This window comes from Leptinotarsa decemlineata, unplaced genomic scaffold (assembly GCF_025532065.1).
Source record: "Leptinotarsa decemlineata unplaced genomic scaffold, Ldec_3_MD MMD2_tig00026294_RagTag_RagTag, whole genome shotgun sequence".
Lineage (NCBI taxonomy): Eukaryota > Metazoa > Arthropoda > Insecta > Coleoptera > Chrysomelidae > Leptinotarsa > Leptinotarsa decemlineata.
In genome coordinates this window covers 3,179,053-3,755,768 of record NW_027412674.1, presented here as the reverse complement: position 1 = coordinate 3,755,768, position 576,716 = coordinate 3,179,053, and the positions used below count along the sequence as shown (strand labels likewise).

Sequence of the window (576,716 nt, the reverse complement as noted above, 5' to 3'; positions counted from 1 at the left end):
AATTCCAGAAATTCGTTGGTATCGAAGTGAAAGTATTTTAGTGTTTTTCGTCGATTTTCCAGACATCGAAGTTGTTCATCATATTGATGATTGTATTTTCAGCCTAGCATACGGACTTCTTTTTGATAAAATCCAGAAGCCAGAGAATATGATTCATGATTAATTTTTGAGAAAAATATCTTTCTGGCTTTCTACTTCTCTACCTTTATACAAAAAGTTGTTGAATTGAATTAAATAAGCGTAGGAATGTCTACATACTGTTATCGTGATCTGTCTCATCCGCGAAATGAAATTGTAATGTTATGAATGAAGAGACAGCAATATCTTACAATATTATTCAGAAATGTGCTGATTAGGTAATAAGTGTCTCATTTCAAAACCTGTCATTGAAGATGATAGTGCTTCACATAATTGACATTTTATATCGCAACTCTTCCATATAATATACTGCGTAGCGTTCCAATGATATCTGGCTCAATTCGACAACGAATGTTTGAAGTACAAAATGACTAGAAAATAGTTAATTTCAAATAATTTAATGTTCATATGAAAGTGGTTTATTCAACTATTTCTTTCGTGTAATTGAATGTTCATGTAGAAATAGTTATTTCGGGAGTGATTTTTCTTTTAGTTTGTATCTGAAAGTAATCTCTATGCATGATCTACACAAGTTTGCAGTGACTTCAATCCAAAAGAAGCACTGTTCTCGAACACCATAACAGTCTTGAGAAGTGTGCTGTACTCTTCTCAAGAGTGTTGCAGTTTTGGTGTTTGGGAACAGTACCCGTTTTTTAGTTCATTTGGAACTCAAAGTACCTACATTTTTTTGTATACTTTTTCCAAGTATTTGGGCGGCTGCTTCTGCTGTTTGGACAATATGCTCCAAAACATATTGCTATCGAATCTGTACCCAACATACTATTCATATCCTCCAAAGACGGTTGGTGCCTGAGGGAGCAGATGTCTGTCAACCCCAGCAAAACTGTGTCAATTCCCTAACCAAGAGAAAAAAATTGGACGATCTAACACCACTTTCCCTCAATGGTGAGGTCATTCCATTTGGAATCGAGGTGAAATATCTTGGCATTGTCCTTGATAAAAACCTCACCTGGAACACTCACTTGGAAAAAGTTTTACACAAAGCCAGACTGTCTCTATGGACATGTCAAAGGATTTGTGGTGAAACTTGGGGTTTCGGTCCCAAACAAATGGTGCAATTTTTGTGTGGCCGAAGGCTTTACAGAAAACGGCCCAGGCGAAGCTCTCTGGCTCACAGAGACAGGCTTGTCTGGCCATCAGTGGTACCATCAGTACCACACCGTCAGTGGCCATGGAGATCCTTCTATATCTAACTCCTCTCCACATTTTCCTGGTGAGTGAGGCTAGATGGACTGCATATAGATTTCTGTACATTGCCAATTGCAAAAATCAATCAATAGACTGTTGCCTTATGAACTGCCTTATGAAGTACTGTTTCCTAGTAGAGAGGACTGGATCCTCCGCCAGAAGGAAATATTAAGAGCAGATAGTTGTTGGTTCACAGATGGATCAAAAACATCGGTTTTGGTGCAGGTGTTTTCAGTCACAGACCCAGATATCAACAGAGATATCAACCTACCTAGGAATTAATGCGACTTCATTTTAAGCTGAAATTTACGATATTGAATTGTGTGCGGAGAGATTGGAAGAATCCAATCTCATGAACAAGTCAATAAAAATATTTTCGGACAGTCAAGCGGCGCTGGAAGCCTTTGGCTCCTATTGAGCAACGTCTAAATTGGTAGCAAATTGTCAAAAACGACTCTCATCCTTAGGAAGACTCGACAGATTGTCTCTGGTCTGGATTCCTGGCGATATTGGCCTGAAAGAAAATAAGGCTGCTGACTCCCTTGCAAGGCAGGGTGCTGCAATCAGCTTCATCAGACCAGAACCTAACATTGCCATCGCTTTAAGCTTTGCCAAACCAAGATTGAACACCTGGATGACAAGAAGATTTATAGACTTCTGGCAGAATCTATTGGCTCACTCCAAGGCGTTTATTCACCATTCGAAGCTTGATACTAAACAGTTGTTGGACTACAGTAGGGATGAACTATGATGTCTAACAGGTCTTCTTACAGGTCACTGTCATTCGAATCATTATATACAGAGACTTGGACTGTCACAAGATAGTGTGTGTCGCTTCTGTTTGAAAAATTATGAAACAGCAATGTACATATTTTGTGTCTGCCCCGCTGGTGACCAAAGATAGTATTACAGCTAGGTATTGAAAGCGCTCGCATATAATAAATAGAAGTTATAAAGCTTAAAATCCTTTTTGTGATATATATTAATAATAGTATATATATATGGGAAAGAAAGTTTTTGGCTTTCTACTACTCCATCTCGATACAAAAAAAAAGATGAGGGAGTCTTCCAAAGAAAGGAAGGAAGTAACTCTATACATGGATGTGTAGATCATGCATGTATAGAATTACTTCCTTCCTTTCTTTGGAAGACTCCCTCATCTTTCTTTTTTGTATCAAGATGGAGTAGAAGAAAGCCAAAAACTTTCTTTCCCAAAAATTATTTACTCAACTCAACGCACAGATAAAGATACATAAGGAAAATAAACCTATAAGACCGGTCATCAATTTCATCAGAGCACCTTCATACAAAATTTCTAAAATCATAGCTCACGAACTGAAAAACAAAATCAACAGGAACAACGACCACAGCATCAAAAATTCAATGGAACTCATAGACAGAATCTCTACGACAAATGTCAGTCCGAACACTAAACTGTACTCGTTCGACATAAAAAACATGTACTCCAACATACCAGTCAACGAAAGTATAAAAATCATATCTGAGAACCTAAAACAACAAAACATAGACAAAACCTACATTAAACAAATGGAACACAGTCTAAATACAATACCTAATCAAAATTATTTCGAATCTGAAGGGAAAATTTATAAACAAACAGATGGACTAGCGATGGGATCCCCACTATCTAGCATTATATCTGAAATATACCTGCAAACCATAGATGAGAAAATCTTAACAATAATAAGAACATACGATGAAAAAGGAGAATGGTTCAGATACGTTGACGATGGACTGTACATATCACAAAACAATGGAATAAGAATAGAACAAATAACAAAAGAAATTAACGAAATAAATCAAAAACTATGTTTCAGCATTAAGGAAGTACACAACTCAAAACCTAACTACCTGGACATAACCATAGGATATAACCACAACAAAACACAATTTCAAATGGCAATATACAGGAAACCTACACAAACAAGCTCCACCATACCCGCAAGTTCAAATCATCCACCATCACACAAAATGGCTGCCTATAACACATTCATATATAGAATGTTAAGGATTCCACTCAGCAATGAAACCCGAAACAAAGAACGGAAAATCATATAGCAAATAGCGAACGAAAACGGATACACCCAAAAGACAATAGATATACTAGAAAACAGAATCAAACAAAAAATACAGAACAAGGATCAAGCTACCCCAACAGACAAAACAACACAACGATGGACAGCATTTACGTACGTAGGACACCAAACCAAAAAACTAACAAACATCTTCAAACAACTGAACATCAACATCACATACAAGCCGAACACGAAGATAACACAAAAAATAAACAACTATGAAACAGAAGAAGACAAAGACCAAAACGAGATATACAGTATACAATGCTCGGACTGCAACAAATTCTATATCGGCCAAACCAAGAAAAAACTGATCCAAAGGTACAATGAGCACAAAAAGGCATACATAAATCCACCAGTATATAAATCAAACCTTGCAATACACGCCATACAAAACAAACATAATTTCCCCCCACCAGAGAACATAAAACTAATAAAACAAATCAACAAGGGAAACCGCATGGACATTTGGGAAAACTTGAACATCCATAAATTCAACAGTCATAAATCACTTATCGAGGAACAAGTACAAATCAAAACACAACAAGATCTCACATTCAATATATTAAACAAAACCATACACATTTCTAGAGAAGATCTAACACGAGGAAGAGTACCTGATGCAGAACAAATACAGGCAAATTTACCTAAAGTACCTGAAATACCTGAGTTAAGACGCTCTGACCGTATAAAGAGGCAGACAACAGGATGACCAGTTCAGTTTGAGGAGTGCTAGATGATGACAGTACTACCAACTGTCGAAAGCGCTCGCAGACAATTAATAGAAGATATAAAGCTTCAAATCCTTTTTGTAGAATTTAATATTGAAGTACTCAAAATAAAGGAAAATTAGTTGCATCAATCAAAATATATATATATATATATATATATATATATATATATATATATATATATATATATATATATATATATATATATATATATATATATATATATATATATATGATGAACTGTTTTTTCAGGTTTCGTTCTGTGTTCTGTGTACTTTATCCTCATAAGGATTATTTTCACAACGTTTCGGCAATGTCTAATTTGCCATCTTCTGGTGATGTCTGGAGTTTTCAACTAGTTGTGACGCTGTCTAATTGAAAAACTCCAGACATCATCAGAAGATGGCAAATGAGAATTTGCCGAAAAGTTGTGAAAATAATCCTCATGAGGATAAAATACACAGAACACGGAACGAAACCCGAAAAAACAGCTCATCATACTTTGTCCATGGGGACATGGGGATCCCGTAAACGATTAGAGAATGAGTGTCGGTTCAATTGTGGCAAAGTTGTGTATTTTAGAGAATTATTCAATGATGTGAAAAAATCGAATATAGATTGTATAAGATATACAGGAAAAACCAAAAAATCCCAAATTATTTTTTTGCCGATATCTTCTTTATTCGCAGACATATTGAAAATCTGTCTACATTCTGCTATTGGCACTTGATGTGAGCTATCAGAATATGTCCATGAATCTTTTATACAGGATGTTATCTGACTTGGGCTACCCCCATCTTTGAATTTTTAAATATGGACCTGTATTTTTTCAAAATTTTGTTTTGTTTTTATTCAACTCAGTCAATCAACATCCAGGGCCGTAATTTAAAAGGGAATAATTTACCCAATATTACCAAAACATCCCAAAAAATAAAATAAAATTTAATTTCTCAGTATGAAGCAAACGTCTACGATACAAAAACTACAACAAAAAATACAGGTCCGTATTTAAAAATTCAAAGATGGGAGTGGCCCAAATCAGGTGACACCCTGTATAAATGATTCATGGACATATTCTGATAGCCCACATCAAGTGCTGATAGCAAAATGTGGACAGATTTTCAATATGTCTGCGAATAAAGAAGATAATATAGGCAAAAAATAATTTGGAATTTTTTGGTTTTTGATGTATATTTTCAGAACCAAAAGAGCTTCATTCGATTTTTTTACATGATTGAATAGGTCTCTAAAATACGCAACTTTGCCACGATTTAACCGACACTCTATCTCCAGAAAGGAATTTGAATATTTATGTACTTCAATTATTGTAAAATATTGAACTTTCATGAATAAAAATTAATATTATTACTATCGTCATCATTGATTTGCTGACGACAGCACACTTGTCTCGTCATTACATTTGGATTCCAGGACAACAGCTGCGGATGCACATCATCACCTGCAGCAGGAGGTTGCTTATTTTAACGAAGATATAGGAGTGATTTCGAATTGGGGTTAAACTAACCAGGTGAGGAATTGTTGACGTCAACAGCTATCCAGAAACCAAAGTCAAATCGTCCCAATGGAAGAGTACAGGAATGCCAAGACCAAAAAATCACGCTAAGTTCAGTCAAATGTCGAAGTTTTGTTCACTATATGGCTTTTGCATTTACAATAATGTACCTGCTCACTCGTCATTACTTCTTCGTAATTTTTTGGCCAAAAACAACATCGTATTCACCAGATTTGGCCCCCTCTTCTTTGTGTGATTCTTTTCTATTTCCGAGATTGAAGGGACTCATGAAAGGACGGTGTTTTGCGATGATTGAGGAGATAAAATCCGAATCGATGAGAGAGCTCAAGGACATACCAAAAAGTTCATATCAGAACTGCTTCGATGATTGTAAAAAACCCTAGCACTGGTGTTGTATATCTGGGAGGGGCTTCGTGAAGGAAATACAATTCAAATTGATGAATAAATGAATATTTTTTGTGAAAAATTTAAGTGCACTTTATTTATTGAAGGGACCTCGTATATTTCTATCGACCACTTGACTCCTCACATGAAATTCTCCTGACACCAAATTCAGAACGCACTGCGCCTGAAATCATTATGCTTGTTTCCCAGCATATGTCTACATCCTTGTGAGTACTCTATTACCATTTCCAAAAATAATATGATATTGATACACGAGCATTTCTTTACATTGATAGGTTGTAAAATAGACAAATTCATAAATTAAATTTTTCAAATTGAGGTTCATTAATAATTTTAGGGAATTAGAGGAAATTTTCATAATTTTGACAGACCTCAACATTTGAATGTGTTATCAGAAAAATTTGAACATTTCCAAATCTTGATGTGTTAACAAAAAAATATTATTGTACGTGCGATATTAAAAAGAATATAATTTTCAGTAAACCCCATTAAGTTCTTATCGCTATTTTGCATAAATACATAAAGATATCCACCCACAACAGCATTAATAGGATCTTGGTTGAAACCATTAAATTATTTATAGCTGAGTTAGTTAGCACACTGAAAAGATTTAAAGCAATATGCATTATCATTGGCGAGACAAGCGCTAAAAAAACGAGGACAATTATGAACGGAATAAACAGAATAATAAATAGCTGTTTCAAAAATGAACGTCTTGCCTAACAAAGTAGTTGCATTACGTATTTGAAGAAAATCCACAAATGTATTTGATTTGGGTGCTCGACGATGATCATTAGTAGTTGCTAACGGAAAACAGAACTTGGTAGACCAAAGCGGTTTTGTGAATTCATGGGCGTATCAAAACAGAACGTTTTAGTGCAGGTACTGCAAGTAAATTTTCCTGTATTTTGGTTACATCAGGTACTGTCCTTTGTGTTGGGTTTTCTCTTGGTTCACTGTTTCTAGGAATGTGTGTTGTATTGTGTAGTATATTGAATGTTGGGTCTTGTTGTGTTTTGATTTGTAATTGTTCCTCAATAAGTGAATTATGACTTTTAAATTTATGGATGTTTAAGTTTCCTAGATATCCATAAGGTCTCCTTTATTGATTTGTTTTATAAGTTTTATGTTCTCTGGCGGGGGAAAGTAATATTTGTTTTGTATGGCGTGTGTTGCGAGGTTTGGTTTATATGTTATTGGGTTTATGTATGCCTTTTTGTGCTCGTCGTACCTTTAGATCAGTTTTTTTCTTGGTTTGGCCGATATAGAATTTGTGCAGTGCGAGCTTCGTATGCTGTACACCCTGTTTGGGTTTTTGTCTTCTTTTTTTTCTTAGCTGTCTATTTTTTGTGTTATTTTCGTGTTCGGCTTGTAAGTGATGTTCAGATGTTTGAAAATGTTTGATAGTTTTTTGGTTTGGTGACCTACGTATGTGAATGCCCATCGTTCTGTTGTTTTTAACTGTTGGAGTAGTTTGATTCTTTTTTTTTTTTTTTGTTTGATTCTATTTTCTAATTTATCTATAGTCTTTTGGGTGTATCCGTTCTCGTTTGCTATTTGGTATTTGGTATATGGTAACTTGCGGGTATAGTGGGGCTTGTTTGTATGGGTTTCCTGTATATTGCCATTTGAAATTCTGTTTTGTTGTAGTTAATATCCGATAGTTATGTCCAGGTAGTTGAGTTTCGAGTTGTTTTCTTCCTTTATGCTGAAATAACAAGCTTCACCATACCTGCAAGTTCAAACCACCCAAACTGGCTGCCTATAATGCACTCATATACAGAATGTTAAGGATACCACTTAGCAATGATGCACGGAACAAGGAAAAGAAAATCATATACCAAATAGCAAACGAGAACGGATACACCCAAAAGACAATAGATAAATTAGAAAATAGAATCAAACAAAAAATACAGAATATGAATTAAACTACTCCAACAGATAAAACAACACAACGATGGACATTCACATACATAGGTCACCAAACCTAAACACTAATAAACATCTCCAAACCCCTGAGCATCAACAGCACATACAAGCCAAACCCGAAAATGACACAAAAAAAAATAGCTACGAAAAAGAAGAAGACAAAAACCTAAATGGAGTGTACAGCATACGATGTTCGGACTGCAACAACAACATCAAAAGAAAATATTGTGATTTCACATTCACTTTAAACTGCCATACGTATACGACGTCTATGAAAGCAGGAGCTGCTGTCTTTCAGCAGTCTTTCTACCTAAACCGCGAGGCCCTCATTAAAATATGTAAATGCTACCCAGAAAATAAAGCATAAAGATCATGCGGGAATTTACATCAACAATTATCATTGAAAGTTTATTTACACAATTTAATAAATGTTCTTCCATTTGAATAAGTATTCATTTTTCATTAGAACTCGTGTGAAGAAGAATGGATTATTATCACCAGTGGATATTATTTCCCAAATCCATTTTACTTTATCTTCGATCGGAAATGGTGGTAAATCTCAAAATATTAAAGTAATTTCAGGCCTATTTCTATACTACGTACCCTTGCTAAAATCATTGAAAAACTTGTTAAATAAAGAATTATGATGTTCGTGAGTAGGCATAATATTATTAATAGCAGTCAGTTTGGGTTTCAGAGTTGGAAAAACACTAGAAAATGTTTATCCCAATTTAAATAATCGTGAAATGGCCGTCAATTGCGTGTATCATGAAATTCTGCTGCAAAAAATAAAAGTATATGGCTTTAGGGATATGTCTTTTAAACGGTTCAGATCGTACCACGACAACCCGAACAACATATCCCATCCCCAGACAATTACTTGTGGTGTCCCACAAGGACCGGTTCTAGGCCCAATCCTCTTCTTGTTATATATTAGCGAACTAGCCTGCATTAATATAGCTACAAAAATAACCCAATTCGCAGATGACACCACATTATTTTGACATTGCAAGAATGAAAGGGAACTGCATGATTTGATCAGCATGGATATTATAAAAATAAAAGTCTAGTGTGATGCTAATCTATTATCATTCAATATATTGAAAACTAGCATCATCACCCTCAAGTGCTCCACACTGGATATTCACCTGGGTACCCAATTAGTCAGTCGTAAACAAAATGTCAGCAAAATTTTTGGGTTTATAGATAGATGAAAATTTGGATTTTGAAGGTCACATAAATAAACTATGTTAAAAAAAATTTTCAGGATGCTTTGCAGTCAGAATATCAGCAAATGATCTGGGCACTGTCGTGGCAAAAAATGTTTACTTTGCTCTTATTGATTCCCTTCTGCGATACGGTATCTGTTTTTGGGGAACGTGTTGCCAATACATGTTTGATAGGGTGTTTGTACTACAAAAAAGAGCAGTTAGCAATATGTGTAAAGTTGGATTCAGGGATTCCTGTTGACCTTCATTCATAATGCATAAAATCTTGACCTTGCCTTCCGTACTTATCTTGGTATTGAGAGGTCTTTCATATATAATGGAAAAATTGTTTAACCATTTGCCAATTGAGATCAAAGGCATTACATGTTCCGCTAAATTTAGAAAATCCGTAAAAAGCTTCTGATCTCAAAGGCCTATTGAACTTTCGACGAGTTCTATTAAAACAGAAATTTAAATTGTATAAGCAATTAATTTTTATTTTTGGGTTTTAGTACCTACATGTATCTAAACTGTGTGACTATTTTTTTTTCTGCTTTGAGACCAATTTATTTGTGAAATTATGAAACAACGATAAAAATAAAAACAACAATGGAAATTAAATGGTGCTCCAGGGCGACTTCATTGAATCCAGTGGCGCATTTGCTTTTTCAGCTGCAGGAAAACTCGGAAAAACCTGCAGCACCACATCATCTGAAGATCTCAATCTACCAATGTCTTCTCTCTCATAAAACAAAATGAAGTCTCCAGAGGCTTCAATAGATTCAATACATCGCCAGAAAACTTCGTGACACGACAATCATCAAACTGAAACCAGTCCGTTTCGTTTTTGACCAAGGCGTAATAATAATGACCAAATTCAACGCCAGAACCACAGTGAACAATGACTGCATGAATATTATAATAGTGATCTGCTAGATTGAAATGTTCGAACCTTCCAAAGAGTTTCTTGCTTCCGTCAGAGGTTGAGTCTCGTTTGAAGATCATCAGTGTTATTATTAGATTGACTGGTGCCTCAGATATACTTGTTTCCTTATAACAGTCAGTTAGTTTGGCGCATGTTTGGCAATACAGTCAATCATCACCTGTTAAAAATTCCATTTTCAGATGATTCAACAATAAGCTTTGCTATTTTAACTTTTAGTTTGATGTACCTTCACATTTGGCTCTGAACTGTAAAGTTGGAAAATATTAACGAAGTGGGTACTTTTATTTTCTATGCATTAACTTTTTATATTTTTATGCTTTATAGTTTTTATATTCGTATATCTACATATTTCACTATTATTTCATTTCAGGTTATTTTGCTTAACATACCTAATTGTTTTTTTTTCTCAGCTATTCTTTTTTATTCTCCTTCATTAATTTTTAATTAATTCTTTTTAAGTTCTTTCAGGGATTTCAAATCATTTTATATAATATCAGACAATGGAAGTCTAAACTAATGAAATTCATCATGAAACATTGTCAATCATCTTTAAACAAATTTTGAATTTCTGTTTGGTAATATGTATGAATACGATTTTTCAGTGAACGAATATCAATTCCAGACTATCATTGATCCAATTGGAAGAACGCGGAAGGGACCGCCAGACTCATAAAAATGTATGGAAACAATAAAACAGACGAATCCATGAGTTTCGTCGATCCAAACAGTTAATTAATTTTTTAGATGAATCGTATTTGACTCGCAGATCCGTACTGGCAATTGAACTTGGAATTGATTCAAAAACCTTGTAATGATTAGTAAGAATGAACAATATAATCACTGACTTTTTCGTTATGTTTCAGAAAAAATAATATTATTATAAATAATATTATTTTTTGGAGGGAGTGACTTCGTTGAAAACAAACGAGAAGGTCGTAGCTTGGGAGCAAATTACGCTCCCGTTATCCTTATTTTGTATCTGAAGTTTTTCAAATACAGCAACTACCGTTGCACGAAGATTATCAAGGCTTTTGATTTTGAATTCGACTTGAAGTTTGATTTGACTTTGATATCGTCGGAAACACAGTCTCCAACAGAGAGACAATACAAGCTATTCGCCGTCGTTTACCACGAAGGCAAAAATGCCAACATTGGACACTACGTGACCGATGCCTTCCACGTCGGCTACAATTGCTGAATTAGGTACGACGATTCTTCGGTCAAGACCGTGCAAAATGAAGACGTATTAGGTTTATTCTGGTTCTAACATCCGAAACTGTTTGGAAACTGCGCAAGACATGATGCGTACAAGCTAAAAATCTCAGTAGTAGTAGAGAAAATATTCTTGTACTTTTAAACTTAAATAAAGTATACAAACCAAAAATAGGAAGAGGAGAAATAAAAACTGTAAAGAAAATGTGGGAAAAAATATCAATTGATTTATCCAATAGATTTAGAATCACCATAGATCCTATAAAAAAGTAGTAGACAATAATAACAGAACAGGAAGAGGTAGAAAGGATTTTCCAGATGAAAATGAATTCAATGAGATTTTTGGCGAAAAGTTGAATATAACACCAAAAATTGAGCGACAGCGAAAATGCACAAGAGTCATGGCTCACATATTTGAGGATGCATAACTCTAAGATTGTAGATAATTTCGTTGGCCAATTGAAATCCACGATGAAATGCACACACTGTGGATACTCTTCAGTAACATTTGATCCTTTCTGGGATTTCTCTCTCTCCATATCACAAAGAACCGACCAATTGAGTTTGTGGCAATGCTTAGATTATTTTACAAGAGAAGAAACTTTGGATGGAATTGAAAAACCGACGTGTTCGAAATGCAAGGAAAGAAGAAAATGCATAAAGTCCCTATCAATCCACAAGTTTCCCTATATTTTAGTAATACATTCAAAAAGATTCTCTCCAACGGAAAGTAGAGGCAAATTGAATGATGTCATCGAATTTCCTCTAGAAGGATTGGATATGGACAATTTTGCAGGAGAAAATGTGGCTACTTGTTATAATCCATATGCACTTTTAAATTACAGTGGGACTACTAACAGAGGACATTATACAGCATACTGCAGACACCCGTATACTAGCGCGTGGCCCAAATACAACGATTCACACGTGTCACCAATTTCACTTGTGAGTGGAGAAGCATACGTCCTCTTTTATGTAAAGGATGGAACAAAATCGCGCCTTTAAGATAACCGAGGGAAAGTTTCACTCTTAGTTTCTTCAATTTTGTAATTTTTTTCAACTTCTCATTTTTGTAATTTCTTATTCAATAAATGAGTTATTTCAAAAAAAAAAACACCAAAAATATTATTAACTTCATCTGAGATAATAGCTCCTTCTGGAATGATTGAAATCTCAGGTTTAACACAAGATCTGCAAAATGTACAAGATGTATCTTTTAAAAATATACCTTCAATATCTTTGAGTAATGAAGAAAATAATCGTCCTGTTTTAAGCATATCTGAAAGACCGGAAAAGCCAAAAAGAAAAAGGATACGCCCTACCCCATCCTACACAAAGAGAAATGAAATATTGATTTAAAAACATACTATGCTGAAAAACTAAGTTTACAAAAGCAGAAACTTGAAATTGAGAAAAAAAAGCTGGAAGACAGGAAAAAGAGAACCAAAATATTGGAACAGTATTTTGGTATTGATAATACTGTCGTCCCTCCATAGTTATTAGATACTGGTATTCTGATGAAACATTGTTTTTTTTTGGTGTTTTAATGGTGTAGCAGAGTTTATGATTTCTTTATTTATTGTTTATGTGATATATGAGTTTTGTTATATGTGATATATTTTTTTTAGTTCCAGATATGTTTGTTCATTTGTTAAAATAAACTTGTTTCAATATCTATTTTTCTTCAGAAATTCCCAATGATTTTTTCATTAATTTTTCAGAAATGAAAAATCTATTCTTAATTTAGAAACAGGAATATTTCATTTATTGCGATTATGGTTATACTTTAATACATCCTTTCTCTTGAGCAAATATATTATGATAATATTTTTTTTATGTACTGAAATTATAGGATCTTGAGTTTTAAATAATAGTTAGCTCATCACATGATTTGCCTTGTTATACACTTAGAAATGTCCAGTGAAAAAATTGTAATTTATGCTTTGAATTGATTCAAATTTGTATACAAATTTCTGATGATACAGAAGGATGAAATTGGTTCTAGAACACAAAATATTTATTGTTACCAGTTACTCATCTTTTAGTTAAAAGTGACAGGAGATACTGGGCTTATCAAAATATCAAATTTGATTCCAGAATAAGGTGCTATATGATTTATTGAAATTTGATATTTTAACAAGTATTTTGAAGCAATAAATGATATTTAATTTACTGAATACAGCTTTACATCATTAAAAATAATCTAAATTACACTTAATGTACATGAAAAATTAAAAAGTAATCTAAATATTTAAAATACTAGCTATGTAGTTTCGGAAAGCATGGCCTGGTTCGTTCTGACCTTCATTAGTTTCTTCATCATCTTCATCTTCTACTAAATTATCTGTTACGGTAGGTTCACTTGTCTGGTTCAAATTGATATCCTCATCAATAGTTAGATTGTGTAAAACACAGCAAGCCCTAATTAGATGGCAAATGTTTTCAATTTTTGTCAATTTGACATGGTACAACATCCTAAATCTTTGTTTGGTATACCAAATGCATGTTCAATTACCACTTTACTATGACTTAGTTTTCTGTTATACTCTTTCTCAGTTACACTTAAATTTTCTCTGAATTTATATGGTGTTAATAAATGTCTCAAGCATGGATAAGCACTGTCTCCTAGAAGGAAATTATCACCACATTTTTCTTCAAGAGATGATGCTAGAGATGAATTTCTAAAACTCTTGAATCATGTACTGATTCAGGAAATCCAATGAATATGTCTCTGAATCTTTTTTTATGGTCACATGCAGCTTGCATTTGTAAAGAAGTGTTTATTGAAGAAGTTTTTACACATGAAACCAAATACATTCACATAAAGAAATATTCAAAACATTATAACTTCAATAGAGAGAAAGTTATATTTCAAAAACCAAAATTTCATACATGGAAATATAGGTACATGTTTAAACATAATTTCTGAAAATTTGAAAATAATAAAGAAATATATAGGAATCTACGGAAATACATCATTTTTAGGTTAACAGGATATGAAAATATCTTTTGAATATTTCTAAAAATGTTCAACATTCTTGCTCACTTACATGAATAGAATAACATTTTTTTCTATTGAAATAGGATACAGGATCTTCAGAGGGGGTATCAATTTTGATGTGGCTGCTATCTATGACTCCCAAAACACGTGGAAACCCCATGGTCTTGAAATGTTCTAACAAACCAGAAATGAAGTATGATACTACTTCTATAATATTATGCAGTTTACTTATTGTAACATTGAACCAACATCTCGGAATCCAACAGCTTTATGTCCAATAAACCACAAAAATATCTGGATGCACTTATCAGGTGGGATAATTTCAAATCCAGTGCTACATTTAGGAAAACTTTCAGATTCTTTCAGTAGTAAGGCCAGTTGAGACACTACTTTTCTGGGCACTCTACAAAATAAATATTTTCATTATTGGCCATTCTCATTGAATATAATCTCAAATGAAACAGTGTATCTATCACTCATATAAATAAAATAAAATTTAACAAACGTTTGAGCATAACATTTTTTAAAACAATATTGATACATACCTAAAATGCTGTTTGAATTCCTCATCATTAAACAAGGCCACTGTAGTTTCACTAAATTGTTCGTTTTTTGGGCACTGTCTCAAAAGTTCCGCAGCACTTAGAAGTTGAAGAATTGGTTCATCATCGTCTGAAGATGAGGATGATGATGATGAAGACGAGGAAATACTTTTAATCATGTCCATTTTGTTATGTAGCGTATCCTTGTAGTCAGTTCAAATTTTATCTAACTAACCTCAAATCTCAAATAGCCCAAACAAACTTCCACATGAATGCGCATGAGCAACAGTTCTCAACAGTTCAGCCTCGAGAGCAAGAACGATTCGGAACGGTTCAAGACAGTTCAGGATCATTTCGCAGTCGAAACCAGAACAGACGATTCATCAGTCCGAAATTATCCTGAATGAACCAGAACGCTCTATATCAAATGCGCATGATCCTGACGGGAACTGAATTTCGAAGAACCAGAACAAACCTATTGAAACCTTAGGGAACGCGAGTTCCTTATTTGCTGTTCTACAGGAAAAGCGATATGATCCTATCTAAATAAGGTTGCTACTTTTACGTAGAGTTCAGCGTCTGGAATCTTACGGAATTTCTCTGATTATTTTTTATTGAATTTGATATTTTTTTTGGTTCCAATGATTTATTTTATTCTTTCATTAATGATAGGTATTGTTCAATTTTTAGTGATATATGTATTTCATTTATTTAAAAAATGTTCTTATTACAATTGAAAAAAAAATTATAATCGCTTAAATGAATCTTCGCTACAATGTTCATACGTGATGAATTTCACCAGTTCGAACTTCCATTGTCTACTATATAAAATGATTTGAAATCCCTGAAATAAGTAAAAAAGAATAATTAAAAAAGGATAGTAGAAAATAACAATTATATTAAGCAACACTAAGTGGGAAACATCTGTACACCGAAAACCCACTCATAAGGGACAGTATCTGAAACACGAATCCAATCACCATCAATCGACAAAAAGAGGAATCATCAAGACTCTATTAGACCGTGCTTTTGGGCTGTGTAATACAAAGGAAGGTCTCGAGAAGGAACTAGACATCATCAAAAATGATCTTCAGCGGAATGGATACTCCAAAGCGATGGTAGAAAAGACTTTGGCTAAAAGACAGCAGGAGCCTCGCAAGGAAGAGAAGCCGTCACAACCAGTGCTTGCACTTCCCTACATCAGAGGATTATCGGAGAGGATAAGAAGAATTGGTTCCAAGTACAACATCAGAACCTGTTTCAGATCCCGTAACACTATCCGTAGCAGCCTCACGAAAACCAGGCCCCCAAACGCGGACTGCGATTCCAAGAATTGCATTTACCGAATACCCTGTGAGTGCGGAAAATCCTATATTGGTGAAACTAAGAGGCCATTGAATGTTCGCATTGCCGAGCACAAGAAGCACACACAGCGAGGAGAAACCAGCAAATCAGGAATAGCAGACCATGTTTGGACCCATCAACACAACATCGAGTGGTCCCAAGCTGAGATTTTGCACAGAGAGGAACATTGGTTTAGGAGAAAATTTAAGGAAGCCGCATACATCTTGTCCAAAAACGTATTCAGCCAGGCCAGCGTAGAAATACGAAACATATGGAAACCCATCATCAAACGAAAAATGGCCAACTCCCGCCAAAACGGTCATCTCTCACGGAATCAGTGAAGCGGAAAATGGAAAGCAGAGAAAGTGAAAGTATTTCAACGACCTATAAATAGTCATCTCTCGGAGGAATCAGTTCAGTCATCACCCGTAGACGATTGTAGATACCAACAATCGAAACGTCGTGAACTAACGTGACTTGGAATCTCTACACTTTATTATTTTATTTTTTCATTCCTTTAATTTTTATTTATTCAATTATTATATTTTTACTTGTAGGTTTCTTCACTATCATTTCATTTCAGGTTTATTGTTGCTTAATATAATTGTTATTTTCAGCTATCCTTTTTTAATTATTCTTTTTTACTTGTTTTAGGGATTTCAAATCATTTCATATAGTAGACAATGGAAGTCCGAACTAGTGAAATTCATCACGAAACATTGTCAATCACCTTCAAACAAACGTTCATACGTGATGTTCCTAAATGAAAATCTCCTTGTTTGTTGTTCACTTGTTACATATTTCATATACCAATAACTATAGATTGAAATATCAATACAACTCTCTAGAAGATATGTGAGTTTTTTTTTCAGAACAGCAGCTGACTACCAGTGACATGAGAGTTCGAAACATGCGTGGCAGTTTGATAAGTTTTCCAGTTTTCTCATAATATTGTTTCCCATATCGATGGTTCTCACTCTAATACTTTCACCTATGAATTATTCCAACCACATAAATATCGTTGGTGTCGAGATCATCCAATTCAGGCCAAAAAAATTTGGTAACCATCGACCCATAGTATTCACAGTTAGTAGTGATGATGCCGCCAGCCCAAAATCCACACCAAACAGTGACTTTTTGGAATGCATTGGACGCTCTTGGATCTCATGTGGATTGATATCGTTCCAAATTTAACAATTTTGTTTGCTCACGTACCTATTCATCCAAAAATGGGCCTCATCCCTGAAGATGATTTTTCTATGAAAACTAGGGTCAATTGGTAACTGCTCCAGAGCACATTCGGCGTTCACTCGTCTTGGTCCATGGTCGGTTATCTTCAGTTCCTGGGTCTGTTGAATTTTGTACGGGTGTAAGGTATGGTCTGCCAAAAGCTGAGTTCTTGTGAGCGACGCGAACTCCACTGCTTCGGATTCTCCTTCACACTCTCACAGACATCTGCAGATCTTGCGTTTCGTCAATGTACGAGTGTTGGTCGATGGTTTACTCAACCAGTGAACTCAAATCTGTCCACCATATTGCGAAGAATCCTCTCGGTAGGACGATTATGGAGACCATTAAACGGGCGGAGCGCGCGGTACGTTCCCCGACCAGAACACCATTTTTGATATTTTTTTTATTATTTGCTCATATTGTTAAATGCTATATCCGTCCATGGTGATTTGGCAAAACAATGATTTGAAGGGTGATTACAGTCATCACACGAAGACGATTGTGGATACTAACAATCGAAACGTCGTGAAGTAACTGGGCTTGAACTCTTTCAATTTTTTAAGTTTAATTTCTTATTTCGTTTTATTTGTTCAATTTTCAGTTGTTGCTTTTGTTTATTTCATTGTAATTCCAGTTCAGGGTTTTTTGCTTAAGATATTTGTTATTTTCAGCTATTTTTTCCAATTTTATTGATTCTTCCAGGGATTTCAAATCATTTCATATCAAATTAGACAGTGGAAGTCTGAACTAATGAAATGTACTGCGACACATTCAGCAGATCCGTACTCTCACCATCTGACCTGAAACACCACTCACCATACAAACTAATCGGCTTCGTTAAGAAGCTGGGTTTATTTGGTCGAGTGTGAATAGGTGTGAGCCACAATAAACCCTTATGGGTTGCGGTGGAGGGTCGAATAAACCCACTCACTTTAGACCAACCTACCGCGAAACATTGTCAACTACTTTCAAACTAATGAAAGGAGTATTTGTGCCTAGCTGGAATGGCTAGTTTTCGATTTGCGGATGCCAGACTGCAGGCCAGTTCTTGATTTTACATAGAAATTGATTTTATAAGCGCTGAAAAGCGTTACCAAACTGAAAGCTCAACACTTGTTACTTTAGACCTTAGTTATACTGGATCAGGACACTTTAAGCACACCAATAATGAATATACCTAGTCTAAAAAACTAGAAAACACGCTTTGAAGAACACCGGACTGAAAAGTTGAAAATATTTTTTTTTAAACTCAGAACAATAACGAACGAAAAATACTAGTACTATTGTGAAAAAAATGACGGGCGCTTGATATACAAAAAATATGGCACAAAGTGCCCACGCTATTTTCACAGTGATACTAGTATTTTTCGTTCGTTATTGTCTTAAGCTTACTTGAAAAAAAAAATAACTTTTCAGTTCGATGTTCTTTGAAAGCGTGTTTTGTAGTTTCTTAAAGTATATTTACTTGTTACGGTTTTATTTTATTTTTTCTAGATATTAAGAATTTTGTACTAAAAAGGAAGGAAAGAAGGAGAAAATAAATAAAGGAATCGGATTGTCAACAAATCTATATTATATGTGGTCATGCCCTTACAGATAATCATTATTAATAAATATCATTTTTTTATTTCAATTCTTCTCAAACTTTCCTACTCTCACTATCTCTGGCAGTAGACTTGGTCTCTTTAGTCACTTAGATCATTAGAAATGTAGCAGTTATTACAAAATAAATAAAATTTCAAAACATAACCTATACTTGTCATCCATTCAGATTGATTTATGTCTGTATTGAAATTCTTCTCTATGATTGAAATTTCGTCTACATTTAGTACCACTGATTTGGAAAAAAGGTAACTAGAACTTGCACAGATGTGAAGGAAAAAAAAAACTGGAAAAAAATTGAAGTCCTTCATTTTGATGGTGATATTCAATTTACGCATTTTGCGGATTTATTCTGGAAATCTCGTTCAAAACCACCAGATTATTGATGAGTTGGGTAATCTTAACCACCTTCACTCATTTGTGGATATATTTTCTGGAGTACTGAACATTCCAACCTTATTCGACGTAAGTTCTACGTAATCACGTTCGAGGCCACACAACATCTAGGGTATGTTACCCTATTTGAACATTCACTACAATAGAATGTCATCAGTACTGAATGTATTTATTGTTTTCAGGCCTGTTTCCTTCTTTTATTATCCTTGATTTGTTCTGCTTTATATATCAAGAAGTAGAGTAGTGGAGTATAGTGCTAAACCTGGCTTCTCATTTCTTGCTGCTTAATAGTAGGGATTTGGAAGCTGTCATAAGGCTTCACTGGTTGAGGGATTTACTTCTGCTTCAATTGAACGAGTGATATTTAAACACCTCAACTCTTAGGATACTCTCATGAAGTAGATCAGGACTTGAAGGACTCACCGACGAAACAGATAAGCCTTTTTTTAACTGTGCTTTATTTCTATCATTTTATTGCTCAGCATGGTCGTTTTCACTGATTGTGCATGAATTACTACACAAATTGTTTTGTTTTCTTTCTTTATAGTTGTACAGTTATCAAGTTGTGCTAGACCATTAGTTCAGTCACATCCTCATTTCCTGTACAGAAAAAGCATATAAATAACAACTTTAAAATAACCTAATAGTGGGTCGAAATTGAACAACTTACCTCTAGCGCTAACAGTGTACACTTTCAGTATATATACTAAAAGGTTAAGGAATTTAGCGCATGTAACTAGTACATTTATGACGAATAATTGCCTCAAGAACATAATATTACCATACAATTTACAAGATTGCATTTTTGCATCTATTGCAATATTTACATGAAGATCGACCTTTGACCCCTGTTTACACCATAGCCCCTCTTTTCCTTTCTTTTCTTGTCACTTCTCTCACTCTTTTCCTTACTGAAATCAGGCTAGCCATCATTTATAATTGCGATTTCCCCAACGGTCAAACGTCTTTCATCGACGGACTCTTGTTTTGAGATATTTATCCAGCTCCGGTTCCACAACATTGTCACCCTGTCAATTGTCAACGACAAGCAATTAAGATTTATTTGATTTCATTGAGGATTATCAAACTTGATAGGTTGTTTAATTTAATAATATAGTTGGTATTTATTTATTTTTTTGTTCGATAAAGAACCCTACCCGTCTCCACTGATCAAGGGTATGTTCAGAAAGGATTGAATATTTTGCTGCTAACGGCCAACCAAGCATCGTAAAGCGTTGTATTCCTTGGTTCCGTAGGTCGGCAGTTGCATACTTTTCATTTTTTAGTTTCGTATGCTATAAAAGGGTGTTTTTTTTAGTATTTTTAAACTCTATTCATTTTATCTAAACTTTGGGATCAATCAGCCGTATATTGTTTAGAAAAATGACCATTAATATTTTCCGATTCCGGAGAGGGAGCTTGAAAATCATCTACCAAACCCAAGGCAGCAGGCGCGCAAGGGAGGGTTACAAATAAGGCAAGCAGGCACTTTTTTCAAGTGAAGAAATACATGTGAAGTGAGTTCGAATTATATCAAGGAGATTACGAACAGCGCCATCTGCAAACAGACAAACATACAAACATGTGTACATACAGGTGAACCTACTTTTACTTACCTACAGTTTACTTGAGAGTTTAATAGGGTTTTGTAACCCTAACCTTGATATGAATTAATGAATTGAAATAACAAATAGATAATATTGAATTTAAAATGTAACTGTAAAAAAATCAGTGTTCAAAGTTCGGAATGCACTTTACAATTCCAATTTCGTCGATTTTTTTTTGGTTTTTTGAATATCCTCGTTTTTTTCAATTCATTCTATTTCTTTGTTTTTTATTTTTTCTGTTTTGCCTTTTTTTCCTGGCAGAACTCAAATGTTGGAACTTATCCAGATGGATGATTCTCAAAAATTTCTATTTGAATCACCACGGTGTGTTCTTAGATGAAGCCATTTAAAATTATTCCGAATTGAGTTCGGGAAAAAATCTCACATACGAATAGTATTAGGTAACAAAATTTCACACTTGAAATAATAGCCTTAGAGATTAGGATACATCTGAAAAAAGTGTTTTAGACAAATTCAAATCAAACGGATGATAATAATAATATACTTTATTGTCATTAAGAATAAATCTTGTAGACAAAGCTTGTGAAAAATAAATACAAATGTAAATATAGAAACATAAAATGTGAATATAAAAACAAACAAAAATCTTATATAACCTAAATTCAAATATGCACATTTTGTCACGTTAATTTATCATTATAGAACTCTTGCAAATTATAATAGGGTCTATCAGCCAAAAATGTTTTTACTCTTATTCTTAACATTTTGTTGGTCAAATTTGCTTGTCTTATATCTGGTAACAAGTGATTGAACATCTTGATCACATTGTGATAAATAGAATTCCTGACCAAATTTGTTAAAGGAATTGGCAATTTCAAAGCGGTAACCAAACCGATTCCAAAATAAACAAAGCAATCACTGTTGAAATCTTTCGCTCATAAATTTGAGCTTATTGTCAATATGAATACCTGGAAATTCAATTGGGTCGCGTTTTTGATCACTAAGTTATCACCAAATGACAACTCATCAAGAGCACATTTGAATGATAAAATGTTTGTTTTAGTTATATCGAAGGATAGTAAATTAGCATCACTCCTTGATGTTTTCATATCAGTAGATAGTGCATTGTGTAAATCATTTGAGTTTGATCCACAATATCGTCATATCATCAGTGAAAAGAGTGAAATTTCCAGAAATGCTCAAATTTGCAATGTCATTGAAATATAAAAAAAATAAGATGCGTCCTAAAACTGATTCTTGAGGAACACCACACAAAATTTGCTTTTTTTTTTTCAGAAAGTCCTGTTGTTCTTTCCATTCGATTCTTTCCTGAAAGGTAAAATTCAAACCATGTCAGCGTCATTTCTACAGCCGTTTTGGTGAATTTTTCGTAGCAAGATTTTATGATCAACGCAATCAAATGCCTTAGAAAGACCGCAGCTGCTACATTACCAGAATTAAACTTGGAATAAATATCATAAAGGAATGTTCTATGTCGACCGTGTTAGGAATCACACGTTCAAAGGTAACACCTCGTTAGTCCTTAGCTCGCACAAGTTTCTCACCTTCTGAGAGTTGTCGTTCGTATGGGGGCGACAGCTGATTAACGGAAAAACAGATTTTGAAACAAAATTTTTTCTTAAACAGATATTAGTCAATTCAAAATCGATATCTTTGGGTTCATTCGTCGTTATTTTAGACTATTCAAACAAAAAATCAGTTCCCATAACATAGCGTCACACTTGTCAACCAGATACTCAGTCGTTTTTTTGTAATGCGACGAATGTTTGGCCTACCAAATTTGGAATAATATATACTCAGATTTCATTGAACTTTTTTTCTTGGGTGTCAACGGCGCCGACTGTTCGGCCAGTAGCGGTACTTATTGCATTCATTGAATGGTATGCTGAGTTACAGCTTATATTTTGTTTTTCATTACCAGTTTTTTGTTTGGGAAAACAGGATATAACCTTTTAATAATACAGCTCATAATATATGATGTAGTGCTGTAACATTTCATGTTAACAGTTTTCATTTTGTACTGTTTGCAAGGCAATCTGAACACAGAGAAACCCTTCTGTCAATTTCAACTTGTGAATTGTAACGAAGCAATTATTTAAATTTCTATTTTCACAGATCTGGGATTATTCTGTCTGCAGCAGTACTCCAAATAAATCATTAGGTACTTCCATCATGAAGTTCAATTGAAGTCATTGAAAGGCATGTCTAAATATTCCTTCGAATGAGAGTTTAGAGAGAGTTATAATTTTACCATCAGCAGATTTGCAATCAGTAACATCAGTTTAACAACAGTCCAAGCTGTGTCATAAAACTGTGTGATTTTGTGAAAAAATATTGGAATTTTAGCTACGTAGATTTCTTCATGTAGTTTCAAATTTACTAGAATTTTGATTTTACCGTCTTGGTTATTGGTAATTAAGGTTTCCCGTGAATACTGTTTGTTTTTAAGTCCTGAAAAACTAATAGAGTCGCCATGTTTTAAACTTAAGTGCATATTGGGGTATCTTTATTCAGGTGTACGGGGTTACTTCAATGAAACGATCAAAGTAACCCCGCATTTTGAAGAAACTGCGGTTTACGTTAAAATTTCACGAAATAGGTAGGTAGTGTTTCTGTACAGTATTACCTGGGTTGTTTTTGTTACAGAATGATGCCCAGGACTTATAGGAAGCCGCTTGGAAGTCGACAGTACAAAAATTATTCGGATGAAGTGATTGAAAATGCACAGCAATCTACAGGGTGTAACTGAATAAGTGTAAAACATTCAAGGAGGTGATTCCTCATCGAAAAAAAGATAGGATCTTTCATATAAAGAAACTTCATTGGAGCATCCCTTGTTAAGATACAGCCCCTTAAAGGGGGTACATAAAATTTGTATAATATTTTTTTTCACAAGCACTGAAAAAGTAATAATATTGAAATTAACCTGACGTTTTGTATTTAGCCAGTAATTTATTTGGTTTACCCCATTGTTGTAAGCGGTGGAAAACGCAACAACTGAAATTTATTTTTAATGTAACTTTTTCCATTTATTTACCATTTGAACATTCATTTCCTATAGCCTGTTTCATTCTTAACAAAAAATGTCTCTTGGGTTTTTTGCACAAAATAAACCAGTTCGCAGCAAAACATTATTTTACGAACAACTACAGAGATACATCGTCATAAATGCGAACTGGATTTATTGTTATTTTGTAGTTAGTACCTGCGTTCAATGATTAAAGGGTAATAAACAAAACAAATTTATTAATAACAAAACACACAACATGTAGAAATTATAGTAAATGTTCAATATGTCTACCTTCAGACATTACGCATGCGTCTAAGCGTCGGCGCATTGAGCCATGTATTCGCTCAAATATTCCTGGAGTCTCTCTGATTACCCTGCACGCATCGATGATGCGATTTCTTGAGTCCTCTACATCGCGAACAGGAGTACGATAAACCAAATGCTGTAAATGGCCCCAAATAGAGAAATCGAGAGGATTAAGATCCGGGGATCGAGCGGGCCAGTTCTGTGGTCCTCCTCGACTTATCCACTGATTTACATATGTTTCAGTTAAATGCTGACGTGCTACTTGACTAAAATGGGCGGGAGCCCCATCATGCATAAGAAACATATCCTTCCTGACGCCCAAAGGAACTTCCTCCAGCAGTACTGGATGCACTTCTCTTAACGTATGCCTCACCATTTAATCGAGGAGGTAGAAAATGAGATCCAATTGAATCATACCCAATAACTCCGAGCCACACGTTAAGAGAAAACTGTTCTTGATGGTTAGTTTTGACAATAGCGTGAGGGTTTTCATCACCCCATATGTGGTAATTATGAAAATTAATAATCTTGTCCCGAGAAAAACTACATTCGTCTGTGAATTCTATCGTTTTCAGAAAGTCACAATTTCTTCTAATCATTTCCAGCATCCAATTGCAAAATTCAAGACGGTTCGGAAAGTCTCGCGGTAACAGTGCCTGTACTCGTTGCAGATGGTAAGGGTTTAAGAGTTTTTCCTTTAAAATTCGAAATACCGTAATTTGATCAACATTTAGCTGGAAAGCAATCTTTCTAGTACTGGTAGTTGGTTGTTCTTCAATCAAATCAAGTACTGCTTCCTCAAGCTGTGGTGTTCGTACTTCTCGATGGCGACCACAATCCTGCGTTCTTTTGCCGAATGAACCATATTCTCGTAATCGTTGATGAAGTTGAGCAAATATTCTATGTGAAGGATGCTGCCGTTGATGATACATTTCAGCATATCTTCTAGAAGCTTCTAACCCATTCCCTTGCGACAGACCGTAAACGCAATGCATATCAGCCATTTCCTCATTTGTGTATGCCATTTTAATAACAAGTGAATTATTAAAGTAACAAATTAAGAACAAAACAACAACACACAATTAGTATTAATTCAATTTCGAAAATTCACAAACTGAATGCGTCATACCAATTTAATTGTCACTATCGCTGATGGCGACCTACTAGATAGATTAGTTTCGTATTTTCGCATTTATGACGATGTATCTCTGTAGTTGTTCCTAAAATAATTTTTTGCTGCGAACTGGTTTATTTTGGGCAAAAAACCCAGGTACACAAATTGTTGATGTTTGAGAGAGTTAGGGTTCCGCCAGCCGAAGAAAGTTAAGTCAACTCACATGGAATCCTGGACTTCTCTGGCTTCGGTGGTTTCCACCGCTCTTTCACACGTGATGCAAAATGAACTGTATTCTGGGTATGGACTTATCGAAAAGGAATGCACTTTTCCGGGTCACGTTTCTCGGGTTTTTCGAGATTGCGATACGACTTGGAGTTGCTATAACCAGCGCGAGCTTCTCGGTGAGAACTGACATACCATCTGGCGGCTGGCCAGAAATTATGATACAGCGGGAGCAAAAAGTGAGGGACAAATAATTTGATAGAGAATCTCAAATATTTCTGTTGAATGACCGAGTAATGGTTTTTGAGAATAAGTAACATAATATAAAATAATTAAATGCTTAACCTAAAAGGGAAGAAAAAATTTAACTAAACTAGGAAGGAACGAGGAGTGAACACAAATAATAAGACAAAAAGTTACATTGGAAATAAATTTTAGGGGTTGCGTTTTCCACCCCTTACAACCATGGGGTAAACCAAATAAATTCATGGCTAAGTGTCTTTTTGGTAGTACAAAACGTCAGGTAAATTTCAATATTGTAACTTTTTCAGTGCTTGTGAAAAAAATTGTTATACAAATTTTATGTACCCCCTTTAAGGGGATGTATCTCAACAAGGGATGCTCCAATGAATTTTTTTATATGAAAGATCCTTTTTTTTCGATGAGGAATCACCTCCTTGAATGTTCTACACTTATTTAGTTACACCCTGTATATTAGACGGACGTTTGACGATTCGTGGCGCTGCAAAAAAATTTAAAATCCCCTATGGAACTTTTTACAATAGGTATAATGAACAACACATAAATACACCTGGAGCCCAAATTGTGTTCACAGACGCTCAAGAAAATGCTATTCTTAAATCACCAGCAAAGTGTGTCGAATGTTTGATTTGCCTATGTTCGCTAAGGCTTGTTTAGATCGAACGGGACGAATAGTTGCAAAATTTTCCAATAATTTTTGTCTATATCAAAGTCACTCCAAGTGTTTTAAACAGATTTATTAAAAAAACTTGTTCTTTTTGGGGTTACTTCCATATGACATGAAAGTAAGCATGGTGAGCAAAGTACCCCCGATCAATGTATAATTTAGATCATGTGGTTCAATTTTCTTCTCAATGATTAAACAAATTAGGAGTTTTTCAAATTAATTATCGGGTAGAAGACAAAAAACCAACATAATGGTTTTTTACCAAAAACCGACATTATGGTTTTTTATCAAAAACCGACATTATGGTTTTTTATCATATTTTTTTGCCAGTTTATACAAAAGATACTGAGTTCTTACAACAAAAATTAATGAAAATAACCTCATTTTACGGTACTCTTAAAACCCCAATAAGGTATTCGAAAAGTCCGATTCTGTTATGTGCAATCCACCATCACCAGTCAATATTTAAATGTTTTTGTTTCATTTTATTGTTTGACGAATTCTGGGAAAAAACAAAAACAATTAACAATAGACCCTCATACCAGCATACATACAGTATTGGGATGATTTCCAATTTCTCAAATGAACTTTGTTATTCGTTTCTGCGGTTTTATAGTTGCATTTTCATTCGCATTTGTACAGTTTTAATGCGTTTTTGTGGCTGAAGGTGAATATGAGTGTTTCATTAAAAGTGCGGTTAGTCTGAAATTACAAATTTTGATTGACAAGCAGAAAAATTTGTTATCATGTCGATGATTTTTCGTCAAAATTGAACGGAAATTTGTTACCAATGATATTTGTCTCGCTTCCAGGTAAATATGATGGTAATATTCAATATTTGGTAAAACGTTCTCTACATGGCGCGTGATAAAAATTATGCCTGATACAAATATACTTCAACTGAATTAATATACAGTGCGTTTGTAAACTAATGCATATCTTCATTATTTTTTCCTCATCATATATCTTCATTATTACCTAAATGAACAATGTTTTCGAATATTCACGGAGAAAATAGCTTTATCATTTTGATTATTTGTTTTATCGAACAATAATTTTGAATACAGGGTGATATACCTTCGACTAATGACATCATCAATGGTTTTTGAAAGGACAACCTTTGTTTGAAAGTGGTTTATAATATTTATTGATGAAGGTTACAAGTTCACTACTTACTCACATATACAGAGTGACCCATTTGAAAGCGGGCCACCTCTCTAAAACTGTTATTTATTATCCGATTCAGAAGTTTTTTTTTTCAATAGATAGAGCGTCAATAGTTCTATTAGAGTGCTGTGAAGTCGAAATATAAATAAAATTTTCAAGGCCTACTTCGAATTTTTTTCAAGGTCAAAAATCCAAAAAACATACTAGCGATTTTTTTATATGAAATTTGACGACGCCACTGGATTTGTGATGCTTTCAAATGGTTGTGACTGAAATTTCAAGATAAAATAATGTTTTTTAACAGAAATATGGCATAAGTAAAATATACCAATCACTGTCAAAATAATTCAAATAGTTGTATATGAAATAACAATTTTGTAAATAATATGGTTTGAAATACTTCTTCAGAACATAACAACTTTATGTGCGATATAGTTATCTTTATTAGCACACTGCAGTTTGTTGTCAAAGAATAGAAATACACATCTTTATATCATAATATAATTATCAATATTAAAACCATAAATGAACCACTACAAAAGAATGTATTAACATGACAATGCCCACACATTAAATTTTGGACTGTTCCACCAAATCTCCATTCAATTCGATACATTTATCATATCGTTTTCTAATGTTAACCAAAACATTCAATAATTGATTTGGGGTGATATCTCTGCAAGCCTGTCTTATTCTTTCACGCAGTTCCTCTTTGCTCGTTGGGCGAGTTTTGTATACTTTTTCCTTAACGGTGCCCCATAAAAAAAAATCAAGTGGAGTCAAGTCCGGGGATCTGGGGGGAAACTCAATCAGTGAACTATTTCGCCCTATCCACCGATTAGGAAAATTTTCTTCCAGCCAATCTCTAACAATCCTGCTATTGTGGATGGAACAGCCATCTAATTGAAATAGAATATGGGCCTCTTCTGCTAGTGGAAGTTCATCCATAGCGTTGGAAAACTCGTTTTTCAAAAAATTCAAAAAAATTTGACCATTCAAATTGTTTTCAAAAAAAAAGGGGCCAATTATTCTGGTATGTAATATTCCGCACCAAACATTTATTTTTTGGGAGTACTGTCTTCTGCAATTTATTATCCAATGTGGATTTTCTTCCGTCCAGTACCTTGAATTTTGAGAATTAACTGTTCCATTGGTTGTGAATGTTGCCTCGTCACTGAACAAAATTTTTTTCAGAAAATTCCTGTTATTTAGATATTCTCCTTGAGCCCATAAACTATACTCCATCCTCTTTTCATTATCGCCTTCTTCTAAGGTGTGAAGAAACTTTGGTTTAAAGGGCTTCATATTATTATATTTCCTAAGATTTCTCCTTATTGTTTCACGCGGTAAGTTGATGTCCAAACTTGCAATTCTCACACTTGTTTTCGGATTATTATTAAAATAATTTCGAATTCGTTCAGAATTATTTCGTCTCTGCCTTTGTACAGTATTAATATTCTTCAGGATATGTTTACTAACAGCTCCATACTGATTGAAAATTTTGTTTACTCTTCCAACTGTAGCTCTGCTAATATTTCGACGCTCCGGATGCATGTTATTGAAAATTCTACATACTTCCCTTTCGGATCTGTCGTTGTTACCACGAAGTTTTACTATTTCAATTTTCTCCTGCAAAGTCAAATTATCTGCCATACTTCTTTATTAGTGTAGGTACTTGAAGAGTTATAAACTTCACTATTAATACTGACAAATTTGTGTCTTTTCGTCTTTTATTTTAATGACTTGTCATCTCCACGGCAACTTAACTTTCAAAGCCTTCTAATAAAAATAATATTTTCGAAATGTGGCATCCCAAACATGTTTGAATGAAACCAAGATATGTAGATATTCGGAATAACTGACAACCACCAAAGAGGAACTGCGTGAAAGAATAAGACCAGGCTTGCATAAATGTTACCCCAAACCAATGATCGAATTTTGATCGAATCTTATGATTAGTTAGCATTAGAAAATGGTAGAATAAACGTATCGAATTAAATCGGAAATTAGTTACAAAGTACGGAAATTAATGTCTGGGCACTCTCATCTCAATCCATTTTTTTGTTGTAGTTCATTTATTTCATCAGTATTGGTTATTATTGATTATTGAATATTGATTACTATTTGATGTAAAGATGTATATTTCATTTCTCTGATGACAAAAAAACTGCAGTGTTTTGATGGACATAACTATCTTCTATACTTTATGGAGTTCTGTTTGAAAGAAACATAATTTGACACCATTTTGAATAACTGCTGTTTACAAGCTCGACTGCTAACGACGTGAAAGAGCATTTTAAACGATATTATTAATAATATTGTGATTTAATATGACGACAATTCGAAATATTTAGATAAAGTGATAAAAATTTTACTTATGCTATATTTCTGTTAAAAAAACATATTTCATCTTGAAATTTCAGTCACAACCATTTGAAAGCATCACAAATCCAGTGGCGTCGTCAAATTTCATATAAAAAAATCGCTAGTATGTTTTTTGGATTTTTGACCTTGAAAAAAATTCGAAGTAGGCCTTGAAAATTTTATTTATATTTCGACTTCACAGCACTCTAATAGAACTATTGACGCTCTATCTATTGAAAAAAAAAACTTCTGAATCGGATAATAAATAACAGTTTTAGAGAGGTGGCCCGCTTTCAAATGGGTCACTCTGTATATATATATATATATATACAATCGATCGCTTCAAAAACACTTCACTAACTTTCTTCCGAAGCTTCTGATAATTCCTCTTCCATGTTATCTGTTTTACTATCAGTAGTAATCAAGCCAAGCGGTTCGACGTGGGTGCTTTGTTCACTCACTCGAATTGACTGCCGTGTTGGTCGGTGGTTCAAGCCCTAATCTGAACGATCGATCTTCACTTGCTACCGTCCAACCCGTGTTAGGAATCACACGTTAAAAGGTAAGACCTCGTTAATCCTTAGCTCGCACAAGTTTCGACTTCTGAGGGTTGTCGTTCGTAGGGGTGCGACAGCTGGTTAACGGAAAAACAGATTTTTTAAACAGATTTTAAACTATCACTATCGTCATTTAAATCAATAATGAATTTATTTTCACCATTGATATGGAAGTGTCCAATTTGCCTATAGTCTTTTTTAACTAAAATTACTTTTTTTATTCCTTTTCGATTTTCCACAAATCAACTCGATGGGATTGAAAACACGAAAATAGGGAGGAAGTCTTAGTATGGTGTGTCCATACTTTTCAGCGATACTCTCAAGGGAATACACTTTTTCAAATGTTTTTGTCTGTAAAACTTTGTATTTCATCTTTCCTTGAATTTTTATTCGTTACTTTGATGATAGGACGCGTTGTCAAGAACTATTACACTATTCACATCCAAATTTGGGATCAATGTGTTTTCAAACCATTCCTCGAACATATTAGCTTCCACTCTCTTATGATAGTGAACATTGCAGTCCTCAAGTTTTTTCCACATAATTTCAAATAATTCGGAACCCATTCTTTCTCCGCAATGCACAGTAATTAGTCGCGACCCTTTGTTTTCAGGCATGTTAGGCGTACACATTCTCGTACCGTCAGTCCACCCTTTCGTAACTGTGTCCTGAGTGTCAAACCAAGTTCTGTCCAAATAGAAAATTTGCCGTTGTTCTTGTCTATATAATTTGTTCCAAGAATTTGTTACGCAATTCCACTATTCTTCTGCTTTCCATAACTTGTTACGGTTTTATTTTGTCATTTGTTTTAATTTGAGGTCAACGACTATTTAAACCTGAAATTAATATTTCCATGAAAGTTTTGGGATATTTTAATACCTCGTCATTCGTTTAGCTCTCATTTACTGATTAACAACTATACAAGGATATATTCGAACGCATTAGTTATATTCGAACATATATTCGAATCCTCTAAGGGTTCTGTGCTCTGTACGGTGAATTGTGTAGTGAGGGTGTTCTGTGACTTTGGTTCCATGAATGTCTTGCCACCGGGATTCAAATTTTTTTGTGGTACTTTTGGTAGCCATTTTGCTAATTTTGGAATTTTTGTCCAAACTTCTCGATTTTTCGGATTAACAAATAAGATAATCTTCTATAAGAATAGGAAATCATTTTATTCTTGGCATTTGGATGCTGGTAAAACATTCAACTCACTTGTTGGATTCAATTTCTTACGGAGAACCGAATCTTACTGATTTAAATCTTGGCTTCTTGAAGCAAAAGTAAACCTATAGGCCACACGACATCAAAGGTGAGTTGGTATTTATCAACGAGACAACTCATACATTCAGAGAATGAGTTTGATCATTCTGTCCAGACGTATCGTCCTGGATATCACTTCCAGTGAACCGTTCCATCTAATATGAATTGTTTCATTTTAGGCCTTCTTTTATCTGGATACCATTTCCTCATGCTAGTATTTCTGTAAGACTAGACATCCTTGCATGAATGCTTAGTACAGTAGTAGCAGTAGTTAGTAATTATCCGCTGTTGAGCCGATCACAATTGTGGTACCGACAGAACACTGCAGACCTAAGTTCGGAATTCTAAGACCATTCTTGTTCTTCAAGCCACCTCGAGGGAGACGCACACAGCTAAGCTTAGTTATTAAGATAGGGACAAATAACTTATCAGTGACTAGGTTTTTGATGCTTGATTTATTATCTCAACAAAGATTTATGTTCCTCAAACCTGCCCAAAAGGGGAAAACATATTAGTGTAGGATATATGCTTTTATGCATATGTAGATGAATGCATTCCCTCATCCTACTGTAAGCTGGCGATATAGCTATATCTAAGGTAAAGTATAACTTCAAAACAGCAACGTCTCAAGTATTGAAGAGACATCCTCCTTTCTTCTTTGGGGAGCCTGGGTTTATTACAGCCCCCTTAGAATTGAAACATTGTGCTATAGGTGTAATATAATTTATATCTTATAAACATTTTGGTATTGTTTACAATTAGGAAAGTAATATCTTCTCATATTTGACACTTTGTGGCCGCAGGACCTCAAGGCTTCCTGCCAGTATTGTAGGGAGAGTCCTATAGTAACGGTTGATGAAAGGTTGATAAAATTTATGAACTGACAGGTAAACCAGGGGATTTGTTGACAAGTTTGCAACCAACCGAGAAAGATGTAGATGTTAGGGAAAGGAATTATAAATATTTTAACTGGGTTCGAGTTTGATTCAATTTGTTACCGTTTAGAATTTCCCGTTTTTTGTTTTGTATGCTATATAAGCTTCAGGGTTGATAAAGCGGGTGGCGTTCTACCCTCCATCTTACCCACGCCCTTCTTCACTGTTTAAAAGCTGGCGGCCTACCCTGGGAGCTATGCTCTTTCTCTAATCCCTAGTAGCCACCCTCACGCCAAGTTGTGGAACAACGAGAAATCGTTTACGAATTGACTTAAGTGGTCAACGATAAATAAAAGGCGTGACAAACTGCTTGACGTTTGTTTATTATTTCAAATCTAAATCTTAATCTCATTATGCAATTCTGAAGAATTTTGTCGCAGCAGCTAATATTATGGCCGGAAGTATTCAATTTCTTCCTTATGATTTCAGTTGTAGGAATCTCATTGCTTTTGTTTTTCAGATGAACATCTAAATGTTTTGGTAATCCTGTATCACATCGCGTCTTGCGTTCATAAGGTTTGTTTTTGACTATATTACATACAGTTGAGAAAGGAATTTCGGTCAAATCTGATGTTGCTTGTGATAGTTTGTTTCTCTCGAAACTAAACTGGAGATGTAGATTCTTATATCCATTGAAACATACTCTCTGTGTTTCAATATTCAAATGCCTCTGAATCTTATTCACTGGTATCTCTTTTTCACATTGTTCACCATCGCCATTGGAAAAATTCTACGTTGTTATCACACTCGTTATTACTATTAGTAGTTGTCCAAGGACGCCACTTTTTAAACAGATAACAAAAATTTTAAGTAATTATAACTGCACCAATATCGAATTTCAACACTCAAATCGCTATCAGTTCCTGAACTGAACACGACGGCGATAACCATCCCCGCATTCCCGATTTCTATTCGTCACCGTAACATGACTTCAAATTTAGTTTTATGACTCTTCAGCCAATCATGTTAGTAAAAATTCAGCCAATCAGTTAGTAAAAATTATCGTACAGTCCACCTGGACTAGTTCGCTGCCGGTTCATTTCTATGTATTGGTTTTTTTTTTGCTTTTGAGAGTGCTGCTAACTTTAAGAGTGCACAATATCGTTTACTTCGACTATACTTCACGATATTGTGATTGTTATTATCCACAATCGTCTTTTTTTGTAATACCGGTCTATTTCTGATATTTGAGACGGTTTGTAGGTTTCCCGTTCATTGCAATACAGACGGCTTGTTTGCTTGATCAGTGATTTCTTTAAGTGGCGTATCTCCACGCCGTTTTGGCTGAATACGTCGATATTCAACGTGTAGGCAGCTGCTTCAAACTTTCTCTTACATCAGTCTTTCTTTATGTGGATCATTTCAGCTTCCAACCACTTGATGTTATGGTGAATCCCCAAATACTCGACTATTCTCTTCGCTGGGTATTCTTTTAAATGTGTTATCATCAGTAACAGGCCAGTTATCACACGCATATGATTGTAGATACTATCAGGTTGTTTTAAAAGTTTGGTCCGCTTGTATATGTATCTACTTTGAATTGTTACATCCCATTCAATTTACTCGAAATGAGCGCATTTTGAATCATTGCACTTTTGCCAACGTAACACAAGTCGATTAATTCCGACAGCCTGAGAATTGGGTGCTCGAAATTCGATGAAGTCGACGAATGCCGTTTTTGCCTGGTCATGGTTGACCAAGATTCTACCGGTGAGAAACTTATGGACGCTGAACTCGTTAAACTTTTTTGGACGATAATTTGTGAAACGGGCGCTGTCATGAAACAGGATTGGACCTCTTCTGTTGAATAATGCCGGCTACTGCCGGCATTTTGATTGACTATATGGATAAGAATCCACACCGTGTAACCCTAGTAACAGAATTAGGTGCTTGATAGCTGCCACTATTGATACAGAGAATTCGCTTCATTCCATTCCGTTTAAATTTTTGAAAATGGTTCGTCCCAGATCTTCAGAGGAAATGCTCTTATTTTTTTTTTTTGGAATGACGGCTGAATTTATAAAAAAAGTGTGCTGGCAAGTTTGATAAATCTGAAATTTATTCACACCTAATATATTTTCTGGAAAAAGTCAGTGAATTTCTCTTTGTATTTGTTTCATTTTGAAGAGATTTTGATTTTAGGGACTGAATGCTACATTTTCAGTCTATAAACCGAAAAAGGTTTTTTCGTTAGGGAGAACAATCTTCAAAATCAAAAAGTCATCTGGCAAACATTACTAGATAGTCGAACGGTGAATAACTCTCAACCAGAGATGATTATTTTATCCGACTTGCGCTCCAATTTCCAATATACGCTGTCTGTTCAAGGTAAATTTTTATTTTCATCAATAAATATTTATTTATTAAATTTCCTCAATTTATTTAATTTGTCCCTTCCAAAGTTGTACAACTCAGACAAAATACACTTGTGCCAGTGTTATAACCAATACTCGAAGCAGTTCTGATACTACACTTTTGTATCTCCTCAATCGTCGCAGAACTCCGTCCTTTCATGGGTTTCTTCAATTTCGGAAACAAACAAAAGTAGCAGGGACCTAAGTCTGGTTACTACGGTGATTGAGGCATGACTACGGTATTGTTTCTGACTAAAAAATTGCGAACAAGCAATAACGAGTGAGAAGGTGGTCTTCGTTCTCCTGGGCTCTTCCATTGGGACGATGTGACTTTGTTTTGAATGCCATAACCATATAGATAACATGTATAGATAACAAAAAAACATTCAAAAAACTATTGAAAAAATACATACAAGAAATGGGCCATCCATAAATTACGTCACACGTTAATGGGGAGGGGTATCACCGTAATGTGATATAGTGTGACAAGGGACAGGGAGGTTAAAAGCTTTGTGACGTCACATGTTAAAATTCAGAATACCTAAACATGAAATTTATATGTGAATAAAGAAAATAAAAAATCTACGAACTTGATCTATACTTATTAATAATTCAGCACTCTCGCTATGAGATAATCTCTCACGCACCAAAATTTTACTTCTGAAGATTTTTATCTTTGATTGACATAATTAGTCGCTCATTGTTACATAAGTAATCGTTTGTTATTTCTGTTACCAGAAATATTTGATTTTAAGTTGATTTTATTGAAGATTATTCAATAAAAAAAAATTGAAAATTACTGTTTCATTTTGATTATTTCTAAATACATGCATGAGTGTCAAGAATGTTACATCAAGGGGGGTCTAAAGATGTGACAACCTGTGACAAGGACGGGGAGGGGCTAAAAGTTCTAAACTTCATCAGACGTAATTAATGGATGGCCTCAAAATTCGAAACATATGCTACATACGTGTTAGGAATCACACTTCAAAAGGATATACCTCGTTTATTCTTAGCTCGCACAAGTTTCAACTTCAGAGGGTTGTCGTTCGTAGAGTTGCGACAGCTGGTCGCTTTTTTCATTCTTTTTCTTTCTGCCATTGATTAAAAAACAGGCACCACCTTATCAGAATCAGAGATAAAGACATTCGTTTGTTTCATGTCATTTTATGTTGGTGTTGTCTCGAAAATTTGTTGTTTGCAATGTGTTTTTATTTTTATTTTTCAAATACGTATCTAATATGTCTGATGATTTTCAAAATAGTATTATCATCAACACGAAAAAACTGCTTTTCGGTGATTAATTTAAATGAGAACTCATTATTTCTTGTGAAATTGAAATAAGTTTCGTGAAAGGTATATTCATGAACATTCATTGTTACAGAGCCCTGAAGAAGAATTTAATTAAATTCGAAATGTTGGCAAGAATGAAATTGTTTTTTTTAAGGAAAAATTGATTCTGTTACCCAACCAACCCCCTTTTTCAGAAATATTATTATTATTTTTATTATTATTATTATCTGGACCACCATTGACGTCATTCAACAATTCCTGAGCGATACTCATGCGACACACGCTTTATGCTCAAAATTTTCGGAAAAATAGCATGAGATGAGCTACCCGATATGCCGACATCATCAGCAACAATTTTCTTCACTTTCACATTTTCGTCGGTTGTTGATATGTTGGGGCGTTCAAGGCGCGTCGTCATTGACATCTTTTCGACGTTCTGTGAGAGGCTTGTACTACTTGTAAACATTTTTTTGACTCAGTACAATCGCGTTATGCTCCTTTCAACATTTCAAGTGTTTTTGAGCCCTCAATTTTGTTTTATACCCGAAATTTGATGCAAATTCTTCGATCCAATTTTTTCGATAGCGAAAATCGCCTAACAAGCAAAACACTTCTAACTTTTATACCTCTCACCAACAATCTGAACATGATAAACAACTAAATTGTGAACATATGTTCGAGACGAGTGTACCTACATAAAAAATTAAAAATTCGCTCTTTGAATGTACGTAGCCGAATACAGTCCACGTATGCTTTTGTGTGCTTCTTTACATCACTCACTGACTTCTTCAGTTATTTCTCAAAATATTTTGTAAAATCACAAATAAAACTCCACAGAATTCCACAGAAGACTCCACAAATATCAATGATAAATGAAGCTTCGACATCTAGATCAAGTAAACTCGATCTTGGAATGCAACAAACTAATGTCAATTTCATCAGTTCAGACTTCCATTGTCTAATATAATATAAATTGATTTGAGAACCCTGAAAAAAAAATCAAAAAGATTAACCGAAAATAACAATTTTATCAAAACAAAAAACTGAAATTACAAAGAAATAACATACAACAACCAAACAAATAAAAATTGAAATAATAATAAAAGCTGAAAGAATTGGAAAATAAAAAATATTATCAACAAAAAATGAAAAAATTTAAATTAAAAGATTTCAAATCAAGTTGTCACAACGTTTCGATTGTTAGTATTCACAATCGTCTTCGGGTGATAACTGGACTTATTCCTCCGAGATCCCATTTATAGGTCACACGATGAGATTGGAACCTTTGGTGTGGAAGTTGAATAACTTTTTTCGAGATCAATATGAAGTTCAGGGAAGCATTTCGTAAATCTTCGACTTTTCAAAAAGAGGAGAGTAATAACAAGTTTATAGTAATCCCATATGAACCCCAATACACGAGAGGGCTTCAACAGATATTCGATAAAGTAAATATGAAACTTGCATATAAAACTTCTTATAAATTGCAACAGCTTTTTGGTAATCCAAAAAATAGACTAGAAAACAGAAAGGAAGATTGCAACAGCAAATACATCGGCTATGCTAGCTTGACTAAATGCGTTGTTGCACAACATATACGCGACTTCTTTGAATTTTCTCCTAAACCAGTGTTCTTCTTTGTGTATGATTTCAGCTTGAGCCCACTTGATGTTATGTTGATGAGTCCAAACATGCTCTTCTATTCCGGATTTGCTGGTTTCTCCTCGGTGTGTTCCTTGTGCTCAGCAATGCCAACTTTCAATGGCCTCTTGATTTCACTGACGTATAATTTCCAGATCTGAAAGGTCCTGATGTTATATTTGGACCCAATCCTTCTTATCTTTTCCGATAATCCTCTGATGTAGGGAAATACAACTACTGGTTGTGGCGGCTTCTCTTTCTTTTGGAGCTCTTGCTGTCTTCTAGCTAAAGCCTGTTCTACCATCACTATGAAGTAACCATTCCGTTGAAGGTCATTTTTGATGATGCCCAGTTCCTTTTCGAAACCTTCCTTTATATTATGTTAGACAATGGAAGTCCGAACTGATGAAATGAACTGGTTTTTTAGTTAGTATTTTTTTGTAATTTTGTAATTTATAAGGCCATATGGTATTATCAACTCTAGATGAGCATCATGGGGTTAGATGTAAGAGTAGCCAAAGGCTAAATTTTACCTCGTGATGTTCAAGCAAGAAAGAGATTTTCCTATATTATTTCTTCTAATTATGTAATAATTTGTAATCTCTGCATAATAAAGACGATATTAATATTTTTTTCACCGTAGTGTGTGCTGGTCAGGCCTTATCCTCCGAAGCCCCGATACATTCGGCAGGGCGCGCCAACATTATCAACCAATGACCAGTCCCCACACCGTGGGGTAAGTGATCATTGGGTCCGAGAATCATGTGCCCTGAGCAAACGCAGTGAGCCAAGAATGACAGCCTTCTGCATCTGTGCGGCTAAGATTTCTGCCCTATTATTATTATCCGTGTTATCAACAGAAGACTCGATCCACCAATTAGCTCGTACACCTTTTGACTTCTGAGGGTTGCTTACAACAGCTCAAAGGCTAGTTTACAGAAAACTGATTGTTGGTTTTCAAACGGATCAATGGTAAATGGGACTCTCAAGGGCGGTTCGTTACAAAGCCAAGCTTCGACATCAACCACCAAATAAAATTTGTGTTCTTTCTCACTCTACAGCTTTCACTACAAGGTAACTACAATAATTGTTTCAGAAGCCTTGTTTATCATAATAACGTATATTTGTCCTTCATAGACAGTCCATTTGTTGCAGCCTACTAGGTACCAGTAATGAAACCCATGTCAGACTCATACAGTGTTGTATTATGAATGTTTTGTTTTTGGACTCTGGTTCAAACCACCCATTAAACTGCTCCACATAAACTTCAATTACGAATTCAATATGTAAATATTATGGATCTACATAACAACGTGGTACACAGTGTGTCAATTTTAAAACTTACAATGGCCTATTATTCACGAACGAAAGCTGATATCGAAAAATGCTTGAAACTGTTTCTAGGATAGTAAGGGATAACTAAAGTGACATGAAAGAGAACTTACCCCCATCAACCCCCTAGGCTACACTCACCAAAACACAAAAAATTTAAATTGCAAACCCCTACTAGTGATACATCATTGAAAATACTATAAAAAATGCTATCCAATGATATAAATAATAATTGTACAGGGTGAAGTAATAACTGTGAAACTTTGGCCTGAATGGAATATTTATTGATGTTTTTGTTGAACTGCAAATTTATTAAATATGTCAATTAAGTAAAAGTTCGAAGTGGGTTCCGTTGTTTTGTAAACAATATTACAGTCTATTTTCCAATTCTGCACGAACTGTGGCAAATGTTGTTCTAGTAATGGCGCGACATGCTTGCGTAATTCTTTCAAACAATTCCCCAAGTGACGCAGGGTGAGTTTCATAAACAACTGACTTGAGGTGAATCAACAGAAAAAAGTTAAGTAGCGCCAAGTCTGGTGACCTCGGTGTCACTCAATGGGACCTCTCCTTTCAATCCATTTGTTCGGATGAATAGTATCCAACCAGTACCTAACTGGAGCTCCATAGTGGGGAGGTGCTCCATCTTGTTGGAAGTGCAGCAAATCTTTGTCTACAGCTAGGTTGCTTGGTTGGCCCCTATGGTTCTCTAATTCATGCACAGTTAAAGGTTCGATGGTGTTTTCCAGCATATCGAGATAAATGTCGCCATTTAAATTGCCTGGTACGAACAAGGGACCAATTATAACATCGCCTAAGATTCCTGCTCAAAAATTCAGGTTTTCAGGATATTGAGTGTGACTTTCTCTGAATCGATGCGGGTTCGCATCATTCCAGTACTGACAGTTTTGTTTAGTTACATCACCATTCAGCATAAAAGTTCATTCATCACTGAAACAAATATTTTTTAACATTCTCGCTTCAACGCGAATTCTTTCAGTCATGAGTTCACAAAACTCAATTCGATGGTCTGGATCATCATCGCCTAGTTCTTGGAGAATTTGTGTTTGTACGGGTGAAACTTATGTAATTTCAACAACGTTCTAACCGAGTCATTTGAAAGTCCTGTCACTGCAGATACTTGACGTGTTGATGCAGTAGGCTCCATTGCAAAATTTCCAAGGACTTCAATTTGGGTTGCTTCATTCAGTAATCTTGGGGCATTCCTTTTTTTATTTTGCACTGATTCCGTTTCTCTAAATTTTTTAACTAAATCGCGGACTTACACGTAAGTTACATTTTTGTCCGGATGTCTTTCATGAAATATTACTGGTTCTGGGAGGCAAATATGAAAATTATCTCTACGCGCTCAGGTATAGTGTGAACCATCGTGACAACTACAGCGGAATGACAGTACAGATCGTACAAATGATGAAAGCTAATGACATTTAAAAGTCTTAAACTTACCATAAATTATTGACTCTGACAGAACCCAAAAAACAGATCTTTTCAACTTGTTTTGCAAAAACGGCAAATTGAGTTTTTATTTAAAAGTATCGACGGACACTTATCATTTTAGTAAGCCGGCTGATATTGAAGTTTGTGCAGACATTGACAATAGGCTGTATTATTGTTTACAAAACAACGGACCTCACTTTGAACATGTACTTAATTGACATTTTTAATAAATTTGTAGTTACACAAAAACCTCATTAAATATTCCATCATTAGATAGCATTTTTTCTAGTCTTTTCAATGATGTATCACAAGTAGGGGTTTGCAATTCAAACTTTTTGAGTTTTAGTGGGTGGAGCCTAGGGGGTTGATGGGGGTAAGTTCTCTTTCATGTCACTTTAGTTATCCCTTACTATCCTAGAAACGATTTCAAGCATTTTTCGAAATCAGCTTTCGTTCGTGAGAAATAGCCTATTGTAAGTTTTAAAATTGACACACTGTATATCTTGAATTAAAACTTCATTCGAGGTGATCTAGACTTTTCTGAAAGTACGTGGAATTCATCATATTTTCAAGAGTTATTTTTTAAACACATTGTTAGTTTTCTTGAGAATACATTTCCATCGGAGGATATTCCATAACATTACAATCAGGAGATAACCACATTTTTCTGTATCAAGATGAAGTAGTAGAAAGCCAAAAACTTTCTTTCCCAAAAATTAGTTACTCCTGATGATATAACATTTTCAAAATAAATCAGGAGAACTTCCCTCGAAGTCTCAAAATCAGATAAAGAGTATCAGAAACAAATAGATTCGGAAATAGAATGTTGCAGTTTACACATTTTCAATAAAAAAAAAAAATTCTTCCATTGTTCTCCTGCATTTTCATCTTTTTATTCAAAAGGACATATTAGTTCACCAGAATTCAAAGTATTGAAACACTTCCATCAATTTAATTCAGATAATGTTGAATTACTAGAAACAACATCCGCTTATAAATCACAGTATGTTATGATTATTTGAATTCATTTCCATTATCTAATATAAAAAATATAATTGTAATTAGTAACATTAACATGCTAAGTACATGAATTAGTTTATATTAAATAATTTAAAGTTTCCAACAAACATCTAAGAATACAATCTTTCTAATTGGCTCAAGGGTTTTTACGAAATATTCTGATTTCAATCAGAATATTAATTTCATTCATTGAAATTATGTTCAATCATTAGCATTTCATTTAGTAATGAATTAACTCAATCAAGCAGTGATTTAGGTGACCATTTTTTTAGGAAAATGTACTACAAAGTACTTGTTATAATTGATAAGCGTTGAAAAAATGAAGGAAGGCGTTTACAGAAAAAGCTTGTTGATTATATTCAACTTTATTTTTTTTACTAATAATTACAAGTACTAGAAATGATATATGGCTATAATTTCCATATGCTGCAAACATTAAAACTCTTATCTTTCTACTCTATATGTAGATGCTATATGAAATGAAATAATTACTGTAATCATCAACTATCCACAATTATTTTGTGATAAATAATTTGCAGTGGCCGATAACTATAAAAAAACTCAGTAATATCTACATAAGATCTATTATGACATTTGCTGACAATTATTAAATAATTCATAAATCCATCAAGATTACACTTCAATCAGAAATTATTAGCTTTATGCATAAGTAATGATATTCATGAATCTCGAACAAAATTTATTTGCAATTCATTCAATATGAAAAAAAAATTGTCCTGAGATGAACTCTGACTGTTCAATTATTATAGAGCCCCCAATATGGAATCATCTTCAATATGTTCTATTACAATTTTTATGTTCTTTGTTACTTGGTCGGTAATCACGAAAATACTTAATATTTCATGGACAGTTTCAGGGTGAACAGTTTATCTCTAGCAGGTGTATTCTATTAAATTCAGCAGCCGCTTCACGATAAGACCTCACGCCTTCCCCAACAATGGGGAATGTTCCTCCCGACAAAAATCAAGTAGTTGTCATAAAAGAGCTCTAAAACAACGCATTTCAAACTTATCATTTCAACCTTTTTCTTTAAAAAAAATATTTAAATACTTAAAAAAGAGGAATGAAATAATGCATTCAACATTTATAGGGATTCGTTTCTATTTCACCATTTGGCACCATCGGTTATAGCTAATAAAGGACAATGAATCTGTTACCTGTATGAGGCAAACAAAGATGACATATTTCAGAGGCGTGCTGTTTTGTTTACTTATGTTCCGAGTTCCCAGACATTCTGTAACATATGACATTTTGTGCACCTAACCTAACTTCCTCTATATAAATAAATAACAAAATAACTGTTTATATGTGGCTTTTGGAGGTGGTATAGAACTATAATTTATATTTTGCCTTAATTGTTGATTTATAGAGATAATTTTCCTTTTTTAAAGTAGAATATCTAGGTACGTATAAATTATTTCTACTTGATATAGGCGCTGTTGCCAATATGTGAATTAGAAACAAATCCCTTTAAAAATCAAAACCCAACATTTGAAACATTATTTTGAATACTTTTCGAAGTGAATTTCAAAAACTCATGAATTGAAATCAACTTTATTTTGTTCAAACTTGCATTTGCTGTAATAACCCAAATTGAGGAACAATCCCCATTGAAACAATTTCAATTTTTCCTTGGAGTGACCGACGTTGAACTTTGTTCGCTGGAATTGCAAAGGCTGCTTCTCAAAAGCTTGAAACACTGTTCTGAACCAGAAAACTACATACCACAGCTACTTTTTATGCTTCCTAAAGCTAATATCAGACCTTCTTTGGAGTATTGTTCTCATGTCTGGAGCTCTGCCCCCAAAATACCCTAAAATTGCAGGATTCCATCCAGAAAAGAGTCATCCGTCTGATTTGAGAAGCGAACTTCACGTGCAACCTTGATAGCCTGGAACATCGAAGAAAGGTTAGGGATTTGTCTCTCTTCTATCGATACTTCTACGGGAGGTGTTCAAATGACTTGGCACATCTGATTCCACCAAGAGCGGTACATATCAAAAATACGAGACGAACTGTGGCTCCTCATCGTTTCCTGGGCGTAAGAGATATTATCATAATGAAAGACAAAACTTGAATGAATCTATTTCTGAGGACTTTCCAAGGTTAAATACTGTCAAGTTATACTTGTCGTCATGCAAAAGCTTTGTCGACCAAGCTAACAAAGGAAATGGACAATGATGTTTATGGATATCATATAGACTGGCCTGTTTCATCAAAAATAATTTTCGAATAGCAACAAATAGCATCTGTTTCCCGTAATCCTCGCAAATGTTTATGATTTTTTTTAAGACAAAACGAAAGCACTACAGGAAAATCCTTAAGGCGCTCTCACAGCGGTGCCTGTGCGAAAGTAGTGATTCACTGGCCAGTCTATATGATATCCATAAATAATGTAATTCATTTCCTTTATTAACTTGCTCGACAAAGTTTTTGCATGACGACAAGTATAACTTGACCTGAATTCTGCAGTATTTAACCTTGGAGAGTTCTCAGAAATAGATTCATTCAAGTGTTGTACTCCAGTATGATAATATCTCTTACTACTATGTTCAGGAAAGAGAAGGTGATGTGGATTCATAAATTGGGGTTTATGGATTGGTGGAAGAGTTGTAGTGAAGTTAGCAGCATATTATTGAATTTTTTTCTGTCCTACTCTCTCGTTTGATGAATAATGAGGTGTTGGAAAAACAAGTGAGCAGAAAAAAGAAAACACCTATCCTGTCTACCAAAATCAAGAATGTTGGTCCTGGTGGAAAAGATTGAAGATCACTTTGAAAATAATCCATAATGAAATCGGATTACAGAGCTATATGAGTGTAATCAACAAGCGACATATTTCTGGAAAAATGGTGAGAGGCAGGTTGAGAATCCAGTACTGGATGAAGTTATGAAGAGTTAAATGTCGAGTACCGCGCGCTTCGGTCATTTTATGGTCGCCGTAATCGTCCTTCCGAGAGGACTATTTGCCATTTGAGTTCACTGCCTCAGTAAACGATGGATCATCACCCATACGTCAGCGAAACGTAAGATCTGCCGAAAACATTGCCGATATCTGTGAGAGTGTGCAGGAGAATCCGAGGCAGTCGATTTCGCGTCACTCACAAGAACTCAGCCGTTCACAGACCACAACTTGGCGAATTCAACGTCGTGACTTGGGCCTGTACCCATACAAAATTTAACTGATCCAGGAACTAAACGTAAATTGGCATAGACAACGACGTGGATTCGCTGAATGGGCTCTGGAGCAGTTTGCAACTGACCCTAATTTTCATAGGAAAATCATCTTCAGCGGTGAGGCCCATTACTGGATGGAGGGTACGTCAACGAACAAACTTATCTTTGGGACGATTACAATTCATTTAAGATCCAAGAGTGTCCTATGTATGTGTTTTGAGAGCATGGTCACATCACGTTTAAGTGATGTGAACTGGCCACAGACATCGTGCGATTTGACCCCGTTAGACTTTTTCTTGTGGGGTTTTCTTGAGTCGCAGGTGTATGCGAATAAGCCACAAACCACAACGGTCCTCAAAGCCAACATAATCTATGCCATCGGTCAAATTCTGCCTAACTTTTGCGCCAGAGTCATGGAAAACTGGAGAGATGAATTCGACCCGCATCTGCCTAAATTAAATGGAGATGCACCTCCGATTGAAGGGTTGAAGATTTTTCATGGGTGATATTAACAAAATGGAAAGTTAAATGTTTTTTTTTAATTTCTGCCCAAATTTCTTTTCCTGGCTGTTCGGCAATGTTTTGACCCACGATGATTTCATCGTGAGTATGAATGCTTAATGCACACAAGAATTACATTGACTCTTCTGAAAAGATAGAATGAGAAAAATAACTGGCTAAATGTACTGTAGATGAGACAAGATTTGATTCTTACTGTTCTCTTACAAGGTTGAAAACGTAATGAATGATTTTACAAAATGCAATGTTTCACATCGGTAGTTAGAGAAGGGGTTTCAGATTCGTCATTGCAGGGATAGACAGAGGTTTGAATTGACATAGGTAGGGGAGGTCATAATAGCGGGTAATTCCCAAGATAAGGGATACGAGGAACAATTAAGTAATTAAAAATCTAGTTATTTGTAGCCTACAATATTTACGTGAAATAGATTTGAATGTACGGGTTGCTTGAGAGAAGATATTCGAGAATATTGAATTTAATGCGGATAAGTGGATTAGAAAAGACCCGTACATTAGAAGACCAACTGGAAAACCACGATTGGGAACATTGAAAAATTAAATAACTTCAACAAGATTAGTTAACAATACTGAAAGTAAGAATAATGCCATAAAACAACCTGTTTTGTTGTTCAAATTTCAGAGCTGGCAACTCTAGGCTGAATACTGAAAAATTAAGATTCACTTGAAACATATAATAATTTCGATAGCAAGATTTTGAGACCGAACATGCCACCACCCTTGAACTGTCCAAGTTCAATAAAATAAAGTAGAGCCGTTAATTGAAGGGTAGAGAGCAAAGTTTCTTAGTACAGCGCTTGTACTCGCCATTCTCAGTTTTTAGAGTCACTACACGAACAATGCCGTCTTCTCCTGGATGGATTGCGGTGATCCTTCCAATGGACCAAACGAGTGGGAGAAGATTGTCTTCATCGATCAGAACCAAATCTCCAACTTGAATCCTGCTAGTTAATTTAGAACGTTGATGCGAGCTAATAATGTTATTTAGATATTCTTCATGTCAGCGATCGCGAAAATGGTACTTTAATTTCTGCGCATGTTACCAGGCAGACAATTGGTTGGATGAAGTGTCAGTTAAGTCAACCTCTGGACAGCTTGTCAATGGAGCAGCAGTAAGGAAATGGCGGGCAGTCAAAAGCAGAAGGTCGTTGAGGTCCGAGGATAAAGGAGATAAAGGACGAGAGTTCATTATCGCTTCGATCTCAATTATATAGGTTTCCAATTGTTCATAGGTAAGCACTGTATCTCCGACAGTGCGGAGTGAATATTTTTTTAAATATTTGACCACAGCTTCCCAAAGTCCTCCACCTCTGGGTGGTATGAAATGCCAAGTGATTGTTTCATTATCAAAATGTTTGCGATTTGATGATCAGCTGAATTGAATAAGGCTTGCAACTCACGGTCAGCGCCGACAAAGTTAGTGCCGTTGTCAGAAAAGATTTCAAGAGACTTTTCTCTCCTAGCAAAAAAGCGTTTAATATCAGCCAAGAAAGCTTCCGTAGTAAAATCGGAAACAAGCTCTAAATGGATAGCTTTAGTGCTCGTGCGATTGTTTGGCAGTGACAGTGACAGTAGAAAATTTGAGAGGGAATTACTAGCTCATGCAAACATAAACTGCAACGTAGACCTTGAGTTTATTCCGATTACGGAATCGCTTCTCTTCAATGTACAATGGGCCGCAGTAGTCGACTCCCGTTTTCAAAAAAGGTCGCGAAGCATACCGCGGTAATCAGGTGGAAGACCTGGCTCATGATCAGCTAGACGAGATTTTGTAATCTGAGATAAGATGTTTAGTTTAGTGAGAGTTTTAAAAATAGTTGCATTAACTTTATAAAACAATAAATCAATCAGAGAGTTCCAGTGGATACCGATGATTTTGAGAGAAGATTCAGGATCGAGATCTATTCAGAATCGAGCCAGCTTCTGATATTCGCTTAAAAAGTCAGAGTATTTGCGTTGAAGTTCTCGATCCTTTTAGAATTGCCTTTCTAAGGCGTAGAAACGACGTAAAGCAGTTGAATAAGATTCTCCGAGATTTTTAATTTTATCATTAAAAGGAAGCCTAACGATGTATCGATCGGAATTATCTCGAGTAGTGTGAAGTGAATGATGCACTTCACATGCCTTTTCTACTGGGGATGAAGTTTTTGATGAGGGAATTTCCTCAATTTCCCAGAAGCGAGTAAGATCAGAATCGAATGCCGCTGCATGTAAGCCTAAGTGACAACTTATGCGTCTAGTGGCGACATGATTTTTTATTTCACCAGCTACGATCCAACGCAGTAGAGTTTTTTGAAGAACCGCATCTGGCTGGCCTATGCTAAGTGATTTGTAGAACAATTCTACCCCAATAAGAGTATCAATTCCAGAAGGATTGAAGAATTCTGGATCAGCTGAGGAAGTGTTTTTAGGAATCTCAAGTAGAGATTGATTAATAAGAAAGAACGGCATGAAAGTGCTTTTGCTAATTTATTGTGACGAGATTTGATTGTTGCATAAGTAGGTTGTTTTATGTTTGTTGAGATATCATCAAGACCGGAAACTGCGATGTCGATGTTAAAAAACTTGCAACGCTCTCTATAATGAAATGAGCCTGAGAGCCTGCGTCCAAGAATACTCTACAAGTTTTATAGATATTCCGTACTTATTGACGATATCCACGATTGCAGTAGCTAGAACTGCTTCAGAAGAAACCTGCACGTGCATAGTTATTATTATTATTAGAGTTAGCGTAGTTTTTGTTGCGATTATTATGATTAAATTCATCTGATGTGTTACAGTTATTAGTCGCGTTATTATTGTGGTTATGACTACTATTACCATTATAATTATGATTATTTTGGGATTGTTGTGAATATTTCTTTTATTTTTATTTCGTGATTCGAAATGCCAAAGAGTGTGGTGTTTTAGTTGACAGTTGTGACAACTAGTAGACGTGCACTGAGATGGACGATGCCCTTTGCGAAGGCAACTGATGCATCATCCTTCTTTTTTGGCAATTTCAAATCGCTGTGAAGTATTGAGCGCGAGAAATTTCGGACAAAGATTAGTGACGTGGTTCTCATTGCAATAGAGACACCGAATTGGCGATGTAGATGTTACATATGATTTTTGAGATTGATTATTGTGTCGAGAATTTGAGAAATTTTCGATGCCCCACTTGAGAGAAATGTGTGGTTTAATTTTCCTTACATAATTTATTAATCATCAAATTCATCAAAATATCACTCTATATGTGAAAATTATAACTATTTCTTTCATCCATCTCGAGAGATCCTACTTTGATTGGTAATTTTCTTGCGTGGGTTTTTTGTTCATCGTAAAGTGTGATGAGATCTCATATCGTAAATATATCCCTTCTGGTATAATTCCAAATGCTAGCGTGATGATATTATAACTACAAGAAAATTGAATATGCATGAGACAGTGAAGTGCACACGACCAACAATCATGAGAAATCATATAAATATAAATTCTTTCACAACTTGTGGGATCCTTTTAATCTTTCACCGCCCACTGTTTTATGAATTATTTGTTAGTGTTTTGTTTGAACTAATGAATTAAATTTAGGGGCCATTATAACGGAAGTGTTAGAATTGTATAATAGAAAAGGTGTTGAGCCGTATCTTGATGGGCATTAATTACTTTTGGATGTAGCGTTTCGTAAGAGTACTATTTAATGGTTTAATAATTCAACAGAGTGTGAATGGTATTTGAAAAATGGTCCAAACACGTATGCCTATGATTTCAACTATTCATTTCAACACTCAATGAGAGGGAGTGTGGTCTTCTAAACGGTTTTTTTTCAGATATGGGTATGTAAAAATCTGTTTAAAATCCGTTGAACTGCTGTCGCACCCCTACGAACGACAACCCTCAGAAGTCGAAACTTGTATGAGCTGAGGACTAATGAGGTCTTACCTTTTGACGTGTAATTCTTAACATGGATTGGACGATAGCAAGTGAAAATCGATTATTCAGCCTGGAGGTTGAACCAGCGATCAACACGGCGGTCAATTCTGTCTTTGGATAGAACACATTTCGGAAAAAGAATTTGAGAAATTTATAAGGTAGTATTTGAATGATCAGTCAGTATTGCGAAGAAAAATTTATCATTAACTGTGAGAATATTACAAATTCAAAATTTTTATATCTTATTCTTGGTTCAGTATGACTGGAAGGAGCCCGGTCAGTCACGAATGGTCTTCTTCCGGAACCTGCGATATAAAAGAAAAAAAAACTGATGCTGAAAATTACGGATTAGAAAGTCACAAAAAGTAATTATGTGATAATCTATAGAAAATTGAAAAGGAATAAAAAAATTAAATCAATGGTAATTACATGTAAGTACTTATATATTGCTGCATTGCTCATCGAAAAGTTTATTTTCTAGGTATTCACGAAACCTGGCCAACTGATATAGTTTTAAGATTTTCAGGAAATAGATTTTATGATTCAATTGAAGTGAACGAGAGTTCACTTCAATTGAATCATAATGATTACCCATACAGTCCATTAAAGACTAATTACATGGATAAACTGTTGGCAAATACACTACAATGATAGCTACTAAATATATATCTAGATTACTAAACTATCACTTACCAGACTTATAGGAAGTCGTCCATAACTGCACTGAGTGGATTCGTCAAATATATGTTTAGTTTGGCAGAGTTGAATTCAATATTTGTTCTAAAATTATTTTTCGAAAAACTGATAGAGGTAAGGTCCAATCTAAATCCATAAGTAGATTGAAATTGTTTGCTAATTTAATCATAGCTAAAAGAGGTGCTCTCGATGATGTACATATTGCAGAGATATTGAACATTGGTGCGGAACGTATACACCGTGGAGGTACATTAAATGGAAGCATATTGAGGATTTCTGGGGAATTTGTTGAATTGTTTATTGATTTATACAGGAATATCATTGATATTAAAGTTCGTCTCTGGTCTAAGGATAGTATCTTGAATTCCGATCTTAATTGATATATTCTGACGGTATTATAATTAAACCACACTTGGTACTTTTTAAAATAAAAATATCTCAACAGTTTGTTTTGTACTTTTTCCAAATTATTTAGATATGTTTGATATTCACTGGACCAAATAATTGAGGCAAATTCTAGTTTAGGCCTGACCAGGGAATAATATAATAATTTAATAGTGTTAATATTGGCAAAATTCGATGTTTGTTTGATAACAAAACCTAAAATACGATTAGCGGACTTAATAATGTTAATAATGTGAGTGGAAAAGTTAAATTGTGAATTATAGGTAACGCCAAGATCTTTTATTTCAGTTTTTTTCTCTAGGATCTCTCCCTTCATTTCATATTCAAACAGAATTGGCTCTTTAATACGGGTGATTGAGAGTACAGAACATTTTTTAAAATTGAAATATAATTTATTTCTTAGACTCCAATCCATGGTTTTATCAATATCTCTTTGCAGACCTATACAGTCTCGAACAGTTTGAATACGTTTGAAGAGTTTTAAGTCATCTGCAAAAAGTAAGTACTCCGAAAATTCAAGAGTTGAAGAAAAATCATTAATAAAAAGTAAAAACAGAAGAGGTCCTAGGTTCGAGTCTTGTGGAACTCCAGAATTAGCCAGTATCTCCATTATGTTTGACCCTGAATTATCGTTTTTGAAGATAATTTTTCATCAATTCAAGCAAATTTATGGACAATCCATAGCCACTAAGCTTTTCTAGGAGTAAGTCATGATGTGCCTGATCAAATGCCTTTCTGAAGTCCGTAAAATCAATATCCAACTGTGATTTAGTTTTTAACGTGTCAAAAACCTTATTACTTAATATAAATAGATTAGTACTGATTGTTTTTTGTCTCATGAATCCGTGTTGTTGTGGTACTATATATTTATGAGTGTAATTGCTGAGTTTGATAAAAATGATTTGCTCAAATAGTTTCGCTTGAGCACACATCATGGAAATTGCCCTATAATTTTCCACATCCATTTTGTTTTCCGACTTGTGTATTGGTATTGTTATAGAAGTTTTCCAAGCAGTTGGGAATGAACCAGTTTTAATGATCAAGTTGTAAATATAAATCAATGGAACTTTCAGCCATTTACTACAGCCTTTCAAAATATAAGGAGGAATACCATCTGTACCTTCTGCCTTCTTGGACTTCAGTTTTTTCATTGCTGCATTAAAGTCAGTCTCGCAAATAGAGTCAATGTTGAATGATTCATTACAAATTCCTATACCATTATGTGTATCTCTGAAATGCATGTTATAAGTTGCAGGTTCGGAGCAAAAGATTGACGAAAAGAATTTTGCAAAAACGTTGGCAGTTTTATCTTCATCCACAAACTCATTATTATGGACAAAATTTCCTAGATTTGTATTATTTGACTTTTTTTTATTTATAAAACTCCAAAATTCATTCACTTCGGTATGTATACTATCTTCGATTTTTTTGTAATAAATCCTCTCTTCTTTTCTAATTTTTTTTTTTTAATTTGCACCTCAACTCTTTGAATTTATTTTCATAATAAACTGATAACATTTTCAATTTCCTGTATCTCTCTTTTTCTCTCCTCAGATCCTTTATCTCTTTAGTAAACCAAATTGGATACGAATTGTTATTCTTACCAAAACTAATTTTAGGGACACACCTTGCTACCACGTCATTCCACAAACTATAAAATTTACCTAAAGCCACTTCAACATCGCTTTCATTAAGAACTGTATGCCACTCGATATCTCTGAAAGTGCGACTCAATTCAAGAAAATCGGCTTTTTAAAGTTATACCTCGTTTCTAATGGAATATTTGTAGATTCTTTCCTCCCTTCAGAATAAATAGTGACATTTAGAGGAGGATGGTAATCATCCTCCTTCACAAACGGCAGATCTATTTTATTTATAGTGCAGCTGGTAGAATTATTTTCTGAAGTAAATACTAAATCTAAGATACGGCCATAATTATTTTTAATATGATTGAGTTGGGAGGGAATTAAAATCAGTGAACCCGCATAATAAGTCTAATTTGATTATGAATATGATCATGGATATATATATTCTATACCTGATTTTTTCCGTGAGATAGGACGGGATATCATTCAATAATTACTTTATGCAGTAGCGATAGGTCACGAAGTTTTTACCGAATGCCAAAAATTAGTCTCAGACAGGAATTTTGCAGTATTTGAATCCTGGATGTATCTATTGCTGTCAAACAAGGCTTGTAAATGTAATCATCGCAGTAGCTGGCTTGAGATAGTACCAAGGAATTGCTTAAAAGAGTTTTTGTGACCCACTCATGATATGTCTAAGACCATATAACATATTGAGTTTTGCATAAGATTTCTTCTGTGATTTTTGCCTTTTCTGTTGTAGATTTCCTCGTAACTGAATGTTCATATCAGCTGGATTAAGAGGCCCAAATGATATGATAGATGACTTCGAAGGATTTATGACTGAATCATGCAGTCAAGCTGCTGGAAAATAAAATTCATTGGAAATCACAAAAAAAGTAGATAAGTACTACTTCGATCATTCCCATATTGATTTCAATTTGAGAGTCGATGTAGACAGCTGTTTCAGCCTATTTGGCATCGTCAGTACCAGGCAGGCGGTCCTCGATTGAAGACAAAATGTGCTTAACCAAGAAAAGTACTTATTGAAAATAACTGCGTAAACGCAAGTGAAACAAAAGTGGAACCACCGGTTGGTGGTTATAGAAAAATGGTTAGCCAAAGGCTATTTTCCACCCCACCCAAAATTATACAGTGAGTGTGAGAAAGTAATCAAAAAATTCTTATTTACTATCATAAGAATGATAGAGAAAAGAAAAAAATAATAGATCGTATAGTTGCTAGTAACTCTTAGTATTCTTAACATTATTTTGGCCAATTCAACAATTTCATGTCACTACAATACATTGAATTTTAAATTAGCTCTGAGCAGTAAGCATCTGTGATTTTATTCCTTTCCTAAATTGATGAATATTATGATTTGAAAGGGGTGAAATTTTATTCAGATAAGAAAGGGCTATATAAGAAAAATAACCTTGAAATTTGGAAGTACGGTGCCTAGGTATGTTGAATGAGTTAATTCTCAAATTGACCATGTATGTCAGAATTCATGCTTAATAAACTATATAAATAACTAGGTGTTTCAGTTTGAAGCAACTTAAACAAAAAAAAAATTATAAAATATTGGACTATGTACCTCACATTCATCTCCTTCATTTTTAACAAAAATGGTGTGACATGTTCACCGTATGGTATACAGCATACGAATCGAATGCAAGCAATGTGTATACGTTATACCTTCTGCTTATTATATTGCGGCAAAAAATTGTAATACACCGAACAACAATACTCGATATGGGGGTAAATAAAAGTTTTAACTAATCTGAGTTTCATTTCTTCTGATAACTGATACTTGAATTCATATAGCGATTTGAGTTTCAAGCTTGATACTTTGAAAATGTTTGCCACATGTTCATGTAAAGACAAACAATTATTTATGGTTACGCCAAGATTTTTAACACTGTCAAATGTGCAAATCTGTGTTTATATTGGCCACGCAACTCTCTGTATCAGTGTTATGAGAAGACAAATATAACTGTATATGAACAAAATGTGAATAACTAAGAAAAGTACTTGATAAAAATAACTGCCTGAACGCAAGCGAGGCATAAGTGGAACTACCTATTGGTGTGACACCCAAATCAACTTCCCAAGTTTTTATGTGAGTGTTGGTGGTTTGACCAATCAGCCCACAACTGCGGTTGTAGAAATTTGGGTAGCTAACCTGAAATGCCATCGGAAAGCGAATCCACGTTTCTGAAAATTATATGAAACCGAGAAAGGTTAATGCAGCCAAGCTGGTGGAAAATAATTCCATGAGAATCAAAAGATGAATAGATGAGTACTATTCTGATCATTTCCATATTGACTTCAATTTAATAGCCACCGGTAGACAGCTGTTTCAGCCTATCGGGCAGCGTCAGTACCGGGCAGGCGGTCTTCGATTGAAGACAAAATGTGAAACCACCTATTGGTGTGATACCCAAGTCAACTTGCCAAGTTTTTATGTCAGTGTTGGTGGTTTGAGCAATCAGCCGACAACTGCGGTTGCAGAAATTTGGGTAGCTAACCTGAAATGCCATCGGAGAGCGAATCCACATGTATCTAGAAATGATATGAAATCGAGAAAAGGTAATGCAGTGAAGCTGCTGGAAACTAATTGGCCAAACCACCAACACTGAAGTCAATATGGAAATGATCAGAATAGTACTTATCTATTTTTCTTTTGATTTTCATGGAATTATTTTCCAGCAGCTCGACTGCATTAACCTCTCTCGATTTCATATCATTTCTAGAAACATGTGGATTCGTTTTCCAGTGGCATTTCAGGTTATCTTCCAAATTTCTGCAACCGCAATTGTCGGTTGATTGGTAAAACCACCAACACTGGCATAAAAACTTGGCAGGTTGACTTGGTTATCACACCAATAGGTGGTTCCACTTATGTCTCGCTTGCGTTCACGCAGTTATTTTTATTGGGTACTTTTCTTAGTTATTCACATTTCGTCGTCAATCGAAGACTGCCTGTCCGGCACTGACGGTGCCCGATAGGCAGCTGTCTACCGATGGATGTATTATATAAGTCAAACTGGAAGAACATTCAAAACTCGCATAAAAGAACACAGAAATAGGGACATGAGATCAATCATGAATTCAAGTCCCTTCTTTTCCCGAAGGAAGGTTATTAAATCTGTTTATTTGCAGGTAAAAAAAGTTAAGTATGATTACAGTATTTTCGGAAATTAAATTTGTTCATATAGTTAATGAATTTATACCTGGCTTTTTTAGGTAGATTCATTCATTATAAAGTAGAAAACAAGTAGGTAATTATGTTAGAGTAGTAAATAGTCGTAAGTAATTTGGAAGTAACTTATTATTGATTTTTTTTAATGAGTCTGTGGTGTATGTGTTTTCATTTGGTTAGTCATCATTTTTATTTGTACCTATGTTGTCCGATACTTATATTTTGAACGTTTTTTGACATGGATAACTAATGTTTGAGCCCTGATGATGAATTAAATAAAGTCCGAAACGTTGGCATAAAACTTAATTGTTTATCTACGAATATTTTTGATCCCTTTCCCAACCAATCGAAAATACCGCATTTGAACTTATTATTAATGCTTGAAAAAGTATTGTATAGCGAAACACATGTCGCGGTTGTTGTAAAAACCTTTATAGTGAAAATCATACAATAATAGTTATTTATGTATCAAGGGAATTAGGAGGGCCTTAATTACCGATGGCAAAGTTTGCGTCCCGAGGGCCTCTGGCCCGAGGGACAGCAATTGCCTGAGGTTATTAAGGCTCATTAATTCCCGTGGTACATAGATAATTTTATTTCTGACCGATTTCAATAAAATTTTGTTCATTTTTGAAACGGAAAAATGTACCAATTCATTACCTTCCCGGTATATTTGAATCAGGTACCGTTGATTATAGTAGAGTTTTCTTGTTGCTAGGTTGTTGCTATGTTACTTGTTCATAAACAGAACTTTGTTATCAAGCTGTGTTTGCGGTGAAAACGTGTTTTCTACCCCAAATATAATGGAGGATATTTTGAAAAAAGCTGAACAAGCAAGAGAATCATTAATTCCATCGAAAAATGAAGCCGTATACCAAAAAGAATACAAGATATATCTGGACTGGCTGACACGGAAAAATGTTATGCCAAAAGATGTCACTGAAACTGTATTACTGGCATAGAGGGAATTATAAAATCTATAATGTCCCAAGGGAGTTATGACCCTCTTTATTGATAGCGTAACTATGACGATATAAGCTTATAATATCCCGGTCAGAAATAAACTGTATTAATGAGTTTGAGAAACGTATTTTATCTAAACAGGAATCAATTATCACAGGCCTTCGATAATTTTTGCATTGAACTGATTTCCATGTCGAAAAATCACTCCGATGTAGCTGTTGTGACAAAATATATAAAATATTGCATTTTGATTACTTTTGCTTCCCGATCTTGTATGGATTATCCATTCGATAAGACCCCTCAAAGTTATTGTAGTCAATCGATACACTCATCAACAGTCCACCAATGGTAAAAATTTTAATTATGAATTCGCACGTCGGAAACGTAAGTATTAAAGGGGTTCACCCCTTTTCAGCGGTCGAGTCATCCATCATGAAAGGACCCTTATACATATTCGGCAGCGGCAGAAAAAATTATAAAATTTAATTATATGCTACTTAAAATTAATGGGTGAGCAGAAGCTCTGGAAATTAACATAAGATGATTTGCATTTAAATTGCGTTTACACCATTATAATGAAAATAATTCATGAAGCATATTATGAGTAATGTGTATGTATAGAAACACATTTATCACGTAATTATTTATTTTTATATGTCGCTGATTGTGTTTCGGATTGTTGATAGTAATGAGTAAGATTTTTCTTTTTTTTTGGCTAGCAACGATTACGAGATCTCAGGATTGAACTTTCCTCAGTCTAACAAAATTACTTTTTCCACATGAAAGAGCTGTGGAAAAACATGTTTGATGTAAACTCCTCCGAACGATTTGCTTTATCTGGAAAAAATTTATGAATGATTTTCAATCCACTTTCGAGTGAAATGACGAATGTTCCATTATATGTGATGGAAGTGGTTGATACTTGATGAAAATCAATAACATATTCAAGTGACAGTTTATTGTGAACAATTTGTCACATTAAGTTTCGTGACAGACCGTTTTGAACAAATTCATATTTGTTCATATTGTCGCAAAACCAACACAATCGTCAACGACGGCTGCCCTCACGCGTCTGCCCGGGTTCGGGTCACGTACTCGGCGATGGCGCTTCATTGCTCAGACCGCCCCTCTAACCCCGCGCATCTTCCCCCGTCGTCTTACAGTAGACGCGACGCGCATGGCTTACTCCGTTCCATCAAGTTGATCTTATCGTGATAAGTTTTAAAAGATTCGTCCAAATTACTTAGTGTAAAAGACAAAGTTCATATACGTTAAGTACTTAAGAAGACAATTATATCAGTTTTTATGAGTATTTGACAGATATTCTGAAATGTGCATTGTAAAAAAGTATCTAATTAATTTGTATTCATGACTCAGAATTTTGTATACAGGATGGGGCACCGAAAACGAAACAGATCGAATATCATCAAAACACATGTGTTCTGAGAAAAATGCAAGAACACGTCGATTTGTAATCTAAGGGGGACATCTTTCTATCATAACCTCAACTGTCATACCTTTCCCCTCCCCTCGGTAACAATCACCCAAACAATTTGAATAGGGAAAGTAGTAAGTGTGGCACATCGTTAAAAAGGTAACTTCATAAGGAGTTTAGCCATGTCAATTTTAGATACCTTACTTTCGATTTTAGCGCCTTCTTGCGGGAAAAAAACTGTTCCGTATTCCAAATTATTATACTTCATTCGCAAGGTGATTTGACATAAATTTGGTGACAAAGGGTTTATTGTGGCTCAAACCTATTCACACTCGACCAAATAAACCCAGCTTCTTAACGAAGCCAATTAGTTTGTATGGTGAGTGGTCTTTCAGGTCAAATGGTAAGAGTATGGCTCTGCCGAACAAAAACCTGATTCAGTCTCCAGCAGGACTGCTGGCTAAAGCCTTTAATACTGTCAACTATCAAATTCTTCGGGGCCGTTTAGAAACTGTAGGAGTTAGAGGTATCACTTTAGAATTATTCGAAAACTATATATCTAATATGAATCAAAAGGTTGAAATAAACAGAACCCTCAGCGATCCACCACCTGTCAACATGGGCGTACCCCAGGGGACAGTGCTGGGTCACATTTTATGTTTGATCTTTAATGACAATTTTAATAAATTCTAATATCAATGGCAGAATAATATTTTACATAGACGATACAGCACTTTTATTTGAAGACGATTCCTGGGTTGAAACCCATGATAAAGCTGAAATATGTATCTACTCTTTTGGTTGAGTGTGAGCCTCCTGAGTCTGAATGTGGGAAAAACTGAGTTCATTGCATTCACCACAACAAAAAAGAACCAACTCTTAAATAACACTCACTGTTAATAAGTATCAATGCCGAACCCCAACGCAGTGTTTATGTCCAATAAATAAAAAAGTTGACAACATGAAATATTTAGGAGTACCTGGGGACCAACACTTGCGATGGGAAGAACACATTGACAACACAGTTAATATTCGAAAGATATTCATCAACATTCACTTGCAGGGAACGTTCTTTCAGGAAGCTGGAGAGCCATAAACAAAAATGACCCAACAGTGATCTCTCATAGTGATTTGATGATTCTCCATGACAATTTTCTCCACTTTCTCGTCATTTTCATCGGTTGTTGATGTGCTGGGGCGAGTGTCACTATTCACATCTTCTTGGCCTTCTTTGAAAAGCTTGCACCACTTGTAAAAATTTTTTTGACCCAGAGTAAAATTACCATATGCCATCGTCATTATTTGCACTTGATTCCATTTCTTACACAAAATTTTATGCAGATTTTTTGATCAATTTTTTTCGGTAGCGAAAATCACCAAACACGCAAAACAATTTCAATTTTTATGCCTCTCACCAACAAACTAAACATGCCTAACAGCTGAAATTGTAAACATATATTCGAGACGAGTGCACCAACATGAAAAAATTAAGAAATTGCTAATCGAACCTGGTATATTGAGGTTCACAAGGTCGAACTGTTATTATTAGTTTTTCACTTCAAATTTTGTATCATGAGTTCAAACTGAGGAAAAATTATTATTTTACACAACAAAATAACAGATTAAAGTCACTATACTAAATTTGATATCAGCCAAAACGTTCGAATTCTGAAAATTCAACTATTGGAACGACTCTTAAAGAGCAGTATGGTGGCAAGGAAATATATGTTGATAGAAAAGTGAAGACGTAGATATATTGAACTGAATAGAGAGCGGAGATTTTGCCAAGAAACGAAGCTTATACATCTGAAAACGTCCGGAATAAAATTATCCAGTTGACAAAAAACCTCCTTCATTATGATACCTGAAACTAGCAGTATCAGTTTTAACATGAATCAAGTGAAGAAATGCCGATGGACGCGTCGTCGTACATCAGTCTGGTCCGTGGGTTTAATTGCGAACTGTTATACCGGCCTTATAACTCAACCAGAGAAACTTTGATCTGCTTTATGTATATTTGCGGCCATTAATTGAAGTTTATAGGCTCCGCAATTATCATAAGATAATGCAAGGGAGTGACCGGCAGTCTCGTGATCTGCCTCTCTTGCCTCCGTTTTGCCTCTGTGAGAAATGTTACAGTGCAGGAAAATTTTCCATCTCTAACTCAAGGAGTCGATTCAATTCTTAGCGTAATTTTTTTTTTGAGGAAAAAGCACAAGCACTACAGGAAAAATCCTTAAGGGGCTCTAAGAGCATTGCCTGTGCAGAAGTAGCGATTTACACTGAATTGAATAGCTGGAGATTAAATCCGTTTGGAAAGACGTTCCAAGTAGGTTTATTCCACATAAAAAGCAGTTCTCCAGATGAAAGAGTTGTTAAACAGTGAAGTTCGAGGTGTATTGAGTTGAACCTCAAAACGATTAGCTATTGGTAGAATTAGATGTGCCAAGTCACTTGAACACCTCCTGTGAAAGTATCTATAAAAGAGAGACGAATCTCCAACCTTTCTTCGATGTCAAAGAATATCAAGGTTGCAAGTGATGTTCGTGTCTCCAATCAGGCGATGGGTCTTTTCTGGATGGAATCCAGCAGCTTCAGAGTATGCTTAGGAATGGATCTCTATAGATGTGAACAATACTCCAAAGAAGGCCTGATCTGAGCTTTATAAAGCATCAAAAGTTGCTGAGGTGTGTATAGTTTTCTGGTTCGGAACAGTGTTTCAAACTTTTGAGAAGCAACCTTCGCAATTCCAGAGACATAATTGTGCCAAGACATATTGGTGTTCACTTTAACTACCAACAATCTTATCGAAGCTGAAATCCGATTCGGAGACATTTATCTTTTTGGAACAGTGTTCCAAGCTCTTGAAAAGCAGCCTTTGCAATTCCAGCGACATGATTGTGCCAAGGCATAATGGTGTCTATTTACAACTCTCATCAAACTTATCGAAGCAAAAAGTGGAATTGTCTGTCCCGAAATTATTATATCCGGTTCGGAGACATTTATATTTCTGGAGAAAATTGAAGCAGCGAAGCAATTATTGTGTTCTTGTTTTTTTTTTCAATAAGTCGTTGATATACAATAAAGAGAGGGATGGAGACAATATAGATCCTTGAGAAACACAAGTTTTAACACACAGGTTTTAAAATAGATTTCAAATATGGGTGACATACGATATCTGGAAGATTCGAACTACGCTAGGGCTGGAGTTTCTAAGTTGAGTGACATACGGTAGAAGGTCACCTATTAATATTTGTTTCCGAAAGCCATATTGATGATCGCTCAAGATGTTGAAGCCTTCCAGATATTTAAGGATATGTTGGTTTACGGCTTTCTCCACTATATTTGATATCACTGAGAGCAAAGCGACTGGTTTACAGTTATTTGGAAGGATTTTCCTTCTTTTTTTAAAAAAATCTGGAAAATACTTTTTAAGTACGATGACTGGCACTTCATCAGGATCAGACACCTTGTTGATATTGAGCTGTTTCAAAAGTCGCCTGACTAGACGTTGTCTAAAAGTACTTTCCGGCATTGTGAATTCCAGATAATCGACTGTGGAGTGGAACGCAAATTGTTCAGCTAGTAGATTTGCTCTTCCTATGGCTGTTGTTGCAATTGTTGTGGTGGTAGAATTGTAGATTTTGTGAAGATTTGATTACCAGCTTCAGCTACCGACCAAAAGTATCTAGACCGTTGGGATTGGCAAGCAGTTTATCTCCAATTATCTGATTGTGAAGAGTTTTGCTTTCATTTATTCTAAGTTCACAGCTATTGCGAGCATTAACGAACCTAGTTTGGTTTTCGGCCCTGGGATTTTTGCGCCACTGTCGGTAGGCGACATTTTTGGAAGCAAGAGCTTGCTCGCAATCTTTGTTGAACCAAAGTTTGCATTTAGAAGATGATAGAATAACTTTCGTGACTTCAACATCACAAGTTGATTGATCATTTGAGCTGAAACAAACATTCAGCCAGGGTTCGGAAATGGTCTTGAAGATCCTCTCACTCAGCAGATCTGTAATGCCAAACTTTGCTCGGCTAAAATTGTTCCCCAGCATTTATCGGTAATTCACTCAACACTGAAATGAGTTTGTGGTCAGAAAATCCCAATGGAGACCTTATTCGTAGCTGTTTGTAGCTGATATTTGAAATTTTGAGCCATTCGATATTGTGGACATTGAAGTCACCGAATATGTAAATTTCGGAACTGGGATGATTGATTTGCAGAAAGTCAGTGGTGTTTGCAAGTGAAGAAAATAGCGCCCTTCATTATGTATCGCTTGGTGATCGATATGAATTTAGTGATCTTATGTGATATTATTTTGAACCACATAACACCAAAGTTTTGAAGTTCCAGCATTTCCTCTCGTTGACAGGAGAGACCGCTTCTGATAAAAAGAGATATTCCAAAGTTACCTCTGAATTGGGAGTGGAAATAAAAAATTGATGGGTTTTGTTGAATCACTGACGTTGATTTCTGTAAGTGCAAAAATATGAGGACTATTTCTTTGCAGATATTGGTGCACTGACTTTATACTTGTTTCGCAGAAATCGACTTTGAAGTTGCTAGTGGGCCTATTGACAACTGTAGTTATCTTGCTATTTCCTTGTGGATTGTGTATAAAACAATTACTTTCAAATATATGAACATTGACTTACGAACTGCGATAAAATTTCACATACATGCAAAAATATTATCCTCAGGAGTACCTCCAAAAGTTTAAGCCAAAACAATTGTTCCCAACTCCTTATAAGCATCTTTCTGGAAAACTTCCAAGTCGAAACATTTTTCGCCTAAGATTACGACTTTATGTTACCTGAAGGGCCAATTCTGCTTTTGACTCGATGACAGGTCGTAAACATATTCATACGGTTAGCAAAAGAGAAAATTTTCAGGAGAAATTAGTTTCTAGTAAAACAAACTTTTTCGCTTTCTACTTTTCTATCTTCATACACAAATCGTGGGGTATTTCAAAAGGAAGGAAAAAAGTAATTCACTTCAATTAACGATTCACAAAGATGTGTAGCTCATCATGCGCCAAAGTTTTTTTGTCAGATAAAATGTGTGAATAATGTGTTTCAATTCAATATGAATCTATAAAACATTGTATTCCTCAGGGCTCTGTCTTAGGTCCCCTTTTATTTAGAGTGTATATAAATGATGTTTCTTATAAATCATAAAGTGTATCAATTATGCCGATGACACCACAGGCATTAACCAACACAAACCTCAGAAGCCTCCTCAGAACAGACTGAACAGTGGTTCACCGTCTACAAATTGAAATAACATCGAGATGAAATACGAAGAATTATATTCTCCACAAATCAAGAGGTATATGAGAAAGAGAATGTGAAGCTTTTAGGTATAGTTCTAAAATTTTATTTAGAGTTTTCAGTTTCATTAAACAACGATAAAAATAAAATAAAAACAACAATAAAAATTAATTGGCGCTTCGGGGCGACTTCATTGATTCCAGTGGCGCATTTGCTTTTTCAGCTGCAGGAAAACCCATAAAAACCTGCAGCACCACATCATCTGAAGATCTTGATCTAACAATGTCCTCTCTCTTAAAAAACAAAATGTGGGGTGTCTCCAGAGGCTCCAAAAAATTCAATGCATCGCCAGAACACTTCGTGACACGACTATCGTCAAACTTAAACCAGTTCTAGATAGATAGACTTGTCATATTGACTCTCTCTGCAGCACTATCATTTGAGCTACGGTATTCTTCTGTGGGTAATACATCCCAGTCGCTTAGAATGTTTTGTGAAAGAACAAATGCTAAAAATATCACTATAGAGATAACTGTCGGCCCCTTTTCATGAAGAATAGTATTGTACGTTTGCGATGTTTGTACATATTTCACACATTTATTGGAATTCATAAAAACAAGGAGCATCATCATGTACATTCTGACGTTCATGATCATCTGACAAAAGAAGCTAAGCAGATCAGGCCACTTCGCTATAATACTATCTATTTCTCAAAGAAATCATTTTAACCTGAAATTATTTTATGAATACATACGGGTAGAAATTACTGCGCGTCGGTAGTAATTATTTCCGATGAAGTTAAGGTGTTAGCGAAATGAGTTTAGAATAAAAATTTCATTTGTGAAAATTGCTCAATAATTATCATGAATATTCAAAATAATATGACAAATCGCCGTACAAAATAAAGTATTTGAATAATAACCAATTCAAAGACAAACCGAAATATCCGCTACGATCATATTGTTTTTATAGCATTGTTGAATATATGAAGACATCACTTCCAACTTTCTACAAATATACTATAACTCTCAGTTTATCATAATGTTCATTATATCGATGTAAATTTTTCTTCAAATATTCACTACTGTTTGTACTTCTTCACTATCTTGTAGTAAATTTATTCTAACAATGTAAAATACAGATCTTGTTTACAAATGTTTATGAGATATTGTATTGATAGAAAATAAAGTTTCAATTCATATATTTTCTTCACCTTCAGAATATTGAGTATACATGGGCCCACCTTCTAAATAATCAATGAAACTTCTTCATGATATGTGTCGCCGATTCTGATTTGTGTTTCGTGAAGTCGTTCAGTAGAGGGAATTTATCAAAAGTAATTCATTTTTTAGTGTCGTCCATTTTGGCCGGTAAGGAAATAATAGGTCGAAGAATCTATTAGAACAAACTGGTAGAAAAATGATTACCTCCTTAGCCTGTTCTTTCTAGTACCAAAGCTTGAGAAGACTTCTGGTTCTTCTAGTTCTTGAACTTCTAGTTCATTTTCCACTTTCTTTCTCCAGCTTCTTCAGCAATATTGTCATCTTTAGGAAGCATATAGGATATTTGTCGTAGAGTTGAACCAGGGGCCACCGTCAAAGCTATTTTGTATGGCCTGTACATATCTGCATGTCTCTCATCGACGGAAGACAACAAACTCACGAAACATTTAAACTTCCAAATTAGACACCTTTGATATTTTTCAATCGCCTTCGAATCGACTATGCCAAATAACACGCTTGTGTACAAAAATCCTTTTTTCTGCGGAACAATCCGCGCAATCCGCATTGATTGAAACAATGGTATTAAATACGCTCTTAACTGGACCAGAACCGTGAATAGGTCAAGTAATTCGTGCCTTCAATTCGGCAGATCCACTTAAGCCTATATTGAAATTACGAGAGAAATGCAACTATCTTATTTCGAACATCAAAAAAATTAAAGATCCAACCAAACATGCCCTCAACAAACAATCAGACGAAACCTACAATCAACACCTCAAAAAATTTGTCACACTTGACACAGAATGTCGAATGAGACAACAACCACTCCAAAATAATCATCAATACTTCAACAAAAATTTCGCAAGATAAAAACCTCAACCCAATCAAAATTTTTCAAGACCAAACTTTCAATCAAACTCTCAAACTGGTCTCAGATCAATCAAAACCAAAGTTGACCTCAATCTTGAAACCAATTTAAACCACCCGTAATTCAAAGAAACCCGAATTACCCTGTCGATTTCAATCAAAACCAAAGAGCTCATTTCATGACATATGAATGTCAAAATTAGCATACTATCTGATAGCTATAACTATCAATCCAACGATTACTACCGATACTGCCTATAATTAATATACCTCTAGTGATCAAGATTACCATCACAATAAAATTTAAACACCGGAATACGAACCACCCACGTATTCAACCCCAGACAACCAACAACCAATCGATCAACCCTATATCAGAAATCCAATCCCAAATCCAGTTCCTGAATATACAAGACTCCAACCCAAATGTGAACTTCCCAGAACAAATTTTCATGTAAGCCCTATGCTTTCAATGAATTCGAAGAATCTGTATCACATCAAAGACTCTCTCCATACTTTTAAATCATCATCGATACAGGTGCAGGAATACCCATTTTGAAACCCGAAACTTGCGAGAAATATCCTTTTAAATTCCCTGAAAATATCACTATACAAGGTATCACTGACCAGAAAATTGTCGTGAATGAATCCACTCTAATAAATTTCACACAAAGTCTTCATCTATGACCTAAGGCGGTTTGTCTATCCTTGTTCATCTTCCACTGCCTGAACCACTGTGTATGCTGTTTTTGTCGAGTATATTGCTTGGGATGTGGGGTTGAGCAAACCGGCCATCGGATGCCTGTTTCTACGTAGCCTCGCTGAATACGGAAATGATTGAATCACTTGTAGTTCTGTCATTCCCTAACTGAATGGCATCCCAACTAAGGTGTGTGTATCCGTGCCAAGAGGATGAATGACACTGGGCCTATCAGCTGTCTCTACGGAACCTTTGACATACCGGGCGCCCTCTCTTCATAGCATCGCCTTGTCACGGTAATGCAGGGCTCTACCGTGATTGACCTTCTTTTCCTAGCTACTCATGGAACTTTTACGGTCAGATTTATCTTAAAAATTCTTTCTGACGCTGAGTCTACAGAGGAGATGGATGGTCGAGCTTTTGACTCCAACTGACTGACCTTCCTGTAAATTTAGATCAGGAGCGAGTCTACAGAGGAGATGTATGTCGAGCTTACGACTCCAACTGACCTCCCTGTAAATTTAGATCAGGAGAGACAGCTTCTCAACCATCCAACTCCTGATCCAATAACTAAACCTAAAAAAAAAGGTTTGGTGGCGCAGCCAGGAAACAACTGAGTCGTCTCCTCAAGTGCGTGGTTTAAAATCTGTTAAAAATCTGTTTTTCCGTCAATCAACGTCAAAAAAGAGAAATTTGTGTGGGGTGTTCCACAAGGATCGGTTTTGGCACCCATATTATTCTTATTATATGTCAATGACATTGCAAATCTGAGCATTACTGGAAATTTCACTCTTTCCGCTATTGACACGACATTATTGTACACAATACAATATTTACTGATATGACAAAAATCAAGGAGTGGTGTGATGCTAATTTGCTATCCTTCAATATCAGTAAAACAAACATTTTATTAATCAGATGTGCTCTTGATGACCTGTCATTCGGTGATAACTTAGTGATCAAGAACGATACTGAATCCAAATTTCTAGGTATTCACATTGACAACAAGCTCAAATTTATTGAGCATATTTAACAACTTAAAAGTAAAATTTGTTCTGGATGTTATGCAGTGAGAGTAACTTCAATAAATTTGAGAATCAAAACTGCCAGAACGGTGTATTACGCCCTCGTTGAATCCCACCTACGTTATGGAATACCGTTTAGTGGAGTATGCAATTCATCAGCACTTCTGTCTGTATTAGTACTGCAGAAACTGTCAGGTATATGTGTAAAATTAAACCTCGCGAATCATGCAGACAAAAATTCGCTGAGCAAAAGATTTTAACAGTGATTGCTTTGTTCATTTTGAAAACGGTTTGGCTCATTTACAAAAATATGTCCCTATTTGAAGCTTCATGCCATTCTTATAGCACCCGTTCCATCGCCTTGAAATTGCCAATTCCTTCAACAAATTTGGTCAGGAATTCTATTTATTATGATGGGGTCAAGATGTTCAATCACTTGCCCTCAGATATAAGACAGGCAAATTTGACCAACAAAATGTTTACAAAAAGAGTAAAAATATTTCTGGCTGATAGACCTATTATGATTTGTAAGAGTTCCATAATGATAAATTTACGTGACAAAATGTGCATATTTGAATTCAGGTTATATAAGATTTTTGTTTATATTCTTGTTTGGATATAAATGTTTGTTTGTCTGGTTCAATGGGTGTGTTTATTTATGTTATATTATATATAAGTATATATATATATATATATATATATATATATATATATATATATATATATATATATATATGTTTATAGGTTTAATACATAAGTGTTGATAATATTTTTAAATAAGACTGTAGACAAACATGTTGAGACAAAATTTCGATGTTGAAGTATAGTATATGTTCTAACTTTACTTTTTTGTAGGTGTTTTTATATTCACATTTTATATTTCTATACTTACTTTTGTACGTATTTTTCACAAGCTTTGTCCACAAGATTTATTCTTAATGACAATAAAGTATATTATTATTATGTTTCAGCCGTTCAGCAGCTGCATGATGTTCAAGAAAAAACTTAAAATCACCTGCAGCAAGTTTGACAGTTTCCTCTTTTGAAATCGGGACCGTAATAACAATAAACATACTCCAAGAATTCACTGAGCCTTCCATTTAAATATCTTTTGCCTTCCCACGTGTTTATTTCTTTCCATATTACGGGTATTTTGTGGGCAAACCATTTATTTTCCCACTCTGAACTTGATTTATTCACTTTCTGATGTGAAACATCTGTAGCCGCACGTATAACCGGTTGCTGCTGTGGTAACGGGTCGCCATACGCAAGCAACTGTGCGATCCTTTTCGCACTGGTTTGGCATTACGCTATCTCTCTCGCCACACTGAGCTCGAATACCTGTAGTGTATACAATTATGTTTACTACAGTATACATGACCTGTGTTTCAGTAAATGATTACTTTTTATAAAAAATTGAAAATAAAATATATCTGACGGTGATAATTTAGGAAATGAAAGTGAACAGTCTACTGCAAATGAAGTCACAACAGGAAAGTCACAAAATTAATTATTCAATTGATTTTCTAATGCTGGTAGAATTCATATTAAAACATTTATTGCTGATATTTACGATTTGAGATCTTAAGTTATATATTTCAATAACTAGCTGATATTCTTGAGTTTACTAGTATATTAAAGCCACATTAAAATTTTTTCATGTATATTTCAATCACAAATTCTTTATAAATATTTCAGTATCCAACAATCATCACAGGGGTCACAACATTTTTATTGACGTTTCCTATCTGCCAGGCGTCCCGTGATGGCTCCCAATTTTTTTTCATTGAAAATTCGGTAACTTTCCAATCAAATATTGGGTCACATGTAAGCATGGCTAAAGCTAAGGGTTTTTGCTTTCTACCAAATATGACATTTTCTTCAATTATGGTGACATCAATATAATAGGAAATTTTGAATTCAGAATGGTATCTTCAGACCTTGTTTGACGTTATGATTCTGTATATACAGTGCATTTTTTTAATGTCCCCCCCCTTTTATTTTTTGAACGGGTCAACTCCAAAAATTGAAATTTGGGATACCTGATGAAATTAATGCATAAATACTTTATTTTGAAGTGAAATTGACAGATGAAACTTTCAAGATGGAGACTGAGCGCCGATATTTCTAGAAATATTCCTTTTTTCTGCCATATGTCAATTCCAACAAACCGATAAGGTTTGTTTAGTTATTTTTCGTTTATAAAAATGACAAAAAATGTCAGTACGACAATGAACATCATTGTTCAGTTAGAATATTCTCATTTAGATTTCGGTTTTACCAGTAGTAAGATACCACGTCAAAAATCTCTAAAATGGTCAATTCGCGTCCATTGGAAGAAAAAATTTAAGCGATTTTGTGTGTACATAACAAAAAGCCCCCAGGTCATCCGTCCATTCCGGAAGAACAGCAAGTGCAAATAATTGGTGACATAGTAGTAAATCCTGAACAGTCTACTTATTCCGTCGCGAATGTTTGTGAGGTGTCTCCCTCTACTCTGTGGAGACTTTTGAAGAGGAATATGTATCATCCAAACAAAATCAAAATGATATACCAATTAACTGAAGATGACCTGATCGAGGAACAGAATTTTGCGAAATCATGACGGAAACCATTGGAAGGAATCCTACCTACAATATGGGAAACCATATCGTAGGACATCTATTTATTATTCAAAATTTAACAGGGGAACTGTATTTGAATATGCTGGAAACTACTGTTGACCCTCTCATCACTGAAATCGTCGAAGCGAATCCTAATGAATTCGATATGAATATTGTATTTCAACAAGAATAAGGAGCACCACCGCATTACTCCAGAAAAGTAAGAAACTATTTGGATACTAATATTCCAGGTGGTTGGATTGGCCGTCGTGGTCCTACAGAATGGCCAGCCTGCTCGCCTGATTTGACAGCTTTGGATGTGGGGCTATTTGAAGCGGAAGGTGTACGAAACTGAATCTGCTTCAATATTGGATATACGGCAGAGAATAATGAATATTTGTTGATTAACGCTGATTAACGGAAAAACAGATTTTTAACAGATTGTAGAGATATTGACGTTACTGTAGTCGAAAATATTCGGCGTGAAATATCGGAAAGGCTGTTCATATGAAAAGAAGTTCAAGGCAACCATTTAGAGCATCTTCTGAACGGACCTCGAGCTTATTACCTCATATTATGTTGTTAAACGTCAATGTACTCAAGCATTTGTCAGGAGCTTCGAAAAGATGTGTCACAAGACCCCCCTTTCGTTTTAATTTTTTTTCCAGTTTCATCTGTCAATTTCACTTCAAAATAAAGTATTCATGCATTATTTCATTATTCTAAATTTCAATTTTTTTTGTTGACCCATTCAAATAATAAAAGGGGGGAGAATTAAAGAAAAAATACGAGAAATAAAATAAAGAAAATAAAGTTACGTATTGACTTGCATTTGCATTTGGATTTGGAGTGCAAACCGAATAGGAAAAAGTGATGTTCGTGTTATTCATTGTTCATTATATTTGGAAGTGACTGTCTCGAAATGGCTTTCTGTTCAGTTCGTGAAAAAAACTTCCTGTATGATCGTTAGGTTTTTGTATTGAGAATTTTTTTCGAAGTTGAATACTCTTCTTTTCATTGGACGTTTCCGACATTTTTTGTATAAGGATGGAGGAGTATGTAGCCAAAAAGCCTTTATTTTTCGAAAATATCCTGAAAAAATATCCCCTTTTCAATTGAAGCCACGTATTACTTTCAACGAACTTCAAATACCTGCACTATGATAACATAGTGTGTGAGTGGAACTCATTTACGGTTGCTTATTCCAACTTCTTCCTACACTGGATTTCATTGTAATGTAGTCTCCAGTTCTATTCTATGTGTCGGCTTTTTCTAATGATAAAAAAATGAAATCACCTCGGTATGAGTTATTCACTATGGGTGTTAGTGTCTTCTAACGAATTTTATTGAGGTTTAATAGTATTTAAGTCTTCAGGGTGCTGTCATTTTAATCCGACGTCAATAAGTGAATATACGGGCAATCATCTTCAAATAAATCACAAAAATTTGTTAAAGCGATGAAAAATTGTAAAAAAAAAAATTAGTAGTAAAAACCTGATTCTGAAAGGTAGTTCATTGTCTTACTCCATAATTTCTTTCATGTGAAATGGCCACATATTTATGACAAGTTTTCAATAACGATACTAATGATCATTATTTTTTTATTGAAATAGAACAGCTGGAATGTGAAAGTTTTACAGCAATTCCGAAAACAAAAATGAGTTGAAAGGTGTATATTTTGAAAAAATATTTATTTTTGGGCAAGAAATTTATTGGTAAGTAAGTAGCAATCAATTTCAAAAACTTTAATTCATGTAAAGGTGTGTAGGATATGCAAAGAAGTAACTTTCAGACACAAACTGAAAAAAAAGCTATCTCAAAAGAGGTACTTTCATATAAGAATTGAATTTCATTATTTCAAATAATTTCATATGAACACTGAATTATACAAAAAACACTTTTCGTTTTTCAATTTGTATTACGAACATTCTTCATGGAATTGAATCAGATATTATTCAAAGGATTCCTACACAATATAATTATTGAAAGAAGTTAAATTTCACGTACATGGAACAATATCATCCTCACTGGTTGAATGGTTTCGGCGTAACACACTTGCTTTATTGCCTCTTCAGCTTCAAATCATCTTGTTAATAATATGAGAAGAATATGAGAAGAACAATATGACAATATGAGAATTGGTTTTCTACTTGGTTGTCTGCTTCTTGAACTATTTGTATGAAGATTGAGAATCCAGAGTGTTCCTTAAACACATGCTAATATTCAAGGAGGTAATTTTCAGACCCATTTTAAGGAAAAAACGTGCTATGGACGTATGTCCTAAACGCCTTAACTTTTGAGATACAGGGTGGAAAAGTTTTCAAAAATAATCAGTTTTTTAATAATAACTGAGATAATTTCGTAGACATCTTTGGCATATTTGGTACATATGTTCCATACCTCAAGGCGCATTTTCTGATGTACAATTTTTTTAATTTTCTCTGCCAGTGGCGTACGTACGAGTTTTAAAATGTATATTTTTGGCGAAAAAAATACTACGCCACTGCTTTATCTTGAATTAAAAATCATTTTTAAAATCTCCATACATTTTTTAGCACATTTGATTTGCTGGGTTTTCTTTGTCCGACGCATGGTTTTCGCTCAAAAAATTAAAAATCGCTTTACTTAAGGATAAATTCCTTAAAAATCTGCATAGACTGAAAGCAAACTAAGAGATTAGATTTGTTTGCAAAATAATTGAGGATCTAAAAGGTATTTGTTTGTTGTCAGATGCACTGTTCTCAATTAAAATTACGTCATAACGCAGCACCGCTTAATAATTTTTGAAAACATAAATTTAGTTATCCTGGAATAAATGACGTGTAGCAGAATTTATTTACTGCACCTCTTGGAAATATGGAGTTTGTCGATATGTGATTTCTTTTAAAGATTAAAAGCAGAAAAAACAGCGTACCCACCATAGCAATAAAAAACGAATTCTCTTTATGTACAAACGTCAGTAGCTAATATTGATGTTGGTTTAAAGTAAGGTGTTGGTGTTAAAAACTGTCACAGCGCGTTTTGATTGATTTTGAAGTGTTATTGAAGTTATTTTGGTAGTTCGCTGTTTTTCTGAATATCAGTAAATATAGTAAATTATATGAATGCGGAAATGGCGCAAATGCATTACGTATATGGCCTTGCCGATGGTAATGCAACAGAAGCCAGGCGCATTTATCAGGAAATATATCCTAATCGTGCCTTACCAGATAGCCAAACTTTTTCAAATATTCATCGTCGACTTGGGGAAACTGGTAATTTCAAGAAAGGGACTCCGGAAGGTAGACCTCGTGTAGTAAGAACTCCTGAAATTGAGGAAGCGGTGCTGCAAGAAATTGAGGAACATCCTGAGACGAGTACGAGGAAGATCGCTAGAACTCTGGATATTTGTCATCAAATTGTTTGGCGTATTTTGGTTGATATTTTGTTATACCCATACCATATTTCAAGAGTACAGGCATTACTCCCCAGAGATTTTCCACAGCGTGTGAAGTTCAGTCAGTGGTATCTACAAAGTATTGCACTAAATCCGCAGTTTGAGACACAAATTTTGTTCACAGACGAAGCAAATTTTTCTCGGAATGCCATTCAAAATTTCCATAACAATCATGTGTGGGCTGAAGAAAATCCCCATGCAATAACCGAAACCCATTTCCAACACCAATTTTCGGTTAATGTATGGGCAGGAATTGTAGGTGATCATCTAATAGGCCCATTTTTTCTACCAGGACGCCTTGATGGTCGTTCTTATTTACACTTTCTCGAAGAAGACTTACCTGGGTTATTGGAAGATGTGCCACTTGCGTTAAGGAATCGAATATAGTACATGCATGATGGCGCCCCTGCTCATTTCAGTGTAATTGTCCGAAACCATTTAAATACAGTTTATCCTAATCGTTGGATAGGTCGTGGAGGACCTCAGCAATGGCCAGCAAGATCCCCCGATCTCAACAGTTTAGATTTTTTTTATGAACTCTTGTGTATAAAACTCCCATTAATACTTTAGAAGATTTAAGAGAGCGAATAGTTGCCTCGTGTGAAACTATACGAAATACGCCGGAAATATTTGAACGGGTGCGTAATTCCATGCGTAGAAGGGCGGAAGCATGCATACCAAGTGCAGGTGGCCACTTCCAACAATTTTTATAATCAGTTTTGGTATTATTACTAATTAACAAATTTGGGCTATTCGTTTAGACTTACTGTCACAAAATAAAATAAAACTCGTTTTTGTGAAAAATTTATCATTTTGCAGATTATGTTTTCAAATATTATTAGGGAATTGGTAATGCGTTATGAAGCAATTTTCAGATTCTCATTCATTTTAGAATTGATCTAATTTCTTAATTTGCTTTCTGTCGATTTTTATTTTTCTGAGTGAAAATCATGCGTCGGACAAAGAAATACCAAGAGATCAAATTTTCTCAAAAATAAATGAGGATTTTAAAAATGATTTTATTGTGAAAAGAAAGCATTGGCGTAGTACTTTTTCCCCAAAAATATTCAATGCGAAACCCGTAGGGATGCCACTGTTTGAAAAAATACAAATTTGTGTACATCAGAAAATGCTTCTCGAGGCATGGAACATATGTACCAAATATGCCAAAGATGTCTACAAAATTATCTCAGTTATTATTAAAAAACTGATTATTTTTGAAAACTTTGCCACCCTGTATCTCAAAAGTTAAGGCGTTTAGGACATACGTCCATAGGAAGTTTTTTTCTTAAAATGGGTCTAAGAATTACCTCCTCAAATATTAGCATGTGTTTAAGTAACACCCTGTATAATGAAATCTCAGCCAAAGGAATCTCATTGGAATTGAAAGGGTTTAGGAGTGAATAATTTTTGGGAAGTAAGGTTTTAGGCTTTCTACTACCCAATTTTGAAACAAGAGAATGTGGGAATCTTCCAAAGAAAGGAAGGAAGCATTCAATTTCAAAAGAAGTAACTCTCTACATATATGTGTAAATCATACAAAGGAGTAACTTTCAGACACAAACTGGTGAAATGTCAATAATAATGGTTCCACTGATGTCTCACTTGCGTTCACGCAGTTATTTTCATCAAGTACTTTTCTTGGTTATTCACATTTTGTCTTCAATCGAGGACCGCCTGCCCGGTACTGACGGTGCCCAATAGGCTGAAACAACTGTCTGCCGGTGGCTCTTAAATTGAAATCAATATGGGAATGATCAGAATAGTACTTGTCCATTCATCTTTTGATTTTCATCGAATTATTTTCCAGCAGCTTAACTGCATTACCCTTTCTCGATGTCATATTATTTCTAGAAACATGTGGATTCGTTTTCCGATGGCATTTCAGGTTAGCTTCCCAAATTTCTGCTACCGCAGTTGGCGGTTGATTGGTCAAACCTGACATAAAAACTTGGCAAGTTGACTTGGGCCTTACACCAATAGGTGTAAGCTGAATTATACAAAAAACACTTTCCGTTTCTCAATTTGTATTACGAACATTCTTCATGGAATTGAATCAGATATTATTCAAAGATTCCTACACAATATAATTATTGTGTAGGAATCTTTGAAAGAAGTCAAATTTCACTTACATGGAACAATATCATCCTCACTGGTTGAATGGTTTTGGCGGAAGACACTTGCTTTATCGCCTCTTCAGCATCAAATCTGGATAACTCTATGAGAAGAATATGAGAAGAACAATATGACAATATGAGAAGAATCACTCAATTCATTCATGAAATCACGACTTTAGGTCACGAATGAGTAAAATCTACTCATGTCATCGATAACATTACGTGATGGCATTTATTAGACCATTTGAATAAATCCCAGCAATAGAAATCTGGTTTCAATTGAAAGGGATATATTTTCAGCAGACAATAATTTTTGTGAAAGAAAGATATTGGTTTTCTACTTCTTGAACTATTTGTATGAAGATTGAGAATCCAGTTTCATGTATAGAGATGGAGAATGTCATTATTATCATAGGAATTTATTCTTTTTAGAATTTCAAATCACTTACCGGTATTGTTCTATGTTCTTTTATATAAAATAGCCCCCACTATTTCATGTGCTTTCTGAAATGGCCATGTTTTTTTTAAGTCTAAGATTTCACAAATTATTCCATCGATTATTTTTGAAGTATTGAAAAAAAGTCTGTTTTTCATTCCATGTCCTGTAAATCTTTTTATGAACATATATCATCATCATCATATATCATCATCCTGAGCCACATCTTAAGTAATCTGTATAACATTATATGAAATAAACACAAAATTCATTCATAAATCACGACTTATATATAATGAAATCTCAGCCAAAGGAATCTTGTTTGAATTGAAAGGGTTTAGGAGTGAATAATTTTTGGGAAGTAAGGTTTTAGGCTTTCTACTACTCAATTTTGATTCAAGAGAATGTGGGAAAGGAAGGAAGCATTCAATTTCAAAAGAAGTAACTCTCTACATATATGTGTAATTCATACAAAGGAGTAACTTTCAGACACAAATTGGTAAAATGTGAATAATAATGAGTGGTTCCATTGATGTCTCACTTGCGTTTATGCAGTTATTTTTATCAAGTACTTTTCTTGGTTATTCACATTTTGTCTTCAATCGAGGACCGCCTGCCCGGTACTGACGGTGCCCAATAGGCTGAAACAACTGTCTGCCGGTGGCTCTTAAATTGAAATCAATATGGGAATTATCAGAATAGAACTTGTCCATTGATCTTTTGATTTTCATCGAATTATTTTCCAGCAGGTTAACTGCATTACCCTTTCTCGATGTCATATACTTTCTAGAAACATGTGGATTCGTTTTCCGATGGCATTTCAGGTTAGCTTCCCAAATTTCTGCTACCGCAGTTGGCGGTTGATTGGTCAAACCTGACATAAAAACTTGGCAAGTTGACTTGGGCCTTACACCAATAGGTGGTTCCACATATGTCTCACCTACGTTTATGCAGTTATTTTTATCAAGTACTTTTTTTAGTTATTCACATTTTGTCTTCAATCGAGGACCGCCTGCCCTGTACTGACGATGCCCAATAGGCTGAAACAGCTGTATATCGTTGGCTCTTAAATTGAAATGAATATGGGAATGATCAGAATAGCACTTATCTATTTATCGGGTTGAACCGCGTCTGGAGTTTTGTTCAATCTAAGGAGCGGGCAGATTGAGACCTTAGAGAGAACCTGGAGAGTAGGTAGATTGGGGCCCCGGCTTCAAGTCACATCAATATCTTGAAAATGGCTCCAAAACTCCTGGACGCGGTTCAACCCAAACTCCGCGGTCAGTAATATGTCATCGTTGAGTTCGGGCTGAACCGAGTTTTGTGTTCGACGTTTCGGTCCCGTGTTTTACATTTCTCTGGTATTCTCAACACCAAGGAAGTGGCAGGCAACAGCTAGTGACAGTTACAATTCAAAAATTTCAAGTGTCACAAAAATATATTCATTATCTTGAAGTCTCTACTAACACAATAACATCATCAGGCTTTTGAGAATCCTGGAAAACTTCTGGTAGAATACAGAATTTAAACAGAATTCACGACAGACCAGACCTAATTTTTTTACATTTTTCTGGTATTTCGTGATAAACTTCATAATACCTCATACTCCTTTGAAAATATAATGAACGCAATTTAATATTCATACTTCGATGTCGAAACAAAATATGCAATAAATGTATATATTACACCGAAACGCACACAGCATTCACATAAAAAACACAAAGCCCATCGGAAAGATTAAAAACGATCGCAGTTTTTTTTTTGTATTGATCGTAATTTAAATTAAAATATAACAAAAAAAGTTAAAACGAAAATAGCGAGCTCATTTCGATATGCATCATTTTATTACAAAAAAGTCAGTATTGCGTTAATAAATATTCATCTGCAAATACGTTGAATATAGCATGGCCAGTCATAACTACATATAACAATAAATCTGTGCATATTAAAAATAGAAAACCTGGAAAAAATGCAATCGACACTGAACAATATGTATTCTGGTCGATATTTGGGTGGAGATGATAAGTGGGTGGCATCATGGGAATGAGTTCCAGGATAATCCAGACACGTACTCTTTCACAAAGTTGCATGAGCTCTGCTTCATATGGGGATTGGAGTGCCAGGCAATTCGATTTTTGGAAGAATATTAGTTGTTGAAAGGACAAAATGTTACCAAAGAATTAGTTGTAAAAGATTGCTGTTATTTTCTTTAATACAGCTTCAATACGCTTACGAGTATTTTAAATAATTCATCGTAGGTAATGCGTTCAGAATAACCGTTACCACCTCTACTTTAATAATGTATACGGCAGTAGTAGACGAAAATCCAGTCATTCAAACCTGAAGATCACAGCCAAAAAACCTAAAAACCCGAAAAATAGCTTCAACACAATTATCTCTGGCTTGAAGTGTTCACATTCTTTGATCAACAACAAGTCCTACGAAAAAAAGGTAAATGGGAAAGTTGTAGGTAATGAGAAGATCTACAACTTTTGTATTTACAATTTATTCACATAACCTCAAAATTTCTAATAAATTTGGTGAAAACTTACTTCTTTATGTCCCGAATACACTGTAATTTATTTGACTTTTTATCTTATATGACTAGTTATTTTTTGACCTTCTTTGACTCAATATCAAAAAAACACCCTGATTTTCAATCGAAAATGTTTGCGTCAAAATATTAGTTTTTTTCAAAAAGTGGGTGTGCTTTTCGTTCGTTGAAATTTCTACTTTCATTATGTACAATTTTGAGCTATTTATTAAAACTTACACTTCAATCACTCAAAAACCGTAAGATTCTGTCACATTGACGAACGAAAAAACTGCTAATCGAAATATATTACTATAATTAACAAACAAATAAGTTGATGAATTAATATATAATAAGGCATCTACAATATTTTGAGAAGATTGTAGAATCCTCTTTGAATAATATTTGTAGATGCCTATTTATTGCTGTTTTGAAATAATTCATATACCTGAGTTACCTACGGAAAATTTTAGCCCATTGAAAGGTATTTCACAGAGAAGTGGGAAAGGAGCTAGGACGGTCTGGGTCTTATTAAATATCTGTAACTTCGAAGCAGATCATGAATAAATATTTGCGTTATGTAGAAAAACATCACGCAGCAAGCAGCTATATTGTCTTTGATGGGTACCCAGAAATTAAAACATCAGTTGTGGAATTGGCCGCGGTGGTAGTGCGCCCGACTCACGATCGAAAGGTAGTGGGTTCGATTCCTGCCTCGACCAGATATTTTTCTCGAGAGAATTTATCTGGTTGAAGCTGGGATGATTCTGCAACCGTGTTTAGGAATCACACGTTTAAAGGTAAGACCTCGTTAGTCCTTAGCTCGCACAAGTTTCTCAACTTCTGAGAGTTGTCGTTCGTATGGGGGCGACAGCTGATTAACGGAAAAACAGATTTCAAGACAGATTGTTTTAAGTTACTGTCACAACAGTACCAGCAGCTACTTCAACTAAAAGAGGAGAACGTAGTTGTTTCCTTGATAACTATCAAACTCGGTAATGACCAATAAATCCTACTTTAAGTCGGGATAAACTTTTAATGACTTTTCCTTTGACAAATTATCAGTAACTATCTAAAACATTTTGTTTTTTTATCTACAGGGTAGTATTTTCGATAAATAAAAGCAAACTAATAAAATGATGAACAAATCAATATAACATTCTCCCCCCGCTGAAGGAATTAGTTTTCCTTTAGCTCCAATCTGTAAATTTTCCTGACTGGGCGCCTATATTCCGAAGTTGAGTCGTCGACGACTCGAATTCTGCCATCAACTCCTGGATGAACAGCCGTTATTTTACCTAATTTCCACTTATAGCGTGGTGCTTGATCGTCGACCAGGATGACCAATTCATTGGGTGCTATGGGTTTGCAGACAATATTCCATACAAAAATACCATTTTTGCAAGAAAATACAAAAACAGAATAATGAAAACTTTGATGAAAAGATTACAGTCACAAGGGTTTTCCTATAAACAAGTAGAAGAAGAAGCTGATGCTGACATAATTAAGACCTCGATAGAAATTGTCAGAGATATTAAAACTGTCATTGTTATGGGTTGAAATATCGATATTTTGGTCGTTTTAAGTCAATTGAATTCAAATAATCATGCCATTTATTTACTCAAACCAGGTTCAGGAAATGTGAAGGATCTATTTTTCACGTCTAATAGTTTCAAACATGAATTCTTCAAAAATATTGTTGCATATCTGCATTGTTTTTCCGGTTGCGATACATCTGGATCTGTTGGAAAAGAAAAGTAAAATATCGTGAATTCATTTTTAGATGCTAACAATTTGTCAAAATTTGGCCAATGTTTCTTATAAGAAAGATGAAGTAAAGAAGATATAAAAAATGGATTACTGTAAAAGTAAAAAAATAACACTGAATCAATTGAGATATCAAAAATATCAATTGGCAAAAATTAAATCATCTTTCATGTTGGCAAACCTCCCACCCACAGAAGGATTAGCAGAACAACATTGTTACAGGGCATGTTACCATGGTTGGGTAACGAACTGACAGCAACAGATTGAGGCTGGAAGCAACATCAACATGGCATTATGCCCAATTTTACAGAAAAGGAATTAATTCCAGAAGTAATGTTTGAAACTATTTGCTGCAGCTGTGAAACTGGATGTAGCAGTTCAAAATGTGGCTGTCGAAAACATGGTTCAAAATGAACAAATTTATGCTCAAATTGTCAAGGTTCTGAAAAATGCTCCAATATGGAAGAAAAAATCTATGAGGAAGTTAATGATTCAGATGAACTACTGGATGGAGAACCAATGCAGACTAAAAATAATATTGAAGACGAAGAAGGTTATGGTCTTGAAGATTTCGAACTTCAACTGGAATTGGAAAGATTTGTCGAATCTAACGATGAAGAAGTGCCATCAAAGAGACGAAAACTAATCGATAAGTGATTGGGTAAATTTTCGTTATGTGGACACCCGGCGATTTTGAAAAAATGTTTGACTGTACTTACGTATTTTGATGCGTAGATTACGAATCCGAAAGAAAAAAGCGGCGCTCTCCCTTATTTAAAAAGTTACGGCCCTTCAAAGTTCAGAAAAGGGTAACTTTCCAGCCTTCTTTTTCACTAAATAAACTATTTAAAAACACAAGCATTTATTTACTAGGTCACCTTTACACCTTATTCCTCCTTCTTTAACACTTTTCACTTCAATAATCAACATTTTTCTTATAAAAATGTTAAAAAATGTACGGAGCTGCTTTTTGGTTACATATCACTGTATTTTACGTTTTTAAGGTTAATGATATGGTTGGTACGACTGATGCAGTCCATATTCCTGAAGTAATTCAAATGTTTTTTACCTTCATTCTTTAGATCGTAAGTTGGTTTTTGGTGGTACATTACGAATTTGAAATAGTAGGCGACGGCAAATACCAACCGCTTTTTTCTGAAATGTCACTAGTAACTAACCTAAAAATAGAATAATGTCACCAGGAGAAGCATTCGTTTTTAAATTAAGTTTTTCATTAGAAAAATGTTGATGATTGAAGTGAAAAGTGTTAAAGAAGGAGGAATAAGGTGTAAAGGTGACCTAGTGAATAAATGCTTGTGTTTTTGAATAGTTTATTTAGTGAAAAAGAAGGCTGAAAAGTTGCCCTTTTCTGAACTTTGAAGGGCCGTAACTTTTTAAATAAGGGAGAGCGCAGCTTTTTTCTTTCGGATTCGTAATCTACGCATCAAAATACGTAAGTACAGTCAAAAATTTTTTCAAAATCGCCGGGTGTCCACATAACGAAAATTTACCAGTGATTGAAATTCAAGATAAGGTATTTATGAATAACAAGAATAACGTTATTAAAAATATTATAATTAATAATGTAATCAGAATGAAGTATCTAAATTCAATGGTACGATTTATATGTATATTAATATTTCATGAGATTTTCTATGACATGAATGTAATTAGAATTGAATAAATAAACTTTTTAGCTGAATAAAATTGCAGCAATCACTTTTTTTTGATGAAATTGTACATAATGAGTAAAAAAAAATTCGAATTAGAGTTTTTTCGATTTTTTACATTTTCTGATAACATTTACTATAGTCATGTATATTTTTTTCACACCATCAGAAAGAGCAGATTCCAACGAACAGAAAGCACACCGACTTTTTGAAAAAAGCTGATATTTTAACGGGAGAATTTTTCGATTGAAAATTAGAGAGTCAAAATAAGGTGAAAAAATAAATATTTTGAATCAAATAAATTACAGTGTATGTATGATATGAGAAGCTAAATTTTCACCAATTTTTTTTTGGAAAAGATAAAAAAAAAACAAAAACTTGGAAATTTGAATTTTTCACATAAATTTTGAGGTTATGTAGAAAAAGTGTGAATGCAAACGTTTTAGATATCTTATTATCTACACCTTTGCATTTTATTTTTTTTTTCTATAGAACCATTATTACCCTTGAAAACTCATCCCCTCCCACTTTCCGAACTCAGATCGCCCATAATTTATTTTTTGTTTCATTTTCATCATATAACCCTCCTATTTTGATGGGTTTCATCCTACTGTTATTTTTTTTGGTTTCAAAAATTATCGACCCTGGTCTAAAAACAAATACCAGATACACTGATTGAGAACATAATTTGTTCAGTTTTTCCACGGCATTGAATTACGTAGAATTGAATGCATCCCTCATTTCACCTGCAGACATGGCCTTTTCAAACCTCAAACTATATGCTGGATCCTGGAAAGGTGTTTGGTGACGCGGTCCTTTCAAGAGTCCGACCAATAAGTGTCGCATTATAGGGGCGTCGGTAGCGGTTCAATGTTTCTGGTAGGATGAAGGGGTATACGTTAAATATTCAAGCATTACAGCTCTGCATAAATTCATTTCATTACGCCACCAAATATTGCTCCAGCATTCTACTTCGCTTCATGCATATGAATGAATTCATTATATTAAAGCCTTTTCAATGTATAATTTACTTTTGCGTGAGTCATTTCTGTTCGCGCCACGTGGCGTTCGCTGTTCTCGTTTCCTCGAATTGGGAATATTATAATTATATCATGGATTCTGATAGATGCTCCGAGCACTCGAACTGAATCCGGCGAGGGATTGTGCATAGTGGGAGTACGTTTATTTTGATCCTTTCTCGTCAGTCAGAGACCCTGAATGGTTGATGAATGAACTGGATAAGAAAAAAATATTTCCGTGTAACTCAACCTTACTAATCAAATAGTATTTGGACATTCGACGATACAAACAATCGCACCTAGCTCAAAGTTAGTAGGATTGTTCAAAACGCCACCATAAATGAAATTCACTCGCATTCAAAGGTCACGAAAACGGGTTTTTGGTGATTTTCAGCAAAACGGTTAGTTTTATCATGAAATTATTTCAGATGAAAATTGTAGATCAGATAATTATCTATATAAAATGTCTGAATACTTTTTTTCGTAGCTGTGCATGGTTAGAGTCGTATACCTATACTTTATCTTAAAATACCCAATACATGCAATACAATTATCTTTATCTTAGACTAGCTGACCCTGCGAACTTCGTTACGCCTTAGGGGCAATAAAAAAGCGCATTTTTGATTTTATTAATTTAATTTTTTTTATTAATCAAGTATTTCAATTATTCTTCATTAGGTTGCACTCTTCAGTTAAGCACCTTGTGATACACGACATTTTTTGTTTTATTATCAGGCGCAAGTATAAACAACGCAGATGGTCTTCTGACCCATGAACATGCCACAAATAATTGACCATGTGAAAAACATTAATTTTCCAGATTCAGACCACAAACTTTCAAGGATTGGCCTCGTGATTTGTTAATGGTCATGGCGAATGCAAGAAGAATTGGAAATTGAAGTCTTTTAAACTCAAACGGCATATCGGTTGGGATCATCGGGATCCTCAGAATGAGAACTGCCTCATCTTCGAATTTTCTTTTGAGTATCGTCGCGTAAATCACATTGTTCATCAATTTACTCACCACCAAACGTGTACCGTTGCAAAGTTTTGGTGGGTTTATGTTTCGAAGCATGATTACCACGGAGCCAACCTTCAGGCGTAAATTGTGAGGTGGGAAGCCAGGCACATCCAAGGAGTTTAAAAATTCAATTGGATAGTTGGTGGCTCCATCTTGATTTGTTACACAGTCAATTTATTTGAATGAATGTATTGTTCCAATATCATTTTGAATTATGTAGTTTAGGTCATCTACATCTTCACTCTTAGCCGTTGAAATTGCTTGCTCACTCAATCATTCTTTATTTTTGTAGTTAGTAATTATGTTTGAGATTACTTTTCTGATAAGTTCGTCTTTCGAAGAGACAAAGTCACAGAAATTCTGAGGAAATGATATCGATCCGCTCGATTCGTCGACCGCTACTCGACCATTGCCGATAGTCAGCGATTGCTCAGAGAAATCTTCTTAACCATTGACAAAATTATGTTTAGCTGTCATTCACCTTTTTTCATTATTCCATGTTAGATGCGTTTTTGCTATACCACGTTTTATAGTAACTTCACGGAAACGCGGTCAAACGGGATAAAAAGTATCCTTTGTCCCTCTCTTTGTTCTAAGCTACCTCTTCACCAATATTCAGCCAAATCGGTTCATCCATTCTTGAGTTATAGTGTTCATAATTGTCAAATTTTTCACCATACTTAACCATTGACAAAATTACGTTTAGCTGTCATTTACCTTTTTTTGTTATTCCATGTCAGAAGCGTTTTTGCTATACCACATTTTATAGCTTCTCTTGTCAAAGTTTTATAGTGACTTCTTGGTGACTTTATGGAAACGCGGTTAAACGGGATGAAAAGTATCCTATGTCCCTCTCCTTGTTCTAAGCTACCTCTCCACCAATTTTCAGCCAAATCGGTTCATCCGTTCTTGAGTTATAAATAGTGTAACTGTAAAAATTTTATTCAACGTGATTAAGCATCCTTACCGCCCTAGTTAGTGTTTATAAATAATCTGTAAATACTGAATATTGAAATTTTAATGTAATTTCAACTCAAGTAATTTTATTAATAGTTACTGCAGTTTTCGAGTTGTGTCTGCTTTTTCAAAATTGAAAGTACTGACGTTTCTTTAAGAAAATAGCCAAGTGATTGACACTATGCACCAGTCATGTTGAAATTTTTATAGCACATTTTTAATTTCCCTCTAAAAATGTCCGTATGAGTAAAAATTTATCAAAAAATTTAAACTCCATGATGGGTTTGTTATGTACACATGAATTGATGACAATTAACCGAACTTGTTTTTTGAAATAAAGGGGACATCTGTCAAAAATAAGCGAAACGTTAACTTTATCCTAGTTGCATAAAATTTGGCATATGGATATGAAATTGCCGTAGACACAACTTTTTCAAGTAACTTCTTATTAAATTCGATCTAGAAATGCACTTTTTCAAATTTTAAGTTAAATTTGAAACTTTTCGAAAAAAAAAGTTTCCCATATGGTGCGTACTTTAATGGTGATAATGGTAATATATATATATATATATATATATATATATATATATATATATATATATATATATATGTATATATATATATATATATATATATATATATATATATATATATATATATATATATATATATATAGGATTTGAAGCTTTATTTCTTCTATTAATTATCTGCGAGCGCTTTCGACAGTTGGTAGTACTGTCATCTTCTAGGCACCCCTCAAACTACAAACTGCAGTTTGTTTTCCAAGGAGCCATAAAAATAGAAGGGAAAGAAGAGAAGGAATGAAAAAGAGAGAAAAGATAGAAACCATTATTTGTAATCCAGTCATGACTTCACTGGGCATCAAATAAATATTGTTTTAATTTGAAACGAAATGCTGTTGGCGATAATTCTAAAAATGAACTGTTTAATTTGAAAATATTGTTGATACACATTGCGACATTGTAAGAGAAAGAACGTCTGTATATTTCTTTCGTGGGTCTAGGTATAGTAAGCAGTGTTTGACGGCGAATGTTCAGATTATGAAAGTCTGTCCTGTACTTCAATTTCTTATGAAGATAGGGTGGCGTGCTTGACTTAAATATGCTGTAAAACATACACGCCTATTGTTCATATTGAGTCACTTGAATTATTTAAGCTTTTCCGATATAGATATTCGACTGAATTTACGTATATCATATACAGAGTCTTTCACGACGAGCGTTCGTTAGGAATATATGGAGAACGATTCAAAATAAAAACTTGAAATTTTGTGGTAGTGGGTTTTACAAAATGGCCTTCTCAACTGAAATATTTTCAATTTCCGGTCTCTTTCCGTTATACCGAAAGTTGGGGACAACTTCCTTATTTCGAATTAAATATCCTGTATTTTATTACATTTTTGAATTTCTCAGCACATTTTAGGCCCACTTTGTATAACAATACCTATACCCAAATTTGTTAGTTTTCGAGATATTAATTTTTTTCTGAAAAATTTTACAGTTACAGCACCACTCCGAAAAAATCATAGCTCATAGACAGTAACAGTTGAAAATGTGAAATTTCACAGAATCACACCTTGAGCATCAAGTCATGAACAGGTCTATCGAATTTTCGAAAATGATTTACAGGGTGGTCGAAATTTCCACCTAAAACATAACATCGAGAAAACTGATGAAACACGATTCTATTATTTTTGGATACTACGAAAAAAAAGATATCAAATTCATGAAGAATGTCCTATAATACCTAAAATACAAAATATATCCGATTTTGGGAAATATTTGAAATGTAAATCATTCGAAGCAATACCAAACCAAGAAAGCTTTGAAAACAAATGAACTAATATTAACTCTGTCGTTGGTAAAAGGTACCTCAACATGAAAATGGATGGATTGAAATGAAATACTAGCAGAAAGATGAATTATATCTTTGTTCATTGATATCGAATACAGTAATTTTATTTCGTTTATATTTTTTAAGGTTAGATTTTACTTTAATTTCAGAATTTAACTTAATTTCTTCAAATACAAATAATATTGTGGTTCATTTCAACATATGTTCAAAGACATTGCCGCTTTGTTATAAACAAGAATATATTCTTTTTTGCATACCACTATTTGTAGCTTTCTGTATGGAGTCAGGAATCAAATGATTGAAAGCTCTCAAAACCCTTCTTTTCATGCTTTTTCATCACTAACAGGATCTGCATAAACATTTTCTTTGATATATCCCCAGATGAAGAAGTCCAGTGGCGTCAGGTCTGGAGAGCGAGGAGAAAATTTAAATGGCCCATTATAGCAAAGCCACTGATCTTCGAACATCCCATTCAACAACCCAGCAACGATATCAGTACTATGTGCAGGGGTTCCATCCATCTGATACCATAACTTGAAACGGTATTGTACAGAAACATGCATTCACCATAAATGATTATTAAATTCAGGAAATCTTCATTAGAATACCCTAAACGAGACATTTTGCACACAAATAGAAAACTACGAAATACACGTCAATTATATCGCATCAAATATTGACTTATTTGTTGTAACTTCATTTGTTTTCAAAGCTTTCTTGGTTTGGTATTGCTTCGAATGATTTACATTTCAAATATTTTCCAAAATCGGGTATATCTTACCAGGGGTGTATTTTAGGTATGGGACATTCTTCAAGAATTTGATACCTTTTTTTTTTTTTCATAGTATTTAAAAATAATAGAATAGTGTATGGTTTCCATTTGAAAAAATCGTTTTTCATCAGTTTTAGATGGAAATTTCGAACACCCTGTAAGTAAATTATTTTCTAAAATCTGATGGACCTGTTCATGTCTTGATGCTTAAGGTGTGATTCTGTGAAATTTCACATTTCCAACTGTTACTGTCTATGAGTTATAATTTTTTCGGAGTGGTGATGTAACTGTCAAATTTTTCAGAAAAAAATTAATATCTCGAAATCTTACAAATTTGGGTATATGTATTGTTATACAATGTGGGTCTAAAATATGCTAAGAAATTCAAAAATGTAATAAAATACACGGTGTTCTATTTGAAACAAGGAAGTTGCCCTGAACTTCCGGTATAACGGAAAGAGACCGGAAGTTGAAAATATTTTAATTGAGAAGGCCATTTTTTTGAACCCACTACCACAAAATTTCAAGTTTGTATTTTGAATCGTTCTCCATATATTCCTAACGAACGCTCGTCGTGAAAGACCCTGTATAAGTCGAGCACATGAATTTTACACTTTCTCTATTCGAAGAGCATCTACTCCATTGAAGCAAGGACTGTATACTTCATCGTAGTGGTTAAAGTGTGAGAGTACCAAGGAGTCACAGATCATTTTTAGTTACCCCCACTGACAAGAACTGTCTTTGCATGTAAATCAACTTGAGAGATGAATATTGTTTATTAAATTTATTCGTAATATGTTTTCTGAAACTAATAGATGTGTCTATTGTCAGTCCTAAATTTTTATGCGAAGATTTTAGAGGTATTTCCGTATAACCTATTTTCAAGACGACTTGATTAGTAAATGAGTGTGATATATTTTCTTTGTCAAATATAATGGCCACAAATTTTTTTAGATTGACTTTCAGAACATGATCGTTTGATAATTTCTGTTAGGAATCAAGATCGAAGTTGATAAAATTCATGGCTATTGCCAGATCCGAAAAATTAAGTGAAAAATATATCTGGGTATCATCAGCTTGAATATAGTTATTACAGACAGTATTTCAAAACGTTAATAAAATCAGAAGTATATGTATGAATAATAGAAGACCAAGAATGCTACCCTGAGGTACTCCACGACGCACCTTCATGGACGTGGATTTCTCATAATTGATTTTTACTTTTTGTGTTCTATTGTGCAGATACGAAGCCATTAGAGAGCGAGAAGCCATCGTGATCTATCAAATCAAATGCCTTCGAATAGTCAAGTAGAATTAGTATGTTCATTTGATTTCTATCAGATGCCTCTAATATGTCGTTCAAAACATCTGCAAGGCAGTTGCGTAACTATACCATTTTCTGAATCACGATTGTTTGTGTAGTAGGATACTGGTTTAGACAAAAAACTATGGATTGATGTTTCCATTATTCCTTCGATAATTACTGAAATTAATTCTCTTTGCTGACTCACTTTATGCTTTTCAGTACATCAGCTCAATACCCTTCAAGGAAAGCTTTTTTAGAAAATATTTTTTTATCATTATTTCATTGTTTGTGCAATCTTCACTTTGATTTTCCTAGAAACTTCATGCAATTCATGAACCTACAGAATGTCGCTTCTATTGAAGAATATTCCCAAGTCCAGTGGCGTTTTGCTGTCACAGGGCGACAATCGCCCAAAGCTTATTCGAGGTGTCCACGTATTCGGCGTCCCTGGCGTCCAAACGACACCTCATTCCAGCTACTCTTCCTCCTGCTTTCTCTCTCGGCATTCGGCCATTAATACTCCGATATTGAATGATGTATCATTGCGCTATAAAAAAGCAGGAAATGTGATATGGGAACGGCGTGCATACACTACACAAACTAAATTACTGGATTTTTCGAAATGAAAAATAACAAATAGCCCGGCTTACTCCCTCCACGGCCGATATGACGGCCATAATTTATAAACGCCCGGCCACCGTTCTACATGCCGCCATGCCGCCGATGAACATTTATTTTCATTTTTATTATCAGGAGATTAAAATTGTTGCAGTACATGGAGGCATTTGAATATTCGGGAGGATTTGCTATCGGCTACTGCCGTTTTCTACCTCCTCAGGTGAGTGACGCGTCCAGTTCCCGCGTATATTAGATCTCAGGGATCGCAGAACTCCGTTCGTTTTACGTGAACTGTTTTCAGAAATATACTGAATTGACAATTTATACCTGCATGATGAAACTAACGGGTAGGTTAAGTTATGTCTCTTGAGTACCCACCGCAATGTGTGGGTACTCAAGAGGGATAGAAGTAAATGATTTTAAACTATTTGCAAATCAAGGCGAAGGGTCAAATTCCAAATACGACAACAAAAAAAGGTCGTTCCTTTTGCATTGTTGGAAAAAACATTAGCTATTTCAATAAATACGTTGCATTACACCCTTCTGTTATCAATCACCAACGTTTTTTTTCTGAAATACTCAAATTATAAATGCAGTGCCACGTATGGGAAAATGCCCTCTACCGTTGCTGAATTTCTGAATCTCCCGGAACCAAAGGAATATACAGGTCATTGTTTCAGAAGATCTTTTGCTTTTTTGCTAGCAGAATCAGGAGCAAATATAACGGATATTAAGAAGCACGGAGGATGGAAGTCTACAACGGTAGCTTACGGTTACATCGATCAATCTATTTCTTATAAAAAGGCTATTGCTGAATGAATAATCCCAACAAGTAGTTCCAGCGTTACAGCATCGTCCTCTTCACTTCAAGAATTAAATATTAATGCCTATGGAATTGTCAACTCAGCTAATTCAAATATATTACAAGGCTCTTCAACATCGTAAGCTATGAATGTCAGCAGTTGTTCTAATTGTACTTTCCATAGTAATGTTCATAAATAATAATAATGTAATTAATGCATACATGTGTAAGATAATTTAATTGTATCTATATCTATTGTTTATAATAAAACTTCCTTGAAAATTGAATGATTATGTTTTGTTTATTGTTATTTGGTCGCAAAAATCGTGTTGAAGATACTTTTAACACTAGTGTTAAGAATATTTTTTTAACACGCTATTTGTTAACATCATCTTTTAATACTTTTGACAACCATTAAAAATGACACATTTAGTGACAGTTGTACAAAAAAGTGTTTTTTGAATACGTTATGGATGAAATGTTCTTGTCCCCGGATACATGAGATGTTTTATATCACTCATGTTTAATAAATAATAGCTTATCGTGCAGATTTATGGTTAGTAAATGTTTGATTGTCAATGAAAAACGTTTGATCCAATAATCAAGCAATAACGTAGAATAGGGACGAAGAATGCGATATTCTGCCCAGTTAACGCTTGTCGATAATAGTTAAATTTTATTTCAGGTTAGAATTCTAAAAATTACAATACTATGATGTTTACCTTATTCTTGCTCAGTTAATAAAATTATAAAAGAATTTTACTACTTATATTTGATTTGTTTACATCCAGTATGCTCTCACAAAAATACATGATTTGATTGACGCATTAAACTCGCACAACGTTGGCATTATTGTTCTTGGTGACGTTGGTGACAACATTTAGGATTACGATAAGTGCGTCCATATATGAAGTAATTCTGAATTTAAGAATAGAAAAAGAATTATCAAAAAATATAACGAAACTATTTTGTATTTCACAAATACAATACAAACTGAAATCTCTTCGAAACAATCCGAGATATGTGGATATTCATCAGTATCCTATCAAGGTTAATTCAAAAGTGATTGATCCACCTTCTTTTTTTTCAGAGCGGTCAATGGACTTAGGTCATTCTTGCCCCCCAAATATGAGTTGCAGTCCTCGTAGTTCTGATTCCTTTTAAGTGGAAGAGCTTCACTAGGAAGGATCGATCACAGCTTGAGATATGGTTCTCATGGAGGTTCTGTGAAACATGTTATTCCTCACGAATTGGTAGAGAGTTGTCCTGAAAATCTAGAGAAGAAAATTGGATTGGATAATTGCGGAAACACTTGTTAACTGACTAGCATTTTATGAGTGTTGTTCATGACGAAGAATTTTAAGAACGAGGTTTTAATGATGAACGAGAACCGGAATGTTTCCTACCTATTCATCAAACTCAAACAACTGTTCGTGCAGCTGCAGTTTCGTAAGAATTAATCATCTTTCCCTCCAACCGATTTCCTGGAGTCTTTGAAGTCCACCAGATATTCGTTAGGACAACAAGAGGATTGTTCCGAATTCTTGGGGTTCTTGTTGAATACTCTTCGTGAGCAAAACAATAGCAAAATCAATAATCCTGACCGTTCTAGATGGAATGATTCCGTACAGTTCATCTCGTCTTGTGTTTGTAAATCTTCTGCTAGAAATATCCTCACTTGCTCACTTTGTAGTAAATGTTCCAAGAGGTAGCGAAAACTTTTGTGAATTTCTGGAACTTCATCTAGCTTTTCCTAATATGACCAATAACCAGTCCGTGCAAAGCTTATTGTTAAATCATCTGAAAATGAAATTTTCAATAGGTGATGATCGACTGTATTGCCAAATATGCGCCAAACCAACTGACTGTTATAAGGAAACAAGTATATCTGAGGCACCAGTCAGTCTGATAATAACACTGATGATCTTCAAACAAGACTCAATCTCTGACGGAAGCAAGAAACTCTTTCGAAGGTTCGAAATAGATGAACATTAGAATCTAGCAGACCACTATTACAATATTTATGCAGTCATTGTTCACTGTTGTTCTAGCGTTGAATTTGGTCATTATTGCGCCTTGGTCAAAGATGAAACGGACTGGCTTAAGTTTGACGATAGTCGTGTCAAGAATTGACACGACTATCGTCAAACTTTGTTTTATGAGAGAGAGGAAAATGTATTTGCATTTGAAATACATATATTTCAAATAAGTCACATATCTGACCGTTAGAGATATTGTTCTTTGAAGAACCCAATTGGATCAATCCAATTGTGGTTCTGTTTTCTGTTGCTTTGAAAACTTCTCTTCGCAATTTATATCTGATGAAAAAAAATTGTATATCGTATAATAATAATACGTTTCTAATTCGTCATAAATTCACAAATAATCTTCAATATCTATTCTAACGAATCAGGTAAACAAAAGGTGAAAGTTCAGTTTTTTTTCAAACAGAGAAACTGGTCTTTCACTCAAACTTTTACTACAAACTAATATAATAGAATTACTGACTAGTACACGAAGAACGAGAAGGCGAGAGAAAAAAAGAAAAGAGAGAAAAGATGGGAAACATTTTCATATTTTATTTTCACTTCACTAGGGAAGTGATTCTTTAGATCATGAAACGACTAGGTTGCAAGACGCCTCGGTTTTTTTTTACTCCGAGTTGAAAAATATCTTTAATTATTTTTCATTTCTGTACTTCACGCAAATATTCAGTCTTGCATTTTTTCAAAGAGAAACACAACCTTCTGTAGTAGGTTATCTAGAACGTATTCATGTTACTTGAGATATTATATGGAAAACTTTCCTTTCTATGTTGTTCTATGTTTATGGGAAATTCCCTGCCTGCTTTTTATGCCAAGAATAGGTCTCAAACAGTAGTTCTAGATTTTCTGAATACGCTGACTATTCACACCATCTAAACCTGGCTTATGAACAATATCGCAAAAGTTGAATTGGAAAAGCACTAATAAATCACACGGCTCTACATCTTGGCGTAAATAGTGTATATGTGGGTAAATCATCTGCAAGCAAGTGTAACTTGTTTTCAACATAATATCGACCTGTACTTTGAACCTCAATTTTTGATCTAGTATCAAATCCAAATTCTTTACTCTCTCACTGAAAGTTATTTTGTCATTTCCCATTACAGAAAAAGTATCACATACCTTTTAAGGATTCATTTTGAGTAGATATTTATCATATATGTCTTTCACAGATTGTCGATATCAATTCCTCTGTTAGTTTGTATGATATTATCGGGTTCAATAAAGATTCGTATTTGTATTTCCATAACTTTTTCTTGTACTTTGGACAAACCAGGAAAAATACTGATTGATCTGAGATGATTGAAGTCTTTTTGTCGGTTTACCTTCGGCAAAGGAACTATGTTGACCATTTTCCAGGCAGAGGGAAAATTCATTTATTATACAGTGTGTGAAAGGCAAATGGAATAAATTAATTATTTCTGTTACTGTACATATTTAAAAAAAAAACAGAAACATTGTAATTTGACATTCCCCAACGTAAAAATGCACCTGCAACCCCCTTCGAATGACAGGTACAATCCCCAATTCTTTGAATGGGAAGTATAGGTATGTGGTAATCGCAAAACGTGATGAAATGTAGAATACGAAAGAGAACTATGGATGTAAACGAAGTAGATGTTCAAAATGATCACCGCAAACGTCTTGGCAACATCCTAATCTCAAATAAAACTGTTTTCCAACATTATTTAACATATCAGGCGTGACCGACCTAATCGCAAGCGCTATTGAAAGTTTAGTTTTGAACACATTGCTCTTTACATATCCCCATAAAAAGAAATATAATGCTGAAAGATCCGGTAATCGCACTGGCCATTCAATCAATCCTCGCCTTCCAATTCACCGATTGTGAAATGTTTCATCGAGGTATTACCATGTTAATGTGATGGTGATCCATCCTGCTGAAACCATATCGTATTCACTGAAACTTGAGGGTTTCCTGGATCAGGATATAAATTTGCTAATCTTGAAATATCATTTTGAAGTAGTGCCAAATAATTATCGCCATTCAATTTGCCCTCAATAAAAAAAGGACCAATGATATGGTTTCCTACAATCCCTGGATGATATTATATCCAATATGTCCATCATTTGCTCACAAAAATAAGATCTTCAATCAAAATCTTCCATGAGCTCCTGAGGAGGTATCATATTATAGGGATGCATTTTCTTTTCTTTCAATATGTTAATTATCAATGTATGGCTAACATTGAATGTAGTGGATGCCTGTTTACTCGATGTATGTGTGTTTTTCTCAAATTCAAGCATCACATCCAATTTGAGTTCATCACTCATTGCATTGGCAGCTGCTTTTTTTACCTTCCCCATATGACCAAGCTCGCGCAACCGCTTCTCTATTTTGCCTATTGTTTCTTGAAATATGGGCGGTAAATTAGGAAATTTCTCATGAAATAGGCGAGCTACTCTCTGTTGTGTTCGGGTTTTATCTCCGTAATAAATCATTTGTAAAACTATTATCTTATGCATTTCGTTAATATAACCATTTGTCAGACTTGAAGTTAACGAACTTTGAACTCAAATTGAAATACTAACAACTAATGTTGTAATATACAAAACAAGTTGACAAGGCGCTGGAGCTGATATTGTAAATCACTTTCGAAACTGTTATTTCGCTAATGTGTTCAAACGAGAAGTAGCCATTGATGTCATTCATGTCAGTATTTTGGAAAAGCCTGTCGGTGTTATATTTTATAACACAAGGGAAACCTCCGTGAAAACAAATTGAGATTTGATGAAGTGCGGAAATTGAAAGTATCGGAGCCAACTTCAAATAAATCACGTCACGTTGAAACAGTAACTTATTTTTTATGCCTGAGACTCTAAATTGAGACACGGTGTAGGGTAATACCAATAGATCTAGTGAGCATTCACTGTATACATAATGATAATAATCAAGTTAAGTGTTCTGGATGTGACTTTGTTCATGAGCGAACAAGGTTAGTGTAGTGAATAATTGCCACAAAATTTCAGCCGAGTGGATAGTCAAGGAAAGATAGAGAAAGGGTTAGGGACTGTCGCGGGGAGACGTCAACTTTTAACTAACTTTCCAATAATACCGTTTATGTGCAAGTCAAATACAAGTTTAAATTAGCTTTTCGAATAAATTAGCGAGTTTTGTGCGGCCTATCTCGGCAATTATCGCGCGACGCCTCTTTTGTAATTATTGTTATTCAAAATTATGGAATTTTAGATGTTTTATTATGCTGATTTCATAGCTCACAGCTTCGGGTTACGGACCTTCTATTCTCTTTCGTTATTCCTTTAATAACTTGTACGGTCTTAATTGTGCTTAATTTCGTAATCGGTATTCAAATTTCAGCGAAAAACTTTGTCGCTTCTGGATAGTACTCCAAACTCTTAATTCACTTAGGAGTAAATAGTTGGTAATCAAATATTCCATTTCAGAGTTACAAACAAGAACTAATGGAAACTCCTTATTCATATTTTTGAGAAAGCATGACAAACTGAATGATTGAATTTTGTTCAACAAACTCGAATCTTAAAGTATTTTTTTCGACAACCCCGAACGCCAAGGAAGCGACTGGATTAGGAATTTTAGGACCCAGTGGCACCTACGGCCTGATGATTTCGACAATTGCGGAAGTAGCCAAACGTCACAGCCATGCTCAATTCCTAAAGAGATGGGATGAAATCGAAGGATGCAATTTCGCCAGTATCACCGTTGGCGACAACAACAACAACAGCAATAGAAAAAACAAATGTATTTCCTGAACAATTTGCATCCAGCTCCTCAAGCATCACCGGATATCACTTTCCTGTTGCGTATTGTTAGACGAATACTGAAAGTGCTCAACGTCAGTCAAGCTTCTAGTTATGGTAAATTACCGGTACTCTGTATATTCTTCAACCTGTCTTACAAAAAGAAAAGTTAATTCTTGTTAGAAAACCGTTGAAGTTGAAACTATACCCAAAGAGGGCAAGACAAATATTTCAAACCCTCCAACATCTCAAGCGTTAAACAGGCATTCGTTCTTATTACATTCAGCGACCTTATCAAACATAATATTCAAAACCACACAATTGAGAAACCTGGAAAGTCTTAAGCAGTTCTGAAGCCTCTGATCGTGTCTGGCATGAAATTTTACTGAATTTTGATGTTATGGCTCATCAGTTCATCTTACAAGTAGCCATCATTGGTTCTCCTCCAGATACCTCTGCCATCAACGCTGGTGTTCCACAGAGATCTATAATATCTCCAACACTTTTTTTATTATTCATCAGCGATATGAAAAAGACAAATATTTTGCTTTACTGGACAACACCACACTTGTCTCTTTCTTTTCCATTTGCATGATTGAAGATTAGCTGCCGATGCACATCATCGACGAAAACCAAGAAGTTTGATGTCTCAATGAGAATCTGAAAAAAATTTAGACAGCAACCAGGTAGGATTGAATGCTACGAAAATCCAAGCATCAGTTTCCGCTGAGAAAGTGAACCGTACATGATAATGTCAGGCCACACAATTTTGCCAGATGCATCGATTAATTTGTTGGGTGTCAAATTGGGTACAAATATATCTTGGCATACTCATCTTACTGACAACAAAATCAGTTTCTCAGAAGTTTGAAACTTTAATCCGAACCAGAGATTTGTACGCATGTCAACAACTTTTAATGCTATAAAAAGTTAATATTGTACTTGCTTTGGAATTTTGCTCACAGATATGTAACTCCGCACTAAGCTGACCCTGAACCTACTAGCTCCTATTCAGAAAAGAGCCATCCGCCTAATTGGTACCCAAATACAAAAAACAACCCCGATAGCCGGAAACATCGAAAAGAAGTTGGAGACTTGTACCATTTTCATAGATGCTTTCACAGAACTATGTTAGTCCGCATGATTCCATCTAGGGCGGTACATATCCGAAATATGCGGCAAAATTCTGCTGCTCATTGCTTCAAACTTCAATTTGAAACACATTTTTTAGCCAATCTTTATTTTGGAAAATGACTTTCTAATGGAATGAACTTGGAAAACCTGGGACGGTTTTCCCAAATGAATATAATGTTAAGCAATTAAAATCCAAGGTTAATCGCGCAGGCACCGCCACTGGAGTACATTGAGGATTTTACTGGAATGATTGTGCGATTTGTGCATGCCATGAAAAAAATTGTTGCGTACTGGAGTGTCTCACATCTTCAGATTAACGAGTATCATGATATCTTCATGACGAGGCCAATACACCACCAAATATCATCAAAAGCGTTACGAACCTGTAGCAACTCCCGGTTGTACCCAAATACGAGCTGGGCCTCGAAATCTCCGAGGCTCAAGTCTGGAAGGTCTGGGGTGGTACGAAGATGATCCAACACAAAACTTACCTTTTTGGAAGAGCAATTTCAGAACATCAACTACCAGAAAATTGCCGACTTTAGGCATTGAATTTTCTACACTACTTCTGTTATTTGCGACGGATCAACATCGCAAATAACATAAGTATCTGTAAATTTCGCCAAATATCTGAGAAAGGGTGCTGTAAACACCAACTTATTTGAATATGTTTTGAACCCCGCATATTGAATATCATTATTAGCATCAATTTTGAATTAAAATTGTCTAACAAAGATGCATTCAGTGAGTTCCACTCAATACTGAACCGATATTTAGGCATATTCCAAAACGGTATATTCATAATCCAAATTCGATTACGAATTACTTCAATTAGTCAATGAAATGAGTGTATGCAATAAAAATAATTATGTATTTAATAAACTCTTACGTGAGTGAATTAAAAATTTGACACGAATTTCTCAATAATGATTCTCCATTTGCATGTTATTATATAATTTTAATTCAACGTTATGCAGTGTGCCGTATCTAATTTAACAAAATTTTAGGTTCTCAGGTCACTAACTCAGCTTGTCGAAAACACCGAATAATTGTATGGTTGTTAATTAATTTCATATATATCATAATCTTAATTATGTGAAATTTTTCTAGACAGCAGAGAAATATTTTTCTAGACACCAGAGAAATATTTTTCATTGCACTATTCACTAAGTAATAGGATAATAGTAAAAATATAAATCGCTTCAGTGGTTTATAGACCAGTCAACTCTAGCCTCTAGCCGTATAATTTTTTCATACAGTAAAAATGTTGATTTAGTTTCTATATAGATACCACCTACTTCAAAGTTGTCTCTGAACTAGGGCTAGCTTTTACCCAGGGGCTGGATGTCAGATCTTTCAATGGATGGAATATATTCAATTGAAAATTAGCCCAAAAATAAATAGATTGACAATTCTAGGCAAGTGTTGTTTGCTGAAGTTTTTTCTGAAAGTCGGTACTTTTTGCCTCATTTGCAAGTGGAAGTGTTAATTTTTCCAGCGATAAATCTTAGTTTTTTGATGGTTCGTAGCCAATAAGTCAAAAAGTAAGTATTTTATCGAAAAACCTATGCCAGTGAAAATGAGGCTTATGAAAAACAAAACAAATAGTTGGTTTACAGTGTTTGTAGACCCAATACAAACAAAGAGTTTGATCCAAAATTGTGAGTTCACACATGAAATAACTGAAAAAAAAATGCATTTTTCTAGGGAAACCTCAATTGAAAATGGAATGAGTTAAAACATTTTATATGTTGAACAGTTTTATTGAAAAAAAGATATTAATTAATTGAGATAATGAACTAAAAACTAATTCGGAAGGTCCTAGGTAGCAGTCATCACACCACTCTCCTCAGCTATCTACGGTATTGATTAGATAAAAAAATAATAGAATCGGTTGGCGTAGCGTAACCTGAGTATAAATATAAATACTCGGCCATCGTAGCGTAACCTAAGTAAATATATACATACTATATATGTCCAACTATTTTACTATTTTTTTATCTGATCAATACCATAGATTTCTGAGAATATAGTGGTGTGATGGCTGCAACCTAGGACTTTTCGAATTGTTTTTCAATTTTTAGTACATTATCTACATCATTGTATATTTTGTTCAATACAAACGTTTTTCTTACTTATTTTATTTTCAAGTTTTTAGTTTCTAATTTTCATCCACCTTAATTCATACACCAATAAATCGGCAACCAGTTGTCTCACTATTCGCTTCTTCAATCAAAAAGTACAGCAACAAAGTCTAGGTTAGTAAGCCGTTGTCGAATGGAGTACCAGTCACTTCGTCTGCTACTGCGGTAGACATCATCAGTGTTAACTGCGAGGAGGAAAGTCTCTGCCGAGGACATAAAGTCGTATTCTATGCAAAAATCCGTGTATTTTATCTTTGAAAATTCGAAGAGATGCCGATGGAGACGTTGATGATAACTATTTTCAACCCGAAACTTCGAAAAGTACTCTTCAAGGATGATTTATTTTCATTTAAGTGAATTTTTTTATCAATGCTCTTTCATATATTATGTTGTGTAGTGTTTCTGTGAATGATATATGTTTCAATTTTATACCAAATGTTTAGAGTAGGTACAGAGTGTTCATATGAAACTAGTGGCTGGCCTAAGTTTCGAAAAGGAATATTTTATCGTGTTACTCACTGCTCGTGCGGAAATATTTCTTTTCAAGGGTTAGTTTTTTTCAGTTTGTACTCAGAAAAAACTAATGGGCATGATCTTCATTGTTTTTTTTCAATATTTTCTGAAGTTGCCACATTTTTTGATAGAAATGAAAAAAAAACAAACATTCAGAAAAAAAAACAGATTTCAACAAATCACATTTTTGTACGTAAAATAATAGAATAGTATTGAATTAAAGGTCAGTTTTCAGATAAGTAAAATGGTAGCTTAAGCAGTGCCAGTTAGGATGGCCCATCGCAACATGACGTGGCCTCACTTTTCTTCCGTCCATTCCGGAAGAACAGGAAGTGCAAATATTTGGTGAGATGGTAGTAAATCATGAACAGTCTACTTATTCCGTCGTGAATGTTTGTGAGGTGTCTCTTTCTACTGTGTGGAGACTTTTGAAGAGGAATAGGTATCATCCATACAAAATTGAAATGGTACACCAATTAACTAAACATGACCCTGATCGAAGAACAGAATTCTACGAAATCATGACGGAAACCATTACAAGGTATTCTACCTATCTCCACAATATTTGTTTCAGTGACGAATGTACATTTTTTCAAACAGCAATGTTCACAGACAAAATTGCCGTTATTGGAGTGACACCAACCCTCACGTTTTCCGGGGAACACATACCCAATATCCAGAAAAAATTAATATTTTGCAGGAATATGGGGAAACCATATTATAGGATCTCTATTTATTGATCAAAATCTAACAGGGAAACTATATTTGAATATGCTGGAAACTATTGTTGACCCTCTCATCACTGAAATCGTCGGAGAGAATCCTAATGGATTCTATATGGATATTGTATTCCAACAAAATGGTGCACCACCACATTACTTCAGACAAGTAAGAAACTATTTGGATACTAATTTTGCAGGTCGTTGGATTGGCCGTCGAGGCCCTACTGAATGACCAGGCCGCTCGCCATATTTGACACCTTTGGACTTTTTTTGTAGAGCTATTTGAAGCAAAAGGTGTATGAAACTGAACCTGCTTCAATATTGGATATATGGCAGAGAATAATAAATATTTCTAGAGATATTGACGTTACTGTGTTCTAAAATGTTCGGCGTGAAATATCGGATGGACTGTTCATATGTCAAGAAGTTCAAGGCAACCATTTCGACCATCTTCTTAACTGACCTCAAGCTAATTATCTCATATTATGTAGTGAAATTTCAATGTACTCAGGCAATTAATAAAAGTTTCGCCAATTTATATAGGGTTATGAAGCATTTGTCAGGAGCTTCAAAAAGATGTGTCACAAGACCTCATTTTCCATTTAATTTTTTCCCAGATGGCGCCCAGTCGCCATCTTCAAAGTTTCATCTGTCAATTTCACTTCAAAATGAAGTATTCATGCATTAATTTTATTATCCCAATTTTGAATTTTTTGATTTGACCCGTTCAAAAAATAAAAGGTTGGGAATTGAAGGAATGCACTGTATAGTTGAGTGTGGAAAGAGCCAACTTTGAAAGTATCATCAAAGAATGATATGCTATTCATCAGTAATTTGTCTTATATATTATATTTTTTTTCACCGTAGTGTGCGCTGGTCAGGCCCTATCCCCCGAAGCCCCGATACATTCGGGAGGGTGCGCCAGCATTATCAACCAATGGCCACTCCCCACACCGTGGGGTAAGTGATCATTGGGTCCGAGAATCATGTGCCCTGAGCAAGCGCAGTGAGCCCAGAATGACAGCCGTCTGCATCTGTGCGGCTTAGTGCGGCAAGCCGGTATGATTTTGAGATTCAAGAGTAGAGAGGACATCATTCCACCAAAGACTCCAATAATCAGAACAACAATCTTGACAGAGTGATCTGGATAGAGTCTGCGGAGTTCGAAGAGAAAATCTCGATATTTTATCCGTTTCTCCTCCTCTTTTCTGACGATATTCGTCTCGCCAGGAGCTGAAAAGTCCACGACGTTTTGCTCTGATGATCGAGAAGGACTACTTCTTCACTTCACGTTCCCCACAATGGATAGGGACGCGTTATGTCGATGGATATAGGCCGAGACCGCATATGCTGGACATGCTGATAGCAAGTGCATTAGGGTCTCGGGCGCCCTGCGGCAGGCCCTGCACCTTGTGTCAGGAACCTCTATACCCATCACGCGACTGCGGTAGACTAAGGTGTTGAAGACACAATCCTGGCAAATCATGATGAGCCCCTCAGTTTCCGACTTCAGCACACTCGACCTGATCAAAGCGAAAGTCAGGCGCTTCGATAAGCCAAGGTCTCCAATGTTATTGAAGAAGACCCCATGCAGTGGCTTATCCTTGTGTCTCCGCAGAAGTAAGGTGATCTCTGCAGTTTTTATCTGAGCTTTTTGCTTAACGGGTTCCAACTCGGTGACAGAGTAGTGGTCACCTCGTTCAGAGTCGAAAACTATATCGAGTTCATCAGCTACTCGGGCAGCTGCGCTAAGGAGAAACGCTCCAATTCCTGCTCTCTCATGGTCACAGACCAAGCAGAGAAGGGGATCCGAACTCCTGACGACTTTACAGGCTGTATCCAGTACCATTCTGTCATGTAGACACTCCAAACTCAAAAGTCCACAGCCTCCCTGTTGTCGGGGGAAATACAACTATAGAACGGACGATTTGGGATGCAAACTCTTATAGAGATGCATTATTTTTCGGATTTTCGCGTCGAGTTGATACAGCTCTTCCCGAGTCCACTTCACTACTCCAAACGAGTAGATTAATATTGGAACGGCAAGCATATTTGTTGCAGCAACTTTGATCTTTCCCGACAGTACTGATGACCAGATCTGTCGAAGTTTGTGCTGATACTTGCCGCGGAGAGAGTTTTTCACTGCTGTTACCTCTTGTGAGTGGCGTTGTTCCACCCCGAGGTGAGTATACGTCTCTCCGGCATCCAGATGGTGTAGGATGTTTCCATCTACGAGCTGCACATCCTCTCCGTAGTCCCCGCATCGTCTTCTTTTGAAATGGACCATTGCACATTTGTCTATCCTGAATTTTATTCCAATAGCATGCGTGTACTCTTCCACCACCCTCAAGGACTGATGGAGGTCCTTCTCTCTAGAGGCATGAAGTTTAAGATCATCCATATAAAACACATGGGTGACCTTGTGCCTCCAGTTTCCGGGGGTGCCACAGTTATACCCTCGAGTATTTCTGAGCGCAACGGATAATGGCAATAGTGAGATGCAGAAGAGAAGGGAACTGAGGGAATCACCCTGAAATACACCCCTTTTGAAAGTGACCCACACTGTTTGGACTCTTGCTTGACCAGATGTTATGGTGAAGCGAGTTCGCCAAAGTGGTATCAGTTGTTCAATGCATCTCACTATGTTATCGGGGACCGCAAGGCATCTGAGCAAATGCAATGCATGCGAAATTGTATCAAATGCCTTACGGTAATCGATTCAGGCCATGCAGAGGTTACGCTTATATTGTATCGAGTCCTGCATTACACATCTATCGATGATCAGGTTCTCTTTACATCCAGCGACTCCTATCTTCGACCGTCTCTGCTCATATATCCGTTCGAATACTCGGTCAACTGCGGTGAGTATTCGGGTGTATAAGATGCTTGTAAACATTTTATAACACGAATTCAAGCATGTTATCGGTCTGTAATTCTTAGGAATCGAGAAATCTCCGCTTTTGGGGATAAAAACGGTTCGCCCCTCGACAAACCAATCCGAAATCGGCTGCTCTCCATCCAGCCATGAGTTGAAAACTCTGGCCAGATGGCGGTGGGTACTTGGTAGTTTTTTCCACCAATAAGTGTTCAGCCCATCTGTGCCTGGAGCAGCAAAGTTCTTGGAACCAACAAGGGCCCTTCGAACGTCATCCGGGGTTATCGGGTTGCGCAGTTCATTGAGCTCAGGCTGTCGAAGCTTTCTGTTGAAAGCTAGGCGTTGAGTGGTTGCGGTTGTTCATAGATATCCTTCCAGAAGGATTTCACCTGATAAGCGGTCGGCGAATAATCTACAACACGTGGAGGCTCTTGGAATAAGCGAGAAGGTTTCTCGCGGAACCTAAGGTTTTCCGTGATACTTCTCGCTCGCCTCACTAGTGACTTCTTAGCAGCCACTAGCATTCGTATCCTATCAAGGCAGTTCTATTTGGTGGTTAGCAGCACGCCTTGGCTTAAAGTATGATGGATACGTCGTAGATTGGCGCTCGTCGCACTGCGGGCGTGAAAGGCATATTGGCCGCCCTATAATCCGCCACACATTGGATACGAGACGCGTATTGTCTCGCCGATTGGACGACGTTATACACGACGGTGTTGATTTGCCAGATGTCAGCCTCTTCTGTTAGAACAACATTAACCTCCGCATCCAAACGAGCCAGTTCTTGTGGCTTCAGAGGCTTAATCCTGTAGAGCACCCTGCGTGTTCTGATTGTCGCCTCTCTCCTCTCCAGCCGTGCCAACGGGTGGTTGAACCGTCACTTCTACCACTTCGTTAACAGGCTGGGAAGGAGCTGAATAGCCCTGCCGCAGAAGATAAGATACATAATCCCTAAGGTTTTGTGCGGAAAAGGCGGCATGCTCCGGATGTGTTTCACACCACAGAGCATGCAATCTCGCCATGTACCCTCTTCGAGCAGACTCACTACACTCGTAGCAATGCATAAGGCTATCTCTCAGCTCATGCGTCCACTCAGAGTGTCCGTTTTCATTGCCAAGATTGTCATTAGTAGGCAAATCATCGTTATGGGCCCCACCACCTTGCCTCTGACCCCTCCGAGCGGGTCGATTATGGGGGCCCCTTCCTTGATCACTGGGAACCAAGTGTTGGGTCCACCGGGTAGTTAGCCCTGTGGACCCACGGCCGGCACCGGAGGGAGAATAGAGTTCACCTTCCCGGGTGCGTCTGGGATGCCGGTCCGGTTTTGCACCAGTTGCTCGAGTAAGTGGTGTCGCAACTCACCAAAGGCCATGAGTGTTAGTGACCATCCCTGCTATTATTATTATTATTATTATTATTATTATATATGCTTATTTTGACTGTCAAAAAAGGGCTAGCGTTTTGAAGGCCAATCATGCAGTTTTTCCTTGGTTCGATTTACTGTCTCAACGTCCTCGATAAATCGATAAATGTCAGAAGTTTTTTATTGAAAAAAAACACAAGCATTACAGGAAAGGTAGAATATTTCAATTCTGTTGATTTACAAGATGATCTGTGATATGATATCCATATCTTTTTTCAAAACGGGTAGCCAAGATTGATGAAAACTCAATATCCTCCACAAAAAAATGACTTTCGGTCAATACCAAAATTATCATTTCCCATCAGAAATTGATAATTCAAATGATTTTGAACCTCAATAATTTAGATTAGCCTGTATATTTTCTTCTCTGCGATTTTTCCAACGTACTTATGGAATAGATATGATCATTTTCCTTGTTTTTTTCAGAAGCAGATTGGATTTGGAAAAATTAAACTATGACACAGGCTTTCATGAATATCTTGCAAACCATGAATTAACCTTTCACCATTAGACTTTCAAAATGTTCTTATGAAATACAAAAAATTTCAAAATAGTTTTCATCTGTACGTTTCTTGATGTTATTTTCATATTGTTTCATTTTCAAGATTTGTTTGTTTGATTTGATATTTTTTGTATATATCGTTTGCTACTCATTTTTTATGAAATCAAATAGTCTCAATTGACGAATATTTGTACTGTTATTTGGAAATCTGAGGTTGATATCTTACTCTGTAGTGTGCTGAAGATGATTTTCAGAACTCGAAATATTGGCAACGGAATAGTAGTCGTTTAAATTATTTGATCACATCTCAATTATTATTCAGCGCAATAACAAAAAACTTACTTTTGTATTTGGAAAACTAATAACATTTTATGAATCTGTTAGCCTATTTATATTTTCTGTCTTTTCATTTCCATTGTCTGACCTTAAACATTACAAAATGAGAGTGAACATAATTTTTCTTTCGTAGGTTACTAGTTTGTATCTGGGAATTCAATAGAAACAATGAATTTCCTCTTTCTTGTGTTAATTATATATTCAAAAATCAATAATAACTAGGTCGATAGTTCATACATAAATCGCTTATTTCGCTACTGCACTCAATCTTTTGTTTTATTTGTTTCTCCAGACGATTCGATATCGACTTAATACAGAATTAGGCATCGTTATGTATGTGTAATGGCATAATTAGTGAGAAAGTAACATGTAATTAGAGAAAATGTTACGGTTTAATTGCTAATTGAGTTTCTGGCCGATGCGATGCTAGTTCCAATTTTAATTACCTAATTACGTGACTACATCGATACAGGGGCGGCCAAGGACTGCGAGGATCTGGGTTAACTGAGGTGGCTCCTTGATTAGCGCCCACTCACCCCTTTGTATCGATACAAAGAACTTGACTGAAAGGCGTGAAGTTATTGTAAATTGTGCAGCGGTGAAATATTTTTACCTTTATAGGGCAAGGCTTTCACCGTTTACTTTCATTTGGAAGTTTTAAAATTACCAAACACAAGAATCAATTTATGATAAATCATAAAACTGTACATTCTAATTTTGAAAAATCATTCCCACTACATTCTGCCGCCAGAAAGGAGAAACTGAAACAGTTAAAAAAGGAGTTAATTGGACAACAATCAATATTTTTAGGAACAGTCGACAAAAATAAGGCTGCAACTGAAGCATCGTACCGTGTGTCCCAGATAATTGCACAAAAAAAGAAACCTTATGAAGACGGGGAAATGATAAAACAGGCGTTTTTAGAAGCTGCTGATTCGTTATTTGCCAACTTTAGAAATAGAGACGAGATAGTTTCAGCTATAAAATCTATGCAACTTTCTGCTAATACAGTGATGAGACGTGTAGAAGTAATGAGCAATGATATTTTTTTACAGTTAAGAACTGACTTAGATAACTGTGTTTATTTTTCACTTCAACTGGATGAATCAACAGATGTCGTTGACACTGCCCAGATGGCCGTATTCGTCAGGATGGTTTTTAGTGATTTTACGATTAAAGAAGATCTTTTGAAATTCATTCCACTGAAAGGACACACAACTGGACATGAGTTGTTTTCTCATTCAAAAAATATTATTTCTTCCGAGAAAATTCCAATATCGAAAATGGTAGGCTTGACAACCGATGGCGCTCCAGCTATGGTGGGTTGTGATAAGGGTCTGGTGGCGTTATGTCGTAAAGATGGTACTTCTCCGCAATTTCTCTGTTACCACTGCATTATCCATCAGCAAGTATTATGTGGAAATTCCCTGAAACTAAACAACGTTATGAAACTGGTGGTAAAAATTGTGAACAAGACTGGAGCTCAAGCGTTACAAAGATTATTCAGAACCTTGGCCGATGAAGTTGACTGATAGCAAAGCGACTGTCTATTGTCATTTGAAAGATTTCTCTTGCCCTTTTTGTGAGTAAGCTATATGCGAGCAATCTTCCAACAAGAGGGAAGAACGTCTTCCTCGTAAGACAGGTTGAAAAATCTGCAAAATACTAGTGTGGGTTCGTTGGCACACTTTTTAAGTACGATGACGGGCACTTCATCAGGACCAGACACCTTGTTGATATCTAGCTGTTTCAAAATTCGCCTGACTAGACGCTGTCGAAAAGTAATTTCCGGCTTTGTGGATTCTAGTGTGAGAATAGTGGGTGATGTCTTTCCGAGACTGTGGAGTGGGTTGCAAGTCTTTCAGCTAGTATATTTGTTTTTTAATAATGATAATAATAATCGTCTTTATTGTTACCCAGCTGTAGTTACATATAAATATTTAAATAAATTAGAGAGCTAGTTGGTGACATAACAAAAGGCGAAGTTCAACTTAGTTAGCAGAAGTGCTACTGAGTTGTTCTTCAACTCAACCTATAGCTGTTTTTACAATTGAACCATCTGCTTGTGTTAATAGCGAAATTGTGGATTTTGTTAAGTTTTGATTAACAGCTTTAGCCACCGAACAGAAGGATCTATACCCGTTGGGATTGGCAAGCAGTTTATTCCTAATTATCTGATTGTGAAGTTCTTTGCTTTCAACAATGAAGTGACCCATGAAAAGGCGGCGTTTTTCCATGAATCGCTAAGAGAGTTCAAGGACATACCAAAGATTGGAAAAACGCTCAGATATTATATCTGTAGGGCCTATTCTGAAGGGCAAAATAAAAATAGAATAGACAATGTATAGGCATTTTAATATAGCTCATATAGTTGACTTTTCTATCAAGCCATCTACTCACTTCAAATCGTATCATCCTAAAACACCTTTCAAAAAACTTATCTTACAGTTTATTAATTCATCAACAGAAAATCAAATTCATGTTTGTCCACTCAAATACGCAAAAGCGATTTGATGATATAAGCTACTAATTCAATCTGCAGTAAGTATGCTATGCATCAAAATTGATTGGCCAATATGGAACACAGGCATAAAGGAAATATAAATTCTGAAAATATAAATGTCGATTGAGTTGAAGTCTCTCATGTAGCGGTTTCTACCTATAGGGGTACGAAGCACGGGGAAGAGAGAAATTGCCGAGGGTGGAGAACTGGATGGAAATATCATTACATCGGGAGACCCCTCTAAAGCCATGTGCAAAAAAACTGACCGACCGAAAGGCAGAAAAATAGAGGGAATTTGACTGTGGAAAATAATAAAAATTGGAGATGGACTTTGAATTATGTAGCAGGAGATACGGTGGAAATCTATTCCACCATGGTTGGAATTCGAATTGGGAAGGGTGAGCTTTATTTTGATTACAGGGTTATTTCGACGGAATATCAGAATGAAAATCACATGACAGATACTAATGAATTTCGCAAATCAGTTTGAAAGGAATGTATGAAGTGAATTATTTTTACCTTCACAACATAAATTATCTGCATCACGAAACGTCAAAAAATTAAATTTACCCGTAGTAATTATAATCAGTTAGCATTATGATGATAAATCAATAATTTGTTTGATTATAATGTTTCTAAACATATTTTGAGTTTGTTTGAACGTGGAAGGTGGTGTATTTCATCAGTTCGAACTTCCATTCTCTAATATAATATAAATTGATTTGAAATCCCTGAAAAAAATAAAAAGATCAACCGAAAATAATAATTTTATTAAAAAAAAAACTGAAATTACAAGGAAATAACATACAAGCTACAACCAGAAAATAAAAAATTGAAATGATAATGGAAGCTGAAAATTAAAAAATATTAACAAAAAATGAAAAATAAAAATTAAAAGATTCCAAACCAAGTTACGTCACGACGTTTCGATTGTTAGTATCCACAATTGTCTTCGAGTGATAACTGATAACTGTTAACACCAAATATGGGGGTTTATTTGGAATAACGCGATAGAAAAACATGGAGAGTTGAGAGCTGTTGCGCTCAAAATTTCGAAGACCTTTGACTGTGTGTTGCATGAGAGTTTGTTCGCCAAACTTCGAAACTATGGCTTGTTGTTGTGTATGGCTTCTCAGCTTCCTGAAAAAACGTTTCTTGCAAGTGGCCGTCGACGGATATCTTTCGAATACTTCTACCATCACCGCTGGTGTTCCCTAGGAATATATATTATTTTCTCTTTCTATTGTACATCTCATTGGAAAAAAAACAAGAATCCAATATATTGCTTTGCCGACGATGGCATACTTGTTTCGTTATTCCAAATGGATTCCAGGACATCGGCTGTGGATGCACATCTTCACCGGCAACAGGAGGTTGCATATCTCAATGAGGATCTAGAAGTAATTTGGAATCGGGGTGAAAGTAACCAGATTCAGATCAATGCCAGAAAAACCTAGGCATACGTTTTTTCCAAAAAGATAGAAATCTCCGAACCAGATATAATAAAGTCAGGCCAGACAATTTCACTTTCTGCTTCGAAGAGTTTGTTGGGGGTTAAAATGAACATGAATAATGCCTTTGCCCTACGCTGGCCTGGCTCGGAAGCCAGGAAGGCATCTTCCCTCTATCCATCGTCACCACTGACAAGGGACCCGTGCTTATCCAAACCAGCGGTGGTCGAAGACCCAAAACTCCATTGATTCCCAAAATAAATTACAATTCATTACATGTTAAAATATTACATTACATAATTATGTTATTTGAACTCAAATAAACAATTCTAAATGAGGTGAAATGAAGATAATCACGAGCTAGTCCACAACAGAAAGAAATACTACCTTTTTTTATGCTCATCATAATTCAATTGTAGACAAATGTTTTTATTTTTCCTGTTTTTAACAATGACAATTCAGTAGTATTTGTTTTGTACATTCATTTTGCCAGAACCATCAGAGTTTTACAAATCAGTTTATGAGTACTCTGCCCAGATTGGGAAGATCGTTGTCATTCCAATTTTGGCAAACTGATTGCTTGTCTCTCACTCGTCCCGCTCATTCCTCACTACACTATCTGCCCATTCATTCGCAACGCGTATCCATTCATTTCTCCTTCCATTCCTGTCTCTCAACTGCATCACCCCCTTTTCTTGTTCCAGCTGTTCTTCACGCCACCCAACTCTATCTCCGTCCATACATCTCTTGATCACATGTTCTGCCGTTTCAGTCTCCCCCAATCACATGAGCAGGGCACCTCTGGTGCCAGGTTGAATCTGGCCAGGTAACTGTTTCTCGACAGATCCAGTGACTCATACCCGACTGCTTTACAGATTATGTAGAGCAGTCGCCCAGGCATGCCGTTATCCCACTCTCGCTTCCATTCTTCCGTAATCTATTCCTTCATCCTCTTTCTCTCGTCGCTCTTGCTACTCATTTTTTTTACATTCCAAGAAATGCTATCTCTTCTTATGCCTTTCGTGGCCTCCTCGTGGGCCTTTTCATTGACAAGATTATCGTTTTGATGTCCTTTTCGCCATATGATTTCGGTCCGCGCTCCCCTCACATACCTTGCTTCAATCATTCTCTGAATCACAGCCACCCTTTTATTCTTCACTCGTGCCACTTTCATCCTTTACACCGCTATGGCGGAGTCACTAATCACTCTAACATTCTCATTCATACCCCACATTGAAATAGACATCAAAATGTCTTGGCACAATCATGTCACTGGAATTGCAGATGCCGCTTCTAGAAAGTTTGGAGGACTGTTCCGAATAAAAAAACTGTACACACCTCAGCAACTTTTGATATTTTATAAAGCTCAGATCAGATCGTTAGAGTATTGTTCTCATATATGAAGCTCCGCCTCTAAGCATACCGTGAAGCTGCTGGATTCCATCCAGAAGAGATCCACCCTCCTAATTAGAGACGCAGACATCACTTGCAACCTTGATAGTCAGGAACATCGAAGAAAGGTTGGAGATTTGTCTCTCTTCTATATATACTTTCACGGGAAGTGATCAAGTGACTTGGTGCATTTCATTCCACCAAGAGCGGTGGAATTAATTGACGCCCAACGATTTTATAAGTTGTTCAACGGAGTCAATACAGAATTATTTTTTGGTATTCAGGACATTATCTACATCATTATTATTATTTTTTCATAAGATCGTTTGACATGAAAAATTTGTTTACTTATTTTATTTCCGAATTTTAGTTTCTAATTTTAATATTCAAAAAATGAAGAGTTAGAAGAAGAAAACTGTAAACTGAAGCAAAAGATCCAATCTCTGGAGAAAGGAAATACTAAAAATAATATTATCATCCATGGTATCCCCGAAAGTTCAACCCCTGTGTCTGACGTGGTCTCGAATATTATACGAGAAAAATTAGAAATAAAATTTTGTAATCAAGAGATAGCTGACATTTACAGAATTGGGAACAAATCGGACAACTCTACCAGACCGGTTGTTGTGAAACTATTGAGGTTTGCAGTTAAAACAGAAATTTTGTCCAAGTACAGGAACAACTATAAAAATTTTAAGGCCACGGAGTGTCGCTGAACGCTGAGCTCACGACAGAGGAATATAGCAAAAGGAAATTGTTATACAGAAATCTTCAACTAGCCAGAAGGCACTCTTTAAAGGCCAATATAAAGAAAAATATCCTGTACATTTGGGGTAAGGGATATACTTACGAAGTATTAATTGATGAATAGTGGAAAATCTGATAGTTAACTCTTCAGAAAATCTTCGTGAACCAGAAAAGAAGCACTGTACAAAAAACGTAAGTTGGATCTAAAACCTATAAAACCAACAGGACCAAGAACTAGGAGTAAATCTGTTAATAAACGTACGGAAATAACAAATAAGTGAACTGAATAAAAAAAAATCATTTGTTTTCACTATTTAATTTTTGAATTTTATAGTTCATTTATATTTTTTTATATAGTTTTCCTTCTTTCATTGTTTTTGCGTAATCTTGAATGTAATAGATATAAATAATTTAATATATATATATATATATATATATATATATATATATATATATATATATATATATATATATATATATATATATATATATATATATATGTATATATATATATATATATATATATATATATATATATATATACATATATATATATTAATAATTATACTTAGGCAATAAAACAAAAATGGATCAATTCATAAGAGATTTCCAGGAAGAGAAGATTGATACAACAGAATTTTACTCTATACAGGAATTGAATGATATGCTCGAAACTTTTTTCATGTGATAATTGATCCTTAGTAAAAAAAACAAATTGAGTTGACGCAATTAACACATATCTTAGATAGAACAGTGTTTCGAACTGATTATTGAAAATTCCATTTCTATGTATTTTATTTTATTTATATTTATAGTTTCTTTTTCTGTTGTATCTCTTTTCAAAATTTTATTCGCTAGCAGTATTCATTAATTAAATTATCTAATTATACTCGTTCTGCTTGTAAGTAGTTGTCATAGACAGGTTCGCCAGAACCTAAATGACTGAACTATTTTATTTGCAAATCTGTAAATGATTGAAATTTAGTACATGTATTTTGTTATTGTGATTAAAAATTATTATTATTGCAAATTACTAATTATTCTCATTCTATTCAGTTCATTTAGTGCCTCAGTATTACAAGGTAATATGTAATCCTCCATTTTATAGCTATGGCCATTTTAAATTTGAATCTTTCCAAAGTGTACTACTATTTTACTAGTCTAGCCCTATCGATTGATACCCACTTTAAGGTAGTTGTGTAAAATATGTAATCCGCCATTTTCTAGTTGCGGCCATTATGGATTTACAATGATACAGAATTCATTAAATTGCATTGTCATCATGAATGACACGAAATACAAAAATTGACTAAATTTGACCCAAACAAACAGGGCAAGCTAAATAAAACCATTTAAAAAGTAAAGAATCTGAAGTAAATACCAATTGTATATCCGGCCCTTGGTGGAAAATGGTGACCACCCGAAAGTGTGGAGCGAGAGAATATGAGAGTTGTATAAAGGACCGTGCTACCCGCTTATCATACATATGCAACGCGTATCTACATACGTACATACATTCACGATATAAAAATACAAGCAGGAGGAAAGAGCAACCCCCGCAATTCATCTCTCGCCATCGAGAATTCGCCCCCCTCCCTCACGCGTCTACCTAAATTGAATAATGTACTGGACCGGTCGAGAAGAATAAAGCCACATTAGGTTTAATGAAGTCTGTAAATAATAACGCTTCGTTTTTTTATTTTCCACGTGCAAGAATATCCCTTGACGTTCGATAAAGATCTATGGGCTGCCGATTCCCCTCGGCGTTATTTTAAAATACGGAACTTGTCAGGATGAATATTTTTGATATATTTTCAGAGTTAAATAGGACTACCGATAGATATTTTCATACGATTACAATGACAACATTATAGAGTGAACAATGTGGCCAGAATGCGCTTTTATGGGTTTCAATCAGTTCTCAATTTTAAAATGCAATCAACAACTAACCTGAAACATGCAGTCATGAGCCAATAGTTTGTTGAGCACAGTATAAAATACCGTGATTATAATATTACCAATAATAATGATGACCTGAGGTTCCGCGAGAGATCTTCTCGCTTGTTTCAAGAGCCTCCGCGTGTTGTAGATGATCCGCCAACCGCTGATCAAGTGGAATACTTCTGGAAGGATATCTATGAATACCCGCAGCTACCAACTCAGACACTCCAGCCCTGGCGCAGTTCAAAGCTTTCAGCTATCGTATGTCACCCATATTTGGAATAACGCAATCGAGAAACATGTAGAATCAAGAGCTGTTGCGCTTGATATTTCTGAGGCCTTTGACCGTGTGGCATAAGGGTTTACTGAACAAACTTCGATGCTATGGCTTGTCGGATCATTTTTCTGTATCCCTCTCCAGCTTCCTGAAAGAAAGTTCCCTGCAAGTGGCCGTCGATGGATATCTCTCGAATAGTTTGACCATTAACGCTGGTGTTCCCCAGCGAACCATATTGTCTCTAACCCTCTTTTTATTGTATATAGAAGACTAATTGGAAAAACCAAGATTCCAAAATATTGCTCTGCTGACGACAGCACACTTGTCTCCGCATTCCATTTGGATTCCAGGGCATTGGCTGCAGATGCACAACTTCACCGGCAGCAGGAGGTTGCATATCTTGATGGGGATCTAGAAGTGATTTCAAATTGGAGTGAAAGGGAATAGGTTCAATTCAATGCCACGAATACCCAAGTATGGGTTTTCTCCAAAACGATAAATGTCTCCCAACCGGATATAATAATGTCACGACAGACGTTTCCGCTTTCTGCTTCGATAATTTTGTTGGGGGTTGAAATGAACACCAACATGTCTTGGTACAATCATGTCGCTGGAATTGCAAAAGCCGCTTCTCAAAAGCTTGCAACACTGTTCCGAACAAGAAAACTGTACACTTCTCAGCAACTTCTAATGCACTATAAGGCTCAGATCAGACATTCTTTGAAATATTGTTCTCATGCATATCTAAGCATACCCTGAAGCTGCTGGATTCCATTCAGAAGAGAGCCACCCGCCTGATTGGAGACACGAACATCACTTACCATCTTGATTCTAGAACATCGAAGAAAGGTTAGAGATATGTCACACTTTCATAGTTACTTTCACGGGAGGTGTTCAAGTGACTTGGCACATTTGATTCCACCAAGAACGGTGTATATCAGCGACGGACTGTGGCTGCTCATCGTTTTGAGGTTCAACTCAGTACACCTCAGTACACCTCTCCAGAGATTCAAATCCAACGTAAATCGGTACTTCCGCACAGGCACCACTCTTAGAGCATCTTAAATATTTTCCTATAGTGCTTATGTGCTGTCCTTAAAAAATACAGAGAGCTTTGTCAGCCTGAGCTCAATGAACTGCGACACCCGGAAACATCGTTTGAAAAACCCTTGTAGGTTTCAAGAACATTGCTACTTCAGGTTCAGATGGTCCAAAGAATTACAGGCTGATAACATGCTGAATTTGTATTTTAAGTTGTTTACAAGCATCCTGTCTATACGAATACTCACCGCAAGTGAATGAAGGTTCGAACGTATATAAGAAGAATGGGTCGAAGAGAGCAGTCGCTAGATGAAAGAGTACCTGCTCATCGATACATGTATAACGCAGGAGTCGATCCAGTATAAGATTAACATCTCTATGGCCTGGATCGATTATAGCAAGGCATTTGATACAATATCGCATGAGCTCATTTTGCATTTGCTCAGATGCCTTGCTGTACTTGACAAAATAGTGAAATGACTTGAACAACTGATACCACTTTTGGGGACTCCAAACAGGGTGGGTCACCCTCAGAAGGGAGATCTTTCAAGGCGATTCCCTCAGTCCCCTGCTCTTCTGAATGAGGGTGGTAGAATAGTATACACATGCTATCGGTATGAAATTCGGGATTACCAAATGTGCAACAGTCCATCTCAAAAAAGAGCAATGCGGGAATTACGGATGTGCTGTTCGTAGATAGAAGCATCCTGCACCATCCCATCTGAATGCCGGAGAAACGTTTATTTACCACGGGGTGGAACAACACAACTCACAAGAGGAAACAGCAGTGAAGAACTCTCTACACGGCAAGTATCAGCACGAACTTCGATTGATTTGATCAACGGAACTGTCGGGGAAGAACAAAGTTGCTGCAATAAATATACTTGCCGTTCCATTCTCACTTTACTCCTTTGGAGTAGTGTAGTGGATTCGACATAAAAACCCGAAAAATGATATACACCAATAGGACTTCACATCCAAATCGTCTTTTTCACGGTTGTACTTCCACAGACAACAGGCTGAGGACTTTTGAGTTTGGAGTGAATGACACTGGATGGAGCCTGTGAAGTCGTCAGGAGTTCGAATTCCCTTCTCTGCATAGTAAGCGACTATTGGAATTTGAAGCGTTTCTCTTCAGGGCTGCCCTATCAGCTGGTGAACTTGATTTAATTTTCGTCACGAAACGAGGTGATCACAACTCTATCACCGACTTGGAACCCGTTCAGAAAAAATCCTATGTAAAAGCCGCAGTCGTGCGACAACACAAGAATAAACCAATGCATGGGGTCTCCTTTAACAACATTGATTAAAGCGTCTGACCTTCGCTTTCCTCAGGCCAAGTGGGCTGAAGTCGGAAACTAAAGAGTTTGTCATGGCCTGCCAGGATGGTGTCTTCAACACCTAAGTCTTACGCAGTCGTGTGATGTGTATATAGTTTCCAGACACAAAGCATAGGGCTTGCCGCGAGGCGTCTGATACACTAATGCACTTACTGTTATGATGTCCAGCATATGCGGTCTCAGCCTATATTTTTGGATATAACACGGCCCTAAAAGTGCTTTATTATCACCTACGGTATTTTTACGGTATTAACGAGACACCGGTGTTGTCTTATTTTTCATTGATGTCAATTTTGAATCTCCTGCAAGATTGAAATCGTTTCACATCTTTTGTGATTATCAAAATTTCAATTTTGGAATGACCAAAGTCTATTTTATTAGAAACTTACCTCTTTCCACAGTTTCCTTTTCACCAGATTGCATTGCGATCAGTAAACTCAAAATCTATTTCAGCTTTTTGGATATCTTTTCAAAAGATCATCTCAAAATGTTGTTCATTTCTAAAACGACAATTCACTTCTCCACTTCATTTCTCCTAAATCACTTTCAGTATTTCCTCAACTTTGGATGTATTTTCCTGACCTATAAAATGTATTTTCACAGAACACATTTTGAGAGATGTTTATGCAAATGAAAGTATTCCATTAGGAAGACCGCTAAAAAGGTTTAACAAACCTAAGTTTTGTCATCAGGCAAAAGCAAAAATAAATATTCCATGTTTCGTAATTGGAAAATTAATTTTGATCCAGCATTATTACAATGATGCTTTTCCTTCAGGTAATTTGTAGAAAAATATTGAACAAAAATTCTGAGATTGTATTCCTGTAGTATAGTCAAGTTTGAACATTCTAATCGTGGTTCATCCATGTGCCATGGTAAAAATTCATCTCATATCGAAATTATCAGTTACATAAGTAACTATGTTTGGGAAAGAGAGGTTGTGAGTTTCTACTTCTCTATCTTTATAAAATAATGTGGGGAAATCTTCCGAAGAAACATGGAAAGCAATCAATTTCAAAAAATTAACACTATTCATAAATGTGTAGATCATGCAAAGAAGTGACTTACGTACTGTCATCGAAGACGATTAGATTTAACTCATTCGTGACATGAAGTCGTATTTCATGAATGAATTGAGTGCTTCTTGTTATTGGTGCTGAAGAGACGAAATCCACCAGTGAGGATGACACTGTTCCATGTGAGTGAAATTTTACCTCTTTCATTTACTATATTGTGTATCAATCCTGTGAATGATATCTGATTCAATTCCATAACGAATATTTGGAATAAAAACAGAGAAAAGTGTTCATTTGTATAATTCAGTTTTCATATGAAAATAGTTGTTCCAAAAGTATTTTTTTGTGTAATTTAATGTTTATATGAAAATTTTTATCTGAAATTCACTTTTTTGGATGATCTACACATTTTTGTATAGAGTTAATTTTCTAGAATTGATTGCTTTTTTTTTCTTTGGAAGATTCCCCCATATGAAGAATGCCAAAGCCTGTCTTTTCCAAAAATTAATCTTCCCGAAAAATATCCCCCTTTCATTTTAAAGAAGTAACTACCTTTTCGAAACAAAAATTAAAAGGTAATAAATATTATATTCAATTATAATCAAACCTTTCTCCTTCTTCGGTATTTTTATCTCTCCCAAAATGCATCCAAGACCTAGCATTATCTCTGATATATATATATATATATATATATATATATATATATATATATATATATATATATATATATATATATATATATATATATATATACATCGGAAAAGTCTAGGGATATTTTTAAAAATAAAAAAAGTTGACGGGTGATTATTAAACGAATGTAACTTACAACAAAATTTATTAAATGGTCAAAAATACTGAGTGCGCATATAAGCAAAACTGAAAAAAAATATGGCTCTTCTTTGGCACCCCGAAAAAAAATCATAATACAAAAAAAATTGGAATCAGTACAAAGTATGGCCTCCACGCTGGTTTATTACGGCCCTACATCTATCGTGCATCGACAAAATGAGATTGTCGATTGTTAAAAGCTCTCTCAATTGAAACGTTGTGTGAATGTTCCCCATATGCGGAGTAATTCTTTGTCGAAGCATGTCCCACACATGCTCGATGGGATTCAGGTCCGGTGATTGTGCTGGCCATGGCAATACATCAACTCCTTCGTTGGTGAGCCAGTCAGTCACTAGACGCGCGACATGTGGACGAGCATTATCGTGCATTAGGTGGAAGTTTTCATCAACAGTACCAGCAAACGGACGGACGATAGGTAGAAGAATGGTGTCGAGGTACTGTCGAGCTGTGAGGGAGCGATTTGGAAAAACGAGATCGGTTCTGCCGCCGATCATGATTCTGCCCCATAGCATTACTGTACCACCTCTGTATGTGTGGACTTCCTGGACGTGTCTCAAACGTTCATTATTTCCAGGTCGTCTCCACAGTCTTACTCGACGAGAATCTGGATGAAATCCAAATCTGGATTCGTCTGTAAACAAAACTGTGGCCCAATCATTTGGATCCCAGTTTTGATGTTCTTGACACCACTCTAATCTTCTACCGCGATTGCCTCTCGACAAAGGTGGACATCTAAGTGGCCTTCTGTTATGGAGATCTGCTTCATGCAGTCGATTTCTAACAGTATCACGACCAATGGTTACCTGGTGCGTCTGCTGCAACACGTTAACCAATTCAGGTGCTGTGATTGTCGGTTGTCTTCTTGCGGTTAAGACCAAAAATCGGTCTTGAACTGCAGTTGTAGTGCGTCCTCGCCCTGGATGTTGTTCGACTGGACTGCCAGTTTCACGGAAACGCCGCCACAATCGACTGATAACACTTTGGGAGACCCCCAAACGAAGAGCTACATCATTTTGTTGCATGCCACCTTGAAGAAGCCCTACAGCTCTATTCATCTCAGCCAATGGTAAGTGATGGCGTTCCATGTTGAAGCACAATATTTCCAGTTTAATTGCTGAGCAAGAACTGCATAGAATGTACAAACTCGACACTTTCAGATTATTCAGGGTGGTCGAGTGTACCAATTTAATCGAAATTAAACGACCTAATGCATTTATTTTTATGATATTTAGTATGTTATATATATATATATATATATATATATATATATAACAGAATAATTAGTGACTGGATTAACTATAAATCGATTCAATTCGTGAGGTTGCAGTCAATAGCTGGGCTGTTACAAAGAAAACTCTTTGTTATATGTCAAGCTTTCGGTATATTTCACACCTTCGTCAGGACAACTACAATAATAAGATTATATATCTTGTAAAAAATATATAAATATGGAGAACTTACTAACGTGAGAATAAAATATAAAATGGTTCAAAAACAGATAGAAAAACATTAATAAATGACAGTTAATAAAAATTTTGGCTGACAATGTCAAGTGGGAAAATTCTGAATGATACTCGAATTACTAGATTTTTTATTTTCTTTATCATATTTCAGTAGGTACGTGTAAATTTTGCTGAGACTATCAATATCAGTTCGTTTATTCATTGAATGTTCTTCGTTATTAATATGTATCATTTCCAAAAATATTCTTTTCGTTGTATTGGTTTCTCTATCTAAAATATTTGGATTTTCAAAATTCATTTTATGATCCTCCGAATTAACATGTTCTGTTAATGCACAAGAATTAACATTTCGTCTACAGTCGCTCTTATGGGAAGTGATGCGACTACTTAGAGGTCTAGATGTTTGTCCTATATATGTTTTAGAACAATCCATACAAGAAATTTTGTATACTAAATTGGATTTTTGTTTATTTGAAATTGGAGCTTTTACTTTACTGTATAATTTAGATATAGAAGTGACATTTGTTTTAGATATTTTGAGGTTATTATTTCGGAATACATTAATTAATTTTGGTGTCAATTCTTGAATATATGGGAGTGATTTATATATGAATGAAGGTATAACGTTGTTATGTTCAACTTCTTCATTATTATTTTGAAAGTTTGTTCTTTCACAAAATAAAATTCTGTTTACTAAAGATTTAGGATAAGAATTTTGGATCAGAATTTTACTGAAATTAGACAAACTTTGGTTTCGTAAATCGGGATGGGTAATTTTGATGATTCTGTTTTTTAATGATTTTATTAAATTGATTTTCATTTTATTTGGATGATAGGAATGGTAATTAATAAATCTATTACTTGATGTTGGTTTTCTGTACCATTCAGTGATGATAATATTTTGTTCTGATCTCAATAACTTCATATCGAGGAAAGGAATTGAGTTGTTTATTTCCTCTTCAATAGTGAATTGGATATTGAGATCATATGAATTAAATACATTCAAAATTTCTTCTTTTCCATCTGTAGGTATGGTCAGAATCAAATCATCTACAAAACGTTTGATGAATGGAATAGGGAAAGATAATTTTTGAATACAGTCATCAATAAGCTCATCTAAAACAAAACTCGATAAAATTGGTGAAATGGTGGAACCCATAGGTGTGCCAAATATTTGTTTATAAAATTTGTCTTCAAATATAAAATATGTTGAATCAAAAATAAAATCTAAAATATTCATGAATGTAATTTTGTCTAATTCACAGTGTTCTTCAATGTTAGACCAATTTTTGTTCAAAGTTTGTTTCACTACTTTTAACGGTAGGTTTGTGAAAAGTGAAACAACATCTAGGCTTATCAAAACATAATTTTGAGGAAGCTGAAAATTATTTATAAATTCACTAAATGAAAAAGAATCTTTAATATAATAAGGATTGCCTGTTTTATAGGAAGTTGTTAAAATATTCGTTAGAAATTTACAAAGTTTTGAGTTAGGTGCATCGATGGAAGATACAATTGGTCGCATGGATAAGGTAGGTTTATGAACTTTAGGTAACGAATAAAAACGTGGTGCTATGGAATTGTATATCATTAATGATTTAGCTGTAATATTATCTATTTTGTGACAATTTTTTAATTTTGTAACAATTTTATTTGCTTTCTGTTGTAGTGTAGAAGTTGGGTCTGATTTTAAAATTTTATAGTACTTATAGTTTTCTAATAATATGTGATTTTCATTGATGTATTGGTCTCTACACATGGCGACTGTAACGTTACCTTTGTCACTATTCATGATAATAATCTCTGGATGTTCTTTCAGATATTTTCGGGTTTTATTATACAATTCATTCAAATAGTGTTCTTTGTCATGATTTTTGTGTAGAAAATTTGTTATTATATTCGTTACTTGTGTTCTATATAAATCTTTTTTAGTCTCATCGAAATTCTCCATTATATATTCCAAATCTGCTAATAGAGACGAAATGTTAATATTATGTTTATTTGGAGAAACACTGAATTTAGGGCCAAGGGATAGAAAATTCTGTATATCATTAGGAAAATTGATATTAGTTAAGTTTTTAAACCAATCTTTTTGAAATAATATTTCAGATAGAAAGTTATTTTTCAATGAATTGATTTTTTGAATGTTTTTATTTTTAATTTGATGGAAGTGGCGGTTATAATTTACACCTGACCTACGTTTAAATTCGACAAATATATGATTTGGTATTATTGTTAATACTTTCCTTTCTAGATCTGCTTGTTCGTTGTTCAGTTTGGATATATCACAAATAGTAATTTGAATTTCTAAATTCAGAATTTTCTTTCTCAACTTTAAATTGAAATTATTAATTTGACGTCCTGTTCGTCCTTCTTGATGATTCATTAAGTTGATGATGTTATGGATTCCATTGGAAATATGGTTGGGAAATAAACTCATTTGTCTGCACTTCAAAAGGAAAATTTTTCTATTCTGTAATGTTGCCAATTTGATGTTATCATTTGCCCAAGTCTTCAAGAATCTCACGCTCGTTGCTCCATAGCGTTGATGGATTTCTTGGTAAAACCCCATCCTTGTATAACAGAATAATTAGTGACTGGATTAACTATAAATCGATTCAATTCGTGAGGTTGCAGTCAATAGCTGGGCTGTTACAAAGAAAACTCTTTGTTATATGTCAAGCTTTCGGTATATTTCACACCTTCGTCAGGACAACTACAATAATAAGATTATATATCTTGTAAAAAATATATAAATATGGAGAACTTACTAACGTGAGAATAAAATATAAAATGGTTCAAAAACAGATAGAAAAACATTAATAAATGACAGTTAATAAAAATTTTGGCTGACAATGTCAAGTGGAAAAATTCTGAATGATACTCGAATTACTAGATTTTTTATTTTCTTTATCATATTTCAGTAGGTACGTGTAAATTTTGCTGAGACTATCAATATCAGTTCGTTTATTCATTGAATGTTCTTCGTTATTAATATGTATCATTTCCAAAAATATTCTTTTCGTTGTATTGGTTTCTCTATCTAAAATATTTGGATTTTCAAAATTCATTTTATGATCCTCCGAATTAACATGTTCTGTTAATGCACAAGAATTAACATTTCGTCTACAGTCGCTCTTATGGGAAGTGATGCGACTACTTAGAGGTCTAGATGTTTGTCCTATATATGTTTTAGAACAATCCATACAAGAAATTTTGTATACTAAATTGGATTTTTGTTTATTTGAAATTGGAGCTTTTACTTTACTGTATAATTTAGATATAGAAGTGACATTTGTTTTAGATATTTTGAGGTTATTATTTCGGAATACATTAATTAATTTTGGTGTCAATTCTTGAATATATGGGAGTGATTTATATATGAATGAAGGTATAACGTTGTTATGTTCAACTTCTTCATTATTATTTTGAAAGTTTGTTCTTTCACAAAATAAAATTCTGTTTACTAAAGATTTAGGATAAGAATTTTGGATCAGAATTTTACTGAAATTAGACAAACTTTGGTTTCGTAAATCGGGATGGGTAATTTTGATGATTCTGTTTTTTAATGATTTTATTAAATTGATTTTCATTTTATTTGGATGATAGGAATGGTAATTAATAAATCTATTACTTGATGTTGGTTTTCTGTACCATTCAGTGATGATAATATTTTGTTCTGATCTCAATAACTTCATATCGAGGAAAGGAATTGAGTTGTTTATTTCCTCACACTACAACAGAAAGCAAATAAAATTGTTACAAAATTAAAAAATTGTCACAAAATAGATAATATTACAGCTAAATCATTAATGATATACAATTCCATAGCACCACGTTTTTATTCGTTACCTAAAGTTCATAAACCTACCTTATCCATGCGACCAATTGTATCTTCCATCGATGCACCTAACTCAAAACTTTGTAAATTTCTAACGAATATTTTAACAACTTCCTATAAAACAGACAATCCTTATTATATTAAAGATTCTTTTTCATTTAGTGAATTTATAAATAATTTTCAGCTTCCTCAAAATTATGTTTTGATAAGCCTAGATGTTGTTTCACTTTTCACAAACCTACCGTTAAAAGTAGTGAAACAAACTTTGAACAAAAATTGGTCTAACATTGAAGAACACTGTGAATTAGACAAAATTACATTCATGAATATTTTAGATTTTATTTTTGATTCAACATATTTTATATTTGAAGACAAATTTTATAAACAAATATTTGGCACACCTATGGGTTCCACCATTTCACCAATTTTATCGAGTTTTGTTTTAGATGAGCTTATTGATGACTGTATTCAAAAATTATCTTTCCCTATTCCATTCATCAAACGTTTTGTAGATGATTTGATTCTGACCATACCTACAGATGGAAAAGAAGAAATTTTGAATGTATTTAATTCATATGATCTCAATATCCAATTCACTATTGAAGAGGAAATAAACAACTCAATTCCTTTCCTCGATATGAAGTTATTGAGATCAGAACAAAATATTATCATCACTGAATGGTACAGAAAACCAACATCAAGTAATAGATTTATTAATTACCATTCCTATCATCCAAATAAAATGAAAATCAATTTAATAAAATCATTAAAAAACAGAATCATCAAAATTACCCATCCCGATTTACGAAACCAAAGTTTGTCTAATTTCAGTAAAATTCTGATCCAAAATTCTTATCCTAAATCTTTAGTAAACAGAATTTTATTTTGTGAAAGAACAAACTTTCAAAATAATAATGAAGAAGTTGAACATAACAACGTTATACCTTCATTCATATATAAATCACTCCCATATATTCAAGAATTGACACCAAAATTAATTAATGTATTCCGAAATAATAACCTCAAAATATCTAAAACAAATGTCACTTCTATATCTAAATTATACAGTAAAGTAAAAGCTCCAATTTCAAATAAACAAAAATCCAATTTAGTATACAAAATTTCTTGTATGGATTGTTCTAAAACATATATAGGACAAACATCTAGACCTCTAAGTAGTCGCATCACTTCCCATAAGAGCGACTGTAGACGAAATGTTAATTCTTGTGCATTAACAGAACATGTTAATTCGGAGGATCATAAAATGAATTTTGAAAATCCAAATATTTTAGATAGAGAAACCAATACAACGAAAAGAATATTTTTGGAAATGATACATATTAATAACGAAGAACATTCAATGAATAAACGAACTGATATTGATAGTCTCAGCAAAATTTACACGTACCTACTGAAATATGATAAAGAAAATAAAAAATCTAGTAATTCGAGTATCATTCAGAATTTTCCCACTTGACATTGTCAGCCAAAATTTTTATTAACTGTCATTTATTAATGTTTTTCTATCTGTTTTTGAACCATTTTATATTTTATTCTCACGTTAGTAAGTTCTCCATATTTATATATTTTTTACAAGATATATAATCTTATTATTGTAGTTGTCCTGACGAAGGTGTGAAATATACCGAAAGCTTGACATATAACAAAGAGTTTTCTTTGTAACAGCCCAGCTATTGACTGCAACCTCACGAATTGAATCGATTTATATATATATATATATATATATATATATATATATATATATATATATATATATATATATATATATATATATATATATATATATATATTCCATGAAAATCAAAAAGTAAATAGATGAGTACTCCTTGATCATTCCCATATTGATTTCAATTTAAGAGCCACCGGTATACAGCTGTTTCAGCCTATTGGGCATCGTCAGTACCGGGCAGGCGGTCCTCGATTGAAGACAAAATGGGAAAAAACCAAGAAAGTACTTGATAAAAATAGCTGCGTAAATGCAAACGACAACTGCAGTTGATTGGTCAAACCACCAACACTGACATAAAAACTTGGCAAGTTGACTTGGGTATCACACCAATAGGTGGTTCCACTTATGTTTCGTTTGCATTTACGCAGCTATTTTTATCAAGTACTTTCTTGGTTTTTTCTCATTTTGTCTTCAATCGAGGACCGCCTGCCCGGTACTGACGATGCCCAATAGGCTGAAACAGCTGTATACCGGTGGCTCTTAAATTGAAATCAATATGGGAATGATCAAGGAGTACTTATCTATTTACTATATATATATATATATATATATATATATATATATATATATATATATATATATATATATATATATATATATATATATATTTTCCAAAACAAAAACATTGACTCGGCACTTCAGAGTTAACCGATTTGGATTGAGTCTAGCGTTATATGCAAGATTCACTCTAAGTTTGTTTCAAAATATTCAGCTTGGGAAACGTCCAGTCGTCTTCCAGAGCAGTTATCTGTTCCATTACTGCCCTATTGCAATTCAGGCACAGTCTTGTGAAGTGGAATTATCAAATGAACAGCGAAAAGATTCAACTTTAAAAAAATCTTTTATTTACCATGTATATGTCGAAGCCAACTAGTTAGAATAGTCGTTCAAACAGCTATCCCTTTGACTGAACAACGCCATTCAATCACACGGATATACCTCGTTTAGCCGACTTGTTGACTGCAACGTACAACATTACAGCTAGACGACGCTTAACCAACTGGTTAAATGGCAAATTAACTAAGGTGACTTGTTAAGCTCACAACATTTCATCTATTCTAGCTAAGGGGTGGTTAAAATCTTTAAGATATTTTTATCGTCATTTTGTAGTTGGCACAAATCCGAATGTCTTTACCATTTGTCTTCATAACAGGTACTTATGGCGTTCCCCAATTAGAATTGTCGACCTTCTCAATTGCACCTACTTTTTCAAATTTTTCAATTCTGTCTCCACCTTTTCCCGAAAAGCAAATGGAACCGGATGAGGCTTGTGGAAAATTGGTTTAACATTTTCTTCTAGCTCTAGGCTAATACGTCCATTGTTATATGTACCTACTAGCTCTTGAAAACAAAACGCACCTAACGCCGCGGTAGTGAGCACTGAACTAATTCAATTAGACGGCGGCTTTTGAATCAGCTGTAGTGTTGAATGTTTTGAGCGCCTCAAATATTCAATTAAAAAGCTAGTCGTGTGATTGAATGGCGTTGTTCTGTCAAAGAGCTAGCTGTTTGATTGAACGGCTATTTTAACCATTTGGCTGCGACATTTACATTACATGAGCACTAATGATATAACATGATGACAACTAATAGACAACTGGTAACTTGATCAAAAAAACGTGATACCGGTTGAAATATTAGTTAAGTAGCGGATGAAGTAGATAAAATTATGTGGCGATTAGAAGTTTGCATCATGATGAAGCGAAAAGAAACAGAACAGAAATTAAATCTGCTATTGAGGTTAGCGAAGCAAGACTTTTTATGAAAATTGAGGAGCTCAAACACAAAGTCATCTGCTTATAAAAAGAAAACATTTTTCTTGAAAATAAGGTGGAAATTATAGAAAGAACTGCAAAAAAAAATTATATAATAATATTCGGGTTGAATAACGTAGAAATATCTCCCAAATCTGTGAGTGAAAAACTACAAATCATCTAAAAGAACAATTCGTGCAGGCCAGTCTCAACACCCCACACAGTAGGTTAATGGACTGACACCTATCAGAAAACAACTACTCCCCTGGCTAATACCACGAAGGGCGTTGGATTATATCCGACAGGTGTCAGTGCAGGATTCTTCACTGAAGTTATTCCTGCATATGCTGTTGGCGATACAACTGCCGCAATAGATTTTCAATTATTGGAACACACTTGCAGACCGGTTTCGGGCTGTTTGGCCACTCGTCAGTGCAAGGTAGTGTATATCATCAACATAAAGTCGATGATTTCCGATAATTGAAAATCGAATTCCGTCAGAGTATCATTCCTCGAACTAAGCTGAAGACTACAACGAACAACAGGTTTGTCGTCGCTCCATCTGCCTGTGAACGAGGTAACCAACTGCATATCAAAATTTGCCCAATTCCTCGTAAAAGGAAAGAAATCTTTCACGTATAGTCAGTGGGCATACTTGAAGACTGGCTATAAATCAAATCATCTAAAAGAACAATTCGTTCAGGCCAGTCTCAACACCCTACACAGTAGGTTAATGGACTGACACCTATCAGAAAACAACTACTCCCCTGGCTAATACCACGAAGGGCGTTGGATTATATCCGACAGGTGTCAGTGCAGGATTCTTCACTGAAGTTATTCCTGCATATGCTGTTGCCGATACAACTGCTACATACACTCTTGGATGTTGATATTAAAGTATCGGATTTGAATAATCTATAACACCTCAATAAGGCAGAAAAGCCTCCTGTGAAGATTGAATTTAATTCCTATTCTAAAACGAATAAAATTCCAAAGGAGTGTAAAAAACTGAAAGATACAGGCATTGTGCCATGCAACTTCTACCGGTGACTGGTAAGCAGCAAAAAATTGTAAGACAGAATTCATTGCCGTCATCTCCTAGTCACTGCTAGTCACATGAAAGAAAAGATCTACCAATGAAGAAATTGAATATATTGAAGACCAAAACATTGGAAAAAGTGATAATATTTCTACACATAATGGAATCATGTAAATTACTCTCCAAGAGTAATTTACATCCCAGTGACAATGCTGTATAGCCCACGTATAGCTCAATTCCGATAATTCGTAGGAGTTTCTCTAGTATTTCTCCTCTCATGAAACTTTAAAAATAGCATAATTACTTTTCGACACATACATTCATCAAGTAGTAAGTATTTTTCTCCTTCATTTCCTGATTTTGAAGGATAATCGTACCTCTACTGGAAAGTGATACCTCCATTAAAATATTTCTTATATTAGCCGTAGTGGGCACACAATCAGCACACGTTCGTTAATAACGACTAAAGTATATTATTCACGTCAGCTATAGTAGCCGGTTAATTGCAACTCCGTCATTTCCAGCAACCTAATAAACATTAAACATGGCGTATAATTCAGTCTTACCCTGCCCAGTTCCAGTACTACCAACTGTCCTGGACGTGAATGCTGATTTCTGATTCAACCGATATTGGCATGATGAATGTCGGCAATACAATTTGAAATACGCCTAATTTATTTATGAATCTGTTGTCTCTTTCTTGTACGGTCAAGTGGCCTGCGATGTTCGATCTGAACGTGCATAATGGAGTCATACTCGTATTACCAGTCAGTTGCTCGCAAACTGACTCCGTAATGAACTCACTTTCGCGACTTCATTTCTCTATCTTCTTACCGAACATATTTCATCTGAGATTATATTTCCATGTGATATCTAGATTTCTTCGTCCAATGAATACAATTTTGTGAAGAATAAGATATATATTATTTATTTTGAAGAATATCTTTTTGATATTCGGTTTTTCTATTGGTTGGGAAAAGGATCAGAAATGTTCGTAGATAACCAATTTAGTTTTATGCCAACGTTTCGGACTTCAGTCCCCATTTCCGTTTGTATAGTCTATCCATTCCCAATTGGAACGGCAATAAAAATAAGAGCTCTACGAGGGGTGTTCATAATCACTGCCCGGCAAATGGGAAATGTATATACTACCAGTGCTTTTATGTTCAAAGCGTCCCTGGTACAGTCATAAACATTTCTTGCCTGTGGCCCCTAGTCGCTCAGATAGTTAGTAAATGTGCTATCAAATGTAGTTGAGGAATGAAGGCTTGGCTAGCTGGACTGGCTGAATACTAATTTTTTGTCCGTTTCACAATATTTCTTCATCAGTGCCGTGTGTTCGTGGGGTTGGGTGAGGTAGTGAGTGGTTTTGCAAACCGATTTTTGAAAACTTTTTCTAGAGATCAATTACCCTAACACCAAACTGCACTCGACGCGCGTTTCGCTAACAAGGTTAACATCTCCAGGAGAAGTAAATTGATACTGAATCTGAAGACACGGGTTAGCTGTTTATATACCTAAAGTTTTTTGGTCCGATGTGGACTTTGTTTGTTATATGATGATTTTCCTAATTGATTTTTCGGTAATTAACTAGTGGAACCACTACCTGCAAATGAATTTGTCAACAATAGATTAAAAAGCGGACAAATTAATTTGCAGGTAGTGGTTCCACTAGTTAATTATCGAAAAATCATTTAAGAAAATCATCATGTAACAAACAAAGTCCAAATCGGACCAAAAAAACTTTAGGTATATGAACAGCTAACCCTTGTCTTTAGATTGAGTATCAATTTGCTACTCCTGAAGATGCCAACCTTGTTAGCGAAACGCGCGTCGAGTGCAAAAATATCAGTTTGGTGTTAGGGTAATTGATCTCCTGAAAAAGTTTACAACTTCTACTCCAGAGGTTCCAATCTCATCGTTTAAACCGATTTTTGTGAAAATCTTAGTGTTTTTAGGTACTTTCATCAATATGACTCTCTGGAGACCTTTTGAAACAAATGATAACATTACATGTGAGGAATATGTGTCAATCGACACATCCGAATCCGGAATTTGAGAATAAAGACTTACATGTTCAAGTTCAGCGAGTAATTTTGAATATTTATGAATGCTTGAAGAAGGAAAACTGTCACACTTCACTGAATGCTATTGTGAATGGAATATTCGAGTTAACGAAACTATCTCGTTCGATAGTTCTTCGAGTCATTAAAATAGGGGATGTCATTGACCATGCAATGAAACGAAAACAAAAATTCGCAAACGTTGATGGTGCTACAAAAGATGTGATTCGGCGAACAAATTATGGTATATACCAAAAAAATGAAGTACCAACCTTGGAAATGATTTGGTATAAATTACTCGATTATCCCGATTACAATTACAAATCTTCAGATGGCCATAATGAAATCAACACGTATTGTTCAACTCCGACATAAATATTTTATGGGAATGGAAAGCTACCGAGAATTCAGCAGACATAATCTACCTCGACGAAACTTGGTTTGACACCCATGAAGTTGTCAAATATGGCTGGGTAGACGGAACCAAGTGTTGTGTTTTGAACACACCTACTTCAAGGGGAAAACGTGTTATAATCTTGCATGCCGGGAATGAAAGTGGTTTCGTACCTAACGCTTTGCTTCTGTCGGCCAAAAATATAAAAGATTCGTCTGCTGATTACCATGAAGATATGACTGCGGCCTTATTCAAAACTTGGTTCAGTGAGCAGCTTCTCCCAAATATTCCTCCAAACTCAGTTATTGTTATGGATAACGCTTCATATCATTCTCGGTTATTGACTACAATACCAAACAATAACACAAAAAAAGCCGATATTGTTGATTTCATGCGAAATCATGACATGGAAATACCCGAGAAGATTCCAACGAAAAAGTTATTAGTGGCGACCATAAAACAACGTAATTTCAAAAAAGAGTATATTATTGATTCGATGTGTGAAACACGTGGTCATATTCTCTTACGTTTGCCTCCATACTATTGTGTGTTCAATCCAATTGAAATTGTTTGGGCCACAATGAAAGAAAGCTTTCGGAAATGTAATCAGTCACCGACTTTGAATGCTGTGTTGCTTGACAATATAAGACGAGTGGTGAATGAAGTAGGTAATAGTGATGTGTGGAAGAATTGTGTGGCCTACGTTATAAAAGAGGAAAACAAATAATATGTGCAAAGTTCCATAAAACCGATCGTTATTCAACCCGACAATGATTCCACCTTATTCGAATATAGTGAAGAATAATTTTGATTTTTCTAGTAATTTTGATGGCCTCTATTATTTTGTAAATATATGTTTGACGAGAATTCAGTGTGATTATTTGTGTTTTCATTGAATTTTAGAGTTTTCGACTCGGAAATCAACTACCTTAAATTTCGAAATTTTTTATAATTACCATTAGTGGAGAAATTCAGTTGAGATAACTTTTTCATGGGGTGATCAATTGCTATGATTGTAATAATAAGTAACTGAAAAACTACCAATGAAAAATAATATGCCGACGCCTATGTCGAGGCGAGAATTCCTTCTCTGTGCTGTTCCAATTGGTATTGGAAACACTATACCTATGTTGTCTGACACATATATTTTAAACGTTCTTTTGACATGGATCACTAATGTGTGAGTGCTGATGATGGATTTAATGAAGTCCGAAACGTTGGCATAAAACTAAATTATTTATCTACGAACATTTTTTATCCCTTTCACAACCAATAGAAAAACCGCATTTGAAAATATTTTGGATCACCGCAAACCAGGCAAAGTTAATATCGTTTTGACTACTGAAAACTCTTAACAAGGATGTATAGATCTTGCACAGAAAGGACCACGCACAAACCATACGGAAAATGGCTTTCGCTGAATTCTGCTGATTTTTTGGTATGATGAACTTCTCAATGTCCTGATCAAAAGTCTCCACCGGTACAACGAAAAGTAAGGAAAAAAATTGCTCAAAATCGGGAACATGGGGAATTTAGTGGTAAAACGGAAGAAATAGGCGGTGTTAGTTTGCAACTTCATGCCTCCCGAAAATTGTAGCATACGCTTTAGCAATTCTTCAAAGTGTACTCTGTCTTTACAGCACCGTTTGCCAACGTATAAAGCCATAATCCGAGGAATGAAAAAATAATTTTTGTACAACTGTTTCATGTGCTACTCCCATTGGTCAGTGGAGTCGGTAGAAAAGTCCTTCTTCTTTCGTTTTCACTTCTAGTCCAATCAATTTCCATGAGTATGGGGCTCAGGGTCGCACACATACAGGGACCCCTTCCATAGATGTAGGACTAAATATTCTGAGAGGTCGCCCAGTATCTCAGAGTATCTGATGGTGGTACCTAATGAGACCAGACACGAGATTAGGCCTCTTTTAGTCATCTCCTACAACAGAAGAACTACCGCAGGGGAGTTACCCTTCTTTGTCTGACTTCTCTCCCTCGATCCGTATAACTTGGAAGACCATAACAGTAATAAAGCTACCACCGGCATGGCTTTTAGGATAATAGAAGTACAAAATCACCCCACTACGACAAGGTATTCTTGAACAGTTAATTTTGTTTTAGAAAGTTCAGGATTCACAAAGTTTCCCACACTGTTTCTGTATCATTGGTGTTTTGGTTATAATATACAGCACAGATATGTTCTATGCATTATTAATATCTGTCTACAGTCTATAGACTGTACTATCATTGAATATATTCAGTTTCTGGTACTTATCTCTCTTACTTCCAGTATAGACAAAATCCAAAACAACCACTCTTCCCAATCACCAGATATGCAATACTCTTTTCGACGCGTGTTTCACCAGGGTATTTTGTTATTACATTTGCTGAAATAATTTCTAGATATTCAGCTCCGTACATAAAAAGTAATCACTGCTGGGTCACATAAATACCCGGCGAATATCAAAAAAGTTTCATTCGTACAAGAACCAATTGAAGACGAATAATCGTTTTTAGCAATTTTGTGAACGAGCGATAGAAAATGGTAATTTTTTATTTGATGCGTGTTTTTCGAAGGAGTGTACTTTGTTTTTCAACACATAATTTCACGGATCAGTTATAATGAAAATGGTCTTGTACCACTCACCACATTGTTTCGAACCCATAAGAATGAGTAAGTTTACTGTTATTGAGGGTAACCTTTGAACGACAAAGACGTAAAGTTCAGTTCAACCAGACACTGTGATGTTAGAATTTGTGGATCAGTATTATGTTAATCCTACAAATTAAGCTCAAGTAAGACCATGAGTCACGATAGTAATGAACGTGATTCGATTGAAGCCCGTCTCTAATCGATACAATTACGTCAGCTATAATAATTGCCCATTCTTTGTTTATAGACTTGATAACAGTAACGCCGATCGATAGATACTGCAGGCATATTTACTTTTATTGTTTTCGATATGGGTTTAAATGGGGTTATATAGGTTGTTCCGTTATTCAGCTGTCGTCTCCATACAAATGATAATTATCAAAAGCCGAAATATAGTTGAGTTGAAAATTAACAATGTCTTACGTCTTTTCATTTATAATGACCGCATCAACCACAATGGGTTATTAGCGGCGGTACAGTACAAATCATACATCATTCAGAGAAGAAATAGTTCTCATCACATTTAAGGCACTTCTGAATCTCTACTGAGTTCTAAGAACTCCTCTTCAGTTGATATCCGGGGCAGTCAATAATTACGTGTTTAACACTGAAGATTTCATATAATGATAATGAACAGGATGTGCAGCTCGTGGATGGAAGTGTCCTACACCATTTGGATGCCGGGGAGACGTATATTCTAGGGGTGAAACAACGCCACTCACATGAGGTATTAACAGTGAAGAACTGCGGCAAATATCAGCACAAACTTCGACAGATCTAGTCATCGGATTGAATTATAAAGTTGCTGCAACAAATATGCTTGCCGTTCCAATTTTACTCTACTCGTTTGGAGTAGTGAAGTGGACTCGGGAGGAGCTGTATCAACTCGACGTAAAGACCCGAAAAATTATGAATTTCTATAGGAGTTTGCATCCCAAATCGTCCGTTCCACGGTTGTACTTCCGCCGACAACAGGGAGGCCGTGGACTTTTACGTTTGGAGTGTCTACATGGCAGAATGGTACTGGATATAGCCTGTAAAGTCGTCAGGATTTCGGATCCCCTTTTCTGCATGGTCTGTGACCTTTCTCTTCAAGGCAGCTGCCCGAGCAGCTGATGAACTCGGTTTAGTTTTCGACACTGAACGAGGTGACTACAACTCTGTCACCGAGTTGGAACCCGTTCAGCAAAAAGCTCATATAAAAGCCGCAGAGATCACCTCACTTCTGCGGAAACACAAGGATAAGTAAGCCAATGCATAGGGTCTTCTTTAATAACATTGGAGCTTATCAAAGCGCCTAGCTTTAGCTTTCCTCAGGTCGAGTGGGCTGAGGTCGGAAAGTGAGGGATTCATCATGGCTTGTCAGGATGGTATCTTCAACACCTTAGTCTCACAGTCGCGTGATGGGTATTTTGGTTCCTGACACAAGGCTCAGGGACTGCCGCGAGGCGCCCGAAACCCTAATGCTCTCGCTATCAGCATGTCCAGCATATGCGATCTCGGTCTATGTCCATCGACATAACGCGGCCCTAAGAGTGCTATATTAACATCTATGGTACTCTTACGGTATTGACGAGACACTGGTGTGGCCCCACGCTCCGGGGGATATTTAATCCGTTTTGGGAAACGAGAAGTGCCGAATTTATTGAAACTATTCGTTCCCCACCCTCAGGCTCATACGAGCTAATAAGCCTGATGTAGTCTTTCTCGACCACCAGAGCATGACGATATTTGTCGTGGAGTTTTCAGCTCCTATCAAGACGAATATCGTCCGAAAAGAGAAGAAAAAACGAATAAATATTTGCAGACTCTATCCAGACTACTCTGTCAGGATGGTTGTTCTGATTATTGGAGTCCTTGGTGGAATAATGCCCTGTCTACTCTCGAATCTCGAAATCATACCAGCTTGCCGCATTAAGGCAGAAAACTTAGCCAGAGCAATGCAGAAGGCTGTCATTTTTGGCTCACTGCGCTTGCTCAGGGTACATGATTCTCGGACCCAATGATCACATATCCCACGGTGACCGGAGTGGTCGCTGGTTGATAATGTTGGCGCGCCCTCTCGAATGTATTGGCGCTTCGGGGATAGGGCCTGACCAGTGCATACTTCGGTAAAAAAATAATAATATTATGCATAAAAAGTACACTTTATACATCAAAGGAAAAGGGTTAGCAATAGATTATATTTCACTTCTCCCAAAAATTATATAGTGTATGCAAGAAAATAATGATAAAAAAATATTTTATAACAAAACAATGATAGAGAAGAGAAGAAAAACAAAGAAAAAACTGTCCAGTCGATCTAGTCAACAGATATCGGAATCTATCAAAATCGTTTGGAGTTAACAGATAATTGTGAATGTCAAATAATAGACAAATAATTTTCAATAAAATAATTTTGCGACTATGAATTGAGATGTGAGCTATTCTATCTTTCAAGTTGGATCAAACTGCACACGGTTGATTAGTTTAGGAGTCCATCGCGGACAAACAACGTGACACGTAATTTATATACAGTGTGACCCATTTAATGGAACCACCCCTGTAGAATGTGCATTTTTCAATCAATCTCAATTTTTTTTTCATTGAAATATCAAGCCTGAAAAACTGTATCTTGACACTAACTTTCACAATTTTAGTTTCATTTCCAAGGCACTCTATGGTTTTTTTTGTTTGTCAAAAACGGCAAAAGTTTATTAGGCAATTTTTGTTTTCAAATTTGACTACACCACTGGATTCGTAGTCGTTATAAATCAAAACTGTCAAATTTTCATTAAAAAATATTTGTTAACAACGAAGTTACAACAACTTCAATTTTGGAAACAAAGTATTTGTTTGTAATTTTTATTCAGATTATAGACATATTTGAGATCTGACAACACTGTCATCACCAAGTACCAGTGAATTTGTACAGTGAAAATCCGAAGTCAACAGCTCAATGCGTTCTACAGTTATAACTCCTGAAAATATGGTAATGTGAGAGATTTGTGGTGCAAGCGTTTTGTAATAAAAATCTGACTACGCCACTGGATTTGTGGATAATATTCCCTTAAAATCATTCATTTGAGTGTAGGTTACGAGAAGTGTATTCTAGAATAACAGAAAATTAAAAATTCATTTTCAAGTTATGCAGTACTTAGTACATTCTTCCGCATAGCCGCTAAAATCAAATTGATTTAAAGCATGGAAATCATTTATTCAATAATAAAACAGAGAGCAGGACAAAAATTGTTCCCTGTAAATTCTTCATAACTCAGCTAAAACAATCTTTTAGAGGAGATATCAATAATTTGAGGAAGCTGAACTCATTATGCAAAGGTTTTATAATAAATCAACAGTAGGCTGTGATTTTGACAGTTAATCATAAATAAAATAATAGTTGTTAGTTACGTGCATTTAATAATGGCTTTGCAATTATCATTAGAAGAAAGAATTGAAATTGTGAGAATTTCTGGGGACAATTATTATCATAGTGAAAGAGAAGCAGCTAGGATATTTAATCACAGACATCCAAATCGACTTCCCATTGACAGAAGCACCGTCAGTAAAATTAACAAAACATTTAAAGAAACCGGTGCAGTCAGCAAACATATTTTAAAAAATAATCACCGAAGAAGAAATTTAAACGAAGGTGCTGTTTTAGATTATTTTAGAAACCACCCAAACAGAAGTTTACGAGTCGCCAGTTTGGATTTAAACTTACCGAGAGAGACTATTCGACGATGTCTTAAACAAAACAAAATGAGAGCATTTAAACCTAAATTTCTTCACTCTTTAAAGGTAGGTGATGAAGTGAAACGTATGGAATTTTGTTTGTGGGCACAAGGCGAGTACCTGAATACAAGAAATTTTTTAAACTGCATAATGTTTAGTGATGAAGCTTCTTTCAGCACCAATGGGGTAGTTTCATCGCAAAATGCTCGGTATTGGGCTACGGAAAATCCGCACTGGATCATAAATTGTAAAAGTCAATATTCCGAAAAAGTTAACGTTTGGTGTGGTATAGTACAAAATAGAATAATAGGTCCATATTTTTTTGATGGAAACATAAACGGGCAAAATTTTTTGGAATTTCTAAATAACCAATTATCGGACGAAATAGATGAAATGCCTCTTGCGGAACAAGTAAATTTATATTTTCAGCTCGACGGCTGTTCCGTGCACAATTCGAGGATTGTTAAAGAGTGGCTAAATAACCAGTTTCCAAATCATTGGATAGGACGAGGTAGTGACTTAATTGAATGGCCACCTAGATCGCCTGATCTAACAACATTAGACTTTTTTCTGTGGGGTATTCTGACACAAAAAGTATACAGAACAAGACCAACGAATCGAGCTGAACTCATGCAAAGGATACGACAAGCTTGTGCCGAAATTACAGTTCAACAAATAAGAAATAGTGTAAACAATATTCGGAAGAGATACGATAAATGTATTGAACTTAATGGAGGTTTGGTAGAAGCCACAAAAATTTGAATGTTTAGTTTTAAATCAATGTTTATTTTAGTATCAGTTTTTTCTTAATGGCAATTAATTGTTGAATAAATACTTTGAAACTTGTTTGTATACATTTTGTTTTCATCAGCTATAGAAGAAGGTAGAGTAAGTTCAGAATCTCATAAAATGTGATTTTCCAGGTGCGCTGTTACAAAAGTACTATTATTTATTATTGGGAAACTCCCAAAAAGCTTACAAGTATGACCATTAATACTTCAAGATTCTATCAAGATTTGATAAAAGCGCAATTGGGAGATCCCATAACATGAGATTCTGAACTTGGTCTACTACTGCGTAACTTGAAAATGAACTTTTAATTTTCTGTTATTCAATTATTCAATGTTTATTTTAATTTTCACTTCTCGTAACCTACACTCAAATGAATGATTTTAAGGGAATATTATCCACAAATCCAGTGGCGTAGTCAGATTTTTATTACAAAACGCTTGCACCACAAATCTCTCACATTACCATATTTTCAGGAGTTATAACTGTAGAACGCATTGAGCTGTTGACTTCGGATTTTCACTGTACAAATTCACTGGTACTTGGTGATGACAGTGTTGTCAGATCTCAAATATGTCTATAATCTGAATAAAAATTACAAACAAATACTTTGTTTCCAAAATTGAAGTTGTTGTAACTTCGTTGTTAACAAATATTTTTTAATGAAAATTTGACAGTTTTGATTTATAACGACTACGAATCCAGTGGTGTAGTCAAATTTGAAAACAAAAATTGCCTAATAAACTTTTGCCGTTTTTGACAAACAAAAAAAACCATAGAGTGCCTTGGAAATGAAACTAAAATTGTGAAAGTTAGTGTCAAGATACAGTTTTTCAGGCTTAATATTTCAATAAAAAAAAATTGAGATTGATTGAAAAATGCACATTGTATATGAGATTATCTTCATTTAAAACATGAGTTAAAGAACTTTCAAAAGGAAAATTGTTTTTATACTATATGAGTTTTGAAAAATTCATATGTGATTAACTATGTATGATACAAATTTCACTGTAAGTGTATTTCAACCTTTTTTTATGCAAATTTTTATTTTATTTCAATGTAACTATTCACCTGCCAATTGACAATTTCAATACATGTAATCCATGTTGAAAAATGGAAATGAATATTGATTAATTGATTGACTGATTGAACTAGAGGTTTTGAGCAACTCTTGCGAGCTAGAGTCTCAGTCCTTTCAATATTCACGATTCCTGTGTGGAAAGAAATCCAGATAATTCTGTTTGTCCATTTGCTTAAGACTTCTCAATCCAACTTCCATGCAAATTATAAGTTAATTTTTAGGGTAACAATGAATTGCACTTTCAGAGTCAGTTAAAGTAACAAAATATCTCTAATATGGTAGACTGCAATGTTCAATGGCTTTGTAAATCTCATGAAATTGATCTGTATGAATACTGGATTCCTCTGGGAGTCGATATCTGTACTTTGCATCGCCTATCATTATTTATAATAAAAATAATAATATTTATTCACATTTTTTGATACACTTGGGTATATAAGGTAAGTCAGTTGTACTACAAGCTAGTACAGATCAAGTTATTACTTTTCGTTTGTATTGATCAATTCTTTATATATGATCAATGGGATTGATGAGATAATGAAGAAAAAATTAACATCATATAATTCAGTTTCTCCAAAATTTTACTCGCTTCCCAAAATTCACAAACCTACATTATCTGGTAGATCAATAGTAGCCTCCATAAGAGCACCCACAGAATCCATCGCTTCCTTCCTTACTGATATTCTCACCAAAGCATATGATTAAAATAATGATTATTGCATTAAAGATTCCTTTGAAGTGAACAATATCTCCAATGGTATGACACTTCCAAATAACTTTGTATTAGCTAGTTTAGATGTAGTTTTCCTTTTCAGCAATGTATACTTAGACACCTGTCTGAGATCCTTAGAGAGAAAATGGGACGTGATCAGTGGTTTTTGCAGCTTGACTGAAGATACTTTTCTAAATTCAATCTCGTTCTTATTCAACAACACTTATTTCAAATATAACAGTAAATTTTATGAACAAACTTTTGGCACCCCAATGGGAGCCAAAATAAGCCCAATTTTGGCAGCTTACGTCATAGATGACTCGCTGGACATTGTCCTGGAAGTACTCCCTCACAAACCGTTTTTCCTCAAAAAATATGTAGACGATATCATCATATCCATCCCCAGAGAATTTCTTGATGAAACCCTGTCCATTTTCAACAGCTACGATCCATATATACAATTTACACTAGAAAAAGAAAATGAAGGAAACAGTTTTCCTTTCCTAGACACTCTCTTCATTAGATCACCGAATAACGTGTTATACATAGATTGGTATAGAAAACCGATGAGCTCGGGTCGCTATATCAACTATTGGTCATATCACAACCAAAACATGAAGACGAACGTAATAAAACAGATGAAAGAGAGGGTTTTCAAGATCTCTGACACGTCCTTCCACAAAAAAAACCTAGATCTCCTTTATAAACTTTTTTGGCAAAACTCATACCCTCCACAGTTCCTAACAAACATTATTGTACAGCACTTCATCCATAGATAACTCAAATACAAACAATATTAGATTATCAAATAATAACAATATTATCGAAACTTCAACCAATGTGAATAATCATTCACATGTTTCATTAAATGCAGAAACTGCAGGTCCCACTGAGTTGAGTCAAATTTCCAATTTTTATGCATCTCTTCCATACATTAAAGATATCAACCCAGGATTATCCAGAATCCTGAAGTCTGCCAATAATAATATCAAAATATCAAAATTGAAAGATAAAACTCCCTATAACAACTGTTCGGATGTAGTTTACTGTATACCATGTATGAACTGTGAGAAAGAATATATAGGACAGACATCTAGATTATTGAAAGATCGGATCACAGCACACAAAAGTGACAGTAGGTTACAACCGGAAAGATGTGCTTTGAGTGAACATGTCTCTAAACAAGGGCACTGTATGGATTATAATTCAATTAAAATTTTATCATCCGAAAAAAACACTACCAAGAGGCTTTTCCTAGAAATGGTACATATAGCACATTCACAAAACTCCATGAATAAAAAAACCGACTTGAATCGTCTAAGTGAAATTTACTCCTATTTAATTTGTATAGATAATCACAAAATGAGAAATCACCAAATTTCATCTAATGGTATTCTTCTCACAGATTGAATCTTCCAGATATAATACATCATCATCCTTTTTCATTATTTTTGTTTGATAGAAAATCCATTGGGATAAGTTTTCTCAAAAATTGTTCCAGATATTGTTTAAATACAAAATTACTTGGCTTCAAAGTGTAATGGAATCTAAACATGCGATGCCTACAGCCAGACATTGTCCAAAATCATTTGGCAACAGGGTTGAGGTTTTATGCCACAGATCAAACAATTTTGTTGATGTCGAATGTCAATTCGTTTTGAGCCCCGTAATTGGCTTATACAGCACATGCAAGTTTGGATTTCATGTCATATGTCTTTTTTAAATCATGCACGTGGTTTCCTCTTCAAGGAACATGTGGTTTTTAATTCGATAATACAATGATATATCATTGAATCTACTATATATTGTTTGTCTGTAACGTCCTGAGTCTCACCATATTAATTTTTCATATATGTTACGTCCATATTTCATTCAACCTGCCATATAACCTCACATACACTGTAGGTTGTTTTGAATTAGTATTTTATAAATATGACTGTCTTTTACCCTTATTGTAGCATCCCTGATGATGATGATAATAAAGATTATCGAAAGCTTGGAATCTGTGTTATAAGAGTACACTAAATTGTGGCCTGCTGCATACCCAAATATTGTTTCAGCAGCAGTCAGCAAAAAGTTATCTTTTTCTATATATATATATATATATATATATATATATATATATATATATATATATATATATATATATATACATATATTCACGTATACACATAATAAACATAGACATATACACACATATACAAATGAGCATATAAGTCCACAAATTAATGGAACATTTTACACCATTCACATAATTTAATCTAAATAAAATAACGTCCACTGTGAATTTGATTGTTTGTGAGATTGTCAATTAAAAAATCTTGGTAACTGTAATAGCATCTTTTCAAAAGCATAGTTCTAACTCAATCATTTGTCACTTCTGATTTTTTAATTACATTCAGCAGCTTATTGAAGCACGTAATGGCATTATACTGAGGGGATTTTTTATAGCTTGTCAAGAGATGCTATGGGATTTTTAGAAGATCATCGTTTCTTGTATTATGACGGTGTTCTGAAGCAGTCTTATCATATAATTTATGGTTTTCCCTAACAAATAAAATACATTTAAGAATGAAGATGGAGGGGGCTGTCCATATTTTTTGTCTATAAAAACGGGCCGGCAGCAATCCCGGAAATTCATATTGAAGATTAGCCTTATGATACGTTTCTGTGATATAAAGACTCTGTAAAAATCCCTTGCTCTGCCCCAAGCCATAATACTCAAACTTATATGAGGGTAGGCCATGGCATAATATATGTTGAGTAAGCCAGTTTCATCCAAACAGGATTTCAGCTATGACATAATATGCTCTATTTAGCTTAGCACATAGTCCACCTGCCTATCCCAATTTGGATTAGCGTCTAAGTAGGTCCTAAAAAATTTTATTTCTTCAGAAGTTTTAATATCACAGCATAAAAATCACCACGGAGGCAGTTGTATTTCTTTCTTCTGATGACCAAGTGTTGCCCATCCTTACACTTGGCTGCACCATACTGATGATGGGCCAAAGGCCCGAAACACGTGTGTATGGTTTGCCACTTTCTTGAGTACTATATTCGTTTTCTGATGGAATTTCAGGTTAGCTTCCCAAATTTCTGCTAAGGCAGTTGTCGGTTGATTGGTCAAACCACCAACACTGACATAAAAACTTGGCAAATTGACTTGGGTGTCACACCAAGTTGTATATATATATAATATTCCGGACACTTGCATGTGACATGCCTCATGTTCAGGTGAAAACATCTTACCTCTTGCCTCTACGACTTTGTAGGTACGTGTGGCAAACACCCAACGAAAAACAACTAACCCAGCTAATGCCACGCAGAGAGTTGAAGTAAAACCATCAAGTACCTGTGCAACGTCTTCGATTTGGAAGATTCGTCGCAAGTTAATTCCAACTATGAAATTGATTGCGTTTTTTCTTGGTCCTACCTGATAAAAATAATCAAATCATATGAGTTCAATAGAATATATTAATTTTAAAAATTATAATTTTAACGATCGATGATATCTGTAGCAATCAGTGTTTTTACCAAAGGTATCTTGTTCTATCCTCTTCCACCCAGATATCGAAAATATCCATTAAAAAAGTACCAATTATCAAAATAGTAATTCATACACCTCTGCCCCGAGAAAAGTTAAATATATTTTTGATATACAATCATACAATCTACTTTGGAAACAAATGTTCTGATAGCCAATCATTATATATTTGTATGCCAGCGACATATTTACTTCTTTTATTCCTAAGCGAATAGATTTGCTACTTTCTACATACTTGGTAGTGAGTACTTCGATTTGTTCTCTGTCACCTCTGAATGAAATTTTTTACTGTACTATTTCAGTATCTGTGATTCGTCCGCGGAATCCACAAGAACTGAAATTAATTGGACCATCAGGTAAAGATGAAATGCCGTATTTCAATGTATTGCAATTTTTACTCTGGTCACGTCAGTACTTGATGGATCAGATGGTTTCTCAATTTTAATTTCAAAACAATCACTTATTGAGTGAACGTTTGTATGAATTTTTTTATGTAGAATCTGAAAATTCAATCTGTTTTTTTTCTGCTGATGGTGAAGGGATTAGATATACAAGCAAAGTCCTTTGTCAACTTTGGCAAATATGTATTCATTATTACTGGAGTTCATTCAACGGTCATTGATTCCGATTTTTTTAATAACAATCACATGTTAAAAGGTAAGACCTCGTTAGTCCTTAGCTCGCACAAGTTTCTCAACTTCTGAGAGTTGTCGTTCGTATGGGGGCGACAGCTGATTAACGGAAAAACAGATTTTGAACAGACAGGTAAACTTAATTTTCGAATGTGTTTTGGTTTGACGATAGTAGTGTCACTAAGTGTTCTGGCGAGGTTTTGAATTTATTAGAGCCTCTGAAGATACCCTACATTTCGTTCTATGAAAGAGAGGACATTGGCAGATCAAGATCTTCAGATGATGTGGTGCTGCAGGTTTTTCCGGGTTTTTCTGCAGCGGAAAAAGCAAATGTGCCACTGGAATCAATCAAATCGTCCCAAATAATGTTTGTTGTTGTTTCATATTTTCAGAATTTGTATTACTTTATATTTAAATGTATTATTCATTAAGTTTTAAATGTACCTATGTATGTTTATATCGCTGGTCATTTTGACGTTTTCTATAGAAAAGACGGTCGAAAACTACTATTGAACTCGGAGAATCTAATGAAATCAGGAATAATGTGTGACGGGAAAAAATTTTGACATTTTATCTCTGATAACAAGTAAAAAAATGTCACTTTTTATGAAATTACTTTTTTCACGGATATATATATATATATAATAAAATATATATATATATATATATATATATATATATATATATATATATATATATATATATATAAATATATATATATATATATATATATATATATAAATATATATATATATATATATATATATATATATATATATATATATATATTATATATATATATATATATATATATATATATATATATATATATATATATATATATATAAGAGGAAGGGTAGTCGTTGCTGACTAGTTAAGAATAAAAACTATTGGATAGTGGGGTATTGCAGCAAGTGAATGAGTACTCTTTTAAGTTAGTCCAAGCTTTCGGAAAATTTTATTTCCATCATCAGGGAAACTACAATAATATAAGTTTTAAGGTAAGATCAAAAATATTAATTGTGAGGATGGTTACATTGATGTTGAAGAAAAAATGTTGATACATTTTACATTATACACTAGAGTACACTTGGTACTCCTAGTGAGAATATATAAGGTTTATCAATTGACAGATGTCACTCTGGCATTTTAACGTTCTATTCTCAGACTCGTTCATTTGAATCCTGCACGCATGATGTGAATAAGGGTCTGACGAATAACAATATTTTATAAAAAATAATCTCAAGCATTCAGAATTGTATATCAAGTTTCATCTTTTCCAATGTATCAACATTTTTTCTTCAACATCAATGTAACCATCCTCACATAAGATGTAAGTCATGAACAATTAATATTTTTGATCTAACCTTAAAACTTATATTATTGTAGTTTCCCTGATGATGGAAATAAAATTTTTCGAAAGCTTGGACTAACTTAAAAGAGTACTCATTTACTTGCTGCAATACCCCACTATCCAATAGTTTTTATTTTTTATATATGCATATATATATATATATATATATATATATATATATATATATATATATATATATATATATATATATATATATACATAAGTGAAGGTAGAAATTCAATTTAAGAATATTTTCTTATACAAAAGTTATATTCCTTTATATCAAAAGTACAATTATTAAATGTGCATTGCATGAATGATATGTTCCTTGAACTATTCGGTACAACAGTCGAATTTTCTTGTGTTGAAATTATATTTTTTTCTGCCATGGACACAACTGCCGCTGATGTGCCTGGTCGCAAATCGAGTGAGGGTGTTATTTCAGCACTGCCAAACGTTCTACACTTGAGATATTTATGTCCTGTGTGCTACCGATTCATCAACATAGCCTTCAGCGACCGTTGATGACTTCCAACCGCCATGTTTCTTAAGTGTTATCAAGTCTCCCAAAGATTCAACTAAAAGTGTAACAGACGATCTTCGAAATGAATGACCAGTACATGAATTGTCATTTTCAAGTTGGAGATAATTAGCCACTGCTTCAGGTACCTTATAAAACTGATTGCTACCCACAACCTGATTGATACATTTTCCCTTGCGATATACATAAAACAGGCGGCGATCCTTTGCTGCTCCTGGACGAAGGGATATGCACATTCGGTAAAATTTAATATATTTTTCAGTAACTACAAATCTCCTGTTTACATCATTCTTTGTTTGCTTGAGTTTCACAATTAATAACGTTGCCGAATCTTCAATATCATCTAATGTTACCTGGCTGATTTCACAAATTCGACAAGCTCCTGCAATCCCAAATACAACAACAACCTTGGCCATTAAATAAACTTCATCGGGAGCATTATTCAAAAAGTCACTAATATGTGTACTCGTAAATATCTACATTATTATTGGATTGTTACATACTTTCAATCATTGAATAATTCGATCACACTGTTGATGGCTTTTATTGTTGTGCCAGTTCCAAAAAATAAGCCAATAACAGCGTCTCCGGAAAGAACTGCATGTCTTTTTAATCTCCCATTCCATGAATCTTGAATACGCGGTTTCATAAATTTTCCGCGATTTAGCTGGCAATAATTTTTGTGACGCTACTTTCGCTGCTTCTACTAACTCCGGTGGAGTCAGAGAAAACTCGGAATTAGACATTTTTCCAAATAACTACCAACCACTAAGTTCGCAATTTTTAAATCACAGAATTAAATTGACAGATATTTGATTTTCAATTGATTGGTTTCCTAGCAACGCTATAAGTACAACAGCCTACCTGTTTGAAAATTCAAATTTCACATCGATAATTTTCTGACTTTAACATATTGTGATAATATGTTTTTTTCAATATCAAATCGTCGTTTTTCCCGTCACAGAAAAAAATTGTGTATTATACCCGGGAAAATAATAGATTTTAGCTCTCGGTTTTTTGTCAACACATCCTCTTTTTTTTCCCTTGTATAATGAATATCTATGAATATTAATTTTCGGCTTCGAAAAATATAAGACATTCTTTTATTTTGAATTCATAACATTTTGCTTTTTGGTAATTTATGACGAAGTGGATGAAGTTTCTTATCGGGGACAATAAAAATTAAGTTCAAATTGAAATAGATATATTTTTGGTAGAGATTGGTTTTTAGGGAAGAAAGGTTTTGGCTTTCTATATCTTCAACTTTATACAAAATAATGTGTGAATCTTTCAAAAAAAGGAAACAGACTCTTTACATAGATGTGTAGTTCATGCTGCCAAAAAGTAACTTTCATACACTAGTTGAAAGAAAAAAGTCCTCTCGAAACAACTACTTTCATATAAGCATTAAAAATCACGAAAGAAAAGAATACTTTTACATGAACATTGAATTATTCAAAAAACGCAATTTCCTATACAGTTTGTTATCCAAACGTATGTTATCAAATTGAATCAGATATTCATTTATTTATTTATGTATATGGGTAATTCCCATGAGAAAATATTGGTAATAACAATTACAGTATTTCCATAAAACTAACTTATTCTTAATATGTGTATAAACATAGACATATATCAATGTGAATATATAAAATTTGAATACTACAAACCTAAAATTACCACCCTTGCTGGTTATTCATTGAATTCAGTTGCTACACAGTTTCTCAGAAGTATTGAGTGAAATTCCTAATGTCACAATTAAGACGGTTGGCTACGAACAGAAAGGCTGTGAAGATTCGTAATATCAAGTATATCCGAATAATCATATTATTATTATTATTATTATTATTATTATTATTATTATTATTATTATTATTATGTACAGTATAATGAGAAGAACAGACTGGTGATGATACTCCAATATAGGCTAGGAAAAGAATTCTGGTGGCATTTACTGTCAGATCCTTACAATTTCGCATGAAAAAACCAAGAAGTTTAAGGGTTGATGTGGGTGATGAATGAAAGGTTCACATCAAATATTATATCCAAATCTCCTATTTCATTGAGCGCTTTCAGATTGACATCATCAAGACCATAGTTGAGGACGAATTTGTTATTCATTCTAGCAAACGTTATACAGAAGCATTTCCCTTGATTTAATGACATCCCATTGTTTTCAGAGAATTGATATCATTCTGAATCTTATGACATTCTTCAATACTTTCGATAGGCAAATATAGCTTCAGGTCATCAGCAAACAGCAAGAATTTATAGTAATGAATTGAATTTACAACATCATTTATATATAGATTAAACGGCAGGGGGCCAAATGAGAGCACTGTGGCACTCCAGAAGTTGCCAAGACTCATTCTGATTCGATGTTTTTGATTTGAATATCTGTGGGAAAACCCAACGAAACCAACTTCTATACCAATACCTATACTATGATTAACGCGATCAAACGCTTTACTAATGAATGCCATTACGAACTGTCATCGATTACATGAGTAGATTCAATTCATTCGTGACGTTGAAGTCATCTTGTAATATTGTACATATGGGTGCTCAAAAGCCAATAAGGCAAGTGTCTCATTTCGAAAAATCTAATGTCCGCCATTGAGGATGACGGTGTTCCATGTAAGTGGAATTTTATCTCCATCATTCACTATATTGGGTATCAATTCTGTGAATGATATCTGATTCGATTCAATAACAGTTGTTTGGCGTACAAACTGAATAGGAAAACGTGTTTGTTGTATAATTCAATGTTCATATAGAAGAAGTTGTTTCGAAACTATTTTTTCTTTCGTGTAATCGACGATCTTGCGAGATTCAGAAATCAATCAAAAGTCACCATTTTAGTACTGCTTGATCAAAGTGAAGCTTTCGATTTAGTTAATATCGATTTACTCATCAGCAAGCTTAAGTTTATAGGATTCGATGACATTTCTCTCAAATGGATGACAAGCTATCCCACAGGCCGATCACAGAGGGTCAAACTGGATGATTACTCATGGTCATCCCTAAAAGAAACAATCTCAGGTGTACCGCAGGAAAGTTTTTTAGGCCCTTGATGTTTTCAGTGTTTATTTTGAATCACCCCCACTTTCTTACCACACTGTCAAGTACATCTATACGCAGATGATATACAGTTATATTTGTCTTCTCATAACACCGATACAGAAAGTTGCGTGGCCAATATATGTACAGATTTGCACAAAACATTCCTATACTCGGAGAATCATGGACTAAAAATCAATCCAAATAAAACGTTGGCCTCATGCATAGGGTCTCAAAGACAAATAGTAGAAACTCAGTGGAACTTTAGGTTCACTCTCGATAACAAAGACATTGACTGGGTAGACAGTGCTATAAATCTTGGCGTAACCATAGATAGCTCTTTGTCTTTCCATGAACATGTGACAAACATTTTCAAATCGCTATAAATAAATTCAAGTATCAGTTATCAGAAGAAATGAAACTCAGGTTACTTAAAATTCTTATTTACCCCCATATCGAGTATTGCTGTTTGGTGTATTACAATTTTTTGCCGCAATATAACAAACAGAAGTTACAACGTATACAAAATTCTTGCATGCGATTCGTATGCAAGCATTTTGTATACGTTGTAACTTCTGTTTGTTATGTTCACCATATGGTGTGACATGTTCACTATATGGTGAACATATCACACCATTTTTGTTAAAAATTAAGGAGCTGAATGTGATGTAGAGAGTCCAATATTTGATGAAAATGTTTTTGTTTAAGTTGCTTCAAACTGAAACACCTAGTTATTTATATAGTTTATCAAGCAGGCATTCTGACAAATATATGGTCAATTTGAGAATTAACTCATTCAACATACTTAGGCACCGTACTTCCAAATTTCAAGGATGTATGGTAGTGAAATGAAATTGTTAAATTGACCAAAATAATGTCAAGAATATTAAGAGTTATTAGCAACTTTATGATGTATTATTTTTTTCTCTTTTCTATCATTGTTATGATAGTAAATAAGTATGTTTATACTCATTTTCTTATACTCACTTTATAATTTTTGGGAGGGGTGGAAGATATCCTTTGGCTAACCCTTTTCTTTTTATGTCTAAATGTATTTTTATGCATAATAAACGTAGTTATTATTATTATTATTTTCATTATTGTTTTTATGGAAGTAGTCGGTCGGTCGGTAGCCAAGCGGTTCGGCGTGGGTGCTTTGTTCACTCACTCGAATTGACTGCCGTGTTGGTCGGTGGTTCAAGCCCTAGTCTGAACGATCGATTTTCACTTGCTATCGTCCAACCCGTGTTAGGAATCACACGTTAAAAGGTAAGACCTCGTTAATCCTTAGCTCGCACAAGTTTCAACTTCTGAGGGTTGTCGTTCGTAGGGGTGCGACAGCTGGTTAACGGAAAAAACAGATTTAAAACAGAACAGTTGTTTCGAGTAGTTGTTCTACTTAGTATAAAAAGTTACTTCTTTGCATGAATTGCACATCGTTGTATAGAGTTCATTTTGCAATTAACACATGGTTTTGTATGAATATGGAGAAGAAGAAAGCCAAAACCGTTCTATTCTAAAAAGTAATGTGTTCTGACGGAAGTTTGGAGAAACTACTGAACAGAAAAAGTGGTTTTCGTATAATTCAAAATTCATAAGAAAGCAATTGTTTAGAAAGGGCTCTTCTTTTTTTAAATTTAACGTTCACGTGAAAACAATTGTTTCGAAAGGGCTGTTTTCGACTTTGTATCTGAAAGCAACTCTTGTACTTGATCTACACATATTTGTTGAGAGTTCATTCTGAAATTAAATGCTTTTCTCTTTTCTTCGGCACTTTTCAACTTTTTTTTGTATTAAGATTGGGAAGATAAAAAAAATCGTTTTTCCCATATAGTAATCATTCCTAATAATTATGTCCTTTTTCAATCATCTACTGAAAGAAAATGTTTCAAGAACTTATTCTTTGCAAATTCAGACATCACTCTGAGCGAGCATGAACAAGTTCGTAGAAGTTCCTCAAATTCCAACCATATTTGGTTCATGAAATTAAACCAGTTGGAAATTATGAAATTTATAAAAAAAGGAAACTGACGGCTCATTATCTTCAACTTTCGATCCGCGCGTGTACCTACCGTAGAGTTTTTAATGTCATGATTTATGAATGTATCATTTTTCATTAATCCACTGTGCCTAATGATCTCAAATTAAACCATTGAAAAATATCCTTGAACTCTTTCAAACTCCTAACATTACATCGAGTTTATTTCTAGAAGCTTAATTACACTAAAACCAAACCCACAACAATAAAAATGGCATTAAGAAAAACACAAGTCATAAATTATCATAATGATACTGCATTTGTTTCAAACTCGAATTAGCATAATATATTATGAATGAGGCAGGGCTATAATTAGTAGGATTGTGCTGACGCATCTTTGCGTGGGCGCAAATGACGCTTGTGTCAGCTTCGTTTTCCATCAAAATAGTCTCTGCATTATAGAATCGCCAGGCATTTGTTTCAGACTTCACCGTTACTTCTGATTTCTAAAGTGATTAAGGTCAATTCTCATTCGGAAACAGCGCAAATAAGTGAGAGAGGCCGGCAATCGATTATGTATACTATTCATTGTTTTTTGTATATACGAGCAAAAGTGAACAAGGTAAAACTTGTACAGGGTGGACCAAATTGAACAGTTTTAAAAGAAAACTCCTGTTTTAAAATTAGATACATGAAAACTGATGAATGCGCACAGTAAAAATAAAAATCTCAAAGTGAAGAACATTATCTCGATTTAAAGAAATCTTGCTCTCCTATATTCATGAAAAAATATTTTTTTAAACTGAGAAACATATTCTCTCAAGTTGAATTTAAATCATTATTTCAAATAGACTGAATATACGCTTCTTTTGAGTGAAAAAAATATTCCACTAAGATTGTGCATACATTTCAATAGAAATAATCACATTAGCTCAAGAGAAGTAAGTATGCATTCTTTAGTCTGAGCAAAATTAATCTCGAAGCAAAACTGTTTTGGGTTTTGAAAGAATGATATGTTTACTTGGAACATTATTTAAATGTCTCCGTATGAGAAATTAATTGTTTTCCTTTGAAGAGAAGCATTTTTCATTGAAACGCTTCTGTTTGTATAAATCAAATAAACTCATTTACTTCATCAAAGATGAACTTATGCTTCTGTTTATAAACTGTCCCTCTCATTTGGATGTATTTACTTTTTGAATCCAAAGTATCTCATCTGTAATATGAACAGCTATAAGTGGTGAGGAAAGAAACTAAATAATACATTACATATTATGATTGGTTCATTTGAAGCAATTGCAAATCATATATATTATAATGAAAAAGCATGTAATAAAAAACAAAACGTAAGAGAGAACTGAATTTTCTTTGCTAATCTTTGCTTAAATATCATATTCCAACCGCACACTTCTGAGAGATCATACAGTTATACAAATAACAGAAATAAATATTCAATAAGAAAACATTATAAAAAAGGGGCATATTCTTGACAAATTGCAAATTAACAAATGGAATAAAATCGAAGCCTATAAACAAAATTACAACTCAGACAAGAAAATGAATTAATTTATTAGTGATTTTACACAAATGAAATTTTTAAAACTAGATGCCATTCTGGTAAATAACATTAAAAAAATCACTATCGTCGATCAAGTTCTGCATTCTGCTTTTGTTTGTCCACAATTGCCGGAACATCACTTGGATTCTGAAACAAAAGAAGAAATCAGCACATCTTCCTTAGCCACTATTTCAAATATATAGAAAGGTAAAAATATGAAAACAGTAGCCACTTAATCAAAAAAATATATATTTTTTCAATAACACTGTTTAAGTGGGTTTATTCCGTTAACCAACACAATTGTTTTTTGCATGCGACTGACAACCCTCAAAATTTTAAACTTGTCTGAGGTCTTATTATTTAACATACGATTCCTAGCAAGTTAGGTGCTTTAACATTATTTGATCAGAAAAAATAATCAATTCAAAAGACGTACCTCAAATCCCTTCGAAGTGGACAGAAGTCTATACAGAAAAATTGCCTTCCAAAATAATTATTAGAAGATCAATGAAAAATATAAAATGTTCCAATAAAAAAATGTAACTCATGATCATACAAACATACTTGAAGGAATATGATTCGCTATTTAAATAACAGCATTCACTGTTTTCACGTTTTTGGAAATTCATATTTCATCTCTAGTGAGTTTAGTAATATTTCTACCTATTTCTCACATTTCTAAAGGAAATCTATTAAATAATTTTAAGCTGAGTAGGGTATATTCAATTTGTTCCCAATAAATAACATAAAAACATTTCTGAAGTGATTACAGAAAGCAAAGACGTTTCGGAATTCAACAAATATTTACATGTTGAAATCAGAAAGTGGCTGTCACATATAGAAGCTTTTTATACCTACTGGTGCCTATTTTGGTATTTTTTGTATTATAATTTATTGTCGAAACTATAAGTACCTCTATCTTTCAATAAAAAATGAATTCGGTCTAAGAGAAAATCAAATTTTATTCAGAGAAAATGCTCTTATTTGAAACAAGATGAAATGTATGTTCAAAACAAGAGATTGGCAAATTTGAATCAACGTGGAGGAATTTTCAGTTTAAATTAATATACACTTGCAAAGCTCGACAAATGTAATAATGCATGTGTGAAAAATTACGGAGCATTGGTATAATTTTCGCAAAATGAGGGCAAAATTAAGAGTTGCTGTCAAAGTTTACCACTTTCTCTTCGGTACTACGTATACAACGCGGTACTTACTGATACAGCGGAGTTGTATCCAATTATAATACTTACCCATGAAAATATCTTTCAACTGTAAAGTCCCCAGTCTTGTAAAATCTGTTCCATTATGGCAGATACAAAATAATCTGAAAGAAATTGCACTGCCCACAAACACAAAACACTTCCTCCTCAAAATCGTAACAACATCACTTTCCAACACATACTGGCGCGTACGCGATGCTCACAACGAAATTCCCCGCTCCCCTTAAGAGGGTCATAGAAAGACCAGAGCACCACAATTTTTTTCAAACTGAAATTCCTGTTATTTTCAGTCGATCATAATATAGTTTTGTATGTAGATTCACAAAACTCTTGTTATAAACGAATTGAGTTATTTGAAGGGATACAGTATTAAGTTCAAACAAACACTATGTGTTCAGATCAAGTTGATATTGCTCTCCATTTGAGATAGTTTATTTTACCCTTCAAAAATGTGGTGGATTTTGAGATGATATTATATTTTCTTGATTCAAAATAGTTCATTTTCACAATGATATAATCAAACAAATGATGTCGTTGAAAGGCCAAGAAATTTGATATCTTTGTTGAAAAAAGTGTGATTTTCTGGTGGAACATGGCGATGTTGGCATAAAGTAATAGTTTTTCCAATAGAGATAAAAACTCCAAAGCAACCTATTATCTTCTTTTAAAGAAATACTTTTTACTATGCGTCTGAGGGTTAAATTTCATGACAAACTCATTGGTGAAAACCGCATATCGATATCTATCATCGTTTCTGAGTAACAGCATGTTTTTCGAAAATGTCAGACAATTCCGCTTTCTGCTTCGATAAGTTTCCTGGGGGTTAGAATGGACACCAATATGTCTTGGCACAATCATGTTTATGGAATTGCAAAGGCTGCTTCTCAAAAGCTTGGAACACCCATGGAAAAAAAAATTTGTGAAAATTCCTACAATTGTAAACATTTTTGTTACAAATTATATCACATATAGGGACGACTCCAATTTGTAATATTATGTACTACAACATTGTGTACATACTTTTATACTAAATCATTCTACCATTCGATATATTTTGTTTTGGAAACTTGCATAACCTTGTGTTACCTGTAACTCTCAATAGTAACAGTTTCTCATTAAAATCTGTCGGGATTTTTCAAATAATTTTGTACTACATCTTGCTTCATTTTTTCACGGAATTACATAAAAATTTGTCAAAATATTCAAATGATTATTGTGTTAAAAAATTCTATAACTTTTATCACGAATTCTTAAAAATTGTACCCATCAACGCCAAACCACCAGTAAAAAATTCATACAGCACATAATAATAATTTACTGGAACTCTGCTAATAATTGCAATATATTGTAGTGAAAACTCAAACAAATTATATGAGTAATTACTATGCAATGATTAATGAATTTTTGAAACAGAGTGTTTTAATCATCACTAAACTTGTTTGCGAAAGAAAACATATTTGTGGAGGAAAATAATACAGGAAGTATCAATTCAACTTCATTTCACAGTAAACCAAAATATGTTTCTGATACCTACTTCTTGTTCAATAATCATTTATAAATTATAACAAAAATTGAATTCAAAAAGTTAAATGTAACATCAACATATCTTGATAAAGTGATTCGTCAAAAAAGTTGAGGAATGACAGGCATAGTTAGGAAGTTCAAAAATGGTAAAGGATTTCAAAATTCAAAACACAAATCATTGATCTAGTTTTTATTTTGAATAAAAAATCTGAAAGATGACAAACGACGTGAAATGAAACAAAAATGATTACCTACATTGAAAATATCTATCTAGTATAAGTAAGTAGTGAAATTTTCTAGGATCAAACTATAGATTTTTCTCACTTCAAGATTTTGCTATTAATTCAGGAAACTTCAAGAATAATTATTTTTAGTATTGCCAGTCCTTAAAAAAATGAGAATTTTACCAAAATACTCTTGAATAAATATAACTAGACCAAAGTTTACCCCTAGCGGCTTTGGAATTTCCTTTATTATTAACATAAGGTGTATATTGAACTTCTGGGTTTTCCTATGGAAAAATATCATAAATTTCTTGTGCCAATCTCTCACAGGATATTCTGAAAATAAATTAAAAATCGGCGAAGAAAGTGATATAAAATGTTATGATTATATACTTATGAACTTAACGAGAAAAGTTTTTGAATAAAAAAATTCAAAACTGATAATTTCATGATTTGTTCATATCTTTGTTACAAATTAGTTGTAATAGAAAACAATTTCCTTTGGTAAATTATTTTTACAATGAAATTGTGGCTTACCTTTCATTTTTGTCATCTTTCAATTCATTCTTAATCATTAAGGATGCTATCTCATTTTTTAAAAATACACTTCCTGGTTTATTAGTATCCATTATCAATTTACCATCCTCAGTGGTTTCCAAAAGTCTTTTTACAGTCGGAAATTTGTGAAAGGAATATTTGTTCATGTTAACCATAATACGCAACATATTTCGAAGGGTACATGATTCTGATATTCTCCTGAAAAATTTGCATGGAATATACTTGCATGAACATGAAAATCGAGGAAAAAACATTACCAAATTAAGAGTTATCCCTGCTGGAGCAATACCTAATATATGGTAACGCCATAGTATCATTTTCGCTGTAAGGTCTCACGTGTAGAGTTTCCTCGATATCCTCAGGATTGTATTCTTTCAAAGTGGTAGTAGTAGCGTCACCTCCCTAAGCCTGATATGTGTTAAGTTTTTCTCACAATTTAGTTCGTGGCCCAATTTTTGGAACCAGTTCTTTCATTCTTCAGAAATGTAGATATAAAAGAGCCTCATGGTCAATTTCATTCAAGTAGGAAAAAAAATTATTGGTTGAGCTACATAAAAAATATAACTTTCTGCAACAATGTAAATTGTGAAATTTAAAATAATCGGCAGTAAATTGACTAAACAACGAATTTGTACATTACTCGGAAAACAATAGTTTCCTTTTCTTATTTGGTTTATTCAATATCTCCATACGTAATCATTCTCACAAACAAAAGAAATATCTAATTAGAATAACTGAAAAATTTCGATACGAATAAGATATAGCACTAGTTCTCATAGAAATCGAACAAAATATAAAAGATCTACTACTACTTTGGTACTCACCTGCGAAAATTTCGGTAAGGTTTTCAAAACCCTATTTCTACAGCATATTTGCTATATCTGTTTCTGGATTCATTCTTACTGGTAATATTCGTATTCACTGCAATATGAATCGAGGAAAACGAATAGATATTCACAAATATATTTCAACTTTCCAGTTCAGAACTAACACCACTAAGATTTAGATTATCTCCTCTCACATCAATATCCAAAACAACATTAAATGGCTATTGCGTAAAATATTGTGTGGTCACCCTCTATTGACATATTGAACTTTCCCAAACGAGGTACTTTTTATATTTTCGCAAAATATGTTTCTTTCCTAACACAATATTTTATCATTCGTTCCAACAATTGTAGTGATATATGATATTAATTTTTGTAGTATTTAAAAAAACATGCTTATGACTTCATTGTTAAGTTCAGATGATTCTTGTGATAAATTGGAGAGGAATACACAATAAATTATAGTAGATTGTATTATGGAATATATTAAAATATTGAAACAATTTATTTCGTAAATTGCTGAAATGTTTTTTAACAAAACTGAAATAAATTGTTTTGATATGCTGTATATGTTATTTGATAACTTACTACAATCATTAACTACAATTTTATTTGAGATAACCTAATTCGAAAACTTAGTTTTTAATATAATTGTTGTATTCAGAACAACAATTTGTAGAAAATTATCGTAACACAATATTGTTTTTAAAATTATAGTGATTTTTTTTGTTCCGAACCAGAAAACTGTACACACCTCAATAACTTTTGATACTTTATAAAGCTCAGATCAGACCTTCTTTGGAGTATTGTTTTCATGTATGGAGCTCTGGCCCCAAAACATACCCTGAAGTTGCTGAATTCCATCTAGAAAAGAGTCATTCGCCAGATTGGAGACGCGAACATCACGTGCAACCTTGATAGCCTGGAACATCGAAGAAAGGTTGCAGATTAGTCTATTTTATATAATACCACTGTAATAATAGGTGTCTCTCTTCTATAGATACTTTCACGCAAAGTGTTCAAGTGATTTGGCACATTTGATTCCACCAAGAGCAGTACATATCAGAAATACGAGACGGACTACGAGACGGACTATGGCTGCTCATCTTTCAGAGGTTCAATTCAGTATATCTCGAACTTTCCTGTTTGAGAATTATTTCATCTGGATAACTGCGATTATGTGGAATAACCTTCCTGAGAATGTTTTTTCAAATGGATTCAATCTCCAGCGATTCAAATCCAATGTAAATCGCTACTTTCGCACAGGCACCGCAGTAGTTGTTTACAGCTGATTCTCGGCCTCCCCCCACCACTATGACGTATTAATTGCTTTTTTATTGGTTGTTGTTTAGTGAAGTCAAGGCGATGTGACCTTGAAGTGTCTGGTGTATGGATCGTTCAGAATTTTTTTTTTCGGTTCTGGGTCTTCCCCCACCACTATGACGTATTAATTGCTTTTTTGTTGTTGTTTAGTAACATCAAGGCGATGTGACCTTGAAGTGTCTGGTGCAGGGATCGTTCAGATTTTTTTTTTCATATGAAATTTTGTGTGTGTATGTGTGTGTGACATAGTAACGTAATTACATTTGGTTGGTGTGTGGGAATGCACGGTACGGGGTTAACATCCTTCATTTATGTTCATGACCTTGAACATGGAATTCAACTTTGAGATTGGGAAACTAGATTGCATACATTGTAAAGTCAGGGTTTGATATTGTCCTTCATGTGTACTCTGTACCTGTTTGTACTGAATAAACATACGTCTGAATACCACGAAGATCCATCGACTGATGAGCGGTCCTTCTTCACCAGTTTGGACGGTATCCATCGTGACAGAGAGCGTACACGTCTGCACTCCGTAAAGTTTCAACGACCACTGTTTGCTTGTATCGCCTTCTGTCAACACATCGAGTTGGAATTGGTTGTGGTGGTGGTGGTGGGGAGGGGGGGGGGCAGCGCCTGTGTTCGACGCATCGAGTTGGCTTCGACCTTGATCTACGTCACACCCTTAACGTACGTCACAAGGTAATAAGGATAAGGCGACTTTGGGGTAGTGTTTTAGATTTGACTTTGAATAACTTTCATTCACACTTCATATTTTCACAGCTATTTCGAACAATGTTCAAAGTCGCATAACCTTGGGGTTGACCTTGAGATTTTAGTCTGTCTCGGATCACATTAACATTGAAATGACCTCTACATACGTCACATGATCATGTGCTTGTCTATGTACAAACATACGTCTGCATACTTCGAAGATCCTCCATGTAATGAATGTTCCATCGGCGTGAGCTCGCCAAGTTAGTAGTGGTGTGACGTCACAGCAGCAGCAACCGTTCAACGGTAAGAGAGCGAGATGTTCACTCCACGACGTGCGGCTGAGTAATGCGTATTCATCGGTGTGCCCTTACCTCTATCGATGCAGTAAAGACTGACGTAACGCATCGCTCTAGCCTCGCTATCGATGGTGACACGCAGACGGCCGAGGACTGTGCTAACGTCTGCCCTCTCCGAGAGCGCAACGATCACAGCCTGTTGGTATCGACATCCAGTTGGGAGGTGGGCTTGGCTGTGACGTCAGGCATCTCTAGTGGGTAGCGAAGTAGGGTGAACTGAAGAGAGTCAAATAACGTGCATTTGTATAGATAATATTGAAGAATCTCGTGAAGTATTAATCTGAAAATTATCAACTTGAGCTGTACCAAGGTATGGTTAGGTGTGACGTCAGGCATCTCTAGTGGCTAGCGAAGTAAGGTGAACTGAAGAGAGTTAAATAACGTGCATTTTTATAGATAATATTGAAGAATCTCGTGAAGTATTAATCTGAAAATTATCAACTTGAGCTGTGCCAAGGTATGGTTAGGGCGAATTGGATAAATATAACAATTGACAGAAATTCTCCCTATTATAGCAAAATTTGATCTCACATTTTCGCTTTGAAACCTCATTGAACTATTGAGGCCCGCGTCGAACTGCAAAGTTAAAGGTTATAAAATAATTAGAGATAAGTAATGAGAAGAGTTCATTGCATGTATTCAAATGATTCAACATGAAACAAACCAATAAAGCACAAGTGATAAGAAATGAGAGTTCAGAGAGTGAATTCTTGTTGCTTGTAACTATCCAATGGAATTCAAGATCTGAATCTTGTGCAATGTTATATTCATGATGACGAATAAAAGAACGGTTATTATTTAGGTCTATTTTATGTACGGAAAACACTGAAGAGAGTGAAATTGAATTACAGAATACATATTCGGAAAAAAAATAAATATAGTAGGATTTGGAAAAATCTTGAGGTTTGGTTAGAATTTAAAAATTGTCGAAAGAGACAACTGCTCTGATGAGCCGATTTTCTATAGTTTGTGCCTGTATTTCTTGGTCCCGTATGACAAAAACTTGTCGATTTTGATATTGCACGTAGCTTTTGCATTCCGTTTCGACCTTCACAGCATATGACATCAGCGTAAATATAACTGAAAAGTAGGATGTGCCATCACTTTGATCGAAAATAAATTCATTCACCTGTCATTGCCAGATTTACCCGGCAAGTTTGGTTTGACTTTGAAATAAATGCAAGGTTATTATCTGCCCCAAAACAGATGCGTAGACTCAACACATAACATTTTACAGGAGAACAGACTGACATTTCTCACGCATATGCATGTCTAACATGAACTAGGTACCGCATACTTACTGATGATTCAAAATGCTACACTATATTTTTCCTTGAAATATGATTACATTACAATTTGAACCAAAATAGTGGATGATATTGACGTAACTTCATCTGAAACGTGGGTATCGCCTCACTTTGGTCTCTTTTTTTCCACACATTGGCAAATCTGATGGTGAAGTTTGGTTTAACCTTGAAACTAAATACTAGGATTTTCTCGAGGGTCGAGTTTTCATGTATGCCGATGACACAACATTGTGACGTCCCCAGATCTGAATGAAATTGAAAATGAAACGAAACTAGTAATCAATGAATTCGAATGTTGGTGTAGAAACAATCATTTAATAAATAATGGAAATAAAACAACATTTATCCAGTTCTCAAGTGAGTATCAACGCCCTTTCCAAATAAATCTAGGTTTCGAAACTGAATTGTCTTTCAATAATCACATCGAATACTTGTGCACTTCTCTGAAAAACGTATTTTGCCTTCCTAACAATGAAATTAAATTTTTTGAGACATAATCTCTTGGATATATACTATGGTCTAGTGTATTCTAAGCTTAATATAAATATTACCATTTGGGGACACTCATCAGAAATAAATAGAATCTTTATAAGGCAAAAACGCTTCATTAGACTAATTTTTGATCTCAAATACAGAGAATCTTGTAAGAAAACATTCCAAGACACAAATTTTTTCACATTACCATGCATTTATCTTTACAAAATATTAAGCTACGTTCATGTACATTCCCATTTGCTAACAAGAAATGAGGAAATTTACTGTCATTAAACGAGACGGAGAAACGATTTCCATCAGGAAAAAATGAACCATAATGAAAGAAATTTTCTCATATTCAAGAAAAAAGTCAAAGACTTTTTTGTAACAAGTTGTTTCTACTTCCTGATAGAGAATGAAAATAATATTTTTGTGTAACATGTGCTGTTATTGATATAAGTGCTATAAGATAAAATATCTTTTGTAAAATGTGACGTGTCATATATACATTCATGTATCAAAAATGATGACTAAAATTTGACATTGACTTCTCCGTCAATGTCATGCTAGACGGAGATTTGTAGACATGTAGTGTCAACACTTGACATTTTACAGGAGAACAGACTGATATTTCTCACACATATGCATGCCCTACATGAACTTCCGCATGCTTAAAAATGATGTAATAATTCAAAATGTCACACTACGTTTTTCTTTTCGAAACATTATTGATTACAAATCTGAAGCCATACAGTAGATGATTTTGATATGATTTCCACTGTAAAGCAGGTTTGTTCTCACTTTGGTCTGTTTCTCCCCCACCATGTCAAGATCTGACAGAGCAGTTTGGTTTGAGCTTGAAACTGAACGCCCAGGTTGTGCTAGACGGAGATTTGCGGAGTTTCCAAAAGAGATGCGTAGGGTCATGCCATTTTGCAGTAGAATAGATTGATATTTCTCACACATGCATTTGCTCGCCTAACAAGAACTTTCACGCGAAAATCATGCTAAACGGGGTTTGGAAGTTCTCCAAAACAATGTATACAGTCACAACACACCATTTTGCAGCGAAAAAGGCATATTTTTCACACCTAAATATATTCTCGACATGAACTTTTACATGTCGCAATACACATGTTTCAATTTGAAATGTATCACTATCTTCTTCTTAAAACCCAATATTATCCAAGATTCAAGCCAATATACCATATGACGTAAGCGTGTATTCAACTGAAAAGGAGATATTTCCACACTTCAACCTGAAAACTGATTCCTCCCTTCCACCATTTCATGATCTGACTTTGAAGTTGAGTTTGATCTTCAACTTGACTACGTGGTCATTTTCTGTCGATGTCCTGCTATACTGGTTTGTGAGTCCCCAAATATTACATAATGCACACATTTTTCGTACATACACACGCATGCTTCACACCATGCATGCTTATGTTTATGTTGTAGTATTTTTCTCGATAGAATTTTAATGGTTGAAGCTGCGATGATTCTGCAACCGTGTTAGGAATAACACGTTAAAAGGTAAGACCTCGTTAGTCCTTAGCTCGCAACATCTCAACTTCTGAGAGTTGTCGTTCGTAAGGGGGCGACAGCTGATTAACGGAAAAACAGATTTCAAACAGAAACAGAACATTTACTTGCTGCATGATACAGATACAGTAATGCAACTTGTCGCTATCGAATTGGGTACTGTAATAGCGTGATCAACATTTTTGTCAACATTTTTAGTGTTGTTCCTGTGAATATAGTGTTTCAGACTAATATATCATCATAGAAATTCAGTTTTCTGATATACTATGATTCCATAAGACATGTGTCTCAATAGCAGATTTTATCCATATTCATATTTGGTCACATTATTTCTAACGCAAAGTTTTCCCCGCTAGGTAGTGCTGTTTCTAATTTACTGTTCGAGGAATATTTTTCTGGCTCTCCATTTCGGTCAATCAGTTATTGTTGAACCTGCTTCTGCAATTTTGAAAAATGTTTGCTGATTTGATGAAATATATCGCATCTATCTTGAGCCTCATAATAGATGAATACAAGGAGAAAACAGTGTAGGATAGACTTGAACAGTGTTATAAGGCTTCTAAACGAATAATAAAAGATCTGAAAAATACTACTACTATGGGTGGGAAATAAAATCTACTAGCATTCTTAAACAGATGAAATTTGAGATGAAGAAAGGAGCAGGCCTGATTAGCCGGAAAGAGGCATCCTCTAATCGAGTACATTGGGATGATTCAGAATCGGCTTTTAATTCGCGTATCCGGACTGAAGTGATTACTAATCTCAAGCATAAGAACCTTACCCCATTTTTGATCGACTATAAGACCCTTTTTGTGACACTAATTCAAAATGCTTTGAAAAAAGATGCATTTTTAAAGGTTAATATGACATTCGGTGGAGAATTTGAGGTTGTCAAAGGCGATCGAATCTTCAACGAATATAAGTATTTCTCAATATCTAACGCATCCATCCATAGTAACACTGATATGAATATGTGGTTTGAGGATCATGTTATGGAGCCAATCATGATAAAGTTGGAAGAGTTTCAGGAACGTGACAGAGGTTAGACGTTGAAAGCAGTAGTGAATTTGGGGGTTACCGTAAACAAATTTGTGCCGCAGAGAGGTTCATCATACACTGAACTGCCTTCTCAAATCAAACGAAAAATCATGATAATGCCTGCTTCGCGTGTGCCAGTTCCCCATGGACAACATTCAGATCACATCCTATCTTATCCTGACTATTCAAAAGTTCTAAAGTTGTGAGGTATTCACTTTCCGATGAAAATTATTCAGATAAATAGTTTCGAAGAGCAGAATGATCTCTCAGTCGATGTTTAACGTTGAAACTTTTTAAATCCAAGTATACTGTAATACCGCTTAGATTAAGCATAGCAAAAAATAAAAGCAAACATCTGAATCTACTCATGATTCAAGACATGTATTACGATGAAAAATGTAAGGATTCAATAAATGTCTATGATGTTACGTCACCAACCAGAAAACACTTTGTTTGAATAAAAGAGCTATCTAGTTTGGTGAGTAATCAACTCGACAACCATAATAGAAAAAAATATTTTTGCCATAGGTGTTTTCACTGTTTTTCCACGCAAGCAATGTTAGATAAACACCTTGAAGACTGCTCGCAGACAAAAGAATGCCTACCAAAATCACCTATGGAGGGAAAATATATTTTTAGGTTCAAAAATTTCAAAAATAAAATTACATCGCCTTTCGTCATATATGCCGAGTGTATTGGTATCTGCACAAGATGGCAATAAATATCAACGACACATTCCGGCATCTATTGGATATTATGTGAAACGCTCTTATGATGATACACTAATTTTTGAACCTAAAATATATTTTTAGGTTCAAAAATTTCAAAAATAAAATTACATCGCCTTTCGTCATATATGCCGAGTGTATTGGTATCTGCACAAGATGGCAATAAATATCAACGACACATTCCGGCATCTATTGGATATTATGTGAAACGCTCTTATGATGATACACTACTATCATTTTATCGATCATTTCGTGATGAAAATTGTATGAAATGGTTTGCAGACGAGATAGGTCAGTTTGCTGAAGATGTTGCAACTGTGTTCCAGTGTCGATGTAAATATATCAGCCAGCCAGGAACCATTTCTTCAGGCAGCAACTCATTGTCATATATGTGACAAACCATTCAATATATCAGACAAAATAGTATGCGAGCATAATCGTCAAATACCTAAAAATAATTAATCGCCAACCATCACACCCAATGAGTGCATTTAAAACTATCAAGATGATCCAACAATTCCCATCGTGTTTCATAACTTATCAGGGTATGATGCACATTTTGTTATAGAAAATATTGCATTGGATCTCAATGGAAGTGTCGCCGTTAGGCCGATAACAAAGGAAAAGTATATCTCCTTTATTAAAAATATTTCTGGTAGCAAGATCCACTTCAGGTTTTTTAACTCATTCAGATTCATGAGTTTTTCGCTGGATACGTTAGTATCAAATCTATCAGATTTTCCAAATCTCATATCACAGTTCTCCAACCGCTCGAATGATGAAGAGTAGATTTTGACAAAAAAGGGTGTAATGCCCTTTGCCAAAAGATTGTTTACCCCCTATCGAAACCTTTTGCAACATATTGAAGGAAAAACCGTGTCCTAGGAGATCTTACTTACGTGCCAAGCTGATATGGGCTACTTTTAATATAAACACATCGGGAAAATATACGAATCTGTATTTGAAGACGGATGTTATGCTCCTGGTTATGTCTTCGAGCAGTTCCGCTCAAGTTGTCAAAAAACTTACGGTTTGGATCCTGCCCATTATATCACTCTGCCTGGCTATACATGGGATGCTATGTTATTCAAAACGAAACAGCAACTTGAACTTCTCACCGATGTAGATCAGTTGATGTTTTTCGAAAAGGGAACAAGAGGTGGACTGAGTCAAGTTTGATCCAAGCGAAGAGCCACAGCTAATAACAAATACATGGGTGATATCTTATGATAAAGCCAAAGCTGACTCATACCTAATGTATTTTGATGTTAATAATCAATATGGTTGGGCAATGTCTCAATATCTACCATACGGCTGGTTTAAATGGATGGACACCAACATTGATATCACAACTGTGCCTGATGATGCCTCGGAAGGTTATATACTAGAAGTTGATATGGAGTATCCAAACAACCTTCACGATATGCATAAGGATTTACCGTTTTGCCCCGATCATGTGGATCCTAAGACAAAAAAATCTCGAACCGAAAGTACATCGGATGTGAAACAATTTAAATTGATGGCTACTCTACAGTCGAAGAAATAGTATGTGAATCATTATAGAAATCTCAAGCAGGCCTTAGAAAATGGTCTCATTTTGAACAAGATTCATCGTGTTCTGAAGTTCAAGCAGTCTACATGGTTGAAGCCCTACAAAGGCTTGAACACACGTTTGCGAACTGCTGCCTCGAATGATATTGAAAAGAACCTATTCAAACTAATGCCGTATTTGATATGTACTGCTATCTTCAAAACTCAATTTTTGTCCCATATATATAAATATTTATTTCAGGGAAAACTATGGAAAATCTGAGAAAGCACTCTGATGTTCGCCTTGTAACGAGTTGGGATGGGCGATAAGGTGCCGAAGCCAGAATCTCCAATCCTCGGTTCAAGAGTTTGACTGTCTTCGATGAAAACTTGACTGCCATTGACTTGGGAAAATCCAAAATATTCTTCCACAAACCTATATATATGTTGGAATGGTAGTACTGGATTTGGCAAAGTTGACCACATATAATTTCCATTATGAATACATGGCTCCTAGGTATAGAGAAAATTTTTGCGCAGTTTATACTGACACGGACAGGAGATATACTTTTCCTTTGTTATCGGCCTAACGGCGACACTTCCATTGAGATCCAATGCAATATTTTCTATAACAAAATGTGCATCATACCCTGATAAGTTATGAAACACGATGGGAATTGTTGGATCATCTTGATAGTTTTAAATGCACTCATTGGGTGTGATGGTTGGCGATTAATTATTTTTAGGTATTTGACGATTATGCTCGCATACTATTTTGTCTGATATATTGAATGGTTTGTCACATATATGACAATGAGTTGCTGCCTGAAGAAATGGTTCCTGGCTGGCTGATATATTTACATCGACACTGGAACACAGTTGCAACATCTTCAGCAAACTGACCTATCTCGTCTGCAAACCATTTCATACAATTTTCATCACGAAATGATCGATAAAATGATAGTAGTGTATCATCATAAGAGCGTTTCACATAATATCCAATAGATGCCGGAATGTGTCGTTGATATTTATTGCCATCTTGTGCAGATACCAATACACTCGGCATATATGACGAAAGGCGATGTAATTTTATTTTTGAAATTTTTGAACCTAAAAATATATTTTCCCTCCATAGGTGATTTTGGTAGGCATTCTTTTGTCTGCGAGCAGTCTTCAAGGTGTTTATCTAACATTGCTTGCGTGGAAAAACAGTGAAAACACCTATGGCAAAAATATTTTTTTCTATTATGGTTGTCGAGTTGATTACTCACCAAACTAGATAGCTCTTTTATTCAAACAAAGTGTTTTCTGGTTGGTGACGTAACATCATAGACATTTATTGAATCCTTACATTTTTCATCGTAATACATGTCTTGAATCATGAGTAGATTCAGATGTTTGCTTTTATTTTTTGCTATGCTTAATCTAAGCGGTATTACAGTATACTTGGATTTAAAAAGTTTCAACGTTAAACATCGACTGAGAGATCATTCTGCTCTTCGAAACTATTTATCTGAATAATTTTCATCGGAAAGTGAATACCTCACAACTTCAGAACTTTTGAATAGTCAGGATAAGATAGGATGTGATCTGAATGTTGTCCATGGGGAACTGGCACACGCGAAGCAGGCATTATCATGATTTTTCGTTTGATTTGAGAAGGCAGTTCAGTGTATGATGAACCTCTCTGCGGCACAAATTTGTTTACGGTAACCCCCAAATTCACTACTGCTTTCAACGTCTAACCTCTGTCACGTTCCTGAAACTCTTCCAACTTTATCATGATTGGCTCCATAACATGATCCTCAAACCACATATTCATATCAGTGTTACTATGGATGGATGCGTTAGATATTGAGAAATACTTATATTCGTTGAAGATTCGATCGCCTTTGACAACCTCAAATTCTCCACCGAATGTCATATTAACCTTTAAAAATGCATCTTTTTTCAAAGCATTTTGAATTAGTGTCACAAAAAGGGTCTTATAGTCGATCAAAAATGGGGTAAGGTTCTTATGCTTGAGATTAGTAATCACTTCAGTCCGGATACGCGAATTAAAAGCCGATTCTGAATCATCCCAATGTACTCGATTAGAGGATGCCTCTTTCCGGCTAATCAGGCCTGCTCCTTTCTTCATCTCAAATTTCATCTGTTTAAGAATGCTAGTAGATTTTATTTCCCACCCATAGTAGTAGTATTTTTCAGATCTTTTATTATTCGTTTAGAAGCCTTATAACACTGTTCAAGTCTATCCTACACTGTTTTCTCCTTGTATTCATCTATTATGAGGCTCAAGATAGATGCGATATATTTCATCAAATCAGCAAACATTTTTCAAAATTGCAGAAGCAGGTTCAACAATAACTGATTGACCGAAATGGAGAGCCAGAAAAATATTCCTCGAACAGTAAATTAGAAACAGCACTACCTAGCGGGGAAAACTTTGCGTTAGAAATAATGTGACCAAATATGAATATGGATAAAATCTGCTATTGAGACACATGTCTTATGGAATCATAGTATATCAGAAAACTGAATTTCTATGATGATATATTAGTCTGAAACACTATATTCACAGGAACAACACTAAAAATGTTGACAAAAATGTTGATCACGCTATTACAGTACCCAATTCGATAGCGACAAGTTGCATTACTGTATCTGTATCATGCAGCAAGTAAATGTTCTGTTTCTGTTTGAAATCTGTTTTTCCGTTAATCAGCTGTCGCCCCCTTACGAACGACAACTCTCAGAAGTTGAGATGTTGCGAGCTAAGGACTAACGAGGTCTTACCTTTTAACGTGTTATTCCTAACACGGTTGCAGAATCATCGCAGCTTCAACCATTAAAATTCTATCGAGAAAAATACTACAACATAAACATAAGCATGCATGGTGTGAAGCATGCGTGTGTATGTACGAAAAATGTGTGCATTATGTAATATTTGGGGACTCACAAACCAGTATAGCAGGACATCGACAGAAAATGACCACGTAGTCAAGTTGAAGATCAAACTCAACTTCAAAGTCAGATCATGAAATGGTGGAAGGGAGGAATCAGTTTTCAGGTTGAAGTGTGGAAATATCTCCTTTTCAGTTGAATACACGCTTACGTCATATGGTATATTGGCTTGAATCTTGGATAATATTGGGTTTTAAGAAGAAGATAGTGATACATTTCAAATTGAAACATGTGTATTGCGACATGTAAAAGTTCATGTCGAGAATATATTTAGGTGTGAAAAATATGCCTTTTTCGCTGCAAAATGGTGTGTTGTGACTGTATACATTGTTTTGGAGAACTTCCAAACCCCGTTTAGCATGATTTTCGCTAAGAATGAACTTTGTATTCATTTTCACAGTCAAACCACACTCCACCGTCAGACACTGCAATATAGTGTTGAATTTCAAATGATTAGATTGTACTGCAATACGTGAAAGTTCTTGTTAGGCGAGCAAATGCATGTGTGAGAAATATCAATCTATTCTACTGCAAAATGGCATGACCCTACGCATCTCTTTTGGAAACTCCGCAAATCTCCGTCTAGCACAACCTGGGCGTTCAGTTTCAAGCTCAAACCAAACTGCTCTGTCAGATCTTGACATGGTGGGGGAGAAACAGACCAAAGTGAGAACAAACCTGCTTTTCAGTGGAAATCATATCAAAATCATCTACTGTATGGCTTCAGATTTGTAATCAATAATGTTTCGAAAAGAAAAACGTAGTGTGACATTTTGAATTATTACATCATTTTTAAGCATGCGGAAGTTCATGTAGGGCATGCATATGTGTGAGAAATATCAGTCTGTTCTCCTGTAAAATGTCAAGTGTTGACACTACATGTCTACAAATCTCCGTCTAGCATGACATTGACGGAGAAGTCAATGTCAAATTTTAGTCATCATTTTTGATACATGAATGTATATATGACACGTCACATTTTACAAAAGATATTTTATCTTATAGCACTTATATCAATAACAGCACATGTTACACAAAAATATTATTTTCATTCTCTATCAGGAAGTAGAAACAACTTGTTACAAAAAAGTCTTTGACTTTTTTCTTGAATATGAGAAAATTTCTTTCATTATGGTTCATTTTTTCCTGATGGAAATCGTTTCTCCGTCTCGTTTAATGACAGTAAATTTTCTCATTTCTTGTTAGCAAATGGGAATGTACATGAACGTAGCTTAATATTTTGTAAAGATAAATGCATGGTAATGTGAAAAAATTTGTGTCTTGGAATGTTTTCTTACAAGATTCTCTGTATTTGAGATCAAAAATTAGTCTAATGAAGCGTTTTTGCCTTATAAAGATTCTATTTATTTCTGATGAGTGTCCCCAAATGGTAATATTTATATTAAGCTTAGTATACACTAGACCATAGTATATATCCAAGAGATTATGTCTCAAAAAATTTAATTTCATTGTTAGGAAGGCAAAATACGTTTTTCAGAGAAGTGCACAAGTATTCGATGTGATTATTGAAAGACAATTCAGTTTCGAAACCTAGATTTATTTGGAAAGGGCGTTGATACTCACTTGAGAACTGGATAAAAGTTGTTTTATTTCCATTATTTATTAAATGATTGTTTCTACACCAACATTCGAATTCATTGATTACTAGTTTCGTTTCATTTTCAATTTCATTCAGATCTGGGGACGTCACAATGTTGTGTCATCGGCATACATGAAAACTCGACCCTCGAGAAAATCCTAGTATTTAGTTTCAAGGTTAAACCAAACTTCACCATCAGATTTGCCAATGTGTGGAAAAAAAGAGACCAAAGTGAGGCGATACCCACGTTTCAGATGAAGTTACGTCAATATCATCCACTATTTTGGTTCAAATTGTAATGTAATCATATTTCAAGGAAAAATATAGTGTAGCATTTTGAATCATCATTAAGTATGCGGTACCTAGTTCATGTTAGACATGCATATGCGTGAGAAATGTCAGTCTGTTCTCCTGTAAAATGTTATGTGTTGAGTCTACGCATCTGTTTTGGGGCAGATAATAACCTTGCATTTATTTCAAAGTCAAACCAAACTTGCCGGGTAAATCTGGCAATGACAGGTGAATGAATTTATTTTCGATCAAAGTGATGGCACATCCTACTTTTCAGTTATATTTACGCTGATGTCATATGCTGTGAAGGTCGAAACGGAATGCAAAAGCTACGTGCAATATCAAAATCGACAAGTTTTTGTCATACGGGACCAAGAAATACAGGCACAAACTATAGAAAATCGGCTCATCAGAGCAGTTGTCTCTTTCGACAATTTTTAAATTCTAACCAAACCTCAAGATTTTTCCAAATCCTACTATATTTATTTTTTTTCCGAATATGTATTCTGTAATTCAATTTCACTCTCTTCAGTGTTTTCCGTACATAAAATAGACCTAAATAATAACCGTTCTTTTATTCGTCATCATGAATATAACATTGCACAAGATTCAGATCTTGAATTCCATTGGATAGTTACAAGCAACAAGAATTCACTCTCTGAACTCTCATTTCTTATCACTTGTGCTTTATTGGTTTGTTTCATGTTGAATCATTTGAATACATGCAATGAACTCTTCTCATTACTTATCTCTAATTATTTTATAACCTTTAACTTTGCAGTTCGACGCGGGCCTCAATAGTTCAATGAGGTTTCAAAGCGAAAATGTGAGATCAAATTTTGCTATAATAGGGAGAATTTCTGTCAATTGTTATATTTATCCAATTCGCCCTAACCATACCTTGGCACAGCTCAAGTTGATAATTTTCAGATTAATACTTCACGAGATTCTTCAATATTATCTATAAAAATGCACGTTATTTAACTCTCTTCAGTTCACCTTACTTCGCTAGCCACTAGAGATGCCTGACGTCACACCTAACCATACCTTGGTACAGCTCAAGTTGATAATTTTCAGATTAATACTTCACGAGATTCTTCAATATTATCTATACAAATGCACGTTATTTGACTCTCTTCAGTTCACCCTACTTCGCTACCCACTAGAGATGCCTGACGTCACAGCCAAGCCCACCTCCCAACTGGATGTCGATACCAACAGGCTGTGATCGTTGCGCTCTCGGAGAGGGCAGACGTTAGCACAGTCCTCGGCCGTCTGCGTGTCACCATCGATAGCGAGGCTAGAGCGATGCGTTACGTCAGTCTTTACTGCATCGATAGAGGTAAGGGCACACCGATGAATACGCATTACTCAGCCGCACGTCGTGGAGTGAACATCTCGCTCTCTTACCGTTGAACGGTTGCTGCTGCTGTGACGTCACACCACTACTAACTTGGCGAGCTCACGCCGATGGAACATTCATTACATGGAGGATCTTCGAAGTATGCAGACGTATGTTTGTACATAGACAAGCACATGATCATGTGACGTATGTAGAGGTCATTTCAATGTTAATGTGATCCGAGACAGACTAAAATCTCAAGGTCAACCCCAAGGTTATGCGACTTTGAACATTGTTCGAAATAGCTGTGAAAATATGAAGTGTGAATGAAAGTTATTCAAAGTCAAATCTAAAACACTACCCCAAAGTCGCCTTATCCTTATTACCTTGTGACGTACGTTAAGGGTGTGACGTAGATCAAGGTCGAAGCCAACTCGATGCGTCGAACACAGGCGCTGCCCCCCCCCCTCCCCACCACCACCACCACAACCAATTCCAACTCGATGTGTTGACAGAAGGCGATACAAGCAAACAGTGGTCGTTGAAACTTTACGGAGTGCAGACGTGTACGCTCTCTGTCACGATGGATACCGTCCAAACTGGTGAAGAAGGACCGCTCATCAGTCGATGGATCTTCGTGGTATTCAGACGTATGTTTATTCAGTACAAACAGGTACAGAGTACACATGAAGGACAATATCAAACCCTGACTTTACAATGTATGCAATCTAGTTTCCCAATCTCAAAGTTGAATTCCATGTTCAAGGTCATGAACATAAATGAAGGATGTTAACCCCGTACCGTGCATTCTCACACACCAACCAAATGTAATTACGTCACTATGTCACACACACATACACACACAAAATTTCATATGAAAAAAAAAATCTGAACGATCCCTGCACCAGACACTTCAAGGTCACATCGCCTTGATGTTACTAAACAACAACAAAAAAGCAATTAATACGTCATAGTGGTGGGGGAAGACCCAGAACCGAAAAAAAAAATTCTGAACGATCCATACACCAGACACTTCAAGGTCACATCGCCTTGACTTCACTAAACAACAACCAATAAAAAAGCAATTAATACGTCATAGTGGTGGGGGGAGGCCGAGAATCAGCTGTAAACAACTACTCACCGCTCTGAGAGCGCATTAAGGATTTTCATGTAGTGCTTGTGTTTTGTCCTTAAAAAAAGTGCATTATGAGAAAGTTGCTGTAACTTTTTCCTTGTTAAAAATTACTTGTTTTTTTGAAAACATTTCCAAAGCACTTTTTTAAGAAGAATTCAAACTTTCTTTTCATAGCTACTTCTATTCTGCCTCATTCGTCACTTCTATTAAATGGAATTTCATCAGAGGAACGTTTCATCGGCAGTGGGGTCTCACAAGGTTCCGTTTTGGGGCCGATGTTGTTTCTCATTTATGTCAATGACTTAGTCCATGTTGACATAAGTGGTAAATTCACATGTTTCGCTGACCACACCACTATCCTCAGGCATAGCGATACCGCCTCAAATTTACTTGATCAATTCATCGTCAACATAAGAAGGGTGAAAGAGTGGTGCGATTCTAATATTTTATCATTCAACATCGACAAAACAAATATTGTCACGTTTAAATGTAACATAGGGGAAGTACAATTGGAAAATATAAAAATTAAAAATTTGGAAAATAAACATTTTTAGGGCTCTACATTGGTGAAAATCTAAAATATGAATCCCATGTCGGCTACTTATGTGAAAAACTAGCAGCAGGATGCCATGCAGAGAGAGATGTTGCAAGAGATCAGTGTATTTTGCACAAGTTGAGTCCTATTTACGTCATGGAATTGATTTCCGGGGAAATTGTGCACAGTTTCGTTTCAATATGGTATTCTCTATACAAAAAAATCCATAGCTACAGGGATTCATGCCGCCCTTTATTTATAAAGCAAACAATTATGACCTTGGTATATGTCTTTTTATTTTGGAAATAGTGTGTCTTATCAACAAAAAATATAAAAATCAAATTAATGCCACCTCAACTTACAGTACCTACACGTCCGTTAGCCTTATTTCATTTCCCTTTGAACACCCAATCTAGCCCTTACACAAAATTCTATTATTTTCAATAACAGGAAGTTATAAATATAATTACCTTTCTATTAATTCACAGCGAATACATAATGGAAGAAATTCAGAATGAAAGTAAAAGAATTCCGTGTTGAGAGGCCCTATTATAGAGTGGACGATTTCTACCAAGGCTCTATCGAGTGATTGGCAGGTAGCTTTGTCTAAACAAGTGATTGAAATCAATAGGAAATGAATATCAATGTTCATTACGTAGCATTATACATTTACATTTACTCAATATTCATATATTCATGTACTTAGATTTCTATCTGTTCAGCTGGGCCTAATATCTTAATATTTTTTTGTCCATAAACGCTTCTCTTGTCTCTAAGCATTATTTTATAGCTTGTATTTGTTAATTCAATGTCCCATTTACACGTGTTTTATTTTACTAGACTTTTCTAATAAGATGTTCAAATCTGGGGTGATAAAGCATGTTTTGAATTAATTTGATTTTCAATATTCCGTTTTTCATTTGCTACGACACTCGTCTTATTTGTCTTCATTAAATTGTACATCAGTAGTCATTGATGAAAAACTATTTTCTAATAAGACACCCTGTATATTCCTGCATCTTTCAATAGAGCTCAAACAGACCTGTAAATTTACTGCTTTCTACCTGGAGTTATTAGGTGAAAGAGTAATCTAGGTCGCTGTTCATAGATTTTATTCCACATTCTTCGATTTTTAACTTTCGACGGCGTCTGAAAAGCTATTTGTTTGTACCAATCTCTAGAATTTCGGGCATTTCTCACTTATTTTGTCGTTATTTGAAGCATATTGTGTGACACTACAATTCTCTGGTCTTTGAAACTGAATATGTGAATAAATATAGTTTATGAAAACTAAAAATCGCGTTTTTAAAGAACATCGAACTGAACTGTTGAAAATATTTTCTTAAATAAACTTAAAACAATAACGAACGGAAAATACTAGTATCAATGTGAAAAAAGAGACTGGCTCTTGATATACAAAAAATATGGCACAAAGCGCATTTAAAAAAAATAATTTTAACTTTTCAGTTCGATGTTCTTTAGAAGCGTGGTTTTTAGTTTTTCAAACTATATTTATTTTTCTTTTTTTAGTTTCGTATGCTATAAAAGCGTGTTTTTTAGTCTTTTCAAACTATATTTATTTTATCTGAACTTTGGGATCAATCAGCCGTAAATTGTTTAGAAAAATGACCAATGATATTTTCCGATTCCAGAGAGGAAGCCTGAAAATCAGCTACCAAGCCCAAGGCAGCAGGTGCGCAAAGGAGGGTTACAAATAAGGAAGCAGGCGCGCGTGTTAATGAAAAAAATACTTCTTTCAAATGAAGAAATACATGTAAAGTGAGTTCGAATTATATTAAGGAGATTACGTACAGCGCCATCTGCCCGCGAATAGATCAAGCATAATGTCGATAATTCTTTGAAATACATATCCCGAGCTTGAGAGTTATAAACAAACAAATAAACAAACATACATACATGCACGTGAAGTTAATAAAAGCGTGATAAAATAAAAACTGCTTCAAGTTCAAGCATACTATGATGTAGAAACATTTTTATTTTCAAGGAATATTACTAGGATTACAGGTTTTGGAAAAGGTCTTGTGAAAAAAATTGTATGTTGAGAATTTGACCTTCAGTTTCACTTCAGTGTTTCTTTCAAGGGTATTTATAAATACAAAATAAGGTGGCCCCTAGTGTAACATTGGGTTTCATTGCTTCAATCAATGAATTAACATAAAGCGAAATGAATATTCTCGAAACTACCCTCATAATTTTATTCCAGAACCATGATAGATTTTGAATGTGATTTTCTGGTTTGAATCCTCTTCGATTTTTCGCTTGACCCTCATCCCATAACCCGATTCAACCAAAACAACGAAACTTTCGTCCGAACTCTACTCTAAAATATCGCAATCATTATAGTCCAAACATTTGGGACGGATTAACTATCAAGTCTTAACAGTAGCAGAGTTGACGTTCCGTCTCTCTTCTCTCGCTATTCATGCCTCTGACAGGGGCGGAACTGAAATTATTGAAGAACCTTCTGGTACATTATTTGATGTTAGGTTAGGTTACCACGTGTTAGGAAAGGATAATGAAGAAAACAAAAATACAAACTTTCTATGTTTTTTCCATTTTTATTTGTAACTAACGTTGCTGCAGTTTCATCCTATATTCAAACGTATACATTAAAACTTTCAATGTATAAGAATATTTTCAAACTTATACATTAAAAGATTTAATGTATAAGTTCGAAAATAGCCTTATAGGACCAAACTGCAGTTACGTTGGTTACAAATAAAAGTGGTAAAAAACAGAAAGTTTTAATTCTCTTTTCTTCATTAAACTTATACATTAAAAGTTTCAAAGTATGAGTTTGAAAATATCCTTATAGGACGAAACTTTCAATGTATAAGTTTGAAATTATCCTTATAGGACGAAACTGCAGTAACGTAAGTCGCAAATAAAAGTGGTAAAAACATAGAAAGTTTCAATTTTTTTTCGTCATTTTGCTTTTTAAATATTTTCCAAGTAAATATATTGCGAAACTTCTTATACCCCAAGATTTTATTTCTAGTGGATTCGAAATCGACAAACTTAAAGCCGATTTACTTTCTTTCATTTTTTATTCAGTTCCATAGGAATACAAACAAATATAAATGAATAAATTACTGTTCGCTTCTGTATAATTACTGGGCATACAAGAGTTGTTAACACTATCCAAGCTCCATTGAAAAAAGGGGACATTAAAATCATCACAAATTACGACTTCATCATACGGATGGTTGATAATAATATTCATTAGGCTATAGTAATAAGAACTTGAAGTTTGATAAACAGGTGGAGGTATATATGCACTACATAAATGAAATTTTGTTGAAGTATTGCCAACTGAATTGATAATAATTATTACTCTAAAGCCCTCAGCATCGGAACACTACTTTTCTTGAAAAAAAATATTAACTGAGTTATTGACAGCAATCAAAGTGCCACCTCTTCTTGACTTGATGCTAGGCGTTGATTCGCGGTCTAGGCGATGAACATTGTAGTCACTGCGGATCACATCCAGAATAGTATTATTGAATCCCGTTCCCGTAAGGAATATTATATCATGATCACAGGAAAGGGTACTGGAGTATCAATTTGATAGCTTCGATTTCAAACCTAAAATCACTATAGTTTGGAGAATTCGATATCACTTGGAATGCTGATCGCCTTCAAGGCATCGTCTTTTCTCACTAATTAGTTTCCATTCCTCACCAGAACATATTTGAAATGTTTATCCCTTGCTACTTCTTTGGTAGGTTTTAACAAAAGTTAGATCTTGGTAGTGAGTTGTTCATTAATGAAAAAGTTTTCACATATCTACGTTTTTGATAGAGAGCAGAATTGTAGAATTGAGTCTCTCATATGTTTTGGTAACATTTTAACTACAATGGATTTATCTGAGGAGAGTTGAAACTCGATAAAAAGTATTCATATACGAATCAACAATTGGAAATTGTATGTGATTTCCGATCTCTTCAAAGACTACAAATGAATTTTTTATCAATATATGAAACACCCTGAATTCCTATATTATTTTCACGAGCCTGTTGCTCCAAGAAATCTACTTTAACTTATGTCTAATGCGGCATCAACTTGTCACACCTGTCGCGTAACGCGGAAAAAGTTTCTGTGACTTTTGTAAATATCTCGAGGATTGAAAATAGATTTTTGTTGTTTATACTTGTAGGCATCTGATTCAGCCAAGCTTGTAGGTCTCACCATTTACGAGATAGCGATATATATTGAACTATTCGGATTCTGTAAACAGTAAATGATTAAAAAAAGTTATATTGGGGTAGAATTGTCTATTTTCATGTACTATTGAACGATATGGAACAATCGACTGAAGCTCTTTTGGTTTCGAAGATATGGGACATTGACTATTGCATTTTTCACAGTCAAAAAATAATTTTTAGAGAGAACGGAATTTTATCAAACAAATTGCTGTCAACAACGGTAACTAGATAGATATTATCGACTTCATTCTCCCCAGAAGTCTACGAAAACAAGACAATGACGAATTCATTCCCACGCCACGTCACGAAACGATACTACGCGGGTTCACCATACTTTGGTGAACCCGCCAATAATATACCTCGTTTATTGAAAGAGAAAAAATAAAAATTTAAGCAAATTCATCAAAAACCATAAAAACAAACATTCAGTGACAGATAGATCAGGAGTATATGAGTTGACTTGTGGTTCTGCGCAACACTTATTTCATGGATAAAACACAAGCACAGGAAAATCCTTAAGGTGGCCTAAGGTGCGAAAGAAGCAATTCACGTTGGATTTGAGTCTTTGGAGATTAAATTCATTTGGAAAAACGTTTTAAGGAAGTCTAGTCCACTTAAATACAGTTCTCCAAATGAAAAATTTGTTAAACAGTGAAGTTCGAGGTGTACTGATTTGAACCACAAAACGATGAGCAGTCATAGTCCGTCGCGTATTTCTGATATATACCGCTCTTGGTGGAATCGAATGTGCCAAGTCACTTCAACACCTCTCGTGAAAGTATCTATTAAAGAGTAACAAATCTCCAACCTTTTTAATGTTCCAGACTATCAATGTCGCAAGTGATGTTCGCGTCTCCAATCAGGCGGATGGCTCTTTTCTATATGATATCAAGCTGCTTCAGGATATGCTTCGGGGCGGAGCTCCGAACATATGAATAATACTCCAAAAAAGGGCCGATCTGAGGTAAGTAAAGGATCGAAATCTGCCCAAGTTGGTACCGTTTTCTGGTTTGGAACAGTGTTCTAAGCTTTTGAGAAGCAGCTTGTGCAATTCCAGCGACATGATTGTGTCAAGACATATTGGTGTCCATATTAACCCCCAACAAACTTATCGAAGCAGAAAGTGGAATTGTATGACCTAACATTATTATATCCGGTTCATAGACATTTATCTTTTTGTGGAAAAGCGTACAGTAAAAAGTATTTCTTTAAAAGAAGATCATAGGTTGCTTTGAAATTTTTATCTCCATTGGAAAAACTATTACGTTATGCCAACATCGCCATGTTCCATCAGAAAATCATACTTTTTTCAACAAATATATCAACATTTTTTGGCCTTTCAACGACATCATTTGTTTGATTATATCATTGCGAAGATGAACTATTTTGAATCAAGAAAATATAATATCATCTCAAAAACCACCAACTACTTGAAGGGAAAAATAGACTGTTTCAAATGGAGAGCAATATCAACTTGATCTGAACACATAGTGTTTGTTTGAATTTAATACTGTATACCTTCAAATAACTCAATTCGTTTATATCAATAGTTATGTGAATCTACATACAAAACTATATTATGATTGACTGGAATTAATAGGAATTTTGTCTAGAATGAACAGGGTTTCTTTTAAAGAAGTGGTTCATGTGTCTTCCACAGTTGAAAGATATTTTCATGGGTAAGTATGATAATTGGATAAAACTCCGCTATATGAGTACCGCGTTGTGTATGTAGTACCGAAGAGAAAGTGGTAAACTTTGACGGCAACTCTTAATTTTGCCTTCATTTTGCGAAAATTATACCAATGCTCCGTAATGTTTCACACATGCATTATTACATTTGCCGAGCTCTGCAAGTGTTATTAATTCAAACTGAAAAATCCTCCACGTTTATTCAAATTTGCCAATCTCTTGTTTTGAACATACATTACATATTGTTTCAAATAAGAGCATTTTCTCGAAATAAAATTTGATTTTCTCTTAGACCGAAATCATTTTTCATTGAAAGATAGGGGTACTTAGAGATTCGACAATAAATTATAAATATTACTGGAGTTTTTTCCCAACACCAAATCGTTATTTTTACACCTCGACACGTGTTTCGATCACCAAGTGATCATCTTCAAGAGGAAGATGAAGACAGTTTTATCTTCCTCTCGAAGATGATCACTTGGTGATCGAAACACGTGTCGAGGTGTAAAAATAACGATTTGGTTTTGGAAAAAAACTCCAGTAATATTCATTACTACACCAAAGGTTCCAAACAGTACATCATAAATAAATTATAATACAAAAAATACCAAAATAGGCACCAGTAGGTATAAAAAGCTCCTATATGTGATAGCCACTTTTTGATTTAAACATGTAAATATTTGTTGAATTCCGAAACGTCTTTGCTTTATGTAATCACTTCAGAAATGTTTTTATTTAGATACATTTCCTTTAGGAATGCAAGAAATAGGTAGAAATATTACCAAACTCACTAGAGATGAAATATGAATTTGCGAATCATATTCCTTTAAGTAAGTTTGTATGATCATGAGTTACATTTTTTTAGTGAAACGATTTATATTTTTCATTGATCCTCTGATAATACTCACACGACACTTTTAATTCCTATAACGATTCCAAAATTATTATTTTGCAAGGCAATTTTTCTGTATAGGCTTCTGTCCACTTCAAAGGGATTTGAGGTATGTCTTTTGAATTGATTATTTATTTCTGATAAAATAATGTTTAGGCACCTTTTAACTTGCTAGGAATCGTATAATAAATAATAAGACCCCAGACAAGTTTAAAATTTTGAGGGTTGTCATTCGCATGCGAACAATTGGGTTGGTTAACGGAATAGACCCACTTGAACAGTGTTTTATTGAAAAAAAAAAATATTTTTTTTATTAAGTGGCTGTTGTTTTCATATTTTCACCTTTCTATATATTTGAAATAGTGGCTAAAGATGATGTGCTGATTTCTTCTTTCGTTTCAGAATCCAAGTGATGTTCCGGCAATTGTGGATAAACAAAAGCAGAATGCAGAACTTGATCGACGATAGTGATTTTTTAAAATTTTATTTACCAGAATGGCATCTGGTTTTAAAAATTTCATTTGTGTAAAATCACTAATAAATTAATTCATTTTCTTGTCTGAGTTGTAATGTTGTTTATAGGCTTCGATTTTATTTCATTTGTTGATATGCAATTTGTCAAGAATGTGTCCCTTTTTTATATATGTTTTCTTATTGAATATTTATTTATGTTATTTATATAACTGTATGATCTCTCAAAAGTGTGCGGTTGGATTATGATATATAAGCAAAGATTAGCAAAGAAAATTCAGTTCTCTATTACGTTTTGTTTTTTATCACATGCTTTTTCAGGATAATATTTATGATTTGCAATTGCTTCAAATGAACCAATCATAATTTGTAATGTATTATTTAGTTTCTTTCCTTACCACTTATAGGTGTTCTTGGATTCAAATAACAAAATACATCCAAATGAGAGGAACAGTTTATAAACAGAAGCATAAGTTCATCCATGATGAAGTAAATGAGTTTATTTGATTTATACAAATAGAAGCGTTTCAATGAAAAATGCGTCTCTTTAAAGGAAAACAATTAATTTCTCATACGGACACATTTAAATAATGTTCCAAGTAAACATATCATTCTTTCAAAACCCAAAACAGTTTTGCTTCGAGATTAATTTTGCTCAGACTAAAGAATGCATACTTACTTCTCTTGACCTAATGTGATTATTTATATTGAAATGTATGCACAATCTTGGTGGAATATTTTTTTTTACCTAAAAGAAGCGTTCATTCAATCCATTTGAAATAATGATTCAAATTCAACTTGAGAGAATATGTTTCTCAGTTTAAAAAAATATTTCTTCATGAATATAGGAGAGCAAGATTTCTTCAAATCGAAATAATGTTCTTCACTTTGAGATTTTTATTTTTACTGTGCGATGCCTGGGTTTTTGGAAGCATTGAATTGAATCTGGGTACTTTCACCCCAATTCGAAGTTAGTTCCAGATCCTCATCATGACATGCAACCTCCTGCTGCCGGTGAAGACGTGCCCCCGTAGCCGATGTCCCAGAATTCGAATGGAATGCAGCAAAGCAGTAGGTATATTGGATTCTTGTTTTTTTTTTCAATAAGTCTTTGATTTAAAATAGAAAGATGGTTGGAGACGATATAGATCCCTGAGGAATACCAGTGTTGATGGTGAAATTATTCGAGAGATATCTGTCGACGGCCACTTGCAGGGAACGTTCTTTCAGGAAGCTGAAGAGCAATACACCAAAATGATCCGACAAGTCATAGCTTCGAAGTTTAGCCAGCAAACCTTCATGCCAACCAATAATGTTTACTCCGACTTGAATGTACTAATATATTCATGTAACAGCTAAATTTTTGTTGTTCTGGTTACCATTCACTACATTATATGTTGAATTATGTATTTTCATTTAAGAAGTAATCGATCAGTGATTAATAATTAATTGAGAGACTGATGAAATTGGTTTACATGTCATAAATATCCACAATATCGAGTTCCTTTATGTAAGCACGGGAGCCCACGATGCAAAATGGGGATTTACTCTAGCATCATTGAGACATATTAGGTTGCAAAGCTTAGATGATAAGAAAAAAAAATTATATAATATATACCTTTTCATCGGTGGGGGAAGCGGCTATATATTTTTAAATATGTAAAAAATACTATTGCATGGACAAACTCGTGCGCGTCAGATATTGATAGAATCAATGTCCTACGTCCTAATAATGTTGGTATGTTAATCTGATCGTTTGCATGATGTGGGTGGTTGAACGTAAGGGTTGAAAGTGAAAAGAAAATGAAATTATTCGAGCGCGTCAGATTTTATAAGGGAGTGTTAAGTGCAACAAAAAGAAGATCTCATTCAATAATCTGACGATTTCGATCTGACACAAACTCGCGGTCATTATTATGATGTGCAAAAAAATTCGCCATTTTGAAATACTCAAGGGCGTCAGATTGACATATATATGGTTCATCTTTATGTTTTAGACGTGCTGTCTCATAATCTGACGATTATCTAGAGGGATTCGCCTAATCTGACAAAAACAATATTGTTTTTATTTTTTTTTAATTAATTGAACTGAATTTATTGAAAAGCTCAGGAAAGAACATGCAAATGAATAAGTGTATGTTTTTAAGAAGAATACTTGTATTTATAAGGAAATAATTTTTTCAAAACGCTCAAAAAAATTAAATTGTTTTATAAATAATTGATTAATCAAAGAAGAAAAGAGAAATGGAACTTTCTATGTTTTTTGCCACTTTTATTTGTAACTAACGTTACTGCAGTTTCGTCTTATAGGGACATTTTCAAACTTATATATTGTATAAGTTTGAAAATGTCCTTATAGGACGAAACTGGTAAAAAACATAGAAAGTTCAATTTCTCTTTTCTTCATTATGATTTTCTACCACGTAGTAACGGCTACACCCGTCAATTAATGGTTTAATTAATCATCTTCATCACGAACGAGTATCTGTGATCAGCTGTGATGGCGTCATGGCAACAGAATTCAGAGTGGGGACGGAGTGAGATAGTAATAGATAGAGAAAAAGTGAATAGAGAATAGAGGAATAGAAAATCGGAGGTAAAATAAAGGTATCACACAGCTGCACGCTTTAAACTTCATCGACGAATTTTTTGTTATTTCGGCTTGCGGAAATCGTCAGATAATATATTTTTCGTTATCCTTGAATTATTTCCTTCAGAATAAAAAAAAAATTAGCTACGCTCGAGAATGTCGAAATAACGTTATTATTTTACAACTTTGCTGCCCTCCCCTTTCTTTACGTCACTCTCAAATTGTCAGATTACTGGAATATACACTTTTTAGCAGATAATTAACTCACCCTACCTTAATCTGACGCGCTCGAGAATTTCTGTGATCAATTTTTTTACTAATCTGATCCTTTATTTCTCACAGGTGGCCTTATATATGGGGCTCATATTTGGTGTAGGTATTTGAAAGCGTACATGTTATCCCCCTGTATATTATTCTGCCGCGCTTCAGTAAATCCCGCTTGGGCTCCCCTATTATATTGAGTGGATGAATTATTGTTCTGAGTATGTTTTGTAATCGTATTCCTGTTCCTAATGAAACGAAAACCCGATTTTATAGAAGATTATTTTTAAGTAAGCTGAATATTGATTGATTACTGAACCATTTCCATAAATATACAGGGTGTTCCTTAAACACCCTTAAGGAGGTAATTCTTGGATCTATTTTGAGGAAAAAACGTCCTATGGACGTATGTCCTAAACGCCTTAACTTTTGAGATACAGGGTGGCATAGTTTTTTAATAATAACTGAGATAATTTTGTAGACATCTTTGACATATTTGGTACATATGTTGCATGCCTCAAGGCGCATTTTCTGATGCACAATTTTCTTAATTTTCTCTGCCAGTGGCGTACGTACGAGTTCTGAAATGTATATTTTTGGCGAAAAAATACTACACCACTGCTTTATCTTGAATTAAAAATTATTTTTAAAATCTCCATACATTTTTGTGCACATTTGATTTGCTGGGTTTTCTTTGTCCGACGCATGGTTTTCGCTCAAAAAATTAAAAATCGCTTTACTTAAGGATAAATTCTTTAAAAATCTGATGCGGTATCGTGCATCGACTGAAAGCAAACTAAGAGATCAGATTTGTTGCAAAATAATTGAGGATCTAAAAGGTATTTGTTTGTTGTCAGATGCACTGTTCTCAATTGAAATTACGTCATAACGCAGCACCGCTTAATAATTTTTGAAAACATAAATTTAGTTATCCTGGAATAAATGACGTGTAGCAGAATTTATTTACTGCACCTCTTGGAAATATGGAGTTTGTCGATACGTGATTTTTTTAAAGATTAAAAGCAGAAAAAACAGCGTACCCACCATAGCTGTAAAAAACGAATTCCTATGTATGTACAAACGTCAGTAGCTAATATTGATGTTGGTATAAGTAAGGTGTTGGTGTTAAAAACTGTCACAGCGCGTTTTGATTGATTTTGAAGTGTTATTGAAGTTATTTTGGTAGTCCGCTGTTTTTCTGAATATCAGTAAATATGGTAAATTATACGAATGGGGAAATGGCGCAAATGCATTACGTATATGGCCTTGCCGATGGTAATGCAACAGAAGCCAGGCGCATTTATCAGGAAAGATATCCTAATCGTGCCTTACCAGATAGCCGAACCTTTTCAAATATTCATCGTCGACTTGGGGAAACTGGTAGTTTCAAGAAAGGGACTCCGGAAGGTAGACCTCGTGTAGTAAGAACTCCTGAAATTGAGGAAGCGGTGCTGCAAGAAATTGAGGAACATCCTGAGACGAGTACGAGGAAGATCGCTAGAACTCTGAATATTTGTCATCAAATTGTTTGGCGTATTTTGGTTGATTTTTTGTTATACCCATACCATATTTCAAGAGTGCAGGCATTACTCCCCAGAGATTTTCCACAGCGTGTGAACTTCAGTCAGTGGTATCTACAAAGTATTGCACTATATCCGCAGTTTGGGACACAAATTTTGTTCACAGACGAAGCAAATTTTTCTCGGAATGCCATTCAAAATTTCCATAACAATCATGTGTGGGCTGAAGAAAATCCCCATGCAATAACCAAAACCCATTTCCAACACCAATTTTCGGTTAATGTATGGGCAGGAATTATAGGTGATCATGTAATAGGCCCATTTTTTTCTACCAGGACGCCTTGATGGTCGTTCTTATTTACACTTTCTCGAAGAAGACTTACCTGGGTTATTGCAAGATGTGCCACTTACGTTAAGGAATCGAATATGGTACATGCACGATGGCGCCCCTGCTCATTTCAGTGTAATTGTCCAAAACCATTTAAATACAGTTTATCCTAATCGTTGAATAGGTCGCGGAGGACCTCAGCAATGGCCAGCAAGATCCCCCGATCTCAACAGTTTAGATTTTTTTTATGGGGTCGCCTCAAAACTCTTGTGTATAAAACTCCCGTTAATACTTTAGAAGATTTAAGAGAGCGAATAGTTGCCTCGTGTGGAACTATACGAAATACGCCGGGAATATTTGAACGGGTGCGTAATTCCATGCGTAGAAGGGCGGAAGCATGCATACTAAGTGCAGGTGGCCACTTCCAACAATTTTTATAATCAGTTTTGGTATTATTACTAATTAACAAATTTGTGCTATTCGTTTAGACTTACTGTCAGAAAATAAAATAAAACTTGTATTTGTGAAAAATTTATTTTTTTGCAGATTATGTTTTCAAATATTATTAGGGAATCGGTAATGCGTTATGAAGCAATTTTCAGATTCTCATTCATTTTAGAATTGATCTAATTTCTTAATTGGCTTTCTGTCGATTTTTATTTTTTTGAGTGAAAATCATGCGTCGGACAAAGAAATACCAGGAGATCAAATTTTCTCAAAAATAAATGAGGAATTTAAAAATGATTTTATTTTGAAAAGAAAGCATTGGCGTAGTACTTTTTCCCCAAAAATATTCAATGCGAAACCCGTAGGGATGCCACTGTTTGAAAAAATACAAATTTGTGTACATCAGAAAATGCGCCTAGAGGAATGGAATATATGTACCTAATATGCGAAAGATGTCTGCAAAATTATCTCAGTTATTATTAAAAAACTGATTATTTTTGAAAACTTTGCCACCCTGTATCTCAAAAGTTAAGGCGTTTAGGACATACGTCCATAGTAAGTTTTTTTCTTAAAATGGGTCTAAGAATTACCTCCTTAAATATTAGCATATGTTTAAAGAACACCCTGTATATTCTTTCAATGGAATTAAACATCAATTGTGGTATTTTTGATAGCAATTGGCACAATTTGTTGAACTCACTGAACTTTTTGGGAAAGAAAGTTTTTTGCTTTCTACCAATCCATCTTGATACAAAAAATGTGGGAATCTTCCAAAGAAAGAAAAATGCAATTAATTTTAAAAGAAGTAACCCTATACATAGATGTGTAGATCATGAAAAGAAGTAACTTTCAGACACAAACTGGAAGAAGAAACACCTATTTCATATTCGGTGATTTTCTTTAATGTCCCTCCCACTTTTATTTTTTGAACGGTTCAACTCAAAAAATTGAAATTTGGGATAATGAAATCAATGCCTGAATACTTAATCTAAAAGTGAAATTGACAGATGAAACTTCCAAGATGGCGACTGGGCGCCTTGTGAAAAAAATGAATTAAATGTAAAGGAGGGGTCTTGTGACACAACTTTTTGAAGCTCCTGACAAATTCTTCACAATTCTGGAATATAATGTCAATATCTTCAACTACTACAAAATGACATTCAACTACCTAATATGAGGTAATAAGCTTGAGGTCATTTCAGAAGATGATCGAAATGGTTGCCTTGAACTTCTTGACCTATGAACAGCCTATCCGATATTCCACGCCGAACATTTTCGAACGCAGTACAACTATTTATTATTCTCTGCCGTATATCCAATATTGAAGCAGGTTCAGTTCCGTATACCTTTTGCTTCAAAAAGCCCTATAAAAAAACTTCAAAGGTGTCGAATCTGACGAGTGGGCTGACCATTCTGTAGGACCTCGATGGCCAATCCAACGACCAGGAAAAGTAGTATCCAAATAGTTGCTTACTCGTCTGGAGTAATGTGGTGGTGCTCCATCTTGTTGGAATACATATCGAATTCATTAGGATTCTCTTCGACGATTCAAGTGCTGAGAGGGTCAACAGTAGTTTCCAGCATATTCAAATACAGTTCCTCTGTTGAATTTTGATCCATGAATAGAGGTCCTCAATATGGTTTCCCAATATTCCTGCCTAAACGTTAATTTTGTATGGATATTGGGTATGTGTTCCCCGGAAAACCTGAGGGTTGATGTCACTCCAATAACGGCAATTTTGTCTGTGAACATTGCCGTTTAAAAAAATGTACATTCGTCACTAAAACAAATATTGTGGAGATAGGTAGGATGTCTTGCAATGGTTTCCGTCATGATTTCGCAGAATTCTGTTCTTCAATCAGGGTCATCTTCAGTTGATTGGTGTACCATTTTAATTTTGTATGGATGATAACTATTCCTCTTCAAAAGTCTCCACACAGTAGAAAGAGACACCTCACAAACATTCGCGACAGAATAAGTAGACTGTTCATAATTTACTACCATCTCACCAATTATTAGCACTTGCTGCTCTTCCGGAATGGACGGATGACCTGTGGGCTATTTGTTATGTAAACTACCCGTAGTTGTGAATTTGAATACAAGTTCCCTCAAATATTTTCTACAGATAGGACAATTCGGAAAACGTTGTGCGTCGCACCGTGAATAAAAATCGCTTAAATTTTTTCTTCCAATGAACATGAATTGACCATTTTAGAGATTGTTGGCGTGGTACCTTTTTATCAGTAAAACCGAAAACTAAATGAGAATAGTCTCACTGAACAAAGATGTTCATTGTCGTACTGACATTTTTGTCGTTTTTATGAACAAAAAATAACTTAACAAACCTTATCGGGTTGTCGGCATTACCACATGGCAGATAAAAAGTTATATTTCCAGAAATATCGATATTAATGTGTTTGTCTTCAGGAAAATTTTGGACAACACTCACAAAACATTGACAGGCGATTTTTTCTTCATTATTCAGTTTTCCTTCGAAGCTTCCATCCTTCATTAGTTCTCGTATTTGTGGGCCTATTTAATTTTTGCGTCGCTGAGTTTGGGGAATTTCTCTGTCAGATATAAAAATCTTCTGACATGTTTGCACATATCTTTTACAATTTTTTTTTATCAGGCCGAGCTTTTTGTGCAACGGTGGTAAAAGTGTGTGATCAGGGTTCACTAAAGGCTTATTCTGAACATTTTTACGGCCTGGAGTGATTTTTTTTGTCTCTGCTGTCCCATTCACAAAGAAAAGAACAACATTTTGAGTACCTAACCAAGCTGTATTTGATTTTTTTTCAAATAATCTCATATTTTCGTGAGTGTCTTTCATATCAGAAGAGAGAGATTGTTTCCGTTATGCAGCAACACTGTTTTAAAACTAGTTTTTGAGGAGTCAATGAACAATCGCCAGTGACTTGAATCATATTCGAAATTTTATAAATTCCCCACAACAAAAATGTTATTACGATAGACTGAATCATTTGCTTTAGAAAAGTAAGCTTTTATTTCATAGTCACGATGTCGAAAATAAGAAACTTTCGTATCACGAGAAAGTAAATTCCAGTCCTTTAATCTAGACCCCAAAAGCTCAGCCTGTTTATTTAGACAAATTCAAAATCACGCACAGAATCTTTCAAATCACTTTATGTCAATAAGTGCGGTTCTTTTAAAGTTTGCGGCTCATAACTTGGGTGAATATCTTCATATTCCTCATGCGAATTTGAAACAAGTTCCGAACGGGAATCCCGACTATCTGGTCGATTTGGAGGCTTCAGCATAGGCAGTTCGGCACTACGTAGATAGGGTCTGTTGGCCGAAGACAAGTTTGGATACTGGATAGTGCGTTTGGATTTTATTGTAATGCCTTCTGTTTGAGTCAAACAAAAATAACAATCACTTACATGATCCTTTGGTTCCGCCTAAATCATTGGTATACCAAATGGCAAATGTCTAGGTTATTGTTAAGCCCAACCTAGTAGGAGTCTCACACATGTATAGTTCAAGTAAAAGATATAGTGCAACCTACCTTCCAACAGCTCCCCTTCATAGTTAGGGAGCTAACTAATTTCGTTATTCAATAATCATTTCTGATATAGTGATGATCTTAAAATTGTATGTGTAAACTCTCAGTCATTTACTGATAAAAGTAACAAAGGTAAATTAATCATGAACCAAGAAAATCCAGATGTTCTCTGCTTAACTGAAACGTGGTGCAATAACATGAATATTAACTATTTCTGTTTTTATGGTTATTGTCAATCTTCATTTTTTTAAAGATGTGATAAATCACATGGAGGGGTTATAATCTATGTCAAGAGCCTTGTAATGTATAAGGTGCCTAATTTTATATTAAATCTATCGGAAGAGGTAAATTTTGAATGTTGTTGCATTTCCTTTATCTTACAAGAAAACAAATACTGTATTATAAATATTTATAGGGCACCAGATGGTGATATTCAGATATTTATTGATAAACAATATACAATCCTGAACTATTGTCACTCACACTTTCAAGTTGTCATTCTCTGTGGGGATTTTAATATCGATTTTTTTTTAAATTCTAGAGAAAAAAATATGTTAGTTGACGTGATGGAATGTTTCAATCTTCAGTGCAAGAACAAAGAACCCACACGAATCTTCACCAATAAAAATGATAAAACAACTGAAACTAAAATTGATTATTATTTAACTATCAATTCATAATGTAAATTGTAATAGGCGTGATTTTGATAACACCAAAATTACAAGTTTTAGAAATTTATCTGACGCTAATTTATTGAATATGAAACACAATATGATGTTAGAAAATTTTTCTTGTGTATATGGAACTAGTGATGTTAATTTGGCATATGAAACCTTTTTGAACATTATGCTCAATTATATTGAGCTATATTGCCCGGTGACGAAGAAAAGAGTGGACAATAAGCAAAGAAATAACTGGATTACAGACGATGTCATAAAAATGGGGGAGGACCTGAAAAACCTATTTTGGTTAGCCAGAACGAGTGAAAACTCAGATTCACAATCGAAATATAAAGCAACAATCTTAAGATACATACATTAATACATACAGAACATACAAAGTTTTTGGGAGTATATCTCGATGAAGACATGAGCTGGAAGACCCACATTAATTATGTTATTAAAAAGTTACGTAGTAGTTACTAAGCGATTCTACAGCTGAAGAATATTCTTTCTGCAGAACAATTACTCAGTGTTTACTATGCCATAGCTTATTGTCATATCTCATTTGCTTTGGGGAATGCAGTCGATGCTTCTAGAGTATTTATATTGAAAAAAAAATTATACGACTCATATACAATCTTCCACTTAATAAAACATGTAAAAATCACTTCAGAAAGAGTAAAATTCTTACACTTTTCTCGATTTATAGATATAAAATACTATTATATGTTAAATAAAATATTGACAAATTCAAATTGAATTCAGACATGCACCAGTACCCTACTAGAAACGGTAACCTACTCAGGATCCCAAAACATACCAGCTCGTTGTACGAGAAATCTCCAAATTTTACTGGCATTAAATTTTTCAATTGTCTTCTCATCAGCATTAAGGATGAACAAAATTCCATGAAATTTAAGGCCAAATTGAAATCACACTTAGTAAAGTCATGTTTTTACAATATTTCAGATTATTGCCCTACAATGAAATGAATAATGTAACACGTAGATTTTACTTATTTATTGTTTTCACTGTTTCCTGTGTTGTATTTCATGACATATCCTATATCATGTGAATAATTTTTTATATATGATTTTTATTATATATGATATGATATATATGATACCTATATATCTATCGCTTCTAAAACACTTCTCATAATTCCTTATTTTTTTCAATGCTTTTATTAGATGAACATCTGAATGTTTTAGTAATCCCGTATCATATCGCGTCTTGCGTTCATAAGATTTGTTTTGGACTATTTTACGTACAGCTGAGAAAAGAAATTTGGTCAAATCTGATGTTGCTTGTATTTGTTTTTTTCCCTCGAAACCAAACTTGATATATAGATTCTTATATGCATTAAAACATACTCTCTATGTTTCAATGTTCAAATGTATCTGAATCTTATTCACTGGTATCTCTTTTTTGTATTGTTCACCATCGCTATTGAAATCACTACACAGGAAAACGTCTGCATTGTTATCACACTCGTTATTACTATTTGTACTTGTCCAAGGACGCCACATTTCAAACAGATAAAAAAAATTTTAGGTAATTATAACTGCACCAATATCGAATTTCAACACTCCTGAACTGAACATTGACAACACGACTCTTCTAACCATCCTCACATTTTATTGGCCACCCTAACATTACTTCAAATTTAATTTTATGACTCTTCAGCCAATCATAAAACTCGGTTAGTGAAAATTATCCAATTAATCCACGTGAACTAGTTGGCAGCGGCTTTATTTCTTTGTATTGGTTTTTTTGGCCTTTGAGAGAGCCGACATCTTCAACTATGCACAATACACGTTACTTCGACTATAACATGTTACACAAAATTGTCTAAATAGCATTGTTCAATTGATGGAGTGAAATTTCGACACTGAGATGTAAAAGATAATTCTCCACACATATAACAAAAAGTGTCGGGGTTATCAGAACACTTTCGTGGCATATTTGCGATGTACCTGCCGAAAATAAAATGTTTGTTCGTTGATGTAATAGTTTTACAGCCGCCTAAATGACGTTATTCAAACAAATACACGTATATAAGGTCAGAAATGAGTAGGTATATAGTTACAAAAAAAACTGGATGTGATTGAAACAAAATTATTATATATTTATGAAGGTACGCCAACATTAACAAAAAAAACATCACAAAGTCCAGGTGTGACAAAAACAGTCTTGACCAGATAATTTTGAATTATATGAAATTAAATGTTTATTCAGACCAACAATGTATGTCAAGTTAGCTGCACAGTGAGCAATAATTTTAGTACCCCGTCCCAAAATCTTCCCGTACACCAGAGATTTCAGTTATGATAAAGATATAATCATCATTTCCGTTAAATCCTCATTCTCAAATTTATATCGCAATGTCGATCGAACGACGCGACGTGGAAGGCAAGTGTTACCCAGTATGCCGGTGACCAAGGTACAAACACACACCGTGCAGATGATCAACTTGAGGGAGGAGTGTTCGAAAGGATGTTCGTTCATTCATCTCTGTTACGTCGATCGCAAGCTCCCCCTCCTAGTTCCGCCCCTGTCCATCTCTCACCCCATCTTCCTAAAATACGAAACTGGACATTACGAATCTAATTACAATCCTTGCTCATGCGTGCGCCCCGCATTCTAGATTGGGGTTCAACTCATGGGGATACCCGCTAACGGTAGGGGTAAGTTGGCTGTGATCGTGAGACTCACTTGTTTTGTGTGCATGCCAGTCGCCTACTTGACTTCACGACGAGCGATAGAAAACGCTGAGCGCAACTCCCACACCACATGCTTGCCACTCTGTTCGCGAGTCAAAACAAACGAAAGAAAACTAATAAGTGAATGAAAGAACTTTCGAAAGTGTTTGACGCACGTGCTTTCAGTGACTTTCGTCAACGTTATTTATAAGTGATACTGTTTCGCTAAATTGATATGGTGTTTTATTGTTGCTAATTACGAACAATTCAGTTCATTGACTAATAAACAGTTTGATTGAAGTCTTGACTGAACAGTTTTGAGAGTTCGAGATTGTAATTCAAAACGGCTACCATTCAAGAAGATTATTCTAGGTTTAATAACTCTGGTAAGATTAATCTCAAAGTAATCTTATCTTAATTAGTTCGCTTATTAGGTCATGTCTGATGTAGAAAAAAGGTGGATACAGAGTCATATGATATTGATGATCTAGAAAACGCATCTTTCCCATTCTCAATGATTCTGTATTATTCTTATTTGTAGTTGAGCAAAGATTAATTTGCACTCGAATTTGTATCTCATAAATATTGTGGAATAAATTCCAGGACCTACTATATCAGTTCAATTAGCCGAGTAATGTTACTATCAAATACAGGAATTGCATATAATTGTTGTCACGTGGGCCTCGCGTGGATACTTCTATATAAAACAATCCTAGGTAACGAAAATATTGAAGAATTCCACCTTTACGAACTTCAAAGAAGAAACAGATGATAAGCACATTAAAATATTGTTGTGAAATACAAACTCTCCTAATTTGGGATTATCAGTGACTGTTGGATATGTCCCCAAAATTTTCGCTATTGAACTCCAGGAAAGTAACAACTGTTTTTGACCGTCAGATGCCATTTGGAAAGTTTTCAACCAGTTATTATAAAGATCTTTAACTTATTTTCTAGTTCAGATGTGAACTAGTTTGTTTCTTGATTCAGAAAGATTCAGAAACTATACGTTACTATTTATTTTCAATGAAATCATACCGAAATTTTTCGCTGAACAACTTGAAGCAACAGATTAAAATCAACTTCATTGTCAACTGAAGTGACTTTCATTACGCGCTTCCTCTCTTTGAATTTAAATAAAACCAAATATGTATGAGATGTCATCGAATTTTTTTATTCGTTTAAGAGACCTATTGATGCCATTATGTGTTTTTAAAATCTGTTTTTCCGTTAATCAGCTGTCGCCCCGATACGAAAAACAACTCTCAGAAGTTGAGAAACTTGTGCGAGCTAAGGACTAACGAGGTCTTATTTTCTAACGTGTGGACATCTCTATGCCATTAAGTGACAAATATATGTTATAAAATTGTTTAACTGCCAATCAAAACCCATTGTGTACCTATTTAAGCATTGTGCGGAATATGTTACAGAGGAGTTGATTTATTGAATTCTTTGTTGCATATTCCTTCGATATTTTTGATACAGTTCTCAACACAGCGTGTTCAGGTTTTCTGAAAATTCTGTTGAAAGCTTTAGAATCTATTACACAAATAAAGCGGCTTAGTATATTCATCAAACAATGATTTCGGTAATCTACATACAAAATGCATTTGATATTTCAATATATCTTTAATCGAACAAAATTGAAATATTTTCAGGCTAAATTATTACCTAAAAGACATTCTAGTCAGCAGTAAAATAAAAACGAAACCCGTTCATTGTATTACAAGTATTATGGCATTTGTGAAATTACTCTACTTTCTTACATACTATTACCAATGACCAGATCCGGCTCCACATATTCATAAAAGGGTCGCATCAGCTCGTCCATGAAGAAGGTTTCCGTTTTTAGGTGAAGGGCGAGCTTTTGGAAACATAAGGACTGGAAAGCTTCCCTTCTAGACATTTCAAGAACAGTCAAGAACATTTGAGGGTATTATAAAGCATTCCACAACACGCTGGAACATTCTGGAATATTTTGGGATGCTCGGAAGTAGTCTGGAACATCCGAATTATTGTGGAACGATCAAAGAAGGTATATGATGTGGTATAGCTCTCTATCCCCCATCCGTATATAGAGTTGCCATTTTTATTTAGAGACCGTGATTTTGAGTATACAAGGACGAAATGTTGCGCCCTCTAGAAAGTTGTAGAATAGTCTGTATTATTCGAGAGTATTCCAAAGCATTTCACAGCACCCCAGAAGTATTATTTTAGATACGTCTAGAAAAGTTCAGAATATTCCGAGAATTCATGGTTATTCGTAATACTCCGATAATCTCAGAACATACTTGGTTATTGTGAAACATTCCAGGACGGTTCCTAATGATGTGGATTGTTCCAGAACATCATGGATCATTCGAAACCTTTATTATATGGGTAGGATTAACCAATGGTAATGGTATATATCCGTAGATATCTCATACTTGGAAGTTTATCTTTTCATTTGAAATCGTATCATGGCAGACAGTAAGTACACGGAAAAAAATTACACTGAATTGAAGATGAATCGTATTATTTCAAATTTATACTCATCGGCATCATTCGGCATCGGCAACATTCGGCAAGTATAGTTAACTTTTTATTGACGCTTTCTGTATTCTTGAAATTCAAGTAGTTTTATACTTACTACCAAGTATAGCTTTCTTTTTGATTGGACATCAGTTATTGTCATTCTTTTCCTCAATCAAGAAAAACTCCAAGATTTGAATATACTTCATAGAAAAGAAAAAAACTTCTTCTAATATTCATATACATATCTAGAGTTTTGTATTCAACATTTCGGCTCCCATTTTGGAGCCATTTTCAAGAATTTGATGTGACTTGACGCCGGGGCCTCAATCTGCCTACTCCTTAGATGGAACTGGAGAAGGTACATTGAGACCTCAGAGAGAACTCATGACAAGACCTGGGAACTAGGCAGATTGAGGCCCCGGCGTTAAGTCACATGAAATTATTGAAAATGGCTCCAAAATGGGAGCTGAAATGTTGAATACGAAATTCCAAACGCTGTCCATCCCGAACTCAACGACAACTTACTACTGTCCGCGGAACCTAACCATTTTTATCTTTACCATATGGATTTCAATTCAAGAGCCACCGGTAGACAGCCGGCATCTTCAGTACCGGGCAGGCGGTCTTCGATTGAAGACAAAATGCGAATAACCAAGAAAAGTAGTTGATAAAAGCAACTGCGTAAACGCAAGCGAGCCATATTGTGACACCCAAGGTAAATTGACAAGTTTTTACGTCAGTGTTGATGGTTGACCAATCAACCGACAACTGCCGTAGCAGAAATTTGGGAAGCTATCCTGGGATGCCATCGGAAAAGGAATCCACATGTTTCTAGAAATTATAAGAAATCGAAAAAGGTGAATGCAGTCAAGCTGCTGGAATATATTTCCATGAAAATCAAAAGATAAATAGATAAGTACCATTCTGATCGTGATATATTGATATCAATTTAAGAGCCTCCGGTTGACAGCTGTTTCAGCCTAAATGTGAATAACCAAGGAAAGTACTTGATAAAAATAACTGCGTAAACGCAAGCTTCAACCTGTTTCGATTAACACATTTTTAAACTGTAAAACATAATAAATTAATTCAGTACTGAATTTGATTATTTACCATACTGATGTTTTCTAAGTCTTAAACTTGCATGTTCTGATCCCCAAAAGTTTGTAGTATGTTTTTTTTTTTTTAATGCTCCAAATTTTGACAGAATTTATTTCTAGTGCCTATACAGGGTGATCATTCTTTTATTATATCTTCAGTTGAGTTTTTAATGTTTTGCAAATCAATTTGGCAATTTGGAAAAGATTCAAACTATTGATACAGTTGCACTGATCATGCTTATGATATACAAGCACAATAGATTAGCTAACAGACTGTCGCATTGAACCATTCAAAGATATGTATTTCAGGACAATTGCATCTGGATAAACAGGAGTATTCTAATACGGTATTAATATCTTTCACGTACCTATAAGTCTTCATAAACGGGATTCCAAATCCCAATCGCTCAACAATTGCTCCATAACTATTCACAAAACACATTACTGACCGCCACTCGAAAATATTGATATTATCTCGATACGAACCTGTTTAATATCTTAAACCAATGAATAATGAAAAGAAAAAAAATGTAGGAATGGAGGAAGCAGGTTTAGATCGTCTTTCACATCGCGTTACCGATTAGGCGGTATGTAAGTCTAATGATGTTAGTTGAAAACAGCTTATTCTCAAAATAAGTAAAAGAATATTGTATTAAGTATAATTTATTTGCTACAAGGAACGAATTAAATTTGATTGAATATTCTGCATAGATTAATTCAAGTTATGCGTATTTTTAAAACAAAATGAAAACTACTCTAAAGAACTGTTTTCATATAATTATGGGTTCAAGACTAGGACTTTGAGTTTTCAAGAAGAGATAAAGTTGAATTGAACTAATTTTTTTTCATGTAACCTATTTATTCTTCTTGAATCACAATTTGAAATTATTGAATGAAGTAGAACGGGAATAGAAATGTAATAATAGGTAATTTTTTGAGCGAAGTATAACGTATTATTAAATCATAAGTATTACACTCAGGCAAAAACTATTATATTAAGATGAGTGTCAGATATGGTTGGTATATTTCATTTTAATATCAGGAGTATTTTTTGAAAAATTATTCATTTGATTTATAACATTGTCAGCGTTCAACCTTTTTTGATCTTATATACGTTAGAAAACAAAAAAATACAAAAAATAAATGAAAACATCATCTTCAGCCAATGGAACAAATAGATCACATGACTCCATGGCTCTTTGTATTGGAGAATAATAAATCTAATTCGAAAAATGAACCTGTAGTGAAACGAAATGTGTCCCATACCTACAAAAACTCAGGCTATACAAAACTTCACACTGTGATCCAAAGTGAAAATTGTAATGAAACAGAAAAGTCAATAATAATTTATTGTGTAAATTAAAAAATATTTGAATGACATGTTCAATATAAACTTCAAGGAAACGTGCACTTCGGATCACATGAGGTTTAATTCTGTTTAAAAAATCTGTTTAAAATCTGTTTTTCCGTTAATCAGCTGCCGCCCCCATACGAACGACAACTCTAAGAAGTTGAGAAACTTGTGCGAGCTAAGGACTAACGAGGTCTTACCTTTTAACGTGTGATTCCTAACATGTGATTCCTAATCCATAGAATATAGAAATGAATTGAAACTGAAAATGAATAAAAATTTGAATCCAAAATTGAGAAATGAAATTGAAAGGTATTACAGAAATAAATTATTAGAAAATAGTAGATATTGCAAAACAACATGGGAAGCAAATAAGAAAATGACAAATATAGAACGGAAAAAATGAGTGATATTGGTATTAAGAGGGAATAGGTGAAAGCACTCGAGTGACATATAAATAGACAGACAGAGAATTCCAGTTTTCACCCGAAGACGATTGTGGATACTAACAATCGAAACGTCTTGAAGTAACTTGGCTTGGAATCTTTTAATTTTCATTTTTCGTTAATAATCTTTAATTTTCAACTCGTGTCAATAGTTCAAAGTTTTGATTTTTGATTGTTGCTTGTATTTTATTTCATTGTAATTTCAGTTTTTTGTTTAATATAATTGTTATTTTTCAGCTAATCTTTTTAATTTTTATAGATTCTTTCAGGGGTTTCAAATCAATTTATATAATATTAGACAATGGAAGTCCGAACTGATGAAATACACCAAGAAATATTGTCAACCACCTTCAAACATCTACTCATCTACTCAATCTAACTGTTCAAAAATTGATTTCAAATCAAAATTTCCTCTCAAAATATGTTATTCATAAGTATTGTTTCTGAATTGTATGAACCATGTAATCTACAAAAAATTGACCATCATCATTCACTAGAACTAGTGTACAGTTTTTTATATTTCAGGTGATTTCGGTTATGCTTTGAGGAGGTGCTTGTTATAGTTCAAGTTAACGATATAGTGCAACCTACCTTTCAACAGCTACCCTTTAATAATATAGCTAGGGAGCTAACAAATTTCGGGGGGAAATCTCAGCTGCAATACTCTCAAGGGCATACACTTTTTCAAATGTTTTTGTCTGTAAAACTTTAAGTAGTTGGATTTTGGTATAGTAACCTTCATTGAAAAACTTTGTATTTCATCTTTCCTCGAATTTTTATTCGGTACGAATGATAAGAAGCGTTGTCAAGGACTATTACACTATTCGTATTCAAATTTGGGATCAATGTGTTTTCAAACCATTCCTCGAGAATATTCCATGTTCTTATGATAGTCAACATTGCAGTCCTCCAGTTTTTTTCACATAATTTCAAAGAATTCGAAACCCATTCTTTACTTCCTCCGCAATGCACAACGATTAGTCGCAATCCTTTGTTTGCAGGCATGTTAGGCGTACACATTCTCTCGAACTATCAGCCCACCATTTCGTGACTGTGTCGTGAGTGTTTCACCATATTTCGTCCAAATAGAAAATTTTCCGTTGTTCTTGTCTATGTTTAGTTATTTTTTCTAAGTATTTGCTACGCAATTCCTCTATTCTTCTGCTTTCCATAACTGCTAGGCGTTTGTTTATCATTTCAAATCTAAATCCTAGTTTCTTTATACAATTCTGAAGAGTTTTGTCACAGCAACTTACGTTATGGCCAGAAGTATTCAATTTCTTCCTCATGATTTCAGTTGTAGGAATCTCGGTGCTTTTATAACAGTCGTATATTGCTTTTTTTTAATGATTTCATTAGATGAACATCTAAAGGTTCTGGTAATCCTATATCACATCGCATTCTGCGTTCATAATATTTTTGAGGAATTGTTTGAAAACACATTGATCCCAAATTTGGATGCGACCAGTGTAATAGTTCTTGACAACGCTTCCTATTTAAAAATATTTGCAATTTCCCCTTTTTATAAAACCGGATCTCTTTCAAGTTACACTTTCATTTATTTTGTTTTAAAGAAATCATCTCTAATTGTTTGTTTTTCCTTGTCCAACTCGCCCTAACACACAATAATCGGCTGGAAAGTTATTTTGGGATGTGCGTGGTGTAATATTCATCGACTACCTTGAGAAGGGGAATACTATCAACAGTAAACATTATATATAGTATTATCGGAGTGTTCGAAGGCCGTAATTGCAAAAAAACGACCACATATGGCAAAGAAAAAAAAATTCATCAAGACAACGCACCGTGTCACAAGTAAATTAAAACAATGGCAAAACTACATGAATTGAACTTGGAATTGCTGCCACATCTACCGTATTCACCAGATTTGGTCCCATCGACTACTGGCTGTCCGCAAGCCTCAAAAAAATGCTCAGCAGTAAGAAATTTCGCTCGAATGAAGAGGTTATTGCTAAAACTGAGGCCTATTTTGAAGCAGAAGATAAATCATTCTACAAAAGGGGTATTTAAATATTAGAGCGGCGCCGGAACAATTGTGTGGCTTCAGATGGAGCATACGTCGGTAAATAAAGCCAATTTCTTCCTTAGGCTCGGGAGTTTCCAGCCCAGGTGTTATACAGGGCGTTCCAACGAAAACTTGACCTCCCCTGTAAGTCAGAAACGGACATGTAATCGAAAATTTCATCTTTGACTAGGGGGACTAATTCTGATATGAAAATCATGCCTGAAACTTCACACCCCTATGGTCAGCAACTACCCCTCCTATTTTTTTCAATGGCATGGTTCATTCGTTATCGAGAAATTAAATGTTGAGAGTTTTATTTAAGAAAACTCGCAGTCGTTAGTTTTAATGAGTAAATCAACAACAAATAATATCAGTGGAAACAAAATCAATGGATAAATTGTTCAAAATGGTCTCCACCTCTGTCGCAGGTCTTCTAGATTTATAGGCATAGTAGAGTACACTTTCGACTTTAGGTGCCCCACGGAAAGAAGTCCATCGGTGTGAGATCATGTGATCTAGCTGGCCATCCCACTGGACCCCTTTCGCCGATCCAACGCATTGGAATGTTAGTCCAAAAACTGTCTCACCCGAACATCGAAATGTGGGCATGCACCATCCTGCTGAAATGTTTGTTATTTCATTTTCTACTAAATTTTCATCTTTTTCTAAAATTTGTGTAATCATAGGATCTACACAGTCAAATCAAATCAAATAAAAATGAAAGATGAAATCTCATTGACGAAGTGTTACTATTCTAAGAAATATAAGATAAACAACTTAAAAGATATTGTCAAAGATAAAATATTATTGTCAAAAGTGTTATTATTTTAAAGAATATAAGTTATACAAATTGAAAGTAATATTTGAACATTTGGTGATTTCAGCATTTTGGGGTGAAAAAGTTGTCAGAAAATAATAATATATATGCTACATATTGAAATAAATTATAATATTAATGAATATTCTCATGCAACACATAAATGTAAGTATGAGAATATAAAAACTATAAAGCATAAAAATATAAAAGTGAATGCATAGAAAATAACAGTTAGTATCAACACCGTAAACATTTTCAACTATACAGTTCAGAGCTAAATGTAAACATTAAACAAAAAGTTGAAAAAGTCACATAGTTTAAATATCAGTAGGTAATGAAACACAATAATTAAAATTAATTGTTTATATAATTTAAATTTCTGTCGGAATAGAATTCGTCTAAAGAATAAAAACCCTTTGAAATAATAAGCTTTTTTACAGACTAACTAAATTTAGTGGTACATGTTATGCCTTTGATCTCAATTGGCAAGTGGTTAAACATTTTTTTTTTCCATTATATATGAAAGTCCTCTCAATTTTTGATGATATTGGAATCGGTAAACCTATATTGAGCTTATTTCTGGTATTTCGTCGTGGTGAAATGAAAATTTCCGTCCTGTATTTTTTTTGCACCAGATATAACATTTCCAATATAAGTATGGAAGGTCAAGATTTTATGCTTTTTGAATAAAGGTCGACAGGAATCCCTGAATCCAATTCTACACATATTTCTAATTCTTTTTTTTTTGTAGTACAAACACCCTATCAAACATGTACTGGCAACACGTTCCCCAAAAACGGATACCGATCAGATGGGAATCGATGAGAGCAAAGTAAACATTTTTTGCCATATTAGTGTCCAATTCATTTGCTGATACTCTGACTGCAAAGCATCCTGATGAAATTTTTTTGCATAGGTTATTTATGTGACCCTCAAAATCCAAATTTTTATCAATTTGCAATCCCAGAAATTTTGCTGACATTTTGTTTTCTATCAATTGAGTACCTAAGTAGATATCTATTGTGGAGCACTTGAGGGTGATGATGCTAGTTTTTGAGATATTAAATGACAAGAGATCAGACACCAGTCTGATCAAATCATGCAGTTTCTTTTCATTCTTGCAATGCCAAAATAATGTAGTGTCATCAGCGAATTGGGTTATTTCTGCGGTTATATTAATGCGTGCTAGAATTGAATGTAGTTCCCTTTAAATCTATAAAATTGTGTCTTAATCAACTATAAAATCCAATAAGGAATATGAATCTCCATTTCCAAACCAACAAGAATATATAAAGTGTATTTCTCAGTGCAGCCACACTTTTCTACTTTCTGAAAATGGCAAAGTCGAAGCCGAAACGTCAAGCAAAGCAAACTTTTGAACGCAGTTCAACTCGAAATCAGATGTTCAAATTTCTAACCGCGGAAATCTATTCTATTTGTATACTTATTTGGTGATGTTTCGAATACTTTATCCATCTCCATTATCATACCGACCATCAATTTGATATTATCAGTGTCAATGATAATAATAATATCAAATTTATTTACATCGAAAGACGAATCATAACTACAAATTATAATGTTTTGATTTAAATAGGTTGGATAAAGAAAATGGATAGAGTCTTTAAAACGTCACCAGGTGATACATATTTCTTTTAATATGCAAACTTTATTAAATTCAAGTTAATAACAAATTTGATTTTTTTTTCCAAAAAGCTAATTTATCAAATGCAGTAACTTTTTGCCGTTTCTACATTTGTATTTATTTGTAAATTTAATATTCTGATTATTTTATAGATCTGTAGAAGATAACAATTCTAAATAATAAAAAACTATTTCAAATATAACGTGTCCTTCCCAAAATGAAATATTTAAACAAAATTAGTTTTCACCATATTTTAATTATCTTCTCATCATACAGAATATATCAATGTAAAATTTATATCAATATACCCAGTCCCACGCCCATTAATATTATCTCAAACGTAATATCAGAAAAAACATAGAGCGGTTCTTTTGGCGGTATTTTCGCATTCTTTGTCGGTGTTTTCGCGTTCTTTGTCCCATATCCCTATTTTAATGGCTCGTTAGCGGCGTCCTCAAGGGATATAGAGGGTAGACATATCTCAATGATTTTGTGAGTGAATTGCAGTGCTATTTGCTTGAGACGACTATGTTGCTTTTTTTGATGTAGCGACATGTTTGTATTCTTGAAATTCTCTTACTCTCAGAAAATACCGAACGAACTGTATGATCAAACGAAGTTCGAGTTAAATATCTCAACGACTGTAGCTTTATCAAAAAATTATTATTCTGTTATGGAAAAACTACATTTTTGAAACATTTTCGTGACAACATAGACTCTACTTATGAGTTTCCAATGAAAATGGGTACAACTAAGTAGATTAATTTCACACTATTTTTGGAGGGAATCTAGAGAAGGTATCTAAATACAGAAGGCAATATAATCTCATTATAATCTCATTATTGACATTGTTACGCCACGCATCTACTGGATGTATTACAAAGTATCAAAACAAAATTAAAACTCTTCAAAAATGTTCACTTTTTCAACTCAAACATGTAATGCAAGGACGATATGAAACAAACACTGAGTAAATATTATCAGAATGCTTTCGCCAATCTAAAGACTTTCACCTGGATATGTATCCTAAAGGTTTAAATTCTGAAGTTTTAAATTATCCACTTTCCTAATTTTTCAAAACTAAAACAGATCTGTTGAGTCTCTCGGTGTGACAATGAATGGTTTTAGCACCATATTTTATTAATTTCACGGAATAAGATTTCCATAATTGACTATTTCCTTTTTGCAATTGGTTATTATACATTTTAATGGAAGTCTAAGGACATTTATAAGGACGTGTCAATTTTAAATGCACCAATGGAATATGTTGACACACCTCACATAAAGAAAATCCGAATTATGCATTATTAATAATTCAATTAATCATGAAAACAAACTGCAAAAATCATTAATACAGATACATAATGAATATTTCCTTTCTCTTCAAGTTATGTTTGAAAACATGAAACGAAACATTCACGGATTAATTTCAATGGAAACAAATATAGAACCTTCATTGTAAAAAGTGGGCGATTCAGAAAGTAATCATGACGGAGATCAGCATTACAGTCGTTGAATACCTGTTACATTAGGAAATAATGTACGCCAGTATGATTTTGAGTACCACTCAACCATAGACTTATTAACCTATGTCTAAAATTTATAGGTCTACACAAGAAATAGTCATCTTTCTCAACAATTAATTGAAATTCGGATTGAAATGTTCTGGCTTTATACTTTTCTTCAAAAAATTTTGCGAATCTACCATAAAAAAGATACCAATTAATTTCGAAATTAACTTTTTCCCAAGATGTGTAGATCATGCAAAGAAGTAACTTTCAGACACAGAGTGGAAGAAAAATTCCTCCCGAAACAGCTATTTTCATATAAACATTGAAATAAACGAAAGAAAAATACTTTTATACAGGATCTTCACTATTGGGATCTCGGAAACTATGATAGATACGAAGATGGTTAAATCCGGGCAAAGTTGCTCATTTGCCTGACTAACAATATGCCTTTGAGAAAGTTCTGAAATTCCGAGTATATCCGGAGATTTCCGAAAAAAACAGAAATTTCGGAAAATGGTTTTTTTTTCTGGCTTCATTTTTCGAAGGATTCGAAAATGAATTGCACTTTCACATTGCTACTTTTTTCCTGCTACATAATGCTGTTTTCAGATTTGCTATCCGACGTTTCGTCCTCCGGCCACCATCATCAAATTTATTTTTTCTTATGGGAGCTACATTGTACTCTTTCTGTTCTGAATAGAAACAGATTCTACCTTTTCAATGATGTATCATATATAATCATTTTTTTTTCGAAAAATTGGAGATATTGAAAAAAAATTATTCTTATAATAGGCTCTGACTTTGATGTTTCCAAATTTTACTTTCAATTTATAACACTTAACGACATTTTGTTATTGAAGAAGTCATTAAATTTTTGGCGAAAAAGGGCTTTCATGAACGAAAACGAGATACGATACAAATTTGTTACAAATACAATAGAAACAGTGTTAGGACATCGGAAATGTATTTAAACTTGTATCCGGAAAGACTACATCGAACTATGTTCAAGTTATTGGGCCAAAATCTCACCGAGTTTGGTTCACTTGAAAAGCCGAAGAAAAAATACGAAGAGAGAATGGACAAGGACTAAAGATAATTTGATAAATGAGGTATGTATTAGGTAAGTTTGACATTGTGTCCTTTTCAATAAAAATCAATAATTTGCAGATGAACATGAACCCGGGGAAATCTACACGTCAAATTTCCTTCGAAATGAATGTTTGTCATACAAGTACCAGAAGACATCTCAAAAAACGCGGTTTAAAATGTTACAATATACACATTTCTCAAAAATTTAATCCAGGTGATCCTGAAAGGCGATTAGGATTTTGTAATTGGCTAATAAGAAGGCTTGAATTTCCTGTGTTCCTGGAAAATGTAATTTGGACGAAGGCACTTTTACAAATTATGGGATATTCAACCGAAATAAGGAACACATTTGGAGCATAAACAACCCCAGGCAGTTCCGAGAAATTCTACCTCAAGTGCGATTTAGTATTGACGTGTGGGCAAGAATTTACAAAGATAGAATTTTGGGTCCTCATTTATTTGACGGAATTCTGAATGGAGAAACCTATCACCAATTTTTAATGTCGATTTTCGAAGACTATTTGGATGATCTACTTTTGGCTAACTATAACAACATTTGGTTTCAACATGATGGTTCTCCACCGCACACTACCAAACGAGTATCTAATTACCTGACTGAAAGGTTTGGTGATGAATGGATAGGGAATAATGTGCCGGTGAGGTGGCCAGCAAGGTCTCCAGACTCAAGTCTTATGGATATATTCTTATGGGGTACACTGAAAAATAGAGTTTATGGTCAGAGATAATATCAAAATATTGAGGAATTTCAACCATTGTTAGAGAGTTCGGAAGATTGAGGAGGAGGGAAATTAATCGTGAGGTGAATAATATTCGAGAAGGGCACAGTTGAATTATCATGAAAAAGGCCAGCATTTTGAGCATCTGCTGTGATTTACTTTTGTCTTTACTTATTAGTTGATTATTGTTATTTGTTCAAAGTTCTATTTTAATTGAAAAGGACACAATATCTAATTGACCTGATACTCACCTCACTTATCAAATTTTGATTGTTGATTCTGTCTCCGTATTTTTTGATTGGCTTTTCAAACGAACCAAACTTGGTGAGCTTTTCATCCAACAACTTGAACATAGTTCGATGTGGTTGTCGTCTTTCGGGATACAAGTTAAAAAACATTTCCGATGTCCTAACACTGTTTCTATGGTATTTGTAACAAATTTGTATCATATCTCTTTATTCATCATTCGTGAAAGCCATTTGTCGCCAAGAATTCAATGACTTGTACAATAACAAAATGTCATTGAGTGTAACAATTCGAAAGTCAAATTTGGAAACATCAAAATCAACGCCTATTATGATAAAAATCAATATTTTTCAATATCTCCAATTTTTCGTGATACATCATTGAAAAGGAAAAATCTGGTTCTATTTTAAACATAAAGAATCCAATGTAGCGCCCGTAAGAAAAAATAAAGTTAATGATGGTGGCCGGAAGACAAAAGGTCGGATAGCAAATCTGGAAAAAGTGGCATTGTGAAAGTGCAATTGATTTTCGAATCCTTCCAAAAATAAATCCAGAAAAAAATGAAAACCATTTTTCGAAATTTCTGTTTTTTTCGGATATCTCCGGATATACTCGGAATTTCAGAACTTTCTCAACGGCATATTGTTAGTCAGGTAAATGTGCAACTTTGCCCCAATTTAACCATCTTCGTATATCTCATATTTCCCAGATCCCAATGGTGGGGATCGAATTTGAAACACCCCGTATGTACATTAAATAATACAAAACAGGCTTTTTCCCATTCAGTTCGTACCACAAACATTCATTATGGAATTGAATCAGATATCATTGACAGGATTGCGACACAAATGTACTCGTATATGAAGGAGGTAAAATTTTACCTGTCATTCTCAATGGTGGACATCGATGTTTCGTATATCCGTTGTGGAATGTTTGAAGTACAAACTGAATAGAAAAAAAGAGAATTTTGTATAATTCAATATTTCTATAAAAGTAATTGTTTCGAAAATAATTTTTCTTTCGCGAAATTTAATGTTTATTGGAAATTTATTGTTTAGATAGACCGTTTTTTCCAGTTTTCAAGCTGCTGCAATGCTATTATTCAAACGTACGACTAAAGTTTTTATATACTAGTATCACTCAAATATACAACTTCATAAATTACACCTGTTTCAAAATGGTGTTTGGTGAGCTTTTAGTGCAGGACCAATCATCCCCTCAATTGCCTCTTCTTCATTCGTTTGATACAGATTAACTGGTCAAATACCTCCAGTACAAATCGAGAAATCATATTTCATTCAATTTTTGATTCATACTTATTTGTAAACTTTCGCCATTGTTTCACATCTTCAATAGCACCGGGCAAGGTACTGTTCTTTTTTATAGGTGAAATTATTTAAAAATTTCCCTTTTTGTAAGATACAGTTTTTTGTTTTGGCGAAATATTTCTCTTGCGTTCGTCTTTCCGATTGATTTCATCTTCCCACATTACAATAGATTTTTTACTACTAATTATATTGAATACTAAAAAACTGAAAACTAATTACCTACATATCAAGACATAGGACACATACATCTCATTTAGAATTCAAAATCTGTCTGAAGTTTCTAGTATTTCAATTCTCTTTTTTATGTGTAAACCAACAGCAATTTGTGTGAGTACAAAGTCGGGTGGGAAAATTAATTCGGTTGTTTTTTGAAAGTTCACAACATCGAAATTATCTGAAAATTATCCGACTTTTTGCATACGAACATAAAGGATTCGATGTGTAAACACATATATGTCTTGCTCTGAGCAAGAGTGTGTTGCATGTTGCATCAGTGATTCGATTGTTGAATATATTGGCTCTCGTGTTAGGAGTCGCACTTGAAAGGTGAGACCTCGTTGATCCTTAAATAATAAGTTTTTTCTTCGAGGGTTGCTATTCATATATGGCCGACATCTAGTTAACGAAAAAACCAAGTTTAAGCCCCACATATAGCTGAATTTTTGATCTGGGAACAACATTTTTTGATAACCGATAAACTTTTTTACATTTTTTTTATAGGAATCCAGGATGACAGATCGTAAAATATAGAAATGAAAATTATAGTTTAAATGCATTGTCTGAAAAAAGTAAAGGAGACTATTCTGTACAGAATTTTGAATTTATCTTTAAATTGATATAGTAATCCATTTTTTGTACTATTGCTAGTCATAATTTTGTAAGATTTTCACTAAACAGCTTTACAAAAACGCAACACGTGTTTCGCCATACAATGGCTTCTTCGGTCGTGTCTTTACTAACTATATTCTACATATTGAATGCTTAATATACCTAATTTTATAATTCGAAGTACATACATTTCAAGTACCTGAGATTGTGATGAATTAAATTACCTGAGCGTATGTCCCAGTTTACATATTTGAAAAAATATTTAGTCAAGGGGAATTATTCAGTTCTAATTGATCATTCAGTAAATTACCCGACTTCTTGAATCTATTGATTTCGAATCAGTGTAGATGATTCAGTTTTAAACTTATCTTTTCTAAATGTTACATGTCGTATTTATAATTGAACTCATGGCCTTCTGCTAAAAGGTGGTGTGCAAATACGGAATCGGCCTTTCCATTTGCAAAACCACTTTTATGCTCTTTAATTCTTTGGGAAAATGTTTCCCTGTTTGGCCAATATACAGTTTTGGCAAGAGCCACAAGTCAGCTTATATAGTCCTGATCCTTATTTCCAGTGGTGAATTTTATTGACGGGTGGATAGAGTTGACATATTCAACGAACTTGTCTAATTGTCTATCTGTACCAGTAAAACAGACTAAGATGTCATCTACGTATCTGCGTATCTATACCAGTACGAGAAACTGTTAGTTGACTGATAATTATAGATTTCATATTCTATGTTATCCATGAAAACATCAGCCAACAAAGGACTCAAAGGGTTCCCGATTATTAGTCCTTCACTGTAGCAAATCATCATTCTATAATGAAAAAAACTACATTTTTCAAACATATTAATGACCATACAGAATCCAAAAATAAGCTAGAGGCACAGCTCAGTAGATCAATTTTTCATGCCATTTTTGGCATACTTTTCAGAATTAATCTGAATATCTCATTATAGTTGAAAAGGACTAACTCTGACACGCCACTCTTTTACTGGGTACTTTGAATATTACAAATTATTTCAAAAAATCTATTGAATTCATATTTGAAACTCTCACACGAGAAACTTTTTAAAACTATACACTTTTTCATCTCAAACTTGTAATTGAAGTACGATATGGAACACACACTGTATAGATATTATCAGAAAACTTTCGCCAACGTAAAGTCTTTCAACTGAATATGTAGCCTGAAGAATCAAATTCAGAAGTATGATGGAGAATGGTTTGGCGCCACATTTCTTATTGATTTCACTGAATACGATTTCCATAACTTATTATTTCCCTATATTAATTGGTTATAATCGATTTAACTAGAAGTTCAAAAACACATTTATAAAATATGTTGAAATACCTCACTTTACAAAATTCTGAATTATGAATAATTAATATTTCAATTAATTATCAAAATAAACTGCAGAAATTATTGATACAGATGCATAATTAAAATTTCCCTTTCTCTTCAAATTATGTTTCAATACATCCTTCTCTTTCTTTACAAAACATGCTCGAATTAATTTCAATAGAAACGTTTTTACACCTCAATAGATGATTCGAATGAAATGTATTGATAGTTGATCGCTAATCTGAAAATAACACTGCCAATCACGACGCGAACTATTTTTCAACAACTTATTTATTTGATGAAATTCAGCCCAAGAGTTTTGTCACAGCTCACACATGTAATCATTTTAAATCATAATCCCTTATAGAATATGGAGATAGCTCAGGATGGTCATTCGCAAACAAATGTGGAACCATCTTTCTGAAAAGTGTGTGATGTAGATAGTAATGATGAGGGAGATCAATATTACAGTCTTTGAATACCTGTCACTTTAGGAAATAATTAATGTACGCCAGTATTATTTTCAATAATTCTAAATGTATACAGTGTGTAAAAGGCAAATGCAATAAATAAATTCATTATTTCGGTTACTGTACATACTTGAAAAAAATCCTCAAACACGTCAAATATAAATTATAATTTGACATTCTTCAACGTAAAAATGCCACCCCTACCTTCAACCCCCTTCAAATGACAAGTACAACCCCATATTTTCCAAATGGGAAGTATAGATTTGTGATATATTGTTTGAAAGGTCTCTTCATTCTTTATTCAAAAATTTTATCGCTTTCAAATTTATTGCACCAATTAAGCTAAAATTACTTAAAATCATATGGTTACCGAAATTCGATAAAATACACTCAAAAACTAAAATGTAATGCAAAACGTAAGGAAATTCAGAATACCTACGTAAAAGAACTATGGATGTTAATGAAGTAGATGTTAAAAATGTTCACCGCGAACGTTTAATCTCAAATAAAACTGTCTTCTAACATTATTCAACATATCAGGCGTGACCGACCTAATCGCAAGCGTTATTCGTTCTTTCAAGTCATTCAAATCTGAAAGTATACTTTTGTACACATTGCTCTTCACATATTCCCATAAAAAGAAATCTAATGATGAAAGATCAGGTGATCGCGCTGGCCATTCAATCGATCCTCTCCTCCCTATCCACCGATTGGGAAATGTTGAATCGATGTATTGCCGGACAATAACTTGGTAATGTGGTGGTGCTCCATTCTGCTGAAACCATATCATATTCAATGGAACTTGAGGGTTTCCTGGATCTGGATATAAATTTGCTAAACTAGGAATGTCATCATTTTGAAGAAGTGCCAAATAAGTATCGCCATTCAAGTTGCCCTCAATGAAAAAGGGACCAATGATATGGTTTTCTACAATCCCTGCCCAAACATTAACCTTTTGAGGGATTTGACATATTACGTGTATTGATAATAATCTGGCACGTGTGAACTTTGTGGATGAAGATGAAGATCATTTAATTGTAATTGATTATGATGTGGAACAATTAGATATAGATTATTTAGAAAAGATTTGGAGTAAGCCTGATAGCTCCAGCGAATGTTGTTAAGGAATCATTTCACTAATCTGTAGTAATCATTGGGTTACTGACCAACTTATAATTATATCTATAAATCAGTTCAAAATTTGATAGTTATAGCCACTATAAAATTGTCAGTTGAAACAAAAAAAAATAGACCACAAATATTTCAATAATATTTCAATAAATGATACAGCTGAAGGAAATATCACAAAAAACAAGTACCTACAACAAAACGAATTTCTGACGTCTATACAGAATATAAATTTCATTTTCTTCAATCATTTTTGGTATCCTCTCGATTGCAGCAGCTATTCTGTTTTAAGTTTCGATATCTTTTTCATATAATTCGAATTTTATTTCTCTGGTATTCACCAGTTTGTTTGTTGAATTCTCCAATTTGCATAGCCAGTTTTCAAACTGCTGCAATGATATTATTAGAACGTACATCTTTAACAATATTTTTTTGTTTTGGTATTTCTACTTAAGGATTTGATTGATTGTCAACTCCATGTTCAACTAATTCATTTTGGTTTTTATCTCCATCTCCTAAATAATTAATTTCCTCCAATGGATCACCTAAATAAACAACTTCATGAACTACACCCGTTTCGAACATGGTGTCTGGCAACTTTTTGTTAGTGCAGGTCCAGTTATCCCTTCAATTGCCTCTTCTTCATTCGTTAAATATAGGTTACCTGGTGAAACACCTCTAGTACAAATCAAGAAATTATATTTTATCAAATTTTTGATTCATACTTATTAGTAACCTTTCGTCATTGTTTCACATCTTCAATAGTTTTTTTGTTATGCGTTCCTCTTTTCTGTTGATTTCATCTTATCTCATTACAATAGATTTTTTACAACTAATTATATTGAATACTGAAAACTAATTAGGTATCAAGACACAGAAAACATACATTTCGTTTAGTTTAGAATTCGAAATGTGTCTGAACTTTCAAGTGTTTTGTTTCTCTTTTTTTACGTGTACAATAACATCAATGTGTGCGAGTACAACGTCGGGTAAAGAAATCACTTTGGTTTTCGTTTGAAAAGTCACAACATCGAATGTATCCTAATATTATCCCTATACGACTTTTTGCCTACGAACGTATTCACATACATCTGAAAATAGCACCTCAATTCATATATATATATATATATATATATATATATATATATATATATATATATATATATATATATATATCATGATCTGAGCAAGTATATGAAGCATGTTGCATCGGTGTTTCGATTGTTGAATATATTGGCTCTCGTGTTAGGAGTCGCACTTGAAAGGTGAGACCTCGTTGATCCTTATATAATAAGTTTTTTTCTCGATGGTTTCTGTTCATATAGGGACGACATCTGGTCAACGAAAAAACTAGTATTGGCCTCACATGTAGCTGAATTTTTAATCTGGGAACAGAATTTTTTGATAACTGTTAATTTTTCAATAAAATTTTCCATAATTTTTTATAGGATTTCAGGATGACAGAACGTACAATATAGAAATGAAAATTATGATTTAAATGCATCGTATGAAAAAAGTACAGGAGACTATTCTGTACAGAATTTTGAATTTATCTCTGAATTAATATAGTAATCCATATTTGGTACTATTGGTAGTCTCAAATTTCAGCATCGTGGGGATAAAGTTTTATTCTGATTTTTGTGCACATTCAAAGAGTTTATTTCTATAATAAAATGAAGGTCAAATAATAAAATCAAGGCAACTGTAGCTTTCGTATTGAAAAAACACTTTTTTGTGAGATTTCCACTAAACAGTTTTACAAAAACGCAACACTTTTTTGCCATACAACGCCTTCTTCGGTCGTGTCTTTACTAACTATATTCTACATATTCAATGCTTAATATACGTAATTTCGTATTTTACAATTTGAAGTACCTACATTTCAAGTATCTGAGTTTGTGATGAATTAAATTATCTGAGCGTATGCCCCAGTTTACACATTTGAAAAAATATTTAGTAACGGGTGGTTAATCGATTCTAATTTATCATTCAGTAAATTACCCGAATTCTTGAATCTATTGATTTCTAAACATTCTAGATGATTGAGTTTCAAACTCATCTCTTCTAAATGTAACACATCGTATTCATGATTGAACTCATGTCCTTCGGCTAAAAGGTGATTTGCAAATGTGGAATTGGTGTTTACATTTACAAAACTACTTTTATACTCTTTGATTCTTTGGGAACATGTTCTCCCTGTTTGGCCAACGTATACAGTTTTGGGCAAGAGTCACAGGTCAGCTTATACACTCCTGATCTACCCGACACCAAACTTTTGTCATTATTGTTTTTAATGATCTTTCTTAGACTATTATTCGTTCTGTAAGCTACGTTTACGCATTCTTTCTTCAAAAAACGATCAATATTATTGGTTGGTTCACCCAATTATTACAATGTCCTATAACTGACGTTATAGTATTGAATTTGGGTACACCTGATCCATGGCTTGCTTTAGTAGATTTTTGGAAAGAATGGAGTCCATAATATCTACCTTATAACCGTTGTTGACCGCGATTCGTTTGATCAAAATCAGCTCTCCATGGAAATTACTCTCAGACAGTGGAATATTCAAAATTCTGTGAAGAATACTATTGAATGCAGCAACTTTACGCTGGTAAGGGTGTGTGGAGAAATTATATATGATAATGTCCGTGTACGATGGTTTGTGGAAAATTGCAAATTCATGTTCATTGTTATTTTTTGGAATGGTCAAGTCAAGGTAGTTTATCGAATTATTTACCTCCCTCTCAGTGGTGAATTTTTTTGACGGGTGTATGGAATTGACATATTCAACGAACTTGACTAAATGCCTATCTATACTAATAATAATAATAATAATAATAATAATAATAATAATAATAGCGTTTATTGCCCAACAGTTTCCTATTTACAGAGCAAAACTAACATACTTGAAGGATTAATACTATTTGATATAAATAACATAAATGACTTATAGGTACGCACGAGACTTATTTTTAATTTCACAAATACTCCAACAAAAATATCGATGTTAGTAGAGAGCTTGTTCGCATTACGACACATCAGATTGATTGGTGATTTTAACATTAAGTTAGTTTGTGCTCTTTTGCATAAAAAAGTCTTGATGTACCTAGAAGATATTCTTGGAACAAAGATTTCTTCTTTTTTCTAAGGCCACAAAGTCAAATCAGCACAGCAGATCAGGTTAATCACAGTTTCTTGGAGGATAAGTTACGGTCATTCCAAAAGTAAGAAATTTTTGAAAACTCCTTTTGGACTCTATCAATTGCTGATGTGTGTTGATGATATATGGGATTACATATAATGGACCCATATTCTAGTTTTGGCCTCACCATACTGAAATACAGAGAGGTCAAGGTTAGCATATTATGAAAATTCTTGCAGTTCCTTATTATAAAATCGTATACGCGGTAAGCTGAATTTATAATATGATTAATATGGTAGTTGAAAGTTAATTGATGATCAAAATAGATTCCTAGATCCCTAATATTCTCAGTTCTCTCCAATATAATGTTGTCGATGTGGTAAAGAAATTCCAGTGTATTGAGTTTTCTACTGAATGTAACAATTTTACATTTACATATATTCAAATGAACGCGATTCTTGAGACACCAATTTTGTAAAAGATCAATCTCCTTTTGCATAATGTTATAATCATCGAAACTGTTTATAGATGTATACAGTTTCAAATCATCAGCAAACATTAATTTATTGCAAGTTATTGTGTTGCACAGATCATTTATAAATAGTAAAAACAATAAGGGACCAATATTGGATCCTTGCGGGACTCAGCTGATTGCTAAATCCACATCTGAAGAAAAGCTGCGATAATATACGTATTGATTACGTCCGCTAAGATATGATTCCAAAAGTTGACAATAAATTTCATTGAAACCCATGCAAGAAAGTTTACAAATTAGTAACTTATGGCTGACACTATCGAATACTTTAGAGAAGTCCGTGTACACCACATCTACTTGCCCCTCTACGGTCTTACGATTCACATAAATATTGATCAAAAACAGCTAAATTACTGATGGTGGATCTAGAGTTCACAAAACCATGTTGGTGATCAGATATTATATGTCGAGAGGATTGATAGATACGACTATACAGAATTGCTTCTAGAAGCTTGGCAAAGTTGTTTAGGATTGAAATAGGTACATAATTATTGATTTCATTTCGATCTTGAGCTTTATGTATTGGACAAACCTTGGCAGTTTTCCAAAGTTCAGGAAAAACTGACGTTCTCAAGATAAGATTAAAAAGAATTTGTAGGGGATAAACTGGTGCTCTCAGACAGTCTTTCAATAGAAATGATGGAATTTTGTCTGGACCTGAGGGCATCTAATTTTTTAATTTTCTTCCCACTTCTAATATTTCTAACTTTGTTATTGGTTCCACACTAACATTACTCTAACATCTATTGAGCTATTATGTTCGAAGTTGAAAACAACGTTTTCTTCATCAGCCTCAGGTGATAAATCGGCATTTTAAAAAAATCTACTAAAAGCATTAACAAATGATTGTGGGTTGTTATAGGATTCACCCTCATAAACCATCTGGCCTGGAATTCTTGTACTATTATTTTTATTATGTACAAATGTCCAGAAGTTTTTTGGATCAACTATTAATTCGTTTCCAATATTGTTTATATACGATGTATATACTTCTTTGACTTTCTGTTTGATAATTTTTCTAGTTCTACAGAATTCTTGGTAATAACACATATTTTTTGTTGCTTTGTACTTTCTATGTAATTTAGCTTTTTCTTCAATAAGTTTTATTATGTTACTCGTATACTAAACTGGATAAACTGGAACATGAGCATTTAGAATTTCATAAAACTTATTGTAGAAACTATTTACACCAGTGTTTACCTCAGATGAGTCTTCTAAAAAGTTCCAATCCGTGTTCAAAAATTCTTTATATAGTGACACGTAATCAGCTTTTCTGAAGTTGAATGATCTGTTATTCATATTTGTATTTTATAGTGAGACCACGAAGTTCAATTGAAATGGATAAAACATTCTAAGTCGTCATCTACCTATCTGTACCAGTATAAGAAAATGTTAGTTCACTGATTATTATGAACTTCATACTCTATGTTATCTATGAAAATTTCAGCCCGCAAAGGACTCAAAGGGTTCCCCATTATTAGTCCTTCACTGTAGCTTCACCAAAAAAATTTCATCGTATAATGAAAAAACTATATGTTTGAAACATATTCATGATCATATTGAATCTAGTAACGAGTTTTCAATAAAAATTGGTACACTTTCTCAATTTTTCAAAACTAAAACCAATTTGTGGAGCCTCTCGGTATGACAGAGAATGGTTTGGCGCCACATTTCTTATTAATTACACTGAATGAGATTTCCATAATTCATTAGTCACCTATAATAATTAGTTTTGATACATTTAAATAGAAGTTAAAAAATTCATTTATAAAATATGTTGACATATCTCACTTTAGAAAATTCTGAATTATGAATAATTAATATTTCAATTAATTATCAAAATAAACTGCAGAAATTATTGATACAGATGCATAATCAAAATTTCCCTTTCTCTTCAAATTATGTTTCAAAACATGCTTTTCTTTCTTTACAAAACATGCACGAATTAATTCCAATAGAAACGTTTTTACACCTCAATAGATGATTCAAATGAAATGTATTGATAGTTGATCGCTAATCTGAAAGTAACAGTGCCAATCACGACGCTATCTATTTTTCAACAACTTTTTTATTTGATGTAGTTCAGCCCAAGAGTTTTGTCACAGCTCACACATGTAAATCATTTTGAATAATAATCCCTTATAGAATATGGAGATAGCTCATGATGGTCATTCGAAAACAAATGTGGAACCATCTTTCTGAAAAGTGTGATGTAGTTAGTAATGATGAGAAAGATCAACATTACAGTCGTTGAGTACCTGTCACATTAGCAAATAATTAATGTAGGCTAGTATGATTTTCGATACCACTAAACTTATAGTGTGTAAAAGCCAAATGGAATGAATTCATTATTTCAGTTACTGTCCATAATTGAAAAAAAAATCCCGTAAAAATGCCACGCCTACCTTTAACCCCCTTCGAATGACAGGTACAACCCACAATTTATTAAATGGGAAGTATGATATATTGTTTGAAAGGTCTCTTTATTCTTTATTCAAAAATGTTATCGCTTTCAAGTTTATTGCAAAAATTGAGCTAAAATAAATTAAAATCATATGGTTACCGAATTTCGATAAAACATACTCAAAAACTAAAATGTGATGCAAAACGTATAGAAATTTAGAATACCTACGTGAAAGAAATATGGATGGTAACGAAGTAGATGTTCACCGCGAACGTCTTGGCAACATCCTAATCTCAAATAAAACTGTTTTCTAACATTATTCAACATATCAAGAGTGGCCGACAAATCGCAAGCGTTATTCGTTCTTTAAACTCATTCAAATCTGAAAGTTTAGTTTTGTACAGATTGCTCTTCACATATCCCCATAAAAAGAAATCTAATGATGAAAGATCAGGTGATCGCGCTGGCCCTTCAATCGATCCTCTCATCCCTATCCACCGATTGGGAAATGTATCGATGTATTGCCGGACAATAACTTGGTAATGTGGTGGTGCTCCATTCTGCTGAAACCATATCATATTCAATGAAGCTTGAGGGTTTCCTGGATCTGGATATAAATTTGCTAAACTTGGAATGACATAATTTTGAAGTAGTGCCAAATAATAATCGCCATTTAAGTTGCCCTCAAATGACCAATATGGTTTCCTACAATCCCTGCCCGAACATTAACCTTTTGAGTGATTTTACATATTATGTGTATTGATAATAATCTAGCACTTGTAAACTTTGGGGATGAAGATCATTCAATTGTAATTGATCACGATGTTGAACAATTAGATACAGATTTTTGGGAAAGAAGATTTTTGGATTTCTACTACTCGATCTTGATACAAACAAATGTGGGAATCTTTCAAAGAAAGGAAGGAAGTAATCAATTTTAAACTCTTTATTCTTTCAATATTAAACTAGAAACAGATATTTTAGAAAAGAATTGTGGTAAAACTGACAGCTCCAGCGAATGTTGATGAATTATTTGGTTCCTGACCAACTTATAATTACATCTATAAATCAGTTAAAAATTTGATAGTTGAAACCACTATAAAAATGTCAGTTGAAACAAATAATATAGACCATTAATATTTTAATGAGAATGATACAGCTGAAGAAAATATCACAAAAAAACAAGTAACTACAACAAAACGAACACTCTGAAGACTATACAGAATCTCGAGTGCAGCAGCTATTTTGTTTTCGGTTTTGATTTCTTTTTCCTACAATTCGAATTTAAATTTTCTGATACACACCAGTTTGTTTGTTGAATTCTCCAAACTGCTGTTTGCATAACCAGTTTTCAAACTGCTGCAATGCTATTATTCGAACGTACAATTATAACAATTTTTTTTTGTTTTGGTATTTCTACGTTAGGATTTGATTGATTGTCAACTCCACGTACAATGAATTCATTTTGGTTTTTATCTCCATCTCCTGAATAATTAACTTCCTCCAATGTATCACTTAAATAAACAACTTCATGAATTATACCCGTTTCGAAAATGGTGTCTGGTATCTTTTTGTTAGTGCAGGTCCAATTATCCCCTCAATTGCCTCTTCTTCATTCGTTCAATATAGATGGAATACCTCCAATACCAATGAAGAAAATATATTTTATTTAAATTTGAATTCATACTTATTAGTAACCTTTCCCCATTTTTTCACATCTTCAATAGCACCGGGCAAGGCACTGTCTTTTTTTTTTGTAGGTGAAATTATTAGAAAATTTCCCATTTTGTAAAACCAGTTTTTTTCAAAATGCACTATAAGTTTTTTTGGTTTTGGGGAAACTAAAAACTAATCAGATATCGAGACACAGATGCATTTCCTTTGGAAGTCGAAATTTGTCTGAACTTTCTAGTGTTTTAATTTTTTTTTACGTGTAAACTAACATCAATGTGTGCGAGTAGAAAGTCGGGTGGAAAAATCAATTCGGTTGTTGTTTGAAAATACACAACATCGAATGTATTCAATTATTATCCGTATGCGACTATTTGCCAACGAACATATTAGCATATATCGGAAAATAGCACCTCAGTTCATAATATGGATATATTCTCGGTTCCATCAAAGATTTGATGTACACATATATGTCAGGCTCTGAGCAAGTATATGAACCATTTTGCATCGGTGATTTGATTGTTGAATAGATTGGCTCTCGTGTTATGGGTCGCACTTGAAATGTAAGACCTAGTTAATCCTTATATTATAAGTTTTCTCTTTGAGGGTTGATGTTCATAACGTATATCTGATTTCATGATTGGAGAACATTCTAGGATGACAAAACAAAAAAATTCATTATCCTATAATGAAAACACTACATTTTGGAAATATACTCATGACATTACAGACTCTACAATGAGAATGGGTACAGCTGAGAAGATTAGTTTTTTACCCCATTCTTGGCGTACTTTCCAGAAGGAATCTGAATATAGAGAGCAATATATCTCATTATATTAAAACAAAAACTGACATTGATATGCCACGATTTTACTGAGTAATTTGTAAATTGAAGAGTATTTCAAGAAATGCAATGAATTCACTTCTTCATCTCAAACTTGTAATGAAAACACGGTATGGAACACACACTGTATGATTATTATCAGAAAACTCTCGCCAATGTACTTGTAATGTCTTTCACCTAGATATGAAGCCTGAAGATTCAAATTCTGAAGTTTCCCGATTACCTAATTGTTCAAAACCAAAACCAGATTGTGGAATAACTCGTTATGATAAAAAATGGATTTGTCGACATATTCTTTATTGATTCCACTGAATAAGATTTCCATTATTGAATATTTCCTTATTTTAATTAGTTATAATACATTTTAATAGGTGTCTAGAAAGGACATTTATAAGGACGTGCCAATTTTAAATGCACCAATGGAATATGTTGACACACCTCACTTTAGGAAAATCTGAATTATGAATTATTAATATTTCAATTAATTCTGAAAATTAACTACAAAATTAAATAATACAGATACATAATTGAAGTGTTCCTTTCTCTTCCAATTATATTTCAATACATGCTTTTCTATAACTTTTGAAACGAAACATTCACGAATCAATTTCAATCGAAACGTTTCTACACCTCAATAGATGATTCGAATGAAATTCATCGATAGTTGATAGTTAACAGTGCATATCACGACGCTAACAATTTTTTTATTCGATGTAGTTCAGCGCAAGAGTTGTATCACTGAAAAATATGTGACTGAGAAAGATCTCTGTACTTTGCAACGCAAAGTACGGAAATCGCATTTAGAAAATGCCAAAATTAGGTATTTTTTAGATGCTTTTTAGGTACCGAAGTCAAAAATTAGGTGCTCTGTAACTTACACCGCAAGTCAAATTTGCGTTGCTAACAGTATGTAAAATTTTCTAATTAATAAACAAAAGCTTCCAATTTCGCTAAACAACATATCTAAGAATCAGGTCTCTCGAAAACGAGGACGAATGTGCTATCAGGTATAAACTAAACGTGGTAATAAAGTGCTAATTAGATGCTTGCAAGAAATTAAGATGAAAACGACCGCGAATAAGTGAAAAAAAATTCGAGATACCTGATTTGAGAAAAAAAATTAACAACATGCAATAAGGTCTTGAGATACTCGTAAACTAATACATAGACAATAAAAATAAAGTGATAATTAAGTGTTCACTACATAAATGATAGTAAACCTAGATTCCATAATGCCTATGGGGCATTATGGAAAACCACTATGACTGATGGACTGAGTTTTTACAGTACGTTCCTGGATAATAATAATAATAATAATAATCTGTTTTATATGGATGATCTTAAACTTTATGCCTCTGGAGAGAAGGATCTCCATCAGTCCTTGAGGGTGGTAGAAGAGTACACGCATGCTATCGGTATGAAATTCGGGATAGACAAATGTGCAATGGTTCATCTCAAAAGAGGACGATGCGGGAACTACGGAGAGGATGTGCAGCTCGTAGATGGAAGCATCCTACACCATCTGGATGCCGGAGAGACGTATACTTACCTCGGGGTGGAACAACGCCACTCACAAGAGGTAACCGCAGTGAAAAACTCTCTCCGTGGCAAGTATCAGCACAAACTTCGACAGATCTGGTCATCGGAGCTGTCGGGGAAGAACAAAGTTGCTGCAACAAATATGCTTCCCGTTCCAATCTTACTGTACTCGTTTGGAGTAGTGAAGTGGACTCGGGAGGAGCTGTATCAACTCGACGTAAGGACCCAAAAAATGATGCATCTCTATAGGAGTTTGCATCCCAAATCGTCCGTTCCACGGTTGTACTTCCCCTACAACAGGGAGGTCGTGGACTTTTGAGTTTGGAGTGGCTACGTGACAGAATGGTACTGAATACAGCCTGTAAAGTCGTCAGGAGTTCGGATCCCCTTCTCTGCATGGTCCGTGACCATGAGAGAGCAGGAATTGGAGCATTTCTCCTTAGGGCAGCTGCTCGAGCAGCTGATGAACTCGGTATAGTTTTCGACTCTGAACGAGGTGACTACAACTCTGTCACCGAGTTGGAACCCGTTCAGCAAAAAGCTCAGATAAAAGCCGCAGAGATCACCTTACTTCTGCGGAGACACAGGGATAAGCCAATGCATGGGGTCTTCTTCAATAATATTGAAGACCTTGGCTTATCAAAGCGCTTGACGTTCGCTTTTCTCAGGTCGAGTGGGCTGAAGTCGGAAACTGAGGGGTTCATCATGGCTTGCCAGGATGGTGTCTTCAACACCTTAGTCTACCGCAGTCGCGTGATGGGTATAGAGGTTCCTGACACAAGGTGCAGGGCCTGCCGCGAGGCGCCCGAGACCCTAATGCACTTGCTATCAGCATGTGTAGCATATGCGGTCTCGGCCTATATCCATCGACATAACGCGGCCCTAAGAGTGCTATATTACCATCTACGGCACTCTTACGGTATTGACGAGACACCGGTGTTGCCCTACGCTCCGGGGAATATTGAATCCGTTGTGGGGAACGAGAAGTGCCGAATTTATTGGAACTATTCGTTCCCCACCCTCAGGCTCATACAAGCTAATAAGCCTGATGTAGTCCTTCTCGACCACCAGACCAAAACGATATTTGTCGTGGAGTTTTCAGCTCCTGGCGAGACGAATATCGTCAGAAAAGAGGAGGAAAAACGGATAAAATATCGAGATTTTCTCTTCGAACTCCGCAGACTCTATCCAGATCACTCTGTCAAGATGGTCGTTCTGATTATTGGAGTCCTTGGTGGAATGATGTCTTCCCTACTCTCGAATCTCAAAATCATACCGGCTTGCCGCACTAAGGCAGAAATCTTAGCCGCACAGATGCAGAAGGCTGTCATTCTTGGCTCACTGCGTTTGCTCAGGGCACATGATTCTCGGACCCAATGATCACTCAATCCACGGTGTGGGGAGTGGTCATTGGTTGATTATGCTGGCGCGCCCTCCCGAATGTATAGGGGCTTCGGGGGATAGGGCCTGACCAGCGCACACCACGGTGAAAAAATAATAATAATAATAATAATAACCGTTTGTTGGTACATTAGGTACATATGGTAAGTCAATATTATATTATAATTTGTTACACTAAAAAATAAAAAATAAACGGACATATGTATAAATAAATAAAATCTTTCAATTCGTACATATGAATTGGAGCGTCAGTATATATAAAAAACAAACAATCAATATCGTTTACCATTTTAAAACTTAACAGTCATGTAAAATCTGTGTCTATCAAATTATCATTTATAAACTCTTGGTAACTATAAGTGCTAATTAGGTGCTCATTAGATATTTATAGTAAATCTAGATTCCATAATTCATATGGGGCTTATGGACTCGATAACCACTGTGAACCCGATAACCACCATTAAAAAAAATGTTTTTTCCGTTAACCAGCTATCGCACCCCTACGAACGATAACCCTCAGAAATCGAGGTCTTACCTTTTAACGTGTGATTCCTAACACGGGTTGGACGATAGCAAGTGAAAATTGATCGTTCAGCCTGAGGCTTGAACCATCGACTCATACATCGGCCGATTGACTGAGTGAACAAAGCATCCACGTCGAACCGCCCGGCTACCGACCGACTGGTCGGTCGGTCGGAATTTTTTTTCACTTACTCGCGGTCGTTTCATCTTAATTTCTTGCAATCACCTAATTAGCACTTTATTACCACGCTTAGTTTATACCTGATGGAGCATTTGTCCTCGTTTTTGGGAGATCTGATTCTTAGGTCTGTTGTTTAGCGAAATTGAAAGCTTTTGTTTATTAATTAGAAAATTTTACGATCCTCACGGTTTAGCACTTAATTAGTACCTAATAGTGTTCCCTTAACATTCATTATTTTATTTCATCAGTTCGGACTTCCACTGTCTAATTTAATATAAATTGATTTGAAATCCCTCAAAAAAATTAAAGATTAACCGATATTAACAATTTTATTAAAACAAAAAACCTGAAATTACAAGGAAATAACATACAAGCTACAACCAGAAAATAAAAAATTTCGGCTTTTATTAACATTTAAATTTTTTAATTAATCTTTTATTTTTTTCAGAGATTTCAAATCAATTTGTATTATTTTAGACAATGGAAGTCCGAACTGATGAAATACACCACGAAACATTGTCAACCTCCTTCAAACAAACATTATTTTATTATTATTCTCATTGCGTTGCTAGCATCACATACTGCTAGCAACGCAACTTTGACTATTGAGTTGTGGTGTAAGTTACAGAGCACCTAATTTTTGACTTCGGTACCTAAAAAGCACCTAAAAAGTACCTAATTTTGGCATTTTCTAAATGCGATTTCCATACACTGCGTTGCTGGCATAACAGAGCTCTGAGAAAGTGATAATGAGGGACATCAACGTTACAGTCATTGAATACCTCTCACATTAGAATATTATTGATAAACGCCAGTATGATTTTGTAAACTCTTCAAAAAAAATATGATTATGCTTTGTCAATGACATTTTGAAGGTGACACTAATTGCTGCTTCGAAAACTTTCGTCTATGGTTTTCATCAAAATTATAATAACTAGCTTCAACACTCACTATATAGTAGTGGTATATATTATGCCAAATGTTGATATGCCTTCATTTGTATAGGGTTTCCCAACTGGGACTTCCAAACTTTCACAATCGATAACGGCCATGCTGTCGCAGCTGTACTATCAAAGTAGTTGTCATTTATTCAGTCTGTTTTTCCAAACGGATATAGCATTCAACAACATGTGTCAATAATGAAATAGTTGTATCAAAATGGGTGTTCTGTTCGCGCTACGTACCGCGGGTTTCAACCATTTCACGATCGCCATAATAGTGGTGAATAAATTTGAGTCCTCTCGTTCAGTAAACGTTCGATCAACACCCGCAAGTCGACGAAATCCAAGACCTTTTGAAAACATCGCCGCTGTCTAAGAGAGTATGCAGGAGAATCAGAGGCAGTCAATTTCACGTCACTCACAAGAACTCGGCCTTTCGCAGACCACAACCTGGCGAATTTTGCATAGTTACTTGGGCCTACAACGACGTGTGTTCGCTGAATGGGCTCTGGAGCAGTTGGCAACTGACCCTAATTTTCATCGAAAAATCATCTTCAGCGATGAGACCCATTTATGAATGAATGGGTACGTGAACAAACAAAATTGTCGAATTTAGGAAGATACCAATCCACATGAGATCCAAAAGCGTCCAATGCATTCCGAAAAAGTCACTGTTTGGTGTGGATTTTGAGCTGGTGACGCCTTGGGTCTACATTTCTTTGGGAACGACGTTGGTCAGGCCATTACTGTCAACGGCGACGAATATCAACTTCTTTTAGCTTGGACACCATCTGCATCAAAGCTCCAGAGCTCATGCCACATTGGATATTCTGCACCAGCGATTTGAGGGCATGGTCATTTCACGTGGAGGTGATTCGAACTGGCCACCAAGATCGTGCGATTTGAACTCGTTAGACTTTTTCTTGTGAGGTCGCAGATGTATGCGAATAAGCCACAAACCACAGTGACCTCAAAATCAACATAACCCATGCCATCGGAAAAATTCATCCTGATTCTGCGCAAAAGTCATGGAAAATTGGACGTTCCGGATGCGTTCCACCCAGAGAAGTCGTGGCGGATAATTGAACGATGTTATATTCCACACATAATGTTAATAGTTCTGTCAAACGAATGACAAATGTTAATGATATCTCATACATTTTTCGTTTCATTTACATTTAAAGATAGGTGGAGCAATTTGATCAGCAGCACTGGCATTTACCCATTCAGTAGATTCTCTTTGTCAACACTCTATACTACAGATATTCATTACAGTTTTTTTGTGAGTACTTTGTTCTTTTCCAGGCTGTCGATAAAATGCAGTTTCATCAGCGTTGATTATGCGTTTTGGTTCGTTCGTGACATAAAAATAATTTTATTGCGAATAAATAAATTTCTCATCTCCCAGAACCAAGTAAGAAATTAATGTTTTGTCCCATTTCTTCTAGTCACAGTTAAATTTCGACCATTTCTTTTTGAAACTTCTGGGTGTCTTAATGAATTTCCTTGTACCATTTTGGGCCAGGTCTGCCAATTTTGAATTTTCGTTCTCCATCAGATTCCCCAGTTGTAAGTTCAACACCATCAAGTAGTTGAATTTTCGATATGTGATGATGTATTTTGGAAAGCTAAGAATATCATTACACTATAATGTGTTCCTCTTCTTTGGTTAGAGTTGTTTGGGGATCCATGGTGCACATAATAATATGGGCTATTTTTCCTCTACGTTATTGTAAAATCATCTGAAAATGGAACTTTTAACAGGTGGTATTGACTGTATTGATCTATTGACAAACATGCGCCAAACTAACTGACTGTTATAAGAAAACAAGTATAGCTGAGGCACCAGTCTATCTAATAATAACACTAATGATCTTCAAACATGACTCAATCTCTGACGGAAGCACCAAACGCTTACGAAGTTTTGAAATAGATGATCACTTCAATATAGCCAGACCACTATTATAATCTTCATAAAGTCATTGTTCGCTGTGGTTCTGGCATTGAATCTGGTCATTATTACGCCTTGGTTAAAGACGAAACGGATTGGTTTAAGTTTGACGATACTCGTGTCACTAAGTGTTCTGGCTTTGTATTGAATTTATTGGAGCCTCTGGAGACACCCTACATTTTTTTGTTTTATAAGAGAGAGGATATTGGCAGATCAAGATCTTCAGAAGATGTGGTGCTGCAGGTTTTTCCGGGTTTTCCTGCAGCTGAAAAACAAATACGCCACTGGAATCAATGAAGTCGCCCCTGAACGCCAAATAATTTTTGTTGTTTATAATTTCATGATTTGTATTATGAATATACGTACTTTTCTTTAAATAATGAAGATATTAGGGCAGTATTGAATTCTCATGCAGCTGTAGCAACCAATATACCTTGCTCGACTGTCATCAAGGCTGCAACCAACTGATTCTGATTTTAATGTTTCCTTTGAACCATACTCATATGAGTGAACCCTGAATATACAATTTTTCCAGTAATTGACATATGAATTCATAAAACTGACAGTATCTGTCATACACTGGTGAATATTGCTTTTTAGGAACATGATGTGACGAGTAAGAGGGAAATACTCACAAAACAAGTCATTGATAGGGTTGTCAATGACTTGAATGGATGGATGGTTCAACAGCGACTGGAGTGATCCAGTAAATGGCAGCATCTTAATATACAGAAGAATCATCAACCTTTCTGGTATACAATACAATACAAAAACAATCGTCGAAATGCATAAAATCAAATACTGAATTGTCTCGAGTAACAATCACCTCAATTTCTATTGTATGTCGCACTACAATCACAACATTTCCAGACAAATCACTTCATGACATCGAAATGTCACTTCACAGAACAAGAAATAAATTGACAAATGCCCTGGGGACAAATGCGAATAGTTTCCTTGTTTCGACTGCACTATGAGTCGAATGTCCATATCTGGTAACTACCTTAGATGATCGACAGTTTGAATTGTTGAAGATAATAAATGGAAGGTTTGAACCTGCGATTATAATTAATCGAACAGATTGTTAATAGTATTGTGGATAAGTCTGAGGCAAGAAAGATTACATCATTATATAGACATTTCTCGACAAAATTGAGTTGTGAGATAACTAACGAAGTAGGTAGTGAATTCAACAAAGAAACAACACATGCAAAATTTTCTCAAAATACTTATTTGAAATTGACTTCAATAACATAATCGTACAAAACAGAAAATTTTTAGATCGTCATCGAGCAAATAATATAATGTCTAGTATTCAAAATATATTATAGAGTAAGATCTCAGAGCGATCAGACATAACTTATTTTCACACAGATGAAACATTACAGTCTCAGTAGCGTCTCGTGTGTTTTAAATACCTGCGTGTTTATGAAACTTGCTGAGTGACACCTGGGCAAGTACCAGGTGAGAAAGGTAACTAAAAATAAGAAGCTACTCAACTTAAATTTGTATAACTGATTTTTATACATATTTTGTAGAATATTATTTTGAAATACTGTAATAAGTGTCAGACACTTGTCATGGACCAGTACTTTTGTCAGACGCTTTAAAGCTCCACTAAAATTAAATGAACTTTACTTACTTTTACATGTCTGATTTTTAAATATGTTATTAATGTGACTATAATAAAGTTATAATTAATCAGTCAGACAGATTAGAATGACCAAACATCCCTCAAACACAAAACTTAGTTAACCAGAAGTATGAGCGCGAGAGTGCTGTGCTTGCATTCCAGAGTGAGACGTCCATAATAACTCGGTTCTCCTTCTTTAACTCACAATCTGTTTCACTCTACTGTGTATGTGCCCCTTGCGCGTAACCTATAATATCTAGTCTAGTTCGAGTCTGTCAGAGCACATGTTTTTGTTGTTTATATCGTGTAATTTGTGAGAAATATTAAGTTATTTGCAATAGTGAAAATCACGGAAGAAAACAATTCAAAATGTATATTTTGTAGACAATCCTGTAATGCGTTAAAGTTATTTACTAAAGAGACATTTAAAAAAATCAAAATTGTATTAAACAGCTAATAATCCATAACAAATTCCAAGGAAATTCAGTTATAAGATGTTCTGAATATTACTGGAGTTTTTTCCCAACACCAAATCGTTATTTGTACACCTCGACACGTGTTTCGATCACCAAGTGATCATCCTCAAGAGGAAGAGGAAGAGTTTTATCTTCCTCTTAAGGATGACCACTTGGTGATCGAAACACGTGTCGAGGTGTAAAAATAACGATTTGGTGTTGGGAAAAAACTCCAGTAATATTCATTACTACACCAAAGGTTAAAAACAGTACATCATAAGTATAAGATGTTCTGATACTGACATTGCGATAATTATGTTAGGACATATGCATAATTTAAAAAATGATGATTCGAATGTATGGTTAAACGCAGGCACCGGAAATAACCAGAGATACATCAATTTGACAAAGGTTTACGAGTACTTGGGACCATCTTTATGTAAAAGTTTGCCAGGGTTTCACGTTCTAACTGGATGTGACTTTAATCCCGCCTTTTTTTTTAAAGGTAAACAAAGACCATTCAATATATTAATGAAGAAACATGAATATCAGCGAGCTTTCATGCAGTTTGGAGAATCAGAGTTGTTTACCGATGAGCGCATCCAAAAATATATTTTCAAAATAATTCAAAAATTTATCTGCGAAATGTATAGTGTTTCTGATACGTGCAACATTGATGCTGCCGGCTTCAGTTATTTTTGAATAATTACAGCGTATCTAATATTAACGAAGAATTCGATCGCAAAAATTTAAAAAAATTTGATGCTAGCAGTTTACCACCATGCCAAAGTGAGTTATTCCAACAATTCCGCCGTGCTAATTACATTTCTAGCATATGGAATAATGCAAATGCAAAACAATCAACCATTTTTACTCCTGAACACAATGGGTGGAGATTAGAAGAAAACCAATATCCCTTTCATTGGTTTCATGGTGACCAATTACCAGCAAACGTTAGTGAATTCCTTCAAACTTCAGGTATTATACTTTGATTTCAGGTTTAGAATTTATTATGTTTGTGATTTTATGTTTTTCAATTCTTTGAACTATTTTTTGCAGAAGAACCAGCCAGCAACAACATAACTGAGAATGATGAAGATGATGACTCGGATGAGCAGCATCATGATTGGTTGAACGATTAAAATTCTAATAATTGCGACAATGAATATGATGATTAAAAGATGAAAAATGTTTGTTTCAATTAATCCTAGTTGAACATTTTTTTACAAAAATAATTTTTTTCAATTATCCTAACTGGTATCTTTTTCAAAACATTATTTTACTTTAATATTTATTTTAATGCTAGAGTTCATCATATTAAAACAGATATGCAAAAATATCTAATCGGATCGAAGTATTTGAATCGAATTAATTCTTAATTTTTTACTCTGAGGCTCATGCGCACAGCACTCTCGTGCTCATACTTCTGGTTAACTAATTTTTGTATTTGAGGGATGTTTGGTCATTCTAATTTGTCTGACTGATTAATTATAACTTTATTATAGTCACATTAATAACATATTTAAAAATCCGACATGTAAAAGTAAGTAAAGTTCATTTAATTTTAGTGGAGCTTTAAAACGTCTGGCAAAATTTCTGGTCCATGACAAGTGTCTGACACTTATTACAGTATTTCGAAATAATATTCTACAAAAAATGTATAAAAATCAGTTATACAAATTTAAGTTAAGTAGCTCTTATTTTTAGTTACCTTTCTCACCTGGTACCTGCCCAGGTGTCACTCAGCAAGTTTCATAAACACGCAGGTATTTAAAACACACGAGACGCTACTGAGACTGTAAGGTTTCATCTGTGTGAAAATAAGTTATGTCTGATCGCTCTGAGATCTTACTCTATAATATATTTTGAATACTAGACATTATATTATTTGCTCGATGACGATCTAAAAATTTTACAGGCATGAAATTAACATTCAGGTGTCATCATATTGTTACCAATGACTATTTCACTTATTTATCCATTTTCAATTTAGTATCAATTTACTCGTCAACATTTACCTGCCCTTGTATTTATAGAATTGTTGAGGAAAATGCTCAAATTATATTTCGATTCTTATTGAATTTATATTATCAACTTCTTGAATAATTAAAAAAAAAGGAAGAAAGACATTCCTAATTGATATTTAAAAAAATGATTGTGAAAATTCTTCTGCTTTTTCTTCTTCATCGTCATCTCCCGACTGCTGTAGTATTTCAAAGTCCTATTATTTATTGTCTTCAATGGCATTTGTCTCCAGGTCTTCCATTAGTTCGGGGTCAAAGGTTCTGTCTTCATTGACATCGCTCTGATATGGTAAAGCATCGAGGCAAGCTTGCCTATTACACTGGCCATAAGCTAAAGGGCACTACGACCCAAATTTCTGCATCCACATCGCGAACCACAACCACTCTTGCAGTTGCAAAATATTGGGTTGAGCAATTTCTCCAGAGAAGTTGTTAAAATTTTCGTAATAGGTTCCAAAAATTTGCTACGCATTGTCAAACCCCATTCATAGGGTTCCAAATCATGCCCTAACCAAGTTTGAACTTGATAATGAACACTATTGAAATGTTGGTGAGCTGCTGCACTTGTTGATAGAATATTTAATAACTGCAAAGGTTTATTCATTTTTATAGACTTGACGCATTGTGAATAACGAAGATGATCGATACTGTCCACAGATTTTTGATTATAAATTGCCAACAAGATTTGAATTACGTTATCAAATAATATTTGAAGCAGACACTTTTTTCTTCAAATGCTGCTATAAATTGATCCAAATTCGGCAGTTCCTCAACTGCTTTTGAAAACGATTTTTATACATTTTTTGAAAGCGCAGAAGTCGTATCACAGGTTCCTGATGCGTACAGAAACAAAATAAGCTTTTTTTAAACGAACATACCCGTACTTATCAAAACATTTGTTTTTACATTTCCTTTGCCGACTTTTTCGAAGACTTTTTTTTTGTTGATGAGATAGTCTACCCAACTGAAATGATAAGTAAATCAATATATTCTCCTATTTCAAAAATTAACTCCATACAAAGATTTATAGATGAATAAAGAAGTAACTCTCAGACATATTTGTTTTGGAAGTATTTTTTTCGTGTATTTCAATGTTTATATGAAAATATCTGTTTCGGGAGGGTTTTTTCTTCCAGTTTGTGTTTGAAAGTAACTTCTTTTACTTCTTTTCTTCACATCTTTGCATAGATTCAACTTTGAAATTGATTGCTTTCTACCTTTCTTTGGAAGATTCCCACATTTTATATCAAGATGGAGAAGTAGAAGATCAAAATATACCCTGAAAATGTAACCTTTTCCACGAACCGATTTTCTGGAGTCTTTGAAGTCCACTAGATACTCGTTGGGATAACGAGAGGATTGCTCCGAAATCTTGTGGTTCTTGTTGAATACTTTTGTTGGGCAAAAAAATAGCAGAATCAATACTCCTGACCGTTCTGGATTGGATGATTCCATACAGTCTGATGATGATCAACTGTATTACCAAACATGCGCCAAACTAACTGACTATTATAAGAAAACAAGTAAACTAAGGTACCAGTCAATCTAATGATAACACTGATGATCTTCAAACATGAATCATCCTCTGATGGAAGCATCAAACTTTCACGAAGGTTCTAAATAGATGAGCATTTCAACCTCGCAGACCACTATTATAATATTCATGCAGTCATTGTTCACTGTGGTTCTGGCGTTGAATTTGGTCATTATTACGCCTTCGTCAAAGAAGAAACGGACTGGTTTAAGTTTGACGATAGTCGTGTCACGAAGTGTTCTGGCGATGCATTGAATTTATTGGAGCCTCTGGAGACACCCTACATCTTGTTTTATAAGAGAGAGGATATTGTTAGATCAAGATCTTCAGATGATGTGGTACTGCAGGTTTTTCCGGGTTTTCCTGCAGCTGAAAAAGCAAATGCGCCACTGGAATCAATGAAGTCGCCCCGAAGCGCCAATTAATTTTTATTGTTGTTTTTATTTTATTTTTATCGTTGTTTCAATAAAACTTCTTTAATATAACCTAACTGCCACGTCCCATTTTTATTTGGGATTGAAAATGATCAACAAGTTACGTCTTTCTCCAGAGACATTGATAGAATCTGTTTTCAAACTCAATTTGAAAATGTTTTTACTGAATCACAGTTTCTATACCGTGCAAAAATTTCTCAAAGTACTGTACTTAATGACTGTATGATTCTTCTGTTTTTTGTATGCACATACATGACTATACCAATATATATATTTATGTCTTATGGAACATACAATTTATTATTATTATCATCATTATAACGATATTAGCTTATTATAATTTTCGAAAGCACAAGAAACAATGGAAACTTTATTTTTCGCCTTAGATTTATGCACACGAATAAAGTCACTCGTATTTATTGTTTTATGAGAGTCATATTTCCTTTTGGAGTCTCTGGTTTTGTAATCAAATCCTTAATAATTCCAACTAAATTAGAATGTGATAAGTGAATATTTTCCTCTTTCAATTAATAATACTTCCATTTTAATAGGTGTAGAGAGCGCAAGTCTATTTTGTATGCACCAATGGAACACGTCGACACACCCCACTTTAAGATATTCCAAATTATGAATTATTAATATCCGTCGCAATCAAATCTGAAAAAAATCATTCTGAAGGAATTGTTGATACACATACATAATTGAAATTTTCCTTTCTCTTCAAATTATGTTTGTTTTTCTATTATTTTAAAAGAACGTACAGAAATGTATTGCAGTAGACTTTTTATATTACATTCGATGATTCAATTAGGCATATAGGTTAATTGATATCTTGGAAGTAAAAGTGCCTCTCACAAAGAAAAGTGCTAATTACCATATTTTTTCTTTAAATTAGTTCAACTCAGGAAAAAAGCACTTGTTGATTGATAATTAACAACGAAAAACGGCGGGGCTACATTTTCTTGTCCATATGTTGGTCACGTTCCCTTTGAGCAAAAGAAATATCTGAGAGTAACGGGTATCCTTCAAACTTAGTCGATAAGTTAATAATGAAACGACAATTTTGAATCTGTCATCGTAAGTCTTCCCATCGACTCACACATGAACATGAACCATGGTGTGAAAAATTTAATATAAATGTTGCTTTCGAAACTAATCGTATTGGCCAGCGATAAAGGTATCATTCCAGTCAGTTATTCACTGTCTTACGTAATATTCAGAAAATAGAAACCAGATGAATATTAGGTATGCACATAGGTAGTCAGTTACATACAGGGTGTTAATTAAGTATCGCCCATAAATTTAACAGACGATTCTTTAGGTAATTTTAAGACGAAATGTTCATATAAACATGGGTCCGCAAATCCTTCATTCTCAAGATAAAATGAAAGTAAAAAAAAAGTTATTCGTAAATATCTTAAATATCCTATACCTAATTTTGTTGTAATTTAGCAATGGTATTTATAACATTAAGGAGCTAATTCAGCCCGAACGTTATTCAATTTATTAAGTCCAGTGGCGTCTCGAGCGGGATTTTAACGAATATTTTTGACTTAAAAATGTACGCCACTCACTTTTGTGCTATTTTTATTATTTCTATGGATTAGGCAATTAGAAATACAACTTTTTTTCTCTTGAATTTTTTTCGTATTTTGCTTAGTTTTTAAGAAAAAAGTCGACCTAATTGCATCACAAGGACCTCACAAGGAATGCTATGGGGAATTAATGTTTCTTCTGGAAATTATAATTTTTTCAATTTTTCATTACTAATTATGTAACAATAACAACAAATATTGAGTAACATTAACATCTAGACTAACGAACTGCACTAAATTAAGTGTTAGAAATGGCCTCCTTCGGCTTCTGTACAACCGTCTAGCTGCCGCATCATTGAATTTCGCACTCTTCTGAAAATGCCTGGCGTATTTCTTATTACGTCATATGAATTAATGATATCATTCCGTAAATCCTCTTCACTTTGAATAGCAGTTTTGTATACCAACGCTTCAAGGTGTCTCCAGAGAAAATAATGTGAGGGATTCATTTCGGGTTGGCGAGGTGGCCATGAATGTGGGCCTGCTCTCCCAATCCAGCGATTATGGTAATTTTCATCTAAAAATTGCCGTGCCACTACAATAAAGTGTGGTGGAGCACCATCGTGCATGTACCACATACAGAATCTTTCCATAACTGGAATTTCTTCTAAAAGTCCAGGTAAAACAAATTCTAAAAACCTTCGGTATTTTTCTCCATTAAGTCTAGGTGGAAAGAAGTGAGCCGATGAGATGGTCACCGACAATTCCAACCCAAATATTAAAAGAAAACTGAAAATCATTTTTTATCAAGGCGTGTGTTTGTTTTCGGCCCAAATGTGATTGTTGTGGAAGTTAATAATTGAATTGCGAGAAAAACAAGCTTCATCTGTAAATAATATTCGATTTAGGAAATCTGGATTCATTAGCTAGTCTTACAGGCAAATCTCTGGGCAATAGAGCTTGCACACGTTGCATGTGATAGGGATATAGCTGATGGGCTCTTAAAATCTGCCACACTGTGACATGGGTAATATTCAATTCTTCAGCTATTTTCCGAGTACTGGTATGGGGATTTACTTCAATCTCATTTAAAACAGCTTTTTCAATTTGAACTGTTCGTACCGTTGCAGGCCTCCCAATGACAACCGTCGATCTTTTAAAGCTGCCTGTTTCAGAAAGTCGTGCATGGAGACGTACAAAAGTTTTTCTATTAGGTACTACACGCTGAGGAAATCTTTCATGGTAAATGCGTCTTGCAGCATTCGAGTTTCCGTGAGCCATTCCATAACAGAAATGCATACCTGCCATTTCACTGTTAGTAAGTTGAACCATGTTTTACAAAAATGCTTCGAAAAATAACCACTAAACACACTTTTCATAACAATTATAAATTAAAAGCTTATAAAGTTGACGACAACTGTCAAGTTGTTTATTATATAATAATTTCCAAAATAAACATTTAATTCCCCATATTATTCCTTGTGAGGTCCAGGGATATGCAATTAGGTCGACTTTTTTTCTTAAAAACTAAGCAAGATACGAAAAAAATTGAAGAGACAACAATTTTTATAATCAGTTTTGGTATTATTACTAATTAACAAATTTGTGCTATTCGTTTAGACTTACTGTCACAAAACAAAATAACACTCGTTTTTGTGAAAAATTTATTTTTTTGCAGATTATGTTTTCAAATATTATTAGGAAATTGGTAATGCGTTATGAAGCAATTTTCAGATTCTCATTCATTTTAGAATTGATCTAATTTCTTAATTTGCTTTCTGTCGATTTTTATTTTTTTGAGTGAAAATCATGCGTCGGACAAAGAAATACCAGGAGATCAAATTTTTTCATAAATAAATGAGGATTTTAAAAATGATTTTATTTTGAAAAGAAAGCATTGGCGTAGTACTTTTTCCCCAAGAATATTCAATGCGAAACCCGTAGGGATGCCACTGTTTGAAAAAATACAAATTTATGTACATCAGAAAATGCGCCTTGAGGCATGGAACATATGTACCAAATATGCCAAAGATGTCTACAAAATTATCTCAGTTATTATTAAAAACTGATTATTTTTGAAAACTTTGCCACCCTGTATCTCAAAAGTTAAGGCGTTTAGGACATACGTCCATAGGACGTTTTTTCCTTGAAATTGGTCTAAGAATTACCTCCTTAAATATTAGCATGTGTTTAAGGAATACCCTGTATAATATATTATGTAATGCGCCCATTGACGTCTTTCACAATAATTTTGTCATAGTGTACATTTAACCCATTTGTATCATTGTGTACAACCTTATTGCTTGAAATAAACTGGTATTGTTATTATTATAGATCGACCACTTGGCGGCTGATCTTCGAGGCTAAAATCTCCGGAACAAAATTTCGTTCATCAGCACTATCATTGCCAAATGCCTGGTTAATTTTTTGGACTGTTTGGGTAGCGCTTTTGATTAATTTGCTTATCGACATCATATAGTCATACAGGCAAAAAATTAAAATTTGGAAAAAAATTAACAGCATTAATTTATAAAGTTCAATATTCTCCATCGATCAGTAAATGAAACGACACAGTAAAATAAATATTGAACCAACAAAAACACATGACATTGAAACGAACAAAACTTTCGATATAAACTGAAACTTCATTAGTTTATTTCAAAACTTCGTTGAAGTTTGCGAATCTCATAATGCTATTGAAAATTTAGTGAAAAACTCTCTATTTTTTATCTTTCACGCCAACAGTACAATATTGACTTGAAATTGACGCTTTGTTCAAGAGGGTTGGGTTTTTGAATCAAAATTGAGCATTCATTCAACAATAAAGGTTTTCAATAAAACTTTTACAGCTTTGATTTACCTTTAGCTGTTTCAAAATATACACAACTGTTAACTTCCAAAAATTCAGAAAACTCTTATCGCACAACACATGATAACCTCATCCTATTTTCAAAGCCTCAAAGTTCAATAATGCTAATACAGACCTGAATTTAGCAGTATTAACATTTTTCCGATTACATAAATTCTTCAACTGCAAATACAGGTGTAAGGTTAGTTGTTTGGACATGATTCAGGTGATTTTCGATATCGAGTCGATGGTGAGAGGTGTCCGGTACTTGCACAAAAAAAGTGATTAATAGCAACAAGTTCAGCATAGTTTTCATACCATCGTCGAGGTTAAGGAAGGAGTTGCCAGTCAGTAACAAGAAATGCCTTCAACTAAGTGCATTCACGCCTAATTACTGCATTTTATCTGTCGAGATTCACATTAATAGAAAAATTCTACAAGTATTCATCAAAAAACGTCACAAAGTAAGGACACTCTCAAAGTTGTTATCGTATAATTGATATATGTATCTATGATGAGAGCCACATTTCTCTATTCACACCATTGGCGTTCCAGTATTAAAAAACAAGCAGGAAGTATATACAAAATGGATGAAATGAAAAAAAGATTACGGAAATTCAAGAAAGTGGCAAAACTATAAATCAAAAGACGTGAAGAAGTAAAGACTGACGTGAAAAAACAAACTGCTACTCTCAAAATTGTGCATTGGTGATAACGATCAAAATAACTGAAAAATTAATTCACGAAACAACATGATGTAATAACTACGGGTTTATAGCTGAGTCACCAGTGAAATATAACGTCATTAACTGGTTATCAATCCTTGGTAACCTTTTCGCTATTGCCGTGTTTGTTTTATTCATGTAAAAATAACGATTTGGTGTTGGGTAAAAACTCCAGTAATATTCATTACTACACCAAAGGTTCCAAACAGTACATCATAAGTTCATCTTACTCTACGAGAATGGTTTTTTTCTCAGTCCAAGAGAAAAGTCCAAATTCTACAAAATGAAAGGAAATAGAACAAATAAAATGCCGCCAATTTGACTGTGCCATTTACTATCAATTCACTCTCTTAAACCCACCAACCCCGTACAAAATACTTTCAGTGGTGTATGGCCTTAAATTGGCTTCCTTTTTTCTAATTGTTATCTGAACCCTAGCTAAACAACCCACACTAGGAACCCACCAATATATAACCTCTTTGCAAATAGAAAGTGAACTCAGACAAAATAGTATGTGAACTCTCTCTCTCTCTCTCAGTATCAACTAGTTAGTATATAAAAAACAAACACTCACATAACGCCTCTTTGGTTGTTCATGGTCAACCATAGGTTTCATTGACTCGGTGTGTCTTCAACACCAACACTTTTATTTTAAGCTTACACTCACCCAATACCGGCTTCCAATTTCGTTACTGATTTTCTATGAATTTCGCATCCCGACGACCTTAGAAACAAAATAACTTTCCTATTTAGGCCACTATCCACAGCCTCGAAGGCTGAGGGATGACCCCGAACCCGCCTCTACGGGCTCTGATGTCTGACTCCCTAGTAAGATGCTGGCTTATTATCATATGTCATTTTTAATATCAGTCATCCACGTGCGACGGGGGTACCATAAAACCCATATCGCTGAAATGACAAAACTCGAGATTTCAAAGCTGGGAAATTGATGTGCCCATATCTACATCCTGGGCGGTTTTCAGCTACGTGAAAAATATATCGGACTGTGCATCTTTCCAGAACACGCCGATGGATTTTGTCTATACAAACTCTTTCTCGCGCTTGCCATGCTATTACATTGTATAAGATACATAAACAGCATTTAAAAAAATTCCGAATTCAAGAAATCTGTTTTATCTCGAAGCTAGAATGTATATTACTATTCATACCTTTTGCTAGGTATTACAATGAGAATTTTCCGGAAACCGGAAGAAGAATATCCTTTGAGTTACTTCAAAACAACAATCGAAAATAACCTCGAAGACATGCTAGAAGAATGTGAAGAGAATCACATCAAGAGATGTGGATCTCTAAACAGCAACAAATTCAGCTAAGTTGTCTTAGGGTTGTCTTGAACAAATCTGAAATGCAGTTATGAAGTTTCAATGACTCTCAGTCACCAACGATCTTATAGAAGAAGACAGACTGGAATGTGGACAGGAATGTAGATTTGTATATCAACAATTAAAGAGTGCCAGGCAGAAACATCATCAAGCAGAACTCAAAGGAAAAACACTTATAGTTGACGGAAAGAAGTACACATACTCTGAATCAAAATGAATATAAGAAACTGAAGAGATGAATCGTCCTCCAAAAAGCGAATTCTCTACAAGGAAAAGAAATCCTCACTGTTGAAAATTGTCATCAGGCTATTCCTAGAAAGAAGTTTATTTACAATATTTCTAAGCAACCTTATCTATGAAGTACCAGGTTCGCGAGATATTATTAGTGGTATGTATGCATGCCTACTGTGAGGACGAAAATGGTATTTCGAAGTCTCAGTAACGAACGAGTTGTTATGTTGATTGGTGAAACGCTTATCGAGATGTGTGTTGCAGTTCTGGTGTTTGGGGAAAGTATTTGTTTTTGAAATGTTTCATTAACAACTCAAATAAATCATCGGTAAAATTCAGTAAAGTAAAATTGATCATAAATTTGTGTCATCAATATTCTTCACTATTATGTATGTATTTGTTTTCCATCATGATCCTAAATAATGTAATTGTTTTTGAAGGTAGGAACATATCGATTTCAGATATAATTATTAGAGAATGAAAATAACCTGATATTACATTCAGTTTCTTCCATGGATATTTTTTGTTCTGATTATCTCAACGTATATAATAATCCATTAATATTTTCAATTCGAATTTCGATGTCTTTTATGAATTACTAGTAATATGTTGCTGTATCGCTGCTGTTCTAATGTTTTGAAAGAATCAGAATCAACGAACTAAGGCGTGCGCAGCGTTATAGAACAGTGCTTTCAAAAAATTGTTCTACAGCGCCATCTAGTGGCGAGTTACAGAAAAATTGATAGTCTAAAAACCTTCTCTATGAAAAATTACTTATACATGTCAAATTTCATCACGATCGGTTGAGCGATGTAGAAGTTTATCACTCACCAACCAACTAACCAACCAACCAACAAACATCCATTTTTATATATTAGATTATTGTGAACGGTCTTCTTTTTGACGAGACGTATTTCATTAATTTGCGTTGTCTCAGTTGAATACCAAGTTTTTAGTTATAATGATATTATATATAGGGTTTTTCAATTGGCGCGGGTAGATTTTGGCGCCCCGTGGCGGCCATTTTGTTTTGGTGACATCTTTCAAATCTTTTGTTTATTATTCAGTTGTTTATGCCAAATCATCCTGGCAAGTCACATGATTGAACAGCACGTTCAAATGATAAAACTTTATTATCAAAATGAGTGTTCGTTAACGCAAACGTTGCGGGCATTGCGCCCATTTTACGGTAGACGTGGTGGCAGTTCACAGTCGACACTTCAACGGTTGGTGGCCAAATTTGAGACGACCGGTTCAGTAAACAATCGGCCAATACCCGTACGTTCAAGGAACGCAAGATCGGCCGAGAACATCGCCGCGGTCTGTGAAAGTGTACAGCAGAACCCGAGGAAGTCTATTCCTCGCCGTGAACACGAACTCGGCCTTTCGCAGACTTCAACTTGGCGAATTTTGCGTCGGGACTTGGGCCTACACCCGTACAAGATCCAACTGACCCAGGAGCTCAAAGTTCATGACCATAGACAACGCCATTTGTTCGGTGACCGGGCTTCGAATCGTTTGGAAGAGGACCCCAATTTTGACCGAAAAATCATCTTTAGTGACGAAGGGCATTTTTGGATTAATGACTGTGTTAACAAGCAAAATTACCGTATATGGGCCGACACTAACCCACGCGAGGTTCACCAGGTGATAACGCATCCTCAAAAAGTTACCGTTTGGTGTGGATTTTGGGCCGGCGGCGTAATTGGTCCGTACTTTTTTGAAAACGACGTTAGTGAGGCGGTCACCGTCAACAGCGAGCACTACAGAACGATGATAACTAATTTCTTATGGCCCAAATTGAACCATATGGACCTAGACGACATGTGGTTCCAGCAGGACGGCGCTACGTGCCACACAGCAAACGCCACGATTGACATTTTGCATGAACGATTTGAGGGTAAGGTTATCTCTCGCAGAGGTGATGTGAATTGACCACCAAGGTCATGCGATTTGACCCCGCTAGACTTTTTCCTGTGGGGTTTCTTGAAGTCGCAGGTCTATGCAAATAAACCACAATCGACCGATGCCCTAAAGGTGAACATAACACAGGCCATCGCTCAAATTCAGCCGGATCTATGCGGAAGAGTCTTTGAAAATTGGACCACTCGGATCCATGCCACAGTAAGAAGCCGAGGCGGGCTTTTAGGTGTTAAAAAAAATAAAAATAACTTTGCACCAAAAACGTTGAAAATTATTTTACTCTTCAAAAAAATTGACCATGGTTAACACCATAGTTGTGTAGTTCGTAATATTATAGACATTTGAAATAATCCGTCGAGTACAGGATGCTGCTTATTTATCGTTTTTTTCGTAGTCCTCATAAAAATAATGAGTAAGAATAAGGGTACTTTACTCTTGTCTCAAAATCAAATATTTGAAGGCTTCTCGTATATTACGTGTGTTTTACTGTATAGTGTTGGTGCATGTTCAGTTTTAGGGAATGCACAAACTTTTATCAAGAATAACTTTTTGTCGAAAAACCCTTAATACATAAGTTTCCCATACGGTGCGTACTTTGGGGATGACACTGTACATAGATGTGTAGATCATGCAAAGAAGTAACTCTCAGATACAAACTGGAAGAAAAAGCCCTCCCGAAACCACTTTTTTCATATAAACATTGAATTACACGAAAGAAAAATACTTTCAAAACAAATTCTTTTATATGAACGCTGAATTATACGAAAAACACTTTTCTCTATTTCGTTTGCATTCCAAACATTCGTAATGGAATCGAATCAGATATCAGTCACAGGATTCCTACACAATATAATAAATGAAAGAGTAAAATTTCACTTACTCACACTTGCCTTAGGGCTTTCAGTATCAATCTGGATAACATTATAAGAAATGTGGAAGATTCCCACATTTTTTTGTATCAAGATGGTGTCGTAGATAGCCAAAAAATCAATCACTCCTGAAAATATGCACCTTTCAATTCAAAATCGATTAAGTTACATTTGATAAAATAAACATTTTTTATTTCAGTTACTATACATTTATTTCATTGATTTTACCTATTCTATTCTTATTCGGAAACATTAATTGAAAATCGGGCTTGAATATGAAAATAACAGAAAAAAATCAAATTGTGAATTTTGGCTTGAAATTCGGTATGTAGGGTCAAAATCGATGTATAAGCAACGCGAAGCAAAATATCGCAGAATCGCAGTAGGCTATGTTCAAAGCTTTCATTTGAGATAATTATTGCGAAAAGTGCGGATCATGAACGTCTACGCCTGTACCAAAAATCGAATACCTGCTTTCAAAACTGACAGAAATCCAGGGGTGTATTCATCCTAAGTGTGTCACACTTTAGATATAATAATTTTGAATATATCGTGAAATCAATTAATTCATTCCTGCATTATTATTTGCAGTTTGCATATCGTGAATTTGATAAAATAAATCTGAAAACATTACTGTGGGGTATACAATTATACAGCAAATAGTGGCTGTCCTACACAAGAGCATCTCTGCTAACATTTGCAAATTTTAAATTTGCAGCTCAGGAATAAGGAATTGTCCTCGGTTGATTAATTTGCATAATTCATAGAGTATAAATTTCACCAACACACTTATCTCCAACAATTTTCAACGAGTCCGTAGCTGTAACAGAACAATTTAAGAATTGAGAAAAAATAAAGCCATAACAGACTGGAAAGCTGGGTCAGTCACCCGTGTAGAATCCAAGTTGGCTGCTGTACCCGGTCTTAATTGCATTAGCATGACCCCACCCACCAATGCATATTAATAAAACACGTTAGAAGTGATTTATTGACAGAGCTGTAAAATGCGAACGTGCTAGACTTTTCTGACGAATACAGTCTGATGGATAATTACTTCAACAAAGCATTCACCTTCGTTTCAATAGTAATCAGACCTACAGTAGAGTGATTCTGCTGAGATATTATTTAAAATGCAATTTTCTAATAGATAAAGAGGGACTCGACGAAAACATTTAAGGAAAACGCAACAACCCGTCAATATTTTATTGAAGACAGAGAGTATTTTTCTGAACTTTTGACTCCACTCGAAAAGGGAAAATGTCCATATATACTTTCCTAATTTGAAGCTTGTATTCGGAAAATTCACAAAAATATACCAATAAAAGCACAAATGCATGTTCATTCCTTTAGTGCTCTAAAAAAAAAACTTTTGGAATTTTAGTAATGGTTTTTTTATTGCTAATTGATTACTGAACAATGAGAGGGTTGAAATGGGGGTTTTCTTGAAGTTGAGGGATGTGGTAATACCTCACTGGTAATATTAAAGATTTATAATTGTATTGATGTTCTTGAGAAATATCTGTAGTACCTAAAGACAGTTAGAATTGCTTCTTTGCTGAGAGTTGCATCCATTCGAGCGAGTATTACGGCCATAAAAGGAAATAATAATTTATTCGATTATTATCAAATTATTTGAACTCTGTGGAATATCGAAAAACAAATTTACGTCCGCTACGAACGACAACCCTCAAAAGTCGGGACTTGCGCGAGCCAAGGATTAACGAGTTTTTACTCTTCCAATTTTTCTGCATATGAGGAGAATTCTGTAAAAAAAGCAATTTTGAAATTTTCGGTTTTTTTCCAATATTTTCGAAATCTAATGAACCAGTCTAGACTAATAAATACAGTTTAAAAAACTAAAAAACACGCTTTTAAAGAACATCGAACTGAAAAGTTGAAAATATTTTTTTTGAATAATCCTAAAACAATAACGAACAAAAAATACTAGTATTATGTTGAAAAAAGCGACGGGCGCTTGATATGCAAGTTATATGCTCTTTGAAAACGTCTTTTTTAGTTTTTTAAACTATATTTATTTTAGATTTTTCAGTTTCGTATGCTATAAAAGCGTGTTTTTTACTTTTTTGAACTATATTTGTTTTATCTGAACTTTGGGATCAATCAGCCGTATTGTTTAGGAAAATGACCATTGATATTTTCCGATTCCGGAGAGGGAGCCTGAAAATCAGCTTCCAAGTCCAAGGCAGCAGGCGCGCAAAGGAGGGTTACAAATAAGGCAGCAGGCGTGCGTGTTAATAAAAAAATACTTTTTTCAAATGAAGAAATACATGTAAAGTGAGTTCGAATTATATCAAGGAGGTTATGTACAGCGCCATCTGCTCGCGAATAGATCAAGCAATAATGTCGATATTTCTGTCAAATACAGATCTCGAGTATGAAAGTTACAAGCAAACAAACATACATACATACATGCAGGTGAAGCTATTATAAAGCGTGTAAAAAATAGGCAACTTTATCATGAGTATATCTACTCAAAACCAAATTCCATCACTATCACAGAAGTAATAAAACAAAATTGTAATTCTGCACAAATTCCGAATATTTTGTTCATGATTTTACAGATTACTTGATTTTGGTATGTTCTGGATCTCTCTCAGCAAATCGGTTTTTATCTCCTCAGTCATCGCAAAATGCCGTCCTTTCATGGGTCCTTTGAATCTTCAGAACAGGAAAAAATCACAGGGGTGCAAATCTGGTGAAAACGGTGGCTAAGGCACTGACGAGTGAGCATATGCATTGTTGTGATGCAAATACCATGAATTATTTTCTCACGAAAGTGTTTTTCGTATTGCTTCTCGCAAGCGGCGCATAACTTCAAGATAATACTACTTATTGACCGTACAACGATATGGCAAAAACTCCTGATGCACTACGCCACGGTAATCGAAGAAAACAGAGAACAAAAACCTTGAACATTTGATCGAACTTGGTGTGCTTATTTTGGTCTTGGCTTTCCTGGGCTTTTTTATTGGGACTATCGTTTGATATCATAACGATATGCCCATGATTCGTCAACAGTTAACACCCTTTTGAGCAAATCTGGATCGCCGTTGATGTCATTCAACAACTCATGAGCGATACCCGTTCGACGTTTTTTTTTTGTCGAAATTCAGCAATTTTGCAACGAACTTCGCTGCCACACGTTTCATGCACAAAATTGACGAAAAAATTGCATGCATGAGTCGACCGATATGCCAACATTCTCAGCAACTTATCTCCATAACACTTTTCTTCACTTGCTCAACATTTTCTTCGGTTATTGATGTGCTGGACCGTCCAGGACGAGCACCGTTATTAAAGTTTTCTCTACCTTCTGTGAATAGCTTGTACCACTTGTAATCCTTTTTCTTACTTAGAGTACAGTCACAATATGTCAATGTCAACATCTCGAGTGTTTTTAAGCACTTAATTAAAATTCTACACAAAATTTGACGCAAATTTATTGATCCATTTTTTTCTATAGCAGAAAATCGCCGAACACGTAAAATACTTGCAACTTTCATGCCTCTCACCAACAAAGTAAACATGTTAAACAATTAAAACTAGGAACATATGTTCAAGACTAGGTTACAACATAAAAAATTAAAATATCACTAATCTAGCCCTCAAAATTTGAGCATTCACCTTATTTTTTGAACAACCCACTAATAGTATATTTTCATTGCTGACACTATAATATTTGCCTTCCCGAATCCAAATCCGTCAAGATAAACTATTTAGCGGTGCCTTTTCCAATTACCAAAAGTTCTACATCTGTTTAAAATCTTAGCAAAAACCTGGGAAATATAAGGAATCTCAACTTGGGATAAGAGTTACATAACCAAAAAACACGAAGAAGGAATAATTTTGGAATATTCTTATTAATCAACATGGCAAATATTTTCACTTTGTTGCAAAACTTCGTGGTTGGAACATTGAACGAGAATGTTGAATTGAACTACTCGTTGACGGTTTAATTCAATTCAAATGGTATAAATAAAATTTCAAAAGGATTGATTGTGATTATATTAAAAACTATCGAACAATTACCAACATTTTCAGAAGTTTAAGCCCTATTAGAAACACGAACGTCATGGAGAAGGCTTCCACGATGTTCGGTAGTTTCCGATCCGTCCAAGTGTTTTTCATTTTAACAAATTCAAGTTATAGCCAAAGCCATCAGGATTCATCTCTGTTCGAAGGCTACTTTTTTTAGTTCATTTATTCAATTTCTATATCTCGTCCTTTATTTTGTCCAATTCGGACACCTATCAGGAAGAACATTTGGCAATGCGCATACTGCGATTGTATCTTTAACTTTCGTGAAACACGACTTTTATTTCAGAAGTTTCCCGAACTTTCACATTCCCCTGAAAGCATGGGTTGAATGAAGCCAGGCGGGCGTAAAAATGCGGTTTTGAAACGGGAAACGCTCTAAGTGCGATGTTATTTTAACCGACGCTTATTTGTAACTTTTTGTTTTATGCTTATTTACTTCGCGAGAAATCATTGAAGTTTCTCATAATATGAAAAAGTTGTCAGTTCTACCTTTTGAACTACTTTTTCTAACAAAATATATGGAGAGTTTTTTCTCTTTACTCATGTAACACCTCACTGGAATGCCAAATTTGGATGATTCTGCATTCTGCGGAACGAAATTTCGCGGTTCTGTTTCCCATTACGAATTTCTAGTACAAACATTATAGGAAATAGTAACTGAATAGGCAACAGTGTTTTTTGGATAATTCAATGTTCATATTTTTCAAGGATAAAACACAAGCACTACAGAAGAATTTTTTAAGCGCTCTTAGAGCGGTGCCTGTGCTAAAGTAGTGATTCACATTGGATTTGAATCGCTGGAGATTAAATCCATTTGAAAAAAGTTCTCAAGAAGTTTATTCTACATTATCGAAGTTTTTGAAATGAAAGAGTTCTTGAACAGTGAAGTTCGAAGTATCCTGAGTTGAACCTCAAAAGGATGAGCATCAGCCACAGTCAATCGCGTATTTCTGATATGTACCGTGCTTAGTGGAATCAAATGTGCCAAGTCCCTTGAACACATGTTCGCGTCTCCAATCAAGCGGATGGTTTTTTCTGGATGGAATCCAGCAGCTTCAGGGAATGTTTGGGGGCGGAGCTCCATATATGAGAACAATACTCCAAAGAAGGTCTGATCTGTGCTTTACAAAGCAACAAAAGTTTGTGAAGTGTGTTCAGATTTCTGATTCAAAACAGTGTTCCAAGCTTTTGGAAAGCAGTCTTTGCAATTTCAGCGACATGATTGTGTCCATGATTGGTGTCCATTTTAACCCCATCAAACTTATCGAAGCAGAAAGCGGACTTGCCTGACATGTCTCCGGTTCGAAGACATGTATCTTTTTGGAAAAAACCTCCCAACCAGCAAAATTGTTTTTAACTTCATGGTGCTGCAACAGTTTTATTTTGTTGGTATTTTATAATTACTTCCAAAATGCTAATTGATTATATTAAACGAGCCCTCAATATAATACAGTTGTAGGCAATAAAAGTGTTTTATAAATTTGTCATAGAAACATTTATAAAATAAAATTATAAATACCTTTCAAAACAGTGACGAAATTATCACAGAAACGTTTTTACAACTAACTTATAAAATATATTTTCCTATAAAAGTAGAAGTTTTACTGCACTTTTTTGTGAGGTTTGTATACTCCTCAAGATTATTTTATAACTGCTTCCTGTAGCTTTAATGAAATCATGTTATTGGAATGCTTTCAAACACAATTTTGGTTTCATTACCATATTGTCACTTTAATGATAATTTCTCTACTATTTCGTAGTATGGTATATTTACTACAATTCCAAAACAATAAAATAACTGTCATAAAATCAAAGTGCTTTCGCTAATATAATATATTTGCTTTCACCAAAATAAAATGCACCACTTAAGAAGAACCAGCTGACATTAGTTTTAGAAGTCGTGTAATGAAGTATAATTTGTCAAGTTTTATTTGACTAGCGTCCCAATAACTATATACCTAATAACGTGGTGTAATATTGGTCATTGGAGAAAAATTTAAAAAAGTGGTTCATTTTAGACGAAGACCAACGTAACCTAGTGCTCCAATTTGGTTTTTACTGAAAACATGATCATTAATGATTAAAATCCGTGGATTTGAGTGGAGCACCATGTTTATATACACTCAAATCACTAGCTCAAGACTACTTCAAAATTTAGCCTTTATAATTCATGGAATAAGCTTCCCAGCCAAAACACCCCGACTGATAATATTTATCCAAAAAATACGTAAGAAGTTGAATCCTCATTTTTATAGAAATCTATAGCTTTAAAAGTACTTAGTCCAACTCTGCCACATTACCATAGAACTAAGTATTTCTCAACAGTTTTATAGGGGTAACATAGAAGCTAAAATACATTGAAACTCTTTCTATTGATACAACATTATTTTATAGAACGATAACATTTTAAAATGATAGCAATTCGGAATACTGACATTAGATGAGTTGAAAATATGAAATACAGCACTTATAGTAATATTTGCAGATGAAAAGTTTATAGATATTATAAGATTATATTATTCAGAGCAAACTGAGTTGATTTGCGACCAGAAAATTAATACGTCGACGAAGTGAATTTTTGTGTAATTGATAATGTTTTCCATAAATTTTAATAAAATAGTAGCGTGCTCAAAAAATAGGCTATATATTTGCCAATAAAATGTCATTCGCAGTTAAAACATCAATCTTTGAAGCACAAACAATGTCTTTACCGATTCTATACGTACAAAAGTGGAATTATTAAAATGTCCCCAACCATTCTATTTGTTAGTTTATAGTTGGTGACATATCTATTATATTTTCCTGGTGTCCAATACAAAATCACTTCTTGCGCCTTTAAAAAAACATTTTTAACACTTTTTTATGTTATCATTGAAATAACTAAAAAGGCTTTTATAAAATTGTATTTCAATTATTTCATAAGATTCTTCGCGAAACTACTTTTTAACAGTGTTGCTAGTAACTGCCGAAGTGTTTAAAAACTGTTTTGTTGTGTTTGCAAAAGGCGTTAGAAAATATTATTAAAGACTATAATGTTTTATAAAACGGTGCCAATTACATATTTATAGCTTTTTTATAAAAACATTGAAAACGTTTTATAATTTGTTTCTCCGAAACGTTTTCACAACCATTATAAAATTGCTAGTTAAGCTATGCTTGGGTTTTTGTGGTATCTAATTGAACCTGGTTACTTTCACCATAATTCGAAATCACCTCTGGATCCTAATTAAGATATGCAACCTCCTGCTGCCGGTGAAGATGTGCATCCACAGCCGATGTCCTGGAATCCAAATGTAATGACGAGACAAATGTGCTGTCTTCAGCAAAGCAATTTATTGGATTCGTGGTTTTTCCTATAAGTCGTTGATTGACAATAAAAAGAGGGTTGGAAACACACTGTCAAAGGCCTTAGAAATATCAAGCGCAACAGCTTCTGATACTTCATGTTTCTCGATTGCGTTGTTCCAAATATGGGTGACATACGATAGAAGGTCGCCTGTTAATCTCTATTTCCGCCTTCCAAATATTTGAGGATATGGTAGTTTACGGCTTCCTCCATGATTATTGATATCACTGATAGCAAAGCGATTGGCCTATAGTTATTTGGAAGAGTTTTCTTGACTTTTTTGGTAATAGGCTGAACGCGAGCAATCTCACACGAAAGAACCCTTCCATTCGTGTAACTCAATTTGTGTGTGAAAGTAGTTGTTTTGAGAAGGATTTTTCTTCCAGTTTTCATCTGAGAGTAATTTCTATGCATGAATTACACATAAGAGTCAGGCTGAGAAGTTCGTAGGCTAACATAAAAAAATTTATAAAATATATTTCATTTTTCAATTCAGTTGCCTTTGAGGGCAATACAACGATTATAGCGATCATACAATCTTTCAATACTATTTTTGGAGTACGATTTGTCTCAAGCCTCAAAATAGTCCTCAATGAAATGGAACCTAAAGAAGTAAACATATCGTGTGTTACTGCGGCAGACATCATTAGTGGTATATGCGTTGGCTACGGCCTACCAGCTCGTATTTTGTTTTCTTTGATCGTGTCTCCGGCAGTGAGAGCCTATGGTTTTACAAGAAATAATTATTCCAACTACAAATTCAAATACATATTTTGATTCCCTTTCCAAGACTTCCTTCTCAGTATTTATCTGAAAAACAGTTCATTTGGGCGAATTTTAGTTTTGAACACCTGAGATTAGGCAATGAAAATTATCAATTAAGGAATGGGAGCATTTTATGTGGGACAATTAGATTTTTCACTATCAGCAGCTTATTCAAAATACACCTCTCAATTATAGACTTTCTCTGATGTGGCATCCTGGTTGTTTTATTCGGATTCAATAGATTTTGAGGAATCTGTTTTTCAACAACGGTTCATATAAAAGGAATCACAAAAACCGGAAATTGAAAGCATTTGCAATTATTGAAGCTTTTTTGTTAAGGTGTGAACATCTCGCATGTGTTTTCAGGGACCTACAGTGCCTTTCTTCAATGTCCCCCCCTTTTATTTTTTGAACGGGTCAACTCAAAAAATTGAAATTTGGCATAATGAAATTGATACATGAATATTTTATTTTGAAGTGAAATTGAGAGATGAAACTTTCAAGATGGCGACTAGGCGCCATCAGTGAAAAAAATAAACAGAAAGAGGGATCTTGTGGCATACTTTTTGAAGCACCTGACAAATGCTTCACAACCCTAGAATACGAAGTCAATATCTCAACCAACTACAAAATGGCGGAACATTTAATAATTTCCTGAAGACAAACACATTAATATCAATATTTCTAGAGATATTCCTTTTTATCTGTCATATTATGGCAATTCCAACAACCCGATACGGTCTGATAAGTTATTTTCTGTTTATAAAAACGACAAAAATTGTCAGTACGACAATGACCATCATTGTTCAGTTAGAATATTCTCATTTAATTTTTGGTTTTACTAGTAGAAATGTACCACGTCAAGAATCTCTTAAATGGTCAATTATCGTCCAATGGAAGAAAAAATCGAAGAGATTTTTATTTACGGTGCGACGCGTAACTTTCACGAGACCGAAAGGATTTTCAATGAACGTTTTCCAAATCGTCCTATCCGTAGAAAATATTTCAGGGAACTTGTATCCAAATTCACAACTACCGGTAGTGTACATAACAAAAAGCCTTCAGGTAATCCGTCCATTCCGGAAGAACAGCAGGTGCAAATAATTGGTAAGATGGTAGTAAATCCTGAACAGTCCGAATGTTTGTGAGGTGTCTCCTTCTACTGTGTGGAGACTTTTGAAGAGGAATAAGTATTATCCATAATGGTACACCAACTAACAGAAGATGACCCTGATCGAAGAACAGACTTCTGCGAAATTATGATGGAAACCATTGCAAGGAATCCTACCTATCTCCACAAAATTTGTTTTAGTGACGAATGTACATTTTTTTCAAACGGCAATATTCCCAGACAAAATTGCCGTTATTGGAGTGACACCAATCCAGTAACCAGAAAAAATTAACGTTTGGGCAGGAATATTGTAGAACCTCTATTTGTTGATCAAAATTCAACAGGAGAACTGTATTTGAATATGTTGGAAACTGCCCCATCATCACTGATATCGTCGAAGCGAATCCTAATGAATCCAGACAAGTAAGAAACTATTTGAATACTACTTTTCCCGGTCGTTGGATTGGCCGCCGAGGTCCTACAGAATGGCCAGCCCGCTCACCAGATTTGACACCTTTGGACTTTTTCATGGGGCTATTTGAAGCAAACTGAACCCGCTTCAATATAGGATATAAGGCAGAGAATAATAAATATTTGTAGAGATATTGACGTTACCGTGTTCGAAAATGTTCGGCGTGAAATATCGGATAGGGTGTTCATATGTCAAGAAGTTCAAGGCAACCATTTCGAGCATCTTCCGAACTGACCTCAAGCTTATTACCTCATCTAATATATAGAAATGGATGTCTGTTGGTTGTTTGGTAAGTGATAAACTTCTACATGGCTCAACCGATCGTGATGAAACTTGACATGTATAAGTAATTTTTCATAGAGAAGGTTTTTAGGCTATCAATTTTTCTGTAACTCGCCACTAGATGGCGGTGTAGAACAATTTTTTTAAAGCACTGTTCTATAACGCTGCCCACGCCTAAGTTCGTTGATTCTGATTCTGTCAAAACATTGGCACAGCAGCGATACAGCAACATAGTGCTAGTAGTATATAGTTAAATGTCAATGTATTCAGGCAATTAATGAAAGTTCCGCCATTTTGTAGTAGTTCAAGATATTGACATTATATTCTAGGATTGTGAAGCATTTTTCAGGAGCATCAAAAAGATGTGCCACAAGACTCCCCTTTCCATTTAATTTTTTTTCACCAGATGGCGCCCAGTCGCCATCTTGAAAGTTTCATCTGTCAATTTCACTTCAAAATAAAGTATTCATGCATTAATTTCATTATCATTCAATACCATAAATAAAAGGGAGGGGGCATTAAAGAAAAGCACTGTATAATCGACTAAGTAGATATATAAAATCAAATAGTACACTTTTATAGTAGATTAGACATTTTTCATCCTCATCGATGATATAACTAACAAATATATCTCGCACTTCACAAAACATTAGTAATATAGAACTAGTATTATTCTCAACCTTGAGCAAATGCTTCTGACAATATGTTTAAATTATCATTTCTAAGAAAAATGATTTCATATTCAGATGATCATGGGGAATAATAAATCGTTAAGCATCATTATCATTAAGAAAAAAAATTACAAATTATTTTAATGTTAAACATAATTAGGCATACAGTTCTTCGGTCCGTGATTAATAACTTTGTATCCAATTAATCAAAGCATTTTTCAGTGAGTGACTGCTAAATATTATACCTTCGTGTTTCTTTTTCTGAACTATGTGGGTGTTTACAGCGGAACTCTATAAAAGTTGCCTGTTATGTTCATCATTCATTTAAGTAACGTTATGTTGATATCCATCATCTACTGAATGACAATTTTCTAACAATTTAATGTCGTATTATTGTAATCTCCAACTTTATTATTTCGTAAAAAAATTGTATACATTCACAGTCCTTTTGAATGTCACTTTTGAAAAATATAGCTTCATTTATCAAGCAACATTCAGAACGTATTGTTTATTATTTTTTATCACTGAGAATCAATTCACTTGATCTCGAAGTTATCCTGAAGCGATATGAATTATTATAAAGTTAATCCTATGAAAAAGTTATCATGGAATCTCATTTCTTTGACGTAATCACCACATAGTATAAAACAAAGTCGCTTCTCGCTGTTAGCTCCTATGTTTGCTTAGATCTTTTAAACTACACAACGGATTTTGATGCGGGTTTTTTAATAGAGTGACCAGCAACTCGGCCCGGCTCCGCACGGGTGCTGATACTGAATATAATATTATAATACTTATACTGAATATAAACCCACCGGAAATTTGAGGGTATAGAGAAACAGTTGGAATATTTGAAAATCATGTCTTATTGCACATCTAAAATATGAAATTTCAGTCTCCGATAAGTAGAAACAGTAATGAAATGGTTATTGTCGTATGTAAACGGTCCCCTTTCATCTCCAAAAGGGTCTCCCCAGATGAAGTATTAAAAAATCATTTTTTATGGAATAAATATAAATGATAAATAAAATTTATTCCTACAAATAGATCTTAGTTTTCGACAGTAATTGATGTATACAATATGAAGTAGAAATAAATGCGATAAAGATCACTTAAGCAAGCTTGTGTGGGGCTTAACAAATAAATTACCGCACTGTAATAATATAAAGTGGTGAAATTTCAAGATATTCACAAGTCACATATTCACAATTAATATTACGTACATAACACTGTTTTACTATTGATTTATACGTAAAACCATATAAGAAAAAATTAAATATAATCAAATAGGAATACAGAGATGTATAAACCTAGTGCTGCAGCACAATATGTATAGAATAGAAAAAGTTTAATGTATAAGAATATACATAACTAATATAATAATAATATAATCAGTATCACTTTTCATACATACACAATTAAAATTACCACTACTAATGTAAAGACGTGAACATATAAGAGAACAAGATATATAGTAATAATACAGATAAGATCACATCTTCTCATCTTCTCATGACACCCATTCCATCAGTCTCGTTACCTGTACTAGTTTGTACAGGTTCCGTGTTGGATGTTCCTCATATTCTTCTGGACGTAATTTTTCACTTCCATATATTGCCTGCCTCCTGTGATTCAGTGACTCACATTCGCATAAGATTTGTAGAGCTGTTTCTATCCCTTCGTTGTATAATCTGTAGCTGAGGTCTCCGTTGTGAGGACGGTTCCCTAATGAAGGTTCTACTGTGTTTGTTGCCAGGTACTTTTGTCCAGTACTCTGTGTACTTCTTATTGGTCCATGTCCTAATCTGGTTTCGTATCAATGATTTTGGTACCCTCAGAGCAGGTTTAGGACCTATATATGAAGTTGATGATCCATGTCTAGCGTATTCATCAACTTTATCATTACCTGTGATTCCGGAATGCCCTGGCACCCAGGACAAAGTTAATTTGAAATATATATATATATATATATATATATATATATATATATATATATATATATATATATATATATATATATATATATATATATAGAAACAGAAGTTAATATCGGACATAGCACTCATGAAAGTGGCAAACCATAGACACGTGTTTCGGGCTTTTGGCCCATCATCAGTATGGTGCAGCCAAGTGTAAGGATGGGCAACACTTGGTTACCAAAAGATAGAAATACAAATGCACGAAGCCACCAACAGGAGCCAACCAAGTGTTGCCCATCCTTACACTTGGCTGCACCATACTGATGATGGGCCAAAAGCCCGAAACACGTGTCTATGGTTTGCCACTTTCATGAGTGCTATGTCCGATATTAACTTCTGTTTCTATATCAAGACACTCAATAACTTTCATATTTATATATATATATATATATATATATATATATATATATATATATATATATATATATATATATATATATATATATAATATATATATTGTTCTGCTAAGCATTTAGATTGATCATATCGTGTACGGTTTGTCTTGGAATTTTTTACGTAAATCTCTTCAATTGTCTTTTAAGTACATATGGAGATGTAGTGTTCTTTATCTCTCTCAGTAGCAGATTGTACAATTTTGGGATTAAGTAAACATTACTCTTTTGACCTATTGATTTTGTCATGAATGGTGATATAAATGTATTATCTTTATGTCGTGTATTATAAGTATGCTCTGGTTTTTTGCGTTTGTGATCGCTTTTCTTTGCCAAATAATTAAGAAGAAAAAATAGAGCTGCCGCGGATCGAGAAATTTACTTTCCTGATACAGATTATCTGACGGATTTCGATACATTTTCTTGAATATTAGTTCAATTATTTTCTTTTGAGTTATTTATAGCTTTTTCAGAAAAGTTTTCGTTAAAAATCGATATTAGTATATTCGATGTGTTTATTCAATCTCAATTGATGGTCGATAATACCTAGATACTTATACTCGAGACAGGAATCAATGAATATGAATATATCATTATCAATATACACATCTACAATATAAAATGAACCTACATAAAAAATTTCAGTCTCTGAAAATATAACAGTATGGAGAAACAGTCATGGAAAGGTAATTTTTTATCCCCATGGAAGGCATCCAGTTGGAATATTAAAAAATCCTTCATTATTTCACATCTACAACATAAAACGAACCTACTTACAAAATTTCATCGTCTGAAAATACAGCGGTACTGACGAAAAAGTAATTTTCATATGTAAACGCTCCCCTTTTATCCCCAGTGGGGCGCTCCAGTTGAAATATTTAAAAAATCTTTCTTATTGTACATCTACAACATAGAACAAACCTACATACAAAATTTTAGCCTCCGTAAAAATATCGGTACGGAGAAAAAGTTATGAAAATGTAACTTTATTTCTATATGTAAAATACCCCTTTTTATCCATATTGAGGGCGCCCCATTTTAAATATTGAAGAATCCTTCCTTATTTCACATCAACAATTTAAAATGAATCGACAACAAAATTTTAGCCTCCAAAAATATAACGGAACGGAAGTAGTAAATTGGAATCGTAGTCCGTGTTTAGTTCCAAAAATTGCATTTACCGGATACCCTGTGAGTGCGGAAAATTCTATATTGGTGAAACCAAGAGGCCTTTGAATGTTCGCATTGCTGAGCACAAAAAACGAGGGGAAATCAGCAAATCAGGAATAGCAGACCATGTTTAGACCCATCAACACAACATCGAGTGGTCCCAAGCTGAGATCTTACACAGAGAGGAACATTGGTTTAGGAGGAAATTCAAGGAAGCCGCATACATGTTGTCCAACAACGTATTCAGCCAAGCCAGCGTAGAAATACGCAACATATGGAAACCCATCATCAAGCGAAAAATGGCCAACTCCCGCCAAACGGTCATCTCCCACTGAACCAGTGGAGCGAAAAAAGAAATGTAAAGCGGGGATAAGTGAAAGTACTCGAACGACCCGTAAATAGTCCACTCTCGGAGGAATCAGTCCAGTCATCACCCGACGACGATTGTGGATACTGAAAATCGAAACGTCGTGAACTAACTTGGGTTGAAATCTCTTAACTTTTTTATTTTATCTTTATTTTCATTTTGTACTTCTTTATTTTTTATTTTTTGTTCAATTGTTTTATTTTCACTTGTATTTTATTTCACTATTATTTCATTTCAGGGTTTTTTGCCTAATATAATTTTTATTTACAGCTATTTATTTTTAATTCTTCTTTTTTAGTTATTTCAGGGATTTCAAATCATTTTATATATTAGTCAATGGAAGTCCGAACTAGTGGAATTCATCATGAAACATTGTCACCTTCAACAAACACTGATAATTTCAAGGGTTTCTAATGTGATGTCGCAAATAAACACATTTTTTGCGCTCAAATTGCAAACGCTGGCTGAACCCTACGGGAAAGATCAAAATAATGTACTATAGTATTTTACATCTTGAAAAGGTATACAAAAAAGTCCGCGATGGTATATGTCTATGTCTTGGAGATAACCCACAATAACTTTTTTTTATTCTCGACAAAAATGGCTTATTTACGAAGCGATTTCAAGCATTATGGCATTGATCCTTATCCGATTAAGTACCTTAAATAGATTGTGCATTCAATATATATCAATTTGGCTCTTCACAGCATATTATTTCAATAAATATTTTCGAAGATATCACATATTTAAAATGTGGGGACATAGCGGTTGCGGCGGTATCGGACGGGGGGCGGGCGGCACGTGCCTATAAATTGGATGTCAAAGCAGCGCTTCGCCCTATAGCACTTTATGATTAGCAACCATCACACGCGTAAGTATCTAGGAATTTGAGATACTCAGCTATGAACTTGTATCATGACATCCTAAAGGTTGTCTTGAAACCTCCATATGGTAGGGTGTACGGGACTAATGAAATCAAAGGTTACAAAAGTCAATTTTTGCACATTTTTTGCAAATATCTCGTTTTGTATGGGGTTTTCGCTAATTGTATTTATTTTCAATACCGGAGAGGATTGAATTACCTACAATATTTGTCACAAAAAGTTTTTATACGTTGAATCGTTTTCAAGATAGAGGGCGGAAAGCGCGCGGTTAAGCATCATTTCAGATCAACCAGTAGTCCCGGTCAAAAATACACCATATTATTGAATTTCATTAGTTTGCACTTCCATTGTCTAATATACTTCCAATATGATTCAAAATCTATGAAAGAACAAATAATTGTCAAACATTGTCAACCACTGTCAAACAAACGCCATGTAATTATAATATGTCATGATAATTCATTAATTATTGATAAATGAATAATCATTAATTATATTCATTTTTTATCAACTATTACTTTACATTCAATTTTTTTAAATCAATTATATAACTTATTCAATAACACTCAAACCGATTCCTAGAATTGAAAAATAATTGAGTGACAAACTTCAATTACATTCCAATTATATTCTATTCTCCATTAATTACATTCCACTGATTATATAATTGAGTACATCTTGTTTGCCTGGAAATTCTTATCAAATCGAAGTAACAAAAAAAAAGCTCATAGATATGCTAATTAAAAAGTTACATACTGTGAATATTACTACCAAATATGCCAGAGATAATGGAAATGTACTCATTATTAAAACAGCAATTAAAGAATCAAAACCTGAAAGAACTGTAGTTATTTGATTTGAAAGGGTTATATTTTTAGGAGTGATTAATTTTTTGGGAAAGAAAGTTTTTGGCTTTCTACTACTCCATCTGATACAAAAAAAATGGATGAGAGAATCTTCCAAAGAAAGGAAGGATTAATCAATTTGAAAATAAGTAACTCTATACATGGATGTGTAGATCATGCAAAGAAGTAACTTTCAGACACAAACTGAAAGAAAGTCCTCCTGAAACAGCTACTTTCATATAAACATTGAATTACACGAAAGAAAAAATTCTTTCGAAACAAATACTTCTATATGAACACTGAATTATACAGAAGATACTTTTCTCTATTCAGTTTGTATATCAAACATTCGTGGAGGAATAAGAATCAGATATCATTCACATGAGTTCTACTTTGAATGAATGGTAATAAATTGTACTCACATGGAACACGTGTATACCAGTTAGGGTGATAGTGTTCCATGTGAGTACAATTTATTACCATTCATTCAAAGTAGAACTCATGTGAATGATATCTGATTCTTATTCCTCCACGAATGTTTGATATACAAACTGAATAGAGAAAAGTATCTTCTGTATAATTCAGTGTTCATATAGAAGTATTTGTTTCGAAAGAATTTTTTCTTTCGTGTAATTCAATGTTTATATGAAAGTAGCTGTTTCAGGAGGACTTTCTTTCAGTTTGTGTCTGAAAGTTACTTCTTTGCATGATCTACACATCCATGTATAGAGTTACTTATTTTCAAATTGATTAATCCTTCCTTTCTTTGGAAGATTCTCTCATCCATTTTTTTTGTATCAGATGGAGTAGTAGAAAGCCAAAAACTTTCTTTCCCAAAAAACTGTAGTTATAATGGAAGAATATATTGATTTACTAGTCATTTCAATTGGTCGTACACTATCTCATCAACAAGACATTTTCTTCAAAGAAGTCGGCAAACGTAATGTAAAAAAAAATATACTCTTTCAAAGGTTTTGATAAGTTTCCTCGTTCAAAAAATACATTTTGTATCTTTACGCATCAAGTGGCTGTGATACGAGTTCTACGCTTTCCAAAGAAGGGAAAAACGTAGTTTTAGGTATTCGAGAAACTGATTTGGATCAACTTGTAGCCGCTTTCGAAGAAGAAAACTGTCCGGTTCAAAAATCAGTTGAAAACGAAATTCAAATCTTGTTAGGGGTTATCAAATATTTCATCAACATGTGCAGCAGCTCACCAACATTTCAATAGTTTTTAGTATCAAATTCAAACTTGGTTAGGGTATGATTTGGAACCCCAGAAATGGGGATGCATGATGTGTGACGAATTGCTGGAACCCATCACGATCATATAAGCACCTGCTCCAGAGGAACTGCTCAACACAATATTCTACCACTGCAAGAGTGGTTGTGGTTCACGAGGTGGATTCAGGAATTGGGGTCGCAGTGCTCTTCAGCTTGTGGCCAGTGTAATGGGTTTACTTGTCTCAATGCTTTACCGTACCATGTCAATGAAGACATAACCTTTGACCCCAAAATCATGGTACCTAGACCTTGAGACAAATGTCGTTGAAGAGGATAAAGAAGGGGACTTTTAAGTTCTACATCGGTTGGAAGAAGACGATGAAGAAGGAATTAATGAAATAATGATTTGTAGTTATTGTGATTTTCATTTTTTTTTATTTCCACAATCATTAAGGTATATAATCTTTTGTAATAAAAACATTAATGATGAATTTATTTCTCTAAGAAGTTGTAGATATAAATTACATGAAATTGAAATATAATTCAGGTATTTTCCTCAACAATTTCATAACTACACGGGCAGATAAGTATTATTAAATAAATTGATACGTGATCAAAAATAGATCTGTTCAAAAATCTGTCTGTTTTTCTGTTAATCAGCTGCCGCCCCCATACAAACGACATCTCTCAAAAGTTGAGAAACTTGTGCGAGCTAAGGACTAATGAAGTCTTACCTTTTAACGTGCTAAAATAAAATGATACGTATGCAAAATGATTATTACATATATGGTAATAGTCATTGAAAAATGAATATTATTGATAATTACGTATTTATCAATAGTACTTGATGAACTTTATGGCGTTTTTTCGACCGGGACTACCAGTTTACTTTAAATAATGCTCTAACTGCGCATTCTATGCCCTCTATCTGGAAAACAATTCAACGTATAAAAATTTGTTTCAAACAGAAGTTTTAGGGAATTCAATCCTCTACATAATTAAAAATGAATTAAAAAAGCGAAAAACTCATATGAAACGAGATACTTGTGATGCACCGTTTGGAACCGTTGGTGTAGTAATGAATATTACTGTAGTTTAGTCCCAACACCAAATTTCGACACATGTTTCAATCACGAAGTGATTCACAGACAGACAGACAGAATAGTTTGCAAATAATTGGCAAAAAATTGATTTCTTAACCTTAGATTTTATTAGTCGCGTGCACCCTATCGTATCTAGGTTTTGAGATGTCAAAAGTCAAGTTTATATGAGTTAATAACTGGGTATCCTTGATTCCAAGGTGAACTTACTAAGATGACTGCTACTGATGAGCCAAGGAGGACGAGTGTCGCATCGCGCGCCCATCTCCGCCGGATCCTGAACTAACAAATATCGTTACTGATACATTCAGACAGTGGAACCATGATGTTTACCTTTTTTTAACGATAAAATTACTTTTTTAATCAAAGTAGTAAAGAAGAAAGTAATACAAATCATGAAATCATGAAACAACAACAACAAATATTAATTGGCGCTTCAGGGTGACTTGATTAATTTCAGTGACGCATTTGCTTTTTCAGATGCAGAAGAACCTGCAGCACCACATCACCTGAAGATCTTGATCTGCCATAGTATTTTAGTATGAAATGATTCAAATAAAATTCAGTACCCTCCATTCTTAAAGAGAAGTAATGAAGTAATGAAAGATATGTCCATAAATGATTTGACAGGAAAAAAACATAAAGTTTCACAGGAGTAACTATATATCTTACATCATTGATTTTTGTTTCACTAAAAAAGTCTCCAACAATTATTAGCACACTACAAAAATGGTCACTTGAAAGAAATTCCTTGCATTTTATCGCAAACTTTTTGAAATATCGCAATTTCCGAGTTGGCACAAACGCCTGTATATCTCTCAACAGGATCCAAGAAAATGGAGTACCGCAAGGTTCTTCTCTGAGTGCTACATTATTCCTGATTGCCATTTATGATATAATCATCGACTCTATGGCTCCCCTTTAAGCGACACTGTATGCTGACGATCTTGTAGTTTTTGCTAGAGGAAAGAGTGTCGTCATCATTCAGAACCTCTTACAGAAATTCCTCAACAATTTACCGAAATGGTCTTCTTCAACTGGATTGAAAATATGTCTAAAAAGGACCAACTGTATTCATTTCTCTAAAAGAGCCAAAGCAACCCCTCCCAAACTACAGATATATGAACAGAATATTGAATACGTTGAGTACATCAAAATCTTAGGACTGAATTTTGGTCAAAAATTGAACTGGAAACTCCACGTCCAATATTTAAAAATGGCTTGTCAGAATGGACTCAACCTCTTGAAAATCTGATGTTCAGACTCATCGATGTTAATGTTAATCTATAGATTACTGATCAGATATAAATTGGACTATGGGGCAATAGCATACAACTCTGCCAAAAAATCCATATCAAAACAACTGGATACCATCCACAACAACGCCATCAGAATTATCCCCGGAGCGTTTTGCACAAGTCCAATGGAAAGCTCATACTGTGAAGCAGGTGAACCATCATTAGCCAGCAGAAGGAAGCTTATGACCCTCACCTCCACAGCATCCATCATATCCAATCCAGAAATTCCGGTACACTATAATATAATAGCACAGAGATTCAAAAACTTTTTTGAAAAAAAAATCAGAGCAGACCCTCCTTTTTACCAAAGATATAACCAGTATCTTTCAAGTCTCCAACTCAAACAACCAAGTATTTTTTCAACTCCCAATACACCCAATACTCCCCCCTGGATAATCCCCCGAGCCAACATTGAATATGACAAAAAGAATACAAATACCAGGATGTTCAATGTAGCATTCAATAAACTTCTGGACCAATACGAAGACCTCTTTCCATTATACACTGATGCATCTGAAATGGAAGATGGAGTAGGGGCAGCTTTTACCAGCTCTGATTTCAGCTGTTCAATTGAATTATCGAAAGAAAACAAAATCCTCACAGGTGAATCATACGCTATTTGGAGAGCATTGAAGTACATGGAGGAAAAGAACATCCTAAAATGTCTGATTGTCACAGATTCACTGAACGCTCTCGAAACAATTACACAACTATACACCAATCATCCATCCCATCTTGCTTCTCATAACAGTCTCTCCACTCACTACATCAAAAACATTTGCATCCAGTTTATGTGGGTCCCTTCACATATTGGCATAGTTGGAAATGAAAGAGCTGACAAACTAGCGAAAGAAGCAATTTTTAATCCGCTAACAGATACAGTGTCACTTGTTGTTCATACGGATCTGAAATCTCTATACAAGCAAACGATCAACAAATGGCTATCACAATGGAATAGTTCGTCAGCAAAACTTCATGAGATAAAACAGTCAGTATCTACTTGGAAAAAAAATAGATGAAATCTTTCTGAATCTCATCAGAAGTGGAAACTTTCGAAGCTGACTGAGAATTACCCAGATCTCACATTTCAACATATGAATCATAGGCTGGATCCGCTGATACGGCATTAGTAGGCTGATAATCCTAATAACTCACACTATGCACTAAGACAGAACATGCCATTTACTTCCAGACACAGTATGGGGATGGAACAAATCTGGATCCAACGAAACAGTTATGGAAAACTGACCGTATTTGTATTATGTTTGGGGAAGTCATTCTCGACCTCGAACCAATGTGGGCAATAATACCTGCATTTTCCCATAATGATTGGTCACCAAGTATCAACGAAAATCTTTTACTCAGTAAAAAAAATGTCACTTGGCTCTATCGAAGAAGAGAGAAACCTCAACTGTGACATTCAACTCAACAAAAGCAATGGGATCATTATCATACCAGAAATGTCTATGGAAGATTCCTGCCTGAGTTTCCAACAGGATTGTGTCAGCTACTTTACAGTTTTCTCAGTATTTCATTTTCCAAAGCTGAATTGAGGAAAACCGCAGAGAATATTTTACCTACTTTTTATACTATAAGACACTATGACATTGACTATACAAACTTTGAAATGAAGAAGTACATGTTTCAAGTACTGTACTGTACTGTAGAAGCTACAGTTCTTCCCTTCAATTCACTTCGAAATAATGGACTCTCTGGATGAAAATACCTTACCATATACTCATTGCAGAGCGAGACGTACCTTATCCAATATTGAACAGTGAATAATTGAAAATAATCCCAACGACATTCAAGGTAGACTAATATAGAAAAGTAGGCTTTCACCGTTGGCGTCGATGTTTCAATTGGCTTCCGAGTTTTGCCATGGTCTTCTTTGGTTCTAATATCCAAACGTTTCAACTGAAACCGAAGCTCTCATTTCTGGAGGTCGTATATAGGTATGAGGTATATAGATGACACGTTCGTTATGTGGAGCCATCGAAAAGAATAACTTCAGAACTTGCTAAGTCATCTGTATATCTTTCATCCAAAAAACCAGTTTACCATGGAATTAGAAGAAAACCTCCAAATCCCATTCTTTGATGTTTTAATTATCAAGGAAGGTAATCAACTAGGTTATAAGGTGTACAGGAAGAAAACACACAGATAGATACCTAAATAATGGATCCAACCATCATCTAAAACAGAAACGAAGCGTCATCAATAACCTAGTGAACAGAACTTTGAGCATATGTGAAGAAAAGTACGTTGAAGACGAAATAAAATACCTATCAACTGTATTACAAGGGAACGGCTACGACAGAAAATACATAATCCGCATTACTCGTCCAAGGGAGAAGAAGAGAAACACCAGTGAAGATCATCCCCAAGGTACTGTCTACCTACCATACATAGAAGGTGTAACCAACCGAATCGGGAAAATTCTGAAGGAGGAGAAAATCAACAGTCTTCAAACGAACGAAGGAAATATCGGAATATCTGAGATCAGCAAAAGACAGCAGTATCCCACTCAAATCAGCGGGAGTTTACAGGATTCCATGTAACTGTGGTAAAGTCTATATCGGTCAGACGAAAATAAGTAATCGAGCCTAAGCGGAGTGGCCGATTACGACAGACCGAGAAGTGCAGTCTCTGAATATACACTATCCGACGGGGAATAGAAGATCCTGTTCGAAAATACCGAGAGGCTAGCGACAAGAATGTATTGAAAAGCCATAAAAATACACAGACACCAACATTACTTCAACAGAAACGAAGAGGGAACATACATACCAAAGATCTGGCACACAGCATTGAAAAGCGCCAAAACCAAGCCAGCACTATTAATGACACAGCAGAAATGAGAGCAGTTGACATGTCAAGAAGAGTACTTCACTGAGGATGATTGTAGTTGAAACTTTTGGAGATTATAACCAATGAAGACCACAGCAAAACCTGGAAGCCAATCAAGACAACATTAAAAATGTTAGTGAAAACAATTACACTGTTGACTACCACCTTCTGGTGATTCATCCAACCCTAAAGAAGATACTTGTAAAACCATCTGTTCTGGACATGAAATACAGCCTGCGTTATAAAAAAAGTTATGTCAGAAAGATTGGAAACGTCAAACCTATATCTTATGTGATTTGGAATAAAAGACCGATTTGCTATTCCGAGAGATTTGAATACTTACCATGGGTTTTTGAAAAAATACAAAAGATGCACACCACCAGTTTCAACCAACTTTTATACAAGTCTACAGGAACATTGGATGTGAGTACCGCGCCCCATTGATGTGCTTATTATCTTCCAATGATCCTTATTTCTATAGAAATGAACAAGCGCTGCAGAAAAACACTTGAAAGGTCTGAGAGCAGTACCAATAGCCAATTGGATCTGAATCGACTACAATAATTTAAAAAAGCGTCTCAAGAAGTTCATTCTACAAAAATCTTACAGAATTCTGCAAATGAAGTTTTTGAAGTAGTAATTTTGAGTAGAACATCAAAGCGATGTCAGCTGTATTTTGCCGTTTACTTTTTCTACATAGAATCTACCAATCTCACGGTATGCTTAGTGGCGAAACTTTGTATATGTGAGCAGTTCAAATGAATGTAAATTTTTTCCCAGAGACCATATTGATGAATGTCCAAGATTATCAAGTTTCTTCATAATTTTCGATATCACTGATAATAATGCAAGTGATCCTTGGATAAACTTGGGCAGCCTTCCAGAAAGAAGTATAAATATTTCGTAACACGGCTCAACGAGACTAGATAATACTGGTGCTAGTTCATTGAGTCGTTTTTCAACGCGGGTAGCTCATCAAAGTTGTTTTTGACAAGCTATTCCAGTAATCGTCCAAAATAATCATTATTTTATATTATTTTATATAATAGCATCGTTCCAATCACGATTAAGGATGATTTTACAAAAAATATTGTTAACCTTCTCCAAAAACTTCAGTATTATTTTATAATAATTTCCGTTGAATCATTCTCTAACACAGAAATGTTATACCCTCGAATCCTCGGTGAAACCAAAACTATGACCCTTTCATCATAGTCGAATAAAAATGTAATTTCCCCTTAGTTTTTATTACGCTTTTATTAATACAGAAGGCCCTTAGGCCAGATTGACGCGTGCTGCAGACTTTCACCCTCTTCCATTCTGTGTGTTTCCACCTCTTGTGTTTTAAGTAGTCCCATGCGTGAGGCAGACAATGATGTCGAGATTTAAGCCAAGAATGGTTTTTATACAAGCGCAGTGGCGCACGGCGTGTATGTTTGAATTTGCAATAACCAGAAATATGAGATTCTGCGGATATGTTTCATCTCGATTTCAAAATAAAAGTTTCTAAAAATTATTTATTTAGAAATAAGAGAAACAGTATCATGTTCCTTTGAGTTACAGAATACAAAATATAATGTATCTGTAGAGTAGGGAGGGTAAGTGTAGGTCCACAGCACTCAGGCCACATGTGACCCATCCTCCCGAAGTGTTTTCATCGTCCATCCTGTCCTTTCCAGAAAGATAGACAGGTCACTAGGAGACATCTCCTTTATATCGGCAGGTGTAGGCCAAGACTCGCCGAATACACACTCTCTTATTGACGATAATTCCGGAGACTCGCAAAAGACATGCCTGAAAGTTTCATCTTGACGTTCAAACATCCTGCATAGAGGTGTGTTCCCTAGCCCCATATTATGGAGGTGTTACCTTAGTTGACAGTGGCCCGTCAGAAATCCTGCTGTCAAGCGTAGAATTTTCCTGGTCATCGCCAAATATTTCTTCGGCGTCAGTTTTCCAGGGTCGCCCAGAGTGTTCCTGGCAAACTTGCATCCTTTGATTTCATCCCAACTCTTTAGGGATTGAGCATGGGTGTTACGTTTGGCTAGTTCCGCAATTGTCGAAGTCATCAGGCCGTAGGTGCCACTGAGTCCTAAAATTCTTAGTCCAGCCGCTTCTTTGGCTAAAGAGTCGGCAATAAAATATAATGTAATGTGAATACAAAAGTAACAAACTTGTAACTGAATGCAATGCTAATGTAACTAACTCATTTCGCCACGCAGGACGTATTTCTACTGAAATTAGTGTTTACATATTCTAAAAATGAAAAAATAAAATGAAGGTTCTTCATGTCGTCGTTTGGAAACGGCATCTTGCCGGAAGTCGATTCAGCAAAGTTAGCATTGACATTGATGTTGTTCATCTGTCTCACGTTGGGTATGAATAGAGAAGGTCAATAAACAACCTCTAACAGATATTTTAAAGAAAATCCTTGATTGAATCAGCCAATGGTCCTGGAGAGGCGCACGAAAATTATCCATACTACTTCTTCAGTTCTCACCCACATGGTCATTAAGTGATAGTGTTCAATTTAGTGTTTTGTAACCTAATTGAGGTGGAATAAAAATAATACTGAAACGATATAATAATTCCATTAGTAATGAGTGTTCACTGCCTATAATCTGATCCGTATTGGAAATCGCCACTCAAAATGGATGATTTCATTTATCCTTAGCTCGTACAAGTTTCGATTTGTACGACAGAAGTTTATTATTCGTAAGAAGACGACAACTGGTTAACCGAGATGTCAATGTTTACAACCCATTTATATTTCAATGTTCAAGGATCTTCCATTAAGCACTTTCTATCTTTAAATTTTAAAAACAAAGGATGTGTATGATATAAAAAAAAAATCATTCTTTTGAAAGACCATATAGCCTAATATATAGCGATGGCATCGAGTACCGTTGTGATTTGCGGCTCATTCGCATACACATCAAATTGCTCGTGCAGAATATCTAATATGGCATGAGCTGTGTGGTACGTAGAGCCGTTCTGTTGAAATTGTAATAACTGCCATTGCGATAGTAACGTTATATATTATTTTATTCATAGAAATCAAAGTAGATCACCCGGTTCTTTGGTGTTGATATTTTCCCAGATGAAAACCCGTTTGAACTACTTTATGACTGTTGGACCTTTGAGCGTTGTTGTGGTCACGTACCAGTTGGGCTAGACTAAACAAATGTATATGTTATATCCTGCTGATGATCATACGCTTGGAAAAGTTAAAACGCAGAGATGAGGTTTTTTTGGCTAGCGTTGCTGACACGAGGGCTTGGGAGTTTTTTCGAGTGACACAGAGAAGTTGGTTACCGAAGCCCGTCGAGACGAGTTTGGGGGTCTCAGCCCTCAGCCTTCGAAGCTGAGGAAGGTGACCTAAATAGGGGAGTTATTTTGTTTCTAAGAGCGTGGTGGTGAATTCATGGAGAATCGGTAGTAAAATCGTAACCCGGTATTGGGTACAGGGAAGTTGAAAATAAAAGAGTTGGTGGTTGAAGACACTCCGGGTCAACGGAACCTACGGTTGACCATGAACCACTGAAGAGTGTTTGTTTTTCTACACTAACCAGTTGATATTGAGAGAGAGTTCACATATTATTTTGCCTGAGTTCACTTCCTATTTCAAAGAGGTTATATATTGTTGGGTTTCTAGTGCGGGTTGTTCAGCCAAGGAGTTTATATTACAGTTACAAAAAAGGGTGCAAATTCAAAGTTATACACCACTCTTCCTAAAATAAAAGTAAAACTGAAAGTATTTTGTACTGAGTTGGTGTGTTTGTAGTTGTTTAACATGTTAAATTGATAGTAAATAGCACAATTGAAACGGCAGCATATTATTTGTTCTATTGTCTTTCATTTTATAGAATTCAACATTTTTTATATACGATTTTACATGTTGTTTTTTTATTATTTTGTCCATGGTGTCATTTTTCTACTCATTATACTTCATTTTTGAAACCTTTGACTTTCATTTTCTCTTGGACTGAGAAAAATTCCAGTCTCGTAGAGTAAGATGAAAAGAAAACAAAAACAAATCAGAGACTTCTCAATAAATTATCGAGAAAAGAATAGTAAGGGAAAGGTATTTTAACTAAGAAAAACATCAGTTAGAGCATATTCGGCATCGTTCTGAAACAATATGATGAGAAAGAATATAAGTAGGTATACCAAATGATCAGATTTCAAAAAGATCGCCCTTCGTGCGATCGGCACGAACCTTACAGCCTTTTTGCCCACCATTCATTCATTTTGATAAAGAACTAAAAATGTTGGAAATAACAATATCCGTACTTCGTCGTAGAGTCAAACTTTTAGTACCTACTAAACGTTTCGTTTGCCTCAGCGGCAGACACCATCAGAATATACGTTGACTGTGGAGACGAAGGTTATATCTCGAAATCTCAACAACTGACAATTAGTCGTTGATATATTTCATTTCACTGGCGGATATTCTTCAAAAATGGATAGATTGTTTTTATTATAGGAAGATAGGAAGATATGCCTATAACTAGACCTGAATGAAAAAAATAATTTTTCGAAAAAATGGATATTCTGGAAACAATATGTAACAAATTAAAATGATTTGATAGACCTCTAATACAATTTGGTCAGACGGTAGCCAGGCGGTTCGACGTGGGTTCTTTGTTCACTCACTCGAATTGGCTGTCGTGTTTGTCGGTGGTTCAAGCCCTAGTCTGAACGATCGATTTTCACTTGCTATCGTCCAACTCGAGTTAGGAATCACACGTTAAAAGGCAAGACCTCGTTAATCCTTAGCCCGCACAAGTTTCGACTTCTGAGGGTTGTCGTTCGTAGGGGTGCGAGAGCTGGTTAACGGAAAAACAGATATTTTTAAACAGATTAAGGTTCATAGTCGTAATTGCAGAGTACAAAAACCAAAGACCCTACGACCCTGGCTGAGTACGTGAAGGGGATAATTCAGTTGAACATTTGCAACCCAGTCCTTACATAATTGATTTCAGTCAATGGTTTCTCAATTATGATTCCGAATTCAGCTGTCACCCGAATACATTTTTTGAATGACATATTTACATTTAAATAATATAATATGCGATAGTAATTCTTTTATGGCAAAGTGATCGCACATAGGATATTTTTATACGATTATAAAAATTAACTTTACTCTGAATCTACTGAACATACTGTCCATTTTTATTTTCTGGAGACTGTTTTGACTGTATTAATGAATCAGAAAAGGTAGTTCAAAACAACAAAATTAATAACAGCCTAGTGACTACTTGAAAATTGTAAAAATATTTTTCAAAGTCATTCTCATCATCCGTTTCATTATCACAATTTGGAATAATTGTTTTGGAGACATTTTTGAAGTGAATCAAATCCACTTATATAGGTATATAAATCATGAAAAATAATGAAACGCGTTACTTATCCGAGAAAAACTGCTTTTTCCTATCCAAGTTTTTTCAGTCCGCGATCAGATTGAAAATAAGGAATTGATAGTTAGATAGGCTGTCAGCGTCAACTTAAGCTTGAATAAGTACGGTGTAATAAATTTAAAAATAATAATATAAAATAATAATATATAATAATAATAATAAAAAACAATTCGAAACTAATTTAAAAATTTAAATTTTGTTCAACATCAATACCCAATCCTATGGATTGATGTAACTAATGACTTTTAATAAGTCTGAAATCAGAATGAATCTATTCACAAAAAATGTATTTTGTTGTAAAAAAACGAGGGGTGCTGAATATCCATTGTTATAAATACTTGGTTAGCAGCTGTTTGCCAGATTGTAGCCTTGATAACAGTGTCAAATGTGATGCCAAGATCAGTAAATGTTTCTGGTGTCACCAGGGAAACGTTTTCTATTGAATAATCAAAAATCAAGATGATCCCTTTTAAACTATTTTACGTGACATTACATTTATCCGGATTTAGTGACAAGTTATTTCGATAACACCATTCTGCATCCCGTCCTACGTTTGTTGAGAGGTTAACACAATCATCTATGTTCTCAACGAGGCAGGATAGTTTCAGATCATCGGCATAAAAAAGAAAATATACATCTATAACATCTGCAATATAATATATTGTAAAGCAACGGTCCCAGATTTGACCCTTGTGGAACACCGGAAGAAGCACTATATTCAATAGATGTATTTTTTGTTTACGATTCCGTAGATAGGACTGAAAGAGTACGATTAAGGATGTAGCTAATCGAAAGGCTACTAGTTTGTTTAGTAGAATGCCATGGTTAAGTCTGTCGAAGGTCTTAAAAAAGTATGTGTAAATAACATCAGTTTGAGACCTATTGTTAATAGATTCAGCAATATGTTGGGTTACAATCAGAAGATTGTTGACCGTTGAACGATTTTTCATTAAACATTGTTGGTTTTTCTTATATTGTAACTTACATGCCGATATAGAACTATCTTCAGCAGAATCTCAAAAACCTCTGCAAAGTTGCAAATAATAGAGATAGGCCGATAATTTGAAATATCTCGTCTACTTATCCCCTTTCTTGAAAATGGGACAGACTTTTGATGATTTCCAGATCCTTGGTATTGTAGCCGATCTTAAGCAGATATTAATTATTATAGATAGAGGACGAGCAAGCACAAGTACACAATCTTTTAGGATGAAAGCTGGAATGTTGAAAAGGGGAAGAAGCGGTATACGATTGTTTGAAAAGATGGCAAAACCGTTTACGATATTAGAGGGCCCCTCCAGCAATTGACCTTCAAAATTTAGTACTTGTGATATTTTGGAGCTACCTCGTTTATTATCTATAAATGACCAAACTCTGTTGGGATTAATATGTATTTCTTTCTCAGTTTCACCTAATTTTTTTTATACTACATCAACATCATGCTTTATTTTTGCCCAAACTTGTTTGAAATTTTCGAGGGCCTGCAAATTACACTCACGCTTGCATTTTCGCCAGATTCTGCTTTTAGCCTGCAAATCTCTAATAATGCTTCTATTATACCAAGAAGCATATTCATTTTTGGATTTAACTGAATACTTGGGACAGCAGCGATCAAAAACATTATAAAGTTTTCCATAGAAATATGTGGAAGTATCTTCTGAGGCATCAAGAACTTCCAAGAAAGTCCAGTCAATACAAGATTTTTGATTATACAGTTGTAGTGTCCGACCGAAACTTGTTTTTACGACCGAAACCGAAACCGAAAACCAATTTCGGCAACGGTCTCAGTTTCGGCCGAAACCGATACTTCCTTATTAGTATTATGTTTTGGGGAAAAAATGAAGAAAACAGTATTATAATCAGTCAGTTTTTATTTTTTTTCTTTAAATCACAACGTTATTGATAATCAAAGTAACAAACCCTTATTTGAAAAAAAATATTTAATTGCACTATAAAAATACTTAAAATAGGTGAGGTATTTATTAGAGTAGGTGAAGATCCTTCTTTCGAATATTATTGATGGTTTTTCAAAAATATTAAACATAAAATTACTCATTTAAGTTTTCACCTAATATCACAATAGGTACTCAATATTTATGTAATCAACAAAGTAAATCACAAAGTAAGTCTTGAGTCACGACATGATTAGGCACGTGGACGCGGCAAAATGTCTTCGTCGCTTGTATGAAATTTAACGCGCCGAACATGGCCGATCACAGCGCGGGAACTCCCGAATTCAGTTTCGGTTTCGGTCGTAGTTTCGTCAGGTTTGCCACCGAAACTAAACCGAAACCCGTTTTTTTGCCGAAACTCAACCGAAACCGAACTTTCGGTCAGACACTATACAGTTGTAAAGCATCCTATGCTTTTTTTCAACTCGATGAATTTTTTTGTAAATAGATTCATCATGATTTATTCTGATCCTGCCCTAACACCGACAGGTGTCAGTTCAGGATTCTTCAGATAAGTAGTTCCTGCATATGTTGTTGGCGATATAACTGCTGAAATCATCATTTCACTCAACAGTGTAAAAGCCACTAAGTTTTGTGCAGTGTTCAAGAAGTTACTAGAAAACATTTTGCACTTCAAGTCAAAAGCTATACTCCATAAATAGTTACCAGAGTGCCTGCAGTTCGCGGAAAAATGAAAACGGAAAATAGCTCTCACACAGTTAATTAACTAGTGATTATATTCACTTCCCTGAAATTTCCTATACATGTAGGTACACTGTGTTTTACTATTTTTAATAACAAATAACAAATATTACCAGCTCAGAATTATTAAGAGCGGTGTTGAGTTATTAGCTGGATTATATGATACTTTATTGTGTTTGTGACACACGAAGTCGAGCCATACTAAAACGGCCAGTGTTGGCAAGTCATTTCATTTTCAATAGTAGATTTCATTCCAGATAACAGTGGACTAGTACAATGAATAGTAAAAAATATATTTTCAAGATACCGACTTCATATACGTGGTAATTTCCATTATTTACAGTTATTCATTGAAAGTTATAAAAAAAAAACTAATTCATTAGTAGATTTTAACTAAAAAACAGTAGTACAGCAATTCGAAAGCCAAATACAAAAATAGTAGACCTGGAAACACCAAGCGCGACACTTTTCTCGTGCGATTTCTTCTTCATACATTTATGGTGGTTTATCGAAGCTGTCACTATCATGGTAACCATTTTTATCCTGTTATACCTACTAATTATAATAGCCATATATGTCTTTATCGGTTTGAGAATAATTATGCTCTGCAACTTCCAAGATATCGATTATATAATTGAAAAGCGATTAATTGGAGAAGGTTGTATATTTTCAAACTGAAATTAGTATTCGTTTCTGAACGAATGGTGGTCTCATTGCGAATCAATAACTTGTTAGTAAAATAAAAATGCACTCCCAATACGGTATCATTGACAACTATTTTGTATTGAAGGTAGCTGGGTGGAGCATTTCCACTCACACCTGTTTATTTACCAAGTCAATTGAATACCTGTTTCATCATAGATTGTTGAAGATATGCTACACTTTGGTAATTTGCAGAATAATGTTCTGATAACAGGTATCGAAGGCTTAGAACAGGAATATATTCAGACTATACAAATAATCAGAACATAGGCTTTCACGGCCACAGTCTCGATTAGAGAGAACGACATCCGGGCTGGTGGACCGAGGTCGAATAGAACTTGTAGTACCAAACATTTCGTCTGCCCCTGCGGCATACATTAACAGTTGTATATACGTTGACTGCAAGGATTTGAAGTCCCAGTACGACTGAACAAGTCAGTCTAGTATATCTCTGCTTAACGATATACCAATGAGGTAGAACTTGATGGGCCAATTTCAGATCAGCTTCTTTTGGCTTTCTCTCACCTCGTCCATAGGTTTGGTCTTTTCGAGTCCGATCTTATCGTTGTGGTAATCATTGGTTGTGAAATTATTCTTCCTAGTTGCGAAACCTACACTACTTCTTTCGTTATTGGGTTGCGTTTTGAATCTCACCGATATTTTCTGCTCATTGTTGGGGGGGATTTGTCTTCTCTCTCGGGTCGATGATCTGTGGCTGCTTTTCAATATGGCAATCTGTGTCTTTTCTCAGGCTGCTCTACTTTGCTCCAGGGTAATTTTTCTCCTCCTCAGCTATTGACATTGACTGCTTCCTTGAATTGTCTATGGTGAGTGGCCCATAATGGCTCATCATCAAAAATAGTGGGTATACACCAAAGCAGCTTGAAGGTTTAGCAGGTTTCTAAAATTTGATGCTGAACCTGCTGCATACGGAGGTTGTTCTGTTTGCCGCATACTTCGTTGTACATCTTGACGAATTCCCGCTCATGGACATAGAGGAATCCTTTTTGAGGAAATGTCTAAACATGCCACCAACATCTGTGCCCACTTTGGAAATAATAACTGCAGTGGAATCCATCAGTTCCCTTATTGATCAGATCGAGGCAGAAGAATTCAGATGGAAAATCAGAGAACAGCTAGATCGAGAACCAGTTCCAACTTTTAACATCAGCAATGAATAACGAAGAGCTCTCAACGGGCTACGTAGGGACAACACTATCAAGGTCTTACCTTTAGATAAGGGAAACGCTACTGTTTTAATGGATAGTGATCTCTACGAACAGAAAATCGAAGAGGTGAAAGGAAAATACATGAAGATCGTAAGAGACCCTACTGCATCAATTGAAAGAAAGTTGTACCAGACTTTGAAAAAATATCAAGTCTATTTTTCAGAAAAAGAGAGATCATCGCTAATACCGCAACAGAGTAAGCACCCTCACCCAAAATCCATAAAAAGGTTGTTTCACTCAGACCGATCATTGGCTCTAGAGACTCAGCCACTCAGAACTTGTCCAGATTTTTACTACCAATAATCAAACCACTGCAAGGTAAAACATCATCTTTTATGAAAAATTCAAGGCATTTTGTTGAATTACTAGGGGAAATCGCAGTCAAAGAGTAGGATTTTGACGTGAAAAGCCTCTATACCAACGTTCCTGTCAAAGAAGCACTTCAAATCGTACAGTAGAAGCTATCAGAAGATGGGAGCTGAAATATATAACAAACTTACCGATACAAGTGATCGTGGAATTACTAGAATGCTGTGTAAGAATCTGATACTTCCAACTGAAGGACGAATTCTTTACACAAGATGAGGAACTGCCAATGGGATCGCCACTTCCACCGGTTATGGCCAATATGGAGTGGTTCGAAACTCTGGCCATAAAAGAAGTCCACAAGAAGCCCCGAGTCTGGTTGAGATACGTAGACGACACCTTTATAATATGGAACCATGGGAATGCAAAACTAGATACTTTCCTGAAGCACATCAACAACGTAAGTCCTTCCATCACTTCCACAATGGAGAAGAAACCCCAAAGAATTGCCTTTCTTAGACGTATTGGTGAAGAGAACCGACGCTAAATGGGAAATATCTGTATATCGAAAACCCACTCACACAGGACAGTATCTGAACCAGAAATCAATCCAACCACCATCAATCGACTAAGAGAGGAATCGAGGAATCATCAAGACTCTACTAGACCGTGCTTTCGGCCTCTGTAATACAAAGAAAGGTCTCGAAAAGGAACTAGACATCATCAAAAATGACCTTCAACGAAATGGTAACTCCAGAGTGATGGTAGAACAGGCTTTAGCTGGAAGACAGCAAGAGCTCCACAAGGAAGAGAAGCCGCCACAATCAGTACTTGTACTTCCCTACATCAGAGGATTATCGGAAAGGATAAAAAGGATTGGGTTCAAGTATAACATCAGGACCTGTTTCAGATCTGGGAACACTATCCGTAGCAGCCTGACGAAATATTAATATTTCAATTTTTTTATTTTTTTGGTTGTTGCTTGTATGTTTTTTCTTTGTAATTTCAGTTTTTTGTTGAATAAAATTGTTATTTTTCGGTTGATCTTTTTAATTTTTTACAGATTCTTTCAGGAAGTCCGAACTGATGAAATACACCACAAAACATTGTCAACCACCTTCAAACAAACATAGTCAATCATATGTCCTGATTCCACTAGTTTCTAGTTGAATGAAATTTAATAAATCCAGTACAACGAAATACTGGAGGTGGTTTCAGGTCTTATCTAATATAATCAATCATTTGTTACATTACATCCTACTAATTAATAAATGCGTTTCGAAGAATTGAAATTACCCAGCGATCATTTGCTGAGTGACTCGTTATTACCTGAATTGATTATAATATAAATTCAGTTACATAACTTTTTTTTATGTAGTTTTTACAACTGAATATACCAGCTCAGAGAAACTGCGTCTCCACACTCAAAAATGATGGTTGTTTTCGAACACAACTCAAAAGCATCACTTATGATATATATAGGATGAAGAAAATAATCTTTGTCTGATTTCTAGTTCACATGAGAATGGTTCAATAAACCGAAACCGGCCATCCATAAATTTCCATTTCCAAAGAAAGACTGCATCATGAATTCTATGAGAGCAACCAACATGATAAAACCACGGACGAGTAGTTTCTGGTTGCTCGATTGGTTTTACTCAAAAATGACAAAGTTTGTTTTTGAGAAATGAACATTTTTCTGAGAAAATTCTTAGATCGGGTGGTATTCGTAAACATTATTTCCTGGAGTGTTCTTAAGATTGTTGTCTTCTTCTCCTGAAGTTATATTAATGAGTGCAGTATGGCAACTTGTTGTTATCCATTCAAATTGTCCCAATAGAGTTATCTTTCATCTAGGGTCTAGTCACTGTTATAATCATTATATCAAATTAGATTAGGATAGTGACAGTGATTGTGAGAATGATGCAGAATTAGGCCCCGAGAGTCACGTATGATTGAACTATAATGACACCTAGATGTTAATGTCATGGCTGTCAGTTTCATCATTGTATCTTTCATTTTATTGGTGAGTTTAACTTGACCCTCATATTCATTTGAGCTGTCTCAGTAGTGTTAGAGCATAGTCACTGTCATAATCATAATATCAAATCAAGCCTGTGAATTTTTGTAGTAGCATTCATGCAAGGTCTTGATATTTTGTCTTCAAAAAAAATCTTTTTTTCCGTTATTCAGCTGTCGCCCCCATACGACAACTCTCAGAAGTTGAGAAACTTGTGCGAGCTAAGGACTAAAAAGGTCTTATATTTTAACGTGTTATTCCATTAAACATAATCGAACGACAACCCCCAAAGTCTTACCTTTCAACGAGCGATTTCAAGTACTCAGTACGAGTTCTTTGATTTGTCGAATATTTGACAGATCTTAACATTTAACGCACGCCAGAAGAAGCCATTGTATGGCGAAACACGTGTTGCGTTTTTGTATAATCGTTTTGTGAAAATCTCACAATAAATTGTTTATTGAATATGTTAATTCACTTCAGTAATAATGAAATTGAGTTAGTTTCAACTGAAATATGAAAGTTTGCCCAGTTAGAATACTAATTCAATCAAATACTTGCTAGCTAGAAAAATTTCATCGATAACTCTCATTCTAATTGTTATAAAATATGAGTTCTGAAAGAACTGACAGATACTCGAAGTTAAATGAGTTTGGACTATGCTCAGGTACAATCGATACTCACTCTTTCACAATATTGGTTACGTCTACTTCAACGAGAGAGGTATTTAATGATCATAAAAAAATATTATTCGTTAAGTAGCCAACAGCTGTCAATGGAAAACTTGTTGAAATGTCTTCAAAAGATAGTGAATTATAATATAATTATCATATCATTTTCTTTCTCAAATTCACAAAAACAAACAGTCATTACCACAACTATGACATCACGGGAAATACCATTTATGTATTCAACTATGAATCAAAGTTGCTTCAACAAACAGTACAGGAAAATTCTTGAAATGTTCCGAGCGCCTATATGAAAGAGGTGATTCATCTTTGCTTTCACTCTACCGATATTGGTTTGGAAAAACTACCGCATAAAGGTTTTTTAATATGATGAAGAGAAGAGAAATGAAACTTTCTATGTTTTTACCACCATTTGTAACTAACGTTACTGCAGTTTCGTCCTATACGGACATTTTCAGACTTATACAATAAACTCTTACACTCATACAAATAAAAATGGTGAAAAACATAGAAAGTTTAATTTCTCTTTTTTTGATTATGATTTACTACCACGTAGTAACGGCTACATCCATCAATTTATTTTTTAGTATGCTTTATCAAATGAATATAGTGGCGTTTTTCCAACACTTCTGGTCATACCAGAAGTTGATACTTACTTTCTTAATTCAAACGTAACATTTTTGAATACTTTGCATAATTCTAATGTGATTTTATGTAATACACCCTATACCAAAAATAAACCGTTCTCGAGATTTTCATTTTTGTACTCCAAAACACCCTGCTCTCTCAAAAGTTTGATGAGATATATAAATAAGCTATTATTGATTTATAGAATTTCTTCATTATATAGTTTTGTAGAAAAATGTGCTAAAACTTAGTATTTTCAAATAAAACATTCTGTTTTTAGGAGAGCTTTGAAATTACGAGATAATTTCCATACATATTCATGAAACATTCTCTATATCAAAAATCCAAAATTCAACAGTTCACGAGATACTTCAGTTCTTTTTGGACGAATTAAACATGTACATGTCCTCCATAAAACTACGGACTACGAAACCTTAATTTCAAACAGTTACGGAAAGTTTATTGAAGCTATCAGGATATCAGATGAACGAATGATGAATTGAAAAATATTTATCCTGAATGTTTCATAGGAGTAAGAGAAGGAGATGTCAAAATTATTTCATTGTGTTTTCACACAAAATAGAATAGCGATTTATCATAAGAATGTTGAAAGTAGGGTTGTATTATGTGAGTAAAAAAGTTTGCGAAACGAGCATTGCGAATTGAGCAATTTCACGAACAAAATAAAACTTAATTTTAACACAAATATCATACAAATTTTTTTGTACAACTGTTCTATTTTCATAACAAAATAGGTAAATTTAATATTTCTATCTCTCTCTATCTCTTGTCAGTTAAATATTTTCGTGTTAATTAAATTAATGGATAAAACATTGATTGTTCAAATTCCAAATACAAAAACGAAAATAGGTCGTTCTTTTTGCATTGTTGGAAAAAAACATTGGCTGTTTCAATAAATTCAATAATTTCTGTTATCAATCATCAACGTTTTTTTCTGAAATACTCAAATTATAAATACAGTGCCAACCCAGTTGGTACAAAAACATATGGAAAATGCCTTCTACCATTTCTGAGATTCTGAACTTTCCGGAACCAAAGGAATATACAGGGTGTCCCTGGACTTCCTCTTTTCCTCTCGGGAATGTATAGATGGGGTCAAAATATCACCAGTACTTCATATAACTTTTTTTCCTAAAATCCTTCGTTACCAAGTAACGGGCCCTCGAAGTTACAAAATGAAAAATGTTTTTCTTTGATAACTTTTCAAGTGAATATTCAAAATCATCCAAATTTTGGTAATTGACTAAACAAATGAATTCCTTCGATGAGCTTTCATGCAGGAGTCAGTTGTTTTCCTACAAAGTCAGGAACGGACTACCCCCGATGGTCCACACCCCAAAACTTTGAAATGACAGATATTTTTCAATATTTTTCAACAAATTAAGGTTACTTGGACAATTTTATGAATAAAAGTACTCGTGTGGAAAGTCGATCGGAGCAACGAGTCTTGATAAAAATGTAGTTTCACTCGACGACATCAAACCCGCTTGTCCACCATTATTTGAAATGAATAATTATCAAAGCAGAAATAATAATGATAACGTTAATTCAACAACATTTATAACAGGAATAATACAAAGTATGCTAAAATGAAGTCGTAAACAAAAAGTACAGTACCTATATGAAAGTTTAAGTCACAATTGTGATAGCAGATATTTTTTCAAAAGAAATATCAAGTTCTGTAGATTCGTGGTGTTTTTAAACTAACAAGCTACTCTACTATGAAATATCGAATTCATTCCATATTTTGTATGTACATAATACGTGTGGAATAATCACGTTTCGTGTTGATCAGTTATCTGAATCTCATGAAACTCAACATTCGAATGTTTCAAATTCTTCTTCACAGCTAAACTGTTGAGGAGTTTCACTGATAATTATAATTGTATGGGAGAAATTCTTTAACACGAATCTAAATTTAGCTGAAAAAACGGTAATGTCGAAATCGACATTACCGCAATGCAGAAACCTGACAGAGTTTTTGCAAGACGTGGCATAAAATTCAGACCCAGAGAGGCACATCTAGAAGCTAACAAAGAATCGCAAGCTGTTACGCTGAATTTGGAACCAAATATACCTTCTAATGTTGTATTTCGTCAGCATCAGAACCGTCTGCAAGCAACCAGCCTGTGTTCTCACCTGCAGCATTATCGTCCTAACCGTCCTACCTCCTCGGATAGTAGGAAACGAAGGTCGAAAAACCTAGAAGTCGGCGACCTACAGAGATACTCCAGAAAGAAAAGCTGTTAAGAAAGAGTATGAACAGCGACAGAAACAGTTGAAGAATAAACAAACGAAGAAAAAAGTACTTGAAACATCTACTGGAAAGACAAACGAAAGCAAAGAAAAATAGTACTCAGACATCAGCAGAATCATCATCAGAAAATGAATATTATTCCCTTTTTTCCTTAGAGATGGACTCCTTGAGTTGGTCTGGAGAGGGTTGGATTCAGTATCAAGAGAGCTGCAAACAATGGTCTCACGTAGCCTATATTGATGGAGTGCACATTATACATGCCAAGACTGCCATGAGTCTTATTAAATATAGTGAAAATTTTTTCCTGTTCAGAATAAATTTGTGTTTTGTTTAATTACTATTCAGAGATTATTCTTGTTATAAAAATCTAGTTAAAAAAGTCTAATGATGAATGTTCATTATGTTATTCATATTGTTACTGGTGAGCCTTGAGGCAAGTGTCTTTTACCTTTTATTGAGTATATTGTCCAGAAATCCTGATTCAATTCCATAATGAATGTTTGAAATACAAATACAAATACAAATATAAATCAGTATTCTCATAACAGCATTCGTTTCGAAAAACTTTTTCTTCCGTATAATTCAATGTTTATATGAAAGTAGCTGTTTCAGGAAGGTTTTTTCTTCCAGTTCGTGTCTAAAAGTTACTTCTTTACATGATCCACACATCTAAGTATAGAGTTTCTTCTTTCAAAATTGACTGCTTCCTTCCTTTCTTTGGAAGATTCCTACTTTCTTTTGTATCAAGATGGAGTAATTGAAAGCCAAAAACTTCATTTTCCAAAAATTAGTCACCCCTAAAACTATAACCCATCCAATTCAAAACTGATTATAGTTCATGACTGATCTCTTATTTTTCATTGTTACAACTGTACCCGTCGATGTAACAACCGCCCCTGGTATGGGGTCTGTTGAAACGATCGCGAACGTTTAATAAAATGGCGTTTTTATGTCAAACTGTTTCATCTGAGCGACTGATTTTGATATTGATTCAAATATAAATGTCTATGATTTCATATCAAAGTCTTTGATATGAATTAGCTGTGCTGTGCTGTGCTGTGGACAATCAAGGAAAAATTGTCACAATCGTACCCATTCTTCCCTCAGATTGTATTCTGCTTAAATGTAACACATTCCAGATTGATATAATTTCATTCAATTCCAAAATCATCTCTTCGCTACAACTGAAATCTGGTGAGACGTACATTCCAACAAAAACCAAACTGTTCCCCACAATCGCACAACCCAATTACCCAATTACCCAGTCTAGCCTTCATTCACAGACGGGTCCATAAAAAGCCTAGAGTAAATTAGGAACAAAAGGGAGCACCTACAGAGACGGAAATGGTTTCTGAGAGAATATAGCGACGCGAGTGAAGCACGCAGCGTCGACTACGCGACCTTGACGCCCGCGACTCCTTTTCACAGCCTTCCATTATTCGCTGAAAGTGAAAGCTTCGCGGCAGCGAACAGTGCGTTTCAGGGAACACGTGCATATCTACTCGTCGCGTCATGGAGATAGGTTAGGGATGTGGTTTTGATTTAGGATTATTTCCGTTGATTCCAATCCGCTCACTGGAATAGTTCAGGAATTGAAAAAGTCGAGAAATCAGGGTTTTTCATTAGCCATTTGAGTGTTTCTGCTTTTCATAATCTAAGAAAATCAAAATTGTTGAAAACGTTAGTTCGGGTCAAATCTCGCAACTGAATTTTAAAGCAGTTATTTTCAACCGATTAAACTTGTGATGCACTGTTTGGAACCTTTGGTGTAGTAATGAATATTACTGGAGTTTTATCACAACACCAAACCATTATTTTTAACGCCTCGACACGTGTTCGCATCACCAAGTGATCATCTTCAAGACGAAGATAGAACTGAAGGGCTTCAAGTTCCTCATTCAGAGTAGTCATTCCATTGTGCCTACTAATTTTCGTCTAATCTATATGTTAATTTTGTATATAGACTATAGCTATCTAATTCAAAGAGACTACGGTTAGTGTACAGATGATCGATTTTTTAATCAAGCCATTTTTTAGTTGGAAAACTTCTGGACTGCAGATTTAGTAGGAATATTTGCGTGAAAAAAATTTGTTCGCTCGACAATCACCAACCTTTTCAATATTACCCAATATATCTCTGAAACCATTGGTAGGTGATTCCAAACTGATGTCATATACATATACGGACCTCTCTAAGGCGTTTGACAGACTTGATCACGGATTACTGCTCTCGAAATTCTATAGGTACGGCTTTTTTTACCCTGATCCCTATATCATACTTCACTGACAGGCCTCTGTAAGTTATATTCAATGGCTTCAAGTCCGTGGAATATGCAGCTAACTCGGGTGTTCCACAAAGAAGCAACCTAGGTCCACTTCTCTTTCACGGCTTCATAAACGACATAGTTGAGGTCATTGACGTCAACTGTTTGATATACGCGGATGACCCCAATCTGAAACGTGTGAAGCAATGGTGTTTCCTCCACAAACTTCCTTTAAACGCGAGTAAATGTATTGACGTACACACTAAGAAATCATCCATTTTCATATCAATATTTAATAAACAATATTCCACTTCAACGGCTTCTCACATTCACCGATCTAGGTGTTACCTTCGACACAAAACTTTCCTTCGTACCACACATTCAAGCCATTCTGTCTGCTGCAAACAGAATGTGTGGATTTATTGCACGAATCTCCATAGATTTCGCGGATCCATCTACATCGAAAACCTTATATTTTGCTTTCGTCGGATCAAAATTAGAATATGCATCCATAATCTGGAATCCATCTCATCAGTTGTATACAGATAAAGTTGAATCAGTACAACGTCGTTTCCTAAAACTTCTCTTCTATAGATCAGACAATATGTTTTTTATACTTTCAAAACTATATTTATTTTATCTAAACTTTCGGATCAATCAGCCGTATATTGTTTAGAAAAATGACCATTGATATTTTCCGATTCCGGAGAGGGAGCCTGAAAATCAGCTACCAAGCCCAAGGTAGCAGGAGCGCGAAGGAGGGTTACAAATGAGGCAGCAGGCGCGTGTGTTAATAAAAATAATACTTATCCAAATGAAGAAATACATGTAAAGTGAGTTCGAATTATATCAAGGAGGTTACGTATAGCACCATCTGCCTGCGAATAGATCAAGCACTTGAGTCGATAATTCTGGAGTTGCAAACAAACTGACAAACAAACAAATATACATACAAGTGAAGCTAATAAAAGCGTGTTGAAAAAATACTTTTTTCAAATGAAGAAAATACATGTTATATATATATATATATATATATATATATATATATATATATATATATATATATATATATATATATATTATTGATTTCAATTCAAAAGCCACCGGTAGACAGCTGTTTCAGCCTATTGGGCATTGTCAGTAACGGGCAGGCGGTTCTCGATTGAAGACAAAATGAGAAAAAACAAGAGAGTACTTGATGGAAATAGCTGCGTGAACGCAAATGAAACATAAGTGGAACCACCTATCAATATGGGAGTGATCAAAAGTATATATATATATATGTTATATACATATATGTTAACTCGAAGATTCTCACGGATAAAGTATGATGAGCTGTTTTCTCGGGTGTCGCTCCGTGTTCTGTGTATTTTCTCCCCATAAGGATTATTTTCCTAACGTTTCGGCAAAGTCTCATTTGCCATCTTCTGGTGATGTCTGGTTTTTTCAACTAGACTCGGAAAAAAGTATACAAGCGGCTGCCAAGACCACACGGAAACAACAAAAAACTCGAGATACACCGGTCATAACAACCACACTACCATATATTGCAGGAACAAGAGATAAAATCAGCAGAATTCTTCACCGACATAACATATCAACTTCGTTCGTACCAGAACGGACAATAAGGTCCATGCTTCGTAATCCCAAGGATCAGATACCACTGGAGTCACAAGGAGTGTATGAAGTACCATGCCATGATTGTGACAGGACTTACATCGGCCAGACGAACAGACGAATCAACATTCGCAAAGATGAACACAAACTAGCAGTGCAGGGAAAAGTCACTACGTCTTCTCTCTTTCAACACGTACTTCAAACAGGACATAACATCAATTTCGATAACACAAAAATTCTAGCAAGCAACGAAAACTTTTACTCACGAAAAATCAGAGAGGTTATCGAAATTGAAAAACGACCTAATATAATGAACAAGAGGGATGATGCGCAAAGATTACCATCAACATGGAGATCCGTTTTATCGCTTCGCACAAGCAATCAGACCGCTCAACCCCAGAAGCAAAACTCGGTACATGACAATACAGGTACAATAACAGAGACAGGAGAGGCAGCTCAGGTAATAAGATCAAAACAGGTAGTCGAGCAAACACAGGTAGTGGCAGCAACGCAGGTAAAGGGAAACATCCATCCCTATAAATTGAGACACAGTCTAGTTGAAAAAACCAGACATCACCAGAAGATGGCAAATGAGACTTTGCCGAAACGTTATGAAAATAATCCTTCTGGGGAGAAAATACACAGAACACGGAGCGATACCCGAGAAAACAGCTCATCATACTGTATCCGTGAGAATCTTCGAGTTAACATATATATATATATATATATATATATATATATATATATATATATATATATATATATATATATATATATATATATACATATATATATATATATATATATATATATATATATATATACATATATATATATATATATATATATATATGTATATATATAAATAGATAAGTACTCTTTGATCATTCCCATATTGATTTCAATTTGAGAGCTACCGGTAGACAGGTGTTTCAGCCTATTGGGCATCGTGAGTACCGGGCAGGCGTTCCTCGATTGAAGACAAAATGAGAAAAACCAAGAAAATACTTGAAAAAAATAGCTGCGTAAACGCAAGCGAAACACAAGTGGAACTACCTATTGGTGTGACACCCAAGTCAACTTGCCAAGTTTTTATGTCAGTGTTGGTGGTTTGACCAATCAATCGACAACTGCGGTAGCAGAAATTTGGGAAGCTAACCTGAAATGCCATCGGAAAACGAATCCACATGTTTCTAGAAATGATATGAAATCTAGAAAGGTTAATGCAGTCAAGCTGCTGGAAAATAATTTCATGAAAATCAAAAAAAAAATAGATAAGTACTCTTTCATCATTCCCATATTGATTTCAATTTAAGAGGCACCGGTAGACAGCTGTTTCAGCCTATTGGGCATCGTCAGTACCGGGCAGGCGGTCCTCGATTGAAGGCAAAATGAGAAAAATCAAGAAAGTACTTGATAAAAATAGCTGCGTAAACGCAAGCGAAACACAAGTGGAACCACCTATTGGTGTGACACCCAAGTCAACTTGCCAAGTTTTTATGTCAGTGTTGGTGGTTTGACCAATCAACCGACAACTGCGGTAGTAGAAACTTGGGAAGCTAACCTGAAATGCCATCGGAAAACGAATCCACATGTTTCTAGAAATGATATGAAATATGAACAGAGGCATGCCTTCGGCCATTAACTTCGATATTTTCTACCGGTGCGTTAAATATTATTCTCCAAATGATAATTATTTTTGAATTTTCAGTTTAATTTCGAACAAGAGAGCTCTCTTGGATTTTCGAGTGAAAGAATCATTAACAAAACGAAAATCATATTAATTCACTTGAAAAAACCAAAATTAATCTCTCCTGAAAATTACCTCTTTAATAATGCTCGTCGATTTCCTGTAACATCGCTTCCTCAATTCCAGCTGTTCTCGCACTTTTAGGTCTTCTTTCAAATGATATTTTTTTGATAGTACCAGTTTACACAAGATGACATTTGAGATTGAAAAAGTTTCTACTAAATGGCAAAGCACGATTTGGATATCTCTGGTGATAAATGCATCTAGCTTGCTCTTCATTACCGTCGGCTAGATCATACACGTAAAGTAGATCTGTCAATTCCAAATTCATATAATTTCCCATCATTAGATTATATCAAACTGTAAAAATGTTATAATGAAGAACATAATTTACAGCGAATAGATTTCAATAACATACACTTATAAAAAATGTCAGATGTAAAGAGCAAGTGGCAAATTCCAAGGCAACTAGATTCATTGTGTAGATATTAACGAAATGAAGTGTGAATATGAGCTAATTCAAAAGACGAATTGAGATCGAGTGTAACGCTAGTTACACACACACCGATTTTGAACGGCCGGTATAAAATCGGCCGATATTTTATTGGTAGCGAGTGCTTGCACATTCAATGGATTTTTATCGGTCAAACAATCATTTGCTTTGTTGTCGTAATTAGCACGCACTACCAAAACGAAGTTAATGCATAGTAACTACAATTTCACCCAACATTCGAGACTGGAATGGTCGGCAAAAAACCGGTGAGTATGCAAGAGTGTATTTAGTCATGTACGCCACTATTTCCCGGTACTACCGGCGACACAGTGGTAGTGGATGACTGCTCACCGGTATTTTACCGGCAACGATCACCGGTCGGCGTGTGTGCCAGGCCCCGTTTCCACATGTGGTTCACTATTGGAATTTGGACGACCGGTACAAAGTCGGCCGTCTAAAATCGGTGTGTGTGCAACTAGCGTAATACAGCTCTTCGTTAATTTTTGGACAATACAAGGGTTTTAATATTGTTACTCAAAAACGGCTTGTCACAGAAAAAAAACTCAGGAGAACCTCTCATTTAAAATTCAACGGAGGATTCAAAAATAATTGCTATTCAGGAATAAACATTCAATATTCTAGTAGAAAGTATCGTAGCCGTGTAATACAAGTCGATCAGACTTTCTTATATGATGCTATGGCATTTCTATGATTTGCTCAGTAACAAATAAAATTGTATGTATCAGATGCTTAAAAACCCAACAAAAATTCATCACACATATATGGTGTTGGTTGTCACATGTGACTACCAGCCCCCGTCAAGTTGAGACAGCCAGCCCCAACATAACCTCTTAAATAACTCTGAATCAATATTTATTCACATAAAATCTAATAGTGATATCATAAACCACAGATGTCTGTGCCTGAATACATTGACATTTAACTACACAATATGAGGTTATAAGCTTGAGGTCAGTGCAGAAGATGCTTGAAATGGTTGCCTTAAACTTACTGATATATGAACAGCCTATCCAATATTTCACATCGAACATTTTTAAACACAGTAACGACAATATCTCTACAAATATTTATTATTCTCTGCAGTATATACAATATTGAAGCAGGTTCAGTTTCGTACACCTTTTGCTTCAAATAGCCCCATAAAAAAGTCCAAAGGTGTCAAATCTGGCGAGCGGGCTGGCCATTCTGTAGAGCCTCGACGGCCAATCCAACGACCGGGAAAAGTAGTATCCAAATAGTTTCTTACTTGTATGGAGTAATGTGGTGGTGCTCCATCTTGTTAGAGTACAACATCCATATTGAATTCATTAAGATTCTCTTCGACGATTTCAGTGATGAGAGGGTCAACAGTACAGTTTTCCTGTTGAATTTTGATCAATAAATAGAGGTTCTACAATATGGTTTCCCAATATTCCTGCCCAAACGTTATTTTTTTCTGGATATTGGGTATACCGGAAAACGTGAGGATTGGTGTCACTCTAATAACGGCAATTTTGTCTGTGAACATTGTCATTTTGAAAAATATATACATTCGTCACTAAAACAAATATTGTGGAGATAGGTAGGATGCCTTGCAATGGTTTCCGTCATGATTTCGCAGAAATCTGTTCTTCGGTCAGGGTCATCATCAGTTGATTGGTGTACCATTTTAATTTTGTATGGATGATACCTATTCCTCTCCACACAGTAGAAGGAGACACCTCACAAACATTCTCGACGGAATAAGTAACTTAACAATGATGTTCATTGTCGTACTGACATTTTTTGTCGTTTTCATAAAAAAAAATAACTTAAGAAATCTTATCGGGTCGTAGGAATTGTCATATGGCAGATAAAAAGGAATATTTCTAGAAATATCGATATTAATGTGTTTGTCTTCATGTAATTATTAAATGTTTCCTCATTTTGTAATAGGTGAAGATATTGACTTCATATTCTAGGGTTGTGAAGTATTCATCAGGAGCTTCAAAATGTTTTGTCACAAGACCCCCCTTTACTTTTAATTTTTTTCCCAGATGGCGCCCAGCCACCATCTTGAAAGTTTCATCTGTCAATTTCCCTTCGAAATAAAGTATTCATGCATTAATTTCATTATCCCAAATTTCAATTTTTTTAGTTGACCCGTTCAAAAAATAAAATGGGGTGACATTAAAGAAATGCACTGTATTCCTACCGAAAATTCTAATATAACTACGAGACCACACAAATGCACAAAAATTTACTTTTATCGTCCGAAAAAAAACTGATGTACTAATCTTCGTAACACAGTATGAGAATGAACTAAAGTGACGTTAGACAACCCTTGAGACAACCAGACTCGGTCTCTCCTAAAGCCATCTTTTTGTTTGTTTTCACTGCGAATCATCAAGATTTTCTAAATAAATTTTATTTTCAGACGAATCAGGATGCGAGGCTGACATGGCAGAAGGCAGTGTGGAGGAAGACAGTGGCGAAATGTTGGGACCAACTCTAGCACCTGTTCTTCAAACAATGCATACGCCGGCTCCCTCGAATTTGAGCTGCAAAGATGAAGTGAGTTGTCTGTTTCAATTTTTTTATATAAATATATAGATAAAAATGTCCTAATGGAAATATTGAAAATTGTCGTCGACAGAACGGAAATTTTCACTGATGATGTCTGTCGCAGTATCAGACGAAACGTTTTGTACTTCAGGTTCCAATCAACCACGCCCTATCAGACTCGATTTTGAAAAGGTGTTTTTGTTAATGGTTATATATCATTCATTCGGCAAAAATTACATTTAAATTGAATTGCACTTTAAAACACGTATTGAAATTTCTCGATAATTGACGAAGAGCATGTACCAAAATCAAAATCAAAATGTTCTTTATTAACTATTCTCCATACAATTTTGCGGTATTTTTTTGTGGTGTTTATAAAATATATACAATAAAAAATATATATACAAATATACAAAATGTACACAAGGGTTTCCCCAATGGAGTGGGACAGTGGGAAGGATTGGGATGGGTAGTGAATGGGATAGAGGGAGTGGCAGGAAAAGACCCCGATACATTTGCGCTCTCAAGAATTCCGCACGGAGGAGAAAAGCGCCTCCACACAGTCCCCCGATGGGACAGTGGGAGACGCCCCCGCTGGTGTTGGCGGTTGGCTCTCCACTCAAAAACGCCTTATATCAGCCTCATCTATAGTTTTCCGCTTCCTGCCGAGGCTTACACGGAAGTTGTCATTCTGTCGCGTTTCGGTACTTCTCAGAGAATCATTCGTCTGTTTGTTGGTAGCAGTTGTCGATATTCCCCTGGAAAAAGTTCATTAAAAAACCAGGTAAGAGTATTTCTGCTATCACGTCATCATGTGTGCGTGAATACTCCTATCCAATTTTTCCATGAACTAAGCGCGATCGCATTCGCGCCGTTCACGGTATATCTCCAGTTCTTCATAGACTAGCCTGTGCTTACGGCGCTGTCCATGATAGCTTCTAACTGCCGTGACGTCCCTCGTCAGCGGGCTCTTCGGTAGAAAGAACTTGAAGAATTTCTGAGCCAGTCTCCTGATATGGTCGGTGACTGACTCCACTTCTGCCAGATCTAACAGATTGTTCAATGAAATGTATCTGTCACTGTTAGTGCAAATACGGAGCACCTTATTCTGCATTCTCTCGAGTCTCATTAAAGGGGACTTCTTGAGACTGCAGAACACAGGACTCGCGTACAACATAGCCGGCCTAATTATTTGTTTATAAATAAGCAACTTGTTGTTAACACTGAGCTTAGAGTTCCGTGCAATGAGCGGATACGTGCGTTTTATCGCCGCACCTGCTCGTTGGATCGCCATACTCAAGTGTTCCTGGAAGTTCAGGCGCTTGTCCGTTCCGAAACCAGGAAAAATCAAAACACGTATTGATAGCTACCGACCGATCTCGCTTCTCAGTTCGGTCGCGAAGGTTATTGATAAAATCATCCTAAGCAGACTTCTCCGCCTGGAAGATAGGATGAAACTCATCCCCGAGGAGCAATTCGGGTTCCGGCGAGGTCGGAATACGACATCGCAACTGGTCCGGGTTGTTCACGGGGTGAGGGAGTCCTTCAACCAGGGGAAGAATACAGTTATGGTCCTGTTAGATGTCAAGAAAGCATTCGATAAAGTTTGGATAGAAGGGTTTGTCGCCAAAATGTGGTCGGCAGGCATGCCTTTATTCGTGATTAGGATTCTAGAATCCTACTTGAGCAACCGAACTTTTCGTGTAAGTAGAGGGGAAAAGACGGGTCTGGACCTCCTCCCAAGGGTATGCCCCCCAGATACACACCACTGACTGTGACCTTGATTCGTTTTTTTATTCTCTGCCTATGAGTTGACCGTGAGTTGTGTGTAACATGATGAGGTGAAACCCCTTTTTTACTCTCCGCCCATGAGTGGCATTGAGATGTGTGTGATGTCATGACCGTGAACCGCTTTTTACTGTACAGCTATGATTTGGCCTTGCATTGTCACTTGACCTTGGAAATTTCCTAAGCGATTTCGAGCTACGAACACGTCATATGACCTTGGGAGAAAATTCTGATCGATATTGACCTCGGAACACGTCATATGACCTTAAACACAAAGTGTGGATAGACACCAGGCTTTGCCCTTGATACATGAGCTCAAATATAAAGAAGATGTAACCTTGAACCCCTTCCCTCCTGATAATTTTTCTATAAGTATGGAGTTTCATACTTTCACATTCAGTTCATATAATCTCAAGTGTTCGAATAGGTGATTAGTATTTGTTGAGTTTCAAGGTGATAACGAGAAGTAACTAGCAATCCAAGTAGTGAGTGTTGACATCGTCATAGAGGTGAACATATTTTTTATATTCTTAAACTGTAATTTTCACTATTTTTTTTGAAATGGATAATTTGAAATTTGACATTGAAAAGATTAATTTTGCAATTAATCAACAAAATGAAGTTTTAGAGCAGAGATCCTTAACATCATTGATTGTCGATAAGGGTTATAAAATTGAAAAAATGACTATGCTTTCTACACGATATGGTAAATCCATCCAAGTAGTTTTATTGGATGAGGAAAGTAATACTTCCTTCAAATCGTGGCTACCAAAACGTGTCACAGAGCAATTCACAGAGGACATTATTCGTGAAGTGAATTCAACCAAATCTAAATTCATTTTTACATATATGGGTCAAAGTTCTCAGGATTATCCTGGTGCCAAGACCCGCTCATTGGTAAAATTTGATATTTTAGATTGATGGTGTTGATTGTGTCTTTATTCTCTTTGTAAATAGTGAAAATATGGTTTATTTATATGAAATATGTATCAACTCTCTCGCTTCAATCATGGTCAAATTTCAAGTGAGTGTTTTTTTTCCATTCACAATATATCTCCCAAACTAATGAATGTGATTTGTGTTTTTTCAGAGCTGTTCATTCTGCAAATATGTGGATGCAATATTCAGCACAAGAGTGGCCGGAAGCTGTGGATTTGGATTCTGCCATAAGAAAAATGGCTTGGGAAATGGCTGATCTGAGTTTTGACGCTCTACATTCATCAAATTATGATTTAAGTGTATGTTATGATGCTGAGGAGGTGCGAAAACTTTTGGAGCTTAGTGAAAAGTATGAACTTGGTGTGGCATTGTGTCATAAATATTCGTATGGAAGCAGGAATTTGGATGACTTCTGTAAGCTAATAATTGAAGCAGACTTGAAACATTTTCTTTACGATATATGCACATACCTGCCGCAGAATATTATAGAGAAATATCAATTGGAACCGCGAAGCCCTAACCCACAACTGGAAGAATCATTAACTGATGGTGATGTAAATAATTGAAATCTGTTGTATATGGTATGAATAAAATAATGTTGCATATTTGCCTATATCTAGTGAATAAAAGACAAAAAATAATTATTGATTGTTTTATTATTTATCGAATATTTCATGATGAACTACATGTCAATCTTATTATAATCCAGTCTGAACAGAGCCGTTAAGAGCATTATATGATAAAACAGCATCGTGGAGGATGAGTGCATATACTTTGGTGTTTGCTGGAAACTTCACCTTGCGTGTTTCAAATTCTATTTTGATGTCGACAGTGGATGACTTCATAGCATCGGGTTGATGGGAGCAGTCGATGATGAATAGTGGATTGTTGCGAAAGCTGCCAATATCCATCATCGGCTCACTCATAATTTTATCGTAGTAGCTGCGTTGGAAGTTTTCATATGCATAGTAGGCTGATGAGTCTAACTTCTTATCGAAATCCAGATTCCAACGCTCATATGGATATACTTCAGAGTTCAGAGATAGTCGAATATTATTAATATTCACATGTGAGAATTTAGTTACATCTTTTGATATATTTTCGGATTGATTAGTATTTTGAAAGCCGATAATGATATATCGTGGTCTTTCGAGACTGTTGGTTGTCTTCACAGCCCATATATCTGAGGATGTATCACGAAGTGTGGGTAATTCATAAAGGTCCCACATACGATAAGCCACCTTCACTTTAGCATTATTAGAATTTTTATTGATGCGATTCAATAGTTTCAATTTTTGGCGATCTTCCGGCACAATGTGTCTGATTCTCCATTCTATTTTATTGATTTCTAAATCTGCATCAACTTCTCCTATGAATGAATTTTTGAATGAGCGTGCTATAATCAAAATGAGCTCCTGCTTCACATTCAATATCCCTTTATTGTAATCTTCAGCAAAACCCATGAGATACTTCAAGGGTAATTTGCCGCTGAATACATTGCTGACGGAATCCAATATATCTTGTTTATTCACATCAAGACCCCATCCTATCGGTAGTAGTGAATTTGCTTGTGTTTGTCCGAATGATATCATCGTTTTCATTGTTGTAGTTATACCAGGTTTTCGAACAACGACCACTTGTTCACCCCCCATTTCATAGCGAATTTCATCGAAGAGAAAAGCGAGGGCGTTATTGGATAGGTAGCACTGCTTCGTGGTATCAGATGGTGTGAACTTCCCCTCGATATAAATGTAACTGTCTGCTATATCCAGTATAAGATCTTGAAAATTGATTGGAATTCTTATTTCATCTGAATTTTTGTAATATGGTGAACCATACGGCTTATATGTATGCTCATGATGGCTAATGAGGGAATGGTCGAACATTGGCTCTTCGAATACCTCCAATTTATCACTTGTGGTGATGGTAGCCATGTTATTACTATTTTTTATATCGCACCTTCAAACCAATGGATTTGAGAAAGTTCACGCTACTAGCACTTATTCTATATCTTGACCGTTTGGCTAACATATGTGGAATGAATCGACTTTTAGATTTCCCCTCCTTTAAATGCACATGACTATACTCTCCACCAAATGCATTACGTTGATTCATCAGCTGCCGCTGCTGCAATCGATGACTATTAAAGCACAATCCCATTTTTTTTACAATACTTGTAGAGTTTATATCTTCATCAAATATTATCATCTGCACAGCGCTGGGAAGTAATAAATACTGAGTTACTATTTTATCAGTTTCAGCTTTATATTGATTTTTTCACAGATGATCATCGCTCACCATCGTTTTTGGTCAATTGTTTGGATACTTATCGAGGGTTGTTTTTTCAAATCAGATTGCATCGATTTGATATCCTTTTCCATATGCTCACAATTTCTCACAGTTTCTACTAACTTCAGTCCAAGCGCAATGAGATCTTTTCTAACAGATGAGGAATGTGTTTCTACTCTATCTAATCTCAAATTAATTTTATCAATGTCAGAATCTATTTCTCCTCTAATCTTTGAGATGTAAAAACCAACATAATCACGATTAACACAATCCGTACTCTCTTCAGGTTGTGCTATATTTTTCAAACGTTTATTTTCCATATCGAAGTTTCCATCGGAAGTCAATTTGAAACCGGCTCCAGGTGGTCCTCGCAAAACAGTATTTGAAACAGCCTTACTTCTGCGACCAAACTTATCGATGCTTCCTCCACTCATTTTTGTGATACACTTATGACGGTCGTTGATGTTGTGATTCAACATATGAGAAATGATGATTGTTATAGCTTTATCAATTCCAATTTAACTATTATTTTTTCACCATTGAAATTGATCAGCTTACCATTATCATCCAATATGCGTAGAGTGATATTGTCGAGATACTGACGACCCCCAGGTTGGATTGGCATATATATAATATTTTGTGGCTCTTTGGTGAGTTTGTAACCGGGCTCTACATCAATATCAAATTCAAAGATGCTATGGATTTCATCACCATTTGAATATGCTCCAGCTGTAACATTACAATCCACACGAATTATTCTTACCTTATTGATATTCACAGGCAATGTTGATTCGTGTGTTTCACCACAACCGAACACATTATTATCAAACCCCAGAAGTTCAGCAATGGTGTTTTCATGTTTGAGATTGATGAAATATTTGGAGCGCATTTCGCATTTCAGAGTGTTGTTGTTTGCATGTAGGAGAAATACTTCGTTGATATTTTCTTCATCCCCATTTTCTAGTTTCACTTCTTTGGATTTGATGAATCTTTGAATCACCTTATTGATTTCATCAATTTCATAAGCCCCAGGTGGAATTTTTATAATAGTGGGGGGTGAGTTTATTGTCTGCGAATAGCCGATAACATTATTCTTAGCATCTACATTAAATATGGAGTTGTAAGAGTAGAAACCATGTAATCCCAGACCATAATTACTGGTGGCATCCAATTCGATGGGAGGGTAGAAGTTGGCGCTCAACTCGCTAGAGTATCCCGACAATGAAAACGTACGTGACATGACTGATGAATTTTCACTGATTCAAGTCTTTTTATTGCTGACAGCAGAAATTGTGGAGTAATCGTTGCTTTTTCGGCGATCTATCCATATCACTATGTGTGACTACATTCACATCATTCACTTTACAATAACAACAGAAAATTTTTCTTGTAGGTGGACCATCATTCACATCAGAAATACAGCTGCTGCCGCCGCTGGAATCATTGTAATGCTCTTGGCAGTACTGATACTTCATCACATCAATATCATTTTGTAGGTTTTGTGGTAACTTATCCCATACAGATGCAATTTCATGTGATGCACACCCAATCAACACCTCTTTCGGCATATCAGCGAGTTGTTCTTTACTCATTTTTCGTAAAGTGCGTGCTCTGGAATATGCGATCAATGAATGACTCATCCTCTTGATACTCTTTCTGTCCTGTGCTGGTGTTATTTCCATGATTTGTTCTGGAGAAACTTCAAACACAAATGACCACACCATACTGTGTTGAATTGTTGTTTACGCTCATAGTTATAAGTAATAGTATTGATAGAATTTGATCCCTTATAGAAATAGTAAATCAATTCTTTGGGAGGGGGTAAATCACCAAAACTATCAAAATATTTCACAGAAGTGCCGCTTTTTCTGTATGCTACCCAATGTGTTCCTCGGCCATGTCGACTATCCAGATTTACTATAGCAGATTCATATCGGCGTGGTCCTGATTTTGGTAAATCATCACGCATATATACCCCCCGAAAATATGGAATCATCATTTTCTTAGCGTGATAGATGAGGTCGATGTTGGAGAGAGCTCTTTGAGGTAGCAAATCTATGAGTTTTTTGGATTTTGAGGTTTCAGATATAGTCCTAATCCTTTACGGTAAGGTTTCAAGTAGATACCACTCCCTTGTTTACCTAAAGCAATTGCCTCCATGTGTTTATTATGTCGATTTGTTTCACTCAACTGCTCCCTACTCGCTCTGGCTGCTTGAACTGCTTTCGTTATGCCAGCTGTAGCACCAGCTAAACTTCCTAACGCTGATAAACCAGCAAAAATTGGAATGAGTGGTAGTATTCCACCAATTTTAGGAATTGGTATGATTCGAGGTGTGCGAATTCTCTTTTTGCCACCTGCATCTCGCGTATATTTGCGTGCAGCTTTTAATGCAATTTCAGTTGCTTTTTTAGAATTTTTGACAATAAATTCACTTCCTCCCGCTTTGTGTAAAACATCGCGCACTTTCTTAACGATTCCAGATCCAAAAGCTATTAACTTAGAATCTTTTAATTTTTTTGTAGCTTTTTTTTTCTTGATAGGACGTTTTTTTTGTATGCGCGACGGCTTGGATGGTGACTTGCAACCCATACCAAATCGACGTTTTCCCTTCATTATATTTGTAATTAGCCAAGCGGCTCCTTTCTCTCCAATAGAAGCGTCTTTTGCCTTGAATCGATTCCAAGAACTTTCAGCAAGTTCCTGATCCGCTATGTGTCTAGCTACAAGATTGTTGGGATTATGTGAATATGCAATATCGTGTTTTTTGCATGCAACATCCAGTTGATTGACACCTGGATCACCTCTCACCAATCTTTTCTGCAATTTGGTGCCGGGACCGCAATACTGATAGCCAGGTAAGTGTAATTCGAATGGTAGATTATTAATGAGTGAATTTACCAATCCTCTACCAACTTTATTCGAATGCAATTTAGTAGATCTGCATCGGTTCATAACCCCCATTTAAATAAAGAAATCGATATGGAACCCTGCTTATATAGTCTCCAACTGTCATACAATGCGCATACTACAGCAAAAGCAACAATTTTCCATCGATAATTTCGATGAAAAAGTGGGTTGTGGATCGGGAAGTGGTGTCAAACAGCGTCATGGATCTTTACTTCCACTATCCATTCGCGGACTGATTATTGGACCTTCTAATTGTGGCAAAACAAATGTTATGATTTCTCTGCTGACTCATCCTCTAGGATTACGATTTGCAAATGTTTATCTGTATTCAAAATCTCTTTATCAACCTAAATATGAGTATTTACGTGAAGTGCTAACTCCAATTAGAGGATTGGGATTTTACACCTTCGCCAATAACGCAGGTGAAATAGTAGAACCGTCAGATGCCAAAGCGGATTCGATATTCATTTTTGATGATGTTATGTGTGAGAAACAGGATGTTATACGATCATATTTCAGTATGGGTCGTCATAAAAATGTGGATTGTTTCTATCTAGCCCAAACATATTCACGAGTCCCAAAACAATTGATTCGAGATAATGCAAATTTTATTGTGCTGTTCAAACAAGATGATATGAATCTCAATCATATTTTTTCCGACCATGTGTCACCAGATGTTACATTCAAGCAATTTCAAGATATGTGTGCGAGATGTTGGAAAGATAAATATGGATTTTTAGTAATTGATAAGGATCGAGAAGTGCTAGATGGACGTTATCGAAAAGGATTTGACGCTTTCATATATCCTTGACGTTCTTGAAATAATTGATTCATTCAAGTGCTGGATAGTGTAGACAACACTTCATTGTACTCATTTTCGGAGTGAAAACAATATGGAGGGGAAAAATGATGACGAAATATGTTTAAAAAGAAAATTAATTGAAGCAACGGATGCCGTTCGAAAGAAATTCAATTATATCAAGAATAGTCGCCAAGGTGATCAATCAACACTCGAGAGAATCTACGAGCCAATAATAACACCATTGAAAGCAATATCTGCCAATACTGGAGGATTATCTCAAATGAATGGAGTTATACAGAAAACAGATAGTGGTACACCATTCACCGCTAAAACTATAATTAAAAGTGAGTTGAAACCAAAATTTGAAGGTGCTTTTTCGAAGGCTCATCAATCTTCTCAATTGTCAACTTCAAATTCAGAATCACCAAATGCACTTGATAATGGTGATGAAGTACAAATGCATATACAAAAGTTACTATCAGGAAATCCCTCATACGATACAGTCTTTGGAGTACACATGAACACTGATACGGGAAATTTACAAATGGGTGTAGCTGATGTGGAATTTATCGATGAGAAAATTGTGTTCAAGAAAAATGGTAAAACTATTGCCACATATCAGGGCACACCAAAATTATATAAATTGATATTCATGAAAGTACCATCGGGAAATATTCCCTCTTCCGATATGAGCACTTATGGTGATATACTCAAATTAACAAAGGCGGCATATAAATATAATGAAAGAAAACAGGGTCTACTATCGAATAATTGGAAGAAATATCGTGAAATAATTCTACCACTATTATCCAATGGAAACCCTCTGCCAAACTCTAGTAGAGAAGGTGCTGGCATGATCAAACCGCCAACCCAAAAAAAATATATCAGAAATAAGCATATAGATTATGTATATTGGAATAAACTCGAAGAATTGATTGATCGCCTTCGATTACTTTGGAGTTCACGAATGGCTGGTCATACCGGCCACGATAATGAAATATTGTCCATAATTGAGGAATTACGTGAAGAAGGATTAGTCTATTAATCACAAAGTCATAAACACAGAATCAGTTTGTGAAACTGACTCATCACTAAATGATTTGAGGAATGTGGAAATGTGAATTAGCGTTATAACTGAATTGATTGGTACTTTTACTGAGCGAGTTGATGAATTTGATCAGTCAGTAATTAAACCTGCACTTGAACAGTAGAGAAGTGAATCCTTAACATAATAATCTTGAGTAATATGAGTGATGCAAAATGGGAGATTGTGAAAGAAATACATAAGCCAGCGCGTCGAAATTTTCCCCGTCGAAAGACAATAATAAAGGGATTTTCGGACTTGTGGCAGATGGATTTGATGGAAATGCAATCATATGCTAAAGAAAATAACGGGAATAGATACATACTCATAGTAATCAATTGTTATTCAAAATATGTATGGTCAAAACCGTTGAAAAATAAATCTGCTGATTCAGTTACTGCAGCTATGGCAAGTGTGTTGGAAGATGCAAAGCATGTGCCGAGAAATTTACAATCTGATCACGGTAGTGAGTTCTATAATTCAAAATTTTCATCGTTAATGAGAAAACACCATATCAATCATTACTCAACATTCAGCACAAAAAAAGCTTCAATTGCCGAACGAGTTATCAGAACTTTGAAAAGTTGGCTTTATAAACAATTTTCACTTCAAGGCCATTACAAGTGGTTGAAAGTTCTTCCTAAAATTACCAATCAATATAACAACAAAGTTCATCGCACCATTGGCATGAAGCCTGCAGAGGTAAAACCATCTACAAAATTGTTCGTTTATACAAAATCTGAGAAGCCAAGTGGTAAACGTGAAAAAAGTCAATTCAAAATTGGAGATATGGTACGAATTAGTAAATTTAAAAACATATTCGCCAAAGGCTATACTGCAAACTTCACCACTGAACTTTTTAAAGTTGTGAAAATTAATAGTACAGACCCTATAACTTATGAGCTAGAAGATGTGAATGGACATCCAATCAAAGGTTGCTTTTATAAAATGGAGTTGAATAAAGCGAAAGATCCCAATACATATTTGGTTGAACGAGTTTTGAAAAAGAAAGGACGTCGCCTATTTGTGAAATGGTTGGGATTTTCTGGAGATCATAACTCTTGGATTGATGAAAATTCATTAATGTAATTGCAGTATTATTGTTTTTGATGAAAAATAAAGATATATAAATGAAATTGAATTTTTTTTTTTGAATTTTGATTCTAAATAGTAAAAAAAACAAACAATATTCAAACTGATTTTATTCATCACATTTATATCTATTAATGCATTTGTTTAATTATTAGCGTTCGTTGTGATAGGTGGCACCATAACCAATGGAATGTAAGATCGAATAACGTTGCCATAGATTTCTAGTCTCCTCATCTGATCTTCACTCTCCAAACACCAACAATCCCGGAAGTGAAAGTTCTCATCGGGATGGAAATCACCAACATTTTCACATAATATCCATCCATTTCTACACATACTACATAAATTGTTCCAACAATCTACTTTGTAGTTATCACAACGCATACAACGTTGAATTAGTAACTCGCGATTTGATGCACAATTCACACACATATTTCTACAAATTCCTATATTGTTATACACGATTTTGGTAAAACATTTGTAGCACTGATGATGGACGCATACTTCAGGAGATGAATCATTTGACGTCTTCGGAATTGTGAATGGACTCGGAACTGGAACTGGATTCTCCAACACACATCTACGACACAAACCAGTACATGGATTAATATACGTCTCAGGCCAATAACCTTGACAATTATTACAAAATATAGTTTTATCAATTTTAATTGGATCGCCACACACTTTCGGTTTTGAATTCCATTCTTTCGGAAAAGGCATATTAGTATTCACTATTAGATGGTGCAATATTCAACTGACAAATTCAACTGCACTCTCATGAACCTATTTTTCCTATCATAAACTCATAGAGAGAATAGAGGGAGAAGAGTGGTGGGGCTACCACCTCCACAATCGAACAAATCATAAAAATCGAATGCTGATTCTGAAACTTCACTTCACTAGTACTATTAGTAACTTCAAGCTTTTCACTCAGAAATAAAGAAAAATGAATTCTGCAAAAATTAATGAAGTTTTGACAAGGTTGACACTTGAAGATGAAAATAATTGGTTTTCGGATGAAGAAGACGAACTTCCCAACATCATTATCGAAGGAGAAGATAACATCGGAGGAGAAATCGATATATTCGATGTAGCACAAGAAGATGGTGGAGCCATAGCTGCTGCTGATAATTTGCAGGATAATGAAGGTGTAATGGATCCAGAACTTGAAGATGAAGGCATTGATGATGATCCAGCGACAGACAATGGCAACATTATAATAGGGAGCCGGTGGATGAACATTAGTGAGACAGTGGAAAATAATTTAGATCTGTACTGTGTGACGGACTCTCATGTGCGTATACGAAGCATTAATGATAGCATCCACACATTATGTTGGTGTTGTTTTAGATTTTATTCCCATCGAAATAGAAATAATGGAGGCGAATATGAACATATGGATTTACATTACACTATATCGATGATGGAAATAACTCAAACTTGGTGTGAATCTTGTGACAGACCTCTGACGAATTTTCGCCGTTTAGATGCATGCATTATTTGTAACAATGTCCCTGCACAATGAAATGTTATAATAAATATCATTGATTTCACTATTGTTGATGTTATTTTAATAATGAACCTTTTGATGGAGAAGAAAAGTCCTTCTCAAAAAATATGATTGACACAATATACATGATAAACTAAAGTATATTGTTGAGACATCCAAGTTTTTTTCTTAAAAAATAATTGTATTCTAGTCGACGATTTGAATTCAATTGAATTCTTCTTCAGAGCTCAAAAAGTCGTTTTTTCGTGTTGATGATATTAATAATTTAAAACCTATCAGAGATAGTAGATAATTGAAAAATAAAAATCATTGCAACAACAAATTTTCGAGACAACATCAACACAAAACGAGATGAAACAAACAATTGGCTTTATCTTTATATTCATCATTCATTTTTCACATTGAATTTTGTATTGAACTTACCTAATTTTTTTCTAACATCTATAAGTGATAGATATGAGTAATCAGTTTTCAATAAAATAATGTCTTAGGTTGAACACTGCCCCAAATCACGCAGTATTCCGTGTGCACCAACCAAATTATGTACACTCCGAGTACACTAGCGTAACCTAACCATTCTGATCATCATCGATAACGACTATTTCAGGATCTGGAGAATCAGCTATCATAATGATTTCTGGGGGGTCGGCGAATTGATTTTGTACAATTTCTTCATCCAAATACGGTTCCATAAGGTCAGGGCTGGGTGAATCCCGAAAGATTGGAAAAAATTCATTCATCACACCAAAGTCGCCGTCGCTATCATTTGGGTCGTCAAATAGACCGTATTCGTCAGCGTCGAATTCGAAACCACGGTCCTCATCCAAATCAATTGTGGTGTCTGAATATCCATCGAAGTTGTTGTCCACACCCGTTGAATTGATAATTTCAACTTGAATGTCTCCATAAGCTGAATCCTCAGAAGGAACGAAATATGGTTCACTCGTTGAATCGGCTTCTTGCACAACCGGTGTTACTTGATTCATGATGAGGGAACAAGTGGTCTGTTACTTGCAGTGTGAAGCTGAAAATCTCCAATCTTTCGACATTGACAATGAATGACATCACAAATCCTTGGGATATTTCCCAAGGATTTGTCACATGACCTCGATATATGAACACAACTTATTTATATCTCATATGACCTTGTGTTATGAAATGTCATATACCCGCCGACATGGAGTTTTGGCCTTGGTTTTACTATCTCATACGACCTTGTGTTATGAAATGTCATATACCCTCTGACATGGAGTTTTAACCCTAACGATTGACTTTGTTTTCGACAGATAACTTTTGAATGTAATGAATGATAATCTCATTCTGTTTTCTGAAAAATAACCATTGATTTGTCTTCATCTGAGTCATCCATCTCAATATAGGATGTAGATTTTTTTTTTGATCTGTGGCATTGATGACATTTAATAATCAATGCTACAATCATTTTAATTTTTTCAGAGATTGAAAATAACTTTCTAATTGTTACTTTTATATATTTTTTAAATAATCAGATTTGCACTTTTAGTTATGAGTAGAAAGTAAGATACATAAATATTATTTGTTTTTTAGAAATAAAAATGACTAATCATTATTTTCCTTATTTATTTTTCAAAATATAAAATATACTTTTTTACATATAAATAGAAATTGCATAACATAACTTTATTTTGTTTTTTTTAAACTAAATGATTAACTGATACATTCATTATTCATTTTTTCAAATATGAATAATCAATTTTACACTTTTAAATATGACTAGAAAGTGACACTCACATATAACTTTATTAGCAACATACAAAAAAAAATATTTACAAAATATTTATTGGGGGAGATTTCTCGACACGATTGCTCTGAATAATACAGATATGAAAATAATATAGAAAATATTATGATACATGAATTGCAAATGTATAGGGAAAGATAAAAATTTTTACAAGAGATGTAAGATGGAATTTTCATGTATCTCCTTACTGAAGATTTCCAATTGTCGAATTTTGGGAGAAAGTTTTTTCATGTGAGCAGATCTCTCTCGTTGAGCTGCTCTCATTTGTTCACATTCCACTTTGAGGAGAGAAACTTGCTCTTCCAGTTCAACAAGTTTTTCCTTCTTCGCTCTATATTCCGTTTCGAAGCCATTGTAAGCGTGATACATCTCTAGAAATTTATCTCTCCTGGATCTCATAAATGAAAACCAATCGTCTGAGTTTTCGAGGTCAATCGTTGGGGGAGGCGTGCTTCCAGCACTAACATTATCGTATTCAGGAACCTGTGGAATGAAAGAATATGATGAACTAACATCTTGTCGCGTTTGAGTAATGATAATTACCTGATGGAGTGATGTAGAAGGTCCTGCTATGACTTCCATCTCTCTCATTTTTATCGACTTGACTTTATCCCTTTTTTCGTGTTTCGCCTTGTGTCTCCTTCTAGATGGCGACTTCGAGGTAGACTTTTTAGACTTCTTCGCCTTCTTCATTATTTTTTCATCACTCTCCATTTTTTTTCTTTTTCGTCTCTCAAGGTCATCATCCGAACTGTTCTGAATGATTGAACTATGTGGAGATCCCATATTCTTCGAATATGTTTCCTCCATCTCTAATATGTTACTCACAACAGTTTGTGATAAGTTCGGAAGTGACTCATCAAGATTCTGGGTGTGAGTCGCCATCACATTATCAATGTTTGAGGGATTGTCATTCATCTCCACATGGTTTGGATTGAATCCATTTAAAAATGATTTAGCATTGTGCATCTGCTGAATGGAAGTCATCACCGGTTGTGGTATCTCCCCGCCTTCCTGAATGATCACGTTCTGGTGGACAATTACATCCCTGCGCTCCATTTCACACATTTCTGATCGGTTCACAGAGCTTGATGGTTTTAATAAAGCTTCTTTCAACAAAGACATGGTTCTGAAATCAAAAAATAATAGACAATATAATATGATTAAATTTAATTAGCTAACAAAAAAAGTTTTCATCTTTTCTTTTCATCACCTTGATACAAAACAGTGGAAATCTTTCAGAAAAAGCAATTTCAAAAGAGGTAACTATATACGAAGAAGTAACTTTTAATCACAATGTACCCTTTCTAAAACAACTACTTTCAAAAAAAACATTGAATTACATGAAACAAAAATTACATTCAAATCAATTACTTTCATATGAACACTGAATCATACAAAAAAAAAAAACTTTATAGAAAAACAAAAACCGTTCTTTACCAAAATTATTCTCATCTTAAAATATAACCTTTTCAGTTTGATATGAATAATATAGTAGGTTGTACTTACATCGAGATGAATTTTCAGCTGCTAAGATTTGAAGGCTTTGATGGAGTTGCTTCACCTGCCTGCTTTATTGAACTGAAAGGAAGGAATCAATTTCAAAAAAGAATTCCATATAACATCATCAAAATCTCAATGACCTTTTAGAAACCTTCAAACTTGTTTCACACTTTTCAAGGTTGTATTACGTTCACATAAAAACCAATGACCTTTTAGAAACCTTCAAACTTGTTTCACACTTTTCAAGGTTGTATTACGTTCACATAAAAAACAACTACTTTCATAGAAAACAATGAATTATATGAAAAAAAACTCTGAACTGATAATTTGATATGAACACTGAATTATACAAAAAAAAAATTTGAAACTGAAAAGAAGGAAGCAATTTCAGACAAGAATTTCATATATCATTGTCACATCTCAACTTCCTTTCAGAAACATTCAAATTTTGTTCAGAATATTCAAGGTTATAGGTATTAAGTATAAATAACCGTTCTTTACCAAAATTATTCTCATCTTAAAATATAACCTTTTCAGTTTGATATGAATAATATAGTAGGTTGTACTTACATCGAGATGAATTTTCAGCTGCTGAAATTTGAAGGCTTTGGTGGAGTTGCTTCACCTGGCTGCTTTATTGAACTGAAAGGAAGGAATCAATTTCAAAAAAGAATTCCATATAACATCATCAAAATCTCAATGTCCTTTCAGAAACCTTCAAACTTGTTTCACACTTTTCAAGGTTGTATTATGTTTACATAAAAACAACTACTTTCATAGAAAACAATGAATTATATGAAAAAAAAACTCTGAACTAATAATTTCACATGAACACTGAATTATACAAAAAAAAAATTAGAAACTGAAAAGAAGGAAGCAATTTCAGAAAAGAATTTCATATATCATCGTCACATCTCAACTTCCTTTCAGAAACATTCAAATTTTGTTCAGAATATTCAAGGTTATATTAAGTATAAATAAAAACTCTCTTTCGAAAACATCTACTTTCATCAAAATCAGTTGATTTACACAAAAAAAAATACTTTTGGAATAGATAATTTTATATGAACACTGAATTGAATACAAATTAGAAATTCAAAAAACTAAACACTCCTAAAATTATAACCCTTTCAATTCGAAATGAATAATATAGTACACTGTACTTACATTGAGATAACTTCAACTGCTAAGAATCGTTGATGATTATTGGGTTGCTTGAGTCAACTATATCACTTGATTTGACTGTGTCACTGCAAGTTAGTTCGATGGGTAAGAGATACTAAAACAGAATGATGTGTCGTCCCTTCTGATTCTGTTCTGCTGTTCGGAAAGGTCAGCCCTTTCTGGTGGGGATTGAATTCGAGTCTTATGATTTGTCCCAACGATACAAAATTGAAAATGGAAGAAAAGGGTAGTAACAGTTTATTGTTGGTAGAAACTAATTTGAGATTTTACAATTGTTCAGAGTGCAGGGTCATATAATCACAAAATTGTTAGAATTCCGCCTTTATCACCCTATAAAACTTCCCGAATATCCTAATGGACATTTCGACGGTTTCTACCTCAATTATGTCAATGCACCTCTGAACGTGCTAATGAATTTTACGATCAGGGTTTCCTACCCGAATTTTTTTTCAAATAAACCATTCAACCTCTTGCATCCCTTCAATAAAATAATATTGTCTAGACACGCTATAAAAGTTCCTGAATGGACACTTCGAGGGTTTCTATCTCAAATATGCCAATGCACTTCTGAACGTGCTAATGGATTTTACGGTCAGGGTTTCCTACCCGAATTTTTTCTTCAAATAAACCAATCATCCTTTGGCATACCTTCAATGAAATAATGAGATTGAGTAGAATACTGCACCATATAATCATAAAATATTTTCTCTCCAAAAATAAACCAAACAACCTTTTGCATCCCTTCAATAAAAGAATGAAAATTGTCTCGACATCAACAGCATATAATGATAAAATATTTTTTCTCCAAATAACCAAACATCTTCTCGCTTCCCTTCAATAAAATAATGAAATTGTCTAGACTTCAGAGACATATAATCATAAATTTTTGTTTGAATATCGATATTTTCTACCCACAAAGTTACAAAACTTAGATACTAAACATCCTTTTTACCCAAAAATGGCGAATACGCGCAATTGTCAGTTTTTGGAATAAAATATAATAATTGAATATTTTTTCTAAATCATATACTCGCGCTAAACTAATTGTGACTCAATCACTTATGAACATGAAATCTTAATTCTAATTTATAGTGACACCACAAACGATTTGAACGATTCTTTTCGTCAAATATGAATTTTCCAAAATGTTAAAAGCAAAAATTAGATTTGTAAAATTCAATTACTCGATTGCTCTTCCAATAATGCAATAAGGAGATCTAGGTTTTCATCGATGGTATTGTTGGAATCTTTCATTACTTCCAAAAGAATTCTCAGATTCTGTTGGGAGCTTGTTTGATAAAATTCAATATCGGAATGACCCCAAGGTAATGTTTTGGTAGTATTCGGAATTATGAATCTTTTATCATCGTTATGCGACAGAGCGACTTTATTACACATCAAAGTATAAATATCATGTAAATCACTTCTGAATACATTCATCTTTCGCAATATTGTTCCACCTGTTTCAACAATCCTAATGTAATCGTCAATTGAAATCCGATTTTTAATCACGGATTTTTTGACACCCTTAGCCCTTTTAATTTCATTTGACACACTTTGGATGTGATATGCTTTTGCTCCAGTCCCATGAAAACTAATAATAGTATCGTTTGGAAGTTCGTCTTTCATATTTCCAATTACCGACTTCGTAACTGGCACATGGAACTTATTTTCCAACGGATAGTTGGAAGTGTCAAATTTATCAACATTCTCAATGATAAATTCATAAAAATTATCTGTCATTATTTTCAAAATCAAAGAGTCTGTGTCGGTGTAGAGAAGAGAAGAACGTGATCCGAAATGTTTTTTAATAACATCATAGAAAAAGTCGTAAATGACAGTTTTCGACATATCCAATATACTAAACCCCAGATACAATGGTTTGTTGTAACAAACCTTAACTTTATCCATATGTATGACTACAAAGTCTTCTGCAATTATGGATAATGTTTTGAAATTAGGGCGAGCTATCAAAGCGTTAGCACCCATTCCTCCCCGTATAGATTCCCAATGTGTAACAATTCGAATGTCTCTCCTGTTGTAAACATTTTCCAAAGTTTTCCCATAAATAGAGTTCACATTTAATTTGAAGTAATTCTTCTCAAACTTATTGGTGGCTTCATTTCTCAGTTTAGTATTTAAATCGATATATTTTTTCAACCATTGTGACTGATCGAATCTGAGAACTCTATGGGTTCTAATCAGCTTTAAACCATTACGAAGCGCCTGTTTCAAATTTCTATAATGAACGATATATTTATTTTTATCATTCAAATTAGGTATAAGTTTGGCTATTTTAGACTTTGACCCAGGCGGTATGATACTTTCAACCAAAAATGGTAAGTCTGAATGTAAATCGTGCATTTCAACGGGGTAGTGAATATCAACTTCAAGAATGTATCCTTGAGAATTTTCATCTGGAATACTGACGATATCTAGTTTACTTATTTCATCGGAGGTCAACCATGTGAACCCTCCAAAAGGTAGTGATTGAGACATGCTATGACCATACAGATTTGTTGCATCCAAATACATGATAAATGAAGAAGCTTCATTAGGATTATAATTTGGAAGGAATTGATTATTTGCAATGTGCTGTCTCTCCGAACATTGACTAACACCGCCACGAATACCTTTTTGAAAAAAATGCACCATGTCTATATCAGTTAATAATTCCAACTTGATGCCTGTATATTTCAACATAGCGTCCCAAGAAAGTCCTGGAGATGTGAAATAATGTGCAGGATCCAATTTATATGTACTCAAACTCATGTTTCTGAAATTTTCGAAAATATCACACAGTAATAGAACATCTGATTTTAAGTAAATATCAGAATATTCACCCAAATCACGACAATTGAATGTTTTCCATACCTGCTTCACTCTATCATATTCATTATCAGAAATATGTCTTTCATTCAGTTTGTCAAAAAAGTCCGCCTTTGATGGTATAGATGAATAATTCAATTTATCTAAAGAATCGATGAAACTGTATGGAAAAACACCTTTCTGTCTCATAAGTTTAAATTTATCATTTTCTGGAAAATGTTTTCTCATTTCCACAAAATGTTTCTCATCTAAATTATCGCCCAACTCTTGAAGAGATGCACTCATAAATTTGAAACTATCAATGAACCTTAATTTCAAAAATACTTTTTTCAATTGCCCATTTCGATTTAATTTGTTTTCCATAAATAAATGTTTCGTGAAAGAAATATATTTCTCTTTAGTTTGAGCGAGGACGTCAACTTTACTTTTATTGGTGCATAAATCTTTTATGAACAAGTGACAGTCATACCCACTGAGATTATGGAAAATGATCGGAATGAAATTGGGCAATTTGAAATTGAGATTACATATGGAATGTGTTGCCCCAATATTTTTTTTTCCTGTCAGGTGACAATGATCACGGATTTTAATGTCATTCTCTTCGAATGTCTTTCCACATATAGCACATGTAGTGGCATTATTGAAATCATTTTCTTCCTCAACAGTCAAAGGGTTCATTGGAACGATATTTTTCAAATATTTGTGATATATATTGGTGACGTCAGCCTCCAACTTTGAAATGAAAACTTTAGATGCATCAGCCCCTCTATACAATACGAATTTTGAAATTGAATCATCAAAAGAGCACTTTATGAAATATGAGAAAGCGTATGGTTCATGAAGATAGGTTCGATTTGTGAAAGACTTAGCAGGATTTGGCTCATTTGTGTGCAGTGGTTTAAGGATTGATTCAAAATCTCCATACACCGTGAATGGAACCCTCAACTGTTTCTCAATATTTTCAAATTTCAAAATATTCTCAGGTACGCATTCACCGAATTTATCAACTCTGAATTTAGGGGTTGGTGTTGTTGTCGATATGTGATTACAATCATTCAATTGATGTCGCAATAAACCCCGCTCATTACTAAAGTATAATAAACAACCATCACAGAAATATTTTCTATGTTCATGTGCTGATATTTGAGATGATACTAATCTCGATAAATCTTTAATCCAACAATAATGACTGTTACCAGAATCATCCATTATATTAAGCAGATTCACATGACTATTAAGTCTACGTTTCGAATAATGTAACGGGCCTACAACATCATATGAATCTTTACCGTTTTTGAAACATTTTTCTAAACCATAAACATTGATAGAGCAATCATTCATAATCTCAAATTTAGGAATATCTTTCAACTTTACTGGAAAATCCATACCTGCTACATTCAACACGGTAGAGAAGTGAGGATAAGATGAAATTTCACACACTCTCACACTGGCAGGATACAAAGCTGAAGTTACAGCCCATGCAAAACAGTATTGATCTTGATTAATAACATTCACAACACTTTTCTTCAACTCAATGAATTTGGGTAACTTGATATAAGAAGAGCCTCCAAGGGGACTATACTTGTTAACATTTACTTCCATAAACAGAATTTCCTCGATAGTCCAACCTGAAAATTTATTTTCTCTTGACATCTAATAACCAATTTTGTGAATACATCACTTACCTGAATCTCGATGTTGAAATTCCATTGCTTGAGCAGTTAAAGCATCAATAAAAATGTTATAAATCACATTCAAATCCATCGATTGATCGACAACTTGATTGGGACTATTGAATGATTTTACTTCTAAATTCTCCTTAGTTTGAAGATAGTAACGTCCAAACACCTCCATATTGACTTTCACACTTTTATGGATAACTAACACTTCTTCGAGTAGTTTAAAAACTTTTTGCTTCAATTCATTGAAAAATGTTGGGTAATCAATGTGACGGTTTTGACTATCCACTCTATAGCTCACAATTCTACACTTGAATGCTGTGCGTATGATTTTAACACCGTCCCCATATTGAATACATGCATTTGTTCTATGTTGCAAAGTCCTCCGATGAATATTCATCTGATCACTTGCAATATTCAAATTGCAACACAAACAGGTTTGCATTTCTGGAGATAATGGAGCGTTTAACCTAGGCCTCTTCGACATTGATGGTCCTTCATTATTTGCAAGAATACATGATTCTCGCTGATGACGACGCAAGTTATCACTCCGAGTGAAACTATTTCCACATTCACTACACGTATACATCTTTTATATAATACCACACGATTATGATGAGAATACGGACAAAAAAGAAACATTCACAACACACATGTTATATGTGCATAACCCCCCACTCCAATGCAAGGTAAATCTACGTCATTTTATTAAATATCACTCAAACTCAAGGTAATACATCAGTAATATCGTTCAAAATTTTTCCCAAGGTCATATGACGTGTTCGAAGCTCGAAATCGCTTAGGAAATTTCCAAGGTCATGTGACCATGCAAGGCCAAATCATAGCTGTACAGTAAAAAGCGGTTCACGGTCATGACATCACACAAATCTCAATGCCAGTCATGGGCGGGGAGTAAAAAAGGGGTTTCACCTCATTACACATCTCAATGCCAGTCATGGGCGGAGAGTAAAAAAGGGGTTTCACCTCATCATGTTACACACAACTCAAGGTCAACTCATAGGCAGAGAATAAAAAAACGAATCAAGGTCACAGTCAGTGGTGTGTATCTGGGGGGGCATACCCTTGGGAGGAGGTCCAGACCCGTCTTTCCCCCTCTACTCGTGTAAGAGTGGACCAAACCACATCTGCAAATTATTCAATCAAAGCAGGTGTCCCGCAGGGGTCCTGTTTGTCACCACACTTATATTCATTATATACGCATGACTTCCCTATGTTCTCGAGGACGAAGGTGGGTATTTTCGCGGATGACATCGCGATTTACGCGCACTCTTTCTCGAGCGAGGTGGCGAAGCAGCAGCTTCAGATCCACCTCGATAGGCTAGTCGTGCCGTATTTTGAACAAAATAAAATCGAAATAAATCCCGATAAAACTGAACTCGTAAACTTCACGAGGAAATTCACGAATCTGAAAATCTTCAAGAAGTTGCGAGTTAAGGATAAGTGCATTGACGAGCAGAAGAGTGCGAGATATCTGGGAGTGATCCTGGACAAGCGCCTGAACTTCCAGGAACACTTGAGTATGGCGATCCAACGAGCAGGTGCGGGTGCAGGAGCAGGTGCGGCGATAAAACGCACGTATCCGCTCATTGCACGGAACTCTAAGCTCAGTGTTGACAACAAGTTGCTCATTTATAAACAAATAATTAGGCCGGCTATGTTGTACGCGAGTCCTGTGTTCTGCAGTCTCAAGAAGTTCCCTTTAATGAGACTCGAGAGAATGCAGAATAAAGTGCTCCGTATTTGCACTAACAGTGACAGATACATTTCATTGAACAATCTGTTAGATCTGGCAGAAGTGGAGTCAGTCACCGACCATATCAGGAGACTGGCTCAGAAATTCTTCAAGTTCTTTCTACCGAAGAGCCCGCTGACGAGGGACGTCACGGCAGTTAGAAGCTATCATGGACAGCGCCGTAAGCACGGGCTAGTCTATGAAGAACTGGAGATATACCGTGAACGGCGCGAATGCGATCGCGCTTAGTTCATGGAAAAATTGGATAAGAGTATTCACGCACACATGATGACGTGATAGCAGAAATACTCTTACCTGGTTTTTTAATGAACTTTTTCCAGGGGCATATCGACAACTGCTACCAACAAACAGACGAATGATTCTCTGAGAAGTACCGAAACGCGACAGAATAACAACTTCCGCGTAAGCCTCGGCAGGAAGCGGAAAACTATATATGAGGCTGATATAAGGCGTTTTTGAGTGGAGAGCCAACCGCCAACACCAGCGGGGGCGTCTCCCACTGTCCCATCGGGGGATTGTGTGGAGGCGCTTTTCTCTTCCGTGCGGAATTCTTGAGAGCGCAAATGTATCTGGGTCTTTTACTGCCACTCCCTCTACCCCATTCACTACCCATTCCAATCCTTACCACTGTCCCACTCCATTGGGGAAACCCTTGTGTACATTTTGTATATTTGTATATATATTTTTTATTGTAAGAGCATGTACCGCTACGGATAAATTTTCGCTAATTCTTAACTGACCAATCCAAAGGCTGCAAAATTCAAATGTTCCCAAATTGTTTACAGAAAAAAAGAAAATGATTAGTTGGGGATATTTTTCATCTCTAGTTAAATGTACTCATCGACAAAGTTATTGAAAATAATTCCTGATAAAATAAAATAGGCCTGACTCGACATTATTGAACAAACTGAGACGATAGTTCGATTCGCCTTTGAAAATTCTTTAACTTTTTCAATGATTATGGCTGTACGACTATGCTTCAAATAAAACGTTACCAGTTTATCAACTATATTTCCAACCATAACATTTATCGGATCTGTTTCATGTCTATTTTCAAAACATACTGAGGTCTGAGGGATTTATTTTTCATTAAATATTCTTCTATATATCAGAAGATGAATGTAGACCCTGGTTTCATGAAATCTAACTCTAACAAGCGAAAATACTTTTTTTGTTCACAGACATAATTCAGAATTGGTAATTCGCTGATCAGTCGGAAAGTATTGATTCTACTTCAACTTCAGAATAATTGATCTATGCGCTAAAAACAAACTTTTGATTTGAAATTAATATACATTGAGCCGTCATACGTTTTTTTATCAAAACCGCTTCTCACCAAACAGCCCTTATAACAATAAATTTATTTTCATAGTTCGGACTTCCATTGTCTAATATATAAAACGATTTGAAATCCCTGAAACAGCTAAAAAAGGAGAAATAAAAATGAATAGCTGAAAATAACAATTATATTAAGCAAAATAAACCTGAAATGAAATAATGTTGAAATAAAATACAAGTAACAATAGAACGATTGAAAAAAAATAAAAATAAAGTATAAAAATTATAAAGAATTAAAATGAAAATAAAAATAAAAAAGTTAAGAGATTCCAAGCCACGTTAGTTCATGACGTTTCGATTGTTAATATCTACAATCGTCTTCGGGTGATGACTGGACTGAATCCTCCGAGAGATGAATATTTATGGGTCGTTCGAGTACTTTCACTTATCCCCGCTTTTAATTTTTTTTTCGCTTCACTGGTTCAGTGGAAGATGACCGTTTGGCGGGAGTTGGCCATTTTTCGCTTGGTGATGGGTTTCCATATGTTGCGTATCTCTACGCTAGCTTGGCTGATTACGTTGTTGGACAACATGTATGCGGCTTTCTTGAATTTTCTCCTAAACCAATGTTTCTCTCTGTGTATGATCTCAGCTTGGTGGAATAAATTTACTTGTTGAACAATTTGTATCTGACTCAACAGTTGACTTTCAGAGGGAAACACCACTCACTCTTCTTCCTGCGTGTAAAAGAAACTAGAAGAACCACTACGAATTTTCATATTTATTTTTGGGCCACCACAGTTTTAGGCTAATTTTGTACTCTATTACAGAATTCAATCTCTTCATTCAACGGAAATATCGTGGGTTCTGCTAGCTCAAAGTTAGGCTAGCAGGTCCCAACCACAAAAACATTCCATTTAATCAAAATACGTCAAAATTCTATATATATATATATATATATATATATATATATATATATATATATATATATATATATATATATATATATATATATATATATATATATATATATATATATATATATACTTGTTGATCAGTCTTTTTTGGTTTGGCCGATATAGAATTTGTTGCAGTCCGAGCATTGTATGATGTGCACTCCGTTCAGGTTTTTGTCCTCTTCTTTTTCAGTGCTGTTTATTTTTTGTGTCATTTTCGTGTTCGGCTTGTAAGTGATGTTGATGTTCAAGCCGAATACGAAAATAACACAAAAAATAAACAGCAATGAAAAAAAAAATAAAAACCTAAACGGAAGATTCAACATATAATGCTCGGACTGCAACAAATTCTATATCTACCAAACCAAGAAAAAAATAATCCAAAGGTACAACGAGCACAAAAAAGTATACATAAACCAATTACATATAAATCAAACCTCGCAACACACGCCATACAATACAAACATAACTTTTCCCCACCAGAAAACATCAAACTCATAAAACAGGTCAATAAAGGAAACTGTATGGACATCTGGGAAAACCTAAACATCCATAAATTCAAAAGTCATAATTCACTTACCGAGGAACAAATACAAATCAATACACAACAAGATCTAACATTCAATATACCACACATTCATAGAAACAATGAACCTAGAGAAACACCAACACAAAGGATATTATCTGATGTAATCCAAATACAAGCAAATTTAAAGAGATATCCGAATGAAAGGAGTTGACAAATACCTGTACTAAGGCATTCTAACCGTATGAAAGAACAGTTTGAGTAGAGCCATGAAGATGATAGCACAGCCTGCTATCGAAAGCGCTCGCATATAATAATTAGAAGTTATTAAAGCTTCAAATCTTTTTTGTGAAAAAGTGTCAATATTAAAATACTGAAAATTAAGGAAAAATTAGTTTCATAAATCACAGAATAATGTCTCCACCAACTGTAATAAGACGGTGTTCACTACAAGAGTTCCTTGATGTTAATGAACTCTCGCCCCACTCCGCATGCTGTTCTACTGCGCATCCAGTAACCGGAGGCACAGCTATATTTGCCAAGTTGTACGTACCATTGAGAAATACTTGACAACTCCGCTTTTTTTTCTGATTTCAATTTGTTACAAAAACCCATTTCCCAAACCTAATTTTAAAAATTATTTAAAATCGAATATAATAATTCTAAGAGTGGTCAGAAAACTGTCATATAAAATATCAGTTTGCATTAATGCTAATTTTATTACTATCCCCACAAGTTGACATCAAAAACAAAAGTCGTCACAATATATGTTTCAGAACTATTGTCAGAATGATTAATTGAATTTGTGGAATATACTCTATATTGAATAAAAATGATAAATTAATTAATATGAAAACAAGGTGACTTTTCAACGTCAATCAGTGAATCATTATTCCTAGGTATAACATAAAATAATTATAAAAAGAACATCGGAGATTAATATTTAGTTCATGAACAACTTGCTTCAGCCACACCCTCCTTTCAAATCAACATTTTATGCACATTTCTACTTTTATAAAAATGTATACAATCACCACTCACTAGAAATTATATTTGAAAACTATCATTATCTAATTCACACAAATTAATCTTGTTTCAGTAACAGATAAATTATCTATTTTTAGAACTGTGTGTGTTTATAATGCGTTTCTCCACGATGTCCTGCCTTTTTACGTAGGATTCTCAACACGAGTCGATAGATCCTCAGTGAACATCGATCGTCTGCGATGAACATCGAATAGTTTAGATCGACCCAATGTTCACACAGTGCTTGACAGAATGAGTAGCGTGAATCATTCTTGCTAACCAATCAACTAGCCAGTGGTTATCTATTTAAGGAATGATGAGTTGATTGATCACTTTCATGTTACATGTTACATGCTACAAAAGAGTGACAAATTTTCAACCTTTCTTCGATGTTCCAAACTATCAAGGTTGCAAGCGATGTTCGTGTCTCCAATCAGGCATATGGCTCTTTTCTGGATGGAATCCAACAGCTTCAGGTTATGCTTAGGGGCAGAGCTTCATACATGAAAACAAGACTCCAAAGAAGGTCTCGAACTGAGATCATCATTGATGAGCTCTACTTGAGATCTGTTGGATTTGAAGGATATATTTGAGTATCGTTCGCATGAAGATGATATCTACAATATCTTGAAACATATACAAAATTTGAAGTATATTCGAGTATTGTGAATACAAGCGGCCCTGAGATGCTGCCCTGAGGGACTCCTGGAAGTAACTTTCGACAAATTGACTCTTTATCATCCAGCTTAACCAACTGTGTTCTACTATGTAAGTAAGAGTCATCAACATACACGCCTAGTGACTAAAGCCGAAAAAGTGACAGAATATTATGATTTATTAGGTCGAATGGTTTTGAGTAGTCGAGCAAAATCAATATACTCAATATGTCATCTAACACATCAGCCATGGCTGTCGCGCAACTATAACCTTGCCTTGACCCTGATTGCTTTTGAGCCAATAAGTGATTATTAATTTTATAATCTACACCTTATGATTTGATCCCCACAAACTTTATTTGAGAAATATCACGACACATATCACAACAGTGATATGTGTTACGCTAATATTTATATACCACAGGTAACTACAATTGGGACTACCTCTATAAAAAATTAAGCTTTACGTATTTTGGAAAAACAAAAAAAATCGTGACTTCATTTTTAAGGAAACGAGATATTAAATTTACATATAGAACAAGTCCAAGTTGGACAAACAAAAGAAAAATGGCTTCATTTTTGAAGAAACGAGATATTAAAATTACATATAGAACAAGTAATACATTGGGAAAGTTAGTTAAAAATAATAAAGACAAAACATCCAATTTCGAGAAATCAGGAGTATATAAATTAAAGTGTGGAACGTGTCCTTAGGTATATATTGGTCAAACTGGTAGAGCATTTAGGAATCGAATCCAGGAACATAATATGAGCTATGTTAATAAGAAAACAATTTCAACATATTCAAATCATCTTTTAGAAGAAAATCATATCTTCAACGAAGAGTTCGAAATCTTATACATAGAAAATGAAGGTTTGAAACTGAATCATTTGGAAGCAATGGAAATATCTTCACTCAATTTCCATAATACAAAGTGTCTCACAATAAAATAAAGTGTATAAAGCCGATAAGTGATAAGTGCTATTGCACTAAAAATAAGGATAATAATAACATACATATACAAGTACTGAACAATAGATAAAATAAATAAATAAATACATAGTATATAAAATAATAATAATAATCAGAGTAATTTTAAAGTTTCTCCTTATTTATGTGAGTAATAATAATAAGTACTTCTATTCATTGGGAAAGAAAGTTTTTGGCTTTCTACTACTCCATCTGATACAAAAAAAAATATAACCCCTTCAATTCAAACTCTATTCAATAGTGATACAAAAGTGTTATATTACGAAACATATTAATGAGACTAATGAGCGGTATATGTTGTTGTACTTGTTTCCCATTGAAATGTTATGATGTTATGAAAGGAATGCGAATGATATAATAGTTACGCAGAAAGAATAAACAATGTAAAAGTAAAATCATAGTTCATAAAGTAGTATTAATGAGGATGATAATAAAGCTCTCATTCATGTGAGCAGTACACAACAACATACTAGGGTTTAGGATTTGTTTAGCTACTAACCATGAGCATCGAAAAAGTGATGAACTAGTTGTCTTGGATTCTCAAAAATGAACTTCTTCAATGCATTTTTGAATTGGGGAAGATATATCAATATTTTCAACCGTTCAGGTAATTTATTATATGATTTTGGTGCTAAGTATTAAAAAGAACGTTGTGTTGTTGTTTTCATAGTATAGGGAACTGGGTGTTGGTTTCGATTTCGTGTATAGTATGGATGAGTAGTGAGAACTGGTGTTTGTGTGGAGTGATATTTTATGAGTGTAAGAAAAAAGTATAGCTGTCTGGTGTCCATGATTTTTGCTTCCAGGTAGAGTTGATCTGAGTTGTATAGCCGATCTTTTGAGAAAATGAGCTTGAGAAACCGTTTTTGACTTATTTCTAGAAGATGTAGGTAGGTTTTCGCTGCAGCTCCCCATCCTAGTATTCCATAGCGAAAATGACTTTCCACTAGTGCGTGGTATAGTATTTTTAGTAGATGGGTTGGTAATATGTTTTTGAGATATTCGAATCTATATAGACTAGTCTGTAGTTTATTAATAATATATTTTATATGAGAATCCCATCTTAAGTGTGAGTCGATTATGACTCCCAGATATTCAATTTCATTGAGTGGTAAGATATGGCATGGCTTGTCATTCATCTTCACTGTTAAGTTATCGATAACGGGTGAACCAGTTCTGTTACAGCTGAAAGGCACGTAGTTTGTTTTTTTTTAAGTTCACTGTGAGTAGTTTACAACTCAAAAATGTTTTTATTTCACTAAAGTCATTTTGAGTTTTTTCTTTGAGTGCCTCTCAGGTATCAGCAGTATGAAGTATTGCGGTATCATCAGCGAAACCAAGAATGAATCCATCACTTTGAAGAGAGTATAGTTCGTTCACGTATATATTGAAAAGAATTGGTCCTAAGACAGTACCTTGTGGTATTCCGTATTCAATTTTTCCCGTTTCGCTGACAACTTGGTCGAGTTTCACTCTTCGATATCTATTTAAGAGGTAATTTTCGAAGATCTTCAGGCTCTGCCCTCTCACACCTATGTTTTCAAGCGATCTCAAAAGAAAACCGTGATGAACCCTGTCGAATGCTTTGGAAAGATCAATAAATACGCAAAGACACGGTTTGCTATCATTAAGTGCTGTGGTTATTTTAGACATTAAAGTCAGTATTGCGCCTTCGGTGGATTTCTTTTCTTGAAAGCCAAATTGATGTTTAGAAATTATATTATGTTTACTCAAGAATGAAGTTTAACGCTTTTTTATAGCTTTTTCAAAAACTTTGGAAATGTGTGTTATAAGAGAAATAGGTCGGTAGTTTGTGATTATGGTGTGGTCCCCTTTTTTGTATAAAGGAATTATGAGTGACTCTTCAAAGTCTGACGGCCATATACTAGCTTCGAAACAACAATTTTTTTAACTATTTTAATGGTTCTATAATATGGTTTGCTATTGATTTGATACTTTCTGATTTGATGTTATCTTTACCAGTAGCTTTTTTAATTTTCAGACTTTGGATTATGTTGTAGATCTCATTGAGTCTATAGGAAGAAGAACCAAGGGGTTGCATACATTTTTTTTAACTGTTGTATAGGTTGCTCTTTTGTTTATTTTTCTTACTAATGTTTTTCCAATGGATGCAAATGCTTCGTTGAATTCGTTGGTAATATCTTTTTTGTCGGTGATGAGGTTACCTATACTATTTTTAACAACGTCAATGCTTCGTTGAGTTTTATCACTCTTGGTGAGTTTTTTCACCACATTCCATAATTTTTTGAGTCTTTATTGTTGTATTTTATTTGTCTTGTGTAATATTTTTGTTTGCTAATTTTTATCAAGAAGGTTGATTTGTTTTTATATTTGTTACATTGCTGTTCTAATCGCAAGCTACGTGGGTTTTTTGGGTCCTTTTTTGTGTAGTTTATTTTTTATATTTATAGATTTTAGTAATGCATTAGTGATCCACGGAGCTATTTTCGTATTTTTTCTTTTTATTTGACGTCTTTCTGTAGATTCTATAATTGCATTAGATAATGAGTTCATAAAAATATTACTTGCGACATCTGGATTTTGATGATTATATACTGCAGTCCAAGAAGTGTTCGCTATTTTAATGGAGGTAGTCTCAATTGTAGTTACCTGTGGTATAAAAATATTAGCGTAAGAAGCAACTGGTAGTATTCAAATCACTGTTGAAGAAGCTACTGTGTTAGGGAAACTTTGTGATATTTCTCAAATAAAGTTTGCGGAGATCAAATCGCGAGATATAGTTAATGAAATTACTGAGGATCTTCATGAAGTAACGGCCGAATCATTCAGAAAAAAGTGTTTAATAGTCAAGAAATCTCACATCTGACTTTCCATTTTCTTCTCAATTATTTTTTAATTTATTGGAAGCACACTAATTGAACGAGGATCACTGAACTCAACTAGCTGGTTCATTTAAGGTGAAGGGATTATTTCTGCAGATTCCATGATGAAGGAAAATATTATTTTATTTAACATTAATCGATTATGTGGGTAATAATAGGCACAATCAAAGGACAAAATGAATTATTGATATCAATATTCAATCCATCATTACCAAATGCTTTCGATTTTTCATTCTGTATTATTTCTAGGACATTACTTTCAGAAATTTGAACAAAACAAAATAGAATTCCTATGCAATTTTTTATGTTGTTTTTAAAGTAGTTTAACGAGTCACTGTTGGGAGGTACAGTTTTAGTTGACTCAATGAAATATTTATTAATATTCTCAACATTTCTCAGATGATCAGATATTTACGATAATTTTAACGAATCTGCTGATGTCATGCGCTAAAAGCACACACAATAGCTATTTATGATATGAGTGTTGAAAGTAACGTTTTATTTTGTGAGTGAACAAAATAAAACTTACTTTCAACACAAATATCATAAATAGTTTTCTGTACAACTGTCTTGTTTTCATAATAAAATAGACAAATTTAATTACTCTATAAGAACACATTTTGACATCTTTGTCAGTTAACTATTTTCATGTTATCACATTTGCTGTGAAGTGGCCGTGTCAGGTGACGCCAAATCACCTGGTTACCAACAAACAGTATTGTTTACAGCTCACACGTTTTATTTAAATTTCTTGCTGGTGGTTAATGTCAAAATAAAGAACAATAGTGAGGAATTATGTGTTCCTGACGATATTGAAGAGGCTGCAAAAAGAACGTCAATTGAATCGTTACCAAAAAAATCGGCTCAGCAGTACAACATCGCATATTCTAATTTTCTTAGCTGGTGTAGACTCAATAAATTCGAAGCCTATCTAGAAGAGAAATCGAAATTATGGAACTCGTCAACTTTGTGGAGCAAGTTTTCAATGGTAAACTCGAGCTCATTGAAAATGGTGTTGATACAAACAAATATTTCAAGGTAATATCATTCTTAAAGCGGAAAAATGAAAGTTATAGGCCCAAAAAATCAAAAACTCCTTCGGTTTATAAATGAGGCGCTAGATGAAAAATATTTGATGATGAAAGTTGCTGCTATTTTCGAAATATGTTGGAGCCTGCATTTGCTAGCAGAATCAGGAGCAAATATAACGGATATTGAGAAGCACGGAGAATGGAAGTCTACAATAGTAGCTAGCTCCAGCCTTACAGCATCATCCTCTTCAGTTCAAGAATTAAATGTTAATGCCCATGAAATTGTCAACTCAGATAGTTCAAATATATTAGAAGGCTCTTCAACATCGCAAGGTATTAATATCAGCAGTTGTTCTAATTGTACTTTTCATATTAATGTTCATAAATATTAATAATAATGTAATTAATGTATATAATACATTTGTAATAGAATTTAATTGTATCTATAGACATTGTTCATGATAAAACTTCCTTGAAAATTGAATAAATATGTTTCGTTTATTGCTATTTGGTCGAAAAAAATCATGTTAAAAATACTTTTAACACTAGTGACAAAAACATTTTTAACACGCTACTTTGTACACATCATCTTTTAATGCCCTCGACAGCCATTAAAAATGACACTTTCAATGAAAGTTGTACAGAAATACATTTTTTTTAAGACATTTTTCTACTCAAACAATTTCATACGTTTTTTTCACCAGATAGAAGAATATGCGCTGATTCTTTGAGTTTACGCCTTTCCAAATGTGATTTACTCGCGATCATTCTCGCCTCATTCCAGTCCTTCTATTATTTCCTTGTGCTGAATACCAAATATAGATCGAAGTGATACCTGTCGGTACCACCCATTATAAATATCTACCAGTAAATGAAATTTAGATCGGAACTCTACAGGAAATTTTCATTGCCGTCTGTTTCGCGCAACATATATTTATAGAACTATTTTCAGTTCCACAAGTTTTTCACTTTAAATTTCTAATATCTTCGATACACTCATAGGTATATCAAAATGGAGCATGACCACACATGAGCGGTTATTATAACTAATAAGGAAAATACTCCTTCGGTACAATCATACATTATGTATTATGAAAAAAGAAGCAAGAGCAGATTTGATCGGCTGTCACTTCCATTCACTAATGATCATAATTTGAACTAAACGGAATTGCTGGATAATATGAGAAGCTCATCGTGATGGGAATTCTATATGGTGTAAAATATAATACTTCAATTTTTTATTCGTGGACTAATGAAAAAATCATGAATGGCTACTGGCGTCCAATCCAGAATCGTCATTATGAAATCTGTTTAAAAAATCTGTTTAAAATCTGTTTTTCCGTTAACCAGCTGTCGCACCCCTACGAACGACAACCCTCAGAAGTCGAAACTTGTGCGAGCTAAGGATTAACGAGGTCTTACCTTTTAACGTGTGATTCCTAACACGGGTTGGACGGTAGCAAGTGAAGATCGATCGTTCAGACTAGGGCTTGAACCACCGACCAACACGGCAGTCAATTCGAGTGAGTGAACAAAGCACCCACGCCGAACCGCTTGGCTACCGGCTGACCGGTAGAAGAAAGTGTTTGTTTCATTGTGTTCAGCAGCAGCCAGATCTTCATTGAAATACAATTTCCAATGTTAGGTCTTGATATCCTAACCTCGGCTCTATAACATACAGTTCATAATTTTCAGCAGTTCATAATTTTTCATCATTTTGTCTGAAAAAAAGAAATTTCAAGTGGCCGTTTCATATTTACATTATATAATTTTCTTGGAATGGAGCCATTAATTTAAACATTTTTCCAGATTCCACAAGAGACTTCATGAATTAGGATTTATAGGTATGTTCCAGGTCATGGAGTTTTTCTGTAGTCTAAATTAACCTTCAGAAGTCTATATCGGAATCATCAGATATATATTAATTTTTATATCTGCCCACTTGAATTTTCTATCGAGTAAGTGCTGAGACAACGAAATGATAAATTGGGTGTTGATATCAAAATAAGTCAAAAATATATCTAAAGGACAAGGATTTTGAAATGGAATGAAACAGAAGGTTTTTTCGAAACGGTCGAAATGAACACAACCCTACAATTCTATTAACAACTAAAACGATATCGTACATGTTAGTAAAATTTCGAAGAAAAACCAAATTTATTGATTTATTTTCAAAATAATTAGGTATCAAATAACATTCCTTCAATTTACTCGTGAAAATTGAAACATTTTCAAGATGAATTTTTGTTAAATTAATTTTTTTTTGTAAATTTTACTGTTACACAACTAGCTCCACCTAATGATGTCACACGCAAATTTCACCAAATGAATTTCTATGTAAATATTCGAAAATTAATTTTCAATAAGTTTGTCTATTATTCCCATTGGTGAGTGATTTTTCAGACCCTGTTCTTGTGAAGAATAATCCACTCTTGAGTTCATTTTGATTCACTGTTTCCGAAAATGATAACTCAATATACAGGGTTATCTACCTTCTAGTAATCACAAATCTTTCTGAACTTTTGAAACGGCACTCCCTATTTGGTATTTAATTTCCGGATTCATCTTGTTCAGATAGATAGATAGATAGATAGAAGTGAGGTATTATGCTCCAGGTGATCATAATTGAGGTTAAGGTAATTTGTTGGAGGTAGTCTTAATTGTAGTTACCTGTGGTATATAAATATTAGCGTAAGAAGCAACTTGTAGTATTCAAATCACTGTTGAAGAAGCAACTGTGCGAAACATGTCGTGATATATTTCTCAAATGAAGTTTGTGGAGATAAAATCGTAAGGTGTAGTTTATGAAAGAGTAAATAATATTCAGAAGTTTACTTATTAACTTTTCACTTCAACGAATGTTTGAGATGGTATCTTGTTGCTTCCATATAATTGTTAAAAATAGTTACAGACATTCTGTTATAGTACTTTGACGTTATTAATCTTTTCAATTGATCTAAGTACCAGGAAAGAACTCATTTGAATTCTAATACAAATTCAGTTTTCCAATTACCTAAAATAAGTTGGATGTTTAGTCATTCTTATTGTGTTAGATATTATATTCAAGAATATCTATCACTGTCATTCCTTTCAATTTTCAAGTTGAAGATAGCGGAACTTGATTTTCAATTACAAGAATCGAATTCCAAATTCTACATCGTGAACAAAAAAATACAGAAATTTTTGATCTACAGCTTGCTTACTGCATAGTAAACAACTAGTCTTTCAAGTGAAAACACGACTAACATTCGTTATTAGACCAATTTTCTTATAACGTTATATATACCTCATCAAATTCAAAACGTAGTTAGGATTCAAAAGGGAAATCGATGACTTTTCAAACTAGGTATCAAACCCCTGATCCCAATCAAGATTCAAGGATTGGATCGCACCCCGCTAAGGGAGTGATAGTGACAAGGTTCAAAATATTTTTATGTTCCCTCCAGAAGAAAAATAAATCGACTTCCGGTTTGGAAAAAAACCTAACTTTCGATTTTCAAATGGGACATCCTATATATTTTTACTTATTTCGATGGCGAATGACATTTTAAAAACAACAATACTTCACTTGTCAATATTTGACAAATAAAATCATTATTATTCCAATTTTTATTTTTTGATCTAGAATGCCATGGATCGTGTAAATCGCTTCATTCTTGATCAAGTAACATGGGAAACTACGACTTTGAGGGTTATGACTTCACAGTCGTTTTGACAATTATTTCACTTTGTTTTCTTTATTTTTCTGAATAATTGAAAGAAAGATCATAACTAATAACAAATAATACATACCGTGACAAAGAATTGAAGCTGTTGCTAGGACTACAAATAAACAAATGAATATGCTGTCACTTTTAAACATTTATTTGTTGTGTAGTTCATAATTAGATATGGCAAATTATACTGGAAACGAGAAAATTGACATGTTGCTAATTTACGGAGAAACAAAAAAGAATGCAACTGATGCAGCTCGAATTTATGCTCAGAGGTTCCCTAATCCTCGCCATCCCACTCGACATTATTTTCCAAAACTGGAAAGAAAAATGCGAAATGAACCAGAAGAAAATGCCAATAACTTCATCGTCAGTGGAGAAAAAGTAGACGTGTTGGCCTATGTTGAAGTGAATTGTACGGCGTCAATTCGCCAAATTGTTTCTGAGTGTTATTCGTCCGTTTGGAGAATTCTTCACAAATATAATTATCGGTCAATTCTTCACAAATATAATTATTGGTCATTCAAGTACCAACTACACCAACATCTTTACGATAACGATCACAACAGAAGATTTACTTATTTCAACTGGTTTTCGACTAAATACAAAGAAGATGTACGTTTTCCATTCAAAATTATTTATTCAGATGAAACCCGATTCACCAATTTGGGTATGTTCAATAGGAATAATTAAAGGTACTGATCTCAAACATATTTACATCTGATGAAAGAAGGAAATTTTCAAGAGCAATTTGTTATCAATTGCTGGATGGCTATTATATCGAAGGAAAACTTTTGGAGCCAGTAATTTTTGACGGACTACTGACTGCAGAAATATATCTACAGTACTTTACAAATCAAATCAATAATTTCATTAAAGATTTGCCACTGGCTGAAAAAGTTGATATCTATTTTCAACTAGATGGAGCGCCACCTCACAATTTTCAAGTCGTAAGAGAACATCTGAATGTCACCTTCTCAGAAAAATGGATTGGCACTTATGGACCTATTCAGTAGCCTGCGAGGTACATTCTTGAGTTGTCATATTTTAACATAAATGTATTATTTCCTTTTCATATTCTAGATCATCAGATCTTACTCCGCTAGATTTTTTCTCTGGGGAACAATTGAAAGTCAGGTTCACAATACAACATCAGCTACTCGTGAAGAACTAGAGCATAAAGTAAGGGTGGCTTTCCAGAACATCACTGAGGAACAGCTAATCAATGTGATGCGCGCAACAATTGAAAAAGTTGAACTTTGTCGTGATCAAGGAGGAGGCCATTTTGAAAATGTATAACCTTAATGGAGTAATTTGTCACTTTCTTGCAATCATTCAGAAAAATAGATAAAATAAAGTGATAATGTGTGGCATCAAATTATTCGTAAGAAAATGATCTTTCACAAAAAGCCGACGAGCCACCCTCTTTCCTTTTGAAAAAATCGATTTAACTGAAAAACTTCATATTTGCGACTGTGAAATGATTCTTAAAACGACTGTGTAGTCATAAGCCTCAAAGTCGTAGTTTTCCCATGTTACTTGATCAGGAATGAAGCGATTTACACGATCCATGGCATTGTAGATCAAAAAATAAAAATTGGAATAAATATGATTTCATTTGTCAAATATTGACAAGTGAAAAATTGTTGAATTCAGAATGTCATTCTCGATCGAAATGACGTAAAAATATATGGGATGTCTCATTAAAAAATCGAAAGTTGGGGTCATTTCCGGCAAAAAGCAAGTAAATATGTCAGAAAATGTAAATTTAACTATAATACACAGTCCCCAAATTTCGTTTTTCTATTTCCAATAATAAAAAAGTTATAGGGGTGAGCCACTGTAGACAATCACCCGGTATATGCTAATCAAAAAATCAACCAATCAAAGAATCCACACGATAACCAGCGTCATTATTGGAAATGAAGTATAGTCTTGACTCTATTCAACAACTGCTGTCAAAGGTAGTTTGCAGCTATCAGTTGACCATAAATTGAGACGGGTTGCGAAAAGGGAGTTGGCAGAGTTCGCTGCCCATTGCTCGCTGAGCCCTTAGCACTCCAACTACAAACTTATCTCTCTGTTCTGAATAAACACAGACTAATCTACAATGTTGCAATCTAGCCAGCTTAGCTCTAATATTAAATCTACCGGGTAATGTGCGGCCTGGGAAACTCAACCTAATAAATAGATGTTCTCTCCTTGTATCCTCAAGTATCAATTCCATCTGTAACTGTTTTACTCTGATATAAGGTGGACTATCTCATTTAGCTTCGGTTTAGGATATTCATCTAAGAATGATTCGATAATAAATTGAACTGTATAATGAATTTATGCGAACTAGCGTTGTACCCGGATTTTAGTAATTATCAGTATGATAATTTGAAATGGGATTTACATATATCGTATCTCACAAATAAACTTCGAAGATTCATATCAAGATTCAAACTCTTGAAAAAATACCTTGATATCACCCATTTGACAACTGTGTATTATAGTTTAGTTCAGTCCCAACTTTCATACGGCATAATAGGATGGGGAGGAGTAAATGACACACACTTAAATTGCCTCAATATTGTACAAAGAAAAATTCTTAAAATTATCTTGGGCAAAGGAAGGATGTATCCAAGCGATAATTTATACAAAGAAAGTGGCATTTTCGATGTTAGACAACTCTATTGCCAAAAAATGTTGCAGAAAATATATAAAAATGAAATTAAAATAACACGCTCGGATCACCCATACAATACTAGGAGACAAAAACATAGTGTTGTGGTTCCGAAATGTAACAAAACAGTGGGACAGAGACACTGCAGCTATCTGGGTCCAAAAACTTGGGATTTACTACCTGAAACCATAAAAACTAGTCAAAACTACATTAAGTTCAAGAAACAAGTAAAAAATTGGCTAAATAGTTATGACAGAGATATATTCCAAAAAATTATTTTACTGTAAAAAGTGCAAAAATTCAAACCTGTTATAATTTATAAGCTTTAACAAATTGTTTGTCATATTCAAAAAACAATGACATATATCTCTAATAAGAATCTAGATGTGACTTTTTACCGACTGTGATATTTATCTCATGTGATACCTTGCATAAAACTGTTAACCATCTATTGGTGATATTTAGATAATTTATAATGTGATATATGTATATTATGTTTCACTGAGATTTCAAACCGATCGTGTTATTCACTTGATCTGGATACGACGCTTTTACCGACTCGACTGTGATATTTATATCATGTAATATCTTGCATGAAACTGACAACCAATCATTGTGTTATTTTAAATATTGTCTTATGTGCTACATGAATGTTTTTTTTTGTCATTTCATTGAATCTTTTCTAGAGGCTAAATCACGCACAAGGAGCAATCTTGCGATTGTTTCTTCAGTGATGCCATTGTTTATTTATGCATCTCTCAAGCACTACTGATATATTCAATATTGTAATTTTTTGATAAATAAACATTATTATTATTATTATTATTACAAGGGATCTACTCCTTTCGAAAAGGTGGTCATTTGGTTGAATATTTTGAATATCAGATTGAATTATCCATTAGTGAAATATCAATAGTCAATAGTATGGTGGAGCCAATAGGGATTGTTCATGGACGGCATATGAGACTTTTGATAAAGATACACAAGCACTACAGGAATGTCTTCAAAGCCTCCAGAAACTGGTACCTGTGTCGAAGAAGCGATTTAATTTGTTATAGATGAAATTAAGCACTATATCAGTGGAACACTTTTCATGAAAGTATCTATGGAATGAAGACAAGTCCAGTCTTTCCAGGTTGATTTTGATGTTTGAGTCTCCAATCAGGTGAATGGATTTCTGGATAGAATCCAGCATCCACAATGTTAAAGGGACGGAGCTTCCTAAAAAGTCTAATTCGTGCTGTAGAGTATTGAAAAATGTTAAGGTCTGTAAAAGATTCTAGTTCGAAACGGTATTCTATTTCTAAGAAGCTGATTTTACTATCCACTCAAAATGATTCTGCTTAGACATATTGGTATCCAATCTGATACTCAACAAATTACCCGACGCAGGTGATGGAACTGTGTGCCTTGCTATCATGATTTTCAGTTTCGTCGCGTTGAGTTTTCGTGTCACACCTAGACGAAATTTTTTATAGATTTTCATGCGATGGTGTTCAATAGCTGCTGATGAAAAAATCCTTTCACATGAACAGTAAATCACAAGAAACGAAAAACAACAACTACTTTCACATCAACTTTGATTTACACTAAGATCACGTTGTACCACTCAGTTTGTAGTACAAACATCTATAAAACTGAAACAGACATCATTCAAAGGAACGCTACACAACGTGAAGGTGAGACCTCGTTAATCCTTATTTCATATAAGTTTCGATTTTTGACGGTTATCATTTGTCGGAAAAACAGATTTTAACTCAATTTAACATGGAACACTATCATCTCTGATGGTGTTCTTCGAAGTTTCGAGAAAGTACACTTGTCTCATCACTTCATCATCACTGTTTTGGATAACATTACGAAACGAAGTATTTATTTCTTTCATACTATTATGACTTTATGTCACCGAAAGAAATAATTCTGCTCATGATGAGAGATCGACTTCACAATATGATTTGTTGATTCAATCCCAGTCATAGTAAATGTATTTAAATTCAAAAAAAAAATATTTTTAGAAGAGATTTATTTATGAATAAACCTTTTTTGTTAAATAATCTCCCCTAAAATACCCATTATTCAATTTGATTCTAAAATCCTTGTAAGTGATTTAATAATAATAATTTAATTTAATAATAATAAATAAGCATTATTGTCAGAAAGAATATTCTTATTGACAAAGCGTGTTTGAATAAAATAAAAATAAATGCAAGCATATACTAAGTCTATATATTTTAAAACTCACAGAAATATCTATACGTATTCATATACACACACACACATATACATATGAAAATTCTGAGGAGCTTTCATACTTTTAACGTCGTTTGGCAGGTGGTTGAATATTTTTAGGCCATTGTAGATTACTGAGCTTTTAGTAAGTTTTTAGTAAGTAGTAATCGTCAAAATAATATTTCTCATGAACATAGGCCTACAGGAGTCTTGTGGTTCATTTTGAAGAGATAACGTAACGCTATTTTTTGAAATATAAACAAAGAATCCATATGAATTCTAGAGTCATATATTGAATGTGAGTCTACTAGTGAATAGTAAACAGAATTAGAAAGTTAATGGGACCAAGAATAGCCCCCATAGGGACTCATTGTTAATACTAGCTGCAGTTGATATTGAAGTAGGCATTTTAACTATTTGGCTTCTACCGGTGAGGTAGATTCAAACCACTTATGAGTTTTTTCATCAACGCCATTATGATGAAATGTTCTGAGCAGTATTCCATGATTTACACAATCGAATGCTTTGGATAAATCACAAAATATCGCTGCAGCTGAATCACGATTGTTAATATTGTTATAAACTTCGTTCAGAAAGGACAATATGGCGTCATTCGAACACTTTTTCGGCTGGAATTCAAATTGTTTGCAATTTATTATATTATGTGACATTGAGAAATCAGTCAAATGATGTTTTACAATGTTTTCTATTAGTTTGGCTAATGAGGGAATGAGACAATAGTTTGAGACTTCGTCCTGATTGCCACCCTTGTATAGCGGAATAACTACAGATGTTTTGGGAAAGGTAGGAAAATAGCCAGCTTCGAAAGAGTTATTTATAATTATTGCTGAAACAGCCAAAGTCACTATAGGAAGATCAATTATATTCAAAAATATTTTATCAATTCCAGGCGCTTTTTTGTTCTTAATGGTTTTTATCGGGAGAGGAAAGTATGGAATTACGGTATTATTTTCCAGTTTTTCAGCTACGGTACAGTAAAATTGGTTTAGATCATCTGAAAATTATTAGTAACAGTACAAGGTATTTTCAAAAACATGCTCTTATTGAAGAGTGCTGAGCTAATGTACTAAAACTAATGAAATAAGTTTTACCAAGAATGAAGAAATAATTCTACTCAGTTAAAATAAATTATACCGTCTTCTACTACCGTTATAACTGAATATTGTGCAATAGTGTAGTACTTGTTTTCAACTTATTGTTGAATAAAAGTATCATCTCACAGTATCCATCATCATTCGATATCAAAAAATAATCGGTGACACTCAGAAGACATATAGTATAGCTGTTGTATTCTTTACGGAAACCTGGCTGAATTACTGGAAGCAACGGGAATCTGGTTAGGTGTTCTTTAAGCTGTGAGTCAATTGTCCTTCAAAGTTTGCAAAGTTGGGATAATACCAATTCCTCTTAAATACTTATAATCGTGGCGAGATGCATTTTTTAGGTAAAACTCTCACTGACGCTCTACCCCATTTAGTCGGAAAAACACCTTCAATCATTCATTGATTGACTGTTGACTTGGACATTATGAAGACAATTATGTTTGATCAATTTATTGTTCAGGTGTCACAACCATCTGCATTATTTCTAAATTTGCATAAGGTTTCGTTTCTACACAAATAAATCAATATCCTCTCCAAAGTGCAATGCAATATTATTCTCACATTAAATTTATAGAAACAAAGTTTTTCAGCTGGTTCCCAAGTTGACAAAGAAATCAATTATTTTATCTGGGTTTTTCAACTCTTAGGGTGGTGAATGTTTTTCATCTGTTTGGATATTGTTGTTCACTTTATTGTTAGTTTGTATTTATCACTGAATTATTACTTACTTTCCTTTCGGTGTTTTCACGTCAGCATATCTTTTCTTAGTAGAAAATTCAGTAAAAATACCATGATCACTTCCTAAATGGGACATTTTGTTAATTGGTGCTAGTTTTTATCAGAGGTACTAGACTGAATGCAGATGCAACTTTATTGAACTCGTCTGCTTCTAGAAAACAACCCTCGAGTAAGAACTTGAGGTAACGGATCCCTCCATCAAAACGTTGTCGATAGGTTTGTTCTGGTTCTAACATCCGAAACTGTGCCACCTATCGTATATATGAAGAGATGAATATGAGAAGATACTGTTGGTCATGTCCATTTTGAATTTCACTAGTTCGGACTTCCATTGTCTACTATATAAAATGATTTGAAATCCCTGAAACAACTAAAAAAGAAGAATTGAAAATGAATAGCTGAAAATAACAATTATATTAACCAAAATAAACCTGAAATGAAATAATAGTTAAATAAAATACAAGTAAAAATAGAACAATTGAATAAAAATAAAGAAATGAAAAAAGAAAATAAAAATAAAAAGTGGAGAGATTCCAAGTCAAGGTAGTTCACGACTTTTCGATTGTTAGTATCTACAATCGTCTTCGGGTGATGATGACTGATTCCTTCGAGAGATGACTATTTATAGGTCGTTCGAGTACTTTCACTTATCCCCGCTTTCCAATTTTTTTTTCGCTTCACTGGTTGCGTGGGAGATGACCGTTTTGGCGGGAGTTAGCCATTTTTCGCTTGATGATGGGTTTCCATATGTTGCGTATTTCTCCGCTGGTTTGGCTGAATACATTGATGGACAACATGTATGCGGCTTTCTTGAATTTTCTCCTAAATCAATGTTCCTCTCTGTGCAAGATCTCAGCTTGGGACCACTCGATATTGTGTTGATGGGTCCAAACATGGTCTGCTACTCCTGATTTGCTGGTTACCCCTCGCTGTGTGTGTTTCTTGTGCTCGGCAATGCGAACATTCAATGGCCTCTTAGTTTCACAGGGTATCCGGTAAATGCAATTCTTGGAATCGCAGTCCGCGTTTGGTGGCCTGGTTTTCGTGAGGCTCCTACGGATAGTATTACCGGATCTGAAGCAGGTTCTGATGTTGTACTTGGAACCAATTCTTCTTATCCTCTCCGATAATCCTCTGATGTAGGGAAGTGCAAGCACTGGTTGTGACGGCTTCTCTTCCTTGCGAGGCTCCTGCTGTCTTCTAGTCAAAGTCTTTTCTACCATCGCTTTGGAGTAGCCATTCCGTTGAAGATCATTTTTGATGATGTCTAGTTCCTTCTCGAGACCTTCCTTCGTATTACAAAGCCCAAAAGCACGGTCTAATAGAGTCTTGATGATTACTCTATTAGTCGATTGATGGTGATTATATAGTATTATATAGTAGACAATGGAAGTCCGAACTAGTGAAATTCATCATGAAACATTGTCAATCACCTTCAAACAAATATCCATTTTGTTATGTAGCGTATCCTTATAGTCAGTTCAAATGTTATCTTACCTCAATCATCAATTATTCAAATCAATTAAATGAAAAAACACCCTAGAAAATAGCCCAAACAAATTTCCATCGAAACCAGAAAAAAGGATTCATCAATCCGAACTTAACCTCAATAAACTAGAACGCTCTATATCATCTGCGCATGATCCTGACGTACTAGAACCTGAATTTCGTAGAACCAGAACAAACCTAATAGGGTCGATAGAAAACTCAAACCGCGAATGTGAAACATAAACTAGGAACCCAATGGCGATGGACCACCTAGTAAAAAATTGCTTTCTACCTCTCTCTGCACATTTCATTATAATATATTTCTTATTTTTAATTTATACTTATTTAGATAAGTATAAGTGGACAAAAAATAAGGTGAATGTTCAGTTTTCACAGGCTACGTACATTCGATTAACGGTCTTTTAATTTGTTTTTATATTGGTACACTCATCTCGAACATATGTTCACAGTTTCAGCTGTTCATCATGTGGGTAAGAGGCATAAAAGTTATAAGTGTTTTGCGTGTCCGGCGTTTTTGCTATTGATGAAGATGGATCGAAGAATGTGCATAAAATTTTGTGAGAAAAATGGAATCAGTTGATCAAAAACACTTGAGATGTTGACAGTGGCATACGTTGATTGTACTCTGAGTTAGAAAAATGTTTACAAGTGGTACAAGCTCTCCACAGAATGTCAAAAAAATGTGCATGACGACACTCGCCCTGTACACCTCAGCACGTCAACAATTGATGAAAAAGTTGAGAATGTTATGGAGAATCGCCGAGTCGCTAATAGATAAATTGTTGAGGATGTCGGCATATCGGTTGGCTCATCCAATGCAATTTCTTCAGAAGTTTTGGGCATGAAGTTCATTCAAAAAAAGCTGAAGTTTGACCAAAAAAAACTCAGGAATTGTTGAATGACTTCAACGGTGATCCATATTTGCTTGAAAGGACTATATCTGGTTACGAATCATGGGTATACAGTGTATTTCTTTAATGTTTCCCCCCTTTTATTTTTTGAACGGATCAACTCAAAAAATTCAAATTTGGGGTAATGCAATTAATGTATGAATACTTTATTTTGAAGTAGAATTGACAGATGAAATTTTCAAAATGGCGACTGGGAAAAAAATCAAATAGAAAGGGGATCTTGTCACACATCTCTTAGAAGCTCCTGACAAATGCTGCATAACACTAGAATATAATGTCAATATCTTCAACTACTACAAAATGGCGGAACATTCAATAATTGCCTGAAGACAAACACATTAATATTGATATTTCTAGAAATATTCCTTTTTATCTGCCGTATGGCAATTCCAACAATCAGATAAGGTTTTTTAACTCTTTTTGTTAATGAAAACAACAAAAAATATCAGTACGACTAGGAACATCATTGTTCAGTTAGAATATTCTCATTTCGTTTTTGGTTTTACCAGTAGTAAGATATCACGTCAACAATCTCTAAAATGGTGAATTCGCGTCCATTGGAAGAAAAAATTGAAGCAATTTTTATTTACGGTGTGACGCGTCACTTTCACGAGACTGAAAGAATTTTCAATGAAAGTTTTCCGAATCGTCCTATCTGTAGAAAATATTTCAGAGAATTTGTATCCAAATTCACAACTAGCGATAGTGTACATAACAAAAAGCCTTCAGCTCATCCGTCCATTCCGGAAGAACAGCAAGCGCAAATGATTGGTGAGATGGTAGTAAATCCTAAACAGCCTACTTACTTCGTCGCGAATGTATATGGAGACTTTTGAAGAGGAATAGTTATCATCCATACAAAATTGAAATGGTACACCAATCAACTGAAGATGACCGTGATCGAGGAACAGGATTCTGCGAAATCATGACGGAAACCATTGCAAGGCATGTTCACAAACAGAATTGCCGTTATTGGAGTGACACCAACCTTCACGTTTTCCGGGAAACACATATCCAATATCCAGAAAAAATTAACCTATGGGCAGTAATATTGGGAAACCAACAAGATGGAGCACCACCACATTACTCCAAACAAGCAAGAAACTATTTGGATACTACTTTTCCCGATCGTTGGATTGGCCGTCAAAGTCCTACAGAATGGTCAGGCCGCTCGCCAGAATTGACATCTTTGGACTTTTTTCATGGGGCTATTTGAAGCAAAAAGCTTCACGAAACTGAACCTGCTTCAATATTGGATACACGGTAAAGAAATATTTGTAGAGATATTGACGTGTTCGAAAATGTTCGAGGTGAAATATCGGATAGGTTGTTCATATGTCAAGAAGTTCAAGACAACCATTTCGATCATCTTCTAAAGTGACCTCAAGCTTATTACCTTATATTATGGAGTTAAATGTCAATGTATTCAGCCAATCATTAAAAGTTCCGTCATTTTTTAGTAGTTGAAGATATTGACATTATATTCTAGGGTTGTGAAGCATTTGTCAGGAGGAAAGTTTCATCTGTCAATTTCACTTCAAAATAAAGTATACATGCATTAATTTTATTATCTCTAATTTCAATTTTTTGAGTTCACCCGTTTGAAAAATGAAAGGGGGGGACAATAAAGAAATGCACTGTATGTTTATGACTTAATTCACATATTGTACTGAAACATTGAAATAATTTTGAATTTGAAAATGAACATTTGTAAAATCTGGCTACCTGTCCTTTATGGTACACAAACAAGGTCAGCTATTCGAATTAGGAGAAAACAAGCCACACACAACACAACAAAGTATTTGTTTCGGGGTTGAAATTAAATGATTTTAATGTATTTCCACGTGTTAAAACCAAAAGTGACCATAAAAATTATATATTAGCTCTTGTTTTCAAGATATAGTATCATTATATTATATATATGGATATTGAGTTTTCAACCAACACCAATGGCTTTTGCAGTACCTATGGTTTGGCGTGAGCCTACCAATCATACAGACGACTGTTATTTCTGCTTAACTCCTCCCATTAAGCAAGGTTTATCTATGAAGAAAAGAGGAACGGTTAAATACCTTAATCTCCCATCTGCTCTTCGGCCTGTACCACACTCAGACAATTTGCCAGACCCTTCTCCACCCCAAAACTATGAAATTTCAGAGGAAGGTGATGAAGACTGTTTAGAAGGAGCAACCCATCCTTCTACATCCTATGACCCTGATTTTGAGGTAAGCGATAGGTCTAGTGATCCGCACAGAATTAGTCAAGCAGAGTTGAGTGACCTCATAGAGATCTTCGCTTGTCTAAGGAAAAGGCTGAGCTGTTAGGGTCAAGACTACAACAGTGGAATCTTCTAAAACATGATGTGAAAATATCTCAGTACAGACAGCGTCAAAAAGATTTGCTTCCTTTTTTTGAGAAAAAAGAAGTTTGTTCTGATGTTAATGGTTTGATGGACTGCTTGAATTTGGATCACACTCCATCTGAATGGAGACTGTTTATAGATTCTTCAAAACTAAGCTTAAAAGCTGTACTTCTGCATAATGGAAATCAGCTACCCTCTATTCCTATAGGTCATGCAGTTCACATGAAGGAAACGTATATAAATATGAAAACACTTCTCCAATCAATCAAATATGAATAACACAAGTGGCACATCTGTGGTGATCTGAAAGTCATTGCTATACTTCTAGGAATGCAATTAGGGTTCACCAAGTACTGTTGTTTTTTGTGTCTGTGGGACAGTAGGGATAGAAAATCTCACTATAAAAAAATGAACTGGCCTACACGAGACCTAAACCCTAATGAGAAAAATGTTGTTTACGAGCCTCTTGTAGATCCTAAGGATGTTCTCCTTCCCCCATTACATATTAAGTTGGGACTAATGAAAAACTTTGTGAAGGCCATAGACCAGGAAGGACAAGCTTTTAAGTACTTGAAAGCAAATTTTCCCAGGTTGAGTGATGCTAAAGTCATGGAAGGCATCTTTATTAGGCCTCAAATCCGTGAAATCGTAAATGATCCTGCTTTTGACATAATTTTAACAGGAAATGAAAAAGGAGCCCGGGAAGCCTATAAGGGGGTTGTACATGGGTTTTTAGGTAACAAAAGAGATGATAACTTCACAGCATTGGTTAAAGCTTACCACCAACTTGGATGCAACATGTCCTTAAAAATTCATTTTCTTCACTCTCATCTTAATTTCTTCCCACAAAACTGTGGAGCTGTGAGTGACGAACATGGAGAAAGATTCCATCAAGACATTGCCTTAATGGAACAGAGATATCAGCGCCGTTGGAATGAAGCAATGCTTGCAGACTACTGCTGGTCTGTGTGTAGGGATGCTCCAGAAGTGTTTTATAAAAGACAAGCTAAACGACAGCGAGCTTACAATGAATCGGATGGACTTAATTGAAATTTGGTGGTACAAACTTCTTTTATTTGTCAAAACACTAAGAATAATGTTTTTTTTTTATTAATTTTGTACTTAAAATATTCTAAAAGAAACATAACAATATTGTTTTATGTACTTTCACTTTTCACGTATAGTATAACTACTCTTTAAGATTAAGTACTGTGTATCTCAAAAACCAGAGCTAATAAAAATTTTTCATTGTTATTTTCGTTTTTATCACCCCAAAATTAGTAGAAATTGACTAATTTAGTGTAGGAAACATTCAAAAAATATTTTTTTGTTGTGTTGTCGTTCATATTATCTATTATAATAGATAATATGAAACCAGAGCCAAATACTAGCATCTTAGTTACCGCGTTCGAAACGGGAACACTCTGACACTGCCATCGTTATCACATCGCCTTCGATAATGTCTACCGCGGTAGTAGACGAAACGTCGCTTATAAAAACCTGCAGACCACGGTCAAAAAACCCGGAAAACAGCTTTCACATAAACTCCATTTGTTGACATTCCAACCAAAATTCGGCAATGATTTCATTACACTTACGAAGATGAAATATCTGAGGAATAGGAAATGAATCGGGACAGGGAATGGGACTCGATATCAAAAGTCTTATCGTTAGCAGGCGTCCCCAAACTGCACTAATCAAATGTTAATAACATCATCTATCAGATAATGATGAAGTCAACGTATTTACGAAACATACGGAGCCCTCTCGCTGCATCGGAAATTGAAAATAAATGACTGGAAAGATTTTAATGAAACATTTTTTCGAGGCGGGTGATGCAGTTCGTTCTTTTATTTTTATATTTTAGCCAGTAATCACAAATGAGGTTAATCCAAATTGGACAAAATCATTTTCATTGTATTTTTCTGGTATTTCATCTCACTCATTTCAATTCGCGCTTTCCCTTCAACAGATTTTTGTTTGGGAAAAATCCAGAATATTTGCGGATCGTCGTTTTAATTATCGAACCGAATTTTATATTTTTTCGTTTTGTTTTTTTTTTCTATTGAATCAATAGGAAAATGTATACGATAAGTTCATAATGTGGAACAATTTTGAATATCACATTCGGATTTCAGTAATTAAAGTACAAAACGAATGAAATTTTTTGCTATTGGAATTTTATTTTATTTCAATTACTGGCAAAAAAATATTCTCTCTACCCATCAGTTGAGTTGGATTTTGTTCGAAAAATGCATTCATTATAGTCACGTGATTGTGAAAACTTCAAACAATTTCATTACAGAAAAAATCCAGTTAGAATTTCAGTTGATTCTATAATTTCATAGGTATGAAGTAAACAGGACAGGTAAATCATTTCAATAGAAACGTTCCTGAAAATAAATAGGGCAGAAAAAGCCTGATCAATAACAAAATTATACAAGTGATTCACGGTTTTGGAAAGTAAGCAGTGAAATAACACAGGCCAACAGAAAAAATATTTTTGAAAACTTTTTTTATTTTATTACCTGATTTTTATATATTTTTGTGTGCTGAATCCAAATCTGGTTTTAGTTTTTTGTATCACTCAAAGTTTTTTGAGAAATTGACTTTCCTTATATAAATATTACTGGAGTTTTTTCCCATCAAATCGTTATTTCCAACACCTCGACACGTGTTTCGATCACCAAGTGATCATCTTCAAGAGGTAGATTAAACTGTTCAATCTTCCTCTTGAAAATGATCACTTGGTGATCGAAACACGTGTCGAGTTGTTATTAATAATCTGTTTAAAAAAAAATCTGTTTTTCCGTTAACCAGCTGTCGCACCCCTACGAACGACAACCCTCAGAAGTCGAAACTTGTGCGAGCTAAGGATTAACGAGGTCTTACCTTTTAACGTGTGATTCCTAACACGGGTTGGACGGTAGCAAGTGAAGATCGATCGTTCGGACTAGGGCTTGAACCACCGACCAACACGGCTGTCAATTCGAGTGAGTGAACAAAGCACCCACGCCGAACCGCTTGGCTACCGACTGACCAAATTGGACATTGACCAAATTGAAACAATTTGGTGTTGGGAAAAAACTCCAGTAATATTCATTACTACACCAAAGGTTCCAAATAGTGCATCACAATATTTTTTATATAATTTAAAATCTGTATGGTACATGGTAAAATTAATGAAACAATGTTAAATCACTATCATGGTGTTTATTTACAGTAGGTTACTTGAAATAATGATACAGTGTTTTAATGTAAGTTTCACTAGTCAGATGAAATTGGTTTATACTTCCTTTCTCTATTTTCTTTGAATATTTTTGTGTGGCTTTTCCCGCGATGAGTCGCTTGTTGAGCTTCACGGTGAAGTGACCAACAGTAGTCTTCCATCATCTTGATGGAAGACTACTGTTCAAAAAACAAACTTTCATCCATTAAAAAAACATCGTATTTCATCTTTCCTCGAATTTTTATTCAGTACTTTGATGAGCTGTCGCGAATGATAGGAAGCGTTGTCAAGAACTATTACACTATTCGCATCCAAATTTGGGATCAATATGTTTTCAAACCATTTCTCAAAAATATTGGCTTCTATGTTCTTATGATAGTCAACATTGCAGTTCACATAATTTCCGAAGAATTCTGAACCCATCCTTTACTTCCTTCACAATGCACAATGATTAGTCGCGATCCTTTGTTTGCAGGCATGTATCACATCGCGTCTTGCATACATATGCTTTTTTTTACTATTTTACGTACAGTTGAGAGGGGAATTTCAGTCAAATCTGATGTTGCTTGTAATAGTTTGTTTCCCTCGAAACCAAACTTGATATGTAGATTCTTATATACATTGAAACATACTCTCTGTGTTTCAATATACAAATTCATTCGAATCCTATTCATTGGTATCTCTTTTTCGCATTGTTCACCATCGCTATTGGAGTTTGCGTTGTTATCACACTCGTTATTACTATTAGTACTTGTCCAAGAAAGCCACATTTTAAACAGATAACAAAAATTTTAAGTAATTATAACTGCACCAATATCGAATTTCAATACTCAAATCGCGATCATTGAACTGAACATTGACAACACGACTCTTCTAACCATCCTTACATTCTATTGGTCACCGTAACATGACTTTAAATTTAATTTTATGACTCGTCAGCCAATCGTTAAACTCGGATAGTAAAAATTAGCCAATACAAACCGCCAATTCTGCAGTCCACGTGGACTATTTCGCTGCCGGTTCATTCCTATGTATTGGTTTGTTTGGCCTTTGAGAGTGCCGCAAACTTTGAATGTTCACAATATCGGTAATTTTGACTATATCATTATGCATAAATCACATTTCATTTCGTTGTCAAGTAGAACATCGTCCAGTTAAATAATTTGATCTTCCAAGAAATGTCGATATCCCTATAAATAATATCCCAGAAATCTTGCCTATTTGATGGGAGAGAGAAATGTTCTGTACTGCAAGTGAGTTTTTCCCTGAACATTATCGGTTGTTATCAAAATTGATTAAATTGTAGCGTGAATAACTGGCAAAATTGATAAACGGGATTTGATTCTGAAGTAAATAATTTTGAACAAGGCATTGGAGGAATGCAAGAAAAAGTTGAAACGTATTGGAATATCATGAGAGAGCGTGCCTGAATTGTTCAAATAAGTTATTGGTAATGTAGAAGAATCTGCGGAAAACTCGCTATACGAATACGAAGACTCCGTTCTGTAGCCTGAGCCTTTAAAGGAAGTAACTCGTTCTCTGACATTTGATTCTGACAGACGCGTCAGTAGTCCTTTTGGGCTCGAATAGACAAAGGAATGTAAAGGTCGTTGTACCGAGGGTGGTCCAGAAGTATCCGGCCCAATAGAGAAAAAAAAATTTCGGAAAAAAATAATTTATTTTTCAACATAATCTCCTTGCAGCTCTACACACTTTTACCAGCGACGTTCAAAAAATTTGATATCATTTTTAAAATAAGAATTGTCCGGCTCCTCAAAATAACTATTAACTGCCGACATCACTTTTATAAGTTTAGGAACACAAAATAAACCGACGGGGCTGAATCTGGCGAATAAGGTGCATGAGGTAGAAATTCAAACTTCATTTCGTTAATTTTGGTTGTTAACATAATGGATTTGTGAGCTGGTGCATTGTCTTGATAAAACAACAAGCCAAATGCGGCAGTTTTTGCTTGATTTCTTCACCCAAACGTTGCAATGAGTTCGCATAATACTAGCCATTGATAGTTTTCCCTTTTTTAAGATAGTCAATGAAAATTATCCCACGGTCTTCGCCTTCTTTGGAGCCGGTTCTCCCTTCCAATTGCATTGTTTTGATTGTTCTTTTGTCTAGGGTGTAAAGTGATGGACCCATGTTTCATTCATGGTTATGAAACGAAATGAAAGAATTATGCTTTGTTGCTGTGAAAATTTGCTAAACACTCAATTGAAACATCTCAACGATACTGTTTTGCCCGAGTGTGACCAAACGCGGCATCCATCTTGCACACAGCTATCTCATATCCAAATTTTCAGATAATATACGATGTACCGCACTTTTTAAAATGCCAACTATATTGCTAGCCCGCGCACTTCCAGTCGACCATCATTCAGTACCGCTTCGTGGATTATCCTCCGTTTCTAGAGTCGTCACCTCATTTGGAGGACCCAAATACTCGCCTTGGCAGCTCGAACGGCCTCGTTTGAACTCGGCCACTCAATATTTCCTGTTGTATACAAAATAACAAACTCACCCAAAGTAGAATCCAGTTCAGCTTTTATATTGGTCGCGCATTTGAAATAAAAGTACTGTACCACATAACGATGACCAGTTTTCTCCATTTTCACAAATTCACCAAAATCGTTCGCTATTGATGACTGCCAAACAAATACTAGTAAACGCAGTGTCTTCAAACTTGAAACATATGCTTTATAGATTGTGTGCTTTCTGATACAACCGCCATCCCTAGGTCAGACTGGGTACTTCTGGTACCACCCTGGTACTGAGGTCTCACGATTCATGTGTGACGTTCTTTATGAACGTTATGAATTTTTTTTTTCAAAAATAGCTTCAATAGAGTAACGAATTAACAATGTAAGAAACGGTGAGCTATTTCTGTTACAATCCCGTAAATATATTATCAAAAGATGACTTATATGCAAAGTATCGGGAACAAATAAAACGAGCAGCAATTTTAATTATCGGAATTGGAAATGGCGCTGATGACATCGAAGTGGTAGACGTAGCGAGGTACGTTAAAAATCGCGTTAAATATTAACTTCATTACAAGGTTTGATAATATAATTTACATCTGGATGACAATAACTGCAGCAACAAAAAAACGCATAAATGTATATCATAATTAGTTAATTATGCAGTATTTGGCCATTAGTGATTGTGATTGCGATTGGTCGAACGGTTGCCAACCGAAAAAATGAATTTTATTAAAAATCAATACGAACATTCGCGTGTTTTTAAATTACAGATTGAAGCGTCCACTATAAAAAAGCCATGCGCGAAAAGAGTAAAATGCTCTGCGGACTAATCACAAAGAATAAAAAACACGGACGTGTACAGAAAGGGGCGGTTGAGGGTGGGTTGGTTGCCCCCCACCGGGCCGCGATCGTTTTGTTCTCCTAACTGATTTTCGAACACACACTCATTTGAACAACGGACAAAAGCTAAAAACCAATAGTCCTTCATTTTCATTTATTCACTGGATAGCGTTGTATTGGAAAAAGGTTTTTGTTTGGCGGGAGAAGGGGAGGCAGTGGACCCCCGTTGATTAGTAGCGCTCTGCCAAGTGTGGGGTGAGAATTCCAGCCAGCGAGATTCGGACCGCCGTAATTATCATAATTAGTTTTCAGGAGTGGACGCCGAGCTTCTCGACGCCGCCGGTTGCCGATTCTCTTTTGTCTCTCTTCAGAAATTTATTGTCGAGTTGTAACTAGCTATTACTGTTGAAACTTTCTCGTTAAAATCAGATTCGAAGGTCTCGCGGAATTGGGGTCAAGCTGATGAAGACTCAGAAGTCTGAACTTTTGTTTCTTTATTTCCGAGTGGTTGTAGAGATTAGACTGGAACTGTACAATATTGAAGTTGACCTCAGGCGAACCAAACGGAAATATTTTAATGACTCAAAACAATATAAAATACTTCAAGTACTTTATCAGGTATTTCGAAAAAATAGAATGTGGGTCGAAACTATTCAAGAATATTTGGAAATTTATGAAACTAAGCAACAATTTCGATTATTATCATATTTATTGGCTGTACTCTGTCAGAATATTATATTATTCAACTGGATTCATGTCATCTCAAATAAAATCCCAAGTATCTCATCTTCATTTGAGTAAGAATCAAGTCAGCTCACACATATTTTCTGAAGAATTCTGAGGACTCCTCGTGCAGAGCAGCTGGCTGAATGTAAACCCAATGAGCGATTTAACCTACACCTTTTCAGGAGAATTAAAAACATACACCAATCATCGGCTTTCAGCGACAATCGTTGACATTATTCCCAGTATCAAACTATATCAAGATTTAATGTAGATTGTGATTCACTTTTTGAAACATTTCACAACTCGTTTTAAGAATCTGCAAACAAGCTACACCTACCATAAATTCAAGAAAAATTAATCAGATTGCATTTCAGTTCATTCCAATGAACATGCAGAATGCTAATAAAGAAGTCTGTTCATATGTTTTTCTTATATTATCAAATTCTCCTAAAGTAATATCGTTGCAAGCACCTCATTTTCTATCCTCGAGTTCTGAAATGATTTTCGGTTGTTATCGAATACTTCACGTGTTTCATCAAAAATATCTAGAGGTATTATATCAGGTGATCTAGTGAGCTCCTCTGAGTGAACACGTTTGCCTAACTAGCGGTTTGGGACATTGTCAAACCCGAACGAGTTTTCAACTGATATTAGGTTTATTCATCATGACATCCCTTCAAAATATTTCACCGAAACTTGAGCTAGCGTGAAGAATTGTTTATTTACTTTCACCACTCTAGATACTTTCTGATCACTTTATTAGGTGGGGTACTTCTAACGGTGCCGCGAGATGGAGCCAATGTTCAATGTATCTACTAATTTTAGTCATCAATTGATGGCTGACGACCAGCAGCGGGATTGTTCTCAAGATATACCAGGTCTCTTCCTTCTTTCTTCTTCAAATTCTGTCACTGACTGAATAACATTAAATGCATACGCACAACTCATCAGCATCCGCCACAAAAATCAATTCTGTTACGAAATGCACGCTTGAAAAGTGTACACGAAGATCGCAAAAGTAAACCAACCAAATTCAGAATCGCATAAAGAGTTTCACACATATTTTCATCCTACATAAAATCACTTTGTCCGGCGTTCTTCTGAGGGTTCGGTAAAACAAAAGTCGAGGGATGGATGTCGGTCGGTTAGTCGTACTGCCTGGGGACTTTGCTACTGTAATTTCACGGGGCTGTGAATCTCGAACCTCTATTCCTCCCGACGGTAGCTCTTTCCACCTCGCGAGTAGTCAAACAATGCGGTCAAGGGAGAGGTCCATAGTAGACAGGCTTCAGTTACCCAATATCTCTAATCAGTTCTAATCACTGTCAACTGGTATGTTTCCGCCAATTGTTTATAATGTTACCTTTTATGAAAAACAATTTTTTCTTGGGGGTAAATGAATCGTAAATAGTAAATACAATTTACAAGTAAAGATATACTCTCTTCGGAATGTCTAGTCTTTTTGTTGGGTGTACCTCTCTGCGGAACAGCTTCAGAAGACATAATCTGTCTACTTTCGGATTGGGATCATTTTTGGTATTGCTGGATTTCCTTTCTCATTTGATGAGGTCTTGCGCCAAATAGTGTGACAACTGGTTTCTCTCAACATGCCTTGCATCCAAAGTCATTCCGCCTTTCAAAGCCTGAATATTTATTGCATGTCTGATGACATGATTCTTAAATGATCGATATTCTCTTGTGAGATCGATTGAAAAATCTGTTCTAGTGAATTTCAGTCCAATAAACCACATAGAACATATTGTGTTAGGTTCTGTCTGGGACTTCAGCATTGAGTAGCTTTCCGGATGGATGTGTGCAAGGGTTATATACGGATTTCTTCCCAGGTATCCTGAAAATATACAAAAGTTATTAACAAACATTAGGAGATAATTATGTAGATTGAGACAATTTGCAACTCTTGAATGAAATGAAGGCATAACTAGGCAAAGAACATCCCAGCCATTAACAGAAGTGTGAAGAACTACTGTCGTTGTATACCGAATAACATCTTCATCATCTAGGAAATACGGACGAATCAATATTTCTTTCACAGGATTGCATCATTCCAAATCGATGACAACCCAGCTCAGATCATGAAAATATTTTTTCACAGTTGCAATTCGCTCATTATTTTTATCTATATTAGAGCCATGCACGGAGAAAACTCGAGTCTGGCATTCAAAGGTTCCCAATATATAAATATCTGATGATCTTCAACCGAGTTATAAAGTAATGATATAAAACAAAAGAATTAGTTCCTTACCTACAAGAATTCTTGCTTTGCTTTCAACTAATCCGCACCACTCCAAATGATCTCTTGTATTATCTGCCTTCACTAGTAGTACAATAAAATGCTTGTATCTTCTGAAAAATGCTGGCTTTTCAAATAACTTGTCCCAACTGCTCTTCCCAAGCATAATATCATGAGTAATAGATAAGCCATTCATGAACTTTCTGATCATTATTGTCCTTGTGGAAAGGTTCACATTAAATGTTGAATTTTGTTGGGGATAAGCAGGTGTGATAATCGGCATCAAGTGATAACCATCTTGGATGTTTACCCTAGAATCCCACACAGGAAATCCAAGATTAACTTTAGATGGTTGCTTCAGTAAAACAGGATGTGGCCACTTCCACATTGAGCAAAATTGGAAAAACTTATGCACCAATGTCGAAGGTGCCGCATTGGGATGTAGCTGGCAAGTTTTTGCTACTAGCATAGCCCAGGAAACACCCCCCAAATATCCTAGAACGTTACTGTAAATGCCCTGACCTAAAACAAAAAAAAATGATATTGAAATTATATTACAGAAAAAAACATTCAATGAGTTTAAAGGCGGAAATAAATCTCGATTAAAAAAAGACAAATCAATCGAGAAGGCTTCGAAAAATATGGAGACATTTTTTCAATCCTCCAGTCTTTAACAATCTTTACTTAATAACTAGGAAAATACTCACGTTTTGCCCATAGTTTAACAGCTCTTAACGCAAGTCTGAAGTTTTCTTTGTTTGGAACTAGCCTCAAAATCTCATCGTTCACTCGACAACCATTCAAACTTCGTACACACTTGTCTTCTAATTGTTTCAATAACATATCATCACGTAAATCCATTGAATCTGGAATCTCGTCCAGTGATAGTCTTGCGAATAACATATCAATCTCAATCCCATCAAACTTCATTTTGATCACCGGCACGTATGCTTCTTTCACTGCCTGAAAAAAAGAAAAAGTTGGTCAAAACAAATCGTTTCAGTTTATCCGATCAGTTCAATAATAGAAACAAATGGTTATGATTCATTCGATTAGGTCAATTTACTTACCCTGAGGTCTGCTACTTCAGGTTGTTCCTTGAGAAGTTCATAAAAAGACGAAAAGAATTCAACTCTGCTAATGTGTCTAGGAGCAACACAGAGTGCATCGATATCTGCACCTTTACCGTGAACACCAAGACTGTAACTACCAAATGTGTAAAGTTGTCCCCCCACTTGTTCTGCCACACTTTCAGTCATATTACGTTTCATGGAAACTTCTTTGATCCATTGCCTGACTAGGTTTTGTAATTTTCCTAAAATATGCATGCGTTTATTAAGTTCTTGTTCAGATTCAAAAACATCAAACATTTTCAGTGAGTCCTCTAGTTCTTTCGTCTTTATTAAATCTGATGGTTTAGGACCAGCAACTGATATTGCAGGTGTTATCCCCAGAGTTGTGGACTTTCCATCATTTCGCTGTGAATCATTCTCTTTGTTTTGTGGAGTTGACATATTGAATAAATGATGATTAGAGTTCAATACACAATACAACAGATACAGTATTTACAGATTATTCAAATAAACACTCCAGACTCTTCAAAACACTGACAAGACTATCATGTTCAATTATCGAACACTCTTTTATATATGACTCAAAATTACCTGAAGTCATTAGACCATTAGCAAAACTTTTACTACCTGATCATTTACTCAAATATACCTATTTCTAGGAAACTATCAAAAGTATTTTATTACCTGTCTATTTTTGTTTATTTTCAATGGGGATTTCAAAAACGTCACATGTTATTGAGTTGACTGGTATTTTCTCACGTTGAAAATCAAAATATTCAGGAAAAATCAATGTACCCGTATCCAACAAATCACCTGGGTACAAAAATTTACGAGCAGAACATTTGAAAAATATATCCGACAGATGAAAACTCTCTTAACCTATTTGTTCGACTAATAGAGGTTAATTCCCAAAAGCACTGAAGCCACTGTTCATAAATGGAGATGAATTATAAATGGAAAACTATAGACTCATTTCTAACATTGGAAAAATATTTGAAAAAATCATTGAAATCAAAATGTATAGGTTATGTACAAAAATTATTTCAATTTCCGATTATCTATCAATATCGCTTTAGAGATGGAAAATCAACGGATGATGCCATTCTCCAACTAAAACCTATGTGTACAGTTAATTAGATACAAGCAACCCATCGCTTCGTATATTTGTTGATCTTCTTGAGGCTTTCGATACTGTGAATCATATAAATTACTATAAAAATTGAAAAACTATGGCATGAGTGAAAACATGCACAAAATTTTGAAGAGTTTTTGAATACATCGTGACCAAAGGGTCTGTATTCGCAAGACTTTGAGAGAACCTATAACTGTTAAATATGAAGTAGCACAAGGAACGGTATTGGGCCCTCTCTACTCTACTACGCCTTTGTCCAAACACATCTCAACTACTACATTATAGGCTGGGGCGTTGTGAATGCCAATCACGCGAAAGACCTGAACATAATTCACAGATGGATCTTGAGAATCATATTGAGTAAACCAAATCAAAATCAAAATCAAAATCAAAATGTTCTTTATTAACTATTCTCCATACAATTTTAAGGTATTTTTTTTTGTGGTGTTTATAAAATATATACAATAAAAAATATATATACAAATATACAAAATGTACACAAGGGTTTCCCCAATGGAGTGGGACAGTGGGAAGGATTGGGATGGGTAGTGAATGGGGTAGAGGGAGTGGCAGGAAAAGACCCCGATACATTTGCGCTCTCAAGAATTCCGCACGGAAGAGAAAAGCGCCTCCACACAGTCCCCCGATGGGACAGTGGGAGACGCCCCCGCTGGTGTTGGCGGTTGGCTCTCCACTCAAAAACGCCTTATATCAGCCTCATCTATAGTTTTCCGCTTCCTGCCGAGGCTTACGCGGAAGTTGTCATTCTGTCGCGTTTCGGTACTTCTCAGAGAATCATTCGTCTGTTTGTTGGTAGCAGTTGTCGATATCCCCCTGGAAAAAGTTCATTAAAAAACCAGGTAAGAGTATTTCTGCTGTCACGTCATCATGTGTGCGTGAATACTCTTATCCATTTTTTCCATGAACTAAGCGCGATCGCATTCGCGCCGTTCACGGTATATCTCCAGTTCTTCATAGACTAGCCCGTGCTTACGGCGCTGTCCATGATAGCTTCTAACTGCCGTGACGTCCCTCGTCAGCGGGCTCTTCGGTAGAAAGAACTTGAAGAATTTCTGAGCCAGTCTCCTGATATGGTCGGTGACTGACTCCACTCCTGCCAGATCTAACAGATTGTTCAATGAAATGTATCTGTCACTGTTAGTGCAAATACGGAGCACCTTATTCTGCATTCTCTCGAGTCTCATCAAAGGGGACTTCTTGAGACTGCAGAACACAGGACTCGCGTACAACATAGCCGGCCTAATTATTTGTTTATAAATAAGCAACTTGTTGTCAACACTGAGCTTAGAGTTCCGTGCAATGAGCGGATACGTGCGTTTTATCGCCGCACCTGCTCGTTGGATCGCCATACTCAAGTGTTCCTGGAAGTTCAGGCGCTTGTCCAGGATCACTCCCAGATATCTCGCACTCTTCTGCTCGTCAATGCACTTATCCTTAACTCGCAACTTCTTGAAGATTTTCACATTCGTGAATTTCCTCGTGAAGTTTACGAGTTCAGTTTTATCGGGATTTATTTCGATTTTATTTTGTTCGAAATACGGCACGACTAGCCTATCGAGGTGGATCTGAAGCTGCTGCTTCGCCACCTCGCTCGAGAAAGAGTGCGCGTAAATCGCGGTGTCATCCGCGAAAATACCCACCTTCGTCCTCGAGAACATAGGGAAGTCATGCGTATATAATGAATATAAGTGCGGGACCCCTGCGGGACACCTGCTTTGATTGAATAATTTGCAGATGTGGTTTGGTCCACTCTTACACGAAAAGTTCGGTTGCTCAAGTAGGATTCTAGAATCCTAATCACGAATAAAGGCATGCCTGCCGACCACATTTTGGCGACAAACCCCTCTATCCAAACTTTATCGAATGCTTTCTTGACATCTAACAGGACCATAACTGTATTCTTCCCCTGGTTGAAGGACTCCCTCACCCCGTGAACAACCCGGACCAGTTGCGATGTCGTATTCCGACCTCGCCGGAACCCGAATTGCTCCTCGGGATGAGTTTCATCCTATCTTCCAGACGGAGAAGTCTGCTTAGGATGATTTTATCAATAACCTTCGCGACCGAACTGAGAAGCGAGATCGGTCGGTAGCTATCAATACGTGTTTTGATTTTTCCTGGTTTCGGAACGGGCACTACCACCGCATGTTTCAGACAATCTGGGTAATGCTGGTGCTTGATTATTGCGTTCACAATATGCACCAGTTGTACGATACCCTTTCGCGGTAGGTTGCGGAGCAGAACTGCATCAATTCCATCAATGCCTGGGGCTTTGTTTTTCCCCAGGCGCTTGATGTTCAAAATGATTTCTTCTACGTCTGTGACCCACTTTATCAATGTTTGCTCCGGTATAATTGGAGCCGGCCTATTTCTGACTTCATTAGCCAGTCTGGTTTTATTGGTGTGTTCTTCACAGACATCCGGTTCAACTCGGTGCACGCTGGAAAAATATTCCCCGAACAACTGAGCCTTTTGATGGTCCGTCACCGCGTGCACTTGCCCGCTTTCTATGGTAGGAGTAGCCTCAGACCGATTGCTCAGTTTTTTGGCCATCCTCCACACAGAGTGGTCGTGTACGTTCAGGCTTTCGAGTTTGTTCTTCCACTTCATATTGGTGAACTCATAAATTCGCGCATTAACTTCCGCAGCAAGTATCAGCATTTGATCCTTGCTGCGGGGGTCTCCTGTGCGCTGCCAATCTTTTCTGGCTCGATGTTTTTGCTTTATGAGCTCAACCACATCATGCGGAAGAATATCTCGCTCCCCTTTCACCTCTATCTTCCTGGTAGAGACGTCACGAGATTTTTGAATATTCTTTATGAATTCTTCACAAACCTCGTTGATCCGTGATTTGGAAATGCTGTCTCTTATAGTTGTGAGGTTATTCATGGTCGATCTAAACTCCGCCCAGTCCGTGCTCTTGTAGTCATATTTTATTTTTTTATTGTTGGGTATCTCCCTTTTGAGATCAAAGAGCACCGGGCAATGGTCAGAGCTGAGCTCGTCCACGGTAACCAACATCCCCAAATCGCGGACGTTTTTATTCAATACCAGGTCGATAGTTGTGGGTGACGAACCATTCCAGGGGTAGTGGGTAGGCTCCTCCGGGAATTCGATATTGATATTGTTGTTCAGGGAATATTCCAATAGCGTGCTACCATTCGTATTCTGTTGATTGTGGCAGTTCCACTCACGCCTCCTGGCGTTGAGGTCTCCCACAACCAGCACTTTATTCCCAACATTAAGCAAATTGTCCAAATCATGCGGAGTGAAGTGTACACTTGGTTTGTTGTATACCGCAAACACGCAGGTACCGTCAGCAAGCTTGATTCCATCATGTTCAATGTTACTGCGTTGCTGCGGTATCTGCGTGTGTGCGATACCCCTCCTTACCAGTATAGCCACCCCACCGCCTCTCACAGCATCAGGACGGTCCTTCCGGATAGTGGTAAAACCCCGCAGTTTCAGTTTATGCTCCTGTCGTAGCTTTGTTTCAGATAGAAGCATTATGTCTACATTATGTGTATGAATGAAGTTAACAACACTGGGGTATTTGTTGCCAATTCCATTCACATTCAACATACACGCCTTTATAGGCATTTAGAAGCTGTAACTGTTGATATTACTCGCGAACGTCGCGAATGCATTCCACTTTTTCAGGGGACTATCGGCCCCTGTCATCAATTTACAAAGGTCATTCGTCGCACGAATGATCTCTGAGAGGTTTACGACCTCGTTAAGCCTCTGGAAGCAGTTAACTGCTTCCATAAGATGCTCTTGAGTCTCCACCGGGGGTCCACCCTCCTGTTTTCTCTGCACAGGAGGGGGGGGAGGGAGTGGCTGGGATACCTGAGCTTGTCGAATCTCGCTCCTCTTTGCCCACGGATTTACCTTGGGCAGTGGCGCAGGCACAAGCCTGGGGACAGGGGGCTTCTTGGATGCCTGTGTTTCCAATTGCTTGGATTCGATCTCCTCCGCCTTCTCTTTGTAAACTTTACAGTCCCTAGAGTTGGCAGGGTGATCTCCTCCGCAATTTACGCATTTAGCCGGTTCAGTTTTCGGCTTTTTACATTCAAAGGTTTCGTGTCCTTCTGCGCATTTCAGGCATCTCGGGGTCCTATAACAATTGCTCGTCGCGTGGCCCCATAGCTGGCACCTGTGACACTGCACCAGCTTTCTAGTATTTCGTTTGAGTTCCCATGTGATCCTCGTAAAAAGGACACATGGGACGTTTCTTTTTAAATAGTTGAGGGTAACATCTTTGTCTGTGACGACCATGTACAGTGGACGTCTATCCGTCCTTAATCTGTACACGGTCGCCACGTTGACCTTTCTGAGTTTTCTCATGTCATCCTCAATTTCTTCCGGTTCCGGGGCAAAGTCCAACCCCCGAAGGACAAAAGCGTGTGTCTTGTCCTCCGGAAGCGTGTAGGTATGGAACTGAGTGTCCGCCTGTCTGATGGTGTTGACTAGAGAGTAGTGGTCTTTCCTCGATTTCGTGTAAATAAGAGTAGATCTCCCAGTGTATTTAACTGAGATGTCTTCCTCCAACTGTCCTTTTATAGCATTCATTGCCTTGTTTATGGGGATTATTCCCTGTACTACAATTGGCGGAAGACTTCTAGTATTTTTGTTCGGTTTTTTAACCTCATTGGGCACTGGGGGATCTGTCTCCATTTCCGTGTCGCTGAGACTGTTGTACATGTTCGACAAGCTTACAGGTACCTCTTTTGGCATTTTTCTCCTACGCGCGGTCCTCTTGGGAGCTACAAACTCACCTGAAGGTCTTTTGTGAGGGGGTAAGGAGGGAAATTCTTCTTTTTCATTTTTATTCTGGATTTTCCCAAGCCTTCTAGTTTCCTGATTTCTTTTTCTGCTTCGGTGATATATAGGTCCCTATAGTATTTCCGGATCGTTTCAATTTGGGTTTTCCTCATCTCTTCCAATGGGAAGTCCTTAAGGGCTGGGTCCATGACTGGTTTCACCTTTCTGAAAATTTCCACTTTTTGGTTGACCTTTTCCATTGTGGCCTTTTTGATTCGTTCTATTTTGTCTTTGATGTCATTGGAAGTGCTGTATTCCTCTTTTTCCTTAAGGGGTGTGGAGGGGGTGGGAGGGGTGGAGGAGGTTTTCCTCCTCTTCCTTCGTTTTCTCTTCCTTTGCGCCGATTCTTCCTCGTCGCTTGTGGTTTGACTTTCATTTTGTCTTCTGACTTTCAACTTCAGTTTACACTCCGTTTTTTCGATTTGTCTTGCCGGTGTTGTGGTTGTTTGTTTTTTAATATTTTTCAGTATGTTAGCTAGGTCGGGGAGATGAATTCCTTCATTCTCTCCGATCCTAGCTTTATTTCGTGGGGTAGCCTTTTCATCTTCTATGATTGTTATCATGTCCAAATCCTCATGTGTTTTCTTTTGTGTTGCTGTGTTCTTGTGCGCAATCACCTCAACTGTTTTAGGTGTGTCCATTTCATTTTTTTTATTATTTTTTGGTTCAGGATGAATAGTGGCCATTGTGATAATTTTTATTTTGTTATCTTGTGCTTCTGAGTAGCCTGTGGCTGCAATGGCCAGACTGCAGGGCTGCGTTTTGTCCCCACTATGTGGCTTCATCACACCCCCAGCAGCCTGGTCGCCGCTATTCTCCAGGCTAACTTCCATTTTCTCTTCTTCCTGTTTTGAATTTTGTGATTTGTCCTGTGTATGCGTTGTGTATCTAAGCGTTGTATATAGTTTGTTTGGGTTTTGTCGTAGAGATTTTTTAGTAATATTGAAACTGCTTCCTGATGACGCCTCTGATATCGGATTGTCACTTTCAGGTTGAGTAGTTTCCATTTTTGGCTGTTCAGCAGTATTCGGCCGAATTTTTGTTTTATTCCTGGTCTCTGTTTCGGAGTTTCCAGATTTTCTACTGTTAGTGACTCCGGGGTCCGACCCCGGAGTGGGTTTCTTGAATTCTTGACTCACTACTAGTATTTCTGTATTTATTTTCTGCTAGAAATATCCCAGAAAGCTTTCGCAGATGATTCAGAAAAATTTTTCTTTGAATATCCTTTTGTCAAAAATAAAATTTTCTCTGGTTGGAATTGTGATCTTATCGGCTTAAAGTTTTTACGTTGTAGTTGATTTCGGCGATATTCCAAAAAACTATCCCGTTTTTTGGTTAAAAAACTTCACTCGACAAATTTCTTTATTTTCTCACTACGATTGCTTATCTTCAGAACGGATCTTTACAATTGAACACGTCTGACTTCAACGGTTGCTCGCAGCGAACTCTTGAGTTGAGTTGGTTGAGTAAACCAATAATGTTTCGAATCAAACAGCTGTATAACAAATAAGGTTTATTCGATGTCAGGCAACTTTTTTGTACAGCTATGATTCTTGATAAAATAAAATACACTTCAAGTTTGTGGCACATCAACGTAATACCATGAGTAAATATAATTCGTTAAGCGTATCACGCCGCGTCATTGTAATAATCTGGCACCAAGACTATATTCTTCACTTCCTGTCGAAACAAAAAATATAAGTTATATCAATGTCTTCGAAATAAATACTTTACGAAATCTGTTGAATTGACAAAGAGAACAATTACACGACTTTGTCAACTAGAAGAATGAATGTTGCATTGTCTAGGAAAATTATTCATTATTACAAATCTGATAATATTGTTGTAAATCATGCCCTAAAGAAAATAACGCTTGCCGCCACTGGTAAACATAAACCAAACCTGACGTAGCTGAGAGAGCGCGAATGCACAATGTTTCCTGTCGCTCTAGAAGAAGCGAGAATGATGCTACTGATTTCGACGGAACTTCTGGGAAATTTCTTAGGTATTCAACTCAACTCTAGGTAGGTGTGTTTTGGATAGTGGAAGAGAGAAACATGTAACGTAATCAATGCAGAGAAGGATGGAATGAGTATCGGAGAGATTCAAAGAACGTGGGACTCCCCTTCCGACCCCCTTGTCATATTCCAGTCACGTGGTTCTAATTAAAGAAAGTTTATAGGTATGAGATTTGAACCCAGGACGTAGGTCTGGTAGACTTTGTCCTTAGCTTCGTCACCAACGTGGAATATTGAAAGTAATTGCGAATTGTTGATATTTATAGCGGTTGGTTCGTCGAGACCGAAATTGACTCATTCATTATACTTTACCGCATGTTTCGATTCCCGCAGAATGTTAGGGAAGTTGTGACGTCATTAATATGTTGAAGATAGGAAAATATACTTAGATTTGGGGTAGAATTGATGTTTCAAATGAAGGTGTGTATGTGTTAATAGAGTGAGAGACACCTGTGACGTAATCGACGCAAATAGAGATGGAGATGGTATCTCGGTTTCGGTGTTGTCGGTTGTAAATTAAATAGTTGTTTATGGAGCTATGTAGCGTTGTCGGTTTCAATAAAAACTTCAGTAACAATCATTACTACACCAATGGTTTCAAACAGTGCATCACAAGTAAATGATACATTATTGCAAATCCAATAATGAAAGGATATATTTCAGATTTCGATCCACATGGACATGAGTTCAGTTACGACCATGATATGATTGAAGAAGAGAAAAGTTTGAAACTCAATCTTTTAGAATGTTCATAAATAGGTAGATTAAAGATTTCGGGTCCTTTACTGAATGTAGAAACTCGTAATTAACTGATTCATAAGCTGAGGTAATTACATTCATTACATGTTTATTTGAATGTGTTTGTTAACATTCTCTTCATTTTTATGTTATTGTCAATTAATTCATGTTCGAACTCAGGTACACATTTTCAACATTAATCGAGTATGTGAATCTCAGGTACTTGAAATTTAGTTGTAATATTTTGATTGATTGATGGGTGTAGCCTCCAAATTTTGTCACTGACTCAATACATTTCTTGCATACACATAACATATCCTCATCTACCTCAAAAATTAATTCTTCTACGGAATGCACGCTCGAAAAGTATACACGAAGATCAAAGAAGTGAACCAGCCAAATTCAAAATCGCATAAAGAGTTTCACACATATTTCTATCCAACATAATTTCAGTTCGTCCGGCGTTCTTTTGAGGGTCCGGTAAAACATCGGTCGAAAGATGGATGCCGGTTAGTCGAGTGCTCTGGAGATTCCGCTACTGTAATTTCACGGGGCTGTGAATATCAAACCTCCGTTTCTCCCGACAGTAGCTCTTCCCACCTCGCGAGCAGTCAAACAATGCGGTCAAAGGAGGTGTTCATAGTAGACAGGCTTCAATCACCCAATATCAGGTATAATCACTGTCAACTGGTATGTTTCATTCACCTTTTATGAAAAACAATTTTTTTTTCGGGGATCAATTCATGATAAGTAATACAGTTTTTGATTTTTCATTTATTTCATTCAAGAAATGAATTAATACACTCTATTAGTAAAAATATACTTTCATCGAAAAGTCTAGTCTTTTTGTTGGGTGTAACTCTCTGCCGAACAGCTTCAGAAGACATAATCTGTCTACTTTCGGATTCTGACCATTCTTGGTAATGCTGGATTTCCTTTCTCTTTTGATGAGGTCTGGTGCCAAATAGTATGACAACTGGTTTCTCTCAACATGCCTTGCATCCAAAGTCATTTCACCTTTCAACGATAGCTCTTCCAACCTCGCGAGCGGTCAAACAATGCGGTCAAAGGAGGTGATATCTCTAATCAGTTCTAATCACTGGAAACTGTTGAAAAAACAATATTTCCTTGGGGTAAATAAATGATAAAAAATACAAATTTCAATTATTTATTTTTTCATGAAACTGAGTAATTACGATATAAAAATAAAGATATAATTTCTTCGAAAAGCCTTGTCTCTTTATTCACTAACGTCACATGTTACTGAGTTAACCTGTATTTTCTCCACGTTGAAAATGAAAATATTCAAGAAAATTCAGTGTACCCGTATCCAACGAATCACCTGGGTACGCTACTGTAATTTCACGGGGCTGTGAATCTCAAAAACCTCTGTTTATCCCGACGGTAGGTCTTCCCACCTCGCGAGCAGACAAACAATGCGGTGAAAAGAGGTGTTCATAGTAGACAAGCTTCAATCACCCAATATCAGTTCCAATCACTGTCAACTGGTATATTTCATTCAATTCTTCATAATGTAAATACAATCTATAAGTAAAAATATACTTTCTTCGAAAAGCCTAGTCTTTTTGTTGGGTGCACATGTCTGCGGAACAGCTTCAGAAGACATAATCTGTCTACTTTCGGATCGGGATCATTCTTCGCAATGCTGGATTTCCTTTCTTATTTGATGAGGTCTTGCGCCAAATAGTGTGACAACTGGTTTCTCTCAACATGCCTGGCATCCAAAGTCATTCCGCCTTTCAAAGCCTGAATATTTATTGCATGTCTGATGACATGATTCTTAAATGATCGATATTCTCTTGTGAGGTCGATTGAAAAATCTGTCCTAGTAAATTTCAGTCCAATAAACCACATAGAACATATTGTGTTAGGTTCTGTCTGGGACTTCAGCATTGAGTAGCTTTCAGGATTGATGTGTGCAAGGGTTATATACGGATTTCTTCCCAGGTATCCTGAAAATATACAAAAGTTATTAACAAACATTAGGAGATAATTATGTAGATTGAGACAATTTGCAACTCTTGAATGAAATGAAGGCATAACTAGGCAAAGAACATCCCAGCCATTAACAGAAGTGTGAAGAACTACTGTCGTTGTATACCGAATAACATCTTCATCATCTAGGAAATACGGACGAATCAATATTTCTTTCACAGGATTGCATCATTCCAAATCGATGACAACCCAGCTCAGATCATGAAAATATTTTTTCACAGTTGCAATTCGCTCATTATTTTTATCTATATTAGAGCCATGCACGGAGAAAACTCGAGTCTGGCATTCAAAGGTTCCCAATATATAAATATCTGATGATCTTCAACCGAGTTATAAAGTAATGATATAAAACAAAAGAATTAGTTCCTTACCTACAAGAATCCTTGCTTTGCTTTCAACTAATCCGCACCACTCCAAATGATCTCTTGTATTATCTGCCTTCACTAGTAGTACAATAAAATGCTTGTATCTTCTGAAAAATGCTGGCTTTTCAAATAACTTGTCCCAACTGCTCTTCCCAAGCATAATATCATGAGTAATAGATAAGCCATTCATGAACTTTCTGATCATTATTGTCCTTGTGGAAAGGTTCACATTAAATGTTGAATTTTGTTGGGGATAAGCAGGTGTGATAATCGGCATCAAGTGATAACCATCTTGAATGTTTACCTTAGAATCCCACACAGGAAATCCAAGATTAACTTTAGATGGTTGCTTCAGTAAAACAGGATGTGGCCACTTCCACATTGAGCAAAATTGGAAAAACTTATGCACCAATGTCGAAGGTGCCGCATTGGGATGTAGCTGGCAAGTTTTTGCTACTAGCATAGCCCAGGAAACACCCCCCAAATATCCTAGAACATTACTGTAAATGCCCTGACCTAAAACAAAAAAAAATGATATTGAAATTATATTACATAAAAAAACATTCAATGAGTTTAAAGGCAGAAATAAATCTCGATTAAAAAAAGACAAATCAATCGAGAAGGCTTCGGAAAATATGGAGACATTTTTTCAATCCTCCAGTCTTTAACAATGTTTACTTAATAACTAGGAAAATACTCACGTTTTGCCCATAGTTTAACAGCTCTTAACGCAAGTCTGAAGTTTTCTTTGTTTGGAACTAGCCTCAAAATCTCATCGTTCACTCGACAACCATTCAAACTTCGTACACACTTGTCTTCTAATTGTTTCAATAACATATCATCACGTAAATCCATTGAATCTGGAATCTCGTCCAGTGATAGTCTTGCGAATAACATATCAATCTCAATCCCATCAAACTTCATTTTGATCACCGGCACGTAAGCTTCTTTCACTGCCTGAAAAAAAGAAAAAGTTGGTCAAAACAAATCGTTTCAGTTTATCCGATCAGTTCAATAAAAGAAACAAATGGTTATGATTCATTCGATTAGGTCAATTTACTTACCCTGAGGTCTGCTACTTCAGGTTGTTCCTTGAGAAGTTCATAAAAAGACGAAAAGAATTCAACTCTGCTAATGTGTCTAGGAGCAACACAGAGTGCATCAATATCTGCACCTTTACCGTGAACACCAAGACTGTAACTACCAAATGTGTAAAGTTGTCCCCCCACTTGTTCTGCCACACTTTCAGTCATATTACGTTTCATGGAAACTTCTTTGATCCATTGCCTGACTAGGTTTTGTAATTTTCCTAAAATATGCATGCGTTGATTAAGTTCTTGTTCAGATTCAAACACATCAAACGTTTTCAATGATTCTTCTAGTTCTTTCGTCGTAATTAAATCTGACAGTTTAGGACCAGCAACTGATATTGCAGATTTCATCCCCAGAGTTGTGGACTTTTCATCATTTCGCTGTGAATTATTCCCTTTGTTTTGTGGAGTTGACATATTGAATAAATGATGATTAGAGTTCAATACACAATACAACAGATACAGTATCTACAGATTATTCAAATAAACACTTCAGACTATTCTAAATACTGACAAGACTATAATGTTCAATTATCGAACACTCTTTTATATTAGAATCAAAATTACCTGAAGTCATTAGACCATTAGCAAAACTCTTACTACCTGATCATTTACTCAAATATACCTATTTCTAGGAAACTAACGAAAGTATTTTATTACCTGTCTATTTTTGTTTATTTTCAATGGGGATTCATGTTATTGAGTTGACTGGTATTTTCTCACGTTGAAAATCAAAATATTCAGGAAAATGCAATGTACCTGTATCGAACAAATCACCTGAGTACAAAAATTTACGAACAGAAAATTTGAAAAATATATCCGACAGATGAAAACTCTCTTAACCTATTTGTTCAACTGATAGAATTTACTTCACAAAAGCTCTAAAGCCACTGTTCATTAATGGAGATGAATTATAAATGGAAAACTATAGACTCATTTCTAAAATTGCAAAAATGTTATGAAAAATCATTGAAATCAGAATGTATAGGTTATGTACAAAAATTAACTCAATTTCCGATTATTTATCAATATGGCTTTAGAGATGGAAAATCAATGGATGATGCCATTCTCCAACTTATAACCTATGTGTACAATTAATTAGATACAAGCAACCCATCGCTTCGTATATTTGTTGATCTTCATGAAGCTTTCGATACTGTGAATCATATAAATTACTACAAAAATTGAAAAACTATGGCATGAGAGGAAAAATGCACAAAATTTTGTAGAGTTATTGAACACATCGTGACCAAAGGGTCTGTATTCGCAAGACTTTGAGAGAACCAATAACTGTTAAATATGAAGTAGCACAAGGAACGGTATTGGGCCCTCTCTGCTCAACTACGCCTTCGTCCAAACACATCTCAACTACGACATTATAGGCTGGGGCGGTATAAATGACAATCTCGCGGAAGACTTGAATATAATTCACAGATGATTCTTAATAAAATAAAATACACTTCAAATTTGTGGCACATCAACCTAATACCATGAGTATATATAGTTTGTTAAGCATATCACGCTGCGATAAAAGAAATACCATCGTTATTGTAATCATCTGGGTATGAATATATTTCGGAACGACCAATTCGAGGAAACAAAAAAAAGGACTGGATCGGCATGAGTAGATTTGAATAGTAGGAATAAGTAGTAGGATTTCATTAAAGTAAGGTTCTTGAAAAACAACAATTTAAATTATTTGCCCGCATAAATTGTAAATGCAACCTAAAACATATTTACAAGTGTGAATCAAAAATAATAATAAACAGAAATAAAAATTCAATGTTTGGTAATGAACCACTGTTGACTAGTGCAGGCTGCTGCTGGCGCGATTTTTGGTACATTTCGTTGATTTCCTCAAATTGGGAGTGGCTCTGCTGTACAGAGAGCTGATCACCATACAGAAACCATGGTCTTTTTTGGTGTGCTTTCGCCTTTGAGAAGTGCATGGATGACTCATTGGTGTCCAAGCACTGTCCTAAACATCTGTTGTCGTAAAGGATCCACTTTTCATCACATGTGATGATCCGATCCAAAAAAGGATCGTTTTGGTTGCGCAAAAGCAAAGAAGGATTTACCTCGAAACATGACAATTCCTGTCGATCGTTCAGATCGGAATATCACGTAATTCATTTGAAAAATCAATACTTCCGACATTAAGCACATCTCTAAAGGATGGATATGATCCTACCTCAGAACTTCTCGTTTGCGCTGGTCGCAGCGCTGATGTGAACCCCCAAGCGAAGCAGAACTTGTCTTCATTCCTCACGTTAATAACTTCCCTGTTTAAAGCGATGTATCCTGGAAGTTTGATGTACCAAAATTCACTGAGAGGGCTATATTTGTTGATATTAATACACGGATTTTTTACCAGAGTCCAATCTGTGAAAATTTTAGTCATTTCAATCACGTAAATATTCACATCTTTCGCTAACACCGTAGCGACAAATGTATAACTCCTCAAGGTCGTTGAATTTATCAATAATTTGATTTTTGCTGTCGAAAGACTTCACCTCTCAAACACTTCTAATTTATTTATTTATTTTTATTTATTTGTATTTATCACCCATACAGTCCATTATAGACTAATTATATGGATAAAATGTTGGCAAATACACTAAAATGATAGCTATTAAATATAGATCTAGATTAATAAACTATTACTTACTGATACCAGATTTGTAGGGAGTCTTCCATAACTGCACTGAGTGGATTTGTCAAATATATGTTCAATTTGACAGAGTTGAATTCAATAGGTAAGGTCCAATCTAAATCCATAAGTAGATTGAAATTGTTTGCTAATTTATTCATAACTAAAAAAGGTGCTCTCGATGATGTACATATTGCAGAGATATTAAACATCAGTATGGAACGTATACACCGTGGAGGTACATTAAATGGAAGCATATTGAGGATTTCTGGGGAATTTGTTAAATTGTTTATTAATTTATACAGGAATATAATTGATGTATAAGTTCGTCTCTGGTCTAAGGATAGTATCTTGAATTCCGATCTTAATTGATATGTCCTGACGGCATTATAATTAGGCCACACGTGGTATTTTTTAAAATACAAATATCTCAACAGTTTTTTTTGTACTTTTCCAAATTATTTAAATATGTTTGATATTCCCCGGACCAAATAATTGAGGCAAATTCTAGTTTAGGCCTGACCAGGAATAATATAAAAATTTAATGGTGTTTATTTTGGCAAAATTCGATGTTTGTCTGATAACAAAACCTAAAATACGATTAGCGGACTTAACCATCCTTTATTTCAGGTTTTCTCTCTAGGATATCTCCCTTATTTCATATTCAAACAGAATTGTCTCTTTAATACGGATGATTGAGAGTACAGTACATTTCTTTAAATTGAAATATAATTTATATTTCAGACTCCAATCAATGGTTTCATCAATACCTCTCTGCAGACCTATACAGTCTCGAATAGTTTGAATACAAGACAAATCATTAATAAAAAGTAAAAACAGACGAGGTCCTAGGTTCGAGCCTTGTGGAACTCCAGAATTAGCCAGAAATTTTCCTGAAGTGTTTCCATTATGTTTGACCGTGAAGTATCGTTTTTGAAGATAATTCTCCATCAATCCAAGCAAATTTCTGGACAATCCATAGCCACTAAGCTTTTCTAGGAGTAAGTCATGATGCACCTGATCAAATGCCTTTCTGAAGTCCGTGAAAACAACATCCAACTGTGATTTATTTTCTAACGTTTCAAAAAGCTTATTGCTTAATATCAATAGATTAGTGATGTTGTTGTACTATATATTTATGAGTGTAATTGCTGAGTTTGATAAAAATGATTTGTTCAAATATTTTTGCTGGAGCCCTATAATTTTTCACATCCATTTTGTTTCCCGACTTGTGTATTGCTATTGTTATAGAAGTTTTCCAAGCAGTTGAGAATGAACCAGTTTTAATGATCAAGTTGTAAATATAAATCAATGGAACTTCCAGCCATTCACTACAGCCTTTCAAAATATAAGGAGGAATACCATCTGTACCTTCTGCCTTCTTGGGTTTCAGTTTTTTCATTGCTGCATTAAAGTCGGTCTCGCAAATATCTCTATGTCTTTATGATTCATTACAAATGATTCATTACAAATTCCTATACCATTATGTTTATCTTTGAAATGCATGTTATAAGTTGCAGGTTCGGAGCAAAAGACTGACGAAAAGAATTTTCAAATACGTCGGCAGTTTTATCTTCGTCCACAAACTCATTATTATAGACAAAAATTTCCTAGATTTGTATTATTTGACATTTTTTTATTTACAAAACTCCAAAATTCATTCATTTCGGTATATCTACTATCTTCGATTTTTTTATAATAAATCCTCTCTTCTTTTCTATTTTTTTTTCAATTCGCACCTTAACTCTTTGAATTTATTTTCATAATGAACTGATAACATTTTCAATTTCCTATATCTCTCTTTTCCACTCCTCAGCTCCTTTATCTCTTTAGTAAACCAAATTGGATACGAATTGTTATTCTTACCGAAACTAATTTCAGGGACACACCTTGCTACCACGTCATTCCACCAACTACAAAATTTACCTAAGGCCACTTAAACATCGCTTTCATTAAGAACTGTATGCCACTCGATATCTCCGAAAATGCGACTCCTGCCTTTGAACAACTCCATCTTGACTTCCAAGATTCTCGGCCAATCAAAGTCACAATTTACTGCTTCACTTCACTGAAAAATGATCGATAGTCTGAATGCGGGTTCTTTTCTGTAGGTAAATGAAGGTGGCCTTGATCAGTCTCCAGATTATTGGTATGTGTCCCTGTGCTGAACTTGCCCTGAGAATCACACACAATTTTTTGAAAATAACTTCCGGTCCCTTTTGAAGCATTACTGAGACTTATGGGGTTGAAATGAGTTTACAGTCCATTTGATTTTCTCCAGACCTATCACCTTCTTTGTCATTTGCCAGTCCTCCCTGGATGCCCTTTTGGGGGTCTCCAGTTCTGAATTCGCCCAGGACTCGGTGTTAGATTTGTAATTTCTGACCCGGGAAAATGTATCCTAAAAAGCTCTCTAATACTCTCCTCTCCGGTTTCTGTATACACCCCCGTATTTGTTTTCAGATTATTTATCGAGACCTGAGATTCCTTCGTGAGTATTTTGTAGAGCCTGGCACATGCTTGGGTCTGTTCGACCTCTTTACATTGCATTCTCCACGTATCTCTCTTGCATTTTCTCAGGACTTTGTTATACTCAGTTAGGGACCTTCTGTATTGTTTACATGAACCTGATCCTTGCACATTTGAAGGCTTTCCTAGTTTTTTGTATCATCCTCGCCAGATCTTCATTCCACCAAGGCACATTCCTCTTTGATCTCTGGTTTATTATGGGTCAATGTTCGTTATACGTAGAATGATGAATCCCTGTAATCGATCTGCTGCTAACTCTAGGTCTATGGAATCACTGATGTCAAAATCCATGCGGCCTAAACAGGTTTCCAGGTCCATCTTGTAAGCTCCCCAGTTTGTTTTTCGGGGATTTTGATATATTAAGATTTCAAAGTTCATATGTCGATGATCTGAACAAATTTCCTCATCAGACACATTCCATAGATATACCAGATCTCTACCTTTCCTTTCCCTTCAAAATTTGTCACTGACTAAATACATTTCATGCACACGCATAACTCATCAGCATCCACCACAATTCTGTTACAAAATGTGTACAGAAAGTGTACACGAAGATCGCAAAAGTGATCCAACTAAATTCAAAATCCCGTAGCTTCACACATATTTTCACCCTACATAATTTCACTTTGTCCGGCGTTCTTCTGAGGGTCCGGTAAAACATTGGTCGAGAGATGGATGCCGTTTAGTCGAGTGCCCTGAAGACTTCGCTACTGTAATTTCACGGGGCTGTGAATCTCAAACCTCTGTTCCCCCTACGATAGCTCTTCCCACCTCGCGTAGTGTAGTAGACAAGCTTCAATCACCCAATATCTCTGATCAGTTCTAATCACTGGTATGTGTTTCACTGTTATCATTTATTTATTTGAATAGTTATATTTTGTGGTAAATAAATGAATAAATCTAAAGAAATGAACTTTAAACGTTCAAGCCAGTCTCGGATATACCTACACAGTAGGTTGAATGGACTGACGCCTATCAGAATGAACTTGGATATAATCCAACGCACTTCGTGGTTTTAGCGAGGGGAGAAGTTGTTTTCTGATAAGCGTCAGTCCATTCAACCTAATGTGTAGGTATATCCGAGACTGGCTTGAACGTTTAAAAGTCATTTTTTTATTAGATTTGTTTACTGCCAGTATTCAAGCATAGCTCACTGATAGGAAACTTTCTCTTCTTATTAAGAGGAATCGGTCAAATTTCGGATATGCATTTGGTTTGTACCTCGTCCACTAGATGGAGTGACATTTTGCTGTTCGCTCCAACTTGGGAAGAGGAATGAAATACTTTGTAAGTATTCCGATTTTCAATTATGGAATACCATAACTTTAGGTCGATGATAGTCACTGTCTTGCACTGACGACTGGCTAATGAGCCCGAAACCGGTCTATACAAGTGTTGCCGTTCCAAAATTGAATGTCGACTCTTTTAGTTGTATTGCCAATTGCATATGCAGGAAATTTTCTGTGGCTTCAGGCCATCCAACCTACTGTGTAGGTGTATCCGAGACTGGCGTGTTTAAAGTTCATTACTTTAGATTTGTTTACTGCTAGTCTTCAAGCATAGCCCACTAACTAATAAGAAAAATTAATGAATAATACACGTTCTCATTTTCCATTTATTGCATTTAAAATGAGTGAATACAATGTATAAATAAAGAAAATGTGGCAACACAATACCATTACAATTTTGAAGACCTGGAAGAAGTTTACCAAATTGAATAGGTGTGGAATATAGCTCAAATGTCCGCCACGGCTTTTTTGAGGACCGCAGCGGTTTGTGGCATATATGCATACACCTGCGACTTTAAATGAAAACTAGGGTCAGTTGCCAACTACTCCAGAACCCCTGCAGCCAACACACGTTGTTGTCTAATGTAAAAACCCGTTATTTTCCCTTTCTTCAGGAGCAAGTGTAACCCTAGTAGAGGACAAGCCACTAATCTCTTACCACAAAAATCACTCATGACAATCACATAAAAATTAATGAAGAAGACTGCCAACGATATCTTCCTTTGAGTCGAATTGTAGACTGGGAACAATTCCAAGACATTCTCTTTCCAGGTCATTCATTACGAAATCCTCGTCAGCCACTATGAACTGGAGTAATTTTTTCGGAAAGCCTAACCTTTTTGTTAGGTACATCTCCTCCCGAAACATCTTCAGACTTTCTCTTTCTACTTTCAGGGTTAATATCGTTCTTGATAATTCCAGATTTCCTTTCTCGTTTGATGAGTCCTGGCGCCAAATACTGTGACAACTGTTTCCTCTTAACATGCCTTGCATCCAAAGTCATTCCATCTTTCATAGCCTGAATATTTATTGCATGCTTCATGACACGATCCGTAAATGATTTAAATTCTCTTCTCAGGTCGATAGTGGAGTCTGTCCTAGCAAATTCCAGTCCAATAAACCACATAGAACATATTGTGTTAGGTTCGCTTTGGGACTCCAGCATTGAGAACCTTTCAGGATTGATGTGTGCAAGGTTTATGAATTGATTTCTTTCTAGATATGCTAAAAATATACGAAACTATCATAAACATTAGAAAAATACTGAATACATACAAAAATTTCCTCTCAATTCATGATTGTATTCGTTATAGTCATTCAATTTTAGACTAAAAATAAATATTTCATTGTATAATCTGGATAAAATGACGTAACTGTAAATATGAGAAGTTTCTCAAAACAAAAAAGGTATGACCTCCTTTTAGTGCCTTTGATGTTCGAATTTTGTTTTTAATAAAATTCATTAATTCGTCTACAATAATGTTGTTATTGAGTATGGTTGATAAATCCAATTTACCATATGATAATTGATGTTGAACATAAAATTGGTACATCACTAATGATCGGGAAAGAAATGAAAGAAAGAAGAGACAAGGCTATAAACAAAAACAATCCAATAAACAAACCCAATTCTGACTCCAATTAATTTAGTAAAAAATAATTTTTCTGAAGCCCTCAACAGAAAAATAAATAAAGAAAGAAGTTCTTCTTTCAAAAATACAGAGGTGAAACTCACATATCACAAAATTACATGTATAGAAAACTGTTAAACTTGGAATGCTACTCAGTACCGAATAAATTAAAGTTTCCTTTTCAAATGGAAATACAGTTGGAAAGCATGTACAAATTGAACTGTGGAAGCTGTCACAAATAGTATGTTGGTCAAACTGGACGGACAACTTCAAGAACATTTTCTTAAATAATCTCACGAACACCATCACAATATCAAACAGGAAAATCAAAACTAAACAGAATAAATTAGTTGTTTCAAAATTAAAAACATCCGACATTCAACGGCTCCTACATTATTCGAATATGTCACAAATTTCTTCCAAAATTATAGTTTCTTACCTACAAGAATCCTAGCTTTGCTTTCAACTAATCCGCACCACTCCAAATGATCTCTTGCATTACCTGCCTTCACAAGTAGTACAATAAAATGCTTGTATTTTGTAAAAAATGCTGGCTGCTCAAATAACTTGTCCCACTTGCTTTTTCCTAGCATGATATCATCAGTAATAGACAATCCTTGTTTGAACTCTTCAATCATTATTGCCCTTGTGGAAATGGTCACATTGAATGTTGAATTTTGTTGTGGATAAGCAGGTGTGATAATCGGCATCATATGATAACGATCCTGAATGTTCATCTGTTGAAACATGAAATTTCTGAATTACAAAAGGAACTATTAACGACTTTATGAGTATAATGACTTTCCGAAAAACTCACTGGTAGTTGAATGTCAACTGCTACTTATTAATCAGAAGGTTTGTTATCCAATGAATAGTAAACCCAAAGCTGAATATTACTCGAGAATTTTTTCAAAACAAAACAGTTATTTCAACACCTCGACACGTGTTTCGATCATCTTCAAGAGGAAGATGATTACATTAATCAGTTGACCAGTTTAATGATCACTTTATTCAGTTGCTCAGTTTAATCTTTCGCTTGAAAATGACTTGGTAACCGAAACACATCTCGAGGTGTTAAAATAATGGTTTGGTGTTGAGGAAAAACCCCAGTGATATTCATTAGTACACCAAAGTTTCCAAACAGTGCAAGACCAAAACTACTTAAGTCCACCAATAAGTCTTACTGACGAGTATGACGCAAACACGTTCTGTTTACCAGTTACAAAAAGTATACATACCCTAGGATCCCACATAGGAAATCCAAGATAATGATATGACAGATCTTTCAACAAAATAGGCCGCGGCCACTTCCATTTTGAGTAAATTAAGAAAAATTTACTGACTAATGTGGAAGGTGCCGCATTTGGATATAACTGACAAGTTCTTGCTACCAGCAAAGCCCAGGAAACACCACCCAAAAACCCTAGAACGTTACTGTAAATGCCGTGTCCTGAAAACGAAAAATAAGCATTAAAATTATACTACAGAAAATATATTGAATTAATATAAAGGCAGAAATAAGTTTCGATTAAACAAAGACAAATTATGTGAGCCTTTTCCAAATCAGGTTACATTGAAATTTTTGCTTTTCAGGATTGTTCACTGTTATTTACTTTGACTGAGTTTTGAAACATATGCATTTTTTGCTACAACCCCAATTTCCTGCCATTGACCCCTGTTTCAGTTGCAACACTGCTTTCTATCTCAATCGTCTGAACCTTTGAAATGAAGCAGCGGAGCAATTGCCAATTGGCCTGTCAAATGTTTAAATGCTGTTATTGTTGTTCTTTGTAATTCTTGTTATTCTTTGAAACCCGGTTGGAGACGGGTCACTTTTGAGAACTCCTCAAAACAAACGACAGAATGACGTAGACTCGAATGTTAACCGTTCAGAAAATGTATAACAACTTTTAAGAACATAATGTGTCTTCATCCAATAGCAGAAAGTAAAATATTTGTATGTATTGGAGAATTGAACGAATAAAAAGGGCAGTGAAAAATCAGCAAACAATCTCTGGTTACGTAATAACTAGGAAAATACTTACTTTTCGCCCATAGCTTAATAGCTCTTGAAGCAAGCCTGAAGTTTTCTATGTTTGGAACTAGTCTTAAAATCTCATCGACCACTCGATAACCATTCAAACTCCGTACACACCTTTCATCTAAGTTTTTCAGTACCATATCATCACGTAAATCTATTGAATCTGGAATTTCTTTCAGGGATAGTCTTGCGAATAACATATCAATCTCAATCCCTTCAAAATTCATTTTGATCACGGGTACGTAAGCTTCTTCAACTGCCTGAAAAAATGAAAGAAGTAATCAAAACAAATGGTATCAGTTCATCCGATTAGTGCAATTTACTTACCCTGAGGTCTGATACTTCGGGTTGTGCCTTGAGAAGTTCATAAAAAGATGAAAAGAATTCAACTCTGCTAATGTGTCTAGGAGCAACACAGAGTGCATCGATATCTGCACCTTTACCGTGAACCTGAAAACATTACATGAACACATTCGTAAATATGACTCCATTATAAAATTTCAGGTTGAAGTTTATAATTTATCTACTATGTATTAACCTGTCAACGAGTATCTACATTTCCATAACTGTTTGGATTGGATAAATCAATGTCATCAAAAGAAAGAAGTAGAGGCTAGTGCTTGAGATGTTATTCATATCACAATCAGATCAGTGCATTAACAAAATAACTGGCAAACTATCGAAATATACTTTTCTGTGATAATTAAAAAGTTACATAATCACAAAAATTCTTCTTTGATGTATAAATAAATAAATATTCATACTTCCCAACTACCTGAACAGTATGTTCTGCGTAGGTAGGTCAAAACAATATGCTTCTGACAAATTTCGATCATTATGTAAAAGTTTTATGATATTCAAAGATAAATTTCCTAGATTAGGTACAGATTTATGAGAAAAATTGATAGGTGAATTATCATTACATAAATTTCTGCAAGTATTGAAAATTAATTTACCGAGAAGTTTTCTGCGATAAGAATTCTCGAGCAATATGCCCAGTTTGAGATTTTTTGTTAGAGGGAAGGGTTTACTAATTTTCCAATATTTCTCAAACAGAGTATTGAATTGACTTTTACAGAGTTTATGTGAAAAGAATAGAAATCCACAGATGTTGGTAAACCAGCACTATTCTCCTATTAGCCACTATTCTCCTATTAAATCGTAATGGACGATCTATCCGAAAATACACCTCCTAAAGTGTCCTCAATGTTGTTAACAGATATGATCAAAAATTACAGTTCACTACCGAAATAGAAAATACTAACACCCTTCCTTTTCTCTATACAAGAGTTATTCGTAGAACTGACGAACCCCTTATCACTGATTGGCATACCAATTCAGGATATATTCACATAATAAAAAATGAATGAAATCTACTTCAATACTCTGAATTTGAATGCCTAATGTTGCGGTTTTTGCAAAACCATTTATAGTGACAATCATACAACAAACTGTATTAATTAGTCTTTAAATTTGGGTGTTCATCAAGTACCGGCCAGTTATAGTCAATTGACTCATGAAAAATGGTATTTATGTGATGGTATGACTTGGCCAAACAAAATAATTCCAATACATGTTCCACTCACTGCCATTAATTTATGTGCTTATTCCATTCTTCACATTCATGTTCACTGTCGGTGTAATTTTGTAATGTTATTCGAAGAAAAAATTCATAATCATAACTTCAAGTGGATCAAAGCTACCAGGCGACAAAATATACAATCCATTGCAGATAAATAAATGTAAAACTACTCACACCAAGTCTGTAACTACCAAATGTATAAAGTTTTCCCCCCAATTGTTCTGCCACTCTTTCAGACATATTACGTTTCATGGAAACTTCTTTGGTCCATTGCTTGACTAGGTTATATAGTTTTCCTAAAATATAAATGCGCTGATTAAGTTCCTGTTCAGATTCGAACACATCGAATAGTTTCAATGATTCTTCTAGTTCTTTCGTCTTTATCAAATCTGATGGTTCAGGACCAGCAACTGATATTGCAGGTGTCATCCCCAGAGTTGTCAACTTTTCATCATTTCGCTGGGCATGATTCTCTTTGTTTTGTGAAGTTGACATGTTGAATGAATGGATATCAGAGTTTGGAACACAACACAAATGAAACAGTAACCACAGAGTATCCAAATAAACTCAAGTCTCTTTGACTGCACACTCAACACTATTGTGTTTAATTATTGAGGGCTGTTCAATATATAGATATCCAAATTACCTAAGTTCAATACCTGAATTCATAAGTTAGTAAGCAAAAGTATTACTACCTGATCATTTACTGAAATATACCAAATTCTGGAAATTCAACAAAACTATTCTACTACCTGTCTATTTTTGTGTATTTTCAAAAAAAAAATCATAAACGTTAGGTTGAGTTAGTTAAGTGGTAAATTCTCAATAATAAAATATATATCATCATTAGATTTGATGTTATATTCTAGTTTTTTGGTTGAAATCATCCATTATTTCAGTGTCCTTGGATCTCACTATTTTTTTGATCGTTATAGATACTCTCACTCTAATGTTAACTTTTCGCTGTTTATTTCCTGTCTGGAAAAGGATTTGGTTTAGAACAAATTTCAACTGATTTTTTAAAATGTATTTTTTCTAAAACGTGAACAGAAGGCTATATCAGGCAAGAATTGAATTTGAAGTTCATGCATTTCTTATGAGTTAGCTGTTATGTATATTTATTATAAGGGTCTTGTTAATGAAGATATCCGGGTTCTCTATGACTATTGAGTCACAATGAGTCTGAAAATTTACTTTTCCTAGTCCGAATCTCAAACTATCTATATAAATACGGAAATTATTTGAAGTTGGGTTGATTATGCTACATAACATGACTGAAGCGATTACGAATATCCATGGTGGCTCGGGAAGAGTTATCAACTTTACCTACCCAGAACACGGAATAACCTCAAAAGGAAAGAAACTGTCAAAGTGATAAGATTCTGAAATCTAAAATAAATACAGAACGCAATGATTGTTTCTTACTCTTTAAATGCACCACGACGTGACACAACTATAGGACAAAGAAACGCAACATATCTGGGACCACGCTTATACCAAAGATTACCAGAAGAAATATCTTCACACTTCACTACTTCTTCTATGTTTGAAAGAGAAGTAAAGAAATTTATTCTGAATAGAGAGAGAACTTTCTTTTCTGACTTCATTAATCAAACTATTCTAAACAGCAATTTGACCTAAGCAATTATCAACTAGATGAAAATAACTATGTATTCTGTCTGTAACTATCGTTTCTGTAATTATGTTTATTTATCATTTATCTATTAATCGACTGATCACTTATGTAAAAGTAATTATATACCTAATTCACAACATATTCTCATCACGAACAAGCTATAGATTCATATGGCTCCTATGGTTATCTGGTTTATTTTCGATAGCACTCCATGTAATTTACATCAGTGTATGGGAAAATTAACATAATATTATTATATTATAATGAAATGAACTTTAAATGATCAAGCCAGTTTCGGATATACCTACACAGTAGGTTGAATGGACTGACGCCAATCAGAAAATAACTACTCCCCTAGCTAATACCACGAACGGCGTTGGATTATATCCGACAGGCGTCAGTGCAGGAATTTCCTGCATGTGCAATTGGCAATACAACTGAAAGAGTCAACCTTCAAGTTTGGAACAGGTACACTTGAAGACCGGTTTCGGGCTTCTTAGGCCCTCGTCAGTGCAAGATAGTGGCCATCATTGACTTAAAGTCAATGATATTCCATGATTGAAAATCGAAATTCTTTCAGAGTATTTCATTCCTCGTCCTTAGATGAAGCGAACAACAAAATTGTCACTCCATCTAGTGGACGAGATAGTAAACAACTGCATATCCGGAATTTGCCCGATTCTTTTGAATGAGGAAGAAAACCTTTCTTATTACTCACTGGGCTATGCTTGAATACAGGCAGTAAACAAATCTAAATAAACGAACTTTAAATGTTCAAGCCAGTCTCGGATATACTTACGCAGTAGGTTGAATGGACTGACGCCTATCAGAATAAACTTGGATATAATCCAACGCCCTTCGTGGTTTTAGCCAGGGGAGAAGTTGTTTTCTGATAAGCGTCAGTCCATTCAACCTATTGTGTAGGTATATCCGAGACTGGCTTGAACGTTTAAAGGTCATTTCTTTATTAGATTTGTTTACTGCCAGTATTCAAGCATAGCTCACTGATAGGAAAGTTTTTCTTCCTTATTAAGAGGAATCGGTCAAATTTCGGATATGCATTTGGTTTGTACCTCGTCCACTAGATGGAGTGACATTTTCATATTCAAGTCCGATTTTCAATTAATGGTTCCGAATACAGAGTACAGAAATGGTGAAATGGTCTTAATCATGAAATAAATATATTCATAACGAATATTGGGTTTTTCATTCTTATTTCTATATGATAACGAATTTATCATTTTCATGGCTTCTTATATATAAAATTAGAATTTTGCGTTGAGATTCGGTATGTAGAGTCAAAATCTATTTCTGAGCAATTTTTTCAAATAACTTATTTCGGTATCTCCAACGCGATGCAAAATATCGAGGATTTGCTCTTTTCGCGGCTGTCAGTCGAGCTAAGTATTCCGAAAAAAGTGACCTATGAAGGTCTATGCCTCTACTTGAAATCAAGTATCTGCTTTCAAAAATGTCTGCATATTTTGTGCATAAATATAGACGTTAGAAATTTGCAACTGTCGTTTAGAGTCTGCACTATACGTTTTACCAACAGAGAATTGAAAGTGTTCAAAATAAATTCGTCAAACAATTAACTCGTGAAACAGATATTTCTATAATCAATGGAAATCTCCGTCGAGTTTTCAAAAAATGTTTCATGTTATCTCTTACATATTGGAGAAAAAAGTCAGATATATTAATGTTGTACAAATAATTCAATAACCATGTCGAGTGTCCAAAGTTGATAATAAAAATTTCATTGAATACACCTTGCTGAGACGTGCGAGACCATGATATGTTTGCTACTCCATTTAGAAAAATCAATTCAGGTAAAAACTTTCCTTTATGCAAAACAAGTTGTCGCCCCCGGCTTCGCCCGCGTAGAATTTAATTTGTCACATTGAGTTTCGTGACAGACCATTTTAAACAAACATTTTTTTCCTCTTGGGGTTGGAAATTCCTGAATTTTTATGCTTATTCACGCTATACAAAGAACCTACCTACATACCTACATATTTCAAGACTCTACTTTCAGGCTATACATCAATATAAGAGCAGGTAACAGCTAGTAAGTAATTTATGCTTTTACTATGAAAATACCGTAACTAAGAAAATATGTCAACTGTTCTAAGTAAAGAATAGCTGGCTAACTGCGTTGCGTCCAAATTACTCAGTGTAAAAGATAAAGTTTATCTATATCAAAAACTTAAAACGATATTTTAATCATTTTTTTTATTAGAATTTTACAGATATTCTATAATTGGCATTTTAACTAATTATCCAATATAATTGTATTTATTGCTCAGTATTTTCAATATAGTGGCTACCACACAAGAGGTAAATATATGCTAACGTGGACTCTAATTTAGAACTATTCAAGATAAACAGTCTTACGTACATTATCTGCATGTAACTCCAACGGTATAGGCAGCGCACGCCAAGATAGCTCTCAGGGAGCAAGAATTTTTGCGACTTACTTGATACTGATCGTTATTTCGTGACCTAAATCGATACCTTCGTAATATGTATCATATGTGTTATTCTGGTCTATAAGCTGTATTTATGTAAAGTTTCATCTAAATCCGTTCAAGAGCCCCAAACATACATACATCTTCACAAGGTTCAACATTTATATTAGTATAGACAGATAGTCAGACGCTACAATAGTTATTGCAATAATATTGACAGGACGTCGACAGGTGGTAAAAACATCAAGTGGACAGTCTGATCTCAGCGACACAAAATATGGAGTACCTCAGGAGTCTGTTTTAGGACCAATGTTGTTTTCTATATATTCAAATGATCTACTAACCATCATCTCAGGACGATTTACTGTATTTGGCGACGATACCACTGTTATACGGAGTAATGAAGCTATCAAATATGATAAAAATATATATTCAAAAAAGTCAACCCTGGTGTAACGCGAACTCCTTGTGCTTCAATCTAAACAAAACAAAACTGCTTACTTTCAAATGAATACTATACCATTTAGATTTGGATAACCACTACATATAAAACAAACAGCACACTAAATTTCTTGGTATTCACAAAGACAATAGCAACCCTGTAATTATTCTGAGCCGATCCCTACTATATTGAAGTAGTTCTTCGTTTTTTTTCTAGGACGGTTCCCTAATGAAGGTTCCACTGTGTTTGTTGCCAGGTACTTTTATCCAGTACTCTGTATGCTTCTTATTGGTTTTTGTTCTAATCTGGTTTCGTACCAATGATTTTGGTACCCCCAGAGCTGGTTCAGGACCCATATATGAAGCTTTATCATTACCTGTGATTCCTGAATGCCCTGGCACCCAGTACAAAGTAAATGTTTTCCCGTTTGAAAGTTCATTTAATTCTTCATGGCATTCCCAGTCCAGTTTTGATGTCACCCGTCATTCCCAAACATGCAAGTATTTGCACCTTGCCTAGTTTGTTGATAGTAGTCGCCTGCTTCATCTTTGGCCACCAGACCAGAGATGCGTATTTTATCATGGGTTCAACCACCATCATGTATAGCCAATGATATGGCTATACATGATGGTGGTTAAACCATGTCTGGTTTTAGCCCCATGTTTTTCCATAGGTGCGTCTGGCGAGTATCAGTGCTACCTCAGTTTGGAATCTACTTACTCCCAGATATTCAACCTCCCACGACACTTGTATTTCTTTCTTTCTACTATGGTCGATTTGGATGGCTAAGTCGTCTGCATATCCCAGTGCTTTATACCTATTGTGGTCCAGGAGGAATAAAAGCTCCATGCGGTCTAAACAGGTTTCCAGGTCCATCGTGTAGGCTACCCATGTTTTTCGGGGATTTTGATGTTTGGAGGTCTGAATCCCTCCGATTTCAAAGTTCATGTGTCGATGATCTGAACAAATTTCCTCATCAGACACATTCCATAGATATACCAGATCTCTATCTTTCCTTTCCCTTCAAAATTTGTCACTGACTGAATACATTTCATGCACACGCATAACCCATCAGCATCCACCACAATTCTGTTACAAAATTCACCCTCAGAAAGTGTACACCAAGATCGCAAAAGTGAACCAACTAAATTCAAAATGCCGTAGCTTCACACATATTTCCATCCTACATAATTTCACTTTGTCCGGCGTTCTTCTGAGGGTCCGGTAAAACATTGGTCGAGAAATGGATGCCGGTTAGTCGAGTGCCCTGGAGACTTCGCTACTGTAATTTCACGGGGCTGTGAATCTCAAACCTCTGTTCCTCCCGACGATAGCTCTTCCCACCTCGCGAGCAGTCAAACAATGCGGTCAAAGGAGGTGTACATAGTAGACAAGCTTTAATTACCCAATATATCTGATCAGTTCTAATCACTGGTATGTGTTTCACTGTTATCATTTATTTATTTGAATAGTTATATTTTGTGGTCAATAAATGAATAAACCTAAAGAAATGAACTTTAAACGTTCAAGCCAGTCTCGGATATACCTACACAGTAGGTTGAATAGACTGACGCCTATCAGAATAAACTTGGATATAATCCAACGCCCTTAGTGGTTTTAGCCAGGGAAGAAGTTGTTTTCTGATAAGCGTCAGTCCATTCAACCTATTGTGTAGGTATATCCGAGACTGGTTTGAACGTTTAAAGGTCATTTCTTTATTAGATTTGTTTACTGCCAGTATTCAAGCATTACTCACTGATAGGAAAGTTTTTCTTCCTTATTAAGAGGAATCGGTCAAATTTCGGATATGCAGTAGGTTAGTACCTCGTCCACTAGATGGAGTGACATTTTGCTGTTCGCTCCAACTTAGGAAGACGAATGAAATACTTTGAAAGTATTCCGATTTTCAATTATGGAATATCATAACTTTAGGTCGATGATGGTCACCGTCTTGCACTGACGACTGGCTAATGAGCCCGAAACCGGTCTATACAAGTGTTGCCGTTCCAAAATTGAATGTCGACTCTTTTAGTTGTATTGCCAATTGCATATGGATACACCTACTGTGTAGGTGTATCCGAGACTGGCGTGTTTAAAGTTCATTACTTTAGATTTGTTTACTGCTAGTCTTCAAGCATAGCCCACTTACTAATAAGAAAAAATAATGAATAATACACTTCTCATTTTCCATTTATTTCATTTAAAATGAGTGAATACAATGTATAAATAAAGAAAATGTGGCAACATAATACCATTACAATTTTGAAGACCTGGAAGAAGAAGTACCAAATTGAATAGATGTGGAATATAGCTCAAATGTCCGCCACGGCTTTTTTGAGGACCGCAGCGGTTTGTGACATATTTGCATACACCTGCAACTTAAAATGAAAACTAGAGTCAGTTGCCAACTACTCCAGAACCCCCGCAGCCAACACTCTTCGTTGTCTAATGTAAAAACCCATTATTTTCCCTTTCTTCAGGAGCAAGTGTAACCCTAGTAGAGGACAAGCCACTAATCTCTTACCACAAAAATTACTCATGACAATCACATAAAAATTAATGAAGAAGACTGCCAACGATATCTTCCTTTGAGTCGAATTGTAGACTGGGAACAATTCCAAGACATTCTCTTTCCAGGTCATTCATTACGAAATCGTCAGCCACTATGAACTGGAGTAATTTTTTCGGAAAGCCTAACCTTTTTGTTAGGTATATCTCCTCCCGAAACATCTTCAGACTTCCTCTTTCTACTTTCTACTTCGTTCTTGATAATTCCAGATTTCCTTTCTCGTTTGATGAGTCCTGGCGTCAAATACTGTGACAACTGTTTCCTCTTAACATGCCTTGCATCCAAAGTCATTCCATCTTTCATAGCCTGAATATTTATTGCATGCTTCATGACACGATCCGTAAATGATTTAAATTCTCTTCTCAGGTCGATACTGGAGTCTGTCCTAGCAAATTCCAGTCCAATAAACCACATAGAACATATTGTGTTAGGTTCGCTTTGGGACTCCAGCATTGAGAACCTTTCAGGATTGATGTGTGCAAGGTTTATGTATTGATTTCTTTCTAGATATCCTAAAAGTATACGAAATTATCATAAACATTAGAAAAATACTGAATACATACAAAAATTTCCTCTCAATTCATGATTGTATTCGTTATAGTCATTCAATTTTAGACTAAAAATAAATATTTCATTGTATAATCTGGATAAAATGACGTAACTGTAAATATGAGAAGTTTCTCAAAAAAAAAGGTATGACCTCCTTTTAGTGCATTTGATGTTCGAATTTTGTTTTTAATAAAATTCATTAATTCGTCTACAATAATGTTGTTATTGAGTATGGTTGATAAATCCAATTTACCATATGATAATTGATGTTGAACATAAAATTGGTACATCACTAATGATCGGGAAAGAAATGAAAGAAAGAAGAGACAAGGCTATAAACAAAAACAATCCAATAAACAAACCCAATTCTGACTCCAATTAATTTAGTAAAAAATAATTTTTCTGAAGCCCTCAACAGAAAAATAAATAAAGAAAGAAGTTCTTCTTTCAAAAATACAGAGGTGAAACTCACATATCACAAAATTACATGTATAGAAAACTGTTAAACTTGGAATGCTACTCAGTACCGAATAAATTAAAGTTTCCTTTTCAAATGGAAATACAGTTGGAAAGCATGTACAAATTGAACTGTGGAAGCTGTCACAAATAGTATGTTGGTCAAACTGGACGGACAACTTCAAGAACATTTTCTTAAATAATCTCACGAACACCATCACAATATCAAACAGGAAAATCAAAACTAAACAGAATAAATTAGTTGTTTCAAAATTAAAAACATCCGACATTCAACGGCTCCTACATTATTCGAATATGTCACAAATTTCTTCCAAAATTATAGTTTCTTACCTACAAGAATCCTAGCTTTGCTTTCAACTAATCCGCACCACTCCAAATGATCTCTTGCATTACCTGCCTTCACAAGTAGTACAATAAAATGCTTGTATTTTGTAAAAAATGCTGGCTGCTCAAATAACTTGTCCCACTTGCTTTTTCCTAGCATGATATCATCAGTAATAGACAATCCTTGTTTGAACTCTTCAATCATTATTGCCCTTGTGGAAATGGTCACATTGAATGTTGAATTTTGTTGTGGATAAGCAGGTGTGATAATCGGCATCATATGATAACGATCCTGAATGTTCATCTGTTGAAACATGAAATTTCTGAATTACAAAAGGAACTATTAACGACTTTATGAGTATAATGACTTTCCGAAAAACTCACTGGTAGTTGAATGTCAACTGCTACTTATTAATCAGAAGGTTTGTTATCCAATGAATAGTAAACCCAAAGCTGAATATTACTCGAGAATTTTTTCAAAACAAAACAGTTATTTCAACACCTCGACACGTGTTTCGATCATCTTCAAGAGGAAGATGATTACATTAATCAGTTGACCAGTTTAATGATCACTTTATTCAGTTGCTCAGTTTAATCTTTCGCTTGAAAATGACTTGGTAACCGAAACACATCTCGAGGTGTTAAAATAATGGTTTGGTGTTGAGGAAAAACCCCAGTGATATTCATTAGTACACCAAAGTTTCCAAACAGTGCAAGACCAAAACTACTTAAGTCCACCAATAAGTCTTACTGACGAGTATGACGCAAACACGTTCTGTTTACCAGTTACAAAAAGTATACATACCCTAGGATCCCACATAGGAAATCCAAGATAATGATATGACAGATCTTTCAACAAAATAGGCCGCGGCCACTTCCATTTTGAGTAAATTAAGAAAAATTTACTGACTAATGTGGAAGGTGCCGCATTTGGATATAACTGACAAGTTCTTGCTACCAGCAAAGCCCAGGAAACACCACCCAAAAACCCTAGAACGTTACTGTAAATGCCGTGTCCTGAAAACGAAAAATAAGCATTAAAATTATACTACAGAAAATATATTGAATTAATATAAAGGCAGAAATAAGTTTCGATTAAACAAAGACAAATTATGTGAGCCTTTTCCAAATCAGGTTACATTGAAATTTTTGCTTTTCAGGATTGTTCACTGTTATTTACTTTGACTGAGTTTTGAAACATATGCATTTTTTGCTACAACCCCAATTTCCTGCCATTGACCCCTGTTTCAGTTGCAACACTGCTTTCTATCTCAATCGTCTGAACCTTTGAAATGAAGCAGCGGAGCAATTGCCAATTGGCCTGTCAAATGTTTAAATGCTGTTATTGTTGTTCTTTGTAATTCTTGTTATTCTTTGAAACCCGGTTGGAGACGGGTCACTTTTGAGAACTCCTCAAAACAAACGACAGAATGACGTAGACTCGAATGTTAACCGTTCAGAAAATGTATAACAACTTTTAAGAACATAATGTGTCTTCATCCAATAGCAGAAAGTAAAATATTTGTATGTATTGGAGAATTGAACGAATAAAAAGGGCAGTGAAAAATCAGCAAACAATCTCTGGTTACGTAATAACTAGGAAAATACTTACTTTTCGCCCATAGCTTAATAGCTCTTGAAGCAAGCCTGAAGTTTTCTATGTTTGGAACTAGTCTTAAAATCTCATCGACCACTCGATAACCATTCAAACTCCGTACACACCTTTCATCTAAGTTTTTCAGTACCATATCATCACGTAAATCTATTGAATCTGGAATTTCTTTCAGGGATAGTCTTGCGAATAACATATCAATCTCAATCCCTTCAAAATTCATTTTGATCACGGGTACGTAAGCTTCTTCAACTGCCTGAAAAAATGAAAGAAGTAATCAAAACAAATGGTATCAGTTCATCCGATTAGTGCAATTTACTTACCCTGAGGTCTGATACTTCGGGTTGTGCCTTGAGAAGTTCATAAAAAGATGAAAAGAATTCAACTCTGCTAATGTGTCTAGGAGCAACACAGAGTGCATCGATATCTGCACCTTTACCGTGAACCTGAAAACATTACATGAACACATTCGTAAATATGACTCCATTATAAAATTTCAGGTTGAAGTTTATAATTTATCTACTATGTATTAACCTGTCAACGAGTATCTACATTTCCATAACTGTTTGGATTGGATAAATCAATGTCATCAAAAGAAAGAAGTAGAGGCTAGTGCTTGAGATGTTATTCATATCACAATCAGATCAGTGCATTAACAAAATAACTGGCAAACTATCGAAATATACTTTTCTGTGATAATTAAAAAGTTACATAATCACAAAAATTCTTCTTTGATGTATAAATAAATAAATATTCATACTTCCCAACTACCTGAACAGTATGTTCTGCGTAGGTAGGTCAAAACAATATGCTTCTGACAAATTTCGATCATTATGTAAAAGTTTTATGATATTCAAAGATAAATTTCCTAGATTAGGTACAGATTTATATTTTATATTTATTTTTATATTTATATTTATTTATATTTTTCCAATATTTCTCAAACAGAGTATTGAATTGACTTTCACAGAGTTTATGTGAAAAGAATAGAAATCCACAGATGTTGGTAAACCAGCAATAATCTGTAAGATTGTGCGAGACAATGAAAAAAATGTACATGATATACAATTCTATAACACCCAAATATATAGGCATATTAACGAGTGAAGTGAGACCCATTAATTCTTCTACTAATGCTCCAAAAAGCAAAATACCCCAAAAGAATACCAAAAATCTTACTGATGCTTATGATTTTTAACATGATAGTTATACTAGGACTTTCAAAAAAATTGAAAATGTTCACATCACAAAAAAAAGATATCTTTTGAATGAACTCTTGGTACACCAATGGGAGCCACTATTCTCCTATTAAATCGTAATGGACGATCTATCCGAAAATACACCTCCTAAAGTGTCCTCAATGTTGTTAACAGATATGATCAAAAATTACAGTTCACTACCGAAATAGAAAATACTAACACCATTCCTTTTCTGTATACAAGAGTTATTCGTAGAACTGACGAACCCTTTATCACTGATTGGCATACCAATTCAGGATATATCGGCATAATAAAAAATGAATGAAATCTAATTCAATACTCTGAATTTGAATGCCTAATGTTGCGGTTTTTGCAAAACCATTTATAGTGACAATCATACAACAAACTGCATTAATTAGTTTTTAAATTTGGGTGTTCATCAAGTACCGGCCAGTTATAGTCAATTGACTCATGAAAAATGGTATTTATGTGATGGTATGACTTGGCCAAACAAAATAATTCCTATACATATTCCACTCACTGCCATTAATTTATGTGCTTATTCCATTCTTCACATTCATGTTCACTGTCGGTGTAATTTTGTAATGTTATTTTCGAAGAAAAAATTCATAATCATAATTTCAAGTGGATCAAAGCTACCAGTCGACAAAATATACAATCCATTGCAGATAAATAAATGTAAATCTACTCACACCAAGTCTGTAACTACCAAATGTAAAAAGTTTTCCCCCCAATTGTTCTGCCACACTTTCAGACATATTACGTTTCATGGAAACTTCTTTGGTCCATTGCTTGACTAGGTTATATAGTTTTCCTAAAATATAAATGCGCTGATTAAGTTCCTGTTCAGATTCGAACACATCGAATAGTTTCAATGATTCTTCTAGTTCTTTCGTCTTTATCAAATCTGATGGTTCAGGACCAGCAACTGATATTGCAGGTGTCATCCCCAGAGTTGTCAACTTTTCATCATTTCGCTGGGCATGATTCTCTTTGTTTTGTGAAGTTGACATGTTGAATGAATGGATATCAGAGTTTGGAACACAACACAAATGAAACAGTAACCACAGAGTATCCAAATAAACTCAAGTCTCTTTGACTGCACACTCAACACTATTGTGTTTAATTATTGAGGGCTGTTCAATATATAGAAATCCAAATTACCTAAGTTCAATACCTGAATTCATAAGACAGTAAGCAAAAGTATTACTACCTGATCATTTACTGAAATATACCAAATTCTGGAAATTCAACAAAACTATTCTACTACCTGTGTATTTTTATGTATTTTCAAAAAAAAATTCATAAACGTTAGGTTGAGTTAGTTAAGTGGTAAATTTTCAATAATAAAATATATATATCATCATTAGATTTGATGTTATATTCTAGTTTTTTGGTTAAAATCATCCATTATTTCAGTGTCCTTGGATCTCACTATTTTTTTGATCGTTATAGATACTCTCACTCTAATGCTAACTTTTCGCTGTTTATTTCCTGTCTGGGAAAAGGATTTGGTTTAGAACAAATTTCAACTGATTTTTTAAAATGTATTTTTTCTAAAACGTGAACAGAAGGCTATATCAGGCAAGAACTGAATTTGGAGTCTTGTTAATGAAGATATCCGGGTTCTCTATGACTATTGAGTCACAATGAGTCTGAAATTTTACTTTTCCTAGTCCGAATCTCAAACTATCTATATAAATACGGAAATTATTTGAAGTTGGGTTGATTATGCTACATAACATGACTGAAGCGATTACGAATATCCATGGTGGCTCGGGAAGAGTTATCAACATTACCTATCCAGAACACGGTGAAGCTAACGATCATAGCAGTCGATGTCGTCAACACTCTGAAAAGTGATAAAGATTCTGAAATTTATTCTGAATAGCGAGAGAACTTTCTTTTCTGACTTCATTAATGAAACTATTCTGAACAGCAATTTGACCTAAGCAATTATTTAACTAGATGAAAATAACTATGTATTCTGTCTGTTATTATGTTTATTTATTATTTATCTATTAATCGACTGATCACTTATGTAAAAGTAATTATATACCTAATTCACAACATATTCTTATCACGAACAAGCTATAGATTTATATGGCTTCTATGATTATCTGGTTTATTTTCGATAGCACTCCATGTAATTTACATCAGTGTATGGGAAAATAAACATATTATTATTATATTATAATGAAATGAACTTTAAATGATCAAGCCAGTTTCGGATATATCTACACAGTAGGTTGAATGGACTGACGCCTATCAGAAAATAACTACTCCCCTAGCTAATACCACGAACGGCGTTGGATTATATCCGACAGGCGTCAGTGCAGGAATTTCCTGCATGTGCAATTGGCAATACAACTGAAAGAGTCAACCTTCAAGTTTGGAACAGGTACACTTGAAGACCGGTTTCGGGCTTCTTAGGCCCTCGTCAGTGCAAGATAGTGGCCATCATTGACTTAAAGTCAATGATATTCCATAATTGAAAATCGAAATTCTTTCAGAGTATTTCATTCCTCGTCCTTAGATGAAGCGAACAACAAAATTGTCACTCCATCTAGTGGACGAGATAGTAAACAACTGCATATCCGGAATTTGCCCGATTCTTTCGAATGAGGAAGAAAACCTTTCTTATTACTCACTGGGCTATGCTCGAATACAGGCAGTAAACAAATCTAAATAAACGAACTTTAAATGTTCAAGCCAGTCTCGGATATACCTACGCAGTAGGTTGAATGGACTGAATCCTATCAGAAAACAACTACTCCCCTGGCTAATACCACTAATCGTTTACTAGGATCCATTATCAGAAAAAAAAGACATTTCAGAAACGCAAAAACTCTGCTGAATCTCTATTTCTCTTATATACAGTGTGATACACTCAATATAAAGACACCCCTGTATTTTAGTCATTTTCATCGACCGCACTTACCGCAATAATTAGCCCTACATAGGTATCGCATTCCAATTCAAAATTTGATTTTTTTTTTAATTTTTATATTTAATAAATTGATTGATGTAGCCGGTACTACGTGGTAGGAAATTATAATGAAGAAAAGAAAATTGAAACATTCTATGTTTTTTACCACTTTTATTTGTAACTAACGTTACTGCAGTTTCGTACTATAAGGACATTTCCAAACTCATACATTAAACTAACAGTGATTACATTAGCCTTTATATAACACCACTGTAGGTAATAATAGAGGTACTTAGCTTAATTCGGTACCTGAATTTTCGTTACTTGGACAGTGTGGATATGCTAATTTGAAACCCGGTGAGTAAACTAAATCGAATTGATCATTTAACAGGTTGCACTCGCAATGTTTATGCTTGTGAATTTCCAAGGATTCCAAATAATTGAGTTTGCAACCCTTCCTTGCATAGTGCAAAATTTCCTTATCGTTTAGATTCGGGAACTTGTAGTCGCATGCCAAGGAATGGTTTGAAAACGTCGAATCATTTTCACCTAGCCTGAAGGACCATTCATATTCAGCATACCGTTTGTGGAAATTTCGACCACATAGTCCCACATAAACACTATTACACTCCGGACACTTGAGCTTATAAACTCCAGATTTTTCCAACTTGTCCACTTCATCTTTGGTATTGAAAAGGTAATCAGATAACCTCCTGGCATGTGGTATGAATGCCATTACCACATTGTTTTTCTGAAGAAACCCGCAATTATCTTTTACCAAAATATGTTAGAGTTACCCATTTCTTGATTTTTGATTGTTTAAAAATGTCCTTATAGGACGAAATTGCAATAAGGTTAGTTACAAATAAAAGTCGTGAAAAACATAGAAAGTTTCATTTCTATTTTCTTCATTTTCATATTCAAGTCCGATTTTTAATTAATGGTTCCGAATACAGAGTACAGAAATGGTCTAAATCATGAAATAAATATATTCATAACGAATATTGGGTTTTTCATTCTTATTCCTACATGATAACGAATTTATCATTTTCATGGCTTCTTATATATAAAATTAGAATTTTGCGTTGAGATTCGGTATGTAGAGTCAAAATCTATTTCTGAGCAATTTTTTCAAATAGCTTATTTCGGTATCTCCAACGCGATGCAAAATATCGAGGATTTGCTCTTTTCGCGGCTGTCAGTCGAGCTAAGTATTCCGAAAAAAGTGACCTATGAAGGTCTATGCCTCTACTTGAAATCAAGTATCTGCTTTCAAAAATGTCTTCATATTTCGTGCATAAATATAGACGTTAGAAATTTGCAACTGTCGTTTAGAGTCTGCACTATACGTTTTACCAACAGAGAATTGAAAGTGTTCAATATAAATTCGTCAAACAATTAACTCGTGAAACAGATATTTCTATAATCAATGGAAATCTCCGTCGAGTTTTCAAAAAATGTTTCATGTTATCTCTTACATATTGGAGAAAAAAGTCAGATATATTAATGTTGTACAAATAATTCAATAACCATGTCGAGTGTCCAAAGTTGATAATAAAAATTTCATTGAATACACCTTGCTGAGACGTGCGAGACCATGATATGTTTGCTACTCTATTTAGAAAAATCAATTCAGGTAAAAACTTTCCTTTATGCAAGACAAGTTGTCGCCCGCGGCTTCGCCCGCGTAGAATTTAATTTGTCACATTGAGTTTCGTGACAGACCATTTTAAACAAACATTTTTTTCCCCTTGGGGTTGGAAATTCCTGAATTTTTATGCTTATTCACGCTATACAAAGAACCTACCTACATACCTACATATTTCAAGATTCTACGTTCAGTAGCTTCGGCTATACATCAATATGTATAGCCTGGGAAGCCTTTAAGGGGGTTGTACATGGGTTTTTAGGTAACAAAAGAGATGATAACTTCACAGCATTGGTTAAAGAGCTTCTTCAAGCTTACCACCAACTTGGATGCAACATGTCCTTAAAAATTCATTTTCTTCACTCTCATCTTAATTTCTTCCTACAAAACTGTGGAGCTGTGAGTGACGAACATGGAGAAAGATTCCATCAAGACATTGCCTTAATGGAACAGAGATATCAGGGCCGTTGGAATGAAGCAATGCTTGCAGACTACTGCTGGTCTGTGTGTAGGGATGCTCCAGAAGTGTTTTATAAAAGACAAGCTAAACGACAGCGATCTTACAATGAATCGGATGGACTTAATTGAAATTTGGTGGTACAAACTTCTTTTATTTGTCAAAACACTAAGAATAATGTTTTTTTTATTAATTTTGTACTTAAAATAATAAGAGCAGGCAACAGCTTTTACTATGAAAATACCGTAACTAAGAAAATATGTCAACTGTTCTGAGTAAAGAATAGCTGGCTAACTGCGTTGCGTCCAAATTACTCAGTGTAAAAGATAAAGTTTATCTATATCAAAAACTCAAAACGATATTTCAATAATTTTTTTTTATAAGAATTTTGCAGATATTCTAAAATTGGCATTTTAACTAATTATCCAATATAATTGTATTTATTGCTCAGTATTTTCAATATAGTGGCTACCACACAAGAGGTAAATATATGCTAACGTGGACTCTAATTTAGAACTATTCAAAATAAACAGTCTTACGTACATTATCTGCATGTAACTCCAACGGTATAGGCAGCGCACGCCAAGATAGCTCTCAGGGAGAAAGAACTTTTGCGATTTACTTGATACTGATCGTTATTTCGTGACCAAAATCGATACCTTCATAATATGTATCATATGTGTTATTCTGGTCTATAAGCTGTATTTATGTAAAGTTTCATCTAAATACGTTCAAGAGCCCCAAACATACATACATCTTCACAAGGTATAACATTTATATTAGTATAGACAGATAGTCAGACGCTACAATAGTTATTGCAATAATATTGACAGGACGTCGACAGGTGGTAAAAACATCAAGTGGACAGTCTGATCTCAGCGACACAAAATATGGAGTACCTCAGGAGTCTGTTTTAGGACCAATGTTGTTTTCTATATATTCAAATGACCTACTAACCATCATCTCAGGACGATTTACTGTATTTGGCGACGATATCACTGTTAAATGGAGTAATGAAGCTGTCAAATATGATAAAAATATATATTCAAAAAAGTTAACCCTGGTGTAACGCGAACTCCTTGTGCTTCAATCTAAACAAAACAAAACTGCTTATTTTTAAATGAATACTATACGATTTAGATTTGGATAACCACTACATATAAAACAAACAGCACACTAAATTTCTTGGTATTCACAAAGACAATAGCAACCCTGTAATTATTCTGAGACGATCCCTACTATATTGAAGTAGTTCTTCGTTTTTTTTCTCGGACGGTTCCCTAATGAAGGTTCCACTGTGTTTGTTGCCAGGTACTTTTATCCAGTACTCTGTTTGCTTCTTATTGGTCCTTGTTCTAATCTGGTTTCGTACCAATGATTTTGGTACCCCCAGAGCTGGTTCAGGACCTATATATGAAGCTTTATCATTATCTGTGATTCCTGAATGCCCTGGCACCCAGTACAAAGTTGATGTTTTCCTGTTTGAAAGTTCATTTAATTCTTCATGGCATTTCCAGCCCAGTTTTGATGTCACCCGTCATTCCCAAACATGCAAGTCTTTGCACCTTGCCTAGTTTGTTGATAGTGGTCGCCTGCTTCATCTTTGGCCACCAGACCAGAGATGCGTATTTTATCATGGGTTTAACCACCATAATGTATAGCCAATGATATGGCTATACATGATGGTGGTTAAACCATGTCTGGTTTTAGCCCCATGTTTCTCCATAGGTGCGTCTGGCGAGTATCAGTGCTACCTCAGTTTGGAATCTACTTACTCCCAGATATTCAACCTCCCACGACACTTGTATTTCTTTCTTTCTACTATGGTCGATTTGGATGGGCTTGTGTTAAGCCCTTCTTCTTTGGTCCATCTTATTATAATATTCAGGGCCTTCGAGAGTATTCTGTAGAGCATAGCAGATGCTTGGGTCTGTTCGACCACCTCACATTGCCTCCTCCACGTATCTCTTGGATTTTCCCAGTACTTTGTTATACTCAGTTAGGGACCTTATGTATTGTTTCCATGAACCTGATTTCCTTGCACATTTGAAGGCTTTTCTAGTTTTTTGTCTCATCCTCGCCAGATCTTCATTGCACCAGGGCACATTCCTGTTTGATCTCTGGTTAACTATGGGACAATGTTCGTTGTACGTGGAGATGATAGCTCCTTGTAATCGATCTGCTGCCAACTCTAGGTCTATGGAATCTCTGATGTCAAAATTCATGCGGTCTAAACAGGTTTCCAGGTCCATCGTGTAGGCTCCCCATGTTTTTCGGGGATTTTGATATGTTTGGAGGTCTGAATCCCACCGATTTCAAAGTTCATGTGTCGATGATCTGAACAAATTTCTTCATCAGACACATTCCATAGATATACCAGATCTCTACCTTTCCTTTCCCTTCAAAATTTGTCACTGACTGAATACATTTCATCCACACGCATAACCCATCAGCATCCACCACAATTCTGTTACAAAATGCACCCTCAGAAAGTGTACACCAAGATCGCAAAAGTGAACCAACTAAATTCAAAATCCCGTAGCTTCACACATATTTTCATCCTACATAATTTCACTTTGTCCGGCATTCTTCTGAGGGTCCGGTAAAACATTGGTCGAGAGATGGATGCCGGTTAGTTGAGTGCCCTGGAGACTTCGCTACTGTAATTTCACGGGGCTGTGAATCTCAAACCTCTGTTCCTCCCGACGATAGCTCTTCCCACCTCGCGAGCAGTCAAACAATGCGGTCAAAGGAGGTGTACATAGTAGACAAGCTTCAATTACCCAATATCTCTGATCAGTTCTAATCACTGGTATGTGTTTCACTGTTATCATTTATTTGTTTGAAAAGTTATATTTTGTGGTCAATAAATGAATAAATCTAAAGAAATGAACTTTAAACGTTCAAGCCAGTCTCGGATATACCTACACAGTAGGTTGAATGGACTGACGCCTATCAGAATAAACTTGGATATAATCCAACGCCCTTCGTGGTTTTAGCGAGGGGAGAAGTTGTTTTCTGATAGGCGTCAGTCCATTCAACCTAATGTGTAGGTATATCCGAGACTGGCTTGAACGTTTAAAGGTCATTTCTTTATTAGATTTGTTTTTTGCCTGTATTCAAGCATAGCTCACTAATAGGAAAGTTTTTCTTCCTTATTAAGAGGAATCGGTCAAATTTCGGATATGCAGTCGGTTAGTACCTCGTCCACTAGATGTAGTGACATTTTGCTGTACGCTCCAACTTTAGAAGAGGAATGAAATACTTTTGAAAGTATTCCGATTTTCAATTATGGAATATCATAACTTTAGGTCGATGATGGTCACTATCTTGCACTGACGACTGGCTAATGAGCCCGAAACCGGTCTATACAAGTGTTGCCGTCCCAAAATTGAATGTCGACTCTTTTAGTTGTATTGCCAATTGCATATGCAGGAAATTTTCTGTGGCTTCAGGCCATCCAACCTACTGTGTAGGTGTATCCGAGACTGGCGTGTTTAAAGTTCATTATTTTAGATTTGTTTACTGCTAGTCTTCAAGCATATCCCACTTACTAATAAGAAAAAATAATGAATAATACACGTTCTCATTTTCCATTTATTTCATTTAAAATGAGTGAATACAATGTATAAATGAAGAAAATGTGGCAACATAATACCATTACAATTTTGAAGACCTGGAAGAAGTTTACCAAATTGAATAGATGTGGAATATAGCTCAAATGTCCGCCACGGCTTTTTTGAGGACCGCAGCGGTTTGTGGCATATTTGCATACACCTGCGACTTAAAATGAGAACTAGAGTCAGTTGTCAACTACTCCAAAACCCCTGCAGACAACACACGTCGTTGTCTAATGTAAAAACCCATTATTTTTCCTTTCTTCAGGAGCAAGTGTAACCCTAGTAGTGGACAAGCCACTAATCTCTTACCACAAAAATCACTCATGACAATCACATAAAAATTAATGAAGAAGACTGCCAACGATATCTTCCTTTGAGTCGAATTGTAGACTGGGAACAATTCCAAGACATTCTCTTTCCAGGTCATTCATTACGAAATCCTCGTCAGCCACTATGAACTGGAGTAATTTTTTCGGAAAGCCTAACCTTTTTGTTAGGTATATCTCCTCCCGAAACATCTTCAGACTTTCTCTTTCTACTTTCAGGGTTAGTATCGTTCTTGATGATTCCAGATTTCCTTTCTCGTTTGATGAGTCCTGGCGCCAAATACTGTGACAACTGTTTCCTCTTAACATGCCTTGCATCCAAAGTCATTCCATCTTTCATAGCCTGAATATTTATTGCATGCTTCATGACACGATCCGTAAATGATTTAAATTCTCTTCTCAGGTCGATACTGGAGTCTGTCCTAGCAAATTCCAGTCCAATAAACCACATAGAACATATTGTGTTGGGTTCGCTTTGGGACTCCAGCATTGAGAACCTTTCAGGATTGATGTGTGCAAGGTTTATGTATTGATTTCTTTCTAGATATCCTAAAAATATACGAAATTATCATAAACATTAGAAAAATACTGAATACATACAAAAATTTCCTCTCAATTCATGATTGTATTCGTTATAGTCATTCAATTTTAGACTAAAAATAAATATTTCATTGTATAATCTGGATAAAATCACGTAACTGTAAATATGAGAAGTTTCTCAAAACAAAAAAGGTATGACTTCCTTTTAGTGCCTTTGATGTTCGAATTTTGTTTTTATTAAAATTCATTAATTCGTCTACAATAATGTTGTTATTGAGTATGGTTGATAAATCCAATTTACCATATGATAATTGATGTTGAACATAAAATTGGTACATCACTAATGATCGGGAAAGAAATGAAAGAAAAAAGAGACAAGGCTATAAACAAAAACAAATCCAATAAACAAACCCAATTCTGACTCCAATTAATTTAGTAAAAAATAATTTTTCTGGAGCCCTCAACAGAAAAATAAATAAAGAAAGAAGTTCTTCTTTCAAAAATACAGAGGTGAAACTCACAGATCACAAAATTACATGTATAGAAAACTGTTAAACTTGGAATGCTACTCAGTACCGAATAAATTAAAGTTTCCTTTTCAAATGGAAATACAGTTGGAAAGCATGTACAAATTGAACTGTGGAAGCTGTCACAAATAGTATGTTGGTCAAACTGGACGGACAACTTCAAGAACATTTTCCTACATAATCTCACGAACACCATCACAATATCAAACAGGAAAATCAAAACTAAACAGAATAAATTAGTTGTTTCAAAATCAAAAACATCGGACATTCAACGGCTCCTACATTATTCGAATATGTCACAAATTTCTTCCAAAATTATAGTTTCTTACCTACAAGAATCCTAGCTTTGCTTTCAACTAATCCGCACCACTCCAAATGATCTCTTGCATTACCTGCCTTCACAAGTAGTACAATAAAATGCTTGTATTTTGTAAAAAATGCTGGCTGCTCAAATAACTTGTCCCACTTGCTTTTTCCTAGCATGATATCATCAGTAATAGACAATCCTTGTTTGAACTCTTCAATCATTATTGCCCTTGTGGAAATGGTCACATTGAATGTTGAGTTTTGTTGTGGATAAGCAGGTGTGATAATCGGCATCATATGATAACGATCCTGAATGTTCACCTGTTGAAACATGAAATTTCTGAATTACAAAAGGAACTATTAACGACCTTATGAGTATAATAACTTTCCGAAAAACTCACTGGTAGTTAAATGTCAACTGCTACTTATTAATCAGAAGGTTTGTTATCCAATGAATAGTAACCCCAAAGCTGAATATTACTGGAGAATTTTTTCAAAACCAAACAGTTATTTTAACACCTCGACACGTGTTTCGATCATCTTCAAGAGGAAGATGATTACATTAATCAGTTGACCAGTTTAATGATCACTTTATTCAGTTACTCAGTTTAATCTTTCGCTTGAAAATGACTTGGTAACCGAAACACATCTCGAGGTGTTAAAATAATGGTTTGGTGTTGAGGAAAAACCCCAGTGATATACATTAGTACACCAAAGTTTCCAAACAGTGCAAGACCAAAACTACTTAAGTCCACCAATAAGTCTTACTGACGAGTATGACGCAAACACGTTTTGTTCACCAGTTACAAAAAGTATACATACCCTAGGATCCCACATAGGAAATCCAAGATAATGATATGATAGATCTTTCAACAAAATAGGCCGCGGCCACTTCCATTTTGAGTAAATTAAGAAAAATTTACTGACTAATGTGGAAGGTGCCGCATTTGGATATAACTGACAAGTTCTTGCTACCAGCAAAGCCCAGGAAACACCACCCAAAAATCCTAGAACGTTACTGTAAATGCCGTGTCCTGAAAACGAAAAATAAGCATTAAAATTATACTACAGAAAATATAATGATTAAACAAAGACAAATTATGTGAGCCTTTTCCAAATCAGGTTACATTGAAATTTTTGCTTTTCAGGATTGTTCACTGTTATTTACTTTGACTGAGTTTTGAAACATATGCATTTTTTGCTACAACCCCCATTTTGGAATGACGTTTCCTGCCATTGACCCCTGTTTCAGTTGCAACACTGCTTTCCATCTCAATCGTCTGAACCTTTGAAATGAAGCAGCGGAGCAATTGCCAATTGGCCTGTCAAATGTTTAAATGCTGTTATTGTTGTTCTTTGTAATTTTTGTTATTCTTTGAAACCCGGTTGGAGACGGGTCACTTTTGAGAACTCCTCAAAACAAACGACAGAATGACGTAGACTTGAATGTTAACCGTTCAGAAAATGTATAACAACTTTTAAGAACATAATGTGTCTTCATCCAATAGCACAACGTAAAATATTTGTATGTATTGGAGAATTGAACGAATAAAAAGGGCAGTGAAAAATCAGCAAACAATCTCTGGTTACGTAATAACTAGGAAAATACTTACTTTTCGCCCATAGCTTGATAGCTCTTGAAGCAAGCCTGAAGTTTTCTATGTTTGGAACTAGTCTCAAAATCTCATCGACCACTCGATAACCATTCAAACTCCGTACACACCTTTCATCTAAATTTTTCAGTACCATATCATCACGTAAATCTATTGAATCTGGAATTTCTTTCAGGGATAGTCTTGCGAATAACATATCAATCTCAATCCCTTCAAAATTCATTTTGATCACGGGTACGTAAGCTTCTTCAACTGCCTGAAAAAATGAAAGAAGTAATCAAAACAAATGGTATCAGTTCATCCGATTAGTGCAATTTACTTACCCTGAGGTCTGATACTTCGGGTTGTGCCTTGAGAAGTTCATAAAAAGACGAAAAGAATTCAACTCTGCTAATGTGTCTAGGAGCAACACAGAGTGCATCGATATCTGCACCTTTACCGTGAACCTGAAAACATTACATGAACACATTCGTAAATATGACTCCATTATAAAATTTCAGGTTGAAGTTTATAATTTATCTACTATGTTTTAACCTGTCAACGAGTATCTACATTTCCATATTTGTTTGGGTTGGATAAATCAACGTCATCAAAAGAAAGAAGTAGAGGCTAGTGCTTGAGATGTTATTCATATCACAATCAGATCAGTGCATTAACAAAATAACTGGCAAACTATCGAAATATACTTTTCTGTGATAATCAAACAGAGTATTGAATTGACTTTCACAGAGTTTATGTGAAAAGAATAGAAATCCACAGATGTTGGTAAACCAGCAATAATCTGTAAGATTGTGCGAGACAATGAAAAAAATGTACATGATATACAATTCTATAACACCCAAATATATAGACATATTAACGAGTGAACTGAGACCCATTAATTCTTCTACTAATGCTCCAAAAAGCAAAATACCCCACTGCCATTAATTTATGTGCTTATTCCATTCTTCACATTCATGTTCACTGTCGGTGTAATTTTGTAATGTTATTCGAAGAAAAAATTCATAATCATAATTCCAAGTGGATCAAAGCTACCAGTCGACAAAATATACAATCCATTGCAGATAAATAAATGTAAAACTACTCACACCAAGTCTGTAACTACCAAATGTAAAAAGTTTTCCCCCAATTGTTCTGCCACACTTTCAGACATATTACGTTTCATGGAAACTTCTTTGGTCCATTGCTTGACTAGGTTATATAGTTTTCCTAAAATATAAATGCGCTGATTAAGTTCCTGTTCAGATTCGAACACATCGAATAGTTTCAATGATTCTTCTAGTTCTTTCGTCTTTATCAAATCTGATGGTTCAGGACCAGCAACTGATATTGCAGGTGTCATCCCCAGAGTTGTCAACTTTTCATCATTTCGCTGGGCATGATTCTCTTTGTTTTGTGAAGTTGACATGTCGAATGAATGGATATCAGAGTTTGGAACACAACACAAATGAAACAGTAACCACAGAGTATCCAAATAAACTCAAGTCTCTTTGACTGCACACTCAACACTATTGTGTTTAATTATTGAGGGATGTTCAATATATAGAAATTCAAATTACCTAAGTTCAATACCTGAATTCATAAGACAGTAAGCAAAAGTATTACTACCTGATCATTTACTGAAATATACCAAATTCTGGAAATTCAACAAAACTATTCTACTACCTGTGTATTTTTGTGTATTTTCAAAAAAAAATTCATAAACGTTAGGTTGAGTTAGTTAAGTGGTAAATTCTCAATAATAAAATATATATATCATCATTAGATTTGATGTTATATTCTAGTTTTTTGGTTAAAATCATCCATTATTTCAGTGTCCTTGGATCTCACTATTTTTTTGATCGTTATAGATACTCTCACTCTAATGTTAACTTTTCGCTGTTTATTTCCTGTCTGGAAAAGGATTTGGTTTAGAACAAATTTCAACTGATTTTTCAAAATGTATTTTTTCTAAAACGTGAACAGAAGGCTATATCAGGCAAGAACTGAATTTGGAGTTCATGCATTTCCTATGAGTTAGCTGTTATGTATATTTATTATAAGGGTCTTGTTAATGAAGATAACCGAGTTCTCTATGACTATTGAGTCACAATGAGTCTGAAATTTTACTTTTTCTAGTCCGAATCTCAAACTATCTATATAAATACGGAAATTATTTGAAGTTGGGTTGATTATGCTACATAACATGACTGAAGCGATTACGAATATCCATGGTGGCTCGGGAAGAGTTATCAACATAACCTATCCAGAACACGGTGAAGCTAACGATCATAGCAGTCGATGTCGTCAACACTTTGAAAAGTGATAAAGATTCTGAAATTTATTCTGAATAGCGAGAGAACTTTCTTTTCTGACTTCATTAATCAAACTATTCTGAACAGCAATTTGACCTAAGCAATTATTTAACTAGATGAAAATAACTATGTATTCTGTCTGTTATTATGTTTATTTATCATTTATCTATTAATCGACTGATCACTTATGTAAAAGTAATTATATACCTAATTCACAACATATTCTTATCACGAACAAGCTATAGATTTATATGGCTTCTATGATTATCTGGTTTATTTTCGATAGCACTCCATGTAATTTACATCAGTGTATGGGAAAATAAACATAATATTATTATTATATTATAATGAAATGAACTTTAAATGATCAAGCCAGTTTCGGATATATCTACACAGTAGGTTGAATGGACTGACGCCTATCAGAAAATAACTACTCCCCTAGCTAATACCACGAACGGCGTTGGATTATATCCGACAGGCGTCAGTGCAGGAATTTCCTGCATGTGCAATTGGCAATACAACTGAAAGAGTCAACCTTCAAGTTTGGAACAGGTACACTTGAAGACCGGTTTCGGGCTTCTTAGGCCCTCGTCAGTGCAAGATAGTGGCCATCATTGACTTAAAGTCAATGATATTCCATAATTGAAAATCGAAATTCTTTCAGAGTATTTCATTCCTCGTCCTTAGATGAAGCGAACAACAAAATTGTCACTCCATCTAGTGGACGAGATAGTAAACAAGTGCATATCCGGAATTTGCCCGATTCTTTCGAATGAGGAAGAAAACCTTTCTTATTACTCACTGGGCTATGCTTGAATACAGGCAGTAAACAAATCTAAATAAACGAACTTTAAATGTTCAAGCCAGTCTCGGATATACCTACGCAGTAGGTTGAATGGACTGAAGCCTATCAGAAAACAACTACTCCCCTGGCTAATACCACTAATCGTTTACTAGGATCCATTATCAGAAAAAAAAGACATTTCAGAAACGCAAAAACTCTGCTGAATCTCTATTTCTCTTATATACAGTGTGATACACTCAATATAAAGACACCCCTGTATTTTAGTCATTTTCATCGACCGCACTTACCGCAATAATTAGCCCTACATAGGTATCGCATTCCAATTCAAAATTTGATTTTTTTTAAATTTTTATATTTAATAAATTGATTGATGTAGCCGGTACTACGTGGTAGGAAATTATAATGAAGAAAAGAAAATTTAAACATTCTATGTTTTTTACCACTTTTATTTGTAACTAACGTTACTGCAGTTTCGTACTATAAGGACATTTCCAAACTCATACATTAAACTAACAGTGATTGATTACATTAGCCTTCATATAACTTCTCTGTAGGTAATAACAGAGGTACTTAGCTTAATTCGGTACCTGAATTTTCGTTACTTGGACAGTGTGGATATGCTAATTTGAAAACCGGTGAGTAAACTAAATCGAATTGATCATTTAACAGGTTGCACCCGCAATGTTTATGCTTGTGAATTTCCAAGGATTCCAAATAATTGAGTTTGCAACCCTTCCTTGCATAGTGCAAAATTTCCTTATCGTTTAGATTCGGGAACTTGTGGTCGCATGCCAAGGAATGGTTAGAAAACGTCGAATCATTTTTACCTAGCCTGAAGGACCATTCATATTCAGCATACCGTTTGTGGAAATTTCGACCACATAGTCCCACATAAACACTATTACACTCCGGACACTTGAGCTTATAAACTCCAGATTTTTCCAACTTGTCCACTTCATCTTTGGTATTGAAAAGGTAATCAGATAACCTCCTGGCATGTGGTATGAATGCCATTTCCACATTGTTTTTCTGACGAAACCCGCAATTATCTCTTACCAAAATATGTTAGAGTTACCCATTTCTTGATTTTTGATTGTTTAAAAATGTCCTTATAGGACGAAATTGCAATAAGGTTAGTTACAAATAAAAGTGGTGAAAAACATAGAAAGTTTCATTTCTATTTTCTTCATTTTCATATTCAAGTCCGATTTTCAATTAATGGTTCCGAATACAGAGTACAGAAATGGTGAAATGGTCTAAATCATGAAATAAATATATTCATAACGAATATTGGGTTTTTCATTCTTATTCCTACATGATAACGAATTTATCATTTTCATGGCTTCTTATATATAAAATTAGAATTTTGCGTTGAGATTCGGTATGTAGAGTCAAAATCTATTTCTGAGCAATTTTTTCAAATAGCTTATTTCGGTATCTCCAACGCGATGCAAAATATCGAGGATTTGCTCTTTTCGCGGCTGTCAGTCGAGCTAAGTATTCCGAAAAAAGTGACCTATGAAGGTCTATGCCTCTACTTGAAATCAAGTATCTGCTTTCAAAAATGTCTTCATATTTCGTGCATAAATATAGACGTTAGAAATTTGCAACTGTCGTTTAGAGTCTGCACTATACGTTTTACCAACAGAGAATTGAAAGTGTTCAAAATAAATTCGTCAAACAATTAACTCGTGAAACAGATATTTCTATAATCAATGGAAATCTCCGTCGAGTTTTCAAAAAATGTTTCATGTTATCTCTTACATATTGGAGAAAAAAGTCAGATATATTAATGTTGTACAAATAATTCAATAACCATGTCGAGTGTCCAAAGTTGATAATAAAAATTTCATTGAATACACCTTGCTGAGACGTGCGAGACCATGATATGTTTGCTACTGCATTTAGAAAAATTTAGTTTGTCACATTGAGTTTCGTGACAGACCATTTTAAACAAACATTTTTTTCCCCTTGGGCTTGGAAATTCCTGAATTTTTATGCTTATTCACGCTATACAAAGAACCTACCTACATACCTACATATTTGAAGATTCTACGTTCAGTAGCTTCGGCTATACATTAATATAAGAGCAGGTAACAGCTAGTAAGTAATTTATGCTTTTACTATGAAAATACCGTAACTAAGAAAATATGTCAACTGTTCTAAGTAAAGAATAGCTGGCTAACTGCGTTGCGTCCAAATTACTCAGTGTAAAAGATAAAGTTTATCTATATCAAAAACTTAAAACGATATTTTAATCATTTTTTTTATTAGAATTTTACAGATATTCTATAATTGGCATTTTAACTAATTATCCAATATAATTGTATTTATTGCTCAGTATTTTCAATATAGTGGCTACCACACAAGAGGTAAATATATGCTAACGTGGACTCTAATTTAGAACTATTCAAGATAGACAGTCTTACGTACATTATCTGCATGTAACTGCAACGGTATAGGCAGCGCACGCCAAGATAGCTCTCAGGGAGAAAGAATTTTTGCGACTTACTCGATACTGATCGTTATTTCGTGACCAAAATCAATACCTTCGTAATATGTATCATATGTGTTATTCTGGTCTATAAGCTGTATTTATGTAAAGTTTCATCTAAATCCGTTCAAGAGCCCCAAACATACATACATCTCAACAAGGTTTAACATTTATATTAGTATAGACAGATAGTCAGATGCTACAATAGTTATTGCAATAATATTGACAGGACGTCGACAGGTGGTAAAAACATCAAGTGGACAGTATGATCTCAGCGACACAAAATATGGAGTACCTCAGGAGTCTGTTTTAGGACCAATGTTGTTTTCTATATATACAAATGACCTACTAACCATCAACATCTCAGGACGATTTACTGTATTTGGCGACGATACCACTGTTAAATGGAGTAATGAAGCTATCAAATATGATAAAAATATATATTCAAAAAAGTCAACCCTGGTGTAACGCGAACTCCTTGTGCTTCAATCTAAACAAAACAAAACTGCTTACTTTCAAATGAATACTATACGATTTAGATTTGGATAACCACTACATATAAAACAAACAGCACACTAAATTTATTGGTATTCACAAAGACAATAGCAACCCTGTAATTATTCTGAGCCGATCCCTACTATATTGAAGTAGTTCTTCGTTTTTTTTCTCGGACGGTTCCCTAATGAAGGTTCCACTGTGTTTGTTGCCAGGTACTTTTATCCAGTACATTGTGTGCTTCTTTGGTACCCCTAGAGCTGGTTCAGGACCTATATATGAAGCTTTATCATTACCAGTGCTACTTCAGTTTGGAATCTACTTACTCCCAGATATTCAACCTCCCACGACACTTGTATTTCTTTCTTTCTACTATGGTCGATTTGGATGGGCTTGTGTTAAGCCCTTCTTCTTTGGTTCATCTTATTATAATATTCAGGGCCTTCGAGAGTATTCTGTAGAGCATAGCACATGCTTGGGTCTGTTCGACCTCCTCACATTGCCTCCTCCAAGTATCTCTTGAATTTTCTCAGGACTTTGTTATACTCAGTTAGGGACCTTATGTATTGTTTCCATGAACCTTATTTCCTTGCACATTTGAAGGGTTTTCTAGTTTTTTGTCTCATCCTCGCCAGATCTTCATTCCACCAGGGCACATTCCTGTTTGATCTCTGGTTAACCATGGGACAATGTTCGTTGTACGTAGAGATGATAGCTCCTTGTAATCGATCTGCTGCCAACTCTAGGTCTATGGAATCTCTGATGTCAAAATTCATGCGGTCTAAACAGGTTTCCAGGTCCATCGTGTAGGCTCCCCATGTTTTTCGGGGATTTTGATATGTTTGGAGGTCTGAATCCCACCGATTTCAAAGTTCCTTGTGTCGATGATCTGAACAAATTTCTTCATCAGACACATTCCATAGATATACCAGATCTCTACCTTTCCTTTCCCTTCAAAATTTGTCACTGACTGAATACATTTCATCCACACGCATAACCCATCAGCATCCACCACAATTCTGTTACAAAATGCACCCTCAGAAAGTGTACACCAAGATCGCAAAAGTGAACCAACTAAATTCAAAATCCCGTAGCTTCACACATATTTTCATCCTACATAATTTCACTTTGTCCGGCGTTCTTCTGAGGGTCCGGTAAAACATTGGTCGAGAGATGGATGCCGGTTAGTTGAGTGCCCTGGAGACTTCGCTACTGTCATTTCACGGGGCTGTGAATCTCAAACCTCTGTTCCTCCCGACGATAGCTCTTCCCACCTCGCGAGCAGTCAAACAATGCGGTCAAAGGAGGTGTACATAGTAGACAAGCTTCAATTACCCAATATCTCTGATCAGTTCTAATCACTGGTATGTGTTTCACTGTTATCATTTATTTGTTTGAATAGTTATATTTTGTGGTCAATAAATGAATAAATCTAAAGAAATGAACTTTAAACGTTCAAGCCAGTCTCGGATATACCTACACAGTAGGTTGAATGGACTGACGCCTATCAGAATAAACTTGGATATAATCCAACGCCCTTCGTGGTTTTAGCGAGGGGAGAAGTTGTTTTCTGATAGGCGTCAGTCCATTCAACCTAATGTGTAGGTATATCCGAGACTGGCTTGAACGTTTAAAGGTCATTTCTTCATTAGATTTGTTTTTTGCCTATATTCAAGCATAGCTCACTAATAGGAAAGTTTTTCTTCCTTATTAAGAGGAATCGGTCAAATTTCGGATATGCAGTCGGTTAGTACCTCGTCCACTAGATGGAGTGACATTTTGCTGTTCGCTCCAACTTAAGAAGAGGAATGAAATACTTTTGAAAGTATTCCGATTTTCAATTATGGAATATCATAACTTTAGGTCAATGATAGTCACTATCTTGCACTGACGACTGGCTAATGAGCCCTAAACCGGTCTATACAAGTGTTGCCGTCCCAAAATTGAATGTCGACTCTTTTAGTTGTATTGCCAATTGCATATACAGGAAATTTTCTGTGGCTTCAGGCCATCCAACCTACTGTGTAGGTGAATCCGAAACTGGCGTGTTTAAAGTTCATTATTTTAGATTTGTTTACTGCTAGTCTTCAAGCATATTCCACTAACTAATAAGAAAAAATAATGAATAATACACGTTCTCATTTTCCATTTATTTCATTTGAAATGAGTGAATACAATGTATAAATAAAGAAAATGTGGCAACATAATACCATTACAATTTTGAAGACCTGGAAGAAGTTTACCAAATTGAATAGATGTGGAATATAGCTCAAATGTCCGCCACGGCTTTTTTGAGGACCGCAGCGGTTTGTGGCATATTTGCATACACCTGCGACTTAAAATGAAAACTAGAGTCAGTTGTCAACTACTCCAGAACCCCTGCAGATAACACACGTGGTTGTCTAATGTAAAAACCCATTATTTTCCCTTTCTTCAGGAGCAAGTGTAACCCTAGTAGTGGACAAGCCACTAATCTCTTACCACAAAAATCACTCATGACAATCACATAAAAATTAATGAAGAAGACTGCCAAAGATATCTTCCTTTGAGTCGAATTGTAGACTGGGAACAATTCCAAGACATTCTCTTTCCAGGTCATTCATTACGAAATCCTCGTCAGCCACTATGAACTGGAGTAATTTTTTCGGAAAGCCTAACCTTTTTGTTAGGTATATCTCCTCCCGAAACATCTTCAGACTTTCTCTTTCTACTTTCAGGGTTAGTATCGTTCTTGATAATTCCAGATTTCCTTTCTCGTTTGATGAGTCCTGGCGTCAAATACTGTGATAACTGTTTCCTCTTAACATGCCATGCATCCAAAGTCATTCCATCTTTCATAGCCTGAATATTTATTGCATGCTTCATGACACGATCCGTAAATGATTTAAATTCTCTTCTCAGGTCGATACTGGAGTCTGTCCTAGCAAATTCCAGTCCAATAAACCACATAGAACATACTGTGTTAGGTTCGCTTTGGGACTCCAGCATTGAGAACCTTTCAGGATTGATGTGTGCAAGGTTTATGTATTGATTTCTTTCTAGATATCCTAAAAATATACGAAATTATCATAAACATTAGGAGAATACTGAATCCATACAAAAATTTCCTCTCAATTCATGATTGTATTCGTTATAGTCATTCAATTTTGGACTAAAAATAAATATTTCATTGTATAATCTGGATAAAATGACGTAACTGTAAATATGAGAAGTTTCTCAAAACTTTTAGTGCCTTTGATGTTCGAATTTTGTTTTTATTAAAATTTATTAATTCGTCTACAATAATGTTGTTATTGAGTATGGTTGATAAATCCAATTTACCATATGATAATTGATGTTGAACATAAAATTGGTACATCACTAATGATTACATATCACAAAATTACATGTATAGAAAACTGTTGAACTTGGAATGCTACTCAGTACCGAATAAATGAAAGTTTCCTTTTCAAATGCGAATACAGTTGGAAAGCATGTACAAATTGAACTGTGAAAGCTGTCACAGATGGTATGTTGGTCAAACTGGACGGACAACTTCAAGAACATTTTCCTAAATAATCTCACGAACACCATCACAATATCAAACAGGAAAATCAAAACTAAACGGAATAAACTAGTTGTTTCAAAATTAAAAACATCTGATATTCAACGGCTCCTACATTATTCGAATATGTCACAAATTTCTTCCAAAATTATAGTTACTTACCTACAAGAATCCTAGCTTTGCTTTCAACTAATCCGCACCACTCCAAATGATCTCTTGCATTGCCTGCCTTCACAAGTAGTACAATAAAATGCTTGTATTTTGTAAAAAATGCTGGCTTCTCAAATAACTTGTCCCATTTGCTTTTTCCTAGCATGATATCATCAGTAATAGACAATCCTTGTTTGAACTCTTCAATCATTATTGCCCTTGTGGAAATGGTCACGTTGAATGTTGAATTTTGTTGTGGATAAGCAGGTGTGATAATCGGCATCATATGATAACGATCCTGAATGTTCACCTGTTGAAACATAAAATTTCTGAATTACAAAAGGAACTATTAACGACCTTATGAGTATAATGACTTTCCGAAAAACTCACTGGTAGTTGAATGTCAACTGCTACTTATTAATCAGAAGGTTTGTTATCCAATGAATAGGAAACCCAAAGCTGAATATTACTGGAGAATTTTTCCAACACCAAAAAGTCATTTTCACACCTCGACACGTGTTTCAATCATCTTCAAGAGGAAGATGATTACATTAATCAGTTGACCAATAAGTCTTACTGACGAGTATGACGCAAACACGTTCTGTTCACCAGTTACAAAAAGTATATATATCCTAGGATCCCACACAGGAAATCCAAGATAACGATTGGATAGATCTTTCAACAAAATAGGCCGCGGCCACTTCCACTTTGAGTAAATTAAGAAAAATTTACGGATCAATGTGGAAGGTGCCGCATTTGGATATAACTGACAAGTTCTTGCTACCAGCAAAGCCCAGAAAACACCACCCAAAAATCATAGAACGCTACTGTAAATGCCGTGTCCTGAAAACGAAAAATAAGCATTAAAATTATACTACAGAAAATATATTGAATTAATATAAAGGCAGAAATAGGTTTCGATTGTTTCAGGATTGTTCACTGTTATTTACTTTGACTGAGTTTTGAAACATATGCATTGTCTGCTACAACCCCCATTTTGGAATGACCTTTTCTGTTTCAGTTGCAACACTGCTTTCCATCTCAATCGTCTGAACCTTTGAAATGAAGCAGCGGAGCAATTGCCAATTGGCCTGTCAAATGTTTAAATGCTGTTATTGTTGTTCTTTGTAATTCTTTGAAACCCGGTTGGAGACGGGTCACTTTTGAGTACCATATCATCACGTAAATCTAATGAATCTGGAATTTCTTTCAGGGATAGTCTTGCGAATAACATATCAATCTCAATCCCTTCAAAATTCATTTTGATCACGGGTACGTAAGCTTCTTCAACTGCCTGAAAAAATGAAAGAAGTAATCAAAACAAATGGTGTCATTTTATCCGATTAGTGCAATTTACTTACCCTGAGGTCTGATACTTCGGGATGTGCCTTGAGAAGTTCATAAAAAGACGAAAAGAATTCAACTCTGCTAATGTGTCTAGGAGCAACACAGAGTGCATCGATATCTGCACCTTTACCGTGAACCTGAAAACATTACATGAACACATTCGTAAATATGACTCCATTATAAAATTTCTGGTTGAAGTTTATAATGTATCTACTATGTTTTAACCTGTCAACGAGTATCTACATTTCCATAACTGTTTGGATTGGATGAATCAACGTCATCAAAAGAAAGAAGTAGAGGCTAGTGCTTGAGATGTTATTCATATCACAATCAGATCAGTGCATTAACAAAATAACTGGCAAACTATCGAAATATACTTTTCTGTGATAATTAAAAAGTTACATAATCACAAAAATTCTTCTTTGATGTATAAATAAATAAATATTCATACTTCCCAACTACCTGAACAGTATGTTCTGCGTAGGTAGTTGGGAAAGACTTTCGCAGAGTTTATGTGAAAAGAATAGAAATCCACAGATGTTGGTAAACCAGCAATAATCTGTGAGATTGTGCGAGACAATGAAAAAAATGTACATGATATACAATTCTATAACACCCAAATATATAGACATATTAACGAGTGAACTGAGACCCATTAATTCTTCTACTAATGCTCCAAAAAGCAAAATACCCCAAAATAATACCAAAAATCTTACTGATGCTTATGATTTTAAACATGATAGTTATACTAGGACTTTCAAAAAAATTGAAAATGTTCACATCACAAAAAAAAGTTATCTTTCGAGGCAATATACTATGAATGAACTCTTGGTACGATCTATCCGAAAATACACCTCCTAAAGTGTCCTCAATGTTGTTAACAGATATGATCAAAAATTACAGTTCACTACCGAAATAGAGAATACTAACACCCTTCCTTTTCTCTATACAAGAGTTAGTCGTAGAACTGACGAACCCTCTATCACTGATTGGCATACCAATTCAGGATATATTCGCATAATAAAAAATCAATGAAATCTAATTCAATACTCTGAATTCGAATGCCTAATGTTGCGGTTTTTGCAAAACCATTTATAGTGACAATCATGCAACAAACTGTATCAATTAGTTTTTAAAATGTTCATCAAGTACCGGCCAGTTATAGTCAATTGACTCATGAAAAATGGTATTTATGTGATGGTATGACTTGGCCAAACAAAATAATTCCTATACATGTTCCACATGTATTGTATAGAGCTCTGCCCCCAAACATACCCTGAAGTTGCTGGATTCCATCCAGAAAAGAGCCACTCGCCTGATTGGAGACGCTAACATCACGTGCAAACTTGATAGCCTGGAACATCGAAGAAGGGTTGGAGATTTGTCTTTCTTCTATAGATACTTTCACGGGAAGTATTCAAGTAACATGGCACATTTGATTCCACCAAGAGCGGTACATATCAGAAATACGCGACGGACTGTGGCTGCTCATCGTTTTGAGGTTCAACTCAGTACACCTCGAACTTTACTGTTCAAGAACTCTTTCAAATGGATTTAATCTCCAGCGATTCAAATCCAATGTGAATCGCTACTTTCGCACAGGCACCGCTCTGAGTCGCCTTAAGGATTTTTCCGTAGTGCTTGTGTTTTGTCCTTAAAATGAGGCATGTAATACATGCATAACATTTCTACTGGACTTTCCAATAAAATATGTTTATTATGCACTGTTTTATAATATAGGTGAATTGACCAGAGAATTGGTGATCGACACACAAAACTCATCTGAATGTTATGCAAAATATGATCTCCGCAAATCTCCATTTTCATAAGTATCCCAGCTTCATCATCATCATAAAGAAATCGAGCTAGAACCATGCATAGAAGGGCTTCCACGGCCTGGAAGGCATTTACTAGACAATCTTATTCATATTTGCATAGAGGGCATCTCGGTAGCCATGTTCCCTAATGCCCTTTTGTATCCCCTGGGGTTTTTGCAAGACTTCCCCCTATTGGATCCAAGAAATAGGGTGATGGAAAATCATTTCTATATATATTTGTTATGCATTGCTAGATGTGGACATTGGTCGAAGCAGTATAATATTTCAATATATTTCAGATCGGTATATCCATGCAAAAAAGGTACATCTAAATAAAATTTTACAGAATGGTCGACTTATATCGAAATGAATGTTGTAAATGCAATATCCAGCAGATACATCGAAATATTTCAATTTCATGTGGGATCCTACGTCTTTGCACTACGTCTACATTTGATAGGATGGAGTCGTTCTTGGTATATATAGAATTTTCAGGACGAATTCAGTACCTAATGCCAGTAAACTTAGTGCTTCGTAATAAACTGAAAGCATGTTCAGTGATGTACGGGAAAATTTGAAATTACATACATTTGCTTTGCCAAGACTTTCTGTAAAATATAAGTTGGTAATTATATGATAATATTGAATTTATATACAGTGCATTTCTTTAATGTCCCCCTTCTTTATTTTTTGAACAGGTCAACCAAAAATTTAAATAAGGGATAATGAAATTAATGGATGAATACTTCATTTTGAAGTGAAATTGACAGATACAACTTTCAAGACTCGATTGAAGACAAAATGAGAAAAACCAAGAAAGTACTTTCTTGGTTTTGCAGCCCGTCAGCCCGTGACAATAATTATGCAGCGAACAGCAAGCAGTCTTTGATTAAAAATAAACTACATATCGTTGAACGAGGTAATTTATTTGTAAAAGACCAAGAAAGGACCGCCTGCATGGTACCGACGATGCCCAATAGGCTGAAACAGCCGTATACCGGTGGCTCTTAAATTGAAATCAATATGGAAATGATCAAAAAGTACTAATCCATATATCTTTTGATTTTCATGGAATTATTTTCCAGCAGCTTGACTGCATTAACCTTTCTCGATTTTATATATATACAGGGTGTCCCTGGACTTCCTCTTTTCCTCTCGGGAATGTATAGATGGGGTCAAAATATCACCAGTACTTCATATAACTTTTTTCCTAAAATCTTTCGTTACCAAGTAACGGGCCCTCGAAGTTACAAAATGAAAAATGTTTTTCTTTTATAACTTTTCAAGTGAATATTCAAAATCATCCAAATTTTGGTAATTGACTAAACAAATGAATTCCTTCGATGATCTTTCATGCAGGAGTCAGTTGTTTTGCTACAAAGTCAAGAACGGACTACCCCCGATGGTCCACACCCCAAAACTTTGAAATGACAGATATTTTTCAATATTTTTCAACAAATTAAGGTTACTTGGACAATTTTATGAATAACAGTACTCGTGTGGAAAGTCTTGATAAAAATGTAGTTTCACTCGACGACATCAAACCCGCTCGTCCACCATTATTTGAAATGAATAATTATCAAAGCAGAAATAATAATGACAACGTTAATTCAACAACATTTATATTGAGATGTCTACCATTATTCGAAAATATTAGTTTTTAAGGAAAATGGAAATGATAGGTAAAATGTTCATAACGAATTTTTATAATGCAAACACGTTTAACTAACGAAACTCAAGAGCCTCAAGAGCAAACAGAAATGAAAAATCCGCTACAGAAACTGCTCGATATGACCACCTTCTCTCTCTATACATTTTCTTAGTCTGCGAAGACACCCTCTCTGTACTTCAAATAGGATTCCAGGGACGTTTCGTATGGCTTCACAATGTAATGTTATTCTATTCAACAATGCATCTCTTGTGTGAATAGGTGTAGCGTAAACAAGGCTTTTTAGATGTCCCCACAGAAAGAAATCCAATGGATTTAAATCTGGAGACCGCGATGGCCATGAATATGGCCCACCTCTACCAATCCATCTATTGTGGAAAATATGGTTCAGATGGTCACGCACAATCAAACTAAAATGAGGAGGAACGCCATCATGCATAAACCACATATCTCTCCGGGTTTGCAATGGAACATGTTCCAAAAGTCCATTCAAATCGTTCTGAATGAACTCCAAATAACGTTCTCCATTCAATCGGTCCTGTAGAACGAATGGTCCTATAAGATGGTTTCCTATGATACCAGTCCAAACATTCACGTTGAATTTCCGTTGGTGTTTGGTTTGCAGTATCCCATGGGGATATCAAAACTGGGATGCAAATGATTGGGCCACAGTTTTGTTTACAGACGAATCCAGATTTGGATTTCATCCAGATTCTCGTCGAGTAAGACTGTGAAGACGACCTGGAAATAATGAACGTTTGAGACACGTCCAGGAAGTCCACACATACAGAGGTGGTACAGTAATGCTGTGGGGCGGAATCATGATCGGCGGCAGAACCGATCTCGTTTTTCCAAATCGCTCCCTCACAGGTCGACAGTACCTCGACACCATTCTTCTACCTATCGTCCGTCCATTTGCTGGTGCTGTTGGTGAAAACTTTCACCTAATGCACGATAATGCTCGTCCACAAGTCGCGCGTCTAGTGACTGACTGGCTCACCAACGAAGGAGTTGATGTATTGCCATGGCCAGCACAATCACCGGACCTGAATCCCATTGAGCATGTGAGGGACATGCTTCAACGAAGAATTACTCCGCATATGGGGGACATTCACACAACGTTTCAATTGAGAGACCTTTTAATCGCTGGATGGGCAAGACATTGACAATCTCATTTTGTCGATGCACGATAGATGTAGGACCGTAATAAACCAGCGTGGAGGCCATACTTTGTACTGATTCCAATTTTTTTTTATTATGATTTTTTTTCGGGGTGCCAAAGAAGAGCCGTATTTTTTTCAGTTTTGCTTATATGCGCACTCAGTATTTTTGACCATTTAATAAATTTTGTTGTAAGTTACATTCGTTTAATGATCACCCGTCAACTTTTTTTTTCCTTAAGCGATCTAAAAAAAAATATTGCCATTTTTAAAAATATCCCTAGACTTTTCCGATATATATATATATATATATATATATATATATATATATATATATATATATATATATATATATATATATATATATATATATATATATATATATATATATATATATAAATATATATATATATATATATATATATATATATATATATATATATATATATATATATATATATACCAATCCAATTTTCCAAGCCTACAGTACTCCAGTACTATATATATATATATATATATATATATATATATAGTACTGGAGTACTGTAGGCTTGGAAAATTGGATTGGTATCCAAATTTTCACATGCTTTTTCATGCTGCATTCGATTTGACGTCTGATTGAGCAGACAGGACTCATATCATTGACATAGAAGAGGCACTGCAAAAGGGGCACTGAAAAAAAGGCACTGCTAGCTTGATCGAAAGTCAACTCGAATTTGGTTCAAATGTCATTTACAAGGAAGAGTCCGTATAGGGCCCGCGTTCAGAATGATTTTATACATTTTGTGGTATTCACAGAATAGAACTTTGTCTTAAATTAACTTATCCACGTCAAATCTGTTTGATTCTGGTGGTGTTTCGTTGAAAATCTAAACTATCTTCGTTCCTAACAGTGTTTAGTTGCATACTTAGCGCTTTTCACATGAATTAAGTCTTGGGCGATGTTTCAGTGATGATATACAATTTCTCACTGATTCAATTCAATCTTTTCTTTTACTATTCGAGCTTATAACAAACGAATATATTAATAGAGTCACGAGCTGTCTGTTGATACGAGTTCGAAAGCGAAATGGATCGGAAGAACAGAACGATTCCAGTGGCGTCAACACGGTATATTTCACAAACATTTTAAAATCTTTCAGTTCACAGTGATGACCTCACTATCTCATTAAATTGATATAAATGATAAACACAAGTCAAGAAACCAATAATTATACAGCGAACAGCAAGCAGTCTTTGATTAAAAATAAACTATATATCGTTGAAAGAGGTAATTTTTTCGTATAAAAAATCAAAGTCAAATTCTTCACCTTCTGTAGAGTAGGGAGGGTGAGTGTAGGCCCATAGCACTCATGCCACATGTGACCTATTGTACATCCTCCCGAGGAGTTGTCCTCCTAGGTCATCGTCCTTCCTGTCTTTTCCAGGAAGGTGGACAGGTCACTGGGCGACATCTCCTTCATATCGGCAGGTGTAAGCCTAATTTTTCACCTCATTTCCTCCAATCCTTTTACCACTCTAATAATTTATATCAACGGCCGTAGGTAAACGCATTTTCAATTCATGGAAGTTACTCAATTCTCATGATCTCCAAGATGTTCACCAAATCTATTAGAATGACCTAAACCATCCATAAATGAATTCCAGAATTACTTCTGTTAATTTATCTCATGGTCACACGGTGGCCGGTAAGTAAGATCCACTCATGAAACCACCGCACTATTGTGAACGTTGGTTCGATCCCAACTCTGAGACGATAGTTATTCACTTACTTTCACTAGAAAAAATATTGTTTCTGTTCTAGTTTGTATACACATTGAAAAATGCGACCTGTGTCTTTTGTATTGAAAATTATTCTGAAGAAATGAACTTCAAATGTTCAAGCCGGTCTCGGATATACCTGCACAGTAGGTTGAATGGACTGATGCCTATCAGAAAACAACTACTCTTCTGGCTAATACCATTAATGGTGTTGGATTATATCCAAGAGACGTCAGTGCAAGAATCTTCAAAGAAAATTCCCTGCATATGCAATTGGCAATACAACTGAAAGAGTCGGCCTTCAATTTTGAAACCGGCACTTGCAGACCGGTTTCGGGCTCCTTAGTCACTCATCAGTGCAAGATAGTGACCATCATCGACCTAAAGTCAATGATATGCGATAATTAAAAATCTAAATTCTTTCAGAGTATTTCATTCCTCATCCTAAGTTGGAGCGAACAACAAAATTGTCACTTCATCTAGTGAACGAGGTACTAATCATCCGAGACCTGCTTTAACATTTAAAGTTCATTCATTCAGATTTGTTTATTGCCGGTCTTCAAGCATAGTCCACTGACTAATAAGAAAGTTTTTCCTGCTCATTCTGAGGAATCGGGCAAATTTCGGATATGCAGTTGGTTAGTACCTCGTACATTATAGTCCGTTCATAATTTGTCGATAGCACAAAATGAGGGCCCAAGTCATAAAACGGTCGTAAAACTCGTAAAATCATAGGCGGAGGTTCCTGAGGTGTTTATTCATTAAATATAAAGCTTCAGTTTATATTCGAAACTTGCCTTGAAAGGGTGAAGTTGTTACGAACGAAAATAATTTTTGGTTTAGTACATTTTTTAATCGCATTTAATTTACGGATCGTTGGTGTTTCGGCGTCTACGGCAGTAATTAACGTCTCTAATATTTATTTTGCGAATTTTGTGCAGTGCGGGAGTAACTTTTTTTCATATTCCTACAAACATATACGTACCTTTCGTTCCTGCTTGTTTTGTTTGATTGCTTGCGATGGCTTCGTCATCATCATCAACATCATCAAGTTTTACACCGGTACTGTTGCGTACAGTCAGAAGTCTGTCTATTCACCAAGAGAGAAGACTATTGTTTTGAACGTTCATGATGCTCTGGTTTCTCAGAATCCCACAAACACTGTTCAGAACATAATCAAGAGTTGTGCCAACATGACGGGCGTAGGGGAGTCAACAATATATAGGTTCCTATCAGAAAGAAAAAAAAAGGTATAGCTAACCCAAATACAAACGAATACTTAAAGAGGGGGAGAAAACCTATTGAAATTGATGAATTTGCCAAAAATGGTATTCGAAGGAAAATTCACGAATTTTTTTACAAAAAAGAAATACCCAACTTAAACAAAATTTTACAAGAAGTTAGAGACGACCCGGATTTGCCTCATATCGGACGAACCAAATTGTGGCAAGTTTTAAAAGAATTAAATTTCCGGTGGGAGAAATCAGACCGAAAATCACTTTTGATTGACCGGGAAGAGATAATATGTTGGAGAAGAAAGTATCTAAGATCTATACGAAAATTTCGGGCTGAAGGAAAGCCAATTTACTATCAGGACGAAACGTGGGTAAACGCAGGTCATACTCTCACAAAAATTTGGACAGATAAAAATATATCAAGCTCCAGGCAAGCCTTTATGGAAGGTTGGTCTACTGGTATTTCCCCACCCTCTGGTAAAGGCAGTAGATTAATAGTTTCTCACATTGGCAGTGAAAAAGGATTTGCTAAGCATGGTTTGTTGGAATTTGAATCCAAAAGCACAAAAGACTATCACGAGGAGATGACAGCTGATGTTTTCGAAGAGTATTTTGAGCAGATGATTGAACATATACCACCAAACTCAATTATAGTATTAGATAATGCACCTTATCATTCACGACTAGTTGAAAGACTTCCAACGACTGCGTGGAAGAAACAGGATATCATTGACTGGCTGCGGAATAAGTCCCTGCCTTACGAAGATGGAATGGTTAAAGCAGAACTTTTAAAAATTGCCCGGCAACACAAATCTAAGTTCAAGAAATACGTAGTTGACAAAATGGCGGAAAGACGAAACATCACAGTCCTTAGACTTCCACCCTACCACTGCGAATTAAATCCAATTGAACTCATTTGGGCACAAATGAAAAGCTATGTGGCTAGAAAAAATACGTCATATAAAATACAAGCTGTACGTGAATTGTTATATGAGTCTTTACAACATATTACAGAACAAAATTGGCGAGATGCAGTAAGACATGCAATAGAAGAAGAACAAAAAATGTGGGATCTTGACAATATAATTGATGCGACTGTAGAGACACAACCGCTTATTATTAACCTGCAAGACGACTCGGATTCCGAAGATGATCCTGTTTATTTTGAATTTGAATAGTGTTGTAAGTAATCGTAGTTTATATCATTTAAAAATAGGTATTAATTAAATAAATGTATCTTTTACAAATTGCAAGTAACTTATTATTTTTGAATAAAATAAAGAAATTTTTTTAAAATAAAAATACAGTTTACAGTACCTACAGTTTAAGAATATTAATATATTTATTTATTCAAAGTAACTAATGTTTTAATCATATACTCTACGACACTGGTCACTCATTTCCACTCAAAATACCTACATGATCGGATTAAAAGTTTTATAGCTGTATTGTATTTCTTCAGATACAAGGTGGGTTAGTCGAAAACATCTTAAACTGCCAGTTTTAGTTTGGTTTTTGTTATTATATCATATTAGCTGTCCTCTCTGTATTTCAGTTCTCTAATGAGGGTCAAACTTGCAGTGAGCTATCAACAAATTATGAACGGACTATAGATGGAGTGACATTTTGTTGTTCGCTCCAACTTAAGATGAGGAATGAAATACTCTGAAAGAATTTCGATTCTCAATTATGGAATATCATTGACTTTAGGTCGATGATGGTCACTATCTTGCACTGATGAGTGGCTAAGGAGCCCGAAACCGATCTGCAAGTGTGCCCGTTCCAAAATTGAAGGCCGACTCTCAGTTGTATTGCCAATTACATATGCAGGAAAATTTCTGTGAAGATTCCTGCACTGACGCCTGTCGGGTATAATCCAACGCCGTTCATGGTATCAGCCAGGGGAGTAGTTGTTTTCTGATAGGCGTCAGTCCATTCAACCTACTGTGTAGGTATATCCGAGACCGGATTGAACATTTAAAGTTCTTTTCTTTAGATTTGCCGGTTTTCAAGCATAGCCCACTGACTATTAGGAAAGTTGGAAATTCTTGTTGAAAATCCTCGATAAAACGGTTTACGATACGCCTTTGCACCCAGTGCACTACAGTCGCTTCTCTGCCCTCCCAGCAGGTGACTGATGAAATTACATTGCTGTCAACATAATTATATTTCTTCTCCTTTCTGCTCAATTCACAAAACCCTTTTAATTATCGTAACTTGGAATGGGTATTGATACCCACACCCCACTAATCCGTCCACCCCTTTTTTCAGTTATTTCCATTCTTTTTACTTGTTTCGTGATGATTCATCCACAATAATTAATTTACTGCCTACTCGTATCGAGCGAGCGAGCAGTATTGAAATGATTGAAGTAGAATATTTTCCAAGTAATTATTCTGACAATGTGGTTCAAATCCAAAATAGAAAGTTTTTAAGTATCTTAAATAGATGGATGTAGTATTGTGTGGATTTCATGATCATAGTTGTTTTAAAAAAAACTACAAAACCTATAAGTTGTGTTATTCATGGACATCCACAATCAAATCATTTAATAATAGTAAAATGAGTGTCAGCATTCCCGAAAAAAATTGTTATCTAATATATTTTCCTTGAAAATTCCGTTATAAATTAAGGTAGAGCTTCGGTTGAAAGCTCAAAATATTTACTAGTTAGTACAGAATACAAAAATATTTGAAGTACTCCTCAAGTACAATTTTCAACATATTTCAGTTCTAGTAATGAAAATTTCGGTAAGAAGGAAAAATGTAGTTCTTGTACTCGAAAAAGTTTTTTTACTACAAAGACATACCGGAATGTTTTTGTATTTTTTCACTATTTACAAAAAAGATTGTGCGAACATTAACATGTAAATAAGAGATTGTTTATTGGGTGAATGAATAAAAAAAATAATAATTATCTTTTGAAATATGTAAGAACACTATCAATAAATATTCTAAGATACAGTTCCGCATCGATATTCACTATTAATTAATTAACATAATCTCATAAACATAAGCTCGTTAACAATCGCTTGATCATAATATTGTATAAATATGATAAAATGTAAAAATATATATTCATGAATTATTTTGTATTTTTGCAAAGGAAAAAACACAGGTACAACAGGAAAATCATTAAGGCGCTCTTAGAGCGGTGTCTGTGCGAAAGTAGTGATTCATATTGGATTTAAATTGCTGAAGATTATATCCATTTGGAAAAAAGTTCTCAGGAAGTTTATTCCACATAAACTCTGTTCTCCAAATGAAAGAGTTCTTAAACAGTACCAAGTCACTTGAACACTTCACGTGAAAGTATCTATAGAAGAGAGACAAATCTTCAACCTTTCTTCGATGTTCCAGACTATCAAGTTTGCAAGTGATGTTTGCGTCTTCAATCAGGCTCTTTAATGGATGGAATTCAGCAGCTTCAGGGTATGTTTGGGGAAACAATACTCCAAAGTCTGATCTGAGTTTTATAAAGTATCTATATTTGCGTATAGATGCGTAAAGTTTTCTGGTTCGGATCAGTGTTCCTAGCTTTTGAAAAGCATCCTTTGCAATTCCAGCGACATAATGGGGAATGCTCCTCAATTTGGGTTATTACAGCAAATGCAAGTTTGAACAAAATAAAGTTGAGTTTAATTCATGTGTTTTTCAAATTCATTTCTAAAAGTATTCAAATTGATGTTTCAAAAGTTGTATTTTGATATTCGAAAGGATTTGTTTCTAATTCACATATTGGCAACAGCGCCTATATCAAGTTGAAATAATTTATACGTACCTAGATATTTCACTTTAAAAAAGGAAAATTATCTTTATAAATCAACAATTAAGGCAAAATATAAATTATAGTTCAATACCACCTCACAAGCCACATAAACAACAGTTGTTTTGTTATTTATTTACATAGAGGAAGATAGATTAGGTGCACAAAATGTCATATGTCACAGAATGTCTCGGAACTTGGAACTGAGTAAACAGAACAGCACGCCTCTGAAATATGTCACCTTTGTTTGTCTCCTTAAGGTAACAGATTCATTGTCCTTTATTAGCTATAACCGATGTTGCCAAATGGTGAAATAGAAACGAATCCCTTTGAATGTTGAATGCATTATTTCATTCCTCTTTTTTAAGTATTTGAATAAATTTTTAAAGAAAAGGGTTGAAATCGAAAGTTTAAAATGTATTGTTTTAGAGCTCTCTTATGAAAACTACTTGATTTTCGTCAGGAGGAACATTCCCCATTGTGCCAAGACATATTGGTGTCTATTTTAACCCCCAACAAACTTATTGAAAATAATGAAATATTTAAAAAAAAAACTTTTTTTGATAAAAAAATGCCGAGAAGCATATTCCAATTTTCCCAAAAGATATATGCTCGAAAGCCTCTCACAAATAGACTCCAAAACTGAAAAATAATTGAAGTTTATGGTATAAAAAATATCATGGTTTTCATGTCAATATTCAAATTCTAAAAACTCCTGTCTTAATAAAATTATTGCTATTAAATTAATTTCGAGAATTTTTTTGCGACGGATTTCTGTTTATTTATGTACCTATCCAAATAATAATTTGTTCTTGCCTCGTTATTGATATTTTGAGTTTCCTTATTATAGTGATTCCTTATTATGGTGAAACCGATAAGCCAATTTCATGAATAAAACTTTGTATAGGCCGATTATATAAGCCAATTTTATGAATAAAAGTTTATATATAGTTTAATTTTTTCCAAAAAATGTTGTTTTTCATATCAGTATTGAGAACATCCCTCATCCGATTTTGGTTAAATCGGGCAATGTTATTTTCAGTTATAGTTTAGATATAAATTATTGAGCTCTGTGGTGGTTAGGGACAGAGTTTAGCCAACATTTCGATGCAGAATAGAACATATGGAAATAAATCTTAATTCCTTGATTTGTTTTCGTAGCTTGCGCTGTTTTCCAAAACAATAAAACGAAAAGCAGATAAAAGCAACTAGGGTGCTTTGCATTGCTGTAAAAACAAATGTTTAGAATATGAACACAAAAAAGGGCGTTTTGAGAAAAGTTTGACAACTTGTATCTGAGAAACAATGTTTTTCCGGACCTACATTAAAAAAAAATTCATTCATGAAATCAGTAACTTGTGTTTATGGAATAATATTCATGATCAGAATGAAAATATTTTTGATTATCATAAACCTTTAATGAGACTTATCGATTTATTTTGAGCATATCAACATTTACCTGTTATGATCTGAATAAAACAACATTCATTTATGATAATCACGAACTATTTTTATGGTAACGGCAAAGTGATATTTATAGTAATAATAAATCTTTTTATGGCGACCATGAATAAAATTCACGAAAAAAATTCATGGGATTCATGAAAATGTGTTTATGAATACGTGATAAACAACGTTTACTGAAGGAATTAATGCGTTCATGAAAACCATGAAAATGTCCATTGAACGCACGAATCGATTTATCGATATCGTAAAGCACAAACAAGGGTTTTGCAGTTTTGCCTGAAATCGGTTATTTTCTCCAGAAAATATGCATATTTAAGGTGAGTATTCACCAAAAAAGTCTGTTGCATTTGAGATGAAGAAATTCCCAATTTTTTTTCTATTTGAAGTGATACAGAAATATTTTGGTACAGATATGAGCTGCACTCTTCCCAGGCGATTATCTGTACTATTACTGAAGATTGTTGTCTTTTCATCTTTTCATTTTGAAAAGAATTCGAAACAAAAATTTCACAATTCGACTCAGAGTTTTCCATATGCACATGCACAACACTTGTCATATGTAAAGTATTAGAGAAATACAGGAATTTCCTCTAATTTACTTATCATGACTAACATGAATTTGGTGGTTACCTACAAACAAAATCCAAGTTATTTTAATAATTGATCATGAACTCCATTCCAGTTGTTTTTCAATGTGCTACCTTATTGATATAAAAGTACCTACCTCGAAGTGTACTTATGAAATAGCAAATGAATATATCATTTTATTTTCGTTCTGCTTTACATTTTTATATAGTCATCTTTTACATACTCATCTGGATATGGACATCTTTGAAACGAAGTGATTATGTTCAAAAACTTCTACTATTTCCAAAGTACAGATTCACATTATAGAAATTTTCAATACATAATTGGAATATTAGGAGAGCCGAAAAGTTCATAGGCTCACACACAAATGACGCTACTAGTTTCAAATCCATATCATTTTCAGTTAACTCCAATCTTCAAAAGGCACATGTACAAATTTCACAGCTGTCCGACTTAGTTTGTGGGATAAAACATTTTGAGTAGATCAACTTTTGTTGGTCTGAAGAAAATGGATGAAAAATAATTACGTTGTTACGTGATTTTTGGCTTTTCTTAGTAAGCGATAGAACAGTTTAGGTGTATGCACCGACTAATATCTCAGTGGAGTCGGGCGTTGGTGTTATTATTATTGTAAGACAAGAAAATGCATGAGGGTTATTTACAATCAACTAAAACATACACCAATCTTAAAGCTGAAATCACTAAATCCAAGTGGCTTACTTGCCGAATTATAGGTTAGTTGAAATTAAAAAAAATGGTGAATAGTATATGTAGAGTAGGGAGGGTGAGTGTAGGCCCACAGCACTTAGGCCACATGTGACACATTGTACATCCTCTCAAGGAGTTGTCCTCCTAGGTCATCGTCCATCCTGTCCTTTCCAGGAAGGTGGACAGGTCTCTGGGAGACATCTCCTTTATATCGGCAGGTGTAGGCCAAGACTCGCCGAACACACACTCTCTCATTGACGATAACTCCGGACATTCGCATAAGTCATGCCTAACAGTTTCGTCTTTCTGTTCACACATCCTGCATAGAAGTGTATCCACTAATCCCATATTGTGGAGATGTTTCCTTAGTTGACAGTGGCCAGTCAGAAATTCTACTGTGAAGTGTAGATTTTTCCTGGTCATCGCCAGATATTTCTACGGCGCCAGCTGTCCAGGGTCGCCCAGGGTGATCCTGGCAAGATTGCATCCTTTGATTTCATCCCATCTCTTTAGGGATTGACTGACGTTTGGCTAGTTCCACAATTGTCGAGTTCATCACCGTAGGTGCCACTGGGTCCTAAAATTCTTAGTCCAACCGCTTCCTTGGCTGAATAGTCGGCAATGCGATTACCTTTACTCCTGTCGTGCCCTTTAACCCACCTCAGGATAATGTTATTATCTACCGAGGCTTTGGCTGAATCTTGGTGGCACTCTATTACTAGCCCTGTGGTAACACGTTGACTAATAGGGCTTGTCTGCTATCAGTGCAGATTGTTATGTTTTTGACATAAATTTCTTTCCTGGTTATTTCTTTTGTGGCGATCGAGATACCAGTCAGTTCTGTTTGGACCACGCTTGTATTTTTTCCCATTCCCCACTCAATCCTTAGACTTAGTGATCTAGAGTACACTCCACATCATGTGCTTTGCAGGTGAATGGTATAAATAGGTCTCTATAATACAGATTATACAAAATTTACAGGTAAAGGCAAAGAAAAACTCTCGAGAAAACGGTTCCAGAATAAAGTCTTTAAAAATCAGTCTTTATTTTAGAACGCACCTATTCACTAGTAAAACTAAATCAAACTAACCATAAATAAATGCTATAAGGCTTTTCGGAAAAATATACTCGGCTCCTTCATAGACTGAAAGGGTTTTCCTTATGTGCGCGCACTAGGCAGAAAAAAATAAAGAAACATCCACTGGGTGATACTTATCACTATGTCCTTGAGTGAATTCAATCGGGACGTTCCACGAGATAGGTTAAGACTTGATCAGTTCGTGTATCAGCTGCGTTATGTTGTGGAAATGGCCGCAGTGGTAGTGCGCCCGACTTACGATTGAAATACCGTGGGTTCGATTCCTGCCTCGACCAGATATTTTTCTCGAGATAATTTATCTGGTTGACGCTGGGATGATTCTGTAGCCGTGTTAGGAATCGAACGTTAAAAGGTAAGACCTCGTTAGTCCTTTGCTCGCACAAGTTCCTCAACTTCTGAGAGTTGTCGTTCGTAACGGGGCGACAGCTGATTAACGGAAAACAGATTTTAAACAGATTTGGTAAATTTTCGTTATGTGGACACCCGGCGATTTTGAAAAAATTTTTGACTGTACTTACGTATTTTGATGCGTAGATTACGAATCCGAAAGAAAAAAGCGGCGTTCTTTCTTATTTAAAAAGTTACGGCCCTTCAAAGTTCAGAAACGGGCAACTTTTCAGCCTTCTTTTTCACTAAATAAACTATTTAAAAACACAAGCATTTATTCGCTAGGTCACCTTTACACCATATTCCTCCTTCTTTAATACTTTTCACTTCAATAATCAACATTTTCCTTATAAAAAACTTAATTTAAAAACGAATGCTTCTCCTGGTGACATTATTCTATTTTTAGGTTAGTTACTAGTGACATTTCAGAAAAAAGCGGTTGGTATTTGCCGTCGCCTACTATTTCAAATTCGTAATACATCACCAAAAACCAATTTACGATCTAAAGAATGAAGGTAAAAAACATTTGAATTACTTCAGGAATATGGACTGCATCAGTCGTACCAACCATATCATCAACCTTAAAAACGTAAAATACAGTGATATGTAACCAAAAAGCAGCTCCGTATATTTTTCAACATTTTTATAAGAAAAATGTTGATTATTGAAGTGAAAAGTGTTAAAGAAGGAGGAATAAGCTGTAAAGGTGACCTAGTGAATAAATGCTTGTGTTTTTAAATAGTTTATTTAGTGAAAAAGAAGGCTGAAAAGTTGCCCTTTTCTGAACTTTGAAGGGCCGTAACTTTTTAAATAAGGGAGAGCGCCGCTTTTTTCTTTCGGATTCGTAATCTACGCATCAAAATACGTAAGTACAGTCAAAAATTTTTTCAAAATCGCCGGGTGTCCACATAACGAAAATTTACCACAGATTTTTATGTTGGATCGAAGATAAATAGAACTCGTTCTTCCTAGTTCCAAAAAATAGTATCTAATCCTTTTATAACCTCGAAGACTAACACAAACTCCTATTCCTCGGGAGAATTGGAAATATAAGTCGAGACGGTATCATAAAACGCTTAAAATACCATTGAAAGTGTTACGGTCTGATGGAGACAAAACGTGGTATGAAACGGAATATAATTATCGACAACTCACCTTATGTGCAAAAACCCCACGCAATCCTGAGACGTTGAATACTAATATACCACATACTTATCTCCTCTATTATGTAAGAAAATCCGGCGATATTCAGAAAATACTATAACCCAAAATGAAATTCGCCGATTTGGAATGAAATAGTGAAAAATCCGTTAAAAACGATACCTAATACGCACTATTCATCCAATTTATCCAAAATCTACACAGTCACTGTTCCGTGAACCGAAACATACGATAGAGTTTTTTCCGTAGCTACTTTTTTTTTCACAATATTCGCAGACTTTGGCCACCATTGAAATCGTTCATTTTAACCCGAGAACGAGATAAATGAATTGGCATGTGTGAGAATATATAATATACCTACAGAGTGTTCTTTCGCGGCGCTACTCTAGTATTTTAAAACCTTTTGAAATTTCATTAAAAACTCGTTACATCGTGTGTTAGTTGAGCATTGTTATTTGGCGAAAAAAATATTGTTGAAGCCAAAGCTTGGTTTGATAGACATTATTCGGACCAGGAGGATCAATCGTTGAAAGTGGTTATTTAAGATTAAACAAAATGACGACGAGGCATACAGTGGACGCCCCAAAGAGGCGTCCACATAAAAACATAAAACAAAAAAACGAAAAAACATAAAAAAAATCCACAAAATGATTTGGGATGACCGCAAAGTGAAGTTGATTGAGATAGCTAAGGCTCTAAAGATATCAAAAAAAGGTGTCTGACATATCGTACATGAATATTTGGATAGGTATGTGAAAGCTCTGTTCAAGGCGGGTGTCACGCGAGCCTGCAATCGACCAAAAATAACAACGAATTGATGATTCTGAGCAGTGCATAATAAATATAGTTTTAAAAAACTAAAAAACACGCGTTTAAATAACATCGAACTAAAAAGTTAAAGATATTTTTTTAAATAAGCTTAAAACAATAACGAACGAAAAATACTAGTATTATTTTGAAAAAAGTGACGGGCACTTGATATACAAAAAGTATGGCACAGAGCGCCCACGCTTTTTTCACAGTAATACTGGTATTTTTCGTTAGTTATTGTTTTGAGCTTATTTAAAAACATAATTTTTAACTTTTTAGTTTGATTTTCTTTAAAAGCGTGTTTTTTAGTTTTTTCAAACTATATTTAATTTTCATTTTTTACTCCGATTTATTGCTAAAAATATTTTTTTAAGTTCTAATCACTAGTATTATAAATCTTCAACAGACGGCGTACGAATGTAAAATTCCTCTAAAACAACATAATAAAGTTTGAGGTCTTAAATTCTATACTGATACAGAGATGCAGTAAGTCTCCAACAGAGGGCGGACAGCTGTATTTGTTTCGAAGCAAAGAGAAAATTTGCAGTAATAATTTCAAAAAACAATTATTCAGTATTGATTTTTTGATTATAAGTTTTATTCAAAATATTAATAAACTAAAAATATTTTTTCAGTGAATAATTTTATTTTCAAATCAATCTTTTGATTTGATATGTATGTCAAGCACCTTCATTTTAAGTGTAAAGTGAAATGAAAATTTCTATGTTTTTTTCCACTTTTATTTGTAACTAACGTTACATCAGTTTCGTCCTATATGGACATTCTCAAACTTATACAATAAACTAACAATGCCAAACAAGCCAAAGTAGACCATATCACTTCCTTTGAAGTTTCAACAAGTTTCGATGTCTGCCTGAATCAGAGCTACCTACAGTTCAACAACAAATTCTATAAACAGGATTCAGGTTTACCAACGGGCTCACCCCTTAGTCCACTTTTTGCAGACATATTTATGAACAACTTGGAGACCACTATAGTAAACTCCGACCTGGGTAAAAAACATATTCATTTATGGTACAGATATGCCTGTTTCAGAGGTACTACACGACAGCTGAACCAATTAATGATATTCATGAACAATCTCAATAACAACATTCAGTTCACACTCGAAACAGAGATAGAGAAATAGATAAATTTCTTAGACCTGGCCATTACACACAATCAGAATAAATTCGAGTTCAATGTTTTCAGAAAACCCAGCTATACAGACAACACCATCCTAAGCGATTCTTTCCATCCAGACAGTCATAAATTAGCAGCCTACAATTCAATGTTTCACAGAGCATTCTCACTGCCTTTGTCTGTAGAAAATCTAGCTAGGGAAATTGATACAATTACAATAATAATGGTTTCAACGCAGATACTATCCAGAAGTTAGTCAGGAAACAAAGCCGGAAATTCATTTACAGATGCGGACGAAATTTCCAAAAACGGTATGCTGAACATGAAAGGTCCTTCAGACTAGGAAAAAATGATTTGACGTTTTCAAACCATTCCGTTTGTCACCTCTCCTGCACATTTCAGACTTCATTCATATCAGGTATTTCTCTTATCAAAACTTCTGGGCCAAACCTTTTTTCAAGTTACCAACCAGTAAATTATTTTGGGAGATGTTAATGACGCTCAATTCTCTCCAACCCTCTTTCTATTGTATATCAACGACTTTTTGGCAGAAACGAATATTATATATTGATTTGCTGAAGCATCACACTTGTCTCGCCTTTCCATTTGGATTCCAGGACATCGGCTGCGGATGCACATCTTCACCGGCAGCAGGAGGTTGCATATCATAATGAGGATCTAGAAGTAATTTCGAATTGGGGTGAAAGTAATCAGGTTCAACACAATACCACAAAAACTCAGGCATCGGTTATGTCTTGGCACAATCATGTCGCTGGAATTGCAAAAGCCGCTTCTCGAAACTTAGAACCCTGTTCCGAACCAGAAAACTGAACACACCTCAGCAACTTCTGATGCTTTATAAATCTCAGATCAGACCTTCTTTAGGGTATTGTTCTCTTGTATAGAGCTCCGCTCCTAAGCATGTGAAATGAAAATAGGGATAACTTATATTTCTGACAAGGTAAGTAGAAGCTGGGAATTCAAAAACGTTTTATCAGATTACAACTTAAGCATGACGAAACAACACGTCCGGATTCACATGAAGTCTGTGAATCCGGACATGACATTAATACCGCGATGAAACATTTTCTTATCAATTTGAACTTTGCAGTTGAATCAAATTGCCTGCAAAGAGTGAGACAGCAAAATAGGGTGCAACTAAAAGGGTGGGTAATAAAAAGCATTAAAGAGAAAAGTAAAACTTAAAAAAAAATGTTGAACTCGATAAAAAACCTAAACGAATATGACAAATGGCAAAATTACAGTAATAAAAGAAAGCTATAAGAAATTGATAACTGAAGCAAAAAAGAACTATAACTATGAGATTATAAAGAACAGTGAAAACAAACAGAAAACCCTCTGGCAAATTGTTAATAAAGAACTAGGAAAAAATAAACATTCCAATAGAATATCATTGAAAGTAGGAGACAAAAAAACTGATCAGCCTGATGAAATTGCAGACTATTTTGTTGCTCACTTCAGCTCTATAATACACAAGAAATTGAATGATAAATTTGGTAATGACAAGTCAGTACAATGTACATCAACTACTACTGTAGATCATAGCTTCTACTTCACTATGTAACCTCGGAAGAGGTTGATAAGGTCATATCAAATTCAAAAAATTAAATAAAAAAGTGTTGGTGATGACAACATAAGTGTAAAAATTTTGAAAGCTGTTAAAGAATTCATCTGTGACGTTTTAGCTCATCTCATTAATCTGAGTTTTGAAACTTGTACTTTTCCGCAGTGTCTAAAAATAGGAAAGATAATACCCATACACAAAAAATCAGATCACAGCAACTTGGAAAACTATAGACAAGTCACTGTCTTAAATGTTCTTTCAAAAATTTTTGAGCGGACTTATTACAATAGAATAGTCAATTTTTTGGACAAGAACAGAGTTCTTTCTTCTACCCAATATGGGTTTCGTGCGGAAAGGTCGACAGAGGATGCCTTATGCGATTTCATGGGTCATGTCTATAAAGGTATTGACTCTGGACAATATGTAACCGGTATCTTCTTAGATTTTTCATGCGCCTTCGATAGTCTACAATTAGATTTTATTTTACAAAAACTGTGCACAAATGGAATTAGAGGAAATATGCTCGAACTTATGCAGTCATACCTAGTTAATAGAGAATCCTATGTTAAAGTTGAAAACTGTTGTTCTGATTATATGACGAATGATATTGGGGTGCCTCAGGGGTCTGTACTGGGGCCACTAATGTTCATCTTATTTATGAGAACGATATGCCTGAGTTCTCATCAACAGGATCTGTTACGGTTTGCAGACGACTCCTCAGTAGTGGTTACAGCGCAGATACCAGAGGCACAGAATGCTATTACACACATTATATATTCATTTGAAAATTGGTGTAATAGAAATAATCCCATCTTGAACTTGAATAAAACCGTATGTATCAATTTCAAATGCCGAGAAATTCATAATAACATAACTGTGGATGCTGTATCAACTAGTACCAATACAAACTTTTTAGGGGGCTATCTAGATCAGTGTTCAACATGAAGTGACCAAATGCAGCATGTTTGCCAGAAATTAAGCTCAGTATTCTATGCAATTTCAAAACTGAAGTCTACGGTGAATTAGATGGCTCTTATTGATACTTACTATGCATTGATTTACTCCCATTTGGCATATAATGTTATTTTATGGGGGGATTGTGTAAATTCTGGAAGAGCGTTCATATGTCAAAAGCGAATTATCTGTCTCATTTTTAATATAAAAAATAGAAACAGCTGTGAAGCCGCTTTTACAAGTGTGATATTCTAACATTTCCCTGTATTAATCTATATGAATTATCAATATATGTAAAGCAACATATTAATAAATTCACAAAAAACTTGGATTACCACTCATATCCTACAAGAAACGCGGATGCACTTTCAGTTACAAAGCATAATTTAAAGACATTTGAAAGATCTCCACACTACGCAGGTATAAGGATATTTAATAAACTTCCACAACATCTCAAAAAACTGGACCATAAAAAATTTAAAAAAGAATTGAAAACATTTCTATGTGCAAAAGGCTATTACTCCATCAGTGAATTCCTGAATGATGATTTTTTATTTACTTGTTGTCTGAGAGTTACACATGTTTGTCTGTTCTTTAGAACTATTAGTGTTTGTGACATTTTATTATATTTTGTTCAATGTAACAGTTTACGTGTACATCTATCCTAAGTATGGCTGCTATGTAGCGGGTGCGAGTAAATAATTTTGATTTTACCCTGAAGCTGCTAGATTCCATCTAGAAAAGAGCCATCCGCCTGATTGGAGACAAGTAGATACATCTCATGCAACCTTGATAGCTTAGAACATCGAAGAAAGGTTGGAGATTTATCTCTCTTCTATGGACACTTTCAAGGGAAGTGTTCAAGTGACTTGGCACATTTGATTCCACAGAGAGCGGTACATATCAGAAGTAAGCGACGGAATGTGGCTGCTCATCGTTTTGGTGTTCAACTCAGTACGCCTCGATCTCCACTAAGAAATATTCCATTAGGAGAACTGCGCTCGAGTGGAATAAACTTTCTGAGAACATTTTTCCAAATGGATTCAATCTCCAGCGATTCAAATCCAATGTGAATTACTACTTTCGCACATGCACCGCTCTTAGAGCGCCTTAACGATTCTCCTGTAGTGCTTGTGTTTTGTTCTTACAAAAATTATTAACAATAATCATTTTTCTATTCTCTAAGAAGATTGCTTTTTTATGGCTCATCTCTAAATTCGTTTTCCAGATTGATTTTTCTCAATTTGTTGTCCCACAATTTTCAATGGGACTGTTTCGGAGCTATATGAAAACTCAGAGAACAACCACCCAATTAACCGATCTGTTTAAAAAAATCAGTTTAAAATCTGTTTTTCTGTTAACCGATGCTAAAAAAGATGAAGAATTGAGTATTTCAATCCGAAAGTTTTTGATTATTTCTCGCGGTACTGATGTATTAAATCATATTTTTTGTTACTTTTCGACTAAGGTACATAATTTTATTGGATAATATATATTTATTCAATTCATACATCCCCAACTATTGGCTTTAACTCTCAGACATCTGAGTTCATGATTTCGTTCTAGTTTGAGATTTTTATGAGAAGTTCTCACTTCATCATGTAATGTATGTATTTTGTTCGTTAACAGAGAACAAATCAAGTGACATTATGAACATCGTGGACTGCCTAGAAAGTAATAAACATTTGTTGCATAGTCATAAGAGACCCTAATGTTCAGAATGCTTTATTTAATAATTTCTTCATATTGTGAAAGTCGCATATGGTACATTTTACTGTGATAATTATGCTGATGAACCTCTGTAAAACGTAGATCATTATAAATGAAAAATAATTACAAGAGTTATAATGACGGCACAGATGGTTTACGATCATTAGTACAAAATACGCGTATTCTTCAACTAACAATTTCATGAATAGATATAGGTTTAATTCATTTTTAATCTTCGTCTTGCGTATGACATCAGTAGGTATTAGTGAAGTTACATAAATATAATAAACTTGACGGTTTCTAATGGTCAGCAGTTCACGTGTTTTTCCCAAGCTCTAGTGTCAATGTGTGAAACAGTTTTTGTTTTCATCCAGAATTGCACTAAAAATATATTACATGGGTTCCATCAAAGATGTTTGAGTTTGATAGTATGATGTCTTACAAAAAGTACAGCCTTAATTTTCGCCTCAAGAAAAAGTTCAATGTGTATGTTTTTATGAAAGCATTTTCAGAGTTTTGCGTTCTCATTTTCACCGAGTTTATATTCAAATCGTGACCTTGTGAGGATTATGATCAAGTCAAAGTTAATGACGCGCATATCCACTGTCCACAAGGACGATTGTTGATGGTGTGATTTCTATCTATTCTATGGTAGCAGAGTTACCACAAAATGAGCCTCTGAAAAGGCACATTGTTGACTGAGAGTCTTTAAATTACGTCGCATGTTTTCTGTCGATTCCATACATGACGTCTTCGTGAAGAGAGATATCCATGCTTAAACACAGAAGTGTCTTTTAAGGTCAGTGGAAAGCAGTGATATTCCCTAGTGGTTCAGCCTAACACCACTGATATTCGATTACAAATGCTTTGTTTCGAGCTCTAGTTTCATACCGAAATATTTTTTTTTTGTAAGTTCAGCAAGCTCAATTAATGTAGCACTCACTTTCTTTCACAACTCATACGAAATTTCAATTTTTCAATTCAACTAGCAATGGCTTATGTTGTTTGACAGATTCTCCGTTCAGTAGACAATGATTTTTTTTTTCGAAAAGATTAGTTTTTGGGTTTAACATCTTTTAATTTTTCCATCATTTTATGGGAAGTGGGAAACTTTCGAAAAATGAAATGGAAATCAAATCAAAACTGTTTACAAGAAGGAACAAATACATGCGAAACATGTACTTTCGAATTTATATACGTTTAATTGAATAAAAATTACTTTTTCTCGTTAAGTATGTACTTCAAACAGTTATAATGGAATTGAAACAAATATCGTACAGAGGAGCACAAAATATGTATGGTGTACTTCAGTGTTTCGAAATGAACTTCGAAATTTCTGGGGGAAATAGTAGGATTCAACTTTTCATCAGCAATTTTTTTTTATAAATTCGAGACAATTTACCCAATAGTTTCGAAAATTTGTCAACTTTACGTCATTGAAAGAGACTCGTTGTTGGAATTGTCATATGGCAAGTAAAATGGAATATTTCTAGAAATATCGATATTGATGTTTGTCTTCAGGAAATTATAGAATGTTTCGTCATTTTGTAGTAGGTGAAGATATTGACTTCATATTATAGGTTTGTGAAGTATTCGTCAGGAGCTTCAAACTTATGTATCACAAGACTCTCCTTTCCAATTAATTTTTTTTCTCAGATGACGCCCAGTCGCCATCTTGAAAGTTTTATCTGTCAATTTCACTTGAAAATAAAGTGTTCATGCAATCATTTCATTATCCCAAATTTCAATTTTTGATCCGATCAAAAAATAAAGGGCGGGCATTAAAGAAATGCATTGTACACAATTTATTTATTTTCTCGCAAACATCAAATGAAGTAGGCTGGAAAGTGTTGAAGTTCTCCGGCAACACTGTACCATATTCTATTCTATAGGTTTATGTCAATGTTAAATGGATGCAGTTACCCGTTTCAAGAAGGATTGTCCGCTTTTCATTACAGCGGAAATATTAACTGAATTCTTCAATGTCACTAAGATTTTTCTCTTCATTTAACGATTGAATACATTTTTACAGTTCTCGGAAATCAGGAAACTCAATATTGATCACGATTTGAATAGAAGTCGCTATTGATAAAGAAGGCCTGGATAATAGACATCGTAATTATTCCTCATTAACGAAATTAATTGAATCTCATATTCCTGATAATTAAACAAAGAATAAAATAACTGCTTACATTAACTTGAATATAATCTCGCTTCGAATCGGGCTAACTTCCATCACGAAATGACATTTTAATGTGTTTGTGTTCATTATGTGCCGAATCCTTACGTTTATAGGTTAATTTGTAGTTAATGGATAACAGCGGCGGGTTATAATACAACATTTTTCAAATGTGCGAATTAGGAACAAAAAACAATAGAGCTGCTCAAATTTTCATGATTGTGGTTGTCAAAATTATGTCTGTTGATAATTTATCGATATTCATTTCTCAACGTTAATGAATATTCACTTGTCCTGAATATAAAATATATTTCAAGAATTTCAACAATTATATCTCCTTAAATAAAAATACACTGTATTTGAAGTTGTATTTTTACAGAATCAAATGCAATTAACAAACGGTATTATAACATTTGAGTATTTCCATTAAAAATACTGATCTTATTTTTGTGTACCCTATTTACAGTTGCCGGAATGCCATAAAAATTTAACCAGAGTAGACTAATTAGGAGTACAGGACAAATTATTCAATTGAAAAAAAAATTTAATGTTGAACGGTTTTTTTCAAATGAAAGATAATAATGGTGTGGATAATGTACTAAAAACTGAAAAATAATTGGGAAGGTCATAGGTAGCAGTCATCACACCACTATCCCCAGCAATCTACGATATTGATCGGATAATAAAATAATAAAATCTTCGGGCGTAGCGTAACCTGAGTAAATATGTGAATACTATGCCCAACGATTTTATTATTTTTATCTGATCAATACCGTAGATTGCTGAGGAAAGTGATGTGATGGCTGCTACTTAGGACCTTCCGAATAACGTTTTAGTACATTATCTACATCATTATTATCTTTTTTTCAATAAAATCGTTTTAACAACTTTTTACTTATTTTATTTTCAAGTTTTTGGTTTCTAATGTTGTTACTCAATCCTTCCCATTCTGTTCAGTTCATTTAGTGCCTCAGTATCATAAGGTAATGTGTAATCCGCCATTTCGTAGCTGCGACCATCTAAAATTTGCACCTATTCTATTAATCAAGCCCTGTCAATTGATACCCATATTGGTGAAACAATATGTAACCCGCCATTTTGTAGATGTGTCAATCTTGGATTCACATTGATACAGAATTTGATAAATTTAATTTTCATCGAAATTAAATGTGTGTACCAAATTTTAGATCAATCTGTCAACAGGAAGGGTGTCAAACAGGGCAAGCGCTAGATATTTCTAAGGCCTTTGACCGTGTGTGACATGAGGGTTTGCTGGCCAAACTACGATGTTATGGCTTGTCAGTTCATTTTTGTGTATGGCTCTTCAGCTTCCTGAAAAAACGTCCCCTGTAAGTGACCTTCGATGGATATCTCTCGAATACTTTCACCATCAACGCTGGTGTTCCCCAGGGATCCATATTGTCTCCAACCATCTTTTTACTATATATCAACGACTTATTGAAAAAACCCAAGAATCCAATGTATGACCTTGCTGACGACATCACATTTTTCTCGTCATTTCATTTGGATTACAGGACATCGGCTACGGAGGCACATCTTCACCGGCAGCAGGAGGTTGCATATCTTAAATGAGGATCTAGGAGTGATTTCGAAATGGGGTGAAAGTAACCAGGTTCAATTCAATGCCACAAAAACCCAGGCATCGGTTTTCTTCAAGAAGATAAATGTCTTCGAACCGGATATAATAATATCAGGTCAGATAATTCCGCTTTCTGCTTCGATAAGTTTGTTGGGGGTTTAAATGAACACCAATATGTCTTGGCACAATCATGTCGCTGGAATTGCAAAGGCTGCTTCTCAAAAGCTTGGAACACTGTTCCGAACCAGAAAACTGTACACACCTCAGTAACTTTTGATGCTTCATAAAGCTCAGATCAGACCTTCTTCTGAATATTGTTCTTATGTATGGAGCTCTGCCCCCAAACATACCCTGAAATTGCTGGATTTCATCCAGAATAGAGCCATGCGCCTGATTGGAGACGCGAACATCACGTGCAACCTTGATAGCCTGAAACATCAAAGAAAGGTTGGAGATTTGTCTCTCTTCTATAGATACTTCCACAGGAAGTGACTTGGCACATTTGATGCCACCAAGAGCGGTACATATCAGAAATACGCGACGTAGCTGTGGCTGCTCATCGTTTTGAGGTTCAACCCAGTATACCTCGAACTTCACTGTTCAAGAACTCTTTCATCTGGAAAACTGCGTTTATGAGGAATGAACTACCTGAAAAATTTTTTCCAAATGGATTTAATCTCCAGCGATTCAAATCTAATGTTAATCGTTACTTTCGCACAGGCATCGCTCTGGAGGCGCCCTAAGGATTTTTATTTAGTGCTTTTGTTTTGTCGTTAAAAACAGTTTAAAAATAATGATGGCTTTCTTATGAGGCAAATTAATTTTTGAAACGTCAAACGTCATTTTTGAATTACAAAAATATAAAAAACGTTGAAACTCAGGTTTAGGTAATTTGTCAGAAATAATGGGTAAAATTGAAAAATGGTTTGGGTTGGGAATCTTCCTGTCTGCTGTCGAACTTCAATAATTATCCTATGTATCTATAGTTTTCCATGTATTATACATCGATGTGTTTATCGGTAGGACACACTGTATATGGAACATAATATGATACTACCGAAATAAATGTGAAATCACACATGAAATTATCAAAAACAATAGTCAGTGTTTTTATGTCAGTTTTTTTTCAATAAAATAAGGTTGAGTGTCTTTTGAAATACTTTTGAGAATTCACGGCATGGTTAACATTTTGCTGAGATTTATTTTTATCATTATCTATGACTCGGAATCAAAATTTACAGAAATCTCTAATTATATGGTAAATATTCTACCGGAAATTTCATTTTTCCCAAACAATATTTATTTATCCATCAATTTCTATCACAATTACAAAAACAGCGTTTTGTAGAACTGTTAAGTGAAAATCTCACAATAAAGTGTTTTAGGAATACGTTAGTCATGGATTTTCATCAAGTATCGGCCAATTCCATAATATACATTGACACATATTTTGTCCCCATTTTACATAGTGGTGTCAATGGAGAATTTATCAATTCATACTTTTTTCACTCACCGTTGAAAATTTCAGAATAAAATTCACCTCACAAGTATTAACAGAAACTCTAATATCCATGAGACCCTTCAGAAAACCAAAGAGAATCTCTAAATTATTTCGTAACCGTTTGAGATGATCCTCCAATATATAGGTAAATCTAACTTATTAGGCTGCCTTTTATATGCCACATATTACAAATGATGAACTAATGACCAGCAGACTTCTTTCTGTTGAAAGCACAGATCAAAGATGGCATCTACTTTTCTAAGTAGTTCTCACCATACTCTTTTACTGTTTTGACATGCGACATAATGGAGAAATTTTCTTAGAGTAGGCTAGAAGTTATTGATAACTCCTTCAATTCGTCGAACATACAAATTTTAAGGTTCCATTCCATCTCTCAAAATCAATTGTCAAAGAATATATTTTCTTCGAAAATATTGGTCACTATTTGGATCTAGTTTTCTTATTCCAAAGGAAGACTCTTTTCAAAATGATATGATCATGAAAAGTTATCCTCATGACAAGCATGTTGTTTTTCAACAATACTGGTTTAGCAATCTTCCGCTCTATAATTATGTAATACTAGTATAGTGTTACTGTTTTTCTGAAAATTATGATAACTTTGGATATTTCTCTTATGAATGATTATTGAACTTTTCTAAAGATTATTTTCTTTTCCTTACTGTGAATGGTTATTAATGTCGCTTTTACCGTCTCATTATCTTGTTTCTTGCCAGTGATTACTGCAGCTATTTAATACTGGTGGATCACTGTTCCTCAAGACAACTCGGAACTCTATGTGGTTCGTACCCCTTTATCCAATATTGAATGCTAAGGGTTGCCTGTGCTTTGAGTTGTGTAAATAATCATCCCACTAATTATACAGTACATTTCTATAATGTTCCCCCCTTTTTATTTTTTGAACGGGTCAACTGAAAAAAATGAAATTTGAGATACTGAAATTAATGCATTAACACTTTATTTTGAAATGAAATTGACAGATGACCTTTCAAGATGGCGATTGGACGCCATCTGTAAAAAAATTAAATGGAAAGAGGGGTTTTGTGATACATCATTTTGAAGCTCCTGACGAATACTTCACAACCCTAGAATATGAAGTCAATATCTTCACCTACTACAAAATGGCGGAACATTCAATAAATTCCTGAAGACAAACACATTAATATCGATATTTCTAGAAATATTCCTCTTCATCTGCCATATGGCAATTCCACCAACCCGATAAGGTTCATCAAGTTATTTTTTGTTTGTAAAAATGACAAAAAATATTATAACGACAATGAACATCATTGTTCAATTAGAATATTCTCATTTAGTTTTCGGTTTTACTAGTAGAAAGGTACCACGTCAACAATCTCTAAAATGGTCAATTCTCGTCCATTGGAAGTAAAAATTGAAGGGATTTTTATGTACGGTGCGACACATAACTTTCACGAAACCGAAAGGATTTTCAATGAACGTTTTTCGAATCGTCCTATCTGTAGAAAATATTTGAGGGGACTTGTATCCAAATTCACAACATTCCGTAGTGTACATAACAAAAAGCCCCCAGGTCATCCGTCCATTCCGGAAGAACAGCAGGTGAAAATAATTGGTAAATCCTGAACAGTCTACTTATTCCATCGCGAATGTTTGTGAGGTCTCTCCTTCTACTGTGTGGAGACTTTTGAAAAAGAAGGTATCATCCATAAGAAATTAAAGTGGTACACCAATTAACTGAAGATTACCCTGATCGAAGAACAGAATTTTGCGAAATCATGACGGAAACCATTGCAAGACATCCTACCTATCTCCACAATATTTGTTTTAGTGACGTTAATGGAGTGACACCAACCCTCGCGTTTTCCGGGAAACACATACCCAATATCCAGAAAAAAATAACGTATGGGTTGGAATATTGGGAAACTATATTGTAGAACCTCTACTTATTGATCAAAATTTAACAGGGGAACTGTATTTGAATATGCTGGGAACTACTGTGGATCCTCTCATGACTGAAATCGTCAAAGCGAATCCTAATGAATTCGATATGGATATTGTATTCCAAAAGATAGAGTACCACCACATTACTCCAGACAAGTGAGACACTATTTGGGTACTACTTTTCTCGGTCGTTGGATTGGCCGTCGAGGTTCCACAGAATGACCAGCTCGCTCGCCAGATTTGACACTTTTGGACTTTTTTTATGGGGATATTTGAATCAAAAGGTGTACGAAACTGAATGTGCTCCAATATTGGATATACGGCAGAGAATAATAAATATTTGTAGAGATATGGACGTTACTGTGTTCGAAAATGGCGGCGTGAAATATCGGATAGGCTGTTCATATGTCAAGAAGTTCAAGGCAACCATTTCGAGCATCTTCTGAACTGACCTCAAGCTTATTACCTCATATTATGTAGTTAAACGTCAATGTATTTAGGCAATTATTACAAGTTCCGCCATTTTGTAGTAGTTGAAGATATTGACATTATATTCTAACATTGTGAAGCATTTTTCAGGAGCTTCAAAAAGATGTGTCGAAAAACCACCCTTTCCATTTAATTTTTTTTCCAGATGGCGCCCAGTGACCATCTTGAAAGTTTCATCTGTCAATTTCACTTCAAAATAAAGTATTTATGCATTAATTTCATTATCCCTAAATGCAATTTTTTGAGTCGACCTGTTCAAAAAATAAAATGGGGGGGGGGGACATTAAAGAAATGCACTATATGTGTGTTCGAGCAGTGTTGAAGATTACAAATTAATAATGGTCAACTCCCACTAGTACAGGCGCTGTCTACACACATTATATGCGGTTTGAGGAAAAGGCTATCACTAAATTCATCACTGAAACTATTATTGATGGATTCAAGTTTTTAAAAAACTCTACATACAAATATTCAGATTTCATTCCCGATTTAATTTATTATCGCTTGTAGATGAATCACCCTGTATATACGTACATTTGAAAGTACTTTTAGTGGGTCACATTGTAATCGCAGAATGAGAATTGTGGATTGTAACTGTGAAAGGGTTGGATAGGAGCGACGGAGGGGGGTCGCAGGGATGAAAATTAATGTTATGCAATTCTAGGAAGGTGGGAGACTAAATGTAATTAATTATCTGTGCTCGTAATGACTCTGACTGATGAGGTGTTCAGGGCCAGAGAACGAGGTGAAGGGGGCGAAGAAACGATAATCGACCGAATGCCTCGGGCCGCACAACCCGAATTTGCTGACGGATTTATTCGAATGATATTTTGAAATGACTGACTGAACCCAAAACGAGGTGACTCAAAGTAAGGTAGCGCGAACGGTGCAATCATTGGCATTCGAAATAGGGAAATAGGGTTAAAAATTCATAAGTGGCGAACATGAGTAATTTTTAAATAACTATAATTGAGTGTTGTGCTCGTTATGAGGAAAGGATATTCTGGAAAGTGAAGACATGCAAGTGAAAAATTATTTGGTGGATTTAGCCGCTTACTACGTGGTAGGACATCATCATATATGTAACTTACATTGTTGCAGTTTCGTTTGTATTCGTTTAAAAATGTCTCTATAGGACAAAACTGCAATAACAAATAGAAGTGGCATATATACAAAGGAAGTTTTGATTCTGATTTTTTTATGATCTACCACGTAGTAACAGCTACATCCATCAATTCATTGAAAGAAAAAAGTACAACTAGACATGCCACATACTACTTTAAACTGAAAATGAAGTACCATCAAGCATCGTAGAACTTGTAGTTCAAACAAAAGTGTCTAGGAAAGAAAAATACTTCGAAATACATCAACATCACAAACAGGAAAAAACAACAGCAGAAGAGAAGGCGATAATGAAGGCACGAGTAATCTGGCTGAAGAAAGAAGAGTGCAAAACACTGTTCTCAAAAAGCAGTATCCTGCAACACTATCTAAAGGAATTGCACTCTAAACTTACCCATGGACTCCATCAGATAGAATTTGAGAGTTTATTGTATTCGGTTGAGTATACAATACGGTTTCGTCCTACACTTCAATAACGTCATTTACAAATTAAAGTGGTATAAACCTTAAGAAGTTTCAATTCCCATTTTTCATGAAGAAGTAATTATAATTTATGTATTGCTATAGACACTAGTAACAATGGCCGCTAGTTTTGCAACGTATGCTAATTCCCAGAGCTATGCGGGATCTGGTGAAGATTCTATGCATCAAAAGGGCTAGGATAAAAAAAGATATATGAAAAAATCCTAATAGTGTTCCATACTTCTGACTGTGCCACCCGATAATTCAACCCAAAATGGAACTGTAATTTCAAGGACAATCGCCTTATTGAATTTAATAGTGAACAGACGTGAAGAAATGACATTGAGTCACAGACTGAAAAGGTAATCAACACATATAGACGGATATCTTAACAGATACTCCACCACCATAAAAAGCAAGGTAATTACATCGTTAGTCGAGTGAGCCCGACACATCTGTCAACTTAAGGGTCTTGTTTTTTTTGTAAGGTGGGAAACTTCTCAAACCACCTTATTAGCCACAAATAATTTTAGTTTGCAACCATTGCTTGCTTGCATAGTGCAAAATTTTCAGTATCGTTTAGATTCGGAAACTTGGGATTGCATTCCAAGTAATGATTTGAAAACGTCGAATCATTTTTACCTAGTCACAAGAACCTTTCATGTTCAACACACGGTTTTGCGAAATTTCGACTACATTGTCCCCCAAAAACACTATTACACTCCAGACTCTTAAACTTATGAACTCCGGAATTTACAAGTTTCCGAATCTAAACGATACTGGAATTTGGCACTTTGGAAGCAAAAGTTGGAAATTCAATTACCTATTTGGAATTCTTAGGAATTCATAATAGAATCGATCTAGATTATTTACCAGTTTTTGAATTAGCGTATCCACATTGTCACAGTTGAACAAATTTCAGGTACTCAATTAAGTTAAGGACCTCTATTACTACCAACAGTAGGTAGATATAAAAAGGCTAACATTATGATTTATTTTCAGTTTATTGTAATTGTTTGAAAATGACCTCGTGGGTCGAAGCTGCAGTAACAACATTAGTTACGAATAAAAGTGGTGAAGAAACATAGAAAGTTTTATTTCTCACTTTTCATGGTGATCTTCTAGTAGGTACATAGTAACGGCCTTATCCATCAAGCTATGACTTCTGTGAAAATTTAAAAAACTAGTATGGCAAGCAAAACAGGTAATAACTATTGCTTCATCTATTACGTTTACCCTTGGATTTGTTAATTTTTAGATAAAAAGTAGTTATATTTTTTTTGTTTCAGTACGGTCGATTTAGTTACCAACTCGAAACATCCAACAGGGCCGTGTATCAAAGAAGTTATCACCATTAAAATAAAAGATTCACAATCAAAATAGGCGCCAAGTGATTTGACCGGCTTTTATAAAAAAAAATCACTAAAATATACAAGAGATAACTACAAGATTCAAGCATTAACTAATACCCAGGGTGTTACCTAATATATGAACACTGAACAAAAAAATAATCACGATATAGAAAAACATGAAGGTGATGTAACTGATTCTTATGTACCATTTAACGATGTCATGAACCGAACAGACAATACATCAATCATTCAATTCTTCTCAACTATGAAAAAGATTTCTAGTATAATGAAAAATATAGGCATTCGTTTGTCCTTGAATAATTCACTTCACCCCAAAATACTCTTTCAATTCTTATGTTTATTGCTTCCATAACGATTGTTTGAAAAGAAAAGAAAATACTCTACGAGTAATTATCCTCGGCGATTCTACTATCCAAGTCCGCTGCATAAATTCACCAGGTGAAAAGGTGTAGCAATACAAATCTCCAAGTAGTCGCAACACTTTAGGAAGTAAAACAGGCTAAAACTTCCCTCTAGACACACAACGAGTGTAGGAAATTCATAATAGTAGGGGAACCCACGATGCAAAACGGGGATTTACTCGAGGGTCATAGAGACATATTAGATCGCAAAGCTTAGATGATAAGAAGAAAAAAATGTTATATAATATATAACTTTTAATCGGTGGGGAAAGCGGCTATAGATTATTGAATATGTAAAAAAATACTGTTGCATGGACATACTCGAGCGCGTCAGATATTGATAGCATCAATGTCCTACGTATTTTTAATAATGTTCGTATGTTAATCTGATCGTTTGCATGATGCAGGTGGTTGTACGTAAGGGTTGAAAGTGAAAACAAAAAATTCAATCGAGCGTGTCAGATTTTCTGACGGGATGTTAAGTGTAACAAAAAAAAAGATCTCATTCAATATTCTGACGATTTCGATCTGACGCAAACTCGTGCCCATTATTATAATGTGCAAAAAAATTCGCCATTTCGAAATACTCAAGCGCGTCAGATTAAGATATATATGGTTCATCTTTATGTTCTAGACGTACTGTCTCATAATCTGACGATTATCTACAGGGATTCGCCTAATCTGACAAAATTTTTTTTTTTTTTTAATCACTGAACTTATATAATTGAGAAGCTCAGGGAATAGCATGCAAATAAATAATTGTATGTTTTTTTAAAGAGAATACTTGTATTTATAAGAAAATATTTTTTAATGCTCAAAAAAATTAAATTTTTTATAATCAATTGATTAATTAATCATCATCTTCATCACGAACGATGCCATGGCGCCATCAGCTGTGATGGCGCCATGGCAACATAATTCAGAGTGGGGACGGAGTGAGAGAGTAATAGATAGAGAAATTGTGAAAGAGGAATAGAAACTCGGAGAGGGAAATATAGGTATCACACAGCTGCACGCATTAAACTTTATCGACGAATATTTGTTATTACGGCTTACGGATATCGTCAGATTATATACTTTTTGTTATCCTTGAATTCTTCAAATTTAAAAAAATAGCTACGCTCGAGAATGTCGAAATGACGTTATTTTTTTACAACTTTGCTGCCCTCCCCTTTCTTTACGTCACTCTCAAATTGTCAGATTACTGGAATACACACTTTTTAGCATGTAATTAACTCACCCTACCTCAATCTGACGCGCTCGAGAATTTCTGATGATCAATTTTTTTTACTAATCTGATCCTTTATCCTTCATGGGCGGCCTTATATATGGGGCTCATATTTGGTGGAGGTACTCAACCGGGTACAAGGTATCCCCCTGTATAATAATCTGCCGCGCTTTAGTAAATCCCGAAATCCTTGCTTGGGCTCCCCTATTATAAATATGGAACGTGGTCCGTGAGAAATGAAACGTCTAAAATTATGAACAATTCAAGGTATTTTCAAATTTTATATTTGTATATGTATTTCTAAACAAAAATGTCGAACGCTTACCTCCTTGTGTCGAAATCCCTAGCGCAACAGGAGACGTTTTGAAATCAATTATTATCTCAATCCAAACTCGATTGAATCATGGGTTGAATTCGCTTAAAAAACACAAAATATTAAACCCCTCACAGTCTTTGAAATGTAAATCCGCACTTTTGCGAAAATCAATCATGATAGTTATGAACATTTACTAGGCAGATATCTTCATGATTTTCTCCAAGAATCGCTATCTAATAAACGTACGTTGTTTCGAATTCGGACTGAGCCCAAGAGTTTTTGTCGCGAAGAAAAGAAATTTATGAAGAAATGACTACTTTTACAGGGTGTTCGTGATACAGGAAATATATTCAATTGAAGTTAATTCGATGCAAGAAAATAATTAAAAATATATAGTAACATATCCAGAGATATTAAAAAATAAGTTTTTTCAATCTTTAATTTTGAATGAAAAAATACATATAATAAAGGTATCAACAATTTAATGAAATAATTTCATTAGTAGGAAGAGTCTAGTTTTCTCGAATTGTAACAGAGAAAAATTAAAGCTAGAACCTTTTGAAGTTTCTTAATCCACCTTTTACGATATTTTAACTCGATATGTTAGAAACTTGCAAAATTAAACAATGATGGCATAGTCAATACTTGTTTTTTTGGGTTTATAACCTCCCACATTCTGAAAAAATTAAAGATAAATCAATAGGAAATCTGCTGAAGTGTAGTATATAAAGGGCAAAATGAAAAGTTCACCCCGAAAAGTTACTGCGTAATATAAAATACTGAAAAGTCCAATCAGTCAGTAACTTTTCGTATTGATAAATTTTGACTACAAATTGAAAAAATGAATTGGAAAAATTAAATATTGATATTTAGCTTTCTTAATTTGCGGCACTCTCAAAGGTCTAAATGAACCGGAAGCGAAATAGTACGTAGTAGTCTACGTAGACTGTAGACTTGGCGGTCCGTATTGAATATTTTTCATACCAACCGAGTTTTAAGCTTGGCTAAAGAGTCATAAAATGAAATTTGAAGTCATGATACGGTGACGAATAGAAATCGAGAACGCGGGGACGGTTATCGCCGTGGTGTTCAGTTTAGGAACTGATTGCGATTTGTCTGTTGGAATTCGATATTGGTACAGTTATAATTACTCAAAATTTTTGTTATCTGTTTAAAATGTGGCGTCCTTAAACAAGTACTGGTAGTAATAAGGAATGTGATAACAACGCAGACCTTTTCCAGTGTAGTGATTCCAATAGCAATGGTGAACAATGTGAACAAGAGATACTAGTGAATAAGATTCGGATGCATTTGAATATTGAAACATTTGAGTATGTTTCAATGTATACATGAATCTACATCTCAAGTTTGATTTCGAGGGAAACAAACTATTACAAGCAACATCAGATTTGACCAAAATTTCTTTCTCAACTGTACGTAAAATAGTCAAAAACAAACCTTATGGACGCAAGACGCGATGTGATACAGAATTACCAAAAGCTTTAGATGTTCATCTGATAAAATCATTGAAAAACAATATACGACTGTTACAAAAGCAATGAGATTTCTACAACTGAAATCATAAGGAAGAAATTGAAAACTTCCAGCCATAACGTGAGCTGCAGTGACAAAACTCTTTAGATTCGGATAAAGAAACTAGGATTTAGATTTAAAATAATACATTGATATGATGTAGCCGTTACTATGTGGTAGGAGATCATGATGAAAAGAGAAATGAAAATTTCTATGTTTTTTACCACTTTTATTTGTAACTAAAGTTACTGCAGTTTCGTCCTATATGGACATTTTCAAACTTGAACAATAAACTGTTTAAGTTTGAAAATTTCCATATAGGACGAAACTGCAGTAACGTTAGTTACAAATGAAAGTGTTAAAAAACATAGGAATTTTCATTTCTCTTTTCATTTAAAATAATAAACAAACGTCTATCAGTTATGGAAAGTAGAAGAATAGTAGAATTGCGTAAGAAACACTTAGAACAAATAACTAAATATAGACAAGAACAATGGCAATATCTCTATTTGGAGGAAACTTGGTATGACACTCACGACACAGTTAAGAAAGGGTGGACTGATGGTTCGAGAATATGTACGCCTAACATGCCTGCAAACAAAGGATCACGACTAATCATTGTGCATCGCGGATGAAGTAAAGGATGGGTTCCGAATTCATTGAAATTATGTGAAAAAAAAACTTGAGGACTGCAATGTTGACTATCATAAAAACATGAAAGATACTATTTTCGAGGAATGGTTTGAGAACACATTGATCCCAAATTTAGATGCGAATAGTGTAATACTTCTTGACAACGGTTCCTATCATTCGCGATAGCTCATCAAAGTACTGGATAAAAATTCGAGGAAAGATGAAATACAAAGTTTTTCATTGGACAACAATTTGTATTTTGAAGATTAATATACCAAAAACCAACTACTTGAAGTTTTACAGGCAAATTTTCGAAAAAGTGTGTGCTCTTGAGAGTACCTATTACTGAAAAGTATGGACACACCATACTGAGACTTCCCCCCTATTTTTGTGTTTTCAATTCCATCGAGATGATTTGGGGAAAATTGAAACAAAGCATCAAGCGTAAAAATAATTTTCCAAAGTTTGATAAGAAGGTAATACAGCTAATTAAAGAAGAAGTATCTAATATTACCGAAGAAGACTGGCAGAAAAGTATTGAGAAATAATTTTAGTTGAAAAAGACTATATGGAGATTGGACACTTCCATATTAATGGTGGAAATGAATTCATTATTGATTTAAATGACGACAGTGACAGTAATACAGAGAATATGGAAGAGGAATTTATCAGAAGCTTTCGAAAAAAAGTTAATATATATATATATATATATATATATATATATATATATATATATATATATATAAATATGTAGTTTACGAAATTCCCTGCAACAATTGTGATAAGATATATATATATATATATATATAGGTCAAACAAAAAACAATTTGAAAATCCGCATAGCTCTTCATAAAAATAATTATAAAAATTTAAAACGAAATTCTTGTGCACTCACACAACACGTTCTAGATAATGATCATTCAGTCAATCATACTAGCACCAAAATTCTCCATTTCGATCAAATGAAAGGCAATTTCTGGAAAACCTACTATTCTGTATATATATATATATATATATATATATATATATATATATATATATATATATATATATATCTATATATATATATATATATTATTGTTATATTATTGTTGTTATATTATTGAAGGGGAGCTGTTGGAAGGTAGGTTGAACTATACCGTTTACTTGAACTATAGTTGTAACAACAGTAAGATATTTTTTTTGACTTCGCGGTTCAAACTCTTTCAATAAATTTTCTATTATCGTCCAAACGTTTCTTGTATTTGGTTAGGAAAATGAACAAAACTCGTTGTTCATTTCCTTAAAGAAAACCCTCGGCTTATTCAGTTTATACCTAATGGAACACGATGGATGTAATAAAAATTGAGTTTTGTCAAGTGGCGCGGGGTGAAGTTCATGTGGCATAGAAATAAATGAAGGGCTCCATTCTGATGAATGTCGAATATTATTTATTCATCGTAGTGAACTGCATTTAGAATTATTCGTGCGAAGTCTATGGCATTTCAATAGAGGAGCGTGTTTAGTGAGCAGAGTGCTTATTAAACTTAGAAACAAAGGATTTTTTAATTGAACACACGGCTTCGGTTTCACACATCAACTGCAAATTCATTAATTCAAAATACATGTTGGCTATGATTAAATTGATACGAGACGTTGGAAAATATTTCATTTTTTGTTTTTCCTTCCTTTATTGCCGTTCTCTCTCAATTCCGTCTACCCTTTGTTTTCGATCAATTTAATTTATTTAAATTCAGTGCATGGGAACGAACGGGCTGCAAGGGCTTATTTGCAATTATGAAAAACATGATCATCGGTTTATATTTCGAATTTTCCTTTTTTCAATTACAGTAGAGCATTAAAGCTAGTAATACACAATCTCTGTATCTGTAGAGTAGGGAGGGTAAGTGTAAGCCCACAGCAATTAGGCCACATATGACCCATTGTACATCCTCCCGAGGAGTTGTCCTCCTGTGTCATCGTCCATCCTGTCCTTTCCAGGAAGGAGGACAGGTCACTGGGAGACATCTCCTTTATATCGGCAGGTGTAGGCCAAGACTCGCCGAACACACACTCTCTTATTGACGATAACTCCGGGCACTCGCACAGGACATGCCTGATAGTCTCATTTTCCTGTTCACACATCCTGCATAGAGTTGTGTTCACTAGCCCCATATTATGGAGACGTTTCCTTAGTTGACAGTGGCCAGTCAGAAATCCTACTGTTAAGCGTAGATTTTTCCTGGTCATCGCCAGATATTTCTTCGGCGTCAACTTGCCACGGTCGCCCAAGTTGATCCTGGCAATATTGCATCCTTTGATTCCATCCCATCTCTTTAAGGATTGAGCATGGGTGTAACATTTGACTAGTTCCGCAATTGTCGAAGTCATCAGGCCGTAGGTGCCATTGGGTCTTGAGATTCTTAGTCCATCCGCTTCCTTGGCTAAGGAGTCGGCAATACAATTGCCTTTACTCCTGTCGTGCCCTTCAACCCACCTCACGATGATGTTATTATCTACCGAGGATTTGGCTAGATCTTGGTGACACTCCAGTATACTAGCCCTGAGGTTATACGTTGTCTGTTCAAGGCTAATAGGGCTTGTCTGCTGTCAGTGCAGATTATTATGTTTTTGCCAGAAATTCCTTTCTTCGTTATTTGTTTTGTGGCGATTGAGATACCAGCCAGTTTTGTTTGGATCATGCTGGTATTTCTTCCCATTCCCCACTTAATCCTCAGGCTTAGTGATCTGGAGTACACTCCACATCCTGAGCCTTCTTTCGTTTTTGAGCCGTTTGTATATATGCGTATTGCATTTGTATCTGCTTAACACAGTAATAAACAATATTATTTATGGAAAGTTTCTGGAATTGCCAATAGGCCTGTCGTTTTTTTTTTTCAATGAGTACTATTACCAATATAGTCAACTAGAGTTATGATTATTTACATCTAAACAACATAGGTGTCGCCCAAGTATCTGTCCCGGAATCTTTGTTGTTCATCATTTATATAAATGAACTCCCTTCATTTTTACCTGGAACAGTAGACAGTTAACAATGAAAAATATAATGAATTACCATTAAGAATAGTACGATAAAGGATTGAAAATTAGTGATGAAATTCACAATGTCTAATAATCATTTGCAAAATATGATTAATAACACCACAAATATCTTCAATAGCTGGTTGACAAATAACTCATTCTTCCTGAACGACTCTAAAATCAGATATATGGTTTTTCATACTAGACAGAAAAGTAATCTAACTAATCTAAATCTGAGAATAGATGATACCCAGCTTGTTCAAAGTACCTCTAAAAAATTTCTAGGTGTTACTATTGATGAAGGTCTGAGTGTCAAGATACATTGCAGAAATCTCATTGGGTCCCTCATTTCAATTTCTTATCAAATAAGAGTTTTCAAATGAGAAATGAATACTCGACGTTTGACAATAATAATAATAATACCGGTACCCACAAATTTTAAATGATGAAATCCAGAATTTTATTGAAGACACATCCCTAGAGACACGTCATATTATGTATTTCCATCACGATAGAGCATCTTCACATAATTCGAATGTAGTCCGAGGGCATCTTACTAGAACCTTCAAGGACAATTGTATTGGTACTCATGGTCCAGTTCGTTGGCCACCATGATCACCAGACTTCACGCCAATGAATTTTTTTGTTTGGGTTCACTTGAAGAATACAGTATATGCTCATAGAAGACCTCAAAATTGCGAGGAACTTGAAGACAGGGTGAGGAGAGCCATCAACGAAATTACTTCTACTCAACTAGTGAATGTTATGTGGGCATGCTCCGAAAAAATACAAAAATGCATTGACGTTAACGGGCAACATTTTTAACAATTAGAATAATTGAATCTTTCATAGGTGTTCAATTTCTTTTGAAATGACTTAGAAAATTATACATGTCCCAAATGTCTACTATTTTGTAGAAAAATTATCGAAATAAATATTTTGTTGCGTTCGATTTTTCAGTTTCAAAAATAATACCAGGCTTTTCATACTAGACAGAAACGTAATCTGACTAACCTAAATACCTAAACCTGAGAATAGATGATATCTAACTTATTCAAAGTAGAAAATTTCTAAGTATTACTCCTAATTAAGATCTGAGTTTCAAGATACATTGCAGAAATCTCTTTGGGTCCTTCATTTTCATTTGTTGTTGGTCAAATGAGGGTTTTCTAATGAGAATTGGATACTCGACGTTTGACAACAATAATAATAATATCGTTTATTGCACAACAGTTTGACATTTATAGAACAAAACTTAACAATACAATTATATGAATTATATCACTTTTTCATTCACATGCAAAAGGAAATTGATTTCATATGAAACAAAAAATAAAATAACAAATAAAATAGAAATGAGCTATTAATCAATACTAATTGTCCATAACTCAGAAAAGTGAACAAGATTTATTTTTCAGCTCGCAAATACTATAATAAAAAAAACCTCATGAGGTAGACAGCAAATATTCGCAATAGTTCGATATTATTCCGATTTATTTGAGTATATAAGCCAGTAGTTTCAAAACTCAAGTATATCACGATTTGATGATGTTTTATCATGCTGAGGTACAATCGAAACTCAGCTATGCAATTACAATTTGTCTACTTCATCGAAAGAAATATGTGCTGTCCAAAAAAGTATTATTCATTGTGTAGCCAACAGTTCACTAAGAAAATTTTGTCGAGATCTCTTCAAAAGATATCAAACTCTAACTCTGATTGGTATTTATATTATTGAAGTAATCAACATTCATAAGAATCAAGATGTATTAATCACAAACAGTAAATTGCTTCACTGTTCTGGGTCTCAAACTATACAATGTTCTTTCCGATGAAGTAGAAGATATGCATCCGGAACATATTTCAGGGAAAAATATTGAATAATACTTTGACAATTTTTTAAACTTCAAAGTACTCCTATATCACATATTTATGTGTTTCTCCTATTTGTTCTGATCTAGTTATTTTTGTAAAAGTTGATTGTTCAACAGTTTGTTTTTGGCTCATTTATGGATTAATATATTCTGCATTTAATTGGTTCGGACTTCCATTGTCTAATATGATATAAATTGATTTGAAATCCTTGAAAGAATCTATAAAAAGTTAAAAAGTTTACCTAATCAATAACAATTATATCAAGCAAAAAAACTGAAATTACAGTGAAATAGAGTACATGCAAAAATCGAAAAATTGAACTATTAACACGAGATGAAAATTAAAAATTATTAACAAGGAATGAAAATTAAAAATTGAAAGATTCCAAGCCAAGTAACTTGGCTTGGCTTACGTTTCGATTGTTAGTATCCACAATCGTCTTCGGGTGATAACTGGAGATCTGACTATTTATAAGTCATTCCATTGTTTTCACCTATCCCTTCTTCCCTCTCTCCGCTTCATCGGTTTTAGCGGAAGCTGATCGTTTGGTCGTGTTTTGTTTGATTATAGGTTTCCATATGTTTTCTCTTAAACCAATGTTCCTCCTTGTGGATGATTTCAGGTTGAGACCACTTGATGAGTCCAGACATGCTCTGCTATTCCTGATTTGGTGATATCTCCTAGCTGTGTGTGTTTCTTGTGCTCGGAAATGCGAAATTTCAATGGCCTCTCAGTTTCACCGATGTATGATTCTTCGCACTCGCAGGGTATCCGGTAAATGCAATTCTTGGAATCGCAGTCCGCGTTTGGTGGCCTGGTTTTTGTGGGGCTGCTACGGATAGTGTTCCCAGATCTGAAACAGGTCCTGATGTTATACTTGGACCCAATCCTTCTTATCCTTTCCGATAATTCTCTGATTTAGGCAAGTACAATTACTGGTTGTGACGGCTTCTCTTCCTTGTGGAGCTCTTGCTGTCTTCTAGCCAAAATCTGTTCCACCATCACATTGGGGGAACCTTTCTATTGGAGGTCATTTTTGATGATGCCTAGTTCCTTTTCGTGAACTCACTTTGTATAACAGAGCCCGAAAGTACGGTCTACTAGAGTCTCGATGATTCCTCTCTTAGTCGATCGATGGTGGTTCAGATATTGTCCCGTATGAGTGGATTCTCGGTATATAGATGTTTTCCACTTAGTTTCGGCCCTATTCATCATTACGTCTAAGAATGACAATTCGTTGTGGACTTCCTTCTCCACTGTGAAAGTGATGGAAGGACTTACGTTGTTGATGTGCTTCAGGAAGGTGTCTAGTTCTGCATTCCCATAGTTCCATATTATGAAGGTATCGTCAACGTATTTTTGCGGGCTTCTTCAATGGCCAGAGTTTCAAACCACTCCATATAAATATTGGCTATAACCGGTGAAAGTGGCGATCCCATTGGCAGTCCCTCATCTTGCGTAAAGAATTCATCCTTCGGTTGGAAGTAGCAGCTTCGTACACAGCTTTCTAGTAATTCCATGATTACTTGTATCGGTAAGTACGTTCTATCTTTCAGGTGTTCATCTTCGGATAGTTTTCTCTGTATGATTTTAAGTGCTTTTTTTGTCGTGGAAAGTCTCTATACCAACCAATGAAATGCACTACGAAACATTGTCAACCACCTTCAAACAAACGTTAATTAATTCTATTCTAGTTCATTTTAGTATAATCAAATAGAGATTAATTGAGTGATAATAATTGAAAAAAAAAAACGCAGAAGTGCCCTTACTAGCAGTTCTCCTACTTGTATCAACAATATTGAAAATTCCAGTAATGAGATTGGATTTTGCGGAGGAGCTTGCAATCGCGCCGTCACGATTATCATATTTTATAATTCAAAAGGGTACTTTATTATGCATTTTGAGTGGTTTTTGCAATTTCACTTACTAGTCATTCCAATGCTTGAAGCTACATAATGTCAATACTGTCGACACCAGTACTTGGCGAAATACCACTGCTAGGTACATAAAAAAATCGTCAGTTTTTATATCTTCAAGATATTTCACAAAACATTCACTGAGTTTCTGGTATTTTATTGTTGATTATTATTATTTGTTATTAATTCACATTTTTTCAATGAAGCTGAAGTTCAACCCCACTGACTGTTGCCATATTGTTGGAGATTTTGAACTTGGGTTGCGAGTAAGGAGAAACTAATATTTCAAGTAACTGTATCGATTTCCTCAATACCTATGAATACTGCGTGGGAAGGGATCCAAAGTAATTGAAGATGTATTTGCTGATTTTCCAATTTGGAGAGTTCGCCTCATTATAACAAAGAGGGCATATCTTGAGTAAAAGTGTTTGATTTCATAGATTATACTAAAATGACTGGTGAATATAATGACAGTAGTACATTAACTTCTCCATATTCGATACATATGTATATTGTTAGAAAATTATGAATCCATAACGGATTAAACTGTCTTAGAAAGCTATATTGTTACGAGTACACATTTTTACACGAAAGTATCGAAGCCTCCAATTTTTGAAAGACATCTTCCTTGAAAAAATTGCTCTTTGCAGTAAGAAATGACTATACCCACGTAATTTTGACCCTTTGATGCCAATCATTAAATATTCTGATGGGATCAAAATAAACATCTATGGAGTCTACAATTGAATTAATTGAAAACAAGCACTGCTGTTTAAGATGCCAGAGGTTCCAATTATGTATTCCAGTACCTTAGTCTGCTAGTTTTTAAAGTCTGCTAGTCATCATTTTGACGATTGTTTGGTAACTATGACCTCAAAGGATTTGTATGAGTTCATTGTACATTTGTAGCCGTCTAGAGGGGTTGTTGTAGAAACAATTACCTTCCTTACGCTATTTTAATTGTGCGGTAGAGGCGACAATCTTAAATAGACCTGTTTTACTCAATGTAAGGGCATTTTTCATTATTGGTTCATCCTTGATTAGTCCTTGAATTGAAAAACCTATCCAATCTGAATTCTCAGAGGAGTTTTCAGGAGATTTGAAAAATCGAATGTATTGTTAGTAGATTCAATAAAAAATAGTCAAACGAATATCAAGAATTAGTAGTTGATCCTGAAGTTGAAAAAAGTATGAAAAAAGTAAAGTAGAAAACGATAAAATAATATGTGTTATCTCCCATGGGAGCTGACATATGACCCACGCAACTAGTTCACCATCAGTAAACGTACGGTGTAATCTCATGCACGCCACTTGTAACTGAACAATTCCTATAATTTTACTCATCTCCTATTTTTGCTCCCTTGTATTTTCTCTATTGTTTTTTTTGAGTGTGGTCGAACAGTTAATTATTGACCCAAATAGTTTAGGTTCAGGTTACGATCAGACAGACTTGGGTTAAGTAGGCTTAGGTTAGGTAGGTAAAATAAAAATAATATAAGCCTTACTACAATAAGGGTCAAGTGCTAGAGCACCAGTTGGTGAACTTCCTTTTGAGATTTCCTACCATCCATGTTTGTTTTTTTTTCTCACCTATTTATAATTGTGCTTCAGTGTATGTGGAATGTGGAAATAAAGACATTTATTATCATTACTTGTGTATTTGAAACGAAACAACAAAGAATCCATTGCAGGTAATGCATCTGAATATTGTTTATCCATTCTTTCGCAACAACCAACGCATTTATGGCGATATCTAGAAAAGAAAGGGTATTTGATCTAATTTCATTCCTGTAGAAATTCACGAGCAGAATCAGAATATCCCGGAATTTCATTTGGGAATGACAAAATTCATAATGTTTTTGTAACTGCCCATGTTTTTGTTATAATTTTTTTATAGCAGTACTTATTATGATTGAAGATTCTGGAAATTCGTTAATTCCCTCAATATGAGGTATAGCTATCACTTTAATGAATAATAAGAGATTTTGATCAATATCGCCTTCATTCTCAATTATAAGTGGAATTGAAGAAAGAGGAGTGGTTCAGACTGAATAGTCTATCCCCTTATCCTCTAGCATTTTCAGGCTTCATCTAGCTGGAGCATCTTTTATTTTAAGTGGTATTAGTTTTATCACAACAGTAATAAATATGTATATATAGTAAAATGGATTAACGGGGTCTCTCAGTCAAAAAATCAAAAATCAAAAATTCTGCTTTACTTAGCCAAGCTGTCGCTTTTGATTTTTGATTTTTCCATTCAAACGTAAGGGAAGAAAATAGGGCCCAATAAAATAATCCCCAATTATGCCTACCTGTACATTAAAAGAGAATCTGTCTTGGAAATGAGTTTGCGTTATCGCATGTCGGTTATCTTCCGCCCAGATGTGGTTGTTATGGAAGTTCATGATACCATTTTTCGAAAAATTAGCCTCATCGGTGAAAAGGATTTTCGATAAAATTTGCAGATGTTGTTCGACTTTTTTTTGAAGCCATTGAGTAAATTCGATACGTGGTTAGAAATCACGTAACGTAAGTGCCTGGACACGCTGACAATGATAAGGACTCACATTTAAAGTTTGACTAATTTTTCTTGTACTTGTCTCTGGATGTTCACTAATTTCTTCGAGAACCGCCTCCTCCAGTTCTACAGTTCTTGTAGTCCGTGGTGGTCCTACTGCAGAATTAATTTCAAAGCTTCCACATTCGGAAAGTCGCCGGAAAAGATTCGCAAATGTCGCTGCACAAGGAGTCACGCGTTGGGGATACCTTTCCTGATAGATACGTCTGGCCTCGCTTGAATTTCCGTCAGCCAAGCCGTATGCAAAAACCATATCAGCCATTTCAGCATTCGTAAAGTCGGGCATGGTACCAAAAAATCACTTCATAAACTCCGAACTGTGAATTTATCAATTAATAGTTAAAAATGTGACAGCGAACTTCTATTTTTATTAACAAACTTTCATAGCTTACTCGATTTAATTAACTTAATTTGCAAGCAGAGAGTGACCAAAATTATTGAAATTAAATTTGGATATGGAGTAATATGCATCGATATAGAAAATTGTAAATATCTCGAAAACGATCACCTCCAGCGTTGTTGAGGAGGTGTACCTTTTTTACTTGGAGAAGGTGTGGAAATAACGGTTTTTTCATGAAAAGTACCAAAAGTTTACTGTCAAAAAAGTTAGGGCAATTTGAAATAAATAATAACAGCGTACGCAGCGCCCTCTAGATGTTACATGAAAATTAATACGAAATTATGATTTCCCACGTCAAAAAAACCCCGGGTACCGAATTTCGTACAAATAACTTATTTTTACAAGAGTTATTTTCAAAAAGCGTATCTCCGAAACGAAGCATTTCCGGACACAAGTTGATAGAGACTTGTTTCTTTAAATTGTCTCGGGAACACGTCACTTGTTTTTTTTGAATATATATATATATATATATATATATATATATATATATATATATATATATATATATATATAAATATATATATATATATATATATATATATATATATATATATATATATATATATATATATAAATATATATATATATATATATAAATATATATATATATATATATAAATATATATATAAATATATATATTTTATAAAGCGATGGGTAGTCTTGACTGACTAGTTAAGGAGAAATACGGAATAATGTTGGGGATGCAGTCAAAAATTGCTGGGCTGTTGTTTAAAGAATACTCTTTGTTATATGGTCGAGCTTTCGAGAATGTTTATTCCCTTAACGTTCTACGTTAAGGGAATAACGTGTTTCTGCACACTCGCATATCCAAGAATGGTAAACTGTTGTTATTGTATAAAAGAACTAAAAGGTATTCTCCTTGAAAATTCATATCCTTGCAAACTTTTGAATAAATTACTTTCCAACTCTTTTTCCACAGTGACTACTGTTTCAAATAATTTAGTTAACCCCATAAATAATAATAATTTAAATTTATCAAACAGTGGAGATATACCTCCAACTTCATTATTTTTCAAAACCTTACCATATTTTCAGTCTTTAACACCCAAGCTCTTGAACGTTTTCAAGAGTGAAAATATTAAATTTGCTCAATACATTGTCACTACTACGAATAGTCTGTTTTCCAAAATTAAAACTCCTTTGAAAACCCTAGAAAAGTTTAATGTAGTATATGAAATTCCTTGTCATACATGTGATAAGACATATTTTGGTCAAACATCTAGAATTTTATCAGGACGTATAACGTCACATAAAAGTGATTGTAATATGAATAAAGCTACCTGTGCATTGGTTGAACATGTCATCAACACAAAACACACAATGAATTACACCGAAGTTAGAGTATTGTGTACTGAAAGTAATTTACAGAAACGGCTGTTTAAAGAAATGTTCTTTATCAATAGGAATACAAACAATATGAACAAAAAGACTGAGATTAACAATCTTAGTAATATTTATAAAGTAACAGATAGTGTGTGAGTTTGGAGGTAGTGTTGAGTCTTGTTACTCACTTCTTTTATGAGTACTTGGCAGCACTGTATCCATTTTCAGATACTTTTTGAGACTGCTAGTGTAATCACTGTTGTTTACCTTTTGGTAATCCTGGTTTAGTTATATTGTCAATTTTCAAATTTTAAACTTCAAATGTCATAATGTCAATTATCAATTTGCAGATATTTCCTGTTTCCTTTCTTTCTAGTTGCTACCACGCCACTAGTAAGTGCCATGCATGGCCGTTAAAATAAAATTTAAAATTTCAAATCCTCTAAATGTTATTTCTGAATAAAGTTTATATATATATTTTCTTTAAACCATAAAAATTTTAATGTGTGACACTTTTCTACATAATGAAAAGGACTTTTTTGTGTTTCTCAGTGAAATTTTCGACTTTTTAATATAACCTCAAGTTAGTAAGTATTTTTTATCTATTGTTTTACAATTTTGCTTCAATGTTATCAATTTATTGTAGATGTCTTGATAAAGGGAATAAACATTCTCGAAAGCTCGACCATATAACAAAGAGTATTCTTTAAACAACAGCCCAGCATCCTTGATTAGTCCTTGAATTGAAAAACCTATCCAATCTGAATTCTCAGAGGAGTTTTCAGGAGATTTGAAAAATCGAATGTATTGTTAGTAGATTCAATAAAAAATAGTCAAACGAATATCAAGAATTAGTAGTTAATCCTGAAGTTGAAAAAAGTATGAAAAAAGTAAAGTGGAAAACGATAAAATAATATGTGTTATCTCCCATGGGAGCTGACATATGACCCACGCAACTAGTTCACCATCAGTAAACGTACGGTGTAATCTCATGCACGCCACTTGTAACTGAACAATTCCCTATAATTTTACTCATCTCCTATTTTTGCTCCCTTGTATTTTCTCTATTGTTTTTTTTGAGTGTGGTCGAACAGTTAATTATTGACCCAAATAGTTTAGGTTCAGGTTACGATCAGACAGAGTTGGGTTAAGTAGGCTTAGGTTAGGTAGGTAAAATAAAAATAATATAAGCCTTACTACAATAAGGGTCAAGTGCTAGAGCACCAGTTGGTGAACTTCCTTTTGAGATTTCCTACCATCCATGTTTGTTTTTTTTTCTCACCTATTTATAATTGTGCTTCAGTGTATGTGGAATGTGGAAATAAAGACATTTATTATCATTACTTGTGTATTTGAAACGAAACAACAAAGAATCCATTGCAGGTAATGCATCTGAATATTGTTTCCTGTTTCCTTTCTTTCTAGTTGCTACCACGCCACTAGTAAGTGCCATGCATGGCCGTTAAAATAAAATTTAAAATTTCAAATCCTCTAAATGTTATTTCTGAATAAAGTTTATATATATATATTTTCTTTAAACCATAAAAATTTTAATGTGTGACACTTTTCTACATAATGAAAAGGACTTTTTTGTGTTTCTCAGTGAAATTTTCGACTTTTTAATATAACCTCAAGTTAGTAAGTATTTTTTATCTATTGTTTTACAATTTTGCTTCAATGTTATCAATTTATTGTAGATGTCTTGATAAAGGGAATAAACATTCTCGAAAGCTCGACCATATAACAAAGAGTATTCTTTAAACAACAGCCCAGCAATTTTTGACTGCATCCCCAACATTATTCCGTATTTCTATATATATATATATATATATATATATATATATATATATATATATATATATATATATATATATATATATATATATATATATATATATATAGAGGTTGAAGGTTAGCACGACTGGCTAAGTTAAGAAATAGCACGGGGATTGAAACGGGTGTGCAGTCGGAGACAGAGAAAAATGAGAACTCTTTTTTCTGTTCAAGCTTTCGAGACTTTATTGACTCTTCTTCAGGAACTCTAGATGATAAGATGAAAATTAACAATTGTCAAAATTTGTTGTACTTTACTTACGAAAGTTGAGGTTATGTATATGAAGCAAGCATGGGAAGAATTATTTTCTTAAAACACTATGAAACTGTGATGATTTATGAAACACTCATGATACTGGATAACAGGTTAAAATTGAGAACATTATAATAAAATGTGGATGGCACTAATAACATTAGATTGTTGTAAAATAAAATTTTTTTAAATTTTTTGTATACATCTTGTGAAAGGAACATGTCCAAGTCAACTGTCAATTGTCTTGTCAAAAATTATTGGAAAAGGAGAAAAAATCCATGTCTGTGGTATGGAATGCAAAAGTGGATATTTCCAATCATTATGATGTGCAGATTGACTTTTATTGTATTGGATTGGTAGCAGGATGGTTGGTGCGTCTGTTTTGATTGTCTAAGTGAAGTAGGTAAGTATAGATTATACTAAGTCCTTCTATGTCTCTTCTAGAATTCATACTGAGAGGATTTTTGAAAATGTTTGTCATTTCTAGGAACATTCTTTTGTGTACGTTGTTGGATTGGTCTAATATTTTGACATTGTCATATGCAATTTTATGGTCATGGTTGATGGAAAGTTGTGCTAAAGTGCAGCTATTTTTGTTGTTTTTTATATCACTTTTGTGGGCTGTGATTCTATCTTTGAGGAGTCTGCCAGTTTGGCCTATGTATATTTGGTTGCATTCTGCACAAGGAATTCCATAAACTATGCCTGAGTTGTGTAGAGTTGGAGTTTTATCTTTTAATTTAGAAAAAATGTTTTTTACTATCACTGTATTTTTTAATGAAATTGTAATGTTTTGGAAAGGTTTGAAAATTTTTTTAATTTTATACGATAATCCTTCGATGTGAGGAATGGAGAAATATTTGGAAGTCACAGCATTGTGTATGGGAAGGGGAGCATCAACCCTACTGGGTTCAGTAAGAGTGGTGGAACGACTGAAGATTAAACTGTTGATTAATTTGGGTGGATATCCACTTGCGATGAATAAGTTTGTAAGTTTTTTGAGATTCTGGTTCCGAAGGGTGGAGTGGCTTGTGAGGATCACTCTGTTTTTCATTCCTAAGACCAGATTGATTTTTTGTTTGTTGTCGTGAAATGATTGGTAATGCAGAAACCTACCTGAAGCGCCAGGTTTGGTGTACCAAGTCGTGATCAACGTATTGTCTTGTCTCCTCATGAGTTTTGTATCGAGAAATGGAACACTGAAGTTCTCATCCTCATTTTCGATGGTAAATTGGAGATGTGGGTCATAGTTATTGAAAATTCGGAGGACCTCTTCGATTCCATCATTCGGAACACTGAGTATTATGTCATCGACATATTTTTTTAAAAACGGTATTTATACATACTCTACACAACTCAGGCATAGTTTATGGAATTCCTTGTGCAGAATGCAACCAAATATACATAGGCCAAACTGGCAGACTCCTCAAAGATAGAATCACAGCCCACAAAAGTGATATAAAAAACAACAAAAATAGCTGCACTTTAGCACAACATTCCATCATCCATGACCATAAAATTGCATATGACAATGTCAAAATATTAGACCAATCCAACAACGTACACAAAAGAATGTTCCTAGAAATGACAAACATTTTCAAAAATCCTCTCAGTATGAATTCTAGAAGAGACATAGAAGGACTTAGTATAATCTATACTTACCTACTTCACTTAGACAATCAAAACAGACGCACCAACCATCCTGCTACCAATCCAATACAATAAAAGTCAATCTGCACATCATAATGATTGGAAATATCAGTCAATAAACCCTCTTTTAACTCAATCAAAAAATAAATTCACATTCAACCATTCATCTATCAATTTTCAATATTTGCTGTAAATGACAAGACAACTGTTCATTCCTCCAAGATGTTAACCAAAACAAAATTCTATTCAATTTATTTTTAAAAATTCATCACAAATTTCAATTAGCACTTTATTCCTGTCTGATGATAAACTTAGTCACTTTTGCATTCCATACCACAGACATGGATTTTTTCTCCTTTTCCAATAATTTTTGACAAGACAATTGACAGTTGACTTGGACATGTTCCTTTCACAAGATGTATACAAAAAATTTAAAAAAATTTTATTTTACAACAATCTAATGTTATTAGTGCCATCCACATTTTATTATAATGTTCTCAATTTTAACCTGTTATCCAGTATCATGAGTGTTTCATAAATCATCACAGTTTCATAGTGTTTTAAGAAAATAATTCTTCCCATGCTTGCTTCATATACATAACCTCAACTTTCGTAAGTAAAGTACAACAAATTTTGACAATTGTTAATTTTCATCTTATCATCTAGAGTTCCTGAAGAAGAGTCAATAAAGTCTCGAAAGCTTGAACAGAAAAAAGAGTTCTCATTTTTCTCTGTCTCCGACTGCACACCCGTTTCAATCCCCGTGCTATTTCTATATATATATATATATATATATATATATATATATATATATATATATATATATATATATATATATATATATATATCATAATGTAAACATCATAATGTAAAGAATTTACCGAATATATATCATGGTAAGTATTGCAAAACTGATTTTTGTAGGCTGGCATGACATTTTCATCCCATAAAAAATGACTTTACTATGGTTTTGAAAGTAGAGCGTCCGTCCGTCAAACATTCATGAGGGCTCCTTAGTATACAACATCATCAGACATCTGATTCACAATAAGGAATCCAGTGAATATATTCTCATACATGAAATAGCTCAAATGTAGGCAAGTGGGTATTTAATTTCTCACCGGTATATTTCATTTTTACGTACCAAGTGATATTGACTGATCACGAAAAGTTCATTTCATAACTAAATCATCAATATCATTAATTGTCTTGGTTGCAATTTTTCCATTTCAACACTGGCGGTCAGTTGAGCAGAATATATTGATGGGAGACATCAAATTGACACCTGCGTGATGTGATTATTGAAAGTAATACTTTCATCACAAAAAGTTCATTGTACATTTCCATTCATAAACCTCAAGGACTCAAAGTTGTCAAACTAGTTGGAGACGTCAAACTGACAAAAGGTATGATAAATAATATTCATTTTCAACGATATAAATTTCACGGCCGGAGATAACTGTGTGAAAACTATTTTCTGGGTATTGTGGCCGTGGTCTGCAGCTTTTTTTGACAGATGTTTCGTGTACTACTGCGGTAGATATTATTAAAGGCGATGTGTCAACGGTCACAGTGCAGTTGTTGTTGGAGTTATTGTTTCTGTTAACTGAGTTATTGCGCATTGAAAAATGTGGTTGTTAAAAAAGGTCAACTGAACATTCCATTTGACGTGCCTGTGTGTTACGTTAACACACTCATATTTATTCAGTGTCAAACTTATTCCATTAGACTATTATATACTTTACAGGGATGCTTGGATGGAAATATCAATTTCTTTATATCTAGAAGGCCTAAAGACCTGTCAGATTCACCTTCATGTATGTTATGCGTTTTTGGAGTCATATATTTTCCAATGTTTTTTTAACGACCGGCTTGAATATTTTTTAATTTTTTTTTCGGTTTTTGGTATCATGATCCAAAGAATAGTTCTTTCATGCATAAAATAATTAGCTGTCTAAAATCACAGTAGTCCAATTCACTTGTTGAAAATGGGAAAAGATAGCAATAATGGTCGAAAAAATACATTGCCATCTTTTCATTTGGGGGCTGTAATTCTGGTATAATCGTTATGTTCAGTAAGCTATCAAAGATTTGCTTTTTGAATTCCTTCAAAGATATTTTCACCTGATTTATTGATAACACAGGTCTGCAAAAAAAAACTTTTAAAAAAATTGTTTTGATTTCGTTAACTGATCTGTAAGTAGTTTTTTGCGCTGATTCCAAAAATGACATTTGTTTTCATCTATCACGTAAGGTTTGCCTACAAAATAAGAATGACATAATTGAAAAAGTACATGCAGTAAAAGCAAAAAAAAACATGATACATAGCAAACACAAGTATTTGCAAAGTGATTATAAGTCTTTGTAAAAACGTTTTCTTTCTCCGTCAAAGCTTCTTTTGGTACTTTTTCGGCTGTGTTCTTGTGAATTTTCCAGTTTTAACATCCAACAGTAGTCTGCCATCATGTTAACATTCCACCGACCTTGGTATCTGCGTTCCATTTATTTTATGTCTTGATGGAACCGTTCTCCTTGTTTCTCACTTACAGCTCCTAGATTTTCGGGAAACTAGTGCAGATGTGAGTGAAGGAAATGGACTTTGACACTCATGTTGCAGCCCAACATTTTGTAGTTTTGTATCAATTCAGCAACCAAAGTTTTGTAGTTTGGGTCTTTTTTTTCAAAGAAAGCCTGTTATAACAAGTTTAAATGAATTCCAGGCATTTTTTGCTTACATTTCCATTTCAGTGACAAAGCTTTCATCTTTTAAAAGTTTTTTTATGTCAGGCCCAACGAAGATTTCTTCTTTTAGTTTAGCATCGAATAGACCAGGAAACTTTTCAGAACTTTGTCTAATGCTTTCACAAACTGTTTCATTAACCCCAATTTGATATGAAGTGGTGGAAGTTAGATTTTTTTAGGATCCACTTTGATGACAGCTGGTTCAGGGAGGGGGCAGACAGACTGACACATACATGCCTTGTTCCAGTAGGAACTGGATTTTCCCAGTCTAGATTCGTTTTGTTATTGAAATAAATTGATTAAAACCGTATTTTATCTTAGATATACAATCACATTGTGTAGTAACTTGTTCACCATAAAAGCTCCATAATTCAGACTCAATTTACCGCTTATATTGGCTATATAATACAGAAACATCAAACCCATACCGAACCTAAAAACCCATTCAATAAGAAAATTTCAGGTGAAATGAGTGACTTATCTATAGGTGAAAGGATTTTTTTTACTACTTTTTCCGTAATCTGCACACAAAATACTGTTAAAATCACTAGTTAAATATCCTACAATTTTTTCATCGTAGACCTGTGTAATGTATCTAATAACAATTCGAATGCAAGATTTGGATTCCAGTTGATTCTTCCTTCCAATGGTAAAGAATAACCAGAAAGATCTATAAAATGTTTTGTTCACACTGAAGTTTTATACTTAATTAATAATTTTTTCATTGAAATCCCATTAATTTAGTAAGCCAAATCCTTTTCAACACAAACTTTTAATTGCAAAGTTAAACCTTTCTGAATCCTTCCTGGAAAAGTAAATTACTTTTTATTTATTAACAAACTGACTTGCAATACCTGAAGGGCAATAGATTCACTGGGCAGTTTTGACATTTTTTTTGAAATCTCAGATTTTACGAATTGCTATACACTTTATCATGAAAGCGTGTTACAGTTTTATATCTGCCTATATATATATATTATATATTATATATATATATATATATATATATATATATATATATATATATATATATACATATACATATACATATACACATACACATATATACATACATACACATATACATGAATACAATACTAATTTATCAACTAGAAACACCTGCAGAAAGTAAAAAAAACAAAATAAAGGAAACATTTAGGAGAGTTGAGCAAGAAATTAGGTGAAAAACTTGTCTGCAGCAAGCTAGGAGAGTAATTAAAAAAAAAACATAGTCAGATGTAGAGCTAACAAGTAAAAACATAGTTCAGGTATATCACAAAAAAATATAATTCAGCAGTAATACAGTAGTAGTAATAAGCTCACATGGTAGAGTAACTTTCAATTTAGGCTCATGTATTTTAACTAGAGTGTAAAAGTTTCTTAACATGGTTCTTAACTTGACCAATAGGTTCATAATAAATGTCGAGATTTTCACAGTCAAGTCAAAATTTCCAAAAAAATTAATCAAGGACGCAAAAAGAGTACTGTGAGTTATCTGCGGTTTCATATCTTTGTATCAGTATTTACCATCACAACAAATAATCATTCAGCAAATAAAAATCATATATTGGTGAAATATCTCTAAGACTTTGAGTCCATGCGTAGAACTAATTGCACATCCCCGATAGAACGACCACGAACACCGATATTCCGCACAAGACAAATTGGGGATAGACTTAGTTATATAATAGAAAATCGATGAAATTCGGACTGTAATAGCAATAGCTAAGCAGCAAGAGTGTGAGGTTCGAGGAGGCGACCAGAGGGTGGTTTGAAAGGGTGAAAATCGGTAGGGTCGCGGGGATAGATTCGGGCACACAGTCCTCGTTCTGTGCGAGAGCACCACCTCATTTGAATTTCTAATTAGCAAACCTCCATGCAATTATTGGATTAATGTAAATTACGACGACGCGTTGTGCTCAGTAGCAAGGCAGAGGGGAGAAGGGTTGGGATAATTAAAATCCGTTGATTAATATGTAAATTTAATAAGATTACAGTTCCAGGAACGAATGAAGCTACGGCAACGGTACAGCCTGTGTGCCAGATGAATCGGTCTGTCGTTCTTCTTCCCCTGCAATGCCGCACTTCATTCACTTTACTCTCGTTTCGATACTGTCAACACGATTTAACAAGTGGCCTGCATCGAAAACTGCTTTTTAACATACGAGTTTTTTCTTCATAGGTCAGTAATTATATACGATTTGTGGCTAATAACACTTCTACTCGTTTGTTTGAAGGTGGTTGACAATGTTTCGTGGTGTATTTCATCAATTCGGACTTCCATTGTCTAATATAATATACATTGGCTTGTTTCATGCTATGGAAAATGATACTGGTTTGCTTATAGACTGATCGAGTTAGGGGTATATTATACTTATCGAACCTAATCGGTCCCAAAATCTCTTTATATTTGCAGAAAAGCAGGAAATTCAAAAAGCAAGAATTTAAAGCGTGTCTGTTGACCAATAAAATTTATCATGTCTAGAGCGGAGTTGCCAAGTGTATTGGTTTTTAATATCCACTCACAGATCTGATGGATCCAATTTGACAGACGCCATTCTTGTTGTTATTGTTGTTAGCTCGGTTGAATACAACTGTTACAATTATCTAATTAAAGAACGTTTTTTTGTAAAAGGTAGGTCTCGGCGTGTGCCTATTTTGTTGCATATTCCGTACTTATGATGCACTCTTTGGAACCTTTGGTGTAGTAGCTGGAGCTGGAGTTTTTTCCCAACACCAAATCCTTATTTTTAACACCTCGACACCACTTGGTGATCCAATATCATTGGAAAAATTGCTGACTTATGATGAACGTTAAATTGCAATGCGTTTATTGATCATTTTTCGGTGATGTATATTACTAGATATACATTTTATGTATATCTAAATTTTGGCACCCCCGTTCTAGACTCGGGACTCTTCTGAAACGGGTCAGTATTACAATATCAAATTATTAAAATGATTCTTAGTCAACATCAGTTCTTCTAGATGTTATTAATGGGTTAGTATTTACATGGTTTTCGAACGTATCACAATGTTATTGATTATATTAGTGTGAGAGTGCGGCTTTTTCTTGTGAATGGTTGGCTTCTGGTATGAGTTTTGGTTTGAGTGATGGACGGGGTTACGCTCCCTACTGGTCCCTACTTAACCTCCAGCGGGAATTCATTCAGGATGTCGAAGATTTTTTCTAGAATATCATTCAGAGCTTCCAGGATCCTGGCTGGAAAGTACTGACGGTTTTTCTTCAGGATCCTCCTGATAGTTGGGCATGGTTTGGTCAGGGTGTGAATTGCAGCGGTGTTACTGGTGATTTCTCTGTAGTAGGGGAGCCCACGATGTAAAATGGGGATTTACTCGAGCGTCATAGAAACATATTAGGTTGCAAAGCTTGGGTGCAAAGGGGGTGTTAAGTGCAACAAAAAAAAGCTCTAATTCAATAATCTGACGATTTCGATCTGACGCAAACTCGCGGCCATTATTATAATGTGCAAAAAAAATTCGCCATTTTGAAATACTCAAGCGCGTCAGATTAAGATATATATATATATGATTCATCTCTATGTTCTAGACGTGCTGTCTCATAATCTGACGATTATCTAGAGGGATTCGCTTATTCTGACAAAAAAAAATTATAATTTTTTTCAAATCATTGAACTTAAATAATTGAAAAGCTCAGGAAATATTATGCAAATGAATAAGTGTATGTTTTTTAAGTAGAAAGTAGAATGCTTGTCAATTTATAAGAAAATAATTTTTTTTAATGCTCAAAAAAATTTAATTTTTTATCAATTGATTAATTAATCATCATCTTCATCTTCATCACGAACGAGTCTCTGTGATCAGCTGTGATGACGTCATGGCAACCGAATTCAGAGTGGGGACGGCGTGAGGGAGTAATTGATAGAGAAAAAGTGAAAGAGGAATAGAAACTCGGAGAAGGAAATATAGGTATCAGACAGCTGCACGCATTAAACTTTATCGACGAATATTTGTTATTTCGGCATGCGGAAATCGTCAGATCATATATTTTTCGCTATCCTTGAATTATTTCCTTCAAAATGAAAAAAAAATAGCTACGCACGAGAATGTCGAAATGACGTTATTTTTTTACAACTTTGCTGCCCTTCTCTTTCTATACGTCACTCTCAAATTGTCAGATTACTGGAATATACACTTTTCAGCATGTAATTAACTCACCCTACCTCAATCTGACGCGCTCGAGAATATCTGATGATCATTTTTTTTTCACTAATCTGATCCTTTATCCTTCACGGGCGGCCTTATATATGGGGCTTATATTTGGTGTTTATACACGTGTTTCGCCATACAAGCATAAGCTTGAGGAAGCTATTATATAGCGCAACACGTGTCGCGGTTTTTGTAAAACCCTTTATAGTGGAAATTATACAATGAACTGTATTAATTAGTTTCTTAATTTGGATTTTCATCAAGTATCGGCCAGTTCTATTCAATTTTTAAATTATAACTTACCTTGTGTAGATAACACCGTATTCAGCCATTTCAAGAATTCCATAAATTCTTATTTTTGTCATCTTCAAATTATTGGTCTGATAACTAAGGTCAAACACGGAAGGCAAACGTATACTAATGAAAAGACACCAATACTGTATGTTTTCATTCCAAGTTCAGACAAGAATTGACAAGTTTGAGGTGTACCACATGTAGGACATTGGGCACATCTGGGCTGATTCGAAATCGTATTCCAAGTTTCCAGTAAAGTGATTTGTCAAAACATATTGGTATCCAATTCAATACCCAATAAATTGATCGACGCACTTAGCGGAATTGCGTGTACTGGCCTCAAACTAACTGATGTAAAGGAAACCTAGGCAGTCTTCGTATTATAAAATTTAATTTGATGCCAATTTGCGGGTCGAGAAATATGATACAGATTTGATGTGGGAGATTTTGTTTTTCAATATCCTTTAATATTTTCAAAAATCAACGCTGATGCTGCTTTTACTTCGTATTTTCATACCTAGAATTTCATTAGCCACAATAAGTGACTTCCTTCTTTTTTACCGTTCTGTATTGCAGTGGTCATGCTTTCCAATAAGCTCAAACTACAACTGACTGGATAACCGTCCAAACGTGAGTAAGCCACCAGACCCGCATATAAATACCTCGAGTCCTGAAATTTGAATATCTCATAAGATATTCGAGGCCAACATTTGATGTCTACATTTTTCAGTCGCAATAAAGAGGTTCTTAGTGCGGCCCTTGCGGATTACCAAAAACGAATTCTATCATTCTTAGGGTTCCTGGTTGTTATCTTTAAGGCCATAGATTTCTCCGAGAAATGTCCAGTACTCGTAAATCGATAGGCTCACTGTTGAAATCTTGGATTTTTTCTTCACTTTCTGAATCCAATATATTCTTTAGTAATTTTTACTCATGTGAAAGTCACCCTAATCAACTTTGGATGAGTGGTGAAATAATTAGTAAATGATGGATATTCGATCCATGAACATAACCTCTTCACTTTATTCACAACTTTCTTACGAGGGAATGAAGCGAACTTTAATTAAAATGTTATTTAATATTGTTCAATGACATCGAACTCTTATTTGGAGAATATTTTCATCATCATCCGACGATATCTATCTGTCGTTGTCATTGTACACGACGCATAAGAAATTTCAAATTTAGAAAAATAGGTGTAGGTCAATGGCGCCGATATTATCAACGATAAATAATCGAAAATCCTTTCTAGTTTAACCGGCAATGAGCCCAAGTTAATAACTATCAATTCAATGGAACCTTGTACATTTTTCAACCCATATAGCATATGGCTACGTGGAAGTTATTTCCTCCAAATTCAATATGCCGGCACTGTGACATAACGTTTGGAAATATTGCTAGAAAGTGCTTTGTTTTAAAGAAAAAAATCAAGAATGGCGTTTTTTAGCAATTCACGAGTATTTTATTAATTTTTTGAAATGCCGGTTTCAATTTCGAAAATCTTAATAGCGAATGGTTTTTTAGTTTGGCATTTCTCGAGCTACGATAATATATTATGCAACAATTATGTAATGATGGTTGTTAATACACGGACATTAACCGGGAATAACGGGATACGAAACGAGCCGAAGGCGGGTTTTTGCGTGTGTATCAATAACCATTACATGAGAGTTGCATACGCAATGTTTTCTACACCTGATAAAAAAAATAAAAATTATAACTATTTCATTTATATTTGTATTGCACACAATAACAGTAATTACTCGTATTTCTTCGAAAAATTCTACAAAATTTTAAATAATAGTATCACCTCAGGTATTACCGTGGTTATAAGAACACTATGAATATATGTTTATAAACTATAAGTCCCACTGATCCCACATTTATTTCATTATTGCTAGTCTCAATAAATAGAGTTCAATATTACATTGGAAATGCTGATTTTATTTTGAACCGAATTTTCAGTGTAGCTTTTCACCACTGATTTAGATTTCCAGCCGCCATGACTTTTCAATGCAGTAATATCACCACCGGCATCAACTTATACGGTTGCAGATGTCCTTCAGAAACATTGCCCTGTGTATAAATTAGGATCAGACAGATTCAAATATGTTGTTATTTGCTTTCCCAAATTACCAAATTCATCAATACAAATGTTTTGAATTGTGGGTTTTGCATTAACATAATTAACTATAAAATATGGGGTGGGTCAAAATTTCGGCCGTAGGTGCATATATTTTTCATTAATTTCATAGAAATTGCCGGTAATTGTAAATGTTCCTTGTACTTTTGTTTTAGATTCTTCCATATTAACAGTTGGGATTCCATTCATATTTTTAACATTTATACATTTCAGGTCATTTAGTTCGTGCCTTCAACATGATCCAATTATTCCAAAAATCATTGCTACCTAAAAAAATTAAAAAAAAAGAATAAGACGATAAGAAATAAAAAAATAAAAAGCAGGATGACCTAGGCTAGCTTCGAATCCGCTTCTCATAATGTGATCTAGTTCAAATATAGCATAGCAGATGCAAAATATCTTTTTATTAAAATAAACTACTTACAAATATTCATTTCATGAGTATCTCTAGATGCCTTAGCCCGCTCTGTCCCGAGTTTCCTTACTAAGTTTTCTCGAAATTAATGAAATATATCATGCATCAGTCAAATGGAGAATATAATCATAACAAAGTTTTAAACAATGCAATGTTAGGTAGATAATTACTTTCATAAATATTTTTCATTGGGTTTCGTCGATGAACGTTTTCATTTCTTCAGGTGAAAATATTTAAGTTTTTCCGACATATCCTTCGGACTTTCCCTTGTAGCTTCTTATGTTCAGAAATTTCTATATTATGGTTGTTATATAGCAATGATTTTATTATTGAATAATGTGTCCAGTACTAGATGATTTCATCGTTTCCATCAATTCTCAAAAATTAACAATAAAAACTGGAGAAATACGAATATTATTTGTATTTCTCCAGTTCATAAACCGTTGATAGTTTTTTGTACACTTACTTATATTTTTGAGGTAAAATATTTTGTACTGCATTTTTTGCTTTCTCGGAAATATGTGGAGGAATCCATGGTAATTCTTCTTTATTCCTGATATCAGACATTTTCATCATAATATTGTCAAAGTTCAGCTATATTTTATAAAAATTTGATGATTTTGATAAATAAGACAATTGAATAGGAATCTAGAACAAACCTTGAATGCACAGCATTCTCGATAGAGAAATAAAGTATACGGTTCATTTTTCTGTACCAGCGAAAAAAAGCATTATTAATAACGACATACTCACTTTGTCACTGGCATTGGAAATTGATTTGTATAGTTTCTTTGAAATATTTTTGTAGAAAAAAAGATTTAGTTTGAGAAATACTACTTCCTGTCAAGATATTCAAGATGTAAGTGGATTGGCGAAAAATTTCACTTCTCAATTTGTATCATAGGGAAGCACAAAAGGGTCAAATCTTTGTATCATTTGTTTCTTGGAAATTACGACTTTAAACCTCAAAATTACGACTTTAACCTCGAAATTACAATTTCAAACTCAACTTTTTGGATTTAGTCTCGGAATTTCGTGTTTGATCTCGAAATTACCGCTTTAAACTCGAAATTTTCTCTTCAATCTCCTAACTTCGACTTCAGTCTCGAAATTACGACTTCAATCTAGAAGTTTCGACCTTAAATTCGAAATTTTGAGATCGAAGTCGAAATTTCGAGTTTTAAACTAAAATTTTGGACTTCAATCTCGAAATTACAATTTCAAACACAACATTACGACTTTAATTTCGAAATTAAGACTTCAATCTCGAAATTACGACTTCAAATTCGAAATTTTCATTTTCATCTCATAATTTCAACTTCAACTGAAAATTTTGACTTTCGCAATTTCAAAATAACGAGATTGAAGTCATAATTTTGAAATTACGAGATTGATCCCAAAATTACGACTCTGAACATTTTTAAATTAAAGTAGAAATTTCGAGTTTAAGACTCAAATTTTTTATTTCAATCTGAAATTTCGACTTCAAACTCGATATTTCGAGTTTATGTGGCCCTTCTGCGCTTCCGAACGTACGCAGTACGCGGTGTAAAATGCTATTTTCAGTCCATGAAAATATATGCATCTGGCTTACTTATGTCTAAACATCAGTATTTTTTCAGACTCAAATATTGTCATACATCTGAATTTCCACGTGATTGTACCGCTCTGTATTCGAATAGAAACACTGTCTCTTTTCCTCTCGACAATATGCTTTATTGAACTGGTCAGCGTAACCAGGGAAAATAACAGCGTCGAAAAAGTGAACAGCATATATTTTTATCGCCGGACGAGTTATCTTGGCAGGCTTCGTCGGAAACAAATGAAAACAGTAAGCATAAACAAAACGTGGAGCTTAAACAGATATGCATTAAAATGTCCTTTCGCGCAGAGAAAAAAGTGAGCCGCGGAGCCCGGTCCGACACCGGCCAATAATGATGATTTATTTCGAAGTAAAAATTGCCAGCTCGCCGGTGCATGAATAATGTTCTCGAACGTTCAAAGCATAACGAGTGGGGCGCAGATAAAAATACCCGCCCTACCGAAAAAAAATCACCACTATATTATATTTTTACGGCGCATTTAAATAATGCCGAGCCATAATTGGACATCATTCCGAATACACAATACCCGTTGCTTCGGGATGGATTTATTTTCGGAAACCAGACGATGCCGATGGTCAATTACTAAAACGATCAAGAGAGGGAATGTCGGTGGAGTGCCACATAATCCCGCAGGTTGATAATTTCCTCAAATTAGTTTTAGCCTTTCGCAAAAAGTTTTTAGAAAATGATAATGAAGACAATAGTTATCCTTTTCAGAATCAAGAAAGAAGTGAAACCTCTATTTCGTTATCAATCTATGAAAACTGTGGAACTTAGGATGAGTTTTTTCTTCCACTGGAAATCTATTTATGCCCTGAAAGAAACTTTTGAGCATAATCTACATATTGTTTTTCTGTGTGGCACTACAGGATAACCCTTCGGAAAAGTATCTATTTTATTTTCATATAAAATGAGCTCATGTTTTTATACCACTCGTATTTGTAACAAATGTTACTGCAGTTTTGTCCTACAAGGACATTTTCAAACGAATACAATTACCTGAAATAATTAACAATTTTAACCCTTATATATCTATATACCACTGTAGGTATGTAGGTAATACAGAGGGTCCCTATCTTAACTGAGTTCCTGAATTTTGTTTACCTACGACAATGTGTGTACACTAATCTGGAAACCGGCAAGTGGACCAGGTTGATTTGGTCATTCAGTATGTTACATCCGCTATGCTTATGGTTATGAATTTCCAAGGATTCCAAATAATTAACAATGTTGACCCTTATATACCTATACACCACTGTAGGTAAAAGCAGATGATCCATAACTTTACTGAGAACCTAAATTTTGTTTACCTGTGACAATGTGGCTACGCCTATCTGAAAACCGGCGAGTAGACCAGAACGAGTTTGTCATTTAGTAGGTTACATTCGTTATGCTAATGCTTATGAGTTTCCAACCCTCACTTGCATCACAAAATTTCCGTATCGTTTAGATTTGGGAACTTGTGGTTGCATTCCAAGAAATTGTTGGAAAACATCGAATCATTTTTACCTAGTCTGAAGGGCCTTCATGTTCAGAATACTGTTTTGAAATATTTCGGCCACATATATTCCCACATAAACACTTACACTCGGCTCTGCCAAATTGAAAAAACCTGATTCGGTCCCCAGCGGGGCAAGCACAAAGTATGTGCTCTGTTGTTTCATCATTTTCCAAATAGAGGCGACACACACTGTCTTCCGACAGTCCGAGTCTCTGCATATGATGATTCGAATGAAAGTGCCTTGTAAGAAGGCCTGTTAGACATTGTAGTTCATACCTACTGTAGTCCAACAACTGTTGGACTTCAGTAGGGATGGGAGTCAGCAGAATCATTGCCTTCTAGGCCAGTATAGTGTGGAAGGCAATCAGGCAATCTGTGTACCTTCATTGTAGGTAATCTAACTCAAATCAGAAATTCAATTCGACAGTACTGTAACTTGAATTTTCGGTGGGTGAATTCATATTAACTATCAGCATTGCACCCGTGCGGAGCCGGGGCGGTATGCTAGTTTTAAATAAAACAGTTGCTGGGCGTGTGTCACTCATAAACAATCTAACTTAACCTTAGAATAAGGCACACACGAGTTACATACACATCATTGAACCTGCAGTAAAATTGAGAAATTAAAATCACGGTAGCCGGTTGCTGAATTTGAACCAATGGCCGTTGCTTGGGGTGCATATTCAATGACTTAGTTATCAAGCATCCCATTCTAATCATACATTTTCTAAAAAATATATTACTTTCACATTTATTTATCTATTTTTCATCACGTAGAACTGACCTTTCACCTCACATCTTTGGTTCATTAATTTTCAATTTAACAAACAATAAATTTCGAAGGGCATTCACTCTGTCATTACTATGACCAGGGCCGGATTTGGAAGCCTGGATGCCCTGAGACTACGAAGGAGTCTGTTTTCCGTTAAATAGTTGTCGCCCCTCTATAAACGACTACTCTAAAAAGGTCGAAAATTGTGCGAGCTATGGTTTAACGAGGTCTTACCTTCCAACGTGTGATTATTAACACGTGAAGTGGAGGCCCATTAAAAAAGTTATTTTATAAAAGTTGATTTTTTTTAACTTTAAGTTGAGGAAATTGAAAAGTTTTACAAAAGCGAAAGCGGGCGAAAATCGACGCGTTCAATACATACTGTCGTTGAAAAATTCCCATTCAAGTTATTTCATCAAATAATTTTTAAAATATTGAGCTCCAAGAAGCGAGAAATTGTAAGGATGACCTGCAGGGTCAACGGTTTTTTGGAATCCTGTACTTATTTTATTTCTCTTTTACTCATGGGTAAAAATTACACAAAAAAAGAATTGCCACCGAAATGCTCCATCAAATAAAGAATTGAATTTCATTAGTTCGGACTTCCATTGTCCAATATTATATAAAATGGTTTGAAATCCCTGAAAGAACCAATATAAATGAAAAATAAAAAAAATTAAAAAAGAATAGCTGAAATAACAATTATACTAAGGAAAAAAAACCTGAAATGAAATTACAGTGAAATAAAATACAAGTAGAAAATAGAACACTTGAACAAAAAATTAAAAATTAAGAGATTTCAAGACAAGTTACGTCAAGACGTTTCGATTGTTAGTATCCGCAATTGTCTTCGGGAGACTATTTATGGGTCATTCGAGTACTTTTACTTATATTCTCTTTCCGCTTCACCGGTTCAGCGGGTGATGACCGGAAAGAGAAAAGAGGAGATAAGTGAAAGTATTCGAATGCCTCATAAACAGTCATCTCTCGTCGTGAAGTAACTTGACTTGGAATCTCTCAATTTTTTGTTTAATTGTTCTATTTTCCACTTGTATTTTATTTCAATGTAATTTCATTTCAGGTTTTTTGCCTAATATAATTGTTGATTTCAGCTATTCTTTTTTTTTCTCAAGTTTTCATTTGTATTGGTTCTTTCAGGGATTTCAGATCAAATAATTGATAGTAAATCGAAACTTGCATTCAGGGCTTTCTGATACAGCGATAACAATGCTATTTTATTTATGCAAAGATTGTTGACCCGTCAAAATTTGGATATTTTTTTTCTTTATTGCGGGGGATCTACTCCTGTTGAGACCCCTGAGCACTAGCCCCGCCTTCCCTTCCCTGAATTCGGTCCTAACTGTGACACCAAATGAATTGAAATTACACCTTCATTCATTTTTTAATAATTACCAATGGCAAAAAATATTCCGTTACCGCCATGTTCAAAAATAGATAAATCCTTCACCTTGTATGAGCCATCAACGCCAATAATCAGAAATTCGTTTTGTATGCAATGAGTGCAGCGGTGTATCTACACGAGATTAACGCTGTAGATTTGCGAATTTGAGGAATAGGCTACTTTCATTGGTATTCAACTCAGAAGTGCGGCGGGCTTCAAGGAACTTGACTGCCCGAGTAATAAACGAAGACAAATGTTTCTTGCTGATCGCTACAGCAAGTCAATACACACAGGCAGGTTTCTTTTCAGCGATCTTCACTGATATATAGATCGTGTTTCTTTTGTTAGGGGCCTTTATCATTAATTGATATGGCAAAAGATGTTTAGTGAACAATGGTTGAGTCTTCGATTTTTTATAATGTTAAATTTTTGCTGTCTCTATACTTTCTACTTTCAGAAGAAATTTTTTAGTCCTTCCGATTTTCGTGTCATTCATCCCATTAAAAACTCGTTCGATTGATAACTTATTTATTTTGTAGAAATTCATGTTGAATATAGAATAAAGAAAATACTTTTGTCTAGTTTCTACTGTTTTTATTTATTCGTTACTAACGAACGAATAAATAAACACAGTAGAAACTAGACAAAAATATTTCCTTTATTCTATATCCATCAAACACTGTTACGTCTCATGAAAAATTACTTACAAATACCTCACAAATATCGTGATATCGTACAGTTGAAATATATCACAAAGCAATATCGGATCGACGTTACATTATGGCGTCCAGAAATCATTGATATCATGTGACTTAACATTCTAGTGATGTTATTGATGTACATATTGATGTCTTATTAATTCCATGTAATAAATCATATTCATTTATGTTGTAAAACAAGTTAAATACCAACATCATTCAAAAACTTATTGAAATTTTGCAAATCAATTACATTTCAAAGATATACAATTATCTATTATATATGTCGGTTGACACTTACAGGTAAATACTATTGATTTAGCTTTCAATTGGTAACAGAGTATCATAATTAGGGAATAATATTACATCAAAAAAATCATTTCTATCTAAAGTTTGTTTCCGTCATCCAGTGTCTGTCAACATTCAATTTGAAATATATTGTATTCCTCCTGTTTCATAAATTTTATATTGTAGCCTTGATAAAGACTATAAACGGTCGTTGAAATACATCTGACTAAATAACCGATATATTTACCTTTGTAGTGATAAATAAAGTCAAGAATTTCATTTTGCTATACTTTCAAGCTTCCAGTTATAAAGGAATACAGGGGTGCGCAAAAGTTCGGAATAAAATTAATAACTTTTTAACCAGTATTCTACGAAAAAAACGCATTTTTTGGCAATAAAATGATTTTTTTTTCAACCCCTTAGCTGCAACCCTCCCCAACTTTTTTTTTCAAATGCAAACCTATGTCGTGAATCGTCTCATTGAAAAGCTCGTAAAAAATGGATTCTAACCATATCCTTTATTTTTTTTGTGGTTACAACGAAATGAGGAAAAACTCTTTTGAAAAGTTACAAATACCTAACTAAGTGCTATCTACGAGTGAATTAAGATAACAGATGCTAAAATTGGCCTCCACCCTCTACTTGGCAGGCTCCTAGGCGATGATAAAACCCGTCTACGGAATTCCGAATGGCCTCAGCCGGTATGTTATGTGATTCCACTCTAATTCTGCTTTTTAGATCTTCAATATCAGCCGGCCTATTTTGATAAACCTTGTCTTTCATATATCCCCAATAAAAATAATCTAATGGCGTTAAGTCTGGGGATCTTGGCTGTCATTCAATTGTACCACGTCGTCCAATCCAGCGTTCTGCAAATATGTCATCGAGATACTCTCTGACATTAATACCAAAATGTTTCAGTATGGATATCTGGATCTGCTTCATTGGGAAACATAACAGCTAAAGCAGGGACTAATTGAAAGCGTAAAAAGTCTAAGTAGCGTGCAGCTTTAAGGTTTCCCTCAAAAAAGTATGGCCCTAATATTATGTTGTTGATGATGCCTGCCCATACATTTACTTTCTGAGGACGCTGCGTACGAGCTTCGCATATCCAGTATGGGTTTTCCTGACTCCAGAATCGATAGTTGTACCTGTTAACTACGCCATGTAAATAAAAAGTAGCTTAGTCCGAAAAGAGTATGTTGAGTGGAAACCCATTCACATCGCCTCATTATTTCCTCACAAAATTGCCAACGCCTGTCATAGTCATCTTCCAAGAGCTCTTGGACAAGACATACCTTAAATGGGTGGTATTTTTCTGTGTTCAAAAACCTCTCAATCGTACGTCTAGACGCAGGATTGTTTTGGGGTAATGAAACCGTTGACAAATGTGGATCATCCTGCAGAGATACGGCATTGTCCAATTTTTGATCTTCGTCTAAAACATGTGGCCGGCCACTTCTGGGCAAGTCGTTCACTGTACCATGTTCTTCAAATTTGTGTAAGATCTTACTCACAGTAGCCTGGAAAATGTAATTTTCCGGATATTTTGCATTAAATAAAGTACACACCTTACTTTGACTCCGCATTCTATCCCCACATCCCAACAATATCAAGACTTCGATACGGTGCCTCTCTGAAAATACCATTTTTGTTTAGCAAATTAAAAAAAACACTTTGAAAGTACCCAATTAATAAACTAAACATACATATTTTCAATTCCACCCAGAAATGCCACAATTTTAAAACTGAGTCAAGACAAAAGTTCTTATCAGGGCATTCATTTTGGTACAAAAAATGCAACAACCTTTTTTTTTTGAGGTACACTGGTCGACAATTGCTTGGGATGGAACTAATTTTATGTGTAAGTTTTTGGTGAAAAAATAAAATCGACAGAATGTTGATGCTACATTACGTTTTCAGTTTTGCACATAAATCAATAAAATTTGTTGTGGTGCCTGACCCGGTTGGTCTGTTCTTAAAATTCGTAAACTTTTAGAAAGTAGGTACTGGTGATCCTTAGCAATTGTTGAGCAATGTACAACATCACCACTTATTTGTCTTTTGCAACGTTAATTCACTAAGTAGGTATTTCTACCTTTTTGGTTTTGAAAGAGTTTTTTTTCATTTTTTGGTAACCGCATGAGTAAAAAAAAATAAAGGCTATGGTCAGATTCCATTTTTTACGAGTTTTTCAATGAGCCCATACACGACATAGGTTTGCATTTGAAAAAAAAGTTGGGAGAGGGTTGCAGCCAAGGGGTTGGAAAAAACATTTTCATTTCATTGCCAAAAATGCGTACAACGTTAAATCAACTGACGTGTTTCAGCGTTTTTTTTTTCTAAAATACTGGTTAAAAAGTTATTGATTTTATTCCGGACTTTTGTGCACCCCTGTATGTTGATGATCTCATTTTATCTGTTCCTCATTCGAAAGTCGATGTATCTAACAATTTAAATGAAAATTCACAATTCGCAGAAAAGATAAAGTCAACAGATCAGTTTCATTCGCAGATATGAAAGTAATTAGTAGTGAAGAAAATATTTTTTTCAAATATAGTTAGGTTAGGTTAGGTCCAAAGTGTGTAGGTCTATTCAATCCTCCACCGCAACCCGCAAGGGTTTATTGTGGCTCACACCTATTCACACTCGGGCAAATAAACCCAGCTTCTTAACGAAGCCGATTAGTTTGTATGGTGAGTGGTCTTTCAGATCAGATGGTAAGATTACGGCTCTGCCGAACTCCGAAGACCTGATTCGGTCCCTAGCGGGGCAGGCACAAAGTGTATGCTCTGCTGTTTCATCGTTAATGAGGTAGTCAGATAGTCAAGGTGCAAGATTCACACCTTGATACCCACGACAACCTTCCAATATGAGGAAGCTTCAATTGAATTGTTACCAAAAAAATCGGCTCAGCAGTATGACATCGCATATTCTAATTTTCTTAGCTGGTGTAGACTTAAAAACGTCGAGAAAAAATTCAGCGAAACAGTCTTTTTAGCATATTTAGAATGGAAATCAAAAATATGGAACTCGTCAACTTTGTGGAGCAAGTTTTCAATGATAAAGTCGAGTGCGCTCGTTAAAATTGGTGTTGATACAAGCAAATATTTCAAGGTAATAGCATTCTTAAAGCGGAAAATGAGAATTATAGACCCAAATAATCGAAAACTCTTACGTCTGAACAAGTCCAGAGGTATCAAAGAGGCGCCAGATGGAAAATATTTCATGTAATCATTCATGTAATCATTCATCAACGTTTTCATCTGAAATACTCAAATTATAAATGCAGTGACAACCAAGTTGGTTTAAACACGTTTGGGAAAATGCCCTTACCATTGCTGAGTTTGTGAACCTCCCGGAACCAAAGGAATATTCAGGTCACTGTTTCAGAAGGTATTCTGTTCCTTTGCAGAACCAGGAGCAAATATAACAGATATTAAGCAGCACGGAGGATGGAAGTCTACAACAGTAGCTGAGGGTTACATCGACTAATCTATTTCTTATAAAATGGCTATTGCTGAAAGAATAATCCCAACAGCTATCTCCAGCGTTACAGCATCGTCCTCTTCACTTCAAGAATTAAATGTTAATGCCCATGAGATTGTCAACTCATCTAATTCAAATATATTATAAGGTTCTCCAACATCGCAAGGTATTTATATCAACAGTTGATCTAATTGTATTTTTCATATTAATGTTCATAAATAATAATGATAATGTAATTTGAATAATTATGCTTTGTTTGCTTCTATCACCGTGTTAGGAATCATACGTTAAAAGGTAAGACCTCGTTAGTCCTTAGCCGCACAAGTTTCTCAACTTCTGAGAGTTGTCGTTCGTATGGGGGCGACAGCTGATTAACGAAAAAACAGAAACAGATTTGTTCGAAAAAAAATCGTGTTGAAAATATTTTTAAGACGCTACTTTTTAACATAATCTTTTAATACTCTTGACAACCATTAAAAATGTCACTTTTAATGACAGTTGTACAAAAAAAATATTAAAGTTGAAAATCACATCAATCGCTCTAATGAGAACTCAAAAGACGTCTTCAGTTTTTGTGATGATTTTCGAAGCGAACAACGAGAAATTGCCATGTGTATGTAATATATCCAATTGCATTATAATTGAAATTGTAGCGAATTGAGCGAACTGTCACACTAGCAAATATCGAAAAACTTCCTAGCATTCAATCATGGCATCGACAAGAAAAACGATAAAATAAAAAACCGAATAGCACGAACAGGCCGCAATGCAGCAACATCAAAAATCGTATTAGTGCATTTTTCATAGAAAAAGTTACACGGAATAATTAAACAGGACTTCCAATTTGATTTGCATATTTTCACGCGAGTCTCGTTAGTCATTACTCATTAGAGCCTGAATGACAGTAGCCGCCCGGGTTGCTGGACCCCCCCGCCCTCTATCGCTAACCCCCAGACCTCCACACTGACCAACTGTCACTGCAGAGCGAAAAAAAAAACTAAAAACAAATGATTGGTGGATTGGTTCGCAGTCAGCCATGTTTTAGAACGGCCGACTCCTATTTTTATTGTGTGCGCTTCAATAGGTCTGAAATTCTGTCTTTCATCCAAATTGGAGCCTCAATCGCATTTTTGACAATTCGTCTGTACCATTTGATATTCTTCATGAAAATGATGAGTGAAAATATTCATTAAATGTTATGAAACGTTATTTTCAAAAGATATTACTGCATTAAACAGAAATTTCATAACAAAGTGCATATTTCATGTATTTGACAACAGTGAGAACCGTTTCATCAGTTGTGAAGTTTTAGTATTTTCACGAATGCAAATTATCTAAAGGTCCAAGTCCGAAAAGTTAAAAAAAAATACACTAAATGTGTTTTACATTGACTGTTTTGATAGTTTCTCGATATTTTATTTTGTCCGGAAGTTTGGAAGCATGAAAATATTATGTAAGAGAAGTATTTTGAATAGATATTGAGTTTTGTACCATCTACCGGAGCAAAAAAGCGGTACATTCAATATCCAATAGCAGACAGCGTTGTGAAGAATGAAACTTATAAGAACCCTTCTCTCCTCAAGTCGTAAAATCCTGTGTAAGAAGTTGTTAAAAAAAAACCTTTATGAATAGATAAACAAGGATCCAAATGCAGTAGATACATTGAATAGCCAAGCTTCAGCATTGACAGTCAATTGTTTTTTAAACAAAGCACAAGCACTACAGAAAAATTCTTAAGGCACTCCAAGAGCGTTGCCGTTGCCATTTGGGAAAACGTCCTCAGGAAGTTTATTCCACAAAAACGCAGTTTTCCAAATGAAAGAGTTCTCAAACAGTAAAGTTTACTGAGTTGAACCTTAAAACGATGAGCAGCCACAATCCATCGCGTATTTCTGATATGTACCGCTTTTGGTGGAATTAAAGAAGAGAGACAAATCTCCAACCTTTCTTCGATGTTCCATACTATCAATGTTCGCGTCTCCAATCAGGCGGACGACTCTTTTCTGGAAGGAAATCAGCAGCTTCAGGGTATGTTTGTCTTTTTGTAGCCTACGTCGTGTACTAATCGATGCAAAATGTTTATTCTCAAGTTTTATCCTATTCAATGGAATCTGCAGAAAGAGGCAGAATGCGTTTTCTCATTCAGTAGTCCTCCTAGTACTAGATACTTGGCTTTGCAGCAAAACACCGTTGTGCCACTAGTTTATCTTTAATACCCTTGATTTCAATTCATTGTTGAATCCATCCACCCAAATGGCTTCGATTATGAATATATCTGACATTAGAGACGATGTAAACTGATTAAAGGATTAACTATCCGATACTTGCGCCCTTTAAGACCCGTTGCAGAAGGACGAACTATCAACGCGCCGCAAATTATGCAGACGTGTATAGTCCAATTATTTAAGGCATTATTGTGGAATTGGCCGCGGTGGTAGTGCGCCCGACTCACGATCGGAAGACAGTGGGTTCGATTCCAGCTTCGACCAGATATTTTTCTCGAGAGAACTTATCTGGTTGAAGCTGGGATGATTCTGCAAACGTGTTAGGAATCACACGTTAAAAAGTAAGACCTCGTTAGTCCTTAGCTGGCACAAGTTTCTCAACTTCTGAGGGTTGTCGTTCATATGGGGGCGACAACTGATTAACGAAACAGAAACAGAAAATATGGCGATACTGTATAATTTTGCCAAATAACACAGGTTTGCTCGAAAATGTGTGTTGAGTTTCAACTTCGAAGTTTCTTTTACATTGCGGGTTGTATCCGTTCCTTCTTGAGGCTAAAAATGTTTTTTATAATTCCTGAGAGTTGATACTTTTCGATTCATTCGCAAGAGAAAGTGTTAATATTTTAACCAATAAGCCCACGTTTGCAGATGTTTTTTTTTGCGAATAACTTATAAAGTAAAAATGTATTCTTAGTTAAACTGTAAATTATGAGAAAACAAAAAGAATGGTGAGTTTATACTATCTGTAAACTCAATATAGAGTGAAAGCTGGTTGTGATTGGTTTTCATTCGTCAAATGACAATATTGAAAGTTTCAACGTGAAGTATCCAAAAAAAAATGCATTTTTCTGGGAAAACTCACGAAACCTTTTTGAAGTTCTTGAAAAGATTCTATTTTTCGTTTTTATAAAACCTCTTGGCATTAGAAATGATGCCTCTTGGCATCAGAAATGATTTAACAAAGGAGTATTTATTCGGATCAATGTAGAGATCCACAACATGTGGACATCTTTAGTCAAGCAGGACACGGTCCACATTGCAGTAAACTGAAGAATTACAAGATGCGAAAATACAGAGGGATAACCTAGAATCATCAGAAATATGTCAGTAGTTAATCAACCTGGTTCAAAGTTTGAGATCTCTTTTCTTCCATATTTTATTGATTTCTTTTCATTTTCATTTTTGTATATCATACACATTTTACTTATTGATTTATTTTTATTTACAAATTAGCGTTTTTATACTTTTACATTTCATATACATTGCTTATTTGTTAAATTTAAAATATGTTAACACATTTTTATATTTTCAAACAGAACTTTTTGGTTAGTAAATCATAATTCACTGCTCACCTTCTGAATAACTTCGAAAATGCTAGATTCTGCAGCATTTTGGACGAAAACGCTCATTTACTAACAAATACTACTCTGTTGAAAAATGAGGTGAATTTTCATTTTTCTAAAAAAATATCTATTTCTATTTTTCCCTTTCAAAGTAGTGCCCCTCAGATATAATACACTTGTGCCAGCGATTCTTTCAATCCTCGAAGAAGTTCCGATTTGAACTTTTTGGTATGTCTCAGCGAATCGGTTTCTATCTCCGCAATCGTCACCAAACGCCGTCCTTTCATGGGTCACTTCAATCTTGGGAATAAAAAAAAGTCGCAGGAGGCCGAATCTGGTAAATACGGTGGATGAGGCATGATTACGGTGTTGTTTTTGGACCATAATTATGAACGACAAATGACGATTGTGCATTTGCTTTATCGTGAATTGTTTTCATGAATTGTTTTCCCACAATACCGGATGTTTTTTCATTATTGCCGTCATTTTCATGACCCTTTCTAAGCAAATCTGGATCGCCGTTAACGTCATTAAACAATTCCTGAGCGATGATCATGCGATGGTTTTTTTGTCAAAATTCAGCAATTTTGGAACGAACTTTGATGTCACACGCTTCATTTCCAAAATTTACAGAAAACTTGCATTGCATGAGCCAACCGATGTGCTAACATTTTCAGCAACCTGTCTGATAGTGATTTGACGATTCTCCATAAATATTTTCTCCACTTTCTCAACATTCTCATAAATTGTTAATGTGCTGGTGCGTCCAGGGCGAGCGTCGTCGTTTACATCTTCTCGAATTCTATGAATTCTAAGTTTGTATGGCTTGCCACCATTTTCCTGACTAACAGTAAAATCGCCGTATGCCATTATCAACATTTCAAGTGTTTCTGAGAACCTAATTGAATTTTTCGTAAAAAATTTGACGCAAATTCTCTGATCCGTTCTTTTCGATAGCAACAAACTGAACATGACAAACTGCTAAAACTGTGAACATATGTTGGAGACGAAAATTTCAACATAAAAAAATCGTGTATCGACTCTACGTAGCCCGTGAAATTTGAACATTCACCTGATTTTTCAAACAGTCAACTAGTATTTTATAGCATCATTCAACAAATAGTTTAGGTGATTTCATTATGATTTTTTCCTTCAAAGCTGAGTCGTGAAAATAAACTTTCACAGCGATAAAACAGTTCTTTGGAACAGCTCTCAAGGATCAATAATCAAAATAGAGAAGCAGTTTCGCAAGCTTAGTCACATCGACTAGACAAGCATCCACTACATTCAATGGAAGACTATTATGATAGAAGAACTTATTTTTGTGAGCAAATGATGGACATGTTGAATAACAATATCATCCAATTAGAAGACTTTATGTTTTCTAATGTGTACTTTGTCTCTTAACGGTCATGCTAATCGGCAAAATTGCCACTACTAGTCAACGGAAAATCCTCAATGGATTAGCAGGGATTGTAGAAGAGCAACTTGAATGGCGATAATTATTTGGCACCAAGTTTAACAGATTTATATCCTGATCCAGGAAACCCTCAAGTTGCAGTGAATGCGATATGCTTTCAGCAGGATGAAGCACCACCCCATTACCAAGTTAATGTCCGGCAATACCTCGATAAAACATTTTCCAATCGGTGGATAGGGAGGCGAGGATCGACTGAATGGCCAGCGCGATCACCTGATCTTTCATCATTAGATTTTTTAATCGGGATATGTGAAGAGCAATGTGTACAAAACTAAACCTTCATATTTGAATGACTTAAAAGAACGAATGACGCTTGCGATTAGGTCGGTCACGCCTGATATGTTGAATAATGTTACAAGACAGTTTTATTTGAGATTATAATGTTGCCAAGACGTTCACGGTGAACATTTTGAACATTTACTTCGTTAACATCCATAGTTCTTTTTCGTATTCTACATTACGTTTTGCATTACACTTCAGTTTTTGAGTAGTTGCAATAAACTTGAAAGCGATAACATTTTTGAATAGAGAATGAAGATACCTTTCAAACGATATATCACAAACCTATACTTCCTATTTGAAAGAATTGGGATTGTACCTGTTATTCGAAGGGGGTTGAAGGTAGGGGTGGCATTTTCACGTTGAAGAATGTCAAATTATAATTTACATTTGACGTGTTTCGGGTTTTTTAAATATGTATGGTAACCGAAATAATTAATTTATTCGTTTTGGCTTTTACAAACTGTGTATAACAAAGTTTTATTTAAGGAATCGAAATCTATACATTAGTATCTGATATATTGAAAAATAAATAAATCATATAGAATGACCCCACAATCAATAGTAAATTCAATATTTCTCACCCCGGTAAATGATAAAGAAACTATAAACATCACATCAAAATTGAAAAATAATTGTGCACCTGGTCCCTATGGAATTAGGTCCAAACTTATAAAAACTCTACACCTGTATTTGGTACAACCCCTTGTCTATATAATCAATTTAATATTCAAAACTGGCAAAATACCACTGCAATGGAAATATTCCATAGTCACTCCCGTTTTTAAATCTGGTGATAAATCCAATCCCAGCAACTATCGACCAATTTCTGTAATAGATAATTTTGCGAAGATATTGGAGCATGCCCTCAAAATTCGCCCACTGGAATTTTTTCAAAAAAATTAGGTAATAACAGAAAGGCAGTATGGATTCATTAATGGAAGTAATACTGAACTAGCTGTTTTAGATTTATTTAAGCCAGCATGGGATGCCTTAGACAATTCAAAAAAGTGTCTTGCAATTTTTCTTGAGTTAGCCAAGGATACAATTTCTCATGAAGCACTATTGAATACTCTGAATTAATATGGAATACGAGGACCAGCAAATAATGTTTTTACAGATTATCTTTCTTGTAGAACCCAACGGGTCGAAATAGGTAACAATGTTAGTGAACTGGCTAAAATATCTAGTGGTGTACCTCAAGGTACCGTTTTAGGCCCAATACTATTTTCAGCATATATCAATAGTTTAAGTCGCATAAATAATTTCAAAGGACATCTCATATCATATGCTGACGATTCTGCAATTATCTGTACATGTGATACATGGCAACAGGTATATAAAGTAGCAGAAGAGTGTTTGGGTAAAATACAAATTTGGTTAAGTAACAATCTTCTCAACCTCAATGTTGAAAAATCGAAATTTATTACTTTCACTCCTCTGAGCAACCACCAACCTGTCCAACAAAAAATTTATTTACATATGCCAAAGTGTTCTGAAACCATTTGTGAATGTCCATATATTGAAAAAGTAACTAAACTAAATTATTTAGGAGTTGTAATTGACCAACATCTGAGATGGGATGAACATTTGCAATATATAGTAAAAAGACTTAGACATCTTAGCTATAAAATGCATGAACTCAGGGATATACTCAACAAAAAAAAGCTTAATTATTGTTTACAAATCTCTTGTTGAGTCAGTTATACGATATTTTATCACAGTGTGGGGTGGAATGTTTGAGAATGTGCTAAATATTGTACAGGTGCTCCAGAATACAGTTTTGGAAATAATGTTGAAAAAAACAGACAATTTGATACAGAAAAACTCTATTCTGAAACTAATCTGCTTGATATTAGAAGTTTGTATGCACACCGGTGTTTTATATGGATATACTCAAACAATATCAGTTATTCTAAGGCAAATACAAAGTACACCAGAAATGTACATAATTTATCCATTGATATACCCCTTTACAAAAAAAGTCATACCCAACGTTCAGTCTACTATTTCGCTCCAAAACTGTATAACATGCTTCCGCTTGAAATAAAGATAAATACCACATTTTTAAAGTATAAAAAAAATAGAAAAGAATTCATAATTGTAAATAATACCCGTATAAACAGTTTATTCGAACATACCCAATAACCCAGAAATATCACTCAGTACATTTTCTAATCTTCCAATGTGTCTTTCAGTGTATGTGTACCTATTTCCAATATTATGTAAATCTAGATGTATAGATAATTATAGGTACTTATTCTCATAAAATATACCAGCTTCCTCTGTCTATTCACTAATACAACTGCAACAGTTATTTAATCTTTTATTACTTTTGTGCCAGATATATTTTTAAAGTACTTCCACGGGGAGACAGACGGAAGCACATTACAAGCCACCTGCGCTTAGGCTGCTTTCCTCAAACTCCTAGTGGTCCTAACCATAATATTAATGAATTGTATATCAACATACTCCAAATAAATTGAATTGAATTGAATTGTGGTATTACTTTCGATGAAACGTTCTATTGGGTATTTTCTCATAAACGTTTTTTGAAAGTTAGAGTCATCCAAAATTATTTCTATCTATTCACGATTTCTAATACAACTTGAGAAACCGAATAATCATCCTGAAAAATAGCAATTCTCCCATAACGTGCACTGTATAATTCAAAATTAAAATCTCATCTCATGTTTCACCCTTTCCCATTGCCGTGTTACTGATCTATTTGTATTAGCTACTAATCTTTTTTGTGTTCCGGTAAAAATCCTTCGCATTTTCCAATTAGCATAAATATAAGCCCTACTCTTGAACACGAAGCAGAAGAATACACAAACTCTCGGAGGCACACCACTCCATGAATAAACATCAGCGAGCTCTTCACATTATGCAGAGGCTACCTATTAAACATTCTGGCCAATTCAATTATAGACGAGAACACACATTTCAAATTCTGGATATATCTCTTGCCAGGCGGACCTCGGCGGATGTCTAGATGACTAGATGACTAGAGACAACGGCTTTCTCTTGTCACCCACCCTTCCAGTCGCTTTGTCAACACGTACATTCATAACTAGAGAGGACACTGCCTGATTAAGGATCGTACCTCCATCTGTCTCATTTATTCGCATATCAGATTTAGCCATTCGTTAGTTTTGACAAATTAATAAACTTCTCAAACATGTAAATTAATTTTTGTCGTTTTCGTAAGAGTAAAACTGGGAAAGAAAGTTTTTGGCTTTCTACTACTCCATCTTGATACAAAAAAAGGATGAGGGAATCTTCCAAAGAAAGGAAGGAAGTAATCAATTTGAAAATAAGTAACTCTATACATGGATGTGTAGATCATGCAAAGAAGTAACTTTCAGACACAAACTGAAAGAAAGTCCTCCTGAAACAGCTGCTTTCATATAAACATTGAATTACATGAAAGATGAAAATTATTTCGAAACAAATACTTCTATATGAACACTGAATTATACAGAAGATGCTTTTCTCTCAGTTTGTATTTCAAACATTCGTTGTGGAATGAAAATCTGATATCATTCACATGAGTTCTACTTTAAATGAATGGTAACACATGGACATAGAACACTGTCATCCTCACTGGTATACATCGATGTTTCGCCTTAAGACACTTGCCCCAAGGCGCTTCAGTACCAAATTGGATAACATTATAGAAAATACACACAATTCATTCATGAATTACAAGTTTCAATGTAGTAGAAAGCCAAAAACTTTTTTCCCAAAAATTAATCACTCCTAAAAATATAACCTCTTCAATTCAAGAGTAAAACTGTATTTCATCTACACGCGAATCTTGTAATTATATGGATCATTGGAATGAAGCAGATATTTATCTATGTACATTCACAATTTGTCTAAAGATATGTTTTTCTAGTGGTTTTCTTAACAATTGTTCTACTACTTGAAGGCTTATGCGTCTGTTGGTGGTTATCTGGACCAAATAAAATTAATTTCTGCTTTTTCTTTACAGGAAGTCACTTGCAATGAATGTTGCAAACGAAAGACTTTTTATACTACTTTAATATTCTGGGACTCTTACATTATTCCCTTCTGATGGAAAATTTTTCATCATCATCTATAAGTCAAAAATTCATTGAAAAAGATTTCCATAATCTAGGAAGAACACAAAAATTAATAACCAATGCAAAAGTAATTTACCTCAAAATTTCAAATACAGATAATTTTCCAATGAGTTACTATCAGAAGATACAGAGAAAAACAAAACCCGAATTTGAATCGGGTACCTCAGTGATGCATATTTCACCACCTGTGAAAAATCAAAAGACCATCACAAAGATAAAGCAATATATGAAGAAGCATGAGAAGGTCAGTACTGGAAGTCACTTACCACAAAAAAGTTTTAATTCACGGAGGGAGTAAAAGCATCTTTCAGCCAGTACTTTTTCAATTTGCGTTTGAATATATCTGGACATCTGCTCTCTCTCTCTCTCAATTCGTCCGGCAGAATGTTGAATAGACGTATTCCAGTATCCACTGAAGCTTTTTTTGCATGAAGTGATTTATTTTCTTCGGTAAAATATTTCTTTTGTTTCTGGTGTCATACATATGAATATTGCAATGCCTTCTAAAGCTGTTTAGATTCTTGAAAATGTCAGTCAACAGTTTAATATATAAATAGAGGGCACCGTGATCTTTTTTTTACCTTTGAAAGTGTCTCTGCATGATGTTCTATAAAATTGATCGGTAGCCGGGTGGTTCGATGTAGGTGCTTGTTCACTTAGTCAATCGGCCGATGTGTGAGTTGATGGTTCACGCCCCAGGCTGAACGGTCGATTTTCACTTGCTATCATCCAACCCTTGTCAGGAATCACACGTTGAAAGGTAAGACCTCGTTAGTCCTTAGCTCACACAAGTTTCGACTTCTGAGGGTTGTCGTTCGTAGGGGTGCGATAGCTGGTTAACGAAAAAAACAAATTTTAAACATATTTTTTTGAACATAAACAGATAATATGTCTAATAATACATCTATGCAACACAAACACTCTATGTAGTTCGGACGCTTGATCCCACACAACCATACTATATGATATAGCGGAGTAACCCAGTGCATAGTAAACGTCAAGCAGACATTTTCGTTCCAGCATATTTTGTAGCAGGGGAGCCCACGATGCAAAATGGGGATTTACTCGAGCGTCATTGAGACATATTAGCTTGCAAAGCGCAGATGATAAGAAGAAAAAAATATTATATAATATATACCTTTTCATCGGTGGGGGAAGCGGCTATAAATTTTTAAATATGTAAAAAAATAATGTTGCATAGACATACTCGAGCGCGTCAGATGTTGATAGCATCAATGTCCTACGTATTTTTAATAATGTTGGTATGTTAATCTGATCGTTTGCATGATGTGGGTGGTTGTACATAAGGATTAAAAGCGAAAAGGAAAAAAATTTAATCGAGCGTGTCAGATTTTCTAAGGGGGTGTTAAGTGCAACAAAAAAAAGCTCTCATTCAATAATCTGGCGATTTGGATCTGACGCAAACTCGCGGCCATTATTACAATGTGCAAAAAAAATTCGCCATTTTGAAATACTCAAGCGCGCCAGATTAAGATAAATATGGTTCATCTTTATGTTTTAGACGTGCTGTCTCATAATCTGACGATTATCTAGAGGGATTCGCTTAATCTGACAAAAACAATTTTTTTAATTTTTTGAACTCAATTACTCAATTGAAAAGCTCGGGAAATAGCATGCAAATAAATAAGTGTATGTTTTTTAAGTAGAATACTTGTTTTTTTTAATAATAAAAAAAAATTAATTCTCAAAAAAAATTAATTTTTTATAATCAATTGATCAATTAATGAAGAAAAGAGAAATTAAACTTTCTATGTTTTTTACTACTTTTATTTGTAACTAACGTTACTGCAGTTTCGTCCTATAAGAACATTATCAAATTTATATATTGTATAAGGACATTTCCAAACTTATATATTGTATTAGTTTGAAAGTAACGTTAGTTACAAATAAAAGTGGTCAAAAACATAGAAAGTTTAATTTCTCTTTTCTTCATTATGATTTCCTACCACGTAGTAACGGCTACATCCATCAATTAATTGATTAATTAATCATCATCTTCATCTTCATCACGAACGAGTCTCTGTGATCAGCTGTGATGGCGTCATAGCAACAGAATTCAGAGTGGGGACGGAGTGAGAGAGTAATAGATAGAGAAAAAGTGAATAGAGAATAGAGGAATAGGGACTCGGAGAGGGAAATATAGGTATCACACAGCTGCACGCATTAAACTTTATCGACGGATTTTTGTTATTTCAGCTTGCGGAAATCGTCAGATTTCATTATCCTTGAATTATTTCCTTAGAGCTACGTTCGAGAATGTCGAAATGACGTTATTGTTTTACAACTTTGCTACCCTCCCCTTTCTTTACGTCACTCTCAAATTGTCAGATTACTGGAATATACACTTTTTAGCTGTTAATTAACTCACCCTACATTAATCTGACGCGCTCAAGAATTTCTGATGATCAATTTTTTTTTACTAATCTGATCCTTTATCCCTCACATGCGGCCTTATACATATATGGGGCTCATATTTGGTGGAGGTACTTAACCGGGTACAAGGTTTCCCCCTATATATTAATCTGCCGCGTTTTAGTAAATCCGGAAATCCCTACTTGGGCTTTCCTATTATTGGAGTGTACATCACCATTATGGATGGCTCAATTGACACTCCTTCAAATGAAAGCGGTGAATTCAAAGTTGTTTTATGTTTGCTATAAAACTCTATATATTATTATTATTATTAATCATAAGTTTATTTTTAAAGCACCAGTCCTAGAACTCTATTAGGATTATATTGACCTTTTCAGAAAGTCTTTCAGATGAAGTATCTGACACAGTAATGCAAGTATCATCTGCATACATAAGCACTCTTCCTTGAGATATATTAATGGGAAGGTCTTTAAAGAAAATGAGGAAAATTAGAGGACCGAGTACGCTTTCCTCATACATCAGTTACATCAAGCCGTAGGACTTATTATCGATGTTGAACACAATCTTAAATCAGTTTCGAATAATTTTTTTAATTTTCAGTTTGTCTTGCTGTCAAAGAGTATTTTTCAGTTGTTAAAACTATTATTGATTTTTCACTTTTTAGTTTGTCTTGCCCATTTGTTTTACTATAACATACACACTAATTTTATTTTTCCACACTAGTAAATATTATATACCTCTTTCAATTGTTCTGAGCAAGGCAATAAAAAGTACCGAAAGCTCGACAAATAATAAAAAAGTTTTCTTTGAAATAACCCTTTCACCATTGACAGCAACATTACGGGATCTTTCCATTCTTTATAATAGATACGATTCGTATGTCGGAAACTATATATAACCGTTTCTGTAATGGAAAAAATTGTGACTTTGAATATCTTTAATTCAAATGAGTTGTAACGATTAATAGATATCTATTCTTATCTCAACGTTCACACGAATCATTCTTTCTTTTCGTGACCTGCAGAATAATGCATCCATTTTCCAGCATCCCTAACATGATTCTTCACCAATATAAGTACTCTTTTATGATGAACAACAATAGGTCTTCAATCCCTAATCTAGGATTCATTGTCATTTCGTGATTGAAGTCGAGAACGATATACTGTCACTGTCCTGTCCGAATGTTCAACCCTCCGTACAGAACGGAGTCGGTAAGAGGAGGAGAAGGTCGAAACGGCGCGCTGGCGGCCAGGGGGATGGGGGAACATTAATATTGCGAAATGAAGCTCATTTGCATTTAAATAAGGTAGTCGGAGTGAAGGGGGTGCGGTTCGAGGGGCACTAATTACACTAACTACACAAAGAGCTCTCGCTTGGCCGGCCGCTGTCCGATCCCCTCACCACCTCCACCCCCGCAACCCCACGCCCTTAACCCTTATTATACGAGAACACAGACTATTCCCTGCTTGATTATCATTATACTGGAATAGATTATGGTACGACGAATATATTATGCGAACGATGTTCTGAAATGGTTTATTTCTTATTCAGTTTCTGTTTCTCCACCGGACACATTCATTTGCGGAAAATGTGTTCGTTAACCATAAAATTATAAATTACTACTGTTATTTTTTATAGTGTGTACATTCAACTAATTCATCAATGAACTCTTTTATGTTTTTGAATAGTGAATCTCATGTGTGTGTTTCAAAGACAATTATCAAATTTGGGAAAGCGAGAGTGCTAATATTAGTTCTCATAGGAAGATACACTGTTGATAAATCATGAAGTGAGTATTGTATTATAAGGGTCGATTCTGACACCCTAGTCGTTGTCTAAGTTTTCGTCTCCATCACTGTCTTATAGATTTTCGAAACAGCAATCAGCAAAATTTCAGCTCTAATAGTTATGGCTAGTAACATGTGACATACACTGTTACCACTCGGAACGTAATTATACAATTTGTGAACAATTTCAACAAATGTGGTTTTTCAGACTCTTTCTTTAAAATAATGAATTTGACAACCACACAAATCCTATTTTTTCATCATCCGTTAACGGCAACAATCAACTGAATTCACTTAACCCATCAACAGATATTTGTAGTTGTAGACCATTAGATCTGTTTAGTCGAAGAAGGAGAAGTTTTTGGACATACGCATTATCGGCGTCTCAATATTAGTCCTCAAAGTTGAAATTCGGGAACCTTTAAAGGCACAGTTCAAACATGAATTCAAGAACGTAAAACGTTGTTTAACCAGTGAGCTCGATATCCCTCAGCAAGTGCAGGAAAATTGAGCATTTTCTGTCATTTGAGTCGAAATCCACTTCGAAATCTAGATTACTGTCGTTATTCTCACTCTTTAATTTGGCTTTTTTTACAAATTGAAATTCTTCACAGCCGAATTTTGCCGTTGTGGCTTGAATGGCTTGCATTAATCTTCATCTTGGTTGCAATGGATTATTCTCCAAATCTTTGGTTATATTAGCAAAGCTGAATTGAAGAGGTTATATTTTTAGGAGTGATTAATTTTTGGGAAAGATTCCTGTTGGCTAATGTCATTACGATGTCATCGATGACATAAGCAGATCAAGCTTATTCCGTGACATTAAAAATCGTAATTCATGAATGAATTGTGTGTATTTTCTATAATGTTATCCAATTTGGTACTGAAGAGCCTTAAGGCAAGTGTCTTAAGGCGAAACTTCGATGTATACCAGTGAGGATGACAGTGTTCCATGTAAGTGCAATTTGTTACCATTCATTTAAAGTAGAACTCATGTGAATGATATCTGATTTTTATTCCACAACAAATGTTTGAAATACAAACTGAGTAGAGAAAAGTGTCTGTATAATTCAGTGTTCATATAGAAGTATTTGTTTCGAAAGAATTTTTTTTTTCTTTCGTGTAATTCAATGTTTATATGAAAGTAGATGTTTCAGGAGGACTTTCTTTCAGTTTGCGTCTGAAAGTTACTTCTATGCATGATCTACACATCCATGTATAGAGTTACTTATTTTCAAATTGATTATTTCCTTCCTTTCTTCGGAAGATTTCCTCATCCTTTTTTGTATCAATATGGAGTAGTAGAAAGCCAAAAACTTTCCCAAAAATTAGCAAAGCTGTTCTGGGACGTCTAGCTTGACTCTTATTTTCGTTGATATTCATAATTTATTGCAACTTATGAGAAACTCTGCCGAAGAAAAAGGTATTTAAGTGTTCGATTGACTGAATATTTTCGTAACATATTAATTTCTTTTCGCCTCAAATAAAATTTTACAAAAAATAGGCTATAACCTTCTTTTCGTAATTTTATTCTCAAGATAAAGTAAAAATAATGCCTTATCAGAATGCATAATAACGAAAACTTCTCTCAAAAATGTGCTGATGAAATTCAGTCATCATTTTTCTCAAATTTTCCCACCTAATTACTTTTTTAATTTTTGTTGAAACTTCTCATTTTCACTTATTGCAGTATCTAAAAAACACTCATATGAGAGGTTGTTGATATGGATGTGTACTTTGATTGATTGATCATGATTAAAGCTTGTAATTATCTATAAAAATGTGTGTCAATCATACATATCCTGAGTTTCCCAAATGAGCAAATATATTTTATCGATCTTTTTTGGGTATTTTCACCTTCCACAATCTGAAAATTATAATAGAGAACATTATATAAGTGTAGAAAGGACAAACTTTTTAGTTTACCCCGATAAGTTACTGCTTAAATTCACAGTATTTTTCACAAAGAAAAATATTCCATTAATTAGTAACTCCTTTAACATCTGTCGAAAAAGTTGAGAAATAAATAATCAGCAAAGAAATAACTGCATACCTATATATTAAAATAAGTATTGTATTATTTCTCAGCAATTTTATTGATACGCAAAATTGTCAATTACGATAAGTTACTGATAAATATAATATTTTTTTTGTGAAACCTACTTTGATTTTACACAGTAACTTATGGGAATAAACTGAAAAGTTGGCCGTTTTTACACTTGTATAAAGTTCTCATTATGATTTTCATATCTTTCAGATTGTTGAAGTTGAAAATACCCGAGAAAGATCGATGAGAAACTGTTTTTATTCCATGAAAAATTACTTTCGCTGAAAAATATATTTCTTTCAGAATATAAGGAGCTTGTTTCTCAGCCGTTTGTGAGTTTGAGTGACCAATACCAATATTTCAATTATAGTTTCTGGTTAGATATCCGTAGGTTCAGTAATTAAACAACTCCCTTTCCAACATATTGATTATTCTGTCTGGTGTATTTAATTAGTCCTAGAATTAGACGCTATTTGTCCAGCTGCAAATTACAGGCACTGTTATCCTTGCCAATCATGTATAATTTACAATCTAGACCGGTCCTAGTAGAAGGCGATTAAATATGCAGCTCCATGAATTAGTCATTTCTCTTGGTACTTACCAGATGCATTTTACGGTGTTGCATAATTTAGAGTTCTTTAATTGCTAGGACGACATGCATCGACGTTAGATTTCCCGATAGGACACAATAGATCACGGTGTTATTAATTATGAACATTCGGTGATACCATTTGTCTGTGAACAATTGAAGCGGAAAATTACCTACCAAAATCTAATTTTTTGCTGTCGATGTTGTACAAAGGCAACATACACTGCATATTTTTGCTGCTTTCCTCTAAGTATCTGGAAAATACTCCTCCATTTCTTTGATTACAGTCATTCCAAGAATATTGTTTCCTTTGTTCTAGTTACCAATCTCTTACTTTACTTCTTACAATTTCATTTTCATCAGCTTGAATAAATTTTCATTTGTTAATATTTCTATATCTATTACTCATTAAATTCTCTAAAAAATATTCAGTTATACAAAACTATTTATAACATGTAAATTTTAATTTGGGATGATTCTGCGACATAACATGACTGATGGACTACGAATAGCCGTAACGCTCCCTAGGTGGCTCTGGAAGTTATAAACAATGACTACTCAGAACAACATGAGATTGATTATAAAGCAGTCCATGCCGTTGAAACCAAAAAGCAATTAAATATTTCGACAGATATAGCTCATTGCATTCAGAAACAACTACTTTCATAAAAACATTGAAAACATGAAACGAAGAATATTTTCGAGAAAACTACTTTTATTTGAACATATAATTATATAAAAAACATGAAGAAGTTTTTTAAAACACTTTGTAGTGAAAATTATACAATAAACTGTTTTAATGAGTTTTCATATGGATTTTCATCAAGTATCAGCCAGTTCTATTCAATTGAACTTTTCTTTCTAAAATATACCCCTTTCAGTTTAAATAAAATATTTGCAATGGCCATTAACAAATTAAGAGGAAAAAAGAAGGAATTACGTCATTATAAATGTACGGGTCGATAATTGTACTCCTGAAAACATCTGCCTACATACTGAATTAAAATTTCCCTTGATTTCTCTGCTCCACAATAGAATCATGATTTTGTTGTGCCCATGTATTAGAATTTTAGCGGTTGAAAAAGCCGGCACTGCTCACATAAGCTTCGTCTGTCCGAATACACTTTAACGAAAAATCTTGCCCTTGGTTACAACTTTGCAGGAACCACTGACAAAAAGCCATGCGACGTTCAAAATCTCCTGGTCTGAGTTTATGAACTCTTCTGGTCCTGTATGGCTTGAATTTGTATTTTCTCAAAATCCTCCTAACGTTAGTTCTTGGCAGGCCTGTTGATATTTTCAATTTTTGCGTTGGGATCATTTTAAACAGCTCCTTAAACAACTATTTTTTCCAACTCCTTTTCTCTATTGATTCATATAATTTTGGCCTTTTCATTTCAAATTGACCACCATCAATTAGGTTGGGTGGCAATTTTTCGAAAATGTCTCTGAAAGGTTGACTTCTCTCTGGATACCTCTTGTGATACAGTTTGCTTGCTGCCTCTGCATTTTTCACCGTTTCTATAACAGACTATTGAAACCCATTTTTCAGAATTCTCATACTTCTTTGCGGATATGTTTGAAAATTGAACGAAAACCACTAATTGAAGGGCATCTTTACTGTTTGTTTGAAGGTGGTTGACAATGTTTCGTGGTGTATTTCATCAGTTCGGACGTCCATTGTCTAATATAATATAAATTGATTTGAAATCCGTGAAAAAATTGAACAATCCAAAAGACTAACAGAAAATAACAACTTCAATAAACAAAAGACTGAAAATTACAAGGAAATAACATACAAGCAACCGAAAATTAAAAAATTTAAATATTAATGAAAACTGAAAAAATAAAAAATTAAAATATTACTAAGGAAAAATGAAAAATAAAAATTAAAAATCAAAAGATTTCAAACCAAGTTACGTCACAACGTTTCGATTGTTAGTATCCACAATCGTCTTCGGGTGATAACTGGACTTATTCCTCCGAGATCTGACTAATCATAGGTCATTCGAGTGCTTTCACTTATCCCCTCTTCTCTCTCTCTCTCCGCTTCATTGGTTTTTAGCGGAAGATGACCATTTGGCGGGAGTTGGTCATTTTTCGAGGTTTAGAAACCTCTCCTCCTTCTCGCTGTGTGTGTTTCTTGTGCTCACCAATGCGAACTTTCAGTGACCTCTCAGTCTCACCGATGTATGATTCTCCGCACTCGCAGGGTATCCGGTAAATGCAATTCTTGGAATCGCAGTCCGCGTTTGGTGGCCTGGTTTTTGTGGGGCTGCTATATATAACAGCCCCACAACATATATATATATATATATATATATATATATATATATATATATATATATATATATATATATATATGGAGTGGTAGACGACACCTTCATAATATGGAACCATGAGAATGCAGAACTAGACAATTTCCTGAATCACATCAACAACGTAAGTCCTTTCATCACTTTCACAAGGAAGTCTACAACGAATTGCCTTTCTCAGGCGTATTGGTGAAGAGGACCGACACTAAATGGGAAACATCTGTATATCGAGAACCCACTCACACAGGACAATATCTGAACCAGAAATTCAACCACCATCAATCGACTAAGAGAGGAATCATCAAGACTCTACTAGACGGTGCTTTCGGGCTCTGTAATACAAAGAAAAGTCTCGAAAAGGAACTAGGCATCATCAAAAATGACTTTCAACGGAAAATAAGACATCAAGAGCTCCACAAGGAAGAGAAGCCGCCACAACCAGTACTTGTACTTCCCTACATCAGAGGATTATCGGAAAGGATAAGAAGGATTGGGTCCAAATATAACATCAGGACCTGCTTCAGATCTGGGAACACTAACCGTAGCAGCCTCACAAAAACCAGGCCACCAAACGCGGACTGCGGACTGAGCACAAGAAACACACAGCAAGGAGAAACCAGCAAATCCGGAATATCAGAGCATGTTTGGACTCATCAACATGATACGTAACATATGGAAACCTCTAATCAAGCGAAAAACCACTAACTCCCGCCAAATGGTCATTTCCCGCTAAAAACCAATTAAGCGAAGATAGAAGAGGGGATAAGTGAAAGCACTCGAATGACCTATAAATAGTCAGATATCGGAGGAATAAGTCCAGTTATCACCCGAAGACTATTGTGGATACTAACAATCGAAACGTCGTGACGTAACTTGGTTTGAAATCTTTTGATTATCAATTTTTATTTTTCATTCTTTCTTAATAATATTTTAATTTTTTAATTTTTCAGCTTTTATTAATTTTTCAATTTTTTATTTTTTTGTTGCTTGTATGTTATTTCCTTGTGATTTTCAGTCTTTTGTTCAAATCAATTTATATTATATTAGACAATGGAAGTCCGAACTGATGGAATACATGGCATCTTTACTACTCAAATTAAAATTTGACAGCTACCAGTAAGGATTTGCATTCTGTTTTAGCCTCCAAAACCTATTTAATCGAAGTGTGCGTTTCAATCTAGCAAAACATCAAGTGTGCACATTTTTGGAAAAGTAATTTTAAGCTCTATTGAAATATGCAGGAAGGAATGTACAGGGTGTCTCATCAATAAAATAGTTTTCCATCAAACACACATTTTCGAAAAACATGCTGTTACTCAGAAACTATGATAGATATCGATAAGCGGTTTCCACCATTAAGTTTGTCGTAAAATATTACCCTCAGACACAGTCATCAGTTTTTGTCTACCTAGTTTGAAAATATGATTTTCCTTTTGAAAGTGTCCAATTTGGACCACTCTGTACAACATTTCTGAAATATCTCCTTTTAGTGATTAGTAAATCAATATTTGCATTTCGCACAGCATCCACTAGGCATATTTGAAACGATAGTTTGAAGTGTATAACTCAGTAGTTACCAGTCCCGGCTGACTTCCAGTAATTTCCAAAGTCTGGGTGTGAATTAGCTAAAACTTGGCAATAATGATATTATTTGTACTTAAGTTATTTCTGCAATCTAGCACTGTATAATGTCTTTTAGTTCGTTAATTAACAGTATTCATTTTATATAAAGGTTTCTAATTACATAGCGTATAGCCTATAGACTTAGTAGCAGTCGCATTAATTAATTATAATTAAGTTTTAGTTCGAGTTCGAGCGCCCGGCTATGGCAGTGGGGGCGGCAGTACGCCGATGGAGCGCAGGGGGCGGAAGGCGTCGAACGTGAGGTGCATTTTGATTATTTGTGATATAATGCAGGCCGGAAGGATTCTAAGAAAGCACAAATATTATAGTTTACTGCGAAAATATCTGCATAATCACATTATCAGAATTATTCTTGTGGACATGTCAGTAATTCCTATTTTTTCCTCACTCCCACTACTTTTTTTAATTTCCATCTCCCACAATCTGAAAAATAAATCCAGATCATAGAGCTTCGAGGTGTAATAATGGTATTACGGCCAAAGATGAAACAAACTACCGCTGTTATTAATATAGATGCTACAAAGACTTGTGTGTTTGGAAATAACGGAAGTAATGGGAAGAACTCTAACGCTACATTAAAGACACTCTTGAATCTTCCTCCTTTACATCTTGTGATGATGACGAAAGCAGCAGACCGTCCACCGTAATCCGCAAGGGTTTATTGTGGCTCACACTCATTCACACTCGACCAAATAAATCCAGCTTCTTAACGAAGCCGATTAGTTTGTATGGTGAGTGATCTTTCAGGTCAGATGGTGAGAGTACGGCTCTGCCGTACTCCCCAGCGGGGCAGGCACAAAGTATGTGATCTGCTGTTTCATCATTTCCCAAACAGAGGCGACACACACTGTCTTCCGACAGTCCGAGTCTCTGTATATGACAGTGACCTGTAAGATGGCATGTTAGACATCGTACTTCATCCCCACTGTATTCCAACAACTGTTTGGTATCAAGCTTCGAAAAGTGAATAAACGCCTTGGAGTGAGCCAATTCTGGAAGATTCTGCCAGAAGTCCATAAATCTTCTTGCCATCCAGGTGTTCAATGTTTGTTTGGTAAAGCTTAAAGCGATGCCAATGACATCGTGCTGCTTGCAGCACCCTCCTCTGCCAGGGAGTCAGCAGGGAGACATGTTGATAACCTCTGTTATCTCTCTCATTTTAATTCGGCGGTCATCTAGCACCATTTGGTGCACTTTGGCGATTTGGCGATGTTTCTGTCGGTAGTTTTTGGACGTCCCGACCGTTCATCGTCTCCCAAGCTATGACGGCAACGTTCAAATTCAACTGCGCAAAATTTCACTGTGATAAATGATGGTGCAGAGTCCCCATACACAGAAACCCACCCAACTTTGATTTGCGCAACGTATTACTTTTCAAAAACAAATATTTAATGACAGCTCATAAAAACACCCACATCAACTCTCTCAAACGACTATTACGAAAAAAAACCGTGTTCAAAATGACAGAAACATTGGTGAGTAACTATCAACAGATAAACAAAGAAATTCACTAGCTTTAATTTACGAGTTCTGCTACCTCCATGTTGAGGTTGGAAACTTTTCAGGTGTCGAGACTGGTGATAGGTGAATTATTATTTAGACGTATTCAACGATAAAATTTATCAACACAAAATACAATGACAAAGAAACACCAAAAATAGGAAAGTACCGTGTATCTTCGAAGAACTAATCTCGAAGTGAACAGTTTCCACCAGAATGCCATGTTAACAGTTTGACGACTCACACCAAAAAAAACTGTCCTTTCTTCTCCAGCTTTCCTCTCACGTGTCAAAACCGGAAATCCTAAACTTACATTGAGACCCGCCCACACGGTTCTTGAGTGTTCGGCCACTCGGCCACTCGATGTTGGATTTGGATTTTGCAATTATTTCACACTGAAATAATTTGTTACCTACACAGGTCACCTTCGGAGATGTTCAACACAAACTTCGAGAACATGCTCAGCAGAAACACCTGGTATACAGACGAATGAACTGAACATGGGAGGGGGGTTGGAACTTACTGTGTGGGGAGAAATCTTTTCTTTTACCTGCTCTGTCACTAAACATCTATCCTTCGGGCTGAAGTGCGTGCAATCTGGTAATGCACAAGAAACAATGAGCGAATCAGTATTTTCACAGATAGTCATGATGCTCTTGGGGCACTGATAAACCCAGAGGTGACTTAGGGACTGGACTGTGAATTCCGTGAATAACTGAGAAAAACTAACGCATGGATATATATTGTCTTTATACTGTGTGCCAGGACGCTCAAGTATCAGAGGCAACGGAAAAGATGATGTATGTGCCACATATGGATCATCAACCCCATATATTGGCTACGAGCCAACTGTTTTTCAAAATATCTCGTACTGAACCAGGTCGATTGGAAAGTAGATCTATAAGAAACATAAAGAGTAATATGAAAATATACCCGATAATACAAACGGAAACACCTTTATAAATAGGACACTGTTCATTAAGAGGGCAGCTGAACAAAAAAGGACTGTAAAACAGAAACTTTAGCTGCAAGCAAAACAACAAATGGACAAAGACAGTTTGTTATATTTTATGCTACTGTGAGGCCCTGGATCACAGAAGGAAAACAATTTATGGTCGACTCATCCAGCAAGGTACTTGTCAAACTAGTACAAGATTGTTGGAATGAGTGTCCTGGAAAATATGGGGAGTACACGCAATACGCCTTTGGGGCTAAATTGGCATGTTTGTAAATAACAGGAGCAATGAAAAGCACCCCAACAGTTGCATTGAAATGTATATTGAAAAAACACCAGAAAAGAACGACACAAAGAAGATTTTGTTCAAGCTATTGAGTGCTGAAAAGACGATTTTTGTATGTAGTGTGGTACACATAACAAAAAAGTTAACTGAATATAATAATATAATGAAAAATAACACAGGATGGTGTATTTTAGCATCAATGTTCAACCGATGCTCCGAATTATAGGCACAAGGCACAAGGTATATTAAACATAGTTCAATTGATATAGAAGAATTATATCAATGAACACAGTCCTTGAATTACGTTTAATACAACACGCTCTTTATTAAATCGTCGACTGTTGATCATAATATATTTTTGAGTGTCAGCTTATGGTGACAATATATGCATCTATTTTATGATGGAGAGTTCATTATTTAATCACAGAACAGCGTAGGCTAAAGTTCAATAAAATCATTTTAATGGTTGGTCATTATTTCATAACTGTTCGGCAGTTCTGTGTTTTCTTATACTTGAATGTATGTATGCGTTTTTATACTTTAACATTCATCTAATCTCAGTGTATTGGCGTTTCTCTCTCTTTCAGTTTTCTCCATACGTGTTATTCATAATTGTTTGAAACTTCGGTATGCTCATTTCCCTTTGTCTATGGTAATATTTTTCCATTTCGCCATATTTCATTTCAAGTTTGATTTTTCTTTTATACCGGATTCTGGGTTATTGTGAGGTCTTAAAAATAAACCGAGCGTCTTAACACTTAAAATATCAAGTATGGGATATCATTGGATTCAAAAAATTGTGTAGATTTCAAAAATGTAATAATATTAGAATGTTCTATTTGAAAATTAAACGTTGATCAGATTTCCGGAAAAACCGGAAGTTGAAAAAAATCTCACATTACGTCAAAAAGTGCCTCTTTGTAAGCATAATCAATATTAATAGTTCCGTAAAAATATGTGAAAGAATAAAGAAAAAAAGGGGGGTGTACCATAAGTCTGTGTCACACGGTATAGATTATACTGTATTACCAGTAGAGACTTTGTTGCAGATAAAAACAATTATTTGAATACGTTTATACGTAGCTGTTTTTGAATTGAAAGGGGATGTTTCTTACGAGAGATTTTTTTTAAATAGGTCTTGGTTTTCTACTTCTTCATCCTTATTCAAAAAAATGAGGAAATCTTTCCAAGAAAAGAAGATAGCATTTAATTTGAAAATAAACTCTTTACAAAAATGTGTGGATCATGTAACTTCCACACACGGTCTTCCAGTGTGTGCCATCTTGAAATAACTACTTTCCAATAAACATTGAATTAAACGTAAGAAAAATACTTTCGAAACATCTCCTTTTATATAAACATTGAATTATACAAAAAAATACTCTTTTCTATTTAATTTGTACTCCAAACATTCGTCACTTGATTGTTCTTCCTCATGTCATCGATGACATCCGCTTATTTCATTTAATCCCAGCCATAGAAATCTCATTTCAATTGAAATGAGGTATGTTTTCAGAAGATGCTGGAAAAATTTATGTTAACGTTTAAAACAAAGTTACCATGATAAGAACAAGAAGACATTAATAAACTCTTCTCTATGAATTCCTAATTAAAAAGCTGTAAAATATTTGCATCCGTAAGTTGTTACATGATATATTTTCACAAATTACATATTCGATATATTTTGTCTAATTTTAAATCGTATAAAAAAATATCTGTGACATAAACCTGATGATAATACGATCGCTAATACTATTGATTTGATTTCTACACATTTACTTGGTATACGCCTCGAGTTTGAGCCTATAGAAACGATTTGTAATGGTAGATTTCTTAGAGATTTTAGTTGAGGAGAAGGAAATCAAAACGGAAACTGTAAGGAGTTTTCAGGAGTGTTTTGAGGCTGAAGAAGGGGGAGTGAGAGGTATTGGAATAATCCATTTTAATATAAAAATGATGGAATCATTGTCAATGTGAAAAATAATATCAATGTTAATACTGATATCATTCCACTATCTGAAACAAAACTTTTGAGTCTGACCTTTAGAACTAGAGGTGTCTCAATTATACAGACCTCCATCTATGAACGTACAAATATTTGTACAATATAAAACAGTTTTTTGCAAAGTGTAGCAAAAAACATTGAGGTTTTCATGGCCCATGTTAACATGAATCTTAACCTTATACAAAATCCAGTTAGATACTCAAACATCATAACTGAACACGGTTTCGTATCATATATTAATGAACCTACTAGAATATTATTACTATTATACTGGCATTGACCACATATTTACTAGGAAAGAAAATTTTAAAAGAAACAAAATTCAAGTCCAACCAAAAATAATAATGTTTGGGAAAGGAAGGTTTTGGCTTTTTACTTCTCTATTTTTGAACAAAAAAATATGTAAATATTCCAAAGAAAGCATGATTTGCATGCAAAGGTGTGTTATTCATGCAATGTGACAAAATGCTACGGAAAGGCTTAACAGTTGAAAGTACACTTCCAATTTCAATTCGAGCTAAATTTTCAATAGACAAATACATTTTCTTTGTAGGAACACAATTATGTACATTATATATACAGTGATATATAATAATAAAAATATATTTCCATAAACATGATTTTGTAATAATGGAATTATTTTCAGCAGCTTGACTGCATTAACCTTTCTAGATTTCATATCATTTCTAGAAACATGTGGGTTCATTTTCCGATGGCATTTCAGGTTAGCTTCCCAAATTTCTGCTACCGCAGTTGTCTGTTGATTGGCCAAACCACCAACACTGACATAAAAACTTGGCAAGTTGACTTGGGTGTCACACCAATAGGTGGTTCCACTTATGTTTCGCTTGCGTTTACGCAGCTATTTTTATCAAGTACTTTCTTGGTTTTTCTTATTTTGTCTTCAATCAAGGACCGCCTGCCCGGTACTGACGATGCCCAATAGGCTGAAACAGCTGTCTACCGGTGGCTCTTAAATTGAAATCAATATGGGAATGATCAAAAAGTACTTATCTTTTTCTTTTTTGATTTTCATGGAATTATTTTCCAGCAGCTTGACTGCATTAACCTTTCTAGATATTATATATATATATATATTCTAGATATTCTAGATATTCATATATATATATATATATATATATATATATATATATATATATATATATATATATATATATATATATATATATATATATATATATATATATATATAATTATTTGCAGGTAAACAGCAAAACAGTAAGTACTACATTAACAATTTGAAATTGAAAGAATGTGGAACTAACTATGTATAGTAATTATTTTTTCTATCTATCCATTTCTGTATTTCCATTCTTGGCATAGAATGAAGCCATTTTTTTTAATAAACCGAATGAATGGATTTGATTGAGGTCTATTGGTATTTTTAAGTATATTATGGGTCCTAGGTACGTAAAGTGCCTCTGTGATATTGTTTTTTCAACTTTTGGTATGGCAGTCATTTTCGCTTTATTTTTCGTGCTGTATACATCTATTCGCTCAAAATCAGTTTTATTTTTATGAAAATACAATATTATACTTTGGAAAATACATAATACATTATATCTGGAAAAATTTATCTAAGGGATTTCAATAGTACACTGAAAAAATACCAAATGAATTTGATATAATGAAATCCAAACACTTCTAAATATATGAAAACTCATTCAACCAATTTCTAACCCAGATACCCAGACAACTGCTGTACGCAGATCCCGTGGCTATTTTATACCCCGATCTCTCGCCCTGAAGGGATAATGAAAGGTCCTGCATTATGTATGAATTATATTTGCTTGAACTGAGTCATGCATCGTTGTTATTTACTGGAGATTATGCATATACTCTGATGGATAAAGATGATTGCGGATCACGTGACTGAGAGGGAACAAATAGCGTCTAATTCTGTTCTAATTTAGCGCAACGAGTGGATTTAATCAATAGCCTTAGTATAGTTCTATTATGCTGGAAGCTGTACGTCCATTATTCGAAGATGACCGGTGGCGAACAACTTCTTGATTTGGCTTCGCATAATACACGGTGGACAATCGTATAATCAATCGAATGAGATGAAATCAATTCACAAATTCATAACAGTAGTTCTTCTCATATACCTAAATCTAGACTATTTTAACTTGTTAATAATTCTTTGTATTCAAAAAAAACCCACTTCAATGTGAGATTTCCATTCGAGAGTTTACAAGACCGTGGTCAATTCTATCATACAAATAATTCTTCGTTTCTAGAATAGAAATGTATGGCATCATTTCAATGTTATTATTAAGTATATACGATTTTTCCGACGTTGACATCAAAGTGTAGATTCCTTATTTACTACGAAAAATGTCAGAAAAACTATGCTGTTCATTTTAATGTTGAGGCTGACAAAAAATATTGATTCCTATGAAATTTTCCGACATAAGTGAAGTGAAAAATTGCATTTACAAAAGTAAATGAAAAGAACAGTAACTTGTTTGACAATGATAGATAGAGAGATAAATTTATTCTGGTAATTACATATTTTAATAATGATATAACATTGAATGCTGAATAATCAATTTTGAAGGTTGAGCTACCTAAGCAGAGTTGTAGTATCAACCTATAAACTATATACATATAAACTATACATATACATATGTATACACATATATACATATGCATATATATATATATATATATATATATATATATATATATATATATATATACATATGCATATATACACTCACATATACATACATAAACACTAACATATAATATGAGGTATCATTGTTGCATAATAAAACAAACACTCAAACTGATAATGTACAAATGATACAAATAGTTGGAAGGAAGGAAAACTGGTGGAAAGAGAGAGTAATAGTCGAAGAGAAGGTGACGTTGGATTGTAAAACTGATTCAAAAATATTACCTACAATAGGATGTAGTTTATATCCATAGCCTAGACAGAACTTCGATTAGGAATCCAATTCATAGACAGATTTCAATATGTCATAGTTTTGATTAACATATTTTTTCAGTTTTGGTTTGAATTTGTATTTATTGGAGATTGCTCTAATGTCTGAAAGATCTAGGTTTATCAGTTTTGGACCAGATTATGATATAAATTTCTGGGTGCCAGTTAATCTACGGCGAGGGACATTCGTTTATTGATGAAGTTTGGCTCGGGTTTCATAATTATGATTTATATTAGGGGTGGGGTTATTATGCATTCATAATATGCAGTGATAAGTGTATAATTTTCCCACATCAAATAAGTCTGATTCTTTGTATAGTGCTATAGTGGAGTATCTTTTTTTACGATTGAAAATTATTTTTAGGATAGTATTTGACATTACCTCTAGATTATGTAACAGGCTTTTGCTGACGCCACCCCATATTATAATGCAATATCTCAGAACTGATTCTGCGAGTGAGTTATATATCATTGTTAGTAGCTTTTTATTATCGAGATTTCTGAGTTGGTAGAATTTATAAGATAATTCACCAAATCTTTTAACGGTCTAGTCTACATGTTCGTCCCATCGTAGATGTTGGTCTACATATATACCAAGATATTTCATGTTGTTTACCTTATCAACTATAAGACATAGGCATATCATTGGGGTTTGGCAAATAGGTTTGTGTATAGTGAGCTTATTCTTGGAAGGTTGATCTTTATTTGTGGGGGAAAACGTTACGTATTCAGTTTTAGCGATGTTTAGGCTCAAAAGACTTGTGTTCAACTAAGAGAAAACAGATGTGAGTCCCCTTTCAGCTCTCTTAAAGTCGTCGTCCTACGTATCGCCTAGAAATGAGAAAGCTATATCATCTGCATAAGATATAATGCTGCTTTGGATGTTTTCAAGTTTGTAAATGTCATTAATGTATATTAAGAACAAAAAAAAGAGCTACTACTGTCTGCAATGAAACATAAGAAAGACTAACTGCTATATCAATCATAGAAAAGTGCAAGCAACAGCCGGTCTGTTGTTAAAGATCGGCGGAAGCAATATGAAGTGAAAATTTGACTGTTTTACTAATTTAAAAAAGCGGAACCTCCTGAATGTTATTTGTTTTTTTACGTAGCACAACAAATTGATTTGGTATGTGGGACATCTAATAAATAATTATTTGAAGTTTTTCAACTAAGTAATGTAAATATTGTCAAATATCCCTCCTCTAAAATCGCGAATGGCAAAAATGAATAACATATTTGTTTGTTGTCAAAAATTTATAGAGTTTTTACTTAGATATGTTATATTTGCATTTTATATCATTTAACATATATATTAAGTTACACAAAAAATATCTGTTTCAATAATAAACTAAAATAGAAGAAAATGAAAGAGTAAATGACAAACCAAATAATTGAATCAGATGAAGGCCAAATGTCACTTATGCTGGGTATTATATTTTCCTCGCATATCATTTATACTGAAACCTTCATTGGACTTCTGCAAAGATTTCAAAACCAAAATTAGCCAAATCGATCCACTCGTTATCGGCTCTCAGATATAACTTTCTATGAATTTCTACAATCATTTTCCAACCGTTTTTAACGGCAAATCAAAAATCTCGCACTTTTTGATAGACTTGAATTTGCTTCAATACCCCATAGAAAAATTTTTGCTTCAAGTTCAAATCGAGGTTTTTTACTGTCACTTCAAGCACAGACATAAAAAACAGAAATAACTTTTTTCAGATATTTTTCAAATATGTGCTAAATCGGGATACATAAAGAATTTTAAGGTATTTTCAAATGTTTATTTCCACCTATGTTTTGAGTGACATGTCGGTTATTTTGTTCTCTCATCCACTGACCAAGTAATATTTTGTAACTTCTTCATACAACGAACCATTTCGTTATTTCAATTAGGTATTTATTGATTATTTATTAATGGAATAAAATATAATACTGAATATATCGAAATATAAAAAACAAATCATTTTTAACTTGTAATAATACACTGTTAGGAACTTTTGGTGTAGTAATGTAATGAATTTTACTGGAGTTTTATCCCCAACACCAAATCGTTATTTTTATCATCTCGACACGTGTTTCGATCACCAAGTAATAATCTTCAACATGAAGATTGAACTGATTAATCTTTCTCTTGAAGATGATGTCTTGGTGATTGAAACATGTGTCGAGGTAATAAAATAACGGTTTGCTGTTGGAATATAACTCCAGTATTATTTAAAGCATTTTTGTTGGAGAAAACAATCGAAAACGAAATAAAAGATTTTTCCCATTTGATTTCGATCAATGTAGGAAAAGGATAAATTGTTGACTAATATTATGTAAGTTTTCTTTGACAGGAAAATTCTTTTATTTTACTCTCATCAACCTAGAAATTTTTCTCGGAAGCCAAAATTTTCTGCTTTTCCTCATATCTGTTAAAATCTGTTTTACTGGTTTGATTGAAGGATTTTATGACAATAACTCCTTCTATCAAAATATGTTTTGAATTGTTTTCCTTTGTTTCAGGAAAGTGACTGTGAAAGTAGCGTTGGTTCTCCAGAACCGGCTTCATCAGCTATGGGTATTGATTCAGGAACAGATTTGAGTTTGGCTTCAAAACTAATGCATAACCGCTTGGAATCATCCAATCCCACAGAGTCCAAAATGTCTCCTAACGTTCCTCCTTCTCATCTCAACGGTGCAAGTGAGTTACCCAGTAACACTTCAACACTTTCAATTCTGTTTCAGTCACATTTTTTTTATTTATTACTTACTGAGAATCGGAATAGTACTGTCAGGCCCGGATCTAGGGGTTGCAAGCCGAGGCTTATGCCCCGGGCGGCCTGTTCAGAAGGCGACCAAATTCACACTTTACATGATTATTTACTTAACTTTGACCTACACTAGCCACGAACATCATTTTTAGCAAGGTGCGTAGGCGTATTTCAAAATACTCGAGATTTAAGCACCGTCGAATTCTGTCAGGAACTCTACGTATTAAAGCAAACTCCACATTCCACGTGATATAGAAAAGGCTAACCGTTTCTATTTCATACATCAGATCTATGTGAATGATTTGAAGGATGTTTTTTTCCTAGTATTTGTATTGTCCTGTGAATTTACTCTACTCTACATCCGCAAGCTGTGATTGAAGCAAGGAAAGCTTATAGAGTATTGCAGTCTCAGCAATAGAAAATCGAATTATACAGTAAACTAAAAGCTCCAATTTCAAATAAACAAAAATCCAATTTAGTATACAAAATTTCTTGTATGGATTGTTCTAAAACATATATAGGACAAACATCTAGACCTCTAAGTAGTCGCATCACTTCCCATAAGAGCGGATTTGTGGGGAAATGGAAAAGTAAATATAGCTCATGCTGATTGACACAGTAAGCTCAGCAGGTGCATATAACACTGCCACCGAGTATAATTACTTACGAGGGGTGTTCAAGAAATAAGATGAATTTTCAAATTTTGCGAGCTACATACATTCGATTAGCGAATTTTTATATTATTTCATGATGGTACAATCGTCTCGAACATAGGTTCACAGTTTCAGCTGTTTAGCATGTTTAGTTTGTTGGTGAAAGGCATGCAAGTTGCAAATGTTTTGCGTATTCGACGATTTTCTGCTACTGAAAAAAAAATGGATAGAAGAATTTGCATAATATTTTAGGTATTAAATGGTGCTCCAAAACACTTGAAATGTTGACAGTGGCATATGGTGAATATACAGCCGATAAAAATGTTGAGAAAGTGAAATAATTGCTGAGAATGTTGACATGAAGTTTAAAAAAAGAGTAATAAATGGTGACGAAATATATAGGGGAGACTGGGGTAATGGTAGTCACCTAAGGAGGAAAAATCATAAAAAATGATTGTTTCACTCTTTTGAAATGTTAGCAATATTAACAGTATACTTATAACATCTCCTAAGTAACCAAGGACTTGAAATGTAATTATAACTTAACTTTTTTATGTTCACACCAAAAACAAAAAATATCAGCTTTGACTGGTATTACCCCGACCCTGGGGTAATGGCAGTCGGAGGTGTCATTGACAATTTACTGACTATATAATGAGAAATATTGGGTATTTCAATGATATAATCATGAGTTATCGGTATAACCTGTCAATTATTTTATTAAAATACAAGTTGATTTGATAAAATTACAAATCTACTTCTTTGAGCAGCGATCGCACAAATAGTCTTCGGAAGAGTCCCATCCAGAGCATTCAGCATGGACCCACAAACCACAAGACGTGCATCTATACCACATTTCACCATCTTTGCCTGTATCTTCGCAATGAAAGCAAACGTCTTTTCCAATGTCCGATAGGCTAATATCATCTTCTGACTCATCGATACAAATGTCATCTTCATCCATAGAAGAATCTGTGTCCGATTCAAACAATAACCTTTTCATGTTCTTATGCTGTAGCTGTGAATGCTTTTTAATCGCAGCAAATTTTGTACCCTTCTTTTCTACCTTTTCTTTCTTTATCTTAGTCTTCATTGCACATTGCTGACCTTTTCTTTCTCGTTTTTCCTTAGACTTTTTTCCTTTTATTCATTCTTTTTCTTTTTTTCTTCAAGCCGCTCTTTCATGGGAGTAGAGGTCAAGATCTCTGAATGCTGCTTAGGTCTTGCTCCTCTTGTTGGCACATCGGTAGAAGTGCTGCATCCGGCTATAGGAGAAACAACTTGAATGGGAACTTGGATAGGGTTGGACTGATTAATACCAACAGTCTTTGCAGGGACCTTACATGGCTTTGCAGGTTGTTTTCATTATTAGCCATCACTGTATCTTCCACACACACTGGTGTCGAGTCCTTGTTCTTTTGAAGAATGTCTTCTACCAAGAAGTCTTTATCAGTAAAGATTCCCGGATTTAATGGATGTATCCCAGTGTTTTTGAATCCACTTGTTGCTTTAGCAAAGGTAGCAACTAATGAGTAAGCTTTGTTAAAAAGCTTGGCTATATCATATGGTGTTATCTTCACTAAGTTCTTAGACTTCATGAACAAATCACACTCCCTCTTATATGCAGATTTCAATGGTGAATAAAATACTACATCTAAAGGCTGAAGCCTATGCGATGTATGCGGTGGTAAGGAAACCATAACCACTCCATTCTCCCTGCAAAAGGCATAAGCCTCAGCGGAGCAATGTGTGTTGTGGTTGTCTAATATGAGAAGCATTTTGTTCTCTACACTTGTGGGAGTAGATTCAGCGAAGTGTTGTAACCAAGTTAAAAACAGCTCTTCATTTATCCACCCAGTCTTTGAACAGCCGTAGATTGATCCTGTTGGCCCATTTTTTTCCAACAACTGGGACATACGCGTCCTTGGAAAAATGAACATAGGAGGGACGTAGGACCCCCCTGTGCTCATGGCACATACAACGGTAATGTTTTTGCCTCTTTCCCAGCTGGTAATGGAGCCAACACGTGTTTGCCCCCTCTGTGCTAAAATTAGACCAGGGTCCTGCACTGTCGTTATCCCTGTTTCATCAACATTCCATTGTATCCTTGAACTTATATTTATCAACTGCTTCTTCCAAATTACTGAAAAAACGATTGACTTCTTGTTTGTTAAACCCTACAGCTCTTCCTACGCTTGTGGCTTCAGGTTTTCTAACACTTATCTTGTGTCTTTGCATAAAACCATACATCCAGTCTAAGCCAGCCATTTCAGTGTCTTTGTTAAACCTATGTTTTAAATGATTCTTTTCTGCATATTCAAACGCAATTTTTCTTAACTTTATTGCTGTAATTCCATAGAAAATTTTAGACAGTGTCTTTACATGATCAGCTAGAGCTTCTTCGTGGGCAGGAGGAAAGTCACATTTCCTGCCTAAGCGTGGGTCAGAATCAGTACCGCTCTTTAATCGGACTTGTAATGTGCTAAAGGGTATTCCAAAATTTTCCGCGGCCTTTCTCATTGATAAGCCATTATCAACAGCCTGTTTAGCTTTTTTAAGGTCTTCTGCTGTCCACTTAGCTTTTTCAGTTTTTCTAATATACTTCCTCGCCATCTGAAATATACAAAACAAAAATTGATAACGAATGGGGTAATGATGGTCAGTTGACATAATGACTGCCATTACCCCAAACAGTATGACTACCATTACCCCGAACGCATGGTTTTATTTCACAAGAAAAAATCAACAACAACCTGTTATAAACAGCAATGGTTAAAGTAATGGGGCTTACCTTGATACTGTGTGACCATTGGTTTATCAGCGGGAACAGTGAAACGTGTGAAAACAGCACTTTAAACGACAGGTTTTCTAATGAGGCGCAACATAAAAACACTCCAACTCACTCAACGTCCAAACGACGACTGCCAAGATGGCGCGCGTTCGAGTAGTAGTTCGAGATCGTGCCGCAAGCAGGCAGCACCGATCAGAGCGATCTGCGTTACCGTCGTTACCGAGATATTATACCGACCACGATTACCCCTTGACTGTCATTACCCCACTCTCCCCTATGGTTATAACATCGTCCAATTGTTCAATAGAAGAGCAAAGGAGAGCTAAATTCGATCAAATGTCACGATTTTTGCACACTGTTTTCTTCGATTACCGTGACGTAGTTTATCAAGAGTCCCTGCCACATGGTCGTACGGAATACTACTCAGGACTTTTATCTTGAAGTTATGCGCCACATGCGGGAAGCAATACGAAGAAAACGTCCAGTATTACTCTTGGCTTAACGATGATGCACCTACTCAGTTGTCATTGCTTGTTCGACATTTTTTCGCCGAAAACAACACTATAATCATACCTTAGCAACCGTATGCACCAGATTTGACCCCCTGTGACTTTTTTCTGGTCCCAAGATTGAAGGTAACCATGATAAGACGGCGTTTTGCAACGATTAAGGAGATAAAAATCGAATCGCTGAGAGAGCTCAAGGACATAACAAAACGTTCATACCAGAACTGCATCGAGGATTGGAAGAAAGGCTGTTTTGAAAGGGACAAAATAGAAATTAATGAATTTTTCTTAGGAGGAAGAGAAAGTTGAATATTCAACTTTTATTTTGTGAACTGACCCCGTATATTAATTTCATCTTCTTTTTCGTGAACTGGGAAAATTATATCTCCTTTCCAGAAGTTTGGGGTAGTTTTGGTTTTCAAACAGAAGTTGTAAAGTATTTTCAAAAGACACAATAAGAATTAAATGAAACATCCAGAATGTTAAATGAAATGTTATCTGGAGAAAAGTTGCATCGATTTTCAAAAAAAAAGCTAATCTGAATATTAAAGATAAATATCCTCAGAAAAATGTATATTTTTCGTCGTTCAACGAGTATTGGAATATATAAAAAAATCACCTCTAAAGAAAACTACTCTTCCAAATATATTCTCAAATCACCTCGTAGGTAAATGGAAAAATATCATTAAAATAGTTCAGTAGGTGGTTGATTCAATCGATATCATTAAATATTTTAGAGAGGATCATCTTTCCGTGTTTACTTTACAATAATAGTTCTTTCCATAGAATGTTTGTATTATCAAATATTGGAACCTTTTTTCAATAAATTAACTGGTTGAAATCGGGTCATTTCATTCGTAGGAAAACTATTAATGTGTTACCTAATGATTTAAAAATTTATTGATTCCATTATCAGGGGTATATAATGAATACTACTATAAATACTATTTAAAATACAATTTGACATAAGTCAACTTGCCCGAAAGTTGATTATATTAAATATAAAAATGAAACAGCTACATTCAAAAGACGGACTTGAGAATAAATAAGTATACAGGAAGTACAGGATGTATTAAATGGAGAAAGAACATATCAGCCGTTTCATCAGTTATTTTTCCTAAATTGTGATAAAGAAATACGCTGAATGAGAAACTGACGAATATTCAATTTCTGCAGTCATTTCATTAAATTATATAATCTCGTGTAAGTAAATCTGTGAAGTTACTAGTTGTGCTTATAGTACGGGATCCCACTGCAAAATTAGTGTAGGAATACTGTATACAATCAAAATTTAATTTTGAAGTTATTTCATAAGTACCAGAATTCGTTTTTCATAAGGTGCCAATTAGTAATTACCCGCCAGTACTATTAAATAAAATTAATAATTGACTTTTAGATATAAATTTCGTTTACATCTTATGGAAATGAAGCCTACAGAACTTTACAATAGTTTATTCGAAATATTTGAAAAGTCACAGTTGCTGCTGATTGTTCAGCCGCTACCTCTACGCAGCCAGATGTAAACAGGTATGATTTTGTTTAAACTTTTCGTTTATTATGTATATTTATTTCATTTACACCACATTGAAGATAATTTTTTTCTGGCTCTCAATTTTATGAAGGTGCTTGTAAAAAAATCCTCCAATCAAAGTTTCCTGACTTTAAAGATGCTAGGTATTGAAAATAAAGTGACAGAGAGTGAGTGCGCGACGCTACTGGTTAGACAAGGACGCTAAATACCAGCAGTGCCCGTTTTCTGAGCCATTGCGCATGCCTCAATAAATAGGGTTCTCAACCAACGGTCTAAATCTAAATAGTTAGTACGACTCTGATTAAATGCTCCAAAAAAGTAAACAGATAAAATAATAATATTCAAAAAAATAATATTAAATAATAAAATAATAATAATAAACTTGAATACATAATATGCAAAAAATTAGACTTCGTTCAGTAATTTTTAAAACCACATAATGCAACAAAGGTTTTATTTGAAAGTAAAAAAAATCATTAAAAAAACACAAGAGCATACGTGTCAAAAATAAAACCTTAATTACTTATCTGAAAAAAAATTATTTATCTAAGTTTTGTTTGAGCAATTGTTTGATTTTAATAATGTTTTCAATAGAGTAGAGAAATTACTGGAAGATTAGATGGAAAGAAATTGGTACATCATTTAATAAATCATAAAATCTCATTCCTTGTCGTTTATTCAAAGTCAGATTCCTCGCTACTCTCACTATCTTTGCTATCAGTTTCATCACGATAAATATCGGAGTCTTCTTCTTTATCAGCTGATTCGTCCTGGGAATTACGTAATATGACACTCTGGATTTCTACAGGTGTTGCATCTCATATAAACCATGTTGGTTTGAGGAAACCATCCAGCCATTATTCTCTGCGCTGAACTTGATGCAATGTGGCTCAGTAGCATTTAACCACATGGAATTCACATAAGTAGTCCTCAAAATGTTTTGTTCTAAAGGCTTCCAATATGGCAGAATATGTGTATAGGCGAAGCATTGGATGTTTTTTAAAAATTATTCATTTTAATTTTTTGAGCTATACATTTTATTAAACATAATAAATCTAGCCTCATTCACATCTTGACAGTCAGGTATTCCATACATGAGCCAAGTATATTATTGTATCGTTCAAAATAAAATTTTGATTGTCTACATTATTCGTACACTAAATTTGCAGTAGGATCCTAGACTTTTACGCTGCTAAATATAAATTATTCCACGATGAAGTCTTATTGAAAAAAAAGTATGGTCAAATGTTAAGAATCCTTGAATTATTTATTATTATATATATATATATATATATATATATATATATATATATATATATATATATATATATATATATATATATATATATATATATATATATATATATATATATGCAGTGTGACCCATTTTTAATGGAAACACCCCCCTAAAATTTGAAGTTGTAAATCGATTTTGATAATTTTTTTGTTAAAGTCAAGTACTTGACATTTCAAAAAAAAATTAAAATCGGTCACACTGTATATGTTTTAACGTTTTCATGTACATGATATATATAGTTTTTATTGATATTTTTAATTTCTCTTTCCTTCTCCAAACTCTTTATACATTAATTTACAAAAATATAGCCAAAAAGTTATTTGTTTCAGTATATTAATAGCAGTCAGCTATGTTTGAAAATATATCAGAAGAATTTTTGTAACTAAGCATATTATTTTATGCACATGATATCAATCATATGAAGAATGGAAGTATCACAACTCCTTGATATTATTTAAGTAAATTGCTTTTTTAAGGAATTAATCTGTTTAAAAATCTGTTTTTCCGTTAATCAGGAATTAATACTGATGTATTTTTCCGATCTGTGAATGATTTTCATCGGTATGTCTACAAAGTAAACAGGAAATTTGGAAAAATTTTTTTTTGAAGGGGGTTACTATTTCCTGTCGGAAAATTAGTACTTCAAGTAACTATTCCGATTAACATTTTTCTGTATTTTCAAAATCAGAGTACGTTGCAACTAAATAATATTTTTTTTTCAAAAAACTATAAGAACTGGTAACATTGAACTGAAACTGAATGAAACGAAAAAAAAATCGTATAGAATCAAGAAAATTGAAAAGTAAAATAAATGAAGATGCTATTGAATTTATAGACATTTCATACAAATAGATAAATTTCTGTGACTTCCCCCTTTTTGAAGGAAATCTTATTTTGCAGTGGCTGGATTGGTGACACTTCAAAATCTTCAAAATTTAGCATCTTTACAAAGTCTTCCTCAAGTGGCATCATTAGCTGCAGGACTTTCAAATATCTCTAATCTACCTGGATCCCCCGTTGTCAACGCTCCTCTGAATCTAAGTGTTAGTGCATCAGGTACGTTTTCGAAGTTGTATCAATAAAATTAAATGAATGCAACAGCAAGTCAACTTCATGTCAATAGTACAGGGTGAGTCAACAAGAATTCCTCGGTCCATTGCTATCAGAGGGAACAATTTTTCGAACTGCTCTTTTTTTTATAGTCATATCGATAAATACTATCTTAAAATTATTTTCTCGCATACTGAGTGATTCAGCCAAGCGTGGTCAACCAAAGTTATAATGTATTGAATAGAACACCCAGTATATGAATACGTCATTCGATTTCATATTTTTAAGCTCTCTAAGGAATTTTTGTTTTCCAATTTCCATTGCAGCATTGCCAAGTTATTCCAGAAAAACCTATTTTGTAGACAATATTTTTTTAATTCACCACCCGCATGTCTATAGCAATTGAATGGATTTTTTAGGAATAATCAGTCAACATCACTATGATAATTTCTGGAATCTCAACTTTCGGAAACAATAAATAATAATAATAATAATAAGTCGTTTACAAACATCTTATACACACGAATACTCACCGCAGTTGACCGAGTGTTCGAATGGATATATGAGCAGAGAGGGTCGAAGAGAGGAGTCGCTGGATGTAAAGAGTACCTGCTCATCAATAGATGTGTAACGCAGGACTCTATATAATGTAAGCGCAACCTCTCTATGGCCTGGATCCATTACCGTAACTCATTTGATAAATATCGCATGAGCTCATCTTGCATTTGCTCAGATGCCTTGCGGTACCCGACAAAATAGTGAGATGCATTGAACAACTGATACCACTTTAGCAAACTCGCTTCACCATAACATCTGGTCAAGCCAGAGTCCAAACAGGGTGGGTCACTTTCAGAAGGGGTGTATTTCAGGGCGATTCTCTCAGTCCCCTTCTGCATCCCACTATTGCCATTATCCGTTGCGCTCAGAAATACTCGAGGGTATAACTGTGGCACCTCCGGAAACCGGAGACACAAGGTCACCCATTTGTTTTATATGGATGATCTTAAACTTTATGCCTCTGGAGAGAAGGATCTCCATCAGTCCTTGAGGGCAGTGGAAGAGTACACGCATACTATCGGTATGAAATTCGGGATAGACAAATGTGCAATGGTCCATCTCAAAAGAGGACGATACGGGGACTACGGAGAGGATGTGCAGCTCATAGATGGAAGCAGCCTACACCATCTGGATGCCGGAGACACGTATACTTACCTCAGGGTGACACAACGCCACTCACAAGAGGTAATAGCAGTGAAAAACTCTCTCCGCGGCAAGTATCAGCAGAAATTTCGACAGATCTGGTCATCGGAACTGTCGGGGAAGAAAAAAGTTGCTGCAACAAATATGCTTGCCGTTCCAATCTGACTCTACTCGTTTGGAGTAGCGAAATGGACTCGGGAGGAGCTGTATCAACTCGACGTAAAGACCCGAAAAATGATGCATCTCTATAGGAGTTTGCATCCCAAATCGTCCGTCCCACGGTTGTACTTCCCCCGACAACAGGTAGGCCGTGGACTTTTGAGTTTGGAGTGTCTACATGACATAATGGTACTGGATATAGCCTGTAAAGTCGTCAGGAGTTCGGATCCCCTTCTCTGCATGATCCGTGACCATGAGAGAGCAGAAATTGTAGCATGTCTCTTCAGGGCAGCTGCCCGAGCAGCTGATGAACTCGGTTTAGTTTTCGACACTGAACGAGGTGACCACAACTCTGTCACCGAGTTGGAACCCGTTCAGCAAAAAGCTCGTATAAAAGCCGCACTTCACTGCTGCGGAAACACAAGGATAAGCCAATGCATGAAGTCTTCTTCAATAACATTGAAGACTTTGGCTTATCAAAGCGCCTGACTTTCGCTTTCCTCAGGTCGAGTGGGCTAAAGTCGGAAACTGAGGGGTTCATCATGGCTTGCCAGGATGGTGTCTTCAACACCTTAGTCTATCGCAATCGCGTGATGGGTATAGAGGTTCCTGACACAAGGTGCAGGGCCTGCTGCGAGGCGCCCGAGACCCTAATGCACTTGCTACCAGCATGTCCAGCATATGCGGTCTCAGCCTACATCCATCGACATAATGCGGTCCTAAGAGTGTTATATTAATATCTATGGCACTCTTACGGTATTGACGAGACACCGGTGTTGCCTAACGCTCTGGGGGATATTGAATCCGTTGTGGTGCACGGGAAGTATCGAATTTACTGGAACTATTCGTTTCCCACCCTCAGGCTTATACAAGCTAATAAGCCTAATAGTCCTTCTCGACCACCAGAGCAAGACGATATTTGTCATGGAGTTTTCTGTTCCTGGCGAGACGAATATTGTCCGAAAAGAGGAGGAGAAACGGATGAAATATCGAGATTTTCTCTTCGAACTCCGCAGACTCTATCCAGACCACTCTGTCAAGATGGTTGTTCTGATTATTGGAGTCTTTGGTGGAATAATGCCCTCTCTACTCTGGAATCTTAAAATCATACCGGCTTGCTGCACTAAGGCAGGAATCTTAGCCACACAGATGCAGAAGGCTGTCATTCTTGGCTCACTGCGCTTGCTCAGGCACATGATTCTCGGACCCAATGATCACTTACCCCACGTTGTGGGGGGTGGTGTGAATGATAATGTTGGCGCGCCCTCCCGAATGTATCGGGGCTTCGGGGTGACTACGGTGAAAAAAAAATCGTCTTTATTATCTTCTAATACATTTGAATCAAATTAATCAGGAACAGTTCATTTATTATGTGAAAATAAAAGAGAAAGTTTAATTTACATGATGGCAAGTCATCATTCAATTGCTCTTCCACTTAACCTCAAGTTGAGAAGGGTGCTCGGTAAAACCGGTCAAGTTCCATTCATTTTCAAACAGACATAATTCAACGTTCTCAAATGGATAGCCACAACATATTTTATCAGAAGTATGCGATACGAAAACTGATATTTTACTAATTATACCAAGTTTTAGTTAAGTTTAGTTTTCCCTGATAGCAATGGACCGAGGGAATCTTGTTGACTCACCCTGTATATAGATATAGTTTTCGAAGTGGGTCAATGAAATGATATTGTCATCACGAAAAAAACATCGAAAACATCCATTGACTTGACAGAAACTTTCACTTCCTTATTTTTAGCAGCGACACCAAGGAGTTCTCAACCTGGCAATCATCAAGAGCATGCCCCCAGTATATTGACGAACCCTATGAACCCCCAGCCGCCTCCTGCATCGCCAATGCAACCCCCAAATCATCTCCTGAGTTCTCAACAACCTGCACCAATGCCACAATTCATTCTGGCCTCTGGTCATCTAGTTCAAGGAATTCAGGGCGCCCAATTGCTCATACCTACATCACAAGGTAGAGTTTTTTCATTGGTTCATTTCAATTGAGATTGAATGATGAAATAGTGAATCTCTCTTTCATAATATTTCGGGTCGGTACTTTACGAACTGGTTAAATTATATTTGCTATCAGTGATCACTTTGATCTCATTAAGAAAATTGTATCTACGTTGAAATATAATTGCGATGATGAGTTTAAATCCATACAAGTAGTCAAATACTGAATAGTTGCTAAAATGAAACAGTCAGATTTGGACCCAACAACACTTGAAGTAAATTATATCGAATATCCTCAATTCTCTATGGGCATGAACAAATTATGTTTGAATGAATATTCCTGGAGTTTTATCCCAACACCAACCCGTTATTTTTAACACCTCGACAAGTGTTTCAATCATCAAGTGATCATCTTCTAGAGGGAGATTAAGTTCAGGAGTATGATTAAGTTCAAGAGTGTAATCTTCCTCTTGAAAATGATCACTTGGTGATTGAAACCCGTATCAAGGTGTTGAAAATAACGGTTTGGTGTTGAGATAAAACTCCAGTAATACATATTACTACACCAAAGGTTCCAAACAGTGCATTATAAGTTACGTTTAATATAAATTTGCCAGACGTTCAACAACATAATTTAGTATTTATTAATTCACCTTCAAATTCAGATGGTATGTGTAAAACTCTATGCATCTGATCATCTCGTCTAAATCTTGAGCCATATTATCATCATACATCCAACGTCACAATCTTTCGATCCCCAATTAGAACTTCCTAGTTCAAAATAACTATTTATATACTGTTTTATTTTCAAGGTTTGGCAACACAGACGATATTAACAATCCCAGTCAATCATGTAAATAGCACAGACCAAATAGTTAATTTAGCCTTGAATAATGGTCAAGTGATGCAGACGTCTTTGGCAAATTTACAAGCTATGGCTCAAAGTAACTTACTGACCAATCCCAATACATCAAGTAAGTGTTATTCTATGTTTATTAGAATCAACCAGTTATTTAAGATTTCAGTATCATTTCTAGAATTCGCTTTCAACAATATAACTATTCACAAAATGTTCCCAAATCCTTTTCAAAGGCATGAATCTACTTTTTGATCATTTCATCAATAAGTGATATCGTTTTAAATACTTTTTCATTTACAGTACCACCTAACTCAAATGGAGTGATCAACCCTAATCTCTTCAATCCTGCAACTCTAACCCATTTGCTCTCCAATGGATCTGCTCAGCAATTACTGCAAAGCCTTCCGCAAATACTCAGCCACTCTCATACGAACCCCAATTCTCCCCACATGATGAATCCAATTTCCCAACCTCTATTAACAACTCCACCTACCATGCTCACATCGCCACCGCCTCCACAACCTTCCAATCTCAACAGAAGCCAAATGAGCACCAACCACTTGAATACCAATCATCAGATGGGTGGAAACCAAATAGGAAATAGCCAGATGGGTACCAATCAACTAAATTCGAACCAAATGAATAACAGCAATCACTACAGCGATACCAAGATACACAATCAAAATTCAAGTAACCTCTCAAGAAATCCATCTCCAACGAATTTAGGAAATGGTGCGAGACCATCCAGTAATGGAGAATTGAATGTATCAACGGGATTTGTGGGTAATACTTGTCCAAGTCTGAAAAGGTCACCCCGTTCCTTGTCACCCAACTGTATGGACAACTCAACTGCTGACTTATTGGTTGATTCGCCAAGTGAGTATATCTCTCAGTCATCTAACTTTTCATCTGAGATCATTTTCTCAACTAAATCATAGATGTTGGTAATTAAGATAGTATTGAAGAAAAAAATGTAACGCATAACGGCGCCAGTATGTATGGCTTCCTTTTCTCCACACTCTAACACACAGCGCTAGCCGTATCGATTATCTAGCCTCTCTTCACATAACTCAGTGTCCAGTATGCGGTCGACATATACTGTTGAGAGCGAACATAAAACTATCACCGCTCTTAAAAGTGATTATAAAAATTTTATGAAACAAGCAGAAGATGATCCTCGAAACATCACAGAATCTCCTACTGAAAGGTTTCCGCGGTCAGTAATTTGATATACTGTTGTCCAGGTTGAACCGTGTCTGTAATTTTCATCTTTTCGACGTTTCGGCTCCTGATTTGGAGACATTTTCAAGAATCACTTGGAACTGTACTTACATGACTCGAGGACGAGGTCGCAATCTCCCTTGCCCCAAGTCTCGTCACTAGCTCTATGCTTGCTGTGTTCAGCTCTAAGTTCGCACTAGTCACTTTGCTGTTCCGGGCCAAAATTTATATTGTTGGACAGGTATAGAAAGGTAGATGTATTATGGCAGGTGTCCGGTCTGCCGGACCGGGTACCTGACTTATTTTCAGGTATCTTGCGTGATAACAAAGACCTGCATGATCCATGGTAGTCTCCATAGCAAGAGAAATGATGCTGGATCTGATTTGGGAAATTCTTCTATTGGTCTGGCCGATGTAAGTTCTGGGACAGTCAGAACATGGTATTTCGTATATGTTTTTGTTTGATCATAATAGCCTCATCGTGAAATATGGTGATTTACGATTCATAGAATCAGTATTAAACTCTTTTATTATCATAAAACAAACAGTTTGTTTTGAAAAAATTTTACTCAAGGTATTTGTATTTTGTACAATTCTTCACGGAAAATGTAACATTTTTCACAAACTGATCCTCTCCATCATTTTTAACCTGACTAGTATAAATTTTTCATGATTTTTGTAGTAGGTAAATTCAGGATCTGAACTCATAGCACTAGAAAAGTTGTTCAAAAACAATAATACAAAAACCGAATGGGATGCATGAAAAATCTGAAAGTCACACAGAATTACATTGTCGTTATAAGACTTATAATATATATTCCGGAGACACAAATGTCCTTCATTATCGAAATTTGTTACATCCTAATTATCGAATGGATCGCTATGATATTCGAAACAAAAAAAGGAGAGATGATCTGATGATGCACTATGGCTGGTGAAACGTATATCAAGAATAGTACTACAGTTCTGATGAATGAGATCAGTGTTTCGGTGGAAATCAAATTTGTATTTGCGGTTATGTTCAAAATTACAATTATCAAAATACAAAATATAGGCCACCCTGTATATGTTGATCTAACGATTACTTCTAATCCTGTCCAAATTTTGCGATTTCTACAGATATCCTTCTCTGATTTTACAAATTGTGAAATGTACTGGCGTATATGAGCAAACAATTAAATTCAATTCTGAATTCATCAAAATAAACCATGAGAGTATCGATCTGAATATAACATTCATCAAATAAATTATGTGCATTCATTATTAACATCAACAATGGTAAGTTTAAGCTTGCCCATTGACGTATTGTCACACAAATTGGGTAATAGATTTATTTGTGTCTTCTTTTATTATGGTAATAACCACTTAGATCTATTGGCTCTATTGATGCAATTGAAAGAAGATTAAATGATTAATTCCTGAAAATAATATTATATCACAAAACAAAGTTGGTGTTTAATTATTGTTAATGTGCAGGAGTAATTTGATTAACGAGCGATTAGGCTGATTACAGTTAATTTCAATAGCATTTGATAACAATTATCGCAAAATGTCATCTACAAGTAATTATGAACTATCATGGGAGACGAAATGCACGAAGGTGGGAATGGTTACCTATATTCTCGAATATTTTTCAAGGCTACAGTTTTGAATGTAGTAGTGAATGTAGAAAATAATTCAGTATTGAAATTCAATGTATCATATTGGGTTAGTTAGTATCATATTGGGTTAGCAGTATTGTACAGTGCTGATAGCTGGAATGACATGTGTGATTGATGACTTGTTTACTTTATGGTAATTCATGATCACTTAAATGAAATGAATTAAAACACTTTTGTCTAAATACCACTGGTAAATTTTATTTATACGACCGGTCGTATAAATAAAATTTACCAGTGATATTTAGATAAAAGTGTTTTTAATCATTTCATTAAAGCTGAAATGATCTCAAAACTAACGTAGAAAATAACATGAGTAAACTCTTTGAATGCTTCGCGGATAAAATACTATCGATTAATCACGAAAAAACATTCTTTTTACCATTCTCGTGCTATGCCAACTCACTACCCCAATATGATACATTGAATATAGGAAACAATATTACAATTAGATCAGATTAGATAGACCTGAGATGGAACTACCATGTTGACCAAGTGACTAAAACATTGAGGAGCACACTAGATTCAAGTACTTACGTATTATAATAGATACCTCGAATGAAAACAATTTATTATGCAATTATAGAGTCTCGTCTTCCATATAGAATAGTAGGCTGAGGCGAAGTAGCAACATAACATTTGAAAAAATTAGATGTATTACAGAAAAAATTTACAAATATTCTCCTTGGAAAACCAACACAATACTCATCGGAAACACTTTTCAAAGAATCAAAATTGCTCTACCTCAGACAACTTTACTTTCTAGGAACTGTTGTGAAATAACACAAAAACTGTTACAAAACTATTTATAAAACTATTTCGAGATTATTCTATAACTGCTTCCTGTAGTTTCAATGAAATTATTTTATTGAAATGCTATCAGATACAGTTTTGTTTTCATTACCATATTGTCACCTTAATGATAATTTCCCAACTATTTCATAGTATGGTATATTCAGTACAATCCCAAAACAATAAAATAACTGTTATAAAATCAAATTGCTTCCGGTAAAATATATTTGCTGTCGCCAACAATAAAATGCAGCATTTAAGAAAAACCAGCTGACATTGATTTTATAGGTCGTGTAATGAAGTATAATTTGTCAGTTTTATTTGACTAGCGCCCCAATAACTATATACCTAATAACGTCGTGTAATATTAGTCACTGGGAAAAAAATAAGAAAAGTGGTTCGTTTCAGACCAAGCCCCACGTAAGCTAGTGCTTCAAATTTTTTCTTGCTAAGAACAGGAAAAGGTTATTGATGATTAAAATTCGTCGATTTGAATGGAGCACCATGTTTATATACACTCAAATCACTAGCTTGAAACTCCTTCGAAATTCAGCCTTTATAATCGATGGAATAAGCTTCTTGGCCAAAACATCCGTTAATATTTATCCAAACAATACGTGAGAAATACTATCTTCATTTTTATAGATATCTATAGCTTCAAAAGTAGTCCGACTCTGTCGCAATACCATCACTCCTAGAAACAAGTATTTCTTAACAGTTTTATAGGGGTAACATATAAGCTAAAATACATTAAACCTCTTGTTATTGATACCAAATTATTTTATAGTACGACGCTATTTTAAAATGATAGCAATTCGGAGTACTGACTTTAGATGAGTTGAAAATATGAAATAATGCACATTTACAGATGAAAAGTACACAGATATTATAAGATTATATTATTTAGAACAAACAGAGTTGATTTACGACTAGAAAATTATTACGTCGATAGAGGGAATTTTTGTATAATTAATATTTTTTTCCAAAAATTTTAGTGAAAGAGTGGCGCGCTTAAATTTTACTAATAATAGCCTATATATTTGTCAATAAAATTTCATTCGCAGGTAAAATATCATCTTTGAAGTACAAACAATGTCTTCAACAGTTTTGAAAGCACAGAAGTGAAATTATTGAAATGAATCCAAACCTTTATATTTGTTAGTTTGTAGTTGGTGACATATCTATCATATATATGATGGAATCGGCCGATACTTGATGAAAATCCATAACTAACGTATTCCAAAAACACTTTATTGTGAGATTTTCACTAAATTGTTTTACAAAAACGCAACACGTGTTTCGCCATACAATGGCTTCATCTGGCGTGTCTTTCAACTCTGGCGTGAAAGACACGCCAGATGAAGCCATTGTATGGCGAAACACGTGTTGCGTTTTTGTAAAACAATTTAGTGAAAATCTCACAATAAAGTGTTTTTGGAATACGTATATCTATCATATTTTCCCAGTGTCCTATACAAAATTACTTCTTGCGCCTTTAAGAAAACATTTTGAACACATTTTAATTTTATCATTTTAGGTTGCATTATATTTTATTAAGCTTACTTGGTATTACTAAAAAAATGTTATAAAATTGTATTCCAATTATTTTATAAGATTCTTTACGAATATTATTACAAAAATTTTATAGTATCTGCCGAAATGTTTATAAAACTGTTTTGTACTGTCTGAAAAAGGCCTCACAAAATATCGATAAAGACTGTAATGCTTTATAAAACATTGCCCATTTCCTATTTATAGCTGTTTTATAAACACATTGAAAACATTGGGAGGAATGAAGTTTTATAATTTGTTTCTCCGAAACGTTTCCGCAATATTATAAAATATAAAATTGCTAGTTGGGATAATACAAAACTCAAAACCTATGCGCAACTGAACACGACATGCTAGACAAAAATAATCGTTCAGAGACCATATATTCATCTTGCAAACCGGCTTTACAATTACTCATCTCTGAAAACCAGACTTGCATTGACAACTATTTCGTTCAAAAAAGATGTCATGTGTTTCATTTCAGAAACAGATAGAGTTTCTATTCATCGATTAATTGATCCTTCGATCGCATGAAATGCGGTAAGGAAAATGGATTCATGTTCATATTCTTCATAGTTTTTTATGCTCCTCTAACCGCATACATTACTCAAGTGTTCCTTAAATGCTGCAAAAATTGTATATGTCTATAAGTCAAATACACTATTCGAAGTCTAATATCACTACTCCACCCTTTTTATATATTTATACTTATAATTATTCAATAATCATACACGATGAAAGAACACCCACGCCTAGGCAAGAAGGCCTTAGTGAGTATTCCTTCATCACTAAACTTATTTATGCCATGGAAGAACACTTTCGAAATTACCTACTAAAATGGGAACTAGTAAAGTGGGACATTTTTTTGTCAAAATCTAGAAAAATTCAATTCTAAAACAACGATGAAAATAAAAACAACAAAACCAAAAATTAATTGGTGCCCCGGGTCGACTTCATTGATTCCAGTGGCGCATTTGCTTTTTCAGCTGCAGGAAAACCCGGAAACACCTGCAGCACCACATCGTCTGCAGATCTTAATCTGTTAATGTCATCTCTCTCATGAAACAAAATGTAGGGTGTCTCCAGAGGCTCCAATAGATTCAATACATCGCCAGAACACTTCGTGACACGACTATCGTCAAACCTAAACCAGTCCGTTTCGTCTTTGACCAAGGCGTAATAATGACCAAATATTTGTATAAGATTCTTTCCATCATTATTATTGTGAAATCATGGCACATTTTACAGCCTAACATTTGTTGCAATTTTTAGATGTTTGCATTTTCATTTTAACATTTACCATTTTTGCATTTTTTGCATTTTCATTTTCACATATTACCTTTTTACATTTTTACATGATTATATTTTTACATTTTAACAGTTCTAACATTTAAGATTCACACATCTCCAAATTTTCATAACCTGAATTGTCAAATCCATTTTACTCTCACCGTTCTGATTTATAATGTGAATACTGTGAATAAAACAGTAATACCCACGCACAGGGTGTCACTTGTGGGTTTCCTGAATTTGTTCAGATTATTCAAATTGATATTGACTGATCCTTGTATTGAATAAATGCATATTATTATTAAGTATGGAATAAAACTGGTTTTTGTTAACCGTTGACAAAACTATTGAGAAACATGTAATTAATTACTCGATGCCATGCATCTGACATCATCTACATATTGCACATAGTGATTTGAGTAGCACAGCAATTCATTTCAAATTTAAGCTGTAGCACCAGAACACATGTTACTTACTGGTTACCTGAAATTTAAGTACTTCAGGAAGTTGTTATAAAATTATTTAAGACTCTAGGAATATTGGCCAGAAAAATGTTTCATAATTGTATCGATATTATGAAGCATCTGTTTGAAATTTGTTTTTCCGGTAACGTCTTATTAACGACAACACTCAGAAGTCTAAAATAGTACGAACCAAGGATTAACTAGGTCTTATCATTCAACATGCGATTATTAGCACATTTATCACTTGATTGGTGATATTATAATCCAACTGGACGTTTGAACCAGGAATTTGATACATATTTTTCTCTACATTCCATTTTGATACATTTTATGGTTGGAACGAATTATGGGGTTCAGGCGATTGGTGTCAAATACACGAGATATTAAAATATCCCAATGGTAAAATCTTGGTTTGTTTTGCAAATGTAGGTCAGAGTACCTATATTATGTAGATTCTCACCACTCTCTGTCCAATAATAGAATATTGTAGCTCTGAATCCGCTAATATATAATAAATGATTTCTTTGTAGATCAGCCAACAATCAACCAAGCTAACACAAACGTGGTAGACGGAATCAATTTAGATGAGATCAAAGATTTTGCCAAGGCGTTCAAATTGAGAAGACTATCGTTAGGTTTAACGCAAACTCAAGTAGGTCAAGCACTGAGTGTTACGGAAGGACCAGCTTATAGTCAGAGTGCTATCTGCAGGTGAGTTTTCACAAATATTCCAATTATTGATTAGAATTTCCAATTGAGAAGACACCTTTTGAATTTTTTCCCTATCCCGGAAACGTAAAGGGGGCCAATGAGGTTGTTTGATAAGCCCGAATTCAACGTTCCTGCTTTTTCACAGAAATGTATTTATTGCAAAAAGAATAACTTTCTGCTGATGCTAATGGCTATTTTTTTATTGTTTCATAATTCTTCTACCATCATTATAAGTCACCTAATGTATTTACCTTTCTCAGTTTGTATCTTATACAGGATTCTGCAAATGTCTGCCAAAAAATCACAACTTTCGTGGTTACAAGTTTTGTCAAAGATCATACCCAGCATTACCATCTGGTAGTCTGTTTCTTCAATGTTGGATGGCGTCGTGGTAATAGCAAGGGAGATAATCATTCAAGTTGTCCTTTTCTAGCACACATTTGACATATCCTACTGTAGAGGAAAGCTGCGAGAAGTGAATTCTTCGAACTTTCATTTGAAATTTATTCCATTAGCATTTTTGGAAATGGTTTTACCATTGAAAGAGAGAAATATATACAGATTGATTCAAAACATGTCCTCACAAGTTATCAAAAGTTGTGTGAAGCAAGGTTACTTGACTTGTGCAAGGTTTCTCCACTCCCAATATTCAAGAGGGCGCATTTTACATAAATAATTCCTCAATGATATAGATACTCAATAAATTGAATGGATAGGCGTGGTTCCATAGAATGGTTCGCACGCTTTCCGAACTCGATTCCTTTGGACTCTGTTTCATATAGTAAAATGTATCAAAGTCGGTTACAATCCCTCCGAAACGTGTATGAATGTATTCTGTTAACAACTGAGGTTCTCGCGAAAGTGAGAAACAACTTTGGCTCACAGCTGTAGCTGTAAATATGTCCGACCAGCACAATCTGCAGAGTTGTAAAGGAGATTTTGTTTTGTTACTAGAGATACACAGTTTTGAGTTTTTCAGCAAATCTCTGATTAGTTTACCTACAAAAACAATCAACTTTAAATTATAGTCTTTTGGAAAATCGACCGTTCGAATTCAATATTTGAAATGCAGGCATCAAGGATTATATATCCACATTCATAGACGGTAGACCATTGTTTATTCGAGCCTAAGACTTTTTCTTAACTATAATCTTTATTTGCCATCGAATCATCTATATCCTTTCGCCACAGATGGTGACTTCCACCCCTAACGCCCCTTTGAAAGTAGAATGGCAGATGATCTTCGAAACGTATGTCCAGTATAAAGTTCTGGATATGGAAGTTTCAAAAAGGTTGCGATCTGTTTACGCATAGCTCTGAATTTATTGATTTCAATTCTTTGATTGGTGCCTTTACCTTCTTCTTCTTCTTCTTCTTCAGAAAAAAATATTTCATTACATTACTCGTACGAAGCTGAATATATTTAATATAAATGTGATAAAAACTCTCTGTTATCGTGAACTTCCGAACTATTTTCGTTTTGGTGTTTGATATAGTGAATAATATGGCCGATCCAAGTTCTGTACTTCCATTGAGTTTAGTCTAGCTTTTACGTCGACCACCTCACAAATTTAATTATTCAGTGACACCATTTTGAAAAATATCGATTCAATACCTTTTCGCAAGATGTATTTCGTCAGGTGCTTCGATCATTTTATTCCATCAGCAGCCAAACTTCGATGCTATGGCTTGTCAGATCATTTTTGTGTGTGGCTCTTCAGCTTCCTGAAATAACGTTCTCTGCAAGTGGCCATTGATGGATATCTCTCGAATACTTTCACCATTTTTATTATATATCAACGACTCATTGGAAAAAACCAAGGACCCAATATATTGCTTGGCTGACGACAGCAAACTGACTTGTTACGTCATTACATTTCAAATCCAGGGCATCAGCTGCGGATGCACATCGTCACCGGCAGCAGGAGGTTGAATATCTTGATGAGGATCTAGAAGTAATTTCGAATTTGGATGAAAATAACGAGGTTCGATTCAACACCATAAAAACCCAGACGGTTTTTTCCAAAAAGATAAATGATTTCCGAACCGGATATAATAATGTCACGTCAGACAATTCCGCTTTCTGCTTCGATAAGTTTGTTGGGGTTCAAAATGGACACCAATATGTCTTGGCACAATCATGTCGCTGGAATTGCAAAAGCCGCTTCTCGAAACTTAGAACCCTGTTCCGAACCAGAAAACTGTACACACCTCAGCATTTTTTTATGCTTTATAGAGCTCAGATCAGACCTTCTTTACATTATTGTTCTCATGTATGGAGCTCCGCCCCAAACATACCCTGAAGCTGTTGGATTCAAGTGACTTGCCACTTTTGATTGGAGGTACATATCCGCCGGACTGTGGCTGCTCATCGTTTTGATGTTCAACTCAGTACACCACGAACTTCACTGTTTAAGAAATCTTTCAATGGGAGAACGGCGTTTTTGTGGAATAAACTCCCTGATAACGTTTTTCCAAATGGATTTAATCCCCAGCGATTCAAATACAATGTGAATCACTACTTTCGCACAGGCACCGCTCTGAGAGCGCCTCGAGGATTTTCCTGCAGTGCTTGTGTTTTGTCCTCAAAAAAATGCATCGGTTGACCTTGTTTCTTGAAGAAACTTTTTTTTTTGTTTCGAACAGTATTCTAGCGAAAGTCTAATTGATGAATCTAGTTCAATTTTGTATATAAAACAAAATATTATTTATTATAGATTAGTATGGATACCTACGGAAGAGCAGAAAGGCCACATATTTTTATTATTTGTTTCTTGGAAATTACGACTTTGAATCTCGAAGGTTCGACTTTTATCTCGAAATTTCGACTTTAATCTCGAAATTTCGACTTCAATCTCAAAATTTCGACTTTTATCTCGAAATTTTGACCTTAGTCTCGTAATTTCGAAATTACGACTTCAAACTCGAAATTTCGACTTTAATCTCAAAATTTCGACATAAATCTCGAAATTTCGACTTCAAAGTCAAACAAATGATAAAAATATGTGGCCCTTCTGCGCTTCCGTAGATATCAATTTGATTGTCAAATTGTATTGTCGCAGTTATGGTGTGTAGGAAAGTAATTTGTAAATTCATACAGAGATACAGTCGAAATTTCGAGTTTAAAGTCGTAATTTCGAAATAAAGTCGAGATAAAAGTCGAAATTTTGAGATTAAAGTCAAAATTTCGAGATAAAAGTCAAAATTTCGAGATAAAAGTCGAAATTTTGAGATTAAAGTCGAAATTTCGAAATAAAAGTCGAAATTTCGAGATTCAAAATCGTAATTCACAAAATACAAATAAAACAAATATGTGGCCCTTCTGCGCTTCTGAAGATACCAATTTGATTGTCAAATTGTATTGTCGCAGTTCTGGTGTGTAGGAAAGTAATTTGTAAATTTATTCTGTGTCAGAGATTCCAAATTGATCTGTTCTAAACATCATATATTGCCACCATCATTTCCTATTTCTTCTAAAGATAAGAACAAGGTTGAAAGATTCAAAAATAACTAGCAAAATCTTTCAAATTGCATTATTTATGACTGAGAAATTTGTTTTTGAAAACATCTATCGACTTCTTACTTTATTCAATTAAGTAGTTTCATCGATTTTATAAATTTTTAGAGATACATTCATGTGTATACGATAGATACATATCCTGAAGATAGTTATGAAATAAAAAATTTTATCTAATATATGTAAATACCAATAATATTTCAAATTTCTGAATTCGCTCAACACGTATGAATGTCAAAAGAAAAACTACATAAAATAATTTCAGTTCGACTTGGAATAAAGATATATTTTAATCACATTCAGTTCAAGTCCACAAATCCACATCTTACAGCTAATGTATAAAATATGATATTCATATTTGAATAATTCTCTCCAGTAGGATTATATAACATTCTTCGAAGGCCGAATAAAATGCAACAGGTGATACTATTTTAATATTTAATAGAACAAGCTTCCATAACCCGGAATTACTATATGAGTAGTTAAACGTTCTGAATAGGTATGTCATTTCAATTGATTCATGATATCCATGATTGATTATTATGTTGTATTAATTTTGCTAATGCTAATATATATTCTAGTTTTTCATGATACACAATCAATAAATTTCCCTTCAACTAACTGTTTCCGAATCAGTTTGAGACTTTGTCTACTCTATACATATATACTCAATAAATATTGAAAAGAAAAACTCAAACCACTTTTCTTGAAAAATTTTAGGGACAAATTTCTCAATCATTTTTCAAATTCATCCAGATTTGTGAGAATTGGTCAATAATATGTCCAAATAATATGTTCCAAAATGATATTGTTTTGTACTTTTGTCAGTTTTTTTGGCGACAGATTACTGAGTCTTCCATACACCAAAAAGTTCAACATCTCCAATAGGAAAGGATCCTTTCAATAAAGAAGCATAATACAGGTTTCCTAAAAGTGTATAAACAAATCAATATTGAATTCATTCCTTCTGGTTATAAACTGACATTAACGTGTATTACACAGAGTCTTCAGAAATAGAGCACCACTGATTACTTTGACGATTTAGACTTTTCTTTATTGAAATAGACACTGCACATTAAACACAAATCACTAGTCTTGTTAAATTGACGAATAACTGAAAATTGTCATTTGAATATACCAAGTAATGAAATTTTCTTTTGAAGTTGATGTAAGTTTGAGATGTTGAGACTTCTGGCCAAGTTGAATAGTTTTCTTCGAGACAAGTTTCTACGAGTCTGCGAGTTAAAGTGGATTACCATTATTATTTTTGCTCTAAGAGCATTTTATTCAACACTAGAATGTATTCATATCTAGACAGTTTGCTTCAGTGTTACCTCATTTCAACAATTTCTCATCTCCAAAATTCTTCATGTTTTGGACAATTTCCTGGGAAATCACAAATATGTGACTTCAAAGCTTTCAGTACTGTTTGGCGATCAAATATAAATATGCCCACTTCGGGCTCCAAGAAAAAGTAATTCAACCAAACATTAACTATCTACCGTAACTTTGAAGTTTTCAATTTATTTTAATTTTTCAAATTATCACTATACCTATTTGAACAAAACATGATTCTAATTTCTAATTTTGGACTGAACACAAGACCTATATGCAATAGCTTGTCCAGAAAATACCTTTGTTGACCTATTAATAGGAAAAAAGCATCTTCAGAAATTGAATTTCTGTAGCGCACCCAAATTTCTTTCAATACCAATACTATTCTCAAACACTTATGCGGTGGCAAAAGCCATTAGCCACAATTTCATCAATTTGACAGTTCCATCTCTAACACAACGTATCGTTCAACTTTCAACGGGAACAACGGCAAGAGAAAAAACAAATTTACTTTTTAAACAATTCATATCCCTGAAGAAAAACAACACCCAGTATTTCCTCAATTCCGGATATTGCTTATCGGTCCTATTACATCAATACAGATACAGCTCAACATCAACAAAATTTCTGGACCTTATGAATTATCTGTTATCATACTGCTCCACCGAAATTGCATCGGGGTTCTTAACCTACCTTTGGTGACAGTCTTACATGGAGCTGAAGCTGCTGGATGAAATCCAGACGCGAATATCACTTGCAACCTTGATAGTTTGGATCATCGAAGAAAGGTTGGAGATGTGTCTTTCTTCTATAGATACTTTCACGGAAAGTATTCACCTCAGTACACCTCGAACTACACAGCTCCTGAACTCTTTCATTTGGAGAACTGTGTTCACGTAGAATAAACTTCCTAAGAACGGTTCTCCAAATGGATATAATCTTCAGCGATTCAAATCCAATGTGAATCACTACTTTCTTGGTTCACCTTAAGGGTTTTCCTGTAGTTTTTGTGTTTCGTCCATAAAAAAAATCTGATCGAAGACAAAAAAAAGTAATGAAATATCTCTTCATCAACAGTGGTATTAAAAATCATGAACAAAATTTTCAGTTCATCACGATCTGAATTATTTGGAAATGCTTCAACATCGTAACTGATGATAAATATGATTTTCGGAAGCAAAACAGCAGATGAATTTATATTTGTCATCCATCTTTGAAGTAATGCAAACACGAAAGACGGCTGTTTCGCTTGACAATTACAATGTCTTTGAACATGTCTTGCATGAGAATTCATCATATAAACTTCGATTTCATGGCTCATTCAAAGATCATTCCTCTTAAGTAACTCTGGAATATCTTTCTTCAATTCTTTCAATTTAGATTTCCGAACATTAGATGTCAAAGCTCTTCTTTAGCAACAACATCTTTGGCAATTCTACGAGTAATTTTTTTGGTGTCAAATTGGATACCAATATGTGATTGTGACGTGATTGTATCAAGTCACGTTACATGAATAGAAACTTGGAAAATATTTCTAACTAGAAAGCTTTAGATACCTACTACTTTTCAATGCTCACAAAGCTCACATTAGAACTTCTTCAGATTATTACTGTTCCGACCATCTGATTGGAGACCCAAACATCACAAGCAAATTTAATAGACTGGAGTATCGAAGGAAGTTTAGAGGCTTTCCTCCTTCATATAAATACTTTGTCGCAAAGTGTTCGTTTGATTTGAAAAATGCATTACTCATGTATTATCAAGTTACAAAACTGAAAAAATTCTCTCTACAATAGATTTTCGATCCACATTGTGAAAAACCTTGTATTTATGTGAGGATGTCTCCACTAATATCTAGCATAAAATGTATATGTGTTGAAAATAGTGAGTCAGCAACCATTGATTTCATTATCACTTGTTGCGCATCTTGAAACACCTTTGACCACCCTCATTTATCCAGCATTATCACGTAAGTAATTGTTATGGTTTGTTCCCAGTGCCCTGGCTTCTCAGATGTTTGCCGCCGCGCAACTTTCCACACAGCAGCAAGCAATGTACGTTATTTACCTTTATTTACGAAAAAAAACAATCTAGATAGTATCCTACTGTCGAATTTTTATTCAAAAAACGTCATTTATTGGTAACAGTAACAACATCATTGAATCAGAGAAAATGAAACCCAATGTTATTCAACGAATTTATAGTTTTTTGTCTCTAGGTAAATGTCCTATCATGTACTTTTATCATTTCCATCACTCACATCACTCTATGTTCTGAAAAAACTTCGCAAGTCATGTTGTGGATCAGAAATAATTCAAATATTACATTCATGAATCACATTTCGATACTTATCAGTGATCTTGTTACACTAAGTTACAGTTCACCGCAATAAGAAATTCGTCAGTAGGATACTTCATAGTCTTAATCCCAATTCATATATTTTATTACTTTAATGGATTTTTTGTGGGAAAAAACAACCAGTTCGCTAGTTCTGTCTTTGCCCGTTTTGATGTTTTTCGCCAGGGCACTGGCATTCAAAACAATTGAGTGATACACATTTTTTCTCTTAGTATGCTAGTGTCCTGAGCCGAAATTCAAATGATTATATAAACATTTTCAACGATAAAACCTCTACTTTTTTCTATTTAGGTTTGAAAAGCTCGATATCACTCCCAAAAGTGCCCAGAAGATCAAACCAGTTTTGGAGAGATGGATGAAAGAGGCTGAAGATAGGTTAGTAACCAATGATTTTGAACATTTATTCTGTTGATGGGGTTACTTTCTGTTCCACATATGTATATGAAATATTTTACAAGAATCATTGTCCTCAACAGGGTTCATTTCTAGATTGGATTATAATGCTTCTGGTTTACCAGATCTTGGGCGTTTGAATGTAGGACTAGACTCTTGAATAAAGGAAGGTGACAACATAAACTATTTAGAAATCATTGTGGATCAACATATGAAGTGGAATATGCAAACAAAACAAATATCAGGAAAAATAATAGGCTTTTAACCCAAATTCAAATATTTGAAGGATTTCTTGAACATTAACCAGTTGAAAACTGTTAATTCTTCCTTGATAGAGTCATTACTATCCTATGGGATTTTGGACTGGGGCAGGGTCAATGATTGCTTCAGGTCAGGTTTTGCAGAGATGGGTTCTGAAAATTATGTATAGCAAAAAGCTGACATTTTCTTCTGACTCACTCTATAATGAATCTCAATGTAGAGATGTGAGACAAGTATTTGTTGATAAAATTTTACTTTATGTCAAAGCTAATAAAATTCAACTCACCCCTCATGAACATACTTACAATACCAGAAGAGAATAGAGAAGAATATATACTTTGTTACCAAATGAGCTAAAAAATATATGTGTTGATGAGTTATTCAAAAAAAATAATAAAGTGGATTGTCAGTAATAGACCAATAATCAATACAATTTTCAAACAAAAACTATAGAGATAAAAAAAGACGGAATTACACCTAATACAACTGATTACAAGTAACTGTGTCTATATGCCATGTTATCCAGTATTAAACGACGTTACCCCGAAAATGTAAAATTAACTGGATTGTGACTTAAATATAACTGATTTGAGAAAAAACCTTAGAATTAGAATGTGAATAATAGTATCGTGGTTGTTTTGATACAAAGATACTTAGGTGTTAGATATTACATATTTTTATCAATTATGTCAAACTCCAGATTTCACCATAATTATAATTTCGACTTTATATTGGGTACTTGTACTATTATATCGAACTTATTTTGTAATTCCTTCATATACACATATACAAGTAACTTTTGCAGCTATTTCTGTGTTTTATCCGTGTTTATTCACCACTTATCCCGATTTAATGAGTTACTGTAATTTTAAATGAACTTTTTTATGTATGTATATGTTGTTTACTGCGAATAAACCTTATTATTATTATTATTATTATTATCATTATTATTATCATTAATATGGGCTAACTTGATGTTTTAGAACCAGTTCAATTTTTTAATTCAGTGGTCATTATTGTTCACTATGAGAATGATTCTGTTAGGAGTTGAATCCTTTTGAAAGAGAATAAATATTATTGACTCATTTCATTATCGAAAATAAAACGATTTTGAATTCATTTAGTTTGTTCAAAAAACTATTTGACCCAAATTCTATTAGAATTCCTTGCTAACTGTTCGAGTTGGAAGATGATTTTGCGAAGTTTTTCCAGGTATAAAAGTGGACAGAATCACCTGACTGACTTCATAGGAATTGAACCATCTAAAAAAAGGAAAAGAAGAACTTCATTCACTCCGCAAGCTTTGGAATTACTTAACGCCCATTTTGAACGGAATACCCACCCATCAGGTTTGTTGAATTTAATGTTTGCCGCTTCCAATCACAGTAATGAGAATCAGTTGTTATGAGAATCTTATCGATATTTATATTGAGAGGTTATTAAGAGAATATCAATAATACCCTCTCAAATAATATGAACTGTTTTCAAACAATTGATTATTTTCCAAAATGAGAATAATTTAAGCTTCTACGAGTAGATTTTTTTTTATTTTCTACATACTCGTATTTTGAAGACTATGTTGATTGGGGACTTTTATTTTTAACTGATACGTACAGTATAATGATTTTTTGTGTTATTCACGTTTGTGACTTTCATTCGATAGCACTTCTTGGTGCTTAAGTAGGGGAGACCGGGTACAAAAGTAACGCTTTGTACTTTTACTTTGATTTCTGGGTGGATGTTACTGTTGTTATCAAATTAATATAACCATGTATAAATTCAGTCTATGTAATTCACACTATTAACTCGATTTATTATATTATGATGTGTTTTATATGAATAACATTAATTGAAAAAAAAAACGTTAGTTGTTACTTTTGACCACGTAGGCAGGTCGAAAGTAACAAGACTAGGGGTTGGTAATGGATCCAATATTCTACATGGTAAATCAACAATAATCATAATAATAAAACAAATCAACTTCTGTATTTTGAATTTTCAAAAATTATATATTAAAAAAAACAAATCAATAAAAAGTATTCTTAGTTTAAGTAATGAGATTAATTAAGTATGATGTTAATCATTCTTTTAAACTCAAACTTGTATAACTCAGTCATTATTCTCTCACTCAGAATCGCAATTATGGCACGCATAATTCTTATCATCACCCACGCACTCCACGTGGGACCACATTTGACATTCAATACATTGTATACACTTTTCATTTGGTCGACTATTGCCAAAAGTTTCTAAACAGACAAGACAAAAGCAATCTTCGTCGTCAGATTTATTTTCCTTTTCTTTTGGTGCCTTTTTGTCATTTTTCCTTTTCCCTTTTCTTTTGCATATATCATTTTCTCTTACCTTCTCTAGTATTAGTTTGCAGTACCGTTTTCTTGGCTTTATTTCGTTGTTGGTGTTCTTGTTCGATTAAGTTTTTTTCCGGAGTATCCATCAGAATTGCAGTCTTACGTTTTTTACGACCTTTATTTGTTTCAGTCCTCGGACCCGCTTGTGGTAAAGGTCTAAGATCTTTGGGTGAGAAATTATACAGCTGGGTAGAAGTTGTATTATGCAGCTCGCTATGTCCTACCACTGGTGATTTGGATCTTTGACCAAAAATTGAGTTAGCTAACAGAGGATCAGTGTCAGCAGAGATCGGGTCCAGTATATTTTGAACAACCGGTGGTTTGTCATTATTGTTTGACAAATCAGTGCTATCTCTATGGTGAACAGATAGGTTAATTGATGTTGGAAGAAAATCAGCTGTAGTACTTGGATCAACTTGAATGGATGCTATTGCGTCAGAACTAGTCAACACATCATTTGGCGGAATTTGTCTGTTAACTTGTAACGGCCGGTCAGTCACAGTCATTAGCGTAGTCAATAGCAGAAACATATTCCTATCAAATGGACTTGTGCCGGTACAGGTAGATCCAGCAATTGCATTTCTATTAGTGACTGAAAGGGAAAATGCTTCTCTAACAATCTCAGGAATGTAATGAATAATCATCGTTCGACCAGGATGATTTCGCATCCAGTTGTCTGTAGCGGTGTTTATCATTTTCTTAAGTGGTCCAAATACTGCTCTATCCAAAGGCTGAAGTTTGTGTGTGCAATGGAGTGGGAACGATAGAAGTACTATTCCATTTCCTTTACCAACATCTAGAGCTTGAATCGATATATGCGATGCATGGTTGTCGAGCAATAACAAGCATTTTTGATGGGCTCAACTTGTCTTTTAAAATGTTGTAGAAACAGTAAAAATTATGCATCCTGCATCCATCCACTAGCATTGCCAGCTCCAACACAACCAATAGGACTCTCGCGTATCATGTGGTCTCGGAATCGTTTCAGTGGGAATACGAAAAAAGACGGGATGTGTCCTCCTTGAGCATTGATGGCAACAGCAACAGTTACTAACCTTCCACGCTCTGCACCCACTTGTTTAATTCCTTTTTGAGCTACAATTTTTCTAGGTTTTTGGACAGTACTCACCCCTGTCTCGTCCATATTCCAGATATCCTTTGGCTCGAATTGGTATCTATTCATTACCTCAGCAAGTTAACAAAAAATGTACTCACATTATGCTCGTTGAAACTTGAAGCCCGCGACAGACGTGTTGCCTGAGGACATATAAAAGGCAGGCTCGGTTGTCGTTTTAAAAATCCCGTCAATCATTCCTTACCCGCTGTTCGACTATCGTGCCACTTTTCAGGAAATGTTTTTTCATTTTCAATCGCTAACTCGTAGGCCACTTTACGTACTTCAGATGGAGATAGCCCAAACTACACTGCAGAGCACTCAATTAAATAGTCGCGTAGATTACTTTCCTCATTGTTAATAAAAACACGGTTGACGCAACGGTAGCCCACAACTGCGCTAGTATTTCCTGCTTTTAGTTTTTTTATAAATGTATATAATGTTACATGGCAAGCATTATATTTTTTGCCAGGCCTCTAGTTTTTGCACCATCTTTAAAATGCTCTTCAGCAGCTTTTTGATACACTTCCGTGTCGGTAGTTCCTCGTTCAGTAGTTCTTATGCGTTGTTGCGGCATTCTGTTGAAGTAAAGACACACATTAAATATGATAGATAATTAAATAATTACGGGGACAAAAGTACCATGTTACTTTTGTACCCATGTTTTTCGGAAAGAATGTCACATTGGATAGTGGTGCTAGATTGGTATTTGTTATTTGCATGTTGTCAGTGAAGGGTCAAATTATTCATTTCACACAAATATTCATTTTCATAGCGATTCGTCGAAATTATTACTCATCAATGATTCGCTGCTGTCGTTATCTTGTGAGATACCCACGTCTGGTTCCTTCACTAAAAACAATACATCTTTTTCGAGCGATACTGCTTTCTTCTTGGGTACTTTTCTCATGCTGGTGATAAAAATATCAGATGTTATGAGGAGCAAGTGAGGGACATCTTCGTTCGTTGCAGTACGTGATATCTTGCGTTTTGCCTTTTATAGAGCATACATTTGATAGCTCTCCACATATATTTCATATCCACTTGATTTGGTTTGTGGAATTATTTTGAAGCGTTTTATTATATCAATATTAACACCAGGTATTTTTGCTGATATATCTAGATTATTGAAAAAGCGCCTTGCAGTATTTCCGTCATTAGTACTTGCAAAACCGGGCTTTGGTTTATCTACCAATAAACATAACTCATGTCGGACGTGATTTTGAATATCTTTTTTTGTAGTCGCTACAATTTGCTTGTTTTTCTCTCCACGGGCCTGCCATATCTTCAACGGTAGTTTATATGCAAGGTGTAGTAGACATTCGAAAAACCGTATCCATGCATGAAGCACAGGTAGGCCAAGTTGCAATCTACTTGTGTCCAGCTCGGTTGCAAAATAGATTTTTTTTAATATTATCAAAATATTTGCATGTGAGACCACAGATAAAACATCTTTGTGTTGATGTAGTTTCCGTGGGTGCATTACACACTTTGCCGTCAACCATTGTGCGTAGCAATTTGAAATTTACCTCAATATGGGTGTTATTGAATTCATATGTCAGTGGCCGCAATTGCTGTATTCGTGCATCTATATATTCTCTTTCCCATCTGGATAATTCTTGGGTTTCATGTTGGAACTGAAATCTTATTGGTCTACAGTACCGTGTTGTGTTCTGCCAAATAATAATTTCCTGTTGTTCTGAGGTTTTTTCCGATATAAGTCTAATAGGTACCAGAGAGAAAATGAAAATATTTGCATCTCTGGCATTTAGATCACTGTCGAAATTTTGTTTATATTCTGCTTGTGCTGATCTATCAAAACCCCACTTACAAATTAAAATCAATTTCTGAAAGGTCTTGCTACTCAAAACTGCGTGCTGAGCATCCAGGAGGCGTGAAGCGGTATGATTGAGAAGAACTTGCAGTTGTACTTCGGCAGAAGTATCTGTTACTATAATGCTGTCTTTATTAGGATAACATTCCTTTTTCGCCGCTTGGATCTTCTTATAAGATAGAAATATCTCCTTATCTTGCTCTCTTATTATATTATTTTGGTGTCTTGTCAGTTCAGCTTCAACATACATAGCCAGAACATCTGCTCCTGTGAGTTGTCGCTTTTTGGGTACACTATAAGACTTGAAAGCAGTTGTACTCCTTCCCTCGCGTCGGAGTTGTTTGGGCAAAGAACGAAATTTTTTCATGAAGTGCAGGTAAATCTTGCCTTTGACACTTCGTATGCACTTCGACGAAATTTTTCAAAGCACTCACTCTTCTAATTTTGAATAACCATCAGAACCATTCATTTTATTGAATAATTCCCTTCTAGTTATACATATTTCTGAGGAACCCGCTCCTAGAAATAACAAAAAACGATATTTCTCAAACTGACAATTGGTATTGTTAATTTTAAATGATATTTTCTTTAAATAGAGCAAATACGTGCAACATTTTTATTGTAATTATGTGATTACATGCTACAAAGATCATTTGGAAATGATAATTGGAAACATGATTTGCTCTAATTACAACTAAAATCATAATTGAACTTTGAATTATTAAAAAAAATTAATCCTCTTAGTGATTTTGGTAATACTTTCAAAATTGCTTGCATATCAAATAATCTATTATCATGAGTCAATAGACTAACCTGTGTATAAAGACTCCATGTCAAAATCAAATTTACGATGCAATGGTTTGACAACTTACACAGCTGGAAAAATAGCTAACGGCAAATCAAGTTGAACAGAACGCCTGCTAGATCTGGGCTCCAGATCTAGCAGGCGTATTGTCTCGCATGCAGACACTATTCAACTTTATTTGACTCCGATTGCTTGTTTTCCTTTTTGGAGTTCCTGCCAACAATTAGTATATTTGGCCCCAGTGTGCGGCGGTAAAGCGGTGTTCGTCCATTGGATAAATATAGAGAGCATTTGTTACTTTCGACACGTTGTTACTTTTGTACCCGGTCTCCCCTATACTTTTGTTTCGACCTTTTGCATGAAAACAACCGATTTGGTCACACAAAGACAGATTCCTGTATTAGTAGTAATGAGTAAACGTCTTGAATGCAAGAAGTCAAAACCGGTTCCCTAACAATACTATTAGGTTATTTCAAAAAAGTTTTTTGTGTTTTTATGAATCTAATTTAAACTGTGATATCTGAATTCAATCTGAATAAATGGGGATTCGATGAGTCGACGACGGCAATTTTTGCCTGGTCCTGATTGGCGAAGGTTCAACTGGTGACAAAGTTATCGAAGTGCTTGGAAAGCTGAAAAGAGAGAAAAATTTGAAATTTGGATTGAAATAAACAGTACTTGTAATCCACTATATGAAACTTTTGGTGTAGTAACAAATATTACTGGATTTTATTCTTAACACCAAACCGTTTTTTTTAACACCTCGACACCTGTTTCAATCACCAAGTCATAAATTATTATTTCCAGAGGAACTAATTCTGTTATGGAAATCATACCTGAAGCTTCACCCTCCTGCGGTCAGCAACTACTCCCCTATTTTTTTCAATGGCATGGGGGGTCGAGTAATACTTCATTTGAAAGGTCTTTTGTCCCTTTATTTATTCTGTGTTTTTTTCGAAATTAGTTCATTTATTATTCAGAAATTGAATGTTGAACGATTTATTGAAGAAAAAACAGAAAATTCGCTGTAGTTCATTTTAATGAAAAAATCAACAAAAAATATCAATGGCAATACAATCCATGGATAATGTGTTCAAAATGACCTCCAACAAGTTTCATACCTAATACAGTTTACTTTCGAAAGCGTTCCTTACATTATTGAAGATGTCCGGAGTCAGAAATCGGCATTTCCGAACTATTCTCTGTGGCATGTCTTCTAGATTTGTGAAATTCATTTACTTTGCAGTTAACGTATTGAAATGGACAATACTGTTAGTTTTTTCTGCACTAGTAGTTCTTGTTGAATCTAGTTGTCGCAGAACAAAACGTAGATAGTTGTCCACAGTCACTTCTTCACGAATTATTATTCAGTCATCCTTGTTCACTGTGTTCCAACATGGTTTATTCCACTGAAGAAATAGAAATTGTTGCAACCTATTATCGAAATAATGAATTTGATAAAGCTGCTGCGAATCATCCAGATAACAATACTTAAATAGTTAATGGGTATGTTTCAAACCTCAGGTTCTGTTCACAACAGAAAACGTAAAGTATCTCGTCCTGTCAGAAATGACGGAGTTGAATTTGCAGTTTCAGGACATGTACAAATGGATAATCGACAATCTATCAGACAAGTAGCTAGAGCAGTGGTTCTTAAATAGTCATGCGGTACCATTTGACAAAATTTCTGTCAGGTCATGGACCACCAAGTTGGTTAATTAGTTTGTAGTTAATATAGAGTACATTACGATAACTACAAATAAATACAGTACAGTAAATAAATGGAATGGTTGTTCTAATTCATCTATAAATAAAATACGCATAAAATTATTTAATGTCCTTTAGTCATTAGGTAGAATCTGTAACTCTAACAAAAATTGTTAATGCGATTTCTGTGATTGAATACTCTTTACTGAATTCTGAATCCTTGGTTCAGTGTTACTTAAACTCAAACGCATATCATCGGTGCAACTTCAAATTTGCCGACCTTGGCAGTAGAAGGTACAATTTATTCAGTTGCGCAAAAAAAATTAGCAAAATGTATTTGAAATTTGGACTCGCAGAACTGATCCAACAACTATTTGTTTTCCTTGTTAGTTAAAATATTTTAACTTCCTCTCTTAGTTCGTACAATCTCAATAACATGTTTCCTTTGTAAAGCCAAGACACTTCCGTGTGGAAAAGCAAAGTTTCATGCTCAGAGTTCATATCAGAACATAATTGTTTGAAGAGACGAGTATTGAGTGTATTCTTTTCAATGAAATTTATTAATTTTTTAGCTATTTTCATCGTCAAAGCAAAGCATTCTGTAAGCGTCTTGGCAGCTAGTACTTGACGATGAATAACGCAGTGTGTCGTAATTGCAAACGGATTTTTGGTTTTTATCAATGCTGCAAGACCAGAGCGACAACCAAGCATAGCAGGAGCACCGTCCGAACAAAATCCCGCAAGCCGTTCCCACATAAGTCCATGTTTTTCCATATATTGACTTATTGAATTCATAACATCTGCACATTGACTCTTCGTTTCAAGTTCTTGAGGAAATAGTAACTCTTCTTCAAACATTTTAGCGATGGGTTGTATTGTATCGTGTCGACTCGTCTAACATATTTATTATGGGATGCTTCCAGGGACCACCAGTGGTACACGGACCACCGGTTAAGAACCACTGAGCTAGAGCGTCTGGTGTATCAGCTACTCGTGTTTTTCGGATTTTGAAAGTCTACAAATTCCATCCTTTCAAAATGACACTTCTTCAGGAATTTAACGAAGATGGTCCTGATATTCGACTTCAGTTTTGTGGGTGTTCAGCGAGAAATTGACAAATAACCCAAACCTATTATACAATAATGTTGAATGGTGAAGTGAATAGGCATAATTGTCGTTACTGGAGCGATGTGAATCCTCATTTGGTGATGTAAACACATTCACAAACTCCACAAAAACTGAATGTCTGGGCCGGCATTTTTGGTAATCATATTATTTTACCATTCTTCATTGAAAGTAATCTCAGTGGAGACACATACTTAAATCTATTCCGATACTGCGTGGATCCTATGATTACCTACACAAATTTCAGAAAATGATGACAATTTAGTAGAAAATGAAATAACATTCCAGCAGGATGGTGCACCCCCACATTTTATTTTCGGTGAGATTTTTTTTGAGTTTTTGGATGAACGTTTTCCAATGCATTGGATCGGCAGAAGGGGTCCAGTTGAATGGCCAGCTGAATCACCTGATCTCACATCGATGGACTTCTTTCTGTGGGGACATCTGAAGTCGAAAGTGGACTCTACTAAGCCAACAAAACTAGAAGACCTGCGACAGAGAATTGTCCGGGAATGCCTATTGCTAACTCCGGACATCTTGAATAATGTACGGAACGCTTTCGAAAGTAGACTGTATTAAGTTATGGAACTAGGTGGAGGTCGTGTGGAACAATGTATTCGTTGTTTTTGTTTCCACTGATAATATTTTTTGTTGATTTTCTCATTAAAATGAACGACAGCAAATTCTCTGTTTTTTCTTAAATAAAACGTTCAACATTTAATTTCTCAATAACAAATGAACCAATTTCGAAAAAAATTACAGACGTAATAGAGGGACAAAAGACCTTTCAAATGGTGTATCACTCGACCCCCCATGCTATAAAAAAAATAGGGAGGGAAGTTACTGACCGCAGGAGAGTGATGTTTTGGGTATGATTTCCATATCAAAATTAGTCCCTCTAGAAATTAAAATTGAAGTGTTCTTTGAAATTTTTGAGTACACGTCCGTTTCTGACTTATAGGGGCTGGGGTCGAGTTTTCGTTGGAACGCCCTGTATACCTCGACACAGAAAAATAAATATTTACTTATGATGCACTGTTTGGAACCTTTGGTGTAGTAATGAATATTACTGGAGTTTTTTCCCAACACCAAATCGTTATTTTTAAAACCTCGACACGTGTTTCGATCACCAAGTGATCATTTTCAAAGAGGAAGATTAAAACTCATCTTCCCCATTGAAAATGATCACTTGGTGATCGAAACACGTGTCGAGGTGTTAAAAATAACGATTTGGTGTTGGGAAAAAATCCAGTAATATTTAAAATAAATATTTATTAAAATTATGAAGCTACAGAAATACATGACACTTAAATGGACAAAACTTTTTAAACAACCTTTAAAATGTTGAAATATTGGCTTTACTAAAATAGCGTGTATCTGTTTGTCCTTGGATCTTGGACTTCATCGTTTATATGGGATTTCCAAACATGTGAAAATCCCTTTTTTCAATCCCGTCTTTTTTCCAATGGGGAATGTTCCTCAATTTGGGTTATTACAGCAAATGCAAGTTTGAACATAATGAAGTTGAGTTTGATTCATGAATTTTTCAAATTCACTTCAAAAATTATTCAAATTGATGTTTCAAATGTTGGGTTTCAATTTTTAAAGGGATTTGTTTCTAATTCACAGCGCCTATATCAAGTTGAAATAATTTATACGTACCTTGATATTCTACTTTAAAAAAGAAAAATTATCTTTATGAATCAACAATTAAGGCAAAATATAAATTATGGTTCAATACCACCTCCACAAGCCACATGAATAACAGTTGTTCTGCTATTTATTTATATAGAGGAAGATAGGTTAGGTGCACAAAAACTCATATGTCACAGAATGTCTCGGAACTCGGAACATAAGTAAACAGAACAGCATGCCTCTGAAATATGTCATCTTTGTTTGTCTCATACAGGTAACAGATTCATTGTCCTTTATTAGCTATAACCGATGTTGCCAAATGGTGAAATACAAACGAATCCCTTTAAATAGTGAATGCATTTCATTCCTCTTTTTTAAGTATATAAATAATTTTTTAAAGAAAAAGGTTGAAAAGATAAGTTTAAAATGCGTTGTTTTAGAGCTCTTTTATGAAAACTACTTGATTTTCGTCAGGAGAAATATTCCCCATTGTATTGATTAATAATGGAAGCTACAATAATGGTCTTATGGTATTGTTCAATTTATTTTAACATTCCAGGTACCGAAATAACCGGTCTGGCTCATCAATTAGGATACGAAAGAGAAGTTATACGAATTTGGTTTTGTAATAAAAGGCAAGCCCTGAAAAATACTGTACGTATGATGTCCAAAGGCATGGTCTAAATCTGTGATGTATCCAATACGAAACTTGTAAATACTCCGCAATGAAGAAACTGAATGTAAATTAATTTTTTTATTATTAGATTTAAGATTTTGGAAATGTTCCATAGCAATTCCCCTAATTTTCCATAAATGTATACGATTCAAAATGTATATAGCTGTTAGTTATTGTAACAAATCCCATTTGTTGTATACGATAGTCACTTGTGAAATAACAAATAATGATTGAAAAGTATGTTCTTATCAAGAAAGAGAACATTCATGATTTTGTAGTTTATGAGGCAAACATCATTTTCGACTTTCACTTTTCCCAATATGAAGTGTTGCCGGTGGTTTTTCTCAAATACTTCCCAACTTCATGAATTTCATATTTAATGTAGTTACTCAACTTCTTTTTCTGAAGTACAAAATCATTCATAAACATTGTTCTCTATATTTTGATCATATAGGATGATTTCATAGTATTGAGTATAATTTCTACTTCTGCAAGATAATCAACTGACGTTAATATGTACTGATTTCGAAATTTCAATAATGTTTGAATGTGGTAATATATCAAAATGAAGTATTTAAATTCAATTGACGAGAAGCTATCTGATGTTTTCATATAAGAAATTAAAAATGCAATTATGAGTCTTTACAGCTATTGTCCTTCGCCTGTGGAAATTTCTTTGGACGCCACATAGTTATTACTTGATTCGTAATATCACTAGTCATTTAGGAACGGGCCCCTTTCTATAGTTTAATTATAGCTTATAAATTTCCCAATCAATAAGAAATGTGTAATAACTTCTCGCTGAACTTTTTGCTTACAATGGCGTTAATACAATTCAAATTTCATTTCAGGCACCCCTTATTTGAAGGCAAAGCATAAACAAAGGACATTTAAAAATAATAAATTCTATATGTAGGATAAATTATATGCATACTCAGGTAATTCTTCAAGAAAATCACTGATTTTCTTTGATTGGTTAATCTAGAATGTGGAAGAACCAATGAATTTTGGGAATATTCAAAAATATAATCGATAATGCATATACTAACTCGATATTACACAATATACTGCTGCATAATAAGCAGTTATTCGGGAGTTATAAAGTAAAGAATGAATGTTAGAAAATCGTTCACAAAATTATTCAAAAGCATATATCAGACGTTACTAGGTTGTTAGCATAAGTGGTTAGTTCTACGAATCAACCACTATCTGAACGTTGGTTCGATCCCAACTGTGGGATGATCGATGATCACTACGTATCGTCTGAGTCATGCTAGAAATCGCAAAAAGGTACGATCTTGTTGATCCTCAAATTATTCAAGTTCCGACTTATGAGGGTTGTTTTTTGTAAGGAGGCGATAGCTCGTTAACGGAAAAACACATTTCAAACAAAACTTCAAAAATTCAAAGTCAAGACATCCCTTGTGAAAACTTGATAGTGAGGAAGATGTTTCTCAAAATGTACTCAAATGAAAGTGTTAGTGCAAGTAGGTAGCATGTGAAAACAAAATCGTAGCAACTATTCATTGGTTTATTATTTATGTTATTCACAATTTATAGGATTTAGACTCTTATCTTCTCACGATTGAGGTAAACCAAGAGAATCGATGTTTTAATGTAGATTGTGTTTGGAAATGGAAGTCAGATGCATGAAGGATATTCTTTAAAAATCATCCGCCAATATCGCATTTAACGGTTAATTGCATTGAAAAAATATTCGAGCTCTTAATGAAACCAGTGTTGAAAGAAAATCCACTTTCAACTCTCCTGGAGGTCACTTTTCATGTCTTTTGTTGAAAATAGTTTCCAGACTTCTTCATAAGCATGCATTTTATCCGTAACATCAATTTGGTAACAAAAATAACCTATAATGATTTTGTTCGCGATTGCAATTAAGTTAAGGCAGTGATAGCATTCTCTGATATAAATATTTGGTCTATTATACGTATCGTCTTCCCTAATGAGGCATTTCATTTGATTGGTACCAATAATAAACAAAAGTGCCGTTCACAAACTGCGATTCAAAATCCGTATTGGATAATGAAAGTGCATACACAACATTCCTAAAAGCTTAATGTGCAGGCTAGTACAGTGGGTTCTCGAATTATTGGAACCTATTTCTTTACCTAACGGAACATTGGATGGGGAACAATATTCAGCTGAACTTCCTATTTCAGCGGTATTGTTTCCGAATACAAAAGTGATTCACATGCACAGAATTCAGTTAAACCATAATGGTGAACATATACATAGTGCACGTCGACTTCGTTAATACCACTGTCAAATACTTTTTATACGATGATTATTTCTCAAAAATTGAATAAATACTGTTGTTTTTGCTAATTTAGTTCTATTACCATTAATTGTCAACTGACAAAGTATTTGTATTGTATTCGATATTGAAAATCTATCGATTGAATTATCGCAAGGACGCTTTGCTAGGATGAAGGGAAGGGGATTGAATGATGAGCAAATGACATTCAGAAAATGTAAATCAAGCGTTTTCCTGAAATATTTCTGTGGAAGAGTTGATATAATTCATCCATTAGTTCTGGAAAGCACTTCAAAATACCTATGAATTATCGCTCTGATGAAAAGTTCAATTTTTTTATATTCTAATATTAAAAAAATTTATTCCAACATCATCAAAGCATACAGAATATTCCAATGATTTTTTCATTCTCTTTTCAATTGACACCAAAGTGCCCCAGCTATATCAGTTTGCTGCATTAGTGTTAAGCATTTAATGTGAAATAAAACTAATAATCATCTTATTATCAGTCAATCAATCAATATTTATTTTCAGTTTTGGCTCACATGTAGGTATTGGAATTGTCAATTGGCAGGTGAATTAGTACATTAAAATAAATAAAAATTTACATAAAAAAAATATAAAGGTTAAAATATACTCACACTGAAATTTACATCACACATAGGTAATCACATATGAATTTTTATAAAATCACATATACTATAAAAACAATTTTCCATTAAAAAGGTATTCAACTTATCTTTGAATGAAGACAATTTATTTGTATACTTCAATTCTTCTGGGAGATTGTTGAATATTTTGAGGCCAAAATGATAGGGATGAATATCCGAATTGCGAATAAAAATGTTCTTATTTTTGAAAACATGGACACACGTTTCGAAAATGAAGAGACATGGAAGCGTCAAAACACGAAATGTTTTGAAAATAGCTCTACACGATTATGTGTTAGAAACTCTCGCGATACATCTCAAAATACATTTTTGGACAATGGAAATATCTTTCGCACCTGGAGCATTGCCCCATAGGCAAATGCCATATCTGAGTCTCGATTCGACTTGGGCATGATCTGTTTAAAAATATATTCAACATCTGTTTAAAATCTGTTTTTCCGTTAATAAACATTCACCATTTGTTTCACTTCTTAAACAGATCGTAAATTGATAAAGAAATATTTTAAAGAATTCAGTTGGAAGATAATTGTTGGCAATGGAATTTCCAAGAGAGATTCATAGATACTCTCAAAAACCTAACCTCTGCACATGTATTCTGCATATTAATTTCACCAATTTCAGCTTCAAAATCATATATATTTCTTTGGCGACAGTGAAATCTTAACATCTGAGTTTTTTGAATGTTGAAAAATAGGTTCCTACTATTGAAAAAGATGAAACTGCATGAATTCTGTTCGTTTCTGTTTTTATCCGTTAATCAGCTGTCGCCCCCATACGAACGACAACTCTCAGAAGTTGAGAAACTTGTGCGAGCTAAGAACTAACGAGGTCTCACCTTACGAACATAAAGAAAGATGAAAGATGAAAAATTTTGGTCTATGAAGACCAAATTTATATTCAGATCCATTTTCTCTGATGATATGACAGATTATTCAACATTTGTCAAAAATTTTCATTTTTCATCGGTCTTTATATTTGCAAATTCATGTGATTTCATTTTCAAACTTTATTTTGGCGAGTTATTTTCATATGTTCTTTTAATTAATTGTTTGCATCCATTTTTTAATTTTAGATATTCTTGAAAAAGGAAATAAAACATTCCGGAAGCTCGAAATCAATAAATAGTAATTTTTTATAGCCTTTCGATATTAACTACTGAACTCAAATAACCAAATGAAGTAGAAACTATATATTACATATTAAAATATAATAAATTTTTCAAACACAGTTCTTATCCACGCTTCAAACCATTGCAGGAAAACATGAGTATTTCTAAGTAAATCATGTCAAAAATCAAAGTAAAAAGAATTGAGCACTGACCTAGTGGAGACTGAAGCTTGAGTCATCATTAGCAAAAATTTTCAAATGCATATAAATATGCATTGACAAAATGGCAAAAGTTACCCTTTCTACTATTGTGATCTCGATCCGATTGAACTAACCTGGCAGAAGTTGAAAATTATGTAGTAGTCAAAAATAATATTTTCGAATTTGAGATGAGAAAATCATTTTTATGGAATTAAAAATGACATTATCTCAATTACGTTTAATATACACAGTCAAGCTGTAACAAGTTATGGTGTTTTGAGTTTCATATACTACTCACTGGTACTACGTTAATGAAAAATAAGCGTATTTGATCGCACTACGTTATTGCATTTGGTAATGTAACGTACGATTTTTTACACTTAAATTTTATGCCTTGTGAATACTATTTTCAATTGTATTGTGAATTTTAAGGGTTCCAATTCTTATTCTTCATGTACGATTTTTAATTTACGTTTATGACCTATTTTTTAATATTCACCACAAAATAACAAGTATATGTGCACTTCTTATATTTTTACATAATATACCATTTCTGTTCCTTTTTCTACATTTAGATGTCATAATATGTTTCCAATTGTTGTCTATTCAAATAATTTATCTTCATTTAGTTATAACAATGCCTTTGGCTATTGAAAAATATTTGAATCAGAGAAGTTTTCATAAATGCTACTAAATGTGTCTTAAATCGTGGAAAATATTTTTATTCGAATTATATTTTCTATAAGAGGGTAGAAGGTTATAGAATAATGATATTATTCATGGCATCCAATGAAACTTTGCTCCATGTATCATTGCATTTGCAATATTTGGTTGGGATAACCACCGACAGACCGGCTTCGGAGTCCTAGCTCTTCATCACAATCGGGATGGTCATTTCAGACGGAGTGAACCCTGAACATCTCGAACAAACAAAATTGATTCCTGCAGTTGATTCAGTAGGATGTACCACTGCGCCACCTGCAGACAAAGTCCGGAAGCAACTCCACTAACACATTCTCCGGCGAGGGAGTTGGAATAATATACTGGAATAATATATATGGAATAATATACTCGGGAGAGTTGGCATCCAAGTTCTGGTAAAAATACCAAACTCTTGGGCCTCTTGTGAGACTTGTGACTTTGTAGCTACGGGTGGCAGGTATCTGAGGGAACAACAACATCTTACCCAGCTAATGACGCGCAGAAAGCTGAAGTAAAACCACCGGGCACCTGTGCAACGTCTTCCTTTTGGAATATTCGTCGCTAGTAATTTCATATTTATGAAAAGCTGAAATTATTTCATTTGGTCGGGATGACACAGACAGACCTGTTTCGGAGTACTAGCTCCTAGTAAGTGTCGGGTGGGTCATATATTGTATTGAACAATCATGCTTTAGAGATATATTGAAGCATTGCTTGTCAATATCTAAACTTTCTGCTCGGAAGGAATTATATTGCGATAGATTTGTTTGCGTAATTTGTTACAAAAATATAAATAATAGAAATAAAGAATAGGATCAAATGAGCATTATTTGAAAATGAACCAGTAAGAATCATTTCCTTATTTTCCTTGATATTGTGAATGATCTCTTTGTCTCTCTTAATTTATTGATCTCATTGTATATACATTGTGTAAATAAACCAAGTAGGAGATTTTTATATTTCTCTGAAAGAAACCAAAGTTCCTATTAAAATGTAAGTATGTGTTTGTAAATATAGAAATGTCTTATTGGTAATTTAAGAGAAGGAAGTCAGAAGTAAATATTATTAAATATTGTGGATTATTATTAGCACACCTTGTAATATATTATAGTGTGTGGCTGATGAATTGTACTTGTTCGTATCTGTAGATGTAATGAAAAATAAATGATCTTTTATGTGGAGTTTGAAGTTTCAATGGATCAGAATACTTACTAGATTCCTGAAAATTGTTTATCTATGCTACACCAACCAGCCGTATAGAAATTTGTTGACATAACGTTACATCAACACAAAATCAATTTTTGTAGTGATTGTTTCAATATTTATTGTAGATGAATGATATTCTACAATGATAAAGCTTTTTGAGTTGTTTGTTATGAAACGCTTATTTTTGATGTATCACGTCAATTTTTCTTTATCGGTATATATTTCAATAAAAAATCCATATAATGAAAATTGTTATATAAGTCAATTCATTGCAATATTTTTTGCGACTCACTCCATACTCTATATTACTACTGTATCAGTGACTGTATACTCTATAGAGCCAACCATTTATAATTTGTGGTGTTGAAAAGCGTGTCATTAGGACAGAACTTGTGTAAACATTGTTTATTGTTTATTTACTTATTTACCGTCGCATCGGCCACTCGAGTCATTAGCGACTTGTTGATATATATTAGTATATAATTTTTAGGAAGCGTATTGCCATCTATGATGTAGAAGTTGAAATGTCATTGAAATATTTGCACTCAGAGATTATTTAGTTATTTTAACGTAGGTAACCCAATAAGCATTTCAAATGTTTTCGAATAATGTACAACAGAAACTGTTTGGAATATTTAGAATAACATATCAATTTTTACAAAGTTCTTATTATGAATTTGATTAGATAATGCTTTGCTCAAACACGTATCTGATGACATCTGAATCTGAAAAAATTTCAATGAGCTTTATTTTACACTTCTGTTGTTGGTAGGTGCTTCTGAAACATTGAATATTACACATATTGTTATTGAAATAATAGCACTTTTATGAACGGCATGTAATAATTCATGATGTTCAATAGTGTCAAAAATCTTCAGCAATGCTTTCTGAAGGTATTAAAACGTATAATATATAAAAGTAAATATGACAGCGTGTTTGAACTTTTCACTAAGAGTTCAGAATTCTGGGTACAAACACACACAAATTTTAAAATACCTACATGGATTCATCCCAAAAACTATCCGAGATACATACATCAAATTAATCAAGTTTATTCACCTGAAGGTTTACTCACCTGCCAAATTCACGCTTATAGGACTTTTGTTTGAGGAGTGCCAGAAGATGACAGTACTACCAACTGTCGAAAGCGCTATATATATATATATATATATATATATATATATATATATATATATATATATATATATATATATATATATATATATATATATATGTATGTGTATTTTTTTTGAATGATGCAACTAATTTTCCTTTATTTTCAGTATTTTAATATTGATGTAAGTCACAAAAAGGATTTGGATGTTTAACTTTTCCCAGATGTCCATACGGTTTCCCTTATTGACTTGTTCTATGACCTTTATGTTCTCTGGTGGGGGGAAATTATGCTTGTTTTGTATGGCGTGTGTTGCGAGGTTTGATTTATATACTATTGGGTTTATGTATACTCGTCGTACATTTGGATCAATTTTTTTCTTGGTTTGGCTGATATAGAATTTGTTGCAGGCCGAGCATTGTATGATGTATACCCCGTTTTGGTTTTTGTCGTCTTCTTTTTCATAGCTGTTTATTTTTTGTGTTATATTCGTGTTTGGCTCGTATGTGATGTTGATTTTCAATGGTTTGAAGATGTTTGTTGGTTTTCTGGTTTGATGTCCTACGTAGGTAAATGCTGTCCATCGTTGTGTTGTTTTGTTGGTTGGGGTGTCTTGATCCTTGTTCTGTCATACCTCGCAACACACGCCATACAAAATAAACATTTCCCCCACAAGAGAACATAAAACTCATAAAACAAGTCAATAAGGAAAACCGTATGGACATTTGGGAAAACTTAAACATCCATAAATTTAACAGTCATAAATCACTTATCGGGGAACAAATACAAATCAAGACACAAGGCCTAACATTCAATATATTAAACAAATCAATACACACTCCTAGAAATAGTAAACCTAGAGAAGATCCAACACAAACAATAATATCTTATATAACCCAAATACAGGCAAATTTACCTAAAGAACCTGGAGTACCTATATTGAAGCGTTCGGACCGTATAAAAGGACATACAACAGGATGGATGACACGTTCATTTTGAGTAGAGCCTAGATGATGATAGTACGACCAGCTATCGAAAGCGCTCGCTTATAATTAAATAGAAATTATAAAGCTTCAAATTCTTTTTGTGTCTTACATTAATATATATATATATATATATATATATATATATATATATATAATGATTAATATTCCGGAGTAGATACCCGACGGAAAAACAACAACTAACCCAGCTAATGCCGCGCAGAAAATTGAAGGAAAACAATTATATATATATATGAAAGAAAGAGAATCGAAACTTTCTATGTTTTTTACTACTTTTATTTGTAACTAACGTTACTGCAGTTTCGTCCTATAAGGACATTTTCAAACTTATACATTAAACTAACAATGGTTTATTATATTAGCCCTTATATACCACCCCTGTAGGTAATAATAGAGGTACTTGGCTTGATTGAGTACCTACCTGAAATTTACAATGCGAATGTGCCAATATGAAAACCAGATTCGGGAACTTGTGTTTGAATGGCCAAGAAAAGGTTTGAAAACATCGAATCATTTTTTTCTAGTCTGAAGGACCTTTCGTGTTTAGCATACCGTTTTTGGAAATTTCGGCCACATTGTCCCACATAAACACTATTACACTCCGGACACTTAAGCTTATAAACTCTAGATTTCTCCAACTTGTCCACCTTATCTTTGGCATTGAAAAGGAAATCAGATGACCTGGCATGTGGTCTGAATGCCACTTCCACATTCTTTTTTCTGAAGAAACCCGCAATTATCTCTGTTCTTTTTCCAAAATATGTCACAGTTACTCATTTCATGATTTCTGGTTGTTTGACCTGAGAGTATATTAATCTGTAAGTGAATTTATGGCTTTGTTTTCTGACTAACTTCTAGATACTATATGCGTTGAAACCATTATTATGACCTATCTGTGTAATTATATCAATTTCATTAGATAAATTGTTAGCAGACAAAGGCAGTGAGAATGCTCTGTGCAGCATTGAATTGTAGGCTTCTAATTTATGACTATCTGGTAATGTCTGTATAGCTAGGTTTTCTGAAAACATTGAACTCAAATTTATTCTGATTGTGTGTAATGGTGAGGTCTGAGAAATTTATCTATTTCTCTGTCTCTATTTCGAGTGTGAACTTAATGTTGCTATTGAGATTATTCATGAATGTCATTGTCATTGTCGAAAAGGCGATTTGTATCAGAACTAATACTCGACGTTTCCACAAAATAAAGTGCTTTCCGTATTCAATTAACAGTTCGGGTTCAGCATAGAACATATTTTTAGGCTAGATTGATGTTTTGCGAACTTTTATAATTTTTCATTCTTTTACACTTTTATTAAATTGTTCTGTATCAATTTTTCGGTTGTGTCTCTTCCAAAATTTACCTACAGGTACCTCTGCAGATCGTGTTGTTTCTTGGTAAGTAATATTTATATTTGAGCAAGAATCCACCTGTGGTGTTGAGAAAAATTCCTCTACATTGAGATGTATAGGAATTTTAACTCAACACAAGAGTCATCCCAAATTTATAAAACTTGAAAAATAAATAAAAACAACAAATTTTACCCTGTATCTCAGAGGGGTGCACTTTAGGATGTACCTTGATAGAAACTTTTCATCTCAAAAGAAGGTGAGGAATTTGTAGTCCTAGACTATCCTAGTAGGATAATACCTGTATTTACTATTTGACACAAATTCTAGCGCCATCTAGTCAAAAAACGGTATAACTGTGGAATTTAGTGATCGTACAGATAGATACGCCTTCTAGAGACCACATTCAAAATTACAAAGTTGAAGCAGGCCTGAGAATAAATCACAATCTTAGCCTTATATATCTACTGTAGGTACTAATATAGAGGTCCTTTACTTAACTTAATTGAGTATCTGAAATCTGTTCACCTGTAAACTATATCGATTCGATCATCAAGCAGATTACATCCTCAAGGATTACAAATAATTGTGTTACCAACCGTTGCTTGCATAGTGCAAAATTTCCGTATCGTTTAGATTCAGGAACTTGTGGTTGCATTTCAAGGAATGGTTTGAAAACGTCAAATAATCTTCACCTAGTCTGCCTGTAGTGGTTTTTCTTTTTTGAAAATAATCCATGACTATTTCAAAAAATAGTCGCCATCACTTTCCCAGACAAAAAAACAGTTTTTTGCTTTTTTGGAGCCGGATCCTCCTTTGCTGTTTATATATATATATATATACATATATATATATATATATATATATATATATATATATATATATGGTACTCCTCAAACAAAAGTCCTATAAGCGTGAATTTGGCAGGTGAGTAAACCTTCAGGTGAATAAACTTGATTAATTTGATGTATGTATCTCGGATAGTTTTTGGGATGAATCCATGTAGGTATTTTAAAATTTGTGTGTGTTTGTACCCAGAATTCTGAACTCTTAGTGAAAAGTTCAAACACGCTGTCATATTTACTTTTATATATTATACGTTTTAATACCTTCAGAAAGCATTGCTGAAGATTTTTGACACTATTGAACATCATGAATTATTACATGCCGTTCATAAAAGTGCTATTATTTCAATAACAATATGTGTAATATTCAATGTTTCAGAAGCACCTACCAACAACAGAAGTGTAAAATAAAGCTCATTGAAATTTTTTCAGATTCAGATGTCATCAGATACGTGTTTGAGCAAAGCATTATCTAATCAAATTCATAATAAACATAAAAAACAGTTTTTTGCTTTTTTGGAGCCGGATCCTCCTTTGCTGTTTATATATATATATATACATATATATATATATATATATATATATATATATATATATATATATATATATATATATATATATATATATATATATATATATATATAAATCCTTTATTTAGTCAAAGACTAATAAATTATACATCGATACAATCGATACAATCTAAAAATTATAGTACTTTTTTTTTTGTAACTTGTACAATGTCATTAAGCTGTAATATACTCATATTAAAAATAATTAATTACTAATTTACATCTCACCTCAAATATATTGTAAAATCTTACAAGTGAAATTAATAAATTAAACGTCGCGTCGTTCTATAGAACTGAAGTCAACAAAGTAAAATATTTACAATCTATATATATATATATATATATATATATATATATATATATATATATATATATATATATATATAGATCCTTATTTAGTCATGAAACTAATAAAAACATTGTGAACAATATACAAATATACAATGATAAAATAGGTGACTCGCACACATGTGTATAAACTTACAAACAAATATAATATATAAAATGAACCACACAACATTTATATACAAAAAAAAAATGTTACTACAATATAATTTCATCCGTTAATAGGTGCTTCTTGAGTTTGACTTTAAATATACTCAGACTTTCAGAATTTTTTACATAAACCGGAATATTGTTGTACATGGTTACACCTTTAACACAAATAGAGTTTTGGCTATATGTTCTGCTAACCAGAGGAACACGAAGATTACCTCTACATCTAGTATCGTGCTGATGAACATCCTGATTGAGAACTAAGATATTCTGCAAGTATTCAAGTGCTATACCTCTTTTAATTTTATGAATGAATATAAAGAAGTGATATAATAGATAAGTCTTAACCGGTAACCAATGAAGAGTATCGAGCATAGAATTTATTGACGTGTCACGTGCACAACAAAGAATAATTCGCATAGCTCGATTTTGCAATTTTTGCAAACGGCTTAGCACATTTTGATTTACCAGATAAAGCACTGTTGCACAGTAGTTGAAATGAGGAAGAATAAGTGTATTATAAATTATAAGTTTACTCCACTGAGTGAGATGCGGAGAACATCTCCTCAAATAATTAATTTTCATGGCAATTGTTCTTATAACATTTTTTGCATGGTCATTAAAATACAGTTGACGATCAACCAAAACCCTTAAATATTTAAATGTCTCAACCATTTCTATCTGGACACCATCGATTGAAAGTTTTGGCTCTGTTTTCATTACTTCCCTATACATTTTATCTCTACTGATTAACATCCATTTTGTTTTGTTTGTATTTATTTTCAATAAGTTTCCACAGCAATAATTTTGAATGGCTTCTAAACTTTCGTTGATTGCATTGAAGCATGTTGAATGATTATTCCCAGTGTAATAAATAACAGCGTCGTCAGCAAAGAGGTGTATACAACATTCTTTCACCACCTCAACCATATCATTTATATAAACTAGAAACAATAAAGGACCCAGAACACTACCTTGAGGTACTCCTATATTATTATCGAGTGTGCCAGATGTAACATGGTTAAGTCTTAATTTTTGCTTCCGGTTATTCAAATAGTCTGCAATCTATTGTAATGCTGCATCTACAATTCCAACTGACTCCAGTTTCTTCAATAATCTGGTTCTGTCAATAGTTTCGAAAGCCCTTTGCAAATCCAGAAAAACGGTCACTGTTATTTGATTTTTTTCTAAAGTGTTCTTCCAATCGTGGAGCACACATTGCAGAGTAGTTTCACAACTGTGTTTATTACGAAACCCTGACTGAACACATGTAAGGGCCTTATTACCTTCCAAGTGATCCACAATTTGATTGTAGACCGCTTTTTCTAGTACTTTTCCTATAATTGGTATCATATTTATTGGTCTCAATTCACAAGCTTTATTCGTATTTGGGACTTTAGGAATTGGGATAATTGTTGCAATTTTCATTTCATCAGGCACTTTATGAGTTTCGAAAGAATAATTTATCATATTCAAAAGTGGTTTAGAGATGGTTGAGAAGCATTCTTTCAACAATTTTGTAGATATTTCATCTGTACTATTTTTATTTGTCATTGTTTGGAGTGTATTTTTGGCTAAGTAGTTGGTAGTTGCAGTTTTTAGACGTACCGAACGTACATCGTCTCCCAAGCTCTCATGACCACAAAATTTCACTTTGGTATATGATGGTACACATAATCCAACTCATCTTTGATATGCGTAGGCATATTTTCATAAAAACACTTACATCAACTGACTCAAACAACTGTTACCTAACTTTGGTAAGCAGCTGTCAAGAGATGAACAACGAAATTCACTAGCTATTCTTTACGAGCACTGCTATCTTCTTGTTGCGGCCGGAAACTTTTCAGACCACCCTCGTATATACAAAGGTAGGGTTATTCTTATTTCCGCGTTGGGAGTTTTTGACAAAACAAAAGCGAATCTGTTCAAACAGCAGGGTTTCTATGCTTCTTTAGGAAGCAATATAGGTGAAGCACTCCTAATTAGTGAACAGAATGTATTTGAGGGTTCTACGAATTTACTCGAAGTTCAGCTATTCGCACCTAGATGGCGACGTAAACAATAATTGCTCCTCAGTCGATTTAAAATTTTTCGGCGGCCATATTCGTGCTCAAGCAATAGAATTGTCTTCTCTCAGACTAGCTGTGAGCGAGATGGAAAGAGCGTATATTTAGAATGTATTTGTACAATGTGTCGTTATTTCGTTATTTTGAGTGCTGCGTGCGAAAAGTGTTTGATGTGAAATTTTGAAGTGATCTTTATACTTGAAATGGATGCTTATTTATTCGACGTACAGCTGTAGTTTGACATTTCGAGGTGAGTAATGGCCTTATTATTTTAACTGGTTCACAGACTGCCCCCTGATCTGTTTGTTTGAAGATGTGCATTTTGTTATTTAATACTGTATGGAATGAATACCTGTCTCTACAAGTTCCTGTGATTAATTCGTTAAAATAGTTGAATGTTCCAAGAATCTAACTTGGCGCTTAACGATTTTTTGCCATCTACAACTTGAGGGAACTTGTCACATCTCATTTCATGTTCATTTGTTTGCTTTATTGATTGTCGATTTATGAAAATTTGTGTCACTCTAAGAACAATCAAAAATCAACATTCCTTAGATTGTCTGGAATAGAAAAATAATGTCAACTCTTGGATTCAGAGAGGAATGTTTGAAGTACATCCTTAATGCTCTCTGTCAATATTTATTTTTGTTATTTTAAAATGCGGCAATGATAGGCTATCACTGATAAATTCTTCAGGGAATGTAGGTTGGTAAATTTATAATGATATTCTGGTTTTTGGAATGTATTTTAGATAAGAAAACGATACAGACACCCAAGTTGTTATTCAGTTATTCAATGTTGACAGTACAAATATATTGTGTGTATTGTAAAAAACGAGGGAAAAGTTTTCCTAGATACCTAAGTAGTTGTGTGTACCTGGAAATACTAGCTAAGGTGCACCCTTTTACCCTATATTTATTCTCAATGACAAATCGTAGGCAGTAACTTTCACTAATTTTGACTGACATTTCATAAAAATATCTAATGAAATTATTAGTAGGCTTTAAAACTGAACATTGCCGAATAACCATCAGTCTAGTTCTACTTGATTGAATATATTTGCTTTAAAATGTTTTCTTTCTGATAGCTCCAATTTAACATCAAACATATCTTATATTTTTTGACTCACTTTTTTTCGAGTACTATGTAGGTAATATTGCTAGAGCTGCTGCCCAACATTTCTAGTGACATAACAAAATAGAGAAATGACAAATGTCATAAGTATTCTGAAGGCTAGTTATTTAGTCTCATAGATACTCTGACTGACTTCATATCAGCTTGGATCAATTCAGCCCACATTCGATAACTTTGATTCGCTCAAAAAAGGATTGAAACTCAGATTCAGAATATTGAATGATAACAGTAATAGTTTCAAACACTTTTCAAGAAGAAACAGCTGTCCTTAAAAACAAACTCGCTTTTTTCCCAGCTTTTCTCATTTGAACTAATTGAGTTTTGACATGTGACAAACAATAAATTCACTTCTCAAGGTTATTTCTCTTGAATACTTACTTTGTGCAAACATTTTGTAAATAAGTAAAATAAATAAATTTTCAGAAAAGTCATTCTCTTTGTTTTGTGTAGTCTGCTGGTTTGTCCACACAATTTCATCAGAAAGCTATATTTGAATCTTTACTTACATAACTCGATGTCACTACTAAAAATGCTCGCTATGGTGTTTCAGAAATCTAAAATATTTAAGAACACTGGCTATCATATGGAATTATGTAGGAGTTATAATTACTCATTTGTTAATGGGTGTAAGACACCCATAGACAAATAAGTGAAGGTGCTCATATTTTTGGGTTTCTTATTGAATTTTGGGAATCAACAACAGTTATTATAATCAGAGAACACATCTTCAGAAAGTATTGTAAAAAGTATCATTAAATTTGTTTCAAATTTTCGAAAAATGTTCACACAAAAATGATATTTGGAAAAATTATATATAAAAAAAATGTTCAGTAGTAAGTATGTCTCTGTTCGAAATTACTTGCATAAATCTCAAATGTACCAATAACAAACTTTTTGTTTTCCAACACATTTTGGCTTGTCTATTTGGGTAGCCTTGAAGGTGTGAAAGCTATGAATGAAGACCATCATAAAATGGTCAAGAGGCCAGTCCTAATCCAACATTCAATATCAATAAAACAAACTAGTAGATACTTTGTGTTGGAAAATACCCATTGTACAGTGTGAAGGACTGCTTACCATATTTGGTCATATCTAATAATTTAAAATTTCCAGGTAATAGCACGCCGCGCCGTTCAGTTAAGAGTCTTTCCTTGTTGCTGAATTTTTCAAGTCCAATTACTACCTTTTTCTATTACACGTACTACCCCATCATAGTTGAAGGAACTTGAATCACATCATTACCATGTGGTTTCAGTGACAATTTGGTATATTATCAGTTAGATAACATGACTATTTCTCAATTCACTGTGGACAGTATCTTGGTTAAATTATGATTTTTTTTATGTAACTTTACTAAATGATAAAATTTTTCCCAGTGTGGTGACATACACATTATTTTCCATAAATATCAAATGAGTTATATAACCCCTACTCAGTGATCCATTTTAATTTCGTTTTCAGTTATCTTTAGTTTTTGAAATCCTGATAAAGGGAAGCAGAGTTACCTGCCATTCTTGAAACGGACCCTGAAAACTATTTTGATAATGCCTAATTTTATGAAGAGGATAAAGTAGAGTAGTTTTTATCTCATTAAGTAATAATTAAGAGTAATAATTAGTAGAATGTTAGAGGATGGGATGAGTTATTCAATTAAAAGAAAAAATAAACAATGAATACTAAAAATATTAAGTGTAAAAGCGCGTCTTTGTTGTATTTCATGAGTTCGGACTTCTATTGTCTAATATGATAAAAAATTGATTTGAAATCCCTAAAAGAATCTGTAAAAAATTAAAAAGATTAGCTCACATTCACAAATTCACACAAATTCTCACAGTCTTGGTTTATATCTGACCCAGTTTTTGTTGTTGAGTGCCTTTTTTTTGATGTCCTTATCGCTAAGGTACTCAGGTATCTTTTTTCCTTTCTCGTATATTCCAAGTCTGATGACACTTTTTTACACTATGGAATTTCAAATCTCTAGCATTCTCCAAGAAAACATTCATCTGCTCAATGTAAAATACAGTGTGAAAAATTCATAATTTGCCAAAAAAAAAAAGATTTTTAAAGTCTCAGCTCCTCCATCAACATTTATTTGAAATATTCCAAATATACGTTCGCCAAATGTGATAGTTTAGTAAAGGCGTTTATTCTCTCATTTCGAAAATTTTCATCTTCAGATCTCATCTTTGCTTTGGAAAAATTGATCTGCGACAAATGTTTTTTCTTGATAAACGATTGTCGAAATAAATACGTTGGGAAAATGGGAAGAGTACGGCTCTGCCGAACTCTAAAAACCTGATTCGGGCCCCAGCGGGGCAGGCACAAAGTATGTGCTCTGCTGTTTCATCATTTTCCAAACAGAGACGACCTACCCTGTCTTCCGACAGTCCGAGTCTCTGCATATGATAATTTAAATGACAGTGACCTGTACTATTTGGTATCAAGCTTCAAAGGGTGAATAAACGCCTTGGAGTGAGCCAATCCTGGAAGATTCTGCCAGAAGTCCATAAATCTTCGTGCTATCCAATTGGAGTTTAATCCCAACACCAAACCGTTATTTTTAACACCTTGACACGTGTTTCAATAACCAAGTGATCATCTTCAAGAGGAAGATTAAATAGTACATCAAAAAAATGTATAGAACTGGAAAATTGAAAGTTAAATGAATCAGTGGTTTTTTTCAATCATTCCAAATTGAAATAATAAATATTTTCGGTACAGTTCCGAATGGCGAGAATTTTTTTAGTAAATTTCATGCTACTTCAAATTTCAGATATAACAAATAGTTCCGAAGTTATTTTCAAAACACAACACCGCGTTCATCCCCATTCCTAATGATAATTAATTGTTGCCGTGAAAACAATGTATTGGAATTTCAAGTCGAATGAAAACAGAGAAAGTTATAAAAACTTGATTGTTTATAATTTTGTAATTTTTTAAATTTTTGTCTCATTTCCATCACTTCAGACCGCCTGGAAAACTCAAAGATGAGATTCATCTTGTTCAGCTGATCAACATCACCAAAATTCTTGGACCCCCTCGTAAATTGTAAAACAAAATATTCATCATGGCTGGTTTTTTGTACATTTCATCTTCATTTCTTTCATTTCTAATTTTAGATACCAATGTTCAAAAGGTGGTTCATGTGACTTAGCATGTTTAAGTGATTGTTGAGGTCATTTTTGCAATTATGACTGGCAATGAATTTCAGTGTTCCATAGAGCAAGAATAGTGGCTTTGCATGATGAGGGTCTGCTGAATTATCAAATTGCGGATACACTAAGGATTTCCTGCGCTTCAGTTATCCGAATAGTGCATTTGTATAGTCGAAGTAAACTGTATTGTGGATAGTTAAAGCTGTCGGCGAGCTCAAAGGCCAAGAAAACCAATACAAAGAAATGATGCCGCTGCCAACTAGTCCACATGGACTGAAGAATTGGCGGTTCGTATTGGATAATTTTTACTAACCGAGTTTTATGATTGGCTGAAGAGTCATAAAATTAAATTTGAAGTCATGAATAGAATGCGAGGATGTTTATACCCGGCGGCATGGATGACAATGCTAGGCCCCATCGCACGAGAAAAGTACAAAGATTGAGAATATTCAAAGATTACCGCGGCCAGCAACTTCACCAGACAACATCCCAATGCCTTTATTGTTTCTATGCACAGGCGAGTTAACACCTTACTACAGAAAAGGGAAAGAAACACCGAATATTAATGCATTTTTGATTTCGCCCTAACATGTTTTTTTCTACATTTCAGATTGTGGTAATCATTTTATTATACACTATTTTTCGTTTGTATTTTTTTTCTTGTTCAGTTGAAATTAGAATCAACCAATTTGCGTTGGTTACATAACCAAATTAAATGTACTTTGTAATACACTTCTTGACTTATGATGATATTGTATCATTTAGACAAACACAAGGGGGTCCAAGAATGTTGGCGATGTGTGTATAATGTCAGTCTTGTAGCTGTACAAAATCACTTTTTCATTATATGAATTTTCAAAATATTTCCATTCCATTTCAACCCCCCTCGGATGGGCCTTGAAAGTGTAGAATCATCAACACGAATAACATATATCAAACTTGTAGGTGTACTAACAAAGTCAACGTATCAGATACATCTTGTTGATTCAGTAACAAGGAAAATCATAACTCAATCTTGTTGGTGTACAAAGACAATTTTTCATGCTGCGCCTTTTCTGAATATTTCCACCCTATTTTCACTCCTTCAGACGACTTGGAAAACTAGTACATTTCACTTATTTATTTGTAATACAAAACTCTACAGGATATAGCCCAATTACAGAGCAGTAAATAATAGAGTATAATACATCACAAACAAGTGACTATAAAGGTAACAAAACAATTATTTTAGGAAGAGGGATTTTATATCTGACAATTTGCAACTAAATATATCTAAATTGTCGCTAACAAAGTTTGTCACTTTACACATGGTATGGATTGGAGAATTCTCCAGAACATTTGTGCGAGATGTTTTTATATAAAAAGTACTCGGGTGTCTGGAACAGATTCTAGAAATGCAAATATTGAACTTTTCCAGTAATGTTGGGCAGTCAACTATGCTTTTGATGATTTTATAGATTAGTGCAACACTATAATATTCACGCATTTTTTCGAGACTGAAAAAGTTATGCTTTTGTAGCAATTCAGAGTAAGTTCTTTCTATTGGAGGATAAATGCCATCTTTTTTTTGCTTAACAGTTTTAAAAATCGTCGCTTCTATTCCATCAATATGATATTGATAAAAGGGGCTCCACACAACTGACGCGTATTCTAACTTTGATCTTATGAAAGCATAGAATAAAGTTTTTAATGTCGAAGTTTTTTTGAAATCACTACTGTTATACGTGCAATTAATCCGTACAAAAGACAGGAGGAGGTTACAACATTATCGATATGTCTATTAAATGATAGTGGAGTGTCAAATGTGACGCCAAGATCAGTAAATGTTTCTGTTCCCACCAGCGAAACGTTTTCTATTGAATAATCAAAGATCAAGATGTTCGTTTTTAAACTGTAGGACATGACCTTACATTTATCCGTGTTTAGCGACAAGTTATTTCGATAACACCATTCTACAACCCGTCCTACGTTTGCTGAGAGGTTAACACAATCATCTATGTTCTCAACGAAGCAGTATAGTTTTAGATCATCGGTATACAAAAGGAAATACACATCTTTAACATCTGCTATATCATTAATGAAGATATTGATGAGCAACGGTCCCAGATTTGACCCTTGTGGAACACCGGAAGAAGCACTATATTCGGTAGATTTGAAACCATTGTGCTGAACATATTATTTTCGATCACGTAGATAGGAGTGAAAGAGTGCGATTAAGGATGGAGATAATCCAAAGGCTACTAGATTGTTTAGTAGAATGCCATGGCCAAGCCTGTCGAAGGCCTTAGAAAAGTCTGTAGTCTGTAGTAGAATCTCAAAAACCTATGCAAAGTTGCAAATAATAGAGATAGGCCGATAATTTGAAATATCACGTCTATCTCCTTTCTTCAAAATGGGACATACTTTTGATGGTTTCCAGATCCTTGGTATTGTAGCCGATCTTAAACATGAAGCCAGTCTGCCGGCATATGGTATAGAAAAAAATTATAATTCATTATTTTTTCTCAGTGTACTTTTTGGATGTGGATAACTTCACATCTTTGAAAACTGTATGTTTCAGTTTTATTCTAATCGATCCAGAGTAAAACCGGAAAAAGTTCATTACTTGCTGTATTTTTATACCGAAGAACTGTGTATTATTTATCGAATTCGATCAAGGTCAGAACTATTAGTAAACAGTGACAACGACTGATTATTAATAATATCCAGAAGTGTGAAAAGAAAACAACGACCGAGTCTCCGATTACTGATGATTCATTGTTGGCCCCGCTCAAGAACTCGAGAAGTTATGATTAGTCGGCAGTATTTTTGAGTTAGTTTGGCACATGAGAGTGCTTTTTGTTTTGGAATAGAACAATCACAGTTTTATGAACGTTGTCATCTGTTGGATGGGTGTACGTGATGCGTCGAGATGATAAAAATAAAAGTTTGTTAACGAGGTTACCTACTATTTCGATAATTAGATTTTGAAAGGTAAATTTAGAAAAATCTGAACACGACCTCGGCACGACCGCTTTCGAGATAAGTTAAGTTATGTCTTATTATTAGTCATATTTTGGTTTTCGTAGTTTTCTCGTTATAAATTTCATGTACTCATTTGGAAAATCGGAATTTGATAAAGTTTTCTCATACTCACTTTTAGATTTCAATATGAATCTCATCACTTCGTTGTTATGTGCCAAAAACCATAGTTTAAGGAATTCTAAAGCTATTTGAATGAAAGATCCACCGTAAATGTGTAAAATTCCTTGCTAGACTCGTACATGCTAAAAATCAGACGTTTAAAGGTAAGACCTCATTAATCCTCAGCTCGCGCAAGTTTTGACTCATGAGCTGAGAGTTTTCGTCTGTAGGAGAGCAATAGCTGTTTGTTTAAAGGTAGTTGACAATTTTTCGTGGTGCATTCGGACTTCCATTGTCCAATATGAAACATTTTCCAAAATAAAAAAAATAAACGAGATGAAAATTGGTCGTGTTCCGCTTGATTAGATGTAACCATATGTTGCGTATCTCTACGCTAGCTTGGCTAAATGCGTTGTTGGACAACATATATGCGGCTTCTTTGAATTTTCTCCTAAACCAGTGTTCTTCCTTGTGGATGATTTCAGCTTGAGCCCACTTGATGTTATGTTGATGAGTCCAAACGTGCTCTGCTATTCCTGATTTGCTGGTTTCTCCTCGCTGTGTGTGTTTCTAATGCTCGGCAACTTTCAATGGCCTCTTTAGTTTCACCGATGTATGATTCTCCGCACTCGCAGGGTATTTGGTAAATGCAATTTTTGGAATCGCAGTCCGCGTTTGGTGGCCTGGTTTTCGTGAGGATGCTACGGATAGTGTTCCCAGATCTGAAGCAGTTTCTGATGTTATACTTGGACCCAATCCTTCTTATCATTTCCGACAATCTTCTGATGTAGGGAAGTACGAGTACTGATGATACCAAGTTCCTTTTCGAGACTTTCCTCTGTATTACATACCCCGAACGCACGGTCCAGTAGAGTCTTGATGATTCCTCTCTTAGTCAATTGATGGTGGTTGGATTCCTGTTTCAGATACTGTCATGTGTGAATGGGTTTTCGATACACAGATGTGTCCCATTTCGTATCGGTCCTCTTCACCAATACGTCTAAAAATGGCATATCATTGTGGACTTTCTTCTCCATTGTGAAAGTGATGGAAGGTAGGTAGGTAGGTAGGTCTAAAGTGAGTGGGTCTATTCGACCCTCCACCGCAACCCATAAGGGTTTATTGTGGCTCACACCTATTCACACTCGGTCAAATAAACCCAGCTTCTCAACGAAGCTGATTAGTTTGTATAGTGAGTGGTCTTTCAGGTCAGATGGCGAGAGTACGGATCTGCCGAACTCAAAGAACCTGATTAGGTCCCTAGCGGGGCAGGCACAAATTATATGCTCTGCAGTTTCATCATTTTCCAGACAGAGGCGACACACACTGTCTTCCGACAATCCAAGTCTCTGCATGTGATGATTCAAATGACAGTGACCTGTAAGAAGGCCTGTTAGACATCGTAGTTCATCCCTACTGTAGTCCAACAACTGTTTGGAATCAAGCTTCGAAGGGTGAATAAACGCCTTGGAGAGAGCCAATCCTGGAAGGATGGAAGGACTTACGTTGTTGATGTGCTTTAGGAAGGTGTCTAGTTCTGCATTTACATGGTTCCATATTATGAAGGTGGTGTCCACGTATCTCAACCAGACTCGGGGCTTCTTGTGGGCTTTTTCAATTGACAGAGTTTTGAACTACTCCATATATATATTGGCTATAACCGGTGAAAGTGGCGATCGCATTGGCAGTCCCTTATTTCGCGTAATGAATTCGCCCTTCAGATGGAAGTAGCATTTTCATACACAGTATCTTAGTAATTCCATGATTACTTGTATCGGTAAGTTTGTTCTATCTTCGGATAGCTTCCTCTGTATGATTTGAAGTGCTTCTTCGACTGACTTCGATTGTCTCAAGTAGTTCAATAAAATGCCTTGAATTTTTCACAAAGATAGATGTTATTTTTCGTCGAAGTGGTTTAATTATTGGTAGTAAAAAAACTGGACCAGTTCTGAGTGGCTGAATCTCTGAAACTGATGATCCGTCTGAGCGGAACATCCTTCTTGTGGATTTTGGGTAGTCCATACAAGTGAGGGGGCTTACTGTGGTCCGGTGTTAGTGATGATCTCTCTTTTTCTGGTGTTTTTTCAACGTCTGGTATAACTTTCTTTCAATTGATTTTCCTTTCTGAAGCACCTTTTCGATCTTCTCTTCTTGTTGCTAAATTTTTTAATTATTGCTTCGTGTTGATAGTTCAATTTTTTTGATTTTTTGGTTGTTGCTTCTTTTTTATTTCATTGTAATTTAAGTTTTTTTTTCCTTGATATAATTGTTATTTTTCTGCACATCTTTTTTAATTTTTTTACAGATTCTTTCAGGTATTTCAAATCAATTTATATCATATCAGACCATGGAAGTCCGAGCAATAGCTGGTTAAGGGAAAAACAGATTTTTCTTCAATTACAAATCGTAACAAGAAATACTGAAGTATGCAAAGATTCAAGACCAGGGCTTACGATTGAATAGACACGCTCACTTTTGACCTAACCTTACCCAACCTAGACTAATGACACCAGAAATTGCTACGCCCCCAGTAGGTGTCACTTAGCTGTGGTTATAGCTCTATCGTTATAATTGTCATATATTTTTCGTAATGAAATAACAAGGATAGAAAAAATCCTGAAGTGACAACTACTGGAACACCAAAACTATATGAAGCAAAAAAAATCCATCGATCCATTTTTATAATCTGAAAAAAATACAATAATTGTCAATACATAAAAATCCTGAGAATTACTGGGTTTTGAATAACAACTAGCACCAGTTGTCGCTATGTAATAATTATCCGAAAATAAAATAATAAAAATCATGAAGAATATAGAGAAAAAATCTACTCATTTTTCAGTAATTATTAGTATAAGTACAGCTACCGGACTGAGTCAAGGCCGGTGGAAAAATCTTATCCGCGTAAAATTTGGGTCGATGTATGACAAAGAAAGTATTAGGAAAAAAGGAATAGAAACTCATGTTTGCAATTTTACGTTCTACGTTTCGAATAATTCAACAGACTGATAACATATTTCTACACATCTACTGCACATCTTGAGGGGGGACAGTCCGGCAGCTGTATTAGAAAGGTGTCAAATATTGATTTTTTCAAGATCTGTTTCAAAACATCTGTTTTGAAATTTGTTTTTCCGTTAACCAATGTCGCACCCCTACGAACGACAACCCACAGAGGTAGAAACCTGTGCGAGCTAAGGAATAACGAGGTCTTACATTTTAACGTGTGGTTCCTAACACCGGTTGGACGATAGCAAGTGAAAATCGATCGTTCAGACTAGGGCTTGAACCACCGACCAACACGACAGTCAATTCGAGTGAATGAACAAAGCACCCACGTCGAACCGCCTGGCTACCGACCGCCAAGATAGACGAGAAAAGGGGGTTTCTTCGTAAGAGGGAAGACCGTGCAAAGAATAATAAAAAATTCAGAACGTGGGATATCCTTTGCTGATGGTTAACCAGGAATGAAATGGCTTCAGTTGTTTTCGAAACGTTCAGTTGTTTTTGAAACGTCATCCAGATTTTAGTCAGAAAATTTATGAAACTCTTGCTTCTATAAGAGCTTCTCGTAGAACTTTTCGATTTTATCTGATCATCAAAGAACATACAATTGAGATGAGTCTATTTTTCAGCTGTGCCCAAAATCTGGCAAGGTTATCTATCGGTGCGAAATCGTTATAGCAAAATCATTGCTCCAGTAATAATTGCAACGATCGGTGCCACTACCCTAGGTATTACGTGAAGAAAATATTGTTAAATTATTGTAACACATATGATGCACTGTTTGGAACCTTTGGTGTAGTAATGAATATTACTGGAATTTTTTCCCAACATCAAATCGTTATTGTCAACACCTTGACACGTGTTTCGATCACCAAGTGATAATCTTCAAAGAGGAAGATTAAAACTAAGAACTAGCTAATCTTATTTATGCTATAAAGGTAACCTAGGCAGGTAAACCATCAAGGCGTACCAACCATACAGGTATACCAACCTAAATTAATTTTACAATTTTGCCTTATCTATTATTCTACAATATATGTTTATATAAAACAATTTTCAGCTATATAAAAATTAATTTCACAATATTGTCTATCTAAATTTATTTTTGCAATGTGTCCTTTTGTAGTAGTAATCAGTAAACTCGACAATATTATTTTAACAAGCTACATAGTATGCTCTTTGGTATAGGTCCGTCATCGTTATTCATAATATTATTGTATTTACTTATTTCTACACTCTCATAGGCATCTAGTTGCCTGTTGTTGTTAACTTGTCTAACAAATCTTAATGAACTGAAGTCTATGGAATAGTTTTGTTGCAAAATATGATGGGCGACTGCTGATTTTTCAGGTCTTCCATATTTTAAGTGTGCTATGTGCTTACTTTAATAGTTTTTTTTGTCTGTCCATAATATTTTGCATCGCAGTCCTTAAATTCAATTTCGTAAATTCCAGACTTTTCTGAATTCTCGACTTTGTCTTTTGGACTTCCCAAAAGGCTCTGCAGTGTATGACTTGTTTTAAAAACCACCTTCGTAACTAATTTCTTGAAAAGCTTTCCAAAGTTCCTCGTATATTGGTGGTATGGAACTGAGATGTATTTATCTTGGTTTTTGTCCTTTCTGAAAGTCGAGATTTCGTTCATTCTCAACCTAAACTTTTAAACTTAACCTTAACCTAAAAAGTTAAGGTTTAGTTTAGAATTCTGCACTGACACATGTCGAATATAATCCAACGCCCTTCGTGGTAGTAGCCGGGGAGTAGTTGTTTTCAGTCCATTTACCTACAGTGTAGGGAGTAGAGACTGGCCCGAACGAATTGTTCCTCTCTCCTAACAAGATATCCCTTTCAATTTAAACTTTTCACTAACGCATACTCAGCATTTTTGTTTCACTTATCTTCGAAGTTTCTAAATAGGTGTACTAAAGTAAACTTTCATTTGATTCGTTTCAAAGTGTTCGGTTCGAATAAATAACTGCTCCTGAATTCTTCCTCGAAAATGTTTCAGTATTGGTGTGTTAAGTATTTTGATATGACAGTTGCTACTTGATCTACATTCCAAGTGCTCGACGATCCACGTTTGTTTCGAATCAATTGAACCATCTGGTATCTGGCGTATATCAATCTGTTTATACCGATTTACACTTACTTAACACTTTAGTACTGAATAAATTGATTTCTTGTGGGTGGAGTCCGACATAATTTATGACATTGTCGTTTATATCTTTTTAAATATTTTGAATCGATATAAATCTCCAAGTGAATATTTCTAAGCGTCGATTCCAGTTTACCTGGAAACTCGCTAATAGACGGTAATAGATATAAACTGTTCCTCTTATCCAACTGTCAAAGGAATGTTTTGAATGGAAAAATAATTCTTACCAATCGGAAAAGGAATTCAGGACCATGCGATTGAGAACGTGTGTTAGTTGCAAACAGTAGTGATCGTTGGTTGGTTTAAGCAGCATGTTTTAAAAAAACGGAAAAACTTTCAGGAAATGATATCATTTCTCGTGGTAAGTCCAAGTGCACGACCTATAATTAAGTATCGATTTTGATATTTTTGTACTGTCTACGTATATTATATATACCTAGCTGTTGAATAACCTCTAAATAATCAAAAACACTTTACTTCCATGAAACATCATTAGCTCCAATACAATATACTTTATAAAGTATAGTTCAAGTAAACGATAAAGTGCAACCTACATTCCAACAGTTCCCCTTCAATAATATAGTTAGTGAGCTAAATAATCATTCAATAATCATTTCTGATTATATAAGAATCACAATAACTATATTTTATATATATTTATATTTATTATATATATATATATATATATATATATATATATATATATATATATATATATATTTATATATATATATATATAATATAATATTTCGTTTATATAGATGAGTGGGAAAGTAGAGATTCAAATAACAGAGTGATGATTGAAAATACTCATGAATATTACTTACTCACACACACATATATATATATATATATATATATATATATATATATATATATATATATATATATATATATATATATATATACATATATATATAGCGCGACTGTCGCGTCCATATTTCTTTCAACCTGCCACATAACCTCACATACACTGTAAGTTGGCTTGAATTATTATTTTATAAATATGACTGTTTTTTATCCTTATTGTAGCATCCCTGATGATGATAATGAAGATTATCGAAAGCCTGGAATCTGTGTTATAAGAGTACACAAAAATTTTTGGCCTGCTGCATACCCAAATATTGTTTTCACTTATTATATATATCTAGGGATATTTTTAAAAATGGCAATAATTTTTTTTTAGATCGCTTTAGGAAAAAAAAGTTGACGGGTGATTATTAAACGAATGTAACTTACAACAAAATTTATTAAAAGGTCAAAAATACTGAGTGCGCATATAAGCAAAACTAAAAAAAAATATGGCTCTTCTTTGGCACCCCGAAAAAAGATCATAATACAAAAAAAATTGGAATAAGTACAAAGTATGGCCTCCACGCTGGTTTATTACGGTCCTACATCTATCGTGCATCGACAAAATGAGATTGTCAATGTCTTGTTGAGGTACATTTGCCCATTCAGCGATTAAAAGCTCTCTTAATTGAAACGTTGTGTGAAAGTTCCCCATATGCGGAGTAATTCTTCGTTGAAGCATGTCCCACACATGCTCGATGGGATTCAGGTCCGGTGATTGTGCTGGCCATGGCAATACATCAACTCCTTCGTTGGTGAGCCAGTCAGTCACTAGACGCGCGACATGTGGACGAGCATTATCGTGCATTAGGTGGAAGTTTTCCCCAACAGCACCAGCAAACGGACGGACGATAGGTAGAAGAATGGTGTCGAGGTACTGTCGAGCTGTGAGGGAGCGATTTGAAAAAACGAGATCTTTTCTGCCGCCGATCATGATTCCGCCCCATAGCATTACTGTACCACCTCTGTATGTGCGGACTTCCTGGACGTGTCTCAAACGTTCATTATTTCCAGGTCGTCTCCACAGTCTTACTCGACGAGAATCTGGATGAAATCCAAGTCTGGATTCGTCTGTAAACAAAACTGTGACCCAATCATTTGCATCCCAGTTTTGATGTTCTTGACAACACTTCAATCTTCTACCGCGATTGCCTCTCGACAAAGGTGGACATCTAAGTGGCCTTCTGTTGTGGAGAACTGCCTCATGCAGTCGATTTCTGACAGTATCACGACCAATGGTTACCTGGTGCGTCTGCTGCAACACGTTAACCAACTCAGGTGCTGTGATTGTCGGTTGTCTTGCGGTTAAGACCAAAAATCGGTCTTGAACTGCAGTTGTAGCGCGTCCTCGCCCTGGATATTGTTCGGCTGGACTGCCAGTTTCAGGGAAACGCTGCCACAATCGACTGATAACACTTTGGGAGACCCCCAAACGAAGAGCTACATCATTTTGTCGCATGCCACCTTGAAGAAGCCCTATATATATATATATATATATATATATATATATATATATATATATATATATATATATATATGTCGTCATATTAATCAATAATGAATTTATTTCCACCATTAATATGGAAGGGTCTAATCTCCATATAGTCTTTTTCAACTAAAATTACTTTTTTAATCCTTTTCTGCCAGTCTTTCTCGGTAATATCAGATACTTCTTCTTTAACTAGCTCTATTACCCTCCCATCAAATTTTGGAAAATTATTTTTACGCCTGATGCTTTGTTTCAATTTTCCCCAAATCAACTCGATGGGATTGAAAACACAAAAATGTCTCAGTATGGTGTGTCCATATTTTTCAGTAATACTCTCAAGAGCATACACTTTTACAAATGTTTTTGCCTGTAAAACTTCAAGTAGTTGGTTTTTGGTATAATTATCTTCAAAATAAAAATTGTTATTCATTAAAAAACTTTGTATTTTATCTTTCCTCGAATTTTTATTCGATACTTTGATGAGCTGTCGTGAATGATAGGAAGCGTTGTCCAAGTTTGGGATCAATGTGTTTTCAAAACCATTCCTCAAAAATATTAGCTTCCATGTTCTTATGATAGTCAACATTGCAGTCCTCAAGTTTTTTTCCACATGATTT

General features: G+C 34.7%; 9 protein-coding genes, 2 long non-coding RNA genes and 1 pseudogene across 29 annotated transcripts in view; 4 read left to right on the top strand and 8 right to left on the bottom strand.

Moving 5' to 3' along the window:
• Positions 1–19,948: 19,948 nt before the first annotated feature.
• LOC141484865 (uncharacterized) lies at positions 19,949–20,401 on the bottom strand. The gene is made up of 2 exons (XR_012466850.1): positions 20,194–20,401; positions 19,949–20,123 (listed from the first exon to the last, which is right to left on the bottom strand). It is a non-coding gene; the product is annotated as an uncharacterized lncRNA (long non-coding RNA).
• Positions 20,402–192,389: 171,988 nt separating this feature from the next.
• Positions 192,390–552,873, top strand: pdm3 (POU-domain protein pdm3). 5 transcript variants are annotated; one of them, XM_074180183.1, is made up of 12 exons: positions 192,390–192,885; positions 289,050–289,186; positions 508,510–508,687; positions 516,436–516,591; positions 519,707–519,925; positions 520,719–520,880; positions 521,066–521,641; positions 528,272–528,452; positions 535,302–535,358; positions 535,954–536,037; positions 537,520–537,665; positions 547,465–552,873. In XM_074180183.1, the coding sequence occupies exons 2-12, from the start codon at positions 289,073–289,075 to the stop codon at positions 547,587–547,589; spliced, it is 1,998 nt and encodes a 665-aa protein (XP_074036284.1). In that variant the 5' UTR covers positions 192,390–192,885; positions 289,050–289,072; the 3' UTR covers positions 547,590–552,873. The 5 variants fall into 5 exon arrangements, with proteins under 5 accessions (XP_074036284.1, XP_074036287.1, XP_074036286.1 ...); XM_074180184.1 differs by having other exon boundaries at positions 192,392–192,885; positions 519,704–519,925; positions 537,529–537,665; XM_074180182.1 differs by having other exon boundaries at positions 192,392–192,885; positions 519,704–519,925.
• LOC141484795 (uncharacterized) lies at positions 291,612–292,548 on the top strand. The gene is made up of 2 exons (XR_012466800.1): positions 291,612–291,989; positions 292,056–292,548. It is a non-coding gene; the product is annotated as an uncharacterized lncRNA (long non-coding RNA).
• LOC141484793 (uncharacterized) lies at positions 300,175–311,621 on the bottom strand. Of its 4 annotated transcripts, none has more exons than XR_012466798.1 (6): positions 310,574–311,621; positions 306,042–310,516; positions 305,445–305,516; positions 304,881–304,952; positions 303,915–304,500; positions 300,175–303,854 (listed from the first exon to the last, which is right to left on the bottom strand). XR_012466798.1 is itself a non-coding variant. In XM_074180181.1 (2 exons), exons 1-2 carry the CDS (start codon positions 304,494–304,496, stop codon positions 303,519–303,521), a joined length of 918 nt encoding a protein of 305 aa, XP_074036282.1. In that variant the 3' UTR covers positions 300,175–303,518. The 4 variants fall into 4 exon arrangements, 1 of the variants encoding a protein (XP_074036282.1); XR_012466799.1 differs by having other exon boundaries at positions 304,881–304,935; positions 305,500–305,516; XR_012466797.1 differs by having other exon boundaries at positions 305,445–310,516.
• LOC141484794 (uncharacterized) lies at positions 301,028–301,538 on the top strand. Its single transcript, XM_074180187.1, has 2 exons — positions 301,028–301,375; positions 301,432–301,538. Exons 1-2 carry the CDS (start codon positions 301,028–301,030, stop codon positions 301,450–301,452), a joined length of 369 nt encoding a protein of 122 aa, XP_074036288.1. The 3' UTR covers positions 301,453–301,538.
• Positions 345,770–347,978, bottom strand: LOC111508443 (poly(A) polymerase type 3-like). Its single transcript, XM_023163942.2, has 4 exons — positions 347,535–347,978; positions 347,172–347,427; positions 346,477–346,986; positions 345,770–346,062 (listed from the first exon to the last, which is right to left on the bottom strand). The coding sequence occupies exons 1-4, from the start codon at positions 347,976–347,978 to the stop codon at positions 345,770–345,772; spliced, it is 1,503 nt and encodes a 500-aa protein (XP_023019710.2).
• LOC141484868 (poly(A) polymerase alpha-like) lies at positions 358,590–360,159 on the bottom strand. The gene is made up of 3 exons (XM_074180485.1): positions 359,716–360,159; positions 359,353–359,608; positions 358,590–359,167 (listed from the first exon to the last, which is right to left on the bottom strand). The coding sequence occupies exons 1-3, from the start codon at positions 360,157–360,159 to the stop codon at positions 358,617–358,619; spliced, it is 1,251 nt and encodes a 416-aa protein (XP_074036586.1). The 3' UTR covers positions 358,590–358,616.
• Positions 366,523–372,114, bottom strand: LOC111508444 (poly(A) polymerase type 3). Its single transcript, XM_074180170.1, has 6 exons — positions 371,639–372,114; positions 370,210–370,332; positions 369,887–370,142; positions 369,080–369,291; positions 368,281–368,578; positions 366,523–367,434 (listed from the first exon to the last, which is right to left on the bottom strand). Exons 1-6 carry the CDS (start codon positions 371,957–371,959, stop codon positions 367,004–367,006), a joined length of 1,641 nt encoding a protein of 546 aa, XP_074036271.1. The 5' UTR covers positions 371,960–372,114; the 3' UTR covers positions 366,523–367,003.
• Positions 378,184–384,083, bottom strand: LOC141484791 (poly(A) polymerase type 3-like). The gene is made up of 6 exons (XM_074180169.1): positions 383,454–384,083; positions 381,865–381,987; positions 381,542–381,797; positions 380,735–380,946; positions 379,936–380,233; positions 378,184–379,091 (listed from the first exon to the last, which is right to left on the bottom strand). Exons 1-6 carry the CDS (start codon positions 383,772–383,774, stop codon positions 378,667–378,669), a joined length of 1,635 nt encoding a protein of 544 aa, XP_074036270.1. The 5' UTR covers positions 383,775–384,083; the 3' UTR covers positions 378,184–378,666.
• LOC141484790 (poly(A) polymerase type 3-like) lies at positions 391,375–397,156 on the bottom strand (annotated as a pseudogene).
• On the bottom strand, positions 402,947–465,548 carry LOC141484788 (poly(A) polymerase type 3-like). 11 transcript variants are annotated; one of them, XM_074180159.1, is made up of 5 exons: positions 441,497–441,749; positions 441,184–441,416; positions 405,871–405,993; positions 404,522–405,803; positions 402,947–403,862 (listed from the first exon to the last, which is right to left on the bottom strand). In XM_074180159.1, exons 4-5 carry the CDS (start codon positions 404,829–404,831, stop codon positions 403,432–403,434), a joined length of 741 nt encoding a protein of 246 aa, XP_074036260.1. In that variant the 5' UTR covers positions 404,832–405,803; positions 405,871–405,993; positions 441,184–441,416; positions 441,497–441,749; the 3' UTR covers positions 402,947–403,431. The 11 variants fall into 11 exon arrangements, with proteins under 11 accessions (XP_074036260.1, XP_074036262.1, XP_074036261.1 ...); XM_074180161.1 differs by lacking the exon at positions 441,184–441,416 and adding an exon at positions 413,249–413,492; XM_074180160.1 differs by lacking the exons at positions 441,184–441,416; positions 441,497–441,749 and adding exons at positions 413,249–413,492; positions 422,668–422,905.
• Positions 552,874–561,221: 8,348 nt separating the features above from the next.
• RhoGAP19D (Rho GTPase activating protein at 19D) overlaps positions 561,222–576,716 on the top strand; it is a 521,267-nt gene continuing 505,772 nt past the window's right edge. For both annotated transcript variants that reach the window (XM_074180175.1, XM_074180173.1), the window contains exon 1: positions 561,222–561,436. The gene's annotated coding sequence lies outside the window, so the exon portion shown is untranslated. The remainder of the gene's footprint in view (positions 561,437–576,716) is intronic.

Coding starts and splice junctions, on each gene's coding strand:
- LOC141484793 (XM_074180181.1), bottom strand. CDS start 304,496: ATGTCTTTGTTGAAAGAAGCTTTATTAAAACCATCAAGCTCTGTGAAC. Junction 303,855..303,914: donor CTTCTACATCACTCCATCAG/GTAATTATCATT, acceptor TTCATTCCACAG/GTTCCTGAATACGATAATGT.
- LOC141484794 (XM_074180187.1), top strand. CDS start 301,028: ATGAATTCTGCAAAAATTAATGAAGTTTTGACAAGGTTGACACTTGAA. Junction 301,376..301,431: donor ACTGTGTGACGGACTCTCAT/GTGCGTATACGA, acceptor GTGTTGTTTTAG/ATTTTATTCCCATCGAAATA.
- LOC111508443 (XM_023163942.2), bottom strand. CDS start 347,978: ATGTCAACTCCACAAAACAAAGAGAATGATTCACAGCGAAATGATGGA. Junction 346,987..347,171: donor TGTTAAACTATGGGCAAAAC/GTGAGTATTTTC, acceptor TTTTTGTTTTAG/GTCAGGGCATTTACAGTAAC. Junction 346,063..346,476: donor CAAAGCAAGAATTCTTGTAG/GTAAGGAACTAA, acceptor GTATATTTTCAG/GATACCTGGGAAGAAATCCG.
- LOC141484868 (XM_074180485.1), bottom strand. CDS start 360,159: ATGTCAACTCCACAAAACAAAGGGAATAATTCACAGCGAAATGATGAA. Junction 359,609..359,715: donor CTGAAGTAGCAGACCTCAGG/GTAAGTAAATTG, acceptor TCTTTTTTTCAG/GCAGTGAAAGAAGCTTACGT. Junction 359,168..359,352: donor TGTTAAACTATGGGCAAAAC/GTGAGTATTTTC, acceptor TTTTTGTTTTAG/GTCAGGGCATTTACAGTAAT.
- LOC141484788 (XM_074180163.1), bottom strand. CDS start 404,831: ATGTTTCAACAGGTGAACATTCAGGATCGTTATCATATGATGCCGATT. Junction 403,863..404,521: donor CAAAGCTAGGATTCTTGTAG/GTAAGTAACTAT, acceptor GTATATTTTTAG/GATATCTAGAAAGAAATCAA.
- pdm3 (XM_074180182.1), top strand. CDS start 289,073: ATGGCAGAAGGCAGTGTGGAGGAAGACAGTGGCGAAATGTTGGGACCA. Junction 289,187..508,509: donor ATTTGAGCTGCAAAGATGAA/GTGAGTTGTCTG, acceptor CCTTTGTTTCAG/GAAAGTGACTGTGAAAGTAG. Junction 521,642..528,271: donor CTTATTGGTTGATTCGCCAA/GTGAGTATATCT, acceptor ATTTCTTTGTAG/ATCAGCCAACAATCAACCAA.
- LOC111508444 (XM_074180170.1), bottom strand. CDS start 371,959: ATGTCAACTTCACAAAACAAAGAGAATCATGCCCAGCGAAATGATGAA. Junction 370,143..370,209: donor CCGAAGTATCAGACCTCAGG/GTAAGTAAATTG, acceptor TCATTTTTTCAG/GCAGTTGAAGAAGCTTACGT. Junction 368,579..369,079: donor TTCCTATGTGGGATCCTAGG/GTATGTATACTT, acceptor ATGTTTCAACAG/ATGAACATTCAGGATCGTTA.
- LOC141484791 (XM_074180169.1), bottom strand. CDS start 383,774: ATGTCAACTTCACAAAACAAAGAGAATCATGCCCAGCGAAATGATGAA. Junction 381,798..381,864: donor CCGAAGTATCAGACCTCAGG/GTAAGTAAATTG, acceptor TCATTTTTTCAG/GCAGTTGAAGAAGCTTACGT. Junction 379,092..379,935: donor CAAAGCTAGGATTCTTGTAG/GTAAGAAACTAT, acceptor GTATACTTTTAG/GATATCTAGAAAGAAATCAA.